Source organism: Ammospiza caudacuta, chromosome 7, assembly GCF_027887145.1.
Source record: "Ammospiza caudacuta isolate bAmmCau1 chromosome 7, bAmmCau1.pri, whole genome shotgun sequence".
Lineage (NCBI taxonomy): Eukaryota > Metazoa > Chordata > Aves > Passeriformes > Passerellidae > Ammospiza > Ammospiza caudacuta.
The window spans coordinates 39,313,422-39,830,257 of record NC_080599.1 but is presented as its reverse complement, the minus strand read 5'-3'; the positions used below and the strand labels follow the sequence as shown (position 1 = coordinate 39,830,257).

Below are 516,836 nucleotides of genomic sequence, written 5' to 3'. Positions count from 1 at the left end.
GTGTTAGAAAGTAATGCTGTATTAATTCTCTTAAGCAGTGTGTTAAATATAGTTTTAGGTTATAACAAAATGTTAAAATAGAAACTATGCTGTGTAGGGTACTTTTTTTCTAAAGGAAGGACTCGCACTGAGATAGCAGACACGGGACACCTAAATCTTTCAGAGAAAGAGAATCTATTGCTCCATTATCAGGAGAAATTAACTTCTTCCCACCTTGCTGGGGCAGGATGATGCTGTTAGGATTATGAGGAAGAAGCTGATGATGACCAGACAGAATCCTGTGTTTGAATGGAATTTATGCCTCATGTATGAGATGTATGAATATGCAACAGGTTATTGTGTTTAAAGGTTAATCCTTTGTTAATGGGTGTCCTTTTTCGGGCTTATGCTGCCCAGAAAAAGGTACCCCGACCTCTGTAACTCTTTGTTTCTATTGTCTCATATTACCCTAATTCAAATTGTCCAAATTATTATTACTCCAACTGTATTATTATTTTTATAACCATTTTATTACTATTAAACTTTTAAAATTTTAAAAACAAGTGATTGGTGTTTTTCACATTTTGTGAGCTTCCCTGTTCTGACAGGTATGATATTACCTATGCCATGTATGACATGATGGCTGACCCAAAACCTCTGATTATGGGCCAGCATCATTTTCTGCACCCATGGAACAAAGAGAAAATCCCTCTGGAGCACCCTAAAGGTAATTTGTGAGGGTTCAGGGCAAAAAAGCAAACTTAGGGCAGCAGCAATTTCAGTGTGGATTTGTTTTCCTTCCAAGAGAGGGGTGGCTGTCCCCAGGAAGGAGCGAGGCTGTGGCTGCTGCAGGGATCACAGCTGACATGATAAATGAGGGCTGGTGCTCAGCAAGCAATTTAAAGGACAGACTTTTACAGGGTGCAAAACCACAGCTAAATTATCCTTCTGGCTACACAGGGAAAACCCCAAAAAAGGAGCCAAGTCCTCTGACACATGCAGTTAACACTTCCATTGCCGGATAGGAAAGGCATCCTTCTCAGGATGAGATTCCCATGCAGCTTGTGGGGAAGAGGTGCTGCTCCCAGGCCTTGGAGCACATCCTCCAGAGCCTGTGGGTTCCTGGAGGCTTCAGAAGCTGTGACAGCATTAATAGATCTTGGGGAACCTGACAAATCACCAGACATTGTCCATGGATCACCTTGGGGACAGACAGGGAGTGAAACGTGGTTTTTAGTGCAGTCCAGCAGAGCAAACATATTCAACACCCTGCAGCTCTTTGGACTTTGTCTTTTCTCCCTCCTCCAAGGAGTAAAACAAGAAAGGGGAAGATGGATTTCCCCTTTGTTGGTTGTTTCACTGGTAAACCTGGGAAATAAATGCAAAAAATTAGCTGCCCCACATCAAGAAAGCACCTTTGGCAGTGTCTCCACCTCCGTTAACAGCCTATTTCACTATTCAGTTTATTAAACATCTACACTAATACTGTTATTTACCTTTAAAACATAAAATAAAGTGGATATAAGACAAAGCCAAATTCTGTAGGACTTGAGGTGTAAGTGGGCATGGATCACCCCCTGAATATCTAGGGGTGATAGGGTTAAGAGCCTTAACTTTACTTTTACTTTTTTCCCCTGTCTTTTTCAAGTCCATCCATTTACCAGTATTTTATTCCCAAAGCTCTTTCAGAGCTCCATGATGAATGTCAGATATCGCAATTACTGGCTCACTGGGCAGAGAGTGGTTCTATAGGAAGGTAATTGGCTATTTTTCCTGGCATGAATAATATTCACAATAATAGCCTCCCTCTCCATGGCTCTGAGAGCAGTTCTGCTGTGTGCTTTTTTTCCCTGCAATGGGAACAGACACACTTTATGGCCCAGGCCAGGTTGGGTCAATAATAAAGGGAAGGGGAGGCAGAATTCCTGCTCCATGTAGAGCAGCATGAAAGGTCTTAGTCATCTTACACCCAACATAGAACTGCTGTGGGTTCCATCCTGTGATGGCTTTTCTCTTCTAGCCATTCATGACAAGTCCCAGAGGGAAATTTGGGGTGATGCCAATGTCTGAGTGCAGCCAGTCCCCTCATAAGGCAACCACACTGCAGGCCTGGGGCAGGGTGGACATGCATGAGGGACTTTCTTCACAAAGAAACTGGCCAAGAGGTCCAGCAGAAACAAATGATTTGTTCTTTCTCCAGAAGAGAAGATTGAAGGGCTTGCACAAAGCAACAGGAGCACTCAGGGACCAGGTCAGCCCTTTCCAAGGCTGTGGGTCCCAGAACAGCCACTGCTCAACTTGTCTTTCCCACTCTCCAAACCAGCACCTTCAGGCAGAGGTTAAGTCCTCCCCTCTTCCCTTCTCTAATTACACAATTTACTCCTTTTCTACTGTAATCAGCTCCTATTTATACAGCCCTGAGAGATCACAGGATAATCACCATGGGGAATAATCCTGTCATTTCCCTTGCTGTCTCTGCAGGATACTGAGTCCCTCCAGTACAAGCAAGGAGAGGGGAGGATGCCAAATATCTTCCTCGGGGACTCTAGAATTAGGCAAAAAAGCAGTTCAAAAATATTTATTGTTTATATTGTTTGTCCACATCAAACAGTGCCTGTCTTCCAGTCACCACCATGGTATGAGCTCATGGCACTCCCTGGGACCAGCTACCACCACATTTCCCTGGGACCACTGATACACTCACGTCCTGTGGATGCTGTGGCATTCCATTGGCCTCCTTGACCCATGGGATCTCCCTTCTTTTACACCCTCCCCCTTTTTTTCTTTTATTTTTAGGCTCCTTCCTTTTCTATGGAATGCAGGCCTTCCCCTGCATTCCCCAGAAACGTTCCTCACAGAAATTTTAAGAAATGTTTTGGAAGAACTGGTGCTTCTAACCCAGCTCTTCACAGGCAAGAGAACTTATGACCTTTGTAACAGGCAGAAAACAGCATGAGGAGAGATAATATAAGAAAATATCTCCTAATGGAAGGACACCTCAGACCTTGTCTAACAGCTTCAGCCACTCTGCAATGGAAAGGAGAGGCTAAAATCTGTAATTATGACCAGAAGGGCAGAGGTACAGCTTTAACAAAATTCAGCAGTACCACCTGGATTTTCTCAGGTGAAGCTCTGAAGGGACCAGGACTGCAGGATGCACCAGCATGGCCTGACCATATTCACTTGAGAAATTAATTAAATATCCTTCCAGTTAATTCCTTTACAAACCACGAGAGGGAAACTGACAACGATCATACAAAGTTACTGCCAGCTGGAGTTGTGATCCCATCTCATCACCACCAGAGACAGCTCATCTGCCCTTCCAACTTACTGAGAGGGAAAACACCGAGTGCTTTGAAAACATGAACTTCAGGGAGAGAAATCCTTTTCCTTTCTGGAGGCCAGGTGCCATTCCACACCCAGGCAGGTCACAGGCTGGAAGGAGGCAGGAGATCCCAGCCCTGCTCCTGGCACGTTGGCATGTTACACCCAACAGAGCACAGCCAGGAGCCCAGAGCGATGTGAGTCAGCGCTGACCCACATCCCACCCCCAGCCAGTCTGGGTGCTGAGCTGGCACAGCCTGCAGCCCTTACAGCTGTGCCTGGCAGGGGAGGGCTGACCTTCATCCCGCCCTCTCCATCACCCACTGCAACCAGGGCACAGCTCTGTGTCCCTCGGCGGGGTGACCCTGTCCCAGTCACTCTGGAGGCTCCTCACCCTCAAACATTACTGTTTCTTTTGGTTCACTTGACCCCCGTCCCTTTAGCTCCTTCTTATTACTGTTAGAAGAGGAAAAAATAAATCTTTGCTAATTGTGTTTATTTACAAAAAAGGCAGGCAGGAAGGAAGACGTGCAAAATCCTATTTCCTTAAAGCAGCAAAGGCAAAAGGAGCAGGGAAAAATCTCACTAAGCTCTGAGCCCCAGAAATGCTGCAAGCTCACTTTCTTCCTCATGGGTTTGCTGCATCCCTCTCCAAATACCTTCTTGTCCCTGTGCTGGAAATGGAGGACAGAGACCTGCACACCATGCTGAGCCACAGGCCATGTCATGAGATGGAGAATGGACCAGTGGCACAGAGACAGGAGAATGTGGGATCGGTGGCATAGCAGGAAGAGGGATGGCCTGCAGGTAGTGCAACAGCTTCCTCCAGAGGCAAAGCCCCGGGCTTTCTCCTCCTCCACTGCTCCTGCATCCACCATTAATCACAGTCTCTGGCACTAATTGCTCATTAATCAGCTGATTCCTCTTCAGGCTCGTGACACTGGCTGAAAAGTACCTGTAAACACAGGCTCACCCACCAAGTCATATCCCCTCACTCAGAGAAAAACACCAGCAGCTTGAGTGCTTCAGGCGTTTTCCCACTAGCCAGGACTGCTTCAGGAGCCAGCCCTTCATTCGGGTGGAAGGCAATCCCCACAGGGTATTTTCCCCTGCACCACCTTTCTGTCTAATTTAATTTTTTTTTTTTTGCCAGAATGTTTTTAAACATGCATAAGTCTGACTCAGCAACCCAAAATACTTCATTTGATGCAAAGCAAAATGTTCTATTTTGTTTACAAGCTAATTAGCCAGTCTTATCTCGCTCACCTTTATAAGCACATGCAAGCCCACAACACAACCTCTGAATATGAAAAAGCTTGGATTTAGGAACTATCAGAATCAAGCTATATTGGCACTTCCAAAATCACATCCCTCCTTTCTTATGGGGAGGATGGAAAGCTGAAATGATTTCCCAAATTCAGCTTGATTTTGCAAATTGGTTTAGCCCTGCTGAAGGTCCATTTTTTGCAAGAAATTTACAATCAGTTACAATTTTCCTTGCCAAGCTCAGACACTCAGAGAGCTGCAGAGCAAATCCAAGGGCAGATCTCAGCCTTATGGACCCTGGACAGCTCCTGATCCTGCTGGGCCCTCACCAGGTAACAAGGGATGTGTCACCTCTAACCACATGGGACTGCTGTCCCTAACCCTTTTGTCTTGGGTTAGAGAGCCCTCCCTCTGGTAGGAGAAAAAATATTATTCTCTCTGCCCCTTTGATTAAATCTCAATATAAAAATAAAAAATCTGGCTTCTGTAAGTAATGGCTCAGGACAGAGGAAACATCATTTCACTGGGGCAATTAGAGCAGTCTAATTAAACCCAAGCCTTCCGATCAGGCTCTGCTGATTAACTGGGTTACAGGCACTCTGGATTATATTAACAAAATGAATCAGTTAATTATATGACAATCAATAAGAAGCAAAAAGTAGGACAAGCAATTTGCCTTTAAATGACCATCTAAATTCATCAACATGATACATGTTTGTAAGTGTTAAGGGAAGGGGCAGGCATGACAGATCTCTTAGGCACTAAGGCTTCATTTCTGATAGCTGCAATTCCTGAAAAGCAAAGAACTGACAGCATCTCCCTGAAAAAAAACAATTGCTTTTTTATAATAGCTTGGAAAACAAACAGGGCTTCAGTGAACAAGTCTACTGGGAAAGAAGACCCAAAAAACAAACAAACAAAAAACCAAAAAAACCCCATCAAACTTAGGGCTTTAATAAACTGAAAGTCTTAGTTTAGAGTTGTGAGCTCCAATAGTCAGCACTGCTTTGAACCAGAGACATTGTGGTCTTGAATGATTATCTGACTTAGAGCTCCCATCCAAATTGAAAACCTTGATGAAGTGGGAGCTGGAAAATGACATTGTTAAAGAGGCAATTTTTGCCCTGAAAAGCTCACAGCCTGAATGGAAAGACTTAAAAAAATATGTAGGAAGAACTATTTTGTGAAAAATACAGAACTATCTGTTGTTCTCATTTTGCTGGGTTCAAAACAGGCAGACTGTGAGGGGTTTTTCAGCATGTGTAATGAGGGCTTTTAATCATTTGGGGTTTTTAAAAAAACAACAGAAAGCATTACCAAGCTGACTATTGAGAAGTTCTCTCTGAAAGGAGGGTTTTCAGTCAAGCAAAAAGCAATAACATTTTCAGGAAAAAAAAAATCAGTGAAAATGTCAAAAAAAATGAAATGTCTGACAAGCACAACAATCTTTCCAGCCTTGAAAAAGGGGATTGGGTATTTTATTTTTGACTTTCTGCTTTATGATTTCAGCTGGATGGGTAATGCAGAATCAGGAAGGTGACTTTCCCTCCACTGGAGATGGAGACCTCAGGACCAGAAGGATGAGTTTTACCTCAAGCCATGCCTGCAATCACAGACTCATTTAGGTAAGCAGGGACTTCTGGCAGTCTGTGGTCCAACTTCTCGTTTCAATTTCCAAGGACCAGCTTCAAAGATTAAATCAGTTTGCTCTGGGCATTTTCTGGTAAAACTTTGAAGATCTCTGAGGATGGGTGCCCCAACCCCTTGTCCCACTCACACTACCTCAAGTTTTCAGCCTTCTGGTTCAGTGCCCTGATGAAAAATATCCTAATGCCTCTCAGTGCCCTGGGATTGTCATGGAAGGAGATCTGGGATGTGCAGTGGCATCTACAGTCATGGGGGAAGTAGCCTCTGCAAGGAAGAGATGTGGGCGTGAACCTTTTGAAACTTTCAGGCTCTGTGCACAGCAGGGACAGGAATAATTGAGTGTGGGTGCCTCATCCAAGGCAGCCGTGCTGGACACACCAAGCCCCACCACAACACAGACTTTGAGATTCTGACACCTTGTTTTCTCCTCCTGTATGAGAATGTTTATGAGTCTCTGCAGAAAAAGGAAAAGAAAAGAAAAAAAAAACTAAAAAGGAAGAACCTCAATGCCACAGCCTGAAGTGCCAGGCAAGGAATTGACTTGCAAGCTGTGGGCAATCACTTGCCATCTTTTACAGGAAGTAGATCAAGCTACTGGGGGACTTTCAGCTCAAAGAAAACACTATAAAAAAGCAGCTGAAACTGCCAGGAAGCAGAGGAAAGCGGATTGCAGTGAGATGGCTTTGCTGTCCCAGTGGCAGGTTTTACTGACAGTAAGAGCTCCAGGCTCCTGGAATTGCTTTCCCAAATTCTCTCCAGCTGGCTGCCGAGTTAGAGCCCACAGAGAGTGAAGGCAAATACCTTTCATCTTTTTTAAGCTTTATTTTTGAAGGAAGCAGAATTATTCTGCTGTTCTCTTTAATTTTTTTTTCTTTTTCCTAATAACTTTCAAATCCTTTGGCTGCTTGCACCAAATTTTTCACAGGGGAACCAGACATGCCATTCTGACGGGTCTGGAGTAAACAGGCAGCTGGGGAGAGGAGAGAGAAACTCTGCTAGTGCAAAATGCCTCTTGACAGCCACACCAGAGCATGAAACATCTCATTTACAGGACACCACAGACTCCCAGCAGAACTCAGCCTTCAGGAATAACTCCATGGGAAACAGGCTGTGCCACCTACCATTCCCAAGTAACTTGTCCTGCTTTACAGCAGGGTTTTGCAGTTTGCTCTGAGCAATTCCTGTGTGCAAGCAGCAATAATTTCTAGCACGGATGGAGGCTGTGCTCAGGGCTGCTTTAGTCCTCAGCTGCTGGAGCCAACATATGTGCAGCTGTTAAAGAGCTCTGCGGCATCCTGTATCATCAGGCATAAACCATCAGATGCCACACAGCATCCTTTCCCTCAACACTGCAATTCCATGCCCAGTTTTGGATACCCAGTCTCAGTGTGTTAGGAGGTGAAAAGTGACCAGCATTATCAAAACCTTTGAAAATAGGAAGTGCAGAGGGAAACTGAAAAGGATGTGATTGTTTTAAACTCAGGAAAGGGGAAAATGAGATCAATCTGCAAATTTATAAGAAGTTCTTGCAAAGCAGGGCATCTTCTGTGTGACGGGAAGTAAGAAAGGAAAGTGGTAGGCTCGAATGGCAGCTCAAGAGGATATGTCTGGGTCAGAAATTAGGGAAAACCTTGTCTGGACAGGGATGGCCTTCAACTGCTGCAGTTTTTAAGAGCAGGCAGTACACCCTTCACCTGGCTTCATGCTTTGTACCCCTAGACCTCCCTCTTGATATAAGTTCTAGTTTTCCGTAAGAAACCACCATCTCTGAGGAGACACCAGCAGCTTAATGCTCTGTTTGAAATAGATGGGCAGGACACAAGTCTTAGAAGAGGTCACTTTTTCAGCTTGCCTGGTGTGCTCAGTGCTGCACAAAGCCCAAGGAGAACTCCTGCTCCATTGCTTCAGACAATAAGGATGCTGCAAATTCCAGATTATTATTCATGCCTAAATGTCTTATGTGTATTCAGGAAAACCTTAGGACTTGCCTCTATGCCACCACTAAACTACAGTGGATCGACATTTTAAAAGCTCCACTGAATCCATATTCAGTAAGAACAATGTGATTTTTTGCCCATTTAAACTCAGTCAAACCACTATCCCACTATGTAGTGGTCTGGATCTGGACATTGGCATTTCTCTCCAGGACATTTAAGTGTCTGCAGCAAATCAGCCCTTGCAGCTTGAATTGAAAAGGTCACACACAGGAAGCACGTATCACACAGCCCCCAGACCTCTCTGCTTGCAGGAGCAAAGAAGCCGCTGCACACATCCAGGATAGATGTGCAGTGCATGTGGATGCTCATGGTGGACACTGCTGATGCCCCCTGAAGATCAGGAAGAGGGCTTTTCCCCTTCAAAGGCCACTCACCGACTTGTTCTTCTTGGAGGGTCCCTTTGAAGGCACAAGGGCTCTGATTGTGCCACACACAGTCTGATCAGCAAACCTGGCACGTCTCTGTGCAGGAAAGGAAATAAAAACCACCTTGATCACTACTTGCCTTTTACGTTAACCAAGCCTGCCTTGATCTCACAAAACCCAGGGTGCTTGGAGTACAGAGGCACAAGTTCAAAGAGACAGCAAGAAGTTAATCTGAAAGCAAAAGGTGCTCTTCAGGCAGGTGGGAAGAAGTAATTAGAAAGCACAGCTATTCCAAAGCTCCAATAAATGACATCAAGGCAGCCATTATACACTCACTGAAGCACGAGGGTCCTTCACTCTTGTCAATCAAGGAAAAAGAAATGCACAAGACTCTAGGCATTTGGGCCAGACTGCAAAGGCAGGAGCTCCAGGGCTCCTCATCACCCTGCTCTGCTCAAGGCAGAGACTCTGCAGGAAACAAGCAGTGTCAGGAGCCCCACTCCTTCAAAACACTTTTTTTTCTGCTTAGTTGTGTTCCTCCTATCCCCTCTGCCATCAATATTTACTCTGCTTCATGAGTTCTGTGGTGCTCCATGAGGTTCAGCTTCCCACAGGCAATGTCCCATTTGGTGTTACCCATCAAGATGTACTGGTTTTTTACTTCAGCATTTTAGTTATTATTTAATTCACCTTCAGAAACTGTAGCCTGTCCCACTCTGAAGCCTGATGGCAAATCAAAGGGCACTCTTCTGAGACTCCCAGGCCCAGGCAAATGTAGCCCTGGATTCAGGATTCTGTTGCTTCAAAACTGCAGTTGCAGAGGGAGATTCCTTCCTTCCTGGCTCTTCCATCTCTAGTTCCTTGTCTGTAAAACACAGCTGATTACTGCACAGATTTTGTCTGTGTGGGCTGTGAGCTCTTGGGGGCTGTCCAAGGACACCGCAGGCGAGCAGCCCCTCTGTCAGACAACAGAGGATGACCTGCACGAGCCGAACACAGGCAGGTTGGCAGAGAGATTGCATCTTTTATCAGAAAAATTGATTCACAAAATCTGAGAGGAGCAGTTTTCTCTCTGTGAGCAACATCAATACACTCATATGGATCCACAGTCAGTGTTTTTCCAAAGCATTTCACCACCCCATTTCAACATCCCTTTCTATCCTGACTGACATTTAGACAACTGCTTCCCAACTCAAGCTTTTCACACCCCACAGCTAGGCCTGAGTCACAGGTGGCAGGGATGCAGACCCAAACCCTCTGTTCTGCACCAGATGTGTGCCAGCTGCAGCAGAGCAGCACAAGCTGCAATCCTCTGCTCAGCTGTCCCTGGCTGAAGGAGCAGGCGGAGGTTGTGGTACCTAGGAAGGAAAGTGGTGCCCCTGGGCAGCACAGAACATCCCTTCTGCAGGCCAGCAGCTCCTCCCTCCTTCTCCCCAAGCCCATGAGGCACCAGCCACATTATACAGCATGATGCTGCTTCTGATCCTTGAGGGCTCAGGGAATTGCCTGGACACTGAGTCCTGCTGGACTTGGGTAGGTGCCCATGTGAGTCTGTGATTCCAGCCTCTGCTGTCAGCTCTGCTCACAGGCAGATCCCTCTGAGCCACCCAAGCCACTGTGGAGCTGGGGCTGCCAGCAGCAGTAGGAGCCCTTTCCCGTGCTGTAAGCACTGATCCCTCCTAAAACCTGAAGCGATCACATTAATCAGTTTGCTTCGAAGTAGGCCATGTGAAATGTGTTTGAGCCTGGCTGATAAAATGGGGAGAGGAAGAAGTGCAAGGAGATTAGAAAGGAATCGTGCTTAATTTGGGAACATCTCTGAAGATTTATTCCAAAGCATGAAAGCCATGGAGAACGCTCCTGCCCAGAGATTAAAGATGCTGTGACTCACATCTCTGAGGCCTGACAATAGCTTATTCAGGAGAGCTGCCTGTAGCCACGAGACACAGGATACTGTTTTCCCAAGGCATTTCAATTTTCAAAAGAAAAAAAAAAATTAGACTTCATTAATTTCACCAAATAACATGAGACACCATCAGCCCCATCTGTCCCAAACGGGCTGTAGATCTCCAAGCTTTTGTCAGTCTGAGAAAAACCAGAGCCTCCAGTTGGAGAGAACTTCCACCTTCTGGTATTTCCTATTGCATTTGGCCTCCAAACAAAAGCAGAGAGAAGAAGCCAATGCAAAGCCCTTGCTGCTCATGGGGACAACCATTGCTTGCCTATGTCTCCTTCTTCCACAGAAATTAAATCCAGGGGTATTCAGCTGTTTTATCATGTCCTACCTGCTGCACATCCTCACCGTGTGAGGATCACACAACTCCTGAGCAGGTGTCCCCATACTCTGGGGAGGGCCACTAAATACTGGCAGAGTGGATGGTGCCAGGACCTCAGCATCTCTTTCCCCACGAGCTCATGATGGTCCCACTGTCCATGCCAACTCCAGGTGAGCCTTCACAGGAAAGAAGGTGGCACCTGCAAGAAGGTGTGTGTAGGAATTAGTCTTGTGGTTTCTGCTTTGCTTCTCTCATTAGGTGCAGAAGGGAAGGGGAGATGCAGGCACAGGGAAGAGTGGCAGAGCAGCCATGGCACTGCTTTGCTGCTGCACAAGAGGCTCCCCTGCATGACTGTACACCAGATCATCTTTGGTACAGCATTACAGATGGTCCTGGCTGAGTAGCTGCCACTGCTGCTCCTTGTTCTGTTCTCCAACATAGCAGGAGCAGAGACAAGCCCAGCCCCATAAGAGGCTTTGGAGACTTTGTTTTCATCTTCCTGCTGATGGGAAAGGACAGCCAGAGTCTGCTGAACCTAAAAGGCTGTGTACCAGCTTTAGGCATGCAGGTAATTGTACTCATCTCCCATACATCATCCTGGGAACAGCAGCCTCTCTTGCCAGATCTAATGCCCTTTATGCCATTTCTCTTGTGGAACCAGCTTGAAATTGATTTTGAAACAGAAGCAAGAGGCTGTATCAGTTTTCCCCTTGGAGGTGTGACAGCCTGCCTGCTTTCTGCCAGGTTAGGTTATTTCTGTTCTCTGCTGCATGTGTGTGTGTTCCCCTGGCTCTGTTCAGGATCCATCCTGCCCAGGTCAGGCTGGTGGGGAGAGGAGATGACTGATGACACAACGTGGCAGAATGACAGCCACCCCCACACTTCACTCTGTGTCCATCTCCTGCATTTTGTTTGACAGGAGAAGGGTTCAAGGCAGAGATCTGCAGGACATTCCTTCTCTGCAGCTTATTCAGACCTTTCCAAATCATGAAATCCATCTGCCAAGCTCTGAAAGAAAACTGAGCTTAAGGGCTAATGCACAAGGTTGCCTCACCTGTGGCAAGAGGATGCCATCAAAAGGCATCCCCAGATTTCTAAGCAGTGAAAGGTCATAGGATTACTTCATGTTTTTTTCTTGAGAATTTGTCTCTCTAACTCAAACCTGTAGCACCAAGAACATGCAAAGAGATGACAGCCGTGCCCACAGGTGCCCCTCTTCTTCTGTAGCTGTGCAGCAACATCACAATCTTCTGACTGGAGATGGAGTTGCAGAAAACCCAAAATCAGAGAGTGCAATGGCATTTATTTTTTTTTTTTCCCACACAGCTTTCAGTTAATATATTAACGAAGCAGTCAAGATTTCCCCTATTCTTCAATAAAAATCTTCTACCACCATCTGTTCTTGAGGGTTCCTGTTAACAGCACAGTGTCACTGAGCAAACACAGCTGCTAGATGTGGGCTGGGGCAGTCAGAGACACTGCCAGCTGGTGTAGACCTGGTGTGAAGATCCCTCAAGCCCAGCCAGAACCCAAGCAGGACTGGGGGAGCCTTCACAAGGTTAGCCCATCCTCCCCAAAGAGTCTGAACACATATTTGTTCAACCTCCCCTTTGAAACCTCCTCAGAATGGCAGAGTTACAGAATGGTTGAGGCTGTCAGGGCCTGATGGTCAGCTGGTCTGCATGGCTCAAGCAGGGACACCTAGAATTGTTTGCCCAGGACCATGTCCAGTTAATTTTTGAATCTCTCCAAGGATGGAGACTGTATTCTGGGCAGCCTGTACCAGTGCTGAACCACCAGAGTGTACTGGTGGTGTCTGGGGCAGTTCATCAGGTGCAGGACTTTAGATTCTTGCTGAACTTCATAAGGTTCCTGTCAGTCCATTTCTGCAGCATGTCAAGGCCCCTCTGGATGGCAGCAGGACCCTTGGGTGTATCAGCCACTCCTCCTGTCTTGTATGATCAGCAAACTTACTGGGGCTAAGCAGATTCTCACTCTTACCCCATCATCTCCATGGTTAATAAAGATGTTGAAGAGGATTGGGTCCAGTACTGACCCCTGGGACACACTGTTACCTGCTGGATTCCAACTAGACCTTGTGCTGGTGATGGGCACCCCCTGGAATGACCCTTCAGACAGTTTTCAATGCATTTCACTCCCTGTTCAACACAGAGGTCTTGCTTTTGTCTGCAAATCTGTTGTTATGCTGCACTGTTCTCCCTCCTGGGACTTTTTTCCTTCCTCAATGCCTTTTGAAGCTGATTTTCAAGCAGTGCCTCCTCACACCTGGCTAAGCCTTGGTGCCACATCCAGGGGCAGGTGGGAGAGATGCTGCTCTTCACAGTGTGCTCTGTCACTGGGGTGGCCCTGGTTTGTACAAAGCACAGGCTCATCCAGCAATGTTTCATGTCTGTGCATCTGAGCCTCTTGTTTTCAGATTACCCCAGGGCTGGTTTTATTAATGGTTGATTGAGTGGTCTCAGCATGGTTCTCGTGGAATACCCACATTTTCTGCTCACCATGGAGCAGATGCAAATGTTCTCAGTGAGACACTCATGCATGTGCATTATCTACAGAGGAAATATCCGCATCTCAGGTCTTATTGCTGCTGCCAACAATGCCCCCTGTCAGCTCCTGGGGAAATTTGACTGATATTTATTTGGGCACTATCAGAACGGAGCACTGGCAGAAAATTCCCCAACTCATGTAAAAATGCCATTGATTCTCCTGGTAGAAAATCTTCAAATGCTGTAAATACCCTATTGAAATTGGTTTTTTGGGTTTTTTTTTGTCACTGTGTGTTGAAATCTTGACAAAAAGCTTGGGGAAAAAAGTTCCTTATGAATGTTTTGACCACTGTTTCAAAGAGAGTGTGATTAATAAACACAATGGGCTTTTTTTTTCCCACTTGACCTGCTCTTTATACCTGCTGGAGTCTTCTGAGTGAACAAGATTAAGGTATGAAAGATTTAAGGAAGCAAAACCACCAACAGATCTGGAAAAGACAGATCATTAAAAAGAAGCACCAGACACTCCCATTTAGGGTATTCTGGAACTGACATTAAGCCATTTTTTGTTCTGCCCAGGGGTTATATGGCTTTAGAAAGGACACACAAAGCCAACCCTATGACTGGAATTGTAATTTTGGCACCCTCATGTTAGGAGGAACAAGGGAGCAAGGAAACAAGTGGAACTGTGCTCTCAGCAGCTGGAAATGGATGCTGTGGTTGATGCACCTGCACAGCACAAACACATTCAGATTTATATGTATGGCTGAGTGAATGATGACCCTGCATATTCCTGTTTGTCTGCAGTACTGCAGACCTCTTTCCTCTTCCACCTACCATTCTTAATTATGGTTGGTTTGGGATTTTTAATGTTAGAAAGAGCCATGCCCATTCTCTAACCATCGTCCTGGATCCAGATTGTCCCTCCATGACCACAAATATCCTACAGTCAAAACTCCAATGTTCTCAACAGAACACAAGAGGTATAAATATTTCATATTAGTAGAAACTGAGTTTTTCTTGATCCCTCACATGTAGACACAGGTTCCTGTAAATTCTATTCTGGATCCTGTGAAATGCTGAATGGCAGAAAACAGTGAGGCACCAGGCTCAGACCATGCTTGCATCGATTAGCTGAGCCCCAACTGATGTGTGGATGTTTTATGCTTTGTTCACTAATGTACCTTCAGCAGCACTAATAAAATTCCCTTTGAACAAGTGGGAACAGGTGATCACACAATTATGTGTGTCTTGTCTGTCTGGATGATTCAGTCTCATGTTGTTGTCATAGCAGCATGTCCCCATCGCGAGCTTGCACATCGAGGCAGGTGTGGTTTGCAATTTCCGAATAATAAACAAAGCCTGGTGCCCTGCTTTGATAGAAGGGAATTTGTTGTTATTAGGACTGTGACTGTGGGAGGAAAAGTGGAGCTGATTGTCAACACCCTTAGAACATCCCTGTAAGGAGTTCCAATGATACAAACTCAGCCCCAAATGGGACACAGCACCAGGCTGTGGGAAAGACTTAAATGAGTGTCACACACATCCTGAGAGCCAGCAGGTCCTTGGGGTCACACAGAGAGCACCTCTGCTGGGCAAATCTCTTGGTACTGCTTTTGAAGGAGCAGCTCTCCTTGCAGCTGATCCCTGCAAGTTCATAGTGACAAACACAGAGGCAGATTTTCAGTCAGGGTGCACCCTCTGACTAATTCAACTTGTTTCATACAGGGAGGGTCTGAGCGACTGCAAGTTCATTTGAGGTTGATTTCAACCAGTTGTGGTTTGGGGCATATGTTCAGAGAGCACAAAAAGCCAACTTGCACACAGATGGGTAAAGGAAGAAGAGAGTGGAGATCCTGAAAGAACCCTGCCTAGGATCAGTCTGAGCACCACTAATTTTCCTTATTTTTTTTTCCTCTGGCAGACAGAGCACAACATGATTCAAGTGCCTAAGGAAATTTTCAATCATACTGAGAGAGAGAGGAAACTACAAAATGGGATGGGATTGCTCTGCGATGCTGTGACCCGTGTGCACCCAGAGCTCTGCCTCAAATTGGAAGAAAAGTGCCAATTAATCTGACACTGAGGAAGGCACAGGCAACAAAACCATTTCATGTCTGCTCATTTCCCCCCATGACACGTAGTCCTCTCCACCTTGCTAATTGGAGAAAGCTTGCTAACAGCAATCTTATGTGGGTTTAATTAAATATCTTTTGAATGCCTCTGAGCAGTGGGAAAAGCTGGTGGAGTCATTCCAAGTCTGACACACTTAGGATGGGCTTCAAATCTGGAGCTCGTTGCTTCATCAATGAAAAAATGCAGAGGCTGTGGGAGCACTGAAGGATCTCTAATAACTACAGGCTGACAACATCTGGCTGCAAAAGGCAGCATCTCCCATATCCTGCAGTCCATAATGCTGCAGAGAAGATGCTTGGTCATTCTGCGGCAAAGGAAGGGCACTGAGGGAGGGAGACACTCTGCAAGGGACATGGGCAGGGTGAGGATGCTGCTGTTGTGTCCTGAGGAGAAGGAGGCCCATAAGGGGGTGAAGCTGTGAAGGGGGCAGGAGAAGAGAGGAAGATGTGCTCTGGGAAGGGGTCAGTGGAGAGAGGAACAGCAAGCACCAGATGTGCTGGGGCACAGCTCTGTCCCAAATCCACAAGAAACACTTTGGCAGGTCTGTTCAGTGGGTGTTGAGTGCTCCAGGTGAAGAGAAGGATTCCTGCCTGGGAATTGGGGCTGACATGTGATCAGACCATTTGTACCCTAAATAGGAGAAGTCATTTTATGAAGGGGGAATTTGGGCATGTGTGGATAAAGGAGGAGCATGCCATGGGTATCAGGTGGGCTGTGGGCAGGTAGATGCCCTTGTAGAAAAGTCAGACCCCAAGCCAAAGCCTCAGCTATGGCACAACTTTTCCCATTTCTTAAAAAAAGAACCTATTCCACCTCCCCATCCTAGGAGGAGACCGGGAGTGGTGCATACAGGCTGAGTGCTGCAGGAGAGAGCTTGCAAATAATCTGAGAGCAACAGAAAAAATTTCAACAAGACCTTGAAAGAGTCTATTAGCTTATCAGAAAGGAGGTCAAGAGGTGATTTGATTACAGTGCCTAAGTGCCGTCAGCAGAAGAAAACACCAGTTTCTAAAGAGCTTTTTAATCTATCAGAGAAAGCCGGAACAAGAGCCAGTGGCTGGGAGATGAAGGCAGACAAATGCAAATAAGACACGGGGAGCATATCTTTGGCAGAGGGGAGATAAAGGGGAAGAGCAAACTCAAGGAGAATGGCCTCAGTATCCCTGGGTCCTTCAAGGGGGAGCTGGATAACATGGCCAAGCCAGAGAGGAGCTGGGTTGGTTCCAAGGTGGCATTTAGAAGCCTGTGGTACCTGGGCATGTGAACAAAGTGCTCTGGCACTTCTTTGTCTCCTAATTGCAAGAAAATCCAAGTTCCTGGTCTTGTCAGGACTGAAAAATGTTAGAGCACAGGCTTTGGGCAAAACCTGGTTTAGTCACCAGGAGGAACTCAGCTCAGTGTTCATGGTTCCAAAGTCAAACTGCATCCTGGGGGCCTGGGCTTGCAAAGGCTTGGTGGGCTGAGCCTGTTCCTCCTGGCATTGGACCAGCCACATGCTGGTGAGAAATCCCAGTCTAGTGGAAGGAAAAGCTGTCATGGGTAGGAATTCAGACATTGCCAATGAAAAGCAAACACCAAAAAAAGATTACCAGAAGTCCATATGATCATGCACCTGTATCTGGCACTGGTAGGGAATTCTAGCAGGAAGCTGCTTAAAATAAAAAAACTTTCAAGTTTGGAGTAATTTTTCCTTGGAACTCCTTCCTTCTTTCAAGCAGTTTATGACTGATGGACTTCTGAAATGGATGTTGACACATGGCTATTAACAGGCCCTGGTGCTTCTCCCATGAAAACTTCAGGCTGGTTTTGGATCTATTACATTTTTGCCTGAAGCAATGACATTCATCACCAAATTATGTGGGAAAACTTTTTTTTTTTTTTGCTTGTCTCAAATCCTCTGATTCTCACTGGTACCCTTTATTTTTCGATGCGAGGAGCATGATATATTTATTAATTGCCATTTCTTTGTGCTACTCAAGGTTATTGAGGCTTCTCTCCCATCATTTTGTATATACAAATACTATGCAAGAAAATGCTGTTATTTGTGATTTGCCTTGTCTTGGATCGGCCAGGAAAATTCTTATTTTTTAATTTTAATTTGACCTATTTCTAACTCAAACATCTTTGTGCATCTCTGGAGAACAGACATTAAGCTCAAGCAGAACAACTTCTAAGCACTAATTTCTGTGTTTCTCATCTGAATCCCTACTGTTTGGTGATAAAAGAAGGTTTCTAAGTCTGGATTCTCCTGGGATGTCTGGGCAGCTCCCTCTTTAGTGTTGCTATGTTTTCTCTTTTTTCTCTGAACAGCTGTGTTCAATAAAAGAAAACTATTAACAAATAAATAAACCAAGAAAGTCCTTTCTGACCCAGGGCTTGTTTGCTGGTGAAACCACTATTTAAATATTTGCCACTTGAGTGTGAAGGAATTTCCTGGGTTCCACTGTCTGGTAAATAAGGCAGATTATTTGACATTCATTCCACATTCTTTCTTTATGTGGCTATAGAAATTTTAAAAATCCAGTTTCATACATCAGCTTTTAAAAAAATTATTCATCTTTTCAAGTCAATTAATTTAATTTGTAAATTAAAAGTTCAGATAAAGTTTAACTGTCAAAAAATAAACTAAAATATATCAGAGTATCTAAAAGAAATCTATTATTTGACCCGTGCTGAGGGTTAAGTTGTTTGGCAGTGTAACAAAAGTCAGTGTTCAGCTTTCCAATCCAGCCCATGCTTGGAAAGTTTTTCTGAGCTCTTGAAAGGTGTTTTAGTTGTGACAGCTGTTTCCTCTGTTTGTTTGGGTGGGAAACCCGAGTGAATAATCCTGGCTATTTGAGTCATTAGGGATATATGGGAATTCTCTTCACTGTTTGCTACAAAATGCATGTGCCCAGTTTCCATCTGAAAATTAGACCAACAATTCCCAGCTGGACAAGCTAGGAGGTAATCTTGATATGGAACTGTTTGCAGAGTAAATACACAAACCACACATTTCTAGCCCTGCTTTACCAAGTCCATAATCAAGGCCAGAGCCTTAAAATCTGGGATTTGATAATTCCAGTAAGGGCTAGAGAGTCTGCACAGAACTTAGCTTTGATTTTCTGAATCTGTTCCTTGTTTTGAGTAGATCACCCTTCCTGCATGTGGGAAAAAACTTGCCCGAAACATCCCTTAACAGCATGAACTTTTTTCTCAAGTACCCACTTAGGGATGAGGGAGCCACTGTTAAATGTAGCTTTTCCAGTTGTGTTTAATCACTCTTATTGCTTGGAAGCCACATGAGGACATAAACATGTGACAGCAGCCATCTGGAGAGGATTCTGGTCCAGCCAGACTGTCCCTGTTGTCACTCACGGCTGTGCCACCTTCCCAGGAGTGTGGCAGGGATGGTGTGAGGTGCTGAGCACACACTGGGGTCATTCCTGTTGGGATGCACATCGGGCTGTTTGCTCAGCACCATCACTGCTGCTTTTCTGGAAAGCAGGAGTGACAAATCCTGCCCTCATACACATTCACAGCATCCTTGAGGGCAGTGATGATTGAATTAACAATATTTTGTATTAAAGTCCCAAGGTACAGGCTTGTCGTTCTCTGGAATGACCAGTCTTGAGTTGACCCTCTTCCCTCACCCCAGGCAGTGAAATTCAAAGGTTCAAAAAGCACATGCATGGCTTCAAAACATAATAATCCACTTTGCTCTTTTTTTTTTTTTTTTTCTCTGAGTCTTTTGGGATCATCTGACTACCTTTCTCAATTTGGGATCTCATCAGTGCAAAGCTCTCAAGTAAAAAGGCAGGGTGGGATCCTCATCTCACCCTGAGGCTCCTCAAGGCTTTACCCCAGGCACTGGTTTTTAGGAGGCTCATGCTACAGCTCTCAAGGAGGACAATGCCAGCAGCCACAACTTGACAGCATCCAAATGCCATTCATCAAGCCAGCATGGTTTGCTTTCAGCGGCTTTTAATTTTTCCCAGTCTCTCTGAGGGAACAGCTTGGATCCTCCTGTGAATTGGAGAGTTCAGTCTCCCTCAGCAGACCCCAGACATGGGCAGTTAACAGCAACAGGCTTTTCAGCAGCCACAAAATAAAGGGCTGGATTTTTTTTTTCTTTCTTAATGGATGCTATTAGTGTTCTGGGAAGAGCCTGGACTCATGCTCATTAAGTCAGCAGTTTCCAAAGTCTTTCTAGAGAGGAAAAGAGCATAACTGGTTGAAATTCTTATTGTTGTAGCAAATGATCAATGCACTTCCTCACAGTGCCTCAGTGGCTGTGATTAATTCATAGCCAGAAATAACAGTGGAGGACCTGCTGAGATGCCATTACCTTATCTCTGCCTCGCTGGTTGATTCTCGGGTACAGCTGAAAACAACCCTTAATTACTTGGTTAAAAACCCACTGGAGAACAAATGAAGTGATGCAGCCACCTCTGCCACCACCCTCCAGAGCTCCCAGAGATCACTGAATGGAAGGAAATGCACTTCAAAGCCCTCCAAGAGCCAGCCCTGAGAGGAAATAGCTGGGTGTGCCCAGTGGAACAGCAGTGACCAGGGAATGCAGCTGCAGGGATGAGCTGCCCTGGGAGCACGGCTCCCGCTGCTGGAGGGCTGGCTTATTCCTGTGGTGCTCCAGGGGCACCTTCACCATCCCATCCCGGTGCCTCTCACCAGTTTTGCAGTCATCGGTGCTGTTCCCTTTTTTTTAGAGAGAAATTGATGCCTTCAGACCTATAACTCAGACAGCAAAGCTGAAAGGTGGCCAGCCAGCACCCCTCTTGTACCAGCTAGGGACAGCTTTGTCCAGTCAAGGCTTGAATGTCTCACCACCTTCCTGGACCCCTGTCCCAAGTGTCTGACCATCCCGAGGGTGAATTTCTCTCCGAATGTCTAATTAGAATTTCACTGGCCACAAATTGCATCTATTTCACTCTTCCTTTCACTCGTGATCTCCAAGAAGAATCTCGCTCCACCTTCTCACCCCAATCAGTGGCCCTGTTCTCAAAATTCATTTTCATCCTCTTTCCCTTGCTGCCTTGCTGGCTATGCCAGCATCAGAAGAGCCATGTCATATGGAGATGTGCCTGCACTCTGGTTCTTCAGGTGGATTAGGGCATCCTCTTAGAGTCCAGGGCTATGAAAATATAGAGCAGAGATTTAGATGTCCTTGACAGGGCAAGCAGACGGGCTTGCTCCTGCTGCAATGGGATGGATGAGCTGCTCTCTTTAAGGACACAGCAAAATAAAAATGCAAGAGAAAATCCTCCACTTTACATGGTGATGCTTTTAATTGCCTTGGCTAAATGGGAAATTAAACGCTGGAAACTTCAAGTCCTGTTTGATGTTTAGCATCCCTGCTCCAAGAGCACGGGCTCTCGGGGCACAGCTTTGGTACGCCCAGGGAGCGTGAAATCACTCCCAAATTGCTCGACGTGTCAGGTAATTGGCCTCCATTGCCTGAAACATTCCAGCTGCAGGCTCGGGGGGCAGGCACCACCTCCCAGGTGGAACAAACTCAGAGATCCCTCCCAGGCTGAGTACGTGCCATGGAGAGCTCCCTGTCTGACTGCTGCATGGAGCATCTCCTGCCTCTCTGGAGGAGCTCGGTGCATGGCAAGGTTGGGGAAATCAGCCCCAAGGAACAGAGCAAGAGAGACTGTCCTATCATCAGCCCTGCGCTATGCATCTTCTATTTTCTCCCTGTTTTGCTCAATCAAGGCACATTTGCTTTCATAATAGGAGCATTGAGAAAGAGAAAAGATGGCAGGTTAAAGCCTGTTTCTGCTCCAAGATTAAAGTCCTGCCTCCTTTGTCCTTTGCACAGCCACCTCACACACTGTGGCCATCCTTGCTGCCTCTCCCAGTCCTGCCATGCCTTTGGAGGTGAGGACTTGGGGTGTGAGGAGAAAACCCAGTCTTCAAGATTCTCTTTCATGGATTTGCACAGTGGCTCAGAGACATTCCCTGCTCTCTTTTGTCCTTTCCTAATAACTCCTTGCAGCAACAGGAGAGGTCACAAGAGTGCTTTGCAAACCTGTGCAACTCTCCAGGACCATGGAGCGGGGCTGAGATCCAGCTCCAAACTCCTGACCAAGCTTCAGAAGAAATCCCACCCTTTCAGGATCCACTCCCCACAGCTCCTGCAATCTCCAGAAGCCCAGACACCCCCACAGGGAATATGCAGCAACTCCCAACTTTCCACACTTCTAACAGCAATAAAAAGCTGACTTTCATTAGCACAACAGTTCCTTTCCACACACAGCATCCCTATGGTCTGGTCCTGCTGGCCTCCCCTGTTCACTGCCCATATTTTTCCTTAGACGTTAGACCAGAGGATAAGAAGAAAACCTGCAATGTTCATGTGCAGCTGTGAGTCTTTTGGCAGAGAAAGGGGCTGGAGGCCTTGAGAGGAGTTATCCTCCTCCAGCTGAAGGAAAATGTGGTATTTGCAATCTTGGGGGTTTGTGCGGTTTTTTGTTTTGTTTTGTTTGGGGGGTTTGTGGTTTTTTGGTTTTTTTTTTTTTTTTGTTTGTTTGTTCATTTGCTCTGGGGTTTTGGTTGTTTTTTTTAGTGGTTTTTTGTTTGGGGTTTTTTTTGGTTTTTTTTTTTTTTCATGTTTTGGGTTTTTGTTGCTGCTGGCGATGGGGGTTTTTTTGTTTGGGTTTTTTTTTTGTTTTTTTTGTTCTTAATCTTTCTTTCTGCCCACTCCAGATGCAAAAGGCTAAACCAGTGTAAACAGTAAAAAGCTATGTTAAAATCTACTTATAGCTGCTGAAAAATTTCATATCTTTAGATTATTGCTTTTAAGGGTTGACTGTTAGTCATTTGGGGAACAGGGGAAGGATCTTTCTATCAATACTCTGAAGAAAGCAAGAGGGGAAAACATCCTGCAAGATCACCTGACCAAAACCACATTCCAAAACCTTTAGAGAAGGCGTTTCCACCTCTTCCCCCAGGAGATAAGAGGCATCAATATCACAATGCTGGTGGGAAAATAAGGTTAACAGGGAAAAATAAAACCCTGCTGCCAAGGGAGGTGGAGGCCATTGGCAGTACCAGGGAGGTATCAGGGGCAGAGATGCTTCTCCACACACCACCCACTCGATGTGTAAATTGCTTTTGCTGGCCAGCAGGAGAGACAGGAAGGTTTGCCCAGTTTTTCTCCTCCTCCATGAGGGATAGACCCAGCTGATTTCAGCGCTGATAAAGATCACCTCGTTATCTCCTAGGAAGGCCACACAATTGCAGAGTGTCTCTGATGGGAGTGATGATAAACACCAGCATGAGCTCACCTCCTCCATTCACTCACTCGTTTGTTTGGGAGGTTTCTTAATATGCCAAGAGGCAGTGAGACCACTTCTAATCCATCCCCAGAAGGATCTTGGCCAGGAAAGAGGAGCTGTCATCACCACCACATCCTTTCAGGCAGTCACTAGAGATCAACAGCTGTGATATTGTCCTGAAACTCTGAACAACAGCAGCTCCTGGCATCCCTGTCTCCTCCGTGCAGTCCTGGTCCTTGCCTGACCCCCTGCACCCAAACAGTCTCAGTCCCTTCCTGTCAGTGACTGCCATGAGCAACCTCAAGGACTCCAGGTCCTGGAAGGGCCCTGGTGACACCAGTGCTTGGTGCTGTCCTCTCCACCCACTCTGCCCTCTCTTCCCAACCTGAATCCTTTCAAGAACAGGTGGGTGGATCTTCTCAAAACCCCCAGGATTTACACAGCTGATCCAGCACACAGCTGGCAGGGGGCACATCCATCACACATTTCCAAAAGCCCACGGAGCTTTTCTTCTCCCTGCTTTTTTCCTCCTCTTCCTTTTATTTTTTATATTCTCAGGTGAACACAGAATATTTCAAAGAGATTTCTGCCAGCATTGAAGCTTTGAAGCCAGCTGGTGGAGCAACCTCAGGTGACATGGAAAAGGAGCAGGGCCCAGCTGGGTGTCTTCCCAGGAGAACTGAATCAAAGCCAGAAGAAATGACAGCACAAGCTGATCTGACTCAGTCTGGGCTTTCTCCCTCCCTCCATCACAGAACCCAGCCCAATAGCCCTTCCAGGTTTAAAATTAGCAAAACCTTTGCTAAGCTTCAGATTAAGTTCCTGGGTCACCAGCAGAGATAGCCTGTAGCAAAGCCCTGGATTTTATCTTTAATTATCAGCAGGAATATGATATTATTGCAGAAACTGAGCTGAGAAGAAGCCAGCATCTGTGATCCCTGCTGCAGAGCTGAGCATCTGCTCGAGGGAGGGCTGGTAATCAGGAGGAGAGAGGTCAACAGAAGATGATCTTCTAAGTCTTCCTCTATAGACTGAATCTCTAATATGTTTACTTAGCCAGATGCAAATCCTTTTTGCAAACTCATGGCACTGCTGAGTACAAGCATGCACAGAAAATTAACAAAGCTGGAGCATCAATTCCTCATCTCTTGCCAGTATAAGACACCTGGTGACTGCATGGGAAGAATGAAAACTCTTTCCAGTGTCTGGGGAAACAGAGCTGAGCTTCCAACAGCATTCTCCAACCAAGAAATCCTGTCCAGCACCTCACAGCTTCCCTGTCTATCCTGGGGGCTGCTCTCCTTCCCTGATCTGCTCCTGGGCTGCTCCTTCCCTGGTTCCCCAGGCTTGAGTCTTGCCCTTGTCCACACCCAGCAGCAGAGTTTGCCTGTGGCCAGTGAACTAAGGCAGGAGAGACTCAAAACACAGGAATGGCATGAAGTGCAAAACCATTGCAGGGCCAGCAGCGGGATCTCAGTGATCTTTGTGGGTCCCTTTCAACTCAGGATATTCAGGTTATATGGTCTCCAAGTGTGCTCAGAAGCAGATGAAAGAGCTACAGCAGCCTGGGATATAGACCCCTCACCTGGGCATCCTGTGCTTGCTGGAGACAATCCTCCTTCCTCCTGTCTGTTGGTTGGAGGTTATTTTCCTTGATGGGAACTAGAAAAGCACCCTAGTGACCACTCTTGAGTAGAAACCTGTCATGGCCACCTCATTTCTTGCTGGGGCAAGGATAAAGTGTCACTTGGATAGTGGGGACACTGACTGCATTTGTCTGTTCTCATGTCTGATTTATGCTGGAGGAGCAGGAGGAACTGGAGGCCAAGCTATGAGTTATCACATGGTTGTGGAGCCACCAGAAATTCCCTGTATGACATCCTGGACTGGACTGGGAAAGAAAGGGTGTGCTGGCTGGAGAGGAGGCATGGGCAGGAAGGGCCAGGAGGGCAGCACAGCGTGGGCTGAGCTCCTCACAGCATGGATGGCCCTGGCTTGGGGCAGGTCAGTGTATCTGCAGCTCATCTTTTCACAATTCCTTCTTCTCTCTACTCTGAACAAAACACGCTCAGGTGTATGTGTGGTGTGCCTAAGGTCAAGGTCACCTTGTATTCAGCCCAGCACAATGAAATCTTAAAGGAATGGGGTATAACAAAAGAGCTGGGTGGCTTTGAGCCTCTCAAGGAGTGAAGAGACTTTAAATAGATCACAGCTACCTGGAGCTCAGAAAGCCCTCTGTCCACTGCCTTCGCTGACTGCTTTGTGGTACATCCTGCTCCCGTAGTGCAGAGGTCTGGGGATCCCCTCTGAGCTGCTGCTGACAGCTGAGGAGCAATGAGCCTGGCTGCAGCAGAGCCTGTGCAATGCCATTCCAACCCAGCCAGCCAGGTCAATTAAAAAATAAAGACAAAGGCTCTTGGTGCGGGTCTGCCCTCCCTATCAAATTCATTATCTCCCCCCACCAACAGAAAGAGGGCAACTGTTCACGTAAGGCACAGCTAATAATATCTGAGTACAGGACATTGCTGCTAAATTATAGGGAGGGCTTGGGAAGGGAAATTAGTGTCATTTGCAAGCCCAATAATAGGGGCTGTGCAGCTTGAATGCCGATGCAGGAGGACAGAGAGTGGCTTATGCAACCGTCCCTGTCCTCCCGCAGTGGCACAGCCGGGCTGGCAGCAGGCACAGCGTGGGGCTCAGGGGCAGCACAGCACAGGGAAAGTGGGCTTGAGGGCCAAAGGAGGTAAAAACAGGGCAAAGCAGATGCCTGTGTGTGAGGGTGAAGGCATTGGAAGCGTCTCTTAGGGAATAAGGCTCAGCCCTTCCCATCCAGCTGAGCTTTGGCACAAAAGACCCAGAGCAGAGTTTTGGGGCCTCACAGTTTAGGGCTCTCCCCCAGGGCACCAGGTCTGGTGGTTTCAACTGAAGGGGCACTTTCTGGGCACTCTCTAGGAGCAATCAAATCCACTGAGGGAACTGAGGCACAGAGAGACTGCACAGTGCTGTGCCTTGAACCCTAAGGCAATTCTTGAGCACTTCTCAGTGATGTGAAATGTGGTGCTGCTCCCTGGGACAGTTGCATTCTTGCAGCAAATAAAGCATTTCCCATTTCTGACTACAGACATGTCTTGAGCAAAAATCATAGAATCATTGGACGGTTTGGGTTGGAAGGGACCTTAAAAACCATCCAGTTCAAACTCCCATGTCATGGACAGAAGCACCTTCCACTTGACCAGGTTGCTCAGAGCCCCACCCAGTGCAGCCTTGAACACACTGCCAGGGATGGGGAATCCACAACTTCTCTGGGCAACCTATTCCAGTGCCTCACCATCCTCACAGTAAAGAACTTCTTAATATCTAATCTAAACCTCCTCTCTGTCAGTTTGAAGCCATTCCCCCTTGTCCTGTCACTCCAGACCCTTGTACCCATCTTCCTGGTAAGCTCCCTTCAGGTACTGGAAAGCTGCAATTAGGTCACCCTGAGGCTTTCTCCAGCCTGAACAATCCCAATTCTCTCAGCCTTCCCTCAGAGGTTCTCATCCATCAACACCCCCAAGCCCTCCTCATAAGGGCTGCTCTCAATCTCTTCATCCCCCAGCTTGGATTTATACCAGGCATTGCCCCTCCCCACATGCAGCACCCTGCACTTGGCCTTGTTAAACCTCCTGAGATTCCCTGGGGATGGCATCCCATCCTTCAGGTGTGTCACCCACACCTCTCAGCTTGGTGTCACCTGCAAACTTGCTGAGGGTGCACTCAACCCCTTCATCTGTGTCACTAATGAAGACATTAAATAACACCAACCCCTGAGGGACACCACTTGTCACTGACATCCAGAGCCATGGACCAACACCCTCTGGATGTGACCTCCAACCAATTTGGTACAGAGAAGTAACAGAAGTGCTCTCTGACCAAATGCTCTCAGGCTGCTACCAAACCTAAAGGGTACCTAAACAACAACAACAAAAAAGGAAATGGAGCTGTGTCCAACTCCTGCAAAGACCAGTGTCCCCTTTCTGCCTGCTGAGCTATTTTTCAAATTCCTTGACCTTGGACCCCTCTTCGGGCCCCTCCTGCAGCTGATTAGGAAATGCTCCATTCCTGATGAACAGGTGAAGCTGTGATTACACTAATCAGCTGCTCATTAGGGCTGCTTGGCTTCAGCTGATAAAACACCAGCCCCATGGTGTATGGCCAACTCTGTCAGCCAGGGATGTCAAAGATCCTCAGCTTTGCTGTTGTCCCCACTTGATTTTGCTCACAGATGGGGAAGGGCTCTCCAGGACACAGCTGGGATCTGGCAAGCAAATCTCATCCCAGCAGGTGTGAGCCTCTTTCAGGCTGTGCATTGATCACCACAGAGCTGTGCCTCTGACTCTCACACAGGGAATTTTGGACACTGGGAGACCTGACCCCTCAGGTGAAGGTAGCAGGGACTCTCAGTGCTGGAGCCAGCAGAGGCTGGTTCAAACTCCTTTCCATGCTCCTATGGATGCGGCAGCTCCAAGAGTCAGGCCCTGGGCAGGCAGAAGAGTCACTATTGATCCTATCCTGCCTCCTTCACAACTGTGACATGGGACAGAAACCCCCTGGGCTACCTGCAGACACCAGAGACTTCCTGAAGAAGCTACTGCTCTCCTTTGGGTCTGCCATGCTGACAGCTGTCCCCAAGGAGATCTCAAAACCAAGACCCCAGCACAGCAGAGTGCCAGAGAAACACACACCACCATGCTCTGGCAAATCTCAGCCTCCTCCAGCCCCCCTCACCAAATGCTGGGGACACAGCCATGCTCTTCCCCTTGTCTTTCTTCCTTTGTTCCATCCTCTCAATCAGGCTCTGGCTCAAAAAGGTTTCATTGCACAACAGCTACACTGGCTTTAGAAAGATGCAATTAAGATGAAACCCACTTATTTAAAGCAGCTCTTCTCCCAGCACTGCTCTAATGTCACCTTTGATCACTGAAACCAGCCCAGCTCACAGAGTGCCAGGGACATGTCCTTTCATTTCTCCCTTTCCTCCTCCATTCAGACAAAACTGGTTTCTTTCTTCCTGCTGGCGCTCCAAGCATTTTGCAGAGCAAAGGACAGTTTTTGCATTGGCCAGCAGGAGAAAAAAAGAATGAAATGCCCTGGCTGTGGGCTGTGAAGGTTGGAAAGGTCACACAGATCATGCTGCATCTTGGGCTCAGACAGCCTGGCCCAGGCACTGGGGCAGTGCTGCAAATAAGGGTGGGCATGGGATGGGCAGGGACCCCTCTGCCCATGAATGTGAAAGGAAGTATCTTGAATTTATTGGGGAAGGCTGGACCATTTCCCCATTTATGAGCCAGTTCAGCTCAAACCATCACTTAGGCATGGATTATCTTTAGACTCCCTGGCAGATGCTGCTTTCACCTGCACACAGGAGCTGCTGGATCAAGACTCTGCTCAGCAGCCTCCATCCATACACACTCCCACATTTGATTGTCAGGCATTGAAACCCCAGATTTCCTTGTCATTAATGCATCCATCAGGTAGCATTTTCCATTAGACTGGAGGTTTCCTGCTTGTCAGTGCTTCCACCCACACAGGCAGGTCTCTTCTGAACTCCATCTCCCTGCCTCCAAACCTCACTGCATCTCATTTTCTTTGGAAATGGAGAGAAAATACATGTGTATCCCTCTGTTCTCTCAGGGAGATGGCAGAGCAATTTGCAGGGTTCCCTGGGTGGACAGGTTCCTTCATCTGAACTGTTACTTCAATCTATTTTGTTTTGATCTGCAGCACAGATATCTCTTCCTGAGGGTGGAGAGAAGAGCCAGAAGCTGCCCTGTTACAAAACACCACACAGTGATTTGCAATTCATCACCAGCCCAGGGCCAGGTGCACTCCCCACTGCCATCTCAGGGGGACATTTTTTTTTCTAATTCTTAGAAGTGGACGTTGGCATGTCAAAAGTCTCAGCACTGGCATTACAGATTCCTTCTGATCTCTCCAAGTATCTCTGATTTAGCAACTTCTGAGGATTCCTGAGCACAGAGCAGATTTCCACCCCACGAAGGTGACAGCCCATGGGCCACATTCTGTGTATCAGTGAGTGTTGGAGTGACACTACAGTGAGGGACTCCAGCCCTTGGCTCAGCTAAATCCTTTGGTCACCCCCAACACGGGGAAATTTGTCAACTCTCAGCAAAAGATACAGTTTTAGAAGCATCCTACTCCATCACACTGCTGGGGGGGCTGCAGGCTCCATTCCTGCTTTGATTTGGAGCTGGGGGCAGCAGGGGTTAGATGCACCTCAGCTCCCTGTGATCTGTGATGCCAGCTGAGCTGAAGTGCCTGCCAAGATCCTGATGCTTCAAGAGAGAGGTGCCAATGACGGCTCTGGGGAGGACGGCAAAGAAACCAGCCCAGGTGCTCCTTCTGCCTGTGAATCAGTGCAGATGGGCCATTGCTGGCCTGCTGAGAGCTGAGTGCTCTTCAGGCAGCTTGGACACAGATGGGGCACCAAGCATGGCAGGGCTCCCACAGCACACCCTGCTCAGAGCAGCCAGGCAGGGTGAAGCACAAAGCAAGAGCTTTCTTGGGAACACTCAGATCTCCACAGCACACCCCTCTCTGCCCACAGTCACAGAGCTTAAACAGGCACTGCCTGAGAGGCTGAGCCTGTGCCTGCCTCCTCCAGGTCGCTCCTCCTGCCTCCCCCTCCATGGAGACCGGCTTTTGGCACTTGAAGGTGTGATCAGGAAATGGAGGGCTTTTAAAAACACTGCTGTTAAGAGCAATAAAAATAATAGAGCAGGAACATATGTCTCTCCACAGGGCCATCACCTTCTGCTCACTTGGATTGAAGTGTTTTACCATCAGAGCATGACAGCACGCTGGTACCTCACCAGAGCAACAAAGCTGAAGGCTTTATTACTGTTATTAACCTGGTTTTCTGAAGGAAGGCAACAGAACACCACGTGTACCCACCAGTGTGTCAGCCACCCTCAGAACTCCTTAATGGGTCAGCTCATTTCAACCCACAGGGCTCGAAAGGTGGAGGCTGCCAGAAGCCTTGGTCTGTGCAGGTGCCACTGGGACAGGCAGAGGGACAGGCAGAGCTGCAGGACAGCAGGACAGCCTGTGGGGACACATCAGCCCCTTACCAGGTACCAGAGAGCACCCTAAGAAAGCATACAATCCCCAGCTCATACCTTTTAAACCCCAGAGAAACACAGAAACACAGAAAGACAAGGTGGGGGCTCTTTGAAGCCCTTGTTGGTTCCCTGGTCCAGGATGGAGCCAGCACCAAGGTACAGGACCCAGGGGGGGCAGGGCCTGAGCTCTTTGTCCCCATCTGTCCTGTCCCTATGAGCAGGCAGCTCCCAAAGCCTTGGTTTGTTATAACACTGACACATCCATGTCCCAGAGGGACTCCCAAGGGGTTTTCAGGCCTCCAGGCTGGGCTGGCTGAACAGGGATAACTGGACACCCCAACCCACGCTCAGCAGCTGCACAGGGCTCCTCTGGAGGGACCCAGACCTGGTTTGAGCAATCAGCCATCTCTCCTCATGGTCATTCCTGCAACACACAACAGCCCCACTGCCAATACCATGCTTCCCACTCACCTGTTTGGGCTCTCCAAGGCTTCCCATTTCATCCCTCATACTCCTCCAGAGAGGTCAGAGCTGCCCATGTCCTTCAGGAGCCGTGGGGAAGAGCAGGGAATCTGAGTCCCCACACACAGCCCCAGGCAATGCCACACGTCCAGGAGCACACCAGCAAGGTTTTGTTGCCTGGGTGACATCCAAGCCACCATCCATCACCCAGGCACACAGCCAGGCACACAGCCAGGCTGGCAGGGACAGGCAGGGTTTCCCATAGAAAGCTGAATTCAGGCCAAGCCATGGGCACAATTCAGCCCAGAGGAACAGGGAGAGCTCTCCATCCATCACCTGCAGCTCACACGTTTGGCTCTGTCACTGGAGCCCACTCCCACACAGCTGTGACCAGGCTGCTTGCTCTGTTTAGTCACACGTGCACAGGCTAAACAGCAGGTCTGGAGCAGTTTGATTTTGCTCATATTTTCTTCATTACTGAGGCAAATAATCTGTTTTAGTAGGAGGAGGGGCATTGCTCTTGCTACTTTACATGCTGCTTGTTGAAAGCAAAGTTGTCCTGATATTAGTCTGAGTGAGGCAGACTGAGGCCTCCATAACTGCCCTTTTTCTAGTAAAATCTCACTTGTTGCTGCCATGACTGAAGTTCTCCTATCCCCTCAGTGGTGGCAGGAAGGAACAACCTCCCCCTGCCCAGCAGTTTAATTCCTGACCCACACCAAATTGTTGTGCACAAAAAACATTGTTCAAGAGGTGATCAACTTCCTTATAGTGAGAGACCCCGAGGGCCTAAATCACCTCTGGGGTGAAGCAGGTCTCAGCACCAGGCTGTTTGGACTGGCAATAAGCACTGTAAAGAAAAAGAAGGAGTGGGAACTAAAGGTCAGTCTACACCAAGGGCTTAAAATGGAGCTGAACCTCTGGCCGGGGTTTAAGCTGCACAGCAGCCCACCCTTGGAGTAAAGCAGCAAAATAAATGAAGTCACCGAAACAATCACACTCTGCAGCTTTAAGGTCAGGCTTTTCACACCACCCTCTCTCCTGTGTTTTGGCTTTCAGAATCTGTTCACAGGTACAGAGAGTCGCAAATCTGCAAGGGGGGGAAAATCCACAACAAAGCCAACAAAGCAGGGAAGTGACTTTTCCCGTTGTCATCTTCCCTGTCTCCCAGCAACAACCGTGTCTTCTCCACCTTGCTCCCCTTGCAGAACCTCACAGCTGGCAGAGATCTTAGGAACAAACAAGGCTCCCTGCAGCGAGGGCCGCCTGGCAGGGGCTGATGCTCCAGTCTAGCATGAGGACGATCTTTTCACCTGCAGAGGTGACAGCTCTTGGTTTGTGTCTAACCATCAGCCCTCATCCTCCATCTGCGAAGATTCCCCACCCCGTTCCAGGGTTGAACAGATGGTGACAGTGTCTGGGCTGGTGCCCAAGTGTCAACAAGACAGCGTCTTGTTTCCACACAGACTTATCCCTGGGAAGGGAAGTGGAAAAAAAGCGTGTGATAAGACACTGCCACCTCACCCTGTCTAAACAGTCACACTAACCCCAGAACAAGTTCTCTGGGTTTGTATCATTAATGTTCCTCCTCTTAGGCTGAGAGAGAACTCCCTAGGGGTGGATTTTGCTCCAAGAGACCTTTCTGTGCCTGTCTCAGGAGGGAAATTAGCAATCGGAGCCTCCTCCAGAGCTTGTCTTTTTTCCAATTAATACATGAATAATCAGCATAATTTCATGCCAATTGTTTTGTGTTTTGACATCACAGATATTCTGTGCTCCTCTGCTACCCAACTCCTCTGCTCCTTTTAATGGAATTGATTAAGTGCTGAACCACGACTTCCACATCCTGAGAATCATTCACACAACTGGTGTTGTGACAGAGCTGGGCACAGGCAGAAGCACATCCTCAGAAGGACTGGCACATAAAAAGTCAAGCACAGTCAGTGTTTGAGGACTCTGAGGGCAAAGTTGTTGAGAAGAGGTTGTGGCTGGGTGCCTCTTCTAGGATGGCTCTGAAAGGATCCCATCAGCTCACCCACGTGTGTGGTCAACCATGCCTGCCTGGGAACAGCAGAATTTGACACCCCTATAGATGTGCTTTCCTGACATTTTCATCATCGAACACTGATCTCAGCTTCCAGATGGCTTGGAATGACTACATGCTGGGGAAAACCTGTTGCTCTGTACAGGCTCATGAAACCCATTCTGGAAACACATCTTGGGTGTCCATCCACTGCTTACTGGTCTTAGTGGTGATGGGGACCAGGAAACTTTCTTTCAGAGCACTCATGAGGAATTTACGCCATCCCTTTATCCATCCCAGGCAGGAGATAGGACAACGTGCTCTCTATGCCATGAGATTTCCTCTAGAAAATTTCAGGACAAAAATCCACAGGCAAGGGTAGAAAAATGTCCTTGAGTAGATAAAGTCCATAGGGCCATTTAGGAGCTCAAGGATCCCAGATGGATCCAAAGGCAAGATGAAGCTCTGTATCCCTGAGGGCAGATCTGTCTGATCTGCTCTTCAGACTGCCACCAACCTTGGTGCCTTTTTGTGCCATCACAGACAAATCAAAACAGAAACTATGAGCAAGTGCATTCAGCACACACTGGTCAGGCAGTGTTTAGCCAGATTCAGGATCACTGGGGAACTTGGGAGCACCAGCAAAGGTGTGTTCAAAGGAATTGTGATCCATGCTGGATTTATCCAGGGGAGCCACAAGGATTTATGCTCCATCACAAATATCGGGCCATATTTGAGTTTTCTAACCCTGTTTCCATTCCAGTGGTACATAGTGCTTGGATTCACAATCTCCCAGGCAAAGCAGGCTGGGCCCTACTCTTATTCCATGTGGGCTACCCCTGTGAAATTTGATCTTTTCTGTGCTGTCCAGGGATGCTGGATCAAGGCTTCCTTACATGCAGGGCTGCCAGGAGGAGACCAGGGGCTATGAGCCATGAAGGCCCTGTGGTAGCCCAGAGCCACAGGCACTTAGAGGCACCACAGGCCTCCTCCTGACCCTTTTCCTCTGAGTGCAGAGCAGCAGCAGAGTGATTGAAGCACCAGCTGGGCTGGCAAAAATAAATCTTTCCAATCTGCCTGTAAAACCAGCGTGGCGCAAGATGACTCTTGACTTCCTCTTGGGTGCCCCTCTGGGCTCTGGGGACCCTCCTTAAGGTTGTGGGCATATCCTCAAGCTGTGTTTACAAAGGGATTTCAGGCTCCTTTAGGATAAGATGTTGCTATAGAAACAGCAGAAAGGAGACTGAGCTCACTGGGAGAAGGCCTGGACTATTGGTTTAAACAACAGGAAAGCCCATGAGGGGAATGCAATCATCTGGAGACTGAGCAGGGAGCACAGCCTGATTTAATGAACACATCCTCCTTTGGGAAAAGCAGGAAACTGAGTTTCCACAGCCCTCTACAAGACCAAAAAGTTTCCATTGCACAAAGAATCGTGCCTGACACAGGGAACACCAAGAGACATTTTCCAGCCTTGAGGTTGGATCTCGAGCTCAACCACCCTGGCAGAAATCTTCTACCCAGCTGGGGCTTGGGCTCATGCCTCAGCTCTGCTGTCATCACTGCGTGGTGCTTCTGCTGCATGGCAGATGGGAGTGTGACTGGGACAGGAAATGCAGAGGACCAGAGGCAAGATGCAGATGGATAATTGAAACCTCTGAATAAACCTGCAACAAGATCATTAAAAAGGTACCCAACTCTGATACACATGAGAGCCATTTCAAAATGCAAGGTACAAACCAAGAAAACAGTAAGTCAGTCCCAGGCTCACATCTTCCAAAAGGAAGAATCTGACCATGGAAGTCAAGCTAAGATATTTGGCTGCGGGTCAAATATTTTTCTTGTTTCTTCCTGCAGCTTCAGACAGGAGAGGGAATAGGAAAATATATATTACATACAGGCACACACACACACACACACACACACAAAAAAAAAAAAAAAAAAAAAAAAAAAAAAAAAAAAAAAAAAGAGGAAAAAACCAACAAAACAGCGACCCACACCACCTGGAATAAAAACCTTCCAAAGAAAAACCTCTGTGCAAAGCTCAGCCAGGGCTCATCAGCAAAGGGCCATCATTAACTGCTGAAGTAGCAGGGCGTTTCCTTTTCCAAAGGAAGAGCTACCACACAGCCCTGAGAACACCTCTTCACAATCAGCCTGTGTTGAAACAAACCCAATCAGTGAGACACTGAGAACGAGTGTCCCTCCATGGATCCCTGCAGGGAGCTGATCTGATTACAGAGCGAGCTGGGGAGGGACCAGAAAGCACCCAGTGGGGGGTTGTGGAGAGGAAAATCAGAGCAAAGTCTCAGAGCTGAGAGCCTGTGAGCAATAAACTCCACTGGGTGCAAATAAGAGACACTGAGGGAGAGTCTGCCTTGAAAAAGCTGCAGCTGCACAGCTGCACCAGCCTCTAAAGCAGTCAGCTGGGAACAGGAGAGCACAGATTGTGATTTCCACACTGGCCTGAGTGGTCTGAACAGCTGAGAGCCCAAGGGAGGAAAGCTCCAGCCCTGTTAAAGCCTGCTGATCAGCAAGAGTATCTTTCTGCACACCACAAAGGCTGCAGAGCCCAGAAGCACTCCCTGGATGGCTGGAGCTTTGGCATGGGCACAGGGTGGAGGTGACATTTCCTCACCCTCATCAGTAGGCAGGGTCGGGCTAACAGCCATTCCCTGTCCCCAGTGAGGCTGGGAGGTCACCCCACCTCCTGGTGGGTGACAGGGCTCAGATGTAGTGCCAGCAGTCCCTGCCTCACGACCATCTCTGATGTCAGCTCCAAGGACATGCTTTCAGAATGAATTTGAGCCCTCCAGGATGCACAGAAACCAGCATGGCACCAGCTGCCCTAGGATAAGCACTGTGGCACTTCATGTCTGCTGTCATTTGTCATTCGCCTCTCCCCAGAATTGCTTCCCAGAATTTGCCTTCCCCAACAGCTGGGTTACCTAAACCCTGCCAAAAGTCCTATTTCCCCTCTCCCAAATCAAAAACCTGCTGGCAGTGGGGTCTGAGCTCAAACACAACCCCCAGAAGATGCCTAGGCCTCCTCAAAAGCTTTTGGAGCCACTACCTAGAGCTGAGCTTGAGCCTGGGACTGGTGCTTAGGATCATCCCTCTCTTTCCCCATGTCAGACACCCCAAACAGCAGAAGGGGCCTGGAGCTGGTGACCCTGAGCCCCCTGAGTGTCAGGTGGCACCACACAGTGCACAGTCCCTCCTGTCACACTGTGAGCTGGGGACTGGGAAGAACCCTCTGAGACAAGCACCAGAGGGAAGATATGCAAAATCATCTGCAAAGCAGATGCAAATCTAATAATATTGCCAGCTCCCCAAAGGGAATGAGGAAGTGAAGCAACCTGGAACAACTGTCAAAATAATACACTCCCCAGTGTGAATGGGAATGGGTTTCTCACTAGATGCCAGAGTCACTGGTTTAACCTTTCTGCCACCCCTCTCTTCTCACTTTAAAGCAAAATGCTTATTTAACACCAAGGGAAAGAAAAAAAAAAAAAAAAAAGAAGAAGAAGAGCAGAAAACAGAGTCAGAGCATCCCCTGGAAGTGGGGATGAAAGGACACTAGGACACTGGAGGACAGAAATAGACCTGAGAGAAAGGCAGGTGCTTTGGGGAGGAATGTGTGCTCTGCTCGGGGTCAAAACACCCTCCCCTTGGCCAGATCCTGTTACAGGCAGCAGGACTGGGATATACACAGAGAAATGCAAAGATACAGTGATGGCAGCTCAACAAATCCTGCGGGAGTCAGGCAGGAGCTTTTCCCCCTGTTACTTCTGGAGTCTCAGACAAAGTCCCGGCCAACAGACTCTCAAGTGGAGCAAGAGACCCTGTAACACACTGAAAGACTTTGGTATGTCTGCACCACACTCATCTTTCTACTGCTGCATCCACCCCTCCATTCATCTCTCAACTCCTTTATTCTTGCCCAGTCTCTCTGATTTACACAGCCATGCATTCAGAGCAGCACCAGAGCTGTTTGGCACAGTAAGATCAAAACTCAGCAAAAATCCCTTTCTGAGCCAGGAGGACACATCCATCCCCCAAATATTCAGGGAAAAAAGCATTCCAATTTCCCAAGTCCTGCATTTGGGAAAAACAACTTTCCCAGAGGAGAAATCAATGTCAGGGCCCTTGGGGAAAGTGAGGTGTCTGTGGCCTTCCCTAGGATCATCTGTGTGCAGGCCATGGGAGCATGATCCTGCTGTAATTTAGAACATTCTTCAATGTTAATGGCACCAACGGGACACAGATGGAAGAAGCTCTGTTTTATTGACACCAGTCCACCTGGAGAATCTCTTGGCTGAGATCAGCTCAGTTTGCTTTTCACACCGGGGACAGTTTCACACAGTTTGGGAAGTTTTATTTGAGGAAAAAGACAATTCAGGCTTGTATCAGGAGGAAGATAAAAGCACACTTGTTCTTTTAGCTCCCAAGGAAGAATAACCAGCTTTGGAGGTCAAGGTCCAGGTGCTGCTCTCAGGTGAGGGGCAGGACAGCACCCATTTAACTGGTGAGAGGGGTTTAACTAGAGCTATATCAGGTAATGGGATAGAAGTAACCAAAAAAAGAGTGGAAGGACACTTAATCCCTTCAGTAAATAGTCACGCTAACATCTATATTTGTGCATTTGCTGATCACAATTCAGCTGGAAACAAAAGCAGGCTGGGTGGCAAAGAGCACCCAGAGCTCAGATGCTCCTGAGGGAAGTGAGCTGGGAGCAGAGCTGGGGGGAGCCCCAGCACCTGAGCAGGTGCTGATATCAGGTCCATTGACAACCCAGTTAAGGCAAAGTGATAACTCAGGCCCAGAGAGACAAGTAAAAATAAATCTAAAGTAGCAAGGGGTGTTCCCAGATTTTTTTTATATATCCTATTGCCTGCCAGAAATAAGAGCGAGGGAAGAATTCACTTCTTATCACACCTTCTCAGAGGTGCTGAGTAGGGTAATGAAATAGAAAATCTGTTTCCAAGGTACATTCAGCCCCGAAATGGGAACATATTTCCCTGGATGGTTGGAAAGGGAAAAAGAAATAAATTATAACTGCGGTCTCCCAAAGCCATGGCAAAAATTGTGGTGTTCACTAAAAAAAAAAAAATAAAAGGGGCATATGTTTCTGGAAGAGTATCTCAATAGAACTGGTCCTTCTGATATTTGCCAGGCAAATTCAGCCTGGGGGATGCTATGGCAATGAGTAACTAGACATTTACTGTGGCTTAGCCATTGTTTGAAACAAAACACTGGATCTGGGGATTCAGGGCAACACTTTCTCTCAGCTGCAGTAAAAGCCAATGTTCAGATGCTCGCAGTGGGCCCTGTCTTGGACAGCCTGTATGACAAAACACACTGCTTGTCTGCTGAGCATGGGACAAGCAGCAAAAGCAGCATCTGACTGGGACTGTCCAGGGAACTTTGCCTTCACAGCCCTCTTGGCTTACACCTCACAGCTGAGACTGTGGATTAGGAAGCAGGTGCTGACCCTGGAACAGCACCTTATACTGCACTGCAAGGACAGTTCAGAACTGGAGCTTGGGGTGCAAGATCCTCAAAGGCACCCAGACCTGCAGGCTGGAGCAAAGCTCCCAAAGGAGCACCTGAAGGTAAGGAAGGTATTACTGAGCCTGTGTGGGAGTGAGTTAATCCCAGTCCTCTTGCTGGCTATGTAAAAAAGGTCCTAATAGCAAGAAACCAAGATACTCATGAGCAGATCTTCACACTCTGAAAATCCCCTCCTGCTACTCCTGTCTATAAAGAGGGCACAGAGGTCTGTACCCCAGCCCAGAAGCACTGCCCAAACATCCTCACCCTCCTTACACAAACCTAGCTAAAATTTATCATTATTTGAGCTCCATCCAGCCCAATTCCTGCCAATCTCTTCATAAGAAGAGATCAAACAGCCTCTTTGAGCCCCATTGACTGCAGGTGCCCTGTCCCCCTTGGACAGGTCTTCACCCTTTAGTTCTTCTCTCCCCTTTCATGCCATGTAGCAGGTTGCTCTGCTGATGGAGAGTGCTGAAAAGCCCATCTGTCTGCCTGCAGGACAGGCAGCTCCTGACAGATGTGTTGCCACTGCCCACACTTCTCCATCACCTCCCTGTCTGCCACTGCCTCCTGGATATTAAAAATCACCTGGAGCGATGATTCCTCACTGCTGTGTGCTCCCTCCTCCAGTCTGTCACCGTGTAAGCCACTTGACAGGTGATTATTTGGTCACTGCAGCCAGGGAAGCCAGGCTGAAGGAAATTAGTGTCTCCTTAAATAAACACGGTGGCCGATTTGAGAGCGTTCCTCGCCGGACAAGGAGGCTATTTTGGGATGGCACCACTAAGCTGCATTATGGCTTTGTGGGCAGACTGGCTCGGAGCTGCTGCCCTGCTGGCCTTTTGCACCCCTTGTTCCTCCCCTGAGGTGCTGCTTAGCCTGAGCCATGACCCATGTCCATGGTTTTTCCGTGCCTCTTGGTCAGACTGGGCTCTTCTCCCTTCACGGTCACCGACTCAGTGTCCCTCTTCCACCACTGTCCCCTCCCTTATATAAGATGAATAATAAACAGCTTAATTTCCTTGGACATGCACTGTGTTGTTCTGATTAAGGCAATGCATTTATTGGCTTTAGGAACTGATTTGTGCAGTGTTGGTCTCTAGAGATCTGCCATCCCATCTGGAGACATCTCTGCTCCCTGGCTTAGGTTGAGTTTACACCTGAGCAGAAGATCCCTAGGTCAAAAGCAGTGTGGAGCCATCCCTGTGGCTGGCGAGTGCATCATCGTCTTCAAAATGGCCATGAGGAGCCATACAAAAGTCATGTCTCACCCCAGTTCTTTGCTTAATGACCCCTCCAGACAAGGTTTCAGTGGGAGACAAAAACTGATTATGCTTCATAAAGCCCCTCTACATTCCTGGCTGTCTTTGCTTTTCGGTAGGGCACCATCTTCATCACCATCCCTCAGAGAACCAGTGGGATGAAAGTGAAAAGATTACTTATAACCATCCACAGGTTGGTTGGATTCAAATTATCATCTCTTTTGCATTCAATTTCCATCCATACTTTTATTTGGTAGTTGGAGAGCCAGCCTACACTTTTCACTAGCTGAAGCTCCCACTTCCTTGGGCTCCCATTTGCTGGGAGAACCTGGCACAACTTGAGGCATTTCCTCTCATTCTATCACTTATTACTTGGAAAGGGAGATCAACACCCACCTCACCCTCTTTTAGAAAAAAAAAAAAAAAAAAAGAGGATATTTTGCATGGCATGAGTGTTAGAGCCAGGAGTTGATTTTCTTGCTTACCAACACCAACCCATTCATTTTCCTGAGACCAAACCTCCTGGGAACTGCTGGGAGATAACCTCTGTCCTTCAGCATGAGCATAAAGCAAGCCTGGGCATGGTCAGAGCCCTGCAAGCTCACTTTGAGCTGTTTAATCCCTGCCCACCGTGGCTCCTCTGCCAGGTGAGCTTAGTTTGTCATGGCCCAGCTCCTGGAATCACTCATGTGTAGGGTTTGCCACTAAACATGTACAGAACACCTTCAACTGGGCCTTGAGTAATTTTGTACTTTCCCTCATGTCTGCAGCTGGAGTGTTTGTTCTCCCTGCAGATACAGTCTTGTGAGCAGTTCAAGGGGAATTTGCTCTGGCTACTGGAGCTGCTCTGTGGGTGGAGTCTGGATGGATTTCTGCTCTGCCCAGAGCTGCCACTTCTGCAAAAATATATTGAAAATTACATAAAAGTGAGCTCTGATTTGAAAACCCTTTCCACAGGGACACTGTGGAGTGCCACCAGGGTTCAGATCAAATGTGATTTATTTTCAAGTGGAAAAGATGGCTCTTTTGCTCATATTGCTGAACACACTGGGCTCCTCTTGGGTCAGGTGTCACTGAATTCTGCTCATTCCCATGACGCAAATGGCTCCAAAAGTTTGTATTGTTTGTAAATGGAGACATTGGCACTGCAGCTGAAGCTTCTTGAACAACTGAGCTGAACATTTCCACAGCAATCACAGTCAACAACCAGTTGCTTTTCACTCACCATCTGCCTCCTGTCAACTAAGGCAAAACTAAGGCAAAGCCCACCCCCATTCATCACCTTAACAAAACTCATCACTTAAATCACCCCTGGCACAAAGATCTCCTCACCCCAGAGCTGATGCACACAGGCTGCAGGAGTAATGCCATCAGCAGCAGCAGTGGGAGGTTTGAAGTTGGGTGTGAGTTGGGCATCCAGGCATGAAGCACAGCAGCAAGTCCCCTGAACTCACTCTGTGTCACATCACCCCCCAGTACTCTCAGCCTCCTTGAACCTGACAAGTTGGTACCCCTGGTTTCTGTGATGTTCACGTGTTTCGTGCTTTTCTGATGAGCATTTCCCTGTTTGATGAAAATATTTTGCTCCTTTTCAAATGATTGGGGTTTTTGGAAATAATCACCTGTGCCTCAGACAGAAGAACTAATAGCCAGGATTAAGGAACAGGGAAGGGGAAAAAAACAAGGTCATTCACAGTTTGATACTCTGACCTGCTTCTCCTCAGCTGTCTGCCTGTCATCCTCTTCCTGGCCTCCTGATTTAGATAAACTTTGCCCTGCTGCTGCTATGCAGTCAAAAAAAGTCTTTATTTCCTCTGTCAAATTTACCTCCTTGAAAACTGGTAGAAATCAGCCAGGAAATCAGAGGAAAGGGGAATAATCAGGCCTGTTTTTCAGGCTGGGGAAATCAAGGCTCAGAAAATGAAAAGTGAGTTTCCAGAGGTCACAGGGACTGTCAGTGGCAGAGAGGAAAGGAACCATGGGACTGTGTCCTTCCAACACCTTGGCTGTATCTCACAGCCTCTAGAGACAGACTTAGAGCACAACACATTTCTCTGACCCTCTTACAAAGTGCTTGTCTGCCAGCAGCTCACTTCTCAGGGAGGGAGTCCCAGAGATGGACCCACAGCAGCACTGGGGAGCTGTGTGACAGCAGGGCAAGCTCACTGCCCCAAGGTGTAGCCAGTCCCTGGGGACAGGTTCCCCTGAGACAGCGCACAGCCCTCCCTCTTCCCCTTCATTCCTGCTCTGATCTTCCCATTCATCTTCCCTCTCCTCTTCATCCCCAGATAATCCCATTACCTAAGCTGATGTCAAGCTTCTGCTAAGCACTGTCACCTCTGCCCTTGGCTGGGCTACAAAGCTGCCCCAAGCATGGCACACTCAAGAGGATGCTCATACTGGCTTGGGCATTGCTGGAGTCAATAATTTGGCTTGGAAGTTTCCCTCTGGGGCCACGGGGGTTTGAAAACATGACCTTGAGTTGTCACCTCACAGAGAGATCCCAAAAATTTGAAAGAAATTGTCTGAAAGCAACCAATGAAATACAAAGCTGTGTTTCAAGGAGAAAGCCCTCTGGGGGTCAGGGCACTTTGGTCTCAGGTGAAGAGCAGATTCATGAGGAGCCCAAGTTTTTAATGGGACAGGGGTCCCGTGCCAGTTTCGGGCTGTGAGCTCCTGGCCCACAAGCTGCCCACTGCCCCTCCCTAGCCAGCTGCACATCCCCAGGCCAGTGCCAGTTCCCTGAGCAGACCTGGAAGAGAAGAGGCACTACATAAAAGGCAGAAAGGGCTACAGGGGGAGAACATTAAAATGAAACATTTAGAGCTGCCTCTTTCTGTTGTGTCTTCCCCCACACTGTCAGCCTGGCCTTTCCTTGCTCAGCGCTGTGGGGGTGACTGGCTCTGATCAATTGCCCTTTATTTCCATATTAAGTGAAGCAGTTGGGGGATGAATATCTCTCTCTGCCATGCAGCCCTGCGCATAATTTTTGTTAAAAGGTTGTTAACTTGCCCTTTTTATTATTATTATTATTATTATTTCCTCCTTCCAAAGTCTTTGTTTCTACACGCCATTTAGAGAACCATAGGAAAGAATTTTAAGAGTTGTGAAATGCCAAATTATGCTAAATAGATTCTGGATGACCTTAGCAGAAAGCTGGCACATTGACAGACCTGCTTATACCACCCATTGTGCCCAATATCAAGTCAAAGTCCTATTTGAATCTCCTCCAGGAGTGCCACCAGCTCAAGGAATGGTCCCGGCTGATATTCCCTGATGGATATCCCAGTGCACTGCCAAGATCAGGTGCTCAAAGAAACAGAAACCTCTCTGCTGCAGTTACCCAGCTCTCCTGGCACTCCAGCACAGCACATCTGCCCAAACACTGCTCTGCTGATCTGACTTTTTTTCAATCAGGTGTGTGTTCACATGCTGGGGCTGGTGGGCTTTCCCTCCAGAGCACTGGCTAGAGGAAAGAGCTGCACCTTGTACCACCCCATGGCAGAGGGTGTGGGACAGCACAGAGCAGTGAGACTGCTTCCAGGGAAGATCCCTTCACCACCATCTCCCTGGCTAAGTGGAAAGCTCAGGGTGGGCTGTGGAAAACAAATATCTGCCCCTTAGCATGCCTGAGTGCTCTCTGTCATCAAGGAGGGCTCAGCATTCAGATGAGCTGCGTGTTTACATCTGCCACGCTGGCCCCGAGAGCCGCGCTGCACACACTTGGCTGGGCACAACAAAAGGTCACCTGCTCCTGCTGCTCGGGGACTCTGCGCTCCTCATGTGTGAGCCTGCCAGGGAGCTGGGCAGGCACCTGAAGGGCAAGGGCAAGACAGGCTTTTATCTCTTTTTCCCATGGAGGAAACAGCAACAGCAACCTCGGAAATCCAGGTTAGGAACCTTTCGGGGGATAACGCGGTTTTTCTGCATACCTGCCTGCTACACTGGGAGATGTCACCTGCCAGCAGAGCAGCTGAAAGAGATGTGAGCATGGCTTCATTCAGGTCACCTCTGAGTGTCTTTGCTTGCAAGACAACAGCCAGCTGAGAGCTCCTTTCTTACTTAGCTGGGAGAGAAGAGCTTTACTGAGCCCGGCAACAGGCAAAGATGCAAAGACACGAGGCTTTCTTCCATGTACTAGTGCTGGGAAAAGGGTTTACTTCACAAAGCTCCTGGAGATTTCTTTTCTCCTCTCCCATTCCAGCTGAAGATCAAAATCTCAAGCACCTGTGAAACTAAACAGAAATAAAGCCACCTGGTTTGGGTCAATTAAAATGTTTTGTTTCAGTAGCTTCTGAACATGCTGTTAATATCAGCTTAAATTGCAGAACAAGGGCGTTACAAATTAGAAAACTAAAAATCTTGGTTGTCAAAGGGAGACTTTTCAAGAATTTGAGGGCTCTTTTTTAAACCAAGACATTTGTCAAAGCTGTTCTTTTTTTACCCAAAAAAAAAAAAATCCCTTCAATAGATCTGCTACCTTTTAGACACAAATAGAGACAAGGAGAAAGGTAAGGCCTAAAGCTGGTTGGAAACCAAAGTCATAACCAAGGTCACTCACTAAATCACCATCATATCAAAGGATTGAAACTATAGAATGACTTCTGTATTCCTCACTGGCATCTGCTATTGCCTTTTGTAGCACCAGGATTTCACTAATGACTTGAAACCTCCAGCCCATCTTTCATCCTCAGGCATTACATGGAAGCTACATTAACTCTGTGGGAGATTAATGGGACCCTATTGCACAGGAACTGGTGGTTCCCTCATCATCCACACTGTTGATCCAGCATGTCTTATGACCACTGCACCTGGGCAGCTTGGACACGACTGAAGTGATAAATAACCACCTCTGCTTTGTGTGCAAGGAGAGACCCCCCTCAGCACTAGTTCAATTGCTAAGGCAGAGCAGAGGATGGTGTTGCTTTTCACAGCTTGGAACCCCAAGAACCACATTCACAAATGGTGAACAAGCTCACTTCCACACAAGAGTTAGCAGAGTAAAAAAAATGCCAAGTTGGCTCCATGGAGCCACCTCGGGCAGTTCCCCACACCAATATTGGGAAAATAGCTTCAAAATTATGTGTGAAGGAGGAAGGCATCTAGTAAAACAACAAAAAGAGATTTTTTGAATTCCTAGATAGCATAGAGGCAAAATCCTATGAAGTTACAAAATTCCTAGAAAGAAAATAATTTCCTAAAAAACAGATTTTTTTTTTTTTCCTACAAATAATCCTAGAAGAAACTGGGAAAGTATTTGCAAAGTTCCTGATAAGCACTCGAGGATATTTCTAGAAAGCAAAACAAGAAATGGCTTGAAAACAACATTGACATGGGAAAGCAAAGGGGAGATTTCTAGCAAGCAATGTGGAAATTTCTGGGAAGAAACACACGAAATCCTGGAAAGTAATATGAGAATTTCTAGAAATCATATGGAAATATTCCTTGGAAGAAACCGAAAAAATTCCATGGAAGCATCCTGATAATATTCAAAAGAAATCAAAAGAGAAATTTCAGGAAAAGGAAAGTTACTGGAAAACATCCTGGGACATTTCTATGAAGCAGAGAAGAAATTTCTGGAAAGTAGCTCCTATGGAAAAATGTCTTGAAAACATTAGGAAACTATCTAAAGTCAAATGTGAAAATCCTAGAAAGCAACTGGAGACAATCCTAGAAAGCTGAGAGAAAATTCATGGAAAACAACCTGAGAACTTTCCAGAAAGCAACACTTTTGCAACATTTTCTTCCTAGAAAGAAAATTCAGAGAAAACTTATGGAAACTCTGGAAAATTCACAAAAAAACTTAAAAAACTTATGATGTGTTCCCAAAAAGCACTGCAGAACATTAAAAAAAAAAAAAAAAAAAAAAAAAAAAAAAAAAAAAAAAAAAACAAGCAGAAATTCCTAGAAAGAAAAAAAAAGTAATTGTTGTTGAAATTGCTTCAAAATTGCTAGAAATCAATGGGGCATTCCTGGAAAATGTGCTGGGAAATTCCTGGAAGGCAATGTGGAAATTCCTGAAAAAAAATAAAAAAATCAGGAAAATTCCAGGATAATGTCAAGAAAGGAAATGGAGATTCCTACAAAGTACTGGGAATGTTGCTGGAAAGCACTGACAGTGCTGATTGTGAAGGGTAAGAACATGTGATGGTGGCAGCAGACCTGGAGAAGGGGTCAGGGGAGATTGAGAAAGGTGTGATATCCCCAAGATCCCAAGAGTGCTGAAGGTGAAAGGCAGAGGAGCAGCACTCAGCCTCAGGAAAGTCCAGCTTGGTGCTGGGAGGCAAGAGACCAGGAATGTCACCTCAGAGACCAGGGTTCACACATGAAGGCACACAAGGCCACATTAAGTTTGCCCACATGGGCCTAATTCATCTAGTCTGTTCCTAGAAACCTCCAGTGATGAGTAAAAGCCCTTTTCCATGTCAAGGCATCTCTGTATTTACCTTCCCATATTTCTGGAAGAGCTTTCTTTGAGGGTGTGCAGCCTCAGTCTCTAAACCTCCTCTTTCCCTGTCCTCTTGGGCTCTGACAAGGATGTGTTCCTAAGGACATAGGATAATTCAAGTGGAAAGGCAGCTCAGGTCTTTAGGTCCAGCTTCCTGCCCAAAGCAAGGTCAGCTCTGAGGTGAGACCAGGTTGTTCAGAGCTTTGTCTGCTCAGGGCTTAAAATCCTCCAAAGGGCGAGACTGCACAGCCTTCACAGTGGGGCACCTGTCCCACTGCTTGACTGCCCTCACATGCAAAGTTTGTGTTGTATAAGGAGGATGTGCACATAACCAGCCTGAACCTCTCTTGTTCCACAGGATATCCATGGCTGCTCATTCTCCTGCTCTGTTCCACTGCAAAGAGCCCAAATTTGACTTCCCCATCAATTCCTTTCAAAAGCCTCCTGAGCACATCCGTGGTTGCTCACACTGCCCAGACAGCCCTCCCTTTCCTCTCATGGCAGATGATGGGCCCATCTGCCCAACTCCCTTAAGACCAGCTTTGTTTTTTTCCCCATGGCTTTTTCAGAAGCTGTTTTTCAGACCATTTCTGCTCAGGAAGAAGGAGAGATCACAGAGGAATTGGTGACATCACTTCTATGATGTTCCTCTCCCCTGCTGACTCAGCTGTCTGGGAGAGAGCCTGGCAATTATCTCCAGTAGGCCTCTACTCATCTGATTGACTTGCCTTTGCTTTCATGCCTGGCACTTCAAACATCAGGGACAGCGAGGCAGGGGGAAAATTTTCCTAATGGAGTGAAACAAGGGCTCCAGAAATTACAGCTGCCTCATCTGGAAAGCAGAACATGTCTCAGCTTCCCCACTGCATTCAGACTGCAGGTTATCACCCACACGGCCAGGCCCAGCAGCACTGACAGTAATCATTTGTAAACAATTAATTGTAGAAGTGGAACAGATAGCACCCCCATCACTCACTGAAAGGCAGCATGGAATGTCACCTCAGAAGGTGAAATCCACTCTTGGAGGGTCCTGTTAGGGGCAGAGAGGGATGTGACACCTCCTCGAAAGCTTGAGATCCTCCTCCTGCTGCTGACTGCAGGCAAGTCCTTTAACTGGTTTGTGCCTCAGCTTCTCCACTGTTTCACAAGGCAATGGCTCCCACTGTGCAGGAGGAGAGTATCCAGCACAACAGCCCCTTGATCTGCAGCTACCCAAATAAAACAGGCCTGGTTCTGGTTGCTGGCCAGTGGCCATGGTACAGCCCCCATCCGAGGGTCAAGCCAAAAGCTCTCTCAGAGCCAGGTGACTTCACCCATATTGTCACACGGGAACAGGTCCTGGCCTGCCTGTCCCCATGGCTGGGCCGAGTCACTGGCCAGAGGATGTTAACTGGGAGCAGTGATGGAAGAGGGCAGACCACTGTGGGCCTGTGCCCTGGCTCTCCCAGGCCTGGTGTGGATAAGGCCACCATCGCCCCTCTGGGGCAGTCTCTACACCCTGAGGGTAACAGGAGGTTCCTGTCTGTCCCTGCTGCCCAGCTGCAGCTCACGTTGCAGGTGTCCACCTTGGGCTCAGGAAGAGCTGAGCTGAAAGCAGCTCTGAGGGAAACGGTTTCAGCATGGCTGTGTTCAGCCTCTCCCACACCACCTGGGCATCTCTGTGGGGTGGTGGCTGCTCTCCAAGGGAATTCCTGCTCCAGCAGAGTGCGGGTACTGCCTATGAGATGACAGCTGCTGCTGGGGCAGAGCCACACACCCACATGCTGTCTGAATAATGAAAACAAAAATGCCTCGCTCCCACTGGATGCTGTTTTATTGCCTGACTGGTGGTTGCTGCCATGTGAGTCACTTCCAGGGGAGGCCACCAGGCACTTCTGTTGCAAAAAGAAGAAATGATGCAGAGCCCGAGCAGCTGTGCACTTGGGAAAGCAGATCAATACCTGATCAGCAGATCAATCACTGTCTTGGGAAAGGGAATTCTAGCTGGAAAGGCTCTCCTGCTTTTTCTGGGTCATTAGGAGAGCCCCCTATTCTAAAGCAGGGCCTCCATCTAACAACAGCGCTCTACTTGATTAATGCTGATTAGCCCTGCTTTGCTTGGTGCGTTGATTAAAAAGCAAGGTTCATTTCCCAGGTTTCCTTCCCAATCACATTCCCTAATTTCTTTTGGCATTGCCACAACCTCTTAATTCTTCAGTCCTTCAAGCAGCTCATCAGACAAGGACAATGCTGAGGCAGTAGCAGACAAAGGTCAGATGTGGGTTATAGCCAAAGGGAAGCTCTCTACTGGACTGTGTTAATATTGGTAGTGGGTTGGCTAGTGGCATTGTCACCTTAAAATGTTGCTCGTGACAACTGTGAAGGCAGATCAAAACCAATCACCACTCAGGATGTTCCTACATACTGTTCTCCTCAGACATATCTGCTTCGTTCCCAGCAACTGTAGAAGCAAAGGGCCCCATATTGCCTTTTCTTCAAATTGTCAGCCAAATTGCTGTTGAAATTACTTCATGGCTTATCCAAATGGCCCACCCAGCTTGTTCAGTGGCTGCAGCAGATGCAAAGAAACCCAGGGCAACAGGGCACATACGAAGTGGTCTTAGCCCACTCTTCCCATCTTTGGTGGTCTGTGTTTCAAGGGTCTTCATCACTTCAAAGCCATACTCAGCTTATGGGGTTCAACATCCACCAATACATTGTCAATTATCAATCACACTCCATGGAAATGAAAAAGGGACTTGCTTCAATGTGTATCAAATCTACTGCTTGCCTGCTTTCAGAAACACCTAGTTATGGGGAAAGAGCAGCAATCATTCCCTCACAGCTCCCTACTGTCCATGATATGAGAGGTCTCTGTCATTGTCCCTTTAGGCATCTCTTGTTCTAGCCAGGGGGTCCTCCCTTCACACAGAACCAATTTTGCAGCTTATTGGAAGTTGTTTCAATAAAACAACCAGGACTCAAGAAAACAAACATCCCATTACTGCCTCTTTCACAATAATAAAGTGGAAATCCAGATTAATCTTTAAAACACAACCAAGAAAATAACAATTTGAAGCAGAGAGCAATGAGTTAACCTCACATCTGAATATTCACTGCTATTAAGATGAAGACTTGCCTCCTTCAGCTCTTATGTAAATAGAACTCATCTGCGATGCAGATTTTATTAATTAACTGGCAAATCGAGAAAACCCCAATAGGCTGTAATTGAACTTCGTGTTGATGATAGATGAGGAGACACTCACAGGCCATCAGCTGTGTCTGCACAGTCACTCCTGGATCTGCTGCCATCCCTGCCATCCTCACAGCAGAGGAGCTGCCCCATCCTGAGCAAAATCAAGAATATCTGAGGGGCAACTGCCTGTTGCTGACGGGATGCCTGGAGCTGATGAGATACCTGGCACACATTCTTCCTGAAGCACCCTCTGGCTCGTCACATTGCTTTTGTTCATATTTTCTGCAGCTCCCAGATGCTCTCAGGAGGCAGGCACCAGCTGCTGAAGCTCCAACAGGAATGAGGATGCTCATAGCTTTGAGGGGACATAACCACCCCTAACATGAAGAGGGGACATTTGTTGATTCTGTGGAGAGCTGGGCTGCTCAGGTGTCACCAGGAGTCCCAGGTAACCCAGGAAATGTAAGATTTCCCTATAACTGGGGATGACATGCTCTATAGAAACACACCCCAAACCAAGACTTAGGTGGAGCACAGATTTGTGTGTGTCCCAGTGGTGACTCCCAGCTGGGTTACATGGATGGTGGCAGAGCAGCTGTGTGTGGAAGAGGCAGCCCTAGAGCCCTGCAGGAGCACCATGCTGCCCTTCTCCATCGAGGCAGCATGCGGCAGAGCCCAGCGGGGAGGAGATTAAGGCATTATTGATGTAGGAGGAGAAGGGATGAATGAAACAACCCCCTGCATGGGTGCTTTGCAGTTCTTGGAGGGGAACTAATTTTGCTTTTATTTTGCTAGAGAAACAGTGAGGCAGCAGCAAGGAGCCCTCGCTCGGAGCTGCTGAAGCCTGGGTTCCTCTCAGCGCGGGAAGAGGAAGTGGCATTTGAGGCACTGAGATGTGAGAAGAGTTTCATTATTGCTCTGGATGGCCCCTTCATTAGAGGAAAACACAGTATTTAATGAAGGGGAAAGAAAACTGGAGCTCCCTGCTGTGTCCAGAAAGCCATCTCTTTTCAGCTTTGCTTCTTTCCCGTTATTTATGGGACTGAGGGAGGCTGGACCTAGCCATCCCTGTAGCAGCCCATCCCTGGGTCTCATGAGGGATGCTCCAAGGCCACCCAAGTGAAGATCTCCCTGCAGGCAGGGACCCACAAACACAGCCTCTGCCGTGTTCCCTGCTCCCCAGCTTTGGGATAACTCCCTGTGCCCACACCCTGGTGGGCAGAGACTGCTGGCCATGGGTGCAGATATGGGATCCCAAAATCTACCCCTCTCCAATCACACCACACCCCCCAGGAGCTCTACACCAGAAATTCAGTGCCATCAAGGAGAAACTGAGGGATGGGGGATGTGTTACACACACCTATACAGAACATGCTTGATTAAAAGGCACAGGGAATGCTTTCTCCATGGCTTCCTTGCAAAGTGCATTCAGATTACCAGGGAAGGACTTGGTTTCTCATGACTGGCTTAACAAACCCAACATGGGATTCACACGTCAAGCTAATTCTTCCCAGCTGGCACCAATTATTTGCCAAGGTAGTTTTGATCTCTCAATTACACCCTATGAAGTTTTCAGCATGGAAAAGCAGAATATCTTTTCTTTCTCTTTCTCCTCTCCTAATAATTGGGGTTTTTTATAGCAACATGTCAACAGACATCAGGAGTAGAACCGGCTCACATTCCCTTTGCTGGGACAACTCTAGCTCTGCTAGGAATTGAGATAAAAGGAAGCTTGCTTTCATCCCAGCATAAGCAGGCAAGAAGTGGAGCATGAACAGAGAGAAGACAAGCAGAGAAGCAAGCAGTGTGATTTTATTCTGAGTCTCTGCACCTAAAGCTGTCCTTAATCACCACTTATGACTCATTGCCATTTCTTTCACTGGGAGCTCCAGACAGGGTAATTTGGTTTCAGAGGAGCAGCGGCACATTGGCTGCAAGGGACCTCTGGATGTCTCCCATTCAACCACTCATAATTTGCTCTCAGAGTTTTCTTGGGTTCCCTCATGATCTGTCCTGTTCCCAAAGTGATGAGCTTTGAATGTGTCCTGAGGTGAGAAAGCTTCCTGCAGCAGAGAACATGTTGGAGGAACAAGAGTAGTTTCAGCAATTGCTTGTTCTCTTGTCTGCTCTGGAAAATTTCCCAGTCCCCTTCATCAAGTCAGCTGTGCCAGGAGATGGACTCTGGGACCTGTGAGGGTTGGGGTTCTTGGAAGACAGGGGGAGAAGAGGATCCATAGGATCTCAGGAGACTGAGAAAAACAAAAGAACAGGGGACATAGCTTGCAGGAAGCAGTGAGGTTCAGGATAAGGTCAGGAGCTGGAGAGGGGCTGTGTGTGTGAAGGTTGGATAACCACAGACTCAGACCATCAAGCCCAGCCATCATCTGACATTAATCATTTTTTCCTACTTGATTCTCAGCTGCAGCTGGAAGCTGGACTGAAGTTTGACTGGAGCCAGGATCAGAATCTGCCTGCTCTGCCTACTTCAGAGACAAACTCCTTCATCCTGGGCCTTCCTGCATTATTTACAGAATCCACAGCCCCTTTCACCACAATCACTAGGACATGCCAGTGATTTCCAAGCAAAGGAGCAAGTTTCCTGTAAATTACATTTCCGGCAAGCATCTCTGCTAATTAAAGATTATGAAATGAATTTACCATTGCGTCAATTAAAATCCATTCACAGCTAATACCTTCCTCCTTTTCAACGTCATTTATTTATTGAGGGTGGGGAGGAAGGAACGCGCTCGGAGTCTCCAGAAGTTCTCTGGATTTGGAACAGACTTGGCTCTGCCTCGTTACATGGAATAGGTCCCTGGAGAATGCAGGCTGATTGCAATCTAATTTATGGCATTCATCAACATATGAATTAATGCTGGGGTCTCAGATATGAGATCTCTCTATTTGCCTCTCCCTCCTCGCACAGGCTCGGCAGCTCAGTTCCACTGCCATGCTTCCTTCCCTCCCAGCACTGCTACTTTCCTGCGTTAAAGAAACAGCCTTGGTTTTGGTTAGGAAAGCTTGTTTATCATGAATAAACTGGGCATCTCACCACAATTTCTGGGAGCTGAAGTCAACTGAAACCAAGGAGAATTTAATCCCTGTTTTGAATGAGTTTGGGCTCTGGGGCTCAGCTGCTGTGCACCTCAGCCTCTCCATCTGTGACACAGGGACACTGTTCCCAGCCTCCCTCTGAAAGCCACAGAAAGAATAAAAATACACTTGTGCTTTGGAGCCCTGCAGAGAAGTTTGCAGAGGGCTTTTGTGTGTTTTACTATTGCTTCTTTGTATTGTTCTTGGCTTTGACCTTGGACTGAGCTGAAGCAAAGAATAATCAAACAAAGCACTTACATTTCAGGTGCATGTTGGACACTTGTTAAAGAAAGCCTAAAAGTGCAAAGTCTTCTGGTAGCAGCCATTAACCCCTGTGGTGACTGGGAGCCATGGAGGTGTTGGCAGGGTTATAAATCATGCAAGGGGTGGATGAAGGGCCGAGAGGCTGGCACAGACAAAACACAACAGCAAAACAAATCTGAGGACAGAAAGTCAGTGTGTAGGATGCCTCAGGGCAGGGAAGGCAGGTCAGGGAATAGGAGGAGATGTGCAGAGGAGCAGAGTGCATACAGACATTGAAAAGGGAGAGTTCTGCTTCATTGTCATGAGCAAGCAGTAGTTGCACAGGATAACTGAAGCAGGCATAGCTTAGGATGGGAACTATAGGATGTCTGTCTGCTGGGGTCAAGCTTCCTTTCCTTGGGGCACAACTCCACAGACAGAACTGGTTTTGAGACAGAAACCTCCTCATTTGGGCTCTCTCACTGCCCAGATCCCAGGGTCACCTTCAGCAGAGTTCAGTTCTGGAGAAAAGGTCTGGTGCAATGTCATTGAAGCTTAGCATCACCATGAACTGCTGTTCCATCACTCACCTGCTCTCCCTGAATTGTCTGAATATGCATGGACTTAGGGGATGTGGCTTAGTTTTTTTGCTCTTCTCTCTGATGAAAGAAATAAAGCATGTAAAGTAATTTTTAGACTTATCTATAGATCGTTCTGTTTGTCAAAAGCATCAAAGAGTGCTCCAGGGAAGAAGGAAATATGAAGTTCCCTGTGCTTGATGGGACAGATAAGATGTGGATTCCCATTGCAGTGAAGACTCAAGTTGGATCCACCAGGAAAAGCCATAACTCAATACTGAAGGACAGGAACACAGTGCAAAGCTCTCACTGATGGGAGACCTCCTTCATCTGGGGAGCAGCAGGCTCAGCCACAACAACACACTGTGCAACCAACATTTTAAAAAACAAGAGCTTTGGTGAGCTGTGGAAAATTTCATGAAGCATTAGTAAACATTTAATTCCTTCATAGCAGTAAAGTGCAGCAGTCAAAGGATTCTGTCTCCATGTAGTTAACAGCCTATGCTAAAAAAATCCTGCCCTGCTCATTAGGAATGTCACCTTCACTCTTAATTTCAGACTTTTTCTGGGGATTCAGCTCAGACTTGAAGTGAACGTTTCCCTGGCTAAATTACCCTTTGGTAGCAATGAAAAAAACAACAACAACATGCCTTATTTCCATCACAAAATAAAAAGATGAAAGGGATGCAATCCCACCTCTGGTTGTGCACAGGTTAAAAGTGGTTTCCATACTTGTTGAAAACATTTTTTTCTTTTCCTGGTTCTGCTCCTGAGTTTCTCCTATCCCAAAGTAATCAAGCGTTTTGCTGCCACTGCCAATCACAGCTGCGTGCTGCTGACAAGAGAAGCTTGCTGCTAGAGCTGGAGCACCACGGGATGCTCCAGGCAATGCCCCTGCTGGGATGCTGCAGAGCTCAGCCCAGACTGGAGCTGTTTCATGCTCCTGTCACTCAGTCCAGGGCTCCTACAGTTCACCAGGAGTTGGCTGACCTTGCCAGACCTGAACAGGGCACAGGGATGCTCTCAGGCATTATCAGCCTTCCATCCAGGAGGGCTGTGCCCACTTCTCTCCTCTATTCCAGCACTCACAGTGGCTGGATGTTCCCATCTGGGATCCAGCATCTGCACATGTGGCTTTGGAGCACAGGAAAAGGAGTGTTACCCACTCCCATCCAGGACACAGGCACATGTTCCAGTCCCCCTCTGCCATCAGTTCCTTTGATGTGAGTGTGCCTTTGTGGCAGGGATGGCCAGGACGTGTCCTCAGGGGCTGTTTTCCTACCTGTGAGGCTGGGATCAGTCTGCAGACACAGTTACAACCTGGGCAGGCAGCAACACGGGGCTCAGGCATGCAATGAATGCACTGTGAGACACTGAATGAGTGCCTGGGAAATGGCAGGTGAGGGTTCTGAAAGGTGCTGGGGAAAGGGCACGGCGGGAGCACAATCTGCAATGCAGAAGAGAGCACTGCATCACCTCTCGTGTGAGGTGGCAGATTAATCAGGAGTCACTGAGTGCATTTGTAACCTGCCTGGCAACCCAGCAGTGCTTCTCAACCCTACCCAGCTCTCTCTCCACACCTGAAAAACCAGCATAACTTTACATGTCACTCGTTAAAACAGGTCCTGCTCTGGGAGGAGAAAATACTGGAGCAAGGATTTGGTGAGGGGCAGGCAGCAGAGCCCCTCCTGGGTGTGTCTGTGGGGAATGAGGACTGACATCTGGGGAGGTCTCTGCTCCTATACCTCTGCCTGCAATGAGGGGGATATTTCAGGGAAGGAGGTAAGTTTTCCTGTTTGCCTTGCTCAATCTCTTCATTTCTTCCTTTCCTTTACCATTGTTGATGCTTAAAGTTTCCTCCTGAAGCCCAGATATCAGCAGATGGACAGGAACCTCAGTCCTGCCCTTTCAAGCTCTCTGAAAACTCCAACAGGTTTGCATCCATACAGTTTTTTCTCCATTTTTCATGAAAGAAACAGCAGGCGAGGGTTTTTTTTTGGGGTTTTTTTTGGATCTACATATCAAGCTTAGATGGCAGAGAAGATAGAAAATGTAGAGACTGCCAGCTTCTCCCTCCAGATCCCTTTGAGAGGCTTTGGGAGGTGTCAGATGTTCACCTTCTCACTTGATTTCAGGACAGCAAAGCTGTGAGTGGAAGGAGATGTGGAAAAACAGTACTTTCCCACCTGTTGGGATGAGGCCTTCCTGTTCTGCTTTTGCCAGACTTACCCAGATAACTCCCACAAATGCTTTTCAGCTATTTTTACCTATTTTCTGCCCAAGCAGCACTTTCTAGAGATGCAAACAAAACATGTAATTCATTCTTCTCACCTCACCTCCACTGCAACTACTCCTGTTGCCCTGGGTTTGTTTATATGGGAGATGTTCCCTTTTCTTTCATGAAGCAAGCTTTTCATGCTGGATAATTTTGTGCTTGCCTTCAGCCTCTCAAGTCCTTTGAATAAGCCAAGCTGTCCATGAGATGGTGCCACACGCAGAGTTAAAACCCTACTTAGCTTACCAGAGACAGCAGACAGGGAACAGTCTTCCTAGGCACTGCATTTAATAGGGCATATTTATTATGTCTATTATTATTATAATCTGGACTCCTTCAGCTTTGGATACATGAATAATACAGCATCAAAAAAAAAAGTTTTTAAAAAGGTGCTTTTATATATAGATAGATAAAGATAGCTCGCTGTGATTCATCTGCTAAAAATTGCTGCTGCTCCTTGTTTGTTTGTTTTGTTCAAGCAGAAATCGCTGGGCAAGACGAATGCCAGGAATGGGAATACAGGATAAGCCTAAATTTCACGACTTCTTGTCATGCTGGAAGGTTGCTGTCAAAACTTTGGTGCAGGTCTGGAATTTGCTTAGAGACGAAGTCGCAGCTCCGGGTGCAGCGCAGCAGCCGAGCACAGCCAGGCAGGGAGGCATGGGAAGAGCATCTGGCCCATGCAGGGATGAATGAAGGTCACTGTGCCTTCTCCAGGGGAAGGCTGCAGGGACTGGAGCAGGAGCTGTGCAGCCCCCACGAGCCAGCATCTGGATAGGAATGTCCCCCTGCACAGCTAAAATTTGAGTGGTTTCAGGGAGTCCTGTGATGTGTTTTACCTTGTGCCATATGAGGGTGTAAATCGTTGTGCCTGTTCTTCTGGCCAGGTGCAGAGGTTTCTCTGGTGGGGATCAGGGTTTGGAGTCATCAGCAGCACAGAAAAGAAACACTAAAAACCCTTCAGGCTGTAAAAACAACCCTTGGGCAGACAATGTCTCACTCAGAAGTACAGATGGAGGTGTTGCTGCTGGAGCTGCACATTCTGACTACATTTTGGGCCAACTTCTGCATAGCTGTGAGCCAGGGAGAGACACAAAGCCCTCCCAAGCCACTGCACAGTGCACAGCAATAAACTCCAGCTCTGCTCTCCACCCCTACAGCTCCGTTTGCACCTGACAGGTGCTGCCACATCCACAGCCTGTGGCCTGCTGGTCCCTCACGTGCCACAACGGAGGACACGCAGCCAGCAGTGGAGCTGGGAGCAGCATCAGATCTCCACATCTGGTGTAGAACCTGGGCTTCACCCTCTGTAGACATCCTGGGGTCTGGTCCCAGTCACAGACAGGAGTCCAGACTGCCTGCTCTGGGCATTGCTAGGGATGTGTCAGAGTGGTTTTTCAGCTCTGCATGGACACAGCCATTACCAAAGTTGAGTCTCAGTGGTCAGTTGGATCCTGCCTTGGTGGAAATAAAACACCAGTGCTCTGTAGCTTCACAGAGGGTAAGCCATAAAATAAAAATACTAAGGAAATAGCTGTAACAAACTCTTGACATCCATCATGAGGGACAAGATCTGTCTTAACCCACTAAAACATTATTTAATTTTTTTCCCAGGGGCCAAAACACAGCTCTTCTGCATGAGATATGTGTGTCGTTGGATATGTGTGTATCCCTAAATTTAATTTGTCCAATTGCATTAGGACAAGCAGCTAATTCCAAAATTCATTTTGTTTCCATAATCAACCCCTCTGCCAAATGGCATTTGGGTGGAATTGTGGAGATTGTGATTTTTATTTAAAGTGATTTATTGAAATCATTAGCAATGTTCCCTAAGTGGAATCCATGGCAATCCTTTTAATCTTCCCCCCATCACAGTAAATGCAAACATTTTTTTTAATAATAGAGAGATTGAAATATAAGGTTATTAAAATCCACACTTGTGTATCTCTCCATGCTCTCTCCCTCTGTAATGGGCTGGAAACCATAACTGTGGAAATAAAGGCTCCCTTTCAGAGCGGAGATGCAGAGAGTGTATAATGAACAGTTAAGCATCTATTTAGTCACTTTGAATTGATAAGGGTGTTAATGAAAATGAAAGAAGCCAACTTGATTTCCGCTGCAGAGAAATACAAATGGTGGGGGAGTATTTTTGTGGTAGTGCCCTAAGCCCCTTTAATGGAGTCAGTGTCTGCAGCAGAACTCAGCTTCCCCATGTGCTTTTCCAGCCTCTTCCCACAAGTACTCAGTGGAGCTCTAGGAAACTGAGGGGGATTGCTCTGTGTCCCACTGGGGCAAGGTCTGGGCTGCTGTCACCAGCTGTCCCCAGGCAGACAGAGAGCTGCCCTGTTGCCCCCAGCTCTGATTAATCTCTCCAGGTACCCACACCTTTGCAAACCCTCTGCCTCCAATCACTCAGCTCCATCCCCTCCTGGGAACACAGGGGTACAGCATGATGGGAGCCTGCCTGGGACAGTCACAGCTGAAGCCAGGCACAGGGGTGGGTCAGCCGGACCAGGTGCTCTCCTGTTCCCTCTGCTTGATGCACTGGTGCCATGGCAACTGCTAGCACCAAACAGCTGTGGTGAAAGGACAGCTTTGGAGCAGCTTCGGTCCCCAACGACCAGTGGCCATGTCCTGGGGGTTGTTCTCTCCTCCTAAGAACCCCAGGCAAAGGATGAGCAGAGCAAAGCCAGACTGCACCGTGCCACCCTTGCACAGAGCCCAAAATTCACTTCACATTGAAAAGTTTTTATAAAAAAAATAATATTGCCATATTTTCCATCTTGGAAAGATAAAATCTGGTGTGGAGAATCTGACAGAGGAGCCATTTGCCCTTAGCTCCTGACTCATGCCCTGGCCCTCAAAGCATCTCTGCAGCTTCATGCTCTGGAGGCAGAGTAGCAGCTCCAACTCTGGACATCAAGATGCTGGGGCAGAGGGACAGCAGGACCTATCCCTTTGCAGAATATGTATCCATGCAGCTGCCCACATATTCTTCTGTAACCAGTCACAGCTCTATCACTTGTGAGAAGAAATTTTAGGATGTTGTTCAATGGTCCTGGGCACCAGAAATTACTCTGACACAGTCCATGCACATTCCAGGGAGGGCAGAAAAGCTTTTTCCTCAGCATCTTCTTTGCTCCTGGGCTGGTACAGTCTGTCCATCACCAACCCAAACCCTGGTGATATTATTGCACAAGAGATGTTGCCATTTTATTCTATACTCTTCCAACCCCCAGGCAGCTGGCAGGATTGCTGCTGGCTGGTAACACACACACACAAAGTTAATCTTTTCGTGTTGTTTCTCAGAAGCTCCATTTGGCTGCTTTCAGGCTTATTGTGGTGATTTTCTTGCCCTCGTGACAGCTGTTTCTTATATGGGGAAGCAGCACACAAAAAAAAATTAAAAAAAAAAAGAAAGAAAAAAAAAAAGAAAAAAAGGGGGGGGCTGTGATTTATTTTCACCTCCAAATATAGAAAAACAATTTCCCCCTGTCTAAGATTTCCTCCTCTTTAAATATGTTTCACTGCCTTTAAGCCAGCAACTCAGTGATCGCAGAGATCCCACCAGTACACTAAGGCAGATGAGCTGTATGTGTAGGGAACACGAACCAGTTTAAGACCATTATCAAGGTGACCAAGGCGGCTGGCTCTTACCAGTTGGCACAAACAGCTTAGCAGGGAGGGGACGCGGTGCGGGAGCTCAGCCTCAAGCCCTCCGTGCTTTCTGCAAAGCTGTCCTCCCTCCGATGCCCAAACTTTGCGGGGCTGCGGGAGCGGGTCCGCGGGCAGCATCACTCCTGCGGGATGCCGGCGGTGGGATGGATGATGTCCGCCCCGCTGCCGGCAGCGCCCGCCCTGTGATTCCCGCCTGCCGCCGGCTCCGCTCCCAGACAAAGGCTGAGCTCAGCGCCCGCGGGCGGCTGGACCTGGGCTACCCACGGCAGCGCTCCCCAGCTTCCCCTGCACCTCCCCGCGAACACCCCGCAGACGGATCAGAGCTCATCTTTTGTCCCCGCAAGGATTAACTCCCCGGGGAGCGGCGGCGGAGGCTGAGCCCACGCTGCCAGCCTGCTTCCAGCACGCTCAGGAGTTTCGGAGCCAAGCTCCCGGCAGCTAATCCCCCTCGCAGCCGGGGCTGAGGAGGATGGGGAGAGCCGGCAGGTGAAGGGACAGCAGGGAAGAGGACGGGAGGAGTGTCACACACACACAGAGCACACGGCAGCGGAGCGGATCGCATCGGATCGGCGGCTGCGTGCGGGGAGCTCCGCAGGGACCCAGCCCGCAATGAAACCAGCTGGAGCATCAGGAGAGAGGATCTGCTCGCTTGGAAAAGTCTTTAAGGTAAAACCCGAGACCGGCCGCTTCTGGAGCGGGTGCTGGGCTCTCTGCCGGCGTGCTCGTTGTCTCTGACTTGGTTGTGTTTTTAAAGGAATCGATCGGGAGATGCCGGTAGAAGAAGTTGCCGAAAGCCGGGCTGGAATGGGCCGGAGCTGCGCGCCGCCGGCCCCGTCGCACAGAGGAGCAGCCGAACTTTGTGGGGTCTGAGCGTTTGTCCCCTCTGCCAACCGGAGAGCCAGCACCGCACCGCGCACCGGGAGCCTGACCGAGCCTGGGGCAGAGGCAGCGGGGGTTTCTGTCTCAACAAGGACCATCGCCTCTGAAACAAAAAAAAAAAAAAAAAAAAAAAAAAAAAAAAAAAAAAAAAAAAAAAGCTGGAGAAGGGCAATTTATTTTTCTTTTCCAGATGACTGAAAATATCTACAGGATCCTGTCTCTCCGGTGTTCATCAGTGAGTAGCATAAGGGACAGGCGGCTGAGGAACAAAAATGATATCGGTCAAAATCATTCCAGCACCTACTTTTTCCTAAGGAACTTCATGCCCATAGGGGTTTTCTGCGGGCATTTCTAGGAGTGAGGCGAGGGACCACAGATGCATCCCTACCGGATCATGTAAGAATTTGCAAATGAGAAACGTACCCCATCCAGACCTTCTCTGCCCGCTTTGCAGTACATGGTTTGGTGTAAGCACAGCAATTCTCACCTCTTTCTCTCCCTTTTAAGCCTCTTGAGCTTGGAGACCTCTTTCCTCATTGCAATTATGATTATTTGCAACATCAGTGCCATCAAAGATTGGAGCACTTTCCTTTCCCAAATCCTCCCCAGCGTTAACAAGACTCTGAACTTGGTACAGCAAGTGGAAGCCACCACCAGCTCGGTGGTGAGTGTCCTCCAGGACCCTGAGCAGGACAACTACCTGTCCAATAGCCAGTCCATGAACTCCAGCAACTTCACAGCTGGCCTGGACCACTTGTTCCAGTACTCATACTCGGACAATGACCAGCTCTACAAGGAGTACAAACCCCCTCCTCGAGATGCCATTCCTCTGCCCAAGGCTGTCCTCTACCTCCTCATGGCAGCCCTGGTGGTGGTGGCAGTGGCGTACGCCATCGTCGGGCATCTCATCAAGGACCTCATCTACGACTTTGTAGGTGAGTGTGGCCTTCATGCATTGTGTGCTTGTGGCCAAAAAGAGCCTGGTGCCGAGGCTGGACGTGCTGCCTTGCGTGTCTCCTTTGATTTGGGCGGGTTTTAGACCAAGCTTTGACCCTTTCACATTTGCAAGAGTGTTGGTTTATTTAATGTGCTGGGTTCTCCAAACTGAGTTCTGTGTTGACCATATTCCCAGAGAAAATCCTTGGGTTTAGCCCCCTTCCTCAAGGAGCAGATCTTGTGCCTGTGTACGTGTGCATAAATGTGTGTCCGTGAGTCTGGGTTGCCAAATGTCTGAAAAATCTCTTGGCCTGTTTCAACTGAGCTTGAATTAGAGGTCTCCAACATGAAAAGTTTCATGGCAACAGCTACCTGAGCACAGGATAACAACCCACTAGTGCATAGTGAAAGAAAATCTGCCATATGAGCTTAACCCCTTATTAGACACCAGTGAGTCTATAAACTCCTAGGAAACACAGCTCAGCAGCCTGGTTGCCTTAGAACAGTCATCACAGACCTGCAACAAATCCACGCAATGACAGCCCAAAGAGGGTACATTTTTTTGAGATTTGCCTTCCTCCTCTTTGGTTTCACCCAGTTGCTGATGAATGCTGTCCCTTTCCATCAGGGCTGAGAGCACAAACACTGCTGGCTGCTGTGGTCAGGCACAGCTGCTTGGCCGCTTGTGACAAGCCTTCAACGATACTCTTGCTCTTTTTCCCATAATTTGTAAGGCTGGTGGTGCTGGGGAGTGCAAATGTGCCCAATTCCCACCTGAACCTCTGGTACTTTTGGCCCCTACACCCTGACAGCCATTGTGTCCTTCTGAGGGTCAGGGCCCTGCTTCAATTACAGTTTTCCAGTTTGGATAGGGATCCAGAAGGGATCCCCAGGGATTTGAGTTCCTGGCTCCTGCAGATGTGCACAATCCCCAAAAGCTCTGGGAACAATGCCCTGCACAGGGAAACAGAGGCTGAAATCCCTTTGCACAGCCTTGCTCTGAGCCTGACCCCCAGTCAGGGTTGAAGCCCAGCAGGCTCCATCTCTGCAGGGGGAGGGAGATCACACTCATCTGGAACAAAATCCACGTGTTCATTCATGATTGCCCTTTATCTCCCTGCTCCTGGGACACAGGAGACACAGAGCAGCCAAAACTCCAGCCAGTGCCTGGGGGTGGGCAGCACCCCTGCCCTGCTGAGGGGAGGGCAAGCCAAGCCCTTTGGGCAGACAGTCATGACCAAGCAAGGGCCAGCAGGTCCAGGACACAGGGATTTAGAGGGGGGTTATTTGTGACAAGAAAGGTCAAACCTCCTGGCAGGAGCAGTACTTGGGGTCTCACATGAGGCTGAGCCTAGAAAACTGCAGGGAGCTGCTGCTGAGGAGTTTTTTCTTCACTCCAGATGGAAGGAAACAGATATATTGTCTTAAAGTGTTAAATTTAACCCTTAATCAGCAGCTTGCTGGGGCTGTGCTCATCTGATTTCGTGCTGCCTTCCCCACAAAGGTAGGCAGTGGGGACAGCACCTAAAAATATCCCCACTCCTGCCCCAAGAAGGTCAAAGGACCAGGCCAGCCAGGTTGGAAACTCCCCCGAGGCAGGGGCAGCCCAGTCCCAGTGTCCCCACAGAGCAGACACCCCTGTCCCCATTGCTGTGGCCCCTGATGCAGGAGAGCAGAGATTTGGGTGCTCAAACCACCCCTTGGGTGGGTGCTGCAGAGCAGGGCAGAATCCACAGAAATGCCCTGTCCCTGCAGGCACAGAGGGGCTGCAGCTGCAGTCGGGGACACCTGGGCCCAGCTGTGCTGCTTCCAGCTCGGCACCAGTGTTCCCTGCTGACCTTTAGCTTGAGCCTCTGCGTGGGATGAGGTCAGCAGGGTGGCCTTCTCTTGCAAAGCCCTTTGCAAAGGGACTGCCACAGCCTTTCACAGCACCAAGCATGGGGACAGCACCGGGGTCTGCTTGCTTCCTGACACTTTGGAAGAAGCCTTTTCCCAGTTTAACACCCCTGGCTGAGGGCAAAGCATCCTCCCTGCCCCGGGGTGAGGTAATATCTCTCCAAGTTAAGGTCAGAAATCCATATGTGAGCTTCTTCCTCCTCCAGGCAGAGAGGAGAAGGCACTTCCCAAACTCCAGCAGCACTCCTCAGAGCTGAAGGCTGCCTCCAGCTCATCCTAGTTAGCACTCCAGGCCCATCTTCCCACAGTTTTTACACTTAAAATGAGCCAGTCCTCGGAGGAGAGCAGATGAGACCATGTTTGTTAACACTGCCAAGGAACAGCTTTTAAAGAGAAGGGGTTTCATTTGAATGAATTTGCATAAAATTACTCTAGGGACTGGACAGAGAGACCAAGGGACAGTAAATAAGAATCTGCTCTATTAGCTGCCTTAACACAATGCCTGGATTGATATACTCAGCAGCAACTCCAGCCTCTGCTATCAGCATTTCTGCACTAATCATGTTCAGAAATACGCAGGGAGAGATGGAAATAAGATGCCAAAGGGCTGGAGCCTGTTTCAGGGAGATTAAAGTGGCAATAGTTAATCGCTGCTTTAAACAGTCTCTGGGAGGCAGCGGGGATGATTGTGACTCCTCAATACCAGCTTGTGGGACACGGCTTGGGGAGTCAAAGCATCAGCCAGGTCCCTGCTCCCACAGGAGCAATGAGAAGCAGGTGCTGGGTTCAGTTTTGGATGGTGAAGGGGTTCTTGGGACGCTGCCAAGGTTTTCTTCCTGCGAAATCTGAACGGGTATTTGCAGATGCTTCTTAAAAAATCAATTAGAGCTTGCCCAGGCATCCCCAGGGGGACATGAGCACTGCTGTGATGCCCAGCAGGCTGGGGAGGAGTGGAAAATGGGAGCTGCATAGGAGAAAGAGGAAAGATGCATTGTTGGAGAGCAGGAAGGCAGAGCAGCTGGATGTGGATAAGAGGGCTCTGAAAGAGCCCCTGTTCAGCTCTTCCTGGAGAGCCCCAAACACCTTCATTTCTCTCCAGTCGCACGTTTGGCTTTCCCAAAACTCATCCGATGTCTCTGTGTGGGGTTGGACGTGATCTCCCCGAGCAGGGTGGGAGGAAGGCTCCTGCGTGAGCAGGCTCAGGCCCCACCAGCAGTCGAGGCAAATTGGGTCGAAGCGTTTGGAAAGCTGCTTAACTCTGAAGCGCTGGAGAGCTGCCAGAGCCGGCGCTGCGGCGAGGAGCGGGCTTGGCAAATGACAAGGCTGTCACCGCCGTACGAGGCGCCTAATTACTGCAATCCCGGGAATCTGCCCGCCCTCCCTCCTCCGGCCCCGGCAGCTCGCTGAATATCGCTCCTATTTAAAATTAAAAAGAATAAAAAAAAAAAAAAAAAGGAGGAAAAAGGGGGGAAAAAATAAAAAGTTTGACTGGAAACAAAGGTGTTGCCATGGAGACTGCACGCGTGTGGTGGCCGGGAAAGGGGACAGCATCATCTCCCGCACGGGAAGGAAGGCTCTGCTGGGCTGCGTGGGAGCCGCGCCTGGCAGGAGACCTTGGCTGCTGTCCCCCGCTTCAGCCAAGGCTCCTCCGGGCTGCTCATCTCCAGACAGGCCTTGGAGGGAACTTTTCCCTCGGAAATGGGCCCAGGGCAGATGCCCAGCAGGTTCATTGACACTGGCAGGACTGTGCTGGTCGATGGCTTTGGTGCTGCTCAAAGCCCTACGCCATCCTTGGAGCAGGATCTTTCTTTTCTTTGCCCTTTTGACCCACCAGCCATATTTTTGTTTTTCAGCCTTATCTCCAACCAGCACATTTCAGGCTTCTTTAGGAAACGGTCTCCTTGAACAAAGAAGCTGTGCATGAATGTGGCATTGCTGAAAATAGCTGTTGGGTGATCCTGCAGGGACATGGGATCCACTTTAATTGCTCCACACAGAAACACAGGGCTCTGAGGATAATGCAGCCCAGGCAGGGATTGCAGACAGCATGTTAGGTCCATCAGAGAGGACTTATACCTCCTCTTTTCCAGCTCTGTTTTGAGGATAATTCCTTTGCCTGCCAAAGTTGTGGGAAGTAACCACGTCAGGTTCCCTTCTGCTTTTCTATCTTGGTTCTAACCCACCTCTCGCAGTGATCCCCTGCCTGTTTCCCTTCTGGTGCATGGGGGTGCATCAGGAGTTCCTGAGGTGTTGTTTGGGGAAGCAGTGGCTGCTGTAGGATAATTCACCACTCTCCTCACAGGCTGGGGCTGGACAAGGAGCCACAGTGGTCTGCAAAGGGGGCCCACTCCAGGACAGCTGCATTTGAGGCCAAACCTTTGGAGCTCAGAGCTGGAGGAGAGGAATGGCTTCCAGCACACACTGCCAGGCATTGACCAAGGCCTCAGGGATGCAGCATCCCAGGGTAGCCTTCCCATTCCTGCCATCATGTGGTGCAGGGATGGGCTGTGTCAGGTCCAGGGATGGGCTGTGTTTGTCTGCTGCCCTGCAGGCACTGCTCTCCCTTGAGCTGAGACCCAGCAGGGCTCTTCACTCTCTAGTCACCTTCACTCTGCCTCTGGAAGACATGGACAGCAAATATCCACCCCCAGGACCATGCCTGCCTCCCACCTACCCCACCTGAGCCACCATCTCTCAGAGACCCATTTTCTGGAGCTGCAATGCTGCCTGATGGGTGGGACTGGCATCAAATGCAGGCTTGGTCCAGGGTTGCTCTGGTGCATGCAGAGAAGCTGTTTTTAAGAGAATATAATAATTAATTGAGTGCCTTTTCCACGTCACCCCTTCTCCCACCAGGTGCCTCCTGCTGGTCACAGCTCTGCAGAGGAGCAGTGTCCTTACCTGTCCATCAGCAAAGCAGAGTGCTCCCCATGCTCTTTGGGGTGCAGGACAATTTTGACTCAGCCAGCACAGCAAAACTGAGAAATTTCTGCAAAGCAGGGCAGGAAGAACAAACCCTAACATCAAATTCATTTAGGAATAAGTGAATCTTCATTTAGAAAGAAGTGAGGGGAAAAGGGGGGTTTCTAACAAATTACTGTTGCCAGGGGCAGACACAGATTTTCCATCAGAACAAACCTGGGAGTTATCTGTTGATTTTGCTAATGGATAAGTAGAATCTGTCCAGCAAATGAGACAGCTACAACATCCAGCTGTGACTGCTGCATCATGTCAGAGACACGAGGGATACCCTTGAACTCATCTCCATTGGGAATGCTCCGGCCAGAGCTGGCCCTGCCTTGCTGCAGAGCAATGTGATTGCTGGGTCAGGACTTGTTTCAAAGAAAGAGGTGCTTCTGCTCCTGCTGATGGGAAAAGAGCTTTTTTAGCAGCTGCTTTCACACCCAGCTCCATTTAAAGCAAAACTAGAGCACGAGTTTGATTGTTCATCGAACATGTCGCCCCTTCCTTTCCTGTTTCCATCTCTACAGGGACTGTGAATGTCTCACTCACCAGGCTGCATTTAAATTTCAGCCCTTTCTCCCACCCCCTTCTGCTCTTCTGCCTGGGATGTCTCTTTTTCAGCAGCTGAAATGCCTCACAGACATCCCACCCTGCCACCAGTGAATGCAGGGGACTGTGCCACCCCCTTGGGGTGACACTGGGCACACAGCAACCCTGAGCCCCTCTGCACCCAGACAGCAGGAGGCTGCTCTCTGCTGCCTGCCCTGCCAGGGCTTTCTGGGCAAGGACCAGCTGCTCATACGAAGGGCATGCTGTGACATCTGGGCATCCCCAGTGTTTTTGTGTCCCCAAAAATACAGCATATCCCAGGGGTCCTGCCTCCAGGGGTGCTGTCAAAGACTCAGAGACAGGCTGGTGCAGGGACATTTTGTGCCACATCACTCTGCTACTTGGGGATAATAATAATAGTAATAACAATAACAGAATTGCTATTCCACAGCTGCTGATGTGCCCAGTCTGCTCTATCTCCTCTCTCCAGCTGCTTTGGATCAATCACTCCATATCGATCTCACCCCACCTCTCCACTGGCTCTGCAGACCCCAGCAGGCCCACTGATCCTCAGCAGCACCTGACCAGCAGGAAGAGGTGTCTCTGGGTTAGATACTGCTCCTCAGCCTGGCTGAGAAAGTCACTTTGTTCCTCTCTTTTATCCAAGACATTCACACACACACCCGTGGGCATGCCCTGGATTTTGCAGCATGTGTTATGAGCTCCTTCCAGTGGCTGGGTAGGGACAGGCAATACTTCTTATCTCCAAAGTGTGACTGTCCTGGGTGTGGATGTGCCACTGCCCCAGGAGCACTCTGTGGGATCCCTCCTCACCCCAGCTCTGCCTGTAGCTGTCCCAGATCCATTAGGTGTCATTAGGTTCAGCCTAACTTTGCTCACTTGCTGGCTGGAGATTGTGTGAACTCGTATGTGGACTTAGACCCAAAAGAGGATTTTGTTTTCCTCTGTGTGTATATTTTTTGTGGCTCATGCATCCCCCTGCCAGCTGTAAGGGATGGAGAGATAAATACCTGACATGGTGCTGAGGGCTGCAGGTTCATTTGGTCAGTCACCACCACCACCCCTGGGCTCCCAGCCCTTGGCCACCTCCATTACCCAGTTACACCCCTGTGCAGGGTTCATTATCCAAGGTTTCCAGCCTGTGTTGGCACATAGCATGAGGCTGTCCTTCCCATCCCCTGCAAAGTTCCTTCCGCATCAGAGCGAGGTTTAATCCCACTGACGCCAAAGATGTGCAGGTCTCCTCTCTCTCCTCCCTCATCCCTCCCCAGACACGCCATGGGTGACCCCAGGAGACCTTGGTTCCTCCCCCTCACACTGAGAGGAGCCAGAGGGAGCTGCTGGGGAGGATGGAGACTGGCTGGGATGGAATTGGCATGCCTGGCAGGGGACACGAGGGCGCTGACATTTTTGTGGTTGTTTCTCCAGGGTCCTGCTGGCAGGAGATCCTCTGCCAGCTCCACGGGGCCTCGCTCCTCTCTTCCACACATGGCAACACGCTGAAGTTACAGGCCATAAATGGCCACAAATAACATGTAATTGTGTAATTACTTCACTCCTTACTTACACAGTCAAATCATAAAGGCATCGCAGTAAATACCCTCTAATGACAGCCTAATTACATCTTCCTGCAGATTACTGGGTAATTAGATCCAGCAGGCTCCAGAAATAATTCCCAGGGAAGCGGTGGTTCGGATTAGCACTCACAATCCAGCCTGCTCTCACCCAGGAGCTGGACTGTGGCAGCCCCACACAGCCACATCCCCTTTGGTGACAATGCACTGTGTCACTTCTCCCGTGCCAATGGCTTTTGCTGGTGCCCTTGGTGCTCTCCCAACACACCCATCCCCTGCATTTCTCTGCCTTTACCACAGTGCTTCATCCAGCTCTTGCTTCTCCTTGTGCCCACAAATGTCACCAGGGGTCCATCATCTGGCCACCAGATGCCACTCACCCCTGCTCACAGGCATGCAACGCTCTTTGCTCCTCATTGCACACGGCAATCCTTCTCCAGCAGCTCCCGGGATATTTGAGGACCCATCACCCCTTTTTCTAGAGATTATTCCCCTTCCTCCCTGCTGCTCCCACTGGAGTTTTACGGCTGACGTCAAGGAAGGCAAGCTGAGAACTGTAATAGTATTTGTAGGAGGCAATCCTGTTACTGCCTTCAGCTTCTCCTCACGGCAAGCAGCTCTCTGCGTGGGGGCTGCAGCAGCCTGCAAGGTCCTGGGGCCAGGAGGCTCTGTCTGGGATGGACCAGACCACAGAGAAGGTGGTGGAGTGTTTGGCCTTCAGTCCAAACCCAGTAAAGCCAAGCAAAATCAAAGCTATAAAAGAAAAAAACCCCAAATGAGCCTTCTGGGCTTGGCTGATTTTGCTTGGGGAAGGGTTGTGATGGGGAGCCCAGCCTCAGGTGGGTTATGCAAGTGAAAGATGAATGTCCTGTCTGGGACTCAGACACAGGGCTCCCCAAAAACCTTTGGACCCCTTCTTTGTGGAGTTTCCCAGTCCCTCTTGCCAGCCCAGTGGTGCCTGAGGGAGCTGTGGTTGTTCTTCTCCTGCCTTTCCTGTTGGACAGCCAGCAAGCCCTGCTGGCACAGTGATGGAGGTGAAGAAAATAGGAAAACCAAGGAAAAGCTGTCCCTCTCTGGACATGTTGCCAGTGCCCAGTGTCACCACAGAGCTCTACCCTCCTTGGACAGAGCCCCCTCCTCCAGCCAGCCCATGCTGGCAGTGGGGCACAACCCCTCCACTCCCTGTCCCTGCCAGGGTGGTCACCTACCCTGGCTCCAGAGTGTGAGCATCACCCTCAAAGTCATGTTCTGCTCTCTTGGGGATGCTGTGGCCAAATAGCTTCAGAATGGGGAAAAAAAATCAAATATTGCATAGCAAAAACAACAAAACTTTTGGCTTTTCTTAAAAGAAAATAAAACAAGAGAGAGAAGTTTTGGGTCTCTCAAAAAAAGTTCAAAATCTGATTTGCAGTGCACACACTGAGCACAGAGAGGCCCACAGGTCATTCCTGGCTCTCTGCTCACACCTGAAGAAATGTCTGGCCACCACTGGTGAGCTGAGAAATGAGATCTTCCATTCATTTCACACCTGGCATCCCACCCTGGCATCTGCCATTATTCAGTCCTAGTCTTGCGGCAAAACTTTTTTCGACAGCCCATGAGAAAGACGTCATCTCACTGGGATGGCATTTCTGGGTTCCTGTTCAGGAAACCATAACTGGAATGTCCTGTGGGAGAGAAAATACCCCACAGCACAAAGGAGAGAAATTGTATTCTGTGAGATCCAGTGGCAAGTAAGCAGAATTCCTCAGGAACAACAAAACCAGGCTGGTGCTTCTGTCTGCCTCCTGGAAGCCACCTCTGCTTTATTTTGACAGCAGAGCTAAAGCAGAGGGGTGCTGGTGCTCCACTGCCCACAGCCACAAGGTCTTGGGGCTGCTCTCCCTCACCTGGGTTTCCCCAGCTTTGATTTCCTCATTGCTGGTGCCTTCCCATCTCAGTGGGCTGTGGCCAAACAGTCAAGTTTTTTAGAGACAGCAGTTTTGGGAGCAGCACTGCCTGCTTTCACTCAGCTGCCATCCCTGGTGCTGCAGGGGATGTTCCAGTCACGCTGGCATCCAGCAGTGACACTGTGTTTTGGAGGGACATCAGTCACCCCCAGGGTCATGGATCAGCTCAGAACCAGGTCCTGGTGCAAGAAGCAGAGCCCCAAAACTGCCATGGAGGGTTTGAGGCCCTTGCATGGCTGTAATGTACTCTCAAGGCAGAAAAGCCATGTCCCAGCCACGTCTCCAACCCCATTTGGATGACAACATAGTTATTTAATCACTTACTCTGTCTGACAGCAAAACCCCACTTTAGGAAATAGATTGCTGGGGACCCCAGATGCACGCTTCACTTTGGAGGCACTTCACTCTCATTTTTGGGATTAACAGGGTGATTTCATCTGCCTAAGCTGGGAGGGCTTCCAGAAACCATCAGCCTGAAAACCAGCCCAGAGCTGGGAAGAGCAGAAATCCCAGCACCAGGGGAGTGGAGGGAGCTGAAGGGGCAGGGATGGCCAAGGGACACTCCTGGAGGGGAAAGCACGCAGAGCCAGAGGTAGGGTGTAGCAGGAGGCAGCAGTTCTCGAGGATTTTCAGTCTTGAGCTCTGGGCAAAGAGCTGGAGGTAACCAAGGGCTTGTTTTGTGCTTTTCCCTCCTCCAGACTGGATCTTTGGCCCCAACCCGGATGACAACAGCAACAAGAGCGACATCAACTGCATCAGCAACAGCGTCAACGAGATGAGCGAGCTGCCCGAGGCGCCGCAGCGGCAGCACCGGGAGCGGCAGCCCCAGGACGTGGTCATTGCCATCAGCGAGACCTGCCACCTGCCGCAGCAGACGTGACCGGCGCCACGCCCGGGCCGGGCGGGATGGAGCAGCGGGATCGGCATGGAGCAGCGGGATGCGCAGGAGGGATGGAGCAGCGGGATGGAGCAGTGGAACACGGCAGCAGCCGCCCCGCAGGGCCGGGCGGGGAGAGGATGGGATGGGCAGAGCCGGCCCTGGAGCAAAGCCCTCCTCCCCCTGGTTGTACCAGCCTCTAAGGACCTTGTGGGGGTGGGTGGCATCACCCCTTCTCCCAGGCTTGTCAGCCCTTGGGTTTGTGACCCCCTCTTTGTTCCCTGTGAATAGCAAAAAAGAAAAAGCAAATGCAAAATACACCCACCAGACAAAGCTTGCAAGAGGAATGAGCTGCAGAGAGAGGCCGGGCAGTCCTTTGGCATGTGGCTGTCCCGTGGTGTGGGAATGGGGTGGGGAAAAGGGCAAAGGAGACAAGGAGGCTGCAGAGAAATGTGGTGTCTGCACTTCTGGGGCCATGCCCAGGGCTCAGCAGGGAGCTGGGAGCTGCAGAAAGGCACAGAAAAGCCAGCAGGGGCCAAATCCTCCAGTACATTGGTGATCTGCCTGGGCCATCACTCCTGCAGCTCCAGCTCACAGCCCTGTCCAGCAGGTGTGTCCTGTGGCTCTGGGACAGCAGGGTGACAGCCCAAGCTGCCCAGGAAGCCTGATTCCTCTGGGCCTGTAACCAAACCAGGGACATCACATTCCCTCCACCACATCTCTGCTTGAGCCCAGCACCCCCTGGCAGGGAGCAGCCCTGTTGGGACCAGGTGCAATCAATTTCTCTGAGGAAATGTTGCTGGAGAGGAGGACAGGGACCCATCTGCGTGGAATCCAAACCCTTTCTGTGGGAAAACAGCCCTTGTATGTCTGCATCCTTCAGACCCATCCCAGTGTGAGCACCTCCTACATCACCCCCAGAATTCCTGCCACCCCAAGGGGTGCTGGCTCTGTACTGGGGCCAGCCCCACATGCATTGATGGTGCAGGGACACCTCCCTCTTCTCCCTGGACACCTTCCTCTTCCCAGCCAGAGCACACCAACCAAAACTGCCCTTCTCTGTGCCCAAAGACATTCTTCCCCATTTGTAGATCCCTGCTCCTCACTGTTTAAGGGGCTCAGGGGAAGCCAGCAACAGCAAATGTGTGGGGCAAGCTCCCAAACCATGTGGCAAAAGGAGCATCCTGGAGGCTTCATTGCTGTTTTAAGATCAGCTCTTCAAAACCTCAATACAGGTTTTAAACGAGGATCCAGAATTTCTCTGTATATCACAGTGGAGGCACTGGGACCAAGCTCATTCCTTGTGCCTCTCTCTTATGAAGATCCCTTTACTCTCCACATCTTCCCTGAACTTAAAAAAAAAGGTGATGCTGATGTGCCACAGAGGCAGTCCTGAGATAGGGCCGTGGTCCAGACTTGTGCCTCTGCATTCAGGGATGCAAGTCCTGTCTTTTCCCAGCCTGCAGTACCCAGCACACCACAAACAGAGGGGCCAGAACAGCATTTTCCCCTTCTGAAAGGGCTCAAGGAAAATGGACGTGGTTTCAAACTCCTGCTCCAAGGGCTTTAATGAGAGCCATTACCAGCAGTCCCACCCTGGGCTGGGGCTTTGTCACTTTTCAGCAAGTAACAGTGAGGACAGTACCCCAGACCTCCCCCCGTAATTAACCATTTCCGATCTGACAGTGTTCTCTGTTTTGCCACCGTCGTTTTTCTCTGTGGTTTTTTTGTTTTTGTTTTTGTGTTGTTTTTTTTTTTTTTTTTTTTTTTTTTTTTTTTTTAATTTGAATCCTGGGTTTGTGGCTGCTCTGGCACCTGCCAGGCTTCCTGGGGCTGGACAGGGATGCTCCATCAGCACAAGGGGGATGCTGGGGCACGATCCCCCCAGTGACTGTCACCCCTGTAGTAACCCCCTGCAGCACCAGGGCTGGCTGTGGGCTGGGGAAGCCGGGAAGCTCCAGATTCCCGGGGTTCAGCAGGTTGTGCAGGGAGGTTGTACAGGTTTCCTGCTCCCCTACTCTCTCAGCATCAGCATGCTGGACACCGGGGTCACGCAGGTGAGGGACAGTGACACACCGTGTGTCACAGTGGCACTGCTCACCATGGGGACACGCCACTCCTGGGCACAGCCGATCCCCCCACGGCTGCACCGCAGCCCCATCACCCATCAGCGGCTGGGAATGAGGTGGAGGCTTCCCTGGGCATGGAGGCAGCCCCCTGCACTCCAGCCGGGCTCTGGCTCCCTTCCGGAGACCTTCGGGGTCCCACAGGACGCGGGTTGAGCCCAGGAGATGCTCCCGCACCGAGCAGCGGCTCGCACGCTGGGCTGGGGAGGCTGCCCCGGAGCAGGAGCCGAGGGAAGGAGCCCAGGAGAAGGAAGGAGCCCAGGCGAGGGAAGGAGCCCAGGAGAAGGAAGGAGCCCAGCTCCCTCGGAGCAGGAGCCGAAGGAAGGAGCCCAGGCGAAGGAAGGAGCCCAGCTCCCTCGGAGCAGGAGCCGAAGGAAGGAGCCCAGCTCCCTCCTGTGGCCGCCGGAGCCGGGCAGGGCTGGCAGGGAGCGCCCCGAGCCCTCCCTCCGCTCAGCCTCTCTGAATTCCCCATTTGCAGGGCTGCCAGGGGGGTCCTGCGGCTGTGCCCATCTCCAGGAATGACCAAGCACTGGGTGATGCTGCTGCAGTGCCCACAGCGACGGGAAACACCAACCTGGGCAATGCCACAGCCAGGGCTGGCACCAGAGCTCTGCGGGACCCCGGGGCTGCTTTTGGAGCTGACCCCACTGGAATCTGCCAGGAATGGGGGAACACCACAGAGGGCAGCTGTTCCCCACACCACCTCCTTTCACATCCCCCTTCCCTGCATCCCTGCCATCATCTTCCCCCTGCTTTGTCCCCAAAGATGTCACCAGAGCCCACACCAGTGCTGAGCTCTGAGGCTGATAGTGAGCCTGTCAGAGTCCCAACACCACGGAGCCTTTTTGCCTTTTGCATGGCTTTGGGCTGCCACAACCCCGTCCCTCCAAGATCTCAGTGTCTCTCTGTCCAGCCATGCACCCATGCAGCTGGCTGCATTTTGGAAGGCATCACCAGTACCCTCAGAGGACCTTTGAAGCAGGGTGGCAGGACAGGACCAGGCAGATGAGTGAGGAGTGTCCTCCACGTTTTTGTTTGGGGTGTGCTAATGGTACAGCACCCTTGTGTGCTCCTCTCGCCCACCAGGACCCCCTCTGCAGGCTCAGCTGTCCTCCCCAGCCCTCTCCTTGCCCTCTGAGCAGGGGACAAGTTTCTGGTGATCCAACAGCAGGGACCCAGGAAGAGCATGGAGGCGCTGCTTTGCCCAGGGGAGGATTTCAGGGGATGCTGAGGAGGAGGGGGTCTCATGAGTGTGCCAGGCTATTCTGACTGTACCTCTTTAGTGCAGGAGGTTGCTCTTTAATTCCCTCCATCCTCCCCTAAGCGCCTTAGGGAGCAGAGAGGAGAGATGCTGCTGCTTTTTATAGCAGCCATAATCCCTGCTGCTCATACTGCCTGCACGTCCTGCCCCGAGACACAGGGCTGAGCCTCCAAATGGGGCTGCTGCCCAAAAACTGCCTCAAAACCCTTTGGCTCCCAGCACTGCCCCTCTCCCAGTGCACAGACCCCAGCTGGGGGTGGGTCTAGACTCAAGACCCCTTTTCAGGAGGGGTGGGACAGCCACAGGTGCTGCACTCTGACACGGAGGGACAGACAGACACACATACAGAGACACGCGGATGAGCACCAGAACAACTGCCTGGCCTCCCTGCTCTCCTCCAGGACTTGTGGAACAGGAACCAACCCCACAGCACAGCCACAAGAAAGCCCTCAGGCACAAGAGGAGACTGGGTGTTCTTTCCTTTCTATCTCCCCAACTTTACAAAAGGGAAGCTGAGGCAGGGAGGGAGCAGGGTTAACCCTAACCCTGATGAGGGTAGGCAGCTGATGAGCTTTCAAGGTAGATGAAGCCTTTCTTTGGATGTAAACCCCAGGCTGTGAGCTTCAGCACTTTGCCAGGATCATTTTGGCGTTGGGCTGCCTGGTTTCCCTCACCCAGCCTGTGCCACAGATGGCATTTGAGCCATCATCCCTGGGCATGAAGGGACTGAGGAAAAGGGATGTGAAGTGGGGCAGTGGCAGGTTTGGTGTGGGGCAGGAGAGGCACATTTTACCTCCTGTGGCTGTCCTGTGGTCAGTGCTGTCCTTGCAGCCAGCCCCAGTCCCTGTCCCCACCCCGGGACCACAGCCACCACGGGAGGGCACGGGCACTGCAGCTGCTTGGTTCCCATTGCCACTGCTCTCTCCAGCAGCTCTGCTTTTACTTCTCTCCAGCCAAAAGTCCCCCTGACTCTGCACCCTGCCAGGAGGAACCCAGCACAGCTCTTGACTTTTCACTGTTTCTGTTCTGCTGCCCATGCTTGGGCAGATGACATTTTCTCTGCCCACCCACCCCAGCTCAGAGGGTCTCAGCAGAGGGCAGCCTGGCAAATCCTGTCTGAAACCACTTTGTCCTGCTGGAGGTCTGGTCCCTGTCTCCCACAGCTTCTTTGCAACACATTTGCTGTAATTTTCCCTTTAAACATCCCAGAGGGAAAAAAAAAATCAACCCAAGGCAGGGGGGGTGGTTCTTCTAGGTCAGGCTGAGCTAAGACAGGGAAAGAAGATTAATTTCTCAGCAGAGCAATTCAGATTTTTCTGCTGCTCCCTGCTGGGGACTGAGGCTGGTGCCAGGAGCACACTGATCTCCTGGGCACACACGTGTTTTGGTTGTCACCCCTGGGGTGGCACTGAGCAGGACGTCCCCAGATCCATGTCCTGCGTGGGAGGTGTAGGGGGATTCTCACCCAGCAATGGGTGATGGAAGTGGGAAGAAGGTGGAATACCAGGGATGGTGAGGGCCAGGGGGGTGCCCAGCACCCAAAGAGGAGGAAGGGGACAGCTGTGCCCCCAGCTGGGCTGGGACAGGCAGGGAATGAAGCCCTGAGCCTGCCCTTGTCACCCACCCACGCCACCACACACCCACTGAGCAGGCCCAGAGCAGTCACACTTGTTTTTCACTCCCCAGGAGTGCTGGGAGCTCTAAAGCCAGCGGATTATTCTCCAAAGCAAAGGCCTGGCCTGCTGCCAGCCCCTGGCAGGGAGCAAACAGCCTGGGGAGGCATTTCCCAAAGGCTCAGCTGCTTCCTGGGTCACACTCTGACTTTGCACCCCGTTCAGCAGCCTCACACTCACTCAGTGCAGACACCAGGAACATCAGGAGAGGTTCCCAAAGGTGGGAAGGAGGCAGGAGGTTCCCAGGAGACCCCACCTGGTGTCTGAGCCTCCCTGGGCAGAGCATCCCCTCTGCAGTGTGGCTTCTCCAGGGTTTGTAGAGGTTCAGCACAAGACAGGCACAGGGAGGGAGATGTCTCTCATTCTCCTCTTTGCACAAAACCTGTAGGAGGTTCTTTGGAGACCTGTGAGCCGGGGCAGTGGGAAGGAAAAGCTGGAAGCCAGCTGGAAGCTCAGGACACAAGAATCCTCCACTGGATTCTTGTGGTTCTTGTAGATTCTTCTTAAATCCTGCTGATTTAACCCAGGACTGGGGGTTCCTGGTGTAGGTTCCAGTGTCCCCTGGGCACTGTGGGGTGCTGCCTGGAGGAGAGCTGGCTGATGGGGCCAGCCTGGGTACCATGCCCCAAAGGAGTGGACTGAACTCAATTGTCCTGAACTGGAGGCAGCTTTGGGATCATGGAGCTCTTCCTGGGGATCTGGGGATCACCACTGTGCTGGGACCAGCACCAACACTTCAGCCGTGCCCAGGAGACCATCAGAACATCCCCACTGCCAAAAGCAGGGGTTGGGGGCTACACTCAGCCTTTCCTGTCCCATTTATTGGCCTCTCCTGCCCCACACTGTCTGCAGTGGGTCAGGCAGCACAAAACCAGAGCTCTGCTCACAGCGCTGCTCCTCAGGAAGGGTTACAGATAACCAGGTCAATCTCCGAGGAAGAGGAGGGTGGGGACACTGTGATCCAGCCCCACAGGCTGTGCTGGCACCCACACACCCCCTGCACCCACTCCCAGGGTCACCCCACAGTGATGCTCCCCGTGCCACAGAGCCCATGGGGTGGTGTGGGGCCACCAGAGCAAAGGACACAGAGTTCAGCCACCTCCCTTCCGACCATGGGAACCTTTTCCTCTGAGAAAAGGATATTTTCATGCTTCCTCCCCACAGGAACTCACAGAAATTGCTTAAATGGCTGCATGGCTCTGGGGACAGGCCCTTTCGGAGCTGAGCTGCACGCAGGCAAGGGAAAGCCCAGGGGACATTTTAATAACAAGCAAGGAGAGCTATTGAAGTGTTTTACTGCCTCGTTAAGGCACTCTAATCTCTGTGTATATCTGGAAAAAAAAAATTGGCTGGCTGGTGTTTTTATTGTAACAGAGGTGGGTGTATTCTGGCACGGCTGGGATCCCGCCTGCTTTATCTGCTTGTTTTCTTACCTGATACCAGCAGTGAACAGCCCAAGAGCAGCTCAAGGGCAGCAGCAGCAGGGTCAGGGCCAGGCAGGCCAGGAAGAAGGCTGTGGATCCGTGCTGTGGGCTGTTTCCTACCCACACGTGCTCTGCACCCCGTTGCTGCACCCACCTTTCAGCCAGATGCAGGTCCCCAGGTGTTTCCCCAAGGGAAGTTTGGAAAGCTGGCTCTGCACATGCCTGGGATCTCTCATCCAGGCAGCCCAGAGACAGAGCAGGGAGACAACAACAAAGTCCCATCTACCCCTCCAGCTCCAAGGGCTGGGATTTGAGGGATACACAGATTTTGGGACAATGGGCACCTTGGGTTGATGTAAGCCAGGCTGAGGAGTCCATGACCAGGGAAGCCCCAGCAGAAGTTCTGCAGCAATACAGGGTCATTCAACTGCTGGGGTCTAGGTTTGTAGGAGGAGTAGACTGGGCATTTTATGTCTAAGGTATTCTTCATTATTCTATTTTTTACCTCAGCCCAGCAGAAACTGGGGAAATCCTGCTGAGTCCTGCTGGCTCCAGCATCCAGTTCCCCCCTTGCAAACGCTCACAGTGTCGAGGCCGTGAGCTGGAAGGGATGCTGAGGCTGGGATGGCAGGGCTGGGTAAGCTGATTGCATTTGCTTTGGAAAAGCTGATGTTTGTATGAGCACTGGCTCCAGTGGTTCTAAAGGGATCCACCCAGGAGCAAATCCCACCAGCTGATATCAGAGCTGTGCTGCTCCCAGTCCAGCTGGGTTGGGAAAGTCGCTGCTCTACACCCAGATCCACGCTGGGTGGAGGAAGCCATGGGAGCCAAAGCTGCCACTGCAGAACACAGGAAGCAAAGACTCCAGCACAGCTAACAGGGCTGGCAAACACCTAAAATGATCTTCCTTGGAAATACGGGCCAGGAAGGGTGAAGGTGCTGTTTGACACACAGTCCAGCCGAGATCAATACAGTCACCCTTGCTCCCAGCAGATGTGCCCTGGTACCCAGCTGCTTCAGGAAAAGTGACTTTTAGCACTGATGTGAGAAGGGACAGATGCCCAGACACTTGGACTGTGCCTGTTTCAGGGCTGGGGCTAAACCTGCCCTCCTGCAGGGCTGCCAGAGGCTCCAGGGCATTCCACCCCACAGCCTTTCCCTGGAAACACCGGTGAGCTCAGCAAAGCACCGACAGCGTGCCTGGGAGAAACACAAACATTTATTAAGCCAGATATGGTTTTTTTTTTTTTGAGAATTATTTTAACAGTGCCAGAGGACTTACCCTGTCTCCCCCAGGGACCCTCAGCTGATTCATTGCATGCAGGGTTAGCAGCAAAGCAGGGGACAGCCAGCCTTGGGGACACGGTGGCTCAGTGTCAGCAGCGAGCCACAGGCAATGGCAAGGCAAGCACAGCTGCTCCAGGGCAGGCAGATGGAGGCCAAAGGGAACCCACTCCCAGTTTGCTGGGATCCACCCAAGTCCTCAGCAGGTACCATCTCTGAGAATTTTGGATGTTGTCCTGCTCTCCACATCCATCCAGGGGGGTTCTGAGGATCTGCAGGGGAAGGGAGGGTGCTTGGGGCTCTCAGAACAGAGGGTAAATTTCCACTGAAGGTGCTGCTTCAGAGACACCAAGCTGAACCTGCCATGCACACAACCACTTTCCTAAGCACAGCCAGCTCACATCTCTCTGTGGAAATCACAGCCAGTCACCTCCCTCTCTCTCAGCTTCCCACTGACATCCCGAGACCATGTCCTCACTCCTGCCATCCCAGCACGGACAGATCCAAGCTGTGACCCACACAGGCAAGGGAACAACAGCACGAGGGTGAGAGCAAAGCCATCACAGCACTGGGCTGGGGACAGATGTACCCAAGGGTTCTGAAGTCAGGACACTCCAGGCTTATCCACAAATGTGGAAGAGCTTGGCTCCTTGGATCAGGATGCTCAAGTCCTTTCCTGCATCACCTGCTGAAGGCAGAAGGTCCTGCCCAAGCTCTCACACAGCTCCAGCTGCAAGCCATACTCTACAAGCCAGCGAGGGGCGTGCTGGGGACAGCAAAAGGCACAGGCAGAAGCCAAGGCTACAAAGACAGAGATGTCTCCAGGGCAGAGTCGCTGAAATCCACCCCAGCAGAGCAGCCTCGTGTTTCTGGTTGCTGGCAGAAGGCAGAGACCTGGCATCATTAATCCCACAGATGGAGAAACCCAGCCTTCCCCACCGTGTCAGAGGAGAGCAGGAGCCCCCCTGAGCCTGAGCCCTGCAGGCTCTGCCCATGTGCTGCCACATCCAGGGATCCTGCAGGACTGCTCCCAAGTGGGAGACAGTCCAGGAACAGACTGGAGAACTGGATTTCCATTTCCCACCCAGTGCTCTGTTGTTCTCATGTGATCACATTGGGAAGCCTGCACCATCATCCTTCTTCTGCAGAGCATGGACAGAGGCTCCTCAGCCCCACCTCAGCCCAGCTTCACAGAGGCATCTAAACCAGGCAGGGCTGCACCTGCAGGGAAGGGTGGTTTTGCATCCACCACATGCTGTGGCCAAACCCCAGGTCTGCCCTCCCTGGATGGACACTGGCCTTGAGGACAACGATGGAAACGAGCAGATCCAACAGGGATGCCCTGCTGATGGTCCTGCCCCACACTGAGCATGCTGGTGCCACCAAGCTGTGGCAGTGGCAGTGCCTCCTGTCCTCTCAGGGTAGTCATTTTGGGGGAAGGGTCCCCAGTTTTGCACACATGAAGCTGAGGATTAGAGAAAGAGATCCCAGGAACACCACTGTCCCAGATTTCCCCACCACCACCACCAAGGACAACAGAGGGGTGTCCAGCCACCTGCAAGCAACACCCTAGAGCAAAGGATTAAATCTACCAGGACCCACTTCACCCCTTCTCTCCCAGAAATGTGCTGCAGGGCAGGCACCCAGTCCCCTATGGCTGCATCACCAAATGCTGTTTGGGCCACCAGAGGAACAGTGCAACCCACCAAGCCAGCCTGGCCCCCCTTTCCAGCCACCCCAACTCTCCCAAGCACAGACAAGTGAAGCAGAGTGGGCAGCTGGGAGAGCTGGACTGGGAAGGCAAAGCCAGGGGCTATAAGAATGTCACATCATCCTGTGACTGGAGCCAGCGCCAGTGGGCATCGTACTCCAGGTGCAGTTTGCTGTTGAGTTTGCAGTTCTCAAGGTCAGCCTCAGCTTTCCAAGCCTTCCCATCTGGATTTCCCTTCCCCAGCCTCTCCCTGGCCCCTGGTGGTGACTTGGTGTCTCTGTCTGCCTCCAGAGAGGGGGACTGCTGGCCCAAACACCCATTGGCCACCTGGGGCTCCTTGGCCAGCCACTGATCCTGGGGCAGCCCAGGCGGGGAGAGGTCCACGTGGGGCCACTCGTGCTCCTCTGCGTCCTTCTCCTGCTTTGCAGGACCCCTCTCGAGGTCGATCCTGACCCAATCCTGCTCTGCCCTGGCCAGGGCTCTGCCTGCCGTGGACGCAGCGGCGGTTTCGGCGGCGTTGTGCGAGTACTCGTCCATGTCATCGGCCAGCGTGTCCAGGTAGCTGCCCACGGAGATGCTGTCCAGCCTGTCGTTGGGGTCCTGCAGGCTGTCCCAGCTGCCCCGCCGGGAGGCCTCCTGGCTCTCCACCAGGCTGTACTGGCTGCTGGCCAGGCTGCTGCAGCGGCTGGTCAGCGTGCTCCGCTCCTCCAGCAGCCACTTGACCGCCTCGATGCCCTCGTTCACCACCACCAGCTGCTGCAGGATCTTCACGTCCACCGCTCGCAGGTAAGCCTGGGGAGAGACACACAGCACAGGGGGGTTGAGGTCACCCAGGGGCCTTGTGTCCCAGCCCAGCTGAGGTGTCACTGTGGTGGCCACAGTGTGCTAAGCGGTTTGATAAAAAGCATGGTGTGGGAGAACATCTCGCGCAGGGAACCGTCCCTGTCCAAGACCTGGGGACACGGCCATCGGTGACCAACAACTTATGGCTCCCACCAGCCACCAACCCCCCCAGGGAAATAAATCCAGGGCACTTGTGTTGATATCTTCTATGGGAACAAGGAGTAAGCAAGGAACTGGAGGTATTGGATGCAGGTCTGATCCCAGAGCATCCTCCAAGACCTGGGAGGCTGCTGGCAGGGCAAGAGGATCAACCACTGCTCAGTGCAAGTGTCTGGCTGGACCACCAGCACTTCCCCAGGCTGGTCCCTTCATGGCTTTACTTCTCACCTTCCAGGGTCTGAACTGAGCCTGGTGACAATGTCACACGGCAGGATCTGGAGACCCAAATCACTCCCAAAATGGGAGGACAAGGAGGACAGGCATTGCTGATCACACCACTCGCCTCACCGACTCCTCCTGCCCCTCGAGCCTGGGGAAGCTCTTTGCAGACCTCAGCTGCTGCAGAAACATCTGTTTTCCTAATGGAAAGCCCCGTGTGCCAAGACATTCCTGTCTGTATGATACTGGCCGCCAAAAGCCACTGGATTTCCCCTGCACAGGACACAAATATTTTGCCAGGAATGGAAATAAGGCCACGATGGGGGGAAAGGGAGAAAACCTACTGCAGGGCACATACAGGCAGCCTGCAGATGCCCATGGACTCCTTCACAAACACACCCTGTGCCCAGCATCAGCAAGCTGGGACAGAAATCCACGTGCTCCCCAGGGATCATTTTTCAGCATCCTGTACCCTGGGAGTCACTTGCTCTCCCACGGGTGACCCCACAGCCTCCTGAGACCCCTGCCTCCGGTCCCACAGCCACAGCAGCCACACAAGCATCCGAGGAAGGAGCCTGGGAAAACTCCAGCCAGGATCTCAGCACGTGACACCTCTCACTCCAGCCGACAGAAACAAAAAAAAGGGTCAAAGATTTGTAAAGACCCAGCACCAGCCCTCCCACCAACCCCCTCGTGCTCCTCAAGCTGGATTTAAATAAAAAATAGCAGGGATGTGCCCGGATTGGGGCAGGAGCCAGCTTCCAAGTACAGAAATTTCCTTTCTAGGCAAGTTATTTCAAAAACTGCCTACAATGGACTTTTCTGCACGCACTGCTAAAGCATCTGGCCTTGGCAGGGAGACGAGGGAGGAGGAGGAGGAGAGCTGGAAACCCCTGGTGGGGGGTTCCCCATTTTTCTCTGCCTCGTGCAGAACTGCAGCTGTCAGAGATGCCCGGGGAGCCAACCCAAAAGCAGAGGGTGGGATAACACTCCCTGCTTTCCACACTGCTTGCTGGAAGGAGTTAGCCATCGATTTGCTGCTAGTTCTCACCAGCCTGACCTCCCCTGTGCACTCCAAGAACGCCCCTCTCCAGCAAGGCCTGGTTACTGTGGGAGGAGACCCAGCACAGGCTGCTGTCTGTACTCCTCCAGATGCACTCAAGTTCACTGCACGACCTCGCAGCAAGGACGGGCTGTGCAGGGGACTCTCACACTCCTCCTCATGGTCTCCATGGGCAGACACAGCCCTGCTCCCCTCCCCAGCACGCAGGAAACCTCAGGCGCCTTCTCCTTTCAAGATACCTAGCCCTAGGGATAAATCTTCCTCCTCAGATCAGGAGGCGAGAGTGGGAATTTGCTAAATTCTCCGCCCACCGCCCACTCCCAGGCCAGCTTATCCTCAGAGCATTGAGGGTTTGCTGGTTTCCTGCTGCTCGGGGTGGGGGGTGGAGTTCTGGGGTGGAATTCTGGTCCCTGTTCATGGGGATGGGGCGATGAGAAGAGCCCTGTGCTGGGTTTTAGCACCTGGGTTCGGATCCCAAGCTGCTGATCTGGGTGTGAGGTGTCCCCAGCCCCTCACTGGCCAGCAAGGAGAGCCAGGGCAGGGCAAAGAAATGCCTTTCTGAGCCAAGGTGAATAAAGCCCGGCCCAAGGCAGGCCCTGATGGCCATAGGCTGAGGCTGCTCGCACCTGGGCAGGGCGAACACCGCACTGCCCCAGAGACCTTTCTCCTCCGGCCAGGGTGCAGCCTCCTGCCAAGGGAGGATGAAAGCCAAGGGAGGATGAAAGCTCCCGCACCGATGGGAATATTGAATCAGCCAGAACGGAGGGCTCGGGCTGGGTGGTGCTCCGCTCCCCCGGGGGCACGCAGGGATGCGGGCGTATTTAGCCTGTTTCCCTATGGAAACAACGCTCATTCCCACCCGCTCGGCATGTTGGTGCGTGGGAGAGTCCCTTCCCCCAGCTGCACTTGAACCCATTGCCCAACCTCGCCACGTTTCCCGGAGGCGCAGGCATCGCCGGTCTTTGCTCCCTCCACGAAAGAGGGAGGCGAGAACGCCGCCACCGGCACTGCCCCGGTCCCCGGGGAGGGCTGCCACCGCAGCACGGCCCTTTAGAGCCACCCGAGAGCCCCGAACCCCGGGAGAGCTCCCAGCGATGCCTGTGCCTTGTCACCCTGGGGGTTACACCCGGGGGACGCGACATCCACCACCATGCCCTTGGCGAAGGTCCCTGCCCTAAATTCTGATCCCGGACACCGCGATCCCGACGGAGCCGGCGCTGGGGCTGCGAGGGGGCAGCACGGAGGTGGCCGAGGGACACCCCGGGGGTGGATCTGCGTGGGCCGGGGGCAGAGAGCGGCCGGGGAAGGGGCTGTGAGCTGGGGGCTGTTAGCGCGGACACGGAGGAGCCGGGGGGTTCCCCGGAATGCAGGCAGAGCGCGGGCACTGTCGGGGACTGTCACCGGGGAGGCAAGCGGCTGCCCGAGGCGGCTGCGGTGACGACGGGTCGGGCCGGTCAGTCACCGGCAGCGCTCCCGGTACCGCGGCACTCACCAGCTCGAGGCGGAGCGTCCGCAGGCGTTCGGCGAGCGGCGGGTGGGCACCGCGGGCCGGTGCGGGTGTCGCGGGCGGCGCGGGCGGCGCGGGGGCGGTGTCGGCCCTTAGCCCCCGCAGCAGCACGGCGGGCGGGCGCCGGCCCACCTTGCCCGCCAGGTCCCGCAGGTCGGCGGGCAGCGCCTCCCCGCCGCCCTCCATGCGGGTGGGGCAGCGGCGGCCGCGCTGTCACCGCCGCCCGCGCCCGGCCCCGCCCCCGCCGCTGCCCCGCCCCCGGCCCCGCCCTCACCGCCACCTGCCCGCGCACCAGCGAGAGCCGCCGGGGCGCGCGGAGCGGCGCGGGGCGGGGCCGGGGGGCGGGGCCAGCGCCGGCCACGCCCCCGCGGTGTCGCTGCGGCGCCGGAAGCGGCGCGGAGGGAGCTCGGGGCGGCGGCGGCGGCACCGCCGAGCCGGGACCGGCCCTGCCCTGCCCGCCCCAGCCCGGCCCCGCCTCAGCCTCCCCGTGAGTAGCGCGGCCCGCACACGCCTCCCGGCCCTCCCCGCGGTCCCCAAGCGCCTGGGTCCCCCTCTCCCCGCCGCCGCTCATTGCCGCCCTCACACACCCGGCTCTCCCGCCCGGCCCTTCGCCACCTCCGCCCCCCGAGTGCCTCTGGGCCCCTGAGCGCTCCTCTCCCCGCCCTGCCTGGCCTGGCTGGGGCGCGCTGTGCTCCAGACGGGTCCCCGGCCCTGCCGGTGCTCCACAGCCCGCCCAGGCCCAGCGTTTGCTCCCCGCAGGCCTCCCGCTGGCACCGCTCCTGTGCCCGGGGTGCTGGAAGCTCCGGCAGGACGCTGGGCCCGTGCTGCGCCCCGTGTCCGGCTGGCTGCGCCCCAATAGCGGGCATGGGGCTGTTGGTGGGCAGGGTGTCTCTCCACCAGGGACCCCTGGCACATACGGCCGGTGAGGCCCATTCCATAACAACTGATGGATCTGTTGTCTGCTTGTGACTTTGGGCTGCTTTTCTTCTCCAGAGCGTGGGAGAGGGCCCATGGCACTGCAGCAGCCTCGCTGAGGGTTCGGCCTGGAGCAGAGGCAGCCCCTGGCCGATGAGTTCAGGGGCTTCCCCTCACCCTACAGCAAAGCCTGGCCTCCTGCACTACTCCCAGCAGGAGCTCTGCTCCAAAGCGCTTTTGCTCATGGCACATCAGTGCACTCCACGGCCACTGCCTGTGCCAGGCTCTGTCTTTGCTGGGGAGAGGGTTTGAGGGCAGCTCTCTCCCCCGAGCAGGGAGCCCCGATGGACATAAGAGGAGAGCAGCGCACATCCTGACCCCTGCCCCACACGGCTGCCCCCTGCCAGCCCCGGGACTATGGAGGAGTGGAAGCCCAACCCGCCCGTGAAGCCCCACAAGAAGCGGAGCTGGTACCTCGCCTGGAAGTACAAGCTGATGAACCAGCGTGCGCTGCGGAAGCTGTGCCAGGTGAGTCACCCGTGGCCCTGCAGCAGATTAGGAGGGATAATCTACAGGATTTACAAGTTTATGGAGCAGCTGCATGGGTGGAAGTGCGTCTGTTGGCAGTCTGGGTGACCTGACATGCTGAGGAAACATAACTTGTTCCCCACGAAGCTGCCCCCAAGTGCCTGTGTGTGGAAGGGTCTGCCATGTGTAGCAGCTCCTTGCAGCAGCCAGCAGACCTGTTGAGGCCTGGCTGTGGGAGGAGATACAATTATCCAGGTGGCCTAGGGAAGCTTTCAGCTAGAAACCTGGCTCTGGATTCATGCTGATTGCTACAGGGCTCAGCCTTTAGCTGTTTGATTTGCAAACCAAGCCTGGTATAAGGCACAACAGGTGGACAGAGAAAATAGGGCTTGGTAATAGGATCTCATGCCTCAGAGGCAGCTGGTGTCTGGGAAAGCTTCAGGCTTGGTTGCTTGTGCTGTAAAACAGCTAATCCTTGGTGGAGACGGCGTCCTGGGGGGAGTCTGGGGCTGTAAGGACAGGAAGGTTTGGCCCCATGGCAGCAAAGCACTGAAAAGAGGCCTTTCCTGAGAGGAGCTCATGAGATCTGGCAGTTGGTTGCTGTGGGAGGGAGCAGGGGAGGATTTTGCATTTGTCTGGGAGGACAAAGGGTCGTGAGGGCTACCTGGGCAAGAAGTCTGTTCAGTTCTGTGTCTGATAAGGTGTTGAAGGCTTGGGAATGGGTCTGGTCATTCAGGCAGGCATTGCTCACCATGCTGGGGCAATGGGCTACAGCCTGCACACATCTCTGTACTTTGTGGCACTGCTTAAAACAGAGATGAACATTTGGCTTAAAATAGCTAGGCCAGAGCTGCAGGTATGGAATAGCCAGGTCTACAGCAGCCAAGAATTCATTAGTTAGCTTTGACCAAGCCAGCTCTGCTAGACCTGGCTGCTGGTCTTGCTTAATTGTTATTCCTTGTTGCCTTATTCTCTCTGTTCACCAGGCAGAAGGTCTGGGCAGGTTGGTGAGGTGGCCTTGCTGCCTCTCCATGAGCCCACAGCTCTGTTCGTGTTAATTAAAAGCTTTCTGTGCACAGATCTGTGCTCATAGTCCTGAGTCAACAGCAAATTAACAAGCCAAAATGCCATAGTGACATTTATGCCATTGTGTTGTCTTATTGCTGGTTTTCCATTTTCCTCAGTTACTCCTTGGACCTGCTTGGCAGGGATAGCAGCAGCACAGAGCTCTGAGGCAGCGGCTGGACAAACAGGGCAGAAATCCTTTTAGTGCCTCTCACCAAGGGCAGGCCAGTGTGGGATCCCAGCCCCATTAATGACCTCAGAGAATCAAGGGTCTGTTCCACAGCCCCTGGACCTTCCCAACCCCTCTGTGTCAGCATCCACAAGGGTTGCAGTTGAAGTTTGCTGCAGACAGCAAGGCTGCAGGATGCTTTCTGCAGCCTGTGGTACCGTGCAGTTTCCTGAAATCAGACCTCAGCTTCTTCCCTTTGTTTGATTCAGCTGCACAGCATTTCTTCTCCCTCTGAACACCCTGAGTGCCTCCTGTGTTTCCAGAGGGATGGATGAGAATAGTGATGCTGCAGCAGAGGCAGAAGTTAAGGTTACCCTGGGAGCTACAACTCTGAATTACCAAACTCTTTGCCTGCAGGGACCCTCAAGCTTGATGCAATAATTTAGCAGGAATCTGCTCACAGATCTGGAAGCAGGGATATGTTGGAAGTGGGTTAATTCTCACATATCAAGGAGTCAGTGCTCTCCAGGTGATGAATGCATTTCATCATGAAACTCAGTCACCTGTATTTCTTTCTCAGAAAAAATCAGGGGAAGTGTGAAATGCTTGTGATCCTATGCAGGATCTCCTTGGGATGCCCTGCAGCCCATGCCAAGGCAGGCTGGTTTTGGGGTTGTTACTTACAAATTTCTAACATTTCTAACATTCTGCATTGCAGACAGGTGCTGTCCTCTTCCTGCTTGTGACCGTAATTGTGAACATCAAGCTGATCTTGGACACCAGGAGAGCTGCTTATGAGGAGGAAGAGGAGTCTGCACAGGACTATGGTGAGGGGCAGCATCCTGCTGTGCTTTGAAAGCAAGGAAACCAAGGGTTTCTTTAAGTCAGGGCTAGCTTGTGACCAGCTACATCATGAAAAACAAGTCTGTACATGTGGGTTTAACAAAAATTAATGGAAAATGCTGCTCCCTTCTTGGTCTGTCTACTGAAGGCACGTTTGGTTCCAGAGATCTCTGTGAGGTCAGAGCTGTTGTCATTTGGTATTTCCCCTTACCTACCATCTGTGTAAATTCCCACCCATGACTCCTCGGCTGGGGTGCCTGCTGGGCACACCCTTCTGGATGGGTTAGCAGGGATGAGCAGGGATGAGCTGGAGGTGCCTTGACTGGCTGAAACTGGGAATTTCTCTGCTGTAGACGATGAGATGCTGAATGTGGAAGTCCCCAGGCACCCTGTCAACAGCAAGAAGGTCCTGGATGTCGAGGTGTACTCCAGCAGGTCGAAGGTCTATGTGGCTGTGGATGGGACAACGGTGAGTGGCAGGTGCTGGCTGTCCTGTGGGCAGAGAGTGGGCAGAGCTGAATGGATAAATTCACAAACAGCAGTGGTGAGAGCACTTCAGGGACTGGCAAGAAGTTTTGCTTCCAGGACTTCTGCTCTGGCACCCATCACTGCCATCAGCAAAGCCAAAGAGATTTGCCTCTTGTCTGGAGGCTCTGCTGCACAGAGTGCACAGGGAATAAGCAGAGGTCTTGGCATATGATTCTCATAATTTATCCACTTGCAGGTCCTGGAAGATGAGGCTCGGGAGCAGGGAAGAGGGATCCATGTCATTGTCTTAAATCAGGCCACGGTAAAATTTCCCTGTGTCTTTCTAAACTGGGCAGTTTGTCCTTGCTCTTGAACTGTTTGTTCTTGCTCTTGAACTGTTGGCTGCCTGAGGCCAGGGGCAGCCAGGAGGGAGGGAAGGCCCTGAATGCTTTTTGTGTGCAGCTTGCAGAGCATGGCATGGTCATCTAGAGGGTCCCTGCGTGCTTCCTGCTGTCCTTGGGGAGCGGGCAGGGCAGGAGTTGTGGGGCTGGGTGATGCTGCCCATGGACCTCCGTGCAGGAAGGCCTGAGGGCTGAGCTTGCCTGGGGACAACTCTGGGGCTGACTCCCTGGCATACCGGAAAAGCCACTCCCTGTGTTGCTCAGGCTTCCAGGCAGATCTCCATAATTCTGTGTGCCCATACCATGTAGTGTTTAGGCTCCATCTGATGTATGAATACCAACAGGGACATGTGATGGCCAAGAGGGTCTTTGACACCTATTCCCCCCATGAGGATGAAGCAATGGTACTTTTCCTCAACATGGTTGCCCGGGGCCGGATCCTAATCTTCACCATTAAGGTAGGTGTGACCCTAATATTAAAAAAAAAAAAAAAAGTCATCTTGAGTCAGGATGTCCTGAAGCTCATCTGGGCAGTAACTTCCTAAATGTCATCAAGCATTCCCAGGACTAAATGTCACATCCCCATGGAGTTGTGACTCCCTGTCTGGATCACCTCCCTTGTCCTCTTGCTCTCCCTTCTGGCTGCAGGTACTGCTGTGCCCAGCAAAGCAGGAGAGCAAAAAGCAGAGTCAGAGCCCACAGCAATAGGCAAGGAGTTAGGTGGAGAATGGATGTGGGGAAATATAAGGGTGTGGTGGGATTCTTCTGGCTCCCAGTTCCAGGCTTTACAGGGGCCCTGTGGACTGTGCTAGGTCTGGGCTACTGTGCAAGTTAACACTGTGCTGCTTCAAGGTTTTTGTGTTTAACTCTGTGAAATGTTGCTTAACACATGGCCCTGCTTGAGAACAATTTGGTCTCAAGGAAACAGGCATCCATGATTCCTCTGACCTGCCTGTGGGCCATTATGAAGCCACTGACAGCTTTAGTGGCACAGAAACCCTGAAGGTTTCTGGCTCAACTGCTTCAAGTGTAGGAGTGGGCCCTGTACACCTTTGGTATTGATGGGAGACTTCCCTGTCAGGAGCAAGACCTCAGCTGCAGGGTTGTGTTTTGTTACAGGATGAAGGCTCCTTTCACCTCAAGGAGACAGCCAAGAATGTCCTGAAAAGTCTGGGGAGCCAAGTTGCACCTTTCCTGAGCTGGAGAGACATGTGGACATTTGTGGGCAAGAAGGGGGGTGAGTCTTGCACAGGCTTTGTGGCTCCTTTTTTTGGGAGAAGCCAGGTGAAGAGAAACTCATCCCATCCCCAATGGGCTCTATGAGCAGGGAACAAGTCCCAGAGAGTGGCAGCTCCATTCGTGGGGGTGAGCATGGTACACCTGGGGGTATGGAGGCAGAGTGTGTTCCTTCAGCAGTTTGCCAGAGGCCAATGGGAAAAGGTGCCAAGCTGTCCCCCAGGCCGACAGCCCCTTGTCATGCCAAGACAGAGTGGGGCTGGGCCCTTCCAGGCAATTCTGATGCTATATTCCTGCTCCAGGAGAAGTGTATGGGGAGAAGCATGCCAAGTCACCTGCCCTCTCAACGTGGGGTGACCCTGTTCTGCTGAAGACAGAAGTTCACTTGACATCTGTGGAAGGTAAGAAGTGCACTCTGCTCTGTGGTGTCTCTGGGAGACGTCTCCCTGCTGCCTGGTTTTGTCAAAGCTGTTTGAGGCCTTTTGAGGTGATGATGGTAACTTTTAAAATGGGCTTGGCTCCCTTTCTTCCTACTTCCACGGCAATTCCAGGCATGGTTGCTGAGAAAGGTGAGGATGGAGAAGAGGGAGCATGGCTAGTTGTCACCTCTCCAAACCAGACCTGCTCTGGTCAGTTTTCTGACTGTTGGCTTTGAGCAACCTGCTGCTGCTCAGAGAGGCCAGAGATGGGGTTGGGCTCTGAATGGCTCCTGGGGCTGTGTCTGGCATCCAAAGCGTTGCTTGCTCACTGCCAGGGACTGGCTTGCTGGCTGAGCCCAGGGAGAGCCATGTGTGTTGTTTCCCAGCCTGGAGCAGCCAGGGTGAGTGTGTGAGGGTGACAAGTCTGTCTGTCCTCCTTGGTGCCCCCAGATGCTGAGTGCCACTGGCCCGACACGGAGCTGAACCGGCGCCGCAAGCGGTTCTGCAGCAAAGTGGAAGGGTATGGCAGCGTCTGCAGCTGCAAGGACCCCACACCCATCGAGTTCAACCCTGACCCTGTGAGTGCAGGAGGGCTCCAGGAGGGAGGGCTGGGCTGGGCCAGGTGTGTTTTGCAGCTGATGCAGAGCCCTGGCCTTAAGCACTAGCTGAGTGATGCAAACTGCCCCTGGGCAAGCCCTTAGCCCCAGCAAAGGTGGGGTGAATACCTGGGGCCAGGTCATGCTGGGGCAGGGAAATTCCTTTGCTCTGAGTTGCCAGGAATAGTTACCCTATTCTAGGGATATCAGTGTAGGCAGCAGAGCCTGAATATCTACACACAGAGCAGCTGTTGTGCCTTTTGGGCTGTCCATGGGGCTGAAGGGTTCAGACACAGGTCTCTGAGTGAATGCAAACTGGGATTTTGGAGCTGGGTCAGAGGTGAGGTGAAGAAGGGAAGCTGGTAGGGTTTTTGGTTGTGCTGAGGGTATCCTGGTTGGTTGGTGTGGCCCTGAGCCAAGAGGAAGGACTGTGCAGCTCTGCTGTCTTAACAGTGGGTCCCTACCCCGTGGATCCTGCTCTCAGTGGCACAGAATCATTTTAGTTTGCATGGCCTCTCCCACCCCCACTCACACACATTGTTCTCTTCCAGCTCAAAGACAATAAAGTCTTTGATGTGCCAGTAGCTGTGATTGCAGGGAACCGCCCCAACTACCTGTACAGGTAAGCACTCCCAGAGGGCACAGCTCCTCTGCTCCCTGCACAAGACCAGGCATGGCCCTGGCCCTTCCCTCTCTCCTCTGGCAGCATCCAGCCTCCTCCTGGGGCATGTGAGCACCAAGGGCAGATCCTGGGGGAGGGGAAGGGAAGGCATAGGTGGTCCTGTTCCCTGATGGTGCACACTTTGCCCATCCCAAGGGATCCACACCCTGTGCTGAGGGGCCTGTGCCCCCTGGAGCTGTGCTGTGCTCAGGCCTCTCTGTCTCTCCGCAGGATGCTGCGTTCCTTGCTGTCAGCTCAGGGCGTCAATCCACAGATGATCACAGTCTTCATTGATGGCTACTATGAGGTGAGAGCATTGCCAGAGATCCCTGTGGCCAGCTCCCTGCTCCCCCAGCCCAGTGCTGGCCCAGTCCTTGGAGGGTGGCAAGTTGAGAGCTTTGTCACCTTCCTCCTGCTGTGTGTCACACTGCTCCTCACCTGCTCCTACACAAAGCCAGCCAAAGTTGGCCAAGCCATGGTGTGGGTAAAGCTGCCTTGGCCTTTCCCAAAGCCCAGGACTGATATCCCCATGTCAGGAGGGGGTTGGTGTGCAGGAATGGCACATGATGGTCATGCTGGCTCTCCCCATTCCCTTTTCTCACTTGATGAGCATTGCCAGCCCCTTGAGCAGGCTCTGGGTGTAACATCACCTGTCCAGCTGCTTCACATGGAGAGGAACAAACCAATCCAACACCATTCTCAGTGAAGAGACACAAGAGATGAAGAGACACAAAACAGTGTTTTCCCAAGGCTCAAAGCTTGAGGTTCATGAAGGCTGGGGCCAGGTGGAGGAGAACTGCCCTTTATAGGCAAAGACCTTCCTTGCATTCAACCCTGTATAGCCCTGGAGAGTCCCACTCAAAGCCATATCTGTCTGGCAGTGGAATGTACTCTGAGGCAGGCATGTGGGATCTTAGTAGATCTCAGGAGCTTGCTAGGCCTCATCTCTGCAGCATCCAGTGAGGTCCTGCCTGGTTGCCTTGGGATTGAGACAGTTGTTCCCTTGCAGGTCTCTCCCACCACTGCCACATTGTGGGGCTGGGGGAGCTGGCTTGTTTGTGCAGGCTCTTGCTGCACCACATCAGAGCAGTTAAAGATAGCAGCATCCATTGCCATGGCAACTGGAGCAGCATCCCTTAGCTACGAGGGGGCAGCCTGGATGCTCGAGCTGCCATGGTGGATACCTGGGGAAGGGTTGGTACAATGGGAGCTCCTTCTCTCTTTTGTGGCCAGGAGGTGGAATCCACAGTAAGGGGATGGAGAAGGCCTTGGTGGCTCCTTCTTGGGGCAGGGATACCTCAGCCCAAATTTGGATTACTTCTGACCCCTATCCTTGGTCAGAAAGGTCTTTTTCTTGGCAACTGTGAGAGAAAGTTGGGTTGATTGTGGTCTTGCCATTAAGCAGCTGTTAGGAGGTCCTGGCTATACCTGTTTGCTTTCTGCACTGTCTGTGGGAGGCTGGAATTGGGACCTCCCAAATATTCTTGGATACAACTTTGTGTCTGCAAAAAGTGCTAACAAAGTCATGGTGATACTGGAGGGCCACGAGGGTTTGGCAAGTTCTGTGCTGCATGGTCTGTATTGAGCCTCACTAATCTCCAAGAAGACAGCCACATGCAGGGGATGCTCCTGTTCTCCTGGGGAGGTAACACTGGCAGGGGAGGGGAGAATGACCCACACATTTGATGAGCTTTGCACTTTTCCATTGCAGGAGCCAATGGATGTCGTGGAGCTGTTTGGCCTCTCAGGAATACAGCACACTCCCATCAGCATTAAAAACGCCAGAGTTTCCCAGGTGAGAGAGCTTTCAAATCCTGGGACAGTTATTTCCAGGGACCTGGAATAGCATTTGAGGGAGGCAGGCTTAGCCCCAGATCTGTGCCAGGTTGATGCTAACACAGACAATGATTATCTTCTCTTGTAGCACTACAAAGCCAGTCTGACTGCAACCTTCAACCTGTTCCCGGTGAGTGAGGCTGCTGCAGCACAGCCTTCCCCTGGTGTTTGTGATCCCTGCCCCACAGCAGCTGGGATCAGTCCTCCAGGGCAAGGAACCTCACAGACACAGCACACTGCTTGTGTCTCTGCTCTGTCCTGTTCATCTCCATCCTTCTGATGTTCTCCTTGCCCTACAGGATGCTAAATTTGCTGTGGTTCTGGAGGAAGATCTTGACATTTCTGTTGACTTCTTCAGGTAAAGTTGGAGGTTCCTGTGTGGGATCATTTCCTGGAAGCTCTCTGAATGCTGAGGAGAGGCCAGACCCCTGCCAGCTGTAGCTCTCTTAGCTAAGGCTGAGCAGACCCCTGGCAAAAGCAATAACTGAGCTCTGCCTTCACAGTCTGAGGCCACTGTCCTGGCAATCAGTGCAGGGTGACTTCAGGGCTGGGGATCACTTCCTGGTTGACTTTCTGGGGACACTGATCTGTTCACATGGTTGGAGCTGCCCCCTAGTCAGAGGACAGGGACAGTGTCTAATGAGGCTCCTGTTCCTTCTTAAGGAGAAGAGACTGATGGGCAGGAGAAAATGCTGTCTTTTCATGGTGAGATGCAGCTTAGCTTGTTTGGGTGCTCCTCCCCTGGTCTCCCACCAGCATCAGTTATCTCAGGCCAAAAATTGGGATAAGCAGTTCCAGCAGTTGGGAGTAGCTCATCTCTTTGTGGAGGGTTTGCCTTGGTTTGCATGGTAGAAGGGTGTTTGACATGGGTCAACTCTTTCCTCAGCTTTCTGAGCCAGTCAATACACCTGCTGGAGGAGGATGAGAGCCTGTACTGCATCTCTGCTTGGAATGACCAGGTGGGTCAGGGAAGGATGGTGGTGCAGGGCCACCTCTGCCCTGTGTTGTTTCCGTGTCAGACTGGGGTCCAGCTTCCACCTTTAAAGCAGGGTGTGTGTCCCCACTGTCACCCTAAGTGGGTCTGTCTCCCCAGCCCTGGACTCCTCAGAAGTGTCCCTGAAAATCACCCTCCTGTCCCTGCCATGTGCTTCCCAGTGGCTGTTCCCCTCTTTACATAATGAGGAACTCAATGGAGCACGATGCCTCCCTTTTTTTGGTGGGGTATGGGTGCATTCAGGGTGCTGAACACTCCCCATAACACTGCAGGGCTATGAGCACACAGCTGAGGACCCATCACTCCTGTACCGTGTGGAAACCATGCCAGGCCTGGGATGGGTGCTCCGGAAGAGCTTGTACAAGGATGAGCTGGAGCCAAAGTGGCCAACCCCAGAGAAGGTGAGTACCTTGGAATGACCCTTTCATCTACACCCCCATCTCTGCCCACCATCAGGCCCTGATCTTCACCCAGTCCCTGGGTGTACAGCTCCTGGAGGGGCTGTCCCTGTGCTTATACTGGGGAGGATGCCCAAGCAGAATGGATTTGGGATGGGCAGTGACTTGTGGAGGCACATAACCATCCACAGCACTGGGGCCAAAGGGCCTGGACCTGGTGTGAGCACCCAGAAAGGTCCCTGGATGTCCCCAGAGCTGAGTGTGAGCTGCAGTTTTCCCTCCCCAGCTCTGGGACTGGGACATGTGGATGCGGATGCCCGAGCAGCGCAAGGGCCGGGAGTGCATCATCCCGGACATCTCGCGCTCCTACCACTTCGGCATTGTGGGGCTCAACATGAACGGCTACTTCCACGTGAGTGACCTCCCACAGCCCCCAGGCCCTGTCCTGCTGCTGAGCTCTGACTCAGACACCTCCCCAATACTGGGGATGCTTGAGGTCATCTCCAGGGGTTGCTGACCGTGATCAAACCTGGTTTTCCTTCCCTACTCTCTCACTTTCTCCCAGGAAGCCTATTTCAAGAAGCACAAGTTCAACACTGTTCCAAATGTCCAGCTTAAAAATGTGGAGAGGTAAGTGCTGCTCACAACGAGACCTTGATGAAACAGTAGCTTGGTCTGACCCTTGTCTCCTTGTGCTGGAGTCATCTCCCATCTGGAGTGGCCATAACATCCAGCATCATCACACTGGCCTCTGCTGGGGAGTTCTGGCAGTGGTTTTTGCAAGGTTGGGTTTGGCTACCCTGTGCTTCAGGTGGACATGTTCAAGGGTTGTGGTTTTGCTGCCACATCTCAAGAATGTGTGGCAGTCCCTGCTCTCCATTTATTGGTTCCAGCTGCCTTTAGTGTTACACTGGAACAGTCTTAAATTTGGATCAAACTATCTGACTCTGCCCTGATCTGTGTTCTCTCCTCCTTCAACAGCTTGAGGAAGGATAACTATGAGACTGAAATTCATCGGCTCCTGGGGTGAGTGCCTGCTGGAAGGTGGAGAGACCACAAGGCACACTGGTGAACCAACCAGAACAGAAGGAAGGGTGGAGGTGGCCCTGGTGGCCCCAGCCACATCTTGCATGTCTGAAGTGGGAAGAGGGAGAAGGTGGGGCCCCCTCTCACTCCTTGTTCCATTTCCACAGTGAGGCTGAGGTCTTGGACCACAGCAAGAACCCCTGTGAGGACTCCTTCGTGCCCGACACTGAGGGCAGGGTCTACGTCATGTTCATCAGGATGGAGCAGGAAGCAGATTTCACCACCTGGACTCAACTTGCCAAGGTGAGGGCCCTGACATGGCTTGTCCTCAGCCCTGCACTGATCTCTGTGTCACTGGGAAACACCTGGCTGTTGTTCTTGGGTTTTCCCATGGCAATGACACAGCTCACCAAATGGGTTCTTGCTGTCCCTGGGTGATGTTGAAGCTCTGGGTGTGGCTGGAAGGATGCAGCCCTGTGCCACCCTGGTCTGGGGTACAGCTATGTCTCAGGGCAGGGGTTGTGGTTCTTCCCATGCCAGGGGGACACCTGGTCCTGGTGTCCATCCCCAGGCTCTGATGCCTTTTCCTCCCTCCTCACCATCCTAGTGCCTCCACATCTGGGACCTGGACGTCCGTGGGAACCACAAGGGGCTGTGGCGGCTGTTCCGCAAGAAGAACCATTTCCTTGTGGTGGGGGTCCCTGCCTCCCCCTACTCGTGAGTACCAGGGACACAAAGGGCTCAGCAATGCCCCATCCTTGTGGCACTGTGCCCTGCCTGGCACACACCATCCTGCACTCCTGTCCCAGCCCAATCCTTGGAGGATACCTTCACTCCTTAATCAGTGTGGTGGGAGGAGGGATGGGATACATTCCTAGGGTTGGAGGATGTCCCAGTGGGAAGGAGATGATGCCAGGCAGTGCTGTTGGAAATTGGGGTCCTGAGGGGGCCCATCAGCTGTGCCTGCTCCCATCCAGCCCCCTCACCTGCAGGTCCAAGAAGCCCTCGTCAGTGACACCCATCTACATGGAGCCCCCTGCCAAGGAGGAGGGGGCAGCGGCAGTGCCAGCAGCAGCAGCAGCAGAGCAGACGTGAGGCTGGCAGCTGGAAGCAAAGGGGACCAGGGGAGCACAGAGACCCCCACGGTGCAGAGACACAGCTGGCAGCAGCTCTCACAGCCTGGTGACTGGATACAGACTCCTGTTTTGGGCTGCAAAAGCAGATGTTGGGCTTCCTCCAGCCCCCCTTGTGGTCTCCCTTTCCCTTGCACAGGATCCTTCCCTGTAGGTATGCCACCCCAATCCCGGGAACTTGGTTTTTTTTTAACACAGACACTCTACTAACGCTGCTCCTTTTGCCCCCTGGCTGGGCAAGGCTGGAGGAAGGAGATGCTCAACTGGAGCCTGGAGGAGGCCTCAAAAAACACCTCTGCTCTCCCTTTTGGCCCTGAAGTCCTGAGAAGGCAGCATGGTGTGAGTGCTGCAGCCTGCCAGCTGGGTGTTATTTATTAACTCTTGCCTGCTGGCTTTGTGCCCCGTGGTGAACACAGTGCTGAAGAGGGGATATTCCAGCATCTCTCCTGTTACCTGCACGATGGGTGCACCTTGAAGACTGTGTGCTGGTTGGACATCTTCCTGCACACTGGCTTTGCTGCATGGGCTGCAGGCACTGGTGCGGCCCAGCTCACAGGAAAGGGAATGCTGGAGAGGAGCTGGACTTGCTGCAGACCCAGAGGGACACCCACACCCAGCACGAGGGCGGTCAGTTCTGGAAGCTGGAGGTGATTGTAGGTGGAGTGGACCAGGCTGTGTGCTCTGGCTCAGACTGTCCTCACCCACCTTCTGTGTGGGGAGCAGCCCTGGGTGCTGGGAGAGGGGATGAAAGTGCCTTGCAGAGTGGGAAGGGAGAAGCCAGCAGGCATCATGCCCTGGCTGCAGGGGCTGGGTGGGCCAGAGTCATCTGGAGCAGGAGATGCTGCACCATGGTCCTTGCCTGTGGTACTGTACCCTGCCTCTCCATCCTCCCTGCCCTGGTACCCCCTGCTTTTGCTGAAGGCAGAGGGAGTTTCTTCTCCTGAATTCCCACCCTTACTGTGGTAAGTTGCTGGCAGGGAAGCTATGAGCTGGTCTGGGATGGGCAGCCTGGCCCTCCCTCTGTGGTACACCCTCGTGCAGAGGGAGAGGGAGGGGCTTCCGTGCCTTAGGAAGGTGCCAGGGCCCTCTCCCATCCCCAGCCATTTGGTACTAATGTCCCTGCACCCCAGGGGGACAGTCCTGGTCCCCTTGCTCAGTGCAGCTCCTCCTCATCTGTGCAGCAGGAGATCCATCCTCTGCCCTTTCCCTGGCCTGGGGCAGGGATGCAGTGCTCTGGCTTGCCTTTGGGAGAAGGAGTTGCTGCTCAGCCCTTTCCCTGAGATAACAGGGGCTCTTCCCCTTCATTTTCTCACTGTGAACTGAGCATTGGGGTCTACACTACACTAACTTATTTATTTATTGCTCCTGGGAAGGGATGGATCACAGGAAGCAGCAGGGAGAGCTGGCAGCCCCCGGCCTGCACAGGTGCAGTTATGGGAGGTTTGTCTCTTGTCCCCCTGGCTCCACCCTCTGTTCCCTGCTTTTCTCCCTGGCCCAGAATAGGAATGAATACTTGTGAACCAGGGAACTCCTCTTGGCCAGGATGATCCCAGTGTGGATGCAGCACAGCTCTAGCATGGCTGCAGGGACTCTGACCCTCACAGTCCCTTGCACACCTGCCCTAGCAGCAGGGATGGGATGGGATGGGATGGGATGGGATGGATGCAGGAGGGAACAGAAGCAAGGGTGCAGAGTGGCACCCTTGAGGCTGCAGTTCAGGTCTGGGGCTCAGCCCTGCTCTCCCCAGTGCTGCCCTTCCATGGGACTCTGCTCTGGCACCCAGTGGGCAGGTGGCCCGTGTGCTGGCCCTCAGGGTAGGGCAAGGCTTTTATGAGGATGGAAAAGGGATTTTACTTCTTTCTGAGGAAAAGTAGCTTGCTCCCCATGTCCTGCTTTGGCAGAACTTCCCAATGGCTCTCCACTGCCCTTCCCTGGCACCTCTGTTCCCAAGGCTCAGTTTCTCTTCCCCTGGAAACTAAATGCATCCTCTTGCCCTTCTTGGGTAGGGCTCAGGCTTGGCTTCTTCCCAGCTCCTCTTGGGGCTGGGGAAGGTGGTCGAGGGATAGGGGATGGCTAAACATGAGTTCCCTCTTCTCCCCTGCCACACAGGGCTGTGGCTCCCTGCTCTCAGTGACAGCAGGACTCAGCTGGTGGGCTTTAGGCTCCCCCTTCTCCACACACCATGCCATGCCCATGGGGTGCTGTTCTGCATCCCTCCCTGTCCCCCAGCAAGGCTCAGGAGTGGCACAGTGCAGGGCTGGGTGTGTGGCATCACCAGGGTTTGACGCTTTCTGAATGGAATTATTTTTTCAAGAGTAAACATTGCAAAGCTGTTGAGCCTCATGTGTTTCATAGCTGGCCCTGTGCAGGGTACAGGGCTGGGGTCCCTGGCTCTGGGGTCCTGCCTGGAAAGGACAGACCCCTGTCCCCTTGGTGGCTTGCTCTGCCCAGGGCTGCACAGGCCTGGCTGTGGGCTGTGCCAGCAGAGGTCCCCTGTGTGGTGCCATGCAGTGCCAGCAGGGCTGGCACAGGTTTATGAGCTGTTTCCTCCTCAAGCTTTATCACTTTTATCTTCATCAACTGATGGAAACTCTGACGAACTGCCTGGTGACTCGTTCTGTGTTCCTCCTGGCACCTCCAGCTGCTGTGTCCTGAGAACAACAGCCTTGTCACACTCTTGACCACTCCAAATGGCTGCCCCTATGGGACAGGGAATCCTGGAGGGCTGGGGCTGCACCCATTTCTGGGGCAGAGACCACGGGACTGAAATAAAGTGGTAATGGGAGAGTGTCAGCCACCAGCATGGACCTGCTGCCTCCTGCTCCCCTGCCTGCTCCCTGCAGCCAGGCTGGGCTGACAGCCCCTCCCCAGGACCTTTCTGGCAGGGCAACCCCTTGGCAGCAGTTTGTTACTCAGTCCCAGGGCCTTGGTGAGGGGCTCTCACCTCCCCATCCGCCGCCTGCCGCGCCAAGCCCTGCGGCACCGGGTCTGTGCCAGGGCACTGTGGGCGAGAGGCGGATCCACCTGCTGGGGGCAGAGCCCTGCAGAGCACCTGGGCTCAGCTCTGACCCCTCCAAACCGCGGTTATAGGAGCCTCCCCTCCTGAAACAGAGATGACAGCAGCAGCAGGTTAACCCCTTGAAGGGGAGACCCTGTGGAGGCTGATGGAGAGCCTCGGCCCTCCAGGTGCTGGTGTTGCCAGGGTTCCTTACTCCGGGGTGTTTGTTAGATGAGCCGGGTCACTCATCATCCTGCCCATTTGGGGGTCTCTCACTTCCTGGTGCACGCTGCTGGTGCTGGAGCATTCCCAGCCGTCCCAGGAGCTGGCTGGGCAGCTCTCCCCTCACCTGCCTGCCCTGAAGTCCGACCCAGTGGCTGCCCCAGCTCAGCCCCATGCTGCAGCACGTGCTGCCCGAGCTGCATTTCTCACCCAGCAGCCCCCCCAGCCCGGCCTCCCTGGCTTTGTGCAACCCTACAAAGGAGAACCTGTCTGGGCTGCCCCACCTCCCAGGAGCTGGCTGATAATTAAACAAAAGCAAAATAGCGTTGGCATGAAACTTGACCTTTCCAGAGCCTGTGGGGGGTGGGGAATTTTGCATAGTTTCCGGTGGTGTTTATTTTTATGCATCATAGTTTTTTGTTGGAGATCTGAGGAAGTAGGAAGTCCCTGTGCTTCGATGACGGGCTGGCATGTGGGAGACAAGGTCTAGGCTGATCCTTCCCATGGCACATGGGTTCCTCTGTGCCCCTCAGATGGAGGGATGAGCCTTCCAGCCAGAGTCCTCTGGGATAACACACCCAGTACCCTTGAATGGAGAGATGTCATCACTAGAAGGATGCTCTGTGCTGGCCCCGTCTCCTTCCCGCCGTGGGAGGGAGTCAGTGATGCTGTGCCCAGCCACTTGCATCCCAGCCCAGGGAACTGATCCTAAATTTTCAGCACCCTCTGCCTCATAAAAAGCCATAAATGCCAAAAGCATTTATGAATAAAGCATTCATAAATGCCAAGATGCCCAAAGTGCTCCCAGTAAGGGACTCTGCTTGGCTTCTCCCCTTGTTCCCAGCTTTGAGGGGGGTCCTTTCCCTGCATCCAGCCCATTCCTGTCGCTGTTCCCTGCTGTGCCTGCAGACACAGGGCTTCCACCTCCTGTTCCCACATTTAAGGTAGGTGGCAAATTAATCTTCAACTGGGTGCCAGGATTGCTGTGACGGTTGTTGTGCTGTCCCTGCCCGGTGCAGCATTAATGATTAACACACAGTTCAGTGGCAGCTCCTGCCTGCTGCCTGTTGAACAGCCCTTGCTTGCATTGCCTCCTCTGATATCCCCACTAAATGATTAGGGCAGGGAGCTGCCTAGAAAGCACTGCTGGGGTCAGGCTGGCAATAAGGACGGTTTATCTCTGAGGAGAAGGGAGTCAGGCAGGCAGTCTGTGCCAGGGAAAGTGTGCATTGCCTCACTTCTTCCCCAGGACCAGCCTGAGTGAGCCCTTCAAAGATATCCTCTTCTCCCCAGTCTGGGAACATCCTGTCCCAGCTTTTACAGGGGTAATTCCCCACAGCAGGCACTCCTTGGCAACTAATGCTGGATGAGTTTGCTTTAGCTTCTTATTACCCCCTTTATTAGCACAAACTCAAAGAGGTGCAGCTCCTTCTTCTTTTCGTGTACCTGTTCCCATCGATGATAATTCCCAGGAAGGAGGGGGCGGCTCCTTTCCTAAATTTCCGATCACTGCCCACTCCCTGCCAGCACAGGTGCCTGCACCACGCAGGGTTTCACCTGCTGTGCCCTGGGGCAAGTAATGCCGGTGGAGATTGCACCCTGCAAATCTCCGGGAATTTTCATCTCTGTGCAGCTCCCATCATGGCACTGGCTGCTTGCCCAAGGTCCCTGCAGGGAGACTTTGCCCTCCTGCCTTCCCTCACCCTGTATCCCAGGTGGAAAACAAGAACCCCCACTTTGGCACACACCCAATGTGCCAGGTTCTCAAGCCATCTCCTGCCATCTATCCAGGGGCAAAAAGGAAGTTTCTGTTTGCCACCATAATCCCTCAGGGACCTTTTGGCCTTGTGCTGACAGTTTCTGTTTGCCCCAGAGTGCCAGTCAGTGAGAACTGAACAGCTCTAAGTGATGTAAAATGCAGAGGTGCCTGGTGGCACCCACATGAGCTGGTGGGGTGGGTGGTGGGCTGGGATGTGCCACAGGGCTTGTGGGGGAGCAGCTGGAACGGGATCTCCTTGGAGAGCCCAAGGGCTGTGGCAGTGCTTGGGCAGTGGAAGTGGAGGGCAGGGGCGCAGTGGGAGCACAGGGAGGCTCTGCCAGTCCAGTTTACCCCTCACTGCTCTGATTTTGGCTGCCGGGGCAGCCAAGAGCCGCGGAGGGCAATTGGGAGGAATTGCATCCGCATCCGCGAGGAGAAACTGGTCCTGCAAGTTTTCCCAGCAGGTGGAAGGGAGGGACCAAGCCAGTGGTTGCAGGGCTATTTACAAAACTCAGTTCCACAGAAACAGCCTGTTCTGACCCATGGAAACCCCTGGCTAGGAGGAGCTGCAAAGGTGGAAGCAGCAGTTTCAACCCTGAGCCTGCTCCACCCCACGGGGTGATGGTGAGAGGGTGTGTGCCAGGAGCCAGCTCTGCAGGGCATCCCAAAAGCAGGGGCAGAGCAGGGCACATCCAGGTGTGCCCAGCTCTGTGCCAACTGGTTCCTGGGCACCACAATGGCTTCCTGGCAGCTTCTGCATCCTTGGAGAGGGATAAGAGGCATAAAAGCCCTGACACCACCCATGAGGTGGCACCAGTTTATGGTAGAACTGGGACCTACTTATTCACCTGTCCGGGAAAGACAAGGCTGTTTTCTCACAGTTTCCCCCACACCCTGCCACGGGGCAGGGCCAAATGCCCTCTCCTCAGGGCTAAGTGACCCAGTGTGGGGAGTGGGTGCCATGCCTGTCCCAGTGTCCCTGTGACAGGAACTGGATGGCACCAGGGAGATGCCAGACCACGGCAGTGCTCGGTGCAGCCTCGTACCGGGCAGGAGCTGATAAGGGGGTGCCACAGCAGGCACAGAGCGAGGCAGGGCTGGGGAGGCTGTGTGCACACTGGTCTCCTGCCACCACCCATCCTTCACCTCCCTACCCCACAGTCCTGGTGCTCTGCCCCACAGCCATGGCAAAAACAGGGTGAAGGAGCCCTTGGGAGCACCACCCCAGCTGTGCTTTTGCAATGGGGAAACTGAGGCAGAGAGGGAAGAGTAGTAAAGGTGTCTGGAAACCCCCCAAGCCCACCCACACCTCCCACATCCCCACACACAGAGGGAGGGCAGGTGCATCAGACACAGGCAGTGCAGAACAGCACTGGGGTGGAGATGTTCAGAGGGATGGATCCTGCCACCCCCACCTCTCCACCACCCCATTCCGGGTTCCTGCAGCTGATGGGGGACACAGGAGCCCCCCAGCCAGCCCTGCCTTTCAAGCCAAGCTGCTGCTCAGTGCCTGGCTGGGTGCTGTGAGCAAGCAGTGGCTGTTGCAGAGGGCAGGGTCTGTAAGGTTGGTGTCCTCCCCGCACCCTGTCTGTTGTGCAAACACAAGGCTGCTCTGTTTCCAAGCACTTGAACAGGTGGGGAGCCACAGGCAAGGAGGGCAGGGAGGCTATGGGCAAGGCTATGCTGCCTGCAAGGACAGGGAAGGGAATGGAGAGGGAGGTGAGGCAGCCCTCACCCCTGCACCCCCAACCCAGCAGAGGGTCTTTAATAAAGGCAGCACCAAGATCAACTCCAGAAAACAATTTGTATCCAAGATGAAAAATTTATTTGCATTTCTTTACAGCAGGGAGAGGGGCTCAGGCACAAAATGGCACAGGGAACAGGGCAGCCTCAGCCCCTGCAGAGCCAGGGACCACCAGGACTGTCTCCATGCCAGGGAAGGGCATCACTGTGCCATTGCCAGATCAGCAGCCCTGAACAGCCCCTGTGCTGCTTTACTTCCTGCAGGCATCAGCCAAACAGACCAAGCAGCTTCTCCCAACACCCACCCCCCCAATCAAAAAACACCCCAAATCTCTATGTACAGGCTCTGTATGCTATATCAGTACAAAAATATACACAAACTCTACAGATCCCAGCTCAGTAGATCAAAATACAGCTACAAATCACAGTGCACAGGAGAGCATCATACCCGGGGAGGGATGGGGTCCCCCTGAGAGCATGGCACATCACAGGTGCACCCCAGCATGGGGGGGTGGCAGCTCATCCTCCTGCCTCAGGGGGTCACTTCTCATCCAGCCGGCAGTACAGGTACATGGAGACGGCCATGGCTGCAATCTGGGGGTGGCAAGGTGTAAATCAGCCCCCTTAGATGTGCAGCCTCCCTCCCCTTCCCAGCAGGGCTTTGGGGCACAGCCCACCATGCCCAGGGCACCAGGGGAGGGCTGGACGTGCCCAGGGAAGAAGGCTCAGTACCTGGAGCTGCACCAGCCCCCGGGGCCCCCAGGCTGGCCCAGCCCCTCCTCCAGGCACAAGGAGAGCAGCAGAGCAGGGCTCAGGCACTCACCTCCAAGGCAGCGATGCCGGCTGCCACGCCGCCCGCCACCCCTGCGTTGGTCCTGATTTCTTCCAGGATCTGCTTGAAACAGCCCTGCACGGGGCAACCACACGGGTGAGGATGGCAAGAGTGGTGATAGCCCAACTGCCAGGGCACAGCATCCCCCAGGAAGGGAGGGACTGCTTCTCCAACCCAGAGCAAACTGCCATGGGGAAGGTCTGAGGCTACAGGGGCAACTCGGCCACTTCTCAGACCAAATATTGGGTGAGGAGCAAGGAAAGGAAGGGAAGAAGAAGGAAAATCACCCAAAAAGGCAGAGTGGTGCCTGGGTTCATGCCAGCATCAAGAATGCCACCCTATTCCCTTTAGGACCAGAACAACATAACAGCTTTACTTGTTTCTAGCAGGGACAAGCCAAGGCCACCACAGCTTCCCCCCAGAACTGAAAGCCTGTGGGACCACCATGTGCAGAGCTGGGCCTGGAGCTACAGGACAGGTCTCCCTCCCCATGCCCAGGCACACCCCAAGCCAGGCTCTGCCAGCAGCACACCCATACCTGGACAGCCATTTCTGCAGCCATGGTGCTGTTGCAGGGTTCCTGCATGTCACAGCACTGCCTGGGGTAGCCGTGGTGCGTATCAAAATAGTAGGAGTTGTTGAAGTCTGTGTAGTTATTCAGGCCACAGCAGTGAACCTAAGAGGGACAGAGAGGAAGGGATGGGAAGAGCATCCTTCAGGTCTCCCTCCATGCTCTGACACCATCTGGACCCCACTGGCTCATGGAGGGGTCACCCAGCTCCACCCTGCTCAGTATCACCCTGGCAGCAGGGTTTTGCCCCACACACCATCACACACAGCTCCCACCCCACCAGCCCCAAGCAGGCAGCTCCCAGGAGCCTGGGGAATCGAGGAGGTGGTGACAGCTCAGCACATCCAGGACTGTGATGTGTCCCCACTTCCCTCTCATTGTCCCACCCAGACGTGCACCACCTGAACCCAAGTTGGGAGGATCCCAACCCTCAGGTGAGACCCACAGGGCTCAGCACACCTCTGTCATGGTGATATTCCAGATCTGTGTGAATGCGTCATCCGCCCCATACTTCTCCTTCAGCAGTGGGGTCACCAGCCCTGTCAGTAACGTCTCTGCCTGGAAGAAAGGGCAGGAAAACACCATCAGAGAAGGTCCTGGGGAGCACCACAGGGCTGAGCACCCCCATACTGGTCTCAGCCTATGGAGAGGAGACCAAAAAGACCCAGCATGGCCAGCAGTCACACCACGGCCGTTTGACCCACAGAGAGTTTTCCTCCTCCCCACCAAGCAGAGCTTTATGGCACAAGGTCATTTATGCCCTGAGTCATCTGATAAGCAGTGTTAAGTGAGGGAGCCAGGAATGAGTTTGCCCTGTGGCTGACTTCTCCAGTGCCTAATGAGGCAGTCACCTTTCTCCCCAGGTGGTTTCTCAGGTGCCTAATAATGGGGTGAGTTTGCTCAGCATGAGGCAATAGGAACTTCCTCCTCCAGTGGCTCCTACCCTCAGAGGCGGGGACGTGTCAGGCCTGAGCTGGTTCAGGACTGAGGGGCTTGACAGAAAGTGGGCAAAACTTGTCCTAAAAATATGGGGGTTATGGTAGAACAGGAACCCTGCTGCCACCACCCTCAGGCCCCTCCACCCTGCCCACATAGCTGGTGGCAGCAGTGACCAACATCCCTTCCTCCTGCAGCACTGACCACCCTGAGCAGCCACACCCATGGGCAGCACGGCCAGCCCATGGCTCCTGTTTTCCCAAGGGGCAGGACACGTCCCAGATCAGCCCAGCCCAAGACTCAGGGATTGCACTCACAAGACCTGTGAAGACCAGAGCCACCACGGCAGCAGCAACTTCAGCAATGAAGATGATCAGCACCACTGAGAAGAACTAGGACACAGCAAGGGGAGGGAGGTCAAACCACAGCCAGAATCCTCAGGAGCCCCTGGAACCCACCTGCCTCCCCAGGGCTCCAGCCCTCCTGCCCCACTGTCCTCAGCTCTGCTCCTGGGCAGGAGCAGCACAACCCTGGGGTCCTCCAGCCCTCCACCTGCAAGGGGCTGGGCTCTCTGGACACTCTCCAAGAGAGGGACCTCAACTCAGCACACCCTCCTGCCTCCTCTCACCCTTTCTGGGGCAGACTGAGTCCAGCACCGCCTTTCCAAGGGCCACCCAGACTGCCACCACATGGAAACATCCCCAGAGAAATCTGCCCATCAGGCTCCCCCACCACAGACCCAGCTCAGATGAGGTTGATAAGGAGGTCAGCCAGGTCCATACCATCATCAGGAGACATTTGCTCTCCTTCTGGGCACCGTAGCACCCGAGGAAGCCGATGACCAGCAGGATGGCACCAATGACAATGAGGAGATAGGCCACATTCACAACCTGCAGGATGCTGGAGGACAGCGTCCCAAATATTTTCAGGAATGACTCTCCGTCCACTTTGACCCAGATGCCAACTCCCAGGAGGGTCCCACCACTGAGCTGGGAGGAGAAAGGCAATGTCAGCTTCCAGGTAGGCACGAGATTTGATAACTGGGCAAAGCCCTGGCACAGGTGTTTCTCCCCTTGGCAGTTTTTCACCACACCAAAGCAAGACTCTGTGGCACTGCAGGCAGCTCAGGGCACTGCCAGATGGGTCAGCACCCTGGAACACCACCAGCACCTCCCCTGGGCAGTGTCACAGCTGAGGGGTTTCAGTGCCAGCAGTGGAACAGCCAAGCCAGCAGTGCCACCACGATCCCACAGGGCCAGCTCAGGCTCTGGCCACCATCCCACTGCCACGAGCTCCTCCATGCAGGGCGGCTGCCTGCCCACCCAGGGGAGAAGCTGAGCAGCCCCTGGCCCCAGTCAGTCGTGTACTCCTGGGCAAGGTCAGCTCTGGGCTGCCTGCAGCCTGTGCCAGCCCTCCCCTCTGCCCCCTCGACCTTCCCCACCACACTCAAATCCTGGCAGGGGCTTTACAGAGGGGGTGTTTCAGCAGAGCGAGCCGGGAGGTTCTACACTCCCTCTTTGCCAAGGCTGTGTCCTACCACAGCCCCTTCCAGGTGGCTCCTGCAGGGCCAGGGCAGCTCCTGCCGGCTCCACTCCCTTTGCCCCGGTGGGAGCAGAGCCTTCAGTGCTCCGAATTCCCGATATCCAGGGATCCCAAAGCCACAGCCACACACGGGGCTGCTCCCGTACAGAGGCAGAACCCCTAGGCAGGAATGCAGCAAACCCACTGCTCTGGGGCATCAGCACCTTGCCGAGCTTCACACAGCGAGGGACGGGGGCAGCTGATGCAACAGCCACTGTCCCCGGAGCACGGCACAGCCCGCTGGGCTCGGCAGCCCCCACCTGCCCCCACTCTGCACCCCATGGCCCGCAGAAAGGAGTCCGGAGGGGCAGGGGAGCACAGCCAGACCCAGACCCACCCACACCCAGCTCCGGGGGCTCCCCAGGACCCCTCCCGCAGACCCCAGCCCCCTTACGGCGCACTTACGAAGATGGCCAGGTTGAAGAGGATCATCATGACTTTGATAAAGGTGAAGCACCCCATCTTTGCACCTACGGAGAGCAGAGAGGTTACCGGGGGAGCCCCCGCCCAGCGCAGCCGCTGCTCCCCAGAGCCCAGCGCCCCTCCAGGGGCTCCCCACGGGCGGGGAGGGACAGACACAACTTACCTGAGGGGAGAGCAGATCCCAGCGTCCGTCCCGTCCCGTCCCGTCCTGCCCAGCCCGCTGTGCCTCCCCCGCCCCGCCGGTGCCGCCTTTTAACGGGGCGCGCCCGGGGCCGCCCCCGCCGCCCGCGCCCCCCGCCCCGCCGGGGCCACCCCGGGGCCGCGGCACCGGAGCCCTGCTGCCCTCTGCCGCCTCCCCGGGACACTCCGGCTCCCCGCGGGGTCCCTGCTGCCGTGGGGACACTGCCAGGGGACAGCGGGGCCAGCTCCACCCGGCGGGGTCTGAGCCCTGCCTGTCCCCGCAGCCGTGCGGGATCACCGCGCCGCGTCCTGGGCACCGTCCTTGGGGCACCGTGCCCGGAGATCCCCGGCTGGGGCACCCCTGCACTCACGGGGTCACACCCCGGCCTCTCTCTGCTGGGACACCCCATCCCCGCAGGCCGATTCTGTGGGTGACCTGCTGCTCCCCCTCCTCAGCACCGCAGGGGTCTCTGCAAACCCCAAATTTCCAATATCCTTGGCCAAAGGAGAAGCTGGCAAATGGGGAACGGCCCCACGAGTGCTTTGCAAAGGAGAACCCAAAGCTGCACGGGCTGTCCCCAATGATGCACAGCCAGGTGGAGTTTTGCTGGCGGGGACGCAACAGGGTGAGGCGGGAGAGGACAGTGACACAGTGACAGCCATGACAGATGCCAGCACTGGAGCAGTCAGCGGAGACCTGCCATTGCCTAAGGGCTGCCAAAAGTGATTTTGTTTGGAAAGACGCTTTGAAAAAGGGCTGGTTTCCCACAGAGGGGGACTGCAAGGGTCACACAGCCCAGAGGGGGATGCTGCCTCGCCAGGCCTGGCCCTGGCAGTGGTCCCTGACCGTCCAAGGGCTCCTTTGGGGCAGGAGCTGGTGCTGGTCCCCTCACCAGAATCCACAGCGTGTCCCTTCAACTTGTCATCAAACCACAGAGCGATGCAGGAGGCAGGGGAGACCTCATCCTGCAGGAAACCAGGCTCTGTGTGCTCAGCACGCTCCACCCCACACCCAGCTCCCCCAAAACCCCAGAGCACATTCCCTGCCTGGCTGTAATGATACATTTCAGCAGGATGAAGTCAGCCCCATTGGCTCCAGCCAAACCACAGTGGTATTTGGGGGAAGCCTCTAACCCTGCCAGGCACCCTGGGCATGAGCACAGCCCCCGCTGCAGCTGGGGGCTGTGGCCCTCGCCCCCTCACTGCCTGTAGCCTCAGCCCTTTCTGCCAGGAAGCTGCTCAGAGTTGGGACCAAACCTTCATTCCTCTCCCAAAAGGGGGACAGCTGCTCCTAAACCCCCTCTCATATCTCCCAAAAGTTGCCCCATCCCAGCCTGGCCCTCTTTGCTCCACACAATCCCCCATCCCAAAAATAAGTTTTGGCAAATACATGAATATTTGCTGTTCTTCCCAGTAATTGCCAGCCACAGGGGAAAAACGAGGACAAGCCATGGACTGCTCCCCTCACCTTCTCCAGTGCCTGGTGCCACAGCCTGGGGTTCAGCTGCTCCCCAGCATCCCCCCCTGAGCCCCATTAGGGAGCCAGGGCTGGATTTTCTGGTTCTCTGGGAAGGCCCAACCTGACCACAGAAGGACGAGTCCAGTGACATTCCCATCTCCCTGCTGCCCAGCAAGGCCACGCTGTCTCCCTGGTGTCCCCATCCTCTCCCACAGGCCAGCTGGATCCTCAGCATCCCCTCCCTGGAGCCTGGGGATGCCTCTCACCAGGGCAGGGGCAGCAAAGCTCCCCCAAGCAGCTTCCCTGGGACACAGAGCAGGGAAGTGGCCTCAGTTTCCCTCCTGGTAAAGCGCTGGGTGAGATGCCCCAGGCATCACCAGCCATGGAGACCAGCCAGGTCTGTGACTGACAGCATTTTGGGATATCTCCAGCCAGGTGAGTCCCTTGCAAAGGGCTTTCCCATGTCTGTTTTGGGCTGGCAGCATCTACCCAGCTGTCTGTCCAGCACCCAGACACCAGGACAGTCAGGATGGACAGACACACGGCAACGTGCCAGCGATGAACCCGACTTTGGGCTTGCAGATGGAAGTTACTGAATGTTGCAGATTTGTGCTGAATTCATCACTTCCCACCTCCTGATGCAGAGAAATAAACATCTGCATCAGCCAAAAGTTTCTGATGTCTTGAAATATTTCAGTTCTCAGCCTCGAAAGGAGTCAAAGCATTTTGGCTGGAGAGCTGGGGAAATCCCAATTCCCCCGCCCTGGGAGGGACCAGGCAATGGGACCACACCGATTTCCCTGTGGCTGCAGCTCCCGCTTCCGGGGGAGCGCTCTCATTCCTGTGGCTATGCAAAACCACGGCTGGAGTCACAAAACCAGGAGCTGCCCCATCTGGTGCTGCGACCTCTCCAGTGGGGCTGGGGTGTAAACCCAGGGGTGAAAAGGGGCAGTGCCAGTGTGCGCCAGCAGTGCCTCCCTGCCCTGTGCGTGTCCCTCAGGGGAGGATCTGTCCCTGAGTCTCACAGGGATGATGATGTGATGCTAATCGCGGTGCTGTCCCAGCCGTGTGCTGATAACCAACGAGGGGCCCGATGGCAGCATCCCTCCTTTGCACCGGGCTGGGCTTCCACCCGCGCCTGTCCCCCCAGCCCAGATCCCATCTCCTTGTTCCCCACGCGTGTCCAGGCCGGCAGATCCCCCTGCATTCCCTACCCAGGGCCACGCGATCGGCGGCTGCAGCGCCGGGGATGCGGAGGGGTCACCCCGGGACAGCTCCGGGCGAGCGCCGCCGCTCGGGGGCTGCTGCGGCTGTGCCGGCCCGCCAGACACGGTGTCCGGGGCTGGAGGGTGCTGGAGCTTCCTGCTCCCACCCAGGTCGGGTGTGGGACCCGGCCCAGCCCCGCTCCTGCTGTCCAGAGAGGTGACATTGAGGTGGCACCGTGTCCCCAGGCTGGGGTGCGCTGCCAGCATCCCCTCCTAAAAGGGGGCCCTTGTCTGATCTGACCCTAAAAGCTATCGGTCAGCTCCTGGCAGCTGTCTTGCTGTGAAGCTTCAGCCCTGCAGAGAGGCAGGAGAGAGCCCCAGCAGCCCCTCCAGCCTGTCCCTGTCCCCCTGGGGTTTTGTGCTGCCTCCCCAGGCTGGGGTAGCCCCAGCCCAGCCGGCAGTTTGGGGTGTTGGAGCAAGTGGTGAGAGGTTGTCCATGGATGCCACACTGGGAGGTTGTTTGAAGAGGCTCTCCCTAAACCAGAATCCACATAGCTCAGTTCTGGGCACTTGGGAAGAAAACCAAGATTCATGGAGTTTTCCTGCTCCTAAAGAGAAAGCAAAGCAAGGCCCATTCCGAATTGAGGAAACAGTGGTGATACCAAAAAAGCCACTTCTGAAATGTCAAAGGAAATAAAAAACCTTTGCTCTACGTTTTTTCTGGCTGGGAAGGGCTCAGCCCACTCTGCAACCTCACTTTCTGCAGCTGGGCATGTTAACAGCTCTACTTCTGCTCTATTTACTCACAGCCATGTGGCCAACTGCCCTGGACCTGAGCATGGCAGCCCCCAAAAGCAAAGAGGGGAGCAGTGGGACCCCTGCCACTCTGCAAAGGCCAGGATAGGCAGCCAAGGTGAGCTGAGCATTCCCTGGAGATGCTCCCACCACCTCCAGGCAGGGGAGGAGAGAAGCTGCAGAAGGTCATGGGGACCCCAGTGGGGACACATCACTCTCCTCCCCACAGAGCCATCCCAGGCTGCCCAGACTGGGAGCAAAGGGGGCCTGAAGGGAGCTGTGGGCTGCAGGGAGCAAGGACAGCTCCTCCTGCTCTCCACAGAGCAGCCAAGGCCAGGCAAGCCTCGGCAAAACTCTCATTGCATGAGTGCTGCTTATTAATCCAGCGAGGGTGGATTAATCAAGGCCTGACCAGCAGCTCCTCTGGCTCAATCAATAGCAGAGAAGGTCTGGAGCACCTCTTGCAGCCTTCACAGGGTGCTCCTGAGGGCCCTCTGCCCACCCTGGGGGATGTGCCCACCCTGGGCTGGAGTGGTGAGGGGGTTTAAATTAAGCAGGTAGGGGGGACACAGGGTGAGGGCAGGGTGCAGAGTTCTGGGAATGATCCTGGTGCAGAGCAGCTGGAATGGGGTGTCAGGGCTGCTCTGGGGGTTCTGGGGACAGGAGCCAGCCACTGAGAGCTGGGGTGATGCTCAGCCCCACACAACCACTGCAGGGTTGGGGGCAGTGGAACTTGGCCCCAGCAGGAAATGGTACCTCTGTGTTTGGGGACCTCAAGGATGCATCAGGAGGGAGAGATTGTCTTCGTTTGGAAAGACAGATGTCTGCTAAGGAAGGCAGGAGCCTCTCTTGAAATTATCTCTCTCTTGAGATACCTGCCCTGGGGCAGGAGGGATCCTATCAGCAGCCTGGGGAGGGGAGATGAGGGGTTCATGCCAGGCTGCTCCCCTGCCCTGAGCTGCAGGGCTGTGCTGATTCCTGGCTGTGTATGGGATGGCTCCTGGGACAGGATGGATGTGACACCGGTGGGGATGTGCCCACCAGCCTCCCCAGCTCCCATCCTGGCCCAGGAGGGAAAAACCTCCCTGCCTTTCCCCAGGCAGCCCCCAGAGCACCACTGGCCCTCTGCTCAGCCTGGCTGACTGCACAGCCCTGGGGACACACTGGGGAGGCCAGGCAGGGCTCCAGACACCCAGCAAAACCTCTTCACCCCTGGTGGGGCACAGGGATCATGACTGGGGAAGCAGGACTGTGGGGAGGGCAGCATCTGGCTGTTCACAGCCCCCTCTGACCCAATCCCACCAGCAGTGACAGCAGCATTGTGACAGCAGAAATGAAACGAGGGAGAGAAAAATCCCTTTTTATCCCCAAGGACCATCAGGTGGGCTGGATCCAGCTGGAGAATGGGGCACTGGGGCTGTGTGCTGCCCAAGGAAGGGCAGCTGAGGAGGAATCCCCCAGGATGCTGCTGCCTTGCACCATCAGCTGTGCACTACAGGGAAAGGAAGGGGAGTTGCTGAAATTATGGATGAGAAGAGTCACACATCTCCTGCACTGCTCTGCTGGCCTCTGAGTCTGCTTCCTCAGTTTTCCCAGAACCTGGTGTTCCTCCTTGGACTTCGTGCCACCCCTGCACTGCTGCCTGCAGTGGCTTGCATTCAGCCAGCGTGCATTTCCCAGAGCCCGTGTTTTAGGTACCATCTATTTTTAGGATGTCCAACCTGCAGCAAAGACAAGGAGCCACAACCATTTCAGAGAAGTCAGCATGAGAAACAAGGATTTAGGGGGGAAAAAAAAAGAACAACAACCAAAGCAAGCCGTTGGGAACATCACATCCATCTCCCTGTGCCTCACAGACAGACAAACACTGGGATAGCTTGTCCAAGCTCAGGGGGAGAGTGAGGAACCAGAGCATCCCTGAGCTGGGATTCTCCATGACGTCTCCTGCCTGTCCTGTGCGTGTTTTTCAGCCTGGTTAAGGAATGGGGTTCTGTGTGGGTGCACAGGGAGATCTGCCTGGCATCAGGGGGGTGTCCATGGGGTGCTGGTCCCCTCCTGTCCTTTAGCACCCCTGAGGATGGATGGAGACCCACAGACGGGAGATCTCCATCCTACAGAGGATGCAATTTGGGAGCAGAGCTGCTGCATCTGGGAATGAAGTCATCCACCTACTCCTACAATTCTCCCTCCTCCTGCTCGGTAGCCGGGTGCCCCCCGCCCCCCGACGCGCTGCGGCGGGGGGGCCACCCGGCTACCGAGCGGGAGGAGGAGGAGGAGGAGGGACGCTGACATCACCGCCGGAGCGCGGCTCGGCGGGGCCGGGAGCCGGCTCCGCTCCGCTCCCGCTCTCCGCTCCCGCCGCTGGAGCCACCGCGCCCGGTAAGGCTGGAGGGGCGGCGGGAGGGCTCTGGGAGGCGGGTGGATGGCTGGACAGACAGACGGCTGCTGCTCATCATCCCTCCATCCCTCTTCCGCGGGGTCCTGCTGGAAGCTGGGGGACAGTGGGGCGGCAGCAGCACAGTCTTTCCCCCCAGGGATGATGTCACTCTTGGAGGAATACATAAAAATGCACCAAAAAATATTAAAAAAAAAAAAAAAAAAAGGAAAAAAACCCCAAACCAAACCCATATGAAAAATCTACATCTTCATTTGCCAGCTCCGTGCAGCAGTGCCAGGCTGGAGCTGCCGGAGGGGAGCTGCGTGCGGCAGGAGGTTTCTCAGCACATATGTCTATTTTAAAAACCCGTGGCGTGATCTCTTGCCCTACTTTCCAGACTCTTGCCGGTACTTTCCCTGCGTGCAGTGGCCGAGCCCTGCTGGCGGGAGCTCCCCGGGAAGCGGGAGCCGAGGGAGCCGCGGGGCTCTCCCTGCGCCGGGAGCCGGGCATGGGGGACGGGCCAGGGCACGGCTTCGGTCACTAACGCGCTGCCTTTCTCTTGTTGGCAGGGAGGGATGTCCCCAGCACGGTGCGGATGAAGCCAGGCTAACGAGGACCCCGATTTCCCCTCACCCCCAAGAGCCTCGTTCGCTCCCTCCCTCCCTCCCGGTGAAGAAACAGCTCCTTGCCCTCACCTGAGCCTTGAGTCCCACAGCAGTTCTGGGCTGGCAGGGTCAGCAGCCGCTCTCCATCCCGCAGATTTGCCACCAGCGAGGTTCTCCCCGTGTGTGTGCAGGGCAGGGAGCACTCCCAGCCCCACAGTGCCCCAGCCCGGCCGCAGCTGCCCCGAGCGGCCCCGATGCCCGGCGGGCCGGGCCTGCTGTGAGCCCGCCATGGCCTCCTCGGACGGGCTGCAGTACCGGGCCCTCTACGAGTACCAGAAGGACCGCGAGGAGGACCTGGCGCTGTGCCCCGGGGATGTGCTGACCGTCAGCAGGGCCGGGCTGCTCAGCAGCCCCAACTACAAGGACGGGGACGAGCGCAACCCCCAGGGGTGGCTGCACGGCGTCAACGAGCGCACCAAGGAGCGCGGAGACTTCCCCGGCACCTACGTGGAGTACCTGGGTCCCGCCCGCATCGCCGCCAGCGCCGCCAAGGCCCGGCCGCGGCCGCTGCCCCTGCCGCCCGCGGGGACCCCCGCGCCCTGGGGTGAGTGTGAGGGGAGCGGCACGATGGGAGCCCACGGGTGGGTGTCACCTCACCTCATGGTGAGGGTGGTGTGGAGTGGGGTGGATCCCTGCAGCTGAGGTGGCTTGGTGGGAAACCACGCTCGGGATGGGGATCCAGCCCCAGGAAAAGAAGTTGTGCTGGGAATTATCTGCCCTGGTGTATGGAGGCAGCCTCAGGAAGGCCAGGGGATGCCCAGAGTGTTGCTACCCCACAGCTAAACATGCTGCAGGGATGGCTCCTCACCAGCATCCCAGGCTGGCTGCCGTGCTGGCATGGAGTGTCCAAGGGGATGCACATCCATGAGAGCGCAGGAGAAGATGCAAGGCCTCTTTGACCCCTCAGAGAAGAGCAGAAAGCCCCATGGTGGTCTCCAGGGACCTTTTCTCCAAGCGCTCCTCTCCCCACCACTGCGGCACCTGATTCAGGCTGCTCTCAGTGCCCGGGCAAGTGCTGGCCCTGGGCCAGCTCCAGCCTCACTGTCACTTTGTGCAAGCTGGGGCAAGGGACAATCCTGGCAAGCACTGTGCTGAGTCCCTGGGGGGCTCCTGTGTCCCTGGGGGCTGCAGCAGAGCCCTGGGGGGACACTTGGCAGGACCTTTCCTGGCACAAGGGCCTGCAGCCATTTCTCTGCCCGGATCTGCCCAGCTCGTACAGCCGGCTCTGCCCTCGCCACTCTCCGTGGCCAAGTGTGTTGGGGCCAGGGGGGATTTCACAGCAGTTCCACAGTGTACATGAGCTAAAAAAAATAAAATCAAAGTAAGAATGCCCCATTCCAGCCAGGCACATGCCAGTGACCCCAGTCAAAGCCATGGTGCTCCCCTGCTCGGGATGGATGGAGCAGAAATGGCTGTCGGTGCTGGCCTGGGGATGGGAGAGCGGCATCGCCTTCAGCCGTGGCAGAAGAACCTGCCCAGCTGCTGGTCTGGCACCCCAGACACCCTCCTGGCCAGTCTGGGACCAGTGTGGTGACCAAAGCAGCAGCCCCTGTGCTGCTGGGTCTGGGTTTAGAGGGGCACTCACTGATGAGGAGCCTGTCTCCCTCCAAAAGAGGGTTCAGGACCCTCTTGTCACTGTGATTTGATGGGAGACCACCTGGCTCCTGGGCTGAGCACCATCCATGTCCACGTGTGGGGTTGCCATGCAGCTCCTGCTGTGCAGCTCCCCACATGGGAAGGAAGCTGGGCCCCCCACACCTCCCCTCCCCAAAATGCAGGTGCTCCTCCCCGACCAGTGCGCCACGGCAGCCGCAGTCCCAGCAGCACTGGTGAGGCTCCGTGTGCAGCTACGTGCTGGATTTGCAGGAGGGTGGAGGCCACTTTCTGGGGGTGTTTATCCTTCCAGACGAGAGGTTTGAGGCCCCTGGCCAGCCCAGCTCAGAGGTGAGCCCTCTGAGTGTTCAGCAGGCAGAGCCCTGGAAAACTCAGTGCTGTGTGGAGATTTTGGGGCAGAGCGGAGCAGACCCCAGGGCTCTCCAGCCCTGCTCACAGGAAAGGTGAAGCCACCTTCTTGTTCCTGCCTCTGCTGCCTCTCACACAGGGGGTGCCACGGGCTCCTCTCCAAGGGAAATGTGCCCAGGGACCCCTGCCCAGAGGTGCTGATGATGTGGAGATTCCCTGCAAACCGAGGCATGTCCGCAGCAGGAAGTGCGTCCTGGCCGGAGAGCCCGGCCCACCAGGAAGGTCTCAGTGTAGGCACCCCAGCCCTGCGTGCACTCAGGTGAAAGGATAACAACATTTTAAAAATGTCAAATCAATAGTTTTTAGTAGGGAATAAAGCCTTACTGCCAGGTTTTGGGGTAGGCTGGGGAGGCTGCAGGACATGCTCTGGCCATGGCCAGGTGTCCAGCCCTGCTGTCAGGGGGACACTGGGTGCTGCCTTCCCAGTGCTGAGCCATGGGGTGCCCCTACCTGGGGTGATGCCAGAGTGTGCAGGCTCCTCACCAGAGGATGTTTTGTCCCACAACCACGTCTTCCTGCAGCACAGGAGCAGTGTGTGCCATTTTGTGTCAGTTTAAACCCAAACCTCCCAGCTCACAGGCTTCCCCTTCGAGTAAAAATCTCCAACGTCCTCTTGGAAGAGAAGCTACTTTTGTTTTGGTTTGAGAAATTTTGGTTTGTGGTTTTTTTTGTTTGGTGTTTTTTTTTTGGTTTGGTTTTTTTTTTTTTAATTTTTCCCATACTGATTCCATTTCCAGATCGAGGTTTGAGGGACGTTTTTCTGGCAAAAAAGCACCCGAATTTATATTTCTGTGGCAGCAGCATATCCCATTTCCCCCACCTCAGTGCCCTCAGTTCCCACCGAGCCCTGGTGCCACTCAGGGACCCTGGGCTGGCTCAGCCCACGGAGGAAGCCCTGAATGACAGACACTGCATGTCCCAGCCATGCCTTGGAGCCAGGGCTGGCTCTGCAGGGAGGAATGGTCCTTCTCTTAATTAAATAACATCCCGAAAATGGCTCTGCAGCAGATCCGACTCCCAGGGGATCTCGCTGGCTGTTTTGCCCCTGACTTGTCCTGGGCAGCACCACTGCCCCAAGGCTCCACCTCCACCTCCCCTGGGGCATCAGGATGCTGGGGTCCAGCGTGGCACAGCTTGGGGCCATTCCTGCCATTCCCAGTCAGGAGAAAGTTATTTTTTTGCAGTCATCACCTCTTCCCCAAGCCACTGGTTTGGAGGAAAAGCCCAGTTTCCTTAATTACGAAACCACTCATGCAGTGGGGACATTTTTGCATGAGCTTCACATGATGCACTTTGCTTTTAACCCTGAAATCTTCCCTGTTCCCAACACACCCTCAATGGGTGGCAGAGGGGACCCCCTTGCTGTGCTTGGGGGTCGTGGCCATGCCTGAGGACTGGATCAGCCACCCAGGAGTGGCAGGTTTGCATCATTATCTGCTCTCCAGAGAGCACCAGGGCACCACCGTGGTGAGGATGAGAGCCTGGATCTACCTGTTGAAGCCAGGTTGTGGTTTTTGCAGAAAATTGAAGGCAGCTTGGCCCTCCCTAAAGTCCCTCTCATATTTATTTTGCCTTTCCACAGGCTGTCCATGCAGCAGCAGCCACACATGGCGCTGTGTGTGCAGCCCCTGCCCCTGCTGTTCTGGGTTCCCAAGGCCACCAAAGAGAGAGCAGGGAGAAATCCCAGCACTGCCCTGCCAGGATCTCTGCTGGGTTTGACCCACACAGGAGGGGTTTATCAGCTGGGGTGATAAAGAGGGATGGATGGATGGATGGATGGATGGATGGATGGATGGATGGATGGATACAACATGCCCTGAAGTAAGGAGAGCTGCTCTCCTGCCTGTCAAGGGCTTTGCTCCTCTCTGCCATGGTCTGCACTGAGGTGTCCTTGCTCTAAAACCCAGGAGTGAGCAGCACACGGGGGTCTGTGCTGACCCCTGTTTGGATGAAGGGTTTTTAGGGGCTGAGGGGGGTCTGCACCAGCCAAGGGGAGGCTGGCTGCTCCCTGGGCCTGTGCTCAATCCTGCTGTGCACAGCAGAGAGCCCAAGCAGGTGAGAGCTGCAGAGAGCCGTGTCTGTGCTGGGCACGGCTCTGTGTCCCCAGCTCCTGCCCCATGTCACTGTGGGTGATGGCAGGGGCAGTCTCATCCCACTGCCCTGGCAACAGAGGTGGGGAAGGTGTTTGGGCTTGGAGCATCTCCATGCCCAGGATGGGACACTCCCCACGGACAGGGCACATGCCTGAGCAGGTCTTTGCATCTCAGCAAGCAGCTGAGCCCCCACGGTGACTCTTATTGCAAAAAGAGTATAAAATAAAGGGAGAACTGCTCCAAAATTAGACATGCATGAGCCAAAGTGTTGGTTGTGGCTGTGCCAAAGCAGCAGCTTGATCCTGTCCTGGGGCAGCTGAGGAAAGCGGAATTCCTGCGGGCAGGAATTTCCAAACCCATTCTCCCGTTCTTTTCACCGCAGGACATCCCGGGCAGGCAGAGCTGAGCGAGCACCCGGCCCTGCCCGAGCAGGCGCTGCACACCGTGGCCAGGCTCATCGAGGCGCTGGAAAAACAAGGTACGGACACCCAGGGCACAGCCTAGGGCACACCCGGGTGCCCACAGAGCCCTGCCCGCTTCAGAGCGCCCCAAGAGCATCCCCGGAGCCAAAGCTCTCCCCAGCCCCCGGGGCAGGGCAGGGTGGGAGCGCGGTGTTCCCTGCCCCTCCGCCTGCCCCGTGTCGGGAAGGGCGAGGTGGGCTCGGCACTGACCCCTCTCTCCCGGCTGTGTCGGTGGGCTCGGCACTGACCCCTCTCTCCGGGCTGTGTCGCAGGGCCCGACAGCGAGGTGCTCTACAGGCCGGGCCCCGCCGCGCTGGGGGATGCGGAGCTGAAGCAGGCGCTCCTGGCTGGTGAGTCCCGGAGGGAAGGGGGCTGTGGGGGCGATGCTGCCCTGGCAAAGAGGGGTTACAGCACCAACATCCCCTAATCCCAGCTCTGTGCGGCCCTGCCTGCATGCCGACCCCCTCTTCTGCCCGTGTGATGCAGATAAAAGTGATGCAGGTGCAGGGCAGGGGCGCTTTAGGAGAATGTTTTTTGGGGGGTTGAGGGGGACAAAAATACTTGATTTTTTAAATCTCTAGGGTTTGTATCTAAGAAGCAGGGCAGGGAGAAAGCGTCTTGGGGATAGGGAAAAGAAAGAGGAAAGGGAAAGCTCATTATTTACAAGAATGGGAAGCTGTTTGCAGGACTTAGGGGCATGAGCAGGGTGGGGGGAAGGAGAAAAACAATTCCCCGTACCTGCCTCTAAACCCGCGGCTGGGATAGGATGGCACATGGCGGGGCGGGGGGGACGCGGTGGATCCAGCGTGCCGCTCCGATCTGGGTTTTTGGGGGGCTGGGGGGTGCAGGGAGCATCCCCATCCTGCGGCCGCCGTGCCCAGAGGGCGGCACTGTGACTCCAGGCACGGGCGGCCCCACCGAGGGCCGGGCCCGCATCCCGCCGCATGCCGGGCGCTGCCGGCCGGGGGGCGGCGGGAGCCGGGCGGTGTTGCTGGGGAGAAGGGCTGTGATGAAATCGCTATATTAAGCACCATGACCTCATCGCTTCCCGCGCACCGGGAACCGAGTCCCGCCGGGCGGGGAAGGAGGGATGCAGGAGAGGAGAGGAGAGCTCGCAGGGATGCTCCTTCCCCATTCCCCGAGCAGGGCTGCGGTGGTGATGGGGGCTGGGGGCACTAACCCCACCACCCCACTCTTCTCCTGTGGATGCTTTTCTTCACAGCCTTGTAGCCCGGGCCATATTTACTGTCTGAGCTCTGCAGGAGGTGCAGGCATCCGAGAGCAATCCCCTGGGCTGCCCTGGGCACTGGTAGTGCCTAGGCTGGGCATGGGCAGCAGTGCCAACACGAGAAGGATGGTGTGGTTTCCAAGCAGGAGTTATGGGTCCTCTGTTCCTCCCATGCAGCGGGTGCAGCATCCCAGGCAGGTCCAGGGCTCCCCACAGAGCAGCACCACTGCAGTTGCTGCCAAAATCCTACTCAGCCTTAGGAGATCCTCCCAGCCCCACTGGCTTGGCCAGAGCTTTGGGCACTTGGTATGTCTGTCCAGGTCCGTCCATCTCCCATGGCAGGGCCCAGCACTGGTCAGAGAAATGCCATTGTGGTTTTCAAAACATTTGAAAGTCCTTTAAAAACACCAGCAGCCATGAGAGATTTGATACTCTCAAGCCCACATCTCCTCAGGGTCTGAAATCTTTAATTAGGCACTGTAGGGGGCTGCCCCTTGTGCTCAGCAACACCGAGCTGGGCAAAGCCAGAGCTCCCCAGAGGGGGAAGGACAAGTCCTACACTTGTTATCTCTCAGCTGAAGGGGCTGATGCTCAGCCATGCCAGAGGGATGCTCTGCAGCAGGATGGGAATGACGTTCCTGCCCGAGTCAAGCATCCCAGCAGACGCCAAGCTTGGCAGCCTGCTCCTATTGCAACCTCCTGCAGAGCACAGAGCCAGGGGTGCTTCCCCAGGACCCTTCTGGAGCCCACTCTGGGCTGGGGAGGGCAGGAGAGCATCTCTGCTTTGTCTCCCATACAAGGGCTATCATTGCATTCAGTGGAGTAGAACAGCCGTGCTGGAACATTGGAGTTTGCTTGCCCTGTGGGTGAGAAGACAGAGTCACATCTCCCTTCCTCCCGTGCTCCTGCTGGTTTTCCCTTCCCCTCCCAGTGTGTCCTCTTTCTGCCAGCAGCCTGCCTGCAAAGGACAAGCTTCATCCCGGGGAATGGGGACAAAGCAGAGCCAGGGTTGGTGGCTGCTGGAACCAAACCATGTCTGGGCTGGGGGGAAAAGCAGGTGCCCACTGGGGGTTTCAGCTTCCCTGTGAATGCCCAAATCCCACTGGTGTTTGGCAGGGGTGGAAGGAAAACTGCTAGAGAGTGCAAGGGAAGAGGAGCAAGGGCTGGAAAAGTTCAGATGTTGGTTTTCTACCCCCCATGTCTCAATGTGTTGGAGAACTCAGCTTGTTTTCTGCACTAAAAGAGAGTCTGAATTTCCAGTGGGAAGAAAGAGGAGGACCTTGGGACACAAGGAACTGTGCAAGTGAGATCCTGGCTGTCCCTAGGAGCCCATGGGCACTCTATTCCCAGGGCTGGCAGTGCAGGCACAGGTCTGAGTTGTGCTGATTGAACCCTTTCCCCGTCCCTGGCCCTTTTAGAGCCCTTACTGGGGGGGATCTTACCTGTGGGCAGTCCCTGAGCTGATCATCAGCCAGGTTTGGGATGAGGTTTCCCATCCTCATGGCAGCATTGGACAGAGTGGCTCCTCATGGCTCTACAGTCTGAGCTGAGCCTGTCCCCATGCTGGCACTGGTGACACTCTGCAGGTCAGTGGCATCTGACTGCTGTCCAGAGCCTGTGCACCAAAATTGGTATTTCCATCATGGATGCTGCAAGAACAATTAAGAGAGGGGAGGGGGGCATGCAGCATCACTGAACATGAGAATCAGAGTCACATGGTGGCACCAAAAAGGGACTTAAAGAAAAGCTGCAGACTCACAGGGGGCTGGGGAGAGCTCAGCAAAGGCTGGGAGGTGATGAGCCAGCCAGGAGCCCTGCTGCAGTGTCAGGGAAAGAGTATGGGCTGAAAGAGAGGAATAAAGCAGAGTTTCACCCTGCTGCCCCCAGCAGTCCCTGCAGTACCTGGGTGGGAGCTGCTTCACACCCTGGGGTATTTCTGTGGTGTGGGGCCTCACACTGACCCCAAGAGTTTCCAGCTGCCATCACTCCTGCTGTCCCCTGTGTCCCTGGGCTGCTGTCCCCAGCTCAGGGGCTGTTTGGGGTACGGGGAAGGGGCAAATCACCCACTAACCCCACAGTGCTCGGGGACATGAGGTGTATGAGCCCCTTCAGTGCCCAGACCTGATGTCTTCTCCCCCCAGGCTTGCTCCAGGTTCTGTCCACACCTGGGATGTGGCAGGGAGCCTTCTCACTGCTGCTGCTGGACACTTGGGACGTTCTTTGGGTGGTAGCAGCAGAGCTGTGGGTGGGCTGGTGGGTGATGGAGCCCTTCAGACCTGAAGGACCCAAGCTGGGGGAGGTTTGGCTTGGGAATGGCTGCAAAGTCCTGTGTGAATGTCCGGGCAGTGCTTTGCCACCCCTTACAGGGAAGATCTGTGTCCTTACCCCTCCTCCCTGGAGGGGTCGGTGCACAGAGAGCTCACCCCGGGGGTCCGTGGGTGCTCCCTATGGCTCCGGTGGGACCGAGCCCTCCCGGGATGGCTGCGAAGCACCGAACCCTCCCCCGCGCTTTGGATAACCGCGCTCTGCTCGGGGCTCTGGCGCGCAGCTGCAGACGCTGTAAACACACACGGAGACCCTTCCCCAGATACAAGCGCAGCAATGGGAAGCGGCTCCGCTGTTGTCAGGGCCGGCAGCAGCGGCGGGGCTGCCGGGGAAGGCGGCGGCAGAGCGCGGCCGATTGGAGCCGGTGTCTCCGGGCGTGCCGGGCGCGCTGCCGGCCCTGCGCGCTCCCTGCGCTCTGCCTGGAGACACGCTCACGTGCCCGGGAATTAGGTCAGCTCTCGGTGGGGATTAGCGACACACCGTGGGTCCCGGGGCTGCGCCGGGGCTGCCAGGAGCTGCTGCTAGGCAGAAAGGGTCGGGGAGCGAGGAGCGGCTTGGGGGGCTCACGCCGCTGCCCCTGTCACCACGGTGGGGATGCGCAGGGAGGGAGCGCATCCCCAACTTCATCCCTGGGATGCCACAGGGCATCGGAGGCCCCCAAGGGCTCTGGTTTCCCCTGGGCAAGCTCATTCCACCAGGATGACTTTCCTCCCGAGCGTGAGGCGCCCCGGTGCCTGCGGCACTGCTTTTTATTTATACCTGCAGTGGAAATAAACCCCGTGTCGTCAGAGCCTGGCGAGAGGCATGAGCTCATCTCTTATATTTGGTGGTGATGAAAGAAGGGTAAATAAACGGCAGCAGCAGAGACATCCCTGCCAGACCTATCAGGGAGAACTGGGGGTGAGTTTTTGCCATCCCCTCCCATAGCAGCTGGGAAAACTGAGGAAGGGGATTGCCTTAGGGAAGGTGAGGTGGGGGAAGGCAGGCTCAGCGGGCACCCTCAAATGGGATCCCAGCACCCCCACCCTGGCTGAGTGCAAGCCAAGGGTACGGTGGGGTGAAGCCCAGCTGGGAGAGTGTTTGGAGCTGGCAGGAGCTCCTGTGCATGGGCAGGGGGTGTCCTGGCAGCTGCCAAATCCCAGCACAAGGTAGCAGCAGGCTGGCTGGGAGATGCTACAATGATGCTGAGTCAAAGCTGGGAAATATTCCCTGATTTGGTGCACAGTTTCCCAGTAAAACCTCACTGTGGGATGCCCTGGAGCTCGAGTGCCTGCTCAGCATCCGTGCGGATGGGAACGTACAGCCCCCACAACTGGACAGCAAGGACATCTCTCTAGCACCCAGGGACAGCTAAAACTAAAAGGTCTGCAAGGGGTAGGGAAACTCCCAGGTCGGTATTTCAGTCAGCCCCAGGGTGGTTTGGGTGCCCCTCTGTCACAGGGACCACACACCTGAGAGCATCTCACTGCAGCAGCGCTCGGTGGCCAAGGCCCAGCTCAGCCTGCTGGAGTCTCTCCCATCCAGGGAGGGGGGCCCTGGGTGCTGGGCAGGGCAGGGACCCTGTCACCCACGAGCTGCTCAGGGCTCAGGGCTCTGGGAGCAGCGTCACCTGTGGCCACATACAGGGGACAGCTGGTTACCAGGACCTGCTCAAGCCTCTCCTTCAGAACAGCCCCCACCTCCCCCACAGCCCTGTGGCCAAACATCCTCCTCGTTTACCGAAACTCAGCCTTACTCACGCCTCCCCGGCCGGCTGCAGCTGCGGGAGAGCTCCTGGATTTCCTGCCCAGCCTGACTCAGCCCACAGCTCCTGCACCTTTCTGCCTCCGCTGGGATGTGGGGTCTGGAATGCCACTAGGAGGAGGCTGGAAGTCCTTCCCCCTGGGCCAGTGGTCATCCCACAGTCCCTGTCCCCAGTCCAAAATTTATTCCTGCTTTTCACCCCTCCATGGGCAAGGCATGCTGGCCGCTGGTCCCCAGATGCTTGCTCTGCCAGCAGGCCAGCAAGCAGGTTGTGTGTTGGAGGGGGTTGGTGTGGGGTCGAGGTTGGGGTTTTGGGGTGTTTTCCTTCTATTTATGGCAGGCAGATGGAATCCCTCCGTCATTCCTCCATCATTCCCCTGGGGAAAGGATGGGAACATCTGGAGAGCAGCAGGAGAGCATTGACTCATCCTGCAGCTTCATTAACTTCTTATAGCTGGTTATCATTTCCCTCAGATAAGAAGAGAGCAGCATCCGTGGGGTCAGGACGGTGGTAATTGTCTGGGAAGGCTGCGGGGTTAACCCTTCCCCCGCTGCCGGCTGAGCCTCCCCGAGCTGCCGGGACGGCTGGGGGACAGCTCGGAGCATCCCCGTTGTGCTCTCAGCCTGATGGGGAGCCCAGCTCAGCAGGGCAGCCTCTGGGGCAGGAGGAGAACTCCTCCGTGGGCAGGAGGATGCCACTGCATTTCCAGCAGGACGGGGACAGCAGGCTAATGGCTACTTCTAGTGCAGTGCCACGGAGAACGGTGCTGTCAGCAATCAGTCTCTGTCAGCGCCGTGTGAATCCCCCTGCTCTCCCCATCGCGCCTCTCTCCGGGTGTAAAGATGTTTTTTGAATCTCGCTTTGAAACCGGCTGAGCCTTCCCTTTGAACACCCCCCCAGGCTCATGCCTAACGAGGCAAACAAGCTAATTAGGCCACGGTGGAGCCCGGGGCTGATCGCCTGGGGCCAGCGCCCGGCAGGGCCCCTTTCCTGCGCAGGAACAGCTTGTGGCTGCTCTCCTCAATCCGTGCCAACATCCTTAAGGCGAGTGACAGGTCCCTGCAGAAACCCTCGTGGCAGGTGGGCTTTGGGGTTTGCTCAGTGCATTGCAGTGATGGGAAAAGCTCTCTGCAGTGCAATGAGACCCTGGGACCCCCAGCAGCATCCCTGGGTTTTAGCCATGCACTGTGAGTGTTCAGCCAAAACCAGGTGTTGGAGCATCTTGTGGGATCCATAACCCCACTCTCCTCCACCTGCCCAGCTCGAGACAACCTGCCAGCTCACAGCTCCAGGGGAACTGCTACCAAACATGGGGACCTGGCTGTCATGCCCTCACAAACCTGGCAGAAATAACCCTTCTGGCCAGCCAAGGAGGGCCAGAATTGTGGCTGGGAGATGGAAGCATGAACACGGACCAGAATGGGGCCAGGGTGCAGCTGGCACAGCCCTGCCCACCTCGAGGATGCCAAGGGCAGATGCTGTGACTTCCTGGGGTGCCAAAGGGCAGCACCCCGTTTGCCCTGGCTGACATTTGGCCACACTGGATGGCTCATGGTGGCATCTGTCCCGGCTGTCCCCAGGCTGCCCCGGACACAGCTCCCAGCTGCTGACAGTGAGGCAGCGTCTCCAATGGCTGGGTTAAAGGCTTCCCTTCGGGCATTGGCCAATCTGTTTGCTCTCCGTCTGGGAGCCAAATGGAAGGCCCTGGCCATAAGGGGCCCACTGCAGCTTGGTGTTCCCACGCAGGCAGGCAGGCAGGCTCCCAGGCTGCCTGCTGCACAGCAGGGACACTCCAGCCAGAGGAGATCAAGGTCAAGGTGCTCAAAAACAGCTTTTCCCAGCTGCTCCCCATCCCAGCCCTGCTGAATGTGTGCCTCTAAAGCCTTGTCCTAGGAAAGAGGGTTGCTCTCCTCTTTTGGGTTTATTGTCCCAGAAGGAAGCACAGCTGGAGTGGTTGGAGGCTCACAACATTTTCTGCTGGAAGATGCTGGGCTGGGAGGTGGAGCATCTTCCAAAATGGCTCCAATTTCAGTGAAGGTGCATTGAGGGGGTAAAGATCCAGTGAGCAGAGTGAAGGGGGCTCAGAACCTGCTCTGAGCAAGCCCACACTCTTCTCTGTCATTCCTGGCCATTTGGGGCCTGACACAGCATCTTTAAGAAAATTACAATTTTCATTTTCTTTTTTTTAAATTAAACATTTCAGACCATCTCAAATATGTTCATTTTTTAAATTATTCCCATCCTCCTGTAACCCTCACCCTCCAAATTCTCCAAGAAGAAGAATTTCAAAACATTGCATTTGGGTCCAGCTTGAACCAAAGCCAGATTTTGAAACCTTCAGATCTTTGCAAAAGGCACCATCACCCTCCAGACAGCCACCACCCAGCCCAGCCAGGATGGGAGACCTCCAAGACAAACACATGAGGCAATACCAAAGGATGCTGAAAGGCTTCTTCCCCCTGGACCAGGGTGAAGCAATGTATGTCCCTGTGCTGGCCTGGCCTGGGGCTCAGACAGACGCATCCCACCCCCTGACTCCTGACAGGCCATGGGACATTTCTGCTCCCAGCACTGTCCCTGTCCTGATCCCAGGAGCCCTGAGCCCCTGAGCCCAGGCTGTGTGGCCTCCTGTGCTTTCCCCATTCCTGGAGCATCCTTCACCACCTCCCCAGGGCAGCACCTTTCAGGCCTGGGAGAAGTGATGCCAATTGGGGCACATTCACACCATTTTGGGATTACTGGGGTCACATGGGCCTTTAGCAATTTGAATTGTCTGGGAACCATAACCCCATTCCATGGATGCCTTCTCCAAGCAGGTCCTGCTGGGCTGGGGTTGGCACATGGCACCTGGCCCTGAAAACTGGAAGGTTCCTGGGGCAGTTGCTCAGTTCTTCCCATGGGTCCTATCCTGCAGTGGGACCCCAGTGGGATGGTGAGGCTCCCTGTCCCATGCACAGTTTACTCAGAGCAGAGATGCCGCCTCGTGCTCTCCTTGGGCACGTGGAACTCGGGGTCAGTGGAAATCGGAACAGGAATATTTGCTGGGTGAGTGGTGGCAGTAAAATCATGCACTGCCCCACTGGGGAGAGGGGGGCATGGGCACAGAAATCAGCCCCCATGTCTGCACAGGGATGAAGAGCTCAGAGTTCTGTGCCAGGGGGAAGAACCATGGGCTCAGGGCTCCCTGTGTCTCCCTCCCCAGATGCCTCAGCTGTGGACATGGACCTGTATGAGGCCCAGACACTGGCAGATGCCCTCAAGTGGTACCTCCAGGAGCTCCCCACACCCCTCATCCCTCCAGCTCTCTACAGTGACCTGGTCCACATGGCTCAAGGTAAGCACACACGGGCTGCCCCCACACCTGGGACCTCTGTGGGGCTGGAGAAACTTTGGGAAGCCTCTAAAAAGGCTTCCCAGCATCTCCAGGGTGGCTCTGACCCCATCCCCTGCCCAGTGCTGTACTAAAGGCAGATTTTACAAAGGGCCATTGGGAACATCACCTGTGCTGGAGCAGCACAGCATCATTTGGGAGATGCTCTAGGAAAGAAGGGACATCCAGGGGGCTGCTTTGCCCCCACCCCAGCGTGGTCTTCTCCCTCTGCAGTGCCTGGAGGAGGAGGTGCTGCCTGCCAGGACGGGCAGCTGCCAAGGCTGGGTGATGCTGGCCCCAGAAGAAAGAGTTATTATAATATTTTGGCTCTGCTGCCTGGGAATTTTTTCCTGTAATCTCATTAACTCCTGGCTTTATATGGGCACAAAAAATTCTCAGCTTTTTCAATTTAGTGCCATTAGGAAGTGCCTTTAGATCCCTGCAAGGTTTTGAGGCTCTGTGCAAATGTAGAAGACCATCAGGGTTTTGGTTTTATTTGATTTCTTTTCAAATAAACAGAGCAGGGCTCATACCCAGGTCAGCAGAGCCCATGGCTCATCCCAACAGTGAGGCCAGACCAAAACCCATCTCAAGTGAGTCCCCACAGAGCCACTCACCCCCTCCCAGCCTGAGGGCCCGTGGGCATCACCAGGCACACAGGAAACCCTTGCCCACTGTGTTCAACAGGACCTGAACCTCTTAATGCTCATGAAACCAGGATTTCTTCCCCTTCCACAGCAGCCCTCATCTCACTGCCAGTTGCTGCAGTACCCTCCATCCCTGAGCATCACCTCCCCATCCTAAGCCAGATTAGTGCTTGGGCAGATCATATTCCTGGCTGCCTTAAGAGGCACTAAAAGATCACCAGTACCCAGACCAGTGTGGCCTTTCCTACCGTATCCTGATGGGAAAAGGCCATGGGCTCTTTGTGGCCTCCATCGAGGCAGAAGGGACGCAGGGAGAAGGTGAGGGATAACTCCCACCCCATCCTCCCTGTCCTGTGCTAAGACACAGAGCCAGAAGAAATACCCCTGGGGCTGGTGGCACAGAGAAGCTGCCTTCCCCTCACCCGTCAGAGGAGAAATCAAAGGCTGCCTCCCTTCCAAGGATAAAAACGCAATTAGGAAGCAATTAGCTGGGTTGCCTCGTTAAGCAACTTCAAAGGGAAGCGCCTTTCCCTGCAGCCTGTGCTGCAGCGGGCTCTGCTCCTGGCACAACAGGGGCAGGAGGAGGAGGGGGCAGCACGGTGCAGAAACCAATGGGAAGAGGATTTCTCTGGGGCTTAAAAGAAAAAATTAAAATGTAAGTCTTTGAGGAGACTGTGCTGGGTTCTGGCAGCCTGCCCTGCAAGGCTCTTCTGCCCTGCTTGAGGCTGAGAGCTGGGAGAGCATCAAGATGACCACCTTCAAAAGGAAGGGAAAAACATCCTCAAATTCCCCCTTTAGCCGTGAAACTTCTCCTGCAGGATCTTCTAGGTGCAAAAAGGTGCAAAAAAAGCAGAATTACGGCAGGGAAGGCCCTGGAGCGAAGCTAAACATCCCTCAGGAGCAGCTTGTTGGATACAAGGACTCACCAAGACCCCATCACAAAGACGGCTGGGGTGCAGACCCGCTTTGGAGGGGATCCCAGACCCCTGGCCCTCCAGCTCTGGTGCACCCTGGCTCCAAGGATGGATGTCAGGAGCTGGCTGCTCACTGGCCAAGCCTCAGTCCTGGTGCAAAGAGCCGCGGGGAGCTGAGTCAGCCCCCGGCCAGGCCAGGCTTTGAAGGCAGCTGAGAGCAGCCCAGCCCTGGGGACCTCCCTGTCCCCAGCAGATAAAAGGGCTGGGACAAGGCAGGGATGGAGGATGGCTGGAGAGTGGCTGTTTCCTGTGCCTGGGGCAGCATCGCAGTCCCAGGGCGCTGAGCTCACAGCTCACAAGACCAGGGAGCCCCGGCCAAATCTGCCAGAGGGCACTGGGGACATGGTGGGGGCTGTGGGCTGTGGGCTGCTCAGGGCACCCGTGACAGTGGTTTTGGCAGCAAGTGGTTTTGGTTTTTGTTCTGTGATGTGCAATGCCATTGTCTGATTTTATCCATGTGGGCAATTCCACTATCATTGGAAGCAGCTGCACCCCTGTCAGCTCTCCCTGTGCTGTGTTTCATGGGGAGTGAGACCATGATGCAGAGGGCTGCAGGAGCCTCACTGCAGCCCCACCTGCCCACCTGCAGCCCAAGTGCACATTATTTTTAATTCCTAAAACCCCTTTTCCCTCTCAGCTCACTGTTTGTGCAGTGGAGGGCTGAGCCTTTAAATTCAGCAGATCTTCAAGCTGGTGCCCTTTTTCCCACCTCTGCCTTTACTATGGCTTTGCTCTGCACCATGGAATATTCTCCATTTGAGCAGCACTGAGGGATTTTGAGGTGCAGCCCTCTGAGCTCCCTCCCTGGATGTGCTGACAGTGGGAATGTGCCAAAGGCACCTGACAGCCTGATCTGGGGTGGTGTGACTGGGTAAACATGGCAGACAAACCCCAAAAAGAAGTGGCCAAGACCCCGAAGAAATAATCTCTGCAGACCCTGGGATATCCACAAGTCCCATGGCCTGTCTGGGAAGGGATGGGCTGTAAAAAAATAGTGTTGGGAGAGGTTGAGGTCAGGGTTTTTTGGATCTCTAGGAGGAGCAGAGAACTACCACAGCTCATGCCCTGTGTGCTGGTAGGTGCTGAGCTCTCATGAGCGGCACGGGGATGCCCCTAACCTCCCACCTAACCATTTTTTTTCCTGCTACAGAGACCCCAGGCCTGGAGGAGTGTGGCCAGCGAGCCAGAGCCCTGCTGGCCCCTCCAGCCCTGCCCCAGCCCCAGGCACTGCTCCTGCGCCAGCTTGCCCGCCACTTCTGCCACCTGTGCCAGGGCGGCCACCGCAGCCGCCTCTCGCCCCGGCTCCTCGGGGAGCTCTTCGGGGAGCTGCTGCTGTGCCCTGGGGCTGCCAGGTGAGGTGCCCTGCCATGCACGGGACAGGGAGGGTGACAGGAGGGTGCCCATGGACAGGCTGCTCCCAGCCAAGCTGGTTCTGCTGTATGACAGCCCACCAGTGCCCCAGGCACAGTGTTCTCCGAAGGGGGAGGCCAGATGTGGAAGCTGCCATTGCAGCTGTGGTGCTCAGACATCACACCCGTTCCCAAAGTGAGCAGGCACAATGCACACACTGGGATTCACAGCATTGCCTTGGTCCCACAGCAATGCCTCAGTCCCACAGCAGACCCACTGGGGTAGCTGCTTGCTGTTCCAGGGAGCTGGGGGTCTCCAGGGAGGTGGAACTGCTGGTTCCTCACACCCCTCCCCTTCTCCTCTCAGCACCGAGGCAGGCCCTGAGCTCCGTGCAAGGATCCTCGAGTCCTTCATCATGGCCAGCGAGGTGGCAGAGCTGCCAGCAGCTCCTGGTAAGAGACATCTGGCTGGTGGTGGAGGGGGGACAGCGGGATTGGCATTCAGAGCAGTGACAGCAGCAAGCCACGGGGCAGTTTCAGTGATGAGGAGGTGCTTCTGTCCCTGTGGCAGTGCCCAGACCATGCTGGCTTCCTGCCCCGTTTCCCTCCTTTCTCCTCACAGACACTGATCTGGGGCCATTTCTTGCAGCCCCTCAGAAGGTTTGCAGATGTTTTCTGGCTTCATGTCTCTGTCATTGCTCTCTGATCCCTGGGTTTGTGATGCAAACAACTTCTGGTCCCCCACCTTGTGGGCTTGGTATGAGCTGGGGGCTCTTGGTGGGGGGCTCATGTGCAGCATGTTTCAGAGAGCAGGGATCTGGGTATAATCTGAGAGGAAAAAAATAGCAGCATGACCATAAAATGGCAGGATGGTACTTGCTACAGGATCCAATCAGGGTTTATGATTTTTGACTCACATTTAGTTCCCATGTGTGCAGAATCACTCTGCATCCACTGCTGCTCCCCCACAGGGCATCTCCAGGGTGGGGATGAGGACAGGCACTTGCCCCCACCTCTCCATGCATGGGCAGCAGTCAGGAGAGTGGTTTTTTCTGCAGATGTTAATGATCCTCACCCCCAGGGCTGCATCCTGCCCCTTTCATTGCCAACACCAGTGTTTGTCTCCAGCACCTCCTCACTCTTTTGCTCTGCTGCCGCCTTCTCTTGCTGTGTCATTCTTGCTGGGTGGCAGCTGTGATCCCATCACTGTCCAAAATTAAAGCCCATGCTCCCTGTGCCCTCTGCAGCACCCCAAGGATGGGGGCAACTGGTCCATCCAAGTAGGGATGTACATAGGAGGGAGCACAAACCTCAGACCTGGAGCACCACAGAGACCCATTCTTGTGGGATCCCATCTCCAGGCTGTCACTGAGACCCATCTCTTCCCCCACACTGAGTGCCTGGATGCCTGAGAGGCACAATTGCTTCCAGCCCTCCTGCTTGGAGATATGTTGGCGCTGGCCTCAGTGAATCCTGTTGGTTTGTGATGTCTCTGGGTCCTTGTCACCACCCTGCCTCCCTGGGGGATGGCCAGGCCAGGCTGGATTACGACTCTTAATATTCCTCATAAATCAGCCCTTTCAGACCTGTCATCTCATTTATTGCTCTCCCCCAAGCTCACACCCATGAGTTTGTCAGGATGCATCTGTCTCTTCCACCTGCTGATCCAGCTGATGGGCAGCTGCAGCCCAGCAGTCCCTGGGGTCACTGCTGCCGTCCCCAGACTTTGTAATGTCATCTGTGTCACCACCCCAAACTGAAGAGAGGGGTTGAGCAGGATCTTGAGGTCCTCATCACCTTTCTGAGTCAAAATCTCCCCTGTGGCCATCCCACAAGTGTGGGGCAGGACACAGGACACCTGGACTCACTGTGGGACTTCAGGCAAGTCCTGCCACCCCCCCTCTCTTTGTACCTAAAAGCGAGGATATTATTACTTGGCTGTCATCACATTAGGATGTTGGGAAGCTTAATTAAATGCCTGCAAAGCGATTTTGAGAGCTGTGGATGAAAGGGGCTATATATAAAGTGCAAAGAATTATTATTAGCGGTGCGGTCCAGGTCCTGCTCCTGCTGCCATCAGCCTGGCCCCGCTCCCCTGCATCCCGGCACCGGGATTATTTCTGTGTGTGTGTGGAGTTGTGGTTTTATAATTATACATGTAAAATAGCTATAAATACCTTGCAATAACACGGGTGTGTGTGCCTAGCACAGGAATAGGAGTCGGTAGCTGACATAAGGAAACCGTGGTGTGACCTCATTCTGACTCATGTAAATATACCTCATGTGAGGGGGCAGCTGGGGGGCTTGGGGCTGCTGGGGGCTGCAGGGACAGTGGCCTCCTTGGCATGGAGAGGTTTGGGGAGAAATCTGAAGCTTTCTGCTGGTTCCAGTGAGGCTCCTGCAGGGCCAGGATCCTTCCTCTCCCATGTGTCCTGGGACTGATGGGGGAGCTTTTGAGTCTTGGATGTTAAAATCTTAAAGAATAAAAATATTAATTATGGAATTTGGTTCCTGGAGGGGCTTCTCTGGGTGAACTTGCTGTTGTTGGGTTTGCAGCATGTGTTCCTCCAGGCACTGCTCCTGGGGGTCTCTTTAGCTGCCCGTTTTATGAGCTGCAAAGGAGAAAATGGGTTTGTGATGGCTCCTGAAAGCTATTCCTTGGATGCAGCGCTGGGGTCATGCTGGAGGCACTGGTTTGCATAGGGCCCTGCTCTGGTTTGCATAGGGCAAAGCCACAGATCCGTAGGGAAGCTGCCAGAGAGTCTGGGGACAAGTGACTGGCACCTCGCTGTGCCCTCCAGTGAGTCCCCAGCACTGGGCAGACACCCCAGGGGGACATTTCTCAGCCCCATGGGGACCCAGGAGAGCATAGAGAGCTCACAGCAGGATCCCAGTGTCTGGGAATGACTGTTTCCCGAGCAGGGTGAGGGGGCAGGGGAAGGCAAAGGGAAGGAGTGATGCAAATACCAGCTCAGCTGAAGGAAGATGACTTCATCTCCTTTTCCTCTCCTGGTGCTATTTATAGTCACTTTAATTTACTCCCCTTTGCTTTATTATCTCTCCAACAAGCCGTTAGCCCTCAGACAGCAGGATGCCTTTACTCACCATGCAGCCAAAAGTTCTGAAAAAAAACCTCAACCCACCACCAAAAAAACCCGAAAGCGGGGGCAGGAGGCAGAGCAAGGCAGCAGAGCACTTGGGCAGGAGCATCACTGTCCTGTGACGTAGCTTTCTGCAAAAAAAACAGAGGACTTTTGGCTCCTTTTGGAGAAAGGAGTGCCAAGTGGGCAAGGAAGATGTCCCCTACCTCCTTCAGAGCAGTGGCTGGAGGGGTCAGGACCCGTGGTGCCAGGTCCTCACCCGACCTGGGCCACTGTTTTGCTGGACCCTGCTGAGGCAGACACCCCCTGCTTTCCCCCAGGAGCCCCAGCCCTGCCCTGCTTCACGTGGGGCAGTGGTATCATGCCAGGATATGGGGACCAGCACCACCCAAGTGCCTTGAAAACATCTTCCCCTTGGCAGCCCTGAGCCATGGGGAAACTGAGGAATAGCCCCCCACGGAATCACCCTTCCAGTGGCTTCAAAATCCAGTCCCTGGGAAGGCTGGTGCCCAGGTGCCCAGCCCCAGCTCTGTGGCACCCCATCCCCAGTGCTCAGCAGGGGTGCAGGGGTGGCAGTGGTGGGTGACAACCCCGTGAACATCCTATGATGTGACACTCTGGGCACTTCCCAGCCCAAGCCCCAGCAGGCACCTCTGGGACAGCATCAATGCTGAGCAGGACTGCCGTGTTAAGCCAAATTAGAAGGATCTGGCTTTGAAGTTTTTAATTAACTTTCTCCCTGTTTGCTTTCTTCTGGATCCAAGGGAAAAGCCCAGCCTCCCTGCTCTCCCCAGCTGATGTGGCACGGGGGAGGTTGCAGACTTAGATGTGCAGGGGGGCAGGAGGGAGCAGGAGGCATTGCATGTAATCCAGCACGGAGGGTGCAGCTGGGGGCTGTGTCCAGGTGCTGCCCTGCCTCCCCAGGAGCATCCCTGCACAACCATGAGCATCCTCCCACCTGGCTTGGCACATGGGCCACAGGGAACCTCAATTTTTCATTACCCCTTGGTGTTTCATCCCCTCAGAGCTGCTGGTGTGGGTTAGAAATAGCCGTGAGAAAACCCAACCAAAACCCTGGGTGGAGAGCAGCATGAAGAAGCCATGGCTGAGTGGTCCCCTGTGCCAAAACACCTCGTTCTGCCTCCCCGAATCTGCAAATAATACAGAGAAAACAAATTAACGCAGGGGAAGGGGAGGAAAAAGAGCCAGAGCCGAGCTAGCAACATGAGGTAGAGAAAGTGGCTAAAAATAACAGATCCCTGAAGGCATGGGGAGGAACATGACGGGGATCCACACTCCTGCCATCCCAAAAGGCAGCCTTGTGCCTTCCCAGCTGCTCCTCATAACGCAGCCCTGCCCGGTGAATCCAGAGAGGGAAAAGCCTCTGGGAAGGGCAGCAGCGGGGAGGTGCAGAGCTGTGCCATGGAGTCAGGAGCGATGCTCCCACCTTCAGCAGAGCAGGGGGGTCCCCCAAGCACTCAGGGTGCCCAGCTGGGAGGGAGCTGCAGCCTGACCCACTTGCAGGCAGCCGGCGGGCAGTGGGATGCTGCTGAGAGACCCCAGGGGTGCTGCCTCCGGGCTAATTTTAGCCTGTGTTCAATTAATCATGGAGCGGAAGGGGATCGCAGCAAGCCCAGCCTTTGCCAGTGCCTCCCCTTTCCACCCCGTGTGCTGCTGCAGGGATTGGAGGAGCAGGGGCCAGGTACTCTCTGATCCTGTGGGTTTGGCTGAGGAACTGACAGAGACCCTGTGCCACAGTCCTCTTCCTCCAGTCAGCTTTAAGAGGTGGAGCAGCCCTGGGAAGGATGTTATCTCCTCATGCCTCAGTTTCCCCGCTGTGGCTGGCATTGGTGACCTTTGCTGTGGAATTTCTCGGGTTGCCTGTACAGCTCTGAGCAGGCATTTTCCTGGCATGTCAGAGCTCTGGAATGCCTCCCTGGGATGGAGAGCAGTGACCCCCAGCAAAGGATGTCTCAGCCAGCCCAGACCTCTGCTGCATACCCTAAAGGCAACCCCTTTCCTGGGACTCACCAGCTCTGGTGTGTAAAACTGAGGCAGAAACAGGAGACAGGCAGCTTTCCCAGCACAAAGGAGAGAGCCTGGCAATGCTTTTGGGGCATGAGAGCCCTGTGGTCCTGCTCTCCCCACAGCCCAGCTCCACTGGTCCCCATGTCAAAAGAACAGCATGGTCCAGCCCTCCCCCATGACAGAGGGAATGGCTCCTGACGGAAACAGGGCTCGGCTGGGATTGAAACCCTTTTCCTGCCTGCACTGCATGGCCAGAGCTGATAAGGCCTGGATAACCCCCAGCATTGTGTGTTCTGCTGGCCCATGACCCGCCAGCGTGAGAGGAAACGCTGCTGCTCGGCCAGCCAGGATCCAGGGGGAGACTGTGTGCTGGTGGTGGGGTGCTGGAGTGCCCTGCTGTCTGGCCAGCCTGCTCTCCCTTTGGCCAGTGTATGAAGTTTTGGGATGGCTCTGTCAGATTGGTGCCAGCCCAGGTTGCTGTGTCAGTGCACAGAGAGCTGACTGGCCCTCAGCTGTATGGTCATGAAAAAAGCTGCCTGCATGAAAAACCTGGGGGTTCAGGGAGATTGTCTGGCACGGGCAGGGTTTGGCCCTTGGGATTTGCAATTCATCCTCTTGGGATGGAGCTTTGAACCTGGGACACCTCTGCCTGTCCCAGAGGGCAGCTCCCAGAGGCCAGGCTGGCTGAGCAGAACCTCACCAACTCAGAGGGAGCCAGCAGCTTTGCTATCCCAAAGCAGTGAGGGCTGGCTCGCTCCCTGTGCCGGCTGCTGGCCAAGCCAGACTGCGGGAATGTGTGTGCCACTGTGTGACACACAGTGCACGTGTCCTCCCGGCTCCTGCCCTCAGATGCTGTCTGCGCTGGCGTCACCCTTTCTGCCGCAGCCTCTGCCTAAACACCACGGGCAGCTTCACAAAAGAAGATGAGGAGGGTGACAAAACGCTGGCCACGCCACCAGCCACAGCCAATTGTCCAGCTTGGCACCAAAGCCAGGAGCATCTTCGACTGTGCAGTGGCATTTCCATCCCCTGCTTCCTGCCTGGCAGCACGTCCCCCCTGCTGCCCTTTTGGCCAGGAGATGCCAGAAAAGGGCAATGCTTCCCATGGGGAATTTCATGCTAGAGTAGGGAAGCCGATCCCACTGTGATACCACCAGCACCCCTGGACCCTGCCTCCCTCGAGAGCAGGCTCTGTTCCAAAGGGGTGGGAGGAGGCAGGCTACCCAGCACAGACACACAAGCAGCTCTGGGGAAAGGCAGGATTTGTGCTTCCAGGAGGGAAAACGAGTCACAGGGGGATGACAGGGCTGTGCCAGCAGCGAGTGCGGGACTGGGGTAAGTGGTGGCTGTCGGCTGCCATCCGGGAGGTCAGGCAGAAATGCTCTTACAGGCCTTGCCTGGCTTTAAAATCTATTAACGTCATTTTGCTGTTGGAGCCGAGAGCCGTACAGGCAGCACAAACGTTCAGGCACGGCTCAGATCAGAGCAGGATTTCAATTACAGTAATCAAAGGTGACACAGATAAGAAACCCCTGGTCTATGGAGCCACGACAGCTGTCCTCTGGCTCCAACCAGCACCCATCCAGAGCAGCTCCATCAAAATCACTGAAGTGGTGCTAGGGTAAAATTGGATTGGAATCCATTTTCATCTGCCATGGTGGAAAATGCTTTCCCTGCACTCCTTGGGGAGGAAAACCACCTTCTCAGGGACAGCAAGGGAGGAATGTGTCAGGCATGGAGGAGGGGACAATGTCCCCGGGAACAGCACTGACGGCTGCTTTTGGATGATGGAGGTAGCAGAAGGAACAGCTAGGATGCTGGAGCATCAAGGCTCTGCCTCCTGCCTTCCCCTCTCCATTTCAGCCTGGCCCCACAGTAACTGTCATGGGTGAGGCAGGGATGTGCTCAGCTCAGTGTCAGGCTCCCTGGAGGGATGGCCATCCCTCTGAGCCCCATCCGTGGCCAGAGCATCCCAGAATGTGCTGCAGGATGGACCCCCAGCCAAAGAAAATCTGGGGAGAAGGTTGGGAGGTTGGAGGAGAAGGGGCAGGAGCTGGCACTCTTCTCTCATCCTTGTAAAAGGCAAGGTGATGCACAGAGAAAGCTGCCTCCTGCTCCTGCCTCTGCCACCACTTGCATGTGGTGAATCGTCCCCATTGCTTTTTGTGACTTTTTGCAAATCTTCTGAATGGCAGCAGGGCATCCCTACCTCTGACTCCCTCACCCCTTTGGGTTCCCACTCCAAGGAGTCACTGGTGCCCACTGCCACAGCCTAATGGGACCCTGTTTGCAGCCAAGCCATGGGGGCATCCCTGGGTCCATGCACACAAGGGGTCCTTTCTGCCCCTGCCCCAGCAGAGCAGGATCCGGCCAAAAACACAGCACCTCTTTCTGTGCCCCCTGGCCGCGCTCCAGCCTGGCCAGGTGTCAACGGCCCGGCCGCAGCGTGTCCCCCCCCCACGGCGCTCCGCCGGGAGCAGGAGCCCTCTCCCAAACACTGGAGGTTTGTTCGGGGTGGCGGAGCTGAATGGTGGGTCTGTGTGGCCGGGAATGCCGGGGCGGGGAGGGAATTTGAGCCGCTTGTTTCATCTGTTTACCTGGAAGTGGAAATGGTGGCCAGGCCCAGCTGCCGCAGCGGCGGCACTTTCATGCCAGCGCTAACGGGATGGGGAGTGCCGTGCTGCCCCCGACACCGTGCGGCCTGCAGCATGACAGCCATGGGGACACAGCAGGGACTTGGCAGGGCTCCCCTCCCTCCATGTGCCTGCACAGTGCTGAGCCCTCCTGCTCGCTGCAGTGGAGAGCCGGAGCCTGGGGAGGGATGTGGGGATAACCCCGAGCCATCACAGGGGTGGGTGATACTGCAGGTCATCCTTTGTCCTGCAGCATCACTATGTCCCAGGGCTCTACAGAGTCCCCCTGCAAGTGTCCCCATGCCAGCTGGGTCCCCATCCTGGCTGTGTTCCTCATACTGTTGGCCATCTCCATCCTGGCTGCACTAGGATAGCTCTCTGTACCAGCTGTAGTGTCCCACACTGGCTGTGGACACCTGTACCAGCTCTGTCCCCATGTGGGTTGTCCATCCCTGCACCAGCAGTGTCCCCATGGGAGCCACTTAGCAGCTGTGGGAGAGAGGGGCCACCCATGAAAGCGCCGGGTTTTGTCCTTGCGGGAGGCAGGACTGACAGCCACACACAGGCTGCTGGGGAGAGAAAGGGGATGATAGCATCTTCCAGTCAGAGCCTGGATGCACGGGGATTAATGCAGCTGGCTCGCCTTCCCCAGGATTCAGGTTGCCTTATCTGCGTCTATCTGTTCTTACCCAGGCACTGCTAGAGCTGCTCCGATGTGCACAGCTAATCCCACAGGCTGGCAGATAGGGCAGGGATTGCTGCTTCCACCCACTCCCTGCCCATGCCTGCAGGGCCAGGGGCACAGAGCCGGGCTGTGACCTGTCCGGGCACAGGTCAGCTGATGCTGGGGATAACCAGAGGCACAGGGCAGAGGTGCAGGAGTTTGGTGGTCTCAGTGTGGCAGTTGTATGTGCAGATTTGTGAGGCAGGCTTTGCTTCTGACCCTGATTTTGAGGCCGCATCACCTCCCGGTTCTCCCAGCAAAGCTGTGTCTGCTCAGTTCATCTCTGTTCATCTTTCAACACAAAAAAGTTACTGCCCCATGGGACTGTCTCTGGGAACTTGTGGCTGTTCTTTGGTTAAGTAGATTTCTCTGTCTTTTGGATACTTCTGGCATTTGGGGAGGGTTGAAGGTGGTGAAGGGGCTGGGGTATCCACCGAGGCTGGCACCTCACTGAGCAGCCTGGCACTGTGTCACGCTCAGGAGACAGGGAGCAAGGGCTAGATCATTTCACCTCACACCACACAGATGTGGCTGAAGCATCCCTGGCTCTTCCCAAGTATCTGGAGGACCCATAAGCCCTGACTGCCCAACCCTGATGCCATCAGGAGGGTGTCTTCCCTCTGGCTCCTGGCACTTCTTTCTCCATTCTGTGTTGGCTCCTCATACCCTGGGGCAGGAGGAACATCCGAGGCTGTGCTTTGGCACCATCCCAAATTTCTGACCTGGCGCACACAGTGCCATGGTAACACTTTATTTTTTCAGCTGCTTCCGTATTTTCTTTGCAATTGGGCGCTCTCACTGGGTGATGGCGACCACAGGGGCTATTTGGGCAGGGTTCAGCATGCTGCTGAGCAAGCAGCTTGTAGTGTCGTGCCTCATGGTGGCCTGTCCTGCCATGTGCCCCACACCTCGCACAGCTCTGACCCTCCCTGGCCACAGCATAGAGGGAAAAACATCACCTGGGCTTGGGGGTGACTGCTCAGCTCTGCACACCCCAAAGTTGCCCTGGGACCTCAAAGCTACCCATTTCCCATGGGCTGTACAGCTCCATGTACCATAGACATAGACTCTGCATACTAATGTCCCCAAGGTCACCAATGCCACCAGAGTTCTGCATCTGTGGCAAAATGGCACTGAGCATGGTGAAGTGGGTACCCAGCATGGCTGGCACTGCTCTTGCTTCCACGACAGTCCTTCCTGTGTTCCCAGCCTGTGGCTCCTCCAGACCATCTTTCCTGTAACCTCCTGACCCTGCTACAGTGGGGTTTAAAGCTATAAGGAAGGTGGCCTGGAGAAGGCTTTGTAAAATGCCAGTGGGGAACCACGGGAAAGGAAACTATGCCAGGGGGAGAATGGGGTCAGGAGAGCACAAGCCCCCAGGACCCTTTGTGAACAGGGATTGGAGGACAGTGACAGGAGTTTGGTAATGAAAAAAGCACAAACAAGAGCTGGCCCTGGCCAAACAGCCTCCTTGGGCAGTTTCAGTAGCAGTCACAACCACTGAGTGGCTGCACATGTCTGAAGGAAGCTCTGCTCTGCAGCTTCTGACAGCTGCTTCTGCAAGACCCTTGAATTGAACATTAGGGGTGCTTCAGAAGGAGAAGTGTGAGTGTTTTGGCGACCAGAACAATTCAATAGATCCTAGACAAATTCACAAGCCATCAGTCTTGACAGGAATCTGATTTTTTCAGCAAGAAAGACAAAAGCCTTTGTCCCAGTTGTTCCCACCTAGCTTTTAGTGGGATTAGAACTGCAGTGTCCTGTGCTGGCAGGCATCCCCCAGGCCAAGCACAAGCAGCCCCTGAAATCACTTTGTGCAGGCCTCGGAGTCCATCTCAGCATCCTGGTGCTCGCTGCTGCCATCACTTCCAATTTAGACCTGCTCATGGCAGAGACCAATATAGAAGCACTCTGCAGGATGGCACTTTCCCTCCCCAGGGAGCCAGTGCTGGCACTTTGCTCTTGCTGCTCACCAGCTCCAAGGAAGGCTGAGGAGCTTGAATTACATTTTTCCAAGAAAGGTGGATTTGGTTTGCAGAAATGTAAGGACTGGGGAACAGTTGTTCTGCTCTGTTGAGCCTTTCTGCCATCTGGAACAGCTTTTGGTTTCCTTCTGGATACCTCTTCCATGAGATGGCAGGACAGGGAGAGGGGCAATGGCATCACATCCTTCCCCAGGACCCCCAGGGAGGGGAAGGATGAGGAGATGGAGTCAGGGGACACATGGGTCTGTCCCTGTGTGCCTTCTTCACAGGGGTGGGTGAAAGTCATCCCAGGCAAATGGAGAGCTGATTTAGGGAAGGGCTTGGAACAGACCTCACTGTGGAAGGTTGTGGAAGCCCCCAGTCAGGCTATCCATGTCATGTGCCCACTCTGCCCATCCCCTTGGCAGGGTGGTGGCCGTGAGATCCTGCAGCCACTGCTTCTCACTCTGCATTTTCCAGCCCAGGGGCAGAAAAAGCCTCATTGTCTCCATCTTCTCTCTTTTCCTCCTGGGGACAAACATAAAAGCAAAGTCACCACATCAGGGCTAGATTACTCAGGGACTGAAGAGGGAAGAGCACGTCCAGGGCAGTGGGCACTGCTAACCCCAGCCCCCTGGGTGACGTTTCTAATGTCTAGTAAGGGGTTGGTGCTCCTGCAGCTTTATCCTCAGTAAAGCCATAAAAAATGTCTCCCATTCCTCCAGTTGCCTGTTCCTACTGAAGCTGGGGCAGAACTGGGTCTCTTGGGCATGGTCCTCCCCACAGTTGGAAAACACCCCACAGAGCTCTTCCAGGGGCTGGACACCAGCTCCCATCAGCCCTGCATGGCTCTGAGCCACTCATGTCCATGCCACATATTGGTGTCCTCTGGTCCCTCCCAACTGCTCTGTGCCAAACACTTCCTGTGTGGTGGATTTGATTTGGTGTCTCCGAGGCTGACACTCAGCTCAGGACCACACTGCCACTGTGCTGCCTGTGCTGCCACACTGCAGCCTGTGCTGCCCTCAGCATCCAGTGCTTGAAACCACAACCTCATGGTGAGCATCCTCCCTGGAGAGGCTGCTCTCTGCAATTCAGGCATGGTTTATGCTAACGACTCTCCCCACTTTAAATTATAAATGGCCCTTGGCATGTGTGCACACAAACACGTGTGTGTGCAGAGATCCTTTAAGGCCATCATTAGCTGTAATTAGCAGGATCTGTCACTCATCTTTGGCAGTTAACGATGAGCCCTGAGTCAGAGGAATCCAGCGGCAGATAAAATAAACACAATTTCAAACAGTTTGGAAATAACAAGCCCTCATTAATCAGACAAGCCCCAAAGGGAAGTGCTTGGAAAAGTGGCAGCTTCTTTGCCGTTGCTGACAGTGGGGCTGGGTGGGCTCTAGAACAGCCCCTGTGCTCCCCAAACCCCCCTCCAGTGGGAATGGGAGGCAGGATATTCTCTCTTGGCTGACTTCATTGAGGACTGAGGTGTCAGAGCCAGTCAGCTTGAGCAAAAACCTGAAAACTGGCAAAACCTACACAAAAGGGCTCCTGCATGGCCCCTCTGTGGGTGAAGGCAGCTGAGGCACGGCCTGGCCCCGAGGTGCAGGTGGGGATGATGGTGGTGCAGGGCTCAGCTCGGGGCAGAGATGAAGCAGCTCTGGAGCAGCACATCCCACAGCCATCACTCACCCCAAGAGCTTAAAGGCTGTGTGGAGGGAGCATCCCCAGGATCCAGCAGCACTGAGGAGAGAGGATTTGGGGAAGGGGATGGTACAAGGGATGTTTCCTAGGGAGCAGGGGGACAAGGGGAGACTTCTAGCTGTCACAGCTGCAGCTAAATAACAGCAAATAGGAGGGGAATGGGACACATGAGGCTGGTTTATATTACAAAGGAGCAGTCCATCATGGGGTATTTAAAATAATCCGCTTAGATGCACAGTAGCAGATTTGGAGCGCTAAGGGAATTGAAGGCGCTGTGGCTTTGCAAGACTGGATCAGATCTAGTTAAGATGCCACTTAGGACAGTACATCCCGATCCTGCCTCACTGCCCCAGGGGACAGGCACACAGCATCTGCAGCCCCTGCAAGGCCAGTCCCACTCTGCCAGGGACACACCCAAGGTGACACTGGCCACATCAGGATGGGTGACAATGTCCTGAGGCAGCTCCCTGGGACTGGCAGCAGGTTTGGGCAGCACAGGACACGGTCTGGACTAGGCACAGGACAGGGGATTCCCATGAGGGGCCAAGCCTTTGGAGTGGTGGAGGTGGTGCTTGGGTTCAGGGGCACCTTCATGCTGAAGCCAGGTGTCTGGTAGAGAGCTGGGACAGGGGATGCTATGAGAGAGCTGCACACACACTGCCAGGGGTGAGAACATCCTCTAAGGGTATCCTTGTGGCATTTCCTGCTCAGCTGGGGCGGGGGACAGGGACCTAGTGTGGTAGGCTGGGCCCAGGTGCTTCAGGGGAAGAGCTGGGGCTGGGACTGCTCTGCCTCTGCACGGCCTTGCAAACCCCCAGCATGGCCGGTGGCTACAGAGGAGGGTGGCTTCTATTGCCACAAGCTACAGGGACCTCTGCTGGGGTCTGGGCTCAGTTTGGGGTCTGTGTGGGCAGGAACATGGGCTGTCTGAGCACCCCTGGCATCCTCACTCTGCTCCTCTGAGCCAGGCTGAAAGCTCAGCCCCAGGGAAGCCAACTTATCCTGAGAGAGGGATTTCATCCCAGAGACTTCATTACAGGCAGATATTCCCCCAGAAGAGTACCCTTCCAAGGGCAGATGGTTTCCACCTTGGCCAGGCTCAAGGGGTTCAGCCTGCAGTGGCCCTGCAGAGCCAGAGCAGCAGCAGCCAGAAGTGACCCTGTCACCGGGCTGCTCCTCACACTGCCCATCCCTTTGCTCCCAGGGAGGGCAGGGCCCAGGAACATGCCCACAAAATCTGAGGCTGCATGTCAGACCAGGCCACAGGGCTGCCTGCACCTCTTCTTGTCCTCACCCCGTGCCCTCTGTCCCCCTCTGACCCCACTAGAGGGCTGTGCTCAACATGAGGGCTCACTCTGGCAGGTTTAAACACTGTCCCCAGCTCCCCTAAGCATTAATCCAAGGGAGGATTAAGGTTACCAAGCTCCTGGAGCCACCCAGCTCTCACATCTCCCACAGTGGACCCCTCTGTCCTGGCCCCAGAGAGGGCACAGGGCTCTGCTGTCTCACTGGGACTGGGTGCTGTCCCCCTGAGCCCCCAAGCTCTCCTCCATCAGCAGGCACCTCACTGGGGTTGTGCAGCACCGGCTCACCCCTGCAAATTGGGGACCAGAGATCATCTCTGGGGCTTTGGGGGTTTCCAAGCCTCTGTGACCAACTTCCCCCTGCTCCCTGCAAGGTCTGGGGTGGGTTTTGGGATGGGCATGAGCTTCTCCCCCCTCTTGTCCCCTGTCCCCCAGGTGCTGTGCTCTGGGTCAGCTCTGGGTTCGTGACAACTAGTTTAAATGCATGGAAAATACCTTAATCCTGGTAAGACCCTGAGCCCTGCCTGCTCATGCTTCCCATGAAAGCCCCCCACTTCAGCCATAATCCCCTGGAAGAGGTCATCTGTGCACCCTCCATTTGTGGGAGCAAGGGACTCTCTCCAGGGCACCCACAAACTCCTGGGGGTGGCATGCAGGGTCCTGGCTAGTACTGCCCAGGGAGTCCTGTCACCTGCAGGGAACAGCAGGGATACAGATGCTTCTGCCACATGGCCAGTGGCTCCTGCCACCCTCTTGTGCCCCCTTAGGGCCACCAGCTCCAGAAGTTTTCAGAGAGAACCAAGTAAGTGTAAATTATTTTTACATGGTTATGATCATTTTTCATTTCTGTTCTGAGTTGCTGTATCCTCCACAATGACCAGAACTCCCAGCCTCCCAGTCCCTATCCCCTTACAATTCCTGCCCCATCCCATCCAGAGGGCTCCCCAGGGCATGGGATTGGAGGAACCCCTGGTTTAGGGGGAGAAAGAGAGCTCTGGTTCTGCCTCCAGTCCCATTTCCCCAGCATCAGGAGCTTCTGCTGCCTTTACCTACCCTGACCTGTGGCCCCACGAGCTGTAATCCCCCTCCTGCTGCACCCGCAGGATCAGAGGCTGCCAGTGTCCAACCCATCCCAGAGAAAGGAGGGCACTGGGGGTTGGTAATAAATCCTAATGATATCCTGGGGAGAAGGGTAGAACAACAGGTTCTCACCACTCCCTTGCGTGGCAATAGGAAAAGCCTGTGTTTGCAGAATTGCCTGTTGTATTTATCAGAAGCAAGGACAATGCTGGGATAGAGGCTGAGCTGAGCTTTTAACCAGCCAGATTACACTTAGCAGGAGCATTTACCTCTGCCTCTAATCCTCCTGCCACAAAGACTTGCTAACTCCTTCCCGGATTTAACTGGAAGGCTTCAAATCTTCCTGCAGAGGAGAGAGTTAAGCCCGAGCGGGTGCTGGAGGGCTGCGAGGGTCAGGGTCACAGCTCCTCCTCAGACACATCAGGTTTGGGCCCGACATTTAAGTTCCAGACTCAGTTTTTTTTCTGGCAACAGGCCCTGCAGTCAGGGCAGGCAGGGGATGGGAAGGTGCCAGGAGCCATTCAGTCCTTGGGAGCACAAAATCAGAGCCTATGCAGAGAAAAGATTTGGACATTCTTGAGCAAAAATCACTGCTGCTTAAACACAGAGCAGAGGAAAAAGCTCTGGAGGAGTCACCTGGTTGGAACAGTCCCTTGTTTTTAGCTGGATTTCTTGTAAGAACAGAAAATATCTGTAGCCAGTGCTGGGTGGCTGGGGAAGGTTGGGATGGCTGCTGTAGGATATGATCATGCTCCCAACACCAAGTGTCACCTGACACATGGCCAGTGTCCCCTGACTCCCCCATCCCACCCTGGAGCAGCCACATTCTCCACTGCCTGCACAGGGCCAGGCCCATCGACCCTCAGAGCCCAGGACACCTATGGCCCCAGCCCTCATGCCACAGAGATCTGTGCCAAGCAGAATCCCTCCCTTGATGGGCATTCCCTTGCAGGGTGCTTTGCATCTATGCCAAGATGGTGAGAGACAAACCCCCTGGTCCTTGGCCCTGCAGCACATCCCTATGGCACCCCCAGCAGTGACCCCAACACTGCTGGGACTGTGGTGCCTCAAAAGGGGATTTTGATGCAAGGCTTTGGGGCAAGGGGACAGGGATGTGGCACATACTGATGTCACTGAGCTGGCTGGCACTGGGCAGCACACGGCTCTGTAGGGGACCCACCAGCAAAGATGGTCTGAGGGGGAGAGCAGCCAGGAGAAGGGCTGGAACTCTGTGCCTGGCTCCACACAGCCTGGGCTGCCCACCCTTGGCCTCGCCACACACCCTGGCACTAAGCCTCGCATGCCAGGGTCACAGCCTGAGCTGGGAACGACGCGTGAGCTCAGACAGCAGAGCCAGGGATGAAATCTCCCCTGGCTTCTGGGAAGCCGGCAGTGTCGGAAATTTCCCTCCCAGCACTGCTGCGTGGGAGGGGACAGCGGGTCCCCTCGGCCAGGCCTTGCATGGTGTCCCGCCATCCGGCAGCACCCCTCGGGCCGCAGGCACACAGGGCCAGGATGACACGATGGCAGCCATCCCGCTGCCACCGCCCCGCCAGCGGCTCCCTCACAAAGGCCGGAAGCCGGGCGCAGCCGGGGGGTTTCCCGGCTCGGCCGTGGCCCCAGGTGCCCCAGGGATGATCTGGCTGCCAGCCAGCGGCACCCAGCCCGGCCTGAGTCCCTTGCGGTGCCGCTTATAAGGGGCCTCTGCACAGTCAGGAACTCCCTACGTTCGTCCAGCTGCCCCAGTGCTGCAGCAGGGGAATCATACAGGGGGCTCCATGCACAGCATCATCCCCTCCTTACAGAGAAAGCACCGGCAAGAGAAAATCCAGCTCGTGTGTTCCCAAAGGAGGCTCTGGGGTCTGCGGGGCTGAGGGTGCTGTGCCGGGGCAGGGCTGCAGAGCCCCCCCGCTCCCCTCCTCCAGCCTGCTGGGCAAGGGGCCAGCTTGGCTTCCGCAGCCCTTTCTGCAGGCTGGGCTGGTATGTTCACCACAAGCTACGGACGGACGGCCTGGCTGCCGCTTACAGTAAATGTGAGCGAGCTGTTTTGGGCAGTCCCGCAGGCAGCGAACCGGCCGTGTCCTCCCGGCACCGGCGCCTGCCGCAGGCGTCTCCTGTTCCTAGCGCTCCCCTTGGCTTTCCCAGCACTGCCCCGCCACTGTCACACCCCGGCACCAGCGCACAGCCACTGTCCCGGGGCTCCCCCGCCTTCCTGGTAACAGTGTCTGGGGGAGGGGAGAAGCATCGCCATCACCCCCTGCTTTGGCTCCAGGTGCACAGGAAAGCTGGTGGGGAAGGATACTGGAACACACAAAATGCTGCCCAACCACCCTCTGCTGCTGCTTTCTCCCATCAATGCCTTCTGGCCATCAGTTCCGATCTCCAGCAGAGGGGCTGGGGGATTTTTCTGCTTGCTTGGGACAGTGTGAAGCCTTTGTCCCTATGGCGGCCAGCAGATGAACCTGAAGCACCATTTTCTTTAGGGCTTAAGTGGGATTTATGGGGAAGATGCCTGCTCCAGCCCTCTTCACAGATGGGTAACTTCAACAACTGGGAAAAGGCAAGATTTGGCTTAACCAACAGAGTTTCCCTGAGCCCTCAGGAGCATATGTTGCATTTCCTTATCCACAAATATTTTCTTCCTACCACCATTTTAAGTGAAAATCACTGAGGGGTGCATGTCACCTGAGACTGTGAGGCTTGGGGCTGCAATAACTGTTCCACACTTTGCTCCACATCTGTACCCCAAGTCCAGAGGAAGGTGAGGTACACACTAGCAAAATTTCATTCTATTGAATGACCAAGAAGCAGAAACAAGCAAGGAACTAAGTCACCCAAGGACAGACTACGTCCCAGGGGCTAAGCCTTGCCACCCCTGACCCACCAGCCTGGGGATACTGCCCCAGAGCAGCTTTGCCAGCTCCGAGGTGCCTTCTGCATTTGGCCCAACATTTCCCAGCATGGGAAAGGATGCAGAGCAGACACAGGCAAGGGATTTTCCGGGTTGGAATCTTGCTTCTGGTCTGGTTTTTCAGAAGCAGACTGCGAGCTTGTGAATCGGAGGTATTTGTCAAGTCGGTTCCTGCAGTGGAAATGATCAAATAATTGTTCATACACCCGTCTGGCCCAATGGCTCATGCTCACAGAGCAGAAACTGGCTGTCAGGCTGCAGGACTGTGGTTCCCCCGTGATGCTGTGGCATGTTTGTGAGAGGAAGATGCTGAGGCTGCAGGTGCCTTTCCAAGGCAGAGCTCTGCCACGCTCCAGGCACGCTGCCAGCCCGTCGCTCGGCCGGATCCGTGCCGCCTTCTCTTGGAGAGTCTCAGCGAGGGCTGCACTCACAGCGGGCTTTTCCTGTTCCACTTGCCCAACAGAGTGCTTCCAGCATCTTCTCTACCCCTTGTCCTCTCCTTCCTCTTCTCACCAGTTTGCAGTTCTGACAGCTTGTCCTTGGCTCTCCCTGCTTCCCCTGCTCAAGCAGGCATCCAGAACAAGCTGGCTGCTCTGTGAGTGAGGATGGAGGACATGCATTCAGGCTCTCCCAGCAGCAGCCTCTTCCAGCCCCTAAAGTGACAGTGACTTGAACATTTCTATTCAGACCAACTATTTTTTCAGGCATTTTTAACCTTCTCTTATGTATTTTTCTTTTTCCTTTGGGGTTGAAATTATTCTAGCTTTGTGCAAAAACCAACTCTGAAGTGCTTGGGTAGTGGAAACCTCCCATTATACTTCTGAAAAATAATATTAATCTTCCCTCTCCTTTTATGAAGAATTCTTTCCCCAATGGCTCAGGACTGGAGGTAGGCATTTGATGTGGAAATAGCCCTTGCTGGAAGAGCCCTTTGATGTTTGATTTTCACACGGCCAACTCCTAACCAGCCATGGGGGGCACAGGGTGCTGGCAGGGTTGGGCTCCAAAGGGTGCCCAGGAAGGACACAGAACAAAGGGGAGGTGCTGCCAGACCCTTATCCTGACTGCTTTGTCTCCCTGAGCAACAGGCAGGTGTTTCCAGGCTTCAAAGACAATAAAACCAGGGGGATTTCCATTCGTGAAAAGTGCCCTTGGCCTGATTCAGCTCCAGGACCTAAGGCAGGTGCCCAGCCTGAGCCAGAGTGATCCTTTCACCCAGGGCAAGAAAGACCTGGCATCTCCCATCAACCAAAGGGAGCAGACAGGATTGTAAGAAGCAGGGTTTGGCCTCAGCTGCAGAAATGCAATGGCAAAGGGCAGGAGAGGACACACTGATACCATCACCTGCTGGGCTCCCCAAAATGCCTGTGCTGAAGCACACCCACTGCAGAGAGATGGGGCCAGGAGGCCATACCATGAGGATGAGGTGCCTGTGCTTGGTGTGCGGGGAACACCACAGACCTGGGCAGCATCTGCAAGCAACAGCATCCCCACCCTTGCTGCAGGGACACAGGGGACAGTGAAGTGGATTCCCACTTTGGGACTGAGACATTGTCATGAGGTGTCTCTGGTGGCAGGGAGCTGGGTCACACATTTGCTTCTTTCAGTCTGACACAGATCCCAGCTCCTTATTTAGTGGGTTTAGTATGCACCGACTTTGCCACCTGTAGTGCAGCAGCAAGTTTTGCTCCCCTTCCCCTCCCTCTCCTACTGTTTTCACTCATTTAATTCCTCAAAGCACTTCTAAGAGGCCGTTCATCTGGGAGGTATCACCCAAAACAAAGCTCTATTGTGTACACTTGGTCAAAGCGAGATAAGAGCTTCCCAGCGCCAGGGGAGTAAAGGTGCTTCTTCAGGTGCTGGCAGCTCTCACAGAGTGCAGTGTTTGGGTTGTGTCAGCCCACCAGCCAGGATTTGCATAGGCACAATATCCCTCTTCACTTTCTGGCACCCTGGAAACTGTTGTATTAAACCTCAGTTCAGTGTTTTGGCCTGGTAACCAGCATCACATGACTTACTTTGTTTCCCCCCTTTTTCTGCTCAGAGACAATATAGATTTTATGCTTTGTCAGCAGAAGGCAGGGCAGAGCTCACCCTTCAGAGCGTCCTGCTCCTGGGAGCTCTGGCAGCTGACGGCTGTGTCTGCTTTGCACAAAGAGCTCATGGCCAGCACATTCATGGCACCAGGAAACAAAAGGTTTTTCCCTGAGTTCTCTACTGACCTATGTGTTGTGAGAGACACTTGGCTGCCTTTTTACCCAAAAGCTTTGTCTTTAGTAAAATCTGAAGATGCAGCAAGTTTTGTCTGATCCTTCAGGAACAGATGAACTGCTGGACATCTGGAAATCCTGGACACAAGCACCAACTCAGCCTTAAGGCATATGCTAAGCAAGATCAGTGATCCCAGGGACATGGCTGAATTTGTGCCACACAGTCCCTCTGTCCATGGGCTGGGAAGCTTGTGCTATCCAAAACCTCTGGATTTGTTGCATGTTTTGAGGACATCTGTGCAGCATAGGCACTGGTGGGCTCAGGATTCCAGCAAATTCCAGGATTTCCAAAGATTGACCTGGTGTGCTGGGAAGCTGAACTTCATGCTGCAGTGGCTGATCTGCCAGCCTGTGCCCACCATGCACTGTGAGAGTGCAGTCAGGACTTAGTGAACATGGGAGATTTTGAGGTTTGATGGATAAAGTCTTGTCTAGTGGCTCAAAGTAGTGTGCTGGCTTGCAGGTATAAGGGAGGTGTTTTCCTGCATGTTTCTAGAGGATACCTAGGATTCCACAAGGCAAGCATGGCAGCAGAGACACAGAGTGAGTTCTCAGTACCCCTAAGTCTCACCTGTCCTCCAGGGAAATAATACTCTTCTCTTGAGAACCCAGAATTATTCAACCAAATTGTTTGGAAATCTTCAGCAGGGAAAGAACCTTTATGCAAATGACAGACAAAAAAAGGTCTTAATGAACCTGACCTGCAAGTTGCCTTTGCTCAAACCCTCCCTGCCCATCACCTTGGCTGGAAAAGGAAGGCATTGCATTCACATGCCAGATTTTAAATACTCACCCTACACCGCGCTGTTTGTTTTATTCCTCCACTCAGCATTCAGAGGTTCTTCTTCTTATGCTTATTTACTGTAAAGCAGAGAAAGCCAGGGAAAATGATCTCCAAAGCAAATAGAGCCATGTTTCCATTTGGGAAAACTTAGAGGGAAAGTGCGTGTAGCTAAGCAACAATGCATGATGGTAAATGGGTCATTTTCCAAGGCGTGAACTGCATGTGGATAACTGCAAGGAAAACAACCCTGGCCAACACACTGCCGACACTTGAGTTCTTGGCCTAAGTGATTAAGAAGAAATGAGAGGACTTTTCAATACCTTTGAGAGCTCCCTGGTTTGTTATGGGAGTTTTTGTCCTGCTTTCCATCTCCACCCAAAGTCTGGGGTGGGAAGTCTCTGTTCCTGCAGCTGTGCAGAGCTCCAAGTATGGATGTGCTGCAGTGAGGTTCCCTGGACACAGAGAAATGAATAGGTCAGTTCCATTAAATCCCAGGGAAAGGGATGGGGGCAAAGGACTTGCATGTCAGGACTGCCATGAGAAACTTCCTTCTGTTTTGGGCCAGAGGGAAGGCAGCATTCCCTGGTGCATTAGGACTGAAGGTTGATCTCAGCCTCTGCTGGCATTGCCCAGGGGTGGCTTTGTTCACTTTCCCTCCCTCTGAAACCAGATGATCTCCACTGCAAGGAAAGGAAGGAGATTCTTACATATTGCAGACTTATGAGGGTACTGCTACCAGAATAATGCTGGCAGAGGGATGGTAAAATCAGTGTTTGGGAGGCCAGGAATGGGAGACTTTGCTGGAAAATAAATAGGTGATGGCACACTGGGTTGGGGGCATAATGTCCACATCACGTGGCTGCTGCATCATGGGGGCCATGCTTCACTCAGCCAAAGGTGAAGGGTTAGGAAACCCTTCAGCTGTGCATCCTAGGGTAGGGAAACAATTGTGTTAGGGGTTTTTTCATAATAATAACAAATCTACAGAGTTCAAGCTTTGCTTTGCGGAAGTAAAAATCCTCTGGGCTTTTCAGAATTGCTCTTACAGGAATGGTGCCACCTTCAACCCATGCTGGCAATCCAGCCTGAAGGTCACCAAGTGGGATGTCAGTAGAGCAGGGCTGTGACCTTGCTTTTCCTAGAGGTGATGCTGATTTCCTCTTCCTGCTGCTTGCATCACTGGCTGGGATCAAAACATACACTGCCATGCTTATTAAAAGGAGTTACTGCAGGAAGGTATTGGGATTATTTCTTTCCTCCATGAATAAAGTTCTACAGTACCTCTTAAAATCAGACCTGAGGAATTTACAGAGTGGTTATTGTACATTCCTCGGGGGAGGGAGGGAAATCTAAGAAAGTAGTTCCAGTGCATTAAAGCAATGAATAGAGGAAGTGAAAAATATTTTAAATTCCTATACAGTGTTACATTTTAAAAGTGTCCTGGCTTAAGACATTAAAATCAGGGAAGGAGCTTTTCTCTCTCTCTTTTATCCCCCCTCTAATTTCTCTGAATTTGTTACAAGTCTCCTTCCATTTTGCTCACCATTTCTAAGCAACAAAATAGAGAGAGGCCTGGAACGATGACAGAGATGCGAAGTGCACAAAGGGACCAGAGTGTGGTCCGATAATTCTGTAATTGGAGCTGCTCGAGGCAAAATTTTTTTCAAGCCAGTGTAAATGGGGATCGCTGAAACCCTTAACAATCGGTCTGTCAGGCTGCTTCTTTAATGGATTGCTCTGTTTAACTCTCTCTGTTTGTCACTGGCAAGATGACAAGAGAAATTAGTGTACTGGAAAATATAAGGTAACTGGCAGTTCCCCAGCCCGGCTCCACAGCCCCGCAGACCCCGGGGTGCTGCAGCGCTGGAGCCCGGCTCACCGGCTGCTCTCCTCCTCTGTGGAAGAGGAGGAGGAGGAGGGGAGCTTAAACCTCCTGCCCTTCCTAGGGGCAGGGAGACCTGCAAAACTACCCCGTGGCTCGGGGACTGACCTAGTGAAGAGCATGTGGAGAGCAGCGGTGCCCCCACGGCTGGCTGCACGCCAGGCCCGGGCTGGGGAGAGCACCGAAATGTCCTCCCAAGCCGCAAACCTTTCATCAGCTGCTTTGTCGCCGGCTTTTACACCGCGCATACTCTTTTGAAAGCGCTGCGGGTTAATGTCAGTTTTCTGGGAGCAGTCACCATTAGAGAAGATGCTTCCAGCGTGTGTGTGAGTGTGCGTGAGCACATGTGAGTGCGTGCAAGGGTGCTCCGCTTTGGAGATGCTCCGACACCTCCATTGTTTGCAGCCAGACCCTGAAACTTGGCAACAAAGATGCCCCGAGGCTAGAGATGTACCTTTCACTTTTCCCATGAAATTCCATTCTGGTTTGGCTGAGTTATAAAAAAAAAAAGTTTGAAAATCACCATTTCCCTTCTGCTGCCTGCATTCCTCAGGAAAACTTTGGCAGCCTGTCAAAACAATAACTGAACGTGAACTTTCTAAAGAGCTGGCCCGGTGCTGTCTGCCAAAGCAGCAATTCAGCACAGCTCAGTGCAGCGTGCCCTTTCCCTCACCCTCACCCCTGTGCCCACCCCCTCATCCATCCCTGGGCACTCTCCAGGTGCAGATGTGCCCACCCCAGACACCCATGTGCAGAGCACGGGGTTGGCATCCACTGTCCAGCTGCAAAAGCCACACACGCCTCCTCCTCTCCCCTTGCAGGAGAGCAGCTTTCTGCTTCCATCCCAGACCGTTACTCCTGAATTTTTTTGGGCAGAAGCCTCTGGAGCAGAGAGAAAAGACCAGTCCAAGCCTTGCTGAGGAATACCTTAGGTCCAGCTGCAACAACCTACATTGCAGACATTTATTTAAAATATCTTTTTCTTTATTTTTTTAAAATGTTATTTCCTATGTTAAAAGAATGTTGTTTACAATGCAAAGCCAAGTGCTTTTAAGTTAGGAAATGCCTAATGTATGATTCCTCACAAGCTCAGCTCTATGTGCATGCCTTGTGTTCCAACCTTTATGGACATGAGCCCCTATTTCAAACTCCTTCCTTACCCAGCAGACAGGGGAGGGAAAAGGGCACAAGCTGCTCTCCCTGATGTAAATAAGACACTTCCTAACACTGAAGTGTTTCATTTGAATGTTTTTTGCAGACCGCATATTATTCTTTAATACAGGTTTTTAATGCAATGTATAATTTTCAAACCAAAGCACCCGACTTCAGCACACTTGCCAGAGTTTTTCCTCACCACAGAAATGTGGCCGCATCTGGGGTGGAGTGAGGCAACTGTTCTGCAGCCTGTTAGGACATAAAATGACTATAAAGCAGAGAGAGGAAGCACAGTCCTTGTTAAAAACACCCATTACATTTCACATGAAGGTTCTGGAGGATGCAGAGGAGCAAACTGCTGCTGCTTCACTCCTGCAGGGATTAATACTCTTAATCTTGCAGCAAAAGCTTTGTGGTCTCTGTGGCTCTTTGGGGGCTCAGACTGTACAACTGAAGGGGAAGATGGTGCTTGCACTGTCGCCATGGTTCAGGAAGGCAGGATGAACCTCTGCCAATCCCAACACCTCTTCTCCTGCCAGCAAGCCCAGGGGTTGGTCTGCAGTGTGCTGAGCCGCACTGAGACCCAGCAGCAGCATCTGAACCAAAACAGACAAACCCTCACACCTTCCCTCATCTCCTCGTCACCAGGAGCTGAGAAACAGGCAGGAAAATCCATTAACCAAACCAATCTGCCATAACTGGTTGTTCTTGTGCTGTTCCTTGCAAGGTGTGGCTGCCCCCATGGAAAGCTGGCACATTCTCCAAAATTCCCAGTGTCTGAGCAGCAAAAGGCCAGTCATTTCATGGAGCATCTACTGATGGCCAGGGAGTTGTCCTTGCTGATGTCAACACAGTTTTGCCTTCTCCAAGCTGCCCTCCAGCAGGCCCTGAGCTCGTGCTAACAGTGCAGCTAATATCTGGATCTTGGGAGTGTCCAGGAGTCTCCTGCCTGCCCCAAACATCTCTCATCCTTTTCATGCATTTGGCTGGCAGCACTGTGGATCCAGCCCCCCTCCCTCTTGCAGCCCTCCAACTATAAAAGCCTGTTGTGGCCTACATTCAGCTGTCGGATATCACATTATCATGGCTCGGCAAAGAGGAAACCAAGCAGTTTGGCACAAATGGCTTTTCTGTGTTCAGTCTGCTCCAGTGCAGGTCTGCTCAGCTCCTCCTGAAGCACATGGAAGCGCTCAAAACTTCAATATTTAATCTTGCCTTGAAATGCAAATTGTCAGATCCAAGGAGAGGAAAGTGAGCAAATGCACAGCCATCAACACGGGATGTGGGGATGCTGGGAAGGCAGCAGGCACTGGGCTCACTTCTTGTCTTTCAGCCCCTTGTCAGTCAGTAGTGTGGGGCACCAGGTCTCCTCTTCCAGCACTCTGACCCCTGCTCAGGCACTGCCAAATCACCATTATTTTGTTTCAGTGTTTGATTGTAGCTTTTCCCATCTTGGGATGACGTGTTGGGTTTGCATGGCCAGGTTTTAGCAGTGGGAGCACTCTCAGACCTTGAGCATCCCGAGCCCTCGGCGTGCTCCCGGTTTTGTCTCTGCTCTCCGATGCTCAGACCTTGTGCCTGTGGGAGAGGCACAGGCAGAGGGGGTTTAGCAGTGTGTAAGGTAGCAGATGTGCCTCCCTCTCCCCCCTGGGCACACCATGCTCATCCCTGGTGCAGGGCAGGCAGTGTGGTAGGAAAGGGAGCACCCCCTATGTGTGTTTTGGGAGCCAAGCAATCTTGGGTAAATTATAAGCACAGTTTTGAGAAATAAAAACACATTAATATTCTGTTCTCTCAAGGCATTATCCTACTGTTTACCATCACACACAATCCTCTGCCTTAAATTGCATCTTTGATTAAAGCAGCAATGAGAGAAACCAGTGCTAATAACAAAATGTATTCTGCTTTAAATCACTAAAGTGAAAACATCAATAAGCTGTAACCATCAGTGCCGCCATGAAAATGAAGGCAACCACCATGGGAAACAGCAAGGATGAAATCCACTTTGCCAGCATAAAAGCCAAGTAATTAGGTCTTATGTGGGTGGAACTTATAATGAGGTTCAGGAAGGGGGAAAATGAATTTCAACCTGAGTCTGCCTCCTTCCCCCTCTCTGCCACAGCTGCTAATCTAAGTTTGGGGGCTGCCATAGGGACCACAGCCCCAGTTTTTAGCTCTGCAGGGCCTGCAAAGCAGCATCCACTTCATGAATGACCCTTGTGGGATGCCCCACACCTTGCCAGTGGGCAGCTGATGGCTTGGGCACAAAGCACAAAGTTAAATTTTCACTGGGGGAGCCAGCTGTGCTTCCAAGGAGGGCATTTCCCTTTGAAGAAGCTGCAGCTGATACATGGTATCAGCTCAATAATTTAATTTAAAAATTAGAAAAAGGAATCATATCTGGTTATCGTGGATTAATCAGAGTTTGTGGATGGGTTTGTAAAATTAATTTATGTACAGTGAGTGACTTGAATCAAAGCCCTGTGCTCTTCTGCAGCCATCCATCCCTCAAGGAGCTCTGTTCCTGGAGCAGGCTGCTCTAAATTGCTTGCTGTGGAAGCTGTGATACATCAGCAAACTTCAGATCTTCCCTCACACTCTTCCATCGGGTACAGCCTTTCAGTTATTCAATGTCGCAGTCACCCTAAGGTTCAGCCAAGCCAGGAGGGTGTTTTCAGGAGCTAATGCCAGAGCAGGACAAATTATTCGTCACTTGCTCTTCTATGCTTTGAAGTGCAAATAAAGCAGACAACTTCAGTGCTGGGTTTTCCAACCTTCCCTGAGATTTCCTCAGCAGATCAAGGTGTTGTCCATCCTTATGCCTCTGACACTGGTCGGGAGTCTCGGGAAAGGACTTTTCCTTAATTTCTCAGCAGCAGCCTTTCTCTAAGGATGCTTCGCCGCGCCAAAAGCGAGGCTGAGTGCCGAGCTGGCTGCGCTCCTGCCTCCCGCCGGTGCCTGCGGGCTGTGGCTGCCCATCGGGATGCGGCTGCCAGGCAGGCTGAGCTTCCATTTCGGCCGTGTTTGCCGCTCAGACTTATCCCATACCTGGTGACAGACAGACACCCAGTTTGGTGCCTTTTCCTGTGGATTTTGGTTTTGGGTTTTTTTGGTTTGGCTTTTTTTTTTTTTTTTTTTTTTCCCCCCGCTGGTTATGTCACTCGAAAGCGCGTCGGGTTTTGCTCGCGGGTCACACCGGTTAGTTACGGTGCCCTCGGAGATGGACAGGTTATTACGTACATTACGTGGCTCACACAGCAGGGCCCTGCAGAGGAGGGAGGGGAGCCAGTGTTTGGTCAGTGTTTGTGGCCAGTGCAGCGGCTGAGGGCTCAGCCAGGACAGGCTCCCGCCGGGGATGTGGCCAGCGGCTCTACCTGCACAGGGTTCCCTGTGCGAAAGCCTCCCTCATCCCCACACGGCGGCCGGCCCGGGCTGCAGGGTGTCAGGTAGCCCCGGCGCTGCGGCGCACCGGCTCGGGGCGGGGGCAGCCCCGCCGGCGGTGTGAGCAGGAGGAGTTTCCCCAGTGCCAGCGCTGGGGCCGGCGGTATCGGGGAGCTGCGGGGCCGGGTGCGGAGCCGGTCACCCCGCGCCCCCCGAACCCCGCTCTCGCCTCAGCGCTCGCCTTCCTTTGTCCCGCTTAGTAACCGGCGCTCGCGGCCAATCGCCATCGAGCCGGCCGGCCCGGCCGCTCGCTGATTGGCAGGGCCGCCCGCAGCCCTCTGCCAATCCCGGCGCTCGCTGCTCCCTCAGACAAAGGCAGCAGCTCTGGCAACTGCGCTCCGCTCCCCCCGCCCCCCGCGCGTGCTCCGCGGCAGCGGCCCCTTGGCGGCCGGCCAGCCAGGGGACATACCACCGCCACTGCGCGCCTCAGCACGGGGGGGACACTGTGAAAAAGCGTCGAGAAAAATGACGAAAGCGAGCCGGATAAAAGCCAGAAAAGGGGGGAAGCAGACTTTTGTTCTATGCTAAGCTTTCTATTCGGGTCTGCCTCGTCAGTGCCAAGAGGCACGTTTCCCCTTTATGTGTTTTTTTTAATCCACCCCTCTCTCCGCCTCGTGGAAGCGCCCGCACACACACACCCCCGTTCACCTCCAAGGGGTTAAAGAGCCGGCGCGAAGCCCCGCCCCCCTGGCGCCGGGGGGGCGTGGCCCGGTCCCCGGCAAGAGGCGGGTGGCGGCGGCCGGGCCCCTCAGAGCCGCTTAAAATGTCACCGAGCGCGGCCGCCCCGAGCCCGGCCCCGCCGCCCGCCGCCACCGCCGCCCGCCGCCCCGCGCCGCCAGCAGGGCACGGCGGGCCCCGCCGCGGGCCGCCCGCCCGCCGCTGAGCCCCGCGCAGCCAGCCCCGCCGGCGCGCTCCGCTCCGCACCGCGGGCACAGCGCCGCCCGCCCCGCTCGGGCTCCGCGCCCGCCCGTATTGTTGCCCGCCGCCGCTGCCTCCTTTCTCGTCCTCCGCCGGCGGAAAGAATTCATCCAGAGACTGAAATCGCCCCTTTTTATCCGCTCTTCCCACCACCCCCCTGTGGGGAGCTTGTTTGGCTGGTGTTTTAAAAATACCCCGAAAACGGCGATTTTTAGAAAGAATTCAGGAAAGTGGCTTTCCTGTGGAAAGGTGTCTTTTTTTAACAAAAAGAAGCACTCTCTATATATATATTATTATATATATTGCTACCTACCTTTAGTTCCTGTAGGGCAGCTGCTGAGGTGACTTGCGTGGAGGCTTTTTTTTTTTTTAAGTTAAATTTTGCGATTTTAAATTTTTTTTTTAGAAGTGTTATTTTACAGCGAGGTGAATTCTTGTCGGCTTTTTTTTTTTTCTTTTTTTTTTTTTCTTTTTTTTAATCCCTCCCATTTTTTCCCACCTCTCGATTAAAAGCCGAGCTATCCAACCTCTTATTTCTAACCCTGCCGGGACTTGGCTGTCGCGATGTACAACACGTTGTGGGATATGGACCGCGATGACACGGACTGGAGGGAAGTGATGATGCCCTATTCCACTGAGCTGATATTTTACATTGAAATGGACCCTCCAGGTAGGGAGCCGGAGCCTGCGAGCTGGCCCCGCACCCCTGGCAGCGGGTCGGGGGCTGCCGTCCATCCCTGCCCTCCCTCCTCCTGCTCATTTTTCCCTTTTAAAATAAAAGGAGAGGGGGAGGGGGATGGTGAAAATTAATATCTGTAGTTAAAGTTTGTGTAAACTTCCCAGGGACTTGAGCTCGCTGTCTCCTGGGCAAAAGTATTTTAATACTGGGGGTTTTTTTCGTGGGGGAGGTGGGAGGAGAAGAGCAATTTATGGTGCCTTTGGGGAGGTGGAAGGAGGCAGGAGGAGGGGAGCTGCTCGCAACCCCTCTCCCGTGTCTCCTTTTTTGAAAACCTTTATTGAAAAGCGTATATTTCGGCTGTATTCGCTCCTAGAGGAGCGCTTTTATTATCCTCTTCACCTGTGTGCCTTTATGTGCCTGTAACACTTTGATGGTGGTGATTTACCCACCTCCATTCAGTTCCAGTTTAATCGCTTTTACAGTCTCCAAGAGCCTTTTCTCGGCAGCTCTCTTCCAGCAGTGACAGATGAGGTGTGTGCTGTCGCTGGGTTTTGGCGATGGGGGGATAATACTTGGGAACGGGCTGGAATCCACCCCTGGAGGCACAGTTACTTTGATAGCACTTAATAACCTTGTTCAAAAGGATTTGATTCACTTTTTCTTCCCTCCCCCCTCCATGGATTGCTAGTGCTGAGAATAGGGAAATGCATTATCCCTTGCTTGCCTGAAGTTTTTAGATGGGGCAGAAAGTTTCTTTTGTGTCTGAAGAGGGAGGGAAGGCTTGTGAGGAGGAGAGGTTGAGTCTTTCTGTGGTAAATGAATTAAAGTAAGCATAAATGGGTACTGGTGAAACTGTATCTATACCTGTGAGAGTCAAACAGGCTGAAGCAGTGAGGTAATTGAAGGGCCTTTATCTTCTCAGGTCTCTGATCTGTACAGCCAGAAGGTACAGTAAAATAGCCACCAAAAGTCTTAACCTGCAGAGAAATTGATAGCAAATAAGTAATTCCAAGTGCTGTCCTTTATGGGGCACGTACTTTCAGAGTGTGCTTTTCAACCTGTGCCTGAATCGTGGCATGTATCTGCAAGTGTGGTTTATTCTCTTTGTTTCAGCACAGTGAGCTGTATTTTTCTCTCTGGAGGTATGTGGTACTTTAATTAAAACAGGAGGAGGTGATCATCCTCAGATTTTTGGATCTCAAGGACCTGTACTTGCTTCTTTTGGTAATTCTGGCACTTTAAAAATTGGACAGATCTCTCATACACACAGCACTGGCCACTACTGATTGAATTCTTGCATAGCTGACACTACCTATTTTTAGATGTTACTCCTGAAAACCTGAAGTTCAGTCAAATCACTTTGCTTCTGTGAATTTCAAAGGATATCTTTCTTGTAAATGCTTTTGATTTTTAACTATTCACGAGGTAAGTATTTGTGTGTGCTTGTATCAAATGAACAAAAACTCAAGTCCCATTGTAGGTGACTTAAAGCAATTAGTGTGGAGCTTTTATTTAAAAAAAAATAATAAAGCCCCTTGAATGGCTTAGTACAAGGAGGCTGCTGAAAGGGGCTGGGCAAAATGAACTGGCTAGAAAACAACTTTCCAGTGTTTCTGCAAGAATTTGGCCATGTGAAATTCTCACAGAGCCTTTCAAAGTTTACATTAAGAAGCAGCTCTTCTATCATTAATAATGCCAATGCTTCCATCACTGGAGCCCTCTTGTCAGGGATCAAGGATCTGCACAGTCCAAACACCCGTTAGCAGAAGGACTTCATGTTACAGGCTGATCCCTGAAGTGTTCAGTAACTTTATCTTTCATATTTTTAAACTAGACGAGGCAGAGCTGGAAATGATGCATGGGATAATCCCCATGTGTTTGTCCTGATTTCGTGGAATTGCAACTTTTAAATTGCAGGGGGAGGGAGGGAGAGTGTGGCAGAGGAGGGTTCTGCTTTCCCCCTCTCCAGAGGCAGGGTGGGAAGGCGTTTTCTGCCCTGGGATGATAGGTCATCCCTAAGGGGAGTGTGGAGGAATTTATTTGGAAGCCTTAAACTCTCGGCGTGCCTTGGGATAAAGTCACCGTCTTTGCACCCGGTAACAACCAGAGCTCCACTTGGCCCGCTTCCAACAAAAATTTGTGAAGGTTTTTCGGCGCAGCGTTCCCGGCGCGGTGGCCGGAGCTCCTGGGAGGATGAGAGGTGGCACGGGGCGCGGGGCACCCCCAGAGTAGCGGTGTGCAGACCCCGGGAGCGGCGGTGTGCAGTATCCCAAGCAGGGTTTTGCGACATCCCCAGAGCAGGGGTGTGCAGCCCCGCTGCCTCGGCAGCCCCCCAGAGCGGCGGTGTGCAGCATCCCGAGCAGTGATGTGCAGCACGCTCAGAGCAGGGGTGTGCAGCACCCTCAGAGCAGGGGTGTGCAGCACCCTCAGAGCAGGGGTGTGCAGCACCCTCAGAGCAGGGGTGTGCAGCACCCTCAGAGCAGGGGTGTACAGCACCCTCAGAGCAGTGGTGTGCAGCACCCTCAGAGCAGGGGTGTACAGCATCCCGAGCAGTGATGTGCAGCACCCTCAGAGCAGGGGTGTACAGCATCCCGAGCAGTGGTGTGCAGCACCCTCAGAGCAGGGGTGTACAGCACCCTCAGAGCAGTGGTGTGCAGCACCCTCAGAGCAGGGGTGTACAGCATCCCGAGCAGTGGTGTGCAGCACCCTCAGAGCAGGGGTGTACAGCATCCCGAGCTGGGGTGTGCAGCCCCGCTGCCTCGGCAGCCCCCCGGGAGCGGCGGTGTTCGGCCCCGCTGCCTCGGCAGCCGGAGCGCTCCTTTGTTCGCACAACTTGAGCCGAGACATCCCCGCTTGTGTTCTGTGCCGCAGCAGCACCGGGCACTGGCGGATCCCGGGAGCAGAGTGTCTGTGCTCACGCATGACTGCCCCTGATTACATTTTACTGCGTCTAAACTTGAGGCAGAAGACAAAAGCAAGGTGAGCATAATGTGCGGTGTCACCCGTAACCTCCGAGCCGAGGGTGGGGATACTGTTTCTCGTTAAAGGTCGGTAGACCTTTAATTTATCTTGGCAGGCCGTCTTAATACCCACCTTAGCCTTGCCCAATAATAATGCAGAAATAAAATCTGGTGATGGCAGGCAGCCTGCAGCGCAGCCGGAGCTTCTGTCAGGCCTCAGTGCACCTGCACCAGCTTATCAGTGTGCTTGTGTTTGCTGTTTGGGCTGTAGGTGTAAATAGATGTTCAGAGCAGTCCTGGAGCCTCTCTGCTACAAGGTTTGCTCTAAAGTTCAGAAATAAAAGTAATAATACCCCTGTCTCACTTTTTTCTCAACACGAGGAGAGGCTGTCCAGTAACAAGGAACTGCAAGCTTTCTGCTAGGCTTTAATCCATCCTAAACGTAGGAGTTGGGATGGTTTTCCCAAACAGAGAGGTGGAACTAGGGATGCAGCTCTGCCAGCCTCACAAAGCAGAATTTAGAGCAGTACAACCAACACAGGCACCACAGTGGTGACAGCCAGAAGGGTGACTCCTGTTACCTCATGCTTTTTCCTCCTGCTTACACTTAATTTTGCATTTATACATGCATCACTGGCATAAGGGAGGATCTCTTTATGGCACATAATACTACATGCAACCAGAAACTTTCAGTATCTAAATACACAAATGGGCCCATCACTTGCATATAGCTAACATAACAGCTTCTCACCTTTCTAATATGGATTAAGTTAGAGTTTTGTGGCTGTAGTAGATCATGTGCTGGCTCTGGCATTAGGAAACTGTCAGGGGTTCACTCATATGTTTGTTGTTGCTGTGGGTCTTGCTATGTGAAAAGACAAGAAAATAGGTTCTGGCTTGAATTTAGTTTACTTGACAACATGGTTCAGGTCTGCAAAATGTTGTTACTGCCAGAAGTTTTAGAACAGAGGATTTCGAATTGACTGCAAAAGTTACCAGAGTATCTAAAGCACAACTACCTATGCATTGCCTCACTTCTACTTAGAAGGGCTAAGTAAAGTCTTTCCCTCTGTAGATCTGGGATGCATTATCAGTTGTGTTGGTGATAAAATGTGTAATCACTGAATACATTTTGTCACAGTTGGATGAAAATCAGTAAGAGTGGTCCGCTGGGATTTCTAATACAGATGTCAGCAAAGATATTTGGCTCAACTACAAATTAGAGGTTAGTTTCCTTTGTGTGGGTTATGAAGAAAACCACAAGTTTAAGGCAGGCTTCCTAACGCAGAATGGGCTCTGCTTATGAACAGATAGTACAATAACTCTTTGACCTAAAGCTATATGGAAGCTACCTGTTTGAACCCTGAATTATGACTAACTACATTTATAATTTGATCCAGCTGTCTTTTTCAAGAACAGCACTTTGCCTTGCCTCATGTGCTGTAACAATGCTGTTGCTACAAAATCTTTCGATATTTAAACAGGGGGAGCAATAATTTGTGGGCTACTTAGTTTAGGCAGCACTGCCAGTGTATGAGTAAGATAAGTATGCCAAGTATTCAAGGGAAAGGCTGTATTTATTCATTATAGTTTCTATTCTCATATATAATTTGACAACCCTTATTTTAGGGGAGCGATACTGTAATTGTAATTCGGAAAACACTGGGTTCTGAGCTCCAGGGCAGTGTTTACTGGGATTCCAGGTGTGGTGTATCATTCTCAGTGTTACAGTGGAAGCTGAATGTGGCTTCTCAAAGTGGGTTTGTGGTACACAGTAGCCAGATGTAGGTGAACACTTCCTGTCTATGCCTGACTAGTTTTCCAGTGGGAGAAAGATGCAAATTTGAATAGCACTGTCAGTGTTGTCCTTCAGCTTATCTGGCTCCAGAAGCTTATCAAAGAAAAGTTCTGTTCTTGCACATCTTAAAAAAAATAGTCCTCCTAGTGCACATATTCAAAACAACAGCACTGTAGCTTCAACTGTCTTTTTTTGCAAATTAAAGTCTTGCAGGAAATTGTATTTCAAAAAAAGTAGATGTTTGGGATTGAGAGTTTCCCTGTTACATAAGGGAAGTTTGTGCAGGCTGATTTGGGGTACAGCAGGGAGTAAATAAGGCCCAGTCACTGTATTGTGCATATCTGGGAAAATTGTTTGGATTGGAGTCTCAGCTTCTATGAGGGCAGTGGTGTGAAATGCTTCTATTCTTTTCTTGTTTCACCTGGAGTTCTCTACTGTCTTTTTTATTTAATGACTTCTGTAACCATTCTTTTATTTCTGATTGCATTTTTAGGCTTGCTTTTGCATTCCTTGCATTTCATTTTCTTTATGATGGCTCTAACTGTTAAAGAATATCACTCATCAGCTTTCAATTAAATACATGACCACAAAAAATAGCATCATTAATAGAAAGTGAAATGCTGTTTTGCTTGAGATGAGAGAGCCTGCCTTAAAAGGCTGACATTTGTGTTTATTACTAAGTTTTCAGTTTATGTAGAAATAGCTGGGGAGGCAGAACTTGCTAAAAGGAGATTTTCAGCTCTGTGTTCTTAAAGCTATAGGTTTATGCAAGCTAAAAGACAAGGGAACATTCTGAGAATAAACTAAGCTCTTCAACATGTGTTTTTGCAGCAAATGTTATTTCTGCAATTGTTGTTACAAACAGTTTTGTGTATTGCATGATTCCTGTACCTGACAGGAGTTAATCACGGTGTTCCTTCTGTCTCGCATGTTTAAAAGGAGAAGACTCTTCCTGGAGTTTTCTGTGGGGCTGTTGCTTTCCCAAGCAGCAGAGCTGTCTGCTGTCTTTGCCATTGCCTGCATGATTATCTTATTCCAGACTGAAGCTGTTTGTGCTTATCTTTGCTCTACAGCTTGGGAAAACAGAGGCAGAGCTGGTCATACACATCTGCACCCAGGACTGAACGCAGTTGGGTGCCTTACATCACCTCATGTTGGTTGTTTAGTGAGTCACTTTTTGGGCAGAGAGCTAGAGAAGAATAAAGAATACTTTTATCAGCATGCCCTGTGTGTTTTAAAGCTTAGGCTTTATTATTGTCAGAAAGACTGTTAACTGTGTTGAAACAGTTTGCTGTAAAACTTCAGTCCCATTAACGCAATAGGTATGTTCTGGCTGGATTTTTTGGAAAACTCATTTTTGTAAAGTAGGTTGCTGAGTAATGCTTAAGGAACAATCTCTGCTCATGTACTAAGTGCCCCTATGGAAATGAGTCAGATTGTCTTTTTTTCTTCTGCTTTTTATCTCATTTCTTCTGACAGGTTAAAGTCTGCACAATAGCTAAGTAAGCAAGAATTCATTTCTCCACATAATATAAACTACAGCAATGAGCTGGTGCCGGGTCCCCAAACAGTGTGAGGGGATGTAACTTCTTTAGAAGATATTTTCATTGTCCTTCATGTTTGCTGTGTCCTCCACTCAACAGACAAAGATTCTGCAATGTTCCAGTGAATATATTCCAGTATCTTAAGTTTTTATAGTTCTGAAGAAAAGTGTCTGTACACAGGGAGCTTTACAAGGATTCATACAGTACAAAAAAAAAAAAAGGCAAAAGTGCAGGTGGTGCCTCTCGTAGCCCTTTCCAAAAAGGACTCCAGCTACCCTGCTGAACACCAACCAGCTGCCTGGTGAATCCTGATGCTGAAGCACAATGGGCTCTGAAGCTTTCCTGTGGCTGAACAGGATCCAGGATCTTCCCTGGCTTTGAGTGCAGCAGCACACTCAAGATGGATGCCTTCCATCCAGAGCACTTTGAAAAAGGAGATGAAATACTTCAGCTGCTTCAGGCTGTGACTGCTTCCAGCATTCACCCAGACTCTTCCAGTTTTTGTGATTTTAGTGGTAGTTCATAGGAATGTTACTTCTAAAAGCAGATATTCCTGAAGATGACAAATAGTTACCTAGAAATGGCTTCAAAAGCATCACATTTCTCTGCATAAAAATTTGTGAGTTTGGAAGAATTATAAAAATACCAATCCACTCCTTAATATTGTTTGTTCCTTTGCTACAGAACTTAACTTTTTGTTTGTTCAGTGTCACTTTGTGACTCTTGTACTTCAGTCAGTTTTCTCCTTCCAAACATAATACTTTCCCTTTATTAATACTGCTTACTCTCTGTTAGTTTCTTCCTCTAACCCTTGAAAGAAGAATACTGGAGCTATTTTTTTAGGTTTTTACCTTCTGCAGCCTCATCCTAACTTTTTCTCTGGAGTTCCTAAAATCTGATGCTGCACACAATCATATTTTCTTTTGGAGGAATTCTTTCCTTCCTTGCATGCCTCCCCTTAAAAACCCAAACAAAACCCCTGAAAGCACAGCTGCTGCAATGGAGTTTAAGAAAAATTGCTGTAATGGGGGGAATTTGTCTCACTGTTGATCTGTGGGGATTTTGAGTGTGAGCAGTAGGGCTTGCACTCAACACCTGTCCCAGGAAAATATCTTAGAGATAAAATGGATGAGAAGTTCATTGACAATATTGAACTTGAACCTGTAAGTTCTGTCTGTTCCAACCTGAATTTGTACATTGCAATTGAATTTCCCAGGCAGTATTTCTGCCCTGTGTTCCAGTACTCCTGCTGCTCTGCCCTGTGCAGTTGTCCTGGGGACATTGTCAGAATTTCCATCGTTGTTCCTCAAGGAACTGCTCCCAAGTGCCCAATTAGAAGTCTTTGGTGGTTTTGGTTTCATTGCCCTGATTCATCTCCTGTTTCCAAGAGTGCTCTTGAAGGATACAAGGCAGTTGAATCAATGAGATGAGTGTTGAAGATCCTTTCAGTTTTGAAGGGTACAGTACAGTCTCACTGATAAGTTTTGGGGCAGTGAGAGAAGTCAAGCTGCTGCTCTGAAATGGGTTTCATGAAAAGACTTTGAAAATCACCATGTACTGAGTAAGGACATCAAATCTGAGCATCAGCAATGGGCAGGCTTGACTCTTCCATGTCTGCTCTGAACCTCCCCTTCTGCTGCAGGCACTGAGTGGGATCCCCCTGTGGATTGGGACTTCTGCCTCAGTGGAGCTTCCTTCAAGATCAAGCTTCTTAAAAAAGATGACTCATGACAAAGTGTACAACAGATTCCCTCTGAATACTTTTTTACCTTCAAATTTCTTCTGGAGTCTTGATTTAGAAATGCACCTTTTGATCTTGATTTAGATGGCTCACTCTTAGCAATTTAGGTGGTGTTGAAATATTTGTGCTTTGATAACTGGAAAATGGTTTGACATAGCACAAGGACAGGTACTGTATGAGGAACAATTTTACATACTGCTCTGAAAGATTGGAGCTAGTGGTAAGCTGAAATAAAATGCTGCTTAGAGCAGCAAGAATCATATGCATTTGCAGCTGTATTATTATTTTTAAATAGCCTCTTGTGCAGCCAACTTCTCAGTAGCACCAGTTATTTCTGTGAACTGGATCCCCTGTGAGGTTTATACCTGACATCTGGATGGATGATTAGTCTTTGAAATACCTGGGGGAAACAGCCCTGAGCTGTTTTCATTTAAATTATTTATTATTTAAAATTAGTTATTATTTTAAAGATATTTTTCTTTTGGCTTTGCTATGTCTCCTAGCCATAGCTGTCACTGCTGAGGCCTGACTTCATTCCCTCTCTTCTACAATGAAAAGCCAGTTCTTCATTCTCAATCACTGTATTTCTTGCCTTATTTTGAGTTTTGTGTTTTCCTTGCTCTTGTAAAAAAATCTGATCTGGCATATTGAGCAAAGAGTGCTTTTAATAGTGTTCTGAAGACTCTGCCTGTGGAGGAGTAGAAAACATTGCTGTGGTGTTTCTTCTGTGAAGGCAGATGAGGAGCTGCTTTACTCAGAAAGCAAAAAGGAAACTCCTTGCTCTTTACGTTTACTTTTGCTGTATAGTCTTCTAGACCTTACATTTGATACTTTAAAGTACAATATTCTTGTTGAATAGCTGAAATTTTCATGGCAATAAAATGTCTGTCATGGACTTTCATCCAGAGTTGGCAAAAGCCCGGGCCTGCTGTTTATATAATAAAATTATTCCTTCCTTGAGCCGGGCATGTGACACTGGGTAGTGATAATCTTTGAGTGATGAAACATGACAAAAGTTCTAAAACCTCTCCAGTTCATTAAGAGTGTGCTAATTATGCCTGGTAGGTGAAAGAGGACTTATGCTTTTTATTCTCCTCATGTTAATTTTGGGACAGTCACCTCAACCCTGTTGATCATGGAACCTCTGACATTGCTGTAGCTCTGCAGCAGTCACACTGGGCTCTGGGTTGGAAGGAAAACAATTTTTCTTTGGGCAATGAAAATAATTGGGAAGCTGAGGGATTTTTGGCTTTGCACCTTCATGCAAAGGCTGGAATGAAGGGGAGGAAGTCAAAGATCCCCATGTCCTTTATCTGACTGTGAACATCTTCCATTTCTTATGTCTGAGCCCATGAAGTAACAGGGCTTGCAAAGTAGTGAGAGATGCTTTTGAAATGCCCAAAAGAATGCTGAATTTGATCCAGCCTCTTCACAGACTGTTGTTGCCCCCTGTTCTGCAGGTGCCCCAGAGCAGATAATATTTTAGCCTGTGCAGTAGCTGTGGATGCTCATGGGGAACAGAGTGCAGCAGAAGCCTGTTGGGTTGTAGGAGGTGAAACAGCGATTGGGAGGTGTGGGAGAGGGCTGGATAGCTGGGGAGTTTTCAAACAAAACAGATCTTTATCAAAAAAGCCAATTAATAAAAACTGAAATATTTCTTAAAGGTGTTGTTTTTTTATGAAAGTTCATAGAAACATAAGCAAAGCTATAATGGGAATGTTTTCATTGGAAGCCTGCCTGGCCTTCTGCCAACTTGTCTGCTGTTTTCTGTAATGAGATATTGAAAGACTTCAATTCTTTGAATATGTCTTACTCCTTGGCATCTGGCCTATTTTGGGGGAGGAGGGTGAAAATGTGAGCATGCCTGAGGTTCTGTGGCCAGCAATAATTCCATCAAGGAGCTTCCTTCCCCATTCCCAGAGCAGCTCTCCGTGCACATTCGGTGCCCTTTGAGGAAGGGCAGCTCCGAAGGGCGTCGGTGCTCAACTCTGTCCAGAGGGGTCTGGCAGGAGAGCTGAGATGTGGAGCTGCCAGGATCATTCACCTGCCAGGGTGGGGAATCAGCTGCTGTCAGCAGGTGTGCACCACCCTCCTCTTTGCCAGCTAGAAAGCCTCTGCACAAGCCTGTGCCTTTTTCACAGGTATCTCTGAGGGGTTCTCATGCAGCAGGGACAAGTGCGGGACTCCTGAGGGAGGGAAAGATTTTGAGACTTTGCCTGAACTGTGTTAGAGAAATTGAGAAGAGTGCTTGAGAAATTGAGTAAGATGGCAGAGAGCAGTTAAAGATTGGGGTGAATTTTTCTTTTCAACAAAGCTAGCCTACATTTTCATTCCAAGTCTTCATCTATGTCTCCAAAGGGAAAGCCCTTCTCTCCTCAAGGACTATGTCATTAAAGTATTAGCTGGCCTAACCACAGATTACTTGCATGTTTCCATAGCAATGACACTTTGTAGAGCTTTATATTACAGTTTGCAGAGTATCTACTGTACATCAGCCTTTTTGAAGCTGAGTAACTGTCTTGGAAATCCTCTGATCTGTTTTCTGCTTGTCACAATGTAGAGAGAGACTAGATTGAGAGCATCAGAAAGAAGGCTAGTAAACAAGCCCATGAAAGTGCTGAGGGACTTAAAATTGACTTTATCAGAGTACTTGGTAGTTGTGATTATTTGTAACAGTAAGGTAGATGTAATGCTGCATCTAAACCTGCAGTGCTCTTAAGTATGTGGTTTGAAGCTCTTGGAAAATACTGGAAGAAATAAGTTGTGGAGCCATTCTTAGACTAAGTGGCATCTGCCTTAAAAGTGAAAATTAGAGTTTAATTAACTGGCAGGTTAATTTTGTATGCAAATAGTGCAACCAGAGAAGAAACAGCCTGCTTGACTGGGTACTGCACAGGATATAGCACTTGGATAACGGAGGCACTCTTCCTGTTTTCCTCCTGAATCAGTGCCACTGAAAACCCTCACACACAGGGCTCGGTGGCTCTTAGATCATGTAAACTTGTAAAAGTTTTTATTCAAAACCTGACTGGGGAATGTGTGTATCTCATTGAAGTCACGGCCTACTCCACTGCAGTTAAATTGAGGACCAATATAGCCCAGGATTTTTTACGAGAGACTTTAAAAGAAACACAGCAGCGTTGGACTGCAGACACTTGCCAGCTTTCCTGCCTGCCTGGGTGTTGGAGGTGCTTTGGATTTCAGAGAGCCAGCTCAATTAAAGTCACAAGTCACCTTTTCAAAAAACAATTCTGCACAGTCAAGAAAGCATCCCAGAGCTACCTCTGGCAGAGCCCAGTCCATGGACTTGTCTCTCCAGGGCCCTGCAGAGTGGCTGTACCTGCTGGAAATGGCACAGCAGCCATCAGGGCCTGACGTCAGCAACATCCGATCCCACGCCCGGCTCACATTGGCTGCCATCCCTCTGCTCCATCACCAGCTCGTTTTTATTTCCCCCTTCTAAGTGACACTAAGCTAGCATTGGGATTTAGCTCAAGCTAGTCTGCCTGGGAAAGCTAGAAAGAGGGAACTAGAGTTGCTGAAGAAATTAAAACCAGACATACCCGTGAATGCATGAGGGAGAGCCAGTCTGCTCTCATTGCCAGGCGGTCACTGAGGGCTGAACCTGATCTTTGGAATGTTCTCATGTGGGAGTGAAGGGTACAACTGAGCTGTCACCTTTTTGGTGTTTGGAAAGAGCTGTGCTCTAAAGCTGTCCTAGAGACATGCTAGGGGCAGGATGCTTGTGTGTCTGGTGCAAAGAGAAGGTTCTTTATTAGAACAGATAGATCTGTTGTGCTGTTAATCACTTGTGATCAGTGTTTATCTCCCAGGAAAAAGGAGGCAAGAAACCATCAGGATCATTCACTTTAATCAGAGCTGGTTTTGAGATAAAGTAAAATTGTGCCTGTGGCTAGATCAGAATTGGACTCAGTGACACGGAAAGAAACACGGCTGCTCTTGAAAGCATTTCTGTTGACTTCAAGACAGTCTTATCTTACTTTATTCTAGGGTTTTAGATCTCTAATATTCATTGACTAAGGTATATAAAACTGAATTCTTTTGAATTTAAAATCAAAATCTGTGGACTCTTTGAGGCTCTCTGCAGCTTCTCACAGAAACAGCACAGGATTTCTCCTAGCAGGGTTGTTAGTACCATCTAGGTACTAAGCAAAAACTTCTTTAGGATGCCTCTCCTAGCAATGCTGGTTGGCCAGCATTATGAGAGCAGCAGTGTGGTGGATGCTGCTCTGTTGCAGTAGACTTGCCATGCCATTACAAAATATTCCCCTTTGTCATCACAGGGCTGGGCTGTGAGGCTTTTAAACCACCTTTGTGAGTGTTCTCCATTTGTACAGACTAAAGTCTATGGGCTGAAAGGGTAGCCAAGAAATGCTGAAATGGATGGGCATGGGATAAAGCAAGAGCAAGGGCCTGGTTCTGCATCCAGTACAGGGGAAAATCTATTGTGATTCAAAGAGCTCAAAGCATTGAAAGTAAAGAATTAGATACATAGCTCTCTGGAAACAGGATCCACCCTTGCAAATAGTTTTGTATTTTTGAAATGTGCAAGCTATTAAAAAGCATTTTTCAAATGTCTATTGTGTAAAGGACTGACTTCCATGAGTCAGGTTTTACAGGAACTGGTCCAAGCCTTGTTCTTTTCCCTGAAAGAATTTCCTTCCAGTTTTCTCATGAAGAATGAAGTTCTGTAGACAACGTTCTGAGAGTGAGAACTGATATCTGCCTATAAAGGGAAAGGAGAAACTCCCACCTGTAGTAGGGACACTTGGTGTAATGTCCAGTGCTCTGAGTCCAAACTCCCATTCCTTACCTTTCTGGTCTTTGTTAGTTTGCTTTTCTGCACCCAGTGCTTTGGAGTGAGCCCTAACAAAGCTGCCAAATAATCCCACAGTGTATAAAGGAGCAAAACTTAATCTTACAAGGAGGGCTAGAGAAGTATATAAGTATTCTAGAGAGTACTTGAAAACCCCTTCTGGAAAGCCCCTACTACCAGTGTAAAACAGGCTTTTTACACTGTAAAATACCTTGAAGTTGTTGATATGTCCAGGCCTTAATTTGAAAGTCCCTTTGAAATAATTGCAGGTGCTGGTGCACTTTTCTAAGAACTCTCTGCACTCTTGTGTGTTTTTTATGTAAAACCTAATCTAGTTTTTGATGACTCAGAGCCTAACAAAAGATTCTGGAGTGAGTCTACAGGTTTTCTGACCTCAGATTTTCTGTAACACTGATGAGACTCAGAACTGCTGTAGCTGTCCTGTCCCAGATGTGATACTGGGAGCAGGGAGGACCTGATGACATTTCCTAATTCAGGAACTTTGAAAGGGGGAGATGGAACAGCACAGAGAATTGATTCCACAGGCTTAGCCTGGATGTGTTCCTCTGACCCTGGATGGGGCTGGGAGCTTCAAGCAAAGTAGGGTTGGAGCCATGTCTTACTCTCAATGGTGCTTTGTGCAAATACTTGTGCACTACACAAACAACTGTAGTAGTTAAGCTAGGAATAACTGAAGCTTCCTAACCAGGAAGCTGCTACACTGAATCTGAAGGTTTTCACCTTCCTTTTACAACAAGACCTGTTATTGCCTCACTAGATGTGTGCACACCTGAAAGTTCCCAGCTCACCCCATAAAAAGAACCTGTATGCTGGGGTTTAATACTCAGTCCCGCAGAATGAATGCTGCTATCTGAATCAGGTGTTTGGTCAGCAACCCCAGGGTGCAAACGTCTGGGTCAAGGTTCAGATTTAGTTTAGATTGGCTCAATTAAAGCATCTACTGGTTTGTCAGAGAACAGTGAAGTTACTGTGTTGGATATTCAGCATGAAATGGTATTTGGAGCTGCAGCTGGGAGCCTGTTTTCTCTTCTTTCATGTGGGAGGTGTGGCTCGGAGGTGAGCAGCTGCATGGTGCCAAGTAGCACACCTCTCAGTGCTGAGCCATTCTGTGCTCAAGCTGGAGATCAAAATCTTCTTTCTGCTGCCTTTGTGTTCCTGTGTATACCTAGGGATTGTGCATCTGAAAGATGGCTGTTGTCACTGTGTCACTGCTCGCTGGTGCTTGTGTAATCTGATGGCGAGGGCACAGGGCTGCAAGCAGATGTTCAGGGTCTGACTTAGAAACCTGCTAGCAGCAAATCAATGTGTGTAGCTGCTTTCTTACTCTGAATGAGAATGTGACCTGTCCCTCTGTAAAACACTCATGAAATGCCTTAAAAATGCACTTTTTCAGTGGCAATGTTCCTGATGAAACGTCCAGTCTTTGTAAAACAGGGGAGAGTATTCAGGACAGCTTTCCAAAAGAAAATGTATAACACATTTCTGCTCACAGACCAGTCTCTCCCAGTACATGAACATGCCTGTGGCTGCTGAATTAACTGATTCAGGGTTTACAGTCAGGTTCATGATAAAGTTGTTTGAGCAAGAACTGGCCAAACAGAAACAGCTTTGGTATCTTGTATGCCCTTACATTTGTAACCTATTTTGAGAATGGAAGTAAAAGCCTGTTTGCCATGAATTCAGATAGGGGAATTCTGGGCAGGCATGCACCAGCCCTGCAGGTGTGCAGTTCTGCCTGTCTGTTGGGCATCTGTAGCATCCCCTTTCCTGTGCTAAACACTTCAGCTTGCACTTAGCAAAGCAGTGCAGGCACTCTAACAGTTCCCTATCTTCCCCTGTCCCCTTCCCTTATCACCTCATGTCACAGTCTTTGCTCCAAACAGAAGCCTAAATGACAAACCCAAGGTAAAACATGAACCTTGGGTGTGTGATGGACACAGCCCTGCCCAGCCACCACTGCTCTCTAGCAGTGTTTTTCCCTCTGAAGAGTTCACTGTTTGCTCTTGTGGGCTGGCTTCAGGGCTGCTGATGCCTGAGCAACTGGAGTTTTTCCATGGTGGTGCCCAGTGCTCTCCAGGCTGTGGCTTTCAAACACAATACACCTTTGTCATTTGTTTGGAGCTTTAGGCGGCACCTGCCCTTGTAGTCGTGCCTGCACCAGTCTTCTTTTAACAAAAACTCACATTTCCTCATACTCCTTGCTTTTCCCCTCCCTCAAGCGTTTGATACTAAAAAATCTCAGATCACACTGGAACAGTTGACTTCAGACTTCCTTTAAGATTACAAGTTCCCTTTGGTTTGAGAGAGCTTGAAAGCTGAGTTCAAGATGCACATTTTCTCTTGTTTTATTTTTTTTTCTGTAGTATTTCAATAACAGTTTAGTGATTATTTTCTCCTGTTTACCTTCTGTCATTCTGTTTTTCTTTTTCAGCTCTTCCTCCAAAGCCCCCCAAACCAATGACTCCAGTCAATACAAATGGAATAAAGGACAATACCAGTTTCTCTCTGCAGGAAGCAGAGTGGTACTGGGGGGACATCTCAAGGTAAGCAATCTTGCTAGAACATATTAATTAAAAGGTATTAATATATATTGTTAAAAGTAGGATAAGCCTGCTAGAATTCAAGAGAAAAAGAGCATACCTATTTCAGGCAGCATTTTACTGGAAGGGAATGCTTTAGGACCATGCTTGACAAAGCACCTAAGTGAAAGTATTCAGCTGGATTCAAGATATTTAAATTGTGGCTCTTCTGGTGCAGATATTGTCAGTCTTGATGACAGTAATTTTTGAGTTTCTATGCTTCTGAATCTGATATTTAAAGAAGTGTTGTAAGCATGCAATCCTGCAATGCATGCAATTCAGCAAAATTTCAGTATAAAAATAATACTTCAGGACAACAGGAGTTGCATTCTTATTTTTGGTTTCTTTAACGTTTGTTTAAAATTTCAGCTGTATTAATTTCTATTACATGGTGATATGAAAAATAGCTCTTACAAATGCTAACCATCATCCCAGCTATACTGAGCAGATGATAGAGACACATACCAAACAAATTAGGTTTTGCCTCTTAAGAAAACCCTTTTTTATGCACTTGAGAGAATACATTGCTTGGGCTAGGTTCAGAAAATGAAAGACCTGTTTTTATATACTTAATTGCATAAAAGGACTGAAATGTTCAGTCATCTCCTACCCTCTTAAGGCACTTCTGAAGAGTCTAGAATTTGGAGCTGTAAGAGGGCAGGCGAGTGTGCTGGGAGTGTGGTCAGGAATTGCTCAAACTTGTGCACATAGTACTTTGAAGCACCTTGGCAGATAGAGGCATGAAGAGTGTGTTTACCACATGAGCTCACTGACGTTCTGAGGGAGATAAAGTTTTCATATCTTTATTGTACCACCCTTATCTTTTTATAAAGCTAACCCTCATAGATCTTGCTTTTGAAGGGCCTTGGCAGAGATATTTTTCTGTTAATTTTAAGCTGAAGCTGAGTGGCAAAAACCCGATCACAAAACCCACTAAGCACAGTTTGTTTAAAACTGCTCAATATTGGTATCAGTTTATTGACTGTGGATTTGTCCCTCAATTACCAGTGCCCACGGTGGCAGGAGCTAATGCACTGCAAATCGCATTGGAGTGGCTTTATTAGATTTAAACTTGATACACGCTTATGTAAAGATGGAATTGTTTATGACCCTGGTTTGGCAGCCAGCAGGTACAGGCTGCATCAAGCTAGCAGGGCAGGAGCAATGTTCTTCAGTCCAGAACTTGTGCTGAAAATTTTGTCATGAGCTCCAGGGTGCAGCTTGCAGGCCCAAACCTGCAGGTCATTATCTGTCCATTCAAAAAGGAGTTAACTGGGACCAATCTGTAAAATGGTCCGAGAGGAGTAAATGGATATGAGCATGTGATACTCAGTAGGAGTCAGTTTTACTAACAAAATAGTTTTCAGGTAGCTAAATCAAAGCTAAGGCTATTCTTTTGTTATTCTTTTGAATACTTTTGTTCCTTAGTATTTGAACAAAAAAAACCTGCTGTTGATTTTTCTTTGTAAGATTCAGCTAGGCTTCCTACAGCACCTAAAATTGTTGAGGCTACTTGAGAAACTTTAGTTTCCAAATGATTGTATTAAAAAGTGCTTAGGGCTTCCAAAACCTTTGAGGGAGTTGTTACAAAGTGAGATACATAATCTGGGTGAAATGCTCATAAGCAAGATGCATATCTCTTCAGCTGAAATAATTTTCTTAATGCCTACAGGTACTCACTTTCACTAAAAGATTTCTTGGTTTAGCTTAAAGCTCTGGACTGAGTATCCTTCTGCCTCAGTTGTAAATAAGGAAAAGTTGCACTGCAGCTAGCAAGGTTGTAGTGGTTTAAAAGGGCTGTAAATAAGATCAGAGTTAAGCCAATAATGAGTCTCTTGAGACTAAAACTGTGCTAAACTCTAGGCACCTTTGAGCTGTGATTCTAGAGACCATGTCTTAAGAGGTCAGGACTGGCTTCTCAAAGGGCACCTGTTCCAGTGTGGACTTTAAAACCTGAACAGATTAAAGGGAAAGGTTGTGAACTGAGTCACAGCTGCCACTGTTGTTTAAACAGAGACTCTTTCCTAAGTGGCAGTTGACTGCAGCTACTTTTCTTCAGTAGAGCTACACAAGCTCAGACTTGCTTTAGGTGGCCTAACAAACTGGAGAGCCTGTGCGTGACAGAAGATTGAACTCTGCAGACATTGGTGTTGCTGGGTCAGATGTTTCACCTGTGGCAAAGGTGGTCATGTCCTTAGCACTTCTAATTTTGCCTCCCTTTCCATTCTCCAGGGAAGAAGTCAATGACAAATTGCGAGACATGCCAGATGGAACATTCCTGGTGCGCGATGCATCGACCAAGATGCAGGGAGACTACACTCTGACACTGAGGTGAGCACTGAGCACCTGTGGTCCCCTCAGCAAAGCCCTGAGGAGCTGTTGCCATTCCAGTGACAACAGCTGGCTGTGTGAAGCTTATGTGGCTCAAGCTGAGAGATGTTCCCAGTTGTGCACATCACAGAACAAGCAAATAAAGAGCCAGGTCTGGCAGTCAGTTCTGCTCTGTGCCTTGAGTCCTGTGCCTCACTAAGTGCTACCCTGAGGATCTCTGTGTAGATGAGATGGGACTCAGGGAGGAGAGCTGCTCAGGAGTGCTTCATGGTTTCAGAACTGCTAAGGTAAAAGGTGTTTGTAAATCAGGCCTTTGATTAATGGGAGAGTGTTGAGTACCTCATCAGCCTGCAGCTCTGGAGAACTGAACACAATGTCTTGGTAAAAAGACTATCTTGTGCTTTCTGATCCAAAGTTTAGGGAATATTGATTGGAGCCATGTTCTTTTCTTCATGTCTGCACGTGGCAAGTTTCCCAGAGCTGCCCCAGCCCTGTCTGCTGCAGTTAGGCAGAAGCCTCATGTGACTGCCTCTGGTGCCTTGCCCAGCCTGCCCAGCCACTTGCCTCTGACAGGCTCCCAAGGTTGATTGTTAGGGACAGGCAGGTGAGGCACAGAAGCCACAGCCTTTGTAGCACACCCTTGGGAGTTACTGTGATACGCAGGTACTTGATCCTGCCTTGAAATTCCATTGCCTTAGTGGTAGGTTTGATCCCAAGGGTGTAGTTAAAATTCTGCTTTAACTTCTACCTCCAAGTTCACAGGCTGTGTGCCAAGGTTTGGCATGATTTAGTTATTTTACTGAATTTTACTGAATTTTTGTCTTTAGGACGCAAAATTTTAAGTACAGGAGAAGGACAGAACAGTGTCTAAAGAGTCTGTTGTTGGAAAAAAAGGAAAAAAATAAACACTATATTTGGGGAAACCACTAGAATATATAAATCTGGATAACGACATGTACAACCATCTTGTAATCCTCAAAGGATATTGTAAATTCATGTATCCTGTATTAGCACCCATAACTCAAAAAGATTCATTAATAATTGTATAAATATGTATTCTGTTGTATACTGTTAGTGACCCTGAATTGCAGGAAATTATGGGTTTGGGTTTTCTTACAGCTCCTTTATTCAGCCTTCAGAATTCTCCTTTTCCCTTGCAAAACTTCTGGCAAAGCTAGGACTTAAATACCATAAGCTGGCTCCAGAATGAACACATAGGGAGAGATTTACTTTGGGCTTTGTTCCTGTTCAAATAATCTGATGATAATTCTGTGTGTATTGACTCTTAAACTACTTAATACTGCTGCTGTGTAAAGAATCGCTGTGAAGGTGTGCAGTGTGGGAGCCGCTCGCCCAGGAATCTCACTGGTGTCATCAGCCTTAGTGCTGATGAGGGATGGGAGGGGCACAGCAAAACCTCTGAATGACTGTGCTTTACAGGAAGGGTGGCAACAACAAACTGATAAAGATCTACCATCGGGATGGGAAATATGGCTTTTCTGATCCTCTGACATTTAATTCCGTGGTGGAGCTCATTAACCACTACCGCAATGAGTCCCTTGCTCAGTACAACCCCAAGCTCGACGTGAAGTTGATGTATCCTGTGTCCAGGTACCAGCAGGTAAGAGCTTCAGCAGACCCCAATGGCTTTTAGTGCAGAACAGAAAAAAATTGCAGATGCGTATAATTTTTTTTTTATTGGTGGTTTATTTTTGTGTGTGTTTTTATTTGTTTTGGTTGGTTGGTTTTTTGAAAACAGGATTTTTTTTTTTGCCAAAATTTTCATATTTGGCTTCACTTGCATCTTCCATCTAAGCTGCTACACTTTATCAGGTTTCCAGTCTCCATCTGAGCCCAACAGAGAATTTAAACCCTGAGAGGCAGCAGAGTTGAACCTCTGAGAAACTTTTTCATTTCTCCATGGACCCTGGTGAACCCACTGAGCACTGCTGTAACCAGTGCGACCCATATGAGCTGTGCAGGTGCTCACTCTGTGCATAGCCCTCTAAATTTTTCAAGAACATTTTTTAAACTTTTATTCATCAGCCCAAACCACATTTTTGCATTAAGGAAAAAAAAATGCATAGCTTTTTAGAAAAGTAAAAAAAACCCCAAACTCTGATCTTTAACTGAAGATTCTAAGCAATTTCCTTCCTTCTTTCTTGAACTGGGGATAGCAATCCTGAAAGCAAGGTGTGGTGTGTTTTTGGAAGTTTAGGATTTTGGCACGGCTCTTGGTGTCCCATAGTTCCAGTTCCTTGTGTCTGTAAACTGTGGAACATGTTTCACAAAGGAAGGCAGATTTAGACAGAGTGCTCTCTAAAAACTGGATTGTAAAGCATGATGCTAATATCTGTAAAATGCAAATATGCATAAGTGGACAAATGAATACTCTTAAGGAAAAGCTGCTTTGCTTGAAGACTTAACAGCTCTTTGTATGTGCAGGATCAGTTGGTGAAAGAAGATAATATAGATGCAGTAGGTAAAAAGCTTCAAGAATACCATGCTCAGTATCAGGAAAAGAGCAAAGAGTACGACAAATTGTATGAAGAATATACCAGAACTTCCCAGGTTGGTACTGCTTTGGCTCTTTGTGGAGTGTGTTTATTGTTGTTTAAAAAGCAAAGAGTTTTTTTAACACTGTTAGGGCTAATAAAGGCAGTGTAAGGAAAAAAATCTTAGTAAATTGTGGAATACAACAAGAAAGTTTCATATTTGATGAAAACACTGAATGTTGCTGTTGCTGATAGTCCTAGAGGTATGGTGTGGGGCAAAGAAGAGGAGCTGAACTTTTTAGTATAAAGTAAAAGCTGTGGAGAAGGCCAACACTTAGAAGCTTTACACTACTGAGTATTTCCAGCTGCCACATGCTGCAGTGAGAGTTGTAGAGGGATTTGTCCAGGTTTTTTGTGAAATCATGTGCAAGTCAGTTACCAGATATTATGCATTAAGGAAGTGTGAATACAGTATTTGGACTGCTTCTTGAAAAATAAGATAGTTCATATATGGGGAGGAGGTTTGCTGGCAGTCTTCCTGCAAACTAAGATGGAAAATATGACTAAAATGTTTGAGGGGTTTGCAGCCTAATAGAGAGCATTGTGTAGGGGAGGAGGGTAGACTTACAGGGAGTAAGTCTGCCTGGTTCTTTCCTGACCCTGCTCAGACATTTGACTGAATTTAAAGCTGATTAATCCTATTTTAACTAAGTGGGGGGAAAAAGTATCATCTTCTCAGTCAGTTTAGGGAACGTAATCGAGTCTTGCATTGTCATCTGTATTATGAACAAATGATGAAGGACTCTTTCCTCACACAGGAAATTCAGATGAAGAGAACTGCAATAGAGGCATTTAATGAAACAATTAAGATATTTGAGGAGCAGTGCCACTCACAAGAGCGATACAGCAAAGAATACATCGAGCGATTCCGCAGGGAGGGCAACGACAAAGAAATTGAGCGGTGAGCTCTCAGGTTCTGTTTGCTTACCTGGAAACAAGTGGTGTCCACACTGGCACTGCCATTACAGCATCATAGAAATCATATAAGCCACTTTGGAAGCTCAGTGTTTTCTGATACCTTTCCTCAAGGTATCTCAGCCTTCAGTAAAGCTCTCTTCTCTCAAAGAATTGCAGAGCTGGGAAATCTCTGGATTATTCTCTCTTAACTTCAGTAAATCAAGATACTGGGATGAGAACCAGGAAAGAACAGGAAATAATGATTTAATTTGCTTATCCCATTTCTATTTGGATTTGCTCAGAATATAATTCAGAGAACTCTGTACTTGCAAACTGTGAAATGTACATAAATCTGGTAAATCTCATTGTCCATAGCTGGTTTTGGTCGCTTTCAGAGAAGATAACTGTTTAGTAGCTGTCATCTAACAAATTCACTGAGTGCATTGTTTGAAACTGCCCTTCCAAGAGGGTATTAGCAGAAAAAGCTGGATTTGGGCCTTTGAAGAAAGGCCAGGTATAATGGCTCACTTGACATAGTGCTTTATGAACCACATTAGGGAGGTTTTTGGACCAGAAACAATTACCTGTAACAATTTCATTATGCACTTGGGGTGCTTCATTCTGAGTAAAGACAATTAAGAAGCAAAAGATGTAATTTTCCTGAGTCACACAAAACCTGCAAACTAATCTTGAATGAAGAGACAGGCAGCATTACTTCCTTGTAGCTCTTGATAGTAACTGAAGTTTGCATTTGAAATCTTGCTATTGCTGATGCCTGTGGTGGGCTTGCATAATTGATACAACAAAAACTGAATCTGACAGTGAGGGAAGAATCTGTTCTAGCTTACCTTTCTACAGAGAATTTCTTCCTGCATCTCTGCCAGAAGGAAATATATTCAGGTAAACTGAAGGTTGCAAGCCCTCTGAGAAGAGGTCTTTCCTGTCACTTATACAGTAATTTTCATGTGAGGATGAGGTGGTCAAAGGGAGGAGTTGCTGTTATGGTAGTTCTTTGTTACTCTTCTGTAAGTGCCACCAGTAGGTTCAGTCCTTCTGGGCTGGTTTGACCTCTTCTCTCCTATTCATTTGCAGGATAATGATGAACTACGAAAAATTAAAATCACGCCTGGGTGAGATCCATGACAGTAAAATGCGCCTGGAACAAGACTTGAAGAAACAAGCTCTGGACAACCGGGAGACTGATAAGAAAATGAACAGCATCAAGCCTGACCTAATTCAGCTCCGCAAAATCAGAGATCAGTATCTTGTGTAAGTAAGCCTGACCCATACCTCAGAATAGTGTCTCTGATGAATCTGATTAATGGCTGTTTCCATCAGGATAATTTTAATTTGAATTTTCTTTTCATAACCAAAGTTCTGTTGATGTTAAGGTGCTACAGTCTGGCAGGGGATGTCTGAGAGCTGGTTGGCCTCTTCATGACTTCATTATTTAAAGAGCCAGCCACAACTAGGTGCACAATCTGCAACTCCTGTAAATAAAGAATTTAAGAAAAATTAGTTATAAACAAAACCTTTGATTGCTAATACAACAGATGGTAGTACTTTTTTTCTGTTATGTTGTTTATATACACACTTGATTTCACCACTGTTATCCAGCTCCTGATGTCCCTGGGCTGGACACAGACTGTTTCTCCTGTGTCTGAGCTTCAGCTTGCTCACTAAGAAAACCCATACATGTCCTCTAATGTATTAATGTTCTCTTCTTCTGGCAGATGGCTCAATCACAAGGGGGTGAGACAGAAGAGAATAAATGACTGGCTGGGGATCAAAAATGAAAATATTGATGAGTAAGTGTCAGTATACATATGATTTTATTGAGAAGTGTTCCATTAGTAAGTGTTTTCTCTTGTGGGGTTGGTAACAAAAACTACCAGTTTCTCAATAAAAGACTGGAGTCATGTGATGTCATGTGAGGCAGCAACTCTGCTGAAACATGTAGGATTAAAATTAAGATCTAAGTGGAAGCCTTTAATATATGTTTGTTAGGAGCCCAACCTCCCAATTTGGGCAATTCTGGTATTTCTTTGTATGATTTCTGTGAAAATAACTCTACTTATTAACTCCTTTACTGATCACTGCTTAACAAATGTATCCTTTCAGCACATACTTTGTGAATGAAGAAGATGAAAACCTGCCACATCATGATGAGAAGACTTGGTTTGTCGGGGATCTCAACCGTGTCCAAGCGGAAGACTTGCTCTGTGGGAAACCTGACGGAGCATTTTTAATTCGCGAGAGCAGCAAGAAAGGATGTTATGCTTGTTCTGTGGTGTAAGTCTCTTTTCCTTTTTGTTCCTACTACTCGATTCTTAAACCTCTACCAAAGCTCTTTATTTTGGAGAACAAAAGCGAGGCCTTGCTTAGGCCTACCCAGTGGAATGTGTTGCATGATTGCAGGAAGACAGGCATGGTAAGAGCTTTGGAACAAAAATGTGCTTTGAATGTGCAATAACTGTAGTCCTGCAGCCTCTGCACTTCCCACAGTAGTTAGTACAAAGTTCTGAAGTATCCCAACTTGAAGCTCTGTAGCAAGGGCCTAAGTTAGGGCCTAATTCTCCCATATTCTTCCCTGCTAAGGGACACATGGGAAGAAGTAAAACAGGGCTATAAAGGTGTGGCATCTTCCATTCTCATTTTCAGACATGCCCAATTCTAGATCTTTTTCTTGTATATGTAAGGTAATGGTGATGTTTCAGAGGATTATTTGTGAGCAGTAGCTTTGATGACATTCACACAGACTTGCATTGATTTCTTGTATTTCACATCATTTTATGCTGGTGTAATGAAGGTCAGAAATACTCCAACTCCATTATCTAAAAATCCTTCAAGCTTGTCCTGGAGTCCAAAATGGCTTTCACTGATTTATTTCACATGAGGTTAATTGCTTCTGAGCACAAGTCTGAGAAATGAATATATGAAGGTTTAGCACCTCAAGGTAACTGAAGACTGTAATATCTGCTGTGTTCCATGTTCTGTTCATTGCAGTCACTCAAGTGTTGGGTTCATCAGATGCTTTTGTTTGGTTGGGATCATGCTACAGGCTCAAAAAGGGCTGGCACAAAGTAACCTGTTCCTACTTGTGACTGGGATTGTAACAGGCTCCAGTAGAGGGATTACATAATACCTGATCTTTCTGGCAGATATATTTTTCCAGCTGCTTTGGAATCGCTGCGCTCCGGTAGCTGCTTTGCCAAGTTAGAGACTCGGTCGCTATGGCTTCACATAATGAATCAGCTTGAACCTGTCCCATGCTTAACAGTAAAAAATGCACATGGAAGGTTAGCCCCTGTGTTTCATGGAATACTTTGCAGGTCCTGATAATTTGTGGGTTTTGGTTTTTTTGCTTAGTGGAAAGATTTCTAGGTGAGTTGAGCACAAAGTCATCGCTGACTTCGGGTGCTTGTCTTCCTGGTTCAGTTATTGACTTTTTTCCCAAGGACCATTTGGACAACAATGCAGTAGGGAATTGTACTGCTGGGATGGAAGAGCCCTCTTATGTGGATTATTATGCAAGAGTGTTTAATCACATGCCCTGAAGCCCTGTTTCTTCACAGACTATATTAATCTTCTCCACTTGCATCTACTGGGTCTTCCATTATGTAATCCGGTGACTGGCTGAGATGCTGCATTAGTTAATTGTTAATAGACTTGTCACTTTGGGTTTGTCCTTTTATGTTAAACTCTCCTCTTTCCTTTCCTTGCAGAGCTGATGGAGAGGTGAAACACTGTGTGATCTACAGCACTCCAAGAGGTTATGGGTTTGCAGAACCGTACAACCTGTACAGCACACTTAAGGATTTGGTTCTTCATTACCAGCAGACATCCCTTGTCCAACACAATGATTCCCTAAATGTCAGGCTTGCCTATCCTGTCTACGCACAGATGCCCCCCTCTCTCTGCAGGTAAATTTTGGGGAGGAGGAAAGCATTGGCTTATCTTGGATTCTTTTCTACGATTTTTATTAGAACTCGGAGGGCATTCTTTCTCCTTAGACTGCTTGTTTTGCACAAGAAGTGATTCTGTGAATGTGAATCAAAAAGAGGCCTAGCAGCAACAAGACGACAACTTGGGTGTAGGTGTCCTGGTGCTACCTTAAAAGCTCAGCTGTGCTTTTACACCGATACTTTTGTTTCCTTATGAGGGGAATAAACTCAACGCAACGCATATGAAAATACTGGAAGCAGAGCATCATTTTATGGAGATGATTTTTTGCCAGGCACCTTCAGTGGAACTTCTAATTGGATTTTGTTTTCTCTTGTTCTAGTAGACACAATTTGAAGCCTCTAGCCGAGGCACTGATAATGTCTTTCAGTCTTAAACTCCCAACAAACTAGGGGGAAACTCTGCCACAGCAATTCTTCTCTGCTAATTTTTAGCAGCTTCACTGCGATTCAGCCGGACTTCCAAAAGAGGGCTTGTCTTGAGGTAGCGTGGAATTTGGTGAGAGAAGACCAAAGGAATTATGGGAAAGCTTCAGGTTTTTATTTAAATGGAAAAATGCTTGTAAAAGGAAAGTTGCTTTATTTTTTTGCCAACAGTAATGAAGTTTTGGTTTCAATGGCACTACAGGTCTTTGCTTAAAGGAAACATAACCAAACTGAACCTGCCAAAACTTTGTTCGTTGCTAGATCGAGCACTTACAGGGGAGGTTGCATTAGCATCCGCACATACTTTCTGCACCAAAACTTGAAACAAATAAAAGGAAAAGCTAAACATTGTCTGGCTTCAAAACACTAAATTTGTCTGATCTGATGTAATTGCTCACTCTCCTCTTTCTTCACTCCCTCTCCCTCCTGTTCCTCAGCTTGGGATTCTGTTTCCGGAGTTTTAATGATACTGTGCTTCAGAATGTAAACCAGAATGAAGCTTGCACTGACCTGCTGCAGGTCTCTTGCTGAACAGTGACAGACTCTTGTAACACTTGATTTTGGTACAGAAGGGTCGGTGTAATCAAATGCTCCTGGATGGCTTATTGTACCCAGTTCTTTGGTGGGGTATAGTTACTCCCAGCTGAAAGAAGTGAGCATGCTAATCCTAGATCTCCTCTGATTTGTTCTTTGTGGGCTGGGTTCTGAACTCTCACACCACTGCAGCCAAGCAAGATTTTACTCTGGTATAATCTAAATTCCCTTGTAGTTATTTTAGACACGATGCAAAACACAGGAAGGGATGAGAGCCATACTCCTCAGTTACTGGATGCCTGGTACCATCCTTTGGCAAGGGCTGCTGTCAAATACTGGAGCGGGTAGTCCTGGGCTTCATCAACTACAGCAATCATCAAATAAATCCCCTCCCTGGAAAGTGTACAAAGCAGCTTATTTCCATTCCTTAAGCTTCTAAAATGAAAAAGAGCTAAGTTTGGCAAACTGAACCACTTGGCATCAAAGCACAACTGGCAAAGTAATTGTTCAGCGTGCAACCTTGAAAGTTACTTTTGTTCCCATTACTGGAAGCGTTTCCCTTGCAATGCACCCATTGTGCAGGACAGGAAGCAGACAGTCATGCAGGTCTGAGAATGCTGGAGACCCGTTTCTGACCCTGGGGCTGATTTCCTGTTCCAATGGCTTTTTTCTGTAATGCCTGGGCAGTAGTGCCAGGCTTGTTGATGTATATTGTTTACACTAGAAGTATTATTTCACTGAATGTCTTGAATTTACAAGTAGGGAAGTGACAAGGCTGGAGCACTGACAGCCATTGCAGGAAGGGTAGTCTGGTTGCCTGGCATGCCACGACATTTTTTATTTTGCACTAATGACCCTGACGCATCCCAGATACTTCCTAATTGGCCAGAGTGCAATCTTCAGGCAAGGAATTCTGTAGGTGCCACTTTTCTCATTTAAATAATACCCTACAAGGCTTAACCAAATCTCAAAACTGTGTGAGAGAGGAATAAAATTCACATAAGCTGCTATGTCAAAATGAACGACATCTGTTTGCGTGTCCCTTCTACTTCCCCAGGAAAAACGGAAAAATGAGACACAGCCCTTGCTGTTAGTGGAAATCTTGAATGATTTCCTCAGTGGTCTGTGGACATGGAATTTTTTCTTGGCTAATTTGCAGTTCTAAACTGGTAGCTGTACAGCTGCCATTCTCACACCTCTCAGGCATCTAGCATTCCCTTGATGCTGGGCTGAGACCAAAAGCTCAATGAAAGAAATCAGTTCAAAGGCACAAATGATAGCCAGGTGCCTCGTGCCTGCAGAATAACCTGTGTGAGAGGAGTGTCTGAATTTTCCCTGCCCTTGTGATCTCTCTGCACTCTCTTCCTGGCAGTGTTAACATTTGAGGCTGATGAGACCCATATTTCTGATCCCTGCTTTTGTAACAGAGGTAACCTGGCCAAAGTGTTTCACATCTGCCCTAATTTCAGGTCTGCCCCAATTTCAGGTAGGGCTCAGATTTGTTTTAAACAGGCACAGCTCTACTTCCAGGCTCATAAATCCTGGCACACCCTCGCAGTCCTGACAGCAGCAGGATAGCAGAGCAGGGCTGTCTGAAGTCTCCCTGTGGTGGAATCTGATTGATCCTGTGAGGTCTGGTCCAGGCTCCAGCCCTGGCTCTGCCAAGGTAAATACAGTGTAATTCCATTAGCATCTGTGAAGGTAGCTTGGCTTTATCGTGGTGTGAGTGAGTTGGGACTCTTGGCCCTTTGCTCCCCGAGCTCTTTTTGCTGATCACAGGTGATGTATTTGCTGTGAATGATGGAGCCAGGGCCAATAAGCCATCCTGAAGTGTTCTTTGAAGTTCTGCTTTGCCCAAACTTTCAGAGCAGGGCTATGGGCAGACGAAGCCTGCTTTCATTGTACTGGCTCCATTATTCTGAGCAGTCTCCTGAGGCTGTTTTGCCACTGTCTCTCCCTGTGTGTGGTTTAGGCACCTGAAGTTGCTGCCACAGTTCCCCATTGACTCACACGTGCTATTGCACAGATTCTTTCTGCAACTATTTTGCACTCACAGAAAAAATGAAAATTGCTATAAAACCAACTGACACGTGTAGCTGGTGGGATCTATGGGGCAAGGGCTTGGTCCTGCACCTCTCATTGTGCTTGGCCTAGTTCTGTTTGCTCAGTAGCATTAGACCTGTGAGAGAACCCGCAGCTTCCAGGAGCTGCTCTACACTTGCATGACTGAGAAATCAGAAATGGGCCTGTGAGGTGCAGGATTACACCCCAGGATGAAAAGCAGCTGTTAAGCCTGAAACAAATACAGGAAATGTGAACAAAGAGGCAAAACAAAGAAACTCAAGTTCTTTTAAAACAGTAAGATGTAAGAAGGTTTTAATTTTAAGAATCAGAACATCAGGAGGAAAGGGGCAAGTAGCCTCACTGTCGTAGCAGCCATCTGGTACCAGGCTGCAGTTAAAGGAACATTGATCTCACTGACCCATGTTGTATTAAATATATATGTAGAGTTGAATAAATAACTTTTGCACAGTGTTAAATGGGGGAGGGGGGAGGGGATGTTGAAACTCGAATATGCACAGTTTCTTCTAATCTGTTTTGAAGTATATTTGCAGGGAATTAGGGGTGTTTCAGTATTTTGTGTTGATATGGATGGAAATCAGGTCTGCTTCCACAGTTGCCATTGGCCCCATTGTATCAGCCACGAGTGCCATGTTTTTGAAGTTAGTAACTTATAAATCTTTTCCCATTAGTTTGTCTGTTAATGGCAAGAAATCTGAGCATGGGAAGAGCCAACCTAGAAACAAGGAGGATATCCCAACAGATGCTTCACTAGTGTGTGAAGCAGTAATGTGCAATTGCCACCTTCTGCTGCTGGAGTGCTCTAGTTTTGGGGGGTTTTATTTCATTCCCATCAGCAGTGAAGTGAATTGCTGCTTTGCACCGTTGGTAGTTGCAATCTAGAGTTATATCCAGTATAGCCCTTTGTCTTATGCCAAAAATAAAATGCTCTTTCCACACTCATATCTCTCTTGAGGTGGCAGATGTTCAAGAAGTTTTCCATTTAATGTGATGGGCCTGATTCTTTTCTTGCTGACACTAGTGTTAGCAAGACTTCCACAACCAAAAGCCATTCCCAGGAAAAAAACTTGCATTTAATCACAGCTGAATTCTAGTCACAGCAGGGCAAACATCAAAGTTTTTCCCTTGCAAAGCCAGGCAACTGTGATGGGACTGTGGAAATGAATGTTGACACTTAGAGCTGTTTTGGGGAGGACAGGAGAAGGATGAGGGTCTTGGTTGCCCCAAATCCTCGGCTCTGTGCAGGCTTAGGTGGCACCATGTCTGTAACTGAATGCTGTGGCTGTTTAAAACAGCAGAATTGCTATAGGAGTGTCACACTTTAAGTTTGGAAAAGCCCCTTATTTGGTACTTGAACAATCTCGCTTCTGTTTTTGAATGTCTGTTTATTTTTTTATTTTTTGTTACACTAACAGGGAATAAAAATATGAAATGTTAGTGAGTCTTGGATGCTTGCTGCATTGTGCAGACATGAAACAGGTACCGCTTGTGGATCAGGAGGGGTAAGAGACAGACAGGTTCAAAATACAGTTTTACAAAGCACTATGATGGGTTTGGGGTTGTTTGGTTTAGACCATGTTTAAAATCAATTTTCCTTAGGTGTGTAGTTTCCTTATGGTTGATTTGCAATCTCAGCTTTTGCAATAGCAGAATCAAAATAACATTCCCGAAGAACAAAAATGCTGTGAAGGGAGGGGGTCAGGCTTGCTCAAATTCAGCATTCAAAGCAAACAGCTTTAGTGAAGAGGAAGGATCAGCACCCTAAAGCATCCCTCTGGTTGTAGTTTGAAGCAGGAGACAGACCATGAACCAGAAACCTCTGCCGGGCACCATGAAATAAGAGGAGATGCCAGAGCAGACCCTTCCCTTTGGAATAACCAGCTGTAATCTCCTTAAATGCACATGCAGGAGAGGTTTAGGGAATTGGTACAAGTCCTTGAGGAGCTGCTGCCCTTTCTGTATGGGAAGGGAGCTTGCACTGCTGATCCCTTGTTTCCTTTGGCACTGGGAGAAGGGAAGGAGCAGCCCAAAGAAGCACTGGCTGTTCCTCGGGAGGCTGGGCCAGCTCAGCCCTGCGTGAGCAGCAGCTTTGGATGGGGTTACGTGAAGTTTGGCCAACATTTTTGTGAATCTTGCATTCTGTGGGCAGAAATACTTTCCACCGAATGGGGGGGGGGGGGGGAAAGAAAATCTCTCTTGAAATCTTTTCAGTTCCTTCCTGTTTGTTCAAAGGGGCAGATTGGGAGCTTTAGCTTGTTAACTGTTTAGATGATGACAGTGCTTGAAGTGCTGGTCTTTGGGGCTGGCTCCATACAATTAATGCAGAATTTGCATTTTTTAAATTGCTATTGGCATAGACTCACCTTATTTTATGACTACACTCGCCATTTGTTCTAAAGTTTGCCTTCAAAAAATGTAACATGAGCTTCATAGGCAAGGAAAAAAAAAGTGAGACGGGCCCTTTTTGGTAGGAAAAAAACCACTTCGATGATCAACCTGTATTAGAGAAAGCAGCTTTAATTTGATGCCCCCTCCACCACCTTCCCTTGGGATTGCTTCTGTGAGATTGGCATTGGCAATGAGGGGAGGGACATTCCCTGTGTCCAGCAGCACCGCTGCCATGCACTCTCCAAGTGCTTGTAGCAAGAGGCTCGGGATCGTTTGGAGAAAGTTTCTGCATCCAAAGACAAAAGAAAAGGTCTCTAAGGGTGACTGTCACCCCCCCAACAGGGCTTGCAGGATGCTGGGGCCAGCCCTGAGCTGCCCCAGGTCTGTGCTGGCTGCAAGGGGGGGGCTCACCTTCAGTCAGCTGGGTCAGGGTTTGAATCTGTTTTGTTTTCGTGAGTGACTTCTACATCCAGCAAAGATCTCTTTGATGAAAACCTGTTAATTTTGTATATCTGGCTGTTTATTGCACCATGGGATTGTAATGGTCTGCATCATCCGTGTGTGTGTGTGTGCGCGTGCGTGTGTGTGTATATGTACTGTATGTATATAGATATATGTAAAATATATTCACGTACACATTTATATGCATTAGCTGTAAGTGGCACTGCCCCTTAAAAATAAAACAAAACTCACTGTTAGCACATTCTGCCATGTGTTTAGGCAGAATCGGGTTGGTTTCTTGTCAAACGAAAAGGAGTTTATTGTATTCATCTTGCATATGTGCTTCTGAAATGCTGAACTCTGGATTTCCTCGGGGGGGTTGCTACTATATTTGTAAGCAGAGTTGATTTGGGGTGTTATTTACTCTGGGACAAAGCATTCAACCGTGTCCCAAGCAAAGGCTTAGCAAAAGAAACCCCTCTTGCTCTCGTGTGAGATGCAGTGATTGTTATTACGTTGCAGTGGCCCCTCAGTGCCCCCTGTCCAGAGCTGATGTGCAATGGGTGGTGTTGGTGCGTGTCCCTTTGTGAGTGGACTCTTTGTACAAGGTGTGGTTCGATGTAAAGCATGAGTGGGTGTTTGATCTTGTGTCGAGGGCTGAAATAACAGCACACTCCTTTGTACAACCTTTGCATCAATGTTTCTGCTTTTCTTTGACTTCTTTTTTTCTTTAAGGGAAACTGCATCTGTTAAGAACCTGCTTCTCCAGAAGCTATTGAATTATTTTGTTTTCCAGATGAATTCCAGCATGTAACTTTGGTACTCTTGTTTGTTATTTGTGTAAAATCTGTTCTTCTGTCGTTTATGGTGTAGTCGGGGAGGGGGGTGGGGGGAAGAAAAGAAATAAAAAAGGAATTCATGTAGTTTAACTTTTAAAGAAAAGAAACAAACTGCTTCATAAGGAAACCAAGTGTATGTTAGTGTTTTCTGACAAGTCATCCTGTAGTTTCTAGCTCAGTAATGCAACACTGTACTTGTCACCGGGTGTGTTACAATTTTGCTGTACTTTCTTTTACTAGATGGTTGGGCTTTTAAATCCCAGACACTAAGCATCCTGGGCCTACTTGCTCTAGATCAAAAAAAAATGCAATAAAAAAAATTGCAATAAAGCACATTGACATGTAATGTTTTAGAAGGATGTACTGACAGCTGTTTCTAATAAATTCCGAACTGCAGCGTGGTTGGGCTGCCTTGGTGTAGCTGTGTCTGTCTCCCAGCCGAGGCCATGGGCATCATCTTGAACAGAAGCTTAAAAAATAAAAAAAGACTTGCAGAGGTCTGATTTCCTCTAGGCTGGAGAGAAAGCCCCTCCTGGGGCTGGGAGGAGGGAGGAATTCACGTAGCACACGCGCGCTCCTTAATGGAGCCTTCCCTGCGCTCCTTTCACGGCCTCTTCCGAGGGAGCAGCAGCCATCAGCAGTGTTCTGCATGGCTCACTGCCTCCCCTGCCAGCAGGGAAAGCCAGCTTTGGTGATGCCACTCTTGCTGCTGGGGGGAGAGGAGGGCATGCACCACTTGAGCAGACCTAGGAAAGGCATGGCTCAGCTGCATCCACTCACCTGGATTTTGCAGGACTTTGGGAAATCACTCTTTGCTTTCCCAATTGCTTCATGAGCACCAGGCATTGGAACAACTGAAAATCGGTGAGTTTGGGGGTGGTGTTGCTGATCCTCTTTCATTACAAACACAGGTGATGGCAGACCTGGGGGGATGTAGTGCCCCTTAAACTTGGCAGTCAGATGGGATACCACCCCATCATCCTCAGAAATTTAGGGGCAGTGGCTGTGGCTGTGTGTGGTTCGGGGTTTTTGCAGCCCCATGAGTTGACCTTTTTGCAGACTAACGAGCAACATTTTTCCAACCTCCTGAATCAACCTTTTTTTAAAAAAAATGCTGCATCAGCATTTTTCACAGGGCCATGTAAGCCTTTTCAGCTGCTGAGTCAGCATTCTCTCCAGCACCAGAGGCCCCTCCACCAGCAGGCAGGGAGCACCCAAGTGGGCAGAAAAGCCCCTGATCATGGTGCAGGGGAGCTGGGAGCACCCACATGGTGAGTTGATGGGCTCACTCAGTCATCTGCTATTATACGCAGCAAGGAGCTCTCCCCATGTTGCAGCTCCTCGGGGTGCTCCCTGCTGTCCTGCTGTCCTGCCACAGCACTGGAGGGATGCAGCCCCTTGGAAACATCACCTGGAACAGCAGCAGCCACGTGGTACCCGAGGGATGAGCCATGGGCTCTGTGGGCCAGTGTTCACTGCATTGGCACCCCCAGGCAAGAGGAGAGCAATGGGGAAACAGCAAGGAGCTGAGAGGACTCTGCACAGTGCTCCAGGGGCCTGGCTCTTTTTTATTATTATTTAATTTATTTCTTTTTAATAAGGGCTAATGAGGCAGAATTGCAGGAAAGATGTAAGTCACTAATTGGCGAATGGATTTCCAGGGCTTTGCCAGGCTGCTCGTTGTGTTATGAAAACATCACAGCCAGAGCCGGCGTAGGAAATTTCCAAGCAGCCCTGCTGACTGGATGGAAAGAAAAACACCTCCCAGCTCAGATGTCTTCTCAGAGAAAGGGCAGATCCCGAGGATTTTTCCATCCTCAGCAGTTCCACAGAGCTTCCTGCAAGCCCCCTGGGTCCCCCCCACTCACACACAGGACCCTTCCCAGTGGATTGGCACCCCCAGGCCTGGCACCATAGGGCAGGGCTACAGGATGGGTGGATGGACAGAAGTCCCCAGGCTGCTTTCATGGGATTTCTCTTCCACCCCATGAAGGAACCCACTGTAGTGGGAGATTCATGAGAGGATCTTGCCCATGGGAAAATAAATCTGTCAGGAAAATCCCAAACACCTCCAAAAGCCCATCCTCCCCCAGCCATAATGTCTTGATGTAAGGGATCAGGGTTTGGTTTGAAACCTGGGGCTTGCTGCAGCAACCAAGCTGCTCCACTTTTCCTCCTTGGTTTCATCTCTCAAAACAGACTTATTTTAGTCTAAGAGTTTAGTTTAACAGACACTGTGTTGCTGGGCAGCAGGAGCAACACAACCACAGCCATGGCTCCGAGTACCACAGTCATCAGTAAAGGGCAGGGTGGTGAGTGTGCAGCCAAAATCCATGAGGGATGTGGTTCTTTGTCCCCTCCATCCCAGTGCAACATGCACAGCTGGAATGTGGGATCCATCAGGTGCCTCTGCCGTGAATGAAGCACCTGAGCCTGGAAATGCAACTGGGCCAGCTGCTTCTCACACCAGTCCCACTGGGTTTGGGGTTGGGGTGAATGTGAAGGTACCCAAAATAGAGGGAGCTGCCTGAATCCCACAGTTCATCCCTGTGAGACATGAGATGCAGCATTTCCCTCCTTGGAGCATCAAGTCCAAGCTTGGAGCAGCAGTCAGCAGTTTTCAAATGATCTGCTGGATTAGGGTTGGCCAGAGACCCAGAATCCCCATTTCATGGGCAATCTCATCCTCTTGCTTGTCAGGCTTCATCCAAATTGGAACAAAATGGTAATGTACAAAATTTGACTCTGGAAAATACTTTCAAGAGGGGGAAAACACATCCCACACTGATTTTTGTTGAGCTGGCACAGTCCCACACCAGTATTAGCCTTTCTATATCAATGCTATCCATGAGCCCAGAAGGGTTGGAAGGACAGAGGCTTCACTCTGACCAGCACAATCCACTTCCCTGGCTACTATTTTCTCCACATTTTATCTTGACTGTTATTTTCATCAAATCTGTTCTTTCTGATGGCAAATCTTTCTTGCCAAGATCTAGTTGACTTTGAAGAGAAGGGAGGGGTAGGGGACAAAATGCCAGGGCACCCTCTGCATGGTGTCTCTGTGCTCCCTGGGCAGAAGGTGTGCAGAAGGAGGAAGAAGAAAAGGCTGCAGAGCACCAGCCTGGGTTGCTGCCCACTCTCCTGCCTCCAAACCCATCCTTGGTGGTGGTGGTGGCTCCTGGGAAACACCTTGGCCATCTCTGCCCAGTCACTGGCATGTTTCAGGGCAAAACCCAGTGTGGGTTCCAGCTCTCCTGTGCACAGCCACCTGCCCCAAGCCCTTCCCTTCCCTGGTCCCACCAGACCCAAGAAATCCCCCCCAGATGAGGGGCAAAGCCTTGACCTCTCCCTTGGAGCAGGAGGAGGCAGCTCCTCACATCCAGCTGGCTCAGCCTCCCAGCCCTGATGCAAACTGGAGCAACTCAGGGTCTGAGAAGAGGGATAAGGAGCAGGAAGAGAAGCATGAGCTGTCACAAGGCCTCGGGGGCAAGCAGAAGCATGACACATGGTGGAGCATCTTCAGGCAGACTAGGATGGGTGCCAGGAGGGCAGGGGCCAGGGTGTGCCCCTGCATCCCAAAAAAATGTCCCTGTGCTCCTGCTTGGGCTTCTGGGCAGGATCCTGGCCTTCCCAGGAGAGGCACTCAATAGTCACAAACCTGCTTCAAGCAGAGCTGTGGCTGGAGCCTTTCCCAAATTTGCCTTTGCTGACACTTCCAAGGGAAGGGGCAGGATGGGTGCACTGAGGGCAGGGCCAGCCGCCCTGGGCAGGTGCTGTGCACGCTCCCGCCGCCGCCCTGCCAAAGGAAACACAAACATCCTCCCCAAAGAAAGCACTGTTCATGGGCAGCACAAGTTCCCGTTTTTGCACAGGGCAGGTCTGTTCTGGCAGCTTTCACCACAGTGCCGGGCTGAGCCAGGGCTGGGCCGGGCCAGAGCCGCCCTTCCTGCCCCATGGAAACAAACCGGGAACAGCGACCACCTCTGGCACCCGGGCAGGGCTTGGGCTGCCCTGATGGGAGACACATCCAAGCTACAGGGGCTGAGTCAGCCTCAGAGCCCCTCCTGCACTTGGGATGTGGCTTTTGGGGATGTGGGACCCTGGAGATTGGAGACCTGGAGGATGTGGGACTTTGCTTCTCCTTACTTCTGGCAAGGGGAATGTTGGCCAAACCGAACTGTCCCAGCACTGTGGACAGAGGTGGCGAAGCCTCATAACCTGGAAGGAGCTGTGGAAGGGAAATTCCAGTGTCATGTAATGGTGCAGTTCAACACCAAGCCAGGACAACAAACACAGGTTATTAAAAAAAAAAAAAAAACAAAGACAACAACAACAAAAAAACAAACCATCACTAAAAAAGTAAAAGGCAAGTGTTATTTTGGCCTAAAGTTTGTGAAGACCTGAGCAGAAAGCAGAGTTCAGGGTGGAAGAGGGGGTGAGGAGGAGTGCAAGGGCACTTGGGTGCACATCACTCATGGAGTAAATAGCTCTGGGTGTTTTATACCTGCCCTCAGGAGCGGGGCTCCTCCTCCTGCTCCTCTCCCCCCATCAAAGCACTGCCAGTGTCCCTGGTCCCAGCACCTGCCCAGCCTCACACCTGCCCATCTCACCTGCCCATCTCACCTGCCCCATCTCACCTGCCCATCTCACCTGCCCATCTCACCTGCCCATCTCACCTGCCCATCTCACCTGCCCCATCTCACCTGCCCATCTCACCTGCCCAGGCCCCGGTGGGAGCGAAGTCCGCAGCAGGAAAAGCGAGGCTGAGGGCTCAGGAACAAAGCAGCCTTTCACAGCAGCGGCTTGGCCAGGGGAACCAGGGAATGTTCCTGTCCAAGGGCTCCCAAACGGTTCCCAGCTTTGATCCTGGGCACAGGGCGGGTTGTCGGCGTTTTTCCTTTCCTGCTTTGTGTTGCTCTTGAATTTTTTTCCTTCCTACTTCATGGTGTAATTTTTGCGTGCATCTACAATTTCGAAGAGAATTTTCTTGCCCCTCTGGGAAGAGAAACCTTCTGCTGGGAGCAAGATGAACCCTCTGTACACCTCTTTCATCTCTGTCCTTAGGAAGAAAAATCTCTCCTCCAGGATTCACTGGAGGCACAAGTGTTCATCACCATCATTTTCAGTTCAGAGGTTGTTTCTGATATGTCTGATAAACCCCAGCCTCACTCAGGATGGGAAACTGAACACAGCTGTGTACCTTCCTCCCAAACCACATCCCTTCCAGGGGACATGGTTTGCATGCTCAGGTGGCCTTCCAGACTCCCCAGGTGACAGGGACAGCAGCCCCCAAACATGCTGCCTTCCAACCAGTTCCTCTGCCACCTGTCTAAAGCTGCTCCCCACCCCAAATGCAGAGGGAGGGGATGCCCCAGCCCACCCAGCCCAGGGCTCTCCCCTCCTGCAGCCCAGGGAATGGTTCCCCACACAGTGTGGGCCACACCTGACACCCCTGGCAGGGCAGGCCGAGCCTCCCCTGCCCACTGCCCACATCCCAAATATTTTTAGGCAGTTGGGAACATGCCTTTGCTGCTGCCAGCCTTCCATGCAGGGCCAGGAGGAGACAGATGGGATGGAGAAATTGAGTCAGCCCTGAGAGGTCACTGTGGCAGCCAAGGGAATAAAACCATCCCCCTCCTCTTCCTCCTTCTCCCCTTGCTCCTCATCCCTCCCCTCCTGCTCCCACCACCGCTTCCCGACGGATGTTGCCTTTGGAGCAGCCCTGGCAGCCCAGCTGCTGAAGGAACGCTGTGGTGAGCCCTGTCTGGAATCCATCACTGTCTGTGCACAGGGACGCCAGCCAGACCCTGCTCCTCCTGCTGCTGGCAGCCCCGGCCTTCCAGGGGAGCACCTGCGGGTGCCCCACTTCCCAGCACTGGAATTCAGCTGGAGAAAGCAGCAGGGAAGGGGAGCAGCTGCCCCCCGGGAGCCCCAGACCAGCCCATGCTGGGGGAACGGTGCTTTTCTGCTGTGCCAAGGTTTGGGTTGGTATCTCCACAGTGTGGAGGTGCCATGGGGGCTGTCCCTTGCCAGCCTGGTGTGCTGGGCCACCCTACAGGGCTGCAGGAGCCACAGGGCCTTTCCTGGCTCTGCACTGCATTCCCAGATCCTCAGGAACATCCCTGCAGCCTTCCCCATGAGGGCTCATTCATTCAATGAAGGAGCAACATTCAACAGTCTTTGGGGTTCACCCCCTCTCCTTGAGCAGCAAATGCCCCCTCCTGCAAACAGACCCCAAAGGAGCATCATCCCTCAGTTCCCACGGGTGCAGCACCTGCCCAGAATGTCCCTGGTGTCCCTTGTTTGTGTTTCCTGCACCTCCTGGAGCTTCCCCAACACCTGCCCACAGCACCCTCAGGTCTGCAGCAGTGCTGGTGGAGCCCCAGCCTCACTTCCCTGAGAGCAGGAGCTGGAGAAGGATGGAGTGCATTGCCCTGAATTTGGGATGTGCCTGCACACACACGTTCATGGCCTTAGCCCAAGCAGGAAGGCCCCAGCAGGCTGGAGGGAAAAGGAATTCCAGCCCAACTCCAAATGACTCTCACAGCAGCTCAAGCTGCCAAACTCCAAAGACCCCCAAAAATTCAAATCTGGTCTCCAAATCAATGGATCTGATCCTGTCCCAGTGCCAGCACCTGCTCCTCCAGCTAAGGACAGGGAAGCAGGGCTGGAGTGTGTGTGTCCCACGAGCAGGAGGGCTTTCCTGGCTGCTGGGTCAGGAGTTCAACATAAACCAGAAGGGCTCATGGCACTGGCTGCATGGGCAGCACTGGCCTGACTCCCACAGAGATCTCCTGGGAAAAGTGGGGCCTTCATCCAGCTGCAAAACAGATGTGAGTGCTGCCCATGCACTGTAATGCAGGAAGAGCAGGGGCTCAGCTGCTCCCCAGCATTGCTCCAGCACCATTCCCTTGGATCTGGCTCCCCAAACAGGGGACAGCAGCCTCAGCCCCACAGGTTTCTGCTGGATGTTGTTGCATCCAGGGTTTTTTTCCCATTCAAGGTTTGGGAAAGAGGCAAGGAGGTGAATTGTCGGTTTCTCGGCTGTTTAGGTGACTTGGAAAGGCCCGGGGTGGCCTTGGACAGCCCGCGCTTCAAATGACGAGAAGAGGCTTCAGATTTTTTCTCGTTCTCGGTGTTTATTAATTGTTTATCTAAAAGATTTTCTTTTGGCTCAACAGAGATCTGCACAGCAGCTAGCTATGAGTACACTGCGAGTCCCCGGGGCGGTCACTTATTTTTATACTCAAAGTTACGTATACAATATTTATCAATTTTCTCTAATGCCTTTTACTCTTATTAATTAGTGCACTTTTAGTAATAACTAATAAAGTGCTAACATCACTACAGAAGATGGAGGTTAAGAAGAAGAAGAAGAAGAACAGGACACGCCCCAATTCCTCTATCTTACTTCTTTAGACCTCTCTGTACAGAAATCTTAAACTCTGTGTCTTACACTCTAATTAACTTATCTCTTCACTATTTACTCCAGTGAAATCTTCTTATCTTCATACAGGTGTCGTCTCTTGTGTCGGATCAAAGTCCAGCCACCAGACACTTCTGGCAACATTCCAGGACTCCCGAGCCCCCCAAGGGTGGTCTCGGTCCCTCTGCACCTCAGTCCTGAGGTGCTGAGATCCCACAGTGAATGCTCCTCCTTGCCCAAAGTCCTTCATGGCTGAAGAACCAGGCAAGCAAGCACATGGAAATGCCAGGAATGGGGGGACAGGAAGGGACACTCTAACCACTCTAAACATGCTCGTGTTCTATCAGTGAGAGGGAACGTGGGCAGGGCTGGGGAGCAGCACAGTCCCCCTGTCCCACAGGAGCGTCCCCCCTGCTCTGGGAATGTGCATCCCTGAGCAGCCCCATGGACCAACCAACAGCACCTGCAGGATTAAGGAGCACCCTCATTAATGACAGCTCCAGAATTAACGAGCTGGTTCCACCACCCACTCAACTTCTCAAACATCAGGAGAGGGTGGGAGGGAGGCAACAGGAGCCAGTTACTTTTAAGATCACTGGTGAGCAATCCAGCAGGAAAGTGGCTGGGGCTGGAAATCTTTAAAATCTTTTTCATTTTACATTTTAATCTTCTCCTTTTCATCTCCAGCAAAACAACCATGGCTGTCAGGGGATGAGAGGATGAGCACAGGAGTTGTTTACTGGGGAATGCCACCTTCAGCTGCAGTGACCTGGGAGGGCAGCACCTTTCCCAGAGACCTTCTCCTGCAGGATTAATAGGGGTGCCCAGAGCAAAGCCCAGAGTTACTCACACAGCAGTGAGACCCCATGTCCTCGCTGCCAGCAGCAGGGATGGCTTGGTCATGTGCTCTGAGAGAACTCTAAAGAGAACCCTTCAGGATGCTGCCCCACTGTGCTGCTCACAGAGCCCCCCAGAACCCTGTTTTGGGGGAAATCCAGCCTTTTAGGAAAGCAGAAGAGCTACTGACCAGAGAAGAGTTTGCAGCCATAGGTTTAACTCATCCCTTCCTGATGACATCCAGTGCCCTTGCAAGGGGGCAAACCAGAAAGAGTTATTGATATGTCTGTATTAGAAACAGAAAAAGATGCTAAACCAGCAGCTGTGGTGCAACTCCAACTTCCAAGGCCCTGAAGGACCACGGATCTCAATGAAGCTGCGATGGGTTAAATCCTCCTGACCCTCTGCCTCGGGTGAGCACCAGGGAGAGCCAGGGATGCTCCAGGTGAGATCCGGGGCAGGAGGGAGCTCTCCCAGCCTGACCGCACCGAGTTCAGCCCCAGCCCCGCACAGAGCAGCTCCCCAGGCAAGAGGAGTCCCCAGGGCATCCAAGAGCGCCATGGGAGAGCATCCCAGAGCCAGAGGGATTCCCGGCACGGGGCATCACCCTGTCCCCCACTGGCACAGCTCAGCACCGGCAGGACGGTGCCCCCGCCTCACCCCTGGCCCTCCTCGCTGTGCTGTGACCCCTGTGCGCTGTCGCCTTCCCTCGCCCAGGGGCAGTGTCGTGAGCCTGTTTACGGGGATGCTCACGGGGACGCTCCCGGGGACGCTCCGTGCCCGGGCTGTCAGGGACGCTCCCGGGGACACTCCGTGCCCGGGGATGCTCACGGGGATGCTCCGTGCCCGGGCTCAGGGGATGCTCACGGGGATGCTCCGTGCCCGGGGATGCTCACGGGGATGCTCCGTGCCCGGGCTCAGGGGATGCTCACGGGGATGCTCCGTGCCCGGGGATGCTCACGGGGATGCTCCGTGCCCGGGCTGTCAGGGATGCTCACGGGGATGCTCACGGGGACGCTCCGTGCCCGCGCTCACGGGAGCCGGCGGGGGAGCCCCGTGACGCGGGCCCGGCTCCGGGATTAGCGGGCGGACGGACGTGACTGCGAGGCGGTCGCCAGGCGCTAATTAAAGAAGGGATATATTTAGGCACCCGGTTATCCCCTGCATTGCGCTTATTTTTAGCTGCCAGTCTGCCAGGCTGGGGTGGCACATGGGAAGGGCACGGACGCCAGGCAGGATGGATCCGGCCCCAGCAGCAGCAAGGAGGTCACAGCCACATGTCCTGGCCAGCCCTGGGGAGAAGAAACCTGTGTTCAAACTGGCTGCAAAGGAAGAGAAAGCTTTGTTTTTCACCCAGAAAGGCAGGAAAATGGATTTCAGGAGCATCCCTGCCCCAGATCCATCCAGCCTTTGCCACCACCCACACCCCCACATCCAGGAGCTGAAAATGGCCCTTTTTGGAATCTTGCAGCAAAAAGCACAGCTGTGCCCAGGGCAGAGGCACTCCCTCATTCCCAGAGATCCACTCTCTGCAGTGGCACTAGGCTGGCAGCAATGCCACTGGTTCCCATACCTTCTTTCTCTCCCATCCTGCCCTCAGCACAGCTGGAGTGTGTCCTTGGCACATGGCTGAGCACCCCATCCACATGGGCCATCAGCAGGTGTGGAGCTTCCTTGGGTGCTGAGTACCCTGAAAAGAGCAGAGAAACAGCAGGAAGGACAGTGCCCAGCATCCCTGCATCCCTCCTGGGCCAGCACAGCCCATTAGTGCCATTCATTTCCCCCTTTGCTTCATCCCCACAAGCACTCTGGCATTTAATTTTTGGGGTTTGGGGCTTTTTCCCCCTTCCCAGAGTGAAATATTGATCAGGTCCCGGCTACCCTCCACACCCCACCACATCACACCCCCTGGCTGCCCTGCTTCCCTCATGGAGTGGAGGGTGGGGTGTGGGAGAAAATCAAAATAATGGGATAATAAATGACCCAGGGAGCTGAAACCCAGCTGAAAGCCAGGCTGCTCTGGCTGGCCGGGGAGGAGGCTTCCCAGCAGGGAAGGTTTGGTCTGAGGGTATTTTTGGAGCTGAACAGCATCCAGGGGTGGCCAAATTTCTTCTCAGGTGACCCATCAGATAAAGCCTCTCCCAAAACAGTCAGGCTGGGAAGTTTGAACTCAACAAATCTGAGAAGGAAAAAAAAAACCACCCCAATTTCTTTACTTATTTAAATCCTTTGTCTCCAGGAGCAGGGGTCCTGCACCCTCCAGTGTGAGGAGCGTGGCCAGGGCTGTGTGAGGCTGTGAGCTGCCATCACCTGGGCTGCAGCTCGCCCTCCTTCCCTGCTGCCCATCGGAATTAGGCGCCCGTTTGAGCAGGTTTACGATAATCATCAAATAACTCGTTCATTGACAGCGTGTCAGGCTGAGGAGGCTGACTGAGCCCTCGTTTGCTGATTGCTAATTAGCTTAACATTCCTAATCCCTCATTAGTGACTATGAAGTAAGCTCTGAAATATGAGGTCAGCCCTAATCAGCGTTTAAAATATAAAGCCCACTGGCACATGAGGGAGGCTGGAGAAGGGGTGGCTGCAGGCCAGCCCTGGGTGCTGCCATGGCCACAGGGAATGAGGCTGCACAGAGAGAGGCAGATGGGGAGAGTTAAACCCTGTGGAGCCACGGACACCTGCACATCCCCCTGAGCTCAGCCCCTGCACTCGGTGCCCTGGATCCACATGGGAACAGCAATGTCGGGTGCTGCACTTGAGGGGCCCCAGGTTCCTCTGGAGTTCTCAGAGCATCCAACAGCAATTCCAGCTGTGGCTTCCATTCTGGGCAGATTGTTTGCAGAATCACAGAATATTCTGAGTTGGAAGGGATCCACAAGGACCATGAGTCCAGTTGTTAAGTGAATGGCCCATACAGGGGTCAAACCCATCAGCTCCATGCTCTGACCAACAGTGCACCTGTGCAGGATGCTCTGGCTCTCCCCACGGTTCCCACCTTCAGGGTTCCAGGTCAGCTGCAGGCAGCCAGGCTGCTGGCAGTGGGACTTTCCCAGAGACTCACCCACAGCCTCTGATCCTGGGGGAAGGAGTCAAATCTCAGCACTGACAAGTGAGCACCAAAGTGTGCTGGGCTGCCACTTCCATGTGGGAGGAAAAAAATGGTCCTTAGTTGTTGTGGCTCAATCCTCTGGAAGAATAAACTTTTGTGGACTGAGAGTTACTTATTCCTGGCTGGGGAAACCTCTACAGGAGGGCTGCAAAATAACCCTAATTAAACTCCAGCTAGTGAGCCTTAAAAAAGGAGAAAAATATCTCTAAAATAACCCTAATTAAATTCCAGCTAGCGAGCCTTAAAAAAGAAGAAAAACATCTCTGTTTCCATGAAAATGCAATTTGAAAAGCCCTTGCACCAAACTCAGCTCATCCAGGGTGCTGCTCTGTGGGTTGCTGGAGATGATGGTCTGGGTTTGGGCTGTGGGGCAGAGCTGGAGTCGGGAGCGGGATCCCTTACCATGACACACAGGGGGCTGTTCCAGGGGAGGCACCGCGGGCCCCTCGGCGTGGGCAGGAGCATCTCCATCTCCATCTCCATCTCCATCTCCATCTCTCTCCCTTCCATGAGCGCACGTCAGCGATGACGCCCGGGCAGCGGCTGCCGGTGGAGGCTCCGCAAATCTCCCGCGGCCGGAGCCGAGCTTTGCCCCCATTCCCGCTCTGCAGCCTCTCCGGAGCACGAGACACGGGATATTTTGAGCATCCTTGGCAGCAGCGAATGCGGATTAGTTCAATCCCCCCGCCCCCAGACATGAACGTCTCCCCAGCTCTATTTCCAAGGACAGGAATAGCCTTTGAAGGCTTTTCCATGTGGAGGGCACACACCTGCAAGTGTTAAAAGCAAAGATCTGTTCCTGGAAAGGTTTTGGGTGGTGCAGCATCAAGGCTGCCCAAATGAGTGGGTGAAAAAGGGGCCGTGTAGCACCTGCTGGCTCTTGCCCCATGGCTAATCCAAGCCCATGCCAAGCCCCTGCCCTTTGGATTTTATTGTGCATCTAATTCCTGAACCCATCAGACATGGTGTGCAGTTGCGGCCAGTCACATCCTCATCTTGCTCAGCCAAGTTTCACGTCTGACAGGTTTTTACCCCTTTTACCCCTTACATGTTTTTACCATCAGGAACCTGCATCAGCAGGGACACAAAACATAAACTTACAGGATGGTAAATTCTGGGCTGCAGATTCAGAGTGGAAAGCTTTGGCTTAGCCACACACCTGGTCTGTGGAGCAGAAAATCCCAAACAGCCTGGCAGAGTTACTCCTGTACCCAGACACTCCACAGGCCATTTTCTGCCCCATCAAGCAGCTGGTTGAGCAGGCAGGTTGGGAGCACAGCCACCACCAGAGCTAGGAGAAACTGAGGGGAGACCAACCAAGAGACAAACACAAGTCTGGATTTATGTAAAAAAAAAAAAATTTATTTTGGAGGAGGATTTGAACATCGACATGCAGGTACAACATGAATAAAAATTATTGCACCGCTATTATGTGGCAATTGTTCAAGTTTCTAAAAACACAGAAATTCCACACTTTCTCTTATCTAGCTAAGTGCTGAGTGACACGGCTTGGCAGAGCCCAGCGCAGGAGGTGCTCTCACAGCCACCTGGATATGGTAATCGAACACAACGTAAACACACACTTCTGTCAAATCTTCTACTAGAAGTACAGAATTATCCTTCACATCCAGTAAGAGAAAACCAGAGAAAGACTTTATCCTCCCCTCTTCGGAAGAAAAACAAAACAACAAAAAAAAAATTACTCCAAATCACACCTTAATGCAAGTGTGGCAAACAAACCCACAGGTCACTCCTACCCCTTCCCCCACAAGCGCTCTTTAGTACAGCAGCAGCCAAAGGCCTCCAACATTCAGACCCAGGAGTGGCCAGGACAACGCTAAAGTCTAATATTTACAATAAATATCATCCATTTCTCTTAGTTCGCAACAGTAAGAGACAAAGGGAGAAATAACACTGAGGCACGGGGCGGGGATGCAGGAGCAGAGAGGAGCTGCAGAGGCTGAACCACGTTAGGCGCCACCATCCCAACACAGGTGAGGAGCAGGAGACACATCCAAGTTGACAGAAGGGAAGAGGGAAACAAAGCAGGAAAGCAGCATATTTGGATGGTGACATGCACGGCTCATTCACCAAACACACACCTCACCTTGGGCCTGCCTGACTCGGGATCACCCACAGAGACCAAGGGAACACACTTGTGCCCCTCAGACACAGCTTTTCCACCTTCCTGGTCCTTCCCAACACATTTTGCAAGCTTTATTTTTGAGAAGGTGTTTAAGGAATTTATAGCAGAGCAAGGAATAAGTCTTGGTGTATCTACCTGGCTTATTATCAAAATTTAAGAGAGAAAGTGTTTTTGCCCAAACCCTTTGCTAAAGTGCGCCATGTAAATTTGACAGCAGGTAGAACAGGGATGATGGGGCACCTGGCACACTGAGGGAAACTGCAGGACTGAGCAAGAGCAGGGGACACAAGGCTTCACTAGAATGCTTTCCTGGCAATGCTGTTTGGCTTTGGCTTCCAAAACCCCAGGGGTTTTTAATTGCACTGACCACTCTCTGTACCGTAGCTACAAAAGAGGCAACGAAACACATACCTCACCTTTTCTTTGACCAACACAGGCAAAAGCAGCAAAAGCTGTGACATAGCAAGGTTTTCCCTCCTCCTTTTATGCCTAGGAAAAGATAATTCTGCAATTCAGCATGGGAAGCAGTGGCTGCAAAGGCAGGGAGTCAGCAGCTTCCAGCTGGTACCATCACAGGGTCCCACCCTGCCCGTGGGGATGAGCCAGGTTACCCAGCCTGGCTCACACCCCCTGCTCACCTACAAGCACTGGTCATTCTTCTCCTCATGTTTTTTAAACACAGAAGGAAAAGGGGGACCTGCCACCCAGGGAACAGCCAGGACAGACCACGTCCTCACACAACTCCTTAATTTACACAGACACTTCCATCTCGCCAAGGTCAGCTGCTCTCAGGAGATCAGCTTGTCAAGGAGGCTTGTCTTTGTAATTACCACAGACTCAGGATGCCAAATCCACTTTCCACTACTCCTGTCCATGCCATAATATCCTGCGCTGTTTCTCAACAGTTTTTTAGCAGATCAACCCATCAGGGAGAAAACCAGCCAGGCAAGTACCAGATCCTGCCAAGTCTGTTCCTTACTTGCTACTGCTCTAAATCAGCACTGAATGACACTCACCACCAAGAGCACTTGGAGAGGCTGGAGACACCCAGGACCCTGACAAGGCAATGGAAATACTGTGGTTTGTAATTGCAAACCAAGTGTATACGAGCAGCCTATGAATTCCAGGGAAAAGAGCAGAGAGCACAGCAGGCTCTGCTCTCAGTACCACCACAACCAGGTTTATTAAGGTGTTACCTGGGAGCGCTGAGGCTTTGGTTAGTGTAGTAGCAACACCATACATGTTCACACTGACACACAGAGTAAACACTCATTTAAACATGTTAAAAAAAAAAAAAAAAGCTCAAACCAAACCAAACCTTGGTCCAGAAATGAAATCCAAGCAGCCAAAATCAAGTATATAATGGGGAGAATCAATTGCTACACAGAAAGAAACAGGGTGAGATTCCAGAGATTTTTTTCAAGCTGTGGGTTGTACCGAAATCAGATTGAAAGAGATGGAGAAAATATATTCCTATATAATAAAGATATTTGCATTCAGGGGAAGCGAATCAAAACTTCAAGTTCAGAGAAAGCCAAGACAGTGAAGGAAGCAGCAGTGTAAGGAAATCAGACCAACAGAGATGGGTTTTAGCCTGGAATACTGTTGCACAGTCATTCTGCCTCTAACAGAGTAAGCCAGTGAGCAGGGAGCGATCCCTCGCGGGTGATCCGCAGGGAGATCCACTCAGACAAGACTAGGATACAAGCTGAGCACAATCTGGGACAAATGATGGGAGTGTTCATTGAGAGGAACTTTTAACTGGATGAAGAAAGGGCTTACAGTGCTACAGGTATCACCACTCAACACATTTATTGGTGCATTATTACTGGTCTAGTCCTCAGCAGGGAGCACTGTCACCCAGAGTCGGTCACACTTAGAGCAAAGCGATGTCTAAATCTAGGAGCAAACAGTAAGCTTTTAATGCAAAGTGACCTCAGCAGTGGAAATGATCTAGCTATTAAAGCTGAAATCTGAAAATATCATGTGTTTTAAAGTCTGCTTGCAGCTTGACCACAGAACTCGAGGAGTCTGAACTCTTCATAGGTTTGTTTTTAAAACGGGCAGATTCAGAAAACTCAGCAAGTTTCCCAAGCCCCAATTCAGAAATGTTAAGGGACACCTTAAAATCCCTACCTATTTAGACTCACCAAGAGAAGGAGAAGTCTCCAAAGGTCGTTTTTCATTGAGATAACTTTGCCGGACACACTGCAGAATATGCGACTACAAATTTTTCTACTTTAAAACCAACCTACAGGCACCCCTTTCCTGGGGTCACATACTCTGAGGCAGGGCAAGTTATGAATTGAAGCCAGAGAAAGGAAGATAAAACATCACTAAAATTTTAAAAACAGAAGGAAAAGTTGCCATGTGTCCCACACAGATAAGTAAAAACAATCCCCAAAAAAGCCAGCTTATGGATTGGAGATTTCTCTTTCTGACAATTCCATTGAAAAATACTCTTACTTGTTTTAAAGAGAGGACAGGGATCTGTCTCTGTCCAGTCTCTCCAGCCAAGTCCTTTGTCTCCACATCCTCTAAGGACACAGGACTGTGAAGACACATGGTGACAAAGAGGTTTTACTTGCACCAAAGAGGGTGTGTAGTTTCAGAATAACTTGCAGACAAGAGGGTAGGCTCTTATTCTTGTCAAGCGACATCAGATTGTAAAACCGGAGCAAAAACTTGACATTTGTGAATTTCAATGGAATTTCAAAGAGAATGCTGAAAAGCAGAAATTTAAAAACAAGCTGCCTTTTTTGCACACAGAATTTTTGGGATCTCAAATAAATGCAGAATTAGAGGGAAGAGCACATCAGGCCCTAAACTCAGGCAAAATAAAAGGCGTGGAAGGGAAAAATAATTAAACCAAAGTGTTTCTTAAGCCCTGCTTTAAAGATACCCTGTTCTAAAGAGACCTCAAACAGCAAGCACTACTGTGTACAAAAATAGAATAGCAAGGATGAAAAAACACAAAAAACAGTATGAAAAAAACCCTCCCAAAAATAGATGTACACAAGTTCTATTTTATATTAGTGTATATTACAAAATTCAAACATGCAGTCTCTATTTTGAATGTAGAACACTCCAGTCCATGAGTACCAACGATGCTGCTATGTTTTCTTTACAGCATCATCATGTGACAGGGGAAAGTCTTGTATTTTTAACTGATTTCCAACCTCTTTGCTTTTTGCTTGTGCCAGAGTCTCTTCTTTACAGGGCCTCGTGCTGCCATCTGGCAGAGGGGACGCTCTCAGAGCTGCTGGTCCAAGAGCATGAGACAGCTCTTTTGACGGAGTGATTTTGCAGCTGCCTGCCAATGCCTCAGATGCTTTAGCACTGCAAAAAAGTGCCTCCTTTTTGACCACCACAGGACATGTTGCCTCCTTTTTGGCCCCCACAGGACACGATGACTCCCAGGGCTTTGCTGGGTGTAAGGACTCTGCACAGGACCCACTTGTTGTGGTCAGACCATCTGTGCTAGAGGGTTTGGCTTTCTCTTGACATTCTGCTACTTGTGAAATTTCCTGCCTTTTTTGTTTCAAATCTCTCTCCTCTTTAGAGGAGGCACCCGAATCCTTTTTCGTTTCCGTGTCTCCAGACCCAGACATGCTGAGCTTCAAAGGGCCCAGCACGCTCTGGGTCAGGGGCACCAACTGGGACACAGAGATGGCACTGGGGATGAGGAGTGGGGAGGACACGGGTCCTGCTGGGCTGGTTTTGCTGGAGGTTAAAGCACCCTCTGCCTGGGATGAGCTGGGCTGCTGCTTGTCAGGGCTGGGACTTCTTTGGGATGTTTCACTGGCGCTCCCAGGAGACAGAAATGAGGAGCTGTGCTGTTCCACAGGCTGAGGTGTCTCCTTGTGACCCTTCTCACCGCGGTCTGGGGGGCTCACCGCAACAGGAGTGCTTGTGTTTGCTGGGCACCATGAGGAAAGTGCCAGCAGAGGTTTGGAATCCTGGTTTTTCTGACTGCTTTCTGTTAGCACAGGCTCTTTCAAGTCAAGTTTACCACAGGAGGCCCCAGAAGAATCACCTTCTTCAAGTTCCAGGAGTTTGATAGATGGGCACTGCATATGTTCTGTGAGATCTACTGGTTTTTGAGTACCTGGAGTTCTCCCAAGATCTTTGATTGCTTCAGAAGACCTGTCTTTTGGACCAAAACACTCCAAAGTTTTGTTTTCTGGCAATTTATGGTCCTTTGCAGTTGTTTCTGATTTTAGGGATGGCTTTTCTGAATTAGCTAGTTTTTCTGGAGCAGTTCTTGAGGGGAGCTCTGGTGGGGAGGGGTACACACTGATTTGCAGTGGCTCTGAAACAGGCTTTGCTTGTGGAGTACTTCCCTTCTGCAAATCTTCTGTACCTTTTGGATCCTCAGGTAGAAAGGCATCATCTTCAATACTATCCTTGCTTTCCAATTTAGATGAAAACTTATTATCCTCATTAAAAGAATCCGAGCCTTGGTCTCCGCTGCCACGGGGCTTGTCCACCCTCCTCCCATCCTGACTATCTTCCGAACCATCATCTGTTTCATCCTCAGAAGAATCTACTTCCCTGATGGCCTCCTGCTTCTGCAGGGACTCCCTCCTCTCCACCCTGTCCTGCCGGATGGCGCCCAGTTTCCGCGAGCCCGGTTTCTGCAGCATCCCCTTTTCCGCCAGCCCCAGTTTGCCGCCCGTCGTCTCGTTGGCAGATTCCTGCAGGCTCTGCAGGCTGGGATCCCGCTGCAACATCTCCTTCTTGAACTCAGAGTGGGAGATATCCAAGCTATGCTTCCGTGAGGAGCCCAGCTTCTTCTCAGAGGAGGACAGAGAGGCAGCCAGCTTCTCGGCCGACTGCACTCTCTTCAGCAAAGGAGACCGAGGGGGCTCGGCGCTTTTGGGGCGAGAAATTTGTCTCACCAGTGGTGGAGAGGAGTGTAGTTTTACTGGGAAAGACTGGATGATACTAGAGCTGCCAATTGAGTGTCCTGGCAAAGGAGATGGGGAGCGCTGCGGCGACGTGGACTGAGGGGTTGGGGATGGAGTGTGAGCCAGCGGGGACAGAGGGATGTTTCCTGCAGATTTACGCCTTGGAGATCTGTACTGCCTCTGGAGCTTTGGCGCTAGGCCGTGCAGGGAGCTGGGTCGGATGTGTCCAGAGCTGGCTGGAGAATTGGGAACACTGGAACTGGGAGAGCTGCTCTGAGAAGAATTGCCACCAACTTAAAAGAAAAAAAAAAGAACAAAGAAAAAATACTAAGAAGATTAATACATATTTGGCCATTAAAACAAGTTATTGAATATAAGACACAATGCCATGTTACTCCAAAGCACAGCAGTGATATTGAAGGCAACATTGCCAGGCTTCTGATGGAAATTCACATCATTAGCACCCAACACCAGAGCACAGTAAGAAACACTAAGCTATGAGAACACTTTTTTGGAAAAAACTCCCTTTGATCAGACAAACCACGTGTTTCATTGCTATTCTCTGGATGCAAATCTCTTTATTCCAGCAGATGATTCAATTTTCAAATATGACTTTGCCACACTGTTTTGATTTCTTTTCTCTGAACACAGAAAATGTGTCAAACTGCTACGAAGAGATTGCGACTTATAACACACATTTTCATCAAAGTGGAAGGATGCTGTAGTACAGCAAATGCATTCTTAAAAGGATGTATGGATTTTCATTTTTAAATGAATCAATGAACAAGAACACATCCATCCTTAAGGTAATCGACATCACCGCTGTCATTTGCTTCACAGAGAGACCTGCTACCTGCTGCTGTGTATTTTATTTCCAAAATTAATCAATCAGCAAAAGTCTCCTCCAGCATTTTCTTTTCTTGTTTGACTGGATTTTTTGGCTTAGTTTTGTTTTGTTTCATGTCTCTTTTTTTTTTTACCTGAGTGTACAGACTCTGGAGTGGATCTGTAGCTCTGGGTTGGTGACCGAGGAGACAGGTTGTGAGTTGGAGAGCCAGGCACACTTTCTCCAGATGACAGAGACCGGTTCAGGGACGATAAACTCCGGCTGGTGTGAAGCAGCGATGCTTGTTTAGTGATCTTCCTCAACAGAGAACTCTTCTTCTTACTGGGGAAGAGCATTCAAAAGGTGTTTACAAGCCCAAATGATTTATTTATCTTTACTAGCATATTTCAGTCAATTTTGTGTCACAGTAAAAGAGAAAAAAAAGGAAGAAAGGAAGAACTAATGGACATATCTGCTGATATATATTATCTGCAAATGGATTTGACAAGATCTCTCCAAGGATCTTTTACATTATTTTGGTTACCCTTTAATTTTAACAGAGAAACATCAAAACAAACCTTTCCTGACCATCCTTTGTTTTGCTCTTCTTGTTCCTACGAGCCATCTTGGATTTGTAGCTGGCTTTTCGAGCTGGACCAACTTTGATGGATGTGTTCTCAAATGGTGTGGTGGAGATGGACACTTTATTTCCACTCTGTCAGACACAAGACAAAGAGACATTGCTTAAAACATGGTTATTTGAAGCCGATCTGCAGGCAAAGCAGGTAGGCTGCTAGTTTATTGCTGCCTGCCATTTTGTAATCCTTTGTCAAACTCCATTTTTCCCCTCAGCATTTCCACCTATCATTTATTAAGGAATTGCCGAGAGAGAGCCCTCGTTAGTCAGGCTTTCACAAATGATTAGCTCAGACCCCAGCTGGTAGGTAAAGCTTCCCAGAGCAGGCAGAACACAGCATCTGACCTCTCCCATTGAGATCCCAAATGACTCAATTTAATACTTGTAATACTTGGAAACTTGAACAAAGTGATATTCTGTCACCAATCCTATTCCCAATGCTCTGACTGATGGCAAATGTGAGCATATCAGGCATCTATCATGATGAATCTGCAACACAGAGCATGGCTTGTCTCACTCATGTTAAAAAAAATAATAATACTGAGTGCTCCTCTATTTGCAATCCCAAAGATGTCTGTCTCTTGGAACAGTCCAGAACTTTGGGGTGTTTTTTCTGCGAACAGATTCTGCTCAGAGAGGAATCAAAGACAAGCAATTTAACTGGATAATTTCAACACCAACCAGTACAAAGCTGCTCTTAAATACCACCAGGTGCTGTGTGCACACTTGTATTCCAGACAATGCCAAAATTACACACATTTTAAACAAGCTGCTCATGTTTTCCAAACTGTAACAGTGCTGAGCCCTTACCTTCAGAATCAGCTCCACCACCTCGGTGTGCACCAGCCCGTGCACGGGCTCGCCGTTGACGTGGGTGATCAGGTCCCCTTCGCGCAGCCCCGCCTCGTTGGCCGGACCCCCTTCCTCCACGTGCTGCCAACAACAAGGGGTGACTGCCCTGAGAAGGGGAATGTGCAGGGCCCCTGGCCCAGATGGGACTCAAAGCCCATCCATGTCACATCCTGCCACAGCCAGCCCCAGCTGCTTCTGAGATGGGGGAAAGAAATCACCCCTGGCACGGCTGAGCACAAAACCCTGCGCTGTTCCACCCCTCCCCAGCATCCCACCAGCCTTATCCTGATCCAAGGCAGCCAGGATGGTTAAGCTGATCAAGAGACCAGCTCTTCCCAAAGCAAAAGGCTTAACACGTGTCCAAAAATTTTACAGCACTCTGGAATGTTACCCAGATGCTCTTGATTTCCAGACAAACATTCAGTCTCTTTCAATTTGCCATCTCAAATCCAGCATCCTTCCATGTACATGTTGGAACCAAAGGTGGCCAACAGACTTTTAAGGAAGACTCTGCCATGTGTTTAGGGTGCCTAATTGCATCTCATCCCAAACAGAGTTTCTTTTTCTACTTTCCATCCTTTATTAACCTATCCAATGCTAGACTTTTCCCCTGTGAACACACTGCCTTTCCCCTGTCCCTGGAATGTAAGCCTCCTTCACCATAAGGAGACAGATGTGCAGGGGAATGCACATCTCTCCCTCTAGCCAGAAAAGATTCCAAATGAGTATCTTGGTAAATTCAGCATTGTTAAAGAAAAGCAAGGGAGGGCCAAGGCAAAAAATGAGTTTCAGATTATTTCTGTCAGAATAAGTATTAAATAAGGACCAAAGGGTGTGAAGTCCATATTACCTAATGAACACAGAAGTGCAAGGGAAAAAATGAATCACCTTTACCCTGACTGCAATGTCCCTACCTACACAATCCTAACAACACTGCTTCAGGGAATGGATCACTCCTAGAAGTCATCTACACTGACACAAAAGGAACACAGAGATCAAGTACCAGCAGCAGTGGGAAGGAAGCGATACAGACATGGAAACCAGACCTTTTAGTACAGCTCACAACTAAGCCAAGAGCTAAATCCCATGGCAATCAGCATAGCAGCAGTGATGCTTTAAGGCCTGTAATCAATTCCAAGCGACTGCTTGGAAAACCCCAGCAGACTGAACTGATCAGAAGCAGGTTATAATCACTAACACAAGCCTGAATAAATTAGCTATAATGGGCCTTCATGCAACAACCCCAATAAAGAGAAAGAGGGTATGTACACAGAAACATGCTTTAAGGATGTGCTGCAGGTGAAGGAAGGTGGATTCACGTAACCAGGGAGAAAAGAAGGAAAGAAAGGTCGCTGTGGTCCTGTGATGGGCTTGAAAACTATTGGAAAACCCAAAGAGCTATTATTTAATTAGTTATTTAGTTATTTATCTAGGGTTCCTCCCACCAAAAAGACAACTTTGGGTGTGACTAAGGAGAGAGAAAACAAGGTGGCAAAACACAATCTCTAAAGCTAAACCCCACACCCCTGGCTAGATGCATCTGTGGCCCGAGGGTCCTGTGTGCAGAAAAGCAGAGACCTACCCAGACCATGTGATGCACAGTGTAGATATCACTGTCACCCATGTAGACGCGAATGGCGCGCAGAGTGAAACCGTATTTCTTTCCAGCCCGATGGATGATGATTGGTGGTTTCAGGTTTGCGATAGCAGGAGAAAAGTCGCGGCTGGGTGAGGAGTCCCTCGAAGATGGGTTGGAGGACAGAGAATGAGGTGACATTGGACTGGCCAATGGAGAACACGTGTGGTGATCTACAGTGATGACATAAAGGTGGGCAAAAATTAGGAAAACAGGCCTCCAAAAGAGAGAAAATTCTTGTAAGAGAACAGCTACGAAACCGTATCTGCTACTGGTCTTAAGGCTGGTGGCCTTAACCAGAGCTGGGTCTGTCTGCAGCTTCAACTAATTCATGCTTTGTAATACAAACAGCAGACTTTCCAAAAAAGGCACATTTGGAGGTGCACATTTAGTGCACTGCTCACACAGAATTATGGTTGGGTCACAGTGCTCTCTACTTCTCTTTCCAGGATTTACAATGAGCATTTGCTCTAGGCACAATCCTGCAACCCCATTTCCAGGTTATCATGTATTATCCTCCTCCAGAAAATCAGATGTCTCTAGATCTTGGTGCAAGTTACACACTGGTGCTGAGATAAATCTAAATCAGTTAGTATTAGCACAAAAGGAATGAGTAGGTAAACAGACAACAACCACATCTAGGCAATTTTGGTAGTGTTTGAAATTCACAGGGGCAAAAATATCTAAAATATTGGCTACTGCAGGGACTTTGCTACTGAATGGCAACTTCACAAGTCACTTTTGAGTGAGTTTCCCAAATGAAAAGCCATGGGCTGGGCTGTCAGATAAACTACCTGACTCTGCTTGCTGGTGGAACAACATCCACTTTTTAAAGTAAAAACCAAATACAGAACTCTCATTTTAAAGTGAAGCTGGTCAACATCAGTAAAATAAACCCAAAGAGCAGGAATACTAAATGCAGTTGTAGAAGGTAATCTCTAATCCATTAAGAAACACCTGCTGAATCACCCAGTACATATTTACCTGGCAGATGAGAGCAGCTCTGGAGAAACCTTTGCTGGGTGATTAAATACACATTTTAGAGGCTTTCATGAGGGAGTTTGTAGTTCAAAAAGCAACCGATGCCCAAAGCACAAGAAATGTGATGTGCATCACCATGAGGCTGCCAAGAGCAGGTGCATTTCTGCCTCCAGCTCACTGCTGGGAGGAACAGGTGGGCATTGCTCATGGCCCAGCTGCATTCCCTGCTCCCATCTAGGCAGGAACAGGCACAGCCCTGGAAATACAGCATGGTCTGGTCCTCTGGAAAGGGACAAAAACCCTGTGGAGAGAAACTCCTTCTGCTGAACCAGTCTGTCACAGCTCAGAATGGCTGAGCTGCTCTCTAGGAGTTGTCACCTGGCACTGGGAATTGTAAATGTCTGGTTTTCCTTGTAGACATAGCTGGGCCAAGAAGGTGAACAGTTTAGCATTGACTTAAGTTACTTACACTGTTCAGTTCTTGAGTACTCAATCTCAACCAAGTTATCTGGAGTTTCTGAAACTTCCCTGTGCATAAATGCACCAGACGCATTTTATTCCCAAAACAGCGCTGTAGTTAGCATGTGACCCCAAAAAACAGCACCTTGAGATTTAAAATCACTTTGTGTTTCTATACCTCCTTGCTGCACCATTGTCTAGAGACCAGCTAGGAGTCAATTTAAACAAAACCAGGGGAGGAACAGGGCCCAGCTGCCATTTGCAGAAGCTGCAGTCAGACCACACGCACAGCGCTGCTGTCTGTGGCACAGCAGTGCTCATCAACCTGCGAGCAGGAAATATTAAACCCACTGTAAAAGTTAGCTCTCTCCCCTCCTGCCAGCCAAGGCTTTATTCCAGGAGAGTGAAGGGGGAGGATCAGTCTGCAGACCTTTTGTTTAGTGCTTGCAGATTCTGACAATGCCTCACTCAAGGCATTTCTTACCTGAGGGAATCAGGAGAGACAAGGCAGTAGCGGATGCTGATTTAATCACTTTATTGACAGGTCTCGAGGTGCGTTTCTCCCCTGATTCCCCAGAGAGCAACCTGTGCCGTGCCCGCCGCACTGCCAAATCGCTGATGGCTTTTGGAGTGGTAAAGTCTGGGCCTTCATTGCTATTACTGCGAGCTCGTGGATCAGAGAAATCTGCAGTGCTCCCAGCTACAGTTTAAATTAAAACAGATTAGAACCACAGGGAATTCCTAACAGTCTATTCCCCTACAGGCAAAATACATTAAATCAAAGTCATGTTTACATGAAGTCCAAGAGTAAATTTTCCTAAGAAGAAACCCCAGGGCTTGAATTTTTATTTACAGAAATGGTGTTATTCCGAACACAGAAAATCAGCAGCTTCTGTTCTGTGAAAAAGCTGGCTAATGAAATCACATTGCTCAGTGGCAGTTCCATGAATCCTAAAGCTGTGGTGCACTTCTGCACACCATTTCAATGGGATCGTTCACAGATGAAAACAGGTTTATAGAAAGTGCTGCATTTTTACAACCAGCAAGAACTGTCAATCTTTAAGTTAAAACTGCCTGTAATAGAAGAGCCAGGTTCTGCTGGAGTTGCACATAAAAAATCCACTTTAAGAGAATACTAAGTCAGGGGAAGTAAAAATGTGGATTGCAAAGACAACCTCAATTTGCCCCCTTCTGTGCACCGTTGCAATTTAGTCTTGAATTACTTAACCTGCTACAAATATATATAAAATGCAAAGTAATCTTGAAGATCAGACTGGGCATGTAACAGCAGCAGATGCTGGGGGTTGGGGGTCCTGTACTCAAGGCTGGTGCCCCAGTCCCCCATGTGATACCTTAAAGGGGCACTGTGAAAATACAGTAATTAGAATTTACAAGGTGCTTAGAAATGAAAGTGGTGAGCATCACAGCAACTCCACAAGGGAAATTAATCATTCTGTCTTCAAAAGCAAATTTTAAGCAGCATGCAATAAATAAAGCCTAAGGGCCACATTTTGAACAATGAGGACAGAACAAAACATTGATCATCGTTATTTAAGTGGGCAGCACTGCTCTGCATACTAAGTGAAGCAGGAAGTATCATGAAAATAAAAATTCGAAGCACTATTCCCATAGACCTCAGGACCAGATGCTTATTCAACATTTAAGAGGCACAGGGTTTCCAATCAGGCTCCCAGACAATGAGGAACCTGGATTTGGAGGCTGCATGGGAAAAGGTGCCACATAAATTAGAGGAGCAGTCTGAGACACTGACAGGAATTAAATTCCTTTCAAGCCTCTGACTTGGGACACTCAAGCACTGGTATCCCTGGACTCCATGCACTAGATCAAAGACTGCACTAATGCATTGAGCTCAGGGGAGCAAGCTGCCCAGGAGAACTTCAGTTTTGCCAATCTCACATTGCAGATAGTCAAATTAGAAATGGAAGTGTTCTTGCCATTTTTAACAGCATCTTTCCAGGCTCTTAGCATGAAATTGAGCCCAAGGTTTCACTTATAGTACCTATGCCAAGCAAGTATGAGGCAGCTTCCTTCCTTTATCCTTGCAATTCATGTTTAGATGATGGCAGCACCAGGCTCCTTCAGGGAGCATGGGCAATGAAGGGGAATGGGACAATTTGGAAGGAATTTCACAGACTGGATTGCAGAAGAGGAGCGATAAGATGTAGGAATCTTTGGCTTTACTCTGGAGGCAAATTTCTTCTAGGGCATTTCCACCTTCTGCTACCAGTCCCCCATCACATCTGCCCAGTGCCGTCCACCTTGTCCATTCTTGCTGCCATTCTGACTACTTCCTCAGTACCCTTTCTCAATGCATCACAACTGCTTTGCCTGCTTGCTCCCAGTTTGTCCTAGCAACTTGTTCCTTATTTTCTTACCCAGTTAGTCCTTGTTATTCAACCCTACAATCTAGTCCTTCCCCGAATTATGCCTTCTTTCTCAAATATTCTTTTGCCAACCTTCATTTCAACTTCCCCTCTTTCTTCCATTGTTCCAAACTTCCTTTTTTGCCTCCTCCTTACTACTTTGCAGCAGTTCCCAGCTCTGGCCTCCTCTGTTCTCAGAACAGGCAGCTTCACCCCCTTGTCCTCTCAATGCCCCGAAAGGGGCAGGAGCTGGGAACACTCCAGCACCCAGAGCTCAGCCCTGCACTGCAGCAGCCCAGGGCACCACCACAGAAAGGTTCAGAGCTGGGGAAAAGCCCCAGGACAGTCAAAGTTGCTGAGAAATCAAACACTGACTTCTAAGAGCCACTCTACTAAATTTAGGCTGCACAACAACTGGATGAATTTCAGCATATTTGGCTGTTAAAAAAAGTAGCATGTCCCTGACACAAGCCCCACTTCTCCAGCATATTTCAAGTCTCTCCAAACTCTTGGGATGAGCAAAACACCAGGAGGCAGGGATCTGTTGGTATGGCTGACACCCACGTTCTCCAGCTCCAACTCAGCAGTGATCTGTTCTGATTAATGCTTAAATTAATGCTGTCTCAGGTGGGCACCCAGTGGTTGTAAGTAGGCACAGATCATAGGAATCTCAAGCACGAGAAGACCTAAAATCAATTTGAAGTGACAGCACTGAAATCTAAGATGCAATTTTGAGGCAATGAAACCACTGGTGTTATTTCAAAGGCAAGCACATCCACAAAACTACACTAAAGTATCTACATAGCATGAGGCACTCACATTCCCTGAAACCCAGAGCCGGCTTTACAGAGTTCATCTCCGCAAGGTAACACAACCTTGGAGAGCAGGATGCCCCACACCAAGCACGTACCTGTCAGCGCCGAGGCACTGCCGGCGGCCGTGGAGGGGGTGGTGGCTCCAGCATCCCCTTCCAGCTGCAGCTCGTGCTCCACCGGCTGCTCTGGGATGGGCAGGGGCAGCCCCTCGCGCGCCTGCACCGTGGACGGGAGCATCCCCTCGGACTGGGGCCGTTTGAGCGCGGCGCCCTCGTCCTCGGCGGAGATGGCGAAGCGCGGCATGTCCAGGAGCCCCGAGCAGCGGCGCCGCACCGTCAGCGGCGGGCTGGAGTCGCTCTCCGTGTGCGAGGACTCGGACATGGACAGGCGCTTGCGCAGGCTGCGGGCAGAACCAGACAGGGCCCCGGGTGAGCCAGGCCGTGACCAGCTTGGAAGGGTGAAAACAGGACATAGACCCAACACCACACGTACAAAACCAATGTAAGGTGAAATTTGGTGGCCAAGCTACAGCACTGGGAGTTAAAACAACAAAGGCTTGGGGCATCGCCTGAGTTTAGATTTCCAACTTCTAGGAAAGGAAGGGATAAACCCAAAGGAAAATACAGTACAATGAATGTGGATGCCATGGAACAGAGAGAGAGAAACAGCGAGCGTTTCTCACAGGGGCTTGTGAGAAGTTTTAGGAAAGATGTGATAACTTGTTGACTATAAACAATTTGCAAGTGGTGTTTTTCTACGTTATTTTTCTGTTCCTCTCAAGGACAGTGAGTGAGAAAGATGTTTCTGTTAGTTAGGCAATAGAATAGAATCTATCGTACCACTCTATAAAAACCATGTGGTTCTTTTGAGTAAAGTTTTCTTTGCCTTTTCTACAGTCCTGCCTCTCGCCTGTTCCTGCCCCGACCTCAGTGCAAGAGTGACATCTGAACATGGTATTCAATATTATTTTTTTAAAAAATCACACTTGCAAAATGCAAATCATCTTCCATGTTCCTTTTGGAATATGTTGCTTTTTTCTTTCGAAGTTGTTATAAATTAGAAGCCAGGAAGCCCTAATGCAAAATGAAGTGCACCTCATAACTGAGTGCAATCTGTAAAACATTTTAAAGGGAGTCATATAGACTACGTCAGAGCCACATTTTATGCTCCTTGTAATGCCAAACATTAGTGTAAATGTTTTACAGGGGTTGCACAAAATGAGAGACATCCCTCTTATAAAGTAAGTTTTCAGTAATGCCAGAAACATGGCAGGTATCCAAATTGTGGGTATTCATATATTTTACTGACATTTTTTATTAGAGCACAAGATTTTTCAGGCATATTCTGAACTTTTGAAACTTTGAACTTTCCTAATGATTTCTCTGCTTTGTAACAAAAGGTCAAAGTCTGGCAACACCAGAATTTGCATTAATAAAAAAAAAAAACTGATGTGGGTACAAGTCTGACGTAACATACAAAATCTGCCCTTAAGGTTAGAATACCTTCAAATTCATTAAAAGTATTTGCTACAGAATTAGATGTTAGTACTTAACTAGATACATTTAAGGACTGTAGAGGCTCTACACATTCACTTTTAGCTATCCAATCCAGTCTTCTCTTGCAGAAATACAACACAAGAAGCTCTCCTCACTAAACACTGGTCATAGAAACTTTTGGCTGGCCTTTCTTAGCTGCTGTGAGAGAACAGAAGACTCAGTTGCAGAGCACTCACATTTCAGGAGAGCCAATGACCCAGCTGCGGTCGCGGCTCTTCAGGCCCCCCAGGCTGTCCAGCCGATCGTCCTTCTCCTCGCTCAGGCTCCGCTTGGTCGGTGGTGGAGTCTTCCTCTCCTCGTGGATGGAAAGTCGTTCCATGCTGCTGTACACCTGTGGGCAGCAAAAGATCCTTCTCAGCAGGGAAAACCAACCCAGGGACCTTTTCTGAGCAAGGGGAAAAATCTCCTCTTGAAATTCCCCCCTGAAAGCCTGAACTTGGTAATGTTTTTTGACCAAGTAACAGTGCAGGTGTGCTCAAGGTGTGCCAAGGAGGAAAGGAAAAGGCCCAGCCTCAGAAACACTAAAATGCTTTTCTACAACAGCACCCAATTACTCTCCTTTGCAAACACAACAGTAAAATGGACAAACTTCATGAAATTACTTTGATTTTTGGTTTTAACAATTCTCAAATCCAAGGGGAGCTATTGCTAAAGACAGCAGCACAACTCCTGAAGGCTGGCATCTGGATCTTGAAATCTTACTACACAAATTCACTTCAGTGATAGGCATCATGCTCATGACCCCATTTCATTATCAGTCTATCAGCATTGCCCCAAGCTTATTTCAGAACAAAAAAGTCCTGCCCTCCTCAAGGAATCTACTATAATGCTGACAGCTTAATGAAAGTGCCTTTCTTGGTTTTACAGCTGTCTTTAAATAATTAAATGATTAAGCAAAAAAATCCATCCTTTTAAAACTACACTTGACTGTGGACCTAATTTACATAAGAAGAGATTAATGAAAATAATGTTATTAAAAATTCAGAGCATCAACAAGATAACTATTAATAAATCATATGGCTGAATTGTCAGACAAGAATTTCAAAATATAATGAGCCTTTTATGCCTCCCACATTACAAATGCTGTATAATTTTCCAGGTCTTAAAATAAATTCATTAAAAGTGAACTTTCTCTTTTTGTGGCAAAAACATTGAACCCTAAAGAAAAGCTTCAGTCTAACAAATGAGTAATACTCACAGTGAGAAAAGGCAGAGAAAAGAAACTCTTACGTACTCATGAGAACTTTTTCAAAACACCAACTAATCCTCAGGTCCAATTTTAAACATACTTTTAGTGATGCAAATCAGGAGCAACTCCATTAAATTAAGAGTAACTGTTATTTAAACCACTGTAGCCTGGTTGAGGACAAAGAACAAACTGGTCCTTAAAATCTGACTTCAGCAGTGGAAAACTGGAGGAACTGTTGTGAAAAACCAAAATACCTTTCAGAGCTCCTAAGTAAAATTCCTTCTTCCTTCTCACTAAGAGGGAAATGCAATTCATGAAGTGGCTGCCTCCTCAAAACAGCATTTTTTCTCCCTTCTGCCCCTCCCAAACATATTATATTTTATCAGGAAGACCAATGTAGTCCCTTCCTTTTAGTTATGTATTTGAAAACACCCGAGATTTTATGTTTTGTAGAACTCAGGTAATTCTCATTGCTTTCCTCTGGACTCCATTTTTTCAAGAACATTGCCCAGTACAGACCAAAATGCTCCTGCTATGGCCTTCCTACTGGTAAGACCAGTATGGAAAATTATTGCTTCCAGAATTTGGCACATCTAACTTGTGAAGGACTATGTGCTGAGACCCTTCTCTTTGAAATTGTCACTTTGCCTTTTGCTCCTCAGGCTGTATTTGAGACAGTGAGTGATGTAAACTTCACTGATGTTCTTACCCCTTCGATTTTAGACCTTTTTCCAAATGTCAGAATTAATTTTCTTCCCAAAATCATCTTGTCACCTATGGAAGGTCCTTTCAGAAGGACACTGCTCAAAGCAAGTTTTGGATACTCCCTAAGCCAGCATCCAGATCACTGGTGAAAACATCAGACTGCATCAGATGCAGAAGAGAACTACACAATGCCCTGCATATTAGTGAAACATTAAGAAATAGAAAATGTCATTCTCCAATTATTCTGGTACTCACCTTCTAACAGGCAACAAACCACCACAGAATAAACAACTCATGCAGTGTTTCCTTTTCTCAGTGAATACTACCCACCATGAGATCCCACAGAGCATCCACATGATTAAAATCTGCCCCATACAAAGCAAAGAAATGGTGTTCCTCTCTAGATTGTTTTCTCTCAACAGGTTAGCATGTCCCTACCTTGCTGAACCTGGGTGAACACGAGGAAAACTGCCGAATTTCCACGTGATCATCATCATTAGTGTCCTCCTCTTCTTCTGAATCCAGGTGCTGGTACCGTTCTGAACGGGCTGGGAACGAGACATGGCACTTCCATCAGTGGGGGAGTGCTGGCAACTCACACCTCAAGCATTGCTGCTGGTCTGCTTAAAGAACTTGGAATGTTTATACACCATGCAGGGTTTTTCCCTTAATACTGAAACATACCCAGCCGGTTTTTGCTCATCCCGTGCAATTGCCAGTGAAGAATATCTCCTTGGCACTGAATTTATCTTATCCTGTCAGCTGTATTCCATTCTGGAAGCAGCTGATACTCAAAAGGTGCCTAATCCTGCAGACCTTTCATGGTAGGGATATTTCTTCCCTACAGCAAACAATGACGTGGAAGGAAACATGGAAACAATTCACTGTCCAACTTCCCAATAAACAGCTTTTTGATTATACAAAGTCTATCCTGCATACATACATACAAGCCTACTTGAAAAAATAAAAATATTTACCCAAAAGAAAATCTCTTCCCTCTTGCAACTAGGAAAAGGATTAGATTTTGTGAAAGAAAATGGGCAAGCAGCCAATATGCAAAGCTATTTTTAATGCAAAAACTTCTTCCAAAGAGATTTGTGCTTTGAGATTTGCAGCACTGGATTTCTAAGCCAGCCACACTGGATTTTGTGGGGTGGGCACTAATAAGTTTGGCTACAGAAAGCTGATAACTACACTGAGCCAAATTTGCTGCACCACATCAGCCAGAAAGCTACTTTTATACATTCTAACATTTTCTGCATTAGGGTTTATGGCAGCAACACTACTCCTATCAGTGTCTATGTGAGATATTTCCTGATGTGAGAATTCCAGCCTTTATAAAGGAGTCTCACCAAGGTCACCCTGACACCGAGTGTGCCAGGGCACCTGGGGAGTCTCCCATGGTTCTGGCTTGACAGACCCAGTGGTTTTGCTTTCATACACCAGGATCAGCTCCTGGCTGCTGCACTGGGCCTCTGCCAGTCACTGACCCAACTCAGTGACCAAAGTTTCCCCATCCTGTAAGTGCAGTCAGTGGTGAGGACAGCCCACCACATCAGCTTCTCCATGCATGTTGCACCAGTACAACCCCAATACATGCAGAAACCCCACCTCTGCCCCCTCTGCACACCTTGACTCCAGGTGCTCTCTGCAGCAACCACACAGAGATTTCCCAGTCCACCTCTCTCTCCCAATCCTACCTCTCCAAACAAGCCCCAGCCTAAAAGCCCTTTCCCCAAACTGGAAGAGCACTAAATGGAATCACTGCTTGTGCAGTGTGAGAGCCAAGGGGCTGGAGGCAGCTGCTCTCTCCCTCCTTTCACTCTCAGCAAAGCACAGGAGCAGAGCAAAAATGTGCTCCACACAGATTCAACCAGGCCAAGATGGGAGAGATTCCATTGATGAAGGGCAGAAATTTCCATTTCTCAGAGAACTGAAACAGCCAATATCCCATTCTGCAGCTAGAGAGGGGGACAGACCTCACCCTGACCAAGTCCCTTCCACCTGCTCAGCTCCCCAAGTCAAATGAGAAAAGTTAGGGAGCAGAGGCTCTGGGAACAGAGATCTCTCCATCCCTCCTGTGATGCTCCTCCCCTCTCTCCCAAGAGCATTGACTCTGTCTGGTGCTTATCTTGAAATACCAGGAACCTTACACAGCACTGATACCATGGCAGTTCCCAGACATTTATACACACCAGACAGACGCTTCATATCTCATTAGAGCTAGTAATATTAAAATAAAACTATACACTTGCAGCAAAAATAATTCAAATTACTTCAAATCTCTTAAGAATTTTCCCCACATACTTGTCTTCAAGGTCTAGGGTTTGTTTTGGGGTTTTTTTTAAACATTTATTGGCTGGAAAGAGTCACTAGGGAAAGATCATGTTGCTCAAAAACTCAAGGAATTTGGATTTACCAAATGCTTTGGAAGAAGTTTAATGAACCCAGCATGACAATGGCAGCACCTCTCACTGCAGGCCCATGGCTGGCAGGAGCACAGGCACCACTGAAAGGCCAACTGACTCCAGCAGCAACATTTTTTCATTTAAAATTAATTTGCCTTCAAAGAAACCTTCCTTGGTATTCAAAAGAAACTTTTTAAAGCAATTCCCATCAAGCGTTTTATTCAATTTCTAAAATGACTTATCTCTAACAATTTCAAAAATGAAATATGCACAAGAAATATGATGCTGTTTAGGCCACATCTCGAGCCTTACTGTCAAAATAGCTTGTGTCATCCTCAGATTCCAGCTGTGGGATGAATTCAGCTTTCTGCCGGAGTAATCCATTCCAGTCCAGATCTTTAAAGAACCGATGCTGCTTCACTTCAAAGGCACTACCTGAAATAAGCACCTTTTATTGCAGAGTATTTCTTTCAGCATTTGCATAACATGAAAACCAAACCCTAAAAATATCAAGAGCCTAAGAGAATGTACTCGAGTCTTTTTAAGTCACACATTTTCCAGGAATTTTGAGAAACAACTAACCCTTTTACCAAAGTGGTCATGCAGGATAAAACCTGAACAAGATTTCCTCCTTCCCACCTCCTCTTCCTGCTCAGCAACAACACAGAGGCTGGAAGACAGCATCTGCTGTTGCATTCCACAGCGAGTTCAAGATTCAGAACACCTTAATTCAAAATGTTCAAACTCTGAACACCACCTTGTTCATAACTGAATAAAGAGAGCAAACTCTGAGAGCCACTTAGAATGTGAGTGACAACTCACAACTCCACTGTTGTGAATAAACTCATTCATGTGCCTAGAACAAGACATGGCTCACCTATCTTCCTGAATTAGTATCTATTGTTATTAAGCTCAGAAGCTTGGGTACCCAGAAAGAAAATGTAAAGACTATCTGTCTACCCATTTATGCATTTTTTTCAAACTAAATTAATATTCGTTGCAGATGCTACCATCTTTTTAGAAAAGAAAAGAGCAGAGGAAAAGAGATAAAAGGTTTGCTGAGCGCCAGTGGCACTACAACATGTCAAATGAAACAGCAGTCTCAGCATTACAGGTATATAAGAAATCAAAAAAAATCAGTCCATCAACTCTTTTTATAAGGCTAGAAACTCTACATCTTTTCCATGACAGCAACATCTTTCAAGTACATGGATTTTAAGTAGAGAAGAACATGTGAAAACCATCTGATATCATTATTAATTCATGATCTATTCATCACCCTTGTGTGCACATGTGCTAAATCTGCTGAATACACGTACCTTTTGGAATTGTTATATATTTATCTCTAAGCCTTTTTAAATCCTTAAAGTGTAGTTTGGAATTGAACATCCCAAATTAAATTAAACTAATCAAATCAATGAAAGATGAGCTGTCATGTGAAACCACAGTGTTGCACAAATTACTTTAAAACATGAATGTAGCTAGAGGTTATTTATTATTATTTACTATGAGGAAATGAGAATTGTTGGCTTGTAAAACTTCCAACCTGACATTATAATACAGAAAGACTGACAGACATCTCTGACTTTGCCAAACAGATTATCAGACTTTGCTGTATGTTTGGAGAATTCTACACTACAGGCCTCTAGGAATGGGAAAGTTTTCATTTACTTTATTACACCCAGGAATTCACATCCATGGCAGGGATTAAGCTTCTACTCAAAGAGAACTTCAAAGAAATCTGATTATACGCTGTTCAAATGGAGACACAACCCTCAAGCCAATAATGGAACAGCACAAATCAGGGAAGTGATGTTGCCAAGCTGACAGTGCCCCTTTCCTGCTTCCCAGACAGGACAGTAAAATCTGCCTGGCTCATGGATATGTGACACCAATTCCCAGAGCTCCACCACACTGAATCCAGCATAAACTGCTCCCCAGCTCTAGGTCAGCATTCCTCAGCACGAGTGGGTGTGCACCACTGGCAAGGTGCCTTCATCCCCTGCTTGTGGGCAGTGTTTTCCTGTGCACAAGGCTCTTACCTGTTCCCATTCTTTCCAGAGGATTTTGGCGGAGAAGCTTAGAAATGAGGTCCTGGGCATCTGGGGGCAGTGCATCATCTCCTTCTGGCCAGGCAATTTCATCTGGGGACAAAAAGAGACTTGACATTTTCTACCAGCTTCCCAACTAATTTGAATAACCATTCATAGTCCTACACCTCAAAGTGCAGTGTTGAGAACTGCCCCAGAAGCGTAAATACCTTGAATTCAGCAGCTTAATATAATTCAAGCACTGACATTTTTCAAAATGCATAAAATTCAGCATCAGCTAAAGCTGCTGTCAATCCAAGCAGTGCTTGTGGAGACAAAAAAAAAAGCTTTAAGGACTCTATTAATAAAGTATGAAATGGGACTTCCATGACAATCCATAAACAAAGGCAGTGACAATACTGTGGCTGTATCTCCTGCCTGCACATTCCAGAGTCGTTATACTTGGAACAGAGAGAACAATTCACAGGTAACGATTTCATGCATCATATTTAGTGCTTTGATGAAATTTTCTTTTTACAAAGGACATTTGCCAAATGTGTTAAAAACTTACTGCTTCAGAAAGCATTCCCAATAGAAAATTATTTCACTGGCATATTCACTGAGTGAACACAAAGCAATTGTCTGTCCAACTCCACGCATGAGAAAGGTTTAAAAAGCCACAAGATGTGAAGGTACTGAGTAAAACAACTTCAATGTATTGTGCCCAGAATTTCCTTTCATTTCACGTATACAAAATTACTAATTGACTAGTATTTGGACCTACAAAAACAATAACCAAAATCAGCCTGAAATAGACCAGTTGGTGGCTACTCCTTTCCAACTCTCCATCATTTAAGTTAAAAGACAGAACAGAAAAATCCCCAAATATTTTTCCTCAATCCCACAAGGATTTGTATGACTCCCACACCATGATTTAGGAAGATATTTAGGAAGATGTTAAGCAACACAAGCTTCCATAGCTGAAATCAAATGCAAGCTGCTTTGACACAGAAATTTAGAAACACTAAAATTAAACCCCATTATTTTATACCTAATCCTTCCTGACTAAACTGCAAATCCTCAATATTTTCACAGCACATTTGGAAACCCCTTCAAGCAGAAACCTACCACTGATCACTTGTCCAAAGAGCTCTTCAGGTGTGTCCCCAAAGAAAGGGACGCAGCCGACCAGGAACTCGTAGAGGATGATTCCCATGGCCCACCAATCCACGGGCTTCCCGTAGCCCTGGCGCAGGATCACTTCTGGTGCAATGTACTCTGGAGTCCCACACACCTCAAGAGAAGCATGCAAGAGAGCAATAAATTTACAAATTGCCAATTGCATGTCAAAGCTTATTCTGTCTTTTTTTTTCTTTCTTTCTTTTCCCCCCTTCAGAGCTTTACAAGGAAGTTATTAATGTTTTGCCACTAACCACATCATGCTGTGAACTACTTCCATGAAGCAAGAGTCTATATTTGAAGACATTACCTGCACAGAAATAACATCACATGAAATTAAATGTTCCTAGTGTGGACATGCCAGCTAAGTAGTTCTTTGCTGCATGCACGGGAAAGCATATGGGAAAAATGCATATTCTGTGTGTTTGGGTCTGACAGCTTGATGGATGTCTGCTGGCACAGCTACAGCTCTCAGGAACTGAGTTTTGACAAACCTCTCACATCTCTGTGCTAACAGAATTTAGTTTCACAGATGCAGAATTAGCAGCCCAGCATGATTACACACTTCAGCCTTAATCTTGGGAGGTACAGCTCGCATGGACAATGGCTAAGGAAATTACCTTGGAAGATCTAAATTGCCTGGGGCTTAGAAGCAGCAACAACAATAACAAAACAGTTGTAAAAAGCGTACCACTGTAAAGTACAAGAATATGATCTAATGACCTAGGAGAGTTCTGTTAGAAAAAGCATCCTTACTCAGAAGACAACAGGAAGACAACACCACAGGATAATTATGAATCAACACTTGGCACAAATAAAAATTCAGCTGAAAAATTCAGCTGTGATCCTGGGTATTTTCAGTAGAGAGGAGCATTTTTTAATCCCATTATACAAGGCACTGCTGAGCCCGCATCCAGAACAGTTCCTTCAACCATGTCCAGAAAATATCAACTCAAACAGAAAGAGTTACATGCAAGAGCTATTCATTCATCAAAGGAAAATCTATCTTGTTAGCTGCAAGAACTTAGCTGGTTAAGCCTAGCAAAATGAAGGCTAAGGAGAAAAATGACCCTTAGTAAATATCATGGGGATACAAATCAATGTTTAAGCCATTAGACAAAATTACAAGAAACATATAGAAACTTGCCAAGAACTTTCTAAGCACCAGAAGGGGGAGATCGTGGAACAACCTTCAGCACAATCCATGTTACATCCCTAAACCAACTTCTGTTTACACCTACACTGCTGCTTGGGCCACCCTTTCAGCATCCTAAACTAAGAGCTGAAGTGCATGACTCCAAAACAAGAAGCTGAAATAACAAACTATATCAATTTATATACAAACAAGAGAATGGACTTGTATATTTTCCTCCCATTTTACAGTGCACAGCACAGCATCAAGGCAGAGGAGAAGTGCTACTAACTCTGATTCTTTCCCATGACAGAATCCTGCATCTGATCAACAGACAAAATTTTTCAGCTTACCTGCTTGTCCAGGAATTCCCTGGTATCCTTCTCAATGTGGCCCTCATAAAGATTAGTTGTAAGGCTCATTAACCCGATTTTGGACAGTCCAAAGTCTGTTAGTTTAATATGACCCATTGAAGTTATCAGGAGACTAAAAGAAAGAGAAGTAAAACAATGCAACATTCATTTGTTTCCCAAAAGCAATTTCAAACAAAAAGAACACAAGATAACGTGAAGGATGATGTCAGTGTTACATCCCCATTAAACACCTGGAAAAAACCTCCTATGCAGCCAAATATCACTGAGCAGACAAGGCAGCTAGGAGTGGGACTACCTTCTGCCAAAACACCATCAGTGTAGCAACATCTTTGGGATAACACCTGAAGACATTACTCCCACCCTTTTCAGTGCCTATCTGCTTCTAGATCAGTAGCAAGAGACTCCATAAAACCTCCTACATGTCAGATGCTGTTGAAGATCAGTGCTGTCTCCAGCCCTCATGTCCTGCTACCTACAGAGAAAGCCCTGAAGGACTGACTCTGTTCCCTCTGAGGGCCCTAAGACTTACTTATCAGGTTTTAGGTCACGGTGAACAATCCCATAATTGTGTAGGTACTCCAGTGCCAGAACAGTCTCAGCAAAATACATCCTTGCCATATCAACGGGTAGGGCACCAATGTTCTTGAGCAGTGTAGCACAATCACCTCCTAGAAACAAAACAGTTGCATTTATGGCACGTTGAAATGGCAAATATCAGTAAGAAACAACAGCTATGGGTCTGCAGTACAAGATTAGACCAGGTTTTCTAAAGGCTGTCTCTCTCACAACCCTGTTAGGAAGAATTCTGAAGATCTCTCTGTACTCTGTCTGGAACTTAAAACAAATATTAAAATCCTAGGAAAATTGAGATCCATATATGTTGGGCAGGCTTGGACAGGAATTGTACAGATGCCATTTGCAAACTGAAGAAAGCCTTGAAGAAAGTAAGTCTGTGGACTCCTGATTGAAGCTTCCTTGGGAACACTGGCCACACATTTCAGTCGACCTTCATTTCTACTTGCAAAGAGGAATTAATATTAAAATTTCCTATTGTCAATACATCTGATTTCATTCCACTAATTTATCTGAAAGAGCACTGATACAATAACTATAATCTTATTTCTCAAACATTCAGTCAAGCAAGCCAGGCATAAGAAATTAATCCTATCCACCAGTGGATATTGCTTATAATAAGATATACTGATAAAGTAAAATCAAATTATATTTCAAAGAATAAGCAAATCAAACAATGAAGAAAACCAACCCCAGCATAAAATGGCACTTTATTTTTAAAAAGGCTCCTAAAGAACAAAGGCTTATGTCTCTTAAATCTTTTTCTAAGTGGAATGTCAAGCAAATGTGCTATGGATCCAGCCATGCCATGCCACAGGAGGAAGGGAGGGTTGCCTTTCCAGTCAAGACAGGAATGTTCATGCTGACTTCTGGCTTCAGCAGTGAGGCTCAGCTCACTGCCAACATGTTGTATCAGGGATTCACAGCCCCTTTGGAGGAGTGGAAACCAACAACCATACCTTCCACATACTCCATAACCATGCACAGGTGCCGCTTGGTCTCAAAGGAGCAGAACATGCTGACCACGAAGGGGTTCTCAGCAAATGTCAGGATATCTCTCTCCACAAAGGCCTGCTGGATCTGGTTTCTCAGGATCAGGTTCTGCTTGTTGATCTTCTTCATGGCAAAACGCTGGCGGGTGGTCTTGTGCCGCACCAGATACACCGCTCTGCAAAACCACACCGAGAGCAAAAGGTCCATTTTCAGTTCAAACTGCTTTGCTGTGGGCTCAGGTTTGGAGTTCTTTGTGGTTTCATTGGGGTTTTTTAAACAGTGATGTTACTGCTTTGAATGGATCCTGACAGACTTATCTATGGCTCCAGAAATTCCTGTTTCAGTGACAAGTTTCCCTAGAAAAGAAGGAGCCCTTCCCAAAGCTACTCTGTCTTCCTGAATAAAGCAGCAGTTTTGCTGATCTGACAAACAAGGAGGTATCTCAAACACCAAATTTCCATAAGCACCATTGCAGAACAGCATGTATTTTTCAACACTACAGTGACTACTTTGCTTAAAAAATTGTCCAAAATCTATGGAATCAGCAGGACTTCTTTCCAAGCTCCATAAAATTAATTTGACACAGCACTGCCACCAGTGATTTCCTTCAGTAAAGTATCTCTTACACTTCTATCATTTGCAGATCATTAGATTCCTTCACATTAATAATACAGTTTGCAAATAAAACTTTCATCCAGTCTCCCTGCCTTATTGAATCAGTACTTGTTTCCTTTTCTCTGGAGTACATTACATTTAACGTGGTATTGTGTCTCACTAGCCACTGACTATAAAATAAACCCAGGATAAAGACATGTGCCTAACAGCAAAACTACCACTTCTCTCTCTCCTTTTTACAAAGTTATGTGGGGCTTGTGCAGAAATGTGACTGAAGAGATTTAAAATCTTTTTGTCTCATAATGACTCTTCAACGTGCTCCATTGTGTCTTCACTCACTAAAATCCCATGCTTACACTTTTTCCACATATAATTTTTAAAAAGTGATTTGTTGTTAACTAAGCACCCACTTCCACAAAACACTCAAGCACATGCTCAGGTTTTGTTGTTATGACCTACTGAGTATCACTGCCTTTCAGTAACAGCCTAATGACCTCACCGGTAAAGATTTATGAACTGTAAAGAGTCAGGAACTGCCTTTTAAAATTCTGAATAGGTTTGTGTGTGTGGTTAAAACTGTAACTGACTGAATTCATACTTGATTCTTCAATGGATAATAAAATCTAATAGCCTTTCTCATGTATTACTCCTCACAGTAGATTTACCCCAATGTAATTCTAGCACTTCTTTAAAGCATTTCAAGTGCTCACAAACAGCCACATATGTTACATATATAATATGAATAAATGAAAGAAATGGCATCTCCCAGAAGAATGCAGAAGATACAACAACTGTGGAACCTCTGTAAGACCCAAGTGGAATTACCTTATGCTTTGGACCCCACAAAACCCAGACATTTGCCAAACCTTGCTATAGCCCTTTGCTGGGTAGGACAACAATAGCATTTTCCTCTAATTCAAAGTCTAAAAGTCTTACCCATAAGCACCATTACTGATTAGTTTAATAGTTTCAAACTCTTCTTCAGATGGAGTTTTCTTCGACTGGACGGAGGCCCCACGGCTCTGGGGAAAGACAACAAGAAAATGGAAATCAGGAGCAGGAATGACTTAAATCTATATGAGGTTATTTTTGTCTTTTTCTCCTTTAGCACTCATTAACTCAATCTCAATCCATTTCTGAATTTCTGGAGTCCTCAGCTTTAGGACAGCTGTCTGTATCCATAGGTGTTTGCAGATTCCCTCCACAAATTATTAGCACAAAAAGTCAGTGGACTGTAAGATGCAGGCCTTTCCTTAATATTACATTTTCTTTAAAAAGCAATAAAATAAGGATCTTTGAAACCTAGCCAGTTACATAATTAAACTTTTCCAGTGGTTTTACTAAAGTCAACTCTTTTCAATATCCATCACATTTTACAAATGTAAAATATAAAGAATATAAAAAATTCCTCCAGATGATTTTCATTTTTAACTCCAAAAATTAAAAAAAAAAAATCCACAAAACTTGGTAATAATGCCTATTTGCATATTTTAAGCATTTTACCACCACCGTAAAAAGATTTTCACATTTTTATGAGCATGTACTCTAGTTTTAAGATGAGCTTTTAAATGTCTGCACCTTTTTTTTTTTTTAATTACAATTACTCTGCCTTATAATTAATTCTTTACTGTAGACTACTTCTTTTGAGAGAAAAAAAAGTGCTAGACAGACTGAGTGTATTACTGCTTTACCTCGACTGAATCATCTGTCTCGGGAGTGTCTGGGCTGTCATAGCTATTCAACTGGGCCATTTCTGAAAAGAAAGAGGAAAGATTACTCCTAATGATCTCAATCAAACACTATTCTCTTTGTTTATGCAGGAAAAACAGGATTTTAAGAGGTGCTTGTAGATGACGAAGGACATTTTCTCCCTCTGTAAAAAGTCACCCTAATTATACAGTGATAACCTTTAACATCTTGTATGCTGCAGGCAGTATAATATATAAAGATGAATATAATTAATTGTTCTAATTTCAGCCTGACTTACTCTAGATAGTTTCTATAATAAGTAAAAGCAATAAATGCATGTTTGGGGAAAGTGCTGTCTAGTTAATATTAAAACCTATTACACACATATATGTCTGCCTGTAGCCTGGTGGCATCTCTGTGGTCCCAGAAGAAAAAGCATCACATTTCAAACAGCTGCCCTCCACGTGACGTGGCTGATTCTGCAAAACACTGAGCAGCAGCAAACTGGGGAAAGTAATTTAGTTTGGGCTACTCAGCTGTTGCAGGAGGTGCTGTAAATTCTGCAAGCCCAAATCCTACCTTAGCTACGAGGCTCAGAACAGACATCACTGACATTTCTGGGTGCCCTCCTTACAGAAAGGAAATAAGGCACCTTGACATCTCCCTACATTTCCAAAGAAAATTTGACTTTAGTAAGGGGAATTAGCAATGGAAAGGTTCTCTCCCATGACAGGGATCAAAGGAAATTTCCCTTTAATGTCAGATTTCAACAAATGCTATTAAATTGCATTTAGCAATCTTTGGTAGAAATTTTCCTGAAGAGCTCTTCACTTGAAGTCAACCTGTCACTGTCATTCCAGTAAACACCAGAGAAGTTAAACTAGTCCCAGCCAGACTACTAATTTATGTTAAAATTATGCTCTCCTGAGGTAACAAGAAGCATAGTTCAATCACTGAAATATTCTGCAGTAACCTCCAGTCTCTGTCACACTTTCTATTGTTGCTGAACAAGCTGTGCATGCTCAGAAAACTTGTCATTTCAGCCAGCAAAGTGCCAGGCAGAAATATTAACTCACTGATTCTAAAGTTACAATCTTCTGGGCCAATGTATGTCTATATTAAGTTTACCATATGCAATTCTGGCACCTTGCAGAAAAGCTGTTTCTGTCCTTACATTGCTCTCTTTGGCTTGGTTGCTACACAAGATGTAAAACTTCAATCTCACCTCCAGCTAAAAATTCATACTCATTGTGGTAATCTCATGGAAAACCACGAAAAACACACTTTTCCCAGAGAGGACAATCAAGTGGGATGGCAAAATACTTTCCAACTAGGCCACTAGCAGGCCAGGCAGATCAGAAAAATAACAGGTAAATTTACTTTTACTGTCCAATAGCATAGAGAAAACAGTTAAATCCTAAAGCTATTTTCTAACATTGTTTCAGCTATGACACAGGGACACATTATTAACATCATAAGTAAAGAACTGTCACTATTGATGTGCCATCCTTACCCCAGCAACATTCCTTTGAGACATGGGGCTGAAAAGGACAGTCTAAAATTTGACAGCAAACAGAAAAATAAGGAAAAATGGCCTAGAAATTCAATCAATAAAACAAAAGCATCCTTCAGCTATGTAGTGACCAGGAGATTTGACTATCCTTTCAACAGTTTGGAAAGTACATAAGAGGAGTTCTCACCCTCCAGGGGATCCCTGGTGAGCCCCAGCTGGCTGATAATGTAACGAGGAATGTCGCATTTAATTCCTTGCCCTTCCTTGGCATGGCCTTCTGCAGCTTCCAACAGATGGTAGAACTCCTCAGGATCAAACTCCTACAGCAAAGCAGGGACAGACACAGAGAGAGGTAAATGACACAGCTTTACAGTTATGAAAGGTTTCTCCCCCTTCGAGGGGAATCCTCAGAAACATCCAAAGGTAATTCTGGGCTCAGCAGTGATGCAGAACATTTCCAGTTACAACAAGCAAGGCAATGCTTCCCACTCTGCTCTGCAAAACCAACACAAAGTTACATCCCACGGGGTGTCCACAGGTTTAGATCTGCAAATCAAAGCAGAACAAGGACTATAGGGACTTTCTACAAACCAAACCCAAACTTTCAAAAGGTCCTGTTAACTTAAGTGTTAAGTGTGGACACAATTCCCAGCTTTGTCACATTGAGATGTGCCAGGGAAAGGTCTGTGATGAGAACTGAGGCACCACCTTCTGCCACCTCCATCTGACAGGTGAGTTAACCCAAGATAAGCCTTTGCTGCTGTCAGTTGTCACTTCTGATCAAGCCATATGCCCACCCAATCCTGCCACTGTCCTAACCTCAGCAATTGCTAATGAAATTATCAATAAAACAACTTTCTTCATAAGAAGTACTGCTGCCCTGTTTCTTGTACTCTACAGTACAGGATCACGTCAGCAACTCGGTCATGATGCATGTGATCTCTCAGGCCAGAAAAGGTTATAGAAGGTGTGATCTCTTGCACTGGACTAAGAGATACAGCAGGAAACAAAAAAACAAGCTTTGGGCAGCAGGAGCACTCTGCTTAGGAACAAGTTCACCAGTTAACTTTAGCTCCCCACTCCAAACCTCATCATTCACCAGCAATGAGCAGCTTCACCAACACTCTTCAAAAATTCTCCAGTGAATTGGGAGGGTGAAAGGGGAAGAGTTTGAGCAAACAGCTGAGCATGCACAGACAACAGTGAGGGCATCAGTAAAGAACTGCTGTGTGGTCAGCAACGCAAGAGAAAAAGAGCACAGAACTGCAAACAAGAAAAGGAAATTAGAGCTTGTAATGAGGTGAAGAGACCTGAACAGAGAACAGATGCACTTTTCCATGACTGCTCCAAGCAATGCTGCTTGGACAGATGCTGTCATCAAAGACAGCAACAATGTGAGAAACAAAGTTCCTTCCCAACTCCTCTGGAAAAGGATTAATCAACAGTCCCAGAAGTGGCAGAGAGCAGGAGCCAGACCAGAGAGGACACAGAGAGAGATGGTCACCAGAATGCAGGGAGAGGGATGGTGGAGCCAAGGAAGGACTTCTCCGGGTACAACTGCAGGTCATTCATTGGTCAGTAAAAGAGAGGGAAAAATCAACTTGGTGACAAAAAACACAAACATACAAAACATTAAGGAACTATATAAATTCCAGTTCTGAGTTCTTTATGGTAGGTTTATTCATTTGAATACAGGAGAATGAACCCTACTAAAGGGAGATGGGTGCTATGGAAAAATAAACAAAAAAAATTAGATACTTTTCCCCAAAGATGGTTTCAGAGATGCACAAACCACATTATCATTTTCTTGAAGCCTCAGAGATTGTCTGCCAATAAACATTTCATAGTCCAACAGGTAATGCAAAGACAGAAGCCAAATAGCTGAACTTTGGATACTTAAATGTTTTTGACTGCATTAAAACAATCACAATCATCACAAGAACTGTCTATGTGGTCATTTACTTCATTTACAAGGAAAAAAGAAGAATGAGCTGAGTTACTAAAGTTAACCTTAATACTAAATAGTAGAAAAACTTTTTATAAATTCACATATAACTGAAGCCAAAGATTGAATGACAAAAAAAGTATGTTAAAGATAAAAATGAAAATTAGTTCTCAAAAACTATTTAAGCAGTTGACTATCCATTACTATATTTCTTGTTTTATGAGACAAAAGGAACATTAGTATTTAGTTCTTCATGTCACCAGATTAAAATAAATATTTGGGAAAAAAATTGCCAGAAAGGCAATGCATGTTGAAAAAAACAGGTAAGACCAACTCACAGATCCAGATACTATTTCTATACTTTAGAGTCTGGCCACTTGATTGCCAAGGTTGTCACTACATACTTGGGAATTCATTACTCAAATCTCAATGACTTCGCTGCTTCCACCTGCTCCCACTCATTTTGCAGAACACCAGGTGGAGAAGACATAGAAGGACCTGGAGACCTCTTGATTTGCAACTAAGAGCTGCCTTGAGTTTGGAACTCAGCAGGTACAGACACGGGTTCCCAAGGCTTTCTGAGGTCCCAAGTTTTCCTAGATGATGAGTGTACACGAGCAAAAATGACAATGGTGAAAGCAGCAAATACAAACACAGTGAGTTTAAATTTATCTCCGTTCTCCATTGCCTTCACTGCCAAAATAAATTTTGAAGAAGTGCTGGAAGAAGATAGGTGGGAGTTACAAAAACTCATCTAAATCACAAATATGGTTTGAAAACCAAGGAATTCCCAGTTTGAATGGAGTTGTGGCCAGGATTTTCAGTGCAGTCTGGCAGAGATTTCTGGAATCAGTAAGTGAAGGTATCTGCCCTGCTGGGTTGTGCAGCCAACTTCCTCACTGACAGTGGCCTTCCTTGCACCGCAGGATTCCCAGCAAAGTGATCCATCTGACAGCTGTGGAGGAGGAATAAGGAACCCTCCAAAGTCTACTGGTTCTCAGAACTTTTGCAGGTGTTTCCAAAAACTGGTATTAAAGACTGGACCACTTTGTCAAAGAAAGCTCCACAAAAGTCATTCATCTTCCAGTGACTCCAGGGATAAAAGTCACCCATGGACACACTGACCACAACATAACCCAATGTTAATTGTGGTTTTTTAGCCAGCCACAGATCACTAATCCAGCCAACTTCTCTGATGTCTCAAACACCTATAGCATCTCTGTCACTTTTATATCCAGAAAGAACCACCATGAGTGTGCTCCGACACACCAGGAGCACAGGTCATTACCTTAATTTCCATTGTAGATTTGTGACACCCCACAACTTTTGGTGACTTCCCTACATTCTCATTAATTTTTCAACATCCTTTTGAAATACAATCACTGATTGAAATACAATCACTTCCAATTGTCTACACTTCTTTCTATATATACTGAAGATTTATATTAACCCTATGGCACGACAGTGAGAATACAGGTTTTCAAGCTGCTTCTCCACCATACCAAGGAAATATTTTTGTAGTTACAGAACTTTGGGACACAGTGGCCTATTTTGGAATTGCCTAAACAAATTTCAGCATTTTCTAGCACTAAACTAAAAAAATGCATTATAATTAGCCAAATTAAAAAATAGACATATTTCCTGTTAGAAAGGAGTGAAACTTGCTTTTGTTTGTATTCCAATAGCACCAAACTGGATTTCAAACCCAGGCTTCCAAATCTCCTTGGATCTCACACAGGGGTATCCCACTGTGTGTTCACAGCTGGAAAACCTGACACCAGGTTTCACCAATAGCTGGGTCTACAGGAAGGGTTTGAGTCCCAGAGCCCTAACACCATTTATGTCATGGAACTTCTTCCTTAGTGAAGCTCTTCTTTAGCACAGCGCCCTGGACACCGGGCACACCCCATACAGACATTTACAGGCTCCTTACAGCAGCTATTAACAACATGAGGAACATCCAGTGGCATCAAGTAGCAAGGAATGATGTTGACAGCTACATCTGGCCCCTCAGCCATAAACTTTATACTAAAACACAATTCAGCTGCTGATGCAGCTGACAGTCCATTGCAGAACTACTTCTATATTAATGCAGAAGCCACTTAGTACTTCTTTTTCTTTTTAACTATCAATTTATTTTTCATCAGTGTTTAATGAGCATGTAAAGGTCTCTTTTGCAGGCTTTGTGTCCCTCATCTCCTCAAGTGCCCAGCACTGTCAGAGCCTGCCAGACCCACACTCACCAGGCACTCGAGCAGCCGCGCTGGCCGGGCGATGATGATCATCAGCTTCTTCACCAGCTGCGTGACGAAGGCAACCTCGGAGCTCTCGGATCGCTCGTGGGCCTGTGGGGAGCACACAGCACGTCAGGGCCCAGCACTGAACTCTGAATTTCTCTGTCTCACATGCTGAAGGCGGTCACCAGCTCAGTGACCAACCCAGCAGCAAAAGCGTGGCTGGGTCAGGGCAGGCTGAGCTCAGCTTGCTCAGGGATGCCGTGGCTTTTCCATCACATCTGACTCACATTATCATGTAAGAGATATTTCAAAGGCTCTATTTGCATTATATCACCTATCAATTATAATAGATACAACGTGGGCTCAGTTTATTTTTTAAAATGAACAGAGGAATATTGATTTTTTCAATTTTACCTTCCACACAACACTGACATCTAGGTAATGACTAACAGACACATTTCTGAGCTTTACTTTCAGCTAGAATTTGAACTAGAATTTCTCTTCATCATCAAGAAAAACTCAATCTCAGTTTCTCCTTTTTACTGTTGAGTAACTCCAGCATTGCAATGTATGTTATGCAGGTCCAAGCAGATAAGCAACGAAAAGAGCATATAAAACTTAATTCAGAGGATTTAGTCCTGTCTGTTACTTCACCAGATTTCAGAATAAACTGAAGTCTTAGTTTCAAGATGTACGTGTGTATTTGTGTGATGGGATGTCTTTTTACAACCAAACACACCAAAACAATAATAATTAAAAAAAAAAAAAAAAGGCAACACAAAAAACCTCTCAGAAATTTACCCTTCTCTTGATGAAGCACACAATGGCTGCATGATGAGTTCTGGGGCAGAAATATAATAGTATTTCATTGCAGAGTGATAAAAAAAATGGCAATGCAAAAACTCTTAAACAAAGTACAGCTATTTTTCCCCAAGGTCTAAAAATTGTGCTGTGACACAGCCACAAATATAAATGAGCTTTTGCTGGCAATGATCCAGTTACTTATAGGAGTGATATTTTATCAACAGTGCAAGCAGCAATAAACTAAAAGGTTCATTTAATGTTGTCCATTAGAATCACCTAAGAAGACATATTTATATGTTTTACATGTCTGAGAAGTCAAATCACACTGGTGACCACCTAAAAGAGCAATACAAACACAGGGAGCAGAAACTCAGAACTAGAAATACAAAAGCAGCATCTTATGTAACATATCTCTGATACTTTGCTGCCAAAGAAAAAATATTAAGAGATTCATTATTTTTCATTTTGACACCAGTCAGAATAGAAATGTTGATTGTGTCCTTCTGCACTGGTAAGCACTGGCTAGAATTTTAACCTTGAAGAGAATGATGTACCTGCTAATTCCTTATCTAAAAACAACAACAGAAGTCCTTCTGGCTATGGAGCCTTAAAAAGATTGTTTTAGAAATATTGAAATAAGTTGTGATTTCTTTTCCTAATTAAAATATTTTTTAAATTATAAAATAGAAAATAATCACAACAAAAATTATAAAGTCACCTTTTGTTCTCTAATGCATTATGCAAACTTACAAGTTACAATATAAATTTTAGAAAGAAATTCATGCTTTCATATTTTAAAAGCCATTCCAGATCACCAGAGGTTAGCTGCACTGAAATGAATAGATAAAACATTAACAATTTTGTATTATTTTAAACTTGAGCCATGCAATTGGAAAGTTCTTTCCTCCCCCCCACATAGGTTATATTATGCAAAAAATATAATATAATAGATATAATTCATCATTTTGCACCCATTGGTGCTGTTAAAGAGAACTTAGTCTTTTAAATCAAGTCCTTTTGTTTTCTCCTCTTCTCATCTCTGACAATCCAGGCAAAACAATTTAAAAATGCAGCTAGTTTAATCAGGTGTCTGTTTTGAAAATGAAAAGCTAGACCATGAATGCCAAATGATACAGAAAAGCAAAAGGAGAAAGAAAAATAAAAAAAGCATTCACAAAAACCAAACACAACTTGTAACAGCCACTCAGCCATCATCTCTGCACAGCGCTGCTCTTCCAAGATGCGCAGTGAAACTGCCTCCTCTTCTCTGCTGCTGCCACAGCACAGCCCGGACATCCCTACGGACTCCTCGTCCCCAGTGTGCCACGGACAGAGCCCAGGAGCTGGAGGTGTGTCCAGCCAAGCACCATCTGCTGCTCCCATGAGCCAGGTGCCAGCTGTGCCACCTCAGCAGCGCGGCCCCAGCACCACACACCGGGCTGCTGGTGGCATCTCAGGGCTCCCTGCCGTCCCCAGGAGGGCTTTGGGCAGGGGCTGATGCCATTCCTGCACACGCTGCTGGTGACACGTGCACAGGAGGCAGCGATGGGTAATTTACAAACCGATTCCCTCCTCTGAAAGACCCATCCGTCACTAACTGTGGCTGCTGGGGCATGAAATTAAAATCACTGTCCTCCCCTGGGCTTCAGCAGGACCAATAACTGGGATATGCAAGTCACAACGCTGTAATTGAGCTAATATACTGATGGAAACCAAAACAATAGACCTGCAAAGCCTAGGACTGATAAATTTACACTCAGGCTCCTACTAAGAAAGCAACCCCAGCCAGAATATCCATTTGCCAATATGCAGCATCAGTCACTGCTGTAGAATGCTCATACCCTCCCCTGCTCCTTTTGTTCACAGAAACACCTGTAATCCTTCACCTTCCTGCCCAACTGGCTACACCTTGGCTACTTCTACCCTATTGATTCAGCCAAGGAATAACTGCCTATAACCTTTTGTTCCTCAGTAACCTGAGATTCTAACCCATGGTAACAGGTAAAGAACTGAATGTCACACGTTCTTTTTTATAGCGGTGTTTTATCTTATTTTTTTGTATTTCTACTTTGTGAAGTATAGCATTCAAGTTCACATTTTCCAAAATGAAGAAAATCTCTTAAATTCATTTTTACCTCATGATTATTTCAATGATGTGATAAGTTCTTCTGGCTAAAAGACAGTATTTCATGCTCCAAACAAGGGAAAAGATCTCATTTGCCATAGCTAATGAGATCTGTTGGCCTGTTATTACAAAAGCCAGGATCTAAAAGTCTTCCAAAAGCTTTCTGGTTTGGTGCATTTAAACAGCTCATTATTTGCATACCCAAACAATCTGTTTTACATTTTTACTCAAACTACAATATATTAAATCAAGTTTCCATTTTATAGTTTGAAATGCTGTGCAAGTTTAGTTTGTTAGCAGGTATTAGAATCAATACCCTAAAAAGAATTTTTAAGAGAGAGAATCCATTATTTCACAGTAAAATTGTAAGAAAATCTGTGGATATTTCTGCCACTTGCTGGCCTCATTATTCACCAATAAAGCATCTTTCCAATCTTTCAGTATGTTATAAAAATATACCATAAAACTCCATAGCCTCCTACACAGACCATACAACTCCCAAGTTGAACAGCTCTTTGAATTACCTTCTAATTGGTACTATTTATGTACCTATTATTTATGATACTTTACAACCTAAACAAAGGTTAAGATCCTGCCATCAAGTTTGGAATAGTTTAAACTTGACTCCAAAATGTCCTGTGCTTCAGGTGAGTCCTCCAAAGGAAGTAATATCACCAATTTTTATATATTTTGACTAAAATGTTCCAATTATTTCCTTGCAGAATGCAGTCTGAAGTGCCAAGCACAGACTAGGCAAGCAGAGGAAACAAGCAGCTCTTAAATATTAAAATCTAAAAGATGATAAGCTAAGGAACAGAAAAATCCACAAGACAGGAAAGAAAAACCAAACAAATGAGAAAGATGTGGAATGAAGCCTTTGGCTTTTCTGCAATGTCTTTAATGTCTTTGTTCTCTTCTTCCCAGCCTGTTCTGCCTCTCTAAACTTTGCTTTAATCACCTCTAGCCCACCTTACTTCCCAGAGTAAATCAATCACACTCAAGAGCTGACCCCTCTCTCGCCCTCACACCACAGACGCTGTTAAGGAGGAAGAGGCAAAGAAAGCCCCAAATGTCAATTCCTGAGCAAGCTCAGATGACCATTGCATCTCCTCTAATCACAGTCCAATGACACCTTTCCCAGTGTTTCAGAGCAGCAGGATAATACCTGTAGGATCAAGGGGGAAGGGACATTTAAGAAGTATATTTTGAGGATTTGTTCTGAGGGAAAGGGGAGAAAAGGAAAAGCTGATTTATCTGACCCACACCTTCTCTGAGACCCTGATTAACCTCTTCAGGCCTGAAGACAGGACTGAAAATGCAGACTGGAAGTGGCCAGCCCTAATTTATGGCTCTCTCAGTTCCTTATGGTGTAAGAAATCACTGTCCACACACAGGAGGAAACTCAGGTTCAGGGAGAATTTCAGGCTCCAAGGATCTGCTACCAAAAGCAGTAAAACACAGTGTAGTCCCTCTGTGCCCCTGAAACATAAGGGATTTTGATGACCATACAAAGTCACTTTTAATGAAACCTTCCCAACTTCCAAACCATCACCCAAAGAGACCTGATCCCTTATTTCACAGCTGACATGTGCAAATACTCTGCTTCCAGACTCTGGAGATAGAAGGGGGATCCACAAGTGGTTATATCCAATAGGCAGACAATCATATAGACCCTCAAAAGATATTCCCTACCTCTCTTGGTCTGTCAAAATTATATTCCCCATCCAAACAGAACACCACAGATCCAAACATGACTCATTTTTCTCTCAAGCATAACAAATACCAGAAAAATTACAGCCACACTTAGATAAATGGGGCAGCCAAAAAATTTAGCTGATACAAGGGAAGTTCCCGCAGCTTTCACAAAGCTTTTTAATACAACAAATGTATATTAATATAGTATTTTTACTCATTTTCCTTTTTCTAATGTCTGAAAAGAGTGGCAAAGGGACACAATCTAGTGCAAGTCATGTCAGTGAGTTGACAAACTTATCAATAAAGGTAAAATAAAATGAATACCATAACAGAAAACAAAGTATTTTAGATGTTCTCTTTCCAGGTGTCTCTGTGATATTTGCTATCTGAGAATGCAATATTTATAAAATCAGTTTTTTCAGCTTGCTGTATCATTAAAGCAGAGGATTAGGAAGATATTCCTAAACAGAGGTCTGGACCCAGCAATTGGCAATAGCACAAACTCTTCACAACAGTTATGGCATAAATTCTAAGAGATGTTTGAAATTTAATATTGTTTTCATGTTGAAGGGAAAAAGCAATTTTTAATGAGTAGCTGAAGCATACTGAGACTGCATTAAAATTACGCCCCCTTGTGTATTTTCATATGCTTTGAATGCCACAAAACACATCCAAGTACTAAAAGCCCACAACTGGATTACGCTCAGCTCAAGAAAATCTTTTGTGAAAAATTTACAGCAACACTAATAGCTATGGTGTTTTCACTCCTTGAAGGCTCTCTTGTAATTAATAAGTCATTCAGAGTCCTGAAGTTTATGAGAAAATATTTCAGTAATTTTGTTCAGCTGAGTAAACTCAGTTTTCATAAATGGTGAAGACTGCCTTTGACTTACTCATATTCCCATTTAATTTCTGTACAAACAAAGTTCACAGGTGAAGTGATTTACTCAAATCCAGCCACAGTAGATTCTGTTCCAGATGATTGGAACATCTCAGATCTCCTGACATCCCCCACCCACCGCCCCTCCCCTGGAATCCACACTGTCTCTCCTAAAATCAAAGCTCTGGCTTATTGGTTAAAGTTTCAATCAAAATAATATATTCTACTTTCCAGAGGGCACTTACATCCTGGAGAAGTTTCTCTAAGTTTTCCTGCAGCTCATAAAAGTACCGAGAAGTAATAAGACCTTCACGTGATTTATCTAGGCAATCTCTGGCCAGTTCAATAACTTGATGATGAATGAAACTTAGGACCCCATCTGCTAATTGCAGCACGTTCTCAGGAGCATTGGAGGCAATAAACTCAGCCAGCCGTTCTTCCATCTGTGCCGTGGCCTAAAAGTGCAGAATAAAGAGAAATTACTCCTGAATTTTACTAAGGCAGACCTTAAAGCATAAACAAGAAGGGTGCTAAAGAAACATTTGCAATATCATATTGCACGAGGCTTAAAAAATATTCCAAAATACAGTAGCGTTTTCTGAGAGTCAAGATAGCACATCAGAGGCAAAAGTTATATTCACATGAGCAAACAGCAAAAATTAATCAAAACATGCTTTCTGAAAATGTAAATGACCATAAAAATATCTTGGTCCTGAGGCTGTATTCCTCCCTGGGTCTCCAAAGTAAGGATGTAAGATGTGAGGCAGTTTTCAGAACTTTCAGACAAGACTGTGGAAGCTGAAAATCGTTGCCCCAAGCAAGAAACACGCAGCGTTTCTATCACTATAAACCCTGATATCCTGTCTCCAGAGAAACATCTATTTTTACTGGTGGTGGAACAGGAAGGAATGGCCATATCGACAGCTGTGGGATACACAATCTTTTACACTCATTTCAATGAGATTTTGTCTTTTAACTTGCTTCCACAGGTTTCATTATCCAGCTTTTTAAAAAGCCAAGGCATGGCTCTTCTTCTCACTCTTGTGAGAATTTCTCGTGCCAATAGAAGACATCAAAATTTAGCAAATATGAAATACAAACAAGAAAACCCAATTCAGCCTTTTCCAACTTAATCTCTACATACACTAAATCTATTTCTTCTACTGCAGAATTAAGATATGAAGATGAGGAGGCAGCTTCAAACTCTCAATCACTGCTTGAAAAGCTGGACTCCTTCACCAACCAGCACTACAAACTAATTCTGAGCTTGGACACAAGTTCATTGAATGCATTATTCAAAAAGTATTTCTTTACCTTTGGAAACCTTTCTTTGTACACATGATTCATCATTATTATTTCACTGTCAAAGGAAACTGGAGAGCGACCAGGGCTGGAGGAGAAAAGAAATCATGTTATCATTTACAGATATCACACCAAAACTTCAAAACCCAGCGCTAATCATAATGCTGCCACATTGACTATAGCCATTCCAAAGCTTTGAGTTCACTTCAGTGCTGTGCAGATGCTGGACCTCAGAGAAGATCCTGGCAAGCAGTGGCAGTCTGCAGTCTCCTGGAGATGCTGACATCCCTGTTCCCACACAGGCTCTGGTAGAAACTCCCCTATTCCATTTCCAGTGAATGCAAACCCTAACACAGAAGCTTGCAGAACCCCGGCGCATTTATTGCAGATACATTTGCTATTCCCTTCATCCTGTGACTGCCCTCCATGGAAGCAGGAGCAGCCCTACTCAAAAAAAAATCACACTGAGCTCTGGAGTCTCCAGTGCCAGAAGGGAGCAGGGCAATAGGAAGTAAGGAAGTTGGGGTGATTTGTTTTGCTTTGTCTGAAGGATACTGCACGAGCACTGTTATTCAGCTAAATCTTACATATAAAATAAATCCCACAGGCAACAGGGACAGAGTTCTTTTATGAAAGCTGCATTCCCTTGATGCACATTACACCATGGATCCATATGCATCTATGCACAGTTTGCAAGAAACTTTAAAGCACTCAAAAAATAAAAAAACAGGACAGTAAATCTTGACAAGCTGCATTTATGTTACTGTTTGGGTGGGTTTTTTTAAAGAAAGGTTGCATCTTGTTTCATCACATCTGATGGTATGCAGGGCTCTGACTCACTCTGCCACCAAGGACAGGCGGATGAGGTAATGCAGATAATCCCCAGCTACAGATCGCCTGCAGCAGCTCAGTGCTCCAGCTACCTTGTTTCAATGCTCAAAACAAACAAGGGCTTCAATTATTTGGCATCTTACATGATCATTGCCTTCATGATTTTAAGAGAAGTAAATACTCCTAAAAATACTCTATGTCAAAAGATACAATTTTATCTTAAATGCCTTCAAACATTTCAAACTTGCTAGTGAAGGATGAAATCGATCTCTCTAAATGGAATAAATGCATTTTAAACTTGGAATGCATTACAGTTACTACCTTCCTGCTAACCTATTTAGAGCAAAAAACATTCTTTTGGCAACATATATTAACAATTCAAAGAAAATTTAACTCATTGTGTCACAGATTGCAGCAGTACCAAACTCTTTTTATGCCTTGTTCTGAAATTCCATTAATTACGTCATGTCTTGTTTTTATTACTGCTTATTCCTTAGCTTGAGAAAATGCACTTCAGATTAAATCTGTCACTGAATCCTTATGTTGAAGAAGAAGAAAACTGAATTGTATGTTATGAATAGCAAGTAAAAAGACATTTTCATCAACTTCCCTTAGCTTCATAGATAGATATTTTTAATCAAGAAGAATTTCTTTAAAAAGAAACTTACATTTATATTCATATGTAATGTATGACATAATTAAACATTCGGGTAAAAACATTTAAATTGCAGAGTTATAAGCAAATTCCCCTGCACATTTAGCCTGCTATCCTTATCCTTTTTTCTCTTAAGACCAAACATGCTGACACAAACGCCACACTTGCTTACTGGTACTTCATATGGAGCTGGAGGACTTAGTGAACACAGTTATTGAAGAATTTATTTTTCTCTGATGTAATTCTTCTCTGTGTGATCTAAGTGAGGTATAAATTACAAGTATATATGAGCCCTTTGATACTTACACAGAAATACTGAGGCACACACATACTTCACTTTAACAGTAAAATTTGTACATGCTTAAGTATTTGCTGTCTTAGGGCTACAATAAAACATGAGGGATTTTGCCTTTTGCTTTCAAGGCACTTTATTCATACGGATACAGGAAATTAAGAGCTCTGCAGAAATCAGGCTACTTGAGCTGTCCTGCCAGCAGATGTAGAATTTCCTTAGGGAGACCCATGATAGGAGAATTTACTGTGTTTGCTTTTGTTTACAAAAAAATTTCTGTGCACACCAATTGGTAAGAAAGTGCTTCCTTGGGCATTTGCAGTTTTGTCTCTCACCTTCTACCACTTTCTAACAATCAAAACAACAGAATACCCAGAAATCTCTGGATAAAACTTCAGATCAAGGGGCACATTTTTGTCACCCAAAATAAAATTTGCTCAATATACGAGGTCAAATTAAATGTCTAGCTGACTGCAAGACTGCAACATAATATACTGCATCATAATTTCTAATGTTGATTCTTAGGTTGGGAAACTAAGGAACTAATTAGCTGGATACCTAACTAACTAAAGACTGTCTGCCAAGCACTGCCAGGTTCTCTACAGCACCTCTAGGACACAACCAGGTGAAAAAGGAACAAGGACTGGGCAGATAACTGAATGCCACCAAGGGAGAACACAAGTAAATTTAGAAATAAGATAAAAGGAGTCTAAGACATTTTACTGGCATGACATCTTTTCAAATGCAAAAGCTTCACACATCTATCCAGCACCAAAAAATTTCACAGGCAGAACCAAACCAATCTAACATTTCAAGCCTCAGAGAAGAACAGATTATTTTCTGCAAAACAGAGGACACATGCTGTGCACGTGCATAAAATTTAAAACAAAAGGCAGGCTCCTTCCCTTTTCTTGGTGCAGATAGGTAGGTCAAAGAAGTGATTATTGTCAGTGAGTTTTTCATTTCAGCAGAGCAGACATTAGAAGAATAATATCTGTCCCCTTAAGCTTAACAGCAGAATGAAAAACTACTCTCTTTTCCCCTCCTTCACGCTTCCTCCTCTTTATGAGACAACGTGGAGGTGGATTTTCAGGGATATCTATCTCCCACAAAGATTTCTGTTGCCTTCAACCTGTCAAAACTCATGTCTCCTTATCTGATGCTTCAAAGTGAAAATAGCTTATAGAGAGCTATTTTGAGGAGCAACGTTTACGCAATAACTTAAATCTCACAAAATCTAGTTTAAGGATGACTAAATAAAACCAACATGTTTATGAATAGGCAATTTCTCCTTCACTGTGGCAGCTGTACTTATTAGGAAAAAACAAAAAAGCTGAAAGCACTGTTTCCCTCTGCTTTCACACTGTATATAAAGGTTTAATTAGGTTGTGTTTACAGGATATGATTGAAGTCAGTTCTCATGGGAAACACAGAGCTATAGACTTTAATTTTCTGTCATTTCCAGACACACAAAATAAGGAATTTGAAAACTAGAGAGCTAAAGTTGGATAAAGTAGGCACTAAAATAAGCCTCCTGCTGAAGGTGAGCCTTCCTCTTCTCCCAAGAAATAAATATTTAAATCTTTGAGGTAATGAAAGTTACATTAATACTAGAAGTCAGAAAACTTCCCCAGCAGCAGGGGCTGCAACTTCTGCTTTCCAATATTTCAGGAGTTTTGTGCATGCCAGCAAAAACTGAGACTGCTTTAGAATGAAAACACAAAGTTGGAGTAACAAGCAGTGCAAAGAACAAATAAGGATACCCAGTTTTCTTCATAACAGAAAACCACAAAAAAGGTGAGTGAACCCAAAAGTTAATAAATGTAAATACGACCACTTTGAAAAACCCTTTCAAGTCAAGTTCACAGGACACACCGTCTTGAGAGAGGAAAAAAAGAGATCAACATTATCTGTAATGCAGTTAGAATGTGTTTTCAGAAGGAATAGATGCCTTGTGCTGTAGAATATAAAACTATTATCCTTTCCCAAATCCATGGGGATTGAATCCCTGCTCCACAGCTTGTGGTGGATGGCCCTGCCTGAGAGCAGCGTGAAGGGATGAACACACCACGGTTACTCAAGTGGTTAAAGCTGCCTCTGAAGTGCACTGAGAGGAGAGAGCCCCACAGCCTGCAGGATGAAAGATAAAAATGGACTGTGTAGGCCACTGATTTCCACAACACCTATTGCTTCTTAGGCATTTTATCATCAGAAGTCTTTTTGTGGTATTTTCCAGTTGTTTTGTCTGCATATTCTTAACAGCAGGATCCAGTGTGCTAAAAGTCAGGCTGGGGGATTGCATTTAAAAAGCACTACCCTGCAAAGAGATGAAGAAGGATGATCTCATCTAATTCAACTACATAAAAATTCACTGCAACAATCTTCTGCCCTTTTTACCTAGACAACATTATCCTGAAACACAAAAAGAGATCAAGAAAAATGGGCAGATTGGTGGGCTGAGTGACTGCACAAAGGCAGCTCCTGAAAAAGTCTTTATTAGTTAACTATACTTTTATCTCTGACATTATCCACACATTTCCACATGTGAGCAACTGCTAAAGATGACAAGTGAAGAGAACTGGGAAAAGATGGAAGGCAGCATCTCTTTAACTTAAAAAGAGTAATGATGCCAAGTTTAGCACAAGTATTCACAACTTTTCATGCATTTTACTCCAGGGAGAAAAGATCTTGTTCAGGTGAAGTCTAGGATTGATCTGAACAAAACAAATGTAGCCTGGGGATCTCCCTTTTGGTCAATAACTTAAAGAATTTGAAGGTTGCATTATTTAAAAAAATAAAAAAAAAAGAGAGAGAACAGTTGAGAGATGATATTTAGGAACTACTTCTACAGGTAATAAAGAAGTCTTTTCTTCTACAGAAGACACACTACAAGCACCTAAACAGGTGGATCACATAGAAAGATGTTCTTTGACTGAGCATGTGAGCACTGGATCTTTTTGAGACAGATGAGAGAACAGGCTCCTGGATTTTGCAAGCAGCTTTATAAGGATGTCACACCTCTGCATTTCAGTGCTGGTCTCTTGTTCCCTCTTTCTCCCTGCAGAGGGAAGCAGCTGGGAAAGAACCAGTGCCATTTCTTCAGGGCAGAAATTCTGGGCATTTCAAATAAGGCATGATTAAATAAAAGATGAGTATCCTCAAGGCACACTGGCAGAACACCTCAAGCAAAGCAGAGGTGCTACCAATCTGTCAGTGCACCCTCCATGACTGCATACTTTATAAGTTTTATCATCCAGTTTGATCATTAAGAGTGCTCTGTATGAACAGAACATTTGCAGCTAGAAAATGGTACATTTCTAGCCAAAAAAGTACATATATTTTTCCAAAAGTTACATCTAGGCAATATTCTATACCTAGGAGCATAAAAGGATCATCTGCATTTCTAAAAAAATATCTTGGATTACAGAGACAAAAAAACAATCTCAGCATTTGGCAGTGACATCTCAAAATGCCACTTCCTCTCTCAAAAACAGATGTAAGGCTGCAGTCATATAGGAAGGAAAATGAATACACATTAACTATGTGTATGACACCATCATTAACTATGACACCATCTTTTAAATTATAAAGCCATGGCTCCCAATTAAGGGAAATGTCTGATGTATTTTGTTCATCTGCTTTTCATTAAAGCTGATCAAACAAGACCACTGAGTGAAAAAATACATTTTAAGGAAATTAGTGCTTAATTGAATTCAATGTTGAAAAACAAAAGCTGTTCTCAGCTTTTAAGTAAGTGAAAATATCTTCTCACCAAGTGGGGTAATTCTGAAGTGTGGGCAAATAAATAAGCAAGCTTTGTGCAGTGAACAAGGTCTGGTCTGCATGTGTTTCAGCATTTGTTTACAAGCACAGGCTGCCCTCTGTGAGAGGGATTTTGCTCCTGCAAACATTGCTGCAGTTGGTTGGAGTGACCTATCCATTCTCCTTGGAGGTGCAAGGGCCAGCATGAATGCTTGGTAGTGGCAAGGGTGCTTTAGAGTCACACAGCATCACAGGACTGGCAATAAGCAAAATGGAAACCAAATGAGGCACAGTGAGTTGAAAAAATTAAATTACTTCTTTCTAAGCTTTGGAATACCAATAAGGGTGGACATTTTCACACTAAAAACCAGTGAGAGAGCCAGAAGAGGTATCCAAGAGAAGAAGAAGATTAATCAGTTATATGACACACTGAATTAATCTCATCCCACCACAAATTATAAACCTACTCCATGATCAGTCTGCTTCAAATTGGCTCACAGAGGCAAAATTCTCTGCAACCTAATAACCCATATTAACAAGGAAGAAAATAAAATTGGGCTCTTTACATGGTCATGTATATCATTCTTGCATTAGCAGAAGTGTTTTCTACACCAGGATGACACCTGTGCCAGAGGATAATCATTACTTTAGCATGTGAGTCTGCAGGAGCTGCCTCACCCCTAGAGAACTGGTGCCACCACAGTTCCACTGCTCAGCAGGGTCAGGGTTATCAGTGGCAGGACTATGGTTCAAAGGGGCTTAGTACAGAATTTACAATTAGTCTTCACTACATGGCACTGAGGAGGTCCCTGGCTGTGTGCCACTACCCACAGCACTCACCTGCTCCTGTAGATTATTATTGTGCAATTACACTTAGCAGGTCCATATGCAATTACCATGCAGCCTGCACTGAAGTTTAGAACACACGAATAATCACAAATAATCCTGAAAGATCAGCTCTGCCATGACATGATATTCACCATGGGTTTTGTTACTATCCTGGCCTGTTTCACTTCCTACTTTTACAAATGCCCACCCAAGTCCTGAGCTGGGCACGCTGATTCAGCAATTCCAGCTGGCAGAGTTTTTGAATATTGTCCATTAATTTAAAGGTGACATCCACCTTCAGCATCCTCAGATGAATGAAGGCTTCACCTCCTTCAACCCTGCTTGTAAAAACCCTTTTCTTTCACAAGGTGTGTCTAGACTTTCCCTAGACTTTTGTTCACTTGGTCCAGCACTAAAGGCATAGCAAAACTTGAGGCTTTTGCCATGATACAAAGTGTTTGTGGATTTATTGCACATAGCTGTTAGAGATCTGCAGAAAGATTGCCCAGAGAGTTTGTGGAATCTCTGTCCTTGGAGATACATGTCCAAAAGCTATATGGACATGATCCTGGGCAGCCTGCTTGGAAAGGGTTTTGCACAGGATGACCTCCACAGATTCTTTCCAACCTCAGCCATTCTGTAATTCTGTGAAAGATGAAATTCTAGTTGCTTCTGGTTTTATGTATGGAGAAATCAACTACACAAGGAAATAACCTGGACAGTTATCTTTGAACAACCAGTTCTCTGAACCAAAAGTAAAATTATTCAATTATTAATGCAGCAGAAACATTTTCAGCACTATTAAAAAATCGTGCTGGGGAGCAACTCCATTTAAGGTTTTGACTTTATCTATTCTGAAGCATTGCCAGAAAAGTTATTAAAAGTGGTTATAACCACATCCTTATGATATTGCAGCAAAATTCTGAGAAGAAACTTCACTAAAGGAAACCTATGCCCTATGCAGTTAGTTTGAGACACTTGCTGATCATGTTTTCATAGAGTTATTGTGAAAATACAAAAGCAGAGCATACCAACCACTTTGCAATCCAAAAGCTCAGCAATGTGAGAAAAAATCCTTTGTGATCAGATGAGGTGAGTTAAATGCTGATTAAAAGTTTCAAACACATGTAACAAAGCAACTACAAGTAATGATTCTTAGATCTGAAAGCACATATAGAAATGCAATAAATGTGTCCAACAACGTAAAAAATTCCACAAGCAATCCAAAGCTCACCTGAGGCTGCGAGACCGAGGCCTCAAGGCTGGAGAATGGCGCCCTTCCTCATCAGTGATGCTCTCAGTACTGAAATGCTTTGTCAGGAAATGAAGTTCATCTGCCGTGGGCTGAAAGGGCAGCTGGTGCAGCTTCTCCTGAGATGAGCATGATGACTGAGTACAGAAAAAAATACAGAAAAGAAATGCACTAAACGCATGCATAGGGGTCAGCTAATGAATGGAAGAGGAACGGATTCTGCCAGACACTGCGCACTCCAGCGGAAAAGAAAGCTATTTATCAGACCAGGTGCCTCTTTTTATTGCCCCCATCGGGCTAAACCAACCCTTACATTCAATGACAGAGCTGGTCAGATCAGGAAAACTTTGGGAGAGGGCTAGGGAACCATTGCATCTGATTCTGGAACCAGCACATCTGATCATGCAGATAATTTACTATCAGGAGACAGAAAGGGAGGCATGTGAGTACCAGCACTACTCAGGAAAGGACAAGGAGGTTCCTGGAGTGGTGAGCAACTTTCTTTCCTTTTCCCTCATATTCTCTTAGCTCAGGAGCTTCATGGCATGCAAAATGCTATGGAGCTGTGTAGACCTCAGATTTTTTTGGTTATTGGCTCTCACAGGAAATTGCTATTGTAAATGGTCAGGATTTTATTTCTCCTTTTCATTACCCATCAGGCTTCTTCTCTAACCAGGGTAGCAACAATATATAAAGTATCTGACTTGTAAGACTAACAAAGTTTCTCATCAGTGAACTAAACATTTTATTCTTCTGCAAATAAGTTGATGCATTTATATGACACGTTCTGTGATAATAACAGACATGAAACTGTGTTAATTTGTGAACCTCATAAAACCTGAGATTAAAAGAAGTACTTGTGGAAATATTAGTGGAAAATACTAATAACATCAAAGTTAGACATTCCAGGAGAAAAAGCTGAAGGTCAAGTAACAAATGTATTTTTTGTGTGTGATTCTTCAATGCCCCTTTCCATTTTAGAGAAGAAAATAAATTACGTAAGGACAAATTAAAAATTCTCTTTAAAAACAAAGGGGAAAATAAAAAAAGAAGTGCTGAATAATCAGAGTAGCACTGAACAACACCAGTGGGCCTTATTAAAAACATCACCCTGACCTAAGTTCCACAGCTCCTTGTTATCTGATGAAATTAATTATGTACACTGTTCCAGCAGGAAAACTTTTCCTTTTGCTACAACAACCTTCACTTAGACTGGAAGCACTACATCCTAGTACCAGAAGTATTGGTAGGAGGGAGTTATACATGATATAACACATATGACCAAAGATTTAACTCACCTAGCATGGGAAAGAAAGCATATCTCTCTTTACTTATATAGCTAGATCACTTGGATTGACATTTTCTGAGGGGAAAAACCCAATCAGCCAGCAAATCTGAGATGAACAAGTCACACAGAATGTTCAAATGGTGTAGTTATTCCAAGTATTGTAAAAAACAGAAAAACTGGTAATATAAGAACATATCAGCCTAAAGATCCTATTTTTGACAAAAATTTAATTGGCTCCAGATCCACTCCCACTGCACTGCACAGAGGCATTTTACAGAAAAGGAAGTATTAAAGACAATTAAAAACCTGCCTTAACAGATACCCAGGTTCTGGTATTGCAAATGCATGTCTGATTCAAAACAAATTAGTTTAGCACATAGTTACTTGAATTAGAAAGAAAAAAAATCAAAACTTATAATCTAGAAAAATAATTAAAAACTTTATGTTTCCCAACAGCACAATCACTGGGGAAGTAGTGCTAGTCAGCCCATGGACAGCACAGCAAAATCCTCCCTCCACTTCCTCTCCTTAAAAGCAATCAGATCACAAAGTTTAGAATTCCAGAGAATAATTAATGAAGGCCCTAAAGATAAAGACCATGGACATTCTCTGCCAAGGGCTTCTCTAGCAGTATTAAGGCATATGACCTTTCAATGAAAAAGCATGAAAGCAAAGTGAAACACTTCTGAAGTATTGATTTGCAGGTAATCACATCCCACTACTCAATATTTGCAGCAGACTAATACAAATATCCCCCTGGTGTCTTAATTACAGATGCAGAATTAGCCAACTATTCGCCAGTAAAAAACAAAAAATCAATCTATGTTACTGTTGATTGTAAACTCACTCTGCATCTAGAAAATGAAGAGCAGATTAACTGTTTAAAAATAATTGTATACTGGCCCATCTAACTGATTCACCTAACTAGAAAGGTCTTCTTCAGCTTTTTCAGTGTTGGTCTGATGCTACATCTGGTCTTCATGATTTGTAAGAAAAGGGAAAATGTGGTTTGGTTTTGATTGAAGTATCATCCCTCATTTGGAAGCAAAATGTAAAGCAGAATCTACAGGTCCTCACTCACTGACCTAGGACTAGGTAAATGCCTTGGGCTGTTCAGTAGGTTGGTACAGGTGATCTCTGGTCACAGAGATGGGGGTCAGCTCTTGCTCTCATACAAAAACTCAACCAGCAGGACACAGAATGGACTGGGACCTTCTTGATATTTCATTTTCCACTGGCACATCCACCAGAGCAAAGGTCTACGGGCTTCCTTTTCTTGCTTGAGAGAGAAACAACCAGAGGACTGATTATATGAAATGGAAACCCAAACTTCTGTTAAATTCCTGTCTGCAGCACTAATTCATTGTGTCCTTTTGACAAGCCCCTTCACTGCCTCTTACTTCAGTTTCCAAGTCTATGCAGCAATAACACTGCTTATCAACTTTAGAGGTGTTATTCAGATCAATTCAAATTAATTCTAATCTGTGAAATACTGAGATAATAGGATTGGCTTAGAAATGTAATACCAGGTTTAATAGCTCCAACAATTGCATCACTGCTTACTAAACAGCCCATTTCAAAGTCTTTCTACTACTGAACCAGCAAAAGGTCTAGAGATGAGGAACTTAGTCACTTAGGGGAAAAAAATAAAAGCCTTGGAATTACATGTTTCAACCAATTTCTTGAATGAAGCTGAATTCAGGTCTAACTACAACTATCACTTTATGCTTCTCATTACACTTCCCTGTTACTGACACTTGAAAAATTACCATTTGAACAGATGCTTTCTATGTGACATGTCTATCTCAGATTTGTTGAATTGTTTGTTTGCTTTTTTCATTGGAAAACATTAATCAAAATGGTCTATCTATTTCTGGGAACATGAAGAGAGACAAATATGATGACTGAGTACAGAAAAAAATACAGAACTTTAGAAAGTTCTCAGCTTTCTCATGCCAGAAAGCCAAGAGCTTTCTATAAGTGGCCTTGATGTCCCAATTTCAAAGTAAGAACTGATGCTTCCAACAGATTTTTGGTGTTGTTACATTTTCTTTCTCCACAGGCATCCACTTTAAGTCTGGTCAAACTACAAACTCTTTAAAAACTACAGTTTGGCCTCCAAAAGTGTCATCTTCACAAGCAAACAGGAAGCAGTCACAGTGACTACCAATGACCAAGCTATTATTGGACGCCATCCATGGAAAGTAACTGTGCTTGCTCCATGCTCCCATAGCTTGAAGAGGACTTAGACAAGGATTATGCAAATAAAGATTTAACCTAAGACTATAAAGGCCAAAGCAGAGCCTCTTCTTAACAGCTGCTCTTAAGTGCTTGAATGTATAATAATGTGTGGCAGTGCAACCAGGGACATCTTTTTCCTGTACATTTTTCTGTGCTCCTGGCCACATATCTGTATGCACATTGAAATCAGGTCACCTGCCTTCCAAGGAGACAAAAGCACCCCAAACTCAACAAGAAAACAAATGTCTTGAACCTCAGAAAGTAACAAATGGTAGAAATTGTGTGAACTAGAGTTTGCAAGAATGTGTCTGAAGAAATGAAGTTATAGAGATAAGATTAACATTGCAGAATCAAATTTTAATCATATCAATTTATACTGAAAGGAAACTTTTGACCCCAATTTCTTCTTTTTCTATATAGATTGAATTTAACACTCACCCCCAAAAAACCTTATAAATTTGTGTTTGAGAGGCACTAGAAAGTTTATGGATGAACTTAGAACAGTTCACAAGGAAAACAACGATACAGTGTAAGATTTGCATAACGTGTAGTAATGAGCCCTAATTAACGAAGGTGTTACAATTATTAGGAGCACACTCTAAATAATTAATACAAAACCAAATGATCAGTATTATGGAAAGAGGCAGTGATTTGTTACCACACAGTTGAAGACACCATAAGACACATACAAAAGCATGTTACATTAAGTCTGTACTTTATAGTTCCAATATTTCTATCTTTGTCTTTATAAGGTTCTAATGGGGATAACCACAACGCTGAGCTGACTTAAACTAAAAATAAGATTCATTTTAGGAAGCATGTCAGAGTTACAAGGGTTAACATGGTGCTACCAGCTTGGTGGTATTACTCACAGAACTCAAGCACACTGCAGCCAACCTTTCTAATGATGGTGTAAGAACTGGAAAGCTTCATTAGGAGGTTCAAATTACTGGGGCTGAATAACAGATGTGGCTTATCAATTTCTCTTTCTGCTAGCCTAGTAGAAGAGGTTTTCAGACTAAGTACTTGAAAGCAGACAATTTCATTCCCCAGTTATAAAAAGCTGAGAGCTGGAAGGTATTTGTGCACTATCTCTGAGTCTTGCCACTTTGGAGACTTTGTGCCTCTCAAATGATCACTTGAGCCAAGTGCTGCACTGGGATTTCACCAATGCTGAAGGCAAAGTGCAAGATGATAGGAGCTGGGAAATGGAGGAAAAAAGCAGCAGAACCAGTAATTAAAATAATTTTAAAAATAATTAGTATATTAAATAATGTTAGCAAAACAATGAAGAAAGATCCAGTATTTTAGTAGAGACTCAGAAGCTGATTTGTTAGGGTGTGTTTGTAGAAACTGAATTGCTTGGAAAAGTCAGTGTCACTTACTGAAACTGTTGAACTGGGAGTGTTTGTGCCATATCCAGACGAAGGAAGGGAGGCCAAGGACCAGCGGCGTCCATCCGTTCTGGGGAAAACACGAGAGAAATCACAGTCAGGAACACAGTGTGGCTAATTCTGGAGAGAAATAGGTAAGCTTCTCCTCTGTATCTCCTAACCTCACGCTTTTATTAATGCCTTGAGTTATTCAGATAAATCAGGTATCCTATTTACAGCCACACTTGTGGAAAAGCAATTAGAGTAAGTTTTGAAAGCAATACTAGGCGACCTCAGAAAAGCTAAAGCAAAGGGGCACCAGAATCCTGCATTAAGTAAATGCTTTGTACTTGTACAAAACTTGGAGTTCCTAAAACAGACAAATACAAATAGCTCCTTGCAAACTTCTTTGAAAAAGACACTCATGCTTATCATACTTATGCAGCTCATTGTCTTCCAAATGAAGATTCAGATTGAGGACAAAAAAAAAATTACATTAGATCAAGAATCAACTGAAAGCAGATTAATTTGTTTACCTACTCAGAGGTCATCCTTTTCCAGCATATTTCCTGGCATAGCTGGAAAATTAAACCCAGCAGATAGGAACAGAGCCAAGGGGCCCACTCCAAATACACGAATAAATCACAGAAATCTCACCTAGGGTCCTTTCTCCTCCAGTCACTATAACATCAGCAGTTACTTCCCTATTGTAGCCAAATAAACATGTTCCTTGTTCCTTGATTATCTTGATTCCTCAGGGAAAACATCCAAAACATTGTGGTGACACTGCAGAAAGGTCTTGTTTTGCCAGTGTCAAAACTGAGGAACCAAGGAACTACACAAGAGCTTTGAGAAGAATCAGCGCTGTCCTCCCTGAAATCCTCTTCTTCCCTCAAACCCAGTCTCAGTGAGGATGGAAACCGAACTACATTCAGCTCAGTCTCACAGCACTTTTTCTAGCTCTGATCTAGTTTCCCACATGATGTCCTTAAAATGGACAACCATGTCCTGTTGCACAGTGGGATGGATGTTAAAAGTCTCCTCCTCACGTCAGTTTCCATTTGCTTGGGTTTTTTCTTGCAGCAGATTATCAGTAACTGGTCATAACATGAAGCTGAATTAGAACAGCTCTAACTCACTTTGGAGAGACATGGGAGGTTTTGGTACACACAGATACAGTGCATTTATGCAAGTGCATTATAAAATAGAATATTTGGTACAGGTCTGAAATAGTGATTATAAAAACCTCAACTGTTATCTTCACAGTAATATTTCTCATCCACTATCCATACCCATGAAGCCTCCAGATAAAGGTGCCTTTATCTGTGCCCACCAAGACAAAAACCCCTGTTTACAGTTTTTCCAGCTCTAGTTCCTTTTATTTTCAGGCACTGATGCACACCTCTCTTTGTCATCTATCTTAGAATGAGAGGGAAATAAACTCACTGTTCCACATCACTGAAAGAATATTATGTCAATAGGGTTTTAAAAAGACTCATGCTTCATGCATTAAAAAAATAATAAGTCTGTAATGCAGATTTTTATTGCATGCCTATGGTACAGCTAAACCCCATTTAGCCACAGGTGATGTTTTCTCTGGCAAGACAATTAAATGTAAAAGAACAATCTCAAAATCGTTTCAAGCGAAATGGAATTCCTTTCTTAACCCTGAAAAACAACAACTATCCACATTACAAAGTTGCAGCATGCTGTGGTAAGGGATTGAACGCCTAACTTCAATAATCTTCATTGAGTTTCTTGTAACATACAGGGGCTCAGGGGAAATATTTATGTCAATGATTCAACCTCACTTTGGATCCTCAGTCCCAGAGCAAAACATTCTGTTTCTTGCTGCACAAGTTATTCATTTCTTGCAAAAGAAAAGCTTGATTTTTTAAAAAAACTGAATTACCTAAATGGTGCATTGAAATAACTTTAGAATTTTCATTTTTACCAAGTTAAAAGAAAATATCTTTCTCAATTAGAAATTCCAGCACAGCCCTTCATGCTTAGGCTGTTTTCTGCTGATGCAATCCAGGCAAGCAATGTGCTAAGAGTCAGGACAAACACATCAGCTCTACTCTAGCAGAAAGAAGTGGGACAAGAGTGAAAATCTTCCAAATCAAGGATGAGGAAAAGACCTTTAAAGCAAATTCTTCCTACATTTATGCAAAGCATTTCAAAGTACTTTATTGTTTTGTTAATAAACATACTTTTAGCGAGACAACATGCAATATTACTTCAGGATAAGACACTTGGAATGACAACTTTAGGTTTTTTTATTTATTACAGATGCTTTGCTAACCCAACAAAGACATGCAAACAACAAATTTTGCCTCTAAAATGATATTTTAATTAGTTAATTATGGGGATGTTTTTATGGCAGCTAAATGCTATTTCACGAAGAAGCAGATCAATTTCAAACAAGGAGTTAGAAAAACAACACATCTTCTCCAGAGCGCTACCTGTTTATTGCTTTAAGCCAAAATATCAAGATTTTCTGTTTCTACTACAAAGACTAGAAGCTGAATGCCTAAATGGGGTTGTTACAGCATGAACTTGTTAGGGACACAAGCTTTACACACACACACAAACAGCACAATGGGATCCACATTACCTGTCTGCTCTGTGTCCATGGCTGTGTGGAAAAAATTGTACAATAATTATGAGAGAGGGAGCAGTAAATGATGCATGTGATTTCTGAAAAAAAACCCCTTCATTTTCTGTTACTGGTATTCCTGCAATATCAGTTTTAGTGAGTATGAGCAGAATTAACCATACATTCCTGCCCATAGTGTTGTGGCTGTGACACAATCATTGAAAGGGTATCTAGCAAGGGATTTATGGTTAATCACAAGTCAGACTAAGGACAACCTTGCAGGAAATTGTAGTGGCTTTACAATAACACAAACTTTCCAAACAAGTTTCCTATCCCATCTCAAGAAAGAACACATCATAGGACTATAAAGAAAGAATGGCATTCACAAATTATGTCCAAACAGGATAATAAATGAACAAATTACACTGCTAAAAAAGGCAGAAAATCAGCAACAAGTAATTCCTGTGATGGCAAAGGCAGGAAATCAGGCAAGGGCCTGATCTCTTAAGCCCCATGCAATGCCAATGAAAAGGGTACTGTGAAATATCCATTTCTCTGGCACCACACTTGTAATTCCTTAATTCCATCATATAGAAGTTATTCTGATACCAGTATGGGGTAATCCAGCATGTATCTGTTGTTACTGCTGGCATAGCTATTCAGGCTGTAATGCAAGCAGAAAATAGAAACAGGTTTCTAAAACAAGCAGTGCTTAAGTGTTCTTTTCCCTGGCAGGAAAAGTATAGAGAGGAACATGAATACTATAAAATGAACCACGGCACTCAACAGGACAGGCTTAACCTTTATTCACCTATTTCTTTAAAAATTAGATTTTAAAAGTGGAAAAGTATGAAAGAGCACTCTTCAGAGTTTTAGAAAGCCATATTGAAGGATCAAGTTGAAACATGATGTTGAAAAATTACATTGAGGTTTGACAATAACTGCTGTTTCTGCTGCAACTTTTCTACTGTTTTCCAGGATCCAGAACTCCTGTGAGATACTTCAGATACTGTGAAAAATGGTAAAATTTCAGCTGATTTCAACAGAGCTTATTGAATACATCCAGATCAGGCTTTAAAACCAAATGTGGATGAGTCCATTTGAGTTGTTTAAGCTGCAGGTAAAGCACTAATTTTCCCTCTGAGGCAACAGGAAAATACATATCCCGTCTCTTGCATTTCATGTGCTATTAAAAAGCATTTTCTTACATAAACTAGAAGACCAAAGTCTGCTTCACACAGAATTCAAGGACACCAGGTCTTCTAGCAAATCACCTCAATGGAGAAATGCTCCAGGATTTTCCTGCCATTCGGATAAAGAGTGTACTTTATTCCATCAAATCCTAACCCTTTATTCTTCTCTGAAGTTTTGAGACTTATCATTTTTTCTAACTAGTCCTCAAGCTAAAGCTGTCTTTCTCAGAGAACTTACTTCCTCTCAGGATGATCACACATTTCTTATTCTCAGATCATTTATACACAGACTGGGTTTTTTTTCAACTAAGGCAGAGTTTAATAAATCCAAAATACCTTCCTCACACTTTAATCTAATAACCCACCTCCTATGCACAAGCACTGCTTGGGAGCTCTCTAATTTCCCTGTTCTTTCTTTCTCACAAAATTTAACTTTCTGTATCATTATCCATTTCTGCCTACCTGCTGGGACTCAACATTCAAATCACCATTTTTCTGCTTTTCCCAGCTGTCTCTATTCTCTCATTCCTGTTCCTCACACTAAATCCACCGCTGTGGGATCAGATTTCCTCCCAGCAGTTTGACACACAGCATGAGCAGCACCTGTCCAGCCCTGCTGCAGGACAAATGACAGCTCCACACTGGGGTCTCTCAGTGCTGCTCCTGTAGAGGTTCTCTTAGACTTGCAATTTCAATTATCAGCTATTTTCCTCATTGAGTAGTAATGTTCTCTTGACATCAATGCCCAAGACAGCAGAGAAAAGTCAGGAGTCACTACCAGTGAGAAGGCAGGTAATGAAGACACAGGGTGGTGCACACCTAAATTAAGGTATTTTTATACCTTTGTGCAGACACAGCAAAGAAGATCAGTACATTTTCAATACACCTCAGTGAGAGCAACATCTAGGACTACAACTAAGTTACAATTACCCTAATCATGACTGGCTTTAATGTCACTTTGACTAAATAATGTGTCATATCACATGCCCTACATGTCGTTCTTCTGGGAGAACACTGCCTCTTCCTCAGGCAGCATTAACTGCTTCATTTACTTTATCTTTTTCTAGGTCTGAAAAGCCCCTAATACATTCTGGTGCTGCCAAGATGAAAGCCATAAGGAGTAAAATAAAACAAAATGGAGACATCAAAGAAAGTAAAGCACAATCAAAATGTTCTAACCCATAGGCCATCTGTAAATAAAATGCACAGACTATTTGCTTGCCAGTCCAAAGAGAACAGATCTTGCCTTACCTTCGGGCAGGAACAAAGGAAAAATGAGCAGGTGCATTTGGAGAGAAGTTCCTGGGACTGTCCAAGGGGCTGCTACCTGTTTAAGAAAGCAAAAATTAACAGTTCAAAACCATTTTGTTCACATTTGAAACAAATGGAGTAAGTTTTCAGTGTTCTGAAAGACTTTGAACTGCACATTGTAGTCACAAATAATTGGAAATATGGAGCTTTGAGTCTTTGAGTTTTGAGCATTAGCTTGCTAAAGAAATGTTCTGACGCAGATTTACCACTATTTTTCCTCCTTTAAAAATAATTTAAAGGGTATGTTTCATTTCTCACTTTCAGGTAAGTAATGTACCACCCATAGAAAAGAGAGTCTTTTATTATTTTGCAGTAATTTCTATCTACAAGCTTTTCCTAACACTTGTCAATGAAAAACCTGATTTAGAAGAGACACATGACAGTTTCAGGAAAAATAAACAGTAAGTAAACATTTCTTCCCAATGTATGCTAAGGTTGAATGCAAAATGCACTGAGAAAAAAAAAAGGGATATACCGTGAAAACTGCACATAATAAAATTACTATCTATATGTAAGATGATTGGGCTAAAACCTATCAGCATTCACACTAACTACCACTTCTCTGAAATAGTATTTTACCATGAAAATGAAACTACTGGTGAAACTATACAGACAAGAAGAAAAAACAGTTAATTTTTGGTGTGGTTTTTTTTTTCTCTAGGCTTTGTCATATGGTGTGCAATCATGGTGAGTGGTTTATTGCAACGTATTTTATTTCAAAGTAAAAAGCAACCATCATGCAGAAAGCCCTTCTGAACGCCAGGATCATTTACAAACTAACTACAGAAGTATTTCAAAGACATGGATGAATTTAGAAGCTCCACATCAGTGAGTGTGCATTCTATTGGGCATGAAGTGGTTTGCTCTGTCCCATCATTAATACAGGCACAGAAGAGAAACTATCCATAGTAAATGTGTCAACAGCAATTTCTTTGTGCAAACACAACAATATAGCACTAAAATAAGACCAGGAAAATGAAATAGATTCTGGAAAAGCAATACACTGCAAGGTACATCAGAAATGGTTTTAAATTTAGATCCCATATAAAATGGTTTTATTTTAAAAGCCATGTTGAAAAGTCAAACCTCAAGCATGAGCCATCTGCAAAGGACTTGTCTCCGTTTCAGAAGCTCAAGTTCCCCGGCTTGCCCCTCAGGGCAGCAGTGATCCTGAGGTTACAGTCCCATCCAGCAACCTACTGAAGCTTGTAATTAAGCTTATAATTAAGTCACAATAATTTCAATCCAAGTTATCCACACACCTTTGCTGTTCCACTGAGCAGGAGCAGAATATAAGCACAGTGCTCAGCTGAAGGCAACATTCCCTCCCACTTCAGCCTCACAAAAGGGGCACAAAAGTCTGCAGCAGCATCTCTGCACAGCTTCTGTGGGCAAGGTGTGCACACCTGGCACGTGTGTCGGGGCAGGGAGGGAGGAGGAGGAGAGGGGGAACAGGCTGGCACCTCCTGGGGTATGAGGATGGCCACAGTGCAGCACAGGCCAGCAAACTCCATCTGGTCTGCAAGTCTGCAAGGGGAAAAGTAGCAGCTGGTTGAGATTAAACCAGCCCAGGCTGATGGAACATGTGTCATGGGGTGATGAGAGAACTGGAGAGGTAAGTGAATTCCAGACCACTTCACAATCTGCTTCATCAAGAGCAAACTAAATTAAAAACAAAGAGTTTGAGCAACAGGTTTGTTTTCCTTTGCCTTGGTTTCCTTTCATATTGTTAGCCAAGACTAACAACAAGTTCACAGTTGAATACAAAACAATTCAAGTCCTCATCCAAAACTGGGCATTGTTTAACTCATTCCCAGTATATCCCAAGTGCAGAGGGGAGAGAGTGATCAGAGGCCCATAGCTAAATAACTTCTGTTGTTTCATTTATTAAGCTTGTACTCATTTTAATTCTTATGGTCACAGTGGAAAACCAGAACCATTTTGCTGCTTTTGAACCTCAAGAAGATGGAGAGGTCTGACAGTTCCAGTCTGGGAGGCACTGCAAGCTTTCAAGGAGATCGAGAAGTCCAAGTGAAGAACTGAGTCATGCATGACAACTCATGTCCTGGCAGCAGCACACACCTTAGGGTCAGGGTCACCAAACACTTGGTAGCAGAAAGCTGAAGGAGCATTTTAGGATGCTGCAGGAGTGAGGCCTTTCCATGGTGATGCAGATGAGCTGACAAAGCAAGGAAGGCTGCCAGCTTTGCTGGAAACCTTGGTCTTTGCCTTCTCATTTTTCAAACTTTACTGGCAATGAACACTACTGTGTCAAGATGATAGTTTTGATCAAAAACCTCATTGCCCAATGTTGTTATAAACATGCAATGAACTGTCATTGCCTTTTTATATCTTCATCAATCTTTGAACTTACTGGGCTATGATCAAAATGGAATTTCAGAATAACTGAGCAAATTGGGTAATGACAGTTTTTAAATTTTGAAATTAAGTATGTGGGTGTTCAAACTGTTCTGAGCCTGCACTGTGTGGTACAGAGATACTACTAATTTTTAAGCAACTACTTTTTCAGATGTATACGGCATATTTCCTTTCAGACACTGGAATTTTAATTAGATCCCCTGTGATTTGCTTCTAGTTTTAAAATGAAAAGCAATTAGTTTTTCTACTCAATTCAAGTCTGGGTGAAGCTTTTAAAACAACAACAGGGAGAAGGGGAATTTCTACTTTCCCTAAAATTTCCCAGCACTGCTGCATCTGCTGTAGATGGAGGTATTTTAACAAGGCAATGGCCTTGTTCACCAAGGCTGATTGAAACCCCATTTATTCTGCAGCAAAGGTAGATTCCCCTGTTGCTCCAGGGTTATAGTTGGCTACTACTGAACCTGAAATACCTGTCCCAAGGGAGGCTGTTACACAGAATGATTGCCCATTAGGTAAATCAACACAGCAACACCAATGCCAATAATTCAGGCAGGAATCTTCACATCTTCCGGACACAGGAAGAAGGATGGAGCCAAAGCATCTGTAAATCCACTACCTTCAAAACATGAAACCAGACCTTACAGGCAATGACAGTCTCAGCTATCCCCTACAAACATGAATGACATTCATCAGACAGGCCATGAACTCCAAAATTCACATCAGAACCATGCTGTAAAACCTGCTTCTAAAAATCAATAAATAAACACAAAAGCTAAGTTTCTGTGGTCTTCTATGCAGGATATTCAAATTATTTGCTGAATATTAAAGCAGGCAGCTAAAGATAATGTGCATGCTACAGAATTAGATGCCTTCCAGCGCACACAAATTTCAAAATTATGGCCATAGTTAAAGCACCCTGTGTACCACAAGTCTCATAAACAATGAATGCCATGGTGCTCTCAGACCAGCCAAGGATCACAGCAAGATGTGCTGATGAACTTCAGCTTTGATAACCAGGGCAGGATCTAGGGTGGGATGTTACATACTCTGCACACTCTAAAAATAATAAATAAATAGGCACCTCAGCAATAGCCATTATTCTGCCAGAAGGTGGAACTGAACTTGCAGTAATAGCAGAATCATTTAATTCACAGTGCTGCCTGTGAGCAGCTCCCTCCATGTGCCATTACAGATGGGAGCAGGGCAAAGGTCCCAGCAGGGACAGGTGCCCCCACTGGAAGCCAGAGAGCAACCTGGGTAACTTAGAGCTGTGGAAAGTAAATTTCAAAATAGCCAGAGTTTCAATTTCCCAGCTGTAATTACTGATCTCTTTACTACTAAATTACAATGTAACTTTGATTTTAAGAATTTTGATTTAAAATATAATCTATGGCAATTTAGTTATGATCCTTACGGTGTAACCTCTTTGTAATTTTCAGATTTTAAAAAATGGATTCAAAGAAATAGAAAAAAAATGAGTACACATGTGTACCTCTTTACTTCCCTCTCTCATTTCAAAACAAAAAGGATTTAGAATAAAGGCAAAATTTTCAAATTTGCATTCCTAAAAATGGCCACTACAAGTATGGGAGACTAAACCAGCAGAGTGACCTCCCCACGAGCTGTAGCTCTTTATGCCAAAGTATCAGCTCATTCTGGAAATGCTGTTTCACACAGTCTGAAAACTGAACTAGCACACTTAAGTGCTCTTGATTCAGAAATTATTTCATGGGTTCAAAATATTTGGATGAACTTCTTTCTCAAATGTTCAGAGCTCTTTAAGTAACACTTTTCTTCTAAATTTTCTAGGACATGAAGTTGCCTGGCATCTTGTTGGGACGCTGTTTGGACAGTAAGTGCCTTTGCCTGGACCAGTGCTCATGAGGAGCCAGGTTTGCCTGACAGAAAGAACTCTCCTAGACCTCACCCACTGACTTTTACATCATGTACAGCAGAGTAACCCCTGACATTACTGCCATTTATTTATTTTGTGCATTTAGTGATTTGTATTTTAGTGTATTTGTTTTAGTATTTTAGGAATTTATTTTAGTATGGTGTCTGAACAGAAACATTTAGAAAGCCTCTCTGGTTTCTCTGCATGCTTGCTGTTCCTTTGATTTGTAGCAGAGGCTCAGAATGGGCATTAAGAAGACAAGAGAAAAGTTCAAGACAAAAGAGGCCGGGGAGAGGCCCCAGCATTTCTTAGTAACTCATCACTGCGTGTGCCTGAACAAACAGACTGACAGATTCTGTTCAAATACTAAACAAATATCACAGCCTGTTCTCAAATTCACTCCTCATATATGATATTTCTTAAGAAAATATTTGTGACTCTACTCTAAATTTCATCTACTTTTGTCTCTTGAATAAATTATTTTTTTCCCAGGGAAGACTCCTAAATATAGTACTGGCAGAGAACCCAAATTAAATAAATTTATCTTCCTTTGCAGTACTGGCTACTCTTGCAGGTAGCAAAGGATGCCCTTTCAATTAATAATTTTAAATCCCATATGCAACAGTAGGGAAAAAAAGGAAATAGTTGAAAATTACTGCTAAAGTGAGGTGGCACACCACTGAGTAGTTACTCTTCCTTTCAGAAGACACTCACATACTTTTAATAAATTATAAGCTTATAAAGCCTGAAACAGCACCAAAACCACCAGAAAAAAATTTAAATTTTTAAGTAGAGGAGAAAAGCAAATCAAAAGAAAATACAATATACATGTTTCTATTATGAACATTTCTGCATTTGCTTTCTGACCAATGATCATGTCAATATCTTGTTGCAATCTCCGAGGTATTTATTTTTCTCTGTTAAAAGGCTTATAGAGCTAATTTAGAATTTAGTGAAACCAACTACCTATATATGTATATGAATTCAAAGCAAAAAGCACAATGTAGCTAAATGGTGAAACTCTACCAAGAAAAATGCCTTTTTTAAACTAAATTTTACAAAATTATTGCCACCATAACCACACAACAGCAACAAGGGAGTTTGAAGTGGAAGGAGATGGTCCTGTACACATTTTTGACCCTGCACTTTCTATCAAATTCTGAAGCAGAAAACGGTTTTAATATACCATCTGTAAGATTTTGTTAACATTTTAATTTGAAAATCATGGGTCATTTTAGAATAACAATGTACTTAAAGCATCTTCCTAGCTTTCCATGACTGGATCTTTTATAGCATCCCAAGAAAATGTGGTAGATTTTTACGAAAACTTAAGAGTGAATGAGGCTTTTATGGGCATCCCTGAACAATAACTTCAGCCTTCCTTTTCCTTTCAACAGGCTGGATATCACCTTTTGGGATGCAAAGCTCTGCAAACAGAAGCAGATGGCTCCTTCTAGCTGAGCTCCCATCAGTTTGCTGTTCTTTCTCAGCACTGCCTCAGTTTCAGTCTCCAGAAAGCATTTACAGAACATACTGCCATGTAGGAGGAAGGCAGTGTGACTACAATGAAAACAACATTCCCTGTCTCACACGCAGCACTGACGCGTTTGCAGAGAGGCTGCACTGTGGGTGATGTGCCACAAACCTTCCAGCTGTTTCCTGCTACTGACTGGTGCCCATCAGGGACCTACCTGAAGCCCAGTCATCCTCTCTGGCATTTTGAAACAGCAAAACCAAAATTGTCACACACCATCTACCTCCCTCAGCAATAAAAACAAGGGAACATGCTGTTCAGGCAAGCTGTTGAATCTGCATGCGTGACCCCTTCTGAAGAATTATTCCCTCTTTTTCTGTTGGAAGAACATCTCCACACACTTCACTTCAATGACTAACAAGCCCCTGCCCATGTGCTCTGAAATGAGCATTTCCCAGCTGCTACCATGGTAAAATTGGGAGCAGTGTCAAAAAGAAATAGAACTCCCAAACACCTCATGCTGCTATGAGGAGCAGACAGAGACCGTAAGATGGCACACTGCACAGCTGCCAGGCTGCCAGAGGCACATGGAAACAGGCAGGATGTTCCTCCTCATGAGAACTGCAGTTAAATCACTGGCACAAATTAACCATGCTCAGAGACTCAGAACAAGAGATTTACTGAAATGTATTTATCTAATTTTATTTGGCTTCGTTTTCCATCTCAGGCTCTTTTGCAGGATGTAAGAGGATTGAATCCCCCAGGAAGAGTGGAGGGTGGATATGGAAAGTGCAGAACATAAAACATGTATTTTAAAATTATAAGGACCCTCTTACAAGTCAGAGAAGGTGAAAAACGACAGACAGAGTAATTTCCATAGGGCATACTTTGATGCTGAGTTTCACTGCAGTGAGTGACTGCTGGTGCTTCCCAGGTGGAGCAGTCCTAGGGAGTTACCTGTGTGTCCATGAAGAGGGGAATGTGGCCGTGGGAGAGTTGGAGATGTGCTGGATGTTACAATCAAACTCTTCCTGTTGCTTGTCCGACAGCTGAAAGAAATAAAAGAAAAATAAACCAACCATTAGGCACGGTCAGATGGACAACAGCACCTCGAGGCAGGTCCTGCAGAATCTCTCAGTATTTAGGGTGGGATTTTTCTCATACTCTTGACCTCAGTAGTGATCCTGCAAAGATGGAAATGTACAGGGAAGAAAGGTACTTTGTCAGCAGCAAGTGTTTCAACACTCTGGAAGCATTTGTTGCATAGGCTGCTAGAGATAGCTCGTAATTTATTCCTGTTTCACAGAATATGTGCTACTCATGCTTTACAACTCACACAAAAAACAATGTAATATAGCCCAGAGTGCTGTGGATACTCTTACCAATACCCAACATAGCAAATAAATCCGTTAAAATTATTGGCTTGGTTATAAGAAACTAGAGCATATTCCTTAGGGCGGAGTTAAAATTACAGAGCAAAGTGTTAACACAACCCAGCAGATGAGTGGGATTACTACTCAAACTTAAAGCCTGGGATTCAAAACTCTTTGTGAACACATGCGGCAATACCGATGGAAAACTCTGCAAAGCAAGTTTCACACACGCCTCCACCACATCAACTCCACTCATTGCCCTGACTTTGCTCCAGCAAGGAAAGTGACACTTCTTATGGGACAGTTCAGATTTATTTTTTCCCTGTTGGGAAAGCCGAGCCAAGAGAAGAGAAGGATGTGTTCCTCCATTTGCTTCCCAGCTCATGACTGCTGGTAGCAAACATTTAGCTCTGAAGATGACAAAAGGAATCACAGTGGGTGAGGGAAACATTTTTAAATCATGAGATCTGCGAAGAAGAGCAGTTAGATAGTTAAATCCCTTTGTGATTGCCACTTCTCCTGCTGTTTAAACAGAAGAAATGAAATTGCCAGCAAAATCTTAGAACTGACCCAGCACCACAGCTACATACATCCATTCTCTGTGCCTCCAGCTTGCTTCCCCCATGGCACAAACATTCCTGCTCACTTCAGCAGTTCCCAAAACAGGTCCCTAGAATCCCACTGGGGCTGATGGGGGTGGGAGAACAGCCAGGAGCAGGGAAAGCTGAGCAAAGGCTGAGGAAGGAGCTCTCTGGCCCCGCTCCAGGGGTGCCCTGTGAAGCTCCACACTGGGTTCCCCAGGCACAGGAAAAGCCTCTTTGCTTGCAGACCCCAAATGCTGACGCCTGCCAGGTCCTTGGTGCACTGACTGATCTGCTGGAGCTGCCCAACAATAAACACACTCGGCCTGCCAAGAGCTACAATTTAATGCAAAAGTATTTTGCTGCCACAGGATACAGTGCATCTGACTATTATTATTTGTAAGCTTATTTTATTGCTGTTCTATAGGAAACTAGAGAACTTGATGCAGAAAAAAATACAACTGAACTGCCAACTATAATAAACAGTAATAAAGTTGAAGCACCATTAACTGCTATTCAGGCTCTTTAGTGTACTTAAAGCATTCCTCAGAATTATCCAACTGATTCCATACAATCTCCATTTACATTCATGTATTATTCAACAACAGTCCATCCAAAAACTGATTGCCATTGTGCACATCTCATGGAAAAACTAACAGCCTGATTTTAAGAAGCTTAAAATCCCAGTTCACAGATATTTTAAACATGTTTTCAGTTACACTATTCCAGTAACTGCTGAAAAAACCCCAGAATATTCAATTCCAACATTAATACCAGATAATCATTGTTTACATTAGCACAAAATCTTTCTTGAATCGTGAAATTCCTGAATATTCTAGTGTAATATATATTACTATGTAAGAAATAAAAAAAATCCTGGGTATTTTAGTATCAAATATAGTGTAAGAATTTAAGATCTTGCTCAGTAAAAACCACTAGTACAGTGAGAAAACAGAGCTCCATTCTCTACAATTTTATCTCTTTGCTAAAGAGAGTTCCTAAAGCACACTTTACCACAGCAATGTCTGGAGCTGACTATGGAAACTTGGTATATTTAAACCACAGCATAACAGGGGAAGTGAGCTGTCCCAAACTCAGAGCCTCAGAGCTTTTTAACTGCTTGCCTGCATTTTCCCAATTGAATAGAGTTTTATAAACCCATTTTCTTTGCTGTCTTTGCCAACATAAGGAGCCAAAAGAGAAAGGGTTAAGGGGATGGAGAGCAAGCACAGCTGAGACCCCTTAAAATAGGTCAGGTTTACACAAATGTACCCAGAGGAGGGAAGGCTTGGAGTGAAAGCCTAGCCCAAGTTTGGAATAAAACATTATTCTCTTTGCACCCTTATCATTGGATAACTTTTAATTTTCCTGGATCTCTCATGTGCAAAAGAGAAACACCACTTGGGTCTGTTTAGCCATTGCTATGACTTATGTGTGTTGGCAATAAGGCAAAACTTAAACACAGAGACTAAAAACACAACACCCAACTTCTCAAATTCATGTTCTATGTTGAGAAAAATACACAAGTACAATCACACTCTCTACTGGTGGAAGAAATATAGAGAAAAATCTGCATATAGAGAAAAAAATCTTTTAAGAGATGTAGAAATCCAAGAGGAAATGCAGAACAAGAGTGATGAAGTTCTGGTAGGCACTAAAACAAAAGAGGGTGAATGGAGGAGGTAACGAGCAGAGTTCAGTGGGATGACCTCTCCCCCCACAAGTCACTATGACAGCATTTGAGCACCTCTAAAAGAACAGCTAAATATGAAGGAAGCAAAGCTGGCTTTAAGCAGGGCTTAGTGCCAAAGAAATTCAAACTAGTCAATTTAAGTGTTGGCAGAAGCAGTTCCACTGAAAAAAAAAAAATTATTTCCTGGAAGGCTCATTTTAGCCAGACAGACAGTGCTCGGCTCAAAAGTGAGCTACCAGGCCAAAGATAATGAGGAGATCATGTTGTTAATCCTTTAAATTGCATTAATTATTATTTATTACCATTTGTGGATTCTTGAAACAATACTGTATGTTTTCTTGCTCAAAAATTAATTCAATCTACATAAGAAAACAGGAGTAATAGGAGAAAGTAAAAGGGGAGAAGGTTGGCTAGAGCTTACTTTTTAACTAGAAAAAAAAAACAGTTTTTAACCAGCCCACAGAGATTTAAGCATTATTATTTGTTTATAAGCCAAAGTTTTGCTGCTTTCATTAAACACAATGTGAGTCCTGCCCTGAACCTCCTTTTCTCTCACGATTTGCTATGGGTCTTGTTAACCTTTTTTTTTCTCAGATCTCACTTCATCATTTCAGAGACCAAATCCCCTCCAGGTCTTCCAGCTTAGGCAAAACACAATTTTAAAAGCACAGAGTTTCTGTAGGGCTCAAAGCTGTAGGGCTGAGCTCCAGCCCATGCAGAGCTCTGGAGGAGCTGCCCTCCCTTCCCTGGTCAAACACACTCACAGCCAAACCCGAGTCCAGAAACCTGTGAGATCACAGCAGCACCTCGGTTTAATTCTAAATAGTAAAATGGATATCTTACATTGAAACAGCTGAAACAATGCCTTTGGATCATTATGGAAATAGAGATTTTATTCTGTTTCTGGAGTTAACTTCTCTGCCTGCAGTAAAAATATCATTTGTTACGAGTACTGAAGCGTCCCCAGTGCGTCCCTGAAACTGAACCCCGCAGGACATCGGACGGCTCCGGTAACTGGACACTGCCTTTGGACCCACTGCAATGTGCCCCCAGGCAGCACCCTTGCCCAGAGTTATTTCTCAGCACTTTTGGCATTGTACCTGCGACCTGCACGCAGCCCCCAGCTCTTCATCTGCACCCCAACCAGCCTCCTCCTCCTCCTCACCCATGGCCAAGCCCAGGGCAAGCCTCTGAAATGAGCAACATGAGTGCACCTTGTTTCTTGTGCCTACTCAGTTTGAAAAAGAAATCAATGACTCAGTTTCAGCATGAATCGATATTTGATTCTTTATTTTAGCAGTTTACTCAGGGGACATCTTCAACTCACCGAGCAAAACTGATTAACGCCCAGGAGGCATCCGTGTAATGAAAGTGAGGGCCACAGAAAAAAACAATGTAAACATAAATAACCAACCACCATCATGCAATTTCATAGGGATGCTGGTTATTATAAATGAATAATGATAAGGAAGTTTCTCAAAATCCATCTGAATTTATAGGCCTTGAGAAATTTCTCGTAGCTGAAACTGCTGGAGTATGTAAGTAAACAGGATAACACTGATAGCACTGATTGCATGAGCTTTCTCATTGACTTGGGCAGAAATCAACTTGAAGAAATAAGATACTTGGAAAAAGTATAGCTTCAATCACATTTTGGTTACTATTCATGAATGCATTTTATTAATATTAGTGATGTGTCACAGAATCACTAAAATTAGAAAAGAACTACAAGATCATCAAGCCCAATCTTCAACCAAAAATTTTAATTTTAAAATTTCTTGAACTACCTCAGGTTGTCAGAGTGCCAGATTAACTCCTGCACTAACTTCTTTCAAAATAGCATTTCAGAAGCCAAACATAAGACTTGTTCCAGATTTGACACTCCATTTAGTGACCTCAAATCCCTATGAATCGGGATCCAAATTCAGAGCAGTCATATCTACTAAAGTTATTTGTGGTTACATATTTTCCTAAAATGTAATATCACCTAACCAAACTTCACCAGATTCCCTTCTGATATTACAGAAGTTTGGTTTCAGTTGATTTGCTTTACAAAGAGTTCTTTATGAGAAACAGACATTTTGGAAATGAAAATAAGTATTTAAAATTTTTATTCACAATGACAGAAAATTTACAAAATCCAAAATCTGCATGTCAATGAATGCAGCAGCTGCACAGCAATGTTAACTAGATGTGGAAGTTATCGTCTTAATTATAGTAATTCAAAGATGGAAGCAATTTTGTAAGCTTTAGCACTACCAACAACAGGGATAATTAGTTCTCTAAAATAGATAAGTAAGCATCTGGTTCAACTGATTTCTTTTTTTTTTTCCACATTCAAGAATACTTTAAGAATTATTCATCCTAGGATAACTGGGGGGAAAAAAGTGTTATTATTCATGGTGTAGGTTTGGGGGGTTGCACATTCCTACAATGAAGACTTATTTTGTTGTAAAGAAAAACAATTACACATGGGTAAGATACGAAGGATGGAAGCACGAGTCCAACAAGCAACTTCTTAAGGGTTGCAGGCAGGGTCTCCACCACAATAGACACAGAACTATCTTCTTCCCAACATCACCTAGGAAAACTGCTCTTTATTTTCTGTCATTAAAATCCCAGGAGGAAGGAAACATCCTGAATTTGGATTCCTTCCTGGTTATTTGGCCAGACTAAACAAGTAAGGAGCCTTTATCCAGTGCATCTCTGGACAATCTGTACCTGCCATTCACTCCTCTATAAGATCAATCCCTAACTCTCATGATCTTGAGACTGGATTACAGTATTCCTGTTTCCACCATCTTTCTGAAGAACTTCAAATAGGATTTAACTTTGGAACTTAAATAAAAACAACAATGAAAACCAACTGCCTGAGTGCAGGGTCCTCTTCCACAAAACATTTCCTACAATTTAATTACTACAAGCATAGTAACAGATGCAAGTTGTTCAGCAAGCCAGGCTCCACTCAAATTTGCACTGCCCATTGTTTTGATGCCCATGAGACAGAATAAACTGGACCAAAAAAGAAGAGCACAGAGGAAAAAGATGCAGTCAGCTTTTGAAGTGTGGGTTGTACTTCTGTACAGATATCCAGAGTGCACAGGGGTAAAACATAATTTTCCACAATGCCACCATATCTCTCAGCCTGCTACCAAGCACATTAACCGAGGTGAACACAGAGTCAAGCAATGCAAGATTCACAAAGCAAGGAGTAAAATGGGTGCAGATGGTTCTTTTGTTTTAAGGAAAATTAACATCTTTGTACTTAGGAATTAACTTATTGCATGAAAGGCCATTTTCCTTTCATCTAAACCAAGCTATATGTTAGACAAGCCCTCCTACTTCATTTAGAGCTTGAATTGAAGAAGCAGCATCACTGCAAGCTAAGAAATTACAAAAGAAAAGGCTGGAATTGCCAGTGAACCCCAAATTTATGTCTAATTTGCCTAATGCTTGAGGCTGGTGCACACCTGCTTACACCACTCTGTATAGTCCAGACCTTTTGCATTATTAACAACACAGGAACAACTCTGAAGGCCAAACAAAATGAGATGTCACAACAAATTACAGTGACTGGTACAGCCGTTCTCAACCACGTAAATCCACTTTATTCTGAACACGCTCCAAGCCTATCTTTGTTTTAGCATAAAGGAACAAAAGTACGAAAAAAATCTCTGATTATGGAAGAGAGATCTCAAAACAAATACAGACATTATTTAATGAGCAAAAACATAAAATAAACCTTCTCAAGCACTCCTATCTCCTACTTCAGTTGTGTTATGCATTATACTGCCATGAAGTTACATCACAAAGTGTGAAAGGCTGATTGAATGAATGCTAAGCATAACTGCATACTTTCATTTCCCATTTCCTCCAAATCTATTATTAAATGCTTCACATAGCATAGCTGCTTTTTAAATAAGTCTCTACTTGGCAATTCTCACGGAAGCTGGTTTATCACATTTCTTTTCCTCCAAAAAATACAAGCAAAAAAATTCCAGAATGAAATGACAAAGTGATTTTATATTGTTTCAAATCCTCTAACCGTGGAGTGTACAATTACATACAGGTGTGCAATATAACAAACCTACTCTAAACACTCTCCCCAAAGATGCACCCAGCAAACAAAGCAAATGAGCTGAAAACGGAAAGAAAGTTTTTCAGGTTTAATGTAAATGTTACATAAAACAATAAGAAAACTCATTTGGTTGCTTTGTAGCACACAACATGATCAGTTCTCTTCATTTTGTTTCAGAGCATTTTCTTAGTTTAAGAATCAAAAAATGTTACAAATTAGCTCATTACCAGCTACCTGCGGTTCCAAACCTCAGCATGAGGATTAATTACTGATCTAATTTTAAATCTATTTAACAATACACCATTCTAGAATTAATCTCCAGACTGTCCAGGGAGTTGCATCTACTGCATAGAACACAGATTTTCCCACAGCTGACCAGTAGAGTGATAACCAGGGTGGCAACATTCTCAACAAAACTAGGATGTTTGTAATCAAATTATTTGCACATTTTAAAAATACAAATTCTTAAGGTGCTTTCCTGAGCTCCACTGGAAAGGTTTTGCTCTGTTGGTAAGACTCATCTTCTCCAGCTATGGAGACCAACTGAAGAGTGTCAGGGTTTGTGCTTGCTTGGCAGAATGCTACACTTGTGATGTGCTTTCCTCCCAGCTGGAACTACATCTCTGCTGTGGCCTTCAGACAAGTGCTGGGCTGTGCTTCCACCCCTGGTGCCTCTGCTTTTTGCACATGAGCCTCACTTACTGCCATCCTCAGCTCTGCGACATCAACCTCCTTAAGCATCACCCAGCATATTTACCTTGCAAGCAGCTTCCAGCATACCAGAGCACAGAAAATGCTGAACAGAACACGGCACCACATGTGGACAAATGTGCCAGGAGAGCAGACAACAAAGAGAACTTGTTGTTAGACAATAACTCCACATGCCTGGTTCTTCATCAGCAACCAATTCCACTTAGGCAGCTTTTTGTGAAACCACCATCCCTGAATTTTTCAGTTCTGAATACCTTTTGACAGAAAGGCTTTGTAGATATTTGGGATTCAACACAGAAGGTAAAGGGACCAAAATATCTCACCTTTTAAAAAATACCAAAAAACCAAGGCAAGCTGCAAAATATATATTACCATGCTTTGCACCACTGCTACATCAACACTCTCATCCCTCCTTATCTTTCTGACCCAGACACTGCCCTAACCATTACCTGCTATGAGAATCATGCTCTTTTATGTTATTGGGATTCCATTTTGCCTTTCTTAACTTTGCAGAATTTGAATATATAGAAAAATATTCATTGAATAGGTAAACAATTCTCAAATTCATCCCCAGTTGCAAGGTGTAGTAGGTAATGACATAGATGCAGAAAATCAGTCTCCATCTGCCTACCTTACAACGATCACTTAAATTTATACTTTTGCTTCTAAACTTAGAAGGCGAGATTGTGCTTTCTATTTTCATCACCAAAACCCTCTCCTTCCTAAAGCAATAATGTTTCCCAACTCTTAGCAGATTCTTACAAAATAAAACCAAATTAAAAATATCAGCATCAATTTAATAAAATTTGAAAAAAAAGAACAGATTACTTCTAAAAGGCAGTCCAAGGAAGACAGGTTCATTTCCTCAAGAGGGTAAAACCACTTTTCTGTGCAAGTATTAAAGTATGTATATACATATACACACAAAAATTCAGCCTCTAAAGGCCTTCAAAGAGAAGCATTGAAAACAGTTTGCTGCTCATGTTTGCACACACACACAAAGATGGGAGAAAAATCCTCAAGAGCATCTCTAAAAAATAATAGCAAAGCATGAGTGTAGTAAGGTAGACTGATAATCGTCCAATGGATGTATTAGGAAAATATCTGGGCTAAACAAAACTGTAATCTCAGTGGGAAGGCTACAAAACTTTTGACATTTGTCCAGGACTAAGCTTAGACAGGAAAATGCCATGCTCTGCCTGCCTGGACTCCACCAGGGCTGAGCAGAGCATTTCCCTACCAGAGAAGGCAAAGGTGAGATGTGTTTGCCAAGGTGGTGCTTTAATTCAAAACAGCAGATACAAAGAGAGAATACAGATGGCTCAGGTTGCTCCCTTAAGCTTTGGAAGAGGAAATGCTGCCTGGGACCTCTCTAATCAGTGCACTCACAGAATGGCAGAGAGGGAAAAGAGGCTATTGAGATTTGGCTCTAAACATCAAAGAAGGGGGCAGACAGGAGCTGAAGTTCTGTGGACATTGAAAATGCTCAGTGTAGCCACTAAAACTGGTGTAAATTCATGTAGAGAGTTACATTGCAATGTTGAAATAAAGCATTCAGTTTATGTGGTCCTTACTCATTTACACAGACAGGTCTGTCAATAAACCACTGCCCTGGATAAAAACAACACACTTAAAAAGATATGAAAAAATTATTTACAATAACACATTAGATAGCTATACTGCAGTGTACATCAGATCAAATAAGCTGACTACTAAAATAATAAGGAAATACACCTGTAGAAGACATCTCCTGTTAATGGAGCAACAAAACCACCAAGGGCAGGAGAAGAGGGGGAGGCCCCGAGTGCAGATCCTGCCCTGGCACACAGAGCAGCCCTCAGATCTGCAGCAAGGGGAAGTTTCTGGAACAATCAAGCCTGATTACATGTTAAACCTCATTCTTTTGTGTAAAGCCTACTTGCTGAGCCAAATGTTCATTATCCAACAGCCATCAATTTTTCATACAAGGATGGCTGTTCCCGTTTAATAACTATACGAATGTGTACTACAAATAGATACACACACACAGGGTTTTGAAATTTTAGAGGACTGAAGCTGGAACAACCATTCACAAAACTGAGCAGAAGAAAAACACAAACATTAGAAGTCACAAGCTGACAGCTAAAGCTTATACCAGCAGTACATCCAAAGGGTGAAGCAGCTCATCACTGCCAAGAAAGGGTGCTTGTTTTAAGAGCTATTCTACTTAAGAAGGCTAAAAAGTAAAATCAAAATAATTTCCAGTAAGATGGTAGAGAGCAGTACATATAAATATATTAATATCAAAATTAGTATCAAAAATAAATGGATGGTAGCAGTGATAACAAAAAGAAATCATAAAAGAATGAAAAAACCAAAACCTAGAAAATCTGAGCCATAATTTACACAACTGTTCAAAAAGCAGATATCTAATACATATACCTCGTGTAAAATTGGATCAGAATGCAAGCAAAGAAACTGCTAAAAGATTTTTGAAAACTTTATATACTTATTCATAACTAAAGGAACTAAGAACATCTGTACATTATTTTTACAAATGGTGTCTAACAAACTCCAGCAGAAACTCACAAGCACAGGAAAACACAGCCCAAATTTTCTGTGAGACAAAGTGGGGAAAGATAGGGCTGTTAAATAACATTAGCCTATTTCTGTAAAAGACTGTTGCAAAATTCATTTCTGGGAGCCATGAGTTGTGAATCCCAGCATTCTTGCTGCCCTAGTTCTGTTCTGCACATAGACTGAAACCAGCTCGGCCAGCAGGAAAACTAATGAGACCCATGAAAATTGCAGAACGTACACAAATGAAGACACAGAGGAAGACAAATGCAAACACTGAGAGAAAGTCAGGTATTCAAATTCCATAGCAATCATGCCTAATTTAAATTAGGTCTGCTAATTGTAACATCCTAATTTACCACGCAATCAAGACTGGAAAGAAAAAAATTACAGGACAGGAAAACACACAATGCACTGGAAATAAGTAATTTCAAATGGCACCGCAGGATCCAAGCCTGCTTCCTCAGAGAACAAAGATCCAGGGCAAGGCTGTTCTCATGTGTACCTGCAGAAGATTTTTTACCTCACGTCACTGAGAGCCTCTGCTATGGCACATGCTCACTGCCAGTGTCGCATGACACCACAAGGAACTCCTTCAACATCAAACAGAGCACGGCAAGTGACGTTTACATCTTCTGTAAATTCTGAAGGAGTTGAAATTATGTGCTGAGTGCTACGTAAACACAGCAGGCAGCAATGAATATGGGGAGACATCATACTGATGTATAACACTTGCTTAGATTTTCAGTACGTTACTACGCTTTGTCCTCATATAAAACATGACAGTTGAGGCATTTTTGTGGGAAGATAGTGATTGATTAAGCCAACAATCGCAAAACACGTCCAACTTGCTGCATAGCATTGCCTAAAATGATAGACAAAAGAGACCGGTATCAGGTGGCTTGGATTTCATATCTGGCACAAGGACTGCCCTGCACAGGACTTGTAAGCATCCTCCTTCTGAATCCCAGTTCTCTTGACCCTTCCACCTTCAGCTGACATAGAACAAAAAAAAAAAACAAAACCAAAAAACACAAAAACAGACTCTAAAACTAAATATTTAAGAGGCCTGGAATAACCTATGACATTTCGCTACAGAAGTATGCTTCATTTTATCAGCAAATTACTCTAAGAACACTATTAGGTATTAATTAAAACATTAGGTATTATAAAGATATTAATTAGTTACATTAATTCGGTATTATAAAGAACAATATTAGGTATTAATGTGTAGTCCTCAAAATAATAGGGAAAAAAAAGATAATTGGGCTATGAGTGGAGAAAAACTATTCAGGAATTATCTGATAATTAGCTACAAATGTAGAATCAAATCACTTCAAAGGTGTTTTCCTTATAGTTTGAAAAGATATTTACTTGCTGAATATAGTAACTAAAATGGTGGCCAATCCAAAGTGTTGAGCACCCAGCTGAAAACTAAGTAATTTCTCTCCAGGCAGGTGTCTGGTGATAGAAGATGACATGCCATACAATGTGTCTCTCAGCTCCTTAAGTAAAGTCTCATTTTTATCTAAAAAAAAAAAAAAAACTGCTCTAAGGTGTATGGTTCTTTGTAAGGTCAACATCCGGCTGGCAGTAAAATAAGAGGAATCCCAGGTGCACCAGAGAATGTCTCTTAGTCTGCTCCTGACCAGAACTTCACACCTGTAAAGAAGAGGGGCCTGCAAAGAGTCACATCCTGGCATGGGCAGGGGTTCCTCACATCCAGGTACGTCTCCAAGTCCATCCCAGAGCTTTAGGCTGGTGGGCACTCAGATTTAAAATGCGCTTGTCAGAGACAAAAAACAGTCAAAACAAGCAGATGCACAGACTCTGTAAGGATTCCAACACCCAAATGTGTCAACTTCAATTAAACACAAGAACTGCACATTTCCAGGCCAATCACGTGCCAGTGATTTACTCTTACTTTCCACAGTGGAACTGACCTGATCTGAGCATCCTCTGTAAAGTTCAGGATCTCCTTTTTCCTCATAACTCTCCTCAAACCAGTCTCTTACCCCACTATTTCATTTAGCTCACTTAAAACACCAGTGAACAATTATTTTATGCTCAGCAGTCTCGTTCATGTGAAGGATCCAAATAATTCATGAAATTGTCTGCAATTTGTGTGTTGCTTCATTTCCTCTCCACAAAGGTTTTGACTTGAAAAACTGGTTTGTCCTGGGCAATAGCCAAATGTTCATACAAGAGAGTCTCGATCTGAACAAAAAGCTTTCAAGGCTCAAAACTTCAATGTTAACCCTCTAAGACCCTTTCCCTGGGTTTTAGTCAAGAGGGAATCTGCCAACAGTATTCAAAATCAACATAAAATATGATTTGCACAGAATCCCACATAAACTAGAAAATACAAACAGTCCAGGCGGATTGCCTGAATCATTACAAATGTTTGGGGGTTTTAGGAGGACCTCCCTTCCATTCACTGGACCAGCCTCTTTCATTGTATTTAAGTAGTGCAAATATTCTGTAATGGAGAGTGTATTGGAAGCTCCCCAAAACTCATCCATTAGTGAGCAAAATATCCATTACATTTCCATGCAATCCAACAGACTATTGTCATAAAGAGATTTTCAGAAGATAAGGTGGAGATCTTTTCTCCCCCAAGCAGTGCTTTTGTCCTAAGGCCATATTGAAATACCTAGCAGAAGTAATTTGAATGAAATTTCCTCTCCAATTCTGAGTGTCAGATGGTCATTTAATATGCTGAGCTAGGCAAAAAGAATTAAGCTAAGTATTATCAAAAGCATCAGATTTCCAGGTCTTTCCTATCCTTCCCAACATAAGGGAAATATTTCTTATGTTATTCATTTAAGCAAGGAAATGTGTGGTGAGACAGCTGTCACTTTAAATAATTATAGTATAGACTCACATTTTTAATGCTAGCTTTATGTTACCACAAAAAAGTAAGTATTCTGCTAGAATCAAACTAATTGTTTTTCTTCAAAGTGACAATGTATATATGGAGGAGGTGGCATCCTTCTGACACGCACAGCTTTTAATGTCAATCCAGATGAATCAGCATAAAAAAGACACTGAATACATTTGGGGGAAAAATGTATGGACTCACTGTCTAAGGTGGTCCTGTTATGGCAACAGAAAAGTTACCAAAAGAACACCAATGCCTCAGAAAGCACCATTTATGTGTTCTTGGCCACCTGATTATTGCCATTCACCCATTTACATCCCAGTGAAAGCTGGTTTCTCTTACTGTTGGTGACTATATCAATAATGAAAAACATTTTTCTTAGTTACCAAGTAACTGTTTGTATGAAATACAATGATTTCCACAGAATCACTGATATTAGAGGTGTTTTGCTACTTAAAGATTGCTTTACACTTTACAAGCAGTTAATTCTTGTGATTTTAACCAATTTTTGTTCCGCTAAAGCCCTTTCATTAAAAGGAGAAGAGGAAAGAGAATTAAAGCATCAATGGCAATTGTAGATACAAATCCAAGATGTCCTTCCTCACAGAAGTCCACCTTTTTCATTCTCCAGAATTATCTTTCAAGTCACTTCAACATACAAATCTCCCATCTTAACTTTGCAAAGAGAAAGCCACTAAACAAAAGTGATACCATTAAAACCCACAGCCACAGCTGGTTCAACCCAGAGAGGATTAAAATGAAAAAAATGAGGAAACATTAGAAATCAGCATTGTCAGTCAGTTTTACAAGACCAGCAAACACAACAAGCACAATTCTACAGTGCTGTTAATATCAAATTGCAAGAGTATATTCAACATACGCCCAAAGTGTAAAGAAACAAAAGGACTTAAATGCAGAGACATTTAATTTAAATACATCAGAATTATGCTTTATCTTTCCATAATCCAATTTCAATAGGCAATGCCTCAGTAGAGCTGATATCAGAATACCAGCCCCATATGCCCTTTGAACCCTTTGAGGAGTTCTCATATTTCTCCTATAGTTTAAACTCATAAATATTTATACAGAACCAGTTTGACAGGTAAATGTGATTTATGTTTATGTCACCCCTCCCATGAGAAACTTATGTGTTTACAGTTTGCTCTTGACTTTCTCTATCCTTCTGGGAATAGGCTGGAGAAGAAGCAAGGCAGGCACTTTGACCGGAGCAGCAGATGGTTCACTTTTCCAGAGCCATTAGCTGCGGCGAGAATCCCACCAGCTGCAGGGAGAGCTCATTTCCACAAAATGCACCGAGCAGAAAGAAGAGTCCTTCCCATTTGCCTCCTAATGCAGGGGAAGCCATATGGGAGTCAAGCCCTCTAGGATTTTTAGTACATATCAGAAGCCATTATAGAGAAATGTGCCGTAGCTCAGTAGGCAGAATACCAAAAGTAACCCTTTCTTGCAATGTGAAACCAAATTAAAACTGAGAGAAAACCAAGGAGGAGAAGCCCTGAATTAAGAGCACACAAGCTATTACTAATGCAACAGGACTGTACAGAAGTTTTACAAAAGGAGTAGGGGAAAACTGTATCAAATATTTGTCACAGTAAAAAATTCTCTATTGCTAAACATGACCAAGATTGCAAAGTTACAGGAGAAATATAAATTGAAATCATAATTTTTAAAGGAAGGGCACAAAGCAAACATTTGAAAGGGGGCCAATTAAAACTGAAAAATATTTATTTATTTATTTATTTATTTATTTAGTGATAGACTACTCCATTCCTAGTGCCCAGGTGTCATAATCCTGAGAACCTTAGCACAAAAAAACCACCCAGGTCATGGCATTGCAACGCACTCCATGTGCAGTGACCACTTTCACAGCCCAGATACTCTCAGGAGTAGTCATTGCATACGTGGACATGGGATTTCAGGATGGATACCCTGGCAAGAATCACATTATTGCAGTGATTTATCACAATACTCCTCAGACCAGCCCAACCTGCCCACCCATCTCCCCCAAGAGGCAGGCAAAGGGCTGGCAGGCGGCCAGCCTGGCTCGGCAGAAGGTGATATTCCCAGCAAACTGTCACACATGCTCAAATATTTCATTGCTGAGGCTGGCTGAAGGCTGCAGTTTCCATCCTGTGCAAAATAGGATTTCCACCACATGACTTCGTGCAGCAGCTCTCTGCTCTGAATACTCATAGTGCCGTTTGATCATTTTGAAATACCTAATACTCGTTTATGTGATTAAATCAATAAAAAGTCATCTCTTTTCCATTAAGACGCTCAGCGGATTTACAGATCAATTTCTTTCTTTTTGTACTCCGACTACTAACAATAAATGGAATTGTAAATTTTGAGTAGGAGTTTTCTGACAAAATATCACACCTGAAACCTTGTTAGTATCTCTAAATTGTTTCTGACTTTGATGCATAATTTTAAATTCAAAATGGCACACTAACAAGATATTGAAAAACAAGGATGATTTATTTTTGTTGTGAGAGACACTGTGGGTGTCTACTCTCTTTGGAAGACTATTATTGCTGAATTTTCACAAAATACCTTTAAGACACCGTCTGGAGTGGAAGAGCTTCAGAAAACCAAAGTTGTGCAAGCAGCTGTAATAAAAGGATCCAGAACCTGCAGGTCTAACACAGGTTATCTCCTTATGCACAGGTGTCCTCTCTCCTCACGTGCCCCAGAGCAGCTCCTGTGCTCCTGGCTCTGCCCAGCTCCCCTGGCACCCACAGAGAGCCAGGGCTCGTTGCACCAGGCTGCTCCCATCCCACAGCCTGGTGGCCAAGAGCACCTGGAAGCCAAGTCCAACCTACCTCAGCCTGTGGAAATGGAGGCACAGGAGAATAATTTGCCTCCCTTTCCTCTCCCCAGCCAAATTCAAGAAATCTGTAAGAAAATGTGAAGCTTTATCTTTGTCACACTGTCACTCTATGAAACCACTCCTACAACTGCTCAATGGATGTGAAAGTTACTGCTTGGAGCAGAGACATCAACACACAATCTGAATCTCAAGGAGTTCTTTTACTTTAAAAAACAGGCTGAAGGCAACAATTTTGAAAATAATAACATTGCTAAAGCAATTCTTGGCAACTAAGATCCCTATTTATTTACAAAATATTTCTTCATTGCCACTAAGATTTCTAAAAGTCGATGGCAGCACAGAACAGAACCTCAATAAAATTTAAATCACAAATGTGGAATAATAACAAAAATTAAAGAGTCCCCTGAAATATTAGTTGGTAAGAAGCTAATCCTCTAAAAAAGATTAATATAATTTCTGATAGCTGATGAACAAAATTCACCCTTAACCTAAGCCAAAGCTTATATTCTGAGTCTTACACAGATTATTAACTGTATCAACAAACCAGCTGCTGCGAAATTCTGGTACCAGCTGCAACTGTTTACTCATAAATCTGAATATACTGCTTTAGTCAGGATTAGCTACCTACCAGTCTTACCAGTAAGTTTTCAGGCTACAAATGCTAAGCTTCACAGAGCACCTGATGAGTGATAATTATGTTGATATTTCCCAGTCTTGAAGGGACAACCCTGTACAGCATCAGATCTGATACCATTCATTAGTTCACACACTTCAATGGGATTTTATCAAAATCCAGAGAGCAAGGTAAATGCAAACACTCATCCTACTAACTGCTACATTAACATATTCACATCTATAATAAGAAGAAAGATGCTAAATGTATTAAGCATTATTTAAAATTTAAGGTTATGCATATCTCTATGAAGACCGTAAGAGCTATAAGTCAAAATATTTGCAAGTCTTTCATTTGCTGCCTATTTCAACATAATATTGTTTTGCTACTTCAAATAATAAAGCAGCTTCCTTCCAGTAAGCATCTATCCATCATTTTGCAGAAACAAACCCCTTATCATATTCACATAGTATGAAAATGAACAATGCCTTTAAATAAATACCTTTAAAAAGAACGAACGGTGGATCTACACAGTATGATTTTTACAATGAATACAATTACAAATCATTCAAAAATTAAGAAATCATATCTAACGTACTAGGAATATGATTCAATCTGTTAAAACAGGAAAAAAAAAGCAAGATTAAATAGTATTAAAACAAGTAGCTTAGAAAAACATCGTAAGAATAACTCAGAAAATCCTTAGATTACCTTTTGGATCGTCTCAACATGCTGGTAGCAGGCAGAGAGAAATTGGACAGCACTGTCCAAAAGGAGTCAGACATGATCTTTAAAAGCTTTCATTGCTGGGAAAATACAGCACAATCAAGCCACTAGCAATAAATAAGGAACTAAATAATACCAGTGACAGAGCCAATGCAAATTCCCTGTAGACCTTGCAAGCTGTTCCATTAATGTGAGACAGGCAGGCAAGCGTACATATTGCTGCTGTTTCCACTGCCTCTGTTTTCTCCCTGCTCCATCCCTGCCTCCCTCCCTCCACCTTAGGAGGCAGTGCAAAACGAGATATTTATTCTCTTCCTAATACACTTTAAACCTGGAGTTTGCTGAATGCACAGCATACATGCTTTCTATACATCTCTCTGTGTTCATCTAATTACAAGCAAAATATTTTCAGTATTTTCAAAATCGTAACTGGGCACTGTTTGCAATCCTGAATAACACAGGGGGGTTTAAGCTGTGTGTGCACAGAAAGCACCACTGCCTGCCTAGTTTGTGTTTCTATTCTGACATGGTGGCTCTTCTTTTCCTAACTACATAAGGCACATATGGGGCATTTTGCTTATTATTCTTAATTAATCTTCCACCTTTAAACAAATCCCATCTTTCATCTTCAATAACCCAAGTGGATTTTTAATTAAAAAAAAAAAAAAAGCTTCTAATGCCTCCTAAGATCAGTTTAAAAACAGAAATCTATTCTCCCCCTGAATTCAGCCACACCAGATCCTCGTCAGTCACAGTAAACATAAACTCCTACGTGGCACCTGGTGCCCAAAACCAACTCAACCAGCTGAATTTTGACAACAAAACACAAGCAGGACTCGTGTGATGCACATCAGACGTTTCCCACACACCCCCATCACACATTAGCCACAAGTTCACTATTCCCCTTCATGCCTGTAGAACCTTCTTGCCATGTTTTTGCTTTTTCTTGGGTCTAAACAAAACCTCACTGGAGCTGCCTTTTTTTTTTTTTTCATTTCAGTATGCAATCTATTTTCTTTTTATTGTGGCTTCTTTAAGCACTTCTGCCAGTAAGAAAGCTAATGATGTTCTCATATTTCAGCCTTCTTGAGTGGCTTTTTATCACAGTCATGAGAAAGATGACAATCAACAGCTGGCACAGCCTTCCAAGCACAACACAGCCCTAAAAAAATACACAAAAATGTCTGGGAGAAAGAAATCCCACTAGATTGACTTCAGCTTTCTGCAGAATCTCATGGAAGAATTAGATGGTCTTCATAATTTTCCATTAAATAATTACATATTTTTAATACACACATTAATCAAGAATCACAGTGTCTGGTTGAGAAAAGTATTCCCTTCCATCTGGAATTCCAAACAGGCAAATGTGATTTTTAGACTCTGCAAAACACAACCATCTTTTCTAGTGTTTTTAAACATTTTTTAAAAGTTAATATACATCACATAGTGGTTTGATTTCACAAAGTTAATTTAGAGTGCAAGTGAACCAAACTCTGCCACTGTCTACTACTGATGAGAAAGAATAAACACACTAATTTTTGTGTCCACATAATACCATATACCAATCAAGTAGAAACTGAACACTAGCATTTTGGAATTATATTCAGGATATTATGTGACCTTCCCATTCCAATAAACCCTGGTTTTGAAAAGGTACGAAAATTTTACTCTGTCAGCTAAAACATGAATTGAAATTCATGAGCAATAATGGTGGAATAAAAGTGTTCAGTTAACTAACAAAATAAACCTATCACAGTAGAAATAAATTCCTGACTGCTTATAGTTAGCAAATAAGATCACAATCAGCTAACACCCCTAAATCTGTATTAGTCACGCTTTTTACAAAAATGATTGAAAATCAGTAGTTGAAGACATATCATTCATTATCACTGTACTCAGAAGCAGCACTTTCACATCTCTTGCAGGAAGGACACAAAAAGGAGAAGCCATTTTAGGAGAACATTTCTCCATGGGCATCAGTGACTGACAGCCCTACAGCAATGTTAATCCAGCTAAACCCCGTCCATCCCCTGCTGCTCCTGGGGAACACAGGGCACCCCAAGCAGGGAAGGGGATGGGGTGTTTGCTATCATCAGAAACCCATCCATTCACCATCTTGCTATTTAACAACACAATTCTGCAGAGCTTTTACCCAAGAACTGCAAAAAGCACTTTGAGAATTACGTAACACTGGTTCAAAACCAGCAGAAATTTCTTTTAACACTTTATATTCCTGCTTTTCAAAATGCCTGTTCCACATGGAAGTCACAGACTCTAATCCTGCAAATCAGCACCTGCAAAGCATTCATTTTGGAACCCAGAGATTCCCAAGAAATTCAGAGTACCCAAAAAAATGGGAAGACACCACACTTGGAGATGCAGAAGCACTTGCTTTTGCTAGAAAAACAGAAGAACCAAACTGTCAAAAAGCTTTTAAAATAAGTCATGTCTTAAAATATGACAGTGTCAACATTTGCAGAATTGTCTTTAGTAGCAACAAATACAGGAAGCATAAGGATTTTCTCACACCTACAATGACAAATGAAATCCTTTGAAGGAACTGCTTTACTGTCTCTGCACAATCAGCAAAACATTTTGGAAAATTTGGACAGAAACTTCTCACTGATTCAAAAATATACCATATCTGTATATAAGAGAACATGTCAACAACACACTCACACAAATAGGTTACAAGATGAGTTTTCTATTTTATTTAACTCATACTAACATTAACATCTCTTTGTGAATTCCAAGCCCTGAATTATTCCAAGCCTGAAGAAACCTCTTCCTTTGCAACATTCTCTCACTCGCCTTTCAGGATATTTAGTCTCCATCAATCTTCCTAATGCACCTTCCCTTCTTTATGCCCAACTTGTCCTCTGAAAAGACCACCTGCAGAACATTTCAGCAGCTCCTGTGATGATTGAGTATTTCTCTGTCAACCAAATGTACAGTTTCCAGAGCCCTCCTAATGACACTGCATCCACTGGACAGTTATAAATAGTCAGTGTCAACGACTTTCCCTATTTCTCATCTTTACCATTACCAACGCAGGACATTAATTAAGCCTGACATTAAATGAGAATGCAATTAGGCAAACAGTCCACATGAAACACATAGCTTTCTGGACTTTTTTATAGCAGCTACATTTATCATTAAATAAATTTCCTTGGTATAAGATCATCATCTTTTAAATAAAATCTGTCATTTCGGAAGTAAGCCGAACTCCCTGAAAAGTCTGAAGTGGTACCAAGCAGATCAATGAGGTAATTTTGAAAAAGAATATCCCAAAGATCAAAACTCCTGTGACTGATTACATTTTAAGTTGACTATGTATCAGGAAAAGTTTCCACAAAGTACTGATTATATTTTTAAACACTTAAACCAGGATGAACCATGTAATAGTGCAGTAGTTTTCAAATTAAGATGAATTTCACAAGTTACACTGTGGTAAAGGAAAACTTATAATGGAAACCAGTTGAAATGCCACTGGGAAAAACATACCTCTTGCTAATTACACCATCACCTGCATGCTTATATTATATTAAGCTTCACATAAAAACATACTTGGGACATAACTTTTTTTTCAGTCATTAGACTGAAATACACAAATTATTCACTAGAAATACCCAGAAATTAAAACCATTTTGCTAGCAAAGCCAAATTCTTTGGAGAAGTCACAACATAAGTAGATACCTTCCATCTCTATAAACAGCATATTGACTGATTTTAAACTTTAAATTGTATGCCCAATAAGCACAGAAAATTATTCCATTGTAAGTGAGCATAAGTTAACACAGGTGAAGATACCCACTCTGTGTCACTGTACACTGAAAATTGTGCAACGTGTAAAAACCTCAGCAGAAAACTGGCCTTGCAAGAGAGGGAGAGGAAAAAGTTCTTCATTTATGCTTAAAAAAAAAAAAAAAAAGGAAGGTTCCTTTAAAAAAAATGACATGGGAGATGTGTGTTGAGCTATTTGGGGCATCATTATTATTTGAACAGTGACCTAAGCAAATGAAGAACAGACTGTCTTTGAGCCGCCTGCAATCGCGAGACTCCCAAGCAACAGTCTGACAGAAAACATCAGCTTGGACGTATCTTCAAGGTTCACTTTTCTATCATTTACTAAGTTACAAAACCACAGATTTCTCCCTTTTGGGGCAGGAATCACCAAGCCACCACCCAAGATCTAAAGAGCCATAGTCTTTTACTACAGTGGCTCCCAAGGACTTCAGCTGCCACCTCTGTATAAAAGGGCTCCCAAAGATGTATCTGTGTGAGACTCAAGAAACAGCTGTGGCCAAGGGTTTTGGGGCTGAAGAACAACTAAACTTCCCTCTGGTGTGTATTCCCTAAGCAGGGAACAGCCTAGTGATTGCACTAGTTAATGATTCAAAGGATCAGAAACATTCACTGAAGCAGCTATCAGGCACTGCACCTGCATGGAAGCTGCCAGCTCCTCATGTAACTTTAATTGTGCACAGTTACTGAACTAACAGGGGTTGCCATCCTAGAGGACAGCCTGAAATGCTATCTAATGCACTACAATATCACTGCACAGTTAAGCACAAGTAATTGCTCTGATTTCAGTCTAAAACAACCCTCACAAAATTGTACTCACTCAGATATAGAGGATGCCAACTACAGCTCCATCATCACAATCTTTTAAGTGAAGACACTACTAAATAAGTGATAAGTGAGCACTGCTAAAATACCGAGTTAATTGTGCCCCAAATCCTATAAATATTTAATAAGAAATATTCTTTCTCTGAATTTTTATTTACAAAAATATCACTTATTAGTATGTTCATGTTCCATGCAACACTATCCTTCCCAAGCAACACTAGTAAAACGTTCAGCTATTCCAATATAACATAAGTCTAACATAATTCCAAACTCACAGACTTGACAATTGGGTTCAGATGCCATGGAAAGGTCAATTATCCTCTTTAAATAAGTTACTGGATCTTGCATTCTTTCCCTAGCCCAGTCTTCTTCATGTGTGATTCAAATGTCAGTTGTCCAATTTAATCAAATGTAACCTCCATATGTGATTCAAATGCCATAAAAATTGAGAAATGTTATTTGAAAAACAACAATACTGAATATCAGATCTGAAAATGTCACTTCCTGTTTACACAGAAGTCTTCTAACGCTTTATCCAAAATGTAGTTAAGGACGTTCAGTAGCACTTGCAGAAAATACAGCATCACAGAGTGCTGCTGTAGCCCTAACATCTTCCTCCAAATGTTCTTTCTCCTCTTCACCAGCCAAAATTTATCCAAAGGAAAAACACAGACTGAACCTCCTCTTGCCACCATAGCATTTCCTCATCTTTGTCATGTATTATTCATCCCAAAGCACTTAAAACTTCCTTTTTAACCTGTAATACAGTCTTAATGAATTCACTGTGCAACTGGATTTGCAAACAGGAAGACAGCTTAATCTCTTCTCCTGCCACTCCAGCCTGCAGCAGCCTCTCCATGATGAAGTACAGCACTTCAGCTCTTTGCAGTTTTTCCACCTCTGACTCCCTGCACTTGAGTAACACCACCAGGCTACTGCTAATTCCTGTAACACGGGGTTTGTACATGTCCCAAAGAGCTGTAACACACGGTCCTTGACAGACAGGATCCATAACCACTCCAACAAAACTATGTCATTAACAGAGAAGCAACAGTGCAGAGCCTAAAGGAGAAATTAGGGTAAGAGCAGCAGCAAAGGTGGCTGGCAGACTTTGTGTGTTCATAGGGAGGACTGAAGAAGAAAGGATGGATAAAACTAAACCAAGACAACAGGCAAGTCATTAAGGTAAAATGAACAAAGCAAACAACAAAGGGAGGGAACTGAGCTGTATTTCAGTGAGTGAATTAGAGGGCTTTGAGTTACTCAGCTCTCAATTACCAGCTCACAAAAGCAAAAAGGGTTCCCCTCATCTGTGCAGGACCACAGACCCCCAGCACATCCCAGGGCAGCAGCCTGTGCCAAGGATCACCATGGTGCCCCCAGGCTCAGGGCACACTGGTGAGCAGCGAGCAGGGAGAGCTGTCACCTGTTTCACAGTGCATTACCCTGAAGACCAAATCAAGCCTGAACTCCAAAACAAGCCCTGGCATCTGATTTGTTTCTCAGTATAATTCAGGTTGTTTGCTCCAACCCAAATCTCCGGTGCAGGACGTTCCACTCCACAGCTCGTTTCCTCTTTCCCTGGTTAACACACTTGGGCTCAGCTGAAATGTTAAGGATATTGTAAAGCCCTGCATTTACCATGGCTTTTCTGAGACAAAAAGCTTATTTTGTAGGATGTTGGCTAAGAAGAGTTATTCTGGGAGCAAGGGGAATGCTAATGTAATGAACAGACGAAGAGGATGAATTTTACATTTTCAAGCATAAATTCTTAATGAAGTTAGAGCATGGGATAAGAATAGACTTTACAAAATAAGCATAGTACAAAAGAGACATGAGAAATCAAAACCATGCTTGGGAAACATCAGGGGTGCTAGCAGACAGACACACACACAAAAAAAGGAGAAAAAGTTTATCTAGTTTTAAAGGCAGAATTACATCCTTATTTGGATATGCATTTTTAAGATAAATTGGCCCCTATTTTAGCCATTCCTCTGGAATACTATGAATCTTCACAGCAAAAGCTTAGCTTTTAGTCTTAAAGTCTGGGAAAACTGTGATATCATCAACTGTCAGACAAACAAACTACTCCAGGTTGTGAGCCTCAGAAAAATATATAACATACAAAGAGATCCAACATAAGAACAAGCCTGGACCACAGATTTCTAAATAACTACAACTCCAAATAACTATACAGTTCTAAATAACTATACAACTCTATCAACTGTTCTACTGTAATTCTGAGAAACCCACAAAGGTGGTTCATTACAAAACCAAGGCTTCCTAAAATACACATATTATTTAGAAGGTCTTGAATGAAGACATTTATTCTATATATGACTTTAATGTGTCTACCTATATATAAGTGGAGACATAAGTGTTAGAACACAGAGGCAGATTTAACAAATTAAGATAAATTGACTCAAACTGAATTCTCAGCTTTGAAATAAAGTACAGAATGGACAGATATGGAACTCATAATGATTTCTGCAGTCTCCAGAGAAACATTCATAAATACTAAAACTAAAATTTATCCATTTGCAATGCTGTATCTTACTACACTCTACTGTAACATTAAAAATGGCACAAATAAATCTAAATAATGCAGATAGAAACAAAAATTTATAACAAAATTGCTTGGTTTTTAAATAAATTACTTTCATAACCCACCTCACCAATGAACTTTTAAGCCATCTCAGATAGAAAAGAGAAAGAAAAAGAGAAGGTGTTAATAAATGGGAATTTCCATCTTGTATTCACTTTCTTTTCTTTTCTTTCAAATTTTTATTAGGAGATGTAGCACTATAGAGATTTTAGAGATTATAGAAAGGGAAACAAATTAAAATTTAAGCACAAATGTATACAATATTAAAAAAATATTTTTAAGAAAACCATTTTCTGTGCCACCTATTAAAATGCAGCCAGCAAGAAAAGCCAATGCTATTTCCAGCTGGCCGCAGTGCTCAGCACCCCACAGAGGCTCCTGAACAAACACACCAGCGGGCAGAGCGCAGGTGAGGCGCGCACACCAAGCCCTCCCTGCAGGCCGGCGCAGCTCCAAAGGCAGGGCACTCACAAGAGCACGATGTAGAGCAGCGAGTGCGGCGTCCTGCGGCCCAGCCTGCAGCTGTCCTGGCTGGGGACGCGGAGGGGGAGGCTGCAGAGGCGGCAGGTCCCGGCTCTGGGATCCGTCGCGGCTCCGGGATCCATCCCGGCGGCGGCCCAGGCTGCGCGCTCAGCCGTGGGGCGCAGGCCGGGACACGTCCCCAAGGCCTCTCCTCCATGCCAAAGACACACGCAGCTCCAATCAACTGCATTTGGCTCCAAGTAGCTGCAAGTTCCCTGCGAGGGCAGTGCAGACACTCGTGGCTTTAAAGGAACGCTTCTGGTCAATATTTGTGCGTTGATTCGCTCGGAAAATTGGGCGTTTCGTGGTTCTGGAATCTTCCACTCTCTCAGAAGCAGAATGGGCAAGCAGTTGTATTAAATGAAGTGTGGAAGAAAGCTGGTAGGGAGCTTTTGTCTTTCAGTGGAAGATTTTGCCCTAAAAATTTGCTGAGAATTATCACTTGACCTGTTCTGCTATTTTGAATTTCTCCTCTGCTCACAAACACAAGTGAGACTCTCAGGAATAAAACAAAATTTTAATGAAGAGTACAAAAAATAATATTCACCTTCTCAGGCAAGCTATAACCCAAACATACATTATCACTTCTACTTGTGCAGCATGTCTTTGATGAGAATCAAAAGAATTACTTCCAAAAGCAGCTTTTTTAGTGTTTATATAATAAATGCCCATCTCAGCCCAGAGATGTGACAATGCAATTCTAAGTGCAGCAAGTCTTTCCCAGACGGCTGGATCAATAACATCCCTGCTCTAAAGACCTAAAGGTCTGAAGAAAGGAAAGGACAGGGAGAACAGGAAGGAAACAAAAGCACATAGAGCTCTTTCACCACAGCAAAGATTACGGTTTGAAGATTTTATTTTAGAACATTAATAATTCATAATGACAGTGTAATGTAAACTAGGTTAGAAGATTATGCTCTCAAGTACCACACAAGGGATTGAATGACAGAATAATAACAAGTAGCCAAAGTAGCAAAATTTCAGGAGATAAATGAGGGGAAGAGGGAACTTAGAGCACTAAAAGAAGCATATTTGAGATGAATGAACAAAAACAGGAATAGAGAGATACTGAAAAAAGGGGAGCACAGATGCAGCCTGTAAGAGAGAGCATGAGTGGGTCCATTTACAGCAGAAGCAGCTCTGCAGGCTCTCTGGCATGGTAGTTATGAATATTCAAACAAGAGCATAAATTTGAGACAAAAGTTCACCATAGCTCAGGATAGAGAGACATAGCTGAAATGGGTTGCCATTCCAAAAATTGGCGAAAAGTTACCCTGAGATTCTCTTTCCTTCTTTACATCCTAAACCTTCCTTAAGCCTTCAGGTTAATATTGATCGACTAAATGGTTTATCTAACTAAATAAAATCTGTAACACATGTCTTCAAAAAGCAATTTTTTAAAGAAACGCTTTGGAAAGGAACCTGCTGCTCTTGGGCAGGAACAGTCCTGGGCTGACACACACAGCTGTGTGTATAAAATAACCTCTGATTCCCCCCAGCTCCAGGCCACGAAGGTGACACCAGCTACTCACTGTTAGGACATCTCTACTATCAGTGCTTCAGCACAGGACATTAACAGCCTTCTTTGCATACTCACTGATTTTCCAAATTAAAACTAAAAATAGCCCCTGGTTGCCTCATAGTCCAATTAAAAACAAATCTTGGAAAATGCATGGCCCTGTCTATCAACAATAATAAACACATGACTATCTGGTTAAGAATTTATTTCTTTCTCAGAACTATTCCCGTGCCAGGAATCTTTCAGTGCTCTGGATGTTTCTGTATCTGTATTCAAGATCAAAAAGTCTTTGAAGGAGAGACTACTTGGAAGGAGCACACCACTGCCGTTTGAGGAACTCTCTGTTATTTGAGGATAAGGACAGAAAAAGAAAGGCTTCAGTATTTACTACAGTCTCTTAAGAACCTTCTGAGCTCTTCGTTCCTCCCTGGAAGTTGCTGATTTATCCCAAGCATCCCAAACTCTGAACAGTGCAGGGGTAGTAAATGAGTCAGCTCATACACAGGTGCACCAGCAGATCACAGCCTTCAAACACGATTATATAGAAAAACCAGTTCTGAACCATAACCTTATATGGTTTATAGGTGAAATGGCCAACAAACAGTAAAGCTCTCCAACTCCTAGTCACAAGTACAAGCTCCCCTCTGGGAGCCTCCAATTTCCCAGGTCAAACCACCAGGTTATGATTTACAATTGGTCCCATGGAGGGCAGCCAAATGGTGAGCCTGGAAGGAGACAAGAATTCACACCTCAGGCTCCAAACCCCAGGGTTTAACTCTTCTGCTACTGCAGCTCCAGGCAGGATGCAGGGATTTTTGCATTTGCATAATGCCTTCACATGAAAAAATTATACCATGCAGGCCACCATACCTCAATATTGCCAACCATATTAAACAAACTGTTTCCTGTCAGCCTAAGACACACAAGAAGTTATCTGAGCTTGTCACATTTCAAGTATCAACAGTGTGACCCTCCCATGCAGTTTCTTAGATGGGAAAAATGATTCCCAAGAATAATAACCAGTACAAAGGAAAAGGAATAAGGAGAAAAATTTCCATTAAAAAAGAAATTAATTCTGGGAAGCTCATTCATTCAATGTGAAATGTAGATTAGAATTCAGTTGCCAAAAGCTTACCTACTCAAAATTCATCATTTCACATTATGCATAATGATATATCCACAAAGTTGTTCTGTTTCTCATTATTCTTGAATTGCTGATCTACACTGTTTCCAAAAGTGACATTATGCCATCTTGCAGTCAACTCTGACCAATTATTTAGCACATTTAAGAAAGCAGAACCTGTACCAAATCAAGCACTAAACCAGGAGGACAACACTTACTGCAAAACAAGAACGATTTCCAAATGTCATTCAAACTGAACATAGGCCTCTTCATTAACCCTCCAGCATTTGTCAAATAGGAAATTCTAACTGAAAAAGAAATTTAAAACCTGTATGATATCAAGTGACTTTACACTGAGCAAAATTTAAGCAAAGATAGGAAACCATCAACAACTTTTGATAAGCCTTGAGGTATTTCAAAATAAGAACAAAGAAACTTATCAAGTCTGAATTCTGAAATGTTTTTGATCTTCCTTAAAAATAAGGAACTTCTGTTTACAGCTACGGCCCTGATGTAAAATATATGCAATCTTCAAAAGCCAGACCTCAGGTGATCTGGGGATGTGTGTGCCAAGATTACATCCTTGTGCTATGGAAGAGATTTCTGCACCTGCCTGAAGCAGCAGGACTGGAGTTACAAGGCTCTCATCGAGCCACACCAGCAATCCTCACAGACAGGATAGAGAGCCGTGGTCTAACAGCAGACCCATCCCAAGAAGGTGGATGTCCCATCCCCACCCTTTGGTGAGGGTTTGCTGACCAGCACCCTGCAAACCTGGAAAGCCCACTGGATTCACTGCAATGGATCAGACCTGCCCAAGACACTGCCCACCCAACCTCACTCATACACCCAAACAGGCCCTAGCTCTAAATATAGGTCTGCCCTCATCCATTGCAACAGCTTGTACAAAAAAGGCTTTAAATAAAGGCAGGCAGCCCTCCAGGACATTTGCTGAATGCCTATATATAATATATTCTTGTTACTTACCACAATTATTGATGAAAGGCTTGTTTCCTAGAATAGCCTTTTTATGTAAATAAATTAATATATTCTGAAATTATATCACAGATGTCCATAAAATCCTAATTATATAAAACTCATAACATTGTAATTACACACTGATCAAGTAATTATGTAGTGTGCTTAAAGACTATTTTGGAGCAACATTAGGTTTCCCATTTTGTTTTACTTAAATAAGACAGCAAGGGTCTGGTCACCATCACATCCACAAATGGTGACCAGATTTTGTACAGGCTAGGAAAAAATTCTATTAAACTCTTCTGAAAAGCTATAAAAAAATTAATAGCTATTTCCAATAGACTTCATTAAAGCTAGAATTTCCAAGGGAAAACATTCCTATAAAAATAACCTCCACCATACATCCCTATAAGAACATGTTCCACAATTGGCATGAATTCATGAAATTGAAATAGCACGAGAAAATGCCCCTGGAATGATCCAGCTGAAGCCAACTCTTCCCTTGGTTTGTTAGGAAATTGAAGTAAATTTCCACTGAGACTTCACCTCAGCTGCAGCACTCAGAGATGCCAGAAAAACAGCACCTGGACACTTTCATCCTTTTTACCACAAACAAATTAAACTGTTTCTAGAATGACTGAAAATTTCTTATATCTCACTGAGGGTGTTACACAGAATGTAACATTTTCTGGAATGGGGGTAATTGCATTCTCCTTTAATCTCACGGTTCATCACTTCCAAGTTAGAACAATCAATTCATGACATCTCTTAAGCAACCTGAGAGCAAAAAATGCCGTAAATTCATATTTTGATTAAATTAAAGGACAAATATGGATGCACAAAGATTTGCCAGCTCATAAAGAGGACCAGCTGTGAACCATGGCCTCATTTTCTTCTTCAGTAATTTGACTTTCCTGTTAGCCCTAGAAGAGTGCAAGCCAGATCCCAAAGACAAAAATCACAACTTGTTTAATTCTGGACATAATTCTCTTTTCTTCCTAAAGATGCATGACCTTAATTCCAACCCACATTTCCATCAACTATAGCAGTCTTATTCCACCTGTTATCAATTTGGTTTTATTGTAATCAGACCACATTTCCTTTTACTCTTTTGCAAGGTTTACATTATTTTCATTTGTTCAAAGGTTATGTATAAAATATTTTCAATCCTAATTAGATTAATTCTTTCAGAAGCCATGAACTTCCATGCCATCTTGACATCAGATGCACCAACAGTTGTTCATCTGTCAACATAAAATTATCAATGGCACCACAAAATATAGGGAAGAAGGGAAAATCTGTGCAGATTCTTGCAAATGCAATGTACCAAAGGTAAAAAGTAAGGAAGATTTAAAGTGAAGGCACAAGTTTTTCTTGTTACATTTTCCAGCAGTTCCCTGCATAGCCATGGAAATGAATCACTGCCTGGCTAACCTGAGGTGCTAAGCTGAGCAGATCAATGACAGGGGGAACTTGCCAAGATGAACCTTTGCTCTAAGCAAGCAGGAATGGCTGTCACTGGCACTGTAACCAAGTAAACAAAACTACAACAAAGAAAAACAGGATAAAACAGGATCAAGAGCTGCACAGGTGAAAGCAACAACGACAAAAATAAAAACTCATTATAGTCGACCTAAGCTCTCACACAGAGCCATGTATCTGTGAATCATCAACCATTCAGTATTAAAAGAGCAGATGGCTGGAAGGTCCCCATATGTGAAAAACATTATTATCAAGGAGTCCATAGTAACAGTGGAATAAAGCTTGCTATTAAGACTTTTATATGAACTGTTCTTAAAGAGTAAATTATTCACTGACCCATGTCAGAACTCTGAAAATTGAAGGTTTCTCAGAGGAAGAAAAAGCAGTAAGTATAAAAAAGGTTTTTGAAAATAATCAATAAGCATCAGATCTCATCTCCAAAAAGAACCATTCTCAGCTGACTTTAACAATAATCTAATCTTGATATTTAATTGCCACTTACCAGTCTGTTAATTAGTCCCAAGGCTAAACAGCATTTAATCGAGTTTAATCACCCTTGTTTAAAGGAACATTACCCAATACCAGCCTTTAAATAATAAAAATTCATTTAAAATTAGATTGATGGCCATGACATTGAAATGTTAGTAGACTGTTCTGTAGTTGCTGCCCTTCACTTCCCCCAAGTGCTGCCAAAGTGAGCACCTTATTAAGAATTGACACCAAGAATTTCCCAACGTGCAGGGAAAGCAGCAGAGGCTGGGCAAGCCTCTCCCCATGGCCATGCACAGTGAGGACAAACACATGCAGCGTCCCTTTCCTCTGCTGACAACCTGATTTCCACTCAACAGATGTCGTATACATTACTCTGCATTTGAGGGGCAGAAGCCTAAAATAGTTCAACTTCACATTTTCTGGTTAGTCCCACCAGAGCTGGCCAGCAAGACCAACCTCCCTCTGAAATAACATCTCGATTCAGGGGCTATTGCATTACCACCTGATGAGTAACTGAAATTTGACCAGCCACATCCACCCTGCAGCATGTGAACTTCAAAACCAGCCCTCTGGTGCTGTGTTGGCTCAAGTTTTAAGTAGGTACCACTGAGCTCCAGTTTCATAACCACACATGCAAAGATCTCCAGTGTGTGTGAGCCTTTGCCTGGACTGTGCCCCTGAGAGCTGGTGACATTTCCCCTGAGAGAAGAAGCTGAAGGTTTCTACTGGGGTGGCTGATGGCTCTGCCTGTCCTACACAAGCACAGCAAGGAGCAAGAGCTAATCCTGAAGGGAAAATATAAAATATATCAGTTGAGCTGTTAAGTGCTTTAATATAAACTGAGCTGGTTTGGGCTATTTTTGATTTGGAAACTCTTGTATCCTTCACTCAAGCCTGCTAACAACAGGCTTGATTCTACTCCTTATCCTTTGTGTACCCTGTGCTTGGAGACTTCAGCCTGCCAGACTCTGTAAGAAAGCAGAGTGGATTTCCAGGGAATAGAAGAGGGTGCAGTATTTAGCACAGACCCACTACTTAAACAGGGGTTTTTAAGGACCCCACTTTAGGCTGCTTGACTTTTAAATTGGTTTTCCTGACACCAGACATGCCTGTGAGGGCTCCTCTGCTGCACGGTACAAGCTGCACAAGGTACCACCAGGAACAGGCATGCACACACCACCAGACAGGTTTCCATTCCCAAATCCAATTTATCTTTTCCCCTACATAGGGCTACATGCAAACTACAAAAGCTTTGTCCCAAAACACAACATCAACTTGAACACTAAAAGGCTGGAAGTAAGCTGTGAGTAGGAAGCTGTTTCCTTCTGTTAGGTGTTATTGTCTAGAACTGTGAAGCTGTTAAGTTCATAGATGGTTATGCCAACACCAAACTGTTAAAAATTCCTAGTTAATACCTGTCCTTACCTCCACTGAAAAGGATGGCTGTAGCATGGACTAGATGGATTGCTCTGGGCTTGTGAGTTCAGGTAAAATACTAGAGGAGAAGTGACAAGTGCACAGTCAGCACTAAATGGGAATTTAAGATGCTGCAGACCTGGAGCAGATGTAGGAGAGAACATGTGCTGATGAACATCATTTCCTCGGCAGTGGGAGAACAAAGGAGAGGAGATTCTGACAAGGTACCACAGTAGAAAAAAAAATCAGGGTCAATATTACATCTTCTGTTTCAATAAAGAAAAAAGATAATTTCAAAATACAAGTTATATCTTCTAAACAAATGCAATAAACTAAGTGGTCAAAAGTAATTTTTTTCCATTATCATCCAAACCAAAATGTACTTTTCAGTCAATTTAATATCTATTCAATGTTATTTTTCCACTACAAAAAATCCTCCAATCTGGAATTATCCAAATCCTTTCTTGCAGTGATTTCCAGGCTTTCTGGAATACACATCATTGTCAATCTCTAATATAAAGTACTTAATTGAGAAAAATGAACAAATTAATAATGGCACCATCAGCAAACATAGACAATTTCTATCACTGCCTTCACAATTTGGGAGCCATGGTTCCATGCCACAGCTGTGGCAATAACCAAAACACACAACTGTGAAAATATGAATGACACAAACCATTAACTAGAAAACAACATTTAGCAGTGGCAGTTGTTTTAGAGCAACAACTAATTAAGCCTGAAAGCAGCACTGCAAGATGGCTTTATTCTAATTTTAGCAGTGGGGAAACTGAGGCATGAAGAGGTTTAGTGACATGTCCACAGCACATCCACGGCAGCATCAGGATTGCAGCTGAGGGTGCTGGTGCCCAGTTCTGTGCTCAGCTCTGTGAACTCTCCTGCTTTTGCAGGCTCAGCAGCCAAGGCACATTTGTATTCACACGGGGCACAGAAAAGGTCTCAAAGTAGCTGCTTTTCAAAAAGCTGCAAACAGACTTGTACATAAACACAGAGCAGAGATTCTAGCACCTACTTTAGTGAACTATACACGATGAGATGTCCTTCACTAGAAATAAAGTAAAAGTTAACTTACAATTATTGGTATTACACGGTGCGCTTATGTGTTAGAATACAAATTAGTGCCAGTGTATTCTTATACCTATAACTTTGATTTTTGACTAAGGGCTGAAAAAAAGTTTCTAATTACCTTATTTAAATACAAAAGTGAGCAAAATGGAAATTTGAGGCATGCTTCAGCTTTGTTTAGAATTCAGATATTTTACACTTAGAGTCCTGAAGTCAAGCATGTTTGTCCATGCTCCTAAGCTTTAAATTTCCTGGTGAATCCAAATACTTATCCGTAATGCAACCTTTATACACTGGAAATCCTCCCCACCAGCAATCTCTGCTTAAACAGCTGATGAGCTTTACAGTCTGCAGACAGGAAAGGTTAAGCCTGCCTCTTACCCTGCTCCTCCCTCCACTGACTACACGACAGATTCTTTTCACCTCCTCTACTTAAGAACACAGTATTAAACATACAATTTCCTTAATTTTACCTAATAGAAATAATAAATATAATTATGATCACAAATAGCAGTTTCCATTAGTAGATTTCAAAGCACTTATAAAGGAAAAGCATTTTAAAAGGAAATGCTTGTTAAAATTCCATTTGTAGAAATACATGTGGCAATGTAGCTAAGACTTCTTGCTTCAAATCTAGAAGTTTTCAAAAGCATTCTTAATTCTAGAAGACAGTAAAGGTAACAAAGGTTTCTGAAGATTTTAGCATTGTGACAGCTTTCTGACAGATTATTAAAAGTGCTTTTTAAATCTGAAGAATGATCAAACCAGAAAGACATAGTTACAAACATTTCGTTTGACTACGCTAATGCTTGGGACAAAATTTAACCACAATGTATCCCAGTTAAAAACATTGAAACATTGCCCTTTTTTTTGCTATACTTCATGGTCAACACTCCACAAAAGTAAAATGCTAAGGCTTCCAAAATAAAATTTCATGTACAGCAAAATAAGCATGACAGATAAAGAAAGTTCTAACAAATCAAAGTAACGTCTACTGGCCACAGAAAATTCTGGCCAGTTTTTCCTCTTCATAGCTTCCATTTGAAACGATTAAGTGCAATTTCTTTTTCACAACAGTCCTTACTGGATCCGCAGAGATGGGGCTCCGAGCCTCTGTTTCCTCCGCTTCATCATTGTGCTGATACACTGATATGCCTCTTCCCAGCCTAAGAGGCTTAGGGCTGGGGAGGAGAGGCCACTGTTATCACTCCAGCGCAGAGCACAGAACAATCAGTGCAATGCCGAGCTCTTCACACACCCCCGTGTCACAGACACCTCAGCAATGGTCCAGATTAATCACACAGCTCATGTCAAAAACCTAATTCTTTATAAGAAAAAAATTATGCAGATTTAAAAAATCTCCTGCGAGGCTATTCCCAGCATCCGGCGAAAGGCAGCGGAGGGCAGCAGAAGGAAAGGCAGGAGCCCGGGACACAGAGGGGCCATCTGACCTGTCACAGCGCCAGCAGCGCGGTCCTGCCGCGCTCCGGCCGAGCCCCGCGCATCGCCCGCTCACCATCCACCAGCGCCGGGGCTGCCAGCAGCAGCAGCAGCTTTCCCAGCAAAGCCAAGGGGGGCACGGCACAGTGAGAGGGCTCTGGCAGGGCTCTCGGAGCAGCCCGGCCACCGCAGGGCGATGGGGCAGAGCGGCCCTCGCTCCCGAAGCCCGGCAGAGCCTCAGAGGGAGCGGGAGCAGCTGCGCCTGGCGGCGGGACACGGGAACCAGCCCGCTCCGAAATCAATCCCTCAGCTACAGCAGCTCAAAACAGCCTCCCGAAACCCCCAGACTGTGCTCCACACACGGACTTTATGGGCTCGCAGCAGCCCGGGAGACACAGGGGAGGAAGGGGGAACACCTTCACCAGGAGAAAATGCTTCCTTTACAGTTCTGCTTGCAAACAGCCAGCTTAAAATCAATTCTATGCTATTAACAAAACTGCCCCCAAATGATGACCAACATTTTTTAAATGTGTATTCGTAAGAATGTTACTTTCCTTAAAAAAGTCTCCGTATACATATATATATGTATGTATATATGTATGCATATATGTACGTATGTATATATGTGTATATGTACATATGTATATATGTATATGTCTATATTTCTATATATGGTTTTATATATATATATATGTTTAATGGCAGCCTAAATACAGCCTTTAGCACTCTAAAAACTATATAGGTTTTAGAGTGATAAAGGCTGTATTTAGGCTGCCATTCACAAATACTCATCTACCAAGTCAAATTCCAGGTGACAATTCTGATCTTCAGACCTCCGCACAATTCTGATCGCAGCCCCACAGTACAAAATCGCAATCTCTCAGCAATTGGGAAAGCAGAGTGCCAGGCTGAGGAGGAAGGGCCAGGATGGCTATTCCTTACACAACCAAAGCCCCTGCCCCCACACTGTGCCTCTGCACTCAGACAGCACAGCAAGCAACAAAAAGTACAAATTTGGTATGCTACGAATAATTCTATTGTACTTATTAAATGAGAGCCTGGATTAAGTAGTGGAAACTTGACAATAAAAACTGCACAAAATACTTTTTCCACTTTTAAATCCTTGATGAAAACCTCCGTAAATTCTTTGTCTCTGAGATTACAGTCTATACATAACACTAAAATACTCCTGATTCACCAAATCACTTCTTTTAAAGAAACAATGCTTTCAAATAATTTTTCAAGTGTAATACAGGAATAGCAGCAGTGCTGTGGAGCTCCACAAGAATATTCAGCACGTTCCACCTCCAGAACCAGCCCCATGGATCAGCTTAAGAGCAGCAGGTTATTTTTGACCTACTGCTTGTGAGCTGCTTCTACGTGCTCAGAGAAGGATGGGGTGGTCAGAAGAGTGCACCTCTTTCCCTCCCATCTATATAAAGCACCACAAGGAGAATGCACTGAGTGGAGGCATTATTTCTTACTTTAAATCAGAAGAGAGTGCAAAAGCAGCAAAATTCCCTATTCCTTTTCAGAACCATTTTTCATCCACTTCCTGCACTTTGGCTTTCCCACTCCTGGGACAGTGGCACTGGCTCCTGGCAGGGAAACAGCATCCATCCATCACCAGCAGAAACACTCACCCGCCAAGAGGAGCAGAAACTGAATTATATACCCCATTTCTCTGCAGACACAGAGCAAATTCCCACCGCACCTGAGCATGGCAGCACGAAGATGTAAACCACTAAAGGCCAGAAATTTTCTTTCCTGCCATCAAACTTCTTATTGTTTCCAAGGTCTAAACATTCAAAAAAAATACAAGCAGTTCAACACATGCCCCCAAAGAAATGCCTTGGTGTGTTTGTGTGTTATTTTACTGTCAAGAAGCTGGGGGCAAGTTTAACAAATGATGATGAAGACTTGTTTAATGAAACCCTCTCAGAAATGTCTAGGGCAGCAGAAACTAAGAATCTTCAGAGGTTTAAAGTAAAATGGTAATGCAGAGAAGGGGGGAGAGAAAGAGAGAAAACAAGTCCCACAGGGGACATAAGCTGCCTTAAAAAGTGATTAGAAGGAATAAAGACCACCATAAAAGGCTTGCACACGTCTTCAACAAACACTTTTATGTTGCTTACCATATTTCTGAGACAGACATAAAAACTTCAGGTAAATACTACTCTTTACCAGCACCAATCACCATCAAAACAACAATGTGTAATATTTGGTTCATAGAAATGTGCATTTTTACTGGAGATATTCTGGACTAAAACTATTTTTTCACGTTTCTTACGCCTCCAGTTTCTTTTTCTATTTGTATACAGCCTTTTAAAGTATATTTGATACAGATGGTTGATAGCAGGAAATAATTAACAAAAAAAACTTACAGCTGAAGTTAGAAACTGATTTAGCAAATTTAGTTTGCTGAGGAAATTACTCTTTTCAAATTTGGACATAATATGGGAAAGCTGTGTTTTCTTTTTAGAAAATTTTACATTTAGCACAAAAATTACAGCAACCCACACCATGAACCCTGCCTTAGAAACCATGAGGATTTAAAATATAAACCCACATTTTTCATTAAAAAGCCTGAACAGGTCAATAAAGTTCATGCTATAAAGAACTGAATTTATAATTAATTTATTGTTACTGGGGTACTGAACAAGAAACCAGATGGCTCAAGGGCAACCCCAACTGGATTTAGTGACTACTGCTCAGGCAAGGAGGCAAGCAGGAGCAATAGTGAGCTCCAGGCTGGTGCTGGGCATCCTGCAGCCAGGATGAAATGCAGCTTGCAGCCTGATCTTGTGGGTGCTGCACTGCTCTCAGACACATGAACACACACACCGAGGTGCTGCACCACGGGACGCTCCTGCTGCAAAGTCCCCACCTTTGTCCCTTCCAGTCTGGAACGTCTCTGCTGTGATTCACGTGCAGGTGCACATCAAAACCATGTGAAAGCTGCAGCCAACAATACAAAAACCAATCTCTACAGAGAACAGAACAGGATAATGGCTGAAAATAATTAAACCACTTTGACTAATAGGCTGGAGATCAAAGTTTGAGTCTATCACTCCACATCCACTATTTGAAACTAAAGAAAATATTCATGAATGGTAATTATTTTTTTTGTGAACAAAGCATGGGGAAAAACATAACCAATACATTTATATGCATAATTCATTAAAGGAAAACTTTGAACTCTGATTATTGAACCACACCAGAGACAAAATATAACTACTTATTCCTGTTCTCTAACTATTCAGTCTCTTAGCAGCCTACAACTCAGCTGAATATCATCTCCTTTAGTGCATTAAACATAACCTCCCATGGAAACACAAACACTTTAAGCACATTAACAACAAAATGGTATCTAAATTATCAGGCATTTCTCTTAATGTCACCCTGCATACAATTCCCCCATCTGTTTTACATGTCTGCTCACTCTGTGCTGATTATTTCAAAATTAGGATTGCAAGATACCCAAGTGCAAAGCCATCCCCTACAGCGTGCCTGTGTTTCCTTCTGCTAATATGGAAAGAGTCACCAGCACTCATCAACAGACTTCACAGGCTCCATCCCACCATTCATTCTCTTCAGCTCCCACCCAAGAGCTTCTTTAGGTGACAAAAGTTCTCATGTTCTCCTGACAAAAACAGTGAGACATGTAACTCCACTCCTTTTCCTTAGCACAAATAAGAACAGCAGCTCTTTTTGTCCCTGCTTATAATCAGTCCCTGCAATAAAACAGAGATTAGTCATACTGACTCAGGAAATATGAAATATTGAGAGTCACACAAAGAAAAAGTTAGAAGCATTTTCAGGAATAGCTCATCCTTTTTCATTCAGCAATGACAAATACCCAAGCTGATCCACAGGCTAAAACCTTTGTAACTCACAATCCAGCAAAGCAATCACCAAACCAGTCAGCAGTAGCAGATTTTTGACAGAAGTGCACCCCAACCTCCAGACTAGCACACAAAAAAATGCTGAGTGGCTGATTTTTGTATATAATTCAATTGCTACTCAACTGCTACAAAGGCTGGAGTTTGCAAAGGAAATTCATGCACCTCTTGAGGGTTTCTGGCTCCAAGCCAGGTACTTCATCCTCCTGTCCATTCCTGCTTCTGCTTCTGTCGGTGATCAAAAGTCAGTGACTGACAGTCAATGAATCAGGACATGGCTACACCCATAGCTATCCCTGCTCATCTGCCACAGCACAACAGCAGCTTTTCAGAATAAATTTTATTTTCAGAATTTGTTTTTGCTTATGAGGTTCACAGTTAAGTTGATTCCAGCAGAGGAAAACCCTCCAGAAGAACTAAGAACTGCCTAGAGTTGAAATGCCATTATTTTTGACAAAATGGTTAAACAAATTTATACATAGTATACGTATATTTTTACCTTATACTACATATATATATTATAATTATTCCCTTGATGTAAATTTCTCTAGTTTCTAATTCAAAAACAAAGTGGATTTTTTTTAAATCAAGTAAGCACTCTGATATTGGCATATGCAAAATCAAGCAGATCAACTCCACAAGAGCCTTTTCAGTGAACCTGTACATTTCATAGTATACCATCAACAAAGATCTATATCAGCCACAATACACCACTGACTTCATGAACAGTTAAACCTTCTCAAACCACAAGACATCATTTGGTTCTGGATTACACTTGGTACTTGACTTGATAGAGAATCTGCAATTCCACAAACTACAATCAAATAATCAGCTAGACAACACAGACAACTAAGACATTTCAATTCTTCATAGACCTTTAGTCTCACTAATAGCTGCAACCTTGTGCTTAAAATTTATGGCCTGGATCTTCTTGACACAGGTTGCTAAATTACTTCACATAGTGACAGCTTAAAAGGCACTCACTCATGGAAGAAAACTAAAGTGAAGTAATGAAAATTGCAGGAGTTAAGTAATACAGAAATAAAATATTCAGTCATTTGGTTTAGTTACCAGTAACTAAAACATTACACATCTGCAGCACTTCATTTGTATCTCAGCTCAAATGAAAATACATGACTAGTCTTGTGTCATACCCACCTCCATGCTGGAATGAGATGGAATATCTCTGGCATCCTCAATTTCAATTCCAAAACTTTTGTGCAAAAATTACATTCAACAAAAAAACTCAGTGGTAACTCACTGCTCCACTATTTGATCAAAGAACCTTCATAATCTTCAAATGATGAACACCACCTGTTTTAGAAATCTCTCAAATCTCGTTAAGCCAGCCTTTGAGGCATACTGGTTAAAAAAACCCCAAAACCAGTCAGTGCTTCATGTTCTTTAAATAACTCCCTGACTGGTTTATCACTGTCATATGAACTAAACAAAAAGGTCTGGTCATGCCCCACTTTTAAAAAAAGGCCTTTTGATCCTCTGTATTGTTCAGCCCTGAATCACAAGCTCTACACAGCATTTTCCAAACACTGTTTCTGTTACAAAGGGGATAGCTTACACTGAAAGACTGAAAATCATTTCTCATTAGAACCAGAAACCTGAGGAAGAAAGGTTATAAGCTTTTGTGAGCTTCATGTCTGTAGTCCACAAGCTTTGGGAAACAATTTTAAATCATAATGCAATAGCAGGCAGTACAAAAGCTTTCTCTTTTATATAATGCAATCAATAATGCAATTTCTTCCACCATAAATCTGTAAGCATAGCAGAAGCTAAGCTCTTATAATACCATTGAAACACAAAGTTAGTTCGCTGAAATTCTTTAAGCATCATAATGCATTAAAAAAATGCTGTTTGTTTAAATGACAGTTTTAAAAGCCTACATTTCCTGACATGCACTACTTTATTGAGACACCTCTATCAGGCTGCCTGCTCCACAAACCCCTGACCTGTGTGGCCCAGGAGCTGTGTGCTTAGACTTCTGTCAACAGACTGTTTGGAGAGCAGTGAGCAGAGTTGTCCATATCACATAAACAATCAGCAGCTCCTCTGGAGTCCCTTCAGCCACGTCAGAGGGGCAGCACTCAACACTGCAGCTCCTTTGGTATCAGGAGCAGCTCAGGCTGGTAATTAGAAGTAAGCTTACACTACCACTGCTTTTCCTGCTACACTTAAGGAAATGAATAGAGGCTTCAGTCTCACAGAAATCCAAGCCCATGACAGATGCTCAAAAATGTTGAACAGAGAAAAGAGAGCATCTGCCCATCTAAATTACTTCCACAACTGAACAGCTATATATGTTCAAAACAAACCAATGTATGAATAAAGAATAATTATACTTACAAGCTTCCTCTTCTGGGGAGACTGAGCTCTTTCTGGAAGAAAAAAACCAAAAAATTTGAGTTAATTTTACTTGTAATTATATATTACTGATTTATTTATCAATAAACAACTGAGGTGGAATGAATAAAGAGCTGGCCATTTCCCAGCGCATGCTCAGTGTGGAACTGCACAGCTCTGCTGCTGCACATTCAGAATGCACAGTCTGGGGTACGAAGGTCGCTCATTTTGCCTAAACAATCATTGCCTTTGGAGTTAAAAATCATAAGTACTCAACAGAGCAAACATAACTTTGAAATTCAATCCTGAGCACAGATAAGGCAGTAATTAATTCTGTCCTACATACCTCATCAGCATCAGACCGAACCACTTCCAGAAGTGTGGAACGTGGTGTGCCTGCAGCTGCTGCAGTATGGTCTCACACTCTCACCAAAAGGAAGAATTTGTGCCATAGAGTGCACTTGGGGGCGATTTGGGGTTTTTTTTTAAACATACACATTAGCTGTGTTATGTATTATCATAAAAAATTCGAGACCAAACACAATTTCCACTTAGCAGCATTTTGCATTTCAGCAGCACAAGCAAAGGCAGACGAGGGATTTTTCCGTTTTTATTGCAGACGACAGCCCGGGGGAATCTCTAGGCGGGGATATTGCCAGACACGGCACATCCCTTGGCACTGTCCCCTCCCGGCACTGTCCATCCCCTGCACTGTCCATCCCCGGGCACTGTCCCCTCCCGGCACTGTCCCCTCCCGGCACTGTCCATCCCCTGCACTGTCCATCCCCGGGCACTGTCCCCTCCCGGCACTGTCCATCCCCAGGCACTGTCCATCCCCGGGCACTGTCCATCCCCGGCACTGTCCCCACCCCAGGGGCATTGTCCATCCCCGGCACTGTCCCTTGTCCCCCCCCGGGCACTGTCCATCCCCAGGCACTGTCCCCTCCCGGCACTGTCCATCCCCGGCACTGTCCATCCCCGGCACTGTCCCTTGTCCCCCCCCGGGCACTGTCCATCCCCAGGCACTGTCCCCTCCCGGCACTGTCCATCCCCGGCACTGTCCATCCCCGGCACTGTCCCTTGTCCCCCCCCGGGCACTGTCCGTCCCCCGGCACTGTCCCTTGTCCCCCCCCGGGCACTGTCCATCCCCGGCACTGTCCCTTGTCCCCCCCCGGGCACTGTCCATCCCCGGCACTGTCCCTTGTCCCCCCCCGGGCACTGTCCCCTGTCCGCAGTCCCCGGCCCCGCCCGGCCGCAGGGGCTGCGCTCCCGCCGGACACCGCCAGGTGGCAGCCGCGGCCGCCGGCCCGGCCCCGATTCTGGAGGTTTTCTCCTTAAAACATCGGCACGGGCCGGGCTCATCCCCGGCTGATTGGCTTCGGCTGAGCACAGCAAGCACCAGCAAGGCCAACACCAGCTGGATGTCAGGGTACTGATCTACGGGATATGTTTTTCATCCCCTCTAAGAAAAAAAAAAAAATTCAGTGTTTTCACTGAATATTGAAAAAAAAAATCAATAGGGAAAAAAATCAAATCTATAACACTGGTAAGGTAATCTCTTCTCCATCTTTAGCCACAGTGTTTGTGCTGACTGACATGACTAACAATGCTATTGACAGGCACTGACTGGTCTGATCAGTAACACATTGGATTTGGCTTGAAGTTTTTCAAAGATACTAAAAAGTTACAGTCACTAATAACAAATAAGTCAATAAATAACTCTCACATGCCATTATTCTTTTCAAGTAATAGTTCTCCATAATTTGAAATTTCATTACAGTTTAACAGTGCCGAGCAAATTCCATGTGTGAATTATCAAGGCTGACAGCTTACAGCATGGAGAAATAAATTCCTGTCGTCAGACAAACTTGTCAAGATCTAATCAAAACACTTCAAGTGCGTAAGATAATAAATCATTAGCATCTATAACAGGTTGTGTGGTTTATATTCTAAAAAAGGTATTTCTTCCACTCTCATTTGTTAGAAAGAATTAGTTTCCAACTGTGAAACCTATGTAGCAAGGACAGCTTTTTCTACTGCAAATGAATAAAAAATAGATAAGATATAGGTACTATATGTTATCCTGCTTCTTTGGATAGTGTGTTACTTAGACATGCATATACATCTCTTTCATCATATGAGCAGCTGTATTTAATTTATGCTTTTCAAAGAAGATGGCACCTCTTGGCAGAAGGCACTTTTTCTATTCAAACGATGTGTTTCTGTTGATTCCACCACAGTAAGCCCCAGAAATGTTTAGAATGTATGTATAAAACTCTGGAATTTCATAGTACTGGATGAAAAAGCAAAACAGTGACCTTTAAATCTAACTACCTTCTAGTTTTTTAACTTCTAGGGTTCATTTTTACAAGCTTTGCTCTAGTCATTAGAGCTGAAAAGTCATTTAAAGAGGGAACACTCCCTTGCAGCAGCACAGCTCTGGTAATTGTGACTTGTAATTACCAGACATACATCACAAGAAACATGGCCCAGGAACAGGAATGGACAAATCCTTTCCCTTACAGAACTCTTGCTTTACTCAAACAATATGACCTTTAATACTTCCTATAATGTAAGAAATTCAGGATAAAATCCATGCAAGGTTAGGAGGAGGACTGCCTGGGGTTTTGTTCCTGAAAACATCTCTTGGAAACTGAGTTTCCAAATAAGGAAGGAACAAAGTCTTGGCAGATGACATCTCAATGCAATTGAAATATTATCCTATCCATGCAGGAATTGTCTTCATTCTGCACCACCACCTTGACAAACACATTGCAGCTGTTGAATCAATAGGCAGCAGTTCCCATTTAATACCACTGTGGTCTTGACAACAAAGAGCACAATCAAAACAATCAATTTTTATACCTGTTGTTCCACTATGCCTCAGTTCATGTCAGTCTTAAAATCCCCTTCACAAACCCTAACAGCCACACAGCCCACCATGTCCTGGCCTCTGCAGCACTTTCCCTGGCCTCTGGAGAAATGACAATGAACTCTCCGAGCTCTCTGCCTCTCCAGAGCTGGTAACAGCCCCTAAAATCCCCCAAAACGGGCCAAGGCAAAAGCACCAGAGCTGGACATTACACAACCACGAGCAGTGTAATGATGAGATTTGCTTTCCCAGATCACCAGAGTTTGTGTGTGAAGAAGTTACATCCCAGAGAGAAAACATCTGGGGATGGAAAGGAGGGAGCAGACTGCAGACCACTGCTACACTATTTCCTTTTTGAGGATGCCACTGCCAGGAGAAAACTGCAGATCTCCAGGGGATCAAGGGGACAGCGAAAATGCCCCCCAGAGATGGGGATACACTGGCAGGGTTGAGACTCAGCTGGGTCTTAAGACAGCTCAACACTTCAGTGTGTGCAATGGGACCAACAGAGAGTTTGTATCTTATAATGACAGGGTGGTTTCAAACCTATGGAGCAGCACTACAAAAGCAGTGATTCAATAATTATGAAAAATGTAAGTCCAACAGCATTTCACAAGCACTCTATAAAGGTTAAAGTTACTCAGAATAATATATAGTATCACTTATAGTAGAGATTAAATGTTTTAGTTAGTAAATTATGAGGTAGGTGGTATGATTTAACTGGTTTCCACCCACACCACAAAGGAGTTTGGCATTACATTTCCATGTATCCTGAAAAAATAAATCACATTTTAAGAGGTGAGATAACTAATAAAAGAGTGCTGAGCTGTGATTCCTTGGTCTGAAACACTATTTAAAGGGTGCAGCTGTAATGCTTTTAATATGCTAGTTTATCCTGAAGGACATTTTTCATTAAAGACCACCCTTCTGATGAGAACAACACAGGAACCTGCAAGATTCCAAACTGCCCCTCCCAACAGCACATCTGCCTCCCTGAGCACTTGTGCTGCCAGCAGCTATATTTATATTACCATTATTACTCCAGCCAGCTCCATGCCACCTGCTCTCTAGGTCAACAATATAACCCTCCAAACAGAGGCTTACATTTATATTTGATTTATATGAAGTGCTAAATAGCATAAGAACACCATAAAATATTGGTGCATATTATTCACAAAGAACTTTCAGAAGTGGAAATAAAGAACTACTTTCACAGATCCTAAAAAATAAGGAGTGTATTAAATCTTGCACTACCCAAATGACAAGAACAGACTGTTCTGAAAGTTAATTTTTTGTACCAGTTCCACATTTCAGGGCATAATTATTAAACATACAACTTGATCTCTACAAGACAAAAGAAGTAGCAGATTTTTAGATGAGCAGTTAAAAAGGAACCTTGGGAAAGAAAATCAGCATCGCAGAATTTATAAAAAGCTGATTCAAATATCTGCCTTCAAAAGAGTTCCTTATATTTCCTTTTATCTTAAGTTCATCACCTCAATCATGAGGCTATAAAATCAGTTGGACACCATATCGTGCTACAGAAGAGGTTTCACAATAAGACTCAATTCTCATTTTACAGGCAGCAAGGAGGCTAAAGAGAAAAAATACCAGTCATTTGAAAGATCATTTTTGTTTGTAAAATACATTGTTTAGGACATAGATACTGAAACATTTATTCAGTTGTGGTTTTTTTATATACAGAAACTGCTTCTGAAAACAGGAATGTTTCAGGCAGCAGGAAGAGTGCTGGCTTTTTGCATAGGTGTGTGCACACAATATGGAGAGGAAATAAAGTCTGTAAATTTATTTGTTCACTGACCTACAATACAGCCCACATCGTTCCAGCAGATCCGTTATGTTACAAAAGTGTGAAAAAACAGGAACCCATCACTCAAATTTGTCACTTTCTCTCAGTCTTGTAATTTGTCCTTGAATATGTATCTGCACATATGGCACAGACCCACAGGCAAAGTTGGATGCTGGAGCCTGCACTGATGGCAGCTTAAATGGAGTCCTTGCAAATTAAAATGAGAACCATCACCACACAGGATGTTCCATATTTTTGCCAGAGCAGACAGCATGATTCCTGAGATTGCTTTTGACCTTGGCTCCCTTGCAAGGTACTCACTATCATACCAGTTGGGACAATAGACAAATATTTTTACAGCTATAAGAGTAAATACATTTCAGTTAATAAGTTAATATTTCACAGATGATGAAATTCCACTGACAGTCAGTGACCTGGTACCATGCACTCTTGTTTTAATTTTTTTTCTTTGCTGACTATGTTTGCTTTAGGGTATACTACCAACCAGCAGGGGATTAATTAAATCTCCCTCTATACATAACCATTTGCATTACAGAAATGATATAATGAGGGTTGGAATCTCCAATTCTGATGGAAAGTACAACCTGGCCGTGCAAGAACAAACTGTAATCCATCCATCAGATTAACAGGAAAGAATTTTTCATGGTGATTAAGAAAAAAAAAATGCACCATGCTAAGCTTTTCTTTCTGCTATCAGAATCTGTCAGGAAAAATAATTTCCTTCTTTTCACCATATCACTGTAAATGGTTATTAAAAACAGCACTTCTCAATTTCTCTGTCTAGAAATGATTACATCTGAACTTGTTTCCCAAACTCATCAGTGAAGAATTTTAAACAGCAACACTGAAACTGTATCTGTACTGAAGGTCAGATGAACCTACAGAATATGCTGCAGATATTTTCTGTAATTTACTGACTTTCTAGAAACTAAATCCAGGATCATACTGTTAGCTCATCTGCTTAGCTACAGAGATACTTAAAATACAGAAAACGAATACCCAGCCTCTTGCCAATACCATTCAAAATATTCAGAGGGCATGGATTTAATTCCCAGACCTTTCTCTGCACTCTACTGAATTTATGTCTGCCATCACACAAATTCTGAAATGCCATGGATAGCTTAGTCCCAGGGCATCCCTCTATATTCCCAGTGCCACACAAACTGCCTGGAACCACCCTTTCCTAAGAAATCTCACTTCATGGTAGCAAAGGGCCACAGCCTCCAGAAAAATGTGTGTGACACCAGAATAGTCCATAGGGTATCTGTTCACCCAGTGCTACCCTAAACATGCTACAAGTTCAAAGCAAAAGAAAGTTATTGTTTGATTCATTTTCTACCTCAGCAGAAGTTGCATGACAATAAAAATACCACTTGCAACTAACATATAAAACCAAATGGGGAAAAAACTCTCAGCTGTTTAACTATCAGGCAGCCCTACTTCTCTAAATATTCAGTGTATATCAGTCTTTCGACCCACAGGTCACAAATCAGCCAATGATGCATTTCATGCTTTTAGATCTTCCAGTCTTTCTTTTCTCTTCAGCTTAGAAATCCCTTACTAGTCAGCAAAATAAAAAGCCTTTGGATTTATTTCAAATTAGAGTTACTGCAGAAGGAAATAAAGCTAAAAGCTCTTTAAACTTCAAGTAAAATTCTCAAACATAGCAAATTATTTTCCCTCCCCCACCCGCCCTTCTGAATGGGCAACAGAAACTTATTCTTTGGTAAGCAAAGCTAAGGATCCAGGTCACATCTGTGCATTAACCTGTCAAGAATATATGTCACCAGGAGCTTCCCACTAACCCTTCATATCACTTAACCTCAGGGCTTTCCATAAGATTATGGATTTTGGCTACTTGACCTAAAATAATTCCAGAATACATCTCAAAACAGGCAAGAATTCACACTTTCCTCAGAATATTTTCAGTGCCCACTCCCATGTGTATATATATATACACTATATCTAAATGTATTTTAGTAAGCTGGAGTGTCTGCTCCATATTTTGTACATTACATCATGTTTTCCAGCCCAAAATACAACATTACTCAGTGCACAGCGTGGACAACTGCTCATGGCAACAAACAGGACTGAAACCACACGTCATGACTGGCAAATGGCAATAAAAACAAGGGATGCAAACCACATTCCCAAGGGATGAAGGGACCAGCCCCAGGACAAGGCACAGCTTTTCCACAGCTCAGGGGGCACCCACACGTCCTCAGCAGCCACAGCCATGAGTGACTGCAGTCCTGCAGCTCCATTTCCTCCACAGGATTCGTTCCTATCTCTGTTTCTCAGGACCAGGAGCACAGGGTCACTCTGATTTCATGCCCTCAGCCAAGCAGAAGTCTCTTCCTTCCCATAATAAAGACAATTCCTAGATTTATATTCGATCCCAAGCTTTTCAGCTGTGGTTAAACAAAGAGTGGCCTTTGAAAATTAAGACAACCTCTAAGGGCCCTGGTCACAATAACAGGGGTACAGAAACTCAGCTGTTCAATACTTAGACATCAGCAAACTAATTTACTATTAATTTGATTGCTTTCCTCAAGGCTAAAAAAATAAAACCAACCATAGAAGCAGCCCTCTTCAAGTACACTTACCAAACTTAATTTTAAATATTACAGAGCACATAAGAGACAATGTTTTTAAGGTGCAATTTCACTAGCAGGAAAAAGGAAATTTAAATATTACAGCTTGAATTTTTAACCCAGAGTCCTAGATGTGATGCAGAAGCATAGAAAAAAAAACAGCAGAGCAGAAGAAAAACTATGAATTTACTCTCCTAACAGACAATCCATAAATTGCAACAGCAGCAGCTCTGGAAGATCATTATGATGACTTATTCTCCAAATTAAACAACAGCAGCAACCCAAAATGTGTGTGTGTGTGTGTGTGTGTGTAGCAACAAAATAAAAAGTGAGACACATGGTAGTCCTCTGTAAATAAAAGGTAATACTTTAAAACCTGAGAAATAACACAAATAATAAATGCTCCAAATCTTCCTTATATATTTTTGCACAAATTAGCCTAAAGGCAAAGGAATACTGAGAGTAATAAAGCACACAGCTTAGACAGCTCATTAATCTTTCTCATTACTTAATTCTAGTTTTACAAAGCCATGAAGCAGATTCCTGATGGGTGAAAGAGCCTGCCCAGCACTGAACACTCATCCCAAATAATGGGAGCAACTGTTCAAAATTCTCTTCCATTTTGCCAGACGGCGCCAGTTTCAGAAATTTAAGTCAAAAGGTCACATTCTGCAAAAATGTAGAAAATGCAGGGAAGAGTCTCATCTCAGAGCTGTACTGAGCTCCAGCTGTAACGCTATTGTTAGAAACCACTCTTAAAATTACTCTGTCTTGACTTGCACCAAAAATTCCTTCAAGACTGGGCACGCAATGGTCACAAGGAAACAGTCACAGCTGCTAAAAATGCCAATAGCATTACAAATAAACAAATCCAGTGTTATTCTCTCCCTTGTAGCTCATACTAATATTAATCTATGATTAAGTCAGTTGATATTTCTACTAAACACACATCTACTCCTTAACAGGCTGTTTCTAGACAAATTAACTGTCATCAAGGCCACCTGACAACCAATTTGATTCTTAAAACTCTTTAAATATCTCTTTAAAACTGAATAACCAAGCCTAACAAAAGGATTCCACAAGAACCTTTCTGGTTTATCCTACAAAAATCTATATAAAACAATGAGCATCTCATGAAAACTCCAGCCCTGGCTCATCAGCTCATATTCATTCAGTGCACTGTTAATACAGACCATGAACAAAAATCAAAGGTTGCCCCTAAAATTATATTGAGATACATTGGTATTATATTATATTAAAATAAATTGGACATTCTTCAATACCATAGTTGAAGGAACAAAAGGCACATGGTCAGTTCAGTGTTAATGTCAGCAGCAGATCTCTCCCACCAGCCCAAAGTCGGTCAGGCTGGTTTCTCACTGACTCCCCAGGTGTGAAGTCTTTGAAAGCAAACAGGCAGAAATGAAATTTGGTAGTTGTTTTTGAGAGGCACTGCCCATGTCTCCAATTGCTTTGTCAATGTTAGGCTAAGACTTGTGACACACCAGTAGAATTTTATCTTTACAATTGTCTATTTCTCAATTAATTTAGACAAAAAGAAACATGTGTCAGGCCAGTGCTTCCAGACAGCTGGAGAGCCCTAAAATAACACCAAGTTTCCTGACAGTAAAGCTCTGGGAGAAAGTCCCAGGGAAGAGAAATCTTTTAGTTCCTCAAAAAGCCTCAACAATAAAGGTGTCTCCCATCCCTCCTTAAAGCTGCATCAAATCCATTCCACATAGATATGGGAAAACACTCTCAGAAATTGAAAGCATAAGCAATCAATTTTAAAGATATTTAGTAATTAGTCCTAAAAGGATTTCCAAGCAAATAAAGCTCCCTTGCCTTCATCTAGTTTATGACTGATAGCATCTGTAACCTCACGTGGCATCCATTAAGTTCAGTAGTTAATTACATCTGCTCTGACTGGACATTATTTACAGAACAAGCAGATGTAATTTTCCACTGCTTAGCTAAGCTACATGAGGCACTTCAGCTTACCCCTCTCAAATCACTGCTTCTCACAAAACCACGGAAGGAGGGACAGACAGGGTGCTCTGAGCATTTCCTGCAAAGGAATAGTTACAGACATCATCCACTTAATGAAGAAATCCACATGCTGAGCACCATGTGAAAACTTGGAATAATCAGAGGCAGACAGTATTTACACCTCTGTAAGCAAACAAGAGAATTTTAACTTCTCTTTCTGCCCTCACAAGTGAATAGCCTCGGATATTGCTTATGCCTGCTGGGCTCCACACTGGAGCATAAACCCTTGACAAAAGTGATGAAAGAAAGGGCTCTGTTGCTTCATTCCTCAAAAATAAATAATTTTTTCACCAAAAGCAAAAGCCACAGTTATTTGACATTTACACATATTATCTGTATAGGAAGAATATTCACCCCCTGGATATATAAGGTGGTTACACACCTAGCATGACTCATTTCAGTTATAACACAAAGCCTTTATACCACAACTTTTTATTATTAGTTCTGAAAAACAATCATTTCAGTGAAAACCAAACATTAAACTGGAACATGCTTTCCTATCATCTTTCATGCATACTTTCAGACTTGTTGGTGGGGCTTTTTCTGCTTAGGCATATTTAAATTAATCATAAAGACAAAAAAAATATATTAGAAAAAAGTAATTAAATTGTCCTCTCCACTTCAGCGAGATAGAACTGTAATAATCACCAACTGAACTCTAATTTTAAAATCACAATCTTATATTAACTTCAAGGGTTCAACAGTGTGACAATGCTATAAGATGGAATATAAAATAAGAAACTGCAAAGTGGTTCTAGGCCAAAACCAGCATTCATTTACAGAACAAACCCAATGTGGGGAAAGTTTTCTACTCGTGTAGGTAAGAACAACTGCAGGCTTAGAAGAGACAGAACATATCTCACAAAAGCAGCATTTATTGCTTTCAAAATGAAAGATGGGTGAGCTGGGAACCACAGACACTGACCAACCTCATCCCTGGGCACATTTTTAAATAACCACATCCAACTCTGTCCTACAGTTACATCATAAATTCTGCAAATGTCAAGAGAACTGAAGCTTTTGGATCACTCAGATTTCTCCTATGAAAAAGCATGGGATACATGTAAGCATCTTTTACAGATTTATTAATGAACTACCCTACATTTAATATAGTTGGATAATTCAGGTTTACTCAGTGCCAAGAGATCTGTTTCAGAGTAAAGGAAAATTCATCCCCAATTAAAGCAGTGGTAAAATCCAGGCACTCACTCCCAAAGCACAGATTTGAGAAAGTGCAGACTGTGCCTAATGACTTTTAGCTCTGATGGGCGATTACTGTGCTCTGTAATGGGCTGACAGAAACAGCTGATTCTATTACAAGGACATGTTCTGGCAAGGATTCTCTTTCTGTTGCATTTAAATTATAAATATGGACTCTCCTGAAGATATCAAGACAAAAGATACTAATCAATATCAAAAACATCTGCCTTCTGTCCTTTACCATACTTCAAATTAGAACAAGCACTGACTTCATCACCAGGAAAAGCCTTGCAGGTACTGCGGACTGTCTGCACTGTAATTTCTCTGCTGTGCATTGCTCTTCATCCTCTACTCCTTTTAGAAGAAACTGCAAGGGTTTTTTTTTTTTTTTAATTCAGCAGTTGGCTTCAAGGTGAGGTTTTAAGGTATATTCCTGTTTGCATTTATGGGTACAGAAAAAATTTCCTAAGACTTCGCAGTACCTGAAAATTCATCACCAATTGTCACTGAACAGTCTCTTTCTTCAAAGAGGATTCGGGAAGGGGCTTTTCCTCAACTTGACAGGTCTCAAAACCACAAGTCTAATCAATGGCCTTGTTCACACTTTCAGGTTGAATTCAATGCATGATTAAAGCATTCAGCTCAGAATAGCTTCTGGGGAGCCAAAAGTCTTTAATACAATGTTTTTAACTCGATGTCTGTAATGTGCTGTAGGAGAACTTGAATACCAGAACCAAATCCTCTGATACATATTTCATAAAAGCCACAAAAAAAGCTACTCATACTGGAAAGAAAAAGCAGCATGGAAACTGCAAACTATCTAACAGGCAAAAAGCTTCAGTACATCGAAGCATTTAAGTACAAATGGCGCTCACACTACTAAAAACCAGGTCTATACCTCTGCACAAGCTTTCCCACTGCCGTTTTTGAAGTTTTGTTGTAATTTTCTTTTGTCTATCCCACTTCACTAACAATCAGCCCAAACTCAACAGCTTTTTTCAGAGTAGAAGTTACAATTTTGATGTGTACATTAGAGGACTTCCTATACAAAGAATGTTTGTTGTGGACAATAAAGCAATTCTTATTGATAACTAATGGGGAAAAAAGCCTTATGAGATTTTTCGCTGAACTTGTTCCATTTTTGTTTGAGGGGAACCAAACTTCAAAGAAATAACAAAAAAATTGAAGTTTAGGGACCATCTGTGAAGAACTAACCTAAATAGCTTTCAAAGAATGACTCAAGGTTTCATTTCCTGATAGCAACCATCTACCCATGCTCCTTGGTATGATAAGTTATCTTCTTCATCAAGAAAGTTCTTGGTTTATTTCCCTTAGATGTTTAACTCCTTAATCCCTATTTCCACAATGTTTTCTCTCAGGCAGTGCTGCCACAATCTGTCCTGGTGTTCCCAAATTCTCACAACAGAAGTGCAACTTCAGCAGCCAGAACAAAGGATTAGTAAAAGCATTAAAGTGATCCTGTAGAATCATTCAGTGCTCACACAAAAATTGAATTAATTTCATTAATTCTCCTCCAAATTTAAATTCTGTGATAACTGATAATTTTCATTTCAATAAAACAGTTTAGAAACTGATAAAATAGTTCCAGTGTGGTCTGACTGGAACAGGCTCAAAGCTCTTTTAACATGTTTCACTTTTCAGTTTCTCACAATGTAAAAAGCACAGCAAAGAAAAGGCAAGATGGTGATTCCCACTTAAATTCCAATTTAAATCCTATTCCTGGAGCTGAAACATTGCTCCAAATTCACCACTGTATTTTAAACATTTCAGTTTAATCAGGAGGAAAGAAACTTTGGAGATTTAAAGATTTGTTTTTAATGCAAACTTTGTACTTGTTGAATTCAGAATTTTAACACCAGGAAGCAAACCCACCATCTACTCAAGGAATTACAGATGACTGGCTATAGGGGGATTTCTCTAACACACACACACCCAAAACAAACCCAGTGCAGCCCCTGGGGTTAGTCCAGATTTACATATGTGCTAAGTGACAATTTAGACTTAACATCTCAAATTATCTTTCCTCACTTACATTATTAGAAAGAAGGTGTGTCACAGGTATCACTTTATTTTCACTGGTTTTAATTCCACAGTAGCTTCTTAAATAATGAATATTTCTTTTCTGCCCATCACTTGCTTTTATAGAAGTATTTATCTTTGAAACAAATATAAAAGTCAGGTTAGTATTTATTTAAGAGAAATCCTAGGATGGCTCCCCTGGACACAAGAACTATCAGAGACTGGGCAACAAAAACATTTAAAAGCAGTTTTTCAGATGTAGTGAGCCTGGTGTCTTACTAGGTGAGCCCCTGGGAAAGTCTATTGCTTTGTTAACATGGTGTTGGGTTATTTTCCAGATGAAGGAAAAGGAACTCAAGTCATATTCCCTCCCCCACCTGAAAGAAGCTGCCCAGCATTTATGTCCAGAGTGCTTAAATGGCTATGTACATGCTCCTCAAAAAAATAAAATCAATAGACATTATGCCTACTCACCTAAAAATCAATAGACATTATAGATTAATAAAATATTCTTTTCATTTTCTCATTTTCATTTTATTCTAATTGAATATTTATAGCCTCTCTACCCAAGTTTAACATTAAATGCAAATGGATAGAGAGCATTTAAATGTGTACTGGTTCTAGGAAGCAGAATCTGTACTGTTATACAAACTTGAAAGAATTGTTTGCAAAATTACCATACTGAGGAGAGCAAAATCTTATTTTCAATCTTAAAACTTCAAGTTTTTCTAATTTCAGTGTACTTAAACAGCATTCCACTGTTCAGACCTAGAAACTATTAAAGCAAATGACTGACCAAAAAATAGTATTTTCAAAATAATATTGGAACCACACTACACAAATGTCCATTCATTTCAATGGAAAAGGTGGGAAATTCAGTTCATTGTAGAGTCTGAAAATCTCCATCTATGGTTTCCTTCATGCCTAGAAGGTTTTTGCTTCACAGATTCAGATATTCCTACCATAGCAAATAAGCCTCTGGAGCCTGGGAAAAGCAGAGAGCAAAAAAAGGGCTCAAAAAGCCAACAGGCAAATAAACAATATAATAGCAAGATACAAGAAAGGGAAATGAATCTGGCTACAATGCCAGGGAGCTACCATGTGCCATACTGCATAAAGCAACCCAGAACTTACAAGTGCTTCTACATGAATTCTAGAAGCCTGGAAAATAAAACAAAAGTATATTTGGCATCAAACAGCCACCTCTGTAACAGGCATCCCACACACCTGCCCACAGGAGGATGATCTGTGGGATAGTGCTGTCAGTATTTACTTATCAGGATTGATGGATTAAGCTGTGGGAGCAGGGAAGATGCTCTGTGGATGAAATTTACCAGGATAAAAATATTACAGAAGAAATGCATCACAGAATCCCTTTGGGCAGGAAACCCAGCCTGTAAGAGCCAAAAATACAGTTCCAGGGCTGTGCTACCAATTCTCAGTTCAAGGCAATGGCAACAATCAGGAAACATTAAATAAGATAAGGGAAGCTGCAAAGTTAGAACAAGTCACAACAATGGAAGTTTTCAATCTGGGCCAGTGCTTCACCAGGATAACAAAAGAGCAGACTGATCTCTAAAAAAGATGCTGTTTTGGGTTTGTCCTCAGCCTTCTGCATTCCTTTTTAGTGCCCACAGCATGACTCTGTCTTGACTGGGGTGCAGCGTTCCTCCCAGGCAGAAGCCTTCAGTCCCAAAGACATGATCAGCTCCCATCACACCTAATTCCTCCTTTTTACTCCTTTCTGTTGTCCACACATGTGGGCTGCTAATCTCTTGTCTACAGATTCTCACACACAGAACTGGCAGGTATTACAGAGAATGTTATCACAGAAATCTTGTATTTCAGCAACCTCGAGTTACCCTGGAAGCCTCCCTCCCTGAACTTCCCACACAGAACCTGAGCTAACTGCATTTATTCACAGAATCACCCACTATCACAGCTTCCCCTTATCCTTGGGGACATCATCTGTGCTGCAGGAGCCTCCTCAGACCAGAAGGATGCAATGACACTCTCTGGAAGGTGGATCTTATCCAAAAGGTCAGGTCCATCCTCAGCAGCAGCACAGAGGAGCTGCCCCTGTGGTGTCCCTGCAGGTCTCACCTCTGAGCCTCTCTCTCTACTAGGTTTGCCCAGTTCAGGCACTTTAAGAGCAAACCTGTGCTCTCAGTGCTGAGAGCTCCCTGAACCACACACACAAACACACTGAAGACCATGACTCCATCATGTGAGCTGCATTCTCTGCAAAAACTGGAGAAGCCTTCACTTAGACACCAGATTTCTACCTCTTATGTTTAACAGTGTGTTAGGTACTAGAACTTAATGCTAATTAAGCTTCTCCTTCAAGTAGTAATTAAACTTACGCTCCTCCCAATCTATTCTACTTTTATTAAGTAAATTAAAAATAGGTGAGATCTATCCAAGAGCAAGTTCAGTTTTTTGAGTTGATGGGCTTCTTCTTAAATGCTGACTTGAGGCATTCTCTCTTTGCTGATGACAGCCACTCTTTTCATTGTCCCCTGTTCTACATACAAGTTAGAAATTTCTTTTCCTTTCACTCCTGCATCTTTGAACAGGCTGGGCATTGTCAGCATCCCAGATGATCAGCCAGAAAGCTAATGTTGTAGTTGGGACAAAAATATTACATACAGAACTTAAAAAAAAAAAAAAAAAAAAAACACCCAAACAACCAAGGCAGAAGTTTAAAAATGTGCTGTTATTTTATTACTGCAAAATGTTAGAAATTTGAGATTTGAGTTTTCCATTTAGATTGAGTTTTCCTAACTTAATTCCAGATTACACTGCAATAGCAGATACTGCACAGAATCAAATGTGGGTTTCCGGTAAACCCTGGCAATGTGAGGAATTTATCAGGCAAGAGGGCCAGAATCAGATATACACAACTCACTCCTCACCCACCCACATACAGCCAAATTAGAACTAATTTGAAAAAGGACAAAGGATAAACTGTGAAGACAATGGACAGCTTTAATTGGGGAATGAAAGGCAAACAGGCTGTTAGGCAGCATTAGGAACGGGATGGAACATAATATGGAAATTATTATAATGGCATTAGCGCAATCAGAAGCACATCAGCAGCTATGATGCCGTGTCTGTTTCTGGGCACATTGTTCACAAAGAAAAATGCCAGACTCCTGGACAAGACAGCTTGCTACTATTATTGAAATTCATTTTCCTATGGAATACATACTTGAGCCTAAAGCTAGAAAAAACCCTCCAATCCCTACTGAACAGGTTTTCATCAGAAAGGAAATAACTTTTCTTTCTAGCCAAAGGAGAAGTATCTTCAAACACCTGCAGTGTGACAGCACTGTCTTCCACAGCTCAGCAAGGAGAGCCTCCAGTCTATCTAAAATGAATATTCAAATGCTGGCAGCCATCATTTCAACACAAGAAGTCTCTGGCTGCAGTGAGGACAGTCTCATGGATTAATTGAGGGAAGAATTCTCACAGAAGGAAAGCCACTCAGAACAAAGGACAATGCTGGCACAAGAAATGATGCATACAAATAGGTGTGTTTCCATTTCCGTACAAATGGAAACTAAAAGTTCCTGATTTTCAGAAGACTATGCTTGTAAAACAGTAGCAATGAAGTACTTAAACTCTTTGTGGTCCTAAAGAGATACAATTGGACAATATATATACATTATTTCATACATACACACGATTTCTATGAATACACAGACACAAAGAAATTCTATTTTCCTGGGATAAATGGAAAGTTCACACATTTTCTTTTGTATATATACAAACCTCAAAGACACCACAAGAGGAAATTTTGTTCCGATGCACCACAGATTACAGCATTATTTCCAACACCACCTTTTAGAACTGAATTCTTTCTTTGGAAAACAAAAGGCTTGAAAGCCACAGGTTTCTGGAATGCATTTTCTACATGTGCAATTTATGGAGGCATTCAAAAACAGCCTACAATATATATAGCAGGCAAACTGTGAGAGCTTAGGGCAAGAGGAATTTTCCTAATCTGCTTAAGCACAGGATTTTTTTAGTGGCAACATGGCTGCTGCTCTGTGCCTGTGTCTCCCTGTCCTAAGCCTGTTTGCTTTTTGTTTTCTGTTTAGTTTGATTCTCTGGGGATGCTTAATTGTTTTTTGCTTTTTTGTCTTCATGGTAGGATTCCTTTATTATCTGATTTTACGGCTGCCATTGCCATTTTCTGTGGGAGCACTTTTTTGTTTGTTTTATGGCCCACCTTCAGTGAATCCTCTTTAGTACAATCAACCTTTTTGGCTTTTTACTCCACTCCATTATTCTACTGCACTACAGTTTACTTCTGAGGGATTTGCTGCAAGACTCTCAGCCCCAATTTCCAGCAAATGAGGACTACAGAAGGATCCATCTGCTGCTGATACAGAGAAGTCTCAGCTGAAATACTTCTTATGCCATAAACGTGTCATTTGGGATGGATGGAGCTACATCACCACATCCTTTCACATGAGGATGCACTCCAGGAATAGGAATCAAACTCCTGAAGACACTGTGGATCAGGATTTCTTCCAAGAGAAGGAAGGGCTACCAAGAATCCAAAGGCTTTGTCATTTGACTGCCATTCCACCAGCAACTATTAAGAGCTGTTACTTCAGGTTTTTGCATCTCTAATCACTGAGGTTTTTCACCACTGAAAAAGGAATTAGCACCTTTATGTTAATCAGAGAAAATATTTACTTGAATTTTGACTTGGTTATTAAATTTCATACTGCACATACTTACAATATGGACTTTGGAAATACACTGCTTGATTAATCTCCACCATTAATACTGCAACAGGAGGAGAGTGACAGGTCTCTCCTGAACAGCTTCTGGAGATGAAGATGCAATCTTTCTTAGCTGAGGAAGGATTATTTCAGATCTAACTCTGATTGCCAGCAGTGTTGGTAATGCATCAGCATCTTGTATTATGTGCAAAAATTAAAATTATAATTCTGTGTACTTTGGAGAAAGTTCTACTTTGTCCAGCATCAGGGGACAACAGGAGCTAACCTGCTTTTCTTTTAGCATTAGCTTGTTATTATGTCTTGTGCATCAGAATGCAACCTCCCATGCCCAAAAATCAATTTCTTGTACAATTATGTCTTTTCTCTATTGAAAGTTCAAATTGTTTTTAGCAAGTGATCATATTTAATATTTTGCTGTTAGTGAAGTTTTAATCTCTTCCCTGCAAGCTGGTTTTATTATTGCAACCCCAGTGCATACTGGCTGCCCTTAAATATTGCAATTGGGTTTTTCCCATTGTTTCAAGACTGTCCTTGAGGAACAGCATAAATGGTCTTATTTCTCAGTTAATTCTCAAACTGTCTGCAAACCAGGCCGTGGTTAAATGCTTGGAGCTGCCCAGGTAAGGACAAGACACAAAGACACAAAGCTGCCCCATCTCAGTCAGATGCAGTAGGTGGCCACGTGCACAGCTGCAAGTCCATTAAAAGCCTTACTCACATTATCTTAATTAACTTTCTTAACACTTGCCTGCCCTGGAGAATTCATCTGAAGTTAAAAGCTGGCTTGTATTTCTATTTGGACTCCAAAATTGTGATTATGTTATGTTTTAATTTGAAGCTCCATGAAATTGACAGTTTTGTCTTTGAACGTTTGAGATCAAAATAGTACAGATGAATTTTTACCAGTAACAAAAAACAGGAGACCTTATTCACATTAGCAACATTAGCACTTTTCTTGTATTGTTAGTACTAATGTTTGTATTTTTGTCATTGAGCTAATACTGCATATTGTCCCCTTATCATAGTGTTGCTTTGTATGTTGTGAGTCCTGTGGCATTAGGTATTTTGTAGGATAAGTGTTCTATTTCTTATTTGATACTCATATTTTTACTTTAAAATTTTCATGAGCGGATCTCCATGTTATGATTTTTTACTTCTGCAAGACGACTCATACAGCTATTACATGAGTTCTTTAAGGAATTACGATTCACATTCTGATATCTCTTACACTATTTAACATGTGTCAAAATAAATAGTAGAAAAATCCTTTTTAATGCAAAAGAATATCTGCATGGATATTGCACAAATCTTTATCAACTGAAATACTATTTGAAGATTTCCATTCCAAAGCAATTACCACTCCTGCAGAAGAAAGCAGCTGATGAAACAGGGGGCAGAAAAGATCAGTACTTAATCCATTATCACATCCCAGTAATGCTAATCTAGGTGTAAGATTAATTTGGACTTCAAACATATTAAAGCAGCAAAATAAGATTTGCTTCCAGGAATGTTCAAAAGACAGTATATCCATATGATTAGATTCAACATTTACTGCAACCTTTCGTCCATAATATGAATTTGAAACCAACTCAGACGTTGAGTAAAAGATAATAGAAATAGATGATGTATGGAACCACTTACAGGACCCAAACATGGATTTTAATATGAGAAACAAAACTTAATGAGATCGTCTTCTCTGACAGAGCAATTAAAACACAAGAAGCATATTTCCAGAGCAATCCTTTCAGCATTTCTCTCATGGAAACTTATTCAATTATTTGGATGTAGCATTTTGTTGGTTTCTACCTATGAGGTTTCTATTCTTTTTATTTCTGTGTTTTTCCCTAAGAACTTGACAGTTACTTGATAAATCAATTTTTAAAACATTTGGTTTAGCCTGCCTGATCTTAGAAGTTAGTGTATTATTTCTAAAGTAATTTTTTCCAAACACAAAAATTCAATAACCTACTAATTTATTTCACAGCAGCAATGGTGAATAACCTCTAAGCATCTTACTACTGTTAAATCTAAAGCTTCTACTTTTTCATTTTTGTCTCCATGACTTTGATTTCTGTTAAATTTACAAAGGCAAACAACTCTTAGCAGGTTGACAGGTATCTCTTTTCACTTGGGATTTCAACTGCTCAGTTTACTGACTCAAGAACCCATTTCACTGTAACAAGAATTAACATTGTGCATAAAGATTCACATGGGAAGGCACGGGAAGGCTCTGGACCTTCTGGGTTCTTACCATTCCCACAGCCTGGCATTTGGATTTCATCTTCCTGCCTCCCTAATTTCCTGTTAACCTCACAAAGTTCTCACTCAGCCACCACCAAAACACAAGCTCAAATATAGACTTGTCTTTTACTAACAGCTCCATGTCCCCCCTGTGCTGGGGACTCCAGAGCTGGACACAGAGCTCCAGGTGGGTCTCACCAGACACGGCAGAGGGGAAGAATTCCCTCCCTCCCTCCCAGCTGCCCACAGTGCTTTGGATGCAGCCCAGGACACATTTGGCATCATGGGCTGGGAGTGCCCATGGCTGGGGCATGTCCAGCCTCTCCCCACAGCACCCCCAGCTCCTTCTGGGCAGGGCTGCTCTCCATCTGTTATGTCCCAGCCTGGATCTGTGGCTGGGATTGCCCCAACACATGTGCAGGACCTTGCACTTGGCCCTGGTGACCTCCAGGAGGTTCTCACAGGCCATTTCTGACACATTTCCAGGTCCCTCTGGATGGCCTCGCTTCCCTTCAGCATGTCACCCACTCCACTCAGCGTGGTGACACCAGCAAATGTGCTGAGGGTGCCCAAATCCAACATCACCAACACAGCTCTTAAACAGGGTCAGCCCCAACTGAGCAAACCCCTCACCACTGGTCTCCACTTGGACATCAAGCATTGACCACAACTCTGAGTGCAACTTCTATTTCAACTTTCATTTTTTCTCACATTACCTCATTTTTAATTAGGAAATATTTCCTCTGAATTTTATTTAATATTTTAACCTTTGAAAACTAATATCCTGCTCAAATGCTATGAATGTTTATCTCTACCTTATTGCTCTCTCTCTCTTATTGCATTTTATGATCTTTACAGCTACTTTGACTCCTTTAGCTACATTTTTTAAGCATAAATCTTCAAAATGGCCTTAGTTTGGAAAAATCTTTATTCAAGCAATTAAGTACATTTTTTTACTACAACTACTACTTCAAATATATTTACAAATTTTTTTTGTCTTCATAATCAGTTTTCATTTTCAGTTTCATTATGGTTTTCTTGCTGCTATGGAGCAGTTTAGAGCTACACAAATAACAAATGGTAGATTCAGAGGGGAAAAAAAGAGGGCTGATTATTGAACAGTAAAGTGAGTGTTATTTCAAACAGATAAAAAAATAGATACCTTGTCTTTGCATGGTTGAAAGACTGAGAGCAGAAGCAGGATTTTAAGAGAGGCATGTTAGGTAAAAGCCTATAATATTGCTCAAGCTGTTCCAAAATACAGTGCTTAAAACCAATTTCTAGCCATAACAACTATCAATCATGATCTGTTACACTAATAATAGGATTGTATTCTAGTTTTGCTTTTTTAAAATTGGCACACACCCAAGATGAAAACTGGCAAAGAGGTTTTTCTCCCCTGCCTTTGTGTAGCATAATATACTCCCTAAACCTGCTTGTTACACAAATATTGAAGAATTCCCTTTGTTTTGTGTTCTATCAGAATTAACTCAGTATCCCAAACTGTGCTTGCAGCTTTCACATATATTTGGTTCACCCATCCTAACCACAACCTGTTCCACACAAGACCAATGTAAATTTATGCCTCTCATTGGCTCCTGAAAACAAACAGCATTTGTTCATTTATTTTTTTTATAAAATTAACAAAAGTCAAATCAACCATTCCCATAAGAACCTTCAGCAGAGACCCAAAAACCCAGCCCAGGTACAAAGGTGGCCTCTTTATTTCTACAGCTAAGTATCTTGCTGGCTTGATTTTTTGGGTTTTATTTTGGTTCTTTTCCAAGAGACAGGGGGCTCTTGAAATACCAACAGGAATCATTTTAATGCTTTCTGAAATCTGCCTTCTAGGAGCTTAGAAGCACTAATTTTTCACCAAGAGTATTTAGGGAGAAACCAAGGTTGCCAGCTGGGGAAAAAAAAGGCAACCATTCCATTTCAAACATCCCCTCTGCTCTAAAGTGGTCAGGTTTCATTTGCACAATGCACCCTGCTGACGTTAATTTAGCAGCCCTCTAATCAAGCTCACTTCCTGAAAGAAAAGCAGAGAATATTGCAATGATGGTTGTTAAACTCCAAAGTTTTCAGAAAACAGAAGGAACTCAACTATAAAACCCCCTTTTGAGTCCCATTATAGAATATGCACAGTTCTGTCTCACTTCACCAGTGGAACAAGTGGGATCTGGCAGAAGGATCTGCACTGTGGCATAAATGAGGAATAATGAGGGGAGGCAAAGCCCTCTTGTGACAAGGCTTCAATTTGCCTACAATGGAGAAATTTTTTTTTAAGTCCAAAACCAAAAATGAATAGTTGTTTCTTGAAGCACTCACTTTCACCTGATATCAGTCATGAGCACCTAAAGAGACCCAAGACACCAACACAGGAGTGCTTTGTTTTGAGTGTCAGGGTCTATGTCAAGGGTATTTAAAGCCATCTCACTACAGGATAAACTAGGTCACCTGAGGATTAAGGGGTAAATGAATGAAAGCCATACACCAGTCCCTCAAACAGTAAGATAATACAGCTCTTTCTGGTTGAAAGGTGAAGTTAGTAAAACCCTTTGGTAGCATTATATTGTCTGCCAAAAAACACAAACAGTAATCACTTCATCCAGTAATTCTCTTATTAAAGACCAAGAGAACTACTGCCTCCCAGAAAGAACTCACATGCCACAGTGACCAGCCTGACCTTCTTTGAAGTCACTGCAGCTTTACCTCAAATGGCATTTTACTTGGTATTTTTTTTAAACAGAGAAAAAATATCTTTATCTAGTGATACACAAATGCTACACAAGGATGAAGTTATTTCTGCAAGTAATACAAGGCAAGATCTACCCCAAACCCCTCTCATTCCACTGCTTTCAATTCAATGCAAGTTATGCAAGGGATTGCTTTCAAAAAATTGGTCTTTTCAAGAAGGGTGAGTTAAGTACATGGAAAATTGGCAATTCCCAGCAGCAGCATGTAAGCACCTCTACCCCCCCCTCCCCCATTTAGATATGTAACTGGATTTTTCACCTGGCTACACTCACCTCCCCATCACTATCAAAGAGAAGGGACTCTGTTACAGCACCATTTTTAGGTAACAGGTTTCCCCAAGATTGCTGCAATCCATACAGCCAGGCAAGGTACAGGCTATTTCTCTTGATTCATGGTAAATCAATATTATGTTCCCAGCACCACACAACTAAATTACACCTATTGCATCTGCTGCTGAAAGCTGTATGTAAGGGCATAGTTTTTCTTTAGTATTTCATTTTTATCAGTCCCAATGGTACTACACTGGATTCTATGTTGTATTATGCCTTAACAAAAATGATTTTACTACATCACTCCATCATCTGTCTAAACTTAATCAAGCACAACATTGCTTTCTGAAGGTCTCCAGTAGTCTCATGTCCCTGAGGGGCTTTCTTCATGGTAGCCACTTTGGAAGAAAAATATCAGCTTGGCACTGTCAAACTCTCAAAATTTACAAGCAGGCAGTCACCACACAGCAAAACTATCCCAGATTATAAAATTGTTTTTAAAAAACTTCAATGTTTGCCCATTTCGGTACAAGAAGTTTTGGGTGCTATTTCAAAAATAATGTTTGGGACAAAGTGCAACAGAACTGCCAGCCTTAACCTTGGTCCACAGAGTTTTAAGGAAGGGCTTACCAAAACAGCCAACAAGCCCAGAACAGGAAGCTGCCTGACATTCACATTTGAAAGAGGAAAAGATAAAAGCCAGGAAAACAAACAGTAAATGGCTGGGGACCATTAGAGAGAATAAACTGTCAGCCCACAGCCTTTGCAATCTGAAATCAATCTCCAATGTAAAATCACTCATGTCCCTGTTTAAGTCACCTCCAATCTTTTTCTTGCCCATAGCTCACCACAATCCATTCCTCTTTCAGCCTTTAAATTCATCCCCATTGTTTAGGTTTTTTAAGATCCTAATTGCCTCCCAACAGGCACCTCACAATTAGCCCCCCCAGGGGATCTCTCTACCAGTCAGCACACATTCTTCCACCTTAGCCAAACTGTTCACTGCAATTATGAAAAATAAGGCAAACAATGCACATTTTTAAAAAGAGATCACTACATACACCTAAGGGAAAAAAACCAGTGTAATAATGGAAGCACGCAAACACTCTCAGGGCCACAGATCTGCTGGGAAGTGATGGCCATGGGCTTGGCTTGCTCCATTTCAGACCATGGAGTCATCCCCAGCAGAACAAACCACAGCTCATGGACCAGTGGAGCAGAAAGAGCCTTTTTCACAGAATACACCAACCTACCCCAGTGACATCTGATAGCATTTCTTTTTTTTGGCTGGCAGTACAAGTGACATTTATTAGCCTATGCTGATGTAAAACAAGTGATAAATGTCAGAGGCAATTAATATTTTCATCTTTTGAGGAAAGTAATTTAAAAGTAATTATATCAGGTTACAGTTGTTTAAGCTGTGCCATACAATAGGTAATATTTATATTCATCCTCATTCCAAACATGATTTTATCACACTAATACCCAAGAGCATTTTGAAAAAGAAACCTTTGGCTACAAAAGCATCTGCTGTGCTTCAACAATTTGATTTAAAGGGAGCATTGCTATTAACAAAATGAGTCATTTATAGATTTGACCAGGTAAAAACAAAGCTGAACCACTTTCCATGCAGAGAATGTATTCACAGATGATGTGCTGATAACTTCAAAGTCCAGATTTCAAAGATCTCTATGTATACCTCATCTCTAAAAAGAAACAATACAAAACCATAAATGCCATTATCTATTTAAGAAATTCATTCAAAAGGCAGCAATGACATCTATCAGGAAGCATTCTGCATAGAAAGTGGAAGAGTTAAACCCTTAATTCACTACATTATGACATGTCTGCAGTGCAGCATTTCACCCAAAGCCCCACAGCAGAAAACACATGGGGATGCATGGAAAAATGGCCCTGATTACCTCCACATATATCAATAAAATTGATATTGGAGAACAGTTATGGACAGTAAGGCTGAATGTTAGAATAAAGACAATCAAAATCTGAAACAACACTTTTTACTGGATCTCATTCTTGATCCTTGAAACAAAAGAAAAGAAACTTCAAGGTTTAATCACACAGAAGCATTTATGTAAAATGTCACGTATTATATATTTCTACTACAGTATACAATAATTGAATTCAAGCTGAAATTAGCTTTCTAACATGGAATAGAATTTCACACTGTGAATCACAAAACTAGAAAGTGTGATTCATAGCAAATCTTTAAATAGAGATGATGATTCCAAAGCTCATAAGGCAAGTTTAAGGAACTCTGCTGCATTATTTACAATACAAACCCAATGTTTTCACAAGATATGAGTAAAGTGAAAATTCATATTTCTGAAGCATACCTGCTTACATTAAACCTAGTCTAGCAAATCATTTTCATACCACTTGAATTTACTGTAGTTTTAGGTGGCTTTTATTTTGTTTAGCAATTCTTTTGAATGTCACAGATAGCCAGGCCAGAAGTCACACAACTAAGAAAATCCTTTAACAACTAGAAACAGGAAGATTCAGTGAGCAAAATTTAATAAATATTAAGTCCACCTCCATCAAAGCCAACTCCATGTCTTCAACTACTGAAGGATTATGTAAACTTTAAACATTTTGTGAAAAAGAAAGAGAAAAAGCTGCTAAACTATAGTCACAGATTAGAAAATTCAGAATATATCCACACAATTGAAAACAAACTACAGGGAATACCTGACCCACTCTGGATGCCAAGAGTAAAACAGTTGCATTTGCACACTGCTCTGGTGGGAAAAACCACTCTGCTATTCATGTAGCTGCTGAATAAAGTAATCCAGCTTCTTGCCTCTCACTGTTGTGCTAAGAATGCACATCAAAAACTCCAGGGTATTCAATTCTTTAAAAAAAATCTTAAGATTTAATATCAGCTCCTTCAGAGAATAACACTGAAACACTTTGGAGTCCACAATTTACTTCACATTTTTAATAGTAGCTCCTAGAAATTCAAGAATCACCAACCCTGAAAAGCCTATCCTGTCCTGATCTCAGAAATGATAAAATCCCATACCTTCTACAGGTCAGATAAATACTAATGGCTTGGGTAAAGCAATTTAATACAAAATAAAAGAAGACCAACTGATAAATCACATGGGAAATACTGCCACATATTTACAACTGACTTTAAATATCACTTGACACTTTAGAGATCCTTTTCTAGGTGTTATTAAATACCACTACTCCTAAAATATCTTCTGTAATTTATGTGACTACTATCCACAATTTACAAGTATTTAGAATGCAAAGATAATTAATATTTATCTGTTGAAAACACAAAAGCACTGCCTACTCCCAATGAATAGTGATAGTTTATCAAAATTAGATTTTTTCACTTGGCACGTTTTAATTAGGTTTCCATTTACAAAAAAAAAAAAAAACAAAACAAAAAAAAAAAACCCACCACTCTATACCATCTTTCAATGTCTTTGAGAAACTGAAGAGGCAACCATAACCAGCAGAACTGACAGCAGGAAAATAAAATATGCTCTAACCAATTTCAACTTCCAGGCTGATGACATAAGCCTAGAAGCAAAATACACAGTGCCTCACTGCAGGACATTTCTTCTCATTAAAGAGGTAAGTGGGTCTGTGTAAGCAGTGAAGACTATTAAAGATAAGCAGATTAAACACCAGTCTTGCAGCATGGCAGCATTATGTTGTGCTGCTAGGCGGGAGAGCTGGTTTCCCTTCAAGATTTGGGATTTCCAGCATTAAGCAAGTACAAAATGCAGCGATGTTAACACCAGTGGAACACTGGTGAGGAGGAGAAACTCCCACTCCCTACACAGCAACCTCTGCCACCAGCAGCAAACACCACTCATGGCAACAAGCAAGTCCAGCTGACATGCTCAAGCCAACGAAATGTGTGAAACAGGTACTGCTGTTTATTTTTGGGAAGAATTCCTCTGTCCAGCATTTCCTTGGGCTCAGGTTCACACACATACATCCATTCTTTCATGCAGTCACCTGCTAACAAAGCCTTTCTTCCTGAGGTAGTAGAATATTAATTACTGGTATTTTTATCTTTCCTCACAGCCTGAAAATAAATAGTTTCATGCAGCTATACAAGCATTCACAATGTCCTTACTGACAAACTGAAAGCACTTATTTAAGCATTAACTACAGCAAATTATCAAACCAATTTAACAGTACCCTGAAGACAGCAGCTAAATGCCATCTTTTCTGCCTGAGCAAACCATTTAACCTTTTCTCCTTGTCCATGCTTCAAGGACTTTTTATTCTGACTAGGTTTCTCATTTTTGCCTTGGTACATTTTCTAGTGTCCTCAAAGCGAATGCCAGAAGCTCATGCCCCCCCAAAATTGGTTCCTTTCCCTACTCCATTGCCAAGTGGACCACAAGCACCAATCCTGAGAAATCCCACCAGTGAGAAAGCTCACATGCCCAAAGACATCACCAAAAACCCACAAGGCTTCACACCTGTCTGAGCATGACTCCTCAGTCCTACAATGAGATGCACCACACAGATTTCACAACATTCCATTTTCCCATGGTGTGACACACAGCATCCCAGCAGCAGATTACAACAGACTCATACAATAAAACTTCACGGCATTTTTCCACTGAATTTAGTCCAAACCAGTTGCTTATGGCTGATCTAGTCAATGAATTCTAGAAGCCATTCATCTGCAGTTCTCCAGCTCTCAGAGTTCTCCAGCTCTCCTCCTCAGCAGAAGACAGAGCACATTGCCCCGAGAGGCTGGACACCCTCAGCCTCTGCACAAGAGCAAGGTCATTTCCCTTCTCCACACAGGTAACACCAATGCACATCCCACTTCTCCTGTCAGCTGCCAATTTTCACAGAAGCTAAACAACTTAGACTGTCTTCTTAATTAATTTCAGGTGTTGGAAATTTGCCAAGGGAACAGGAACCAAGCCTAAACATAAATCTTGCTTCTTTTGTAAACCAACCTGAAAAAAAATCTTTTTCTTTAACTAATATTTTTAAAAAGAAAACTGGTATGCACTTTCTGGTATGCTAACATGAGTTTAAAATTTCAGTATCTGAATAAATCATTTTTATTCATCTTCTCATGTTATCACCTCTTCCTCAGATCTCAGTGTATGTGGTGACTGCCCACATCATCACTGCTGGAAGCTCTTCAGCAGATATCTGACCTGTGGGTTCAGTATTGTTCCTGGTAAATCTGTGAGCAGTATGAAATAAGTCTTGTTAATATATTTCCCATGGCAGGCTCCCCTGCAGCACACAGTTCCAAAAACTCAAATCCAAGAGACTGGTAATATCTGAAGATCATTACATATGTATGTATGCATCTATCTTCATGCTAAACTTCCTAAGGTAACTTTCAGTTTCAAATGTAGATACTAATTATTCAGTTAATGTGTATTTCAGAAGTTTTTTAACAGCAAAACAGAAAAATCAAATTTTGAGTTCCCATTTAGCATCTCCCTTGACTGTGAACAACTTACAGGCCTTTAGTGAGCAATGTCTACTTTATTTTTTTTATAAAAATACAGTAAAAAAGCAACATTCTTACTAACACCATTTTTATCAGATCTTGTAATGAGCTTTGTAGCCAGCAAAAAATGTCTTCAAGAATTCTAAAAGACACTCTTTAGGAGACAAAATTGAAGAGCTAGTCAAGTTTCAGGGTCTCTAAATTATGGCCAAAGTTGTGTCAGAGAAGGCTTAAACTGCACAGTGCAGTCAGCCTCCTATTGTTAAATATATTCAAGCTTAGAGATTCCACTGATTTTCTGATTCCCTTTCCCTATAAAACAAAACAAAAACGTGCTCAGTCCTTAGAGTAAAATAAACCAGCTCAAGAACAAGTCCACCAAATACTCAGATTATACTCTCTATGCCCTATTTCTCCCCTGCCCCCAGGAGGAAAATGTTAGATTTATCTTTAAAACTAATGATTTTTTTCTTCTGGTGGGCTAGGAGGAATGGGGTTTTTGGTATATTATATTTTAGCCAAACATGCTGTGCAGTAGAAACACAAGCCAAGATAAGCACATTCAAGCACAGAAGTGGTCCCAAAAAGTAAATTACCTAGTTGAAGTTAGCCCAAGTTTCAGCAGAAAATGAAAGGGAGATACCACACTCTAAGGAAATATGGATGCAGGGAACTGTCGTGATAATGTCCAGCCACATGTGAATACTGCTTACATAGCACAAATGCAGAATATAAACTGTGTGCAAGTGTCTGAAATTTGGAATATCACACTCTCCATTACTTTTCCTACTTGCATTCACTCATCAGGATTTTGGGGATAGAATCTCCAATTTCTTGCATGTGTGAGATGAGTAAAAGCACACATACACCAGCTCCTGCAATGCAAAAGAAACCAAAAACCCCACCATTTTCTAGTGCAAGATGATCAAAACACCAGTTCATCTTCATAGGGACTCACTGGGTACTACTGCTATGATCTGCACCAAAATACCAGCTACAACAAATGTACAGGGAACAATAACAAACCTAGGTAGCTTCCTAACATGTGTGGCTACATCACAATGTATTTTATGTAACACCAAATAATTTAGAAATCCAAATACACATCTCTGTATGGAGCAGCAGAAACAGTTCCACCACTCAGCACCTGTCCCTAGGCAGTAATTTATGTCAAAAGTCCAAGTTCATTACCTAAAATGAAAGCCTAGAAATTAAAGGAATATTCCATTATTAGAAGCTCTTTCTCAGCCTTTTCTCAATACTACTGCACAGCTACATTACACTGTGAGCATGCTATATGTGTGTGTATGTTATAAATATATAAATATATACAGTTACATGTACACAGAAATCTGATTTGCCTCTCCTGGACCTTAAATTTCCACGCATTTCACCACTACAAATTTGTAGACCAAATCTGTGGCACCAGACAGGATGCAACAAAAGCAGAACTGAACAAATAAAGAAGGTGATACAGAAGGGCCACATGCCACTATATTGACTTTGCATGTATATATATATTTATAACATTCCTGCTCCTTTAGGTTATCTGTTCCCTCTAGTCCACAGCTATTTCCTGCAGGGATCAGGGCTGAGAGAGCTCCCCAAGAAGACAAATTTATCACAGTGTTGGTATCACAAGCATTTCAGGTGATGGAGGTAAAAGGGAGCACAAGGCAAACATATGTGTGCATTTGGAAAGTGCCATGCAGGGAAACATAAAGGAAACAAGATTTTCACAGTGCACTTGATTGAGTACCAGAACAGGTGCCAAAAAAGGCTACAAAATCTCCTATCCCTAGATACATTCAAAACCAGCCTGGACAAGTCCTTCAGCAGCCTGATCTAACTTTGGAATTAGCATTGATTTGAGAGGAGAGGTTGGATTAGAAAACCTTATTTGGGCTGTGATGTTCATTTTAAAAGCCATCAACATCCAGCTTGAACTAAGAAACCAATTTTTTTCATCAGTGACCTTTCAAACTAGTATCACACAGCATTTCAAGGGAAGTAATTAAACATATTGCCTTGGCAATGTCCCAACAGCTCTTTAATTTTTCCTGATTTTTGAAGTTGAAATTGACTATAAAATGGTCACTTTTCCAAGCCACAATTTCTTCCAAAAATTCTACTCCAAAATACAGAGAGGAAAAAAAATCATCCAGCATTAACTTCCTTTTGCACATCTGCCTTATTTCCTGATATCTTTTTAGCCTATATTCTTATTTCCTGAAGCATTTTTGATGTAGATATTGATTACACCTATATATACATATATATGCATATGCATTTACACATACCTACCCAACTGTGGACAGACACAACCCCACATCTAGACAGTAAATACTGAAGGCCACCAAAATGAGGGAATTTCACCATGTTACACAGTCAAACCAGGGAAATGCATTCGCATCCCCAGCAGTGTCTTCTGCTGACACTGGTGGACATTTGGGCTCCTCCACCCTCCCTTCCTTTTCCAATACTCCCCTAAAGAATTACCATGAGAACCACTCCCTGGCATGTCAAACAGATAAAACATCCACGAGAAATGCTAGGTTCTGAAAAGCAATAAATGGCTTTTAAAAAATTTTGATTATCTGTGGACAGAAACAATCTTCTTGCTTATGAAACTGTGATTAATTAGATACATTGAAAATAAATATCAATTTATCCAAAAATTCACCCCCAAATAATCTTACTTATTCCTATATACTCAGTTATACAGAAAGTAAATACAGCTAATTTTATGATGAGGAAATGCACTATCCTAAAACACTGTCACCAAGGTACATGCAGCACACTGTGTCAAGCTATTTCAGTAATACTAATAAGCAATAAATAAATAAATAAATGGAAAGGTGAGATGTAGAACACATTCACATAAGGCAGCAATTACTTTGTAATTGCCTTAAAGCATCAGCAAGGCATGAATAGCAATATGTTAAAATATTAAATTTATTTTCCTCAAAGGAAGTTAAACAATGGGACAGACATGGTTAATTTAATAGGCAACGTTCATGGTCTATAAACAATTACTTATGCTAGCAAGTATGTAATAGGCTATATACCATCCTATTACATTGAAAAGGGGGGTGGAGGGGAAGAATACGTTGCTCTCAAGCACAAATGTATTCCCTGTCCATCTCACACAAGATTTTGGAGCTCACTCACTTCCAGCAGTTTTATTCCATAAGCATCAGTCCAGTTATCACACACCATTGACACTGGCACAGACTACTGCTTGTCAGACCAGTGCAACTCAGTCCAGTTTCCACAGCACGAACACAACATAAAACTTCACTAGGATGTTTAGGTTCAAAACAAATTAGAGTATTTATTGCAACAATGATAGTTGTTGAAAGTAAAATATAAATACTATTTGCATTGTTGAACTGCATTCTGGTTTTGGATTACTGTGCATTTGAAGTAGTAAAGAAGCATATGTCAAAAATAAATGAGAATATTCAATCTGCTTTGACATTTAATTTTTAATTAATGCTCAAGTAAAATGGCTACTCTAAGGCAAATCTGACAAGTCATGTAACAGATTTTTTTATGTATCTGTAAAAGTGAAGTCCCAAAAATAAGGTAAGCCTCATAGTTGATACCTCCCTTCTTACCATAGGAATGCTCACAAAACTCTTGGATATAATCCAAGACATTAAAATATTATTTTATTACTGTATACAAAATCCTGCTTTTAATTTATAAAATATACACTAGGTAAAAAAAGAAAAACTCAAATTCTAGTATCATTGCTATGTTCTCAGTCAACCTGATTCACACCAAACAACTGTCAGCATTTTTATGAGACTGTCACATTACAAGCAGAAGAATAAATAAAAGAAGGCTGAAGTTACACTTACCTGCAGCCCTCTTCTTCGAAGAATACTTGAATCATCCATATTTCCACTGCTGATCACTAAAGCTCACTTGCTTCTCACTAGCTTTGCTCTCTGACTGTTAAAGAAGTCCATTATTTTCAAACTTTTCTCCCCCTCCCACTCGCCCTCCGTCCACTTGCTAAAAATAGGACATGGTCTTTCACTTGCCTGTCAGGGAGAGCTGCAGCCCAGTCTCTGACTATCTCTGTGAAATTTTGTTTGCCTCTTTGTGGCAGATTTAGCAGGTCACATATGAAAAAATCTCTTTGACTTTCCTAAATCTTTTCAAGGTTGGATGTCTCACTCCCCTCATACACACAACTGTCTATAAATATATAATAATAATAATAATAATCCACAACTCCACGGAAGGCCAAAGAGTGGAATTTAATTCAGATCCCATACACATGCATTTTTGCTTTATTTCCATTTACTCGAGCTGTTATAAGGGATCAGTAAGCTAAAACAGCTGCCTTCATTTACTGTGTATAATAAGCTCACAAAATCCAGGTCACATTTCCTTTAAAAAACACACAGTCACGCTAACTAAAAAAGCAATACTGTGGGCACACAGGACGATACACTGGCACTGAAAATACAGAAAAATCTCGCTATGAAAGCCATGGAAATTTTATTTTGCCCAATTCTGAAAAATTCCTTTACTCCTTTGCGAGACAAAGCAACTGTGAGATTCTTCAGATACTGTCACACATTCTTTTGTTTCTGCTATCTCTGAGCTATGCTGGGCTCCTCCATGCAGCAGGCACGGCACATTCTTCAGCTCATTGCTGAGATCCTGCGACTCTCATGTGCTGCAGGGTCTGGAACACATGTTGCAAGTCCTGAACATTTAAGAATTCATTCATCTATTCATCACTGACAGAGCTGTCTGAAGTAGCCCTTCCCTCATCGTCATCCATAGCAAAAAGGCAGGGGGGAAAAAAAAATGAAAAAGCACAGTTGAGCTGAGGCTTTTTCAGTCTGTCCTGCAGTTTCTGTTTTCCAGCTCCCTTCACACACACAACTCCAGCAAGGTCAAAAAGGTCTTTGCCCCTTTAGGTCCGTAATGCCAATGCCATTTTAAAACACGAGCACACAGCATGTGTGGAAAAATAAAACAACAATGATTCTAGCTATACCGAACACCATTTCAGTAAAACCAAAAATCTAGGTATGTTCATCCCAGTATCATTTAAATTTCTGAGCATGTCAAGAAGCCTTTGTCCTACACATGCCCTTTCTAGATTAAAAAGGAAAAAAAGAAAGTATTGCAAATATAATGAACAGCCTATTGCCGCAATGACCTTCAATATTTTAGCAGAAAGCTAAAGCAACAGATTTCATCTCCTGATAGAAGCTTAGGAAGAGAGTCTATTTGTAACTTCTGAATATAAACACTGAATTTAAAAAGAACCTAACTTCTGAAGGATTTCATGAGATACACACATCAAACTTCATCGAGAGCTGTGTTTTTGAGGGGATTTCAGGCAGACATCCTCAAGCGTGCCCAGCCCGGGCAGCGCTGCTGTCCCCGCAGCTCTGACAGCTGCGAGCCAAAAGGAGTCTCCGGCCGAGCACACGGGGCTGGCCGCGCTTAGAGCAGCGCAGATTTACACGGAAATCTTCAGCTCATCTTCGTGCTAAGTGACCGAGTCACATGAGCTGAACACATCATTGTAAAGTCAGCTGAAAGCAGATACAACTCAATCCCATTCACCAGGCTTTTTCCTGATCCTCGGCGGAGCGAGTGTGGTCTTTTATTGAGAGCAGCTAATAAATCCTGCGGCTGCCGTGCCTGCCTCCATCCATCTGCCGATTTACACGAGCGAATGCCGAACGAGGGCTGCAGCGCCTTTGTGCGCTCCGGAGAGGGCAGAGCTCATTTGCATGGAGCCTACTGTACCATATAAAAACCTGCGCTAGTGAAAACAACTCCATGAGCCACTTCATTTTAAAGGAACAGCATCTGCTTTTGCAAATGGGGCTGGGGAACTGCGAGCCAGCCACAAAACTCTGCGGGAGAACTTGAGGATGTGCCACCGGGGGGGAACAGCGACATAAAAATACAGAATAAGCTGTTTACAAGCATACAGGAATGTGAAATGATCATAGGACTTCACCAGGATAATGTTCATTATGGATTTCAATATAATTTCTTGCATTCTGCCATGAAGTAAGCTTCCTCAGGAAAAAATACAAAATACTAACTCCAGTTATCAGACATTAGTACCATACAAATTCTATTTTTACCTAAGAAAATCTCATAGAAACAAAACATTTTGGCATGCATGCTAACATACATTACACGCACTTTGCAGTTTTAGTCTGCAATCGATTTTAGAAATATTTCTATTAGACCATGAACTAACAGGATCACTGATCTTACCTCTTTTAAAGGCACCAGCATTAAACAACACATTCTGTGAGAGGAATCAAGGCATCTTAACAATCATGCAACACCATCCCCATTGTATTCTCCTCCTAAATCAACAACTAAATGAAAATGTTTCAGGCAGATAACAGTAGTATATAACCATAACTTATTTCCATAACATAACCGGAAGCATCCTTATTGGCACATATACATCTAATCCTTCCTGGATTATTTACCGTAATATTCAGACATTGCCAATTCTCAATATGTCTTCACAAGTGACTTGTAATTGATTGAGCCTGGCATGAGTCTTGAAATACCATGAGAATCATCTGTTCTCTTCCAAATTTCAAGATTTCTTGGGAAGGATGCTTTCAAATTGGCTGCCTGCCACACTTACCCAGTTTCTGGGGTAGAGAAGCCAAGTGGGGCTGCTGGAAAAAAAACAGGCATGGCTTTTCCTCCAGCTTCCCTGTCCCCTTCCCTTCTTCAGAGCTTGCTTAAATGTCAGATCAAAAACCACCACCAAAAACATCACAAACGGGGCAACCAACTTTGCTACTCTCCTGTTTAACTGTTAAGACTAATCCACTCTCTTTTTTTCTTCCTTCACCAAAATCTACCATAGAAAATCAATGATGAAAGAAGATGGGAGAAAATACTTAGGATCAAACTGAAACAAGCGAAGGACAAATGGAATTTCAAAGCAACTCTCTGACATGGAAATTTTTTTACTAAATCCTACCTTTAGAAATTTTAATTTACTCATCGTTTCACCAAAATATTATGCCACCCTTAGACAGTGATTTTAACATCCTAAAAGGTATGCAGGTAAGTCTCCAATTAGTGATGAGAAAGTATTGTATAAGGCATTCCATTAAAGGATATATTACTGAAGGATATTAAAGAAACCGAAGGACACAAAATGTAATTTTATCAATTATATAAAAAGTTAGTTCTAGAAGAAAGTTCCCAGTCTCCAGATGCAGGCAACACCAAGAAAGAGTCTAACAAAAAACCTATTTATTGGGGGGGGGGGGGGGGGGGGGGGGGAAACTCAAAATAAGGAGGTCATGTAATACTTGAATCCTTTAAGAATGAGAGTACCTACCTTAATATTCAACTACACTTAAAAAATTAGGAAGGTGGGTTAAAAGATGGACTTTAAAGTTGGTTAACCAACAGCTTTAGTAAGTTCCTAACTCAGTTCTTCCTCCCTTCATCAAATTTACAAATCTGGAGAAAATTTGCTTTGCTCTGCAGCAACAGGGAAAGAGAAAGGGTAGTGTAGCATTGGGATTTCCTGGACATAATCCAACCAATTCCTGTTTAGCTGCAGTGCTCTGAAAAAGCTCTGAGAAAGTTCTTAATTGAATGTTGATTTGAAGACATCAAGAAATGGAAACAGCCATGAACTTCCAGTATGTTCCTACAAGGATTAGCCTGGTAAGTAGGGAAGGGCAGTTTATCAGCTTGCCAATACTGGGGTGAATTAAACCAGGCTAAGAGCAATTTCCAAAGAAACAAAAGGAGTTACTGCTTTACACAACAGTCACATTGGACTATTTCTTGCTGTAAAAGGCTGGAGGGGAAAAGAATCACAAGCATGGGCAGAAGTGTTTGGACAAATGCATTGAAGAATCTGCCAAGAACTCTTAAAAGAGGGAAACACACTGAAGTTGACCCAGAGTCACAAACAGCTGCGAGTGTTCTGGGAAGAGACTCTGCCTCAGACACCTGCAATCAGAGATAAGGTACTGGGCTCAGCCAGTGCAACCATTCTGTGGCTTTGTTTAAGTAAAAAGCCCAAAGGCAGTGCTTGCCCAAGACAGGAGTATCCTGCATCCTAAAAGGCACCCAAACTCCAAAAAGGAACAAGGTGTAACAGTGAATTCATAAACTAAAAAGTAATTCTAAAAATTGTGTGTAGCTATGACAGTTCAAGGAACCTCTGAATAGACCAAGAGAACTTACACATCATAAATCAGTGGTATTGTCTCTAGATACAATATTGATGACATCACCATGGAAAAATCATGTCTGTGGCCTACATTTTGAAATAAATATTGATAAAATGAATGATCCAAAATAAAATGTTTCCAGGGTAGAAAAACAGCAGTGTTAAAAGACTTTAAGAACTTAATCTCCTTTAATTATCCCAGGAAAAGCCACATGTATGACAAGACATTGAAGAATATTAAGAGGACCTAGAATTTTACTTTTTACACAGTAGACAGCAAACAACCCTACTTCTCAGAGGTCTCTAGGAGGGGTCTGTGCTTGGATTCTGGACAGCATTTTATGTCTTTTGATAAGAAGAAATCTCTTCTCATTCATGCTGATTCAGACCCCATTCCACTGCCTGCTACCAAAATCTGTCACTTCTCTGTCTTGTGGAAGAAAAAAATCTGAGAGGTCAGAACATTTCCAAGGTGAAAATGACAGGAGTTTTCCATTATTAACTCCAGCATCATCAAAACAACAACTCTTTCAGTTCTTCTGCAGCCCACAGGTTTTCAAATAGCATCAGTAGAAGATGACCAAGGACAGACCAATTTCACAGTCAGAAAAGCAATGACCACAGGAAGTCACTTAGAAGTTGTGCAATTGCTCCTGTGTACAATACATTTTACTGAAACATAATTGAGAATTCCTGAATAAGCTATTATCCTATTACTCACATTTTCTACTCACCAAAGCAACTGCAAAGGGGAATAAATAAGAATGGAGTCTGTATCTACTATATCAGAGTGCATTTACATATGCACAAAGACATATCTGTGTAGAATCACGTGGCTCATCTCTGAGCTGTGTTCAGTTTGCATATTGTACTTTCTATGCTGAATATAAACTACCTATCTGAAATTGTAATTGATATTTGCAGTGAATTTCAGGTATCACTCCACATCCGTGAAAAAACTACAAATTAAAATAAGGCAAATAATTCTGCTGCGACTTCCTAGTCATTTCAGGTTCTTGGCACTGCATCCTGACATCTTTTGTGGTTTATACCGTTGCATCAGAATTGAAACCTTTCATTACCAAAAAAGCAAAACCAGTAAAGGTCATCTTGGCAATCAAATCATCATACTGTGGATCAAAAATGTCTGTGCTGTCTAGAATATCTTAAGTAAATACAATAGCTGCACTCCTTAAATTCATAACTCCAGAGAATTTGGAGGTCCTTCCAGAGGTCCAAGTCCACTTATACTCACCACTTAGAAACTTTTGATATTTCATAATAACTACAAAAACACCAGAAAGTCTCTCACACAACCAGGGCCCCATCACTGGAGACAGGGTGTGAAGGACAGCAGCACTACACAAAAGGATGATCTTGTGATGATCACCAATTCACATTTTGCCACACAAAGAGTGTTCCCATCCAAAAATCAGGCTAAAAAGACCAACAGCTTTTCAATTTTCTGCAGCAAGATGCAATGGTTTTAATTACATATTGTATTATCAAGGAGTTTTTTGAACCAATGCCCTGATCTAAAATACTGAGATTCAAAATTTACATTTTTCATAATGTAAATTACGAATTTCATCATTCCTAATTCATTATAGTTTTTACTCTACTTAATCAAAACTAAAAGCAATAAGACATCAAGCTGTGGGAAACTTTAAAGCTATAACATTTCCTTACATAACATATTGTCCGGTGGGAAAAAAAGATTACTTTCCAAAATTTTAAAAGCTGACAACTTTAGTGACATTTTTTTTAAGTCTCTGGTAGCATTTATCTGTGCAAAAAAAAATGAGCCAAATGTTTCGCTGTCAAACTGAAACTTAAGTGCTTGGGGCTTTTTTATTTATTTTGATCAAGCTGTGTTTATCTGGAGATTTTAAAATGTGTCTCTTTGAGATACACTGACAGAATACTGAAACCAGGAAGGTTGATGAGGTAACTTGTTTTTTAAAAAATGAAAAACAACAACTTGGCAGCCAACCTAAGGAAACTCGCCTGACAGCTTGTCTGAATTTCTTCTGGATGTCTTGCCTATTTACAAGATTCAGTTTGATAAAGTAAGACCTTTGAGCAAAGCTGAGCATTAGCAATGAACTACAGCAGGAACTCATCCTGAGCCACCGCTTACGAAGCTTGGTCCCTGAAAAAGAAATACTGAAAAAATGTGGAAAATCCTCAAGGTTTACACACTACTCAGGCTTTCACAGCACACTTTCTGTCTGTTCCCGGTTTGTTAGGTTCAGATTCCCGGGCCAGACTGCCCCATCCCCCACATGCAATGCCTTATGAAAGGCGGCACTCCCACTCATCTTCCATACAAATGTAAATTTGCTGCCGACAAGGCTGGAGGAAGGAGTTCATTCATCTACAGAACAACTGCTTCCATACTGTAACAGGGAGGCACATGCAGAAGAGACACCAGCTTCCAGGCAGAACCTTGGCTCAAGCTAACATCTTTGGAAAGGAATCTCCAATTAAATTTCATATTTATAGAAAAAGTGGGATTCACTATGCAAATTCATATTCTGGAGCTGAACTGCCATTAGAGCAGAATGAAAAGCAGCTTCTCTCATGCCACCTTTCAAACACAATGCCATTTTTAAAAGAAACATGGTTTTGGTAGGCAGAAAAGCCTTTCTCAGCATAGGTTGCAAATTTAAACCCGAAGAAAATATAATTTCTGTTTACTAAACATTTGGTGACTACCAAAATCAAGTTTCTCTTACTTTATTATAAGACAACCCTCATGTTTCAGACATTAGGACTTAAACCTCAGCAATTAATAATTCCGATCAGAACGGCAACAAACCCAAAGCTCAAGGACTCAATACCAACTTGTGTGTTTCCCAAATGAAGCTATTGACATTTACTGAAATGCTTATGGAAACAAAGGCTGTAGTTTCAATAATCCCACAGGAAAACGACATTTTGAATCCAGTTAGCCCAGAAGCTATTCTGCCCTAGAAACTAGCTCTATAAAGCTACAAATTACAGATGCATTACCTCATATCTCATGCAAACACACTTACTGATAAATACTCCCAAAATTTTACTGCACACAAAAGATTTACCTCACTATCCACACCCCTGACCAGCACTGCCCTTGCTGCAGCCTCACCACAGCAGCAGTGGTTTGCATATACACACTTCCCTTTTCTGTGAACTCCTCCCAAACTTCTGCTTCCAACTCTTACTTCATCAATAAAGCCACATTTAACTTCGAAGTACAAGCTAGACAATTTTAATAGAAAGATGGCGCTTTTCAATTAAAGAGTTGTAAGGACAAGAAATTGCAGAGGTGTGAGACCAAATCGAGCTGTATTTCACTGTATCTTCCTCACACTTGTATCTGTAGGATATTTGTCATTTTGAACACTCATTTCTTCAAAACAAACACTTGATTTTTCATGACACAAGGAACCTCTTCTATTACACTGGTAAAATAGTTACAAATAATGATTCACGCTGTCATTAAGAAAAAACCCATTAGGAAAAATGCCATGAAACTCAGCAACTGCTTTTTCTTTAATTATTCTGCTCAGAACAGAGTCTACAGCACTGAATATATTTTTCCAACTTACTCTACATAGAATTCATTTCTATATACCATGAATTTTACCTTGGTTTCCCGCTGACATTAAAGTGCTTAAACAAGACTCCAAAGGTTGTACCATTTTGCTAGCTTAAGACCAACATAATATACATCAAACACTACCTTTGAAATAAATACTTGAAGACAAGCCAAAACATTTGGAACTAGAGGGCTTTATTCTCTCCTACTCTCCTTGTTTATACCTGACTAAGCTCACATCGATATCCAGGGAGACAACTCACAGCAGTTTTTTACTGATGGATTCTGACAGGTTTTTATTCTTCCATTTCTGGTCTCAGACAAAACTTTGCTATTGATTTCTCACAATTTTGTCATCTCCCTAAAGTGCTGGACAAGTTAAAAGCTTTTTTATAGATATCCTTTTTTTCTGACATTTATCCACTAAACTTGAACAAAACCAGGAATAAAGGTAAAAATAATAAATTCATTCAGGATTTCAAAGATTTACAGTACAATGATAACTTTTTTTTTCAATTTTCCCTTTTTACCAGGATATGCATCAGACCTCCCATTTTTATGAGTTCTCATGTTTTTTTTTTTTCATTTGAAAGCTATTTTTCATTTTAAAAAGAGTAGAGACATAATAGTAATTTGGCAATCTCTTGAACATTTTTGGTGTTTTTTAATAGAACCATTTACATTCAGTCATGAGAGGAGAAACAGAAGACAGTAAAACTGCTGGCTTAAAAGACTCAAAGAATATTTCTCAAAAGAAAAGTGTGACAATAATTACTTTAAAAGGCATGTGAAAACATGTCTCCTTTCATAAAAGTAGCAGATAAAAAATGCTTGGATTTCAAATAAAGTCAAATATATACGTTTTGCATTTCTTGATACATTTACACTTCACTCCAAATTAAATTCAAACACAAAACTCTTACATGTGACACAGTACAAGTCCAGAAGCAAATGTTTCAGAAAACAAATGTGCTTCATTGCTGCAGCATTTTTACAATATATGTTCCTTAAAGAATTCAGACATACTATTGAGTTACTAATGTAACATTGACCAAAACAGTTGAAATCTTTTGTTATTTGTTTAAAAAAAAAAATCTGAGCTCACCAGTAGAAATTGAAATGTTATTTTCATGCATCATTTGAATTGTCACCTGGGCTTTTTGTCTCTAGAAGTGACAGAGAATATCAATGTGTTAATTGAAACAAGCAGTACGTAATCCACAGGACATCTTAAGCATATGTTTCCTTCCAAGGCTGACAAGAGCTTTCTTGGATTTTTCAGCACTAGAGTCTGACGTTTCCATAGTCAAGCTAAAAATATGAACAAAAATCTTACACATTTACATAAATATGTATTTTCCCAGCAGTATCTTTCTGCAGGAATCAGACACACTATATCAGTTTTGAGACCTTGAAAAATAAAATGTGAGTGTGGCAACATTGGCATGAAAGTGTTGAAAACCCCATCCTTAAAGCTGTATTTCTCTTCATAATTCAAAAGGCCCAGAAAAATAAATTCAATCAGAAACCCAGCTCCATGATAGAACATTCTTACTGATGAAGGAGAATGAGCTAGTGGATGTAACAAGGCAAAGCTCAATACTCAAAGCTATCATAATTTAAAATTAGACATAATTATCCTTAACAAAACCAGGCACTGTGGAAAGGGGCTTTGGAACAGCTGCTCCTCTTCAATTTAAATGCTCATTTGTTTTACATTGACCTAGAAATCAGTATCCTCCTAACCAAAAGCCAATTAGATAATAGTCTGTCTTTCAAGCTTGTAGAATACTAATTTTTTAATGTTGTTAGTAGTGAAAAGCAAAGAAATAAACTGCAGATGATGCCACAAGTATGCTCAGCTCCAATATGCACAATTGAACCATGAGGGTTCCCTTCCCTCCTTTCTGGAAGGTCAGATTTACAGCCCAGGGAAGACATCCATCACTCCTTGTGCTGACCCTGCAGTGCAGCCCCAGGCTGGGACAAACACAGGACACTGCAAAAGCCACCACATGGAAAGATCTTCAGCTTCCTGGAGAAGCATCCCACCACTCCTCCCACAGCAAACTGACCACAGGGAAGCATTTCAAAAGCTGCCCTCTCAACCTTGCCCAGAGTTAGGTCATGAACATCCATGTTCTTGCAAACAGAAGGTTGCCAGATTCTTTCATTACTGCAGTATAAACAAGCTGCTTCTTCAGCAACAAGGACTAAAGATGCCCAATTTCTTACAGACTTGAGTTTGGCTTTTTGTCTCCTGCTCCCTCCCATAGCCCTGACAGAGGTAACTCTGGCTCTCCTCCTCTGGTCTCCACCCAGCTGGAGACAGCACCTCCCCAGTTAATCCAGCACTGTCATATTTGAGTGTCAACCAGTGCTGCCAAACCACAATAAACAACAAATTGACTGTCACTGAGAGAATGTGAGGGGGTGTCTCCCACTCACTTTCCAGTTCTTACAGTATTGCAATTACAGTTACTTTTGACATTTCTTATTCTTTTCAAGCCTGGATGAAATTGGCCAGCGGCTTGGAAGTTACCGGGAAAGAAGGAACAATTGGAGAAACTTGGACTCCCTACCACTGTTCAGTGTTTCTGGCAGTCAGGATCATTTATACCATTATTTTCAATTTTGGTTAAAGCCAATGCCAAAAATATATATTCATGTACAGAGCCATTCCTGCTCTAAAGAGACAAAATGATCATGAATGCCAGTTTGATTACACTTAAATACAAAACCATATCATTTCTTGGTCTTCTGAGACTTGGCAGCATCCCTAGAGAAAATTCTTTCCATGAAAGGAGGAGAGCCTTTTCTCAGTGCATCCACAAAATAAGCTTCTCAGAAGGCTGGTATCACAGTGAGGCTGACAGGATCCAGCAAGAAACCAATTAACACAGGAAACTACATTAGAAAACAGAGAATTCAATTCTACTAAACCATTAGGTCTTTCTAGAAGAAAGAAACACTGACAATCACCAGTTGTAATTCACAGTCCCATGCTCCTGTTAGTGCAAAAGGTGGATGTTTCAGTATTGAAAGGAGCCTCCCAAAACTGCTGAAGTTGTAAAGTAAACAAGCCTATATTGACAGAATGATCTCGTTGCAGAACACAAATGTCTACAGGCAAGGTGGAATTCAAGTCAGGGAGAAGCTCTTTCCAGAATAGTTAATGAAGCTGAAGAAACCCCTGTCTCCTTAGGTTTCCTTCGAAGTCACTGAAGTAGAAAGCAACTAAAAGTGTGAGCTGCAATGGACAACAAAAGACAAACATGAAAACAGCAGCAGCATTCTAAATATACCTCTGAGTTATCAGACATCAGCATTATCAGTTGATTGTAGTTGATTTGCTCTGTCCTGTGCTCCTGAATTTCCCACGCTAGCAGCTCCCTTTCCTTCTCAGAACTGCCACCAAAGCTGCTTTTGCAACAGGAAGCAGAGGACAAGCCAAAGTCCAGTCCTGCCCAGCCAAACAAGTAAGCAGATTATCAAGGAGGTTTCAGAGCAGCTAGGACAATGTCCAAGGCAAAATAATTATTTCAGTCCTGTATCAGCTTTTCCAAAGAACAAATAGGGAAGCATCATAGCATCATAGCATTAGTTATTGAGATTTTCATAGAAAAAAAATGCTGTAAATAAATCACTGTGGCTTCTGAGAAGAATTCTTCGGAGCTTTTGGATGGGAGAGGTAGAGGTTGGGCTGTTTAAATGACTGTCTCTGCTGATCAAGTAAACATGTAAACATCAGGATCTGAATTGTTCAGAGCTTACGGCTTGACTGAAAACTACATTTCTAAAGAAAATGTATCTCTACAAAACTTTCTGGGTTAAGAACCTGCCAATCAATCGAATTTTTAAAAGTAGCTGTCAGAAGAATTGCTAGGGAATATGACCAAAATTGCTAGGGAATATGTCAAAAGAACAGCCATGCATATAACATTAGATATGAGGAAGAAATTATTATCACTATGAGGCTGGGGAGCCACTGGCACAGGTTGCTCAGAGAAGTTGTGGATATCACATCTCTGCAAGTGTTCAAGGCCAGGCTGGATGAAGCTTTGAGCAACCTGGTCCAGTGGAAGGTGTTCCTGCCCATGGCAGGGGGGTGGAACAAAAGGTCTTTAAGGTCCCTTCCAACACAAGCCATTCTATGATTCCATTATTTGAATGGGTGACCTAAAAGTAAAGCCACTGATGACAAATGAATTCTAACAGGGAATGAACAGTGAGGTCAGCACTGTCAGGGTGATCTGAATGACCTGCTCTGTGCACGTACCATGTTAATGCAACCAAATGGTAAATTACACCCACGGGAATTAAGATTTAGGTAGCTACAGCATGAAGGGAACATCTGCAATTCTAACTCCATTAATCTCTCATGGATCCCTTTTTTCAAATAGTGGAAAATTTGCCATTTTCCAGTCCTCAGACTATTTTAAGCAATTGCCTATACAGCACAAATAGTAGTTCACACATTTCATCTTTGAATTATTTTAAAGCTGTGTCATTATTTCCTTTTACTCACTGAATTAACAACCTGCTTTGGCCTGTTCCTCACCATTCTGCTTTCCTTTTAACCATTCTTAATTTTTATTCAGAGGTAGGATAGGGGAACTCTGCATTCCTCTGCTGCCTTGAAGGAATGGTCCTTAATTCAGTTCTGTGAAAACTATAAAGATCCAGGTCTCTTCACTGATGTTCCTTGTTCTTCATGCTTCTCTTTCTAAATTGGTTCACCTTTTTGAAACTCAAAGCAGGTTGTGTTTTTACTGTTTTTAGCTTTGCATACCTCTATTTCTATTTCAGTTCTTAGGGTGATTTTTTTTTAATTACCTTTTAAACCAGAACTGAGCACTCCTAAGGACACAAACAGCTCCTCCTCCCATGGGATCTTTGCTGGAGCATGATCTCTCTTATTAAACCATCACTGAACATGTAAAGTCTGCTCTCATCATGGCATGTGCCCAGTCTGCACAGAAGCAAGTGAATTCTCCCACTAAAATTTTGTTCCAGGGTGCCCAATCCTCCTCAGCACATGGCAGTCAGCATCCCCTGCCATGCAGTGGGTAATATGGGCCCCACAATTAATACATCTTAATGAGAGCCAAGCTTCAAGGCTTGGTGGTGTGTGCTCTGCCTGTTTCAAAAGGGAGCAGAGAGCAGGGTCTTTAAACATGCAGCACCACCCAGCCACATTTCCAGCCTCCATAACCTTTCCCAAGCAGTTTGAGGACAGGATAATGGACACAGAACTGCATGTGAATGAGACAGGCAGTCTTCAGCATAGCCATGACAGAAGTTGAGCATTTTATGGGATTAATTATCTGTAAAACATACAGTATTGTAGTAATTACACTTATGGGCAGTGAACATCATTATATGCTTTCCACTACTCTGAACTGGGGGATTCAACACAGAACAGAAGCTTATAATACAAAGCATAAGCTCAATAATATATCTTAGGTGAAATGGAGTTAAATCAACTTTGTCCTTTTTACGTAACACAAAATGGAGTTCAAACAACCTTTCATGGCTTGCTCCAGAATGTGAAATAGTGCTTACCTACTTCTGAACACCCAAACCATTGGGGATGTTTCCTGATGTGCAAAGAAAAATGGATCTGACCATTACAAACACCTGTCCATGACTATTCTCAGATGGAGATTGCACTCAATAGAGGCAAAGCTTGATGATAAAATCCTTGTTGATAATGGCACAAAAAGAAATCCAAAACAGATGGAAAGGCATGCATCATTAATGTACTCCACTGAAGAAACTAAGCACCATCATACATTTCCCTTGGAATTATTGCAATTTATAGTAAGCCAGGGGGAAGAGCAGTTCACCTTTTGCTTATGGAAAAATAGAGAAACTCAGCAATTAGAACTGTAAGGGACATCTATCACTTCATTGCAGACCCAAGTTTAATAGCCAAGCACCCTTAAATTGTTTTTAATCCATTCTTCACACTTTCCCTGGGAAGTTGATACCACAGATTTGTCTGACAATAAACCACATGGAACAGGGTCTCCCAAGGGTTTCAACAACTCTCATTTATACGAACACCATTTTCTTTTTAAATCTCATATATACATATGTATGTGTGTGTGTGTGTGTGCGTATATAAACTGATTTCTAAATCACCTTTATCATAAAAAAAAAGATAAGTATGCCATTCAGTTTATATTAGAGTGCTCTTCTAGAATTAAGTTGGTACATAAATCAACTGGTTTCTTTGTAGGCATTACCTCATATTCATACATGTTCATATCAGCAATAAGAACGTCTGATTTTCTTTTTACTCTGCCTTGTATAATTCAACTATTTCTCAGTCAGCAACATTTTAAACACAATATGTAAATTATATTGAGAAAGTAAACATGTCAGCAGGCCAGTAATCATACAGAAAATAGAAGATGTCACTGTCAAAAGTACCACTTTAAACAGCTGCCTGTTTAATCAGGATTGATGCTGATACCTGGTCAATATAATCTGGCAATGCTGACATAGCTCTTTTCCTCTCTATTCAGAGAGATCTGCATGTTTCCCATATTACATTGTTCCTCTTTTCTTTCAAACACCTAATCATTTATCTTGCCAAACTTCCCTTTCAGTAGCCTATTTCATTCTAATAAAATTCAAGAATTAACTTCGGTAAGAAATTTATGCATTTGAAATTCGTAACACGCTAATTTTTACTTTCTTTTAAAGAAAATATTTGATAGATGAAATTTAAGGCAAAACATCAGAACCTTACCTAAAACCAAACAAATAGTTATTGATAGATTTAATAATACCCACAAATTTGACTTTTATGTTGCATTACTGTCATTTGAGCAGACTCAAAGAGCTTGAGGATCAAAAGCTCATGACTCAGAACACTGTTCATTTAGCAAGGAGATACTAAAGAAATAAAGGTAGTACCAGAACTGGAAACTGTACAGTAGAAAAGGGGAGTGCAGATTTTGAGGAGCTGTAAAGCTGCAATACAAGATACAACTCTACAGTGCTCACAGTTCCCAGACCAGCAGCCCATAGCCCAAAGAACTGACAGTGCAGAGGGACTAAAGAGGTCACAGTAGAAGTATATGTGTGCATAAAGCAGCTCAAATTCACAATTAGCCAGGATTTTCTGGCTATCATCAAGAAATAAGAACTGAATTTTACTGTGGGGAGGTTTTTTCTGGGCATAGGGAAAGCCGTGGAGAAAAATAAACACTTCTGGGAGAACACAGGAGAGAAAGGAGAGCTTGGGAACGTTGAAGAGGTGGGAAGGTCTTAAAAGGATCTAGCTCAGAGTGGAGGCAGCCCAGTGTGCAAAGTGCCCTGACCAAGGCTGGCAGCACTGATGAAATGCAAGCAGGAATGAACATTCCGACCTTTGTCTCCAAGCCCTGGATTCCTGACTCTGTGATAAGCACTGCATGTATTTTCCTTAACAACAGCTCATCCATTAAATTACTCCAATTACTGCAATATTTAGAAAATTTGAGATGCAGATTTGCCAAAAGTACCTCTGCAGGCTTAACCACCTGAAACAAAAACATCACACTGCACCTACTGAGGCAGCTTTGTGTGAGAGATTCAGTGCATGCACCGTGACTTTGTGTAAACAATTCACAGCAGAATTCTCTGTGTTAAAGGTATGCAAATGCTTGTTGCTAATTTGAGCAAAGACAAATACAGAAACCATGTTAGACCTGAAGTTTCATGTTTTATTTAAACTCCAAGGCAGAGAATTTTAATTCGAAGTTTCACATAAAAATTTGTTTTCATGGACAAATTATGAACCCTGCCATAGGAGTTCATCATATAACTAGTTTAAGTGTCACTATACTGTATGACCACATTAAAATAATGAGGTTTGAACATTCCAATCTTCAATTAGAGCTTTGAGGCTTCAAGCACTTAAAGAATAAAAGCTGCCATTAACCTAGACCTTACCCCTCATATATGCACCAAATATATTAACAATGTTACTGAATCATGAGGTCATTGTGAAAATATAAATCTCAGTGGATTCCATCACAAAGCAAAATCTTAAGGATTTTAATAGGATATTATTTAAGGTATAAAATTAAAATCTCTCATTAAGTTATCTCAACAGCTCATTTAATTTATCAAGCTTAAAAATATTTTAAAGGTTATTTTAGGTTAATTACATTTCACATCCTTTTATGACAGATCTGAAACCCTGCACATCTTTCAATCCTCTTCTATAAACATTGCCCTTTGCCAAATAGCTGAGAGTTCACACTGACACATTTTTGCATACTCACACTATAGTCTCAACACGACAGTGTTTTATATTCATGATGAACACAGAATCTTGTTTATTTAATGGAAACTTGGTCACTGCAATAAACAACAAAAGCAGAAGCCCCTCAGTCAGCAAGGCACCCTCTCAGCAAATTTGACATTATTTGTACTTAGTTGGCCACAACTGCTTTCAGTGAAAAGAATTCTGATCAATCCAAAATGCCACAATACAGGAATTATTCTCATCTATTCCTATAATAAATAATGTGGGGGAAAAAAAAAAAGAAGAAGAAGAAAACTGGCCATTATTTTGTCCTTTGTCCTAATTTCTGTTCACAAAGGGAAGAACTAGAGATATTGACTCTTAATCAAGCTTGGTAATATATTGGTTATTCTGACTTCATACCTGATGTCCTGATGCTCTTACAGCACAAGGACTCTGCAGTTCCCACCAGGGAAGAGTCTGAAACTCACAATTAACGTGGAAATGTTCGGGTTAGCAATAATAACCCAGCAAGGGCAGGTAAGAAATCATGGCATGCCTCAGCTCTTAAACAACTGACTTGAAAATCTAAATATGAATACAGTCAGAAATAAGAAAATTATCCTGGCACACTATATACAGTGACTGCAGCAATAAATTATTCCACAGCACCATCCGTTTGAGCTGCAAACATCTGCTAAACATTAATAAACTGAGATTTACAGAATCTCACAGACGTGCTTCATTTTCAGCTCTTGAGGTGACCAAGGGACTGAACCTCTCTGTACCTGAGCTTATCAAAGTTCACATATCAGCATGTTGCATAAGTCCCAGGCTTGTGTGTCACTTACAAGGCTACCCTTATCTCTGCCAAGAGATTTCACCTCTCCCACCCTGGTAATCTCGAGGCAATAAGGATTTTAGATTAACTCCTAGGAAAGATTCTGAGCTGCAGCTCTTCAGAGGTGATGCACACAAACCTCTGTATTCCCACTGTCCTGAGAGTGGTAAAATAAACAATCCCTGTGTCTCTGGGGCTGGAAAAGGATTGTTGGAAAGACACATTGCATGGCTTGGATAAACCAAAGTGACACAGTGCAGGGAAACAGACCAAACAAAAAGTGGCAGCCAAACACGGAGGATTATGCTACTAATTACAGAGCATGTCCAAAGCTTTTGCTCAGTCAAAATGCTACAGGGGATTCTTATAAATGTCCTAAGGCTCAAAACAGTTTGCATTTCTGAAAGAAAGCAGCTTGAAACTTAAGCAAACAAACTATTTCATGTTTTAAGACCCATCCTCCTATTATCACATCCTAGGAAACTATTTCAAGAAGTATTACCAGCCACAGAAGGCAGCCATATTAAAATACTAAATGCAGACATCTCACTGTGCCTGTCTATGGAAATATCTGCCAGAAATAAAACAGCAGATTTTCAACTACTTTAAATTAAAACCCAGAACTTTTATTGTGTACATCAGTATGTGTTTATAGAGAGGTCATTGAGAACCACAGAACAACACCCAGGGAACAAAGCCTTACCCTTCAACAGTGTGTGTTCAAGACCTTCTGAATAACTGTATTTTAAGTTCCCCACAGCTCCCCAAGCAAAACAGCTAATTTTCCATGCACACTACAACAGTTTCTCACTTTACACCTACAATAGTGCTGCTGTCAGGAAGAGAAGTGACTGCATGTGCCAAAAATCAATTCAACATATTCACAGACAAAAAAAATAACAGGCAGCATCTGAAGATAATGAGAACTGCAATCATTCAAACTGACAGTCTAGTGCCTAACAATTATCACAACGCAAGTTTTATGAACTCATATTTCCTACAATGACAAGCCTCAGGTTACACAGGAGGGTGTTCACATTTTCTTTCAAAAATGAAAACCTTCTTTAAGCCAATGAGTCCACTCCAAAATGGAATTCACTTAACTGAAGTGAGCAAAAATATGCTGACTGTGTTTTAAGTAATATGCTGAAGTTTCTTCAGAGCAAGATGCTGACTGTGCTTTAGTAATATGCACTATATAGTAAATATCACTTTAGTACAGAATTTATCACAAAATTTTTCTGTTCTTTACATGAATTATTCAGAATTAAGTTTCCTAGTGAAAAACCAATCAGAACTACCAGTTTTGGATGCCAGTGTGAAGCAAGTGTCCTGAATCTATCATGAAAACACAGAGTCACAGCACATCCATTTTTGGTTTCCTACCAGAGACACCTTAAAAGCTGTGACAAAGGTGAGTCTCTGCAAGCACTCTAAACACTGCCAAATGTCTAGAACTTGCTCCATACTTGTTTCTCAGGCCCTATCAAAATTCCAAAATTGATAATGCCCCCAAAGATTCACCAACAGACCCTGCAGCATATGTCCAAGCAAATATCTAATTAGTATGCATAAACTTAGACTTCACACGTGGTTCTTAATTTGGAAATCCACTTACTTCCTAACTCAGGTTATTACAACTGCCAATTTAAAATGCAATTTCCATGCCTTCATAAAGTAATAAAATCCCTTCACTCATGCAGCCATAGTTCCTGTTGTCTTTTCCTTTTCTATCAACATAAATATAAAAATATGAAATCCTACTTGTACAGTCAAGTACTGAATGTTCTCTACTCCCTAATAATAAACTAAAAAATGAAATAATTTATGACTATCATCACCCACGACTTTCAGGATTATTCTTAAACAAAACTATTTTTATCTGTATTGAGCAACATTTCAATAGTCAACATGTTACCACCTAAAATGCAAACTAAAAGTAACATTATCCCTGACAAAACATTCTGGGAAAAGAGCAGCTGTGTGTTTTAGAAGACACAAATGTAAATGAAGTTTTCCCATCAGATTAAACGCCTGGGTTTGTAGTAAGTATTCACAGGAGGTAGCACTATGCACAACTGGCATTAATCATTTGTCCCTGAACTAGTGCCGTATTTTACAATTAAAAGAGATTCTGTCTAATTCTTTTGTGAGGAGGTGGAACTCTAAGCTCCATGCACTCACATCACTGCCGGCACACACAAGGAGCAGAGGGGTGGATGCAGAGTGTGGTGGGAGAGCAGATGCTGTACCCGGTGTCTGCCCACCCCATTCCTTCCAAGACCTCATCCCTGAGTTTAACAGGCACTGCCCAGGTGCCTGCAGAGCACAGAGATCCTAAATAATAAAAAGGATATAATAAATAAATAAATAATAAATGCCAAGCAGGAGCTGTGGAGATGGAATTTCCCTTTGTAACTAGGAGGGGGTTTGAAGCTGGAACTTCTAGCTCCACTGCACTTCACCAGGCCTCTTGAATTATTGATTCCCGTACTGAACTGACAAACAACACAAGACTGAGGTCTCCTTCAGCTGCGGGAACCATCCCCGGCCCCGGCCCGTCCCACAGCCAGGCCGACATTCCCGGCGGGAACGCGGCTCGGGAGACGCCCGGGGCTGCAGCGCCACCGCCAGGCCAGAGGCCGCAGCGCAACTCACACAGCCGCCACCCAAAATTCACAATTTTATTTCTAGAATCTGCTACAAATAGTATTTTTTATTTTTTTAATCTTTTTTTTTCTTCACCATTCTGTTACCAGAAAAAGGATGCTGCAAACCACAGCACGGCATTACAAAGCGAATTCATGCTCCAGCTGAAGAAAAAGGCCAGTTATTAACAAGGGGCTGCTGTGGGACAGGGTCCCAGAAAGAACAGAGCCCTGCTGTAAAACCACTGATGGTTACTGGGGTTCTAACGCCGTTTGACAGAAACTCACTTGGATCGTGGAGCTCGCGGTTCCTGTCCCCAGCCCTGGCACACCAGCAGATGGCAACCCAGCTCCACAGAGCCCTGCACAGGCTCAGGAAAGCACAGCCCTTGGATTCCACTTCCACAGGCATTCAAAGGGAATCATCCACCTTGTAATAATCTCACTCACTAACTCAAACCTGTAGCCAATTAGCCAAGAACAATACACTTTAATTTTATTTTTAATATACAGCATCCTGCACAGGGGAAATATGCTATTAGGGGAACTTTATATATTAGGTACAATTGATTCTATTCCTAATATATCTAATATGAAATTTAAAATATTAAAAAAAGAGCAAACATTTAGAAAATGAACAGTCAATATTATTTCCTACATCTAAAAAGCATACCCCAACTTGGAGACCAAAGGTACCACGCCACAGTGTGAGGTTTGTCTGTTCCCAGCTCCCAGAACATGACAAGCCAAGGCCCCAACATCACAAGAATGACCCATTCTCCCCATTCCACTCAGCATTGCCTAATCCACACAGCTTTGGGGAACTGAATGTTCACAATAAATCAGGCTGAGTGTTGGTCCACAGAGATACTTCAGTTGAGAGTTGTTTCAAATCTTTGCATTCGAGCTTTTCTACCCTCCAGGTCATTATTCAAATTCTAAGAGGCTTGGGTCTTTAACCATTTCTTCTAGAACAAGATGAGGGAAAGACTAACTGCCTGGCACCGTGTACAATCACAATGAACATGCAATTATTTCACTTTGTTTCAACTTTCACTCTGTTTGAAAGTAAATGTAAAACCTTAAGGCATTTGAAATTATCCTGTGAAGATGAGACTGACCCTACAAGGAAATCTTACAAGTCTGGCATCAGAGGATTAACAGAGCACCAACTGCTTAGTCAGCAGCCTTCATCTCTGAAGATGAAGAAACAGCTCTGACCACATCCCATAATGTATCCCAGAATATAAGGAAAAAAGTTTACACTAAATAGAGCTGCAACCGCCCAGCTGAAACCATCAACCTAATTTTCAAAAATTATGTCCAGTTTTCCAGTTCAAGGAGTGCCACAAGTTTCAGTTCAGTACTGGAAGCACCTCAGAAAATTCGAGTTTGTAAGTATCAAAAAAAGAATTTCAAAATCTCTTTCACAAACATATCTAACTTTCCACTGACAGGCTTCTTCAAACGTTTTCCTATCACCACACTTGGCAGAAGGAACATGCATGGTTTCTTATTCCTGGAACATCTCAGACTTTTCCAGGCATTAGATGGTGAGCAATGCATAAGAGATGTAGTCCTAATTAATGGGTTGCACATTATCAGATATTTCTTTCACAAAACCCTGGAGAGGGTGCTTGAGATGCTCTCTGTGAGGGGCCAGGACATGGGACACACACACAGAATCAGTCTTCACAAATAAAGAAGCATATTCAGCATTAGTGTAGTGCTCTAGTTAAGCATCCTGCCCTTAATAAAAACGAGGGGAAAGTCACCCCTTGCCCACCAATAAATGCTCACTATGGAATATTAGCACCTTATGGCATTGCTCCTGGTAATCAGTTTCATTCACATTGTGTTTTGTCAAAATTAACAGTTGCAAGAAAGACACTCCCAATCTACCTCTACAACAATCACAACCATCTCTTCACAAGGTCATTTTCCTTTCTAAAATTAGAAACCCTCATGTTCTCTATGCCTTATTTCATAAGAGAATGCACCCACATAACTGATCTTTTGCATCACCAGTGACAGGACTCAAGGAAACAGGATGAAGCTGAGCCAGGAGAGGTTTAGGTCAGATATCAGGAAGGAGTTTTTCACCCAGAGATGGTTGAGCACTGGAACAGGCTCTGCAGGGAAGCAGTTGCCGCACCAAGGCTGTCTGAATTCCAGAAGGGTTTGGACAACACTCCCAGGCACATGGGGTGACTCTTGGGGTGTCCTGCACAGGGCCAGGAGTTGGACTCAATGATCCTTATGGGTCCCTTCCAACTCAGCATATTCTAGGATTCTAGGATTCTATTACATCCCTTAAAAAAAACACAGTCCAAGGTCTAACTCTTTTTATGACAGGGTAAGATCTCAGATAAATACCCAAAATTAAGTCAAAAGAAATCTTCCATAAAATTGCCCTTCTGTTCCTTAAATGTGCACTCCATACATATTCCCTGCACCCATTTTTTTTTAGTGTGTTTGGGTCTTGACAGCAGGAAATACCACTGAGCTGCCCACAATGATGCTTTATGTGTTTTCCTCTGATTACTTCCTCAGCTATCTTAGGGATTTAAAGTCTTAAATAGGATACTCCCCAGCAGAATTCAATCTCATAGGATCAGAGCCATTCGTCTTAAGGTAGATGATGAGCTGAAGGTCATCCTCTAAAATCCTCACATATATTTAGAAGGCACACAGATCAGATCAACACCTTCCACTCAACAACAACAGCACTCAGCATTCACTCTGCCCTGGCTTCTTTCTCAAGTCAAGGACCTAGTGGTAACTGCTGTGCAGGCACATTAATCCAGATTATCACACATGCACAAGCTGAAAGATCCTGCCCAACAATAAATTGTGTTTATATAGTTTAGCAAGTTAGAATTTTATGTATTTCCAGTTCTGGAGTCATTGCTGATAAATAGCCGAGTTATCAGGCTTGTTTCAGGAGCTGAAAACTAATTTCTTTAGATTCGCTATTGTTAACTTACCTTTTAACTTTGCAAATATTTTTAAAGAGCAAAAGAATGCAATTTAAGCACAGTAAACAACCTATAGGATTAGTAGTGGTTAGAAATAAAAAAAACCCACATTATTGAAAGCCACAAAGCAATTTAGCAAAGGAAAATCTACTGACACCTGCAGACCCAAAAAGAGGGAGCAGAAACAATGCACACAGCTTTCCTGGCTTTCCTAAATCACATTCCACTTCTCTCCAGCTATCCAACTACTGCATTATAACAAATAATAGAAGAATTAAATGCTCTAGCAGTCAAGGCTAGCATATTAAAATGACACTCTGCATTACTGAACTTACTCATCTCTTAATAGAGCTGTTCTTCAAAGGAGATTAATTATACTGGCAAGAGACCTTTTGCTATTCTAATTTGTGAAACGTATTTCAATACCACAAGCATATTAAAACAGCTGCAAACATGTAAGTGGCTCCAAAATCTCAGGACTCACTGCATTTAATTAGGTGTTCATCTTGTGATGTTCTTTAGTCACTGCTTTTGAAACCCACTTCACATAAAAATTGGTAATGCCTAGGCTTAATTAAGTACAACTGTAATGAAACACACAGCCCATCATAGAATATACAGAGATAGGAAAGTGACCATATTGTTCAACACCTAAACACCATCACAGAGGAACAAAAACTGGATTTAGAGATTAATTTCTCTGCCTTACTTAGGAAATAGAGAATTTAAAATTCTTTTAAAGTAACTCGTTGACATTGTGTTTCAGATCAGAACATTTGATAGACAGCACAAACACTGCCATGACAAACTGAAAACACAGGATATAATATGAGTAATATGCAGAATTGTAACATGCAAACATCTGCAGCTTGCTGAGCTGCACACAGCTGTTAAGCAACAGCCTCGTACTCCAAATTAAATATCTGAGAATTAGTGCTTTGTTTTAAAGCACAGTTATTTTCATTAACCTAAGCTATGAAGCTTCAAGGCATTTTTCTGCCTCTAGAGAACAGGCCTGTGTTTTAACATATTGCATTTCTAATCCCCCTCAGATAAATACTTACAGCCAAGTTCATGTGAGCATTCTCCCTTTATGTTACCACTGAATTTAGAAACATTGGTGAAAGCATAAATTTAAGGCAAACACTGAACAGGCACCAAATTAAGACACAACACAATTAAACCAAACCAGAAGAATTTCAATATAGCAACAAGTCTGAAAATGTCAAGGCTACAATTACCTCATTGTGAAATCAAAATTAGTTGTAACACAAAAGTGTGACTTTTTGAACCTTAAAGATTTAAGTTTCCTTTCATAACCCGGTGGTGCCAAACTGTCTAGGAACTCCCAAAAAATTCTCAGGGCTTTATCCAGAATTTAAAAAAAGAATTAACTTAAGGTGTGATTGCTTCTAAGCAGTCTTACAATAAAACATAAATTTACCTAGTTATTTGCAGCACTATAAGTAGCACACACCAAAATTCCTCACTTGAGTAAAACGAGTTATACAAATAACACGTAGATGTTCAGCAAAAAAAAATTCAACTTTGGCTTTAATCTACTACTTACCAACAATTTCTGTTGCATATATGCCTGCTCACAAGTAACTGTCTTTTTCTACCCTTGGATTTTTCTTGTCCTCACACGTCACTGAATGTAGAATTTTATAGATAATAAGAAAAATTTACAAACAAAACCTGTGTTCCTTTTTGTGTGCAGTTCAGACTTGACTGTAGCCACCTGAGTGCGTGTCCCCATACAGAACACTCTTTTCTTAGAAAATGTTAATTTAGCAGATGCAACATTCCTTGAAAATATTTTCCCAAAAGTTTTTTACCAAAACCTCTTGACAGAAACCACAAAGAAGAGCATTTGTCAATTTCAGCTCTTCAATTACTTGGACGTAAGAGTTATCCCTTTCAGATTCATCCCCCTAGCTATTCCCTAGAAATCAGACAGAGGCAGATATTCAGAAAGCTGCCTCCCAATTAAACTTGTTTGAAATGGTTGGGTTCCCATGCTCACATCTCCTAGATTTCCAATGATATAATGATTCTTCAACACACATCTTTTCCTACTTTCTGTCTAAAGCAGGATGAACATATTCTCTTCCTGGCTCACCTTGCAGCCTAAAAAGTCCCACAGGAACAAAATGCTGCTTTCACTGAGCAGGAACAGGGGAAACAAGGTAAAAACTAAAGCACAGGATCCCATCACTTTTTATAGCACAAAAGCACCACGAGTATTCATTCCCAGAGGCACTCACCAAACCAGCAGTAAGGGAAGGAGCAGATTGTCCCAGAGATTGATTTCTCATGCGGACCAGGTTGGAGGTATCTCCAGGAGGCTGCCACAGCGTCTGCCCCACTCCACTGTGGACACTATTTGATAAGGGAAGTAGCTGTTTTCCTTTAAAAATAAAATCAAAAGACCATCAGCTTGTTTCTAAACAAGTCTGCAAGTTCAAAGTACAAAGTTGAGAACAAATACTGCATGGGAAGAAAAAGCAATTATTAAAAAAAGCAATTTCAAGATTTTGGTAGGTTAAAATTTGTAAGAGCACCTTACCTGTAAATTCATTATGCTTGATAACTAACAATTTCCAAAAAAATCTACTTTACATTGTGAGATAATGGGGAAATCCAAACACCTCGTAAAAACAGACTGCTATCACTTTTTAAGTTTCCATATTCCACTCACTTTAAAAAGGAAACAATATTTGCCCAAAAAGAAGGCAAAATCTCTTTAGTATAATTTTTAAAATTCTTTTGAAAATTGATTCCTAATTGTAAAATATTGTCTCTTCTAAGTAGCTTGGTCATGTAGACATCCCCACTTTCTCCTACCACTGGAACACTGAGCACTGCATTTCACACAGCTGTAACATAATATAGTCTATGTTTAAATATTGTCTTGCTTTGAACAATGGATGGATATTTTTTGCTCAACACTGATTTTCTAGTCAATGCAACGCTCATTTTTGAAAAATGTCAAGCAGTAAATTTCCACAATGAGAAAGAACCAAAGTCAAAGTAGGTCATATTTTGACTCCACAGAGCTTGACAGCTTCCTTTTATGTACAATGTCATCCACAAAGAAAAAAGAGAAGATATTTCTGTGGTTAAAAACACATAAGTGAAGAAGTCTGTGAATCTGGGTTCAGTTATTAGCTTCCACATGACTTACTCTGTAAGTTTGGTCAGCCAAGCCCTGTACTGCAATTTCCCCATTGCAAAATGGAAGTGGATAATACCTCTGTTCCTTAAAATTAGGACTATGGGACTAAATAACCCACCCTCTTCCAACCATAGTAAAGATTCTTGCATTCAATGGATTACTACATGCTCAGGAATCACAGGGGACTGAGACATTTATTGCTGTAAGAAGCAGGAAGGTTACAACTTTAATCACAAATATGCTGCAGAAAGACTTGTTCTCTCAGAGGCAGAAAGGTGTTTACAAATTCAACGGCACCTCAGAATTAAATGTGAATTATTACATTCATTCCATAACAGTGGCTACAATATTTGGAAGGCTGCCACATAATGTGACCAGCCATGATGCTGGGGAAAGGTGTGGAGTGGAAGTGGTGTGGTTTTTTTCTTTTTTTAACTTGTTAAGATTCATTTTCTGTGATAGTTACAGGCAATGGGCCAAGTATACACCAACAGAATGAATCCAAGGGTATGAGAGATGAGCAGGTCCAACTTTGTCAAGCAAACAGAGACACAACATATTAGTACCCTCTTCCTGGTCCTACTCAAGCTGCTTACAGCTGTGGCCATGATTTTCATGGCTTGATCATTTTCAAGACAATGTATAAATACAACAACTCATCAGCAGAGACCTAAAACCACAGAAATGTACATTGCTGTATTTATCCTTATACAGCACTAACAAAGATATCCTGTAATAGCAAGTCAAATAATATAATTATCCAGCAGTCTAAAATACCCATGCTTGAGGACAAGAATAATTTTATTTAAATCTCTATAAGATATGGTTATCAATATATCCTTTTGTTCCACAAAACATGAATCCAGAAGGGTAGAATTCCATCAAGAGTCAAATCTCAGCCAATCAGTCATCTGCATTCTTCAAACTTATTTGATTCTGTGACAAAAAATAGCAGGAATCATTTTAAGGATGGAACTTGAAGCTAAAGCCTTTCCCTGTCATGCCTCAAGTTCTACACACATTCCAAACACTTACACTGAAAATATACATCTAAACCTGTACATTTTCTCTACCCAGTTGGGTCAGACTGATCTTTTTCAGGCTCTTTACCCCTTTCTGAATCAGGTATAGTAGACTGAAAAGTAATCAAGATGAATCAACAGGTTCTGGAGAATATAGAATTTCTTGTTCTGAAATTACACCCTCCAAACAGAAAAATTATTTTTAAAAGAGAACAGACCATCCAGTTTTCCTGCTTCCTCCTATTTACTTTGCTTTCTTCTAGTCAAAAGGGAAAAAAAAGCTACAGTACTAACTTAGGCCATTGAAGTCAGTCAACAGCTGTGTGGTTCATAAAGTTCTGTTCTCCTCTAGTGATTAACCTACCTTGGAGAACAAACTTGCACATGTACAAAACATTATGAATGTTTCCATTTTTCAAAAACTATCCACTTACTACAAATAAAACACTAAGCCAAGGCCAAGCCAAAATAAAATATACATAATTTACTGCTTATTTATTTCTATTACACCTAGCATCTCTAACATGAAAATATTTATCTTCCCTTGATAAAAGATGGATGCATTTTCACAATCATATAAATCAAAAAAAGTGGTTTCACCTTCTTCCTCTTTCTCTCCCACTGAGAATTTTCAACTCTTCCAGTTCTTGCACTAACATGCAAATAGGCAAGCAGCCTAATTAGGGAGGAAATGGGCTGCAACTTAACCCTACAGAATAACAGTGGCACTCAGGCATATCAGCTCCTTCATTCTAGACTGATCATGCAGCTCTCTGTGCTCTATTCCAGCACCACAGACTCTGATATGAGTTTTAAACAGCTGTGAAACCATCCCCTAGCCCAGTAACAAAGGCTTTGAAAAAAAAGAAAACTACTGAACTTGGTCCATTTTTGGGTAATTACTTGCCTATGCTTGCTCCAGTGATTCTACAGCTGACAAACTAAATTCAATTACAAGGCTGAATATCACGTTCACAAGAAAAAACAAATTTTACATGAACTGAAAAAAACATTATGTTAATAACATTTTTTACTTTGAATGACAATTTCCTACAGTGCTTTTGAAGCCAAAAAGAAACTAAATAGTAATTTAAACATGATATAAAAGTCAGTCTCCCAGTATGAAACAAAAGGGCAAAGCGGGCAAGTTTACATTCAGTGCTGATGTTAAAAGGGGTAAGAATACACCAATGTGTCACCTAAAGTTCCACAACTCCATTCCTTAACTTTGCATATTAAATCCTGGTTTTTAACTTTTCACTCTGGGCAATATAAAAAATTTCACTCTCAGTCCAGTCTTTTTCACTCTTCCCTACTGATATTTCTTTTTGCATCTTTCTCTTACATCAAATTTTGTATGCCCTGCCAACAAGAGGTCACCTTACCAGTGACTTACCAGTATCTTTTATAATGACTGTCATGCCAACAATGCTGGATTTTCTTTAATACTAACCAAGTGTCATACTCTACAAAATGGCATACCTGACAAAGAACTTGCCAAGCTACCTCTTCGTAGCTTGCAGTCATCTTGACTTAGCTGACGGTGGAGCTTGGTTTTGCCAGCAGATGAAAAGATGTCAGGATTGCTGAGCTTCCTGCAACGCAGTGGAGTGGACTCTGTTATCATCTCCTGGAGGAAGAAAAAGATGCAAAACTTTGTTAATGCAAGCCAAGGATCCCTTGTCTGAAACATGCAATCTCCAAAGCATGAAGGAGACTGTCCAAAAAAATACAAAAAAACAAAAAAAAAACAAAACAAAAAAAAAAAAAAAAAAAAAAAAAAACAAAAACAAAAAAAAAAAAAAAAAAAAAAAAAAAAAAACCCCAAAAAAACCCCAACATTTAACATCCCCCACTTTGGTGCCCCATAGCTGCACAGAAAGCACATCACAAGGTCCCTGTCAACTCTGGTCCTTGAACACCACTGCTGCAAGAAATGCCATTAATAATAGTCAGAAAAACACAATTATGCTACAGCAGTTATTTTCTCTTACAGTATTTAGGACAAAATGGCACTGAAAAAACAAGCTCAGCTTTGATTAAAGCTATTTCCTGCTAAAGCAGAAGTACTTTCTCCAATCTTCTTCAATCTTTCTTCCATCCAGCCTATGAGTAACATACCTGTACAGAAGCTGTTGCAATGTCTATTGCAACCCAAAACTGCTATTATAAGTTATAGCTCTACGAAGACCATATGCATAACCAAATAATAACTAGGATAAGGATCAGCCTTTGTGTCATGTCTTTGTTATTACTACAAACAAAATTAGACATGTATTTGTCAGAAACACTCCCACACATGTGAATTCCTTTCACAGCATACAGCAAGATTTCAGTCAAAATAGCGCAGGCAGAGCAGTGTCAAGCACAACCATTTGTGAGTGCTTTCCTCATGCTTTTCATTGTTCTGGAAGTGTCAAACTCTCATTCCACACCCAAAGGAGAACAACAAGCTTTGCTATCAGATATGGATTTGAAGAGGTGACACTTTCCATTACAGCCCACAGAAGTTCTCCCTTCTCTGCAGTGTGAAACACTCCACTTGTTTTCATGGACTCCTCCATTTTATTTCAAATGCCTCTCATTAGCTATACAGCATTTCAAGCCATGCTTATCCTCATAAAAATCTCATCTGAGGCAGAAGAAAAAACTTTCCCTGCATGATACATGACCACATGATTTAACATAATTTTAAATCATGTTTAAATCAAAAACTAGTTTACCAGTTAGGGGTTTTAATTAAAATTTGCAGATTCAAGTCAAACTCTATTTCTAAAGTCATTAATTCAAATCTATTCAGTCTACAGTGTTATGCCTCAAACTGTCAAAACCAGACCAGAAGCACACACTTTAAAAATCTCAAGGGGAAGAGAGGGGAGGGGAAGGAGATAAATAAAGTGGCTTTATATGAAAAAAAATATTTGGGATTTGAAATAAAATTCTCACTTAGCTCTGAGTCACTCATTCACAACCCTTCTTAGACCTCATCTCCTTCTAATCATGAAATTTTCTGGGACTTCATAATACTGAATAACTTTATTACTGTTTGAGGGACAGCAGCGCTTTGCTCCACACCAGCCTCAGTGGTGCACCTTTCCCAGGCTGCTCTGGATACAATTCAGACTTTCAGCCTCCATAGGGTCTACACCACATCACAGAGACAGCTGGGTACCAGAGCAGGTCAGGTCACCCAGTCCATACAGCTGCAAGCAGTTGTGCTGGTGCAAGAGTGGGGGAAATAGAGAAAACTGCTCACTGAAAAACTGTTTCAATCTTATGGTTCCTTGTGCACATCTTGGAGCAAAGAGCATCACATTGTCATTTGTCTCTGACCTTCCCCACAAAGGTACTGAAGTCCTTCGTTCGCAGCAGCCTGTACTCTTCTCCTTTTCTGTCATTTGGAGAGCTGAAAAGGCATCTACCTGTCTTTCTCTCTGTACTTGGGAGTAAGCTTAATAATATTAAATTGCAGCATTAGCAGTGCCCCAGCACAGGGGACTCTGAAAGCTGCAGAGGCCAAGGGCAGAGAGTCTGCTGTTTTTATTCAGGATGGCAGAACATGGTTATATTTGTGTATATGACTCTAAGTAGACATACAGAAACATGTACACACTTTTAATAAGGCCTGTCCTACACCTATAGGGTCTGAAATCTAGCACGTGTTTACCATCTGTGACAGTCTGAAATTGCTACACCTTAAAAAAAAACAAAAAACAAAAAATGAACATGGGCACTCCAGCTTACAAACAAATTACTTAAGAACTTCATCCAGCTTACCCTCTCACACTCCTTATACTTCAATTCCAAATATTCCCAGGGTCCTTCAGTACCCAGCTACTTCCCTGAAACTAGTCATGTGTTGAAAGGCCCCGTGCACATCAGCAGCAGTTAAAATTAAAACGTCAAAGACTAACTTAAAGTGAAGTGTTCTAACTGGGACTTCTTTCTTCAAAGTTTTGGGGGTGTTTGTTGGTGTTTTGGAGGTTTCATTTGGTTTGTTGTTCTGGTTTTTCTCCTGCAGGTGCATATTCACCTCTCTTTCAACACACACACACAAACACAAATACACAAACCTCTCACCAGTCATTCTCAGAGAGCTGCAACTAAATAAGAACATTCTTCAGCTTGGGACACCAGGTAAGGAAAGGCACTGAAGTCAGAAACAAAAGTACTCTCAGTCATGTTACAAGCTACTTCTGCGTTTTACATGTCTCTTTGCCCACAATATGCAGACAATGCTTACCAGGCAAGGAATGTGCCCACTTCCCTACCCTTCCCCTTTTCCCTTTATGCACAGTCTCCTTTTATTGGCAAAAATAATTACAAATCCTCTATGTCTTCTTGAGTTACAGTACACAAATCCTGTAGCTCTGATAATATCTAAATCAAAAGCTCCCCAGCTGAAGGGCACACCTACTCCTGGCACAGCATCTGATCAGCTCCAGCACCCTGCCCACACACACCTCTGAGGTCAGCCCAGTGGCATAAGCTACTTCTCAAAAAGCCATTCCCTGTGACAGCTGTCCCCAGGTTCAGCTTTCCACCAAAACTACTACAGAGATAAGAAAGGAATCGTAGAAAGGTAAAACCAGCTTCCCACACTCACCAAAGAACCCAGGGTGTCTTCTAGAAATGAAGGATTTGGTGCATATTATATATGGAAACCTCTTCATGAACCCTTTTCTTGTTAAATACATTAAACACTTGAGCAATGTTCAGAAGACTTTGTCTTCTGAGTTAAATGTCTGGAAGAAAGGACTTCCAATCAAATTCTGCAGGTTTATATACTGTTAAAGTCACTTTTCAAATAGATATTTTAAAGGTTTTTTAAAAGTGCACTGTTCTGAGACATCCTATTATGTTTTAAAAAATGCTAAGTGCAACACGGCCAATTTAAAATTTCATTTTCTAAGAGCTGTGTCCATATTGTGTCAGAAAAAACAATGAAGAGGGAAAGTTTTAGATTGATAACAATAGAGCTGTCTTCCATAAGACTGCAATTTACTTCACTCATCCATCAAAGTCCTGCTTTGATATTGCAGATCACAGATGAACTGCATGAAAATAGCAGTAGATTACATTACTACTCTCAAACAAGGAAGGAAAAAACTAGAGGAAAAGATCTTTCCTTGTCCTTGCCCCAAAGCAATACCTACAAAAAATACAAAAATCTTACACAACATTCCAAATTGATGAATAAAGAAACTCTTTGCAGTGGTAGAGCAAAATTTTGCTTATATGCTTTCAAACTAGTAAATGAATCTATAGAACAAGTGGTTGAAGAATAGATTAGATAGAAGAAACTGCCATAATTTTAAAGACTCCACTTCCACTTTTCAAAAGAAAAAAATTTTACAGCCCTAAAGATGAAAGCATTAGTAAGCACATAACACTTTGCCCACACCGTGTGAAAAGGACTGGGAGCCTCTCTCCATTCATTTCTTTTCAAAGGTGATAAAGAACTTAATTTACTTTGGGCTTGTGGCTTTTGCCACAAGCTAAAAATCAGGTTCAAACAGCCAGCTGATTCCTGCAAAGCTTAGGGCTGAAGATAAAAGCACCACAATCTTGATTTGCTAGGCAAAGATTATTGCTATCACTCCCTACAAAGGTACACAAAAGTTTGCTCACATAACTTGAAATAGCAGGATATGAAGAAGAATGGGCAAAGCTTTTCTTGACTATCAAGAGGCTCTGAATTTCTCAGCTCAGTCACTCACCACACTTGCACAGAAAAAGCACTAAAAGAGTTCTGATACTGGAATAAGTCTGTTCCTCACATTGGGGTTATCACACTCAGCTGGATGCAGAACCAGATTGTCACAGGGGATGCAGACAAAAGACCAGAAGCCAAATGTGCTTCTCAATTTGCCTAATCACTACATCCCCTGTTAAAAACCTGATCTGGTAATTTCAGAATACAGCTACAAGGATCCTCCTCAGCCCTCACTGCACAGGAAGAGTTCCAAGCAATTAAAGCAGGATATAAAAGAACAAGCACTAAACCACTGCAAGGACTGTCAGAAGCTCTTTTGTTCAACCATTGTTCATTTAATGGTGCTGCAAGAGAGCAGCACAGGTCTTTAATCTCCAAAAGGCAGGTGAATACTGCAAGTGTGGATTTGTTTTGCTTGACTGCCAGGTGAAGCATCACACAGTCAGCAAGACTCATACATCAGCATCAGACCAATGCTGGGATAAAACTTCTCAAGCCCTGTTTTTATGGCCTATATTTAAGAAACAGATCATGCAAAGGGCACTTCCTTGCATGTAACTGTGGTGTAATTAAATCAAACACAAACTGCCTCACAATCTCTACAACAAGCAAAAGCACTCAATTGTGACTGACAAATATTCAAGTCTGCAGGTCAAAATATGTTAAACTATTAGCCAGGAGGTGGAGAATCTACACAAAAGTTTTCCATGAACAGGAAATCCATTAGTAAGAAAAATGAGAAGCCTTTTTTATGAAGCCTAATGAGCATAACAACCTTAGGTCATCTGGAAGTGAATCCTAGCAAACTGTTGGAAGGAAGAATGAAAATTTAACTACAGTAAACTGGCCAAGAATTCACTCTTATTAGCCCATCTTGTAAGGAATATAACCAATGAGCAATGTATCTTGAGGGAAACTTAATACTTCCTGAATATTTTGAAAGCACCAAAAATAGTCAACATTGAAAGCTGCATTTTCTATTTTTTAACACAGTACTGTTTGTCCTTTAAAAGATAAAAGCTTATTGTGTCAGGGCTGTGTGCACATCTGAGAAGCATTCTTTTTCTTCTCAGCCTTTCCTCATCACTTTATATCATCTGTGTGCATACCCTTAATGAAAGATAAATCTGATCCTGTCATTAGGCCTGCTCTAATATACTCTAAAATACACTGAAAATTAAAGGCCTGGACAACAGATCACAGACCAAATATCTATCTGTATAAGTAGCAATTAGTGCAATGGAACCATAGTATTTATGCTTTAGTATTTAGCACTGAAATTTGCCTTAACTTTCTAATCTGGGCATTACACATTGAGAGGAGAGGGCCAGCAGTTTACCAGGAAGCTGGGGCGAGCCCACATGTGACCAAAATTATAGGCTAAATAAGAATTTGCAACTAAGTTTCTTTTTAACTGTATCTGCTTAACTCATGTACTTGCCAGCAGCACCCTGAAAAATGTCAGACACAGCAAAATCAAGGAAAATTACAGTAAATCAACATAGATTCTTAGGGGCTATAATATATTGGCTTACAACATCAACAACAGAGAAAAGCTTTACAGAATGTATTGCATTATATAAAAGGGTCAGTATTTAAAGGCAGAAAGAGCTCTACACTATTTTTCTCTGTAGTAGATTTATTTGAAGAACTTTGCAATAAATTCCAACATTCCTACAACAGTAAATATAAAAACTGAACTTAGTGTCAATATTAAGTTTTCAAAATGACTGCAAAGCCAAATGTTATTTGCCACAGAGATGTTTTGAACACATCATGCACACATTTACCATTCTGAATACCTACAGCTTCCTCTGCACACTCATCTGCAGTTATATCACAGATGACAGAAAAGTTACAAACTCAAAATTTTGTGTTAAAAAAAATCCCAGCATTAAAACCAAACAAACAAGAAAAATAAATGAAGACCCAGTATCAGAAGCCCATACTATCAGATACACCCTCCTTATCTTGTTCTTCAATGAGATTTCTTTTCTTGTTAACTCTTCAGGAGTTACATGGTATGTTTGATTAGAACAAATGAATTAGAAGATTTAATGTTTCACCAGGGAAGTCAGTGCTGTTAACTCTGTTGTGAAGTGTCCCAGCTGCAGGATCACACAAAAAAGCTTGTTAAAAAGAAAAGGTAAATATTTATAACTGTGTACATTATTAGCCCCTTTATGAGGCCTATTGAAATAGAGAATTGTTTTATTCCTAATGGAGCCACAGTCTAAAAAAGAAGGTAATTGATGATTAAATTATATCAGCTTGAATGTTTGGTCCTTACATGAAAACATATATGGGTTAAACAAAGTTTTCAACCCTACTTCAAGATCTCCCCAACAGCCAAAAGAGAAGAGTAATTCTTGAATTCAGCTCGTAAATGCCTAAAGCCAAATGAATTTTATCAAGGGAAGAAAAAGAAACAGAGCATCTAAAGTCTGTATCAGACTTCACAGAGGCTCAAAGAAACCACTATCAATCTGTCAAGACTCCAAACCCCACACCAGGCTCAGTAGCTGCACTCACAACAAAACCAGTCTGAACAAAGACACTGAGCATTAAAGGCCACCTCATTCCTTTATCATTGCTCCTCTAGCATGAGTATTGCAAACATTAAAAGGTTGTATTGAGCAGGGAAATTAACTCCTGGCCAGATAAAACAAAACAACTCCATCATTCATCATCCTTACTCAAATGCTGTAAGGATTAAAAGAAATATGACCCCCACCAAAAAAGGGATTTGTAATATAATTGGATTTTATAAGACGTCAAAACACCTTTTTTCTGAAGATTTTCTTTCAATAGACTCAAAAGATGTGTCAAGCATGTGATGAGTCCCAGGATCACTGACTAGGATTACTGCAAGTTCTCTTTAGCATCCTGTGTGTTATCAAATTTATCTCATTTATCTTCCCTATCCTTGTCTATGAGGTTTTACATGGTTAAATAGAGGTGCATGTTTAGATCTGCCGAAGACCCTAACCCACAGTATCAGCAAGCCAAACTCTTCTGGTTTGTCAGTTCCTCACAAGTTTATTCAGATATTTATTACAAAGAAAACACTGAATTTAAACCCCTGTTAGCATACCTAGGCTGTGGGTCAGACTAGAATGGGAACTGCTCGTGGAGCCAGAGCAGGAACAGCTGCACTTTCATCTGTGCAGGCAAAGAAACCTGTCATTTCTTATTGGCTATAAAAAGGAGACTTACCAGAGGATTCTGCAGAGCACCTTCATTCCCTGCAACTCTGATGGCTCACTTTGGAGCTTTCAGAACTCCAACTATATTGATTTTTGTGCACATGAAATTGTCTCACTATCTCGTTCACAGGGAAAGAACAAATCAACATAAAATACCTACCTACACCTGTGTAAACTCTGTTTAATGCCCAGTAAAATGTTACAAGCCAATGAATTTTTATTTGGAATGTAAACTCCCTGTTTTTTTAGGAACAGAGATGAACAAAACCTAATGGTAAGTTTTAAGTTCATTTAATTTACACGAACAAACAATTGCTTCATAGCAATAGAACCAGGAAGGAAGTTTTATCTGATTTTATATATTTCAGGCAGGAACCTCCAGATTGAGTTGGAAAACCTAAGAGGTGTTATCTGTATTCATATTTGATTCCTGACCCAAAACAGTATAGAGTTTTCTATATCTAAGGCACAAATAAAATACATTTTAAAATAAAATAGTAGCCGAAAATACAAAGTTTGACAAGTGAACAATAACAGTGTATTAAAATGTGTGTGCTGTATAAAAATTACTTATTTACTAATAATACAAGTTCTAATCTTGTTTTGCCAAAAGCAATTTCCAAAGAAAAATGTTAAGGTTCATTAAGTTTGAAGTGCAATCTCTAATGAAAGTATCTATTGGTCCAGTATGAGATATTGCCTTAAAATATGTCCCAAGACTTAGGAGGCCAGAGGGAAGAAATCCATGCCCAACTGCTATTCCAAGGCTTATTTCAAATGAAACAAAGAAAATTTAAAAAATAACTCATAAACTGAACTTTGGTGGAGAAGCACTCAGGTGAGCTCAAGGGGATTTTCTAATCAGACATTGAATGGCTACTTGCAGATGGGTAATACAATTTTAAGACTTGATCATAACTGTTAAAGCTCACTTGAATAACAAATATTGCACAAAGCAAAGTATGAAACCAGAAAACACAACAGGAATCCACTTCAGCAGCACTAATTTGTTTGCCCAGGATTTTTTTATGGTTCACAGATATGGCCTGAATAGTAGCAGTAGTGAAACCATCTGTAGCTAGACAGAGATTACGGGCAAAATAAAATACAACAAGAACCGGTGGACTGTTGAAAGTTAAAACACTATTTGTTCATATATCTGACAGAGACCAAGATACAATTTAATCTGGTGTTATCATCACTGAGAAGGATTTCTATTTGGACCATGAAAAAACTTCTTTTTTTGTGAAGTTCCAATACTTTGGCATCAATATTTTTGTTTCCATAAAACATCTGCAACCTTCTCACTTCCTACCACAAATGAGATAAGCACATCGATTCAGAGCCAAAAATAAGAAGCACTTGTGTGAGGTTTTTCCTGAGAACAAATTTTCCCTGAGATTCAACAGCAGATCTGCATGTACAGAACAGGGGAAAAAATTATCAATTTATTATAAGGCTGTGACTAAAATTACCAGTGGCTTTAGACCTAAACAAAACTAAGTCAACCCTTGGACACACAATAAGTGCTTAGTCCTCAGCTTCTCGTCACAGACCCCATTAAATAGCAAAGATAAGCTAATTCACAATTCTTATCAGTGTCTGCACAAAGAATTGGAAACGCTATAATCTGCACAAAAGCTTCTCCTCACCAAGCAGGGTAATACAGTTCCATCACAAAGGAACAGAAGCCACAATTTTTTCAAGGACAAGACGTATTTCTTCTCTTCTGCCTGAGAAGAAAAACAATGCCCAGTGTTGGGTTTATGAACAGCACCGTGCCTTGAGCTCAGACAAAGACTGGAGTCAGCAGACACTCCTGCTGAAATGTCTGCTAAACTGGCAAAAGAACCCTGGAAACAGATTCTCTTCTGTCCTAAAAAGAGATTAACGTAAATGCCAAAGAATGTACAAATAATTAAATTAATGAATAATTTTGCTTTCATGGTCATATTTTTGCCACCTTCATACTGCACAGGTGCAATTTAATAAAGACCTATTTGCTACTAATATGTCACTGGATCCATCTATGCCTGGATATTTAAATATCTAAATGCCTTCAGTCACCCAGTAGCCAGACAACTCATTTATAAGCTTTTCTCTAAAACAGTGATTATAATTCATTCATTTGTTCTCTGATCTTCTGGTGCTGCCCAGAACACTTGACATCAGTTCTGACTTGATTCCTTCATTTCCTTCTAAAGGTCTTTACTAAGGCTCCATATTAAAATGTTATTTTTATGATAATAAAATGCTTGTAAATACACTAAATATTGAATGCTGTGATTTTAGCAACCAATAAACATGTTTTAATTACTAGGCATTTAATTTTTGAGGTGACATTTCCTTGCTCTGGGGCACTATAAAAGCTCCTTTACAATAAAACTGGAGTATGATACAGTCATGAGAGCTGCTGAGAGTCCTCAGTGAACAGAGGACACACAGCTACCAGATTAACAGAACAAACATCAAAGAAGCATTGCTAGACATGAAATCATTTCACTATCAGTGCATTTTTTCCAAGTAGCACCCCACGCTGACATTACACACTCTTGTTCAGTTTTGTCTCTCCCAGAGTTTAACACTTTGCTTGCATTAGTGAAGTTGTATTCTCTGAAAGCTGCATAGAAGAAAAAGGTAGTTTTGTCATTTGTGTACTTGTTTCATAATGACAAATGGTATTTTAAGAGTGCAGAGAAACACAATTTGATCATTCTGAGCTGTATGCCCTTCAATGCAGAGAGAAGCAAATCTCTAGCTTAGCACCTGGGATACCTGGAAATCATAGAATAGTGTATTGGTTTTGGATCTTTAAAGATCATCTTGTTCCAGTCCCACTGCCATGGGCACAGACACCTTTCACTATACCAGGTTGTTTCAAGTCCCCTCCAACCTGCCCTTGCACCCCTGCAGACATGGGGCACCCCCCACCTCTCTAGGCAACCTCCCCCAGTGCATCACCACACCCTTGGTAAAAAATTCTTCTTATATCTAATCTAAATCAACCCTCCTTCAGTTTAAAGCCATTACCCCTTGTCCTATCCCAAGAGGCCCCACCAAAAGAACTCCACATGCAGAGGGGGACAGCCTTCCTGGAAACATGGACCTAGGCTCAAACCACTTGCAGAGTCTAACTCAGGTGTTTGTGCAGTCCTTCTGCACATGTATGACCCTGAGTGGGATGAAGACAATCTGCAGAGGCAGCAGCACAAAGTTCCCATCATACATAGCAACAGAAAGGCATATAAGAAAACTAATGAATTAGAAAACTAGGTTTTTAAATCATTATTATCGAGCTCAAAACATGATAGCTGTATTTTTAAAGGATAAAAGGAAGCCAGGCTTGAGCATCAATTAATCAATCTGACAAGTACTGTATTTCATAGAAGTCTTCAAGCTTCCTGAAATGCAGTTGAAATGTTTTCTCAAGTTTTCATCCCACAGACTGAACCTCCCTCACTCCTTGGTTGATGTACCTTTTCCACTCAGCTTTGTTGTATTTTGTTAATCCAAACAAAAGTGTCTCAAGTTTGGGTCTAACTGCACACATAATTTTAGTCTTTAGCAAAAGTGCCTTCTGAATGCTGCAGGCCAGCATTTGTTTACTACTGTAACCTTTCTGTAGTGTCTCTTCCATCCTGAAAGACAATCTGCTCTGTGAACTCTTCCATCAAATCCCATAGGGAAAATTCAACAGGGATGGCAGGACCTACACAGTCTATTACTGGTTTTCAATCCTGCTGTGCTAGCAGCTAACATATCCAAGTGATAAACACACACAGTGTATATCCAGCCAATTTCCACAAGACAGCTCACAGACACTGCAAGAAGTCAGGGCCAGCTGAATGAGCCCCTTAGAAGCAAAAATTTCACTGGAAATCTGTCCTGAATGGATTGCTGGGTGTTTGGACAACGAGCAGATAATGGAAGGTGCATTCTAAAAGTGCAGTGAAAATCAGCTTCTTATTATAACCCTTGTTAAGTATTTTTAGCATTAGCTGAATTAGCTGATATGTTAAACACCTACAAGAGTTTCAGAACACAGCATGACTCAGTAAATGTCAAGAAAAAAAATTGCCAAGTATCAATCAATTAACTAATCAACTTATTTTGGCTACAAACAGCTGAGAATGTTTATGGTGGATTATTTCTCACACCTTATAACAAAAATCATTACAGAAAATCTTCCTATATAAACAGCTCATGAAGACTAAATCAGAAATTACATTTCAAAAATTTTTACACTCCCCAGAGCCCACCCTCAACAGCTCCATCTGCTTCTGGAAATTTAAACATGTACATGGAATGTTTTGAATTGCTGTCTTGCTTTTACATTCATAAAAATCCAGACCAACTAAAAGGTTTAATTGGTAGAAATGTTTACTACATGTATAACAAAAAGTGAAAATATTTATGATGCAAGTCCAATAGCAAAGACAGTATTTTTTCCTGGAAACAAACACAGCATCATCCTGTTTTCCATGTACAGAATAGACTCCATTAACACTAGACCAATTTCAAATAGAAAAAAAATTATAAGCTAGACTTCCAAATTATTGCAGGACCAAGCCATCAGTCTTGAACCCTCTTCCCTCACTGCACTGTAACATGCATTTATAACAGAACATTTGAAAATAACTTCTGACAGATTACTAGATTTGGGGTTTGTGGAACCTAATTGTAAGTTAAATAAAAAACTCACAAAAGACACAGCTTAGAGGAAGAGCAAATTAAAAAGTTCTAAATCTGGTTTCAAAGGCAGTCTTTTGAGTGTTCATGCTTCATCCTTCAAAGAGCAGCATTTTCACCAGGCTTCAAACATCACTACAAAAATACACTAACCACAGCACATCATTATTTGATGTGGAAATGAAATCACTGAGACTCTATATGACCTGTCCATTTATCTATTGTGGTTCTTGAGGAACAAAGGCTTGCTGGTGGATAAAGCATTTCGGTTTAGTCTCAAACAGTTCACCAGCCTGGTGGTCTTCACTGTTTTGTTAGCTTCAGCTACTCAGCTTCCATGAATAGGAATTAAATAAGACTTTAAAAAAATTTTTATTTCAAATAAATGCCTATCATCATATCTTCAATAACCCATTGCCTTTCTTATAGCACTAAAGCAATGTTGGTTTATGGCAGGCAGCACGGGCAATAAAAAATACCTATCAAAGCAAAATGAAGAACTTCTCCTTCTAAAGACTTTTAAGAACTACCTTGACAGGCAGGACAACACTTACACTCTGGGCTGCAAGAAGGCAGGTGAGCTTGCTCAAAAAGTCAACTGCTAGGTGTAAAGTCAATAACACATACCCATTCCTCCAACACAGTAACACTTGGATATACTACTCAGTTTCCCAAAGCATCCAGTCAGGAATATATCCAAAATCTTTGAGTGCTTTGCAGCTGCCTAATCCAAGCCTTGGACAGCACCCCACTGTTATCCTCAAGTGCTCTGTAACAAACAGTAGGTAGCAGCAGCTTCCCCCTTAAGGCTAATAATTATTCTAAAGAAAAGCAGGGCCACACCAAACCCTAGCACTTCTGGAAGAATTCTCTTGGCTCCTTCACTTCTATTCTGCTTTTGGACAAGAAATGCAGTGTACTGCATCTTTCCACTGCCTGCTTAGCTATTCTAATATGCAAGATATGAAATTAATGTGGCTAATACAATATTTGCTCTTACTCTTCACTTGTGACAGGAAATCGAAATCTCACATGGGCGAGCTGAATCATCTAAGCTGCTGATGCAATGCCTCCTGTGTAAATATTGATTTACACAACAGAATTTTGTCCATTAATACTCAACTTGGAGAAAAGCGATGATTCCATTTTCTCAGGCCAGAGAAGTGCCATCAGCCCTCTGGTGCCACTTTGCTCTTACCCAACCAGCCCATTGCAGAATTGGTCACTTGACTCCACGTGCCTTTTGTCTGCATCTGGATTTCTCTTTTGGCTCAGTTCTGTTATTATCTAATAAGCACATTACGGAATTGATCCCTTGATTCATTCCCCTCTGCTTGCTTTTAGATGACTCTGTCCCTCAGTCACTTTTTCAGCACCCCATATTTTTAAATATTGGTATGAACACAGAAGTGAACCCAGAGGCAGAGCTCACCTGGAGCTGCCATGTCTGTTTGATGAGGACACAGAAAGGCAGAGCAGCTTTGGCATCAACAAGAATCAGCTCATGGCAGGCAGTGAGACACACCTATGGGGCACTGACAGGTTTGTTCTTTCTGGTTTCTTTTCCTGCCTCCTCAGAGAAAGGACCAAGAAGAAAACAAAGATAGAACCACGCATGTCACAAGAAAACATCTGATTCCTCCACAGCTACACCCTGGCCTCCTGACTACCTTTATTTCTCCATAGAAAAGGTAATAAACTTCAGAAAATAAAGTCTGAAGATAAGTAAGAATGCCTGCCAGCCAACCATGCACTCTGGACTCTGGTTAACCATATTAGAAGCTCCACAGGCTAGAATTGTGCTTTTTATTAGAAAGCAGCACTTTTTTTGTTCCTTTCTTCCTGCCCTAAGAAAAAGAGCTAGACAGCAACAAAGGAAGATGAGAAAAGGAAGTTTGAGGTCTGCAAACAGTAACTGAGTTTTTTACTGGAAAAAATCACAACTTGCAATTCAGGAGTCTTTATCAATGTCCTCCTTAGGAAATTTCTTTAGCTCCCTTGACAAAACTGACACAGGTCAGAACTACCCTAAAATCAACCCTAAACAATTTCACATAACAGGTGGTAATAAGCATTTATATAAACAGATGATTCCTGATCTTCCAGAAGTTAGCAGCACTCCATCCCTCCTTTAATAAAAGGGGCAATGATGTTTACAGAATATATTTGGCTATGATTAAGCTATGGTTGCTTTTATAGAATATGTAATGTGAATAGTACAAACTACACTAGATTGCAAATGCAATCTGCATGGCTAACAGTAAGTCCATTTGATTCGGTTTTTGTGCTGGAATTTTGAAAATAAACCTTCATCTTCTTCAGATTAAGTTTCATCCCAGCCTGTAGGCTTTGACATGAAGTTATAAAGAACACCTCTGAGTGTTGTGAGCTGTTACCCACAGGGTCCATGACTGGGAGAGCTACAACAGAGCTGTGATCAGCAACCTGAGAGTCAGAGCTGTAGAGAAAACTGAGAAGCAAAGTGCCAACTGAACTCCAAAAACTTTATTCTTCATTTGTCAATCAAAAGGGAAGACTCATGGTAGAAATAACCAAAGAACACCAAACTGTTCTGCAGTCTACATACAGAGCTCATCACAACAGGGGTACTGCCTTTACTAGCACTGATGTCACCTAGAGGGAAAAGAAAAGAAAACACTTAGTATATTTGAACTACTGAAGTTCTAATTAGGAAAAAAAGAAAGATCTCTTCAGTTTCCAGGCTTGCCATGCAGCAAGGAAAGCATGGTAACAGCTTCTCTGCAGTTGTGGAGACAAAATAAATCTGAGTAGCACTCTGGGGTTTGGCCAGTTTCTCCCTGCTGGTCACTCACTGCTTTCCAAAAAAGAACAGGGTGAGAAGTCAGTGGAAAAGATCCTTTGCTATTCCTTCCAAGAAAAAAAAAAAAAAAAAGAATCAAAATATAATGACAACATGAAAGGAGTAATAAGCTTTGTAACCTATCGTTTACAAGTAGTCTTGGACAAGTTTGCATGATTTTACTCATAGATGGAGGAGAAATATCCACATATGCATAATGTTACAAAACTTTCTCTCATATGACACACCCAACTGTGGTAATGCAATCCCAAAAATTGCAAAAAGACAAGTATCCAAAAGTAGTGAAGGAGGAAGCTTGTCTGCAATCACACTATTCCAGGCTGCTGCCAGAGCATTACCTGGGTTTGGCAAACACTCCAAGAACAATCAAGAGGGAAATGCACACAGTTCTAGAAGCAAAAGAACTCAGTATCTTCTGTTCCAACCAAAGCTCAATTTTACATTTCAAATACTTCTGCATGGAAAAGAGATCAGATAGTAGAGAATTTTTACTGCCTGTGCTAGCACAAGCATATTCCACAGCTGAAAGTTGGCCATTAGACAAAACAAGCGCTGAAGTAAGATGTCGTTTAGTTTTCTAACTGCAGGAATAATTAAACATTGGCAGAGCTTTCAGAAGAGGTGACAAACACACCATGATCTAATGCTAAGATAAGATCAGTTTCTAAGAGGGATGTTTTAATTTATCTTTCAGGAAAGGTCCACAGACAGCACACCGGATAACCTCAATGCTCCATTTTGGCTTTGGGACAGAAAGATCTAAAATGTTTCAAAGACAGGTGGGGGGGGAAAAAGGAATATTTTTGTTACTCTGATAAAGTTTGTAGCACTACAGTTCCTATAGACGGTTATGGTTAAATGAATTGATTGTAACTCAGTTAGCTTGTTAAAAGCTCAGAAAATACTTTGCATCCAAGCAGAAATTGGTGGCACACCTGGCCACCCACAGCAAGAGTGGGAAGCTTGTCAGAAGTGATGGGGTCTGTTTCTGTTCCCTCACCTTGTCACATATCCAAGCAAGCACCCCTGGGTTGCACTCCCTAGTTCCCTGCATGCCTTTAGAGCAGAAAATGTCATTCAGTGATACCCAGTACACTCTATTTTTACTCTCTCTCAACCTCCATCCCGCTAGACCTGTGACAATACTTCAGTTTTCCTCACCTCTGTTTATCATCCCTCTGCTTTTAGAGGAAGACAGCATTTTTATTTGTTAGGGACACATTAGCTCCCACTCCTCATGGAAAAAATAACAAAGACATTCCACACAGACAAGTAAAAGCAAGCACATGCATTTGCCCCATTCCAATGTTCTCCTAGATTTTAGATTATTTCAGGTGTTTTCCTCAGGTGGATCCAGCCTACCTAACAAATAATGTTCACTCTTAATCGCCTCCTTTGGATCTTTTCCATCCCTTGGGGAAAAAAAATACAAAGTACAGGTATTACCTTGAGCATGAAGATCCACCTCTTGCAACGCCTGAGTCATCCCTGATACCAGAGGACACAGTGAGTTGCTGTTTGCTACCCACCCTCTGCAGACCAACCACAGTCTCATATAATTCCATCACAACCTCTACAGCCATCTCCTCTAGAAACTGAAGAATCCTTTCTGTTGGGACTTTGTCTTCTACCTGAAGAAAAAAATGCTAATAAGAGCAATTCTGACAAATATTGGCCATGATCCATGTCAAATCTTCCACTATAAATATCACTAAAACGAACTATGTCAGCATGATATGGAAACAGCCTAGTGCTTGAAATGTGCCTCTGGATGAGGGTGACTGTCATTGATGAGCAACAATCACCTCAACTTCCCGTTTTTCTCCTTCAGTGCAGTCAGCAATCATACCATGATTAAACTGATCCTTTACTGAAATCCAAGTGGGCTGTGCTTGACAAAGATGCCCTCACTCAATGAAATTAAGATGTCACAGAGTAAGAAGGACAATTCAGTCATGAGTTAATGACTGATGAACTGGAAGCATGTTGGAGCAATTGGCCTTTTTCCCAAAAAAGAAGGATCACCACTGGAGTCTCACAAGGATCTCTCCTGGAGTCAACACCTTCCATATTTTAAAGCAAAATCTAGCAAAGAAGTTTGACACTTAACGTTACAGAGTTTGCTGACAATGTTTAAAGTTACTGAAGATTGCAAAAGCTAAGACCAAAGGTCTGAAGAAGATTTTAATGATACTGTTTAAGTGGGCTGTAAAATAGCAAGTAGTTGTAAAATGATGCATAGTATTTAAAAAATATGTACACAATCACAAGTTCTGAACTAGTTATTACCACTTAAAAGAGTGACTGGAGTTATCACAGTTCCACAGAAGTGCCAACTCAATGCTTAAAGATTGTCTAGAAAAAGCATGCAAAAGATTAAAGAAGGAAATCTAATATGCTATGTAAGTTTACTGGGTGGCATATGCTGAAATACTGTAGCTGGTCCTGGTTATTGCAACCCAACCCTGTTCCTTGGATTCCTGCATCACTGTCTCCACTCAGAAACATACCTGCAAAAGGTGCAAAGAAGACAGCAAGGAGAATGAAAGGGGTAGAGTAACTTCTTTCTGAAGTGCCTCTGGAAAAGTCACAAGCAAGGGACAGTAAATACAAGAAAAAGTCATCAACCCATAAGGCACACAGAATAACGTGGATTCTCCTTTTCACTGTCTCTTCCAATACAAGAAGGAACAAGCAAGGCATGAAACCAAGCAGGCAGAAAGTTTAAGAGCAAACAAAAATAAGTGTTTTTTTCCACACAAAACGTGTTTAAGCCCTACAACTCAGCCACAGGATGTTGTGGATGCTACAAGCATACATGGCTTCAAACATTAATTGGACAAATTCATAGAAGAAAAAACCCACTGGGGGCTCTAAAAACAAATATCACCTCTGGTTCAGGAAACCTATGAGCCACAAATTACTGGAGGCTGGGAGAGGCATTTCCTCAATATACACTGTACTCTCCTCCAAGCATCTGTTCTTGGCAGCTGGGAGAGGCAGGACACTGGGCGAGAGGGATCTTTAATGTGCCCATTACAGCCACTCTTAATTCTTGCACAACGCACGAGAAAGCGCAAACATTCATCGTGGGATGAATGTGCTACGAGCACAGCAAAGGACCAGATTTTCAAAGGCCTTAAGGTCAGTACAGTGATTAACTGCTGCAGGCACAGCTTGATAAGGATTTTTTTCAACACTGGAGTAGCTCAGCCTCTCCCAGCCACAAACTTGTGCAAATGTATGGCAAACAAAGAGATGTGAATTTAATCCAGGATGGTTTGCTGCAGCTGTGCACACTGTTGCACTGGCACTGCTGAGGGCACATTACAGACTTGGGAACAACTGGGCTACTTAAATCAGAAGGGCCCCAAAGGAAATACTTGTCAAGCTACAAGCTGGATCAGTGAAAATGGAGTGTCTCGCTGTCTTCTGCATCTCAGAAGGCCTTTTTCACCACACACACACTACTAACAACATTTAAATAAATGCTGAATTATTGGTATTCAAGACAGAAATGCTGTTTGTCACATTTGTCCAACACACCCATTTATTTACAGCTGTTTACCACACTCACAAAACCTTAAATGAAAGGCAAAAGGGAAGAGGGGATGAGAGCTTCTCCTTAGAAGTTTGGGGAGTATCTCACACATGGTTGAGTAGAAGCTTTCTTAACTTTAGCTGAAAAATTCCTCCTCCAACACACCGAATACCTGCCAGCACACAAAGATCTGCTCTTACAAGTCACTCCAGGTCCTAGTCAGAGCGCCCAAGTTAAACACAAATTGGCATTATTTCCCATTAAAAAGCCTGGTGCATCTCAAAAACTGACACTTCTGAATTTGCAGCCTTCCTGGTTTGCAGCATTGGGGTTGTCTCAGTGAAATTGCCCAAGTGTTCAATACATTATTCAGATGTAGCATGTTCTGTGTGTACCATTTGTAAGTTTCATTCACACCACCAAGAATGGAAATAATTTCCTTCAATTTCCGTGTCAATATCATAAACATACATCAAAACAGTACAAGAAACACCTTGTTGCTGCATTTGATTGCTCTACAAATTTGCCCATTTCACAGACAGCTAGGAAGATACCAGGTGACCTCTTCTGATTTTAGATCTTTTTTACCCGAATGAAGACTACAGTATTCCTTAGTTGTTTCAGGAAAGAATAAACATCAAAAGCAGCAACCCCTCTTAACCACCTGGCTTAACAAAGCACTAGAGAATAAAATGCTAGATGTCTCCTCTTCAAGGGCCCAGCCTGATAAATCTGTATTCAAGAGATATCCACTAGTCAAAGCCAAAATCCAAGGCCCCCATAACTGAAGGCAATGTAAAGCACCTTTTCTAGGAAAAAAAACTAAGAAATTATTTTTTAAACAGCATAAACCTGTGCATCTGCAACAATGACGTAAATTTAAAACACCTTTTTGACAAAGAACCTAGGTTTTCTCTTTGCTCCACAAAATGGCAAAACACAGCAATGAATTACTGCATCCCAGGAATCTTCATACTTGTGATACTTTCTCCTTCTCTTCAAATAAACAAAAAAATAGCATTAGTTGTCACCTGCATTTTTCCACTGCAAAGTGTCATCTCCCATTTTTATCTCTTGTAGAAAGACCTAGGACTATCAAACCAAAGTGTTGATGATCCTAAACTTGATTAAGTATCTCTTTGGTCTCTCGTCCTTGTAATCCTAAGCATCCATCAGTAGATCCTGTTTTTGTGGGTATGAAAGACATGAAAGTGGACATGCTGAACTTACACACGCTCACATGTAACAAGCCTGTGCATTTTCAAGTCTCTGCAAAGGTACACTATGTTTCCTAAACAAACCACTCCTGGAATTAAGACCTAAAACGCTGGAAAACGCATCATAATTACCATCGCGATTGGGAGTGACCCACAGAGGGTTACTAGAAAGATGTACTCTGCGATTAGTAACACCAGCCAGCACACAGCACACACCCGGCTCCACTGCATCCTCCCCCGCCTTCCGCGGCACGCGGGCAGACTCGCGGCACCGCGGCTCCCGCAGCCCTCGCTCGCTCACTCACTCACTCACGCCACGCCGCCAGCACCGGCACGGGCACGCCACCGCTCCACCCTCCGCCCTTCTGGGGGCATCTACCTGCGGGAGCGCCCGGAGCAAGCGAGGATGCTCGGGGGCCGCCGCCGCACCGGGCGCCGCCGCTGCCCCCGCCCCGCGCCCCTCGCCGCTCTGCCCCGTCGGTGCGCCGCGGTCCCGGCCCGGGGCGGGCGCGGACCGGCCCCGCCACGCGGGGCGCGTCTCCATAACAACGGCGACCCCCGCCCCGCGCCCCGGCTTTACCCGTTCCGTCGCCCCCGCGGCCCGGGCATCCTCCGGCTCCTTCCTGCCGCCGCCCCCCAGCAGGGCGGCTCTGCGCTCCGCCGCGGTGCCGGACACCGCCCGCCCGGGCTCCCTCCGCGCCGGCGGCGGCGGCGCCGCTTTGTCCCCCCGAGAGCGGCCCTTCCTCATCGCGGCGGCGGCTTCTTCTTCTTCTTCTCCTCCCCTCCCCTCCTCAGCGGCGGCGGCGGCACGGCCGGGGCCCCATGGCGGGCGGCGGTCACGGAGGGCCGGGGCGGCGGGGCGGCCGCGGGCACCTGCGCGCGGGGCGCGCGGGCGCGGACATGCCGCGCGCTCCCGCTCCCGCCGCCTGTCAGCGAGCGCGGCCGCCGCGGCACCGCCCCCTCCCGCCCCGCGCCCGCCCGCCGCCGCTATCGCGAGAGTTGCGGGAGGAGGAGCGAGACTCGCGGGCGCTGAGGGCGGGCGATGCGGGAGTCCCGGGGGAGGCTCCGCGGCGGGCTCCGGGCTGCGCTGTCCCGGCCAGCGGTGGCCCTGCCGGGCGGAACAGCCGCTGCGTCCGTGCCAGGGCTGCCTCGCAGAAGCAGGCTGGGCGGTGTGCAATGAGGATGCCTCTTGGGGGAGTGTCGTGCGGTCGTGAGGGCAGCGTTGGTGTCCCACAGAATCAGTCTCGCTCCTGGGAGATGTTCCTGAGCTGTCTGGATGCCATCCTGTGCCGCTGCTCTGGGGCAGGGAGGCTGCAGCAGATGAGGTACTGTGGTCCCGTCCGGCCTGAACCGTGCTGTCGTTCTGCAATTCTGCCATTCTGTGGATCGCAGAGTGAGTCAGGCTGGCGGGACCGCAGTGGCTCCTCTGCTCCAAGCTGCCTGCTCCAGCACGGGGCACGGGATGGCATCCGGACGGCTCTGGAACATGGCCCGGGAAGGAGACTCCGCAATCTCTCTGGGCAATCTGTACAGGTGTGTGGTCACCCACAGAGTAAAGTTCTTCCTCGTATTCAGGTAGAACTTTCTGTGCGTCATCCTGTCGCTGTGATTGTGATCCGAGATCAGCTCAGATGTCCAGCACAATCCAACTTCCCTGTCAATAAATTCTTAATTGTCCGTGAAAATCTCAGGTGGGTGCAGGACCTTCCAGATGGTGTTACACGTAGACAGTCACATTGGAAAAATGCCACAGACTTCCTGCTGCAAGACACGGTGGGATCCAAGCCCCAGGTCCGCAGTGCCCGGGAGAGGGGAGAACCTCTGGGCATCCCACATCCCTGCACAGGAACTCCGAGCTGCAGGAAAATGTTCACCAGCTGTGCCCCTCCACTTCTTAGGGTGTGGATTAAGATGTACTTCACCATCTTAGCAGAAAAGACAAACCTTCAGAGATTCATTACCTCAAGGAGTAGTAAGAGGATATCATCACCTTGTGTTCCATCTCAGTAGTTCACACCCTCTTGGCACTTTTGTCTTTACAAATTATTTCTTGAGGGTTTAAGTTACCAGTTTCTGCATTCATTTTGCACAAAAGCAACTTCAAAATTTTGGGTTTTTCTCTTCACTATTACATAGTCAGGAATCTTGCTGCTCCTGCAGAAAAAATAACTCATTTTTCCATTTTACCAAGCTGAAAAGGCTCATACATCTTCAACCAGGAAATCAAATTGTATAAATTTTTTATTCATTTTGTACAAAGACAACAAAAATACAATTCCCAATGATTTATCAAGGTAGAAGAGTGGGAGCCTTTTTTAATTATTAATGTTTAAATGCTTGCTGAAAACTATTTCAGGATGCTGGATTAGTCAGAGAGGTCTTTTTCCATCATAATTGTATGTGATGAGGATGGACAACCATGTGGAACTTCCCAGCTGGGAATCCTGCTCTAACTAAATGTAAATAATGCAAATTTATGGAATCTTGGCGTCCTTGTTAATGTGAGTCTATTAGGATGGCACAGTGCCTCATCATAATTTGGCTGGATCTTTGCCCTGTTGCAGCATAGATGCCAATTAGTTATTTGTTGGTTATGGCCTGTGGGACACCTTGCTCTGGCTCACACCTGTTTGCTTCGTGTGCCAGAAAGGAATTCATGCACACAGGAAGAAAAGTCACAATGAGGATGTGTATAACATTTCCTGTCTAATATATTAAATAAATAAGCACGTTAGAAACAAATCTTCACTTGTTCATCTGAGACAGAATTGCAAATAATTGCCTTCTGGTTCTGTATTTTAATTTAAAAATTAAAAATATCTTTCATTTCTCCAAATCAAAAAGCCATTTGTGAGTTAATAGGACATTTTATTTGCTAAGAGATTGTGTTTAGTTTGCTCCTGGCTCATTTCCTTCTCTGTTTAATCCCTGTTTAGTATTTTGGACTCAAGATGTCTTTCCAATATTTTTGAAACAAAAGAACAGTGAGGTTTCATATTAACAGAATAGGAAAAATACTTCTTGTTTTACTGATTCTCCCATATTTTTTTCCATTTAAACATGTCACTGAATATGACCTGAATCTGCAGACCAGTCTGAGTGACCTGATTTTCCTTTTCCATATGAGCTAGTTTTCTGAACTTTTGGGGTTTTTTTCTAGCTTTAAATAAAAGTGAACAAATCATGAGAGGCTTGGCAGGGAAAAGGAGTACAGATGAATGAGGCAGAGTGTGGTGTGGTGCTACATCAATGCTCATGATGTTTGTCTCCAGAAAACTGTCACATCAAAAAAAAGATGGAAAAATAATTAATAAAGGCTTATAAAGGGCATGAATCTTAGATTATCTGCACTGACTAACACAGAGCAGGGCACCACAGAGTCTGTGTAGCTCGTGTGCTGACACTCAGCTAACGCAGGTTCTCTTTGCAGTTCCAGATGCTGCCTTTCCCTGGCTTCCACCTTGGTTTTTTCCATATAAAAAAGGTCTCAGCATGCTCTTCTGATTCACAAGGTAGCTGGAATAATATTGTCAGAAAAAGTTCCCTTCCATTCTTCTCTAGCTGGCTTAAAGGGACTTTGGTAGGGCAGAACACAGTCTACTCAAACTCACTCCATGTTTTCTGGAATGATAAATTCCTCTGCAACATTTTTATGACTGCTTAGCACACAGCTACAGCAATTATTCCTGGAGCTGGAAGAGAGATATGCAGACTGAAGCTGTGAGGTTAAAACCTCTTTATTCCAAACAGAATAGAAAATGCTAAATAGTAGAACTCATTCTGCTGAGCAAGAGAATTTTCTCTTCAAAATGAAATACTTAATCATTTGAATCCCTATTAAATTTGACCATTTGGCAAAATCAGTGGCACACATAGCCTAGCTGATCACCTGCTTCCACTGTTTCCAAGGCAGAACTGCCTCACTAATGCCATCAAACAAGTCTGTCACTGCATCCTGTCATTCGTCATTCCACTCACACTGTACACACAGCCTTCCCTCTCAATGTTTGTGCTCTGTACGAGACGGAGGAAATGGCTTTGGTGTTCTGCATGTGAATCTGTCACGCACCTTCTGTTAGTGACCCACTTCTAATGGCATTCACAGACAAGTTCTGGGCTTTGCACTGGAATACTAATGCTTGGCAATTGGCAATGTGCAGTCAGGCAGGAGGAAGGCAGGGACTGCGGCATGTGGTGCTGTACCTGCACAGAGTGTCAGGAATGACAAGTAATTAACAGGCTGCATGTCATCACCCTGACTCCTGCCAGCTTCCCCAACTCCGTGCGTGTGACAGCATTCTTTCTTCAAGATTCACAAATAAAAAAAAAAAAAAAAAAACACACAAAAAACCCAAAAAAAACCAAAAAAAAAAAAACCCATGCTACAACTAGAGAATACAGTTATAAGTTATATATATAAGCAGTTATATATATATATATATATATATATATACAGTTATATATATATACAGTTATATATATAAGCAAAATAAAAACTACAGGTAAGAAAGTCCCACAGAGCCAGCAAGAAGTGCTGGGCAAAGCTTTGACTGAGACTAACCCATTGTTCTTTATAGAATTAAGCATCCTTTTGTTCAGCAAAGTTCAAGATCCCTATCCCAGCCCTGCCAGGCTGCCTGCACAGCACAGGACTGCAGCCACACACAGAGTACAGCTCCCCATCAACACCCCCAAGCTCCAGGGAAATGGTGAGAAACAAAGGATTTTACAAATGAACAGAGGAGAATTTGTAAGTCTGGGACCTTGACACAATCTAGGCAAAATTTCTCATCATCTGGATGTAGTGAGGTCTCCTGTTTGAGAATCACAGAATATTCTGAGTTGGAAGGGACCCACAAGGATCATCAAGTCCAACTCTTAAGTGAATGGCCCACATGGTGATTTAACCCACAACCTTGGTGTTATCACCACCATGTTCTGACCAGATGAACTCATCCCAGGGGTCAAGAAGGACAAATTTTAGACATTTGTGTAATTAATAAAAATACTCATAGCTACATAAGGATTTTTTACAGGAAGGTTGTAAACAGTTATGCTTCAAGGCACAAACTAAACATTGGCTTAGGAGGATTATGAAGAACTTTCTTTCTAGCAGGCTTTTTCCATTAAAGTATACTATACCATATATTATTCCAGTGCATCTTCTCTGGAAACTACTACTATTAGCCTGTTCTAGGCACAGACTAATGAAGTAAACCAGCAGACATATGAATGGCAATTGCTAGATCTAGATATAGCAAAATTCCAGTCATTACTGGATATGATTTGCTTTCCAATAATTGTTTTCCTTCTTTGTATACCATGAAGGACATGTATCCTTGTTTGCAGTGATGCAGTATGTCAAAGTGACAGCTTTGCACTGCTCTAACCTTGTTCTAGGTATCATATTTACATCTGATAAGGGAATAGAAGATAAAAATATGAAAATATGATAATATGTAGTAGAAGTTTAAAATTATGGTTGTGAAGTATCAGGAGAGCTTAGTGCAACAGCTAAGTTAACAGCACTTCTTAGCTACAAGAGCTCATCAAACACATTAGAGCTTTAAACAGAGGAAGAGACCAGTGAATGTGCTGCTCTCTGTCAGTTTGGGCTTGACTGTACAGCAATTGCTGCAGTAGGGCTGCTACCCCTGTGTGTGACCAGAGGACAAAATACATCCCCACAAAAAAATACCTATATTTGTGTGTATTTCTGAAAGGTCCAAAAAGGGAAGCACATTAGGAAGGGGGAGAGATTGGCCAGCAGGAGTAGATTCAGATCCTGAATTGTTGCCACCCTCTCTTTAGCACCCAAACAAAGAGGAGATTTAAGAAGGGCCAAGGGGAGGATTACACATGGTTCTACTGTCACTCACAGAAACGCCTCCCAAACAGAAGGTGACAAATACAAAACAGCAGCCCTGGAAATCCAACAGGTGTGCTGGGAAGGCTGGCACTGGGATACTTTGAGAGACTTAAGGTGTCTGTGTTGAAAGAGAACAGTCAAAGAGGGCCTTAGATAACTGAGGAAGGATTTGGAAGCAAAAACAAGTCTTGTTTTATACAACAGAGAGCAGAGCCATTTGAGGGGTGCAGGGAGAGAGAGATGACAATGTAAACAAAGGCACTGGGCAAAAAACCACCTGTTTCATGAGTGTTGTGGTCAATTTTCTAGCCACAGAATAATCACAGGACAATGAGTCAAGCTCTCTAGGACTAATATGGCATGTATGGGAGTCATTCAGCAGAGACAACGTGTCCTCCTTAACATTCATCCCTGTAGTGATGCCAACAGGAAAAGCTCAGCAGTGACTCATCTGGTGGTTTCCAGTCACTGCCTTCTAATATGTTGACCAGTATGATCTCACTGTTACCTTGTGCTTGCATTATTTGTTTTCTCTATAGACCTGTCAGCTCTTCATTTTCATTACAAGGTGTTCAACATAACAATTAAAAAAAAAAAAACAGCACAGAATGTCAACACAGTAGGGCACAGAGGTTGGCAGTTCTGACTGAGGTTCTCCAGTCCTACCCTCATGTGTCTCTCTCAGTGTGATTCCACCCTTTTCAGCAACAAAACTTTTCTTCAGCTGTGCTATAAACTGAAACAGATTCACACAGAAACACTGGAGGCAAGGGGAGCACTAGATTTCTTTTTGCTGTATCACTTTCCCCAATGGAGGGAAAGGGGCAGTACAGGACCAAGGCACAGAGAGGACTGTGGGACATGACCACCCAGAGTCCAGTAATGGCACAAGTATTTAAAACACTACATCAAAACTTTAGGCAGGGACATCTAGGCATTATCTCCATTCAAATAATGATTACCCATAATGCAAGTGTAATTTTTAAAAATATATTGCTATTCCCCTAAGAGGAAATTCATCACTCATAAGTGATTTCTACATAAGTGATGTAGAAAAATCAGTTAAATATTAATGGTCTAAATTCAAAGCATGATTGCAGCTGGTTGTTTCTGGAGTATAGGTCAAATTGGACACAGATTTTCTTTGTCACTTGTGAAAGTCCCCTTCACACCAGTCAGGAGCCACCCAAACCCTTCTTTGCAGAAAAACTAACAGTAGTTTTTAGTGGTTCAAGGAACCCCACAGTAACAGATTAGCAGAATGTGAAAGGCAAATGAAAGACTAGGGCAAAGGAAGAGCATTCTGTTATACTTTCAAGAGGTGCTTTCAACTCAGTAATAAGCTGAAATAAGTAGGTTTTTGTCCCCTTTAATTTTGAAATGCCTAACATGGGGCTTAAAATGACATTTTTACAATTCTAATTTTGTTGGTTTGGGTTGTGATTCCTTTTGAAACCTACCATTCATTAAAATACCTGCTTTTTTACCCACCACTGACTCACACTCTTCATTATATAAAATTACTGGTGCTTTTGTCATTCCTGTGCCCTGTTGGAGAACTAGCTCAGCAACATTTGTGTACTCAAATAAAACAAATAAGCCTTACTTTGTTCTGTGATGTATTCCTTACACCAAGAAAAAAAGAATAGGAGAAATCCTATCAGTGAACTGTAACAAATCACACCTCAGATTCAGTAGCATTAAGATTTGACCTCAGCTGTTTTTCTCCAGAGTCAGAGAAGTGCCAGACTGAGTCCATCTGGAGTGTCTCCCCTGGCATTCAGCTTGACTTGTGACATGATACATTCAACCAGGACCTGTGAAGACAAACTCTCAGTTCTAAAGTCTGACATAATGGAAACCCAGGTTATGTACTTCAGTGATCATCAAATAACACGTTCTTGATACAACTTTAAATGCAGTTTTGCATTTAAAGGAGCGTCACTAAATTAGATTACAACCTGTCCTCCTAATTACATTTTTTGTTACAGTTAACAAGAAAAACACTTCCAACCTCTGAGCATGCAGACTCACGCTGAGACATGAGGAACAAACAGATTAATTTCATTAGCAGACATTGCCATGTCTAATAAAGCTGTAACAGGCCAACTGCTCTAATTTACACTCCTGAAACTCAGTCTCCCTCCAGTCACACTGTTGTTACACTTTCAGGGTGCCAAGAAGGGAAATGGATCTGGCAATTGTCACTGGTTGGAAGTACAAACAATTTTTCCCTTAACTGCATCGGCTTTGCAGAGTTACCAAGAATATAAAAGCATGAAGGTTCGCTGCAATCATTTAAGAGATCTGACTCACAAAGCAGGGATCACTCTATTGAGTTACAAGATGTCAGTTCACATAGTTACTAAACTGAGTGCCAGAAGCTGGGGAAATTAGAAACTATATTTTTTAAACATTTTTTTCCCTAATTTTGTGCCCATGGCTTGTGCCAGGAGGAAATTGCTCGGGTAGATGACTCTTCAGACCTAAGAGTCTAATGTGTGAGACCTAAGCAGTGTTTGTGGGTTTGGAATAGATGCATGGGTTGCTAACACCATTGGCCTCTATCAATTAAATCATCAGATGAGGATAATTTATTGTTGTGGGGCCTGAATTGTTGTCTGTGGCAATACCTCAACATCACCCATGCTTTTCCTCTAGCTTCTGAAGAGATGAATAGAAGCTACAGGGTACTGATATTAAAGTTAAAATGAAACAGCAGTAGGAATTTTTAAAGTACAAGAATCACCAAGGGCTGGAAAGTGAGTTAAAATTTAACAAATTAAGATAAATGACCCCTTCAAGTCTGTGAAGAGGTAAGAAAATTCCTTTAACAAATTTCCCAGTATAAGACATCAGACAAAGCAATTGGTAGAGAATACTTTTAGAAAAAAAAACAAGATTCACTTCTCAGGAGATGATGTATAGCCAACATCACTAAAAGCTCCTTACCCTGAGCCTGCTTACATGTACTGCTAACCAAAAGCCAAGTCTGGGAAATCACAAACATATGACAATTTTCCTTCCTGCTGCTAGAAACTCTGCCTAATCTCCCAGCAAGCAGTCCCATTTGGCTCATACTCAGAGCCTGAGAGCGATCCCAGTTTCCTATAGCTTAATATAATTTGTATGCCAATTCAGTGAGCAGAGGCATTACAAGAACCTCCTGGCATGCTGACACCTCACCAGTGTCCATGAACTTTTCACAATCCAAGCAGGAAGGAGCAGAGCATGGACTGTTTCTGTGTTTTTCACCAGGCTGGCCAGCCTGTCCACTCCTCACAGGGCTGAAAGTCAATGTTCATATTTTACTTTGGTCTTTATTTGTATGACTACACAGATCTGAGTGCTGAGCAGCACACACCAATCATTTACTTTGCAAAGCAGCAAGGAGCCCCATGAATTTCAGCCAACACTAGATCAAGCCACATGAGGTGAAAGCATGGGTAATAAGCCATTAGATTGACTTCATTTTCTCCTATAGTTACTTTATGCCTTTTTAAACTTGCCTTAATTAAATTCATTCTCTAAATTTGCCTTAATTAAATTCATTCTGGAACATGAAAATTGCTCAGTTTCCACTCATCTGGAAAAGGCTCTTTTTAGGCCAGCAAGGCTCACCTTGAGGCATTTACTAGAGCCAGCTAGAGCCAGAATAGGAATCAGTGCTTACAGCTTGTAGAGATTGTTTTATTATCATGCATGTGCCTTTGCACACTGAGAATCATACCACACTTCTACTGTGCCAAGGTTTGTATTTTCAAAAAAGAAAAGGCTAGTAGATAATGGCCTCAGAGAATTATCTGACAAATCAGTGTTCTATTTAAAACACAAAACCAACAGATGCTGCATTCCTCATGCATATAAATAATTGCAAGGTACTGAGGGGTGCTGCTCTTTACAGTACAGCAAGACAACCTGTGAAAATTAGTGCAACCATTTATCATCACCACCAATGGTTTATGTTTAGATGCAAATGCTCTTTGCAGAAAGCAGGTTTCCCAATGAAATCCCATCAGGAGCTACTGTCAGTGGTACAATCAATCATTTCTTGTAGTGCTTGTGAGCCTGGTTGTAAGGTACATATGAGACAGGTATAGAGCTACCAGGCTGAACAGCAGTAGGTTTGGAAGGGATCTTATAAAGAGAGAGCAAAGAACTGGAAATCAGGAAACATGGACTATCTTCCAGGGCAGGTAGCAAAATTATTGTGTAACAAGGCAAGCCATTAGTCAGAATTAAATCAGTCAGGCTGAAATAAGAAGCATTTAATATCTTGAATTCACTGAAGCCTGAATTTGTGGTGAGAGCTCCATGAAACTGTTGTAGAAATTAATTTAATAATTAATAATACAAGGAATCATGGAAAAATCAGACAGGAGGGGTTAATGGCATTTGAAATATAGGAGAGCTATTGTTTTTCTAATTCTAATTCGTGTTTGTACTTTCCTCTTTATCATGTCGACGTTTGCAAGCAATAAAAGGGCATTATGTGCTGGTCATTGCATCTGCTTTTGAGATAAATTTGTGTTAGCATTCCAAAGGGTCAAGGAACTCTTCCAGGGCAAACAAATTCTGGAGCACTGATGCCAGCTGGTGTGTATATAAAGTGGAAAATGGGAAAAGCAATTTACAGTGTTCCTGTTCCAGGGAGAAATATCACCCAGAAGGAAAGCAAAAGAGGTGAGAAATTACTGCAAAACTGAAGAGATAGTTTTCTTCTTCTGTATAAATCGTTCTTTATATCTGAAAAGTCTAGGTACTATAGAAGAACTGCAGTGCTTATTCAGATAAAATTATTCCAAAAAGTTAACAGGAATATTTAACTAAAGAATGAAGGATTAAATTAATAATATGTACAAAGAATAATGCATTGATTTATGTAAAAAGTTCTAGATTTATCTTTATAGGTGACTAATGTACAGCCTGTCTTTAGAGAAATTTTATTCATAAAGACAAAACATTTTTGTCTTGCATTTTTGACCAAACTCTACAAAAGAGGCAGAAAACAACGGATCATATTCTTAAATATAAATTAGCATATCTCCAACAAAGGTGAGTATTCTATGTAATTTATCCAGCTCAGGTGGTGAACACTACTATCTCACTTGCAGCTGTATTTAATATGTAATTTCCAAGTGTGCAAAAAACTCTTCAGGTTTTAGAACTTATCAATATTTTCTTCGAATCTAGTGAAACATACAAATGTCTCTTGGAAGGTTTGAAAAATAATTCAGCTGAGTGGAATAAATTTAAAATAATTTTCTTAAATACTGAAAATTTTAATATGTTTTCATACATAGCCTGAATTATTGATGACTTTTATCACCACCAAACCTCAGAAATATGTAACAGAAGGCTGTGTTCAGTTATAAACACATGGGAAGAGAGAATGTGTCTTAGTATTTCTGTATGCATCTTTGCTGAGCATTTTTATTTGATCATATATGTAGTATTTTAAATGCAGTCCTTCCTTTTAATGTTATGGGTTCTCCTAGAAATAAATGATGTAAACAAAGACTTCTCTCCATACAGGAAAAAAAAGCTGAAGAACAATGCTGAGGTTTGCTATCACCCTCCTTGCTGTCATAACATCATCCACCTGCCAAAAACATGGATGTCTGGAGGGAGACACCCACAAACTGAAGCCAGGTCCTGAGCCAAAGATGCAAGAGTGCACTCTGTACTCGAAATGTAAGAGTGGTTTAATTTTTTCCAAATATGGTCAAGAAGTACAGCATTGTACACACTAATTGTTCTGGCATTTCCCCTAATTTCTCAAAAATATATAAGATGCAGTATACATTGTATTTGAAAAGCCTCCTTCATTGGCATTTTGCTGCATGCTAACTTAGAGTAAGATTCTGGGTCTTAACGAAGTCAGCTGTAAAACTATCATTGACTTCATTTATTTTCTTTTCGAAATTCTGATGCAGTTTGCCTTTCTTGTAGTTCCAACTGCTTAAAAATGTTTACAGCAAAGATTATTTTGGTTTATTGCAATTTAGTATAAGAATTAATTGTAGCAGACACCAAATGGGAAAATTTGAAATCAAAATTCTATTGTAAGCAAAGTACAGTATTTATTAAAATTCTTCAACTCTTTTTTTTCATGTTTGGTAGTTTTCAAAATTAGTATCCCTGGGGATGTGGCATCTGGCAGAACACTGGTAAAATTCTTGGGACTGTCTGGACACAACTTGACAAAGCACTGTTTATGTCAGTCTGCCTCACCTGGAATTTACACTGCCACTTTCACAACCAAAATTATTAGAGCTTGAGTACATCTTCTAGTTACTACTCAGAGACTTTATCACATTATGGTTCAAACCAGACTCATCTTACATTTTGTGTCTTCCAAATACAGTGTTAAAAAGGAACACTTCTTAATGCAAGATCTTTGTTTTACTCCCAACAGTTTCCTGTTGCTATGCAGACTTCACAGAGCAATTGGCTCCTTCCCCGGTAATTAAAGTAGGCGACAGCTACTGGAACAGATGTGGGCAGCTCAGTAAATCGTAAGTCAGCTTTGGTGTTTGCTGTGTCCTGCTTCCCCTGATCTGGGCTGGAGCAGCCACCAGCTGCTGATGGACGTTAGGATACCCTAGAGATCATGTCACCCAGCCTAGCTCCCATCACCATTTCTCTATACCTGACCAACCTCCGACTCTTCTCCTCTCACACAAGCCCACAAATCCCCAAGTCTACACAATTTCTGCCATTCTTTCAAGACGGGGTTATGTTTTTACAAATTTGGTTTCAGTAGAGAACCAGATCTTGCAATGCAAACCAGTCATGAACCCAATAGGTGACAACCACCCTGCAAGTCTGTAGCTCTCCAACCATCATCCACCAGTGAGAGTGACCTGTAATGAATAGAGACCAGGCTTCTTCCTTTGTTTAGAAAGCACATCAACTAGATTGCTAAATCTCACCAAAAAAAAAAAGCACAGGAGTCCAGAAAGGAAAAGGCTGAAAATTTCGAATATAAATTCTTGCAGTCTTGTGGGTTTTGTAACCATGAAAAATGTCTCCTTAATTAACATTTTTAGTACCCCATTAGATGTTAAAGCTGTGAAACATGGCAAGTTATAGAAATAAAGGGATGAAAGTACAAAACAATTAAGCAAAAACAGATGTGAAAAAGTAACAGCTCTTGCCTGCCCCTCCCAGGAGAGCATCACAGTATGTGATTTTAAGTAAATTCAGCTGGCCTGTGGGAAAAATCTAAAGATTAGTGAAACCATGAGGCTACAGCACAGACAAAGCTTTATACCATAGTTTTAAACTACATTTTATTATCGCCTGGAATCGTTGTTGCCAGGAAAACTCAAGGCCTCAAAAGTTTACAGAAAGCTTACACAAATAGGGCTGAAATATGCATGGAAACATTTGTGCTGTAGCTGGCTGTGGTAATTGCACAGTCAGAGCCTGTGCACAATGCCAGAGGAATGAGTTTCAAACTTAGGCATTAACAGGGCAAAAGGATGCTTTTCTGTGTTTTTCTCCTAATCCATAGTATTGCACCCACATCAAAGCAGGCCTAGAAAAACTGAGGCTGTAGCCTTGATGCTCAGAAACAGGCTTATTTGTGGCTTTTCTCATCCACCACAGCTGTGAAGATTTCACAAAGAAAATCGAGTGCTTTTACCGGTGTTCTCCAGATGCTGCTTACTGGACCCATCCCAATGACACTGCTGCTATCCAGGCTGTTCCATTGTGTCAAAGCTTTTGTGATGACTGGTAGGTTCAGCTTTTTAATCAAAGTATTTTTATTTAGTTTTAATATGCCCGTGATTCAGTGGTGTTAAATCACCCTTTCTCTTGTTCTGCTTCTGAATTCCTTGTTTGTTGTCTCTGCTTTTCTTTCTGCTAAGCTACTGCCCCCAAAATAATAATGACACAGGCTGTGAATGCAGGATGGGGACACTAAGATGAGTTTAGTGACTTGGGGACAGCACTGCCCTGCTCTGGGGGAGGATGCAGTGCAGTGGAATCGTGACAGAGGAGCTCCTGCCACACTGACAGGCACTGGCAGCAGCAAGGGCCTGCCCACCCTTTGGAAAGTCCATGTCTGTGAAATATCATTTATGCAATGAGCATTTTCAGTGTGAATACTTGATCATTACATGATACATTTGTTTTGCATGTATAAAATGCACTACAAAATCAGGAAAGACATCAACTCATGTGGGATTTCAACAAATTATTGTTACAAATTAGTGTCATTCCTTAATTTTTCACCCTTGACCTTATCCCTTCTATCATCACACTCTCTAAAATCTCTTCTAAAAGCCTGAATATCAGAGACAATTGCAGCCAACTAATGCTAAAATTATTAATAGCAAAGAGCAGCATAATAGCATTGAATTTTGTTTCCTAAAACACAGCATCAGAGAATCAGATTATGTTTTGAGTGCAAGGCACATGGTAGGGCAACCCAGCACCCATCTGTCCTTAATGGTGGGGCAGGAGAATTATATCCATGTAGGGTACTGAGATTTTTCCACTGGTACTTATCCAGCATATATCTCTCCCTCCCTCTCTCTCCTTTGCCTCCCTGTTTTGAGATGTTGGATCTTAAAAACATCACCATGGGACACATAAACTCAGTAAACTCAGTCAGCACCTTATGAATGTTGTGCCCAGTCACTGGAGGAACTTGTCTGGATGTGTGTGTGAAGCACAAACACCCCATACTCTGTTCACACTATAAGATTATAAGTGCTAGCTTTCCATGAAAGTAATGGACTGTGAATGTCTGGATCCCTTAGGCCACTCTGAAAATCATGGAAAACCATTACAGTACTCTAAAAATGTTATAAAAGAGCTTTTCTTAAAAGTACAGAAAATACAGAACACAGTTTACACAAGTTGAATATTATTGACATGTGGATCCATTTCCATTCCCTCCAAGGGCAAAATCATGTATGCAGTGCAGAATTTTGGTAGAATTTGTCTTCAAATATGTCTCCATTGCTTTGTGCCAGTGAAGGAAACAAGAAGCATAGCTTGGATTTGTAATGGAAATGAGTTTGAAAGGCTGATGTATTTCTTACCTTTCCTAGAGGTTTCTCTAGGAATGAATTTTATTTCTGTGTCAGGAAACTACATGTGCCTCAGGAACAGATTTGTCATGTGCAGTCTTCCTTGCTAATTTTTTTGTAATCTTCTAAATCGAATCCAGATTATTGACCTCCTTGAATATAAAGACTGAGACCTTGAATTTCCCTCAGTGCTCTGAATCTTAAAGTTCAGAACCAATTACCAAATATTGCATTTGGGTGTTAAAGCACTGGCATTGCCTGTGAGTTCTAGAAGAGATCTAATAGGCAAAATGATAGAATACTGTTATCTAAAACAAATGTGTCCCAAAATAAGCAGCATGAAAAGTCTTTACTAAACTGTTATACCAAGTGAAAGTGTAAAGATAGAAGAAAATGTGTGCTGTAAGTTTAGTTTGCATTTATTAACTAGTTTAAGCCAGCTTTATTGTATACGAGGTTTATACCAAAGTGTAAATCATTGCAGGTCAATTGTAGATCATGCAGGTCAATATTACATTGCAAAATCCTCAATTTTGTTCCCTGGGCACTTGCAGAGCCTGCAGGTAAACAGTACTTTTAACTTTTGGGGTGTAAACAGTACTTTTAACTTTTAACAGTGGGGTGACTGAGAGCTGCTGCCCAGGATAACTGATTCCTTTCCAGCAGAGTCTCCTGGCAGAGAGAGGATCAGCTCTAAACAAGTCCTGAGCAATGAGCTATGGCTCCTGTTGGCGTCACAGATGCCTGGCCTGAATCAAAAATGTACTGATGGCCCATTACCCTGCATGCTGCTCTGTGTGCCTGCCTAATGCCAGTGTCAAACCCATTCCCTCACCCTGCTTAAGGCCTCAGGCTAGAAAAGAGCCTGGACAGAATTCCCACTCTTTCTGGTGATTTAAAGTAACATTTTTTCATGTTCTATTCACTGGAGCCCTTTAGCATGCTGTAGCCCTGCTGGTGATGTGACCTAGTTTCTCTGCATACTGTGAGTGTGCCTGCTGCATACTGTATGTCTTTGTGGCCAGAAATGTGCAGAGTATTCTGAATGAGCAGTGACTTAATTTAAAAGAAATCCATCTGAGTAGCTTGGGGCCTTCCTTTTCTTTCTATTGTTTTAGGATTCCTTGCTCTTACTAGTCCTTAAACTATTGCTTTTGAAAGAGCCCAATGTACAAGTCACTTTCTCATTCACCTGTGGAAGGGCCCTGTGTCCTATAAAAGAGAAAGAGCTAATTAGAAAAAATACAGTGGAAAAGGCTTTAAAATAAAAATATTCTGCTATTAGTTCCCTAATACATAGGGAACTAATATGGTCAGGGAGGGTCTTTTAAGTATTTATGTTTCTCACATTTAGTTAAGGTTTGAATAAACAACTTAGCAGTTTCTGGAATGTAGAAATTAGACTTTTCACAAACCATGACTTTTCAGAAACTTGATTTCATAATTACTTCCATTGGGATAAAGAAAAACTCCTAACAATGAAATTATGCCTTGTCACTTGCTTATAGAACAAACCACAGTCAGGTAATAATCGTGATTAGGAAACATTTCACCTTGACAAGTCAATAAATAATGGTGAATAAAAATATAAACACTTTTATTCATATATTTTATTCATATTCCTGAGGAAACCAGATGCATACCATGAATGTTAATTTCTCATATTTTAGCCTCTATTTCCAGCAGAGCCCCTACCTCTGACAGCAGATTCAGGGGTGAACCCATTGAGAGTACATGTCTTCTGACCCAGAGCTGTTTACTTCAGGCCCTGGTTACCTTCCATCTGTTATTGCTCTTTCTCCCTCCAAAAAGCCCAGAAAACCAGTGTGAAGATACTGCAGATATGCATCTTCTGACCTTTCTGCATTTGCAAATCTACTGCAATGTCCAGTTCTCGTGACCACATGACAACCCACATATTTCATTTAGAAATGTAAGGCTGCAGCCCTCGTGATATCAAAACAGTTTTGAAACATGACCCTGAAGATTAAAATGACAAACAGAAAAACTATCCAAAGGCTAATTATGAACACCATGCTAAACATGAACTTCCTGTAAGCTGTGCCTCATTATTTTGGCACTTTTAGTTACTGGTATGAGTAGTCCTACAAGCCAATGAGACTAAATTTAAGAAGACGTTAACTGATTTGCAGAAAGTAAAGTCCTTAAGAAAGGTAAGAGCCAAAAAGTACAGCATAAAAGAGAAGTGGAAGGGAGGAAATGATGTAGGATAATGGTAAGTCATGAGATCTCTCATCACATTGACCAGCCAGAAGTCTATTCATTTCAGGCCATTTATAGGCTTTTTTCTACATTACCACTTACAAATTAAAATAACTTAAAATTCAAGATTTTAGACCTATGCTTTAGAGGACTCTTATCTTTCTTTCTCTTTTTAACTTCTTTGAAAATGTCATTCTGAGGCTGAGAGCCTATTAGCTTATATTATTTTGGTTTTTGTGGAATTTCCTTATTTCAGTGCACATTCCTCATAGCAACTCCCCTGCCTGGCAAACATCATTCTTCTTGTCCCATATTAATTCATAAATACAAACTTTCCCCACATCTCCTTCAAGTGACAGTTCACCCTTAGCACACCTAAGCACTGTTATGATACTGAACAGCAGCATTCATGCAACTCCCTCTCTCCCTCTCAGGATTTCCTCCACTCAGAAACATCAGATAAACAAGCAGAAAACACCCACAACACAAACCCTTTGCTAAGTCTGTCAGTATAAAAGGTAATGAGTGAACTGTTTAGCTTCCACGGGAATTTAGGTTTTCCTGGGCAGCTCAGAGTTTATGAACATGTCAAGCTAAGATAATGTGCACATTGCTTGAAGATCTGTTGCTAAGCTGCGCTGTAATCACACCATGTTACTAACAAAGCCCCTGGACATCTCTTGGAGTTGAATCTGAGTCCAAAGAAAAATGTGAGAGAAGTAACTTTGTCTTCCACACTAATCTCCAGGTATGAAGCCTGCAAAGATGATTCCATATGTGTTCGTAACTGGCTGACAGACTGGGAGTGGGATAAAAATGGAGAAAACCACTGTAAGGATAAATGTATTCCATACCATGAGGTAAGAAAACCTGATCAACTGAAGCAGAAACTATGGCAATAGGAGTTCTGGGGTCTTTTCCCTGAATATATGGGAGTAAAATGCAATCTGCTAATTATTTTTACTTCAGCAGTTTCAAGCCATTCCTACATCAGACTTTTCAAGCACACAAATCTTCAAACATTCATTTTTATGTACAGCACTTACTGTAGGTAGATACATTTAATTAATCACCGTTCGTTCCAATTGGGAAACAAAGTCCAAGAAACACAGATATTTTAACCCAGTGGGATTTAGAAAGTAAAAGATAAATGAACTTTGTTCATACAGAAACACTCAGATGCAATTCATAGTGTTCCTTACACAATATGGAGCTCTACATATCTGTCTTTTTAAATTGGAATGTGAATTCCCCAGCCAATGAGGAATTTTTGAAGTTTTTTTGCCTATTTGGTATCTTTGCCCTATTCTCTATTTCACCTTGTCCTTCTCCATCCCATCTTTCTGAGAATGTTTAATGGTTGGGATAACTAATATTATGAGCAAAAGTGTATAAAATGAGAACTGACATGACTTACAGGAGTAAGGCTGCCTGGAACCTTGTCTACAGACTTTTCCAGAGTCAGGTAGGATTTTTCTAGTGACTCAAGTAAGTTTAGCATCAGAGCAATATAATACAGTTCAAAAGTGTATTTGAATCTTTTTAACAGTTGAACTTCACTGAGTCCATGAAAAACTGCCCAAATTGAAGAAGTAAACAAAATTTAGGTGAATTGCTTAGGGACTGGTAGTAAGGCTTGCAGATTCATTATTTTGAATTCAGTTCAAGTGCATGTACTTCCAGAAGTCAGTTCAGAAACTGATATCAGTGGAAAACACAGTCCAGTTCATGCTGGATTGCTGTCTGCCTTGCAAAAGTGACACTAATCAGCAGACCCAGGAAGCTGGCCAAAAACAAATGGGCTGTGGAAACTTACAGCTTAGTTTCCCAGATGTGCTAAATCATCAGTAGTTCCAGATGAAGTGAAAAACAAAATTATAATCTCCATAAATAATCTGCAGTCTCTGTTCAAGTTGTCCCCGTTTCAGAGATAGTTTTTAACCTTGAGTTCCCTTGCACTTATTTCTTAAAGAAAATATACCATCTGCAGGGAAAAACATGCAGCAAATTCCAAGGTCTTATCACTTGAAGCCAGGCACAGCTATTCCTCAACTAAATGGAACCACACCCTAAACTACCCATGTTTTTCACCACAAGTAGGCTTGCATGGTAAGTAATCATAAGGATGAAATTTCTGCAGAGAAACTAAAAAACATATATTTCCCATATGAAGATTACATGATGTACAAACACTAGACTGCCTTGGTTTGGACTCAACTCGTGGAAGGGTTCTCACACATCAGAGCACTGTAGACAGTTCCTTTTTTCACACAGAGGAGCAATCAGCAGCCCTACATGCGATGTATGCAACTGGTTCTAAGGCCCATTTGGGACAACTGCTGAATAAAGAACAAATGCTGAATATTAGGATGTGCAACTGACCATGGCCAGTTTTAGCCTTGTCATTATTCTCCCAGCTGGGTGCTCCCCAAGCAGTGTTAATGCACAGGCTAGGAGATTTTCCAAGAAGTGAAGGAGTCAGAATCCTTTGCAGGAATTCAGGAATATGTTGGGGAAACAGGCTATGTGCTCCATGTGTTTGCTGCAGCATTCTGATTATCCTGTGATCTTTAAGCAGAACTAGGAGGAAGGTAAAAATAAAATTATCAATTTAGCAAGTAGAAAAGTACAAACACATTACAAAACCTGTGGGACACAAGTATAGGGTGTATAGAGGTCTCTTCCATAAAGAACTAAACAAACCCATGTCACAGGCTTTAATACTTTCTGGGATGATTAGCTAAAAGCAGGTAGAAATTCAGAACTGCACAGGAGCTGGAAGGAAATATCTAATGCTACTTAAAATCACAGGAATAGTAGGAAAGAAAGAGCTAAGATCTGCCTGCCTTGAGAACACAAGGAAAGAACTAGATGGAAGAGGTTTCCTTTTCTGACCCTGCTCCCAGTGCATCATCCAACCTCCATACTCCTTCTCCAGCGCCTGCAGCATCCATGGTGCAAGCCCTGGCTAGAGATGGTATTGGCTGAGAAGCTGGTTTACAGACTACAGAGTCTTTGGGGCTATTTGAAATGGACTTGTATTCTTCATAAAGGATAGTTTTTAAAGGCAAAAGACAACATAATTTTTTGCACATGGGGACACAGGGAAGAAGTTGCTAATTTCTTCAGATAAACTCAAGCTGAGCAGGCAGAACATTGTCACAATGTGAGCTCAGCAAACAAGCAGTATCTTTGTTGTGTGGTTGACAGGTCCTATGACACAGGACTTACAAAATGCAATAGTAGCAAGAACAGAACAGTTTCACTTGATAAGGATACAAGAAGCTGCAATTCGCAGGTTCTTGAGCCAGAAAGGCCATTGTCCCACTGGAAAAAGCACCTTGGAAGCTTGACAAAAGCTTACTTTCTTCAAGCAGTTGTTAAATTATGTCTCTTTTCTTTGCCTGCAAGGTCCTGCCCGGCCATGAAGTACATTGCAGCAGGCACAATGAGATCCCTCGGAGCTGTGACTCCACTGGGCTCTCTCTGGCCTGTAAATAAAAAGATTCCTGTACTCAAAGCACTATCTGGCACTTTGAGCACTACTCAGATTTCAAGGCATGTCAGAGTGTCCTGACATGCTACAAGTTGTAAAAGCTCTCACACACAGCTTTAACTGTCAGCCCCAGAGAGCTGCTGGGCTGTCAGCCCCAGGGTGGAAACAAAGGGCAGCTGTTGATCCCTGCATTTTGTGTAACCACTTGCTCTCAAAACAGGCAAATTACTTTTGCCAGTTGTGGGACTGGGTAACATTTTCAGACATCTCAGAAAAGATGAAGCATAGCACACAACAGGCCAGTCAGTTACTCCAGACAGTGTTTTTATATCCTGGTACAAATTTTTAAAAAGTGATAAAAGTTGATCAATTTGATACAAACTGCTGTTCATTCAATTTCTTTAAATATAATGAGGCATTTCTTATTTGACACACAGATGTATGCAAATGGGACTGACATGTGCCAGAGTATGTGGGGGGAGTCATTCAAGGTGAGCGAATCCTCCTGCCTCTGCTTGCAAATGAACAAGAAGGACTCGATTGCAATCAAGTACATCCTCTCCAAAAGCTCAGAGGAAAGCTCCAGCAGCAGCAGCAGCAGCAGTGAGGAGCATGCCTGCCAAAATAAACTCCTGAAGTTCGAGAAACTAAAGCAAAAGGAAGGTGAACAGAGCAGATAAATGCTAGTGGATGTATGTCAGCACAAGAGAAGTGGTGGTGGAGGCTGGGCTTGGGGCATCATGCCAGCCTGCTTTATCCCTTCCTTTCTAGAACATAATAAATCAATGGCTGGTTCTACTAATCTTTCTCTGATGTTTTTGCATCTGCATCACAAAGCTCCAGACAGGCTAGCACAGGTGTAATCTTGTGACTTGAACTGAACAGCTACAAGCCTGAAGGAAACACCCAGGGATTGACTTTCAAAGAGAAGAGGCACAGGCAGCCCCTGCTGTCTTAAGGTGGAGCAGTGAGAACCAAAGACCTCTGGAAGGTCATGCCTGCCAGAATGCACCAAATCTTCAACCCAAACACCTCATTAGCACAGGCACACAGCACTCCTGCCACGAGTTACTCTGTGCCTGGGTCTGCTCAGATAAAGAAGAAATCTTCAGGCAGAAATAGGTCAGGGAGCCTGGCTACTGACCACTGAAAATGTATTTATTTTGAATCTTGAAAACAGGGATTTATAGTGTACTACATAAATCCATGGATCCAAATATTGTCAGTACACAACATACACAGTCTGTTGCACAGGACTTTTACCTTCAGAAAAGGCAGTGGAAAAGTCTCCTACAATAGTGAAATTATTCCCACTGAATTATTCCAAACATAATGATCTCTGAGAAACCAAAGTGTCAGGGACAGGTCCAGTCAGGCATCTCCCATCAGTAATTCTGTTTCCTAGCATCAGCATCAGTATTACAGTCAAACTAAAAATCTGCACCAGTCCCAGAGGAATTTTTAAGGTAAAAATTAAGGAAATCCTGCTTTTAGTTATGCATCCATACTTCCTCTGACATCACTGCAGAGTGGACAGGTCTGTGACATTCTGTACAGCCTTTCGCAATGCCATCACCGCAGAAAACATGAGAAGGGTTGGATTTGGGGGTCACATTATCAAATTGTGAAAATCAGCATTGTCTTGGTGCTTCCAAAGGATCTGGTTGCCTTAGAGCATTTAAGGATCTGTTCCACAGTTAAAACAATGACTTGGCACATCCTCTTTAACTGGGAGAATCTTAAACATCTAACACACTTTCATCACTGAGCTGTTTATTTATTGGAATGGTTTCACACAGCTGCAAAAGTAATGCTAAACCCACTAGGTCATGCTCTGCTTCCAACCAGCTTCTCAGTACGCTCAACAATGGACTAATCCCTAACAGCACTGAATTGTTTTCAGAATGATACTTTGCCACATCTGTATTTTGTGCTAACTCAATTTGTCAGTTCTACTGTTAGAAAAGAAACAACAAGAATTTAGTCTTCTGTAAAGCTCTGATAGTCCTTTTCTCCCCCTATTTCACTAACTCTGTTCTTTCTTGTCCTTTATTGCACCTCAATCAGAGCAGAAATTTTCCTGCATTTTATTTTGCTATGCTCAAAATTCAAGAATTAATTATCCCCTCTCACTGCTGTAACATCAACTTTTTCTGTATCACCATGGACAAACATTCTCTTCATGTTTTTTGTTAAGCACAGCACAATTGTTTCTGCCTGTGTCTCTGCTCTTTTTCTTCTCATTCCACTTTTTTCTTTTTGCTCTGACTAAATTACTCTTGAAACCACTCTCAACAAACAACTCCTCCATGCTTAGTTTCAGGATGACCCATAAGACTGATTATTGCATGCTTTTGAAGAACATTGGGTCCTACAGCAAGATAAAAGACCAAGAAAGATCATTTTGCTCTTATTCATAACTTTCCCACTGACTCATGAAGAACCCTAACCAAACTTAACTCTTTTGTGACCCAAATAATTTTGCAGAGCTACCACATTTCCTCTAGGTCATCTCTTTTCTAGGATAAAAATTCAATAACTTCTCAGTTGTCCCTAAGGGACAGCTTTCCACTCTACAGCTCCCTGGTCCCAGAGGTGTGAACAGTGATCTTAGCTCTCAGGCTCATTGCTTTGCACACTTGTGTTACAAAACCTTCACATGAATATGCCAATCTTTTAAGCCACTGTTGCTCCGTCTAGTTGCTTTATACACACAGTAATTTACACCCTAAACAACCTTTGTGATACTCAGAAATGCTATCAGTAGATATTTGGCATTTACAGAAAGACTAGAATAACTCAGTAAAGCAAAATGAAAAATTACACAAATGGCTAAAAAACACATCACAGCAATACACAGTGAAGGCAGCCAGGGAAAAGAAAGATCCAAGTTACTGGTGGCTGCAGACATCCCCAGCTAGTGCTGCCTGATTAGGTAGGTGCCTCTGTGCATCACAGCCCAAAAGCACATGTCCTGCCTCTGGAGCCACACTGGCCCACACCACTGAAATGCCTCCATATTTAGTGACACTAGACTTCACTAAGATCTTTGTTAAAATGTCACAATGGTAGTCAAATGCTTTGGGAAATAGGTTGGGAAATAATTCCTATACCAATCTGAGGAAACAGATTTAAAACCTTTATCAATAAATTAAACTGGACTTATCAACAAGACAGTGTTGATAAAAATTAAAATTATTGCCAATTATTGACTTATTTACAACCTGGCTAAGAATCAGCTTTTGTACTGTGCTACTTGGGCCTGGTGTCACGTTAACCAGCTAAGCTGGGTCATCCTGATTGCTCTGTTTATTCAATGTTCTTTCCTTAAACATTGGCAGAATGCAGTGAATCTTCTGAAATTTCCCTGACAGGCCAGGATTTCTTACAACTGAGATCCCTCATGAGAGATCTGTTAGAGTCCTTTAGTACATGTTATCTTAGCCTACTGTTTTAAAATTATGAATATGATTTATGATGATGATAAACCTCATCCTTAATTACTTGCAGACTGAAAAGAATTCCATCATACTTCTGTAATACAAGTGCTTCATCCAGCACATATTTCAATACTCAGTATTATCAACAAAACTTGCCCACTGTTCCTTGAGCCATTGCAAGGCTTTCTTCCTCAGGCCAGAACATCCTGTAGTACCTTTAGAGTTCTCATTCTATTTTTATGGTTCATAAATTTCCACAGATATTGATTGCCAGAGAGTCTTCCTTTTTAAAAAATAATAAACATCAGTAATTATGACATTTTCAACTTCTGTTGCATTTTTCATGTGCAGATTTCACTCAAAACATTTTATAAATATTCATTAATCTTCAAAGTGTACCTGAGAGGAAAATAAGTAGTGAGAAGCAAACTGTATCAGTGGGAGAGAGTCAAAAAGAGACTTATCTGATCACTGCAAGTATTGCAGAACTAGGACTAGCACAGACAAGTTCTGTTGCAGAGTTTTTTCACATTGCAAATGGAGCTGCACTTTGTAAGATAAATCTCAGGAAAAGTTATTATGTTAAATTATCATGCAAAAGTTGTTATGCAAATATTATAGAATCACAGAATTGTTCAGGTTTGAAAAGACCTTTAAGATCACTGAGTCTGATGCTCCAGGTTTTCATTAAATAAAACAGTGCAAAAAGCCTGAGCACCCAAAAACCAAAACAAATTATTAAGCCATACATTCCCATGGACCTTGAAGGATAATGAAATTATAAAAAAAAAAATCATTGCACTATATAAGACAAATGATGTCAGGCTAACTTGCCTTGCTAAGAGACAACCAGCCCAAAAAGAAAGATATAGATGAGATTTAGCTTTTTGAGATGTTGATAACATTTAATATAATATTCTGATAAGCAACTGGAGAAAAAAAAAAGTGCAAAGGAAATCACCATAATACTTGCTTTAAAATACATTAAAAGTTTACTATGAGTGTGTTGTTGTTAAACTCAAATTTTCTTTTAGAAATCCCTAAGGATCTGTTCTGATCCAGTCAACCCCTATGTTTTCCTAAACCACGAAGCAGAGATTTTGCAAGCACTTTGAAGGACAAGATTAGAATAAAAATTATATTTCAATCCAAAGAACTGGACCAAGCCTCCAAGGCTGAAATTCTAAAAAGGGAGACAAAAAATGCTTGCACTGAGGAAAGGTAAATCATTGGAAAAAGTTATCCAGGAAAAGACATGGCAAAGCAACAGCAGAGCAGCCAAGGAGCTGGGATGCATAGCAGCAAGCTATGCCATTTCCAGTGAAATGTTACACTGTGGAAGAAGGTTTAATCTTTTAAGGCTTCGGTGTGTGCAGAGCCCTGGAAGCCCTGACTCACCCAGCAAGCAGATGCAGGACCGACAGACATCCTACTAACAGTTACTCAGAGCTGGTGACGTATCCCACATTCCACTGAGGGCTGCTTCTGGAATGACCCCACTGCATCACACAGGCTCTGGAATGTGGTGGGTATCAGGCAGAGTTTAACTCTATCCATCTTCCCAATGAAATCAGCTCACGAGCTCTGTCAACACCAGTGCAGGATCTTCTAGGAGAACAAACGTGCTCTTGGTATATATCTAATGACTATATAATTTAAAAGGAATGAAATTAGCTGAATTCATGCACATTTTCTGGTTATTTTCCTTCCTTTTTTCCTGTTCCAAATGTTTGCATAACTTGGAGTTATTTTAAAAAAGGCACATACTTCAGACATGTCTATTGTATGTTTGCTCTACTTTATTATCCAAGGAAACACTGAGATTTAGACAAGAGTTAAGTAAAGAGTCCAAAAAGCATTAGGGTTTGGATTACAATTTGAAACATTGCCAAACTTTACTAACTGCAAGACTGAATTCCCCCATGCCTGAAGACTGATAATTCTCAAGCACAACTCATTTTTCCTTTTGGCAAAAAAAAAAAAACCTGCACCTTTGATACAGTCACCTAAGAGAGCAGATCTAATTCAGTGTGAAGCTGCAGGTCAGCTCCAGACCACAGTGAAAAAAGACCCAAGCTATGAAATCAATCATCTGCCTCAAATAAGTGTGAGGACACAGTTAGGATCAGACCTCAACAATCTGGCAGCTTTCAACATCTCCAAGATAAAGCTGCAGTGATTCCCTACTACTGAGATTTATCTTCACAGAGAAATGAGGGAGGAAAGTCTCTCTCCTAAAAGCATATCTCTCCTGCCTCTGTTTTGACACCAACTGCTATCCCAGTTCCAGTATTCTTTTGGCCTCCTTCCTTGGAAATGCAGTGAGGTCTCTGTGGAGCTCGCCTTGGTTCCCCTCTCAGACAGCTGTGACTAATTCAATGTTCAAGCTCTTGAGTTAATTCTCTCATTAGATCACTTTCCTTCTTCATGGAATAATTATTCCCACGGGAGAAATGAGGAAGACTAAAACATTATTGTGCTAGCATCTGACACACTGCATGCAGGATGTTTATTTTAAATCAAATTGCCTGGAATTGATCCAGATCTATGGCTTAAACACAAGAATCTTCTAAGTGGTGGGGAACTGTAGCCATGCATGTTACACAACATTCCCCATTTCACTGGAATTCCTCCAAACTTCCTGCTAGGTAAGTGTACCTAGAACATAAACCTCTCCACACAAGTAGGTCAGGTGACACAATCCTTTCATTTCTGGGGCATACTTTAGGACTGAAAAATGTTTTTTTCCTTGTTTTATTATTTTTTTATCACACACCAATCGCTTTTCCACCCAATGCTATTGTGAAGGTGAAGCCTGGAGCACACAGTAGTGAAATATTGCCAGTGCTCCTGAAATCACAAGCCAATATCTGTGCATTACTCACTGGGAATGTCACATTGCCTCTGAAGCTTCCTGTGGCTCAGATGTGTTCCCCAGTTTTGCTGCCTGGCTCCCCAGGGCACGGCTGGTCACTGGAGGGGGCAAACACCTCCCTCAACTGGATGCCAGCACAGCCTGTGCTGCAGCACCTTTGGTGGGATCTGAATACTTTGGGGGAGTTTCTCAATCCCCACCTCAAGTGTGCTAAACCTCTCTGGACTGACAACTCTGATACCAGGCTGTTACCTTAATGCCACCTTTACCTCAAGCCACTATTAGAGTGAAAATAGTAAATACTTTGTTACGAATTTCAAAACAGAAAAAAGTTCACAAAGGCGAGAGGAGAGGAGAGGAGAGGAGAGGAGAGGAGAGGAGAGGAGAGGAGAGGAGAGGAGAGGAGAGGAGAGGAGAGGAGAGGAGAGGAGAGGAGAGGAGAGGAGAGGAGAGGAGAGGAGAGGAGAGGAGAGGAGAGGAGAGGAGAGGAGAGGAGAGGAGAGGAGAGGAGAGGAGAGGAGAGGAGAGGAGAGGAGAGGAGAGGAGAGGAGAGGAGAGGAGAGGAGAGGAGAGGAGAGGAGAGGAGAGGAGAGGAGAGGAGAGGAGAGGAGAGGAGAGGAGAGGAGATGAGCTCAGCTGTACAGTTTCTCAAGGCATTATCAGTTCAGCTGAAAAATGGACGGAGCCATCATCACCTTGCTGGTAGTGTGAAAACTTAAATGTTTTCACACAAGCCCTGTATTGTGGGACTGCCTGTGCAGAAAGACTGTCTTTGGGGACCCCTCTTGTTCTCTGTGTTCAGACCTCTACCCTACACACACACACACACATACATTCATCAAGATTCATTAACCCTCACAGGAATGAAGGTCATAGCTCTTGGGCCTGGCCCAACCCTGTCGAGAAAGAGAGTTCTCATGCCTGGCTTGAGTCTGGAAAATGTGTTATCTCCCTGTGAAGCACAACCCACTGAGGTAGGAAACATTCAGACCCTGAAGGGAAGCTTCTTTATCCACTGAAGCTTATGTATCACGTGAAAGCATAAGCTGACAACAGGTTTATGCAGGTATCTAATTAGAATATAGAGTCTGTAGCTCATTAGAGGCTTTTGGCTGAGTAGACAAACACAATAAGCAGTTGTGATGATCACCATTGGGGTGACAATGGGGTAAACCAATGCTGTCTTTGAGAAATACCTTAGAAGTAGCCAGGGAGCCTCTTTTCTCCAGGCTGAAGAGTGTGAAGTCCAGCAGCCTCCCTTGTCTTATCCTTTCAAGGGATGCACAACAGCACCCACCAACTGTGCATTCACAGACTGCTGATCTGCATCATTGCTTTGGGCATGCAACGGCATCCAGAGTAAATGGGACATGTGGGAAAAACCTGGACCTTAACAGAGACAAGGTGTCTTGGAAGTGTAAGAGATGTAGCTTAGATGCTTGTACTCCTCAGGAGTTCTTGGTAGCTCTGCACTTTTGCAATTTTGGCTTTCCTGGGAGAAGTTTGAGTTCAAATTCTTGTGGAATTTTGGGAAGTGGAGCAAAGGAGCAAAAATGGTTGTATCCTCTTACCTGCACATCAAAACACAAAGCTCCTTTCCATTTTGGTGAGGCTGTAGAACACGTCTCCTCTGATAGATCCAGTGCATTACAAGTAGCAACTATAGTGGGTAATTAGTAACAAAAATGGCAACTGCCTGTACCATTGGAAGGTTACAGCAGATGCCTTAGCACAGAAGGCAAAGTGCAGAGATGCAGTTTGTGACAGGAATTGAAGATTTTATACCCACTAAACTGGGGGAGGAATTATGGCACATTCTGGTTGCAATAGAAAGTGGGTCCCTATCACAAAAGATCCCATAGGATTTGATATACCTATGAATGGTCAAGCTCTGAGTTTCATGTCTCCTCTGCAATAGGGAATTTAACAGCCAAGCATGGCAAGGGGTTTTAAGTCAAAATGGTCCCCAAAACTGCAGGTATAATGGACAGGTTCTGAGAAGAAGCAGTCAGGCAAAACTGCACATTCAAATCAATTATTACTCTTTTTGGGTTTGGGGATGGGTGTTTGGTTTTTTTGGTTTTTTAAGACTAAGAGCTCTCCATCTTTATCAAATTCAGGGGGAAAAAAAAAACCAAAACAAAACAAAAAAAAAAACAAAAAAAAAAAAAAAACCCACACAACAACAACAAAAAAAAAAAAAAAAAAAAAAAAAAAAAAAAAAAAAAACCCCAAAACGCAACGACAAACTTACAAACTTCATTCATACTGTAAGAGAGGAGAGATTCAGCATCCACACAGGCGACACCTTTCAGCCTCCCGATTTTGTTAATGTTCCAATACGTCACCCTGCAGTCCCGATTTTATTATTGCTCCAATGCATCTCCCTGCGGTAACAGCGGCACCTGCAGGATTCGGGAAGAGCAGCACAGACACCTCCCGTGGCTCCGCAGAATATCATCCAGGCATCGGGAAAGGTTTTCCTGAGAGCCCTTCAGCCAGAGAAATCTGAGCAGCAATGGGCCTCTGTGGGACAGGGGTTTTTCAAGAGAAAACGTGGATAGTTTTTTGTGAGAATCTTCTCACTCTTTTGGCAGGGTGGCAGCAGCACTTTGGAGCAGGTGCAGGCAATGGGACATGTTGAGGAGCACAGAGCATGCCTTTTTTTGTCACCTGTCCTACATCACAGTCAGCATTCAGCTGGTTTATTGGCAGATATAATTTTTTAAGTCTGTTATATTAAAATTGAAGACATTTTTAATTCCTTCACTACAATGACTACCATTCTTGTTGTTGGTTAATCAAAAGGCCTCCTCATTACATGGTGCAATTTCACACTGTCAAAGGTACTTTCAGACTTATTCCTGAAAATCTACAGCGTGTTTTGGGAGATTCACAATAGTATATCGCATCATTGGCTCCATCCTGTACAGCTCCTGTGTGGCCCAGAAGACACCTGCTGAAGAAGTGCCCTTTGCTGGGGGCAGAACCATGAACACAGCACAGGCCTTTGGGGCAAAATTACTTTCTCAGCAACACTATTTTGTGTCCATAAATTTGGAACTATGGTGTGAAATCCTAGTGCTGGCCAAGAGTCTAACAGCTGACATCAGCCAGCCAGCGAGCCCCTGGCATTTAGGAGAGTTCTAAGCCTTTTACTCACAGGCCACTTCCGATGAATAAAATGTCAGCGCAAGAGGGGTCTGGTTTCTTTTACTGATGTGTCAAAAAAGAAAAACTTTGGTGCATTTATTAGCCAGGGTTAAAATATATAGATTTATATCAGCATGCATCCAACTGTGTACTTGCAGAAATCTCTTCTCTCTAGATCTACGTTTTCTATGGGTATTTTTTGAAGACCAACTTGAAATGTAATTAGAATGTAGTGCTGATGAAGACAGAAACCAACAGCCCCCCGAGGGTATCATGATTCAGATTCTTTCCAAAAGTACATTTAAAAGTCATTACAATGAAATGCAGACTCATGAGAAAAGCCTGAGGGGCCATGACCATTGTAACTGTGAGCAGACATGTTTTTCTTTCCCAGCCTCACAGTAAATAGATATGGAAGCTTTCCAAGAGGCTCTCTGATCGCTTTTTGCTCTGGCTGGATGTTATGCTCCTGGAACAGCTGTGGAAAACTCAACATGTTTTTCTCTCAGAATTAGTGCCAGCTCTGCTGGACCTGGTGACTGCATGCACTTAACTCAGTGATGGTCCTCCCCCATCAGAGCTCAGGCATGCCGTGACTCAGGGAATTACACAGACTAAGATGGAAGTACACTTTGCCTCAGGATCAGGGCTGACCCCCGTGACCCACATGGTGCTGCTACAGGACACTGATGAAACATCCATGCTGGAACGAGGAGGAAGGCCCACACATGGCATGACACTGTGGACAAAGGGGCTGCTGGGCTGTGCCTGCCTGTCACGCTCCTGGCCTGGAACAGTTGTGGAAAACTCAGGAGGGATGCTTTTTTCTCACAATCAGTGTCAGCTCTGCCAGACCCAGTGATCATGTGCCTTTACCTCAGTATGTGATGCTTATCCCCTGTCAACACTGCTCTGCTGCCACAGTCCCAGGCAGTGTCCCTGCCTCTCATCTCTGCTGTTCCCTGGGCTGGTGGCAGCTGCAATTTCTCCCCAACACAGCCATATTTCTCATAAGCACCCAGTTTGCAAGAGCATGACTAGGACTGAGGGACAGAGGTTGTGAAGGCAGTGACTATATGAATAACCTATTGCAGAATCAGTTTTAACCACAAACAAGCTCTTTGCAGAGCAGGGACTAGAGATGTCTGTAGGGGTGCACAGGGTCTCCTCACTTTAAAATGGACATTGAGGTGTTGGAGCATGCCCAGGGAAAGCAACAAAGTTAGAAAACATGTCTTATGAGGGGCTGCTGGGGCAGCAGGGGTTGTTCAGTCTCAAGGAGGCTCAGGGGGGACCTCACTGCTCTCCACAATTCCCTGGAAGGAGGTTATAGTGAGGTTGGGGTCAGTCTCTTTTACTGTGCCTGCAGTGAAAGGACCAGAGGAAATGGCCTGAAGCTAAGACAGATGAGATTCAGATTAGGTGTTAGAAAAAAAATTTCACTATTTGGGTGGTCACGCAGTGGAATAGGCAGTGTACAGGGAAGCGGTGGAGTCACCAGCCCTGGAGGTGTTTGAGAGACATCTGGATCTGGCACTGGGTGATGTGTTAAGCAGTTTAGGGGTTACAGGAGCAGTGCTGGGTGGGCCATTGGAATGAATAACCTTAAAGGTCGGTTCCAACCTTGATGATTCCATGATTCCTGCGGGGCCTCACGGGGCCAGGTGTCCAGGCAGGCGCATAGACAAAGGAGCGAACAGAGGTACCTGACCCAGTGCCGCCGTGAGGGCAGGGTGCTCGGCGCACAGAGCCCTCGGCACACACGGAACCCTCACAAAACACGGAGCCCCCACAGCGCCCTCAGCCCCGCCCGTCCCGGTGCCCGCCCCGTCCGGGCAGCGCCGCCTCAGCGGGAGCGCGCCCCTCACTTCCCCGCCGCGCACGCGCCGGGGCGGGGAGAGCGGGGCGCGTGCGCGGCGCGAGGCCGGCGCCGGGGGTGCCGGTGCCGCAGCAGCGATGGCGGCGAGTGCCGGGACGGGCAAGGGCGGCTCTGCCTCCAGCTCCGTCTCCAGTTCCGAGCGGCACGCCCGCCTCCTCCTGGCCCAGATCAACCGGCTGCGCGCCGGGCACAGCTTCTGCGACGTGCGGCTGGAGGTGGGCCCGGAGGCGTTCTCCGTGCACCGCCTGGTGCTGGCGGCCAGCAGCCCGTACTTTGCGGCGCTGTTCGCGGGCGGCATGAAGGAGTCCGGGCGGGACGTGGTGCGGATCGCGGGCGTGGAGGCGGACACCTTCCACACGCTGCTCGACTTCATCTACACAGGTGAGGGCTGGCGGCGGGGCGAGGGGCGGGTGCCCGGCGGCCGCAGGCTGGAGCGGGGCCCCGCTGTGGTTTGGTGCCCGCAGGGGTGGTGAGCATCGCGGAGCACAACGTCCAGGAGCTCATCGTCGCCGCGGACATGCTGCAGCTCACCGAGGTGGTGGAGCTTTGCTGCGAGTTCCTCAAGGGCCAGATCGACCCGCTGAACTGCATCGGCCTCTTCCAGTTCTCCGAGCAGATCGCCTGTCACGACTTGATGGAGTTCACCGAGAGCTACATCCACGCGCACTTCCTGGAGGTGCAGGGCGGGGAGGAGTTCCTGGCGCTCACCAAGGAGCAGCTCGTGAGGATCCTGCGGAGCGAGGACCTGAGCATCGAGGACGAGTACCAGGTGTTCGCGGCAGCGATGCAATGGATTCTGAAGGACGTGGGGAAAAGAAAGAAATACGTCGTGGAAGTACTGGAGCCTGTTCGGTTCCCTCTGCTACCAGCGCAAAGGCTGTTAAAATACATAGAAAGTAAGTGAAAGAAGGAATATCAGATGCATGTATGTGAGTAAACTATGTGTTGTTCAGAGGTACTGGGCTTTGATGGACTGTTCTTTACATTAATGGCATGATGAATGAAAAAATTATAGCAAACAAGCGCCAATTTTTTAAAAAATAAGCACAGCTTACTTTAAAAACATGCTTTTGAAAATTCCTTATAAAAGTAAGCAACATTGATTTGTCTGCTGTTTTTGGAAAAGTTAGTAAGTTTTCTACAACTGAATTGCTTACAATTTGTTACTTTTCACTGTGATTTTTTTTCAATTCTGCTAATTTTATTCTTATTCTGCTTATGTTACTCTTGAAGATATTCCAGATTTCAGTCTTCGAGTGGCCCTGCAAACTCTGTTGAAAGAATATTGTGAAGTCTCTAAGTCTCCCAAAGAGAACAAGGTCAGCAGTTTTCTGCAGGCTTCTAAAGGTCGTCCCCGGAGGAAAGCCAGGAAGTACCTTTATGCAGTAGGTTAGAATGTGGCTGTTTGAACCTTATAAAACAAATGAAGTAGTATCTCAGAATGCAGTACTGAAGGAGATACTCAAGGATTTTTTTAAAAATCAAAATACATAATGATACCAAATCATTGCATCATGGCTGAGTTACCATGTTAGCAGCTTTGATTAGAATTGCGCAGGAGTCCAGCATTCACATTTCTTGTCATTGTGACATGGCATTCAAAGCCCAGATTTGCTGTTCAAAAATAATTTGCTTTGGGTGGAAAACTGCAAATCAGCAGAGGATTTACCCAGGGCTCACTGCTGGAATGGTGTATACAAATTCACTGAACATTTTGTTCTGATGGCTGAAGTTTTCTCTGTGCGGGACACTTTGGTTCATATGATGGGATACTTGAAAATCCAAGTTTTCAGCAAAGCTGCAGTTTTATATTGGAAGGGAATGTGTTTGTTTCACTCTGTGGGCAGTAGCACCAGCTTGTACTGAGCTTGTATCGGTCAGTCACACACATTTGTGCCTCACTTGTTTGTTGTTCTAATACTCTATTTTTAATTCTGCAGAATTCAAAGATTATAAAGTTCTCTCTTGCCTTCTGCCTTTTATCTCATGAAAAGTTTTTACATGGCTGCCAGTATGTTATGCAGCAAAGGCTGTTGGGTGATCCTTGTATTTTACTGAAAACATGAATTCTAATGTTTTTAGTGTTGTGGCATCAGCTCAGCACAATTTCCATGACCCTCAAGGCAACCATTCTTCCTTGTATGCTGGAAAAATGAAGCTACTTGGAAAAATCCAGTTCCTTCTAAGAGTGGCTAATAGCTGTTACTGTAATGTTTTTCGTGGTTAGATATAGGAGCATGAGGGTGAAGAGGAAGCTCTTACTTGGCCTTTCCCCTTGCTTTGCAGGTGGGTACACCCGACTGCAGGGAGCACGCTGGAGTGACAGCAGAGCCCTGAGCTGTGTGGAGAGATTTGACACCTTCAGCCACTACTGGACCACGGTGTCCTCTCTGCACCAGGCCCGGAGCGGGCTGGGCGTGGCTGTGGTGGGAGGAATGGTCTATGCCATTGGAGGTAACAGCTGAAATAAGCTTGCTTTCTTACATGAATGCTAGAGAACTCATGGATGGAGACTTTCAAAATTATTCTTCCTTGATTCTCTACTGTCAATGCTCTGTGAATGCCTGTTAGGGATCCTGTACTGGCAGTTTTTACCAAGCTGCTCTTCCCTCATGGTGTAGCTATTCACGGGTTACCATATAGATGTCTACAGATATACTCAAAGATGCTGGCTATTCTGGGGGATTCATGTACCACCGCTGGTGGAACTTACAGTCTAGGAAAAGCCCATAGCACAAAAGGCAGTAGCACAGGACAGACCACTTGTGCACTGTCTGCTTGGAAAGGTTCATTATGTCTGTTTGCTCAAGGATGTGATGAGTAACTCTACCAGCCCATCACAAAAGAATGCATATGTAGACTGTTTTTGTTACCACAGAGCTCATTCTTTGGTCTTGAAAACCCAGTCAGTTGTGCTGAGGAGTAAAGTGTGCAGTACCCTGGTTGTTTACCTCTATGATGTTTTCAGCAACATTTCAGGGAACTACTGATGAAAGTGGTTCCCAGTGATGATTAATGTGTAATCATCACTATGTACAAATGAAGCTTTTGCTATGCTGGCTGTTTCACCAAAAGATAAATCTTGTATTCAAATGTTGCCTGTCCTGGAAGAAGCTGAAAATTGTTTCCATATCTGCAGTGAAAAAGATTGCATTTCTCCTGACTCTTCTTGCTTTTATTATGCAGGTGAGGACAACTCAATGATTTTTGACTGTACTGAATGTTATGATCCTGTTACAAAGCAATGGACAACCGTGGCTTCCATGAACCATCCCCGTTGTGCACTGGGAGTGTGCACATGCTATGGGGCCATCTATGCTTTGGGTAAGTTGTGGGGTTTTTCTAGGTGGAGTTAAAGTTGTTAATTCATAGAACTTGTAAAATGATCTTAAATATTACATCTTGGTGATGCAAATTCACAAACTTAAGTTTTGAAAAACATCTGTGTCCATAAATATTAACATATATACTAAATCTCTGTGGATTAGTTATCGTATAGTTATAATTTATTTTCATTGTAGGCTGACTGCATGCTGATTTCAGAATTTGTCCTGGAACAGTACACTGCATGTCTAAAAATACAGCTAATACACAACTTTGTGCCATTAAATTTCTTCCTGTGTTTGCTGTTATTTGCAGGAGGCTGGATTGGAGCAGAGATTGGCAATACAATTGAAAGATTTGATCCTGAAGAGAATAGTTGGGATGTGGTGGGAAGCATGGCTAAGCCCCGTTACTGCTTTGGGTGTTGTGAAATACAAGGTGAATATTGTTAAGTTTATATCCCTAAATAGTTGCAACAGCCATTGGATTTTGAAGCTTTATGGCTCAGTCATGAATTCTTACCTTTGTACTGAGCTGTCAGTCACACATGCTTGTGCCTTGCTTGTTTGTTGTTCTAATACTCTATTTTTAATTCTGCAGAATTCAAAGACTATACAGTTCTCTATTGTCCCCTACCTTTTATCACATGAAAAGTTTTTACATGGCTGCCAGTGTGGTTATGCAGCGAGTCTTTTTGCAGTTGATTGTTCTTTCTGATACTGCTTTTATTTCTCTTCCATATTTGGGTTTGCATATTTTTCTTTGTGACAATGTGAAGACTTGCCACAGGTTATTTTAAGACAGACATGTCTAAATACTTGACCAATAAATGTGCTGACTAAGTATTTGATCCTGGCCAGGTCAGCAGTTGCAACCTTCTGAATGAACCTTCCCCTGCACTTAATTAATTTTTGCTTTCCTCAGAGATTCTAGTGCTCAAGCCTCAAGCTGCTCATGCAAAAGCTTTATGTATTCTACTACTGAGCAAAAGGAGGATTTTCTGTCATTCTTTAACCATCTTAATGTCAGACTGACACTTGTGTTGTGACAGTAATTTTCTGTCTCCATTATGAAGCCTAAAAGAGGAGAAGCTCTGTCTCTGCAGGTTTGATTTATGTCATTGGTGGTATCAGCAGTGAAGGAGTAGAGCTGCGTTCTGTTGAAGTCTACGACCCCATCTCCAAACGCTGGTCTGAGCTTGCTCCCATGGGCACCAGAAGAGCCTATCTTGGTGTAGCTGCTCTCAACGATTGTATCTATGCTGTGGGAGGCTGGAATGAATCCCAGGATGCACTTGCTAGTGTAGAAAGATACTCATTTGAAGAGGTATGGCAGAGTCCCTCCTTTTCATAAATGTAGATTGCATCAGCTTTGTGTAAGATGCTATAGATCCTGCTTTCTTTCTCTAAAAAGAAAAAGCTGGAAATTCCATTTCCTTTTCACTACTGGCTGACTATCTTGAGTGAAACAAAGCTTCGGTGATCTCAGTGTCTGTCCTAAGTAATTGTCATGGTTTAACTATGAACGGATATACTGTAGTTTGGTAAATACTTCTTAGGGTTAAGATGAGAGGATAGATTCCCCCTCTACAAGAGAAAGCTCAATAATCTGAATAGAGAGAAAAAACTCATTGTAAAGGTAAGAGTCACCTTTTATTGCAAAATTTGAGGATCTTCTTCTGCATCAAAATGTAGTGGTGTTTCAGCACAACTAGAAGATAAAAAACTAGACTGGTATTGCTCATGTTTTTATGATGTTCTTTGGAAGCGTAGCTACTCTTAAAAGCAGAACATAATCCCATGTGCCATCTGTTTTGCTTTTCAAATTGAATCTAGTTTTCCTGTTTCCCCCACCTCAAACTGTGCCATGCTCTATTTTAGAGACTGCCTGCCTCTTGCAGTGACTGAAGAAAGGGAGGGGTGTTGTGTGCAGACAGTATGGGATCTGCTCTTTAGAGATTACCACAATTTGGACCCCTTGTGAAAGTGTTGTCATTCCTGTCTTGGTAATCTTCTGGATACTGTACACATACCACATGTAAACCTGTGAAGTTATAAACAGTATTCTTTGTATATGTTTCAGTCTTTAAGCTTTAAAAGTTACTTTAGCAGAATCAGGGCTTGCCTTAAAGCTATTTCTTCATCTTTCACCTTTTTTTTTAGGAAAAGTGGGTTGAAGTTGCATCGATGAAGATCCCAAGAGCTGGTGTTTGTGTTGTGGCTGTGAATGGACTTCTCTATGCCTCAGGAGGCAGAGCTCCCAGTCCTGATTTTGCTGCTCCAGTAACCTCTGACTCTGTTGAAGTTTATAACCCTCACATGGACAGCTGGACTGAAATTGCCAACATGATCACCAGCCGCTGCGAAGGAGGAGTAGCTGTGCTGTGAAACACAAAGAACAAAACTCATTCAAGGAATGAGTCAATTATGTCTCCTCAGATTTCCTGTTTCATTGGCCAGAAACCTCTTTTAACACAGGAGCTTCAGTGGAGAATTAGATCAGAGGGATTTTCCTGAGCAAAAGGAAAAGCCCTTCAAAGTAAATTGGCTTATCCAGTGTCTGTCTCAGGAAGTATTCTGTTAAGAGTAGGAATGCCTCTTAGAACTGGATTAAGCTCACTGAAATAAATGGTGAATTTGCCCTGTAAAAATCTGAAGAAATAATTGCAACACATTAAGAGACATTAATCAGGTTATTACTGAGCTGGCACATTAGCCAGACTTGCAGTCTGGAAGTGAGTTACTGTCAACAGCAAGGAGTTACCTGTAGGTAACATCAGATGGGTGATTTGGATGGCATTAGTTCTTTTTCTGGCAGAAAACAAGGAAGAGAAGATAACACCCAGAAAAGACTTGGTGCCTCTACTTATGACCTTGATGCATTTAAGCCTCTTTTCTGTTGCTGGACATGGTGGGCATTAAACATGAATTGAATCTTTACTTTCTGGCCACTCCACAAATTTGAATGGTGAGTGGATGAGAATTTCCTTTTCTGGAAGGTTGTCCTCACAGTTCTAACAATGCCATTCCCCTTCAGTGCTGGCTTTTCCTCGCAGTGGTGTCCGTGGTGTCAGTAGAGCTCCTTTTTGTGTAAGCTCTGGTGAATTTTAAATGCAAATGCATTAGATTGGCTGCTCTGTTCAGGACTGCTCTTAGGATAAAAACACAGGGAAAGGCTTTTGCCCCCATATTTTTTCCCCATAGTCAAATGTGGTTTTGCCCTGTGTGACACATGCTGAGACTTGGCATTGAATACTTGCTGTTCTACAAGACACATTCCTTCACCTTCACTGCATCTTGTATCCTGCCTCATCCAAATTTGAGCCAATGGGGTTTTCTGTGCTAGAATTAGCTGCATTTAGTATTGAACTGATGATATCAGTGTGCTCTTAAGGAGTTTGTATTTAGCTCAGACACACTTAGTAAAACAATACTACAAAGAGTTTGGAGTTATTTCTAGATTCAAGTTGTTTTTTGCACACTGGCTGCATTTTCAGCACAGCTGTGGATGATTTGGATGGAGTCTGAAGTGAAGCTGCTTGAATTTTGATAGACAGTGTTATTCTGGATCACCAAACCACAACTGGAATGCCACAAAACAGGAAGCCTGGCACTGTGTAGACAAAGGAGCTTTCATTCTGCTTAGGTCAATATCCCCTGTGTAAAATTAACAAATTATTACATGATAAATCCTCCAAGGTGAGTGTTGCAGGTACCTTAATAATCAAGGTCCTAAAATCTAACATAGAGTTGGGCTAGAAACATGCTAGATGATGGAGAGTCTGATTGTTCCATAATCTTGTGTGTGCTTTTACTTCAAAGAATTTCTTATGTGTCTGAATTAATGGTTTGATCTTGTTTAAACTGTTTTTCATAATAAAATGTGTTTTCAGAACTGACTGGAATGCTCTTGAATAGGTTGCTTTCATAACTTAGTAAGCTGTATTATGCCACTTTCATATAATAGGTCATTTTTTCTTTTTACTGGAAGTCATATTTCCCAGTAGAACACTAGGTAAAGATTGGTTATAAATTTTGACTATTTGAGTGGTGGAAGTAACACACTTCTGCAGTAAAATACTCATGTATTTTTCTTCTCAGTATAAAATCATTCAAACTTCTTGGGAGTCTGTCTTGCCATCTCTGTTCAGCCCTCTGTGGGCTGATGTGTAATTTCATCACCTGTGGGATGAAATTACAGGTAATATTTCTTAGTCTTTCTTCTTTATATTTCAGGATCCCTCTTGGAACTGTTTGAGAAACACTACCTTAGCTGTATTTTATTTGTTTGGGAACTACAGGTTTACCTCTCATCCCTACCTGTAAACTTCCTGGTTTAACGGAGCTTGAGGGAATCTGCAGTAGTCTGAAGTTACCTTCTGCAGGTTTTGTAACTGATTCTGTCATGTTTGAATGAAACTTTGAAGCTGGTTCATTATGGTCTCTGATCCTCAGCCCATCTTTTACCTAATCAAGACAAAGACAGGACTCTTCTCTGGACCCATCTTAAAAGATGCTATGTCTAAGTAAGAAGGAATAGAAAAACCATTTTCATTCACAAACTCAATTTTATTTCCTTTATGTTGAAAAAGCTCTGAAATATTTTGTTTAATAGGGTACTTTCATGATTCAGCATAGAGCAATTGATACCCATAATTGCCTAATATGTTCTTTAACATAAAAATGTTAACAGATTGCAAAAGGGAGAGGCTGATCTACAGAGCTGCTGTTTCAGCAACATCATACAAGATGGTTCATTTCCAGGACAGGCAGGTTTCTTAAACAACTGTTCTTTGCAGAATGAACAGGTAACAAATTTTAAGGGACAACATGTGCTTCATTTGGTGTATAACAACAATGAAGATCAGTGCTTTAACAGAACTATGAAGATTATCTGGTCCTAAGACCACATGTGGATATCATTTTCAGCTTTCTTCCTGCATCTTACACTGTGCTTAAATACTTCTGATAAAAAGCTTACAAGAAGTATGCCCACATCCCATTTCTTGAGGTAGTGGACACAAAGAAGAAAATTCATGTGACTTAGGTTGTATCTTCCACTAAATGATGTGCTAGGAAGAATCCAGTACAGAGAGCAGATGCTTCTGCAGTGGTTTCAGTAATAAACCCATCGTGGAGGGTTTGCAGGCTGCCTACAAGCCCATTGGCACCTGTCCAAATGTACATTCTTAGGAGGGAGAAGCTACTTTCAATCCCATTATCTGATCCCTTAGTGCCAGCACTTGAGTCCTTGTGTCACAGCATAAGTTAACAGTCCTCTAATTTAGGAGTATGGCAGATCTTTATGGCTGTGTTGCACACAGCTTCCTTTGCCAGGCAGCCCTAAATCCAAACAAAACTAGGAAGAGATGGCCCAAATAACTTTTTTAATTTCAGTAAGCCTGAGCAGGAATTTGGCCTTCCTTCTCCTGTGGCACCTTGTCAGCCACACAAAGCTTCCTCTTCAGCTTTTCCCCACTCCAGCACAGCAGCTGAATGACACATTTCAGGTGAGTGCTGACCTTGGCATCCCACTGCAAACAAACCTCACCTGTCCTTTCTTACCTGACATCACACTGAGCACTCCCTCACACAGCATCCCTGGAAGAGTCCAGGCTGGATGGGGCTTTGAGCAACCTGATCTCGTGGAAGGTGTCCCTGGGTACAGCAGGGGATGGGAATGAGATGATTTTTCAGGCCCCTTCTGACCCAAACCACTCTGTGATCCTGTGATTTTGAGCACCTCCTCTGAAAATAGGAGTGAAATAGGAGTCTTGTTTCACAACACAGCAACTGAGTAGAATGTGCTTCTGCATCATTCTCTGCTACTTGTTTAAACACCAAACTAGAACTGCTTTCACCTTGTTCATGTTGTTTTCCCCACCTCAGAACATGATCACACATTACAGTCAAACCAGATGCTTTCATAGTTCAGCACAGAGCAATTCATACCCATGTCATTTTGAATCTCCATTCTAAATTCCTAGAGCAGCAACATCTCGTTCAGGAATGATTCTTGTTCTACAGATAAGGACAGACTCGTGCTTGCCTTGGAAGTAATTGCTATTTACAATACTTGCCTCCTGAACTAGCTTACAAATCAGTTGGAAAATCATTTTGCTTCAAGAATCAGCATCTTGATCCCTGCCATCACACCACAGTCTTTATTTCTCCTGGAACTCCATACAAATACTTTATTAGCAGATAATAGCTTTTCCTTACAGATTTATTAATTTATGTTCTGCTGTTTTTTTCTGTCATCACTTTGCTCCCCTTCTAAGAAAGCTTCCAGTGCTACAGTGGCCAACAGGGATGATATCATCACCACTGTTCCAAATACCCTCAGTACCTTGAACCACCTGGGGTAAGTAGGAAGAAGGGAAATGTCATAATGCAGTGCTATCCCTAAGGCCACCGTGAGCATCAGTGCTCCCTGAGTGACATCTTTGAAAAGCAAGGCTTGGCAGGCAAGCAGAGCAGGAACTGTGCCATTGGCCAGGTTCAGCCAGTCTGGCTTGGCTGGGCTGTTCTCTGGGAGGGCAAAGCCCCACCTCATGCCCCCCAGGAAGGAGGCAGTGGCAGCTCCATAGGTGACCTGAGCAAAGGCCAGCTCTGGGCAGTAGGAGCCCTGTGAGGCCATGGCCAGTGGCACAGCCACAAAGGGAATCAGCCCTCCCAGGCTCAGGTAAAGGACTGGCTTGGGACAATCCTTCAGTGACTCTGGGCTCTCCTGTGATTGTGCCTCAGGTTCTGCAGGGGTTTCCTTCTTGGAGACGGGCAGAGAGGAGTGGAAAGGCCGGAGCTGGGCTGTGTGAGCTGCTGCTGGCTGGAGGCTCAGCGGTGTGCAGAGAGGCCGTGCATCCCTCTGCAGCTGCAGGAGGGCCAAGGAGGAGCAGCTTGTCTCGTTCCTGCCATGGAGCAGCATGCTGGCACCAGGTAACTTCTGCAGCTGCAAGCACAAAACTTGTTCTCAACAGTGCAGGTTTACAGACGTGCAGGTACCTAAACGACCTGAATATTGCACCAAGTGTTTTTCCAGCTCGGGTCACACCACAGCTGCCTTTGCTTTTGAATTTCAAGTGGTTTTAACCAAACTAATGAAGGCACCCAATGCAGCTGATGAAGAGCAACTGGGCTCTCCAGAGTGCACAAGCAAAGCTTACTCAGTGCCCACCTATCCCTCCCCACACATTCTCTAGGCACTTTGAAGATCTATCAGTCCTTTTCAGAGTAAAATATAAAGTAGTTTCCTATAGAAGCAGGATAAGGTCACCCCAGAAATCAGCTACTGTCCCCTCACTACTCCACCAAGAAGTCATAGGAAAAAAAGACATTGAGGCAATAAATCTCAAAAAGCTATTCTAAATCTGAGCTAAATCTCAAAAAGCAAAGTTATTTTATAAAAGAAATAGCTTTGCCTAAAAGTGCTGTAGAAACGATGAACTATTCCAGAAAAGCTGAGTTATACACTCCAACTTGGAAGCCACCTTTTGTTCCAAAGCTGCAGTCCTATCTTTTGCTATTTTACTTTTAAATAAAATCAGCAAAAAAAGCCTTCAGTAACTTACTTTGAAAGGTGTCTTGAAGCAGCATCGTTGTATGAGAGGAAACATGTTTGTTTTATTTTCCCAATGCCCTAAAACAGACAAATTCAGAAGAAGGTTTGAAACCAATGAATCACTGAGTTGGTCTGATAGTCAAAGTTCAGTCACAGTCTACACTTATCAAATGCAAGAGTCTTACAGGTGTATATTTAAAGAGATATGTGTATATATATTACATATCTATTCCATCAGTATTTGCCCACTGCAGAATACTTCGTTTCAAGCAGCTCTATGAACTGAAATTCTAAAGTTGAATTAACTGTTGCAAGAACAATTTCTAGTTTAAAAACTGAGCATCACGGAACAGACGTTGACTTCCCGCTCATGGATCATTCCCTCTTCAACGGATAAATGGCTTCACAAAGCTTATAAAGCAGCATTTCCTCAAGCACGGGAAAAGCGACCATTAATAAAAAAAGGAGCAGAAAAGCCACCCCATGCAAGCTGCGGGTGAGCTCCCTGCCGGGGTACCACACTCACCGGGGGAACGTGGGCGGCTCGCCCTGGATTTGACTCCACAGTTCCCGGTCCTGCTGCGCCGGGACAGCAAGGCAGCCCCGGCAGCCAAACTGCCCCGCCGGAGGGCGAAGGGAGCGGAGAATATATGGATCTTCCAGAGGGAGGAGGGGCCGCCCTGCCCACCGGGACCGGGCAGGACTCACCGGGCGCTGCCACCGCCCCGGACCCGCCAGCTGTGGTGCCTTCCGGTGCTCCCATAGGCGCTCCGACGGCGCCCGGTGCTGAGCGCTACCGGTCCGGGCGGGAACGGGCGCGGCCCATCGGGTTCGTCCGGGTCCCGGAAGGCCCACCGAGCCGATACCGGGGGCAGCAGTGCCGGTCACTCTCAGCCCGAGGGCCGCGGTCGGTCTGGCAGAGGAGCGACACGCTCCTCTCCTACCCGTAGGACAGAACGTCTCCTGGGGAGCAGTGAGGCCATTTCTGCTTTCTGGCTTCCGGCATCATCTCATCGGGCAAGCCTTTCACAGGTGGACTACAAATCCCAGCCCGCCCTGCGGCGCGCCGCTCGCCGATCCTCACGGCGGCCATGGCCGGTAGTCTTCTGGGACTCGTAGTCTGCGGCTGCTTCCGACAGGCGGTGACGGGGGCGGTGCGCGCCGCCGCCTCTGATTGGTGGGGCGGGAGGCGCGGGGGCCGGGGCGGGGGCAGGGGGGGCGTGTTCCTTCCGCGTGCTCGGCCCCGCCCCGCACGCGCGTGGGCCCCGCCCCCTCCGGCCCCCGGCCGGGCAGGGCTGGGCGGCCATTTTGGGCAGAGCTTTGTTATGGTTGTGGGGCCGCCGGAGCCGCGCCAGGGCCCGCCCGGTGAGTGCGGCCCCCGCGCCGCCCCCTCCGCGCCCCCAGCGCCCCCCGCACCCTCCGCGTCTTCACCCGGCCCCTGCCGCCCCCAGGCCCGCCCCGCCGCCCCCCGCGGCACCGCGGGCTCGGTGCGGCCCGGGAGCGGCCTCCCGCCAGGCCGGCCCCCCCCCCCCCTCCCCCCCCGCGCTCGGTCCCGCGGCCGCGGCGCCTCCGGGGGGGACAGCGCGAGGTCCCCGCGGGCAGGGCCGGGCCGGGGTGGGCGGCGGGGCCGGGGCTCTGCGGGTTATTGTTTCCTGTTCAGCCGGGAAGTTCGTAGCGCTGACACTGCCGGAGCTGAGCTCCTGTCATGGGGCCGTCCGTGAGCGGGGTGGGGGGGGCGGGCCGGGGCGGCGGGTGAGTGCCGGGGGCCGGGCAGGGGCGACCCCGCTGTCGGCTGGAAACGAAAGCGGGCGGCGCGGCCGTTCCCCTTGGGCTCCTCCCGGGCCGCGCTTCCCGGCTGCCCCCGGCGGGAAGGGGCGGTCGGCGGCCGGCAGTGACACGTGGGCTGCGGGCAGCCGGGGCTCGGCTCGCCGTGCCCGCTGCCAGCGGCGCTGGGAAACTTGTCAGGTGCCGCTCGGTGCCTGCTCGCAGGCAAACGGCGCCCGGGCCGAGCGGGGGGCGGCTCTTTCGGGCGTCAAAGTTATTTCCGTGTGTCCGGTGTGTTTGATGCCCTGTTGGCCTGAGGTCTTGTGTGGTTTGACTTCAAGGGCTGGGGCTGGACTTGCTCAGAACGCGCCTGGCGTTTCCAGTATCCATTTCAGACTTTGAATTCAGTTCGGTTTAGTAACGAGCTGGTTTGGAACGATTTTAGAGCAGTCAGTAGGTGTCTGCACAAGTTATGAGTTTTTAAACAGCTTTAGAGGAACAGTAGCTATTTAAATTCTTACAAGTAATGGTGGAATGGTTTAAGAGTGTTGCTTAAAGATCTTTTTATATTAACATGACCAGGTAGGTCAGGCTGCCTTTCCCCGCCCCCGAGCTGTGAGTGACACAAGCGTTAGTAATGTTGATAATACTCTGAAACGTTGCAAGTGCCTGAGCAAAGTGTGGAAATAGCAAAGAGGGGGAATGGAGATAACAGCTGAGATAATTGGAGCGCCATCAAAGCTGAGTTTACTGTAGAGTTGACATTGCTTCTATAAAAATGTTAGGTGGTTATGAAAAAAGCTTATGCAAATGTTAGTTCATGAATGGAGATGGCTGGTATTTCAGTGAAAGGTTCCCCTTAAAGCTTATCCATTTGGAGACTGGTATCTGAACCTTCCAGTTTCTGACTCAGGAGGGAAAACAGGTGTAGAGCAGTGGTAGGAACAAATAAAATTCCCAAATTCTTCAAGCAGCTTTTCCTCTCACACTCTTTCACTTCATTTCTGGAGGAAAGTCCCTTTAAGAAGAACTTATTAAAAGTTTTGTATTTGGAATAGAAAGGCTTCAGGTGGTACTTCCTTATGATGTTAGGGTTTTTTTTACAGCTGTCTGTAGGGAAGTGCTGCAGCCCTCTGCATTTTATATTCATCTGGTTTATAGCCTTAATCCTATATGACACAGAAGTTTCCATTGCAGATATCATACAAGGACCTAAAGTGAAAATATGCAGGGAACAGATGGCATTTTAAAAAAACCACAAATCCTGTTTTTTCTGCAGTGTCTCAGAAATATGAGGAGCAGAATGCAGATGTGAAGTACAACAAATCAAATGGAAGTGCATACTTTCTGAGTCTTAGGAAAAAATCTCTACTTTAAGAATATTTACAGGGTATGGTCGCCTTGTCTCACATATATGACTGCTGCATGGTGTTACTGAATCTTGACATTCCTGTTTTAAATTAGGAAATTAAGTCACTACAGGAAAAATAATATTCACTAGCATTTTCATTAAATGGAAACAGTGTTTCAGGAGTTATGGGATCCTTATTTTAATACAGAAAAATGCTGTGGTTAGATCTGTGAATTTCTTCAGGAGTGTGGGATGTCAGATAATGTCGTTCTTGCCTTTACAAAGTGAAGAAAAACTATTGGCTCAGGAGTTCAAGTTACCTTTTTCCCCCCCAGTGTTAGGAGTTGTTTGAAGTTAGTTGTGTAACTGCTGAATTGACTTAGCTGTGAAGTGTACTCCAGGGTGTGCTTTGTTTGTTTGTCTGTAGGAAGAGATTTGGGAAAGGGCTGGCTCTGTTCAGTAGAGCTGAAGCTTTAGAGCACCTCTCTCCTGTGGAGTGCTGGCTGTGCTTGCAGGGACAGAGCTTTTCCTCACAGCTCCACAGAAACCAGGGGGGACTGTTGCTCTGGCTTATCCAGGGACAGGTCATACTCACTGGATTCTGCACTTGATGAGGTAGTGTGTGTACCAGGAAGTTTGGCTGGGATTTTGAAGTTTTGTGTTAATTTATTTGTAGAGGCAGGAGGGGTTCAGTTTTGGTTCTGCAAATTCAGCAATGTAAGCAGACATTTTACTGCCACTTACGTAGTGACCAGGATACCAACTAAATCATGTGTGCCTTTTGTTTCAGCAAGAGGAATTGAAGTCCATGTTCTCTTTGCTGGTCAGATTTGATGAAAAGCAGTGAAGTTGGCAGAAACACGGTCCTGCTCAGAGTACTTCATGAAAGCCAGGATGTTGTTTAATTTGTGTACTGTAACTTTATATGTTCCTGTGAAAATGTGCCAAACTTTAATGAGTTACTGTAGGGTCAGAAGATAAATCTTTGGTTTTGGGAGTGGATTTAGGTAGAGATTGATAGTGGCCAAGTGTCCACTGCCCTGTGCAAACACTGGGCAGATCTAGAAGCTCTAGGTTAGACAGGGCTGTGAGCGTGCCAGTAGGCAGGGAGGAAAACATTTTGGCTTAATTGATCATACATATTAGTGATCAGGCTGTCTCACTCCAAACTGGAAATTCTTGCTTGAACTGTGCAACTCCTTCTCTAGCTGGTCTTTAAAAGTCAGGAGAAGAATTTTCACACTTGATACTACTTACACCTTTCTATTATTAAACAGCAAACAGTTTTACAAAGTGTTGGTATATGCAGTTCTATAATATGACTAATCTGAAATAGTTGCACTTCCAAGGTCTGGCTTAACAAAAATGCTTTGAATCAGTGCAGCCAAACATGACTGAGGTTTTCTGCAATAAATGATGCTCAAAAAGAAATATTTTACAGCATGTGACCTTGTGCCTCAGGGACTGTTGTACATTAGGGAGTTCGCCAGGAGCAACTGAAGTTCTAGGACTTAGAGACATTCTAGCAAAAATGCCAGTGTTGATTTGTTTTCTCCTTGAATCTTGTGATCATTTCCAGTTCAGTGTTTTGCATAGATTTATCCTCCACACTGGAAGGAGGATCACAGCTCAGTGGTGTGGTGTTAGTGGCACTTGATAAGGAAGTATGTGTATAATGTTGTCTAGATGTCCTTGGTTTTAAGAATCCTTTTTTTCAATACAGGAAGAAATGAGACATTTTAATTGAAGTTTGATTTTTGGTGTCTCTTCTAGGTTCTGGATATCTGTGTAGCCCCCTCCCCATAGCCTATTTGCAACACAGAGAGTCTGTGGCAGTGAGTGACACTCTCTTGGAATTTTGTCATCTTCAGTTTGTGATGAACAATTGACTTGTAAATAAAGGACTGAGTCTGCCAGGGAGGTGCATGGTATTATTGTGGGCACAGAAATGATTGGTATTCACAAAGTTGCTGGTGAAGGTGTATGGGTAAGATTACAACAGGGCTCCAGCCTTTCAGCAGAGAGGAGTGTTTTGCCATTGTGTTACAATGAGTCATCCATCATCAAGGGATTAATCAGGACTCACGTGAGATGATCTGAAAAGACCTTTGATGTTAATCTTAAAAAAACTCAGCAAGGATCCCTCATCCTGAAAATACTGAATGTGTTATGGTCTTGACTGTTAGTTTGGAGAAACTGTCTTTCCTCTACTTTGAACTCCAGTTAAAAGTAGAGAAATGGGTTAATGATAACTTCAATGTCTTCAGGCTGACTGGGCCTTCTGGAATGTGTCCTCTGGTGTTTAGGGAGCTGATAGCCCATGGGGGTGGGAAAAGTTCCAGAATGCTGAAGAGTTGTGGAGCTTTTTCCCTCTCAACATCTAGAAAAAAGGCAAGACTTGGGTATGTCCAAGGGAAGAGTGTTGACACCAGGGAGTCTGTCCTGTATCATGTACTTTTTGGTGGTTTCACTTCCCTGTATTGCAATAATGTTCTTACTGGACACACAGATAATGTGATCCCAACAAATTCAATAAAATGGTCTGGAAACAATAGCTTTGGATTCAGCCATTTTGGTGTAGATGGGTTCAAATTACTGTGTTTTGGTATATTGCCTACACAGACAAGTAGCAGCTGGTAGGGAAGCAGTTCTGTGGGGGAGTATCCTGGGGGTTGTAATGGTTCCTAAATTATCATGACTCAGCATCATCACTGTCATGAAAATTCATTTGTCATACTGGAACATACAGAAGCATTTTAAATAAGGCAGTGAAGCAGTTTCTCCATTCTGCTGAGGAGGGGCAGGTCTTCAGCAGGAGCTATCTTGTTCAGTTTGGAATAATGTGATATTTGAGAAAGTTATGGCTGTGTAACAAGATTTGTAAAGAAAACAATGAAGTCTGAAAGAGAGAAACCATAATTAAGGTTTGGGGAAAAATGGATTGATTAACTCTTCAGTGGTTTTATACATCAAGTTTCATCAGACATAAGCAGGTGATATATAAAGAAGCAGCTTAAAAAAAGTTACCTGCAGGTGTAACTAGGAAGCAGCTCCAACATCCTGTCACTGCCTGTGAGCTGTCACACTTGGTAGGTGGGTCGTGTCAGTTTTTTCATCATTGATGCTTTGAACTTGAAAGCTTGATCTTTGCCAGTGAAATTTGACTGGTTGAGGGTGGGTTGTTTGTTTGGTTGTGTTTTTTTTAAAAAAGCATGGCTATATTTGATCCCAGAATATGATAGTAGATCCTTTTTCTGCTGCCAAACAGTGCTGGGATGCAGGGTGGTCTGTGGGACTTCCCCCAACAAAAAAGGCTAAAGTTGCCTTTCAGTCAGGGAATACTGAAGTTTTGGTCTGAAGAAAATATTTCTTAAAAGGTATCTGTAAGGAGAGTTTAGTCAGTTTTCCACATCCATCATGAATAAAACAAGCAGTTCTGAGGTGAAATTGCAGCAGAATATGTTCAGGTGAGGCATTAGATGCAGGGATAGGCTTTCAAGCTATAGGAATAACCAAAAGAGATTGTAGGGATACCCTGGAGAATGCTGTGTGCTAATCTGGTTTCATTTACACCTTCCAAAAAAATATCCCAGTTGGGGTACATATAGCTGCATAATGAATTCCAGTCTGCTGATAACAAATTGTTTCTCTGATACTTCATGAGTCATTTAGAGGCATTAATTTTTGGACCTCTGCAGGCTGAAGATGACTGTATAAATTGGTGAATGGAGCTTTGCTTAGTTGACTTTCAAAGATATCTGATGGATGAGGGTAGAGCTGAATTCTTTTAAATCTCTGGAGAAGATCCTTAACCATGCAATGTATGAAGATTTTTCCCCCCAAGATGTTTTGCTTGTATTCCCTCATTTATTGTAGGGCACTAGGATAGAAGGATGGCTGTTTTAGTCTTGGCCTGCATAGATTACCTGGAGAAGCACAGCACAATAATTCTCTTCAAGATCTAAAGGCAAAGCCCAAACCAGCTGGACAGCATTTTGTCCATAGCTCCTTGCTTTATTTTAACTCAGTTTCATGGACTGGATCATAGAGAGAACTGCAGGAAAACACTGTGAAGGTGCAAAGAGGATGTATGTCCCAGCTGCAGCAAATCATTAGATCACAGGACTAGAGATCACTTTTTCCCCCCTTTTTTTTTTTTAAAGCCAATACCAAACTAGTGGAATATATATTATTTTTGCAATTTATCTTTTATGTATATGAGTTGTTTTAAACTTAATTGTGTTCAGTGACTTTTCTGCATTGATGTTTGTAAGTACTTTCTCAATCAGAGAAAGTGCTGAAAATGTTAAACCAGTGAAATAAAAACCATTGCAGACAATGTAAACTTTACAAACTGTAGTTCAGGTGTTGTACACATGCTGAAAAGTGCTGAGTGAACATGTCTTTGTCATGTCCTAGTTACAGACAAATAAAAGTGGAGTTTGATCATATTGTCCTGGTCTTGATGTACAAGGGTTTGGAAATAGTCCAGATGCAGGGAGGGACAGAGGGATGAGCTGTCCCTCAGTCCTGGCAGGTTGTCAGGGTACTTTAGGGGAAGTACCTGGAACTGGAATGCACCTCCCTTCCCAGTTTGTAGTACTGGTCTTGTAGGACCAGGCAGTGGTATTGAGGGGAAGAATTAGTCCAGTGCTGGTTAGGAGAATGGTCTCTTATTTCTGAATGTCCTCTGTTTTGTTGACTTTCAATTCTTCTTCCTCTTTGCAAATGACATGCCTTCTACTTGCTTATCCTTCATCTGGAATGCAGATCTGTACTTCCCTCTACTTGATTTGTAGTCGCTCTTGCCTTGACACAAATATTTGATAAATAGTCTGGTTGCATTTGAAGCTCTTTTCCATAGGAAATGTGTTTTTTCTCCACTCCAAGCAGAATATATTTAAATGTAAATGTGCTATAGTAGCAATAATAACCCTGGTAAAATACTGATTTATAAAGTACCCTTAGTGGGAAATACCCATCCCATTTTTTTTTAAGGTACTGGAGAACTACTTACTTAACTTCTGCTTAGCCTCCATGCACATTTCTGGAAGACAGGTAGGCAGGATGTATGTAGCATCCAGAGGGGATAAGCCAGTAATTACATATTTGCAATTCTTTCCTGATGATGGAGAACATGATCCTGGTGTGTGCTGCTGTGCAGAACTGACTTTGTTCCTTAAGGCTTTGGGCAGACTGCACAGATGGGCTCTTCACTGCCCTCTCACTCATTCTGTCATGAGGCTTTGGGGACAAGAGTGGGACCTTAAGGGCATCCATGACAAGGTGCTGTGCAAGCTCCTGGCCAGAACACAGCCTTATATTGACTCCCTTGCAAAATGTCTGTAGATCAAAGTGCAGTTCAAAATAGATGTTTGATTTTGTTCCTTAAAGAGCTAAGAAGACCTTTGGATTTGATTAAAATAGTAGAATACCTTCTGCAGATTTGCAATACCTTATTTCATAAAATGCTAAAGCTGTTTGAAAGTTCAGAGCATTGTTCACATTTAAAGCCCAATACTATTTAAAATGTGTTTCTTTGGTTTGTATCAGTTGTGTCAATAGATGCACTTGTTTGAGAGAAGTGTGCAGTCCCTGAAACTCTACTCCCTGCAGCAGGGTAGAGCAGTAAACAGGTTTTAATATTTCAGGTAAATACCACAGTTCTCTAACATAAACAGTCCTAAAGACAGTTAAAGGGGCACTGGAGGGAAGTGGAATCTTCACAGGCACAGGAGAGTGGCATAAGGGGCTGACAGCATTGCCAGTGGCTGCACAGTATGAAACACACAGGAATAATTGGTGCTAGGCATAATATGTAGAAAGTCTGTGCTCTCCTATTCTGTGCTTATGAGAAGTTGAACCTTTTAGATTTTACATGTTTTAAATGGCTTTATCTTGGTATTCTTGCTGCTTTGAGGAGCGAACTCATGCAAACCCCTTGGAAGGGTTCATTTTTGATGTATCACACTTGCTGGCTGAGGGCCAGAGGCTTATCATCTTACACAGGCTTCTGTACAGGTTCCCCAGATGCTGCCTTTTCCAAAATGTGCTTTGGGCTTTTGAGTTAAGTACAACTTGCTTCCAAAGACAAGTTTGCTGGCTGTTGTATGGTAACCTTGCTTGCAGAAACTTGGATCAACAGAAGCTTGAAGGGCAGGTATCATTCAATCAATAGCATTTCTAAAGGTGGTATTTTTGTGAGTGTTCTTTTCTTGTTCTATGAAGAATCTTTTCTACAGTCCTGGAAGTCACTTTCCTGTGTTACTTGATTGTTACTCTTGTATGCCCTTGTATCTTTAATTCTGTCAGGAAAAAATCATCTCCTTACCCCTGTACTTGAGATCCCAGTATTGTATTCGCAAGAGCAGAGTGCTGAGGCTTTGTTCAGTGTGTGGTTTTGTGGGAGTATGTGTTTGTCCAGAAGTTTTGAAGGAGGTAAGACTGGGTCAGCATGACCTTGGAGAAGTGGAAAGCAAGTATGTGAAGGGACAGGTTGTTTGTGAAGCAGAGCTGTGTGAGAGATCAGTTGCAGGACTGTCAGTAGAAAAAAGGGGATTAGGACATAGATGTATGGACTTTTCTTAACCTATTTTCAGTTCATTGAAATTTGTCATCTGGTTTGTGTAAATGGTCAGGTCTGTAACCATTGGTATGATTTTCCCCCACCCCTAGCCTGTTACTCTGGAAGAACTTTTGTATGGCCAAGCTTCTGGCATGTTTTCATCTTGGAATACAGATTTATATAGCAGTGTTCTGTCTAGAATGCAAAACAGTTTTGATGACTCTGCAAGATAGATTAATTTGCTTTAAACTTAAAAAATAAGGTGTTAATCTCTCAGTAATAGCTGCTCTTCACTAAAACATTTAATATCTGTATCTGGGAAGATTTTAGTTTAGTACATGATTAACATTTTAATCTATCATTTAGTGTTCTAAAATGAGCTCATATTTCTGGAATTCTAGAAAACCTGTTATGAGTGATGCTCTGCATTTTTAGATACTAGATTTTTTTTTAGCAGCCAGATACCATTTAATCAATGGTTTTTGCAATATTTTTAATTAATAGGGCTGTCCTTTATATTTGTGCAGTCATTTTGGGGAGCTGACTGTGAGATATAATGGGAAAGAAGGGGTGGTGATGGCATCTCTGGGATATAATTCTGTTCCTGTAGCTCAGGTGTTGACCTGTGCCAGTTGTACAAGGATTCCTCTCCAAAGGGAGCTCTGCACAGACTGTGAAGGTGTGTCTACACAATTGTATTCATGGAAGTGAAAGCAAAAGGAAAGTAAGGGGTTTTTTGTAGATACTTTATTTAGGTAAACTGGAAATGAATGATCTCAGCTTGTGAGGATGTGGCTCAGAGTTGTTACAACAACTGAATGAGTTGTGCTGCAGTTGTCTTTTACAGTGAGGCCTAATAATGCATGCAGAGTTGAAGCAGAGTTGATAATTATGTTATAAATGGAGTTTGCTGGCACAGATAGCCCAGAGAAGTTGTGGATGGCTGGAAGTGAGCAACCTGGTCAAGTGGAAGGTGTCTCTTCCTATGGCAGGGGGCTGTAACTAAATGTTCTTTAATTTGTGTGCCCAAATATGATTATCTCAATGAAATGTTTATGTAAGACCAAGCCATGTTCTGTTTGGGTTTTTTTCAGGGTAGTGAAATTTATGTGAGGATTTTTGTTATCCTTAAGGAAATCTGTAGCATACTTCTGACTCTTCCAGAGTTGGACCCCAGGCTGTGGCTTCCTATTTCTGTGAATGTATTGGGTGAATTGGAGCTTATTAGAAAGAGATATTTTAGTGAGTACATATTGTAGTAATTCCTTGTTTTAAAGCAACATACACCTATTCAGTGACACTACTCCAAAAAGTAGCTAAGTGGAAAGTGGTCTGTTTTGAATGTTTGGGCATATCTGCTGGATTAAATAACTTTTAAAGAGCTTCACAGAAAGAAAACTGATGAGGGAAGTAAATTCTGTTCTGCCTTCTGCATCCATTAAATTGTTCACTAATGCTTCTGAATGCTTTTGCAACCCAGCTGACATCTGATCTTTAGGAATATTACTGAAATCCCCATTGACTTGGCTGGTTAGAAAAACAAATTTTTACTTCTTTAAAGTGAACATGTTTTATTTAGAGTAATAGATAGAAGCCCGGTGAACTAAAACTGTGGCAGGGATAGACAGGTGTTGCCCTTCTGACCTTTTACAGCTGCTATTAACTGGATTGATAAATGTGTAATGAAGGGTAAAAGTTTACTTTTATGCTGGTTTTCTGCTCAAGGTTCTTGAAAGCCTATCCCTGCATCTTCATGATTTGCTGTTGCAGGAAAGGAGAAACTGAAGTAGAGGCTGCAGTTAATAGGATCCCTGGTAGACAGCAGTGCTGAAGGGAGCTGGGGGTGTTTGCAGGGTACTGTGAAGCAGAAAAAGCACCCAGTGAAATGTGTCCATTCCAGAAATGTGGCCTGCAGTGATGTGGACAAAGGTTGGAAGCCTGAGTTCCAGGTATTCCCAGAGAGGGCTGGAGCAGCACAGGGCAGCCTGGAGCTCAGGGGACACTGCTGCTCCTTGTGCTTTTACAGCCTTGGAGGCCAAGGCAGGAGATGGGAGAGGAAGAAATAGGAAAAATGCACCACTGCTAAGGCTCATGTGTTCTGTTTCTTTGGGCTTCTGAAGTATTTTGGTCTGTTTCCAGTGCAAACTGCCATAGCTCATTGGCTCTGATTATATGGAGCTCGTCTCTCTAGGCTCGTGTTCTGGTCAGTGTAGGTCTTTCCATATTGAGCACTCCTGGGTTCCCACTGCCAGGTGTATCTGAAAAGCTCAGCTTGGCACTCAAAGCTTTAGAAACTCTGGTTTAGAGATTGTCTGATCAAGTCTGTGTTAGGAGCAGAGATGAAAGTAAACAGAAGGCTGAAAACAACCAGGCAGCTCCATTCAACTGAGGTACACAGGAACTTTATGGAAGGGTTATTGGAGAATGGGGGTTTGTCTGTGACTGCACGTGTTTCTTACTGTGGTCTGTGTCTCTTTAAATTCAATGTGGTTGTATGTTCCTTCTGTTTTCATACTTGTTTAGACAAATACACTATAAAATCTGGTATATAAAAGAACACCTGACAATTTTGTTTGACTCAGTGATAAATACCACTTTTACTTGCATGTAAAATGACATTGTGATATTTAGTTGTGAAACTTAGGCACTTAACAAGGGAAAAATACTTCTGGAACAACAAAAACTTAAGAAAATAGGTGGCTATGAAGTAGCAGTTACGGCATTTTTAATGTTACATGTAAAAAGTGATAATATAAATTGTTAACAGTTCTAGTGAACCTTTAAAAATAAGTGGAACCCATAATACAGAGTTTAATTCTTTTTCATACTTAGATTACTTACCAAAGACTTACCCATTTTGATGGGTGAAATAATATTTTGGGATAGCTGACAGGTTTTTTTTCTACACCAAAGCTCATTAAAGCAGATTTCATTGTTCTGAAAGGAGATATGCCTTTAGAGAACATTTCATTTAGTGATATTACTATTCGTTTCTCTTTTTCTGATTCTTATTACCAGAAATAATTCACATTTTAATTCATTTAAAAGGAAAGCAAGAATTAATTAGATTTGCATTGACAAGCACTTTTGTTTGCTTTTTTTTCTGGAATTGGGAGTGTCTACTGCTGATCTTTGTCCTTGTGTTTTCCATAGTGAAGCAGAGATCGGTTCGATTGAACTGTAAATGCAGTAATAGAAGAACTGAGTACTTGTCAAAGGTCATTTCAGTTCTGTGTAGCAATAGGGGAAAAATAACTGTGTTAGATATTAGGAATGCACAGGTTTGCCACTGCCATACTCCCAAATCATGAACATTTGATGCTGTTTTGGTGATGATATACCTAAAGAATAGGGTAAAGGCTAATAAGGATGATTAGTGGCATTCAGAAGGCTTCCATGGATACTTTTAGTTTGGAAGAGGCATGACTTGATGAGTCCATGTACCTTGGGTAAAATCCTGAGTATCATGAAGAACTGAATAGAATGTGGTTGGGCACTTGGGTAGCACAAGAAAACACCCAGTTGAATTTAGACTGGGTTTTTTTAATAACTCCAAGTTGACTTCTACATAAAGCACAAATAAACTGTGCCCACTCCCATTTTGGAGGCAAAAATGTATAAATGTGCCTGAAAGCAAAGCAACTGAGCAGATTTGCATAGAACTCTGATATTAAATGGTAATACAGACTCTGGCTTAAAAATCTGAGTATCCTGGGAGTCCTGATGCTGTTTGTTCTTGGTCTTGCACTTTTATTCTCAAGAATTTATTACAGAGAGGGTAATGGAGAGACTTTGGGTCTTTCCCATTAGCAATTTGTGGTGATGTTATCAGTAGAGTGGTAGGTTATGGAAGTGTCTCAGGCAGGTTGCAGATGTGCTGCTGTTGGACAGGACTCAGAATGTGTGTGAGAAGGGGGCACGTGGGCTAATCCTGGAGACCAAAGGGTTTCAGTGAACTATAATTTACAGCACTTCATCTAACAAGGGTTTTGCTTTAGCAAAATGTCTTGCGTTTAAATGTGGCGTCCTTTGTTCTCTTTGTGCTGGGACATGCCCAGGAAGGCGATGACTGAAGAGTTGTGCATGTCCCTGCTGAATTCTGGAGTCAGGTCTAGGCATTGTCCTGGGCTGCCTACTTGCACGTTAGCACTGATAAGGAACTGCCACTCATACTAACAGTGATGTCAGAATGGCAGCTCAGGAGACCCAAATCTCTGCAAGATCATCTATAAATTGTTGTAGAAAATGCTTCACCTTCACTTTGATTGTGCTGAAATATAAAGGGAAGACTCGCAGCACCACAAACTGTTGATATGGTTTTTCCTTGCCTTTTCCAAAGATCCTGGGAACCATTTTGGTAAATGGAACCTGTGGTGTTTTTATTTTGTGCTCAGACCTCATTCTTATTTCAAAACTGCAGTTCTGTGGTGTTCATTTATTTAGATACCTGAAATCCAGAGAACAGTTCTCTGTGGGCTTTCTTTAGGTCCATTTTCCACACTGCTGTGAACCATTCTCAAGGTTCATTAAATCAACTTCTTAAATTTTTTAACTTCTATCAATAGCTCAGCATAGCTTAATTGCTATACAGTTTGTTCTGAAAAGCATATTTATTCATAAGGTAATGAATCTTGTTTAAATACAGTCAACTGCATTGACTTTGTCCCTGTTTTATCTTCTTACTGCTCAAACCTTTGGTAGTAGACTTAGGAGGTCACATCTGAAGGAGTTCTGTACCTGTACAGAGTTCAGCAGGATGGGAAGTCTGTTCTGTCTGTAGCAGATGTTCCATTATGCACACTTTAATATAAAACCATGTTTCTATAGATTAGAACTTGAGTTGTTTGCAGTGTGTGACGCTCAGTAGATTGTAGCACAGGGTGGGGTGAAGGCTCACAAAGTTCCCAGGTCAGTACTGTGTGTGGCCATGAGTACTCGGCTTTTTCCTCATCTTGGCTGGTGGTTTATATGTGTTGTGAGGCTGCTTGTTCTTACTTTGGCTGCAGAAATGTGATTGTGGCTCAGAGCTTAGGTGCAGAAGTGTTTCCATCTCTCCAAACTCCTCTATACAACAGTAACATCTACAGGAAAAAAAAAAACATAAAAATGAAGGGGTTTATTAAAGGTGTGACCCAGAAGATATAAGGTGGTGATTATTTTACTGTTCCCCAGGGTGTGTTTATTTTGAGCCTTGATCAAAATCACCTTTAAAACTTACTTTAAAAGTAAAGAATGACATAACATACACAGTGAAAACCAAAACTGATCAAAGAATGGAACCATATCCAAACAAACAAAACAAACTCGAATAAGTCAAATATAAAAGCATAATAAGGCACACCTAAAGGCATCCTATGAAACAGCTGATGGCATCAAAACAGTAATAAAACTTGTCAGTTGTTTTAGGATCACCAAACTCTGTATTTGCTTCTGGTTAGGTAGGATGGTTCAAGAAAAAATGTTGTAGCAAAGTAACTCAGGTTTTGGTGTTGATGGTGGTGTTTTCCATGGAGAAGTTAATGGAATGCTATTTGTATTACTGACATCCTCTTGAGAGGGGACTCTGGCTGTACTGGAGCAGATTAGGAATGATGTGGGCATGCAGAGATGAGATTGTGGGCATTTGGAATGGCCAGGCCTACCTGCAGCCCCAAGTCTCATTATTTGAGCAGCAGGTTTTAAAATTCCTATGAAGTGTGGAATTGCTTTCATCAGCTGCATGCAGTTTCTCCAGTCTTCCCTTTATTCTGATTGGTTTTGTTGCCCTTTTGTGGACTAAATCTGTGAAGTGATCATTTAAAAGTAAAAATGCCCTTTTCAGAGACTCTTTTTTAATTAGATTATTTCAGGTTTTGTTTTGATTGGACATCAAATAGCTGTTGGCACTCACACTATAGTTGCTCAATTTCCCTTTCTGTTCTTCTCTTTAGTCAAACTTTGTCATGTTTATGCCACTTGTATTGATGGAATTGTGTTTGGTTTTTTACAGTGACTACAGTTCCTGTCTCACCTCTTTGATGGAAGAGGACTATGACCCAGAAGTGAACTCTTCACTGTAGAACAAGAAGCTCTTGTGGATTAATTGTGTCCCTTTAAAAGCAGCACCCAGTCTACAAAAAATAGAGTAGAAGAGATTATTTTTGGACCTGGCTTTTTTTTGTTCATATGACCTATGTTTCAGCATGTAAATGGTGAAAAACAGGGAGAACATTTGTGCCTGCTTCTGAGCTTTATATCAAGTAGTGCTTAGCTCTGTGGAGCATTAGCCAAGTTACGTGAAGACTAGAGTATATCCTAACATTCATTTTTTAAATATTTTACCTTTTTTTAGCAGATGTACATGATAAAAATGAAATTTATATTTTAAGAGCACTTGGGCAGATGCATCTTATTTAGATCTCGGCATTTAGGGCAAACATTTTTATGTAACATCTTTTTTCCAGAGTGTTTAGATTGATCTGCTGCAGATCATGAACTGTCCAGCAGCCTTGAGTGTATCTGTTCAGTATTAACCACGATGTTGCTCTGAATGTTGTCACGCAGACTTGACAAACCTTTTTGTAATGTAAAGGCTGATTTCTCTACTACCACGACCAGAGGAAATTTAATGAGGTGAACGTGGGCGTGGCTTTTTTAAATATAAATTACCTTCTTAGGTATCTTTTTTTTGTAGTGAGAGTGCAAAGAGAGGGTAAAATGAGCAGCTGAGGGGGTGAAGGGCGCAGTTGGCACGGAGTGCGGCCTCTCGTGCTCTGCTTCGAAACGCACTATTGCCTCAAGGCTGGCCTTCCAGAGCTCTGCACAAGGAAGGAACCAGAGGTCACTGAAGCACACAGACTGAGGACATTGGACTGCAGAGGCCAAACTCAGGGTGAGTGATCATATGTATCTGTGTTGACTTGCTTCTAGGTAAATTAAAGTTGAAAAGTAAAGCAAAATGGTGAATTGGAGAATCTTCCACAAAAAAAGGTGGAATTCAGCTATACGGTGCAATAGTGAAATGTTCATAATTTTGAGCAGTAACAATTGCTGTGATACGTTGGAAAGAACATAGCGGTGCAGGAGCTGGCATATGATTGTCTTTCAGGTCTCTGATCTACTTTGAATGTCTCTTAACATCACCAGTTGGTCATATTTGATTTACAGCCTCTGGAATAAAACATGCAGACTGTGAGGCAATGAAGGATTGTACCCCAAATTCTGTCATGTCTTGATTTTTACATCTGCCTTGTATGGCTTTGCTTTGCCATTGGTTCTGTTTTCTTCCCCCTCCACACCCATTCTGTCATGAACCTCATGGGTGTGTTAATTGTAAACTGGAAGTAACTGGAACTGTTGAAATTCTTACCTGTTTCAGTCAGAGGAACAAAGCAGGAGAAGAAAAATTATCAAGTATAATACAAAAAACTTCAGCACTTTACCCCTCCTATCTATATGGGCCAAACATTGAGAGATAAATTGTATTATTATTTCAGTTTGCATAAGTTGACAGGGAATGTTCTTCTCATTTACAGAGCCTGGCCATGAGGTTTGATGCCTCATTTTATTGAAGGGAGACACTGGACCTAAATGGCGCAGCATGACTTTGTTCCTGCCTGGCTTAACTTCTCAACACCACAGTCAACCAAGGTAACATTAATACAGATCAGCTCCTTTCACAGCTGTGGCCATGGGTAAGATCAGTGTGTTGGTTTCTGTGTGAGACTGGTGGATTTGTGAGCTGTTCTGATCCCATCCAGGCTCGTTGATGTTGCTGGCTGATCAATGCAGTTATGGATGCTGTATTGAAAACTGATACAGGAATGTGGGGGTTGCTGGTTTTTTCACTTAGCCAAATGTCACTGCTGGGCTGACAGGCTCCTGGAGAGTCCAAATGAGTGCTTCATTACATGTTTACTTTCTGCAGTCCCCTGCAGCCACCTTTGAGAAACATGGAGAGCATCTTCCACGGGGAGAGGGCCGCTTTGGCGTGAGCCGCAGGAGACACAACTCTTCCGATGGATTTTTCAATAATGGGCCCCTCCGGACTGCGGGAGGTGAGTAAGGATCAGAGTGCAGCCTGAGAGCAAACAGTCTGAAATATTCTACAGAATGAGAAATTCAGCAGAATAGAAACATTTTCCTAAACTGTACCTGTTCAAAGCATCCTGTGAGGAAGTTGTGCTATTTTCTTCTCCTCTGCAATGTGCTCAGGCCTTAAGAGGTTTTCATAGTAGCTGTATGTGCATTGTGTGGCTTGATTTGTTTTCTGATATAATCACACAGTACTTAATAAGTACAGCTCAGCAGTTCCTTAGTGAGCACTGGCTGAACAACAAGAAAAACAACCTGATATTTCCAGTATTCTGCATACCGTGTTGATATTTTTAATTTGCATCCTTATCTCTTTTTGTTCAGACTGCTGGCATCAGCCGTCCCTTCTCCGCCATGATTCTGTAGATTCTGGTGTTTCTAAAGGAGCTCATGTTGGGCTGTCTGGCAGCCAGCCTGGCTGGCATGGTCCCTCACGGGGCCATGATGGTGTGAGCCAGCGTGGAGGAGGAGGAACTGGAGTTCATCGCCACTGGAATGGCAACTTCCATTCTCGGAAAAGTTCCGCCTTTCAAGAAAAGCTGCCTGTTGAATCCAGGGAAGAGAAGAAGGAAGATAAAGAGCATTTGCAGTTTGAGGAGGAAGACTTTGTAAGTGTGTAGCTTCTCACTAGAAGTGGAAGGTGTGAGAAATGGCTTTTCAATCTCGTTTGCATTAGCATTGATAGGTGGTGAGGATCTAGAATTGCATTCCGTACATGACAAATTTAACAAAATTATTCTGGCACTGATAGGATGCTGACTGGTACCCAGAGCCCTCAGGACTTGAAGACCTGTTGGATTATGAGGTTTGGCTCATATGTTTTGCCAAATGGTTATTGTGAACTGAAGGCATTGTAACATTCAAACCAGGTCCTCCGTGAAACCCGTAAGGTGACAGAGGAAGAGTAGTTGTATTGACTTTGTGGCTTTGCTTACAAAGCCTTTTTTTTGCTGCTAGAAATACATCTGTTCAGTTTATCTTCAGTCTGCCTGCTTCAGTCTTCCTGTCTCCTTCACTCTGATATGTGTTGGTGTTTGTGATAACCTTCCCAAGCTTGTTCATGACATGCTCAGACTTTAGCCACCATCTGCCTTGAATCTTCTGGAACAGTGTTATCAGAAATGTTTTCCTCTCTCTCTGTTAATCTGTGGATCAGGGTTTCTTGAGCCATTTCTTCCATCAGCATCTCCAGATGACCAAATTTCTTCTTACTCGGCATTTTGATTCATGTGGTATTATCAGTATGATAGTCTCTTACATCCTGGCTCTATTTTTACTGGAATATCTTTAGTTTTTCAAACTTTATCAAACAGTACTTCAATTTACAGCTTTCATCCTTACCATGTGCCTTCCTTAATGCTAATGCTTTGAGAGATGTGCACCTTTTCTGCTTTCTCTTTTCAATTTAATTCTATTTCTCCTGACCCCTGAAGAGTGTTATATTATCAGACCACGTGTTTTTCTTTCTGCATCTATTTCTTGCTGTCTCTAGGCTCTTCTTGACCAGTGTAATGAGAATATCCTCTGTAAGGTTCTGGTAACTCTGTCCCTTCCCCTAATGCAGTTCTTCTGTCTTCATCTTCAGTGCTAAAGTCTTTACTGCCTCCTGTCATGAGAGATTCTGGTGATACTGTGCACACTTGTGTGTATCATCATGATGAGATTTTTGCTGTCTTATTCAGCATTTGTCTCTGGAAGGTTGTTCACAGCTAAAATTGCTGTGGCAGTTTGATGGCTTCTGCTCAGGAATTTACGAGTCAGAGTGAAATTCTTGAATACCCACAGCTGCTTCAGGCCAAAATCCAGAGCCTACACTTAAATTGCCACAGGAGGTAGTTTGATTTAAGCTGCTGGGGTTTTTTTCAGTGAAGGGCCTGGGAAGTGATTGCATGCTCTTGTTCAGCTGCTGCTGCTTTGAGCAAGAGCCTGCATCACAGAGTGGTTAACAGCTGGAGAGTGGGAATAAAGCTTGTGTGTAGATTTCTACTCGCTGATTTCTCAAGTATATTGTAATTCAGGCTTTCTATAAGCCTGTTTTTGTGACTGTCAAAAGTCTGTTGAAATCTAGAAATATTACCATGATTGCAACTGTGCAATCTCTTGTTGTCTATCTTGGTCTAAATCTTTCTTCCATGTACTTCATTCTCCTCTTCAGTGCCTTGATGAGTGCCCTCCCCAGCTACATGGCTGTTTCTTCTCTAATTGTTGCTCTCATATTTTGCTCTCATAATACCACAACTGGCTAGCAGCAAGCTTTGTTTAGTAACTCTGTACTGTCTCTGCCATAGGGTGAAACTGATGTATGCTGTGGTTAAGTGTGTAGCTGTTGGGCCTGACAACACTTTTCCTGAGAGGTCTGCAAAGCAGGCTGTTTGTCTAAGTGTGAGCACCCCTGCAGTAAAACTGACCTGTAGCTAAAAATTGAAGCACTTAAACAGAGGAGTTTCTGGAGACTGAGGCGGGAATTTATGCCATGGTGTGACATTTTTTCCTTACTCTTACAGAACAGAAGTACCTACTATTTCAGATGCTCACTATTACAGAGTTATGCTGTCACCATAGTAACTGACATGTGAGGAATTCATTAAAAAGAGGAAAAAGACGGCTGTATTTTGAACTGAGGTTATTTGGGACAGGGAAAGAGGAATAGCTAATCAAGAGCACTTGTCATTGAGTGCTTAGATTTTATTCACTCTGCTTTGAGCTTGGACATGTCTATAGTTGTTCCACCAAATTGAATTGTGAAACTGAATCTCATGTAAGTGTGCAGAGAGCACTGAGTCTGCATGCACTCTTGTCCTAAAAAGTGCACTCTGAGGTTTCATACAAATTTAAATGTAGCTTTTTTTTGTTGTTAGTAAATATATTCCTTTACATTATGAATCTAGTATTGCTTTGGGGTGTTTTTTTAATTGGCTCATGCATAATTATTGTACTAAAATACTTATGACATTAGGATAGATTCTTCATTTACTAATGATGTGGATTCTATTTTATTTTTTGAGCTGCTGATCAAATACCTAATTTTTTAATACATGTACTGGTTGGTAGAATCTACTTAATTATAGTAGAAGACTAAAGGAGTTATCCTGAACCCTCTGGTAGTTCCATTGCAAATACAGCAGAAACCAAGGAGAAGGCAAACTCGATTTTCTGATGATTTGTGGCAAAGCACTCTCTTCCACTTCAGCTGCTGTTCAGAGAAACCTACCCATCCTCTGGGTTCCTGGAAGCAAAATGTCAATACTGATTCTTTTTTTGTTATATGTGATATAACAATGTATTCATTTACATTGGTTTTTTACAGCCATCTTTGAATCCAGAAGCTGGAAGACAGAACAACCAGAACAAACCTTTAGGGACACCTTCTGGAGTATGGGGTAGGTAAAGGTCACTGTACACAAAGCTGATGACAGAGCAGAAAGTTGTAACTGGTGTTTAAATGCTGGGTTTTTCACTGAAAAATATTTTAAAAATTTAAGTGAAGCAGACAGTTTACTGCTTTCTGTCCTTTGCTGTTTTCCTCCCACAATCTTCCCTAATCTCTTGGCCTTTTTGTCTATTTGAAACTGTGCTTGTCTTGTCATAAAAAAAGAGCCAGTGGCAGTAATGTCACTGTTCTGTGTTTGCTTCCTGTGGTGCTGCAGTTACAGTTTCACACAGGCATCACTTGAAGGGCAGAGCAGATTGGAGTGAACTAGACATTAGTTCCTGACTTGGGATCTACATAGTGGAAATACAGCAAAGCTGTCATAGTTCTGTGCTTTGTGTTTAGTTGATTTTTTTAAACTCACAACAGCCTTGCTTTTGATCCTGATGTACTCTGTGAATCTATGCCTTTAAAAAAAGTGAAACAAGGTACCAATTCTGGCAGTTAAACACAGATTTGTTAATAACTAGTTGGATTAGTTGGGTTAGATACTGTAAATAGTACAAATGCAAAAGAAACTCAGAAACACTTCTTGCAATACTGTTGGGTTGTATTCTTTTTGCATGTTTGTCAGGTAGCTGTTGTTCTGTTCAAAACTTAATGACAGCATATTTATAGGGCATTTATCTGTTTATACTATTAGTATTTTTTAAATTGTTATGCTCCTGGAAATATGTTTATTTGGCCTAAGAAGCATTAACTGTGCTGGTTTGTAAAAGCAGTGTGTCTTTTGAGGTATAGGTTATGTAAATATTTTTGCTGTGTTAGTGAACTAAAGCTGATCCATGGTTGCTCAAAAAAATACTCATACCTGTTCTGATTTCTGTAGAATGGTGCAAGGCTGTTAACTGATGTCACTGTAGGTTTTTCCTTTCAGCATCAAGGGAGCTGTTGTGTTTGAATTAGAAAAGATTGTGTTTAGCTATCCACATCCAGTATCTTCTCTCAGAGCTGAAACAAAAGAGCAGCTGATGGTCTCAGAATCAGATGTGCAGTGTCTAAGATGGAGAGGGAGGAACTGGACCAGTGTACTGAAGCTGTTCTGAAACTGGATATTTGTGTTTCAGAATCTCTTGTTCTGTTTTTACAGAAAACCCCCCTAGTGCCAAGCAACCTACCAAGATGCTGGTCATCAAAAAGGTTTCAAAAGAGGATCCTTCCGCCGCCTTCTCAGCTGCATTTACATCACCTGTTTCTCACCTGGCAAATGGCAACAAAGCCACCACCATTGTCCCAAGTGTCTACAAAAATCTGGTTCCTAAACCTGCAGCTCCTCCTTCCAAGGTACAGGGTGTTCCAACCAAATTAGTGAGCTGCAGATCAAAGGAATCAACTTCCCAACAAGTAGCAGGAGTTGGAATCCAGTAGTTTCTGGGCAGTGGCTTTTACAGTAGAGATCTATTTGCTACTAAAGTTGTTGTTCTCTGTTAAAATGCCTTTGGGGTTTGTCCATAGGGAGAGCTAACCTCTGACTGCACTGCTGTCTATTTGAATGGGTATGTCCTCATGCATGAGACAAATCCTTATCTTAATAAGACAAAATGAGCACTGCTGGAGAGGTGGAATGTGTGCTGCTCTGTGCTTGAACTGTTCACATGACTACCTTGAAAACTCTTTATTGGGTTACAATACTTTGATGTGTCCAGAACAATAGAGGCAAAGATCAGATTAGATTGTAACATCCTGCAATTCAGGTGTAATTTAGTTGAGCCTTAAAAACAATCTGGAAAAGCCATGGAGTTTGTGCTGTAGTTCTTTTACTGAAGGAAATACAGTCGTGCTAAAAAAAAAAAAGTGGGGTTTTTTTCCTTAGTTCTAGGCTTAGTCTTGCCCATTTCTCTGTAGAAACAACATGTATAGATGCATTAGAAATTTTGAAGAATTAATAGTAAAAGTATTTTAAAAACTAAAAAAAAAGTTAGCTGGGTTATTCTTTAAAGAGATGTCCAAATACTTTGAGTTCTAAAATGTATTAATTACTAATGCTGGCTGTGGCATTCCAACAAAATCTTCCCTATGATTACAGTAGAAAATTCTTAACACACTTGAAAGATAAAAACAAAAAAAGAGTCCCCCAGCTTCTTTTTGTAAGAAAGCAAGTTTAGATCTTCTTCCTCTTTTGTAAATTTTTGTTAATTCAAGTTAAATTCTGCCAGCTACAGAAAAAAATTGTAGTGGTTAAAATTATTATCAAATAATCCTGTCTAAACATTTAATTTTACAGCTGATCTACTTCTTGGTAAAATGGGATTAATTGACCCATTAGAAAGGGTGTTTATAAGGAGTTTTTCATTCCACACACAGTTTTCAGTGCATGTATGTTCTTGTTTAGAATAGGTAAACAAAATGCAATTTTTAATGAGTAAGGAGCCTGCTGTGGCTTTTATTTTTGCTTTTACAGCTTGATTGATACATGTGTAGATACAGCCTGACCTGGGTTAAGTCTGGATGTTTTGTGTGTTCTTTGAAACAAAAGGCCAGAGATACAGTTTCTGACCAGACTGTTAGATTGTCTCTGGCTTCAAAGTAAACAAAATTTTAGTGAACCACAGTGCATTCAGCTTGTCTGTGTTACTGGCTGTTGGATGCAAAGATAATTTCTGAGGTCTGAAAATTAGTGCTATACCAATGTAGAGATTGAGAGATGAAAATGCACTTCTGAAAGTTATGGGAATGTGTGTTGTTACTGCTGGTCATGATATACCCATTGCATTACAATGTAGAATTTGGGCATAAAAATCTGCTTAGCTAATGTAGCAGCTTTAGGAGAAGCTACAACAAGTGCAACAGTAATTGCACAGCCAGTTGCTTCTTGCAGCTTGCTGTGCAATTACTGTTGCATTCTGAAGCCCGTGGACAGAGGGTTTTCATTAATTCAGTCAAGGAGAGCTACTCTCTAAGCTTTTGCTAACCATGTTCTGAAATTAGACTATGTAGGTTTTGATTCTTCAGATAAAAAGAATACATTATTCAGTGCTCACAGTTGGAATAAAACTGACTGTGATCTGAAGGTTCAGCATCCATCAAAAGATAGTGGTAGGGCTTTTCTTTTTTAGCTTGTTTTACATGTGACATAGTTCATTTGCATTCCAGATCGTTAATCTGTATTTAAATCAGAGATTATGGAATATGTAGTGGTATCTGCCTAAGTTCCCTTTTAGTTAAGTTTTTACTTCACTGAATCCAGTAGGCCTGAATTACACCTGGATTTATACATTAAATATTGTAGTATTGATAAAAAAGGAAATGTTCTTTGGCTAATGGAAAAGGTATTAATTTTTTTAGATCAGTCACATTAAGCAGGCTATAAATATGTACTGAGTGATTTAGCTGCTAATTTCTAAGGGTTTACACACTTAGGTGGTGCTGTGATTAGTGGGGCAGTGTGATATTCCTCGGTGGTTGGAGTGGGAAGAATTATCTGATGTCATCAACAGTGCTTTTGTTAATGAATGGTGACCATTAGCAAAACCCAAAGGTGGAGTATCAGCATATCCTTAGCCAGAAAAGCTGTGTGCATTGATGCCTTTTTAAAGTCACAGCTTTAAAGCAGCTGTGGTAGGATGCATTAGCCTGAAGACTTCTAGAAAGTTATCCAGGAATTGCAGTGCATAAAGTTGTAGAGGAGTCAAAACATTCCTTTCCACAAAGTCAGCAGTATTGGAAAGCTGTCACAGGAAAACTGAATGAAAAATGATTTTGTTAAGTTGTACCAAGTAGTTCAGAAAGGAAGAGAACTGATGGCAGTGAAACAAGTGTGTTCTTTCTGGCTAGTGGAGATGGACAGTAGCTCAGTAAGGCCATCCATGAAGGTCACACTCAGCCATGCAGGGAAAGCAAGAGGGGTCAGTCTGTGGATCTGTCTGAGCTGGGAGCTGCCCCTTTGTGGAAACCTGGAGAACAGCACTGGGCAGCTGAGAGTGGGAATGGGAAAGTGCAACCCTGGAGCTGTGGAGAGAAACTTCTTGTCAGAGTCATATTGCACCCTGATTTTAGTACAGGCAGTAAATATTGTGCAGATCAGGAGATTTCTGAGGTTTAAAGGGGATGTTTTTAATGTGTGCTGTGAGTGCCATAGAATCTATTTGATACTGTGGGATGCTCATTTTTAAGTTAGAATGAAGGAGTAAAGCTGATGGCCTCCCCGTGCAATGTATTTTTTTTAAAAATTCATAGAACACAGTAGACAGTGACAACATACTGAAATAGTGCCTCTGTTCTCATTGCTGGCAGATTGCAAGATCTGTTGCATATCAGATTTAGCTGAATCCCATTTGTGCCTGAATTATTTTACAAGTGACTTGAAGCTGGCTTCAGAAGTCCAGTGGGTCAAAGGAACCTGTGTGCTTTAATGTTCTGACAGAGTCTTGCTAGTGCTACTTGGTACAAGTTTCTTCTTAGGATTGTTTTTGTAGACTCTCACTTCACTGTGTTTGTCCCTGACTGATAAGAGAGCAAGAACAACATTCCAAGTAACAAAAACTTATCTTGAAGTCTTTGCTCTTCAGCCAAATGACCAGTATATTCAAAGGGATACTGCAGAGGGTATCCAGGCCAAAACAGCAAGTGATCCTGCCCTGTAATAAATTGGCTGCTTTTGCTTCTTTTTCTTGTTATTGTTGCTAAGTTGGTGCAATTATGGACATTTTCAGGGCCCTAGGAAATAAATAATTTTCATTCTCACTCTAAACAAAACTACTGCATGATGATCTTCACACAGGGAAACTTCCTGTCAAGTGATTGGAAGCCTTGTTTTGTGGTGTGCAGTGTCCTCCTAAGAAATGTCATTTTAATTGGGATTTTTTTTTATTTCCCATCTGTGGGTAGCTGTAAGGTGAATTGCTTTACACAGTTGTGATTCCAATTAATGAAGGGCAATGCTGGATTTTCTCTGTGAGCTCTTAATGGTGTTTTACTGAAGGATGGTGCCCATGAACCAGAATTGTGTGTGATTTGGGGAAAACAGAAGATGCCAGGGGAAAACAACGGGTGTTGAAACAAACGTGTTGAGACTGCTGTTGAAAAGGGAAGAAGAAGAGGAAATTCATACAACAGACAACACAATGTTGCTTATTTCTTTCAATACTTGCAAGCAGCCCCTTCTCATGCCTTACCGTTTACTGCTCTGTGTTTTGTGTTCTCTTCAATACAGCCAAGCCCATGGAAAGCCAACAGAAGTGAACATAAACCAGGCTCGCTGTCCTCCACCCGTGACTCTGCCTTTACCAGTCCAGTGTCTGTAACCAAACCAGCGGTACTGGCAAGCGGCTCAGTCCTCACCTCTCCCAAAGAGGTAAGGGTTGGGCTTGGGGATAGGCTGGGAGCTTTTGTACCTATCACCTACTAGAGCATAAACTCTAGTTTATGATAAAGCCCTCTCTGCATGTGGTACGTACCTTTGCACCCTTGAGGGATGACTCACTTGTACATTCTTAGCGCATTCTGCCACATCAGTGATACACTAAAAGAAATAAAAATGGGGTTTATCTATCTGTAAAGCCATTGATGTTTGTTCAACTGTATTAGAATTTCCTTCCAGGAAAAAAAAAATGTGCTAATGCCTTAAGTGGTGTTGTGTAACAAGACATGCGTCAGCTTGGTGTTATGGGAGTGCAGACACCAAGAACTGATGTGAATAGGTAGGCAAATTGATTCCCATGATGTTTTTCAGTATAGGAAAGGAAGGGGAAGGAAGGTGATCTGCCTAATTTCCTTTCTCTGGAACAACAGCACAAGCACTCAGATCTGAGGGGGCTGAAAGAGTTTAACATGTGTACATATGACTTTTCAGCTACAGTATCTCTTTTTAATTTTGACATTGGAAGGAGGTAATCTGCTGACTTGCCCCTAGTTTTGGTCTGAAGTATAGAAAGAACCTTGAAATACAAATCTCTTAATATTTCAGCAATATCTGTGACAGAGCACAAGAAAAAATATGGAAATAGACTGTGGTAAATTCCTGGCCAGTGCCAGCTGCTCTTTACAGGTTTGACTTTATGATCTCGGAAGTCTTTTCCAACCTTAATGATTTTGTGATTCTGTAAATGATGATTCACAACATCTGAAATTAACTTGTTTTAACTGTAAAATTTGTGGATTTTTCTAGTTGTGCACTTGTCTTGTTCTGTTATAGGCATTACTTCTAAAATAAGGCCTTGTCATGTTTATGATTCTCTGCTTTGCAGACTTTACTTTGCAGCAACCTGCGCTTTTCTGCCTTGGCCAGAGCTGAGTGTACAAGCAGTCATTAAAGGCAACAGTTAATACACAGGCACCTGTCACTTTGACAGGTAGATCTTACACTCTGTTTCTTTCCTTTACCTTGCTTTTCTCTCTCTTTAGACCAAGTTCTTTGTGCTGCTGACAGCTTTCCTTTTGTGTAATGCACAGCACAGTATGGACAGTGTAAATATGTAAATTTCAACAGGCTTTCACCTCAGCAGGCGGGAGAGAGGTGTTCACTTTTTATCATACAGGAGTAATGCAAGTGTTTCCTTCACCTGCCCCCAAGAGGGTCTTCTGTGAAGCTCCAGTCAGTGAAAATGTTGGGTACCAACCTGAGAGCTAAACATAAAGGGCTTAAAAATTACTTCCAACTGAACTGGATACTTGCAATACATTTTTCATTGAATCTGTTGGAGATTGAGATTATGAAAACACAGGTCTGTGGCCAGCAGATAGTACTGCAATCCTGGTTGTCCAGGACTACTACACTTTGTCTCTGGCTTTTTGTTTCTGAAAGGGGGCAAATGCATCTCCTTCAGAAGTGGTAAAAATAGCACCTTTATTCATAAGAGGCCACAGTGTGTTGAAAACTAAAAGGGTGCCAAGTAACACTGGCCCTGTCCCTTACAAGCCAGTCTAAGACAACCAAGCTCACAATACAGCCTGAGTTCTTAAAATGAATTTAGGATGACTTTTCTGGAAGAGTAGCCATCTGTGTTACATAGACATCAGAACAAATCTGAGGTGATGTGTAGTGCTCTCCTTCATAAAAAACCAAACACACACAAAAAAAAAAGCAAAAAGACTGAGATGCCTTATGTTTCAGTCAAAAGGCTCAGCTTACTTTAGAAGAGATGCCAGTTTACTATTTTAGTGCTAAAGAAGAATATTTTGTAAAACATAGCCCTTCTACAAAAAGTTATGCATAAAACCAGAATTGAGGTGAAATTCATTCCCTTTCAGAAATCTGTTGTTTCTAAACTTGAGCTGTAATTGTCTTCCCCTGAGGTGTAGAAATTAAGTTTTAGTACCTCAGTAGTTTATTAGAGATTAAAACAGCCACTAGCAAAGAGTTCAAGTTGAGTATTTCAGATTACCAGAAGACATGTAATTTTAGTCTCCTTTGTTCATTGTTACCTTCTGTCACTGCAGTCAAACTAATAGTTACATTGAGAGCTTAATTTCACTCTTGTGTTGGCTTTTTATCATGATAGTTGCAGTCATTCATTAGCTCTGTTACAACTGCTGATTTGTTTCTTACTGTGTTGAATTAGACAAAATCTGGAAGGTCTGCCTGAGAAATTACTTCCAGGCTGCACTTACTTCCTTGCAGGCATTATTTCACACCAGTGTTTCACATGCAACAGCCATTGGAAATACAAGCAGCAGTTACTGCCTTGTTTTTGGTCTAGTTCTCTTGATCTTTGCTCAGAGCAGTGAGTGTGATAAAAATTTTTGGCACAGGAGATTCATTTTGAAGAGCCTGAATTTGCAACCTTCCCCCGCAGCTTAAAAAAAGTGTGTGGGGAGAAAAACACTGCAAACTTGAGGAAATTTTACTGGTTTAATCTTGATTTCTTAAAAATCAAAGCATGAACATGAAGAAAAAGTAGTTTTGCATGCAAGATTCCGGTGTCAGTTACCCATAATAATGATTAAATTCCTCATTGTTTTAGAGTAGCCAGACATGAACTCCAGCAGGAAGTTAAGATAGTGGGAACTTTCCCATAACATGTTTGTAGGTTCCTTTTGTGTGCCCAGTCAAAACATGGAACAGATAAAATTGAAAGCTCACCTTGGTTAGCAGTGCTCCTATTGCAGGATCATGGCCAGATACTGCCAGTGGGCCTGGTTCACAGACTCCAGATTATTAAGAAAGCTTGAACATTGTGGAAGAGCCCAGGAGGTTTCCTTGTGTTCCTGCACTGAGCTGAGCAGGTTTCCCACAGGCTCCAGGGCTGTCTGTGTCTGGCTCTGCACTGAACCATCTGGGCTGAGTGCACAGAGGCAGCAGCTGGCAGCATTCTCTCCAGGGGAGGATTCCAAGGCTGTGGCTGCCTGTTTGCACCCAGCTGTGGTTAGTTAAGGATGTGACCACTCCCTGAAAGGAGATTACCCTCCCATAGCTTAATTTCAGGGTAGAGTCTGTTAGGATGACTTAAAACGCAAATATGAACTGAGTCTGATCTGCTTCATTTGTTAATTTTTGTAGGGCAGGAATCCTGCATGAAGTTTTTTGCCCTAATGGTCTGTTGTAGGCACCAGCTTGTTACATTACAAAGGAACAAAAGCATATTCATGGCCATGTGAATTTTCTTCCTAGGGGAAGAAAAGAAATTGAGTTGATAATAATAGATGGGAGAAGTGAATGTGCAGCACCCATTGGTATTTTGATGGGAATTTGACATTAAGTTGAGGTTTTTGAGGGGTCAGGAGCCACCCAAGGAATTGATGAGTGTTTGAAAGGTGTAAGCACAGCCTCTGAAGAGGCCTCAGGCTGGCAGCAGTGCAGTTTGATGTCTGTGTTCTCCCTCCCTGTGCAGAGTCCTTCCAGCACCACCCCTCCCATCGAGATCTGCTCCTCACGCCTGACGAAGCTGATGCGCCGGACCACTGACAAAAAGAGCGAATTCCTGAAGGCACTGAAGGATGATAGAAATGGGGAGATAACAGAAAACAGGGAATGTGACAAGCTGGATGATGTAAGATCACTGTCCTTGCCGTGTATACAATCATTTCTGTTGAAGGAGTTGGGGCTGAAAAAGCCCTGAGCAGTGCATGTAATTCAGGCTCTGGAAGAGGAAGGGAATGACTCCCACTGGTCTGGCATACCTGCCAGGGGAAATAGTGCACAGCAGTGATGGGGGGAGATGTGTAGCACAGTGAAATGCAAGTGGATAAGTAATAAATGAGGTGGAAGGGAAGGTCACAGACATTGAAGGCAATCTAGATTTTTTGCAAGGATTCTTTAAGGAGAGGAACGGTATCATATTTTAACATCTCAAGTTGCTTTCCAACTTCCCTGTCAAACTACATACACAGAAAAGTAGAATTTTGTGCTTGTGAAAGGTGCAGGAATGTGGCTCAAGTTTCAGAGGCTCAGACCAGACCCCCAAATGTATAGATCTGTGCCTTAATGTGCATGTAATGTGTGTCCTTGGGAGCATTTAATTCTCATTTTTATTGCTGTCACTCTGAGCTGCTGGTGATGGCTTTGCAATGCCAGCACTCACTCCCTTGGCACAGCAGCACAGGCCACCAAATGTCCTTCGTCCTGTGTTGTCCTGTCACAGCCAGGTACATGTTGCTGCAGCTTCTGTGAAAAACACTGGCTCAAGGTGAAAGGCTTGGCTGGACTTTCAAAGGCAGAAGCTTGAACTTGGAACTGTGCTGTTGGCACGGTCTGTGCAAGCACACTTTGATGGTTTTATTTTTCTTTAGATGGAGAGCAGCAGCACACCAGAACCAAAGGAAAACTGGGAAGAGAACTGCCATCAGAATGGCCTTTCTCTCCCTTTGCCAGAGGAGGGGGAAAACCTCTCCCATTCGTTGGAAGCAGAACACAGGTGAGTCAATGGCAGAATAGTGTCTGGAGTAAGGGAGAGTGAATCCTTGGGCTGTGTGGGGAGAAGGAAACAATTTTGAGGAAAACTATTTTTGGGAAGCAGCAGTGGCTGTGTTTCTATGGGAAAGGAGGTGTGTGGGCTTTGTGACTAGTACTGGACTGGGTGGGGTCTTATTGAAAGTAAAACAAAACACCAATGACAGATGAGCCAAGGCTTTACCAAGGTCTGTAATTAAATTCCAGTGCTTCTTTAATGCCACACCGCCGTGTGTTAATGCTGCCTAGAGATATTTATCTGCCCACAGTGGGAGTCAGTGTGAACCAAGGGTGATTCTGGTTAATTTGCAAGCAGGTGTCCTAAATGTAATGATTTGAAGACACACACCACACTTTGTTTGCACTTAAAATACTCTTGTGCTCCTTTATATGCTGTAAAACTGGAGGAGAGTTAGGAAAATATTTACCAGGTATCTCAGGCTGTATCTCACGTCAGTGAGTAAGCAGTGTGAGCATCTGGTGCAAGCAGATAGTAAGGTTCAGGAGATTCTGAGCTGTGATATTGGCTTGGTTGCCTTCAGTGTCCTTGAGTTAGAATTTCAAATCCCTGCCTTCCACCAGGCTGGTTATGTACCCATTGTACAGCGCTGCTGATGGTTAAATATTTGTAAAGGACATTGAAAAATGGTGGGTAAACACAAAGGAATGTTGAAGTGGTCTGTGATAGAGAAGATTCCCTGGTGAATTTGGAGTGATTTACTACAAAACCTTGCTTTTCATAGACAAAGTGTTCCTTCCTTTGCCATTGTTCCCTTGCTTTAGTTCCCATGCCCCTTTTATTTTCTCCACAATCAGGTTATTGAAAGAAATGGGATGGCAGGAATATCCTGAAAATGATGAAAACTACCTTCCCCTCACGGAGGATGAGCTCAAAGAGTTCCAGATTAAATCAGAGCAGGTATGTTTACAGCTCTTGCTACTTGTGACTGCTCTTCTTCCTCTCCTTTCTCAAAGGCTTGTTCTTAAGCGTGCTCAGCAGGACCAAGCATTTAAGGGAGAATGTAGTAGAATGGATGATTCTGCATTATCCATGTGTGTACACACAGTTAAATGTGGCATTCATGTCCACCACAGAGGGTTGGTGACAGTTACTCTCCACACTTCTGCTCGTTTTAAAACTTCCTTTCATTCCTACAGCGAAGAAGAAACGGATTTGGGAAGAACGGATTTCTGCAGGGCCGCGGCTCCAGCCTGTTGTTCCACTGGGGAAGCACTTTTAAGACAAAGATTGAGGACTCAGACACAGAAACAAGTAGCAGCGAAACGTCAGATGACGATGCCTGAAACTGGGCACAATAAAATTAAAATAAATAAAACCAACCCAATAAACTCAGTTCATAGTTCAACACGTGTTTGGGGTTGTATAAACTAAACAGAGTTTATTCTGTCTCCAGTCTGTTCAGTTTTTTCTTTTGTTGTTGATACTTCATGCACAAGGGAAATAATTGTATCCCAAAGAAGAGAGAAATTGGCTTCTTTAGCTTTTTCTTTTGGTTTTGCCCTAATGCTTACTAGAAGTTTGTGCAGCTAGCAAATTTTGACAAAAATCCCTTGTGGGGCAGTGCACAAGTTCAGTCGTGTGAGCAGGACACAAGTGGCTGACTGATCTCTGCAACAACAAGCTTCTAACAGTGCCGCCGCATTGCCCAGCGCGCGGTAACGGTGTGCTAAAACAATCATTGTCGATGACAAAATGGCTTTTGAAGTTCTAATTATGTTAAATTAATGCTAATAACATGAATATTTTATTTTATTTTATTTTTTTGGCGGCTCGGGGAGCTTCATCACTTAACCAGGCGTTTGTGGTTTTCTTTTTTTTTTTTTTTTGGGTACAGCTGTAAAATATTTGGATATAGGAATTGTTTGTGTTCTTCTTCTTGCAGCCTTGATATTCAGGGTGGATTGTAAAATATAAATTTTTTGTGAGATTTCAAAGATTAAGATTATTTTGATAACATTATTTACAGATTTTAAAAAGTGACTATCACATTGAGTCTGTATGAGGGGGAAAAACTACTGCATCAAAAATAACTAACTTGGAATAAATATTTTGCATCAGTTTGCCAATTCTAATTGTCTTTCTTATGTAAGAGAAGCTTTCCTCTAAGGGACCTGCAACTTTGGGGGTTCAGTAGCACTGGGGATAAACAGTTTCTTCTCCCGCTCTATTTTTCCACTTGGCAAACATTGCTGTAGTGCTCAGACTGCAGGAGCTGAACTCTTCCTTTAAGAAGGGAGAGGGAGAACAATGCTGAGATGACAGTCCATATCTGGGGATTTTTTTTAAAGAATATAATTCAAAATTATCTTCTACTAAAGCAGTTTGCTTTTTTTTCCGCTTCATACAAAATGGTGAAGCTCGACCGGTCGGTGTCACTTGTTCCTAGTGCAATGCTGCTGTTTATGTTCACAACGTGGCAAGGGAATGTCTGAATCCAAAGCTGTTTTCATTGAAATCTTTTTTAAAAATTCATGAAAACATTTCTATTAGATTAAAAAGAATTTTACAAACAACTCAGTTGTGGCCTAAGCTATTTTAGTGTCTGGTGTAAGTTCAGCTTGTGCACAAAGGTTTTGGATTGGAAAGTGCTCCGGGGTTGTGCAGTGTTTGCAGGGGGGTTGGACAGAGTCACACAAAACCTGGTCTTGCTGACCTGAGGGGGTTTGACCCAAGGTTGTTCTTAACCCATTTCTGGCCAGGCAGAGAGGACAGAGGTGTAAGAAAATGATAATGTTTAGTCCTGAATCTTTGCATCTGGATCCAAGGGCGCACGCTCAGCATTATCGGGTGTAAGTCTGCTACCTGTGCTTCTAGCTCCTGCTGGCTCTGCAGTGAACCCCAGAGGAGAGGGGCAGTGGGGCATTTCTTCATCCCTGTGCTCTGGAAACCAGGGTCCAGGGGCTGAGGCTGCTTGGGAGGAGCTGGGGCTCCTGTACGACTTTGCACAAACTATCTTGTTCCTTCTGAATATTCAACCACTGCTTTTGTCTGGAAGAGCCTATCCATTTTTTAAAATTTAACTTCCTATATCCTATATTTAAACCAAGTTATGCAGATGTGTGTGCTCTGATCTCAAGAACTGGGGTAAATTTAAAAACCCCTTCACCTGAGATCCATGCTAACATCCACTTGGACTGGGGGAATTTGATTGCTGAGCGCTCTGGAGTGGAACCAGCCTGGCCTGTGTGTGCCAGGAGCTCCTTGTGCTTCACCTGACCCTTCTGTGGGCTGTGCAGGGTTTAAACATCAATGAAACTTTGGAAGTGGCAGTGGCAGCCCCTGGGTGAGCCTGGCAGGGCAAGTCCCCATCCATCAAATGGCAGCTTTTTCCTGAGCAAATACTGAGTACCACTGGCAGTGAGGTGAGGGGAAAAGCTGGCAGGGACTTGCCAGGCAGAGCTCACGTGGGTGCAAGGATGGAATACAGGGAGCTTTTTAGGGAAAAAGAGCAGGGCCTGGACACCTGTGGCAGGAAAGGGTAGAAGGAGCTATTTCACCTCTCTGTAGAGGTTCCCATTAGCTTAAATTCTGCTAAAGTGGCAGCTGCTGCAAGGTGGGCAAGGGGCACTCCTGGCCAGCGCCAGGGCAAGCATGGCTGTCAGTGAGCACTTTGTAACCTCAGAGGGACACGGGGCAGCAGGGCCTCCCTCATCTTGTTTTCTGTGGATTGCTCTGGTGCCTCAGCGATATTTTTCCCCATTGCGGTGCCCGTGGTAAACAGTGGGAATGTCCTGGGCTGGGGGCGGGGCCCTCCAGCGTCCAGCGTAGCAACAGTGGCTTCAAACACTGCAGCCACGGCCACCAGCAGGTCTGTGCACACTTCCAGCCTGTCCCGGGGTACCAGCCCCGCGGGGGACCCCCTCTGCCTGTCAGGATGGCCTCCCCGAGTGACTCCACTCGCTCTGCTTCCCAGGGTGTTGGACATGGGGCCCTTCCTCTGCCCCCGCTGCCGCTTGGCGTTCAGCTCCCGACCGCTGCTGCGGGTGCACATGGAGAAGCTGTGCCTCGGGCCCACGGCACCCGGCGGCTCCTGCCTCCGTGGGGGGAACCCTCTGCCTGCAGAGGGAGCGCAGGGCACGGCAAGGAAACCACAGGACATGTCGGTAGTGTGCAGCTGGGTCTGGCACAGAATGGGGATGGGGACAGGTGCTGGGCTGGGAAACAGGGAATCACATCCAGGATCCAGCTCGGTCTTAGCTGGGTAAGCATCCATCTTCCCATGCCTGCACCACACAGGCAGCCCTTGGTGCTTATTTTGCTGAAACCAGAAGAGAACATTATTGAGGGGGAAATTGGGGGAGGGAGTGTCACCCTTTTCTTCCCTTTGTGTCTGCGAGGTCGGGATGTCCCAAAATACAGACAACGCTGAGCCACACCATCACTTTGTGCCTCGTGGGGTCCCACCAGCTGTGCAGGGACAGCAGGGACCAGGGCGGGCACGGAGAGCTCCCCTGGGGGATGTGCTGACCCCCCGCGAGAGGGCCCTGCTCCGCACGGCCAGCCCCACCGCTAGGAGGCTGCCAGGGGAGGTACGGTGAATCCTGAATGCCAGGGAGGACAGCGGCAGCCCCAGAGCTGCGGGCCAGCCCCTCCTTCCCGCTGAACCCCGTGTGCCGCAGGGAGAGCCCCCCCGGCAGCCGCCCCCACGGCAGGAACAGCGGCAGCCGCCGCAGGAGCTGCTGGAAGCCCACGAACGCCAGGTGGCCGAGATCCGGGCCAGGACCCGGCAGCTGGAGCGGCAGAGAGAGGGTAGGGCCCGGCAATGGTTTTGGGGCGCTGGGGAGGCTCGTGTGGGATGCAGTAACCCCAATAGTGGGGCTGTGGGGGCCGTGCTGAGCCCCCCGGCCTGTCACGGTCCCTCAGGGCTGTGCCGGCGGCTGGCAACACTGGGGGCCAGGGCCGAGCAAGGGGAGCCCGAGCAGGGGGAGCCTGAGCCGAGCCAAGGCCCGCGGGACCAGGCTGGACATGTCCGAACAGCACAGCACCGGTGAGCCCAGACCTGAAGGGTCACAGCAGAGCCCTGGCCCTGCGGGGTGCTCTCCATCAAGGCTCCCTCACCCCCAGGTGTCTATCTCCTCCCCAGGGCCACCCTCCACCTCGATACCCTCCTGCCGCCCGCCCGGCCGCTCGCGGCAGAGGCCAGGTGAGGTCTGTGGGCCATGGCGGCTCTGAGCGGAGCGCCCAGCCGAGCCCGGGCAATGGCTGATCCGGGGCTCCGGCAGGGCACTGCGAGTGTCCTACCTGCGCTCCGGGGGACACGACCCGGCCATCCTGGACCAGCTCCTCCACCTCCAGCTGGAGGCCACGGTGCTGGAGAAAGGAACGGCGGGGCTGCACAGGGGCAGGCGGATGGGTAAGCGCCATCACCAGGCCCAGGCCTGTCCCCCCTCAGGGACCGCGGCCCCAGGCAGCAGCTGAGGCACCCCTGGCTGTGCCAGCAGAGCCCCCCAGCACTGGCACTCACGGTCTGGATGCGGCACTGCTGGCCGTGGAGCTGGAGAACCGGCGTCTGGAAGATGAACTGCTGGCACTGAAGGTCAGAAGGGAGAGGAGAGCAGATGCTGGTAGGTGATGGGTTCCTCATCTGCACCCCACAGCCCCCAGCTGCCTCTGTGGTTGCAGCATCAGAGCTCCAGGCTGGAGATGGCTCCTGGAAATACTGGCAGGTGGAGGGGGCTGCAGCTCGGGGTGGGTTCTCTGCAGTGAGCAGGGAGAGTCCTGGTCCCCTGGGGCCCGGAACACGGGCCTGGTGAGGTGCCAGGAAAACGGCTGCTGTAAACCCCACGGTGACCAAATCCTGTTGGCCAGGCTCACGGGCAGCCCAGCGGCACACGCAGGAACTGGCCCGGCTCCAGGCAGAGGTGGGGATGCTGCGATGCCAGGCAGAGCAGACAAGGCCATGGCTGCACCCCGCCGTCTGCCCATACCCTGTAGCCCACCCACTACCACCAGCCCTTGCTGTGCCAGAACTTCTCATGGTAAGAGCCTCGGCCCAGGGCGACTTCCAGCTGTCCAAAGAGGAGAAAGGGGAGTTGGGATTGGGCTGCCAACTGGGACGGGATGATGGGTGTGGAGGTACAAGCTTGGGGACATTTAGGAACAGCTCCCTTTGCTGCACTTAGGGATAGAGCCACTAGGGCAGGAGGCAAGTCCCCACCAGTGCTGGACCAGGGGTGTGATTTGCTCTGCACACCCAATGCCACATGTGAGGGGATGTCCAGGCAGCTCCCACCCTGCCAGGACCCTCCTCCCCCTGACATCACTTTTTTCCTTTCCCAGGAGCCCCCCAGGCCAGCACTGGGGCCTGGCAGAGCCACAGCCCATGTGCCCCCTGGACACACCCTCACCCCCTTTGTGACCCTGGAGGACCCTCCTCCTGCTCAGGAGCCCCCAGCACAGGGCAGGGCTCCCCAGAGGTGAGCCAGGAACAGGCCATGGCCCCACTGGACTGCCCTGCCACCCCTTCCACCAGCAAACTGGGGCTTCAGTAACTGTTAGGGTGATGAAGGCAAGATCTGTGGTTCCAGTTGCAGATGGGTTCAGGGACCAGTTCTGCAGCTGGCACCAGGATCCCACAGTGCTGGGGTGGGTGGAAATGTATGGGATCACTGCTGGGACCAAAGAGGTTCTGGGCATTTCAGCAGGAAAAGGACAGGAAACCCCCCAAGCCAGCAGCAAACTGACAGCTCAGCCTCCCCCTCAGGACAGAGCTCACAGTCAAAGGAGTGGTTCAACCACTGCTGCTCACAATGGTGGTTTGGGGAAAGGCAGAGGGCACAGAGGAGTAAAATAAATTCCTGTCCTCAAGCACATCCCCACATCCAGCCCACTGTAGGGAAAGCCTAACCCAGGGCATGCACAGCTCAGCCCTGGGAACCAGCACAAAAGCCACAGCCAGCTTTACAAAGTGTCAGAGGCCCTGTGCTACATGTTTAATAAAAGGCTTCAGCTCTTTGCTTTTCACTTCTTGGCCTTTTTTTATACACATACAACCCAGGGCAGGGTCCCAGCCCCACCTGGGCACTCCAGCTGGCTCAGGGGACAGCCCTGCTGCCCCTGTCCCCAACCACCAGCACCTGCTCCTGCACTCCCTCCTGGGTGCAAAGTGGAGGTTGAGCAGAGATAAAATTACAGAGCAACAAAGCCCAGGATGTTACAAAGCTCTTTCTTTATCAGCCTCCCCCACCATCTTTAGGCTGCTCAAAGCTGAGGGTGGAACTATCAGAACCCACTTAGGTTCAGCCTAGAATGAACAAAACACAGCCCCAGCTGTGACAAGGGCCCAGCAGAAGGAAAAAAGGTCAGGTCCCTGGACAAGCCAGTGAAGCTCAGGCAATGCTCTCCTTCCCTGCAGCAGCCAGCCCTGCCTGGCCCATCCAACCCTCTGCTCCTAAGGAGGCAGATGTGGGTGCAAATGCTGAAAGGAAAGGGAGCACGAGCCCAACAGTGGGCCAGAGCTAAGACCTGCAGCCCAGGGAGACAGCCAGGAGCAGAGTTGGAACCTGTCGCAGGAGGAAGGTGAAAATAGGGACTATTTGCTTACAATCTTTATTGAAGTCATACAAAAGTTGCCAAAAAGTGAAAAAATACACTATATACAAAACCATTTTCCTTGTAAGGAGAGGAGTGTCCAAGGTTAAAGAATCATTATCATACTGTGCTTTCAACTGCAGCCCCTGATTCTGCTTGTGGCCTTTTCTCTGTCTAAAAGAGAAGATAAGGGTTTGTTTTTAAAAGACAAGACACAGTCTTACAGCACCAACTCATGCAGCAGCCCAAGGGTTCTGTAATTTGAAGACTTAACTATGTGAACTTTGCCAGTCCAGAGCCCAACACTACCCTCAAGCATTGATAGTAACAAGTGCAGCCCAGGGGTAAGTAATAAAACCCAGGGACATGAAAAACTGGGGGAAGACCCTCTGCTGGAGTTGAGCCCAGCAAAAGGCACCCAGACCCTGTCTCTGTCCCACCCCACAGGGGACAAGGCTCCATGGCTGAGTCTGTCCAGCCCACACAGGGTCAGCACCACAGCACAACATGCATCCTGCCCACTAGGAAGAGTCATCTCATCTGGGAAACCTTGTGAGGGACAGCAGGCAATAAAACCAGGACATCTACCAGGCACAGAACCATCCCTGAACAGAGAGGGGGGAAATAAAATAAAAAGCACAGCCCAGACTCCTGGCTCAGCTGCCCACCTCCTCTTCCTTTTTTTCTGCAACCTCATTTCCACGGGGGACAGAGTCCCCACCACCACCATTGACAGCTGGTTCTGGTTTAGATTTCTTGGCTTCATTGTCTCCCTGATGAGTCTCCTCCTCTGGTTTCCTCTGAAGACAAAATTATTTATAATGTCCACTAAATACAAATCAAAGTTTAAATCTTTTTGAGAAATTCAGCATTAGATGTCACTGCACATCATCTACCCAACCTCTGCTTGCCAGGCTCAGGACATCTGAGTCTGTGGTTAAACCCCCAGTGCTGGGGTTTAACCAGAGCTTTGAGACCCCAGTGACACTTTGGGTGCCAGGAGCTCCACAGCTGAGTTATCTTCAGTTACAGTCTGGTAAAGAAAGGTGCAACCACTGAGCCTGTAACTGTTCCAGGGTACACTCAGGGCATCTACAACATTTGAAATCACCTAAAGCAGCTCCAAATCACTCCAGGCACACCTGAACTGACAGACCAATGGAACAGAGGCAACATAAAACTGAGAGTATCACCTATATTAGTTTTCATCAGCAAACACTTCTAGAGAAGAGATAACATTTAAAGGAACCAAATTCTCAATATCTGATCTCTTAAAGAGGCACTTTATAATTACCACCAGTGTGGCTTTACTATTTATTAGAAGTCCCAATTTCCTTTTGGAAAGACAGGAACCCAGCCCAGCCTGGTTGCCTGCCTTGTCCTTGGGATCTGCAGGTGACCCTGCTACTCTTGAGGGTCCTCAGCAGAGGAAACTCTTGTTCAGGGAACGCCTGCAGAAGCCACACAACTGGGTCAGATTTACATCAGTGTGGGTCAGGCAAGGTGCTGAACCTCCAAGAATGGTTTCCTGGAGGCCAGATGGTTCCCAGACTGATTGGTTCCCAGTGGAAAGGAGTTTCATACACTACTGGTTTTACTTCTGGAGTGTTTTGCCATTATACAGCTAAGTTAATAAAACATACTTTTAAGACAAATCCTATTACACAGAGCAAGCCAGTGGTACTTCAACAAACTCCTTGTTTAACAAGTAATTTCTGGACTCACCTTTTTCCTGACTAGATGAGAGATGTCTGTTACACACTGAGATGCAGCATCAGCTCCTTTCCTTACTGGAATCTGTTACAAGACAGACACTGACACATGAGCAAACACAACCAGCAATCCTTAGAGCAGACGAGAATTAACAAGGTAATTTTAGATTAACTTACTGTGGACACAGAGCCACTGTCTTCACTTTGTGCAAAGCCAGATGTAGTTCCAACCTTAAGAAAAGCACAAAAACCAGACTGTGGCAGACAATACATGTGAACTTAGTGAGATACAGAAAGCCCAAGTCCTTCCCATCCCAACACTGGATTCTGCACTTCTGTTCAGGACAGATGCAACGTGCACTCCACATTTGCCTGACCCATCATTTCCAGCCCTGATACATGAAATGCCACAGAAGCCTATCAAATTCCTGTTTAGTTTGGAACAATTAGTATCAGGGCTCTTAGTAAATATCCTCTTCAGACATCAGCTGCCTCAGTTTCCTTCTCACAACCACAGCCTGGTAACACCTGTGAGCAACCACCAGTCCCTGATAAGTCTGAGCTCCTCCCATTACTGATTTATTTTAAGTTCCACTGGAGGAAGGGTTGGGTCCAAAGGAAACCACAGGACACACTCACCAGAGTTGCTTTCAGTCCTAGCTCAGCTACTTTTGCACTTTTCTGTGACTCCTTTGAATCTTCTATCTTCTCTTTAATTTCAGGAAGCAGTCCCTTCAGTTCTTCTATCTCCTTCTCGTCCTCAGGGGACCCAGTGTCTGCCTTTTTTATTCGCTCAGTCAGTATTGCTGGGATGAAACAGTTATCAGAGCTAAACACTGAGACAAAGTAACTGCCCAGATAACAACACCCAGAGGCAACTATCTGTTAACAAACAGTTTTACCAATTCTGCCCTCAGTGTAGTCTCACCCCTTTCAGAAAAAACACTACACAGCGGACAATGAGCACACCCCACTGCTTTGCCTTGTGAAAACTCACTAGGCAGCAGTTTCAGAATTCCACGTACCCAGTCTCTTGTCTATGACCTCCATGGACTTCCCAAACTGCAGCACGGCCTCGTCGAAGTCGCTGTTGTAGTGGTAGGCCAGGGCGAGCTGGTAGTGGCTCTCGGCCAGCAGCCTGTCATGGGCCTCCAGGTACTTCTGCTGCAGGGCCAGGCAGGCCTGGAACTCCTCTATTGCCTGTGTGTAGTTTTCTGCAGGACAAAGCCCCAAGGTCTTTACAAACCTCAGTGATTATCCACAGCAGCACCGTGCAATCCCTGGTTTGGTTACTCGGTGTTTTGTTACACATTATACAGACTGCAAACAGAACCACCACCAAACACAGCAGTGCTGGGCTGCTTTCAGAACATCAGCTGACAACTCTGCCTCCCCTGAGAGACCATCTAGGCCAGCTCCTCTGGCTCTCACAAGTGCTTTGTCTAATTTCAGCACAGAAAACTGAGCAGCCAAGTCAAAGCAGGCACTAAATCCTCCTGCTTTACCTTCTACCAAGAACTGAACACAACTGGTCCCAACTGCAACACGGATCTGGAGCCAAGGACAGTGCCACCTTCCTGCCAAGCTCTCCCCAAATGTGCTCCACTGACATAAGACACAACCACTGTTCTGTAGCCCTGGCCCAGAAACCCGCTGGGTTATTTGCAATGCCTGCCCCAGAGAAAGTGTACATGTGGATTTAACAAGATTAGAATACATTTTTAAACGAAAGGCAAGTGAGTCATTACAAGGGTTTGTAATGGGGTTTGCCTCCCACTCCTTTTTTCTGCTGCATAACACAAGAGCCTTTCTTGACTGTAACCTAGGATTTGGGAAGGTCTAAGAGAGTCAATGACAATATCAGCAAGTCTCTCAAGTTCATAAGCAAGGTTTGGTCACTTCAAAAAGCAGAACACAAGGCTGGCAACACATTGCTTCTTACTCAAACATTTTTTCCACTGCTCTGCAAAAGCACAGACTATCCTATTTAAGGCACCAACCATTACTTCCAAAGCTTCTCACATGGCTGCAACTATCGTGATCTAATTTGTTCTCATCCTGACAGCTTTAACTCACCTCCGGTCATTTTAAAGTACAAAACCCAGTGACAGAAAGTAGAATCAAACACTTTGCACATGAGAATTAACATTACTTACCAGATTCAATGCTAACTTCTCCTAACTTCAGATGAGCTTGAGCTGCGTGGAGCTGAGCTTCTTTTGTTTCTTGTCTACAGCCAGAAGAAAAAAACAGTTTTCAAATCCTGATCAGAGCATGCCACATTCTCTAACTGGCTATGCCACCATCCAATTTACACTGAGTTTCTGTGGCATATACCCAAATTAGCACTTTAGTCTTTACCTTTTGTAAATGACTTTTGCTAACTCCAGCATGTCCCAGGCTAGCTCAAGATTGCCAATTTCATCCTCCTCACTTTCCTGTAAAGACCAGAAATGCATGACAGATTAAGTGACTTGGTCATAGACCACATCAACCACCACCCTTAAATTCCCAACCAGTGTTATCAAGGAATCCCTTTCTGCAAGAGGTGAACATTTCACCACTGGAAGAAAAAAAAAAAAAAAAAAAAAAAAATACAGAAGAGGTTATTGCATCAACCAAGACTTTGCCTGGAGTAAAAATGTTTCAATGGAATATGAACTCATATTGTTCTGTGATATGCTTTAATTTTTTTCCAGAAATAACAGGGCACCAAGCACCAGTATTATCCCAAGATTTTGGTTAAGGTTGTTTTAGATGAACCAAATAAAGTTCACGGTCCAGCTTTTTTTAATGAGCCTTTGAGCTTTGTTAGAATAGTCTGAGAAAGGGACAGACAGTTATCTTGAATGCCACTCTACGAGGCTGCAGATTTTTCCAGGTGTTTTGACTGCTACATCAATGTACATCTCAGGTTTGAGGAGCACCACATTTCTCAAACAATTCCCATCCTAATCACAGCTGACTGGACAAGCAGACAATTAACTGTTCCAAGTAACTCCAGTGACAGGCTGGAACAGCTCTCCCTGCCTGCCCCTGCACCACCAGGCCAAGTCAGCTCAGCACAGCACAAGCATTTGTGCCAGAGCAGCTGAACAAACCCAAGTCTACAGACACAGCTGAGCAAGATGCTACAATGCAGACAAGGCCCAACACTGGCCATTCCTAAGTAATATTAGCCTTCAGAAGTATTTTCCTACACAGAACTAAATGAAACACAAGTGAGCTTTTAGGAGGTCATAAACATCATATTTAGCCTAATACTGCATCCTTCCACCTGCAGTGGTGTCTGACCTCAGCAACCTCACCTTGTCTTCCACTGTCAATTCATTCTCCTTATCATCATCAGCTTTATCATTTTCTTTATCTTCCTCTTCAGATTCTTCTGTTTCTACAAGGCAAGTAGATGCATGAGGACACTTCTGGTTACTGTGCTTGCTCAACATGGAGTCAGGCAGAGTGTGTTATATCCAACCCTTATCCTTCCAGTGACAGGTTAGAGGTGTGGTGTAAGAAAAACAGATACATTAAAGTCTCAGCATGAGCAGCCATCTTGCTGAAACCATTCAGCACTGTAGACTGAAGCAGTCCATAAGTTCGATGTCTTACTATCAACAACAGAAACTTATACAGAATTCAGTTCTCACCAATCTGTTGTCAGCTCTCACTGAAGCCACAAGATTTTGAGCAGCTCTAGAGGCACTGGCCAGCTGCTAAACTTCATGCTACACAAAGTGTTTTCAGCAAAATAGCTGCCAAGCTGAACACAAATTAGTCTGTTTCTCAGTTCATGATCCTTATGTTAGGCATTTAAGTATCAATGTTAAAGAACCTCCTCTTGTGTAGTACTAATTTGACTTTTGACACTGTGCAGAATCACCATGTCATCTGTTCTACCAGCAGAAGACATCTGGGAAAATGTGCAGTAAAGGAAAATGGCTAATAATTTCAGAGCACTGGCTGGTCTGCAGGCTGAAATCACACAATTCCTGTATCACCACCTCTGGCTATTCCAGAACACAAGCTTGTTTGGGGGGGGACGGGGACTAGAGCCTGTGAACTCACTGTCTGACTCCCAGCACACACCCACCACTGAGAGGGCCAAACCTGTGAACATGAAGACACTTGTACAAAGGTATACAGAAGAGATGTCAGGATGCTAAGATTTAAGTAGTGGGAGGAGTTTGGAATGAATCATCCAGACCAGGATGTTCCAGAGGGTCCTCACATTGCCAGAGTTGGGGCAAAAAGCAGCAGCATGTGTGCATAAGCAGCCTCTCAGCACTGAGGGTGAGGAGCAGGTAACTACCCCTAGTTTATTTTCAGTCATCCTCCCTCCACACAGATGCTGTTAGGCCACTGCTCCACCACTGAGTGTTCACTATGCTCAGCAGAACAAATCCTTCCAGGCTCCAGAACTGTTCAGTCTGAACATTTGCCACTCCTGAAGTAAGGCACTGCCTGTGAAGATGAGTTACTGGCAAGCAAAGTTGCAATTACAGTTCATCAATTAACTTGTGCAATAAAAGGCACAGGCCCACTAAGGCCACAAAGTACTGCTGCAGCAAAGGGTGCAAGTCTTGCTGGGTGCAAGTCTTGCTGCAACAGAGCCTGGGAAACAGTTATAATAAAGCAGGGAAGCAGAAGGGCAAAAGCTGGACAGCCAGAAGACTGTACTAGAGCAGCAATAAGCCTTCAGCAAATTAAGCTTAGATTTTCCAATTAAATTTTCACTAGCAATGACCATCATAGACTCAGTTGAAGAGTTCCTCTCCTCCAAGAGAAGTAAGTTTATGTGTTCAGCTGTTCTTGTTTTTCCACCACCATTTAAAATAAAACACAGCTATAACCAGAGAAATTTGTGCTTTGCAGTTATGTGAAGGTTAGTGCAATACACCCAGATGCATGCAAGTGAACATCCATTCAGTATTCTCCACCAGCCTAGCCATTACTTACACATTTCACAGGGCTGTCAGTTTGCTTTCAAGTAAGACTTGCTTTGCAGTTAGTTAAGCGTTAGTCTAGAGAAACTGAGACTATTTACTATTCCTTGAAACTTTACTTGTATGTAAAGTCCTTCAAGAGCCCCTTTACTGTGCCTTTTCCTTGTTCTAAGGCAAACAGAAAATTCTGAATGGAACACTTTTTACCCATTGTTAGCCAAATCCATCAAGTCATCCACCCACAAGTACTTTTTTCCTCTCAGTGTTACCTTCTCCCTCTTCCATCAGGTCATCTTTCTCTTCTTTTTCTACCTTAGCACCTTCACCCTCTTCCATCAGGTCACCTTTCTTTTCCTCTTTCTCTACCTTAGCAGCAACTTCAGTCTTTTCTTCCATGTCATTAGGTGGCTCTTTGCCCTCTAGGGGCACAGGTTCCCTTGAGGACTCTATCTCTTTAGATTCACCTGGTTTCTCTTCTGTAACTGCCTCTACTGGCTCATGTTTCTCTTCTGCCTTCTTCTGTTCAGCCACCTCTGCATCCCCTTCTGCAGTTTCTTTCTGTTCCACAGCAGCTGCTGCCTGTGCTTCTGCCTTTTCTTCCACAGCTGTCTCTGCCTGCCCTTCTACAGCCTCTCCCTTCTCCTCAGCTGGCTCTTTTTCTGTTGCTTCTGCTGCCTGTTCTCCCGTCTCTCCCTTCTCTTCCACAGCCACTTCTCCTGCTTCAGCCTCTTCCCCAGCTGCCTTTGCCTCCTTGTCTGACACTTCTGTCGTTCTCTCCTCCTCCTCAGCTGCCTTCTCTACCTTGTCCTCAGGCACTGCCTTCTGCTCTTCTTCTACCTCTTTCTCTTCCACAGCTGCCTCCTCTTTCACAGGCATCTGCTTCTTCTGCTCTTCTGAAATTTCTTCTTTTCCCACAGAATTCTCAGTCTTCTCTTCAGCCTCTTCAAGTTTTGCATCCTTGTCAGCAGCTGCTTCTTTGGGTTCTTCTTTAATCTCTTTCATTTCAACATCCTCTTCTTTGACTTCCTTCTCAGAGTGCACTGTAGACTCTTCCGTGGACTTTTTGGCCTCTTCCTTTTCCCCCATGGCGTTATAAACCTGTTCTCTCAACTCCTCCCTTGTTTCTTCTACATGATTGAGGAAGCATAAACATTTCTTCGAGTTTAGTGATAAAGACATTAACGGGCACTGCCAACACCACCCTCAAGACCCTCCAGTGTGTTGGTTTGTTACCAAGTTGGATGATGCTCCTAAAAGCTTCATTTTCCAAGTACAAGGAATTAGGAGACAACCAACATAGCTGCTTGATCTAAGCAAGCCCCTTCCCCTTCCCCAGACTGCAGCATTGCAAGCGGCCGCTCAAGCAGGGTGCGGTTGTGCAGCGATTTTAGTCACAGCTAAGCGAGAGGTGCCAGTGCTTTAACAGGTTGGATGGACAGGAATTCCTGTATCCTCTCCAGCTGCAGGCAGCATAAAACAGCCACTGTTCTGGGACTTTGTACAGAGACTGACCTCTGGGACTACACACACTGTACTGCTACAAGGTTACAAAGCAGTGGAGTCAGCGGTGAGACTTAAGAAAGCGAGTTTGAATGCAGTGTTCAGGACACAGACACCTGGTGACCCTTTACACATGCTTTCAGTGACCAGCTCCCTACAGATGTTTTACAGATTTTGTTCATCTTTAAGCAAGACTAAAAAAAAAAGCAAACAGAGTCCATTCAGGCTGCCAAGAGTTTCAATAGAAAGATTCAGGCTACCCAAGATACCAATGGACTAAGTTTGGATCATTCCAACAAGAAAACGCAGCCTGGAGCCTCCATGGCAGGGCAGGCAGCTTTACATACCATCAGCAGCTGGCAGTGCAGAGTCTTCTTCTGCTTTTTCTCCCTCTTCCACCTGCACCCCTTCTAAGGCATTTCCCAGCACACCATTTTCCATTCTAAAGGGAACAGGAGTTTGTTATCCCTCGGATATTTAATACTATAATTTGAACTGCACAAGCTGCAACACCCCAGCCCATCCCACCCAGGGCAATCCTGTCACACCAGACACACTCTTCACCAAATGACAAACTGTCACCATACCTTGCCAACTCCAGGAGAGATTTTCCATAATAAAAAAAAGCTTCTGCACACTCATCCGCTGTCTCACCGTACTTTTTACCCCTACAAAAATAATAAAGAATTATTTGCCTGTGCCTACTTTAGATTTGGATATGTGAACTTCAACATTAAATATTCCTAGACAAAAAGATCACTTTCTTGGCTGGTTTCCCATTGCTTTAAACAAATATTGAATGCTTCTCTCAGTTACATACGGCTCTCAAACACCCAACTGAGGAAATTATTACTATCATTCACAGAGACTGACCAAGACCAGTGAACAAGTTACTAGAGAAAACACCTGCATAATAAACTATCAAATCCCTTTCCCTCCTTAGGGAACTCTGCTGGCAATGCCTATCACAAAAGTCACCTAAACTGTACACCAACTACAGCATTATCCAACTCTTGGGTGACTTCAAATAGTTTGCCCACTCCACAGTCACATTATAAATTATAAACATGTTAAGTAAAAATCCCAGTCTTTCTTGCATAATCCACATCAGAACAGCCAAGCTGAAGCCCAAACCCAGCAAAAACACACAGAACATTCTACTACTCACAGTAAGCTTGCAGCTTCCTGGAAAGCATTCACAGCAGCTGGAATATTTCCCATTACCAAGTGCTTCTGTCCCAAACCCAATAGTTTCTTGGATTCTCCGTCCACATCCATACTAGAGGAAGGGGAAATAAATCAAATAAAGGATTCTGTCAAATTTCACAGTAATTTTAGCTTTCAAAACTTAGTCTGCTTTATGGAATAGTGAGTTGCATGCATTACAGTGGTTGGAACTACCAGTGTAGGTGGGATTTGTTTGGTTTTATTTGTGTAAAACTGAACAACAGATAGTTCCAATAAAAGGGAAGACAGGCAAATTTATCCAATCACTGCAACAAGTATCAGAATCTGCTGTAACAAAGGCTGCTAAAAAATATACTTTAGGAGTTACACACCAACACACCACAGAGCACCAGTGCTCCAGACTCCAATGCTAAATCAAGAAGAATAAACTCAAGTTAAAACTTTTCATAGCACAGCATGGTGCATCTGAGAAGAACGACAGATGCAAGTGCCAGTTTCAATTCAGTGCATCTTCCACAGCTTCATTTCCAGAAGGTCCAGACCAACATCTCAGACTGGGACAAGAGGAGCTGCCCAGAGGAATACAATCTATCACAAGCCAGCTACACTCTTGTGCCTCTCCAGCACTAATTAAAAACCCAGAGACTTTAAGAACAGCTGGTATTTTTGTAGGTATCAGTCTCTGAAAAGGCCTTGATGCACTAGATGTGTGCAAACCACTGGTGAGCACAGGTTTTCAGCACCTACATCACACATGGGAGTTAGCTCCAAGTCAAAGAAGTAATATGAAGGTCATCACCTTCACGTTTTACACAGTAACTCCAGGATCTTGTGTTATTTCAAATTGACAGTTCCAACTCCCATCTCACCTGTCTGTCTTGTCCGTGGATGTGGAAGGAGCTGCCAGTTCCTCTTCCATCCTGCAAACAGAAAATCGAACGTTCTTTTTATTGACGTTCAGAACCGGCCACTCATTTCACGGCACCAGCTGAGCTCTCAGGGTGCGAAAGCAGCACCAGAGCCTGGAGCAGAGGTGCCCATGCACCCGCAGCGGGCCCAGGCCCCTCGGTCGGGTGTTTACGGTTGGAGGGGAGGCTGCGAGGGGCTCTGCCCGCCCCGGCCCGGCGCTCCCCGCAGACAATGGGCCCTTTCCCGCCTTCCGCCGGCCCCGCCCCCCGCCCTTGGCGCCAAACCCCGGCGGCGGCTCCTCACGGGCCGCCGGTCACGTGACACCGCCCCCGCAGCCCGCCCCGCGGCGTCGGCTGCCCCCAACAAAGATGGCGGCGACCGCGCAGCGGTCACGTGGTGGCTCCGCGCGAGCCGCGCGGGCCCAGCTGGCGCCGGAGGAGCGGGGCGGCGGCACGTACCACCGGCGGCGGGGGGGGACGGCGGAGGCAGGTACCACAAACGGCGAGAGGGGGACGGGGGACGCAAGTACCACCGCCGGCGAGGAGGAAAGGGGGGGAGGAGGGGGTGCAGCTCCGCCAGCCTGACCGGCACCCCCGGCCCTCCCTCTAAGGAAATCCGGCCCACCGGCCCCCTTACCCCCCATCCCCTCCGGTACCCTGAGGCCCGAAGGCGCTCCCCGTCTCCCCTGATGCCCCCCGGCCCCGACACGCACACACCGTAACCAGGGCAGCCCGCGCGGCCCTACCTAGTCTGGGAGGCCGGCGCGGGCTCAACGCAGGTGGGAGCGGCGATGGCCGAGGATTGCATAGAAGCTGCTGGAGAGAGGGGCGGCGGCGGCAGAGTGCAGCCCCCTGCCCCTCCGGCTGCCTATATACCCCCGAGGACACGCCCCGGCCCGCCTGGCGGCGCGCGCGCGCCGCAGGGGGACTACCGCTCCCGGCACGCTGCGCGCCCGCCCCGCCGTGGGACGCCGGGGGCGCCGCCGCGCGGGGCACGCTGGGAAGTGTAGTGCCGGAGAGGGAGGTGGGGTCCCGCGGGGCATGCCGGGAGGTGCAGTCCCGCTCCCTCAGGCCGGCTGCGAGATCCCCTCAGCCCCGGCTGGGGCCCGCGAGGCTCTGGCACCCCGGCCCAGGCGAACAGACCCCGGGTGTCTGCCCAGCTAACGCAGATGCTCGGCTCTCCCCTGAGACATGAGCACACGAGCAGGCAGGGCTGACATGGCCTCTGCCCTGTCACAACACAGCCCACCACCGAGACCTCCAGGCTCTGCTATTTCAAGGTAAAAGTTCTCCAGCTTCAACCCTGCTTTGTCCCTCCCTGCAGGAACAGAGCTGGGAAGTGTGGGGTTCACAGAGTTACAGAACTCACGTGCTTTTCTTGGGAATTCTCCCAGCCCAATTAGGTACTCTTGCTCAGAGAAATAACTGGAGAAAGTTAATTGGGGCCTTGATATGAGGGAGGGAAGAAGTCTCAAAGTCATACAATGAGTACAGAATTTATTTAAACAAGCAAATATGCAAGTGAAACAAGCAAGAAAAACCACTGTCCTTGGCAAGATGACTGCAGTCTGCAGAGTGCCTTCAAAGTACAATTGCTTACCTAATGATTGCTACAAGAACCGTATTCAAAGTCACCATGTTTGAGTGGAACAATTAAAGAAACCAACAAGAATTTAATTTTCCTTAGGATAAAATGTCCAGTCTGGTAAAGAATCCTAAATTAGGTGGCTTCCTGCACTGAGGCAAATTCATCAGGAATTAGGAAACATTTTACAAAGGACCAGCAGTTCCTGAAATTTTGCCTGCGGTTTACAAGGAGTGATAAATGGGTGTCACTCTTTTTTTTTTTCAGTTCAGCTACACACTGTGAGGCCCAGGGCAGGAATTACCTGAGAAGGCTTTACACACAAAATGAATGCATAGATCTGCTATAAGCCTATTGCAAATGAGGGTATCCAAATTAAAGTGTCTAATTCTTTAACTTTTGAACTATTTGATACACAATACTATTTTTCTAATTGCTTGCTACTACTATGGGGAAAAATTAATGCTATTTAACAGGTAGAGAAAAATAAAGTGTTGATGTTTCTAAGGCCACAGAAAGTGTCACCACCAGAGCACAGGTAGGTGCTAACACCTCATGCCCTTTGTGCTCAGATGACCAGCAATTCCTTAAGAGACTGACACAAAAGAAAACTGTGCTTAGAATTCCAAGGGTGCATCAGCACTCAGCAAATTAGTCCCTGCCAGGGGAACACAGAGACATGGCCAGTAGGAAAACAGGCACAAAAGGCAAACGACTCACCCCGAGTTACCAGCAGCTCAGTGGTACAGCAGGAGACAGGAGCAGCTCTCCTCAGCATCAACCAAAGACATTTTTTGGCAGCAGCCAAAAATGCAACATTAAAACATTGGGAGCTCTGAAAGGTCTTCAGTCTTATTGTACAATTAGGAACTAATTTTGTGACCTTCCAGAACTCAAAATGGATGTCTTTGGTAAAGAAACACTGGACAGCTTCACGGGAAAAGCAGGATGTTTTTCTGCAAGACTTGATGAAAAGTTCTTGTGGTTTTTGTGATAGGATCAGAGCTGCTGTCAGAGCTGAAACTCAGCACTGTGACAAGCAAGAGAGAGAACTGCCCTGAAGGCCTGCTCCAGGGTCTGCTTTTATTCTGCTCAAATCTACAGGCAAATTAAAAGAAAGGGAAAATTGACAACTCTAGGTCCCAAAAGTACTATGAAGTGGATAAAAGCACTGGGCATGGCTGATTACTTGGTTTTAATGAATGGTTTATGGACATAGTGCAATTGTAGCACCTTTCACTTTATTCCCTCTGTAAAAAATTATTAATAAAGATATCAAAGTTGATGGCTGAGCAATTCTTAAGCCTTAAAAAACTTTCACACCTTCACCCTTTTTTTCCCTCATCATGGTAGTAACTGAAGTTTTCAACACCGTTTCACAGTAGGAACCAAAGTAATGCCCTTGTCTGATAACGATGTGTTTGGAACTTGACTTAGACTCCTTCACTCTTTATCTAATCTCCGAAAGATCTGATGCCTCCAGGAGCCAGCCAGCAGTCATTGTGATAAATCCACAAACTTTGGAACAGAAGCTACAGGATCTCCAGGCAGGAGGTGGATTAGAAGTAGTACATTGTAGGAAAACCCCCTTGGGAAGGAAGGTTTAATTTGGACAGTGGCAACTGTCAAAAAATCGTGGCAACAATTACTCTGTGGAAAGGCAATTACTGGAGCATTACTTTAACACCTTGTTTTCCAGTAGTTAATAGGGGTCATTGAAGGGGTAGTGGGGGTGTCCAGCATCTCTGGCTACAAGCTTTCCATCCACCTGTGAAATGAACAAGACAGACTCAAGTCAGAAAGATACAATCCAATCTTACAGTTTCAAGTTCTCCATGATTTAGATTTCTAAAACTTTGTATCCCAGAAATCTGGGTCCTGTTAGCTTTTCTTGAAAGAAAAGACACTTCTGTAGCCTAGAGCAAGAGTCTCTCACTGCAGAGACTTGAAGAATTAGACTAAGGGTACTTAAAAGCCTTGTGCCTTGTAGGTGTTACTAAGTGCTGTAACATGCACATTTCAAACACTTTATTGGAGTTGGAGCCTTTGTCCATGTTTCCATGATAGAGAAATGCTGGGCTGCCAATTTTAGAGATCAAGATGAAACACATTGAGAGGCTTGTTCAGGGCCATTTACTGAGGCATTAAAAGTGTCACCGAACTCCTTTTAGGAACGTTTCCACAGAAGACCAACTTATCCAGCTGTAAAATGGGAGCACTGAAACCAATATTCACAGATAACCAGAGGCTTGGGCTGGCCCAAAATCAGACATGGCCCTGCAGAAGTCTCAGTTCCTACATCCCACTTGCATTTATTTCTGTTGCACCAAGTCCATTGCAACACCCCCAAATTCTGTGTGGCTGAGGTAAAACCTCATCTGTAACTTTTGGGGAAGTCTGGGTGCAGCACTGGCCCACAGCACACACCTCCCCACATGTCAGGCAAGCACCATCCAGCCAAAACTTAAGTTAAACAACTAATGCCTCAGTAAAAGTTATATTAGAGAAATCCTTGATTTTATACATATAAAACGTGATGGTAGTGATCACTCAAAATGCTATGAGCACAGAGGAAATCACAGGGACTTCCAAACCAAGTATCCACTAGCAAGTGTCCCATTAGCTTTGAATACAAAACGTGCCTTTCAAAGGGACTGGAATTCCTGCAATGAGCTGTTTAAATGAAAGGAGTCACCTGGGGGCACTGCAGAGCACAGAACGGAGATGTCACCGTGCAACATTTGACTAACGCTCCGATTAAAATAGACCTGCAATGAGGCTCTCAGCTGAAGGCAATCCTTAAAACAGGACAGAAGTGTCACAGCAGCTTCAGCTTTCCTCAAGTTCTCTTGAAAGCCAACAGCTGCCTCATGTTCCTAGAATTCATATTCTTCACTCTCCCCCCAGTTCTGTCCCCCTGCATATTTGTCCACAAAGAACAGGCAAGAATTCTTGTTCACAGCAGGCCAAGACAGCAGCTGCCAGAAGCAATGTTTCACATCACTGACTCCAGTCTACTCCAGGAATGTGAGAGAAATGGGGGGATAAAATCAGCAATGAACACACCTGCAGGTCAACAGTAGCTAACTTTTAAAAACAGATCATTATGTGCTCACTACATTCCTCCTCTCCGGGCCTGACAATCATTTAAGTTTCACTTATGTATATTCCTTGGCCAATTATGTTTCCAAAGGTTTGGATTTCAGATTGGTGCAAGGTAACTTCCAAACTCTACCCAGATAAGGAACAGTTAAAAGTATAAAGCAACTTTAATTGTCTACATGCAGTGTAATAGCCTCCCCTAAGGCTTTAAACACACACAATGAGGAAGAGAGTGGCACAATTTTAAGAACTTGTGGCTATAGATCAATGAAGCAAAGCCAAGAAGAACTGCCTCATCAGTTATGATAGGAGCTCTCTTGTCACTGTCATATCACACTTTGAAATCCAGACACTAAGATTCATAGCAGAGATAGGCATGAAAGGTTAGACAGGAATTTTAATTCACAGTTGATGAAAATTCTTTCCAATAAGCCCAGAAGGGATGGGCAGGAGACAAAAGGTTCCATTGGAGATCTTAGAGCTACAGAGCTGTGATTTAACTCCACTCATCTTGCTTCTTCCTGTCTCATTATCTGACAATATGGCAATATCTTTGAAGCCCAGCTGCATCACATTCACCCTTCTCAAGCTGGATGGGCTGCCACTTTGAACTGTATTTCATCTCTCCTTTGTGAATCCCTGTGATCTGATCAGGTCTCCCAGGTAACAAAAGCACATGAATTATCCCTGGCTCATTCAAGCCAGGCTTAAAATACATTTTAATGTATTTTGCAGTTTCATTAACAAAACAACTTTGTTTGCAGCATAAGTAGCAAAACACTTGAAAGAAACATATTGTCAGCAGCAGATGTGCTTGTCACTACCCCATTCTCACAGATCAGCAGCTAAGCTGCTTGTTTGGTGTACAGACTCCTGATCCATAAACACAGAGAGAATTTTGGCTGCAGGGATGTGAAGGTTTATATTTATGCACATGTACAGTTAAAAGGATGGCCTTGAGGCTCATGTAAGCATGACAAACAGTGAAAGCTGTAACATGTATCTACCCTTGATATGAGACAATCATTCCCACACATTCACAGCTTCTTTTCTAACTTGGGCTGGTCACTGATATGCTCTCAAGTACTCAAAAAACCCACAATGATAAATCCTGGAGAAAAGCTTTCCCCAAGGAATTCCTACAGCCAGCAGCCACTACTGAAGTATAATTTACAGGCAAAGCACTGAAGAGGCCAGGCTATGCCTGACAGCTCCCAAATTTGCTGAGATTTCCTGTATCTGTACATGTAGTGTATGGCAGAGAAGGGATAAATCACTTCAGATTCATTAGAGCACAACTACAGCAACTTGTTACAGTTGCCATATCCTGGCCAGGGATGCACCAGGGAACAGCAACAGCTTTCTGTTGTAAAGTCAGAAGCAGGACAAGAAGAAATGAGAAACACTATAAAGACAGGAGATAAGAAGGCATTGACTTGGCATTTTGCAATGAGGGAAAAGGAACAAGTTTAGTTCCTTTCATGTAATAAAGGAAAGACCAAGGGGACTTCAATGCTTACAATGCAGCAGCTTCTCTAAAAACAAACTGGCATCTGCTAGCACATGAGGTAAGGGTTCATGTGACACAGTGAATTACTGATGGTAAAAGATGCTGCAGCTAATGAAAGAAAGATAGAAGAGCCTAATCCAAACGCCTTACATTGGAGAAAGGTCATTACAACAGATTCTGAAAAGGGGGACGTGCAGCAGAGGGAAGGGGATGAATTCCCTGATGTGACTTCCACCATGGATGTGGAGAAGCAGCAGCACCCTGAGTCTTCACTGATCTTAGAGGTTTATGGTGCAAAGCAGACAGTGACAGCTGGCACAAGGAGTACTTCTGGAGGAATGCCATGGAGCTTAGCCTACTTGGACTTAGAAGAACAAATCAGCAGGAGTTTGGTGAGATTTGAAGATGAGACTCTGACTTAAAGACCCATGGGAATCAGTAATGAGAACTCAAGAGAGAGCCACCCATGTCGAAAACAGAGGACAAAAGTTTTCAACAAGCTGCCTTTTCTGTACCCAGCTTTTGAAAAATTCTTTCATCTTAGATACCCTAAGAAGATGCAGTGTTCTTATGAGTCAGTAGTTCTGATGGAAACCCTAAAGAAAGAAAACTGTAAAAATCCCAAGTGGTGGCCATATGCACATCATGAAAACTATTAGAAACACAAGAAATTTACCGTAATCATTGGCACGATGTAACGCCAGTTTTTATTCAGGTTTCCAATGTGGCTCATCTCCTCTTCTGTGAGGCTGAAGTCAAACACCTGAGAACAAAAGCCAGAGGCTTTACTCAATAACCATAGGTTGCCATCAGTTTGTTTTCTGCTAATAAATGTGAAATTGCAATTAAACTCATAGCAAACACCAAAGCAAAGGCTTAAAGTCTGAGCTGTTCACACACCTTCCAGCTCTAAGCTTACACTGGTACTGCACAGTGCTCTGCCACTAAGGTAGAAAGCAGTTTGTCACACTAAGTGCTGCCTATTCAATAAATATTCTGTTTCCATGTAGATCTAAACCTCGAGCAACTGCAGAATTTATAGGAATTTGTTGAGATTTCTAGCAGCACACTACATGCCAGAATTCGGATTAATGTGTGTAACAGTTACATGAACAACTTTTTACTTAAAAACAAGTATGTAACCAGCCAATCTTTATGAAAAAAGATCCAAGGAGGTGATTCAGAAACATCCCTCAAGATTATTTAAAGTCAGGGTTTCCAAATAATTTCTGAAGTCTCTACTTCAGAGCAGAAGTGAACCACACTCCTTCAGCATCACTAGAATGGCAGTTTGCTGGAGAAGTACTCACCAGTCCTCACTTGCAGGATAGAACAACTATTACTCATAAATAAGAGTCACTGAGCATAGTTGGAAGACTCCCTATTTCAATAAATTTGCGTCTCAAAAAAATTTAAGTACAGATTTTTCATTTAGACCTCCACAAAGTACATTCTTTACCTTCTGATAACAAGACTGTGCATGTGCACGTTGCACACACACACTGAGTTGCTTAAAACACATCCTTTGTTTTGAAAAAGCATCTTTAGCCTCCCTGCCCAGCATGTGCATACATTGATGAACAAGTATGAACCAAGTGCCTCAGCTTGCTGCTCTGCAAGTTGTAGGACAGCACAGCAATTACTCACAGGGAAAGGGCATTTCTGGAACTCCTCTCCTCCATTTCAGCTTACCTGCAGATTCTGCTGAATGCGAGCAGGAGTGACACTCTTGGGAATGACAACCACTTTACGCTGCACTTGCCACCTGCAAGAGGAGGTGAGAGGCTTTGTCTGTGCATGCATCCAAGGACAATAAGTATTTCTTTTGGTTGAGTAATAATCTCTGGCAGCAGAGGTGCCACTTCTGTGAGATAAAAATCTCCACAGGAGTGACACAATATTGTATTAGGACCTGGTGTACCCAAGCTAAAGCAAGACAGTAACAACTGAAATAATCAGAGAGGGGCACGTCTCTGATTAATGAAGCACCCAGGTTTCAATTGCTTTAAGCTAAAAGCCCAAGAAACATTAAGAAAAGCATGCTTAGGCATTTTAAGCAAGTTCTAACCTGACAACCACTCAGAAACTGAATGAAAACCCAGATCCCTAAAGTGCCTGTCTAGTGGCTTGAGCACAAAATCTTGAACACATTCAGCTCTCTGGGTAACATACTACTGCCCAAGACTGTGGTAGTGACACTGATGGATACAAGGCCAGTCAAGAAAAATGAGGATAGAAATCCAATTTTAGTTTACAAGGTGCTGATCACGTTCTGGGTATCACTCAGTCACCTTGTTTTCTAATATCCAGTACCTGGCTATACAAAAACAAAACAGCAAATAGTTCTTCAGTGCAAAGGAGGCAAGTCTTTTCCTCAGCCCCTCTTCCTGGGAGCCCACCTGAGTGCAGCAGCAAGCACTAGAGGCTTCAGGGAACCAGCCAGATGCAAATTCAGTGGGCAGCACTCAGACGTGGTACACTGCTGCCTTAACTGTCCTACTGCTATTTCCCAGCAGAAAAGGCACTGTCCCAGCCGTGGCAACAGTCCATGTGAACTATCTCAGACATGGATCCAGGCCCTGAATGGACCCCTCTGATCTAGCCTACCTGCCCTAAGGCAGGACCAACTCTACCAGTTTTGTAAAACAAGCACCAAGTGGGGTTTGCTTTTGATACTCCCTGTGATTTTAACCCCTTCCTGACACACTTTAAGTAGGTTGCTTCTAGCTTGAATGTTTTGCTTGACTGAAGGCTGGATCCCAAACACCACCTCTCTCACAGTTATTCTGTACCTGAGGACGATCTGTGCAGGTGATTTGCTGTATTTTTCAGCAATTTTTTGGACCCCAGGTTCCTCTAGCAGCACAGGCTCATCCGGGTGTTTCCACATGCGATCTGGAGAGCCAAGGGGACTGTAGGCAGTGACCACCAGCCCTCGCTTCTGGCAGTGAGCAATCAGCTCGTTCTGAGCTAGGTAAGGATGGCATTCCACCTGTTAAAATGACCCACAGTGAGTGGCTACAGAACAGATATCAACATACAATGAAGCAAACAGGAAGTCAAGCACAAAAGAACCAAACATATCACAGAAGTTCATTCCAGATTCCAGAAAACATTATGAGGATAAGGTTTAAGTTAACCTTAGTAACTCAAGTCACTACCAGGAGAAAGCTTATAGGAAACAAAGAACAGATCACCTAAGCTTGGTGCTGGACTTTCCCTTGGTACCAAACAGATCATCCAACAAGCAAGGAATTTTTATGCAGTAGGGATCCAAGTTACTCCCTCACCATCTTTCCTTTTTACAGACTAAATTGTTCCTCACATGGAAGATGAACTCTTCCACAGACCTGTTCATCTAAGCAGGTAAAAATGCCCACAGAACATGGATGTGGGCCTCCTTTCCAATCTGTCTGGGAAGACAGCCTCTGTGTGCCTGCTCCTGCAGAGCTGGCTATATTCTTCCCTGAAAATAAGAAGCTGCACCTCTTGTGCTAAACACACGACATTGGTTAGCAAATTCGTCACTCTTATGGACAAACAGGAAAGGTATTTGTCTCCTTTATCCACCTTACCTGGAGCACAGCTGGCTTCACAGTAGCCACACTTAGCACATCATCGATCTGCCGACTGTTGAAGTTTGACAGCCCAATGGCTTTCACAAGACCTTTCTCCACCAGTTTCTCCATAGCCTTCCAGGTCTCCTTGTAATCAATGTAGTCGTAACGCATTGTGTTATCGGGATTCTTTGGGAAGGGATTGTCCCCTCGTCTGCAGCAACAAAGGTGGAGTGTAAGTACATGCACCCAATTATTTTAGTTCTTCACTCAAAGAAACCTTCCTCACAGTAGTCTTATAAGTTTCTACATAGTTTGAAGGACAGAGTACAAACTGAATGAATCTGTTCCATTCCATTACATGACTTAACCTATAAGCAGTTATTACACAAGACAGTCTTTCCTACATAAAGTTGTTACACAGCACTTTGAAGTACTCACCTATACAGCAATGACTACAGAGAACTGATAAACCACTGTACACAAAGCAGCAGCTCTTGACACACTTTGATCCCCATAAAACAGCTGATTTATGGAGCAGCAACTCAGAGGGCAGCTTGGAGTTGCTACCACAGGGATCTGGGTTTAAGAGCTGTCTAGGAGAAACTGTATTCAAAGGATACTGGCCTTCCCACTCCCTCTGGATTCTGTAGCTGTGTCACTACTCAATACAAGCACAGATTCTCCCAGAAGTCTTAACATGCACATGTTGTTTATAGGTTGGGTGTGTTTCCTTCCAATTAGTCAACACATTAAAAAAAATATATATATCACCATAATCACCACAGGACTCTGCTAGCTCAACAATGAGACTGTTACAGTGCTCTAGCTCAGCAGTGAATGGTGTGAGAAATGGCAGTACATGGGGACAAGGGGAGATGGTTCTTCATGTCACTGGTAAATCTAGAACCAAAAATAACTCTGAAAGCCTTATGAGCTCCCAAGTCAGAAGAGAGTAATTTTCAAGACCTAAAGGCGCTGTGATTTTCATCTGGAAGTCTGTTTTCATTTTTCGGTAAATAACATTCCTTAGCTCAGCCTCCCAATGCAACTGACATTATAAATAAGCATACATTAAAACAGTTACATAGAAATAATGGAAAACTGCAGAGTACACTGTTTCCAATGAGAAAAGAAATGAAACTGCTTTATTACACCATCAGTTTTGTCAACAGTGTCACAGTACAATCTAAATTTAAATATTAGTACTATCTAAACGTACATTATTATTTGTATTACATGCCATTATCAAATAATGTCTGATGGGGCGGATTTTTTCAAGCAATTGAAAAGCAAACCTGTTGCACAACAGAAGGAATTTTTACAAGCTCTTCCTCCAGACCAGTTTTAGTGAAAAACATTTCCTCATTCTGTTATGCTGAGGAATATATTTATACTTTGAGCATCTTGCACCTTATCATTAGTGTATGACATTCAGTTATCATTAGTGTATGAAATTCAGTTCATATGACAAGAAGGAGAAAAAACATTCCCAGATTTGCAGAACAGAGGCCTCTTAAACTGAAAGGGCTTGAGTGAAGACTCCATGCAAACCTTTGGCAAGGATGTTTATTCCCCCTGCCTTTTTGTTGATTGTAGTTGGGTGGGGAAACAACTACTTCCACATCTACAAGGAAATAGAGTATGGAACTGTGCTTCTCATGGGATTGTAGGATAAGTCACTTAACTGGAAAGCTTGCTTGTCTCTTATTTTCTCAAATCATAGAATTACTGCAATTTGTGTCATAAGAAGACAATTCGCTTCCACCTTATACAGATACCACCACAATACTGCATGTGGTTGTCCTCTCCAGTACAGTTAATTACTACAAGTGAAAAGTGTTGTCTTTATGAAGCACTTCATTCACATTTTACAGATCAGTAGAACTAAAGCACAAAGCAGTTCTGGTATTTTCTCAAGGTTACCAGGTAGGCCAATGGCAGAACCAAGAACAGCTCCTACACTTCTCCAGTGCCTAGATAAAGACACCACACTGTTTTAAACTTTAAACACCAAAAAACACCTTGCAGGCAACATAAACAGGAAGGAATTCACAGCTCAGAAAGAACAGCCTCAGGATATAACATGAGCCACTTATGTAAAACTGGTGTTTCTGCATTCTGTGCCCTCTGCATCTAGGACTTACTCAAAGGCATGAGGCCAGTGCATGAGGTACAGGTCCAGGTAATCCAGTTTCATATCTCCAAGTGTTTTTCTCAGTGCTGGCTCTACATCTTCTGGGTGGTGCTTGGTATTCCAGAGCTTTGATGTTACAAACAGGTCCTCCCTTTTAATAACCTTCAAGAAAGGAAGGAGAACATAATAAAAGGAGCAAGTTCAGAAAGAGAATTGCAACAATTCTCCAATTTGTTTTAAAACAAAGAGAACAACTGAAGTTTTGTGGTTGTTTTTTTTTTTTTTTTTTTTAAAAAGGTAACACATGGAACCTAAAAATGAAACCTTTCAAAAATATACTGGATGAAGAAGTGCCAGAAAAATACACACAGTGGCAAGTCTTAAAGTATATTAAATACTTTAGCAATTAGAAGCCTTGAAAAACAAAAAAATTTCTTTTCACATACTCACTCTTCCAAACCTTCCAATTCAAGGGTTAAAGCAATTACTAAGTGTGATGTGGCCAAAAGAAAGATTACTCAGCTTATTCATATGTAAATTTTCAAATTTCCATTTAACAATTCACATTTTCCAGGCTCAACCAGCTAACTTACTTTACTCATCACATGCTATAAACCAAGACTGCTTCTTGTAGAAAGAGCGTGGGAAAATAATCAGAAGATTCCCCAAACCTCTGCACTGGAGTTCCTAGGCTGTGGAAGGAACACACTAAAACCAGAGAGCTCTACCCTGTGTTGGAAGGGTAAGAGCCAGAAATAAAACAATGGAGAACTGGTAAAAGTATCAAATGCAAAAGAGAGATCATACTGTGCAAAAAGAAGCACAGAATTCCATCAGAAAGGAGGCTTCTCACTGTCTCATGTCTGATAAAACTTCAGTCAAGTCTATTTTGAAGAATTTGGAATTATTAATTCCTTAATTTCTCTCTTCCAACCATTCAATTATTTCTGTGTTTTCACACAAGGATGTTGTTTAAAAGGAAGATATTTAAAAATGCTTTTTAAAAGAATTTTGATTCAAATTCTAGTTCTAAGTGAGCTAGCTAATATGAACTGAACAAAATGCTTCCCATTGTTACCACACCTAACAGGGAGGAATCCCTGGGGAGCTGAAAACAGCCTCTCTCATGCACATAACAAAGAGATTGCCCTAAAGCCAAGGCAAGAGCAGCAGGAAAGCAAGAACATGAAAACTTCCTTTCCATGGGCTGTGAGGCTGTACAGGTTATCCTTTTGGCCCCTTCAGGGAATAAATTTAAGATTCCACCTCAGCTCATGCATAGGAATGCCTGTCACATTGCATTGTACTTAGGCCTCAAACTCTCAGGTGCAGATCTGGAGTCACATTTATGAGCCTTTCACATGTGATCACTCTTTAAAAAAATTAAAATTCACCACATTTACTCACTCGTATTTTATCTATAACAAAAAACCTACAGTTGATATTTTATCAATAAAAAAAAAAAATTTGCTGTGGCTATCCCCCATTGCATGCTAGACTGGAAAGTCAGAGTAACTTTTCATATAAATATTTTACATTATAACTAATGATTCTGGCAACCCAAAGTATCCAAATTGGGATACTTTGTTAGGAGAAAAGGAGCAGGAAGAGGAAAAAAAGACACCACCACAAGCATTTTTTGTAGCTTCTATCCAAATATCCCTGACAATCTTTCTTCCCCATGACAGCCAGGAGGTTCTAAGGAGAGAAAGCCCTCTCTCATGCCCTCTCCTGATAAACAGCAAACAGCTGGGGGAGACCAGCAGGCAAAGCCACAGCTGTGGCCCTCCCAGGGGACAGCTGTAACCGTGGCACGGCACACAGTGGGCAGGGCAGCTCCTGTGCTCTCACCTTGCTGGGCCCCACGCACTCCTGGAAGGCCTCCCCGATCTCGGCCTCGTTGCCGTAGGCGGCTGCGCAGTCGATGTGGCGATAGCCCACGCTGAGGGCGTGCTTCACTGCCTCCCTCACCTGCAAGCACAAACACACTGCCCATGCAGCCACTGAAATGCCATGTGGCACTGGGGAAAAGGTAAAAAATGCTAACAGACCTGGTGAGGAACACCCCCCAGAAAACCACAGATTTGTATGAGGTCATGAGATTCAAACACTCACTCAGGATCGGGAGTCTCTGTGGCATGGTCCTTAGCAGGGAAGAGCAAACTGCTGGCAGTTCCAAGAGGAACAAGAAAATGGATCCTGCACACAGGGCCAGCATGCAAGAATGTACCAGGTAGAACAAATCCCTACTCTTCACTACAGTTGTTACACTTGTCTTAAATAAAAATGAGCTATAAGAAGCGCTTTTCAAATAAGTCATGGCTTAGGAAGACAACTTTTCTGACCAAAGTCACAAATCAACATCAATCAAACTTGGAATATACTTCCTCTTGCCCAGTAAAGAGAGAGTCTGGCTTCTAACTCCAAAATCACCACAGTTTGAGTTTGGTTCAGCCACTCACACTTAATTACCAAGACAATGCTCTTTTATGGAACGTTTTTCTTTCTTGTCTCATAATTGCACAACAGCAAAAGTCATGCTGCTGGGATGCCCCTGATGATGCTCATAACTTTACATTCTGCTTTCAACATTGCTGACAATGAAGGTATTGCCAACAGCAACACAACTCTTGCTCCATATTTTCACACAAAAGCCAGAATGGTTTTTGGAAACCAAGGCACTTTACTTCAAATCTGCTTTTGAAAGCTCTAATGAAGCACAAGCACCAAATGTCTTCACATGTGGGCCTCAGATGTACAGCAAGTCTAGAAACCAGAAGAAAACACAGAATGGCATCTTTGTGAGGACTCCTAAGGAGCTTTTGAAAAAAGACTTTCTATAAATGATTGTGCAAGAATGAAGAATTACTACAGTTGCCAGTGCAATCATCATCTCCCATTAGGCTGATGACCATTTAGTAACATCTATTACATTTAACTTCCAGTGGACAGTTAGCACACATTCTAACATCTGTCCTTCTGAAATACTACAGAAAGAATAATAAACCCCATCTGTACAGTGATTTCTGTACATTGCACCTCACTAACTTGTCTCTCAAGACTGTGGGAGACTGTAAATTACTCTGTATAAGGCTTGATGCAATAGGGCCATAAATGTTAAGTGAGATCACACCTCTCTTGGCATGAGATTATAAAAATATATTGACAAAGGCTAGAGGGCTACTTTGATTCAAAATTTAAAGTTCCAGCATTTTCCAATTTAAAGCTGACAAAATTAGTAATACCAAGCAAAGGTGTTTATAGTCCTGCTTTCAGATGCTACAAAAAGGCAATGGAGAATCAAATGTGAGAGTTCTCTCCTGCTGGTGGATTTGATTTGTTTTTCTTGTCAAGTAGTGCAGTAAAAGCAGACACAGGATATTCTGACTACATTCTTTGGCATTTTGAGAGGAAAACTGGAGTGTAGCTCAGTTTCCTTTAGGCAGGATGACAAAGCACTTCTATTACAGCAGTGAACTCTTCCTTTCTCTAGCAGGATGGTACTTACAGTCCTTGTTTCACCTGACAAAGACATTTCTCAGGTCACTACAAAATCAAGGGCAGGGTAATTCTGAAATCACTTGGGACACAGTAAGGGCTTTTAAGACTCAGTATCTATCCTCCAAAAAGGTGAGGTTTGTGGAGAGGGACAGAAAAAAATGTTCTGTGTCTGGAACCCCTTATTTCCTGTATCAGATTAATACTCTTTTTAATCAAACAGGCACGAGGTTTACCATAAATGAAAGTAGGCACCACTCACAGAAAAACAGAGATAAAGCACTCCAAACATGTCTCTGCAAAGCAATCAACAAGAGGCTGTATTTTTTTATCAGCATGTTTTGAGAAATTTCTAGCACTGAAGAACTGGGACTGATAATTTAAATAAGGTTTGGAGCTGACAAAAATAATCTGTATTTGGGTAAGCTATTCCCAGCCTACTAAGACATTTCAATGTGAACTGAGAGCTCCTGTTCCACACAAAAGGCAAACAATCAAGAGGAAACATGCAAAAACAAAGGCATTTTTGGAGGGGAAAAATAATAACATATAGATGTAAGTTTTAAAAAAGTACTTTTTTTAACAAGAAGGTCTGTATTTTTGAGATTAACTTTAGAGAGGTATATGCATTTCATGGGAGGGGGCAAAGAACAAAAACACAACAGAGGCAGTTGAAGATATGCCTGCGGATATTTGTTGTTGTGAAGTACAAATAGCCAAAGGATCCTTCAAACTTTCCATATATTCTTTAGTTTAGCCTGTCAATACTACTATGAAAGGAGCAATTTGTGAGTTTACTTTGCATTAGGCAAGTTGAGTCACACAAATTACTCAAGTGACTCACCAATCCATCCCCACAAAACTAAAAAGTTAGGTCTTACTAAAAGTACATCTGAATGGATCTTTTGACATCTTCCAGTCTACCATCAAGGCCCTCAGCTGGGCAGAGAAAATCCAGACCACTCCCACACACATTTAACATAGCCCTTCTTGTGACAGACAGTCTATTCCAATGCTTTGAAATCTTTCTCTCAAAGTCTTTTAGACAACTGGCAAAGATTGCTCTGATGCCACATCCCATTCCTCCCAGTGATGAAATTCACAGCTTGCCCTTGTGAGGGCTTTTCCCACATTTGCAAAGTGCACAGCTCCTCTCACAGCTCTCTTGACCACATGCAGGTGCTTCCCCCTTTCATCACAACTCACCTTTCCCAAACCTTGCATCTCTGTTGCTGCTGTCTCATCAGCTGTTTCATGCCTTTCTTGAAATGGTTTGCCCCAAAACAGACACAGGTATTGCAGTTGGAGCCTCGTTCTCCTTCACTTCATAGCAAAGTCCAAGGAACTACACTCCCATTTAAACATCCCAGTAAGGGATTTGGCCTTGTCACCCACCTTCTTTTGAAAATGGATGAACACAGTATCAGTAGCAGATTCAGATACAATCTGTAAGTCCCCATTAATTATAATATTCATTACTAGATTTCCAATTCTTCAATTTGGTTCTCCCAAGGTCAAAAAACTAACAAGCCATCTTTATACTTCCAGGCAACATACAGTTCAAGTGACCCAGGAGCTTCTTGTGCACAACCCCAAGCTATTATGAAGAGATTTCCACTCTTTACAGTTCAATACTACTGGGAAAGAAAAGGCTCTGACCAGCCACCCCTGCTTCCTGCAAAGTTGACACATTTCAGCAGTTATTTTGCTGAGAGGAAGTAGGAAAAAATCAAACAATCACAATCAGTGCACGTGATGTTCAGATGCACTGTGACCAGAACCAAGTGTTGCTATATCACAGTTTCTAAAAATTGCACTAAAATTGGCTGAAAAGGAATTCACACCATGAGATAAATAATGCCAATTTAAAAGGTGGTGTTCCCTAAAATAAAGAGGTTTGCCTCTTATCCTTCAAATGTTGAATATAAGCCCCTTCCTTAACAGCAGTGAATTTTTTTGTGCCTGTAACCAGGATTCTCTGTACTAACAAATTTCAAGAACTAAGCATTCTCCCCCGAAGCTGCAATCCTGTCACAAGACACCCTGTCTGACTGGTTTTCTGAGGTGCACTCTCCTCAGCTTTTCCAAGGTTTCACACAGAAATACCAGCCCTGTGTCTCCCTGTCCCACAGAACCAGCCTCTGCCACTCAGGTTAGGCTGCTCATCAGGTGGGGATCAATCCTCCAGGTTGAAAGCATGGCTCACTTGAGAGAAGAGAACAAAGCATTAAAGGATTACAGCTAGTCCAGCTGTAATATCAAAAAGCACAATACTGATATTCTTGATACTCCTGTCTGAATGGATTTCTCTTTGAACTGATTCATGCTGCCAGCTCATAAACTTCTGTACTGTGCTCCCTTCCATTCAACAGCCCTCCACCATATTCCTATGGAAACATGCAAAACAAATTTCTCTTCTAGCACTTGATCATGTAAAACACAAAACATCCTATTATTTTTATATGGTGTCAATCCTATAAAATCCTTTCAACATGGAATTAGATTCAATTATTTTCCCCTATTAATATCTAGGAAACTGGGACTGCAATTTGGACACCTTTGTACTGGACTGCTAAGATCTGTCTACACGGTCAAGGCTTGTTTACACTCAGGAACAGTAACAGCAGTAATAAAGAAATTACTCAACTTGGCAAGGGAAAGAATTACAATCTGCAAAATATTTACCCAAAATAATTTAAAAGCCATCCATTTCCACACTTACTCCTAATGCAGCACTTGAACAAAAGAGCTGTTGATAAATAGCCTCTACTTGGGAAACAGCTAAAGCAAATTTAATCAATGCTAATTCTTCTGCTTCTCTGGGTTTTTGGCCCCTAGTCTTTAATTCATAACAGCAGTTATTATCCCTGAACTACATCATGTCTTTTAAAGGGTAAATCATCTGGACACTGCCAAATTGCTGCTATGCCCCTGAATTTTCAAAAGTGGTAAGCAGAAATTCATTTATTCCATAGGAATAGCAGCAACTTCTGTAACTCCGGCCCTTTCCACTGCACTTCCTAGATTTTTCCTTCAATACATTCTACAAGGAAGTCTTTGAAGACAGCAGATATTCCAAAGAAGTGACTCCCAGTGACTTCCAAGGAAACCCAGAGAACATGGCTGGATCCTGTGTGGGGTTCACCTGCCAGCGGCACTGCTGATTATGGCAAAATCCAACTGAATTAGGTTTAAATTATGCACAAACAGGATCTGTCCTGGTTCTAAAGCCACGCGTTTCTCAGAACAATTAATTCACAGAATAAACAACACATTAATATTTTGCTTGTTTAGTTTCAGACATTTGCTTTAGACAAAGCATATTTAACTGTTTTGAGTGCACAGAAATTCATCCATTAAGTTTGTGCATGTTAACAAACTTAATTCAGCTGCCATTTGATGTTTTAAGTGGCAAAGCTGCACATTCACCCTTTTCCTCATTTAAGAGGTTGACTGAGCTCTCACACCAACTCAGCTTCCACATTAGTACAGCTATTCCCAACAAATCCACTGTCCTGACAGCTGTTTGGACAGGAAAGCCCACAGTAAAATGGGTCTGAATAGATTTAATTTTCCTAGCTTGTTTCCCACCTTTTCCTCTAGCTGGCACAAGAGAATTGCACATCTTGAGAAGAGTTTTAACTTTCCCTCTCAGTCGTGAGCACAATGTCATCCAACATACTCCAAAAAATATCTTAAAGCTCACACAGGAGTAGCAGTGAGACATCCATTTACTGCACAGACATGCAGTGGTGTGCATAACCCAGAGAAGCTGTGGATGCCCCATCCCTGGAAATGTTTGAGGCCAGGGTGGACTGACCTCTGAGCAACCTGGTCTAGTGGAAGGGTCTCCCTGCCCACAGCAGGGAATTGGAACTAGATGGTCTTTAAGGTCTCTTCCAACCCAAAGCATTCTGTGATTCCACAATTCTTTGCATACCAGCTAGGAATTCCACCAACAGTGGGCATTACCTTTCACAGCAAGTACATACAATTTCTTCCCCAAAAAATGTATAGTTTAACTAAATGAAAGAGATACAAGAAGACAGACAAAGGGGAGAAGCATTACAATAGCAGGCACACCATGGAGCACATAAACATTCCCACAGACTGTTTGTAGTAACACACAGAATTGTTTCCAAGTGTGGTGTTTGCCAATTCAATGCATTCAGAAGCAGAGCGAATGTCTAATGATACATGAGCCTTCTTATTCTGAAAGCAGGCTGACCCAAGCAAGTTCTTTGTTTTCCTGCTAACCATTGGCTGGCAGCTGGAACAGGACTTATTACAAGAACAACTTGAGTTTCTGCCTCCCAAAATAATGCTTTCTGCTGAGTCATCAGCCTAAGCCAGAGGGGTGTCTGGTCAGACTGGCAGCCTGAGGACTTGCCAGTGGAAGAGTCCAGCACCATGTTATAGAAACACCATTCACTGGTCTTCTTCTGGGTTTATGTCCCAGAACTCCACTGCCCAAGGCCAGGGCTAACAAGTCTGAAGGGATCTTCCTTTCTGGAAAGATCTGCTATCTTTGTGTCTTAGGCCTTAGTCAGGCACATACATACATTCAAATACACACATTCATACATTCAACTTCAGTGGACTCAAGACTAGAACAGCTCAAGCAAAGGATCCAGGCCTCAGATCTGGGACCTTCAGAAAAAGTGCACAAACACAAACACACATGCTAGTTGAGAGCACAGTATCCTACTGTTCCCTGCTTACTTGGCCACGGTCACTCTTCCAAGTTCCCAGTCCCACGAGAGGCATCTTCTGCCCAATGTGGAGTGTAACGAAGTCGCATGTTGCAGGCATTTTTGCCTAAAGAGTAAAAAGAACAAAGAGTTTTGCAGCAATTCTTTAAGTTGCAACAATTTACTTTTTCTGCTCACAGCAGCAAAGTTTTTCATCAGCAAAGGAAGGGCTTACAGCATGTCCCAACATCCTCACAATCTATGTTTCTGCTCAAACAGTTAAAAAGAAACTGCATTCAGGATGAGCTCCAAAGCTGGCTAGCTGATTTCAGTTACTTCCCAAGCTCTGCTGCATCCAAAATAATGAACATTATTTGTTTAAAAACAAAAAGCAACAAAAATAACCAAGAGTGGAAGAATGCAATGTTAGTTACATCTGACTGTGTAGGAGGAATGGATGCTTTCAGAGTTCAGCATCCACATAGCATACTATCCCAAAATAGGTCTGCCTTCTCAGTATTGTCTTTTCCTCACATAATTAGGTCCCAGCTGATGGATGTGTTCACACAGAGTTTATGCTTTCAACTTCTTGCTCAGCTTCTCAAGCCACACTTTTGTAGATTTAATAGCAGACACCAGATAGCACACTTGTTTTTCAGAGGGACATACAAGAGCAGTTGGAGTGATCCTGACCTGAAGGCCATTGTATACCAAGGGGCTGGGGATCCCTGTGACAGTTAAGCTGAGTAGGTCCAGGCTCATCTTGTGCTGCACTTCACACCCAGCCTGGTGCTGTGGGATGCACAAGCTGCAGAATAAGCTCAGTAGCAACCTGTAACAGGAGTCTGCATTTTGTACCTGCAATTATGCTACCTATGTGTCCTTGCCTTTATCTAAAAATGCAGGAAGTTCTCCTCCAAGCATCCTTTTGTCTGACAGCAGAAGTGATGAATAGAGGTGTTTTCTTGTAAAAGAATCCCCAGCAGTTCAAATGACCAAAATAGGGTAACCCCTGCTATGGACAGGGTCTGCACACTGTGCTGTGTGAGATCTGCCCAATGCTGCAAAGCTGGGGCTCCCAGCACCTGAACAGATGCACAATTATCAACACTCTCCTCTTTCTTTAAAGGGTTAGCTCTAAAAAACATAATTTGAGATTATACCTTAGAGTCTGAGTGTCTTTCTTGTCAGGATTGTAATGGGCCAACACCTCCTGGTGCAAGGCAATCATTACACTGAACTAACAGCCCTGGATTTTTACTGAGCTAAGTCCAGCTATTGGTGCTGAAGACAATCACTGGTGAACCAAAATGCAGCTGTACATCTGTTTTATTGGGGTAGGAGGTCAGAGAAAACAGGGTGATGGTGCCAACAGTATTCTATTCTGAACTTGCACAGCCATTTTGTAGCCAGCTACATGCAAGTGGGTGCTGTTCACCTGAATTTAGTTGCCTAAATAAAGACATCTTCTTGCATCAAGCAACACAACTAAAAATGCAAGTTTTTTCATTCACTTTGGTCTATAATACAAATAAGATACCAACTGTATGCTTTACACAACCATGTTATGCAATCATCTTAAAGGTAAGAGTTCAGCCCAGAAGACAAGGTACACGTTTAATCGATAACTAGCATCAGCACATTTTTAAGAACCATCTTGCTTCAGGATTGGACATTAACACCACAGAGAGATTTGAACTATAGCCTCTGGAAGAATGGAACACATCAGAATGGCAGACACTGGAAAAAAAATATGTTCATTAGTACTTTCCACTTAGATTCTTCCCTAAAATAGGGAATTCAGGAGAATCACACTTATGATGCTAGCCGTAGTTATTTAGTTCATTAAAAAGCTGAAAACTGCTTCTTAGAAGGACAGAGATAAAAACAAACATAAAAGCAAACTAATTCTGGACAAGTAATATATGGTTATGCCTTAGCATCACCAACCTACTGCCACATTCACATAAAGGGATTAAAGCTCAGAGTAACTCAAGGACAGTGTAAGTCTGGGAGGATGCATCAATAACCACAGTAAAGCAAACTACCCCGGTTCATCAACCCACAGCTACAGCTCATTTTTAACCTAAAGCAACGAGTCTTCAGCAGTAAAGCAACCATAGCTATGCACGCCATTAATACGTATAGATATGCAAACAGGTACATATTAGCAATACTTAAATCGCTGTAACTGAGCAGCTTCTGCCGCACAGATCAGGGGTAACCCCTCCGCATTTTGGCACCCCCGGAGGGAGAGAACGCGCCTCCCTGCCCCTTATCGGGGCGGCGCAGGGCGGGCCCGCCCGGCGCGGGAGGGCCGATACGGCGGCCCCGCAGCCCCCGCAGCGTTCCCGCACTCACCGCCGGTACCGACCGCTGCTGCCGCCGTTACTGAGGCTGCCGCTCCCGCGGCTGCCCGGCCCTTCCGCTTCCGCCGGGAACGCGGCCCGGGCCGCGGGCTGGGGCAGCGCGGGTGCCGCTGTCGGGTTCAAATGTGAAAGTCCATCAGTGGGGGTTTAGCGGCCCTGACCCGCTCCCCGTAACTCATCGGGCCCCCGGCACCGACCCGCTCCTGTTTCTCATCGGGTTTGTCCCGCTGATCTCCCCGGCCCTCCCGGCCCGGTTCCCGTCGGGAAGCTCAGGCAGCCCCAGCCTCGCCGCTCCCGCCGAGCGGTGAAGCGATAAATGCGATGGGCTGCACCACACGGGGGAAAGCGACAAAAGATAACCCTGGCCCATAAATTCGACAAGAAGGGTTTGCATCTGCCCGACTGCTGTTTGTCGCGGCCTCTTGAAGCCTTTTCTACTTGTAGGAAGACCGAATATACCCAGTTTTATTTGCGAACCTAAACAGGAATCCAGGGGAAGTGAAAGGCTGATTGCACTCGCTTTGCTTCAGCTTTTGTGCTCTAAGGTGTATAGAGAAGTCGCGCTTTCCGAGAAGGCTGGGGCTCTGCTCCTTGCAGACGGCCGGGAATTCATTTCCTTGTTTGCTCGGGACCGCAGTGAGATTAAAGCAGGCTGGTTCAGCTGAGTGCTTTCACTGCTGGCCCAGGGACAGCCCTGCTCCTGGGAAGTCAAAGCCTTCCACTGAAACAGACTTTGGCCTGTAATCGAGAATCAACTGTGCACCCAATCTTAAACACAACTAAAAACTGATTATCAGCTTTGACTTTTACTCCAGGATTCCATCTTTACAAGCAATTTATAAAGATTCAGAACTTAGAGGAAGATTAGATCAGAAATAAGACAATTGATACCTCTGGTGGGGCTTTGAAGAGCCTGTTACTTATTTCCAGAGAGATAAATCTGCTGCATATTCTGTCTTTGCTGCTCTGACTCGAACTGCTCAGGAGGCTTAAAGGTACAAAGGTCAATTAATCTCTTGGGTATGCATGCTACCAGATTTTTCTCTTGCACAGCCTGTTTTGATGAAATAAAGGAAAGTGGAAGAGAAGTGCAAGGACAAGGCAACAATTATAAGTAACGGGAAGCAGGAAATGAAGGAATAAAGGGGGAGAAACCACTGCTGAGTTTGATTTATTTATATGAAGACCATGGCAATCAGATCCATTTGAAAATCCACAATCTTCAAGCAGAAGGAAGATTCTTGAACTATGTAAATCTCACATATGAAAACTTTAACAAACCTCAGCCTCCAGTAATGTAATAGGGGAGCAAAAGAGAAAAGGTAAAGAAGACTAAAACATTTTGTCATCAAAAAGCAGTGGTTATCAAAACATACAGTAATAGCCTGCTAATTGAAAAAAAAATGCAGAGAAGAGGCAATTTTGACCTAGAAATAGAATCTTCACTTGATTCAAACAAGGAAAGCTAATAGGTGTGTTTTATATTTAATTACATGAAGTTGTTTCCATTAAAATGATTGTGCACAGCTGCTTGTGCATAAATGCCCCATGTTGCTGGCGTGTCAGCTGACTTTCTGCACATATTAAATTAAATTGTCCCCACATGGCCAGGACTCGACTCTGACTGTGCCTCTGGTAGTGCCATGTGTATGTAGGAGGTTTGGTACATTCAGGACTCGGTGGGCTTTTGGCACATGCAGTGATGAACTCCACAGGGAATGTGTGGGGTGTCCCAAAAAGCCCGCTGGCTTTTGAGGGCATGCAGGGACTACCTCTGCTGTGTGCTCCAGGGGCGTGCCCAGTGTTGCCAAATCCATTACTATTCCAGCTAAGTTTATCTTATGCTGGAAATCTTTGTTACTCTTACACAAAACCATTCTCAAATGCATGGAAACCCAAATGTGTGGTAATGTTCTGAAACAGGTCCAGTTTCTTTGCCTTTCTTTTTACACACAGCAGGGCATTTGTTTTTCACATCAGGGGCACATTCCCAACCAAGATACATGGGAGATACTGTGATCAAAATGATGGATGTGAAAGCTAGTTTGGCTCCCAGATTGGGTGGTTTCACTGCTCTGGCACTGCAGGGCCTGCCAGCTCCTCTTGGTTGATAGATGAAGTACTTATTGTGTCCCTGTCTGAGTGGATGGGTGCAGAGAGGCCTGCACTGGGCTCTGGTGCTCCATGCTAATCAGGTACCAGCTGATCCTGTCTGGCAGCTGTTTTAGCAGAACACAACAGCACAATTACACTGCTGTGGGGAGAGAACTCCATCCTTCCAGCACCTGTGGGGGTAAACATGTCCTTTATTTCCTGGAAAACACAGTTGTTTTAATCTAAGTAGCATCCGACATCTAAAGGTTGAGAAAGGCTACAGAAACCCAGCTGCTCACTGAGCAAGGAGTGGTCCCAACAATTTATTTTTCCAAAACCTCCAAAAACTGACATCTTGAAAGACAAGCTCAGAAATTAATCAAAAGTAATGAGGCCACAGACATATGAATGGAAAGGCAATGCTTACAGCACAAACCTGGAACAAACTGCAGACCAAAGTGGGTATATTGTGCATCTGAAAGTAAGAAAAATGAGCATAACAAGCATTAAAGGAGTCAGAAACCATGAGAAAGTCATTACTGCTTTGTCCATTGGTAAACATGCTGGAGTTGCAGAGGGACTACATTGTTCTGGAGGTTTTGATTAGGACTGCCTGACCTTTCAGGGGTTAATCTGTTCACAGGTTCATTGGCCTGAGGTGATGGGGAGGTACATACATGTCTCAATATATAGACCTTAATTCTCATAAGAACTGATGTTAAGAGAGCAAACTTCTTCCTGTAAAAGACTAAGCATGCTATAGCAATAGAAGTAGATAAATTAGTTACAAGAAAGTGAGTGCAGATTTTTTCCTGAGTCCATATATGCATGTTATTTGCTTTCATTATTTAAGGAATAATTTCATCTGGTCCCAAAATGAGTCATCTCTGGGTGAACAACCACATGGATATGGTCACCCAGCAACACTACACAGTGATCTTGGTTATAAGCATTTAAAGTTTGTTAATCCTTTGTGGTTTTCTACTCATTACAATTTATAATCAAGTTTTAACAGGTATAAGAAACACAACTGTAAACTGCAAACCAAATGAGTAAAAATCAGTTGGTGAGCACATTTATCACTTTTGACAGAAGCAAGAATTTTTGTCCTTGATATGGCTTAATGGCTTTTAGTATTCATTATTTAACAAAGCTTTCACATTTGAATTCAGAATTTGGCCCTTAAAAAGTACCACACTGCTCCTTCACTCTTGGATTCAAAGACAGTGCTTATGTGGAATTACTGAGGTTAAACATCCCTCAGAGCGGCATCACTACTGAATGATGCAAAACTCCCTGAAGTAACTGTATCTTCCAAGGGCTTCCATCTTGCCACTGAAGATCAACGGTTGCACTTTAAACTTGGTTTTCATCGTTCTTTTGCTGATTTGCATGACTGCAATCGGTGTTCCCATTGATGGAGAGGAATCAATGAAAGCCTTGGGAACGAGTATCAGGGAGAGGGGACAGTGGGTAGTGCAGAGCGAGAGGATGGAGATTTGACACTGCACTTTGCAACACTGCGAACACACATTGCTCTGCTCGTGAGAGGTTTCGTTTTATTTCTGTCAATGGCCAACACTTAATTCACATGAATGACATGCCAGTCATCCCTTACTCTCTCTCAAAGTCCTGTATACCCTCTGAGGACTTCAAATAATCATAGCTAGATCAATTAAGGCACTAAAAATGCCATCGCTTCTTGCACCAAGGCCATTAATCGTTTATAACCGCGGCGTTGGGTATTTCCACGGCGCTTCCCGGGGCTCTCTCCAGGGAATGATCTGCGCTCACTCGCACCCCGACGGCCCCGGATCTGCCAAGTCATGCTGCCCTTGCAGGCGCTGCCGCCCTCCCCTCCCGCCGCGTCCGCTCGCGAGATCCGCGCTGCTATAAAGGGGGCGGCGCGGCGGGGCTGCGGCACTCCGGGCCGGGCCGAGCCGAGCCGCTGCAGCTGCGTGTGCGGGACCGGTCTGCGCTCCGAGTGAGTGTGCGGGGCCGCGGGGCTTGCTGGGGGCTTTGCACAGTGTTTGGGTTTTTTTTTTTTTTAGTTTCATTTTATTTTTATGTGTTTTTTGCTACTGTTTTGGGTGGGCTTTTTGTTCGCTTTCCCCTCCCCCTCTGCGCAGATGCGCCCTTGAGCGAGGCGCGTAGGGCGAGCCCTTTCTCCCCGCGTCTCTCTCCCGGGGGATCGCGCTGCTGCGGCTGCCGCTTGCACCGCCGCGTTCAGTTTCCCTGGTGTTGGTGTGGCCTTTTTTTGGCGGGCAGAGCGAGCAGATAAGCCCTTCCAACGCGCGGGCCTTTATCAGCGCTGCGCGGGGAGGAGCCGCGGGGAGGGCCCGCGGGGGCAGCGCTCGGAGCGCCTGCAGGGAGCGGCCCCTTCCCCCGACAAGCGAGGCGGCATCTCGCTTCTAAGCATTAAAAAAAACCCCAAACCCGAGCGCTGGCTCGGGGACATGCAGGGGGCGGCTCCCCCTGTCCCAGAGCGGTGTAGGGACGATCCGGGCGGGGAAGGCTCGGAGGTCGCCTCGGAGCCCCTTGGGCGCCACGCGTGCCGCGGTCCGTGCGCGATGCCCGCGGTTCGGTACGGCGCCCCGACCGCGGCCGCGGTGGCCTGACCGCATTTTTGTGACAGTCTGAAGGTGGGAGTGGAAGGCTGATGGTGCGTTTTGAAACGGCCTTTCGCTTTTGTTCAAGCCACCCTAAAGGTATGAAATAGCTCATTCAAGAGAGCAGGCCTGCCTCATTATAATTGCAGTTTGAAGATAATTGAGGCCGTCTGCGGCTATGAGCATCAAAGATACTCTGGCCGGATTCGAGTGTATTTGATTTAAGGTGCTCATTGTACTGTCCTCCGGAATTAAAGGAAGTAACAATGATTCTGTGGTCTACTCCTCTGCGGGTTAGGAAATGCTGTGGCTAAAAATCCGAGCAGGACACGCGCTGACCCCACAAGGAGTAGCAGAAGGGTTGGCGGGTCACAGCGAGTGCTCTGAGGAAAGCACATGGCTCTTGAAGTGTGAGGCAACCAAGGGCTCCTGCAAATACTAAAAAGATTTTAGTGTTACCAGAGAAAGGGGCAATAACTTGTAATTTAGAAAGAGGAAGTATCAAAGAGCAGTCTGACCTTGAATACTTAATGAAGTACTCCAGAGGATTGCTGATGGAACAAATATAGAAGGACTGGCATAGTACTGAGCAAAAGGATGACCTTGAACTTGGATAATAGAAAATAATGTAATTCAGTGATAAAAATGTGGGGTCATGCACTCCAGGCCGAGCAGCTCTTGCTTATAAGATAAAACTTGCTAGTTGGAGGCATCTCAGATAAATATTGTGCTGTTGCTGTTCCCCTGTCCCTCTTGCAGAATTGCACTTTGAGAATCAAAGCTGCATTTGTGGGTACAGCATTCCTGATGTCCTCCTGCCAGGCTGCTTCACTGCATCCTACAAATGATCTCTAGTCCTGGCCACCACATTCTCTCCCAGTCTGCTGCAATTAAAGACTAAAAACCCTTGGATGAGCGTGGGGATAAGGAGCTTTGTTGCACAGTTAAAATTGCTGAATGTGTGGGTGCTTCTCAACATGAAAACTGAGAGGTGGATCGTTACTGTCAGGGTGTGTGAGAGAAACCTCCAAAAGCAAAACCATTGCTAAAAAGGGTAGGTGTGGGTTCAAAGCTAAGTATTTGACTTGTGGGCTAGTTCTCCAGGAAAAAAGTGGCTGGCAAGGGGGAGGGAGCCAAGAAATGAGGTGCTCTCAACCTTTTTTAGAACGGACTTGGTGCCTTGCAGGCACAACTTGGGACAATCCTTGGCTCTTGGCTTTCCTTAGCAACATGAGACTCATGCTAACCTTTGAGGTGCTTTTTACCTCTGAGGCAGCCAGTGCTGCAGTGTGTAGAACAAAGTGAAATAACTTTTAAGAATATGTTGTGATCTGCAGAAATTAGGTTTGTAGAGTTACCAATTTCAAAGATTATGCTCTGGAAGTCTTAAGGAGTTATACTGCACTCCCAGACTGAACAGAAATACTGCACAGGATGTATTACACATGACAGGCTTTTGGGGTAGACAGCCAGAAGTAGCATTCTCTTGTCCTTGTGTACCCTTTTATTATTTTTCAATAGACTCAAAGGGGAAGCAACCTGGCTGTACTGATTTAGTCTTGGTGAAATGGTAATTAACATAGAATATGATTTCCATCTGTGCCACGAGTCTTTCTGGTTGCAAATAAAAAAGGGTTGAATTGTTCAAAAGGGTAAAGTGTAGTTATTCAGAGCAATGTTCCCTGGGGATTAACAGAAGTTACTTTCTTTCAGAGTGAACAGGAAGCTCAAGTTTGAGGTCTTAAATTCCCTTGTAAAATTGAACAAGGTTCTTCTCATTGAAAGGTCTAAAAAACAGACTTTCCACTCCTCCACCACGTGGAATGATATGGTTTTCTGAGTACTAGTAAAGCTCTAGGCTAGCAGTTTCCCAGACTCTGAGCTGTTACTGGTTAGATAACCATTACTGCATCTTTAGGAGGCCATGAGCCATGCATTTTGAAGTGCTAGCAGTCTCTGTAGTGGCTCAACTACCCAGGTGTCAAAACTCATTTAACACTTAAGCCCTGTTGCAAGATTGAGTGCTGATAAACTGTCTTTGTTTAATCTAGATTGATAAAATGCTTTGAATAAATCCTTATTTCCAGGTGCAAATGTACCACCATCTAAACTGTATTGGTGTTAACTCCTGTCTAGGTTAAATCAAGATGTCTTCAGGAAAGGCTTTCATTGGCAAACCAGCTCCTGACTTTACTGCCACGGCTGTAATGCCAGATGGACAGTTCAAAGACATCAAACTCTCTGACTACAAAGGTAATTTCATGTACTTCTCTAATTACAGAGATAGTCTGGCCATAGGAAGGACTGGAGGGTATCTGAAGGTGCATCTTGGTTTGGCTTTGAAATGATAGTGACCACTTGGCAGTGGACTGAAGATCAGAACTTGTGCAGTGGTGGCTGCAGTATGCTTGGAAGGCTGTCAGCAGCATGACTGAGTGTCCCAGCTGTGATAACTGTTACCAGTGAGCATAAAACTCCTCTAAACTGTTACCTTGCACCAGGCTCGTTGCCCTGTATCATAATGAGGCTGGTGTAACATTTCCAGACTGTGGCACTGCAGCATCTTCTGTCTTACCTTTGTCAATGGAAAGTAAATTCTTTCATCTAACCAACAAAGTCCCTTTCTCTAGAGTGCTGGCAATATGTTTGCTTTGCCAAAAAACCTTCACTCAAAACAAAGGGAAAGCCTGAAGTAATCAAGTACTCATGTTGACGGCTTTAGAAATACATTTCTAATGATGCTGCAGGCTACATGAGGGTGATGAGTCAGTACAGAGTACTCACCTATTAAAATGTCTCCTTGGCTGGTAGCCTTTGAAGTCTGTGGCATTTCTCTGTTAGGGGTCAGCCATGGGGTCTGTTGGTGTAGCACACCCAGAGCTGTACTTGGGGCAGGCCCATGGGAGCAGACCCAAGAGACAAGCATTCCCTGTTAAATTTGACAGTCTGGGTTTGGGGAGTTCAGTTGGGTGGGGTTTTAAGGTGATTGTTTAGGTTTTTTCCTGTATTTTGGTGGGGTTTGGTTTTTCTTAAAAACCTAACAGATTCACCGCTTGTACTGCTTTTCTAGGAAAATATGTTGTGTTCTTCTTCTACCCCCTGGACTTCACTTTTGTCTGTCCAACTGAAATCATTGCCTACAGTGACAGAGCTGATGAATTCAAGAAAATCAACTGTGAAGTGATTGGAGCTTCTGTTGACTCTCACTTCTGTCACCTTGCCTGGTGAGAATCAGCCTTTTAACCCAACAAATTGTTCTGCCTGGTCTCAGTTCTTGCAGGAACTGAGTCCTGAGTGTATGCAAAGACACTTGGTAAGTATTGGTAGTGCCAGGTGCTGCTGAACAGAGCTGAGCATACTGGGCATCTGTTCTTTTCTTGCTGCATGGCAGATTGAGTATGATATTGCAGAAAGGATCTGCTTCTGTTGTACCTTGACCCCTCATTCTGAACTGCCCATGCTTTTAATGTATAAACTTTTCTTCTTTTAGGGTCAACACTCCTAAGAAGCAGGGAGGTTTGGGCACTATGAAAATCCCCCTGGTTTCTGACACAAAACGTGCCATTGCTAAAGACTATGGAGTGCTGAAGGAGGATGAAGGTATTGCATACAGGTAATGTGCCAGAGGTGGAAGAGCTGATAAGTTATGTTGCAATGCATAGAGATGAGCACAGAGCTTGTGTACACTTGAACACCTGCAGCCAGCTAAAGCTATTGGCTGTTGTAGCTGTGAGCTCCTGCAGGCTGTCAGACACTCCTGCCAGGGGAGGTGGTCCCTGGTTCTCTGTGGGGCTTAGGCTTCCTGTGCTTTTAGGTTAAATTCTGCTTCCCTTTGACTGCCTGCTGCTCAGTGCAGGAGTCTCATGCAGGTGAGCTGCAAACAGTGATAATGCAAGACTTGCATAGTCATGAACATGATTACAGGAATTTAATCTAGTGATCAAAGTACAGATTAATTAAACCCCAAGTCTTTAGTTGCTGTTCATAAGAGTTGCCAAAGGAGCTGAGCTTCTGCTAACTCCTAACCTGATGTTAGAGGATTGATGAGCTGTTGCTTGTTGTCTTTTTGAGAACAGTGTGCAGTTAATTTTTTGAATGTGAGAATGTCTCTCCTGGAATTTGTTTTTCCCTTGTGTTTCTCTTTTTCCCTACTAGTATCTTTCTTGAGTAGTATCTTCCTGTGTCAGTGCTCTGACTTGCCTCCTGTCCCTCGTAGTTCCCGTTGGGTTTACAGCTGCTATTGTTTCATTGCTGTGCATGCACCAAGGTGTTAGTTGCTAGGAAGAGGTCACAGTAAGTGGTACAAATAGTGCCATAATCAAATAGTGAACCTGAGGTTTTGAAACTCATATCAGTCTAATCAGCCTTTCAAGAGCTGTGCTTAACTTCAGGGCTGGTTTTTGTTTGCTTTTAGGGGTCTGTTCATAATTGATGAGAAGGGGATCTTGAGGCAGATTACAATCAATGATCTTCCTGTTGGCCGCTCTGTTGATGAAACCCTCAGACTTGTCCAGGCCTTCCAGTTTACAGATAAACATGGAGAAGGTAAGAGAGCCTTTCAATTTCATGTTTTCTCTATAGAACAGTATTAACTAGGCATATTAAATCAAGGATCACTGAAAAGTACTGAGCACATGTATCAATCTGTGCACTGCAGGTAATTGTGACTGTTGAAATGCAGCTGGTTCTGTAAATCTGCTTGTTGAAGGACACCATAATGCTTTATCCTATTCCATGCTGAGATTTCACCTAAATCAATTTGGTGATGGATGTCTTGTCCAGTACATAGAAGTTGCCTCTTTCAATTAGACACAGAACATACTTGAGACAGAAGTGAAGAACATTTAGTAACTTAGCCTGTAAGAGAAAGCTTGATTTAGATTCTGCTCTCAGGTTTGGTAGGTTGAGACCATCAATACTAATGTAGTGTTGTATGCAGCCTGTTAGACAAACTATTTAAATTCCTGAAAGTCTACTGATCTTTGTCAATATATAGTGAGGGTAAAATGGATGAGAGTCTCTGTTCCCATAGTTCAGGAGGAATAAGATGTTTGATATGGCCAGCTTTTCTGCAGGTGTGAAAGAAAAAAGACGCTGCAGATAAAAAGTTAGAACCAAGTTAGAGAAACTCAAAATTGCTATGCAGGTGTTAGTAGTCTTCAGTTGTCATTAACTGATGAGATGTGTTGCTGCTGGTTGTACTCACTGTGCTTCAGAAGTGGTAAATCAGGGGCAGGTTTTATTAAAATGAGCTGCTCTCGTGACTGTGGCATATAAATATATATTATGTGAGGAGACATATCAAACATTTGATGATGGAGAGGTCACATGTCATGCAAATGAAGCCTTTAGGGGTTTACTGTACCTTTGAGTAGTCAAAACCTGGCAAAAGGTTTTCCTTTAGAACTTCAGGACTGCAGTCACGTCTAAATCAGGACAGACCAGAGTAGATGTGTAGCAACACTCAAGCTGAGCATTCTGTGGCTAAAATTGCCAGTCCTGAGTGGAGCTAGCATCCAGCATTCCATGACAGTAAAGAAGGAATACTATTCAAAAAAGGCTGCTCAAGGAGCTGCTGGAAGTTTGAGACCCTGCAGCCTCTGCATTTTTGATAGCCATATAGGGGAACCAGTGACAGTTGAACACTTTTTCCCCTGCCCCTTTCAGCTGGAGGGCTGGACCAGGGTGGATTAAAGATAAGGGGAATACAGACTTGGCTGGATCCAAGGAGATAAGTGTAGTGTCGTGTTAGAGCCTTTCTGACCTGGCTGCTGGAGTTGGTCCTACCTTTGCTATCAAACTTCCCAGAAGCTTTTAAGTGGGGTTGGGAGAGCTGCTTGTGTAAAGGACCCGCTGTGTCTGGGCAGAAACCTGGTCTGGGTGTTACTGCCCAGTAAACAAATAGAAACAAGCCAAACAAAGCATCATGTGACACTAAATGCACTGTCTGTATGTTGCAAAGATCTGTACATGTTCTGAGTTGCTACTTTGCTTTAATGTTGTGTAAAACATGTTCTGCAGGAGCAGCTGGTAAGACTTTAAACATTCTTATCATTTCAGTGTGCCCAGCTGGCTGGAAGCCTGGGAGTGACACAATCAAGCCTGATGTTCAGAAAAGTAAAGAGTATTTCGCCAAGCAGAAATAAACATTCAGCCTGAGTGGAAACTAGTATGCCTTACATAAAGAGCAAGTATCAGTTACTGAACTTTGATTAAGTCATTGCATCTGAGTCAAGGGATCATGTTATAGTTATAACAGTAACTTTTTTACTTGAAGGAAAGTTTGTCCTGTTGACAGTACCTTCATAGCAAATCTTAACGATCAGTATCTGTACATCAAGCCCTGTTGACCTTAGTGACAATGCCGTGTCTGTGGTTAGCCATGTGTTACATAGAGCAGTGCTATCCTTTTGTAACTCTATTAAACTTGTGAAAAGAGCACACTGTCTACTGTTCTTGTGTGTTGTTATCAGGAGACCTGGGAGCAGTGCAGGCTGCACTTCTGAAAGCTTCCTGTCTTGAGATGTCTTGAGTCATAAAGGCCTTTTACTACAGCTCCATTAGAATGGAGAGAAATAAACTTAGTTTGCATGTTGAAGTAATAAAGTACACTCCTCACACTCTTCATGACTTGGCTGCTAGATGGAGGATCAGGCTGTCAGGCTTAAACTCTGGGCCCTGTGGTATTGCTTGGAGCATGTGGCTGACAAAGGTGGGGCATCTCCTCATGCACCATGTCAACTTAAGTCATTCTGGCATCTATGTTAGCCAAAGCTGACTGTTCATGTCATTCCTGGGTATCCAACATTGAGGGTGAATGCTGTCTCTGTGGGAGTGGAATACTGGGCTTTCTGGAAAGGAAACTTCCTTGGATATACAGCATTCATCCACAGTCTTTACTACTACGTCATGGAGGTGATAACATGCCAGTTATCCATTAGCTTGTAGTCATATGATCTGGATCAAAAGGATGACATTATAAAATCTGGTACTCAGGTGTGCTCAGCCTTGTCTTTAATCTTTGTATTTCAAGTGATTATGTAAAACTCAGAGCACATGACTGGCCTTAAGTTATACCAAAGCTGTGACTGCTGTGTAACTTCATAGTTCAGTGTGGTTTGTGATAGGAATAAACTTCAAAGCTGAGGACTTGGGTAATGAGCTCTTGCCTAACAATGGAAGGGAGTTAGAGCCCTGTGATCTTCATGTACCTGTGAAGATTAAATTCTTGCTGGACCTTGTAACCATCTTCAGCTCAGGTTGTAAACAAGTTCTGTCCTGCTTAAAGTCAGCAACACTAAAGATGAGGCCCAGGGCTACTTATGTCACTCAAAAGTGAAAGTTGTATGCCTTGAGTAGTAAACTTGGTTTGTACAGCTCCAAAAAGCCTTGGTCCCAAATAGTTCAATATCTACTAAAGTAGCTAATCCCCATGAAGATATGTGAAAGTAATGTTTAGCTTTCACTTCTGCTTAATTTTTTAAAAATCCAAAGTCTCAAGATAACACATGAGGCCAGCTTCCCAGGAAAGCATTGATAAGTAACAGGGGCATTTATATGGTTCAAAGTAAAGGAATATAAATGAGCGTGGCTGAGTGAGAAGTTACCAAACTTTCTTTTCCAGCAAGTGAAAAGGATTAAAGTTAGGGCTAAGTTAATGTAAAACTTAGCTCAGTTGTTATATTAGCCTTGAAATGTAAAATTCATTACAGTAGTTACTTGGAGGGCACTATGTCTCCAAGTGCCACATCTATAAAGCTTTTTTAATAATTCCTGGATAATAATTGTACCACTTCACTGGGCAGCTTGTTTCAATGCCCAACCACCCTTCCAGTGAACAAATCTTTGCTTGTATCTAATCCAGACGTGGTGCAAATTGCATTTCCTCTTGTCTCATTGCTCATTAGTTGGGAGAAAAGACCAAACCCACCTCACTACAACCCCTTTTAGGTAGTGGTACAGAGTGATTTTGTAGCTACTTGGTCACCTACCCCTGGACATAGAATACAGGGGTTCTCTGATGTTCTGCTCCTGAGCCTCTCTCCAAAAAGGGGATCTTTATGTGCCCATCCCAGGCCCTGGGAGGAAGGTGAGGGTCTGGGGGTGGTTCTGACCCCAGCAGCTCTGTGGCTGCTGTCAGGAGAGGTCAGAGCTGCCCTGCAGCACATCTGGGCATAGGAGTGTCCTGTAGAAACACCCCTTGGGTTCATTTCTTCATCCCACTCCTCTGGTGTCAGGAGTTTCCCTCACATGCTGTAATTTCCTGTGTCCTGCCCAC

The 516,836-nt window shown here is 45.3% G+C and overlaps 13 protein-coding genes across 16 annotated transcripts; 7 read left to right on the top strand and 6 right to left on the bottom strand.

The window, feature by feature from the left end:
• Window positions 1-59,747: 59,747 nt before the first annotated feature.
• Window positions 59,748-70,520, top strand: LOC131560349 (uncharacterized). The gene is made up of 2 exons (XM_058809032.1): window positions 59,748-60,505; window positions 70,158-70,520. The coding sequence occupies exons 1-2, from the start codon at window positions 60,028-60,030 to the stop codon at window positions 70,337-70,339; spliced, it is 660 nt and encodes a 219-aa protein (XP_058665015.1). The 5' UTR covers window positions 59,748-60,027; the 3' UTR covers window positions 70,340-70,520.
• Window positions 70,521-78,030: 7,510 nt separating this feature from the next.
• On the bottom strand, window positions 78,031-83,792 carry LURAP1 (leucine rich adaptor protein 1). The gene is made up of 2 exons (XM_058809029.1): window positions 83,592-83,792; window positions 78,031-80,607 (listed from the first exon to the last, which is right to left on the bottom strand). Exons 1-2 carry the CDS (start codon window positions 83,790-83,792, stop codon window positions 79,918-79,920), a joined length of 891 nt encoding a protein of 296 aa, XP_058665012.1. The 3' UTR covers window positions 78,031-79,917.
• Window positions 83,793-84,888: 1,096 nt separating this feature from the next.
• On the top strand, window positions 84,889-98,567 carry POMGNT1 (protein O-linked mannose N-acetylglucosaminyltransferase 1 (beta 1,2-)). The gene is made up of 21 exons (XM_058809028.1): window positions 84,889-85,049; window positions 87,002-87,110; window positions 87,480-87,595; window positions 87,851-87,916; window positions 88,340-88,453; window positions 89,115-89,232; window positions 89,534-89,632; window positions 90,101-90,228; window positions 90,798-90,868; window positions 91,139-91,214; window positions 92,619-92,702; window positions 92,832-92,873; window positions 93,043-93,101; window positions 93,630-93,702; window positions 94,010-94,138; window positions 94,422-94,547; window positions 94,701-94,765; window positions 95,117-95,161; window positions 95,329-95,464; window positions 95,769-95,878; window positions 96,154-98,567. Exons 1-21 carry the CDS (start codon window positions 84,939-84,941, stop codon window positions 96,254-96,256), a joined length of 1,980 nt encoding a protein of 659 aa, XP_058665011.1. The 5' UTR covers window positions 84,889-84,938; the 3' UTR covers window positions 96,257-98,567.
• Window positions 98,568-103,125: 4,558 nt separating this feature from the next.
• Window positions 103,126-107,566, bottom strand: TSPAN1 (tetraspanin 1). The gene is made up of 8 exons (XM_058809031.1): window positions 107,523-107,566; window positions 107,342-107,406; window positions 106,138-106,344; window positions 105,673-105,747; window positions 104,879-104,977; window positions 104,387-104,524; window positions 103,840-103,923; window positions 103,126-103,610 (listed from the first exon to the last, which is right to left on the bottom strand). Exons 2-8 carry the CDS (start codon window positions 107,396-107,398, stop codon window positions 103,557-103,559), a joined length of 714 nt encoding a protein of 237 aa, XP_058665014.1. The 5' UTR covers window positions 107,399-107,406; window positions 107,523-107,566; the 3' UTR covers window positions 103,126-103,556.
• A 6,652-nt stretch (window positions 107,567-114,218) lies between these two features.
• PIK3R3 (phosphoinositide-3-kinase regulatory subunit 3) lies at window positions 114,219-191,161 on the top strand. 2 transcript variants are annotated; one of them, XM_058809026.1, is made up of 15 exons: window positions 114,219-114,584; window positions 118,538-118,633; window positions 118,889-118,966; window positions 127,116-127,247; window positions 130,055-130,256; window positions 130,621-130,706; window positions 174,170-174,281; window positions 176,550-176,648; window positions 178,089-178,269; window positions 179,094-179,219; window positions 179,962-180,104; window positions 181,193-181,369; window positions 181,834-181,908; window positions 182,222-182,392; window positions 183,826-191,161. In XM_058809026.1, the coding sequence occupies exons 1-15, from the start codon at window positions 114,269-114,271 to the stop codon at window positions 184,025-184,027; spliced, it is 2,196 nt and encodes a 731-aa protein (XP_058665009.1). In that variant the 5' UTR covers window positions 114,219-114,268; the 3' UTR covers window positions 184,028-191,161. The 2 variants fall into 2 exon arrangements, with proteins under 2 accessions (XP_058665009.1, XP_058665010.1); XM_058809027.1 differs by lacking the exons at window positions 114,219-114,584; window positions 118,538-118,633; window positions 118,889-118,966; ... (1 more) ...; window positions 130,055-130,256; window positions 130,621-130,706 and adding an exon at window positions 158,687-158,828.
• Window positions 191,162-203,518: 12,357 nt separating this feature from the next.
• Window positions 203,519-390,547, bottom strand: MAST2 (microtubule associated serine/threonine kinase 2). Its single transcript, XM_058809025.1, has 30 exons — window positions 390,312-390,547; window positions 370,003-370,150; window positions 366,588-366,730; window positions 309,722-309,753; window positions 269,067-269,158; window positions 262,300-262,375; window positions 259,874-259,894; window positions 257,269-257,347; window positions 252,337-252,491; window positions 244,747-244,822; window positions 243,678-243,887; window positions 237,935-238,036; window positions 233,934-234,066; window positions 232,236-232,297; window positions 231,481-231,566; window positions 229,896-230,104; window positions 228,893-229,031; window positions 228,343-228,475; window positions 226,807-226,972; window positions 225,691-225,792; window positions 223,961-224,083; window positions 221,679-221,788; window positions 219,523-219,677; window positions 217,886-218,190; window positions 215,076-215,291; window positions 213,098-213,324; window positions 211,474-211,596; window positions 210,605-210,741; window positions 210,181-210,368; window positions 203,519-209,493 (listed from the first exon to the last, which is right to left on the bottom strand). Exons 1-30 carry the CDS (start codon window positions 390,477-390,479, stop codon window positions 207,404-207,406), a joined length of 6,006 nt encoding a protein of 2,001 aa, XP_058665008.1. The 5' UTR covers window positions 390,480-390,547; the 3' UTR covers window positions 203,519-207,403.
• Window positions 390,548-400,242: 9,695 nt separating this feature from the next.
• Window positions 400,243-411,366, top strand: LOC131560236 (riboflavin-binding protein-like). Its single transcript, XM_058808899.1, has 6 exons — window positions 400,243-400,283; window positions 401,136-401,294; window positions 402,019-402,118; window positions 403,215-403,343; window positions 407,619-407,730; window positions 410,804-411,366. Exons 2-6 carry the CDS (start codon window positions 401,156-401,158, stop codon window positions 411,044-411,046), a joined length of 723 nt encoding a protein of 240 aa, XP_058664882.1. The 5' UTR covers window positions 400,243-400,283; window positions 401,136-401,155; the 3' UTR covers window positions 411,047-411,366.
• A 10,424-nt stretch (window positions 411,367-421,790) lies between these two features.
• IPP (intracisternal A particle-promoted polypeptide) lies at window positions 421,791-428,916 on the top strand. Its single transcript, XM_058808670.1, has 8 exons — window positions 421,791-422,094; window positions 422,178-422,609; window positions 422,947-423,102; window positions 424,000-424,167; window positions 424,900-425,037; window positions 425,353-425,475; window positions 426,143-426,363; window positions 427,200-428,916. The coding sequence occupies exons 1-8, from the start codon at window positions 421,791-421,793 to the stop codon at window positions 427,422-427,424; spliced, it is 1,767 nt and encodes a 588-aa protein (XP_058664653.1). The 3' UTR covers window positions 427,425-428,916.
• Window positions 428,917-429,613: 697 nt separating this feature from the next.
• Window positions 429,614-433,569, bottom strand: TMEM69 (transmembrane protein 69). The gene is made up of 3 exons (XM_058808723.1): window positions 433,121-433,569; window positions 432,605-432,672; window positions 429,614-431,985 (listed from the first exon to the last, which is right to left on the bottom strand). Exons 2-3 carry the CDS (start codon window positions 432,647-432,649, stop codon window positions 431,266-431,268), a joined length of 765 nt encoding a protein of 254 aa, XP_058664706.1. The 5' UTR covers window positions 432,650-432,672; window positions 433,121-433,569; the 3' UTR covers window positions 429,614-431,265.
• A 313-nt stretch (window positions 433,570-433,882) lies between these two features.
• Window positions 433,883-466,043, top strand: GPBP1L1 (GC-rich promoter binding protein 1 like 1). Of its 2 annotated transcripts, none has more exons than XM_058808254.1 (12): window positions 433,883-433,959; window positions 448,264-449,145; window positions 449,789-449,903; window positions 450,181-450,310; window positions 450,672-450,955; window positions 453,655-453,727; window positions 454,868-455,061; window positions 458,930-459,070; window positions 462,546-462,704; window positions 463,444-463,568; window positions 464,420-464,522; window positions 464,762-466,043. In XM_058808254.1, the coding sequence occupies exons 3-12, from the start codon at window positions 449,844-449,846 to the stop codon at window positions 464,906-464,908; spliced, it is 1,416 nt and encodes a 471-aa protein (XP_058664237.1). In that variant the 5' UTR covers window positions 433,883-433,959; window positions 448,264-449,145; window positions 449,789-449,843; the 3' UTR covers window positions 464,909-466,043. The 2 variants fall into 2 exon arrangements, with proteins under 2 accessions (XP_058664237.1, XP_058664235.1); XM_058808252.1 differs by lacking the exon at window positions 433,883-433,959 and adding an exon at window positions 441,854-441,869.
• A 5,116-nt stretch (window positions 466,044-471,159) lies between these two features.
• Window positions 471,160-482,287, bottom strand: NASP (nuclear autoantigenic sperm protein). Of its 2 annotated transcripts, XM_058808424.1 has the most exons (15): window positions 482,153-482,287; window positions 481,368-481,418; window positions 480,479-480,589; window positions 479,898-479,978; window positions 479,658-479,752; window positions 478,080-478,937; window positions 476,176-476,258; window positions 475,229-475,305; window positions 475,024-475,097; window positions 473,893-474,081; window positions 473,507-473,673; window positions 473,045-473,098; window positions 472,881-472,952; window positions 471,824-471,955; window positions 471,160-471,329 (listed from the first exon to the last, which is right to left on the bottom strand). In XM_058808424.1, the coding sequence occupies exons 1-15, from the start codon at window positions 482,212-482,214 to the stop codon at window positions 471,276-471,278; spliced, it is 2,160 nt and encodes a 719-aa protein (XP_058664407.1). In that variant the 5' UTR covers window positions 482,215-482,287; the 3' UTR covers window positions 471,160-471,275. The 2 variants fall into 2 exon arrangements, with proteins under 2 accessions (XP_058664407.1, XP_058664408.1); XM_058808425.1 differs by lacking the exon at window positions 471,824-471,955.
• A 599-nt stretch (window positions 482,288-482,886) lies between these two features.
• On the bottom strand, window positions 482,887-504,368 carry AKR1A1 (aldo-keto reductase family 1 member A1). Its single transcript, XM_058809062.1, has 10 exons — window positions 504,333-504,368; window positions 503,848-503,965; window positions 501,518-501,613; window positions 495,149-495,268; window positions 493,308-493,459; window positions 491,179-491,374; window positions 490,396-490,595; window positions 489,296-489,368; window positions 488,280-488,366; window positions 482,887-484,759 (listed from the first exon to the last, which is right to left on the bottom strand). Exons 3-10 carry the CDS (start codon window positions 501,605-501,607, stop codon window positions 484,694-484,696), a joined length of 984 nt encoding a protein of 327 aa, XP_058665045.1. The 5' UTR covers window positions 501,608-501,613; window positions 503,848-503,965; window positions 504,333-504,368; the 3' UTR covers window positions 482,887-484,693.
• A 3,439-nt stretch (window positions 504,369-507,807) lies between these two features.
• Window positions 507,808-514,999, top strand: PRDX1 (peroxiredoxin 1). The gene is made up of 6 exons (XM_058808530.1): window positions 507,808-507,933; window positions 510,695-510,811; window positions 511,629-511,782; window positions 512,049-512,171; window positions 512,973-513,103; window positions 514,619-514,999. Exons 2-6 carry the CDS (start codon window positions 510,706-510,708, stop codon window positions 514,702-514,704), a joined length of 600 nt encoding a protein of 199 aa, XP_058664513.1. The 5' UTR covers window positions 507,808-507,933; window positions 510,695-510,705; the 3' UTR covers window positions 514,705-514,999.
• The last annotated feature ends 1,837 nt before the right edge of the window (window positions 515,000-516,836 follow it).

What these genes read in the sequence shown, in the direction of transcription:
- LOC131560349 (XM_058809032.1), top strand. Translation starts at nt 60,028, where the DNA reads ATGGTTTGGTGTAAGCACAGCAATTCTCACCTCTTTCTCTCCCTTTTA. An exon ending in CCTCATCTACGACTTTGTAG is followed by an intron (nt 60,506 to 70,157) that starts GTGAGTGTGGCC and finishes TCCCTCCTCCAG; the next exon opens with ACTGGATCTTTGGCCCCAAC.
- LURAP1 (XM_058809029.1), bottom strand. Translation starts at nt 83,792, where the DNA reads ATGGAGGGCGGCGGGGAGGCGCTGCCCGCCGACCTGCGGGACCTGGCG. An exon ending in GGACGCTCCGCCTCGAGCTG is followed by an intron (nt 80,608 to 83,591) that starts GTGAGTGCCGCG and finishes GTCTCTCCCCAG; the next exon opens with GCTTACCTGCGAGCGGTGGA.
- POMGNT1 (XM_058809028.1), top strand. Translation starts at nt 84,939, where the DNA reads ATGGAGGAGTGGAAGCCCAACCCGCCCGTGAAGCCCCACAAGAAGCGG. An exon ending in TCACTTGACATCTGTGGAAG is followed by an intron (nt 89,633 to 90,100) that starts GTAAGAAGTGCA and finishes TGGTGCCCCCAG; the next exon opens with ATGCTGAGTGCCACTGGCCC. An exon ending in CGCCCCAACTACCTGTACAG is followed by an intron (nt 90,869 to 91,138) that starts GTAAGCACTCCC and finishes GTCTCTCCGCAG; the next exon opens with GATGCTGCGTTCCTTGCTGT.
- TSPAN1 (XM_058809031.1), bottom strand. Translation starts at nt 107,398, where the DNA reads ATGGGGTGCTTCACCTTTATCAAAGTCATGATGATCCTCTTCAACCTG. An exon ending in TCTTCAACCTGGCCATCTTC is followed by an intron (nt 106,345 to 107,341) that starts GTAAGTGCGCCG and finishes TTCTCCTCCCAG; the next exon opens with CTCAGTGGTGGGACCCTCCT. An exon ending in GCAAATGTCTCCTGATGATG is followed by an intron (nt 105,748 to 106,137) that starts GTATGGACCTGG and finishes GCTGTGTCCTAG; the next exon opens with TTCTTCTCAGTGGTGCTGAT.
- PIK3R3 (XM_058809026.1), top strand. Translation starts at nt 114,269, where the DNA reads ATGGCCTCCTCGGACGGGCTGCAGTACCGGGCCCTCTACGAGTACCAG. An exon ending in GAAGCAGGCGCTCCTGGCTG is followed by an intron (nt 118,967 to 127,115) that starts GTGAGTCCCGGA and finishes CTCCCTCCCCAG; the next exon opens with ATGCCTCAGCTGTGGACATG. An exon ending in AATATACCAGAACTTCCCAG is followed by an intron (nt 179,220 to 179,961) that starts GTTGGTACTGCT and finishes TTCCTCACACAG; the next exon opens with GAAATTCAGATGAAGAGAAC.
- MAST2 (XM_058809025.1), bottom strand. Translation starts at nt 390,479, where the DNA reads ATGAGGAAGGGCCGCTCTCGGGGGGACAAAGCGGCGCCGCCGCCGCCG. An exon ending in CTCCCAGTTCAACAGTTTCA is followed by an intron (nt 252,492 to 257,268) that starts GTAAGTGACACT and finishes TTCTGTACTCAG; the next exon opens with TCATCATGCTCATCTCAGGA. An exon ending in ATCAGTAATGGTGCTTATGG is followed by an intron (nt 230,105 to 231,480) that starts GTAAGACTTTTA and finishes GTGGTTTTGCAG; the next exon opens with AGCGGTGTATCTGGTGCGGC.
- LOC131560236 (XM_058808899.1), top strand. Translation starts at nt 401,156, where the DNA reads ATGCTGAGGTTTGCTATCACCCTCCTTGCTGTCATAACATCATCCACC. An exon ending in TGTGGGCAGCTCAGTAAATC is followed by an intron (nt 402,119 to 403,214) that starts GTAAGTCAGCTT and finishes CATCCACCACAG; the next exon opens with CTGTGAAGATTTCACAAAGA. An exon ending in CAAAGCTTTTGTGATGACTG is followed by an intron (nt 403,344 to 407,618) that starts GTAGGTTCAGCT and finishes ACTAATCTCCAG; the next exon opens with GTATGAAGCCTGCAAAGATG.
- IPP (XM_058808670.1), top strand. Translation starts at nt 421,791, where the DNA reads ATGGCGGCGAGTGCCGGGACGGGCAAGGGCGGCTCTGCCTCCAGCTCC. An exon ending in AATGGTCTATGCCATTGGAG is followed by an intron (nt 424,168 to 424,899) that starts GTAACAGCTGAA and finishes TTTATTATGCAG; the next exon opens with GTGAGGACAACTCAATGATT. An exon ending in TGGGTGTTGTGAAATACAAG is followed by an intron (nt 425,476 to 426,142) that starts GTGAATATTGTT and finishes CTGTCTCTGCAG; the next exon opens with GTTTGATTTATGTCATTGGT.
- TMEM69 (XM_058808723.1), bottom strand. Translation starts at nt 432,649, where the DNA reads ATGTTTCCTCTCATACAACGATGCTGCTTCAAGACACCTTTCAAA. An exon ending in GCTTCAAGACACCTTTCAAA is followed by an intron (nt 431,986 to 432,604) that starts GTAAGTTACTGA and finishes TTGTGCTTGCAG; the next exon opens with CTGCAGAAGTTACCTGGTGC.
- GPBP1L1 (XM_058808254.1), top strand. Translation starts at nt 449,844, where the DNA reads ATGGCGCAGCATGACTTTGTTCCTGCCTGGCTTAACTTCTCAACACCA. An exon ending in CAACACCACAGTCAACCAAG is followed by an intron (nt 449,904 to 450,180) that starts GTAACATTAATA and finishes TACTTTCTGCAG; the next exon opens with TCCCCTGCAGCCACCTTTGA. An exon ending in AGTTTGAGGAGGAAGACTTT is followed by an intron (nt 450,956 to 453,654) that starts GTAAGTGTGTAG and finishes GGTTTTTTACAG; the next exon opens with CCATCTTTGAATCCAGAAGC.
- NASP (XM_058808424.1), bottom strand. Translation starts at nt 482,214, where the DNA reads ATGCAATCCTCGGCCATCGCCGCTCCCACCTGCGTTGAGCCCGCGCCG. An exon ending in CCTGATGGAAGAGGGAGAAG is followed by an intron (nt 476,259 to 478,079) that starts GTAACACTGAGA and finishes CTTGCCTTGTAG; the next exon opens with AAACAGAAGAATCTGAAGAG. An exon ending in GGTCATAGACAAGAGACTGG is followed by an intron (nt 473,674 to 473,892) that starts GTACGTGGAATT and finishes GTTTCATCCCAG; the next exon opens with CAATACTGACTGAGCGAATA.
- AKR1A1 (XM_058809062.1), bottom strand. Translation starts at nt 501,607, where the DNA reads ATGCCTGCAACATGCGACTTCGTTACACTCCACATTGGGCAGAAGATG. An exon ending in CCTGCACAGATCGTCCTCAG is followed by an intron (nt 489,369 to 490,395) that starts GTACAGAATAAC and finishes CTCCTCTTGCAG; the next exon opens with GTGGCAAGTGCAGCGTAAAG. An exon ending in GCATTCAGCAGAATCTGCAG is followed by an intron (nt 488,367 to 489,295) that starts GTAAGCTGAAAT and finishes TTTTGTTCTCAG; the next exon opens with GTGTTTGACTTCAGCCTCAC.
- PRDX1 (XM_058808530.1), top strand. Translation starts at nt 510,706, where the DNA reads ATGTCTTCAGGAAAGGCTTTCATTGGCAAACCAGCTCCTGACTTTACT. An exon ending in CACTTCTGTCACCTTGCCTG is followed by an intron (nt 511,783 to 512,048) that starts GTGAGAATCAGC and finishes TTCTTCTTTTAG; the next exon opens with GGTCAACACTCCTAAGAAGC. An exon ending in GATGAAGGTATTGCATACAG is followed by an intron (nt 512,172 to 512,972) that starts GTAATGTGCCAG and finishes GTTTGCTTTTAG; the next exon opens with GGGTCTGTTCATAATTGATG.